The sequence below is a fragment of the Dama dama genome, chromosome 20 (assembly GCF_033118175.1).
Source record: "Dama dama isolate Ldn47 chromosome 20, ASM3311817v1, whole genome shotgun sequence".
Taxonomy (NCBI): domain Eukaryota; kingdom Metazoa; phylum Chordata; class Mammalia; order Artiodactyla; family Cervidae; genus Dama; species Dama dama.
The window spans coordinates 114764770-115338714 of NC_083700.1; the positions used below are offsets into that span (position 1 = coordinate 114764770).

General features: G+C 53.5%; 1 protein-coding gene across 6 annotated transcripts; it reads right to left on the minus strand.

Annotated features, from left to right (window-relative positions):
- Positions 1 to 6379: 6379 nt before the first annotated feature.
- HDAC4 (histone deacetylase 4) lies at positions 6380 to 294064 on the minus strand. Of its 6 annotated transcripts, XM_061122624.1 has the most exons (28): positions 293989 to 294064; positions 241650 to 241887; positions 147195 to 147266; positions 112895 to 113139; positions 101172 to 101322; positions 89003 to 89123; positions 83457 to 83578; positions 74746 to 74877; positions 70819 to 70931; positions 67314 to 67430; positions 67020 to 67218; positions 61135 to 61373; positions 56705 to 56962; positions 54519 to 54705; positions 52313 to 52446; positions 46393 to 46513; positions 44463 to 44801; positions 41364 to 41410; positions 36867 to 36974; positions 34915 to 34970; positions 33313 to 33400; positions 31687 to 31806; positions 30902 to 30999; positions 22630 to 22748; positions 21050 to 21183; positions 11619 to 11703; positions 10549 to 10690; positions 6380 to 10184 (listed from the first exon to the last, which is right to left on the minus strand). In XM_061122624.1, the coding sequence occupies exons 2-28, from the start codon at positions 241669 to 241671 to the stop codon at positions 10145 to 10147; spliced, it is 3609 nt and encodes a 1202-aa protein (XP_060978607.1). In that variant the 5' UTR covers positions 241672 to 241887; positions 293989 to 294064; the 3' UTR covers positions 6380 to 10144. The 6 variants fall into 6 exon arrangements, with proteins under 6 accessions (XP_060978607.1, XP_060978610.1, XP_060978613.1 ...); XM_061122627.1 differs by lacking the exon at positions 74746 to 74877; XM_061122630.1 differs by lacking the exon at positions 44463 to 44801 and having other exon boundaries at positions 46408 to 46513.
- Positions 294065 to 573945: the final 279881 nt, after the last annotated feature.

Genomic DNA, 573945 nt, shown 5'->3' on the forward strand with positions numbered 1-573945 from the left:
TGGCAACCCACTCCAGTATTCTTTCCTGGAGAATCCCCTGGACAGAGGAGCTGGGCGGGCTACAGTCCATGGGGTTGGAGCATGTCAGACATGACTGAGCGTGCACACTCAGTTTTGAGGTTATGATTATTTTTTAAGTCAGCAGTACCATGAGGGCTTCCCTGGTGGCTCAGATGGTACAGAATCTGCCTGTAATTCAGGAGACCGGCGTTCGATCCCTGGGTCGGGAAGATCCCCTGGAGGAGGGCAGAGCAACCCACTCCAGTATTCTTGCCTGGAGAATCCCATGGACCAAGGAGCCTGGTGGGCTTCAGCCCGTGGGGGTCACAGGAGTCGGACATTGACGGAGCAGGCACGCTCAGTACTTAGGCTGTGGTTATTTAAGTCGACAGTGCGGCGGGGCGGTCACAGCACTGCTGGCAGCCCTTGGTGGCCGGGCAGTGCTCAGGGCTTTACTCCCCCTCAGAGGTGGTCCTCGTCGCGGTCGGTCCGGCACAACAGCACAGCTGCCTCCCCTGGGCCTTGGCCTTGCGGCCGGGCGTCCTGCACCGTATGCCCCCACCCCCGCCCCCCACAGTTGGCTTCTTCAGGGGCTGTGCCCCGGGGGAACTGTTCATGGCCTTCAGCACACAGGAGGTGGGGCGGGAATGCCCTTCTGGGCTGGGGCGGAGCTCAGGGAACATGCTAGAAACCACTTTCCCTGCACTTTTGGTTTTCCTCCAGAACAGCTAACCGATTCCTTAAGGAAATGGCTCTGTGAGACAGAAGCTGGGAAATGTCAGCCTCCAATCAGCACTGGCCATCTACCCCTGTGAGGATTAAATCAGGCACTTCTGTAGCCACTGACCTTCAACCGCCCCCTGAAAGGAGGTCAGGGTGCAAAGCAGAAACGAGGCTTCTGTGCTCCGGGAAAACAGGCAACAAGGGTCTTCAGATCGGTATTTTCAGGAGCTGGTTTGATCAGCCCAATTCTTGCATCTCCTTATACGTAGAAACGCAGAAACGCACTAAAATCCTTCATGATCATGTCTGCTCCTTGTGACCAGCCACAACCTTCGGCAAAGAAGCACGTGCTTGATTGCACATGCTCCCCCTTCACCAAAACCACACACACTGACCTTCCCTCCTCTTCCAGGGCAGCCTCTCAGGGCCAGCTGAGGTGCTGTCTCCCGGGCCACAGTCCTCACTTTGCCTAAGTGAAACTTAACTCCCTACTTTCACACTGTGCATATGTTTTTTAAGTCGACAATGGCTTTAGGGTGGTTGTTCATGAATGTAAATGAGATGAACTGGGAGCTGGTACACTTCCTTCTGTCACAGAAGGAAAAAAGAACTGCCCTCAGTGCACTGTGACGGCCCCTCCCCGTCCTGTTTGGATGCCAAGTTCAAATTCCCAGCTTGGGTTTCTTCATCAGGTCGACACCGAATATGGTGCTTCGTCCACTCTCTGGCCCCAAAAGATATGCTCCATGTGGGGACCCGCGGTGCCGGTCAGCCCAGCCCCAGGGGATGCCACCACCCACGTGCCCAGCAGCCAGGCACCCGCCCACTCCCGACTATTAAACATTTAATAGCTCCAGGTGTTTCCAGCTTCCCACTGAATAATGCTGAAGTGAGCATCTCTGCGCAGGAAACCCTTTCTGAGATTAGATTTCTGTCCCTGGGACCGATTCCTGGTGTGGAATTACCAGGTTGGGGCTCAGCCATCTGCAAACAGGTCTGTCTGTAGCCCTGACGGTTCCCACCCAGGCTTGGCTGGAGAGGAGCTCGGTCCTCACACCCTCTCTGAACTGAGCTGAGGGCGTCATGTGCAAACAATCCCCGCCACCCCATCTAATTTCCATTCAAATCTTGACCTGAAGTCGCACCAGCAACTCTGCCCTTAGGGAAATACCGCGGGGAAGTGGTTACAGGGGCACATGTTCAGCTCCGGGAGCAGCGGCTGAAACAATCCGGTTTCCACTCCGGCTTCTACTCAGGTGTCACGAGCCGCCCCTCGACTGTGGGCACAGCAGAGGACTTGAAGGGCCACACGCCTACCTGCTCCTTTTACAGAGAAAACCGTGGCCCCATAAAGTCAAAGGTCACGCCTGGGTCAAAGCCTTCTCTGACCGACCTGCCTTCGGGCAAGGCATCTGGGAAGGGCAAGGCCTGGAGGGACGTTCTCCTGGAGGGAGGGTGGGCTTTGCCTGCGCTGGAAGCGGGGGAGCCTGGTAGGGACTCCACCTCTAGGGCCTCGGGAGGGGGAGGGGACAGCCTGCGCCCCCGGCAGTGCCTGGACCTCCTGGCGCCGCGAGGTCTGAGTGTCATCGCCACATGGGCTGGGGCTTCCGGGCACCTGGTTCTGAGCGGAGCTGGGAGGCTGGCTCCAGGGATGCTGTGCCTGCCTCCATCTCAGGGAGGGTGGCTGGGTGGGGCGGGGAGAAGCCCAGAACCTCATCCCTCCCCGGGGTGGGGGGTGCCCAGCTGTCTGTACATCCGGCCGTGTACGGGGTGCCCCCAGGACCGGCCCCACACGTCCTTGTGTGGAGTGGACCAGCCCTGATCCGGACACCGCAGGCATCGGTCCCCGCGGGTTCTCCACCCTCTCCAGTCAGCTGTGGCCTGTGCGTCAGTGTGGCCCCGGGGGCAGAAGACAGGGATTCAAACCAGAGGCTCGGCAACGGGACCGCCCTGTGTCTAGGACCGCACGCCTGATGTGCAAACTCGGGCAAAGTACTCAAATTTTCTGAGCCTTAGTTTCCTCGAGGGTAAATGGTGTGACCACACTACCCCCTCGAAGGACATGGGGATTAAATTTTAGTGGAGTTGCTGCAGGGCCTAATCCATGAGCAGTTGGTGAGGAGAACCCCAATTTTTATACACTCAGATACCAGATAAAGGGGTTTTAAGTGGCTTCAGACACTGGGAATGCTCCACTGCTTTAGTTTCGTGCACGAATCCCAACACTTTCATGAATCAAAATGCACACTTTTCATCCCCGTTTTCCAAACTGGAGCTCACACTACCAGCAGAGAATTAAAATATGTTGTTACTTTCAAATTCAAACCAACACAATAGTTTAAGCCCGCTAAGGGTGTATTTTGAACAGAAATACTAAGTGCATTTTAAAATTAAACTCCGAGTCTTGCATGCTTAGTTAAACCATGTAACATTACCCTTTCAGTTTTGGTTGAAATATTTAGCATCGCTGAGATACTGAATGGGAAACTTCATCTTGTAACTGTCACCTTCCAGGGTTTACTTTTTTCCAGTAAGCAGTGTAACCAACTGTGAAAACAAGCAAGGAAACAAGATGAAAAATGAGACCTCAGCTTTGGCTGGTTACTGGACAATGTTAAGGAACTGTCTGTTTTTCAAGCGTGATATGGTATTGTGTCATGTTTAAGAAAAGAGTCCTTATCTTCCAGGGATGTCTGCTGAAATATTTACAGGTGGGTGATGTGCTGTTGGGATTTGCTTCAAAGTCGTCCTGTCTGCGGGGAGAGGCGCAGACTCCACAGGCAAGGGGTGTTTGCAGTGAAAGAATAAGTGGGGACACATGGTTTCAGGACTCCTCTTCTGCTGCTGTGTATTCGGCCAGACTCCTGATCCAGTCAGAGTTGGCGGAGGTGAAAACCGGTGAACTGCTATGGGGAGACACCATTCTGATTTAATAAGAGCTGACACCTTGCAGGGCCAGCAACTCCTCTGGAGAGGGAGCCCCCACGATACCCAGGGCAGCGTGATTTGTGGAGAGACCACCGGTGACAGCTACATGCCTATTAAGTCAGGAGAGCTGGGTTGTGTGTGTGGGGAACGGGCGTGCAGTGCTGGTAATGAACTCCTAGAGGTGTGCGCAGGTAGAAAGTGAAAGTAAGAGTGAAAGTCGCTCAGGCGTGTCCAACTCTTTGCAACCCCATGGACTGTCCATGGAATTCTCCCTGCCAGAATACTGGAGTGGGTAGCCTATCCCTTCTCCAGGGGATCTTCCCGACCCAGGAATCGAACCAGGGTCTCCCGCATTGCAGGCGGATTCTTTACCAACTGAGCCATCAGGGAAGCCCATAAGGTGAGCCCAATAACACACTATGGATGAAAAAGGCATTTACAGAAAATTCAGGCACCTTCACACTAACTTCTACTTCTATGGCGATAAAATTATGCAGCAAAGATGCAAAAACATGGACACAAAGTCCACACACGGATTCCAGGGCGGCGTTTACCCAGGGAGGGCAGGGAAGAGGACGCTGAGCTGACCTGCGTCCTTCATGTCTATTTACCGCAACGTTCACAGCGGAGTGTGACTGTGTGCTCACCCTGAAGGATGGGCACTCCTACATGTGTGATTTTCTCTACTCAAGGTGGTTCAGGTATTTCACACTTTCAAAAGGTTAAAAAAAAAATCAGTGCTTTATAACACACATTAAAAAATAATTTTCAGATAAAAATTATCCAAAAGATGTCACAAAAAACCTACAGTGCAAAAATAAATCTGAAGAAAAGCTGCCCTCACGAATCTCCTTGCTTAGAGCTTAGAAAGGACACACTCTTTCAAGGCTTCTTTACATCTGACCCTGTTGGAGTAAGAGCCTCTCATTTTGCATAAATTAATAAATATGTCTTCATAAATACCAGCTTAAGCATAAAAAGACTCAGGTTACACTGGAGCCTCCTGTCTTTTCATGTAGTCCGCCTGTCAGCTCTTGCTGCAATGATGCTGCATAACAAATATCCCCCCTCAACTAACTGCCTCTAGCTCCTAGGTTCTCACCTGGGGCAGCTCTGCTTGTGTCTGGAGGTGGCTGTGTTCCATAGGTCTAACTGGGGGCCCAGAGGCCCCCGGGTATAGCATTTGGGGTTCCCAGAAAGCAGACCCTGGGTGGAGACTGGTGAGCACCATGATTTTTAAGGAGCATCCTTGGGGGTCGACAGGTGAGAAAGGGTGAGGAAGGAAATGTGACTTGGCAGAGGGGGAGCCCAGCTGGGGGTGGGCTGAGTCGCCCCTGAGTTGTTCTGTCTGGGGCCAATGGGACTGGACCGTCGCCCCCTCCCCCCAGTTATGTCACTGGATGCAAGGGCCTGGGAAGAGTGTGATGGGTGGGGAGGTACGGTGGCCACGTGGAGGTGGCCGTGTTTGCAGGCTCTCAGCCTCAGGGACACAGAGCCGAGCGCCAGAGAGGCCAGGCCTCTGGTCCTTACCCTTCAGCCTCGATCCCCTCCGAGGTTATTTGCAGACCAGGATTTTGGGGAGAAAACAGTTTGAGGACTTGAATTACTGGACATTTAAGTGAAGATACGTTTGTGGGCCATCGGTACGGGTGGAAGGTGGCAGGGCTGCTGATGGGCTGGGTCCCAGGTTTCCCCCCACCCTACACCACCCCTCGCAGGGACCCTGGCCCGGAACCGGCAAGCACGAGAGCACACGGCAGAGACCACAGTTCGGAGGGCAATTAATGCTCTTTATTTACACCACAAGAGTGACAAGTCGCATGATGAGGTACAAATACTGGACTCCGGTGAAGTGGAGCCGGCCGTCGGGGGAGGACACTGCAGTCGGTGCAAACCCCCGCACACAGAACGAAACAAGAATGAGAAAACCAAGGACAGAATCTCCGACTCCACTGAGAAAGGGAAAGGACCCCAGGAAGGTCCAGACAATCAAGAGAGAACGGATGCAAAGTTACAGAGGAGACCGGTCTCTGCCACCCGCGTGGCACCCGCAGGAGCGGGAAGCGGGCGTCGGTGGCGGGGGGTGGGGGGGGTGGGGGGGTGGGACGGGCACCCGTCCCCACCATGTTTTCTGCGACAGACCATGAGGAGCTCTTGGGTGAATCGGGTCAACCCCCCTCTTATACAGACACATGATAATATGTTTGTCATTCTCATAAATTGGAAAATAGCGCCTCCACTGTGGAGCGCACACACCAGAAAGAAGATTAAAAAAAAAACAACCACAAACAGAAAATGTCTGCTTTCTTTTTCCTTCAATAGGAGGCTTTTAATCATGTCAAAGACACAAAGTGAGCTGAGCTGAGAAAGCTCTGCTTCATTACAAGGAAGAAATGGTGTCCTTTTGATGCAAAGTATGATTTTAAACCACAGTGCAGCAGAGTTCATGACTGCTGAGTGTCAAGTGAAATCCTAGCCATACATCACCTAGAAGTCAGGAAAAGTGGGCTCGGCGGTGCGGAAAGGGCCCCAGGGGCCGCGGTTTCCCCGGGGAGGGGGGGACCAGGGAAGAAACCCGACGGGACAAGTTCCTCCACAGCAACCGCGGGAGACGGGCGGTCCACCTCGACCTCCGCGTAGGCTCCCTAAAACACTGTCTCCACATAAATACAATAAACTCTATTATTGGTATGCCACAAGTGCTAGATAAACTTTTTCTTAATATGACAAATGTTTAAGTAGTCCTTTTATTTTTTCTTACAATAAAAAGTACAATTTCTTAAGAATAAGTTCAATAAGACGCAAACGTTTCCCCCTCCCCCACTCTCCTTCAAGGTTTTGTTTTACAGAAAAAAAAAAAAAAAAAATCCCCATCTTTTGTTGTCTGCAAATGTCATGGGAGGGGAACAGAAAGGCATTTCTCTTCTTCCCCAAGCTGCCGCGTTTGCGTGCAAAATCCGTATACAATATAAAGACATGCCGCTCGTACAGCCCATGCAACCTCCAGGTGTAGGAAACTTAAAAAAATATATTCATATGTATTTATATATATATTTATATATGTATCAATGCCCGTAAAACACGTGGGCCCAAAAGTCTACAAAAAGAAGAATGGAATGAGCGTGTGGCTGTGACCAGGAAAGAAGGAATGTTCCGATCGAAAATTAAAAACAAGAAACTCCATTGCTTAGTGCTGCAAAAATCAGACTTGCTTTCATGTCAGAACCAGTACAAAACGGTCCTTCCTCTGGAAACAAACTTGGAAAGGAAGTCAAGAAAAACCCGAACACTTTGACAAAGTGGCCCTTCGGAACCGGAGGGGCGGCTAGTCCCAGGCGGCCGGGGGGCGGCCGGGGGACGGCTGCCTGCTGGTGGGGCTCGGGCGCCCTGAGGCGCAGCTGGAAGGCCCGAAGGGCAGGGGGACACCACGAGTCCCGCGGCATCACGGGGTTTCCTGCAAAGGGGTATAAAGTGCTCACTTGCTGACCCCCGGCCAGTGCCCCCAAGGCCTCTGAAAAGGAACAAAAAGGCTAGAGGTCCAGGGACCACAGCGGGAAGGTGTGGGTGCCCTCCCTGAGGCGGTGGGGGCTCCGGGTGGGCCCTCCACCCTCTGCCCCGGACGGCTGGCCGTGGAGAAGGGCTGAGTGTGTCTTCAAAGAAAACAAAAGGCTACACGGTACTGCTTTAAGCACGCTTGTGAAGCTGGAGTGAGCTGACAAATGAAAATGGCCCCCGTCGGGCCTTCTGCAGAGGAGGTCTCTGTTGGACAAGATTAGAAGTAACCCTTTCCAACAGGAACTTGGCCACCAAGGTCACCTGTTATCCCATCACCTGTAAAAACGTCAGATGATGTGTTTCTCCTCAGGAGCCACAGCCAGCAGGAAGTGGGCAGGTGGCGGGGGATCCCAGGGTAAGGGGGCCAAGGAGGCCAGAAGAGACGACTGGCTGGGCCCTGCCTCCACTGTTGAGGTGGGGGCTGGGTGCTTCCAGCTGCCCCCACACTCCAGCTGCCCCACCAACCTGGGCCTCAGGGCAAGGGGCCAGGAGGAGAGGGGACACCAGACATGTCCCTTCTTCCTGCCCTGCTCTTGACCACTGTCCTGAGTCTAACCAATAGCAACCCGATGACCAAGCTGGTCCAAGAATCTGGACTCTTTTGGTCCCAAGTCTGGCTGCGTCAGAGTCTCTTCCAGAAGCTACCCTGTAAATGTCACCAGACTTGAGACTTGGCTGGGGTTCCCTTCCCATGGGCAAGCTGCGTCTGCACTTCCTCAAGTCAGAACCCGATGCACACTCTGGAATGAAACTGGTGGCTTCAAGGGCTGGAAAATGAGTTACCACTAAAAAGTGATCCTTTTCAGTTACTGTCAAAGAGAAAAAAAAAAAAGCAAAGGATAGACATCCTGATGGGGAGTCAGTCTGCTGTCCCCACGGGGTCACCAGGCAGTGAGGGTCCAGGCTCCCCGCGGCCACAGGCTTCAAAGTTCAGGCCTGCTGCTCCCAGCCGGGGCCCTGCCGTGTGGCTGCCGCAGAAGAGCCTGGGGAGGGTGCGTAGGCCCTCTGGCTCCACGCGTGGCCGACAAGTTTACAAGCTCTTTGGAAAAGCCAAGTGAGAAATGCTATCCTGACCACGTGGCCAGAGATGTTTACACGTGAATTTCATGGATGCTGATGGCCCGTGGTGGCTGGCAGGCCCCTCAGCTCAGCACTGCGAGGATGCCCCCTGCCCACAAAGCACGGGCGGCAAAGGAAGGCTCCATGCTCTCTGCACAGCCACAGGCGGGCCCAGGCGGGCAGACCTCAGACCCCGCTGCACACTTGGTGCTCACTCTGAAAATAAACTCTGTGCTCACTGTACAAAAATAAACAAAATGAAAATAATAATAATAATAAAAAATACCTTCCAAAGTTAAAAAAAAAAATGTACAAGCAAAAGTTTAGAAAGGAAAAAGGTTGACGTTATTACCATTCAGAAAACTGCTAAATGGTGAGAAAAAATGTAAAATTCACAAAACAATGCTTATTCCGGATCTTTTTGTGAAAAATTCATACAAAATCAACAGCAAATTGATATCCTTTGCTATAAAAACTTATCAGGTACACATGTGCATGGAGGCTTGGAGTGGGGAGGGGTCAGGTCAGAAAATAATTAAGATGAAGGTACAATCTTGCAGGGCAGGTGTCCCATGGCGAACCTGTGATTGAAAGCTCTCCAATCTGGAGTTCAGAAATAACATGAGCTTCAAACTAGATCCCTTTCCACAAGCACCTTGAGAGCTGAGTCACAAGCCGTTCATTCGCCAGGGACCTTTACAATCTGCATTTATTTTATATATATATACTTTTTCTATAAATGCATTATAAATATTTTATCAAGATTTCATAAGAATCAAGTTTCTTAGCTTGGAATACATTGGAATATATATTATACATATATATATATTTATTTATACCTAAAATTTTAAGCAATACTTCATGCTACTTGCTTTTAATAAAAAGCATTCCAATCGTAACACTGAAAGTGTGCCTAGGACATGCTTCACAACCAAATGGAGATGCTCGATTGTTATATGATGTACGAGAAAAAGAACACTTTGGATTCATTTAAAATTTGTTGGACTTCGAAACCCCCAACAGTATTTGCCACTATTTTGGAACTACCTCCATTTTTCTTCAACAGCAATAAAGCGAAACAGGGTGGCAGGACCTCAGCCCTCCAGAGCTGCTGGCCGTGGCAGGGACCACTTGTGAAGCGCCAGGCCAATGCGAGCCGGCCTCCGGCCCCACCGGCCACAAGGAGCGGTCCCACCGACTCCTGCTGTTTATTTTTCTTAAGGCATTGTTCCTTGGACTTCGGAAAACCCAGCCACAAAAATCCATCAGAGCAATAAAAAAAAAGGCACAAACGCGCATCTTCCGCCGGCTTTGAGAAACCAAAGCCGCACGGGCTCACATTTCTGCTTTTGTCCAGTTTTTTTTTTTTCCCTTAAACGCTCGCCCGCTCCACTCCGTGTCCCAGCCCCACCGCGCACCCGTGGTGGTGTGCAGGGGCTGGCCAGCGCCGGAGCAGCTGACTTTTCTCCGAAAAAGAAAGAAGCTACAGGATGAGTTGAGTGGTTTTCACGGAGACTGTGGGATTGTGGGGAATCACCAAACCATAAGCACCAGTTTTAATCAAGCTTGTTTTGTGTCGTGAGATCTTTGATTTTCATTTTCTTTTCCTCGGGTCGGCTCGCTCGGCAGGCGGCTCTGCCCCGAGCCCCCGCGGACTCCCTCCCTCCGCGGCTGCCCTGGAGGGGGGTCTCGGAGCGCCCGCTCCCGCGCGTCCCGGCGTCTGCCCGGGTCCGGCAGGCAGAGGGCCGCCGGCTGCGGCTCGCCCCGCCGCGCCCGCGGGCTCGAAGGAGGCCGGCAGGACGCAGGGCGGCAGCAACTTTTCTCGGCGGAGCTTCAAGACGGAGACAGACAAACAAGAGACCCGCGCTCGCGGGAGCGGCTACAGGGGCGGCTCCTCTTCCATGGGCTCCTCATCGGGTCTGTTGGGGCGGGGTGGCAACAGAGGAGAGGGCGGGTGTGCGGAGGTTCCCGCCACCCCAGCCCCCGACTCCTAGCTATCCCTGCCCCCCCAACTCCGAGCCGCCCCCGCCCCCGCTCCGCACTCCTAGCTACCCCGCCCCTCCCCTAGGGAAGTGTTCCTTCTGGGCCCACACGCCCTTCAAGTGTTTCTGGGGCTCTTGCTTCTGGAAAGAGGTGGCGGTGCAGTCTGCCCTGGGGCCGGGGTGAGGACACCCACTCCCGGCCCTGCTGAGCTAGCACGTGCGCCCGATACAGCAGGGAGCAAAGACCCGGGTCACCCGCAGACGGCGGCAGCACCCACGGCCGGCCGGAGTCCGCGCTCACCTCTTCTCGGGGGCCTTCACGGCCACAGACAGCGAGGCCATGGCAGTAACAGTCTCAGCTTCCTCGTTCTCACACTTCTGGGCCTCGACCAGGGAGTAGCCGGTGGTGGAGGCGAGCCTCTGCAGGGAGCGCCAGTACTGGCCTGCGGAAGTGGGGGGGTGACTGCTCAGATACGGAACCCCAACCCTGCGCATGGGCCCATGGGTCTCAAGCAGCACCCATCGCTGGCAACTTCAAAGCACCACACTCCCCAGAGACAGAAGCCACGAGGTGGCCTGGTTAGAAACTCAGATCATGGGAGTCTGGAAAAGCTTCCTCGTGGCCAGGAGAACCGGGCCCTTCAGGGGCAGAACACCTGGGTGGGGGTGGGTTCCCAGGAGGGTCCCTCCCTCAGGGTGGGGCGGCTGGGACAGGCACTTCCGGACCCCCAGCTGGAGCCCCGAGATGATGGGGGGTGGTGCAGGCAGCCTCTGGGGACTCCTGGGCCACGGGCCCCTCATCCTGGAGGCCAGGAGCTCAGTGCACAGCAGGGAGACCCTGGGTCCCGCCCACAGACACGGACACTCATGACTGGGCCACCCCGCAGACCCAGGACGTGGGCGGGGTGGAAGTCCCCGGCTGTGTGCAGCCTCCTGGGCCAGGCCCCTCGAGGGGCAGGGCTGGTCTCTGGGCCAAGGGTGCTCCGAACTGATGGAGTGGGGTTCGCTGGTCCAAGGGCAGAGGCCAGACCCGAGGACACAGGCTTCCGTGTGGGTCTGGGCCTGTCGGCGGGGAGCCTGGAGAAGGGACCTCACACCCACCCTGAACCGCAGCTCTTCCACCCCACAGAGCAGAGCTGGTGACATGGCGGTGGCAGGAAGTCGGGACGTTAATGGGGGTGACAGGAGAGTCACCGGCTCATCACATTCGCCCTGAAAGCCAGGCCTCAACACGCGGGCCTGGGGACGCCGCTGGTGGTGAGAGAGAAGCAGGGGGTGGGGTGGGGGGCAAGGGGGTGGGGGAAGGGCTGTGGAGTCGGGCCCCTCCCTTGGGGGGGGTCTCCCTGCTGAGCCCTGGGCCAGGCCACTTACTGTGGATTTCAATGACCTTCTCCATCGACCGCACGGCGTTGGCGTTGGGTCTCTGCTGTAAGACCTTTTCTGGGAGAGGATCGAGCTGGGGACGAAAGAAGAATACATGATGAATTCGAGGCCATCAGTAGAATCCCCGTGCGTGTTCAGATGGGATGTTTGGATCAGCGTCTTCCTCACGTGCACGTGCTAACAGATAAGAAAGCTTGAAAAAGCCAAAGGTGGTTTTGGCATTACATAAATGTTTTCACAGAAGTAGACTTATTTTCCTTAGGGTGTTTTCCCTAGGAGGCTCTCGGGTACGTTTGTGGGCGCCTGTGTGGCCACGACACTGGCTGGTGTCCAGAGGCAGCTGGCACAGAGGGGTGGCGGCCTGGGTTCCACCGCTGGATGCACGGCACAGTGTCAGGGCAAGGGATGATGCCTTTTCGGAAACATCAGTTACACTGCACTTGTAAACAAGGGTTTTATAGACAGGGCTTGAATATCCCCACTTCGGGCTCCCCTCATGGCTCAGCGGTAAAGAATCCGCCTGCCAAGCAGCAGACGTGGGTTTGATCCCTGGGTCAGGAAGATCCCCTGGAGGAGGAAATGGCAACCCACTCCAGTATTCTTGCCTGGAGAATCCCACGGACAGAGGAGCCTGGCGGGCTATAGTCCAGGGGGTCACAGAGAGTCAGACAGGACTGAGCGACAACCACATGCGCCCTTCAGGGTTTTCTTCCAATGATCAGAGAAAAGGTAGACAGAAGGGTGTGAGCATCTTTGCTCCGAGCTCTCTCTGAAGTCTCTGCAGCAGGTGGAGTCGGGAGGCGCACACGGCCCGCAGTCTGACAGCCACAGGGCGTGCCGGGGTGTCTGCCACAGAACCGCCCAGCACTCGGGGTTAAACCGGTCACAAAGTACTTGCTTCTCACAAATGCACTGCCGCTAGTGTCCTGTGTGTTTATTTGCTGAACAGGCAGCCCCCGCTCCAGGGCCCGACCGAGTTCCCCGTCATCCACGACTGATGGCTCACTTCCCTCATTCTGTTTTTATCTTTACTTTCACTGACTTGACATCCTTGGTTACTGTTTCCTGGAGTTCCTGTTGATTCGGGCTTTCCTGCATTGACGCCCCCATCTTGCTCAACAGACAGCCACCGGGGCTGTTGCCCTTCTGCTTGAAGCTCCTCCTACAGAGTTTCCCTTGGAGAAGGTCTCACTGGGTTGAGCTTTCCCAGTTTATTTCTTTATTCCCACCCACCCCCAGCCCCGCGGCTGACAGTCCCACTGAGCCTGTGGCTGGGCTGGCAGGTTCTTCCTCTTGACGTGGAAGACCTTGCCCCGCTGTCTTCTGCTCCCTTTGCTGTGAAGCAGTTGGTGTTCGGCTAGCGCTGCTCCTTGCGGGTTGCCTGTCTGTTCTCTCCGCATCCTTTTACAGTTTCCTGTTTGTCTTTGTGGTCCTGCAGTCACTCAGATGAGCTTGGATGCAAGCTTTTTTTTTTTTAACTCTCTGGGTTGGGCCCCCTTGCATTCCAGAGCTGAGGACAGTGCCTCCATCAGTCACGAAAGATCCTTGGCCACTGGCACTTTTGGTCATCCACCCCTCACTCTGGTGGGGATGCTGAACAGACACAGAAGCCCCCTTCTACCCCTTGTCTCTGGGCTGTGCTCAGCCTCACTCCTTCAGTTGTTGCTTCCAGGCTGTGGGCTTCCCTGGTGGCTCAGTGGTGAAGAATCCCGCCAAGGCAGGAGATGAGGGTTTGATTTCTGGGTCGGGAAGATCCCCTGGAGGAGGAAATGACAACCCACTCCAGTACTCTTGCCTGGAGAATTCCATGGACAGAGAAGCCTGACAGGCTACGGTCCATGGGGTGGCAGAGTCAGACACAATTGAGCACACACACATCCCTTCCAGGTTATTAGTCTTCTCTCTAGCTGATCTCACCGAGTTTCTATTTTCTGCTAATATGTTCTCATTTTTAGAAGTTCCATTTGGTTCTCTTTCAAATATCCCATTTCAGTTTCAGCGATTTCTGGTTCATCATTCATTAGTATCTTACTTTTAATATATTAAACATGATTACTTTATCGTTTAAAACTGAAATGAAAAGTTAAGTTCTGGTAGGGCTGGTGACGAAAATCAAAGAGGAGGCACAGATAAACATGTTAGGATAAGAAGGACCATGACTACAGGACAGTAGAGATGAAAGACAGTACAAGAACGCAATAATTTGGAAAAATTGGCCAAGATAGAAAAAATTTCTGGTAAAATGTAATCTTCCAAAATTTACTCAAGAAGGAATAAAAAAAAAAAAAAAAAATCAGTCACTTAAAAATTTCACCCAAAGGAGACCCACGGCTCAGGAAAGCCCTCTCAGTCAAGGAACAGATTATTCTGACCCTACATTCACTTTTACAGAGAAGAGGGTACTCCCAGCTGTCCATCTGTCTGTCTATCCCTCCAACCATCCATCATCCAAACATCCACCCATCTATCCATCCATCCAACCATCCACTGTCTATCCATTTATCCATCCATGCACCCATCCAAACATCCACCATCCATCCACTTATCCAACTATCCAACCACTCATCCATCCAACCATCCACCAATCCATCCATCCATCCATCCACCAGTTCATCTATCCATCCATCCACCAATCCATCTGTCTATCCATCCAACCATCTACTATCCATCCAACCATCCACCCATTTATCCATCCATGCACCCACCCATCCATCCAACCATCTACCCATCTATGCATCCATCCACCAAACCATCCATCCATCGACCAGTTCATCCATCCATCCATCCATCCATCCATCCACCAATCCATCCATCTATCAATCCATCTGTCTATCCATCCACCCACCCATCCAGCCATCCACCAGTTCATCTATCCATCCATCCACCAATCTATCCACCATCCATCCATTTACCCATCCACGTACCCATCCATCCATCTACTCATCCATCCAACCATCCACCCATCTGTTCATCCATCCATCTACCAATCCATCTATTTATCCATCTACCCACCCATCCATCCATCCAACCATCCACCATCCATCTATCCATTCACCGATTCATCTATCCATTCATCCATTCACCAGTCCATCCATCCACCCACCCATCCACCATCTATCCATTTATCCATCCATGTACCCATCCATCCATCCATCCATCCATCCACCAACCAATCCATCCACCATCCATCCATGCACCCATCCAGCCATCCAACCATCCACCATCATCCACTTATCCATCCATCCAGCCACTCATCCATCCAACCATCCTACAGCTGTCCATCCAACCATCCACCAATCCATCTATTTATCCATCCACCAAACCATCCATCCATCCACCAGTTCATCTATCCACGCACCCACCCATCCAGCCAATTCTCTCCCCAAAATAGATTGGAAAAACATGGTCTAATAGAAAAATGGGCAAAAGATCTGAAGAGAAAGGCCGAGTGGCCAAGAGACCCACGAAAAGGTGCTCAGCATCTGAGGAATGAGGAAGTGATCCCCTGCTGAACTGGGTGCTGTGTTGCCCTGCAGGCTGGCAGGGTCAAATGTGAGATGCCATGTTGCTGAGGTTGGTCCCCCACTGCTGAGGGCCTGAGGGACAAACACTCAGACGCCACCTCGTAGATATGGGCCCACCCCTCCCTCCAATGGGATTTGCCTCAGGGACGCAGTTGCTCTCTGGCCACGGCTGACTGCACAGGATGGGACTCTGATGTTACTCCCAATCTGGGCCAACAGGGTGAGTCCTGGGCCAGAGGGCAGATACAGATGGGGAGCCCCCCGCCACCCCCAGGAACACCTGCAGGCCCCGGTAAAAACAGGGTGTCCCCGTGAAGACGGGAGTGTCCTCAAGTGCTCTGGTCAGCAGGCCACCACAGGCAGAGCACAGGTCCCCTGTGGGTACGAAGCTGGAGCAGAAAACACGCCTTTCAGGTTTGGGGTCCTCACTGTGGCATAAACAGCTGAGGCCTTATTGCTGCAGCACAACTCTGACAGTTCGCTAGGATTTTATCCCTCTTAAGAAAAAAGCAGTTCTTTAGAAAAGAACTCATTCCATAAATTTCCCATCACTTGAAGGCAGAGGAGTGTGTCAGAGCGCGGTGCCAGGAATTTTCTAAAATTCAACCCAGGTCCTGCTGTTCCCAGTCCTGGGGGGACCCCCACGTCTAACCTTCCCAGGGGGCCCTGGTCATGGCTGGGGGCTGACCCTCCAGGGCACTACATGGCCCTCCTCCAGCACCCTCTGCCCGGATCATGTCCAGTGAGCCCCTTGGCGCCCACATCGCTGTCTGCACCACCCCCCCACTGTTTCTGTGGCAGCTCCCCGTCTCCAGCTGCTCTGGGCGTTAGTCTGCCCCGAGCACGCGTCCAGCCTCCACTTTACACACAAGGGCTGAGCAGCGGGGGAGCCTCTAACTCTAAAAATATATAAATCTCTCATTACTTGGGGTCTTATTTTTCATTTAATAGACATCACTGAGCAGCCCAGGGAGAACCAATCACTATCCATCCTTCAAACTTAGGAAACATCAGGGAACAAAAGAGACAGACTTCTGCCTGACCTCGCAGAGCAGGGGCCCGGGTCTGTGGGGCCAGCTTGGGTGAGGGGCGACACTCACACGGGGGCCAGAGCGGTGAGCCGCAGGGAAGGTGGGGAGAGGGGGTCAGGCCGTGCTGAGCAGGGGAGGGGCTGGGGGGCAGGTGCGATTGGGAGCAGGGAATCAGGCGTGGCAGAGGGATCTGAGGCACACGGAGTTGTCCGGGGGTCCCGGGAGGAGAGCGAACCGGGGCCACCGTCCTGCCCAGCCGGAGGAGCCAAAGTCTTGGCCTGGCCGTGCGAGCTCGGAGAGCCGGGCTGTGTGCCTTCACTTGCCTGCCTGTGTCTGGGAGGAGCCAAGCTGGGGAGGCCTTGAGGGCTTCCTGGTGGCTCAGACAGTAAAGCATGTGCCTACAGTGCAGAAGACCCAGGTTCAGTGCCTGGGTCTGGATCTCCTGGAGAAGGATAATGGCAATCCACTCCAGTATTCTTGACTGGAGAATCCCATGGACGGAGGAAGCTGGTAGGCTACAGTCCACGGGGTTGCAGAGTCGGACATGGCTGAGCGACTTCACTTTTCACTTTCACTTGGAAGAGGACAGGGGGCTGGCTGTGGGTAATGCCGAGTCCGAGTGACAGATGGGAGCCCCTGGCCGCCCCGGGCACGTTCACCTCGCGTGTGTTCCACGTCACAACCAAATCAGAAGGGAGGCTCGTCCTGAGCTCAGCCTTTAAAAAGCCAGCCTCAGGGAAAGTGTGCAAGGAAACCCTTGTGCAGAGCGCCCAGTTGTGGGTGTGGGTGTGGCTTTCTATTCTGCAGTTTACAAGAGCTCACACCACACCCTGAGCGAGCAGAAACCAGAGAGGTTACAGCACCAAAGAAAGTGGCCCTTGTGGAATCCTGGGCGAACCCAGGTCAGAGTGTGCGTTTCCAGAAAACAGAACTGCACTTTGGTGGGTGTCTCTGGGCCCACCAGAACACAAGAGATGATGGAGCCCGGGACCCCAGCCCATCCTCAGGGGCTCACACCCGCTCCCACTGTCCGGGAGCCGCCCCGCCGTCCCCCAGCCCTGTGACAGTCCTGATCCTCACGGCCACGCCCGGGTTCAGATGCCCGGCCACCCCGGCAGGGGCCCCGGCCCCCGCATTCTTCCCAAGGAGACAGATGACGTCCACCGGGGCCCCTGGGGCTCTCCGGCACCCTTGCCCGAAGGCTGGCTCTGTGATCCCCTCTCCCCGTCTCGAGGATCCTCTGGGTAGAGGGCCCTGTAGGACTCAGAGCCACGGGGCCCGGTGGCCGCCCCAGCCTGCTCGCGTGCGTCTTCCCTTCTCTCTCGGCCTCTCCAGGACTGCTTCCAGAGGTCGAGTTCTGCTTGGCCTCCTCTCCCGAGTCCTCTGCCCTCAGGCCCAGCCCCAGCCTCCCTGCTGGCTCTCCCGGGGAAGGGGCCGGGGGCTGCCTGCGGTCACCTGTGACTGTGGTCCCCACCGGCCGCCCGAGCTCCTCTGTGGGCCTCAGGGAAGCATGCTCTCGCCAGGCCCAGGACGGCCCCTCCTCGGGGTTCCTGTGGAGCTGGGCGGAGGGTGGGGTCCCCTCTCCTGCAGAAGGCCCTGCATGTCTGTCTGTCTGCTCAGGCTCTGCGGCCTCAGCGTGTGAACTGCATCTGGCAACACAGATAGACTCAGCGATTATCCTGGGCCGGCCGCATCGTGTTTCCTGAGCCTCCTGGTGACAGTGCAGAGGCTTGGAGGACGCGGCTGGTTTTAAAGGGTTTTTAAACACTAGCGAAACTTAACCACATGGCACCAAAACACCACAACTCCTTCAGACAAAGGTTAAAGGACTGAGGCTTATTGACAGGATAGCAGAGGGTGTGCACCCAGGATGGCGGACACTCCCGGGGTCGCCCCTCGGGCTCAGCTCCTTGTCGCCCCGCAGCAGGAGGCTCAGGTGCTCCGGGGCAGGTCCCCTCTCACCCGCAGAGTGTGCAGGCCACTTCTCCGGGGGAGGGTAGGGAGCTGACGGGCCCACTGGGGACACAGCTCGGACATGCGACCCAGATCCCTGACCCAGCGCAGGCCGCATCCTGGAAACACGACTGGGGGACAGCCTGCTCCATCCTCACGGCCTGTGTGTGGCCACTTTGGTGAGGTGAGCACAGGTGAACTGGAGCTGCTGGGGGGGTGGGGGGGAGCCTGGCAGGCTGGAAGCTAACAGCGGGCTCCGTCAGCCCTGTTTCTCCCACTTCTCCCCTCTGCTTCTAATCCCCCGGGACCGCCTCACTCTGCGCCCTCTCGAGGCAGCACAGCAGGACAAGGGAGGGATGCTCCTGAAGCTACTGGCCACCTGATCCCCCACCACCTCCTGCCCGGGATCTTGGACTTGGGCTCAATGAGACAGTGCCATTTGACCCCGAGAAGCCACATGGCTAAATAGAAAACGGGCCCCAAAGGAGCCTCCCCAGGGGGGCAACCTGTGACAGGGGAAGTGACTCCCCACCTGCCCGGGGCCCCTCCCTGGACTGCAGCGCCTCGGCACACCACCCACCCGGCTCCCTAGGTGACGTCTCACTGTCACCATCCCCAAGGGCTGCAGATGGTGTGAAGCTGAAACTAGTCAATATGACGGCTTCATGTTCAATAGTCAGTTCACACAACTTCAGTTCAGTAGTCAGTACAATGGCTCTTGGGGCAGGGCAGCCCCTCCAGGCCCAGCCCCGCACGCACCCCTCTGCTGACCCCCATGGGCGGGCGTCCCCAGCACTGGCTGTCCACAGTCAGCTTCCCCTACCCGGGAGCGAGCCATCCCCGCGCCCGGCATCAGCCTCATCAAAGGCCGAGGGGGTGAGGCTCCCTCCAACTTTCTGGCATTAAAAAGGTTTTTAAGAGACCTCGATAAAACTAGGGCTTCCTGCTTTTTGATGTGTTTCACCAAAGGAACACTTTGTCAGAAGAGCATGAGCAGCTGAACTGAAAGCCGAGTTCTCTACCGCTATTTTAAAATAGCTGGCTCTCACAATCAAAAGCCCTCAAGATGGTTTGAAGATATAAATCACCTGCCTTCTCCTAGTAAAAGGGGTGGGGAGATTGCTTTATGGGAAGAGAGGAGAGGTGAAGAGCCCTGCACACGATGGAAAGCAAAAGCAGGCGGGTCTTTGCCAGAGAACATTCACACGTGTTGCCAACAAGCTGACCAGAGAGGCAAGATTCCAGTAGGCCCCTGGGCCCAGGTGTGACTTAGGTTACAATCGACACCATCCAGGACACACAGAGGTTGACAGGAGAAAACAGAGCCCTCCCAGGTGCCTGCCCACCCAAGCTTACCACCTCCGCCTCCGTTGCCAGCCAGCGGCCTGTCCCAGCAGACAGCCAGGGAGCACGAGCCCAGGTCAGGGAGCACAACCCTGGGCCAGGGAGCACGAGCCCGGGCCAGGGAGCACAACCCTGGGTCAGGGAGCACGAGCCCAGGCCAGGGAGCACAACCCTGGGTTAGGGAGCACAAGCCCAGGTCAGGGAGCACAACCCTGGGTCAGGGAGCACGAGCCCAGGCCAGGGAGCACAACCCTGGGCCAGGGAGCACAAGCCCGGGACAGGGAGCACGAGCCCGGCCATGGGAGCACCACGGGAAGGTGGCCGCACAGGCCGTGCCTCACAGGGAGCCGCCCTGCGACTCTGCCTCTTGCTCTCCCTGCCGGAGTTCTCGGATCCCCCCACGTGAGCCCCTGGGTGCAGCCGCTGGGTGCTGCTACTTCAGGAAGGACACACCTGCCCAGGGGTGGGGCTCAGGCACCCCCACGGGGCACCAGGTAACCCTGACCCTACTGAGAGAGGGTCTGCACACTCTGAGCATGTGGAGAAGCCCTATTTCATCTGATGGGCCCTGCGGAGGGGAGCAGCCTCCAGGTGGCCCCAGGTGGGCCTGCACCTCCACAAGGCCCCCACGAGGCCCTCTGTGTCCGGGGAATGTGGACCCTGGGCCCTTCCCCGCTGCGGGCCGGCTGGCGACCTGGGCCACTTGCCCAAACACCAGTGGCTCTTTCCTTGGCTCCTCATGGTGACGCCGTGGAAAAGCAGCCAGAGAAAGCCGTGTGGTGGGTGTGGTAACCACCCACGCTCCCCTGATGGGGTCAGGAGGCTGGGACAAGGCCTCGCGTCCCAGGCTGTGGATGGATTTAAGGCTTCAGGAAGAGCATGGTTCCGAAATCCACGGTGGAAGCCAGAGCGGGTTTCTGTCACGAACTTCAGATTCTCAGAACCAACCCAGGCAGTATCCCCACCCCCATCCTCCCCCCGCAGCAGCCGGGTGGCTCTGTCCACCAGGAGCGCCAGTGGGCGTGAGTGTCCTGGCCCGATGGCATTTTAGCCTGGGAAGCTGCCTCCCAGCGGGCCTCCCTCCATGGAACCCTGCAAAGTTCCCTGTCTCAGTCCAGACCCGCTGAGCCCTGCTGTCAGGCCAGGGTGCTGAAGCCAGTCCTGGGCATCGCCCAAGGGTCAGAGCAGCGGGGGAACCACAGGGACCCGGGCCCATGCCCCTGAGATGGCGCAGTGACACCTCCCCCAGGACCCGCTTCAGGACGTCCCAGAGAACCGACCATCCGCGAGGAGGAAACCAGGTAAACGCATTCCCCTGCGGGCCCCACATCAAGGCGAGTGCCTTTAAAAGACGGATCCTGAGCCGTGTGCTTGTAACTGTGGACCACAACCCAGTTATAACATGGCTTATGACTGTCCCTTTGCCCTCCCGCTTCCGGCCACAACCAGACAGTCCTGTCGGGTGGGCAAGCCTCCTCCCGGGTGCGAGTGGCAGATGCACGGGACAGCGGGGTAGGGCAGGGCAGGGCAGCCTGCGGCCCGGCCCCTGAGACCCCAGCCCTCCTACCTCGTTCCCCAGCAGGGCAGAGACGCAGGCTTCCGAGGCGTCGCAGATGGCTGTGAGATCGTGGCCCCCCTCCAGCGCCAGGACGACCCGGCCGCCTGCCAGGCCCATCAGCTGCTTCGTCAGGTACCCGAAACCTGCGAAAGACACGGGAGAGGCAAGTGGCGGGTGAGGCCAGGCCGCAGCGCCGACGCCTGGCAGTGGATCAAAGCGCCTGGGGGCACATCACATTGCCTTACCGAGGCCCCAGGGCTGGCACTCCGAGTGAGACACCTAATGGAAGCCAGGTTGGCTTGTGATAAATTCATTGGAGGATTTCGGCTTGGGATTCTTTTTGATCTCCGTGGGAGTAGGAATTACGGTTTTGGGGCTTTGATTTTATAATGCTGCAAATCATCTCGTTCAGGGGCGGATAGGAGCCCCGGGGGAGCCCCCATCTTGCCTGCCGAACCACAGAAACAGGGAGGCAGGAGGGTGGCGGACAAGGTGGCTGCCGGGGCCCGGCCACGTCCATCCCAGAGTCCAGGGTGTTCCGGTCGGCTAAAGTGCCGGGCACAGGTGTGCCAACACACTCACGCATGTGTCACCACCGCGTGCGCCCCTCCAGGGCCCTCCCGCGTCCACATCTGGCTTTCATCAGCAGCTGCGGTCTGTGCACTGCAGCCCAACACCCTCCCCACGGGGAACGAGAACGACCCTCCTCGGGGAGCCAGGCTGCCTGACCCCGTCTATCCGCACAGGCCGGTGCTCGGCAGAGCGGGCCCGAGGCTGGACTCTGCCTCCGGGCAGCTGTGGGCGCTGGTGAGGCCCTGGGATTCCCCAGCCTTGGTTTTGTCTCCGATGGCAACAGTGACGCTGGCTCGGAGGGGACTGCAAAGACCCCAGGAAGCACTCAGGGCGTGGGCCCCCTGCGCTGGGCATGGAGGACACGTGTGCCCTCTGTCTGTCCTGGTCTCAGCCCCTCGGGCCCCGGACCGGGCAGGTGGACTCTGCGAGGCTGTCCGCTGTTGCGGGGTTTCCTCTTCGCTGCACCATGCTCTCCCCATGTTGGGGGGGGGGCGCGGACAGGCTCCTTTGACTAGTGCCCGCCCTGGGGAACCCCAGGCATCCTGACCACTGCAACCCCCAAGTCGCTGGTCAGGGTGGGGGCGTCCGGGCCACTCTGTGGCTGGCACTGGGGTGGGGTGGGGTGAGTTATCACCTGCATGATTTGCTAGAGATGGACAGGACACACAAGTCTCTCCTCTCCTGACTGGAGGGAGCCTGCTCTCAGCTCTTTCTGTCTTCACAGAGTTTAGGGCCGGCACCCCCCAGGCCCCACGTGGGACGACAGCCCTCAGGAGGAGTGGGACCCGGTCCCAGCTGACAGCAGCAGTGGGCAGGCCACAGGCTTGCTGGGTCTCTGGGCCGGGAGCCCCTGCGGCCTGCGGCCTCGTGCTCTCTGGGGAGCCGGCGTCGTGGTTTCAGTAAGGTGTGAGGACATCTTTGGGGTTTTAGGGCTGTCTCCTTCCACAGCCACTGGAGGGGATGCCTGGCACGCGCACCGCCCGTCTGACAGCTGGCCGCCCGCAGACCCGACTCACACTTGGCGGAGAGGTTGTAGCCTCCGAGGGGTGTGGGGTGGCCCTCCACGGCGTCGAAACCCGAGGACACGAGCACCACGTCTGGGGCGAACTCGCTGGCGATCGGCATGACCACGGTCCTGCACAGGGTGGGGTGGGTAGACGCTGCGTCAGCCCAGGGCAGCCCCTGTCGCTGGTTGCCGGGGCCCCAGGGCCGGGCGGCCGAGCGGGTGGGGGCGCCCTGGAGCCCACGCCCTGGCCTTCCATGACCCCAGCCCCTGAGTCCATGCTGTCAGCTGCTTCGGACCAAATGACCCGCTGCTGGGATGCAGGAGGGACATGTAAGGTTAATTATAAAGAAATCCAACACTTAGGATCCCTAAAGGGAAAACCGATGCTTCAGTTTAAGAAAACCGACTGGTTAGAAGTATAAACAGACATTGAGGAGGTCAGGGGCTAAGTTACATTCGGGAAACAAGGCTAGAAAAGTAGGGGGAAGCTCTCGTTAACACAACTGACTCAGGAGCTTGCAGCCTGAGTGTACGGCTCGGCCTGGAAATCTTGCTTCATGCTGAGACAGGGAAGACTCCTGTCCAGTCCAGCATCTGACCTGGAACCAGCCTCATGGGCCTGGAAAGTGCCCCCTGACTTTCTGTCTCCCTCCTGCCCGGCTCCTCACCTCTGAGACATATCCCCGCCCCCAACCAGGTCTTCAGAAGATTGTGTGGGAGGGGCTTAGTATGCTGGGCGTGACCAATGGTCCCCGCCCCTCACAGGCTGAGCCCCAGAGAGGACCATGGCCACGGGGCGGGTCCCACAGAGGACCATGGCCACAGGGCACCCCCTGAAATCCCACAGGCTGTCATCAGGATGATATGAAATCACCGTTTATGACAGCAAAGTCAACTCTGGAAGATGACAACTTTGGCCAAAGAAACAGAATCAGTTCCATTCAGTTCAGTTCAGTCACTCAGTCGTGTCCAACTCTTTGCGACCCCATGGACTACAGCACGCCAGGCCTCCCTGTCCATCACCAAGTCCTGGAGTTTACCCAAACTCATATCCATAAGAAACAGAATGCTCAGTATTAAACACCTCTCATCTAGGAATGATCCTGGGTTGCAGTCCTGTTGAGAGGTCCCTCTGATTTCAGGTGGGGGAGGGCCGAGAACCCCGGAGAGCCACACACAGGTGAAGACCCGGCCCCTGCTCCGTAGGATTCGCAGTGAGGAGCCAGGAGGCCCAGCTGGACGCCTGCGACCACACACGGCCCAGGGGGCTTCCCCGGGAACGTCTGCCTGCGGCGGGCCAGGTGCTGAGAGCGTCCACCACCGAGACTCGCCGACTTCACCCCTGGCACTTTGCCCACCAGGAAACCCCCTTCTGGAGCCAGGGAGTCACAGGCCGGGTGGGCCTTCGGCATCCCGCCGCTTCTGTTCTTTGCTCTGAGGCTGTGCCCCGTTCAGCTTCCCCCGACGCCTCTGCAGAGCTGACGGAAGCGCTCCCAAGGACCCGGGCTCTGGGCCTTGGGGGCCACCCCTCAGGTCCCAGCAACACTGCATGTGGATCAGACCAGGGGCTGACAGCGTTCCTGCCGAGGGCTGGGGAGCAGACACTTCCATCTTCGGGACATCTGACTTAAAAAACACAAGGTGGGACTTGGCCCCTGGGCTGCCGTCTGCCAGCCCTGCCCAACTCCTGCCATTCCGACTCTGCTAAAGTTGCTCCACACATGACACCAGCCCCAGCTCTGAACGCTTCTCTGCGCCAGTGGGACGAGAGCTCACAGGAACTGGAGATGCGACGTAGAGAGCGTGGTCTCTTTTTCTGGCTGCGCCACATGGCATGTGGGATCTTAGTTCCCCGATGAGGGGTCAGACCTGTGTCTCAAGCACTGGAAGCGCAGAGCCTTAACTGCTGGATGCCAGGAAAGTCTGCAAGCGCTGTCTTCTAAACACAGCACAGGCATCAGAGCAGGCCCCTGGGGCTCGCGTGGAAATTCCTGGTCCAGGCTGGTAGGACGGGGGGGCCACCTCGGGATCCAGGAAGAGCCGTCTGCTCTCCCTCCACGCCCAGCAGCTGTGTCTGTCCCCCCAAAGGCACAGGCCACCGTTCCACCCTGCGAGGACCTGGCAGGCCCCTCTTCACGAGCCCTCATCATTCCAGCGAGGCTGGTTTTTAATTATTTTCAATGAAGTTCTTGTCACATAAACTTTGTCTTTGGGTGGGAGACTGGCTTTGGTCGCAATCTTGGTAGTGATTTTAAAGCCGGCACGATGTTTCAATGAAAACCACAGACTTTTCAAGCAGACGCTGGCTCATTCAGAGAGCTCCGGCAGCCGTTTTGAAGCAAGTGCATGTGGGCGCTCTGCTGCTCCGCTTTGAAGTATCGCGGAGCGATTTCATTTCTAATCCCCCCACAAAATTAAAAAAAAACAGCCCTGTGAAAACCATCATTAAAGGAGGTGAACACTGAGAGGGTCCCTGGCGTCTGTGCTGGGTGTGTGGCATCGCCCCAAAGCCAATCATAACAAGTTGTAAAGCACGGCTGATCCCACGTGTTGGAGTGCGGGTGTGTGGTATGTACATGCACGTCTGCAGGGTTTGGGGAGGGGGCTGGCTCACCGTCCAGGCGGGAGTCTGAGCACCTGGGAGAGCGGATGTCCGTGTACACACCCTCCTTTCCTCTTCCTGACTGGGACAATCGACGCTGTAATCCCGAACGCTTGCTACAGGAGGAAGATCTGAAATGGTGCTGTGTGCCGGGCGTGTGCTGGGTGGGTGTGCAGGACACACTGAGCCCCGAGAAACGTTGCCTCCCCTTGACAGGACTCGGCTTCCTCCTGAGTAGCAGAGGGCTGGACGCATCACTATTGACCGTCTGCCAGTCTGCCTTCTGGACCTCCCAGGATCACCCCACCCGGGACCCTCGTGCCAGAAGCAAGCTGCCAGCCCATGACCACTTAACAGGTGCTACAAAGAAAACGGGAAACTGCCTGACGTTTTATTTCTAGGATGAAGTTTTAATGAGCAGTTTAGTCTCAGAATAACAAGATCTAAATATCTGCTGAAGGCCTTCCCTCAAACCGCTGCTCTAAGGTGAGTGGGTCTAGGGGGTCTTTGGCGACCTTCGGCAGGACAACCGAGGACAGCAGGGAGGGCCAGGAGCCGCTCAGGGCAGCTTTCAGGGAGGAGACCCTGAGAGAGGAGGTGGCCAGATGCAGCTCTGGATGTGGGAAAGCGGGGCGGGGTTGGGGGGAAGAGGGCTACAGGGACGAGCCGCGGAGATCCCGGGGCCTTGAGCCCCACAAACCACCCGCACAGCTGAGCTCCTGGGCCGTGCCGCTTGGGACCCGGCCCGGGGCCTTCGCTCTGGACACACGTTCTGCCCCACACCTCCATCCTTTGCTCGCTGGCCAGTCCACACCTGCAGCCAGGTTTCCACAGGGGAAAGCCAGGCCGGGCGCCAGGGGAGGGGCGGGCCTGGCAGGCCGGATGACAGGGTGGACGTCGCTGATGGGCCAGTTCCTGCTCGGGCCAGCCTGGCCGCTCCGTGAAGGTGGCAGCGCCCGGGGGTGCTACGGGGCCCCTGCAGCTCCCAGAACCACGTCTTATCAGCCACACCGTAACCTCGCATGGCCAGACTCTGGGGTATGCCAACATGCTAACTCCCAACCCACAGTGAAATCTAAATGCACGAGCTGATTTAACAGCTGGCTCCAACTTCTAAAAGATAAATGACTTCTCAATACACCACCCAACTGGGGCCCGCACAAATCCACCAGACTGGCAGTCAACGGGCCGCGGTGCTGTGTTCGGGGGCTGTGCCCACCGGTGCCAGGGCCTTGGCTGGAACCAGGTTTCTGGCTGCTACGCTGCCCCTGGCTCCCTGCTGCCCCTCCGAATGCCCTGGAAGCACTGTCCACGCAAGCTGGCCCTAAACACCCCTCCCATGCGGCCCCCCGCAGCCTTCGCCCCGCAGGCTTCCTTGTTCACACTCACTGCTGTTTTGGACTGGTTTCACAGTTCACGTCTCCAGCCAGGAGAGCGCTCACTGGCTGGAGGTGCCGGGCAGAGGACGCTGACTGTGGATGCTGAACCCAGACCCGGTTTTACAAGAGGTTGTTGCTGGGAGCCCAACAGCACGATTTCAGAGACGGCGTTTTGATCACCGAAAACTTCCTTTCATTTATATTCTGCAAAGGGAGGTATGTGCCCTCTGGGATCTGGAATTTCTGTACACCGGCCCTGGGGGGCCCGGCCTCTGTGCCCCCTGCCCTGGGAGCCCACATCCTCTTGAGACCCCGCCCCCTCCACCAGGACTGCAGGCCAGGGGCCCAGCACCTGCTCATCAAGTACCCGAGCTCTGCTGAGAGTCGGGATGGGAAGGAAGACAGTGATGATGGGAACGTGACTGTCCTGGCTGGGCCCCGCAGTGGTGACGCCGTGGCCTTGGCAGGCTGAAAGCCGCCGAAGGCCGCCCCTGCTGCCGCCCTCCCCCAACAGGCTCTGCCTGTCCCCCCCACCGGAGCTGCGTCCCTGAGGCTTGGCCTCTTTGCTCTCTGCTCGCCAGCCTCCATCTGCCAAGGTGAGGACGTCCGTCCCCCCAACCCCCTGCAGGCTCCTGGGCAGCGGGCGGGCACCTCACCACTCCAGACCCCAATGTACTCTCGCCCTCTCCCCGCCCCTGCACTCCAGGCCCCACCCGTCAGCCCCTAGGAGGCCCTTGTGCTTGAAGGCTCCACGACCGGCCGTGGGGTCAGACAGGTGGGTCACACCGCCCGGCCTGTGCCTGTGGGTGCGTCCCCCGGCCCGACACCACGGCTCGGCCGGGAAGCCCCCACCTGAGGGCAGGAGGAGGGCGGGTGCCATCAGCACAGGCCCGCCTCACCTGGGGACCCTGCCACCCAAGAGGACAAGCAGTGTGCACCCCCACCTGTACAGGGGCACAGCGACCACGGGCTGAACACATCGCTCAACTCCCAGGTTTTACTTCTCTTTTCCTTTAAGATCACTGCAGAAGGATGTCCTCGGATAAACGCTCTGCCGAGGAGAAGACCTGGACGCCCCTGAAGAGCTACAGTGGCCGCTAGAGGGGTCCAGGCGGGTGTGTTCACAGCCCCCAGGGGCTGGGCCCTCAGGGACAGGCTCTCCGGAGCAGACACGCTACTGTGAACACAGCCAGTGCCCCAAACTGGACTCTCGAACGTGTTTCAGAGGGTCAAGTTTTATGTATAGTTTAGCTCAACAACAGCCAACCAGCGTTTTTAAAAAAGAAAAACATGGAAGAAACAAAAGCTCCTCAACCTTCCTGCAGGGCTTCAAAGGTTGGGTAAATGAAATGAACCTGCCCAGCTGCTCAGAATAGAGGCCGACCTCACTCAGAGAGAGATGAAGGCTTCCACTTGCAAACAGGCAGTTTCACCAGCATCTCTGATAACTTACAACATGGCCTGTACCCCCACACGGCGCTCTGAGGGCAGCAGCAGTCCCGGCTCCACCACCCCTGGGCACCTTTGTAACGTGGCCTCTCCCCCACACGGCGCTCTGAGGGGAGGAGCAGTCCCGGCTCCACCACCCCTGGGCACCTTTGTAACGCGGCCTGTACCCCCACACGGCGCTCTGAGGGCAGCAGCAGTCCCGGCTCCACCACCCCTGGGCACCTTTGTAACGCGGCCTTTAAACCCACACTGGGCTCTGAAAGCAGAGCAGTCCCGGCTCCACCATCCCTGAGCACCTTTGTAACGCGGCCTCTCCCCCACACGGCGCTCTGAGGGCAGCAGCAGCCGCGGGCCCCGGGGTCCCGTGCTGCCAGGCGGCAGGGAAGTGAGGGGTTAAGAAAAGTGCACCAGCACCTCCTGGCCCGAGGCCTCTGCTGCCTAGCAGACTTCAAAGCTGCTGGCCTGGCTGGTTTGAATTAAGGTCCCCTTTTCTCCCAGAGTCTCCAGGCCCAGGAGAAAGTGCCGCTGCCTCTGGCTTTCATTAGGGGCAATTTTCTTATCTCTTCTTCATCTCGGGCTTGATCTCCTGAAATGCAACGAGGCAGGCGTGGGTCTCCGAAGAAGGTGCCGCCTGGAAGGCATGCGGCGAGCGTCGTCCGGGCCCCCAGGGAGCGGGCAGAACAGGGGAAACGGCTCCTGACCCTCCTTCCCCCCTCCGATCGATGCCCAGGGAACCATAAATTGTAAACTTCAAAGTGCTATTTTACATTAAAATCAATAAAAGAAAAAAACCCTGAAACAATTTTCCTTTTCAAAGAGGCTATTTGAGCTTTAAAAAGTTCACTTGATAGGGCATCACCATGTACACACTTGGCAGAAGATTAAAACGGGACATCAACAGCAACTTGGGGTGAGGGGTCCGTTGTAATGCCGGCAGGCAGGGAGGGGGAGACCCCCAGGACCCGCCTCCTGCCCGCTTTTCCACCCCATCAGCGTGCCCAGCACCCCGCGACAGCCCTGGAGGCCGGTTCAGTCGGAACCTGGTCCGAAAGAAGCTGGAACTGCCATTTTTATCACTTTAATCCATAGTTTAAAGACAGCCTCCACCAGAGTTCAGCCATGCCGGGTCCCCTGAGGCATCAGAGGTCACTGGGCTGTATCCACGCCTCTCACCCCAAGTCCAGACACTTTATTCCCCAGGAAGCCCCTGAGGAGGGCCAGTTCTCCGGGTGTGGCATGACTAAATGCAGGTGGCTGGAGGGCATCCCGGGGCGGGCGGTGATGGCCTCCACAGTGAAGGCCGGTTCTGATTTCCTGAAGCTGACATTTAACCGTGTACGTGAGCGGTTTTCAGATGTGATGTCCGTTTGGGGGAGTCCTTCTCCCCTAAGTAAGGGGGCGGACAATGTCACGATTGCAAGAGAAAGGAAACAACAGTATTAAAGCCACTGAGATTGGAGGAGAGTGGTCCGGGGACGACCCCGCGGGCCTTCTGAGGAGGCGATGGGGTCCTGTCTGCACTGACCACTTTCACTGTTTGCGCAGCTCATTGCTTCAGCCGTTATTTGTGGGAACAGGGTGGCAGGCGAAGGGGCCTCACGTTGGCGGAGGCACCCCTGGGCCTGGCCTTTCCATCCCCAGACAGCTGCCCTTGAGGCTGGGGACCAGACGAGGGAGCAGAAGCTGTGAGGGTCGTGTGACCCCTGCGGCCACCTCACCCAAAGCCCAGCCCAGGGCAGGAGGCAGGGAGGGTCTTCGGCCAAGCTCTGATGGCCTGGCCTTTGCTAGGATCTCAGCTGCCAGACGCGACACAGTTGTGCTCACATCCATGCACGCCTCTGCATACATAGCCATGTGCACACGCATGCACACAGACACAGGTGGGTCACAGCCACACACACACATAGATACAAGCACATCACACACACACACACACACACACACACACACACACACGTGCCCGCATGCAGGACAACCAGAGCACGCACTCAGGAGGAAGGGAGGAAAGTCCCCTGGGAACTTGATGGGCTCCAAAGCCTGGTGCAGAGGCCATGTCTCAAACAAAGACAAAGGTCTGTTGGGCTTTGCCACTGATCAAAACCCTCCTCCTTCCGAGGGGCCCTGGACACACACTTGGCAGGGGCTGCCCCCCCCATCCCCCACCCCCACCCCCAGCCACTTGCTCCGACTGCAACAGGAGGAGGAAACCAGTGCTACTAGCCCCGGGAATCCCTTCAATGTGGCCCAGATCGAAGCAGAAATCACGGCTTGATGACAAAAGCAAAGACGGTTTCACAGAATCGCCCTGTACCAGATTCCCCCGGCCCAGCCTAACACGACGGAACTGGGGTGAACGGGGGAGTCAACTACTGATTTTTATGTCCGTAGAGGAGGGATGCTTACTTCTGTTTCCCATTATCTCACAAAAGGTTTTTTGAAAGAAGAATTAGGAGATTAGGAGCCTTTTCAGACTGCAGCACCCGATTCTTGTTAACCTCACGCTTTCTGACACCTTCACCCAGCCTTCCTCACTTTCTTACTATCGAGACCCCAGATGGAGTCCTGGTTTCCATGTGACACACAAGACAGGAACCCTGCAGATGGAAGGTGAGAAGATGGTCTTGGGGATCCCACCTCTGGCCTGAAGAGCAGACTGTGAGAAGCCTCGGGATTCGTCCCCCAAAACAGAGACAGCACGACTGGTCCCCGCGGTGCCCGGGGAGGAAGGGGGTGGGCTCACGAGGGAAGGTGAAGGTCAGAGGAGAACAGTGAAGCCCACAGGAGCTGGGGCCCTGCGGGGGGTTCCCGACTGCTCCCTAAGTGCCCCACGGGGCGGAAGCCAGGACCCTCACCTAAAGGCTGCCAGGTACTCTGCGTCTCCCATGGGGGGGTCCAGGCCGCCAGTGAAAGCCATGTTGACGTTGAAGCCCACGCCAGGGCCTGTGCCCACCTGCATGGAGGAGAGAAATGCGTGCCACGACCTGAGTGGCCCCTTGGGGTGCGCCCCTCGCCTGCTGCCCGCCCCTGACACGCTGGCTTTCAGGACGGGGCGTTTTCAGAGGCAAGAGCCCTGTTTCCCCGCGCATGCAGAGTGTGGGGGCCGCGCACCCCACCTGAGGCGGGGGCACACCCATGAAGGGCCGCAGGGACCGCTGCGAGCTGGCTGTCTGCCCCGACTTCCCGTCTAGAACGAGACCCCGAGGCGGGCGGGCCCATCTCCTTGGATGGGATTCCCCACTGCCGGGCTTCACCGCTCAGAGCAGGGACCTTTGCTAAAGTCTCGGGGGGTCACTCGGGAGCCCACCGTGGGGCACCCGACTGGCGAGAGGGCGGCCGCCCTGAACACGCATGGTGACTGTCCAGCAGCTTCTCCCGAGGGCGAGGGTGCCCGCGCTCACCGGCTGACAGCCCTCGGTCCGCCCAGGTTAGAACCAGGGCTCTCCAGGGTGTCGTCTGCATTCGGATCAGACACGGCCCGTGTGGGAACGTGGACCAGACGTAGCCCATGTGGGCACACGCGAGGGATCCGGGCTGACAGCCGACCCCAGGCACGCCGGCCCCCTCTGCTCGTGGGCGTGCCCACACCTGCCCTCCCGCTGGCCCCCCAGGCCGCGCCTGCGGACGGAGTCCCACTCACCTCGTCGGGCGCGCCGCTGCCCGGGAAGAAGTTGCCATCGTCATAGCGGTGCAGGGAGATGTAGAGCACGCGGGGGTCGCTGTAGAAGGCCTGCTGGGTCCCGTTCCCGTGGTGCACATCCTGCGGGGGTGGGGGAGCTCAGCGCCAGTGCCCTCCCCGGGAGGCCGGCACCCCCGCCCAGCAGGGATGAGCCCCTGGCTCAGGGCCCTCAGCAGGTTTCCCAGGTGTCTCAGCGCCCCGGGGGCTGCCGTTTCCAGGCAGGGTCATTTGAGCAGTGTCGTGCCCCAACCCCAGGAGGCAGGGTGGGGAGCTTGGCACCGCTCTCGCTGCTGGGGTAAATGCCCTTCCCGCCAGCCTGCAGCTCCCACGGCTGCTCTTGGGAGCGCGGGCTCAGGGCCGGCTCCGTCAGGGGCTGAGAGATGCGGGCAGACCCAGGACACCGGGGGTGCCAGGCCCCAAGCGGGGTGACAAGCCACACGAGTGGGTGGCTGGCGGCTGGTGCGTGAGCTGTGGGCTGCAGACGAGCCACGGTTTTCAGCCCAGGAACTGCTGAGAATCCCGCACATGAATGCTGTCTGAGCTCATTGGAGAAAACATGGAAAGACAGCTGGAAGTGGGGGACCAGCCGGACTCCACCGAGGCCTGGGGGTGAGGGTGGGGCAGGCGCCACCCGCCACCATCTGCGGCCACAGCAGAGCTTCCCGTGCAGCCCTGGACGGCAGCCGGCAAGCGCCCGCCTTCTCAGGGGCTTTGTGTCCCCAGCATCTCTGACTGCTCCCCACGAGGGGCTGATGAGGGGCTCCCTGGGCTGAACAGAGCAGGCACCAGGTGTGTGAGGACCAGGGTCAGCAGCCCACGCTCTGCAGCCCCAGAACTAAGGACCTCTGACCAGCGCCCACCGCCTGGAGCTTGGGGTGTCCTGGACTGTGCTCCGGTTTTACTTTTCCCAAACTCAGGAGGAACTCTGCAGCATAAAGGATAATCCCACCTGAGGTACCTGATCTTTTTTAACTAAAAAAATTATGAAATGGATCATAAAAACCAAAGGGAATTTTCTCCCCTCCCCCCCTCCATCTATGGCTTGAAAAACTATATAATAAAGTGAATACCTTGAGTACCCACCTCCTACTTTTGAAATTCAGTTATTCTACGGCGTTTTTTTTATAGACTTTACCCTCAGAGGCAGGGCACTGTCAGAAGTGGCCTGTCACGTGCAAAAGCAAGACAGGGGGTTAAATCGGTAAAAACCGGGTCCCCCACAGAAGCCGGAGTGGCAGTGAGGCAGGACGGCTGGGCCCCCATCAGTGCCAAGGGCCCATGAGCCCCACCTGCCCCCCACCCTCCTACAAGGTTCAGCAAGATCACCCTCCGCCGCTGCCCTCCACCAACAGCCTGTCTCCAGACACTTCAGAACCACAGTCACTGACAGGATGGGCTGGTAGGAGCTGGCAGCCCTACCAGGGTTTGGGCTTTTACTTTCTGCATCTTTGAGGGAGTTTCTAGAAACTGAAGGTCCGAAAATCCAGTTGTCAGCGGAGGTGGGAAAGCCTGCCTCCTCTCTGTCTGCTGGGGGGTGTGGAGTGGGGTAGGGATGAGCTGGCAGCGCCCCAGGCCCCCCCAACTCACCCAGTCCACCACGAGGGTCTTGCTCACACTCAGCCTTTGCTGGAGAAGCTTGGCAGCGATGGCCACGGAGTTGAAGTAGCAGAACCCCCTGCAGGGGAGCATCAGGAGAAACGGAGACAAAACGTGGGCTCTGATTAGTTTGTACACAGCTTGCACAAGAACACTCGAGAATCCCAAGGGTCTAAGAAGTCTGGTGAACCATGGCTTCTGATGAAGCGATCTGGACACCTTAACTGACGCTGATCACAGAGACACACACACATGCACACACATGCACAGACCCTGCATGCAGCCCACCCGCGCTCTCTGGGTGACAGAGTCCATTTCACTTTGTGCCCCAGGACACCTCCTGGGACATGCACTGCCCAGCTTCCCAAGAGGCACGAAGGCCCATGGAACACAAAAGTTATGATTTTACTTGTTCCCCATTTATCCCTCCGTGTTCTAGGATGTGTACAATGATTCTAGAGAGGCTTCCAGAGGATGGGAAAAACAAGCTAAGAAAGTGAGTCTAATAAAAATGAAAATCTCCTAAACCTGAACTGCCACAGAAGCTGAGAAGCCTGGGTGGGTTTGCTTTTGGGGTGCAGGCCGGCTGTCTGGAAGCCTGCGGTACCAAGCACCCATATGGAGCCTCTCCTGCCTCACTGGCCTCCGAGACCCCCAAGAGAGCCTCCAGGGAGGAGACTCCTCCAGGCTCCATCCGAGTCCCCTTGGGACCACTCTCTAGAATATCTGACAAGCCAGACTTAGATTGGAAAGGTGACCTCAGAGAAGACACCCAGGTCAGCACCCACTGCTGGGTCTCGCGGACGGTCCTGGGCCAGGGAGGGATGCACACGGGTGACGACAGCGCCCTCCTGGGCAACGGCCCTTCCTGCAGCCGGGTCCCGACACCCCCACTGGGGTCGAGGTGGCTCCCTGCCTGCGTGCTTCCTGCTTCTCCCCGCGGCTCTGCCTGCACGCGTGTGCATCACCGACCGACAAGCCAGCGCTCAGCCTTCTAGGCCCCGCCCATCGCCTCCACCTGATGACCCCAACACTGTGTCTTCTGTCTCAGGCCCCGGGAGAAGCCCCCATACGGCACTCGCTGAGGGTTTCCTGTGTCCACTTTGGGCACAACTTGTGGGGTCAAGTCCTGTGACTCCCGCAGGGGGCTTCTCCTGGACAAGGATGGGCGCTGAATCCACATGCCACCCCCCACCACCTCGGCCAGCTCCACAACCCAAAACACAGGCTGGACAGCTGACCACCGTGGTCATGGCCTGGAGACTTGAACCTCATGGTACCAGACCGTGAGCGGTCGGCTGGAAGGCCACACATGAGCAGACCCGAGGTCTAGAACAAGGAAGCACCCCTTGAACTCCTTCTGGGGCAGCTGACATTCCCTTTCCTGGGCTTGCCCTCGGGCTTGACAGGGAGACGGCGCCTCTGGACTCCCTTCTGCACTCTCAGCCTCCCCTCTGAACCCTCCGCCGCCCCACCCCGCGTCTTTCCACAGTCACAGCCAACTCCAGCTGCACATCCTGCTGGCCCAGCACAAGGGAGGGGTGTGAGACAGTCGTGTGTCGCCTGCCCGTGAGCGACCATGTGTCCACTTACATGGGTGTGCTCTCCTCTGCGTGGTGTCCTGGAGGGCGGACCACAGCAAAGCCGTTCTAGGCACGACACCAGGGGGGAGAGACAGGGACAGAAGACCGGTTTCAGGTCAGTGAGAAAAAGATCACAGGCAGAGTCTGCACAGTTTCCAGACGCCCCCGGGCGCACAGACGCGGGCAGGACCCAGGGCTCCCTGCGAGCACTTCGGAGACACCCAGGTCCCTTCTGTCAGAGGCCCGCTGTTATCACAGGTCACTGAGACGACAGGTCAGCTCACTCCTGACTTTCCATCTGCAACAGTCTGCTGGCCAGGCTGCGGGCTGCTGAGTTGGGGAGTCTGGGAAGGAGGGGGCAGGAGCCCCTGTGGCCTCGCTCTGATTATAACCAGCAGGAAGTAACTGGATGGGAACGCTGGAGCAAATGAACCTGATGGGGCTCGGCTGCGCCCTGGTTTGGCCATAATGTCAACTTCCCTGCTGTCTCTGTGGCTCAGCTCCCCGGGGACTGGGCATTGCAAAAGGACCACTATCACCTGTGAGGAAAGTCTACAGGCTGGAGAAGAGCTGCAGGCTGCCCCCTCCAGGCCCTGAAGTCACTTATGCTTTAAAAAGACCATCTGCAAACCATCCTGCAGCCGCTGTAATAAAGACAGTTTAGACCAGCACGCCCGGTCTCGCCAGCCCAGGAAGCTGTGTGGTCAAGGTCTGCAACGGAGCCCCCAGGGCCATGGACCAGGCTGGCTGGGTGTGGGAAGTGTGCCCAGCCTGCTGTGGAGACTGGGGTGGGGGTGCACTTAGCGGGAGCCCCCGCTCAGCACCGCCCAACCACCTCCCCGTCCCTGGACAGGACCCCACACCCCAGGCCTCTGTGCCCGCTCCAGTGTAGCCAAGAGCTGACCAGCGGCGGGCGCGGTGGTGGGGGCAGCAGACAGGTTCCCAGTGGAATGGCAGCTCCATGCCAGTGCCCCGAGGGAGCAGTGAAACTTATCAACGTCATTAAACCTTGACGTCTCTTTAACGCCCGTGCAGAGAGATAGGGGTTGTGTAACCAGCCCGGCGGGGCTGTCACCTTGGGGAGAACACGGCTGTGGTCAGGGTGGGATCTGAGCTTCCCAGTGAAAATCAGAGCTTTGGAAAACCAGCTCTTCCCGGCGTGGAGACCCTCCTGATGCGACGGGAGGTGACGGGCACGGTTCTCAGGGTGTGGGCTGCAGTGCACACTGCCTAGTAAGAGGCATCTGAAGGGTCTGGAGCCCTCCATGACCTGTCGAGCCCCTCATCTGCAGACAACCGTGCACCGTGCAAAGTCAGGATAAACGATGCACTTGGTGTGCGGGGCCGCTGGGGTCTCTCATAAAGCAGGAGGACAGAGGCCGCTGGTGTGCTTCAGGGTCTACACGGCAACACGTCTTCAGGACAGCTCCCCTCGCTGAACTGGGGTGTAGCGTCAGAGACGCAGACCCGCAGTCCCCTGAGGAAAACCCACCCCCTTGCCCTGCACCATGCCAGGCTGCAATGTCTTCGTGCGCTTCAACCAAGGCCGCGTATGCCAGCCAAGGACGCAGGAGCGGGTGTGACGATCCTGGCTGAGCCACGAAGCCAGATGTACTATCATTGTTAAATTGACAAATATTTGCAAAGACTCCTTTTTCAATCTCGGATGAGTAGTCAGCCTCGGATGACACAACTCCTACGGACAAAAGCTCTCCTGGTCTTTCAGCCACTGTGAGAGGGAGGGGCTCCAAGATTGGCCTTGCTGAGAACCGCTGCCTGGCTGTGCGTGTTCTCACAAGGGGCAGGGTCCCCTGCGGGTTAACGGCGGGGACAGACCTGGGTGCCCCACCCCCCCTCGCAGCCGCCCGGTGCCCTGCAGAAGCAGGGAGCATAGGCGGCCGGCGGCCCCCTCCCTGGGCACTCTCCCCCCACCCTGAGCCCCTCCTGCGAGTCCTCACTGACCTTCAGCTCTCCTGTGGCCACCTTGAAGACCAGCTCCACCACGCAGCCCACGGCCAGGCGGGCGGCCCCCGACGAGTGCACCTCGTTCCATATGGTGTCACTGTCCACCTGTGGAGACAGCGCGCCCGCGGTGAGCCCGGTGCCCCGTCGGGCACACCGCCCTCGCCCCCGAGCAGCCGGGTCCCTTGTGCTCTGCCTCTAAAACCGGAGGGTCTCGTCTCTCCCTGACTAATTACAGAACACAGCTCACATTCCAGTTTACTTTTTTTTTTTTTATTTTGAAGACACGCCAAAAAATACTAAACAGGAGAAGATCAGTAAATGCACCCAAAATAGCACGCCTGCATTCTCACCCCTTTCTGAGGTGTCATTTCTTTTCTCAGTGGCTCCAAGTTACTCCACGCTGAGAGTCACGATGTCAAGGTTACCTAGCTCCCCCTACCTCTTTTGTTAAATTGCAAGTGCAGCTGAGTTACACTCACAGTCAGCAAAATCAAATGTTAAGAAGGGTTAGAATTAGCTGTTTGCTATTCAGTTGCTCTATCCGACTCTTATGGATTGCAGCATGCCAGGCTCCTCTGTCCATGGGATTTCCCAGGCAAGAAGAGCAGGTTGCCATCTCCTTCTCCAGGGGATCTCCCCAACCCAGGGATCAGACCTGTGTCTCCTGCTTTGCTGCTGGCTCAGATGGTCAAGAATCTGCCTGCAGTGTGGGAGACTGGGGTTTGATCCCTGGGTTGGGAAGATCCCCTGGAGAAGGAAATGGCAACCCACTCCAGTATTCTTGCCTGGGAAATCACACGGACAGAGGAGCCTGGTGGACTACAGTCTGTGGGGTTGCAAAGAGTCAGACACGACTGAGCAATTAAGCAACTCCTGTTTGCAGGTGGATTCTTTTACCACTGAGTTAGAATTAGAGGCCTCTCCGAATGATGATGCTATTTCATGATGAATTTACAGAAAAGCTCCGCATGCATGTCAGGAGTTAACAGGGACGGGCGCATAGGGGAGGAGAACCTGTCTCCTGGACACAGCCCTGGTGGACTCAGCCTGGGATGGCAAACCTGCCAGGTAGCTGTTCTCCTTCCAACAGAAACACATGTGTGGCACAAACCTGTTGGGCAATTTGTTTGTGTGATGGTTTATTTATTTACCCCTTAGATGTACAGATTTCAAATTCCAGCTAATATGGGTGGGGAAGAAGTCAGTGACTTGAGGAGCCTGGGGGCTGGGGATCAGGGGCTTTGATGAAGAAGTCCCTGGTCCCAGGTCAAGGGCCCCCTCCAGGTAACTCCAGGCAGGGTAGCTGGTGCCTTGCCGCACACGCCTGGGACTCCCATCCTCTTCCTGGGGAAAGCCAGGCCTAGAGAGGGCTCTGGAAAGCCTTAGTGACAAGCCCATCCACTAGGAGCTGAGTCTGCAGGCCTGTGAGAACCTGCTGCCTGCAGCAACCCCTTCCAAGCCCCGAACACTTGGGGCCCAGACACACGGGCTGAGCTGCAGGTGAGGGTCTGGCACCCCGCCCCCGCCAGGGTCGGCGCCCAGGCCCTGATCATTACGTGGGATGGATGGGTTTCTTTCAATGAAGTCTTGAGGCTTCATCTTCAAAGCAAGATGATTTAAAATACATTTACGAGCGGTTCGAGCTATTTCCTGAGGAGCGTTATTCCGTGCGGGCTCTTCTTTTCAATGACCAAACCGCTATGTTCTTTAAATAGCTTCCAAATGTCAGAAGAACGCTCTGCACTTAGCCCGGTCTCCGCGGCATTAATATTCAACGTTCAAAGACAGGCTTCTGTTCTAAATAATGGTGTGCTGTTATTCATTGCCGTAGCCTCTCAACTAGAATATTGGGGACCAGTTACTTCAGCTCAAGAATCGGTTCAAGAAAATTGACATGAGAGCCGGCCTTCCGAGAGGCTGCACCCCTGAGGACCAGGGGTGGTTTGGGCAAAAAACTACTCAGATTCTTTCTCCTCCAAATGCAGTAACTTGGGCTTTTGGCTAAGTAACCAGAGCCGGGGTGGGGGGGTGTGGACAATGGACCGACCCTCCATGTTCAGTGAAGGGTCTTTGTGCTCTGTTCTCCTTTCTAGGATCCAGAAGCTCCTGTAACACTGTGTCCAGGGTAAGACAGACCTCCAGCCCCACTGCAAGACCCCAGGCTGCCATTGCCACCCGAGAAACTGACGGTGATTTGCACTGCCTCAGGGCCTCGGTCCTCCAGCTGCTGGCCATCAGCTCCCCGTGGACCCACTGGGATGAGGGGCTTGGAGCCCTGAGTTCCACAAGAACGAGGCTCCAGTGAGGGTGCTGGGAGTGCGACACTGCAGAGGTGGCCCCGCTCGGGGTGACCGCCACACACAAGAGTGGTGGAGGCAGGGAAAACAGGCCCCCCCGCCCGATTCCTCCACAGTTCCCCACAGCAAAGGTGGACGGGAGGACAGCTGGGGAGACCTCACACGGAGGTTTCAAACGGACACTCAGGGTGGCTCTTCTGGGTGGGCTGCAGGCCTCCAGGGCCTGCAAGAGGTTGCCCCCTCTAGCCAGGGCAGGGCTGGAAGGGAAATGCAAAAATTGGGAGGAGAGCAAAGCAGAAGTTGCTGTTAACTTGGTTTTGGGGGAAAAAATGTAAAACATGAAAAACCTCTGTTATACAACCTGGATGTTCACTTGAGCGATCTTTCCTTCCCTGTCTCCGCAGCTGACCCGCACCCTCCCAACCACACCTGAGTCCCTGGGGTCTCCGTGGCTGCACCGACGCCCTGGGGGCTGGCCCTCGGGTCTGGAAGGAGACACTGAGGCCCATGAGGGCTATGGCTGCACCAGCAGTGCGGCGAAGAGGCCCCGCTGAGCCTCGCAGGTGGACTGGCACCTCGACCCTCTGCCCGTCTATTTGTGTCAGTTGCTCAGTCACATCTGACTCTCTGCGACCCCAAGGACTGTAGCCCACCAGACTCCTCTGTCCATGGAATTCTCCAGGCAAGAATACTGGAGCGGGTTGCTATGCCCTCTGCCAGGGGATCTTCCCGACCTAGAGATAGAAGCTGGGTCTCCTGCATTGCAGGTGGATTCTTTACCATGTGAGCCACCAGGGAAGTCCTGTTAGGAGTAATTATAGCGAACAGTTGGGAATGAACAGTCCCTTTGGACACTACACAGTTCACACATCCCCCTGATTACTCTGACTGACGACTCCCCTGTCGACCTGGCTCCTCTTGGTAAGATTCTCCAGGTCTCCGTGCTCCCGAGCGTTTCTGTGCCCAGATGCAGAGGTGGGTGCCGTAGCCCGTTGTGGTGGGGTGGGACTTGGACTTCATACCCGGGAGGGGTCGCCTGGCTCAAGGCCCCAGGCCCCATTTCGCTTTCATTTGCAAATTATAAATCCTGCCTTGTGCGGAGCGGCTGCGGGGCAGTGCAGATCCAAACCTTTTCAAGTCTGGCCAAAAATTTGCCCCGAATTAAGAGATTGCAGCCTATTTACAATACAAAATACAATAACTCTAGGAGGGCCTGGTGGTGGTATGAATAAATGCCGTTTATTCTCTTTCTGACGGGATAATTTTCAAAGCAGCAATTTTTGTAAAGACTCAGGAAGAAAACAATTTTGTTTCATTTCCATAACAGAATCCAGACCTGGGCTCCGCTGTGCGATCTGTCATTACGTGGACCTTCGACCGCTTGCGTGGGTCCAGCCGGGACGCCTTTGCGTCCACTGGGTCCTCTGGCCTCTCTGGGCCCAGGACCAGCCGCAGCAGCTCCTGGGCTGGGGAGCTCCACGGCCAGCAGACTGGCCGGGAGCGGGCTGCTCTGACCCTCGACCCCAGCACGCTCTCCTTGCCCGCGGCCTTCCTCATCCAGAGGCCGGCCGTGGGGGGCAGACCCCGGGATAAAGGAGAAACTCTGGCTGTGCTGGGGGGCAGCTGGGCGCCCAGACGGGTTCAGCGCCCCCACCATGGGCAGGCAGAGCCTGGGTTAAATCCAGACCCTGGTTCTCCGGTGTCTACCCACGCACCTCTGATCAAGGGCTCGACCCCGGGGGAGCGGCTCTGCCCGCCTCTCGCGGCCCATAAACCTGGTGCCCGCAGTCAGAGCAGCAGCGGGGGCTCCGTGCTGGAGCTCGGCTCTGTGATCGGGATCGACACACTCCTGTGTGGCGATGGGATTCGCGAGCTGAGCCGGACCAGGGGGAGCGCAGCTGGGCGGGTCGGATGAGACGGGCCGCACACCAGATCCCGTTTCCTGAAGCCAGCCCCGCTGCCAGACGGCCTTCCCCGGAGGACGGTGCCCCAGACCCACCATCAAAACGCTCACAGGCTCACGGGGCCTTTGAAGCCACACGTGTGCGCGGTGGGGCGGCCCCGCCCCACGGATCCTGTTTATGGAAAACACCTGGCAGCAATTACCTGCTCTTCGGAGAGCGGGGCAGCGGTTTCTGTGACCACCGGGACCCCGAGAACAAACAGGACGTTATTTACACATTAAAGAAACACTTACCCCGACACCACCGCAGGGCAGCCTGACGAACACGGACGTTAGAGAGCCTGCAGGGAGAAGAGAGCCCGGGTCAGGTGGCAGGGTCGCCAGGCACTGGTGGGGACGCAATGTGTCCACCGAGGGGGCACACGGGCTGCACGTGCGGCTGCCAGGGCGACACCTGGCCAGCAGAGGGTCCCGGGCTGAGCGGGCCCAGCCCCGGGGAGAGACTCTGCCTTCCCCAGGGCAGCAGCTGCTCCTCTAGCGGTGCGGAGCCCCGTGGGGGGCTCTGCTTCCAGCCTGAGCTGGGCACCAGGCAGGGAACCACCTGAGCGGCGGCGTCCAGAACTCTTGCCCCCGACCCTGGCTCTCCGCCCTGAGCTCCGGCCTCCGCCCTCCCGAGCAGTGAGCAGGAGGCCTGGGGTGATCGCCGCCCCCTGCCCCGTCCCGGGGGAGCCCTTTAGACGTGGAATGCGAGTCACGGCAGGCCCCCTCCGCGTGCAGGAGTGTTCCAGAGTTACTGGGATGTGCCCAGCTAAGAAACCACACAGCCTTGCGGCTGGCCGTCCAGGAAGGCCCTGTGCGGGGTCCATGAGGCTCGGACTGTCCCCGCCCAGGGACAAGGCCAGGGACTGTCTTCCTCCTCGGTGTGATCCTGGGGCAGGCCGATGACCAGCTGAGAAGGCGCCCCTCCCCAAAGGGAGGCGAAGCCTGTGCCCACCTCATCCGGGCTCCTGGCCGGGACCACGCTGGGGACCCTCCTGCCTATGCGCGGTGCTCTCCTCCAGGTCAGCCACCCACCCCCCCATCGCCCCCGCTGTGGCTCGACTGCGGTTCCCAAACTGCTTCTTCTCAGAGCCACACGGCCTCCAGCCCCCTTCCCTGTGAGGCCACGGGCACGGCTGCGTCTCCTACCGCACCCCTGCGCCTCAGTCACCAGACCAGGCTCCCTCCCCAGCTTGCTGCCATGAGAAGGTGGTGACCAGGCAGCTCCCTCCAGGGTCTGCCGCCTACATCAGTCCGGCCAAGCCGTGTCACTTTGCCCCCGACTAACCACACCGGTCTTTCTGCGTGTGGCTGAGAAATGTGCGGATTCAACCGAAAGAGGCAGGGAGACCACAGGGCAGTGCTGGGACACCGTTACCATCATCAGAGGCTGCCAGTCACCCCAGGTCTGGATACTCAGAAAGATGTCCTGATGGCAGGGCAGTCACCAGACACAAAAACAGGCCCCAAGCAGTGAGACGCCATCTGCCCGGGCATCCTCATGGCCACAAGGGCGCACGCCACAAGACAGAGCCCACGGCCACGCGGCGCACGTCACAAGACAGAGCTCAGTAGATGAGAGAGAAAGAGGAAACAAAATGCGCTATACTGTCATTAATGTAAATGGAACATACACACTCACAATGTGTATGTATGTGGTGACACCCTTGGTTCATAAAAGAAACACTAAATACGCTAACATGGCTGCCGAGGGTGGGGAGTGGGGTCTGAGATGAGGGAGGAACACTTAAACTTTCCCAGTAACCCCTGGTTCTGGGGTTTCTCTCATTTCTGATCACCTGCCTTAAACTTTGGAACCAGTTTGAAAACCTCACCCATCCTCCTGGTGGGGGACTTGAGTCCACCTGCACCCCTGCATGGGGACCGTTCCCCCATCACCCTGTCTCCTGTCCCTTGAGCGTCACATGCCTGGTGGATGGGCACGCAAAAGGGGTAGGCTGACCAAGAGGGTGGAAGTGGAGTGTCAGGGTGAGCTGGGAAGACCCGCGCTGGTCGGAAAAGGACATGAGTGGGCTTGGTGGCCACAGGGTGTGTTCAGGGGTAGTGCAACCACTCTCCCGCCTGAGGCCCCACAGAAGTGGGGGTCACTGGGACTGCATGTGAGCAGTCACGGGACACACGGGCATCCCCACCTGTGCTGGAGAGTGTTTCAGGAGCGGGGCTCCACGCGGGAAGGAGCTGAGCTGCCTGGAGGATCCGGGGCCAGGCTGCAGAACTTGCACTTGGCCAGCTCCATGCCTCCCTCCGTGGCCACTGACTTTGTCCCCCAGCTGCACTGTCCTTGTCCTTGGGGGCTCCTTCCCACCAAGCCCCACCCAGCCGCAGGCCAGGCCCTCTCCTCTGGGCCTCCAGTTGCTGCCGTCTCATTTCTAGACGTTTTGGCCCGTGTCCATGCCACTTCCAGTGCCACAGGCTGGCCTCTGGGCTCCTCGGTGTCCCCTGTCCTCCCCTTCCTGGGAGTGGCCAGCTTGGACCACCCTGCCCTCCCCTCCCCCCATGACTCTGGGTATGGGGCCTAGACACCCCCGACACTCCCTCCCAAGCTCAGAGGACACAGACGTGCTTCGGGGCGGAGTGGAGGACGCTGTCCACGCTGGAAGGTCTGTGTCCAGTCTGCACCGCACAGGGCCTCAGCTGAGGGAGAGGGAACAGCAGGGCGCCCCTCCACGGGGACCAGGGCCCTCCCCAGCTTCAGGCCAAGTGAACCCGCACAGCTCCTTCTTATTCTTCTGCTGTATCCTAAACCATGTGGCCAAGCTGTGGAAAACCCAACGGGGTAGCATCCATCCTCCAGGGCTGGCCGCTGAGATTGGTCTGGCTTCAGCGTATGTGTCCCCAGATTCACAAGTCGAACTTTGACCCTCAGTGTGACGCTGGGAGGTGGGGCCTTGAGCAGAGGCTTTAAGCCCTGAAAACAGAGCCCTCACAGGTGGGGTCAGTGCCCTTCATAAAGAGAGAGCTCCCCACCCCTCCCACCACGAGGCGGCACTGGCCGTGAACCAGGTAGAGGCCCTCACCCACCACGCCGGCACCCTGAACTCAAAAGTCCAGTCCTGGGGCAAGGGGTGTGTCTAGACAACGTGCCTGAGCCTGGCTGGTTGGAGACTTCAGACTGGAAAGAACCTTCCCTGGAGCTGGCCAGGCCTTGCCCTGCAGCTGCGGCCCAACGTTGTCCTGGCTCCCAGCAGCCCTGGTCCTCTCCCTGGGGCATGGCGGCATGCTTGCGTCTGCTTCCCGTGCTCTGAGACTTTCCAGGGTGCTCCCTGCAGGGTCCTCGCGGCCGGCGGCTGGTCCTCCCGCCCTGGGACCCTCGTGTGGTCCCCCAGTGCTCACCATTCCTCTCCATGTCCTCTGGAAGCTCCTGGGCCCGCGCACTAGGGATGCTCCTCGGATTTCCTTCTCTTCTCCGGCTTCCTGGTGTCCAGCTCTGGTCACGTTCGACTCCCTGTCCCTTCCAGCCCAGGACTCGATTTCCGAGACCATGTTTCATGCTACTGCCCCTGAATGTTCTTGTCTCCTGTTCTCTTGTCTTTGTCCGTGTTCTGTGGACATGGTGTCTCCCCTCCAAGGATTCTAAGGCCAGTCTTGGCTTCCATGGCAACTCCCAGAAGTCTGGCCTCCGAGCGGTGAGCACCTTCCTAGGTGCCCGCAACTCCTGACCTTCTGCTCTGGCTGAGGGGGAGGGTGTGAAGCTGGTGGAAGGTCTGGGGACACGGCGGGCTGGCACCATCAACACCACTGTTGAGGATCTCAGGGCACTGTGTGTTGGGGTGCCCCACTGTCAGCTCCCTCTGGGCAGACGGACCCTGAAGGAGGTCCCCCATCTCTGCCGGGGGGTAAAGGTCAGTGTGCCAGAAGCCCGGGAAGGAGGGAGGGAGGGCTGGCGGCCTCACCTCTCCTAGGCCTGAGTCTGTCCCAGCCCAGGGGCCCCCTGCCTGTCTGTCTGGGGCTACAGGGCTGCCAAGGGGATGCAATAGAGACCTCTTAGGCCCTGTGGCCTGGTCCCCTGAGCCCTGCCTGCCTGTACCTCAGGGCCAGGGTCTCTGCAGTCCCTGTCCCTCGGCTGACAGCGGGTGGAGGTGGGGGCATCTGTCCCTGGGGCCAGCTCTGGACCCACTTCCTGGCACGTGCCGCCCAGCTCTGCACCACTAGCCCCCTCCCTGTCTCCCAAGTGTGGTGGATTCTGACGTCTAACAGTCCAGTCACTGCACACAGTCCCCTGCCTAGGCCCGAGCACGTTTCCTCTTGCACCCCGCCTCCAGCTCTGCGCTTTCCAAGGACTCAGCACCTACAAGGTGCCCAGCAGGAAAGATGTGTTTCCTGCGTGTACGAGGGGGTGAAGGGGCCTGTGGGCGCATGGGGAGGTGGTGGGGCTGCACTGCAGGGTCCCTGGGGGGGGTGACACCCATGCAGTGAGGGCCAGGCACAGGGCCGCCCCTTTCCACGTCCTCCCCGGAAATGAGAGCAAACAGGGCACGGCCCATCTCCCCCGACCCCAGCGGGACCCCAGAGTCTGCTTCTGGGACCCTCTCTGCCGGCCTTGGCTCAGGGAAGAGCCCTGAGGGGTGTCTCGCCCCAGGGGGCCGGGACAGGCAGGGAAACCCAGGGTTGGTGACTGTCCTGGCTCAAGGTGATTGGGAAGTGGTGGTGGTGGGCAGAAATTGTCCAGGAAGTATTCTGATGGGGGGCTCTGCCCCTGCGAGCCTGGGGACTCCACCTGTCTGTCAGTCCCACCTACTTTATGGGGACCCTGACCACCTCCCAAGGGGGAAGAAGTTCTTTCCATCAGGCCCAGATCCCGCCACTTCATCTGGGGGGCTGCCTGCTCCAGACAAAGCCTGGCCCCCAGGAAAGGCTCAGGCCGCCGCCGTCCCCCTGGAAGCCTGGACAAGTGTCCCCAGGTGGACTCCAGGCCCAGAAAGGGGTGGCCAGGTGGTGGCTGCGAGCCCCAACCAGCCTCACCCGTCACAACTCAGCTAGTAGAGATTCTGCAAAACCAGTGGTGCTCAGCCCGCTTGCTCCCCAACACACCCGATGCAAAGCAAGAAGCCAAACGCCCACGTGAATGCCAAGGGCAGGTTCCTCCTCGGACCCTCACCTGAAAGCACGATGGAGAAGGGTCACCTCTGCCCCCGCAGCCCACTCACAGCCCGGCAGGCGACACTCTGCCACCAGCCAGGGCACCGGGAGGGACGGCGGGGCCTCAGGCGTGGGCAGGGCCAGGAGCAGCCTCGCGGTAAAGGTAAAGAAGGCCTTGAAATACCTAGAAGTTTCTTACTGTCCAGTTTCTGCCTGTTGAGAGGGTTCGTGCCGTAGAGCAGGGCGTGCGTCTCCGAGTGCACTGTCTGCAGCTCCTCCAGCGTGGCCTTGCGTCCGCGGATGCACTGCAGGACAGAAGGGGACAGGAGGCTGCTGTGGTCAGCCGCAGCAGCAAAACAGCACCCAAGAAGGAGCGGGGTTTCACATGCGCACGAGCACAGTGTGACTTGGTTGTTGTGAAATCAAAAGCAAACATCACCCCACACAATATTTGAAAAATATCTGGGAAATATTTTAGAGGACTTATACTTTAATTAGAACTTAGAAAGACGCTTTAGGAAAAAAAAAAAGATAATCCCAGCCTTCAACGCTTTAGCCTTCACTGTCACATCAATGATTTGGCATCAAATTGTTATTTTGCTTTCCAGCTGTGGGGGTCTGGTCTTAAAATAGACGGGAGCCGCCTGGCACGTGGGGCTGCGCTCAGCTCTCACGAGGCCAGACCCCAGCTCCCTGGGTATCGAGAGCTTTCCTGGAGGGGAAGGCGGCCCATAACCAGCCTGACACCCCAGGCTGTGTCCGTCTGCATGCTTCTTCACTTTGGAAATTCCTCAGACCTTTGGCTATTTTCAGACATTCCCCAGAAATTACCCTGAACATCACTGTCCTTGACTTGAGCTACGTTTACTTAACCTTTTAGAAGGAGGCTGATTTGTGAAGCAAGATTCCGTTCAACACCTTACACTTTCTGAGAGTTAGAATAATGCAGGCGGAGCCGACTGGACTCCGGGGTGCAGGGGGAGGCCTTTGGCTCTCTGGGCCAGATGCACCCCGTGCAGAGGTGAACCAGGAGCTGCACTCCCCTGGGAACCCCCGAGGGGCCCTGGAACCCCTTCTAACAGTACGACAGGATCCCGGAGACGCCTGCCTGCTGAGCAGGGGCCAAGCACAGGGAGCCTGAGGCCGCTGGCTATGGCCAAGCCTTTCCCAGCCTGACTTCCAAGGTGGACGGGTACAAGGTGGCAGGGAAGTTTACCACCCACCCCATGACCTTCCTCACTGCAGTGGCTCAAAGAGGGGAGCGCACCCAAGGAGTGAGGCTGCTGGCTGGGAGGCTTGGGGGCCTCAGGAAGTCACGGCACAGCCGGTCCACTAACCTCCCCTCCCTCGGGACCAGTCCCACACCCGTGTCCTCTTGATCTGGAGGTGCCCTGCACGGTGAGCGCTCCCAAGTGAGCTGAGGGCGGGCCTTGCCTCCGATAATTATGCTGCGTGGAGGCACCTCTTCACCCCGGGTCTGTCCCATCAGCCTGTGTCTCTCACCCCGGGTCCATCCCCTCAGCCTGTGTCTCTTTACCCAGGGTCCGTCCCCTCAACATGTGTCTCTCACCCAGGGCCCGTCCCCTCAGCCTGTGTCTCTCACCCCGGGTCCGTCCCCTCAGCCTGTGTCTCTCACCCCGGGTCTGTCCCCTCAGCCTGTGTCTCTTCACCCAGGGCCCGTCCCCTCAGCCTGTGTCTCTTCACCCCGGGTCCCCTCTCAGCCTGTGTCTCCTCACCCCGGGTCCGTCCCCTCAGCCTGTGTCTCTCACCCCGGGTCCATCCCCTCAGCCTGTGTCTCTCACCCCGGGTCTGTCTCCTCAGCGTGTGTCTCTGACCCCGGGTCCATCCCCTCAGCGTGTGTCTCTGACCCCGGGTCCATCCCCTCAGCCTGTGTCTCTCACCCCGGGTCTATCCCCTCAGCCTGTGTCTCTCACCCCGGGTCCGTCCCCTCAGCCTGTGTCTCTCACCCCGGGTCCGTCCCCTCAGCCTGTGTCTCTCACCCCGGGTCCGTCTCCTCAGCGTGTGTCTCTGACCCCGGGTCCATCCCCTCAGCCTGTGTCTCTCACCCCGGGTCCGTCTCCTCAGCGTGTGTCTCTGACCCCGGGTCCGTCCCCTCAGCCTGTGTCTCTCACCCCTGGTCCGTCCCCTCAGCCTGTGTCTCTCACCCTGGGTCTGTCTCCTCAGCGTGTGTCTCTCACCCTGGGTCTGTCTCCTCAGCGTGTGTCTCTGACCCCGGGTCCATCCCCTCAGCGTGTGTCTCTCACCCCGGATCCGTCCCCTCAGCCTGTGTCTCTTCACCCCTGGTCCGTCCCCTCAGCCTGTGTCTCTCACCCCGGATCCGTCCCCTCAGCCTGTGTCTCCTCACCCCGGGTCCGTCCCCTCTGCCTGTGTCTCTCACCCCGGGTCCGTCCCCTCAGCCTGTGTCTCTCACCCCGGGTCCGTCCCCTCAGCCTGTGTCTCCTCACCCCGGGTCTGTCCCCTCAGCCTGTGTCTCTTCACCCAGGGCCCGTCCCCTCAGCCTGTGTCTCTCACCCCGGGTCCGTCTCCTCAACATGTGTCTCTGACCCCAGGGCCCGTCCCCTCAGCCTGTGTCTCTCACCCCGGGTCCGTCCCCTCAGCCTGTGTCTCTCACCCCGGGTCTGTGCCCTCAGTGTGTGTCTCTCACCCCGGATCCGTCCCCTCAGCCTGTGTCTCTTCACCCCTGGTCCGTCCCCTCAGCCTGTGTCTCTCATCCCGGGTCCGTCTCCTCAACATGTGTCTCTGACCCCAGGTCCATCCCCTCAGCCTGTGTCTCTCACCCCGGGTCCGTCCCCTCAGCCTGTGTCTCTCACCCTGGGTCTGTCCCCTCAGCCTGTGTCTCTCACCCCGGGTCTGTCCCCTCAGCCTGTGTCTCTCGCCCTGGGTCCCTCCCCTCAGCCTGTGTCTCTTCACCCCAGGTCCGTCCCCATCGGCCTGTGTCTCTCACCCCGGGTCCGTCCCCTCAGCCTGTGTCTCTCACCCCGTGTCCGTCCCCTCAGCCTGTGTCTCTCACCCCGGGTCCGTCCCCTCAGCCTGTGTCTCTCACCCCGGGTCTGTCCCCTCAGCCTGTGTCTCTCACCCCGGGTCCGTCCCCTCAGCCTGTGTCTCTCACCCCTGGTCCGTCCCCTCAGCCTGTGTCTCTCACCCTGGGTCTGTCTCCTCAGCGTGTGTCTCTCACCCTGGGTCTGTCTCCTCAGCGTGTGTCTCTGACCCCGGGTCCATCCCCTCAGCGTGTGTCTCTCACCCCGGATCCGTCCCCTCAGCCTGTGTCTCTTCACCCCTGGTCCGTCCCCTCAGCCTGTGTCTCTCACCCCGGATCCGTCCCCTCAGCCTGTGTCTCCTCACCCCGGGTCTGTCCCCTTAGCCTGTGTCTCTTCACCCAGGGCCCGTCCCCTCAGCCTGTGTCTCTCACCCCGGGTCCGTCCCCTCAGCCTGTGTCTCTCACCCCGGGTCCATCCCCTCAGCCTGTGTCTCCTCACCCCGGGTCTGTCCCCTCAGCCTGTGTCTCTTCACCCAGGGCCCGTCCCCTCAGCCTGTGTCTCTCACCCCGGGTCCGTCTCCTCAACATGTGTCTCTCACCCAGGGCCCATCCCCTCAGCCTGTGTCTCTCACCCCGGGTCCGTCTCCTCAGCGTGTGTCTCTGACCCCGGGTCCATCCCCTCAGCCTGTGTCTCTCACCCCGGGTCCGTCTCCTCAGCGTGTGTCTCTGACCCCGGGTCCGTCCCCTCAGCCTGTGTCTCTCACCCCGGGTCCGTCCCCTCAGCCTGTGTCTCTCACCCCGGGTCCGTCCCCTCAGCCTGTGTCTCTCACCCCGGGTCCTTCCCCTCAGCCTGTGTCTCTCACCCCGTGTCCGTCCCCTCAGCCTGTGTCTCTCACCCCGGGTCCGTCCCGTCAGCCTGTGTCTCTCACCCCGGGTCCGTCCCCTCAGCCTGTGTCTCTCACCCCGGGTCCGTCCCCTCAGCCTGTGTCTCTCACCCTGGGTCTGTCTCCTCAGCGTGTGTCTCTCACCCTGGGTCTGTCTCCTCAGCGTGTGTCTCTGACCCCGGGTCCATCCCCTCAGCGTGTGTCTCTCACCCCGGATCCGTCCCCTCAGCCTGTGTCTCTTCACCCCTGGTCCGTCCCCTCAGCCTGTGTCTCTCACCCCGGATCCGTCCCCTCAGCCTGTGTCTCCTCACCCCGGGTCTGTCCCCTTAGCCTGTGTCTCTTCACCCAGGGCCCGTCCCCTCAGCCTGTGTCTCTCACCCCGGGTACGTCCCCTCTGCCTGTGTCTCTTCACCCAGGGCCCGTCCCCTCAGCCTGTGTCTCTCACCCCGGGTCCATCCCCTCAGCCTGTGTCTCCTCACCCCGGGTCTGTCCCCTCAGCCTGTGTCTCTTCACCCAGGGCCCGTCCCCTCAGCCTGTGTCTCTCACCCCGGGTCCGTCTCCTCAACATGTGTCTCTCACCCAGGGCCCGTCCCCTCAGCCTGTGTCTCTCACCCCGGGTCCGTCCCCTCTGCCTGTGTCTCTCACCCCGGGTCCGTCCCCTCAGCCTGTGTCTCCTCACCCCGGGCCCGTCCCCTCAGCCTGTGTCTCTCACCCCGGGTCCGTCCCCCCAGCCGGTGTCTCACACCCTGGGTCCCCCTGCCCAGCCTGTCCTGCAGACCCCCTCCTGGGTGTGGGGACCCCTGCGCCGTCAGTGGCCACCCATAGCACTGCTGTATTCGCCCCCATCTCCTAGCTCCTGCCTTGACATCACCCTGGCGGCCGCCGGCCTGAGGAGACCATCCTGTGAGCAATGTAGAAGCAGCCTAGGGCCCCAGAGGCAGCTCAGCGGCGGGGAGGAGGGCCAGTCCGGGCTGAAGGAGGCGAGTCCGCCGGGCCGATGCTGCCCCCCAGTGGTGCGGCTTCACTGCGTCTGGAAGCAGGTGCGGCCGCCTCAGCCCTGTGGTCCCTCCAGAGGGACTCCAGGGCCGCATTGTGGGCCCAGACCTCGAGCTTTCTCCTGAAGAGATCGTGGGTTGCCATAAGCTGGCAAAGACGTGGGGTCACCGGAGATGGACTGACCTCAGCTCCTAAACACCCTGCCCTGAGGGAGGGGCGGACAGGGAGCGGGGCTCTGACCGCACCCTCCAGGCGGCGCTGGGCTCCGAAGGATGGACAGAACGGTTCTGCTCAGCCATAGGCTCGGGCTTTCTGGGGTCCCCTGCAGGGCAGCACCCCCCTGCCAGAACCCTATCCCCGGTTCATGGGGTTCACAGTGTGGGGGACACAGCAGGTCCCCACCGGGTGGGCACATGGGAGGCCGGGCCCCGTCATCCTGGAGGGCTCCCGGGAGGTGGTGTCACCTGCCGGCTCCACAGATGACAGTGCTATGGCGCCCACAGCCTGGAGTCCCCCTGCTTGGGCACAGATGCCCTTCTACCCCGACTCCCCCGCCCCAGGCCCCAAGTCCCTTACAGTGCCACACTGCTGCATCAGAAGGGTGGAGGGACCTCCCAGGATCCTTCAGCAGACCTGTCCTCCAGGACCGATGCTCAGGGGTGCAGAGGTGGGGACTGAATTCCAGGCAGACACACCAGTCTGTGCACTGCCCCCGCCCTGCAGGCCTGAGGCTCTACCCTCACCCTAATAGGAGCTTTCTCAAAAACTCAAGGAAGAGAACCTTCGATGAGGAGCCAACAGAAACGACGGTCCTCCCCCAGAGCAGGGCCACCAGATCCCATCCTGGTGGCAGAGGCCCTGGAATGGCCTGGCCATGCGTCCTGTGGGAGAGGGAGCCCGGCGAGGGGCAGGCTTCCCAGAGGATGGCCAGGAAGGGGAGTGTGCGAGAGGGCGCTAGGGAAGGGCCCCTCAGGGTCCTCCAGAGGGCAGGCCTGCGTGTCTGCCTGTGCAAGGGCCCCGCGCCCCCCATGTTGTCACACACATGCTCTGGCTCTCCGCAGGGGCCCCGTGCCCCCCATGTCGTCTCACACATGCTCTGGCTCTCTGCAGGGGCCCCGCGTCCCTCAGGTCATCATACACACACCCTGGCTCTCCGCAGGGGCCCCGCGTCCCCCAGGTCATCACACTCATACCCTGGCTCGCGACGCCCGCAGGGCTGGCCTCACCTCGCATTTGCCTCGCAGGCCGGTCTCCTGCAGCCGCGACCAGATGCTCTGGATACGCCCGGCGTGCTCCGGGTGGCTGTTGGTGTTCCCACAGGTGCACTGGTGCTTCAGCATCAGCGTGTCGTACACGAGGCCTGCAGTGGGGGAGGCAGCGGCGGCCGCGGTCAGAGGAGCCCTCGGGGTCCCCGGCAGCTGGTCCCCCTGCAAGGGAGCTGAGCCCCTGTTTAGGGCACTCGCCCAACACTCAGAGTCCTCGACACCCAGGGGAGCCGGTGAGGGAGGAAGAAATGAAAAGGCAGCCCTGTCCCCAGGGCTCAGGGCTCTCACATCACAGGGACCGGGCCGACCCAGACACCAGGGAGATTTTGGTCCCAAACTCAAGTCTGCCAGGGACCCTGTCTATGGAATTGTTTGCCCCTGTGGACTGAGATCCATCCGTACGAGGTACTCGGGGCTCAGAAGGCTCAGTTTCTGCCTGCGGAACCTTGCAGAGACGTTGGACAGGAGTGCATGTGCGTGTGTACGCACGTGCATACACACACACGAACACAACTGCATGTGAAATCAGCCTAGACGGTGGGGTGGGGGAGGGTGGGGCTCGGCCTTCCAATAACAGAGCAGCAGGCCAGGAGCAGACTGAGGGCAACACAGAGGCACACACCCGTCCGCGTGGACTGCAGGTGCGCGTGTGTGGACAGCCCGGAGGCCCGTCAGCACCAGGACAGGGCCCCACCGGCGGCATCACGGCAACACAGTCACGTGCTGCTGCTCACGGGGTGCGAGGCAGGAACTTCCAGGTGAAGCCACCTGCGCCCCTTTCGCAGATGGGGAACGGCAGAGAGCGAGCGGGGAGCGGCCAGGACACCGGGGAGATGCGTGTGGCCGCGGGAAGAGGCCCACAGTGGCCCACAGCAGCACGGGCCCCGCAGGGTCCTGTCTTCGTGAAATACACCATGTTCGTGTCTACCTGTCTGGCTACGCGCAGACACAACCCTGGACACGGGACCTGACAAAACGGCTCCCCCCGGGGTGGGGTCAGGGCCACCTGCTACCTTCTCAGGGTTTCCATCCTGTGTGCTTTCTTACAAGGAATATGCACTGTTTTATAAGTTTTTAAAAAAGGAATAATGAAGACAAACTAGGAAACAGCGACAGAGCGGGGCTCGCTGGCCAGGGCACTCGTGGTGACATCATGTTTGCCCGCTGGCTCCCTCGTGGGGACCCCTGAGCACCCGGGGGCACACGCGATGTGGGAGCCTCTCCACTGGGGTCCTGGGGTCGTCTGAGCTGTGCCTTCTAAGCACGGGCCCAGCTCAGCCGACGCCAAGGACTCGCCCTTAAAGAATCACCTGCTGACTCTCCTTGTGACACCTTAGAGTTATCTGGTTTTCTTTCTGAAAAGCAGGAATTTAACTTCTGGAACCTGACTACGAAACTCTTCTCCGACTATGATCAGTATCCTTCCAAAATCTGACAAGGAGAATGTAGCCACGTTTGCATGTTACAGTGTGCAGAGAAACAGTGTGTTCTGTGAGAACTGATGGCATGGGATGAAACGGAACTGCGTTTAGATAACCTGTCCTGAGTGTGTCCTTGGGAAGAAACACCTGACGTGTTAGCAGAGGACAGGGTGAGGTGCTGTCCTGGGGGCCCTCCGTCCCAGGCGGGGTGGGGGCCGGCGGCAGGGGCCCCTGGGCCCAGACAGCCAGTCCAGCGCCTCGACCCCGGAGGATGCTGTGCCCGGCTGCAGACCTCTGCCCTGACTCCCGGGAATGCTTTCAGGAGGAAAGAGTCCCGCCCGCAGACTTCTGCAGGGTTGGGAGGCTGTGGGTGGGGCGTGAGGCGAGACCACAGGCAGGAGCAGTGCTGTGGGCCGTCCAGGAGCAGAGAGCGAGCATCCGGGGCCGGCCACACCCTGCGCCCACTCGACCTGCACGCTCCAGGGGTCGCCTGGGCCTCACGGGCAGGGCCCCGGGCAGAGGCTCAGCCCAAGGACAGGGCAGACAAAGGAAGGCAAGGTCACTACCCCACCGACCCTGGGTGGGAAGCTGCCTGGTGGGGGCGGGCCCAGGGATGGGCATGACCCGGGAGCCTCGCCCAGGCTGAGCCTCGCCCTCCGGCCCAGCAGGCCTGCGTCTGCAGCTGCGGCTCCCCTGAGCCGGGGCCCTCACCCTCCCCCGGCCCCCCACACCCTGCTCCACAGTACCTGTGGTGAACCTTGGCTTGGCTGGGGGCTCCTGGACGGACATGGGGAAGGTGGCGGACGCGGGGGAGGACTGCGCCCGGGACAGGGGCCGGTGCCCGCCGAAGGACACAGGGATGCCGGCGGCCTCCATGGACGCCTGGTAGTTCCTCAGCTGGTGGATCCGCTGCTGCTCCAGGAGGAGGGCTTGCTGGGGGCGGAGGAAAGGGGCCGCTTTGTTGCTTCCCGGCGTCTCCCGTCCCCGGCTGCAGGGCTACGGGTCCCCTCTCTCCCAGACCCTCCACCCCACCGCCCCTGGGCTCCCAGTGCAGAGCCTTATGCCAGGCTGCTGGGGAGAAGCCTGCCCTCCGGGCCGGGAGGGCAGCCAGTGAGGCAGCAGCCTTGGGCCCTGCCAACGGATGAGTCTGGACATCCCCGTGGGGAGACAGACCGTCAGTGGAAAAGCCCGCTCAGAGCTGACGGGGGGCCGTGGAGGGCTCCCTGAGGAGGTGACGCCTGGGGGGCGGGGCGGCAATACCCAGGCAGAGGATGATGGTGGGGCACTCGGGGGTGCGAAGGCAGGGACTTGGGGCGGATCCGGTTTTGCCCAGGGAGGTGGGTGGAGCCCGGGGAGAGGTGGTGGGATGGGTGGGGGGCCTGCCTGGCCCTGCTGGGAGCACGGCTGCTTCTGTAGGGACCCGAGGGGGTCTCCTCCCTGCAGGGGGGTCTCCCCCCTCCGGCCGAGGGGGGAAGGGCAGGACACCCTACTTTGGAGCCCGCCCTGCAGGGGCAGGCACCGCCCCCGCCTTGGGCCTCCCTCCGCAGGCGCTTCCTCCCGCGGCCTCTGCAGACCTCACACCTGCCGCCTTTGGAGCAGGTGCCTGTCTCAAGGTGACTCTGCAGACTGCTGCGTGTGCCACCGCGTTCCCCCGAGACGAGCTCTGCTTGCGGTTCTCCCGAGAACCAGATCCCCAGCGCCTCCGATCACTGTCTCGGGCTTGGAGCACACGGATAAATCCCCTGAGAGAATGCTGACCACCTTATCATTGGCAAGACACCACCAGCCCTAAAAAACTGCCTCCCAGTTTCAAGCCAGCACAGTTACAGCACGCTGAACTCCAGTCATAAGAGGAGGCCGCCTCCTTTGTGAACGAGCGAGGCCCTGACCTAAGCCCCCAGCGCGGGAATGAGGCCCGCCGCGGTCCCCATCGTTCGGACGGCCTGCCCGGTGCACTCACACTGCAGGAGTGAGTCTACACTGTAGCGGGGACAGTGGCTTCCCCTGCCCTGATCTCCTTGCTGTCATTAGCACTGGCTCCAGGGCCACTTGAAGAGCAGGGGTTTAGCGCTAACACTGTGGCTGAGATGTGAGACAGGAAGCCCTCCGAATAAGGACTAGCAAAAGTGACCACCAGCCACCTGTGGCCCTGCCTTTAAATGCGGAGCCGGGGAGAAGGCTGGCCGGCTACCTGAGAGGGGATCCCGGAAAACCAAGGCGCTGAGCCTGGGTGTCACTTCCCACCCTGGCCCCAGGGGTGGTGGGGGAGGCACCCCTGGGCTGTCGGGGGAGGAGGAGTCTGCCTGGGTGGCCAGCACCGGGCCCACGGGGAGGGTTGGGTGAGCCAGGGCTCCACACCCCAGGTGCTGAGCTCCACGATGAAGCACACTGTTAGGTGTTAGACTCCACCCCTCGGACGCCCTGCCCAGCTTCTCAGGAACAAGACTGCTCCCTGGGGGCACTCAGGCCTCTAACACGGTCATTAGTGTCTTCTTGACCCCAAAGGTCCTGGCTTCTGGCCAGACGCTGCGAACCTTCTTGATCAATGATCAAGTCAGCCTCCTTTGTACCCTTCTATGCTAGCACTCAGATTTGGGTTAATCTGCAGCCTTTGGGCCTGAAGGGGAACCATCCCTAGGGAGTCTGGGGCCTGTTTAGCTGAGAAGCAGGTGCACAAATACACGCAGTGGACAGAGGGCCAGTGTCTCTGGGGCCTGTTTAGCTGAGAAGCAGGTGCACAAATACACGCAGTGGACAGAGGGCCAGTGTCTCTGGGGTGATGCCTGCAAAGCAGAGCTCACATCACATCTGCCTCCTGTATCAGCAGGGAAAGCTGGGGGCCTGGACCAGCAGGTGTGGAAGACAACGCCCTTGGACTTGCTCTACGGGCCCTGTTCACTCTCTGCTCCCCGTCCCCCCGCTCTGCAGGCACCTGTCTGAAGAGCAGCTCCTGCTCCGTGGGCGGCCGCTGGCTGGGCTCCGCCTCCCGTGGGGGCTCCGCCTCCTCGTCGTCACTCTCGATGGGCTCCTGCTTCACCTGCACCCCGGCCAGCGAGTGGGCCTCCTTCTGCCCCGGGAGCCGGTCCAGGAAGGGCTCCTCCAGGAGCGCCTGGTGCTCCCGCAGCTCCTCCTCCGTCTCCTCGGGGTGGCTCTCGGGCTGCCGGGCCGGCTCGCTGGGTTTGGGGATCATCTGCAACACAGGGGTACCAGGTGGAGCATGGTGGGACGGGGGTGAGGGAGGTACTGGGACAGGAAGGGGGTGGTCACACAGCCCACGTCTCGGGATCAATGGGGCTGACCGTCTGAGGACGCTGTCACCCTGGGCTGAGCAGGACAGGACACAGACACACAGAGATACACACAGACACACACACACTCAGACACACACAGAGCCCACGTCTCAGGATCAACGGGGCTGACTGTCCGAGGACGCTGTCACCCTGGGCTGAGGCAGGACAGGACACAGACACACAGACACACACACAGACACAGACAGACACAGACACACACAGACACACACAGACACAGACACACACACACACAAACACACACACACACACACACACACACAGCCGGGCGCTGTCTGTGGTGCTGAGAAAAAACCTAGCACTTGGGACCTGCTATCACGTGCCTGTTTGCCAGGCACAGTGAACCACAATGCAAGTCAACTCACCACAATCGCAAGGTGTCGACCCACATCTGCACCTGTGTGTGAAGTGGGGGTGGGGGGGGTGCACCCTCCTTCCTTCTCAGTCACAGCCTCCCCCACCCGCCACCCCACCAGCTCACACCCAGGCACCACGTGGACCCTCTCCTCCACGGGGACAGGCAGCCTCTGAGTCCACTCACCTGCGCCGCTGGCCCCAAGCCTGCAGCCGGCACACCACGTCCCCCTCCACCACCCCACTGAACTTCCACGTACAAGAGCCCCGCCCTGCCAGGGAGGACAGACCCTTCCCCATGTCCTGATTCTGTTTCTAGAAGGAAACCAAGGGCTTCCAGGAAGCCTCAAGTTTTTAGTCCTGAGCGCTTGTGCCTTAAAAAGTCCTTACAGAACCACCTGCGCCCTGACCCACACTGGACATGCGCAGCCTGGCCCATGATGGGAGGACTGGGGACACTTGTGCTGGCTCCAGGGCTGCATTCACGGTAACCAGCCAGGCTCAGCTGCACCGCGGGCCCCAGGGCCACGCCCCAGAGGAGGACTGAGCCACTGACCCTCCGGAGCAGCTGGCTGGCTTTGCTGAGCGAACAGTTTCCTTTGGGCCAGGGACTTGCTCTAGTGACCATTGCCTAAGCTGCTGTGCGAAGCTCCGCAAAGGAAGCATGCTGTGAAGGCAGGCCCCGGCCCCTCTCTACATCCGCCCCCAGGCAGCATCTCCTCAGAAGTGCCAATCCAGCCGGAACACGGAGGCCACAGCTCTGGGAGCAGGTCTGTGCTCAGCGGAAGGTGAGGGGTATGAGTGGGGACAAAGCCGCGGGGTAGGCAGGGGGCGGACAGGCTCTGAACCATTTCGAGTAAACAATCCTCCAACCTCTCAGCTGCTGATTTGACAGACTTCTCACAGCAGTTCATCCAAAAGTGTTCTGAAAATCTGTCTTTGAAGATTTGGGGATCTATCTCATCTGCTTCCCACATACCTGGAGCCGGTGAGGCCCCACTATGAGCTTTGTGCCTGGACAGAGTCCACTGGGGGTGAGACCACAACCCCCCGACAGGGCTGGCGGCAGGAGGACCCATCTCCACCAGCAGAGGGCGCTGGGCCCCTCCCAGGCCCCCCAGGTCCACAGGGGCCTGGAAACCTCAGCAGGTGGCATCAGGAGCCTCAGCTTTAGGGTCCGCGGGGTCAAAGTGCTCACATTGCTGTCATCCCCCAGTGTCTGGTGCAGAGTCCGACAGGTAACAGGCTGGGGTTGATGGGAGGTTTGGGGAGCACAGGGCCTCGGAAGGTGGCTGGGGGACAGACTGGTGAGTAGACATCACAGCAGAGCGATGAGGAGGGAACAAGGACGGGGGAGGGCGGGAGCGGCCAAGGCCCCTGTGATGTGCTCCAGGGCGAGGCTGTGAGAGATGAGGCTGTGGACACTGGGTGGGGGTCAGGGAAGAGGACGTGGGGACAGGGCATGGACATCGGGGGAGGACATGGCGACGGGGCATGGACAGTGGGGGAGGATGCGGGGATGGGAGCCCCCAAAACCACAGACTTAAGCCTCCAGACGACGGTCTGGGAGGCAGGTGCCTTCTCTGAGCAGGAGGCAAGTTCCTCTCTGCTGTGGTAAGATCCCAAAGAGTCAGGCTGAGAATGGGTGGGGTCAGGGGACTGCCTGCAGAGAAATGACCTTTTGGGGGCTCAGCCAGGAGGGGACAGAAGGTCAGCAGAGGGGCTGGTCCAGATGCACCGGGAGGTCCCGGGGGTTCCAGGCCAGGGGCCTGAGGACAGCTGCAGAGGGGGAGGCCGGGGCAGGTGGGGCAGGGGACTGGGTCTGAGGCAGAGAGGCTGAGACCCAGACTCTGGGCGACCTGCGAGGGGCTGTCCTGGGTGAGCGAGGGGTTGGGCAATCGGCCAGGGCTGAAGGTGATGGTTAGGAAGAAGCAGGCAGATGGGAAATGCAGGTGGGAAGCACGGATGCTCCAGGCCAGGCTTGCAGAACTGGGGTGGCTGAGAGCCTGGGAGGGCATGCAGACACAAGGAGCAGGGGAGAGCCTCACCCAGGGGACGTCGAGGGGGCAGGCAGGGCCCCTGCAGGGGACCTGGAGAAGCAGTGTCTGATCCTGGAGGAGCCAGGGCTGCCCCAGGCCCTGCCAGGAGGTCAGCTCTGAGTGGGCACATGTGACCTTGGGAATGACCGCGGTGACCCAGCAGCAAAAGGCACACACAGATCCGTTCTGTCTCCCCAGGGCCTTCTGGACCTCAGGAGCACCCTCTAACCAACTAAACGAGAACGGAGGTAACTCCATGTTTGGAACAACAAGCTTCTAAAAGCCAGACTGGAGTTCAGGGCCCAGGCCAAACTGGTGAGCAGGCCAGCGTTTAAGGTTACTGGACATGCTCACCATTAGATGCCCAAACAAATGGGACCCAGAGTTCACATTCATAATTGAGCTGAGGAGCAGTAACCCACACGAGGAATGGCTAAGACCCTGGTGCACTCCAGCCAGGGCTGGGGGTGGGGCTGTGGGCCTTGGCTCAGGAGCCTTCAGGCCATGGGCCCGAATGACAGAGGGCAGAAATGTCAGTGCCGGCAGTGCCAGATACAACTGTCAGCTCCCTGCACCCTCCGGGAGATCAGTGTATAAACATTTCAATCAGCTGTCGCTGGTGACAGCAAATCAATCACGGAGTGAAATCCAGAGAGATCAGCCTGCTTCTGTCTCTCTGTTGGAGAACATACCACACGTGAACAGGTGTTCCTGTCTTTCTAGTCTCCTACCCTATCACTCAGATAACAACATAACACAATTAAGAAGACAGTTGGCATCAGCAAGGTGACAGGAAGTGACTTTGACACTTTGGCATCCGTCTTGCCCACCCTGACAGGTGCCTTTCCTGCCCCACGGGGCTGCGTTCAGCTGCCCCACCCACTCCTGTCCCCGCCCTGTGCCCTCTGGTAGAAGAACCTGCCAGGCACAGTGGCTCTGGGGCGGGGGTGCTGAGCCTCTGTCCGAGCGCTTGGGCGGGCAGTAGGGCCTGGTCTGGGTCAGCTGGCTGTTCGTTCAGGGCTTCCAATTCTCCCAGGACAGAAGCTGTCGGGCAACATGGTCGCTCTGCGTTTAACCTTTGGAGGGACCGCTGAACAGCCTTCCAAAGTGGTTCCTCTCATTCTCTATCAGAAACGGGCCCTGCTTCGAACGTCAGCATTTGGAACCAGCATCTGAAACTGCTGCTCTTGCTTCAATAACCAGCAAGGAGGGCCACAGTGACCTCAGTGTCACTTCCTGCTGAGAGCAGGCTGGGAGTGACCGTCCAGATGTTGGACGGAGGGACGAAGACCTCTGGGCAGGAGTCCTTTGGCCGAGGTGGCTGCAGTGGGCGTGCAGAGGAGTGCCAGCATCCAAGGGCCTGGAACCTGTGCTTTGGGGGCCCCGTGCATCTGCTGGGCACTCTGCTGGGAGTTTGCTTAAGAGGATAAATCCCCTTAAGAAGTCCCAGAGACCCATGAGGGGCAAGTAGAATACACCACCCAAGGACACAGATGCTTCAGGCATACAGCCCACCCCCTTTCTGCCTCCTTCATGACCCCAATGGGAAAAGCTGCTGGCCGCCCACGTGTTTCCCCGGCCCCGCCCCCACGTCCCCCGGCCCCGCCCCATCTGTGTCCCCAGCCCCGCCCCCGTGCCCCCGGCCCCGCCCCGCGTCTCACCTTGTTGAGGTGCAGCTGAGGCTGCTGGAAGTGCTGCTTGTGCTTCTCCAGGAACTGCTGGTGCTGCTGCTGGATGACCAGGTGCTGCAGTGCCTGCGCGCTCTGGGGCAGCGGCGCCGACTGCGTGCGGCCCAGCGGGCGGTGCTGCCGCAGCTTGTGCACCGAGGGCGCCACGCGCTCTGCCCCCACCAGGGGCTGCGCGTGCAGGGGCAGCGCGCCCAGGCCTGCAAGGTAGCGGTCTGGAGAGAGCACGGGGAGGGGGGAGGCCTGGTGAGCGACTGACGGAGGCCGGCCGCCGCCACCTCCCTGAAGCCCGCCGGGCCCGCTCCGGCACACCGAACACCCGAAACCTGGACTTAGGGATGGAGACCAGTCATCTGGTCCCCCCATACCCAGGGCCAGGCCGAAAGTGGGCTCCGAGGGTGGCCCCGGCACAGGCGCCCTCAGAGGGGCCTGGCTGAGGAAGGGGCCAGGGTCTGGTGGCTCCAGAATGTTCTGGAGAACCAGCGAGTGGGCGCCTGCCTCCCTAACAGCCTAAGAAACCTGGGTGTGAGGAAGACATCTGCCCTTAAGGACCAAACCACTTTAAGGGGCTCAAGGCCTCCATTTTATACACAAAGAGGGATCAACACTTGAAAAAAATCTGATGCATGTTGTCAAAAATCTCTGCAAATTTCTGGGAAAGGCTGTCACCTGCTGCCAGGGAGAAGGGCCACAAGGCCGCACCGTGTCTGGGCTGAGTGTTTAAGAATCTGTGTGGATGGAAGAGGGTAGGTTTGAATCTGTGTTTGAATCTTGCTTCAAAATGCAACTTCCTCATGTGAACCAGGAGGTGAAATGTTCTCCTTCTATATTCCTTTCAACCATCAATACTTTTTCTTTTACAAATTGTGGGTTTAGACAGTTTACCATTTTCCCTGGTACCATAGGCAAAAGGGTGTAACAGACCCTTCCCAGGCCACCTGAGTATCTGTTTCCTGGCACCAGAGCTGGAGAAACTAAACATCACTCAGGCTACCAGTGACCCCAGATCAGAGCGTCTGACCAGGACAAACCACAGGTGGACAGACCCCGCCAGCTCTCAGCTGCCTGCAGTGCTGACTCCTGGGAGGGGCTGTGTTGCGGTGTTTAGTCGAACCCAAGCCCCCTCCAGTGGGTACTGACTGTCAGTCTTTTCCTGGTTCCTTCCTGGGGGTTATTTCTATATTAAAAATTCTACTTTGTATACAAACAGAAAAAAAAATTCAACCCTAGCAAAATAGTCCCTCACTACCTTTTCAAAAAGTTAATCAATCAGAGTTTCCCTAAACCACCATCACTTTTTATCCAACCCAAATAGTTTTCTGGAAAGGTAAATTATTTTAAACCTCACTATCTGCTTGGCTAGTAAACTGAAGTGAAAAAGTTGAAAGGTAGAACCATTCTTTCCTTGGTTTTCTATCGATAGAAAAATTAAACAAAGACACAGCATCCACGTAGAGAAGGTCTTTCGGAATTCATCAGTTGTTGGTCTGGTAGCTCAGGCAGTAAAGAGTCTGCCTGCAATGCAGGAGACCCGGGTTCGATCCCTGGGTCAGGAAGATCCCCTGGAGAAGGAAATGGCAACCCACTCCAGTATTCTTGCCTGGAGAATCCCATGGATGGAGGAGCCTGGCAGGCTACATACCATGGGGTCGCAAAGAGTCGGACATGACTGAGAGACTTCACTTTCACTTTATTTCACTTGGTCTGAGTATTATGGGGGATTAAATCATTTCACCAGCTTCCCAGGTGGCACTAGTGGTAAAGATCCCTCCTGCCAGTGCAGGAGACATAAGAGACGTGGGTTCAATCCCTGGGTTGGGAAGATCTCCTGGAGGAGGGCATGGCAACCCACTCCAGTATTCTTGCCTGGAAAATCCCATGGACAGAGGAGCCTGGCGGGCTACAGTCCATGAGGTGGCATAGAGTCAAACATGACTGTGAAAGTCACTCAGTCTATACAGTCCATGGAATTCTCCAGGCCAGAATACTGGAGTGGGTAGCCTTTCCCTTCTCCAGCAGATCTTCCTGACCCAGGGACTGAACCAGGGTCTCCTGCCTTGCAGGTGGATTCTTTACCAGCTGAGTGACCAGAGAAGCCCTAAGTGACTTAGCATGCACACAAATTGTTTCATGGAGGGAGGAAGGATGTCAGCCACTGGACGCTGCACTTATGGGATTAAAAGTCCACTTAGTTACTGAAAGGCACCCTCTCAGAAGACATCACTTGTTTTTAAAGCTTCCTGGGCCCCCGAGAATGAGGATGTCGCAGATGGTGGGGCTGCAGAGCCCTGCGCTGGGGCCACTGGGCCGGCCCTGCGTGGTATCCGCAGGGAAGCATCTCTCGGTTTTAAAGGAGGAAACACTTGTTCCAGAGATCCAGCATCTGCTGTGACCCAGGTTAGGGAACCAGGGCTCCAAATGAGCTGGCAAGGTGGGGACTTTGGTTTCTGCTGCTGCTGCTCCAGGGCCCCCCTCCCTGCGACTGGGGCTCTGGCGGCTCGATGCTGGCCCAGAAGCCCGCCTTCGCCAGGACACCACCACCCTGAGAACACAGGCCTCTGTCCCTGTAGGGTGCAGGCGGCTAGCCATGGAGAGGCCTGACTTCCAGTCCCTGACGCCAGGGGAGCCAGTGTCTACACGGAGCCCCAGCAGTGCAGGCTGGACTCTGGTCTGGTTCTGTCCCCTCCCCTCACCTCCATCCCCTTCAGCCCAGATTGGGCTGTAGTGCTTCCGGCGGAGGGGTAAATCTGCGGGGCCCCCACACTCAGGACAGGTGTCGCGCTCGGTGTCCCTTAAAACTGGAGATCTGACCTTCCAGGAGATAGGCCCCACACCTCGTCCAGTGTGGACAGGCCACACTTGAAGTTTCTGGTTCAGAATCGGAAGATGAACCTTCAGACCATTCATAGGAGCCTTTGATGGTAACTGGAAACTGGTTTTTCTGTATGTGCTGTGAAACTTCCAAGCACGAGGGCCCAGTAGACTAGGATCCAATTCTGTCCCAGTGACTAGCTGGCCTGCGGAGGCTGGGACAGTGGGGCCCAGGCGGCCTGCGGCTGCCCTCATCCGGCCCCAGTGAAGGGACCCGAGGGTGGCGAGTGCCGAGCGGCTCCTCCGGGGGACAGGGCAGGCCGGCCTCCTTGGAGGTCCTCTCTGGAGCAGGAGATGAAGAGGACAAGGGGATGGGAGTTCCCGGTGAGCACCCAGCCCTTCCATGGACACCTGGGTTGAAGGTTTCCTTCACCTGCACTAACAGTAAAGCGAATCTGCAAACAGAGCTGCCGCATGGACGCCCCTACAGGTATGGGGGTTAAAGAAAATGAGAAGTTGAAAAGTGAAATCGCCCTGTGTTCTGGGCCTGGTTTTGCAGCGCCGGCTTTGGCACTGGGGATCCTTTTCAGCCCACATGGAGTCTCATGTGGAACCCACGTGAGACAGGTGACTCCTGTGGCCTGAGTCCTTACACACCCGCTGTCCGACCTAAAGAGTCTTTTTTTTTTTTCGACCTAAAGAGTCTTTAAAACTGGGGTGTGTGGACCTGCACACCCCACCTTGACCAGCTGCTCAGAGCTCAACCTGGGGACTGTCCAGGGAACTGGGCTCTTTTCAGGAGAAGACTGGAGCACACAGTCACCGGCTGTCAGGAGCCTCCTGAAGCGGCGAGGACCCGGGCTGTGGGAGCCACTCTGAGCAGGCACCACGTGGAACCCACATCCGCACGCCCACTCCCCGATGGATCCGGGCCGGCCGCTCCTCCAGCACAGTCAGCCTTTGTGGAATGACATGGCCCTAGCACTGACAGCGTCTGTCTGTCCACAGTGACCACCAGCGAGCAGGCAGGTCCGTGGGCTGAGCCCTTGGGAACCTCAGAGAACCTAACAGAAGCCAGCCTGCAGCGTGAGCCCGACCCTTCCGACGCGGCTCAGACACTGCCTGGCACCAGGAGCTACCGCAGAGGTATCTACCGTGACCCTTCTGGCATCAGACGCTGAGGGGGTGCCGGGAGGGGATGTGCAAGGTAATCGGTGTCTGCACTCTGGGGGACGGAGGTGCACACGTAAACTGCCTGTACTGAGTGCCCGGGAGGCCCCCGGGCTGGGCCTGATGCGGAGGAACGGCCCCGAGGCTGGGCGTGCAGAAGGCGACGTGGGCCTCGTCAGCGCTGAGCGAGCCTGCACCCCGAGTGCTGCGCAGGTTGGGGGCCGTGCGCCAGGCCGGAGCCGTCTGACTGCGCTCCCTGTGCTGGTGGAATGGTCCCCGTTTCTACCACACCTCAGCCAGTGGCTACGCGAGGATGTGGTGAGTCACACGTGGGACGGAGAAGCCACACCTGGCCTCTGCTTTTAACTGTTCCTGTCTGGGGGAGGGACGGGGGCAGGGGTCGTTGGGGAGTTTGGGATGGACACACACACACTGCTGTGTTTAAAATGGGGCGCTAACAGACCTGGTGAGAAGTACACGGAACTCTGCTCCGGGTGGTGTGGCAGTCTGGATGGGAGGCGGGTTTGAGGGAGAACGGATATGTGTGGATGAGTGGCTGGGTCTCTCCACTGCTCACCTGAAACTGTCACTGCGTTGTTTGTTAACAATGAAAGTGAGATTTTCACTATGAAAGTGGCTATGAAAGTGAAAGCGTTAGTTGCTCAGACGAGTCTGACTCTGCAACCCTCTGGACTGTAGCCCACCAGGCTCCTCTGTCCATGGGATTTTCTAGGCAAGAATACTGCAGTGGGTTGCCATTCCCTTCTCCAGGGGAATCCCCCCGATCCAGGGGTTAAAGCTGAGTCTCCCGCATTGCAGGCAGACGTTTTACTGTCTGAGCCACCACGGAAGTACTGTTTGTTAATTGGCTATACCCTAATACAAAATAAAAAGTGTAAAGAGAAAAAAAAAAGTGAAAAAACCCACAACTTTCAGTGTCAATGTGAACGGCCACAGCTCTGAACCTGGGAGGGCTTCCTGGCCTGCCTACAAGAGTGTAAGCTGACCCCAGGGAGCCTGGGAACAGGGAGGGAGTTGGGGGCAGGGAAGGGCCCACATGACCCCGGGGAGGACACACAGGCCAGTCGGGAAGTAAGGGAGAGAGCGAGGGTGAATGCTGAGAACGATAAAACCAAACGTCACCACCAGAGCAACCAACAGCTGAGGGGGACTCCCCTGCTGATACTGATACTGGGGGCTCTGTCGGCCCTGCTAAAACCTGGGGAGGAAGCTGAAGACCCAGCTGGATGGTGCCTGGACCTGGGAGGTCAGCTCTGCAGTGGGGCCCCCTCATTTCACAGCAAACCCTGAGCACTCTGTCACTTGGAAAGTAACACCTTCACACTGCTGTTGCTGTGCAAATTTTATAGCAAATCTCTGTGTCTGTGTGAGTCGCTCAATCATGTCTGACTCTTTGTGACCCCGTGGATTGCAGCCAGCCAGGCTCCTCTGTCCATGGGATTCTTCAGGCAAGAACACTAGAGTGGGTTGCCACGCCCTCCTCCAGGGGATCTTCCCGACCCAGGGACTGAACCTGGGTCTCCTGCATTGCAGGCAGAGTCTTTACCATCTGAGCCACCAGGAAAGCCCTAATTTTTTTTCTAAACATAACCACCCCTTAGACGGGGCACGTTTTAAAAAAACGTTACTGCTGATGAATCCGCTGCCCGCCAGGGCCAGCCCTGAGCACCCAAGGGCAGACACGTCAGGGGCTGGCAACCTGCTCTGGGGAAATCAACCAGAAGGTGTGTCTGATGCTCTGGCTTCCATACCCCTGGCTCTGTGAGTAGACTCGGTCTCTCCGGCCACCGCCTGGCGTGGGACAGGTCACCCGCCCACCCTCCTGGGGAGCCCATGATGGCCTGACACGGCCCGCTCACCTGTGACGAGGGGTGTCTGTGCGGGCGGCTGCTCCAGGAGGACCACGTGCTGCAGGAGGGAGCCGGGGGCCGCCCCCGCGTCCCGCTCCAGGGGTGCTGCACCCAGGTAGGGGGCGAGGTGGGTGCCGGGGAAGAGGGAGATGCGCTGCTGCAGGGCTGGGAGGGCCAGTCTCTCGGCCTCCTGCTGGCCGGCCGCCGCCTGGACAGACAGATGCAGCCGGGCGCCCGGGTCAGGGGCCTGGGGAGGGGGGTTGCCCGCACCACCGCCTTGCAGACCCAGGGGCGCCCACTTACTGCGGAGGGGCCGGTGGCGGGCAGCCCCAGCGTGATGTTGGGCAGCGACGGCGACGTGTAGAGGGGCAGCGGGCCCACCGAGCCCTCTCGCGACACGAGTCTGTGTGCCAGGCTGGTCTGCAGGCAGAGCACACGGGCGTCACGCAGGCTGCACGGCCAGGCCTGGGCGGCCTGCACCACGGGAAGCGAGGGGAGAAAACCCTCCGGGGCAGGCTGAGGTCCCCTCTGAGGTCCCCGGGACAGAGATGTGTGAACGACAGCTCGGAGGCAGGCGGGGCACCGCAGAGCCATCAGCTCTGACTCACGACCTGTCCGTCTCTTGTTTGCTCTTGTTCAATCCACACAACATTGTAAAACTATCAACCTAGTTGATAGAATCTACCTAGATTCAACCTATATTCTATAACCTAGAATCAACCTAGGATAATATACTTAAAAATACAGTCTTAGGGTCAGGAATGTCTTCCCAAACATAATGAGAGAGGTAGGAACCAGAGAGGGAAATGCTGATCATAGAAAAATCCCTTCACGTAAAAGGCAAATAACAGCAATACAAGGTTGGCAACTGTAGTACAGGCAAAGGCCATATATAAAGAGCAGGTAAATCAAACAACAGTGAGGGAGAACTGACAAAGAAGAGCCAGGACGGAGAAGAAACTCATTTGAAAAAAACAAAAACCTCAACATCAGCAGTAATCTAAAAAAAAAAAAAAAAAAAAAAAAGACTAAAAATTAAGGAACATTTAAAAACCTGCAGTTTTTGTGTAATTGCCAAAGATATTTTAGGATGACAACAGCATCTTGACCCAGCAAAACAGAACCATACCGCTGGGTGGACCATGATCGGCCTGCTCCTTCCACAGGACAGTTTGGCCATCCATGTCAAAAGTCTTCAAGGCACATCTAACCTTTGATCTTAAACCCCGCTTCCCTCGCAGGACATGCTCTTGGGAGAGGAAGCTGGACACACGTGGACGTGACCACAACAGCGTTCACAGGGCCCTACAGCCAGTCAGAGGGTAAATTCACGAGGCATCTTCACACACAAGGACACTCAGGTTGGGAAAATCCTGTTGATGACTTGGACTCTTATTCATCATGTGTGCTTAAGTGCCAGTCTCCGAGGACTTGAATTACTGTCGTATTTCATGTCGTTTTGCCTCTAGCATGAAGGTTCCTTGCAGAAAGGACACTGTCGTATTCACACTGTCCCCCTCTCAGCAGTAGAAAATACACTAATCATGGACTTATAACTGGTTTTCGCCTAGCTCTTCTCACAACGGATTATATAATTAAGGATGAGGATCATTTTGCCTGCTTTAAGATTTCATTGGTGTGGTTAGAAAGAATGTGAGCTGAAAGTTACTGTGAACAAGGGCGGGACTGCAGCCCTGGCCGGGAAGTGCCCCTCGGTCCATCGGAGGACGGAGCGACGACCACCCCAGGGCGTGTGTGCTGGAATCCCGTGCCGGGCAGAAGGCCCTGGGTGGCTTCCTGGTGTCACACGCATGGTGTCACATGGAAACTCACACACACCTGACGCCTGGGTCCTTGGGCACCGCAGGAAGGGCCACTTGGGAGGAAGGTTAGTGCGTCTCCCCCGAGTGAAGGCTGCAGCCACCTTTAGTCTGTTCACATAGTAAATGGTACAATAATGACTAAAGGGGCGACTTTAAAAGTAGCCCCTTTTCTGTTTTTTTTTTTTTTTTAAATCAGCAAGCTCTGATTTAGAGAAAGTGACTGAGCTTGCCAAGGAAAGCATGATTCCACTGTATTATCATTGTCCAGGAATAAAACAAGCAAACACTGAGTGCTTGAAAGTTGTCATTGCCTCTTTATAACCAAAGCTTTTTTAAACACACAAACAACAAAACCTACTTTATTTTTAGAAATCAAGCAGCCTCCTGGGAATTGTCTGATGTGTTGATTGGTCCACATTTCTGGTGCTGGCTGTCTCCACCTGCCCTATGGCATGCCCCTCAGCTGCCCAGGAAGGCCGGGGCCAGGCAGCACCCCCACTGACACCCCCAGATCCCACCGGGCTTTCAGCATCGCCTGAAGCTCCCTTCCTGGGGAGAGGCTGTCCAGGGTCAGGGAGCCTTGCTCCCCCCGTGTAAGGACGATGCTGGGCGTCCCTCGGTCCAGCCAGGAAAGGGGATGCAGGGCTGGGCCAGCGGGCTCCCCTCCCACACAAGGACCCCTTGCCACCTCTGGATCAGAGGCGGAGGAGTGGCCAGCCCTGGCCTCAGGCTTACAGAGGTGCTCAGGGAACTGTCCAGGTCTAACTAGACTGAAATCCACAAAGGACATCCAACTGTGACCACATTTTCAAGGGCTAGCCCTGTGATTACCGTATCTAATATAAAATGCGCAAACTGCAATCTTTGTTTCTTGCAAATCCTTTGACATCTTCTATTAATTTCCAGTAGCTTAATTTACATGAAAATGCAATTTGTAAAAATTAACATGCAACTTAAACTGGCATCCACTCAAATAAGGCATCTCTACAGTAGAAACCATTAGGGGCATAACTGCCCATTGAAATAAAACCAGGATCTGTGAGCAAGACTGACAAGCCACATGCAGCCTTTACAGCTCGTTCCAGGAAGCAATTTCTAGGCCAAGTTCTAAGGCTGATAACAGGTAGATCTCAGCTATGACCTCGGCCTCCCAGAGAAGGATTGTTAAAACTCTTAATCTAAACAAGTCCTTAAACAGGGAGGCTGAAATGCACAGGTAATAAAACAGATGTACAAGGAAAAGAATAAAGGGGGATTAGCAAGCTAGAGGTAGCAGTGTAAAATCATCTCAGTTTTTAAAAATCTGCTTTTTATCTTAAGTGTCTAAAAACTGAAAATGGACACGTGGGCCTGTGTGCTCCAACCAAAACCTGTCAGCCCTCTGGAGGGGCAGGACTCATTTCTAAACATTTAAAGAAGAGAACAAATTACCGTGTTTGAGAAATGACAGCCTCCTGTAAGTTGGAAGGAACTTAAAAAAAAAATACCTCACAAGAACCTCGCAGTCAGGAGGACCATTCAAGTAGGAAGCACACGGCTCAGCTGGCTCTGTCCCAGGAAATGGGGTGTGCAACTGGCTCCCCTTCCCGCCAGCACCCGCCCACCCCAGTCGAGAGGAGACAGGCCCTGAGCGGGGCCACAGGGCTTGCACAAGGCAGGAGCTCCAGACACCTGTGGCATGAGCCGGGGGAGCAAAGTGAATAAGGAGGAAAATGAAAGCATGGAGTGAAGGTTCCAGAACATCACCCTGACCCAGGTCTGGCCAAGGGCGTGGCCTGCAGCCAACCCTGAGCACCTGGCCCGAGCAGCCCCCAGGAGGGTTCTCCAGGAGCTGCCTCTCCACCTGCAGCACAGCTGGGGTCTGGCCGGCAGAGGTGACGGGCACTGCCCCCCGTGGTCTGAGGCGCCTCGGAGATGCTGCCCCGACAGTCAAGACGGAAGGGCGGCTGGACGCCACCCTGTGGGCGAGCGCGCCGCACACTGACCTCGGCCGGGATGCTGGGGACGGCGGGCGCGATCCCGTTCTCCGTGCTCACGTTCCCGGAGCTGTTGTTGGGCGAGCTGGGCGCGGAACCCGGGGCGCTGCTGCATGCTGAGTCTAGGAGGGAGAGATACTCGTGAGCCTGATGAGCCTGACCCGGATCCCGGCAAGGACCCCGAGGTGTGAGCTGGGCTGGCCTCCTGCTGTGGTGGCCCTCTGCTCTGAGCTGGCCGATGGCGGAAAGGACTCGACCACGGTCCGCACACAGGGGCCCCGGAGCTAATTCCCTGCTCCCGGCTGTGCTGTTGACTCGCGACTTTAACAAACCTGTGTCCCCTGGAACAGACGCACCCCTGAAGCCTTCTGAGCTGAGCACACACTGTCAATTTTATTCCTCTTTTGTAAATAATCATAAACACCAGAGAAACAAGCCCTGAATAATCGTTAATGTTGTAACAACAAGAGACAACAAAGCACAGAGGCCAAACGCCTGTGAACAGGGGAAGGTCAAGTGTGCTGTGCTCACGCACAGAGCCTCTGCTGTCAACGTCTGCTTTGAGCCAATCCTTGAGTTTTTCAGACATCCTGGGAAAAGCTCAGCTGGTGGCCTCTGTGATTGATCAGGCTATCTGACAACGCGCCCCGGACGGTCTCCAGGCAGCTGTGATGGCCTGTGTGGCCCCACCTCGCCCACCAGGGCCGGGGCTCTGGAGGGAGCGGGTCCCACCCGGGTGCCCCCGCCCTCACTGCCGAAGGAGCCCCTACTGCTGCGTGTGCAAACACGTGACGAGAAGCCCCTGTGACTCTCTGTGGTAACAGGAGGGTGTGTCTTGCGTTTCTGCGTCCTCATCTGGCTGGATGGTGTCGAACACTGGCACCTCTGGGTACAGCCTCTCAGAGGGAACCAGCCTGAGCTGTCTGCCTTTCCCTCTCGAGTGCCTGCTTCCCTGATAGCTCAGATGGTAAAGAATCTGCCTGCAATGCAGGAGACCCTCGTTTGATTCCTGGGTCGGGAAGATCTGCTACAGAAGGGATAGGCTACCCACTCCAGTATTCTCGGGCTTCTCTTGTGGCTCAGCTGGTAAAGAGTCCGCCCACAATGCGGGAGACCTGGGTTCGATCCCTGGGTTGGGAAGATCCCTTGGAGAAGGGAAAGGCTACCCACTCCAGTATTCCGGCCTCGAGAATTCCACGGACTGTATAGTCCATGGGATCGCACGGGGTCGGACATGACTGAGCGACTTGCACTTTCACTTCACTGCCTGCCACAAGTGCCCACTGACCACGGGACCTCTGATGACTTAACACTCTACCCCGACCTGGACTTGCAGGCACGCGGAGGGGAAGCCTGGTCCGTCTCCCGAGGCTGGACCCCAAAGGGGCCCAACAGGCATCTTCCAGGGCACATCTTCTCCGCGCCCCTAACTGAGGCCTGGCCCAGGAGCATGAGCCCGTGGAGCTGCCAGTGGGGCCTGGAGGACTCTCAGACTTGGTTCCGGCTGAACTTGGGGCAACATGAAGAGGCTGAGGGTGCAGTGCCCACTGCGGATGGCAGTGCCCACTCCCGCAGGCCCAGCTCTCATGGAGGAGACCCGAACCCAAGGGTACATGCATGACTCCCTCCACCCAGAGGACCATGAGCACTCGAGTCCTCTCCACCGAGCAGCTGTCCCCCTGGGAACACCCTGGCAGCAAGTGGCTCTGTCCACTCGAGGCCCCCCTGGACCCCCTCTTCCCCCCGTCACTGGCGGTGAACCCAGGCCCTGGTTCCCCACCCACCGGATCCAGAGCCTGGTCTCCACCAGGTTAAGTCATGTGCACACGTGCCTCCCTCAACGGGGGCAGCTGGGAGGGCCACCTGGGCTGGCAGGTGTTACATGTCATGTGTGAAGACAGGGCTGGCTGCCCCGCCCCACCCCACCACGGGCATCCCCCTGCTGTCAGCCTGCCCCTGGCTGCACAGAGCCTCCCCTCCCGCCCTCCTTTAAATGGGCCCGCCCCAGCATTGTCAGCAGATAAACCCTCCAGAGTGTATGGGAAACCGGGACAACTTTTGGGGGCAATAAAAATTATAGGTGATCTCTCCAGTTTTTCACCCATCTTCAGCTCAACGGTGTTTTGACAACTTTTTCACTCTATTTCAAGGAATCTGGTCTAAGAAAGTAAATACGAATGCATAATCACCGTGGTATCATTTGCATCGACATGATGGAATATTATTAAAGGTGCAGGAGTGTTGTGACTAATATCGAGTGAAAAAGGAATTGAGTGGCACAGGATATGTGCCAGACCCGCACAGAAAGGAGTGGAAGGAAACACGCTCAGAGGTTAACAGCATTTCCCTGGACAGGGTCGGAGCGGCGGCTGCTTCTCCTGTCCACTCGCCGCCGGGCGCAGCTCTGATTAGGGGCTGGGCACAGGCGGTGTGACGTGGCCACGCCCCCGACTCGGCTCAGGAGCCTCTGAGGGCCGCCGCTGGCCACGCCCTCACCCTGTCCCTCCCTGCCTCCCGTCTGGGACGCCGCGGACCCCTCCTGCTCGAGACCCCAGGGGAGGGGCCCCCCCCCGCCCAGAGCTCCTTCTTTTCCCGTGTTCTGGAAAGCCAGCTCTGCTCAGAGCATCCTCCCCGCCAGCCGCCGGGGGGGTTGTGCTGGACCGGAAACCCACCCCCCATCTCCGTGCCGCCGGCGCCCATCCCTCCAGCTGCCCCTGGCCCAGGGGGCTCCCGCCGCCCGCCCTGCTCACGTCCCTCAAAGCACTCTCTCTGGGTGATGCTGCCCAGCACCCAGCAGGTGCCGCAGGCCGCGTGTTCCCGGCCCCCGTGGGGCGCCCTGGTCTCTGGAGTCAGAGAGGAAGCTGCTGGGAGGCGAGGCCGCGGCTCATCATTGCAGCGCCCAGCCTGGTCCTGACCTCACAGGCTGACCAGGACAGAAGTGGCCGGGCCTGACCGGTGGGGGCGGCTGCCCCCCGAAGAGAGGAAGCCCTGGTGCGGGGGGAACACATGCACTCTGAATCTGGATAGGCCCGAGTCTGCACGGAACCCACGGTGAGAGGGGCCTGGTCTCTCTACCAGAACCACGGCGCCCCAGGCCCGCAGCCTCAGACCCGGCTTCAGGGGCTTCACCCCGGCCACAGGGCAGGGCTGAGAGCGCTCAGCTCACCCCAGACTCTGAGCTCGGACCGAGGGTGCGGGTAGCCAGCGTGGAGGGCTGGCCCCTCCCACGGCGCACAGGGGTCCCCTTCCTGAGGGGCGGCCCCGAGAGCCGCAGGTCTCCATCAAACCCTGTCCTTGGTGCACACGGGCCCTCCCCGCCTGTTTCCAGGCCACCGAGGCAAGCCCTGTGTCCCGTGATTCCAGGCACGGGGCTGTGCGCCCTCTGCGCGAGGGGTGCGCCCTCCGGAGGCGGGGTGCCCTCCCGACAGCACAGCCCCAGGAAGTGGGCTGTGTCCTCGGGACCACCGGGAAGGGCCTCGACCCAGCGGGTGTGCTTCCGCACGCCGGCCACTAGGTGGGAGCCGAGAGCAGCGCGTGGACCTGGGCGCAGAGACTCCCAAGTTCCCGCCTCCTTCCCAATGGGCAGGGGCAGGTAGGAGCCCTGGGCTCACCAACAGGGCGGGAGCCGTTAAACACCCCAGCTTCAGAGAACCCTCCACTTAGAATCCCTGACCGTCTCCCGGGATGTCAGGGAGCCTGACTGCTCTCAGATGCCCTGCGGGTCCAGGCTGGGGGCAGACAAGCTGCCCAGGGACAGGGCTCTGAGCGCCCTGCTAGAGGCCACCTCGGGCCCTTGGACTCAGAGGGGGCTGGCACCGCCCTCGGGACTGGGGTGGGGGACGATGCAGAGAGATGCAGGTTTCCCTACTACAGGGAGAGTGTGCAGGATGGCCTCTCAGAGATAGGCAGGCCAGCGACGGGTTTAAACTCAAGTACCTGTGACATCCAGGGGACGCTTTTTCAGAGCCGTGACCACTGGCCCATCTTTCCTGCGTAGCAGGGGGCTGCTGCGTCTCTCAGCCACTTTCTGCTTTAGCCTGGAGCGTAATTTCAGGTTGGGTTCAGAAGCTGCAGGAAAAGGAGATGTCATTACCCGCAGGCAGACACAACTGGGGTCGAGGTGACTAGGGGGCGGTTTACCACGACCTCTATATTACGCACGTCCTTGCTCACCTGCAAATCAAAAATTCCCCCATGTGTGACGGCCCAGGAGCCGGCTGCCGGCTCGGATCCCAGCCGCTGAGAGGTGCTAGGGCCAACCCACCCGATGAAAGGGTTAGCCACCTGCCTGCAGGTGAGACCCACCCTCTGCGTGTCACGTGACCCCCGGGGCACAGGTGCTGGGGTTGCTTTTGGTAACAGACCTGCTTGTGCGAATGGAGCCCTCTGCAAACCCGCAGTGGTCAGGCCTCTGCACCCGGAGCCCAGACCACACCCTGGACCAGTCCAGTCCCATGTCGGCGTGGCTGCCTTGGGAAGGGGGTAGCCTCCCCCAGTGGGGCCCTCCTCGTGGCCTCAGGACACCCGAGTCTCAGCCCCGCAGGCCGGCAGCTCGAGAGCCCGCAGTGGCGGTGAGCTCACCACCAGACTTCTGCCTTCAGATGCTTTACGAGTTCATTCAAGCTTCCGCTACTTGTGGATCTGCAAACTGGCGAGTTTCTTTTACCTCTTGTTTTTGTTTGTAATCAGCAGCCCTGCTGATTTTAATCTTTCTGGAACAGGAAGTTTACCCTCTCTAGAGCAACAAGCAACAGGATCAGACTTCCCCTTGGAGTCGGGGGTAAGCTGGCTGGGGTTATAAGAACGAGGCCGTGCGTACATCTCACGCTGCTGTGACTCTGTCCTCTAAGAGCCCGGGGGCAGGGCCAGGGGTCCCAGCAGTGGCATGACCCTGGGGGGCTCTGGGAGGTAAAGACGGGTCCTGGGAGGAGGAGGGAGGAGCAGCCCGCCTGAAGGATGCTTCCCAGAGAAGTGAGGTGCGAGCAAGGTGGCAGCCTCTCCAGACGCACAGCCTGCTCCGGAGGCCCCGATCCCGGGGAGACGCCCTCTGTTCTGCAGCATCTGTCTGCGCGGCCAGGTTCCCTGGCAGGATGTTCGTGTCAAAAGGGGGAAAGGACCCGGTAACGGAACGGCCATCCCTGCTGGCAAGAGGACCCGCTTCTGTGTTTTTTAATATTTAATTCTATTTTTGCATTTTTGAGAGAACTGGAGCTTCACATTTCACTTATTTCTATTTCTACACTGAGCTTCTTACTTTACCATTATTAAAAAAGAAAAAAAGAAGCCCAACTCGCCCCGCCAGATTAACAGACACAACCCCTCTCCCCACAAGATGTCAGCTGAACCTGCATGAGGTTTCTATAACCATGTGTCTGTCCTGGCGAGGAATCTGCCTGACACCCAGGACAGTGCAGCCCCTGAGGGGGGCAGCGTGTGGCCCCCGCCCCAGTGTCGGGGGGTCCCTGTCGGCATCAATGAGGTTAGTCTCTCTGGGAGCAACACTGCCTGGTCCTGACGGGGGCGTCCTGGAAGGTCTCAGAGCTTCGGGGCCCAAGGGTCAGCCTTGTGAGCAGGGCTGGGTTCTGGTCACTTGCAAGGTAAGATAAGGGCCTGAAAGCCCTGAAGGAAGGTGACTCTAGACCTAGTCACGCTATCCATCACTCGGGAGTCAGGGTAAAGGCACCTGCCGGCAGGCAAGGACTCCAGATAGTCAAGTTCCACACACAGCTTCTCAGAAAGCTCGGAGGAGCTGCAGAGCCCAGACGGAGGAGGAGCCCAGACACAGGAGCAGGTGGGGTCCAGGGAAGAGGCCGGGCCTCCCCAGGAGGCCGTGAAGGGCAGTCAGGGGCCGGAGCAGAGCCAAACCGTGGGGCTGAATTAAAAGCAGGGACGGGGAGACACCCGGAGCACAGCTGATATTTTATAGTAAGTACAAATGGAATATAATTTTAAAAAATTGTCCACTTGAAAGCTGTTTAATATTGTACATCAACTATACCTCAATTTAAAAAACACAGGCAGACAGAAAACTAAGCAAATGAGACAAATGATCACCTTCAGGATAAAGGGAAATCATACACGAACGGGAATGCAGTCAAGGTCACGGGCGGTTTCTGTGCACTTTCTGAGCTTTGTCGTCAGGACACAGGGCCAGGCCGGGTGGGGCCAGCCATTCCTGGAGGGAGCCTGGTGGGGCTCTGTGATTTATGGACATTTACTTACTCTGATAACAATAAAAAGAGAACTCTAGAAAGACAAGGGCTTCCCTTGTGGCTCAGCTGGTAAAGAATCTGCCCTCAATGTGGGAGACCTGAATTCGATCCCTGGGTTGGGAAGATCCCCTGGAGAAGGGAACGGCTACCCACTCCAGTATTCTGGCCTTGAGAATCCCCTGGACTGTATAGTCCACGGGGTCACAAAGAGTCAGACACGACTAAGCGACTTTTCTTCTTTTCTAGAAAGACAAAGGACAGGCTGGAATACAACTTTTCATAGCATACGTGACAGACGCAGGAGGGATATTAACATATAAAGCAACCAGAGGAAAAACGGCCGAGAGAAAAGCGTATGGGGGAGCTGCCACTAAACAGTGACATTAGGGACCATCCCTGCGTGCCTGCAGATGCTGGTCACAGGGGGAGCACAAGAAAGACACAGCCTGGCCAGTATGCACGCCGCCTGGCTCAGGGGCACGGGCCACACTGGGCCGCGGGAACCAGGCCCAGCGGTTCTGCAACGTGGAGCTCAGCTTACTCCCCAGCAGGGACGATGGGACGTAACAGACACGTCTGACGGGGACGGAACTGCTCTTTGAAACAGCAGAGAGGTCACAGCTTCGGCACCCATCAGGCTGGCTGAGGTGACCCGCGGAGGCATCGCGTGAGTGAAGGCGGACGAAGGCCTCTCACGAGTGGAGAGTGGGGTACAGCAAGCTGGGCTTTTAAGGCTCTGCACAGTCTGTTTAACTCAGGAGTCGAATCTGCAGAAAGAGTGACTACAGGCCCCCATATGTGAGGGCAGAACTAAAAGCTAGAAAACATTACCACTGCTACAATACTTGTAAATTGAGATGATATAGGAAAGGTGTTGACTTTATGTGTTGAAATGGAGTGGGACCCCAGATATCACAGTAACTGAAGAGTGAAGTTACGGCCAAAGTGCAAAGCGGGTGTTTTGTTGACAAAGAGACGGTCCACGCGCATCACCCGCACAGACACACACACACACACGCTACACGCAGGCATAGAGCACGTCTGCTGTAGGCACCAAATCAGACACAGGAGCCGTTTCCGGAGGTCACACGCAGGATGCGTGCATCTGACTTATGTTTTAATTTGTTGGAATTCAGACTTAAATGAAGAAAGTAGGGGAAACTGCTAGATCATTCAGGTATCTCCTAAATCAAATCCCTTATGATTATACAGTGGAAGTGACAAATAGATTGAAGGGATTAGATCTGATAGAGTGCCTGAAGAACTATGGACGGAGGTTCATGACACTGTATAGGAAGCAGGGATCAAGACCATCCCCTAGGAAAATAAATGCAAAAAGGCAAAATGGTTGCCTGAGGAGGCCTTACAAATAAACTGAGAAAAGACGTGAAAGGTAAAGTCGAAAAGAGAAAGATATACCCATTAAATGCAGAGTTCCAAAGAATAGCAAGGAGAGATAACAAAGTCTTCCTCAGTGATCAGTGCAAAGAAATAGAGGAAAACAACAGAATGGGAAAGACTGGAGATCTCTTCAAGAAAATTAGAGATACCAAGGAAACATTTCATGCAAACACGGGCAGAATAAAGGACAGAAATGGTATGAACCTAACAGAAGTAGAAGGTATTAAGAAGAGGTGGCAAGAACACTGAGAACTGTACAAAAAAGATCTTCACGACCCAGATAATCTCGATGGTGTGATCACTTACCTAGAGCCAGACATCCTGGAATGCAAAGTCAAGTGGGCCTTAGGAAGCATCACTATGAACAAAGTTAGTGGAGGTCATGGAATTCCAGTTGAGCTATTTCAGATCCTAAAAGATGATGCTGTGAAAGTGCTGCACTCAATATGCCAGCAAATTTGAAAAACTCAGCAATGGCCACAGGACTGGAAAAGGTCAGTTTTCATTCCAATCCCAAAGAAAAGCAATGCCAAAGAACGTTCAAACTACTGCACAATTACACTCATCTCACACGCCAGCAGAGCAATGTTCAAAATTCTCCAAGCCAGGCTTCAACAGTACGTGAACTGAGAACTTCCAGATGTTCAAGCTGGATTTAGAAAAAGCAGAGGAACCAGAGATCAAATTGCCAACATCTGTTAGATCATCAAAAAAGCAAGAGAGTTCCAGAAAAACATCTACTTCTGCTTTATTGACTATGCCAAAGCCTTTGACTGTGTGGATCACAACAAACTGTGGAAAATTCTTAAAGAGATGGGAATACCAGACCACCTGATCTCCCTCCTGAGAAATCTGTATGCAGGTCAGGAAGCAACAGTTAGAACCGGACATGGAAAAAGAGACTGGTTCCAAATTGGGAAAGGGGTACGTCAAGGCTGTATATTGTCACCCTGATTATTTAACTTATATGCAGAGTACATCATGAGAAATGCTGGGCTAGATGAAGCACAAGCTAGAATCAAGATTGCCAGGAGAAATACAATAACCTCAGATATGCAGATGACACCATCCTTATGGCAGAAAGTGAAGAAGAACTAAAGAGCCACTTAATGAAAGTGAAAAAGGAGAGTGAAAAAACTGGCTTAAAGCTCAACATTCAGAAAACTAAGATTATGGCATCCAGTCCCATCACTCCATGGCAAATAGGTGAGGAAACAATGGAAACAGTGACAGACATTATTTTCTTGGGCTCCAAAATCACTGCAGATGGTGACTGCAGCCATGAAATTAAAAGACAGTTGCTCCTTGGAAGAAAAGTTATCACCAACCTAGACAGCATATTAAAAAGCTGAGATATTACTTTGCCAATAAAGGTCCATCTAGTCAAAGCTATAGTTTTTCCAGTAGTCATGTATGGATGTGAGAGTTGGGACTATAAAGAAACTGAGCGCCAAAGAATTGAACTGTGGTGTTGGAGAAGACTCTTGAGAGTCCCTTGGACTGCAAGGAGATCCAAGCAGTCCATCCTAAAGGAAATCAGTCCTGAATATTCATTGGAAGGACTGATGTTGAATTGAAACTCCAATACTCTGGCCACAAAATTCGAAGAACTGACTCATCGGAAAAGACCCTGATGCTGGGAAAGATTGAAGGCGGGAGGAGAAGGGGATGACAGAGGATGACATGGTTGGATGGCATCACTGACTCAATGGGCATGAGTTTGAGTAAACTCCGGGAGTTGGTGATGGACAGGGAGGCCTGGTGTGTTGCAGTCCATGGGGCTGCAAAGAGTCGGACACGAATGAGTGACTAAAGTGAACTGAACTGATGCATTCCTTTTGTGATCTTTTAATTTTAAAAAAAGCACTCTATGTGGTGCTTAAGACTGGTGTTTACACCAGTCATTTCCGTAGAGTATTTCAGGTGACCGTCAAGCTCAGGTATGAACAGGGCGCATCTGGACAAGGTAAGTCCAGGTCTCACTGGGCACTTGTCACGCAAAGAGGAGTCCAGGTTTGACGGACATCAACGTGTGAAGTGAGGCCCTTTTCCACATAGACACTGCTTAGTATTAATACTTAACCACACATGCCATCTCTGGAAGTTTCTTTGGTCAAGCACAACAAAGCCTTTATGAACACCCTCTGAACACATTCACACCCACTTTGCAAGAAGCACAAAGTTGAGGGACGACAGTAGCACACAAAAGCGCCCCAAGGGCTGGAAGCTTGGGGGGCCGGCACGGCTGGGCACTGCGGGGTCAACCCCCTTCCCCCCGCCCGGAAAGCTAAGACAGTGCCTTGTCCCACACGAGAGCCGCAGGGCCTCTACCCCTGCCTTCCCTGCAGCCCCGCCCCAGACCCACATGAAGCACACCCAGGCACAGCCGTGCGCAGTGCGGGCCTTGCCCACAGCTGCCCAGGCCAGCAGGCTGCCCCCGGGTCCACAGACCACATCAGAACCAGACACGGACCGCGGGGAGACCCGCCCTTCCCAGACCGCAGAGAGACATGCCACGCGCGTCCCTGGTAACCTCGCGCCGTGCTACTCACGGCGAGGACGAGCAGGAAGGGGACGACTGCAGGGCGAGCTGCACACTCCCCGACATGTCACGAGGCCTCAGCGATCAGATACCCCGATGTCTGGCTCTCCGCCCGACAGCGCCCACCGCCTCAGCCCAGGTAGGCCCTCCCCAGGCGGCGAGGGCCCTGCAGGGCTGGGGGCTGCAGAGGGGGACTCTGAGGCCCAGAGGCAGCCATCGGGCCAGGGCTTCTGCACAACCCGACAGAGGGGCCTGGGTCCGCTCTTCATTTGCGGCAAAAAGCCAGCCCTGCCCTCCACGGGCCAGGGTCCTTCCCTCCGAGCCCCACACGTCCACCCTGGGCCTGGACCCTGCAGCTCCCGTCCTCCTGCAGGACTGGAGCACGTGGACAGTGGTGGCCTGTCCCCTGCCTGCCACACAGCTCAGGGCCGGGCACCCGGGGAGTGCCCGACCAGCGTGCTTCATAACCACTGTGGAGACATGTGGGGAGCCGGCCGCTGCTTGGGCTTGGGGCCCTCCTTGGGAGTGAGCACACGTCCTCTGGACTAAGTACCAGGAACCCCGGGGACCCGAGCTTTCTGCCCTGTGACCTGGTGAGGCCCGAGCATCAGCGTCCGCCCCGGGGGCCACAGCCCTGAGTCCGTAACAGACACACAGCTCCCCGCAGACACAGACTCTGTCCCCAGGGCCCAGAGAGGACCCCCCGGGAGCAGCAGTCGCTGACACAGTGTCCTGAAGGCTCACTTGCCCCAAAACTGCCCGTAAAGATGGACGGAAGGTGGGTCACCGTGGGATTAGCTGAGCAGGTATGTCAGCCTCTCAGTCGTGTCTGACTCTTCACGGCCCGCGGACTGCAACCCGCCAGGCTCCTCCATCCATGGGATTCTCCAGGCAAGAATACTGGAGTGGGGTGCCACGCCCTTCTCCAGGGGGTCTTCCCGACCCAGGGATCGAACCCAGGTCTCCTGCACTGAGGACCACGGACCGACTCTTTACCATCTGAGCCACCAGGGAGCTGAATGCTTAGATGGATGTAAATTATTTAGAATTAGCAGCGACAAGTGTTTGAAAGTAGATGCTTTGAGAATGACGCAGGACACCGCGCTGCACTCGGTTCCCCTAAGGGGTTTAGACTCGGCCCCTGAAACCTTGGCATCATTACTACTCATAATGGGCCAGGGCTGCCGTTTTAGAAGACGGACACTGCAAGCACGTCCTCCCCCGCCCGCGGCTCCAGGGGCCGTGGGCACCACTCACCACACCCAGGGCAGGCACAAGTGCTCTGCACTCAGCGCACCCACTTTACAGAAGAGAAACAGGTCAGGAGAGCCTAAGGAATCTGTCATGGAGCTCAAGGCTGCAAATCAGGCGGGCTGCAGAACCACCAGCCACTCGCTCAGAGCCAGCCCCCCAGCTCCCTGGGTTCCACTCCCCCCGGCCAGGCCTCCTGGGGCAGGTGCCCGGGGTCTCTCCTCGCACAGGGCCCCGTTTTACTGATAGCAGTGTGCTGATCCCAGCCCCAGCTGCAGAACAGGGCGTGGAGGACAGGCCTGGGACAGCTGACCTGGATCCCGACAGACGCCTCTTTCTGTGGAGCCTGCAGGCTCTCTCGGTGAGAGGCGCGGCCCTTCTCGGCAGATGACGCGGCACAGCAATGCGCTCAAACTGGAGGGCAGAGGGCAGAAGCTACGCTCGCACTTTCACCAGAAAAGTGCTGCCAGCCTACGTGAAATCCCAGCTATGTGTGCAGACGCCGCCCTCTGACCCGGCCGGGCTCTGGGGACCCTGCCCACCAGGGTCTAGCACTGGGACGTGGCCCCTCCTTCCCACACCCGGGATGCGGGTCAAGCCCACTGGGCCTGAGCGGAAGCGCCCCCTTCTCGTCCAGCTCCTGTTTGGGGCTGGTGACACCATGTCCTCTCGGGCGCACTGCCTACGGGGGGCCCCAAGTGTGTCCTTAGGACGGAGCGGCAGGGGCCCCCAGCCCTGCTCCCGGTACCCCACCACTCGGGCGGAGAAGCTGTTCCAAAGCCTGTCTGTCCGGAACTGACCTTTGAATGAAAACAAATTCATGCTTATGAAAAAGAAGCTGCCGCACACCCCCACTCCATGAAGCTCAGCATTTCCCATGAGGGCCGGGCTCCACCTGCCGCCTCTGAGAGCAGAGCCCCGCCCTGCACAACCAGGAGGGCGGCCAGGCTTCCAGGGGGTGCAGCCTCGGGGAGAGGCTCACTTCGCTGGCCCCTGCCCTCCTGAGCGCCCCAGTGCAAGACACAGGGCTGCTTTGATCCTTCTTAAAAGCCACTACCTGCTTGCATCACCACTGGACAGAGTCCAGGGGTCCCGGGCACCTCGCTTCTGTCTAAACACCCTTCTCCTTCCGGCTTGTGACAGAGCGGCCGACGTCACCCTGAGGACCCTGGGTGGGGTGGGCCCTCGCCCCTCCCCCCCTCCCCCGGGTGGCCCCCACCCCCGCGGTGCCCCGCACCCACCTGTCTTTCTGAGAGGGAAGTCGTCTTTGGCGTCGTACATGCCCAGGACCGGGTGGTTGTAGGAGGCCGATGCCCCGCTCTGGGGCGGGGAGCTCTGGTCCAGCGAGCTGTGCTGCGTCTTCCTGGAGAGAAAGGGGGGGCGGGACAGAGGCTGAGTGACCCTGGGGGACCCGGAGCCCCAGCGGTGCAGGCAGAGTGTCCCCGGACGCCCACAAGGGCGGTTCTCCCCTTGATGCATGGGCCTGGCTTGGCGGCTGCCTCCTGGGCAGCTGGCCTCCTCCCGGGGCAGGACCAAAACGGTACAAAACCGCTGGGGAGCCTGTGGACCCGGCCACCTGCAGCCTCCCCGGGGCCTGTGGGGCTGAGGATGGCCGGCCCTCAGGGCTGCACGCTCAGTCCAATCCCCGGGCTCTGCCCGGCCCCCTTGCTCCCAGTGTCTCCTGGCCTGGCAGTCCTCAGGCTGAGAGGGGTGTTACCCCCAGCCACCGAGGGGCCTGTCCTCAGGGGAGGGAGACAGGGGCTCCAGGTGCAAGGAACACAGGTGCTGTTGGAGGTGGCTGAGACCTGGCCGGGGCCCGTGGGGCCAGTGCTGGCAGCCTCTGGGTCCTGGAGGGCAGGGGCCACGTGGGGACGGGCCCCCTCCCGGGGACAGTCACCCTGGCCCTCTCCCCTCCCCGGGGAGGCAGGGGTCGGTGGCACCTTGGGCCCTGGGAGCTGATCCCGGGAAATCTGCTTCCTTTGTGAGCCAGCAGACACAGCCCCAAATGGAATGATGGGCAGGGCGCTGCCAGAGGTGGCTTGAGGTGGGGTCAGGCCTCAGGAGGGGGGTGCTGGCCGCGCTGGCGATGACCGTCCGCAAACGTACAGCGTCTTGCTAGCAACACTGAAGGTGTAATGAATTCCAAGAGTCTGTACGCGGTGTAATCTGCTTAATGACTTGAAACAAATTAGCCAACTTACTTATTTGGAATTTGTTAGACTATTTATTTGCATACACAGCACTCCACGTCCCCACGCACCTGGTGTTATTTGAATTGAGAATATGAGCACTTAAATGCTTACAGGTGGATGTTTAAATATTTAAGGGAGCACACGGGTGCAAAGAACATGGTGATCACGGGCCCAGATCCACGGATCCCCCGGGCAGGGCCACAGTGGGCACTCAGAGATCCCTGGGGACGGGCCTGCTGCCCGGCTGCAGCCTCACCGCCCCCGAGGACGCAGGTCAGGGGCTAGGGCTGCAGGATGAGGACCGGCCATGCTCATGCCGGCTGCGCCCTCGCCGCGTCAGACCGCCAGGCCTCACTCGGGAGCCCGGCCTGGCACGACCCCACTGAGGTCCGAGGGCGTCTCTGTACCCGGCTTCTCCAGGCCACAGCCTCCGGGGAACGCGGCCTCGGCGGCTCCAAACCGCGCAGTCACTGCCGAGGTCTAAGCAAGGACAGAGTTCACTTTCTCCTTCATGAGAAACTCGGAAAGGCCTGCATGTGTGTTATGTAATCTCAAAACATGGATAATTACGATTAATGAGACCTTGTAGGTAAAAACAACTGCTGTCATTAGATTCTGATGGTAGGCTTTGCAATTAAGCCAGAAGTACATTCCATGTAAGGTCTAGCAGACTGTCTCCTCTGTGTTGATCTCTTGAGACGCCATCAGTACTCAAACCCTCCATCCCGTCCGGCCTTCATGTCGGGAAGCACAGGCGGCGGCTGGCCCCCGAGCCCCCAGCGGGCCTGCTCCATGCTGTCCGAGAGGGCACTTGGGCCCGGGGCAGCGGCCAGGCTGATCCAGCAGAGCCAGACCCCGCCGGTACCTGCGAGGATGGAGCCAGACTTCACAGCAGCCAGGCTCCCCCAGGCCTCCAAACACCGTGCAAAACAGAGGAAAACCGGCTTATCACTAGAGGCCGAGGCCTCCCAAGGAGCAGCGGCCACCGGCCCTCCTGGGGGACCCAGCCCTTGGCACAGGGCCCAGGGCGCACGCACGCCCCAGGAGGGGACAGCCGGGGGTGTGAGCAAGGGCAAGGCCTGTCCTTGGCTGCAGGGGCACGTGCACGCTCACCCCACCCTCACACGCAACCACTGCACAGGCACACACTCACACACAGACACACACATAGACACAGACACACCCCCCCCCACACACACACACCACACAGCCCATTTCGACGCCCTGGAGCCCACGTGGCAGGCGGCTACCACGACGGGCAGCACGGTCTCCTCCGGTAAGCCCGATGCTAGGGGTTCTGAACCACGCCAGTGCAGCACCGAGAAGGGTCACCCCCACGGGAAGGGCCTCAGCCCCCGCCCCGGCCGCTGCCACCTGGCTTCCTGTCCCTACAGACTGGCTGCGCCGACTCTAGGACCGCTTGCAGACGGCATCTCAAGGCACAGACTCCGCGTCTTCTCCGAAGCCTGATGTTTCTAGGTGTGGGCACGCCGCCCTGGGCCTTGCTGAGCAGATGAGAAGGCAGGTGCCCGTGTCATCATCACCTGCCGGCGGACACTCAGCTACTTCCATGCTCTGGAGACATTGAGCAGAACTGCTCTGACCATCAGGACACAGTCACTGCCCAGATGGAAGACTTCACCTGCTCCCAGGGAAACACCTAAGAGACTGGGTCATGGAATCTCCCTGACCCAGGGATCGAACCTTCGTCTCTTGCATCTCCTGGCAGGTGGATTCTTTACGGCTGAGCCACCTGGAAAGCTGGCACTGGGTTTGTTCAATTTCAGCCGTCCCTGTGTGTGAGGGGGCGTCTTGCTGTGCACTGCATTTCCAGGGTGACAAATGATCTTTGTGAAATTAGTGATCATTTGCATCTTATTTTGTGAGGTAATCAGTTCAGTCACTCAGTCGTGCAGCGCCAGGCTTCCCTGTCCATCACCAACTCCTGGAGCTTGCTCAAACTCGTTGTGAGGTATTGGCGCATGTCTTTGCCTCTATTTTCTCGGTAGGGTGCTTGTCTTTTTGTTATTGAGTTGTGAAGTTAAGTGTTACTCGCTCAGTCGTGTCTGACTCTTTGCGAGCCCAAGGACTGTAACCTGCCATGCTCCTCTGTCCATGGGATTTTTCAGGCAAGAATACTGGAGTGGGATGCCATTCCCTTCAGGGGATCTTCCCAACCCAGGGATTGAACCTGGGTCTCCTGCATTGCAGGCAGATTCTTTACCATCTGAGCCAACAGGGAAGCTCTTTGAGTTGTAGGACTTTTTATATGTTTTAGTTCAAGGGCTCAGTTGATCACATTCATTGTGAATATTTTGTTCCTGGCCTTTTTATTTTCTTAAGGGTGCCTTTCAAAGAGTGAAAGTATTAAGTTTTGATTAAGTTTACGTTTTTGGTTTATAGTTGATGATTTTGGTGTTCAAAGATCTTGCTTACCTCTTCACCAAGGTCATGAAAACTTTCTCCTACATTTTCTTCTGGAAGTTTTAACAATATAGTTTTTATGTTCAGGTCCATGACACCTGAGCTGACCATCAGGGGTGGAGTGAAGCTGGAGTCAAGGTGAGGTTTTTCTCTATAAAGACGGGTTTTCCAGCAACGTCCTGCCATCATCCAGCAAGTGATAACGATCCACGATTTGGTTTGGTTTGTGTGACTAAACAAGAAGGCTGCCAAGTCCAAGGCAAACAGGCCCATTCCCTCTGACTCTACTGAGGCGAGTCCTTCTCCACTGCAGCAGGCACGGCCCCGTCCCCTGGGAAAGAGGGATCTCCCCACCAAGCGTTGAACCCGGGCAAGCAAGCCTCCTCCAGGCCTGGGCCACCTTGCTCACCAGGGAGCTGCTGTGTCCACCCCTTTGGGACCCTGCGCCCCCAGGCCCAGCCTGTGTGCCCCCTCCTCCCCCTTCCAGTTCCCAGGTGCTCCTTGCTGACCCCCCCTCCCCAGCAGCCCCCAGCGCAGGAGGTGATGCAAGCTCCCAGCCCATGGACCCTGTCCTCCTCTTTACACGCAAGTACATCATCATGGCATCTATTCCTGGAGACTGGACGCCCCACCTCTCCACTCACGGGGGTCCTGACACCCCAATCTTCCCTTCGCATCCCTGTGGCCACCATCCACAGACTCCGGTGTGGTCAACCAAGACCCTTCTCCCACCACAACCTCCTCTGGGCCCACAGCCTTCTTAGCGCTGCTCCTAAAGACCCCTGCTGCTCTCAGACCAGGGCCTCTGCTGAAAAGCTTCCTGACCAGCGGATCACATCACCTCCCCCGAGGGAGGATCCAGGAGCCCTGCCCACCTTTGCCTGACAGGCTACTCCCAGGGGTCCTGGAATCCCCCCAACCCTACCCAGCTTCTCTTCCTGCCCTGCCCAACCTAATACAGTGCAAGGCATTTGCCTGGTGGCCCCCTCTATGAAGGAGGACAACAGAGCATTTCCAAGAAAATGTAGGAGAAAGTTTTCATGACCTTGGTGACCCAGGGGGCAGTCACCAGTGGGGAGATGACGAATCAGTGCTGCCGCGTCGTGGGGCCCTCAGGAGCACGGCCCCAGGACTGCCCGCAAGCCCCCAGTGTCTAGCGCTCGGGGCGCGGAGCTGCCGGGCGTGGCTCTGGGCGGGTGGTGGCGCTGCTGAGCCCGTAGCCAGCGGGTGTGGGTACAGCCGGAGTGGCCGTGTGGTGCGGGGGCTGCCGACACTCGGAGCGGAGACGGCTTCAGAGCCGAAATGCCCTTTAGGCCGAATCTACTGAAACAAACAGGTTCATTTCAACGCGATCGGGCAGCATGTTAGCAAAACGGTTGTCCCCCTCGGGGCTCTAGGAAGAGCTACGCTTTCCCCCCGTGAATGAATGATGATTCCATTTTCATTTATGAAAACTGCCCAATGAGGCTTCTTCCAGGACAGAACCACCCTTGAAAGGAGAGGGAAGCTATATCAAAGCAAAAAAGCAAAAAAAAAAAAAAAAAAAAACCAAACCCGTGGGGCACCCCAGACCATGGTCTGAAGCTATAGAACTTTGTCACTGCACTTCCAGCTTGGCCTGGGTCAGCGGACAGCCCCTAAGAGCTACACGCGGGCCCACAGGAAAGACCCAGCACACGAGCATCCCCGCCAACAAGTTCAAGTCCTCTTTGCCAGGCTCTTCGGCTTCTGAGCACAAACAGAAACTTTGTGGTCTCTGTCAGTTATGCAGTGTCTGGGAGAGGTTCTTAGTATAAAAACAATAAAAAGACCACAGGTGCTTTTGACTTGCCCAGGAATCAATTACACATTGGGCAGAAATTCAGTAGGTGCATATGGATGATTTAGACCAGCGTTCCGATTTAACAGGTGCCTTTTGTGGCCAAAAATTGCATGGGAAGCCAAGAATAATGGTCAGACACCCGCCCCACAAGTTTCCCTTTACTGTTTGTTTACAGAGCGGCCCCCTCTGCATCTGGACGTCCGCCACATGTACTGAGCACTGGACCACTCGGGTCTGACCGCGTCTGCTGCTGCCTCAGGGAGCGGCTAATCCCACGCCCTCCCGGATGGAGAACCGAGCGCCCCTCCGGTCTCCTGCAGACCTCGTGTGCCCGGGCCTCTCTACTTACCCGTACCAGTAGCGGGGGTCACTGGACATGCAGTGGTTCAGGTTCCGGTGAGCCAGGGCCTTCTTTTTATTGAGGACAAACTCCTGCAGCTTCATCTTCACTTCCGTGCTGGCCACGGCACCTAGCATGGGAGAGGGCGGGGGCAGGTGACTGGAGGCTCTACCCCAGGGCCCCCCGCACCACATGCTGGGGAGGGCAGGACTGTGATGGGCAGGGGTGGTTCCCACTCAGGATGCCGCCGACACCAGAGAGCATCTCATGGGAAAGAGGGGGATGGGGGCTTGAAGGGAGAGATCTTCCCAGGAAAGTGTTATACAACTGCATTCTATTTAAAATGCAGACGGAGTCAGCACAAAGACCCAGCGCTACCTATCACAAATCCCCTGCGGAAGGAAGTTCTAATATTCTTCCATAAGAGGAGGGCCTGAGTTAGGAGTGCAGCTGTGTGGTTTCTTTCTCACGGCAGCAAAGACAGGCCGAGCCTCAGAGGAGGTTTTGTGCCAATCGAAGCCCTGTGTCTGCGACAGGGACTAGTGACAGCGATGCGGCCCACCTCGCGGGCAGTGGGCAGGGCATGGGCAGCAGGCAGGGCAGCCGGGGGCCTGGCCAGGCCTGCCAGAGGGGCAGTCGTGCTCTTTCCAGCCTGCAGCTGCCTCCTGAGGTAAGGCGTGTTTCGCCAAGCGGGACTAAAGCTGAAATCTTGTGTTTTGTGGTTTTCTGGTGGTGGCAGCGGTTGTTCACAGCCCCGTTAAAGAAAACTGGCAAATCTGGGAAACAGACACTAACAAAGGCCAAAGCCACCGCCCTGTCTCAGGGCCACTGGCATCTGATCTGTCCTCCTCAGGGCTGCACTGAGACACCAGGCCATGTGGGATCCATCCTTCTATTAGAAACACGCTGTCTTCCCTGTTGTCCACAGAATGCAAACAGCATTCGCGATGGTGGGAAAACGCCTCATGAGGTGAGCAAAGCCCAGTTCAGAAAACCCGTTCCCAAACAGGAGACGGTTTCAGACATTCCCTTTTGTTGTTTTTGTTAGAAACAATGTTGGCCAACATTTATGAGTAAATATCATCCTCCCACCGCCTTTCCCGGTGGCTCAGACGGTAAAGACTCCATCTGCAATGCTAGGACAGGCATGGGTTCAATCCCTGGGTCGGGAAGATCCCCTGGAGAAGGAAATGGCAACCCACTCCAGTATTCTTTATGGAGAATCCCATGGACAGAGGGCAACCCACTCCAGTACTCTTGCCTGGAAAATCCCATGGATGGAGGAGCCTGTCAGGCTATAGTCCATGGGCCACAAAGAGTCGGACACGACTGAGCAACTAAAATTATCATCCCCCACATGTAGGAATATTTCCACAGAAGAGATGAACAAAACACCTATATACAACAAAACAACATCATAATCCTTGAAGAATCCAAGTTGTTTTCCAAAATGCCTGTATACGATGACCACCACATGCCGCCCCACTGGCCACAGGAGCTAGCGTTTCTCTATCAGTACTTGAGAGCACCAACTAACCTGTGTTTCTATCTGTAAGTACTCAAGAGTATGACCTGACTCTTAGTCTTTATCAGCACTCAGGAGTACTACCTCACCTGTGCCTCTATCAGGAGTCGGGAGTACCACCTGACCTTGAGTGTCCATCAGTACTTGGAGTACCATGTGACCCTTGTCTCTGTCAGTACTTGGGAGTACCACCTGACCCTACATCTCTACCAGTACTCAGGGAATACCATGTGAAACCTATCTACCAGCACTTGGAGGTACCACCTGACTGAGTCTCCATCAGTATTCAGGAGTACCACCTGACCTTGAATATCCATCAGTACTAGGAAGTACCAACTGGTTCTTGTCTATCAGTATTCAGGAGTACCACCTGACTGGGTGTCTCCATCAGTACTCGAGAGGACCACCTAATCTTTCTTTCTATCTATAATAGTACTCAGGAGTACCAGCTGACCTCGAGTACCCATCAGTACTAGGAAGTACCAACTGGTCTGTGTCTATTAGTACTTAGGAGTACCACTTGACCTTGTCGATTAGCACTCATGTGTACCACTTGACCCCATGTCTCTGTAACAGTACCGAGGAGTACCACCCGATCCTTGCCTGTCAGTATTCAGAAGTGTCACTTGGTCTTGTCTGCTAGCACTTACGAGTGCTGCCTGACCCAGCGTCTCTGAAACAGTATTTGAGAGTACCACTTGCTGCAAACGGCGAGACTGACTGACTCTCACTGCCAGGCCCTTGACAGCCACGGGGATGCACTGGCGCTGCTCTGCAGTGAGGTACTTGGCTCAGTCTCCTCTGAGTCTTCCTGTGGTGTGTGAGGGTCTGTGTGTACACTTTACATCTGTATCCTTTAGTGTGTGTGTAACACACTTTTTATACAAATACAGCGTAATACACTACTGTATTTTGCAGTAATACACTTATTGTCAGCCATCACATGTTAAGGCGTATTTAAACCTCATCATTAATGTTGTTCAGTTCAGTTCAGTGGCTCAATCACGTACAACTCTTTAAGACCCCATGGACTGCAGCACGCCAGGCTCACCTGTCCATCACTGACTCCCAGAGCTTGCTCAAACTCATGTCCATCGAGTCAGTGATGCCATCCAACCATCTCATTCTCTGTCGTCCCCTTCTTCTCCTGCCTTCAATCTTTCCCCGCATCAGGGTCTTTTCCAAGGAGTCAGTTCTTTGCATGAGGTGGCCAAAGGATTGGAGCTTCAGCTTCAGCATTAGCATCAGTCCTTAGTCCTTCCAATGAATATTCAGGATTGATTTCCTCTTGCAGCCCAAGGAACTCTCAAGAGTCTTCTCCAACACCACAGTTCAAAAACATCAATTCTTCAGTGCTCAGTTTTCTTTATAGTCCAACTCTCACATCCATACATGACTACTGGAAAAACCATAGCTTTGACTAGACGGACCTTTGCTGGCAAAGTAATGTCTCTGCTTTTTAATATCCTGTCTAGGTTGCTCATAGCTTTCCTCCCAGGGAGCAAGTGTCTTTTAATTTCGTGGCCGCAGGCACCATCTGCAGTGATTTTGGAGTGATTAATGCTGTAAGTAGGTATTAACATCACCATGTGGTCCAGGGGGCACTGAGGATGGGCAGCCCAGGTGAAGTCGTTCTGATGTTCAGTCTCATGGGACCCCTGGCTCCTGGCTCCACACTCTGCTGTTCACACAAGGTTGGCCTTGGTTTCTCATTTCTCTTTAAAATGTGACTTATATTCTGATGCTGTGAAGTAACAGAAAATACTTGTCTCTGCCCTCAGTCCCTGGCACAGAGCTCCCAAGATCCTGTAATTTCCTGAGTGATGAGAGCATGAGAAGCATCCTGTGTTCTAATGGGGTGACTCTGCCGGGGTGGGGGGGTTTCTGTGGGAGGAGGGTCACCAGCAAGATCAAGACTCATGAGAAGCTCGGAATTCTCAGCTCTACCTGAATCCTCCAGAGAGGAGAGGGGCTGGAAGTGGAGTTGGTAACTGATCACGCCCATGTGAGGAAGCCTCCACAAATCAAGTAACGGCTTCCGGGTTGGTGAGCACGTCCACACCAAGAGGGGGGCCCCCGACTCTATGAATCAGAGGCTTCTGCACTTGGGACTTTTCCATACCACCCTCTGTATGTCTTCCTCAGGCTGTTCATCTTTTTAAAACACTAAATTTATTTATTCATTTACTGGCCGTGCTGGGTCTTGGACGCTGCCCGTGGGCTTTCTCTAGTTGCGGCAAGCAGGGGCTCCTCTCCAGTTGTGGCGGGTGGGCTTCGCACTGGCTCTAGGGGTCCAGGCTCAGTGGTCGTGGCCCACGGGCTCAGCTGCTATGCAGCATGTGGAATCTTTCCACAAGGAAAGTCCCCTGCACTGGCAGGCAGATCCTTACCCACTGGACCAGCAGGTAAGTCCCTCATCTTCTTATTTGACTCAGCCCTTAACATGTGAGATCTGATGCTTCCTCTGAGCTAAACTGCAGGAACCCCCACCCAGTGCTGCAGGGAATTGCCCCTTGTGGGGAAATCCTCCATGCGCCTGGTGACCATCAGTGTCGGGAGTGAAGTCCTCTGTGGTACTGGAGTGTCCACAGACTACAGGAGAAGCATGAGACCAAAGAGCTGCGCTTTCCTAACACTGGGAAGAAAAGACTTGTTTTTTCCTAACTCAAATGTTCAAGAGCTTGTTTTTATGGAGTCTGTTCTCGTTTTCTCATTGTGATTTTTTTTTTTTTTTCCATTTCCTGGAAGTTTTGAAATTGATCTTTACACTGGTTCGGGAAAATAATCAGTTTCATTTTATTCTTGTTTTTCTGGTGTTGGGTTTTTCATAAATAGGTTCACATTAAAGGCAGCACTCCGCTGAGGCTGTTTCAGCATGGATTTCAGAGTGCCGTGGATGAGGGTCAGGCAGAACAAACCTTTTGGAAACAGTCGTCCACGCTACAGCAGGACCTGAACCAGACCCGCCAGGGAGGCACAGGGAGAGTGCCCGACACGGAGTGCACCTGGAGTGGTCCACTGGGGTGCCGGGGCTTTTCTCTCAGGCCTTCTTGGTGTCCCAGGAGACAACCCGCCATCACCGGAGCAGCAAGGCTCGCCCAGGCTCCATGTGTTAAGTGCGAGCAGGTGAGCCAGCCACCTGGCAGAGCGGCCCAGACCGGGTTACAGACCCAGAGACACCAGCACGAAAGGCCAAGGGAATGGTGATACGGCCAGGTGGGGGGAAATGACCGGAGGTATAAAATCACACCTCCGCTTTCGAGCAAGGTTCCCTGGGCTCCCTCCAAATGCAGCCAAGGCTGGACTCGGACCATTATGAACACTTTCAGCCTGTCTGTGTCTGTCTCGTCTGAAAAATCCCACTCACGGAGATGCTGAAATCTGCATATCAGGTGCTCAACACGCAGCCTGCTGGCATTCCTGATGGCCTCTCAGCCCCAGGTGGACACTCGACAGAATGCAAATGGTAGACCACAGCAGCACAGGGAGGGCCTCCCCACTGGGGAGGGCCAGGAGAAACGGGAACCAAGGGAGGGGCTTGGTGTCTGGCTGCAGCGCTGGGCTGGGGCCAAGGCCACTAGGAGGACGAGCCGCAGGACGACCAGAGCACCTGTCCGAGGACCTGACCCTCAGGTCCGTCCAAAAGGCCCGAGGGAGTAAACCAAGCAGACGAGAAGCAGGGTCCTCGGGGGACAGGACCCCACTTGCTGGGTGTCAGCTTGCCCGACTTGCCCAGGAAGCCCCGTTAACATGGATGCACTTGCCCCTGCAGAGTGCACGGCACGGGTCATGCCAGGCAACTGCTGGCCTCCCTGCCTCAGCCACAGCCCAGGCTTGCATCACAGGCTCCTGAGCTCTGAGAAGCAACAAGGACAGATGTCCGGTGACAGCAGAGAGGGCACGCCCATGGTAAACAGCGGCGGGAGGGGCTGCAGGACCCAGACACGCGTGGGGGCACCTGCGCCGTCCAGGGAGACAACCACCGTCCCTGAGGGGACTGAGGTACCTCCGAGGCACCCACCAGGCCAGGACATGGATGGTATTCCTGTCCCCTGAGCCGCCTGCAGGGTCCTCACGGAGGAGGTGCATCTGACGGGCCCTGGGCCGCCGCGGACACACGAGGCCCTCGTCCAGCTCCAGGGTGGGAGAGGGCACCTTGCCAGGCTCTCATGGAATCAGAGGGAAACAAATGCAAGTCCCCAAACCCTGACTTCCTCCCCCATAAAAAAGACCTGGCAGTTTCCCTAAAAGGAGAGGGCTCAGAGCAGATGATGCCGGCTCTGTTCCTCGTGCTCTAGATATACATGCCCTCGCCTCTCAAGAGACGTCTCCACCTTAAATGAAAGCTCCAGCAGTGACAAAACACCTTTAGTAAATGAGTACAAATGTTTTGAATTCTTTTCCTTAAAAAAATTAATTTCTACTGATGATCACTCGTTCATCTGACAGCCTTACAGGGAATATACTATTTGCCAGCAGTGCACTAGTCGGCGGGGACAGAGGTAAACAAGACGCAGACAGCCTTCTGCCCGCGGCGGGTATCGGGGTAGTCAGAGGACAAGCTTTCAAGGAAACCCAGGCTGGGAAGGGGCTCGGGGTGGTGCCCACCTGGTGGGGGCAGAGGCCGGGGGCTCAGCGGTCCCTGGAGCAGGTGCCATCAGACACATATCCCAGGTTAGTGCCCGAGGAAGGAGTGCCTTACCCTACAAACAGGACAAACAACGACTCTCGCGGTCTGGTGTCCCATCTTCTAGCTCCATCTTTTCTTTCTTTTACATTTTTTTCATATTTATTTTTATTTGTTTGGTCTTAGTTGCGGCACATGAACTCTTAGTTGTGGCATGTGGGATCTAGTTCCCTGACCCAGGATTGAACCCAGGCCCCCTGCATTGCGAGTGGGGAGTCTTAGCCACTGGACCTAGCCACTAGGGAAGTCCCTATCTCCACCCTTTTGAGCCATTTTTAGGCAAAGCTAACAACTTCTCCAAGTGAGGGCACCTTCCCCCCACCCCCCAGACTGTGGCTGTAACTACCAGAGAGAAATATGCACTTGTGTTAGTTCCAAACTGTCCAGAGGACAAAGACAGGTCTTCTATTGGACTTTTTGTTTTTATATGAATTTAAAGACAGTACCTCAGAGTCTTAAACATGGTTATATTAAATAAAACAGATGAAAAAGCATGTATTCATGCTGAATAAGATGAAAACTGCCATCAACTGTAAGAATTCACTGTTATACCAATCAATAGCATTAACTGGTATCAATCAGGAAAACTGGAGAATTATTTAAAATTAAAAGCACCATGAATGTTAAATGTAAGAAACCTTTCAATGAAATATTCAAAAAGAAATTCATTTCTTAAAGAACCCCAAGAAACGACACAACGGAAGCTCTGCACTACATTTTCAAATGCTTACAAACTGGAGATGCTAACGCCAGGGGCTCTGTGAGCTACACAAACAAGAATCTCCTTCATAGGTGAGGCCCGAGCAGCGTCCAGCATGCGGCCTGCCAAGCCTGCCTTCTCTCAAGACCACACTCTGAGGGCTGCAGGGCCGATGCAAGTATGCCAAGTACCCACTGTACACAGTCCCTTATTAATAATAAACCCGACCACCCAAACCCAAGAGATGAACCGCTGGGGCTGCTGCTGTGACGAGCTTGGAGGGGAGCAGAGAACATTCCTACAGCCCGTCAAGGGGCTGCCTGACAAACAGAAGAAATTGTTTTTGACTTTGAACAAATTGAAACTGTTTTCAGAAGTCAAATCTTTTCATATTTTGTGAGGCCTGAGATGTTATTTTTATTGGAAGTTTCGGGCAGATGGGGAGGAAGCACTGTAGACCAAGCTGCCTTTGAGCGACCTGGTGAGTCCCTGGGTTTGCTGGTGAGCCGGGCGCACAGAGACTTGCTGACCCTCACCACCTAGCCCTCGTTCCTCAAAGAACAACCTACCATCGCTGCAGAGAAGAGCCCGTGTAGGATCACAACAAGGGGCTGGCAGGAGCAGAGAGCCAGGCAGAGTACAGGGTGGGGCAGGAGAAGGGGCGGGGCAGGAGCAGAGGGCGGGGCAGGAGCAGAGGGCGGGGCAGGAGAGGGGGCGGGGCGGGGGCAGGACGGGAGTAGAGGGCAGGGGAGGGGGCGGGGCGGGGGCAGGACGGGAGTAGAGGGCGGGGCAGGGGAGGGGGCGGGGAGGGGGCAGGGCGGGAGTAGAGGGCGGGGCAGGGGAGGGGGCGGGGCGGGGGCAGGACGGGAGTAGAGGGCGGGGCAGGGGAGGGGGCGGGGAGGGGGCAGGACGGGAGTAGAGGGCGGGGCAGGGGAGGGGGCGGGGCGCGGGCAGGACGGGAGTAGAGGGCGGGGCAGGGGAGGGGGCGGGGCGGGGGCTGAACGGGAGTAGAGGGCCGGGCGGGAGAGGGCGGGAGCAGAGGGGGCGGGGCATGACCAGAGCGCGGGGTGGGGCAGCAGAGGGGGGTGGGGTATGAGAAGAGGGGGCGGGATGGGAGAGGGGTGGGGCAGGAGTAGAGGGCGGGGCAGGAGAGGGGGCGGGGCGGGGGCAGGACGGGAGTAGAGGGCGGGGCAGGGGAGGGGGCGGGGCGGGGGCTGAACGGGAGTAGAGGGCGGGGCGGGAGAGGGCGGGAGTAGAGGGCGGGGCAGGGGAGGGGGCGGGGAGGGGGCAGGACGGGAGTAGAGGGCGGGGCAGGGGAGGGGGCGGGGCGGGGGCAGGACGGGAGTAGAGGGCGGGGCAGGAGAGGGGGCGGGGCGGGGGCAGGACGGGAGTAGAGGGCGGGGCAGGAGAGGGGGCGGGGCGGGGGCTGAACGGGAGTAGAGGGCGGGGCGGGAGAGGGCGGGAGTAGAGGGCGGGGCAGGGGAGGGGGCGGGGAGGGGGCAGGACGGGAGTAGAGGGCGGGGCAGGGGGGGGCGGGGGCTGAACGGGAGTAGAGGGCGGGGCGGGAGAGGGCGGGAGTAGAGGGCGGGGCAGGGGAGGGGGCGGGGAGGGGGCAGGACGGGAGTAGAGGGCGGGGCAGGGGAGGGGGCGGGGCGGGGGCAGGACGGGAGCAGGACGGGAGCAGAGGGCGGGGCAGGGGAGGGGGCGGGGCGGGGGCTGAATGGGAGTAGAGAGCGGGGCAGGAGTGGGCAGGGCGGGAGTAGAGGGGGCGGGGCAGCAGAGGGGGGTGGGGTATGAGAAGAGGGGGCGGGATGGGAGAGGGGTGGGGCAGGAGTAGAGGGCGGGGCAGGAGAGGGGGCGGGGCGGGGGCAGGACGGGAGTAGAGGGCGGGGCGGGAGAGGGGGCGGGGCGGGAGTAGAGGGGGCGGGGCGGGAGTAGAGGGGGCGGGGCGTGACCAGAGCGCGGGGCGTGGCAGAAGAGGGGGGTGGGGTATGAGAAGAGGGGGCGGGATGGGAGAGGGGTGGGGCAGGAGTGGAGGGCGGGGCAGGAGAGGGGGTAGGGCGGGTTAGGGGCGGGGCGGGGGAGTGCGGTGTGGGAGTAGAGGGCGGGGCTGGAGAGGGCGGGGCTGGAGAGAGCGGGGCGGGGGTAGAGGGCGGGGTGGGAGAGAGAGGGGTGGGGGTAGAGGGCGGGGCAGGAGGGGGGTAGGGCGGGTTGGGAGCGGGCGGGGCGGGGCAGGAGAGGGGGTGGGGCCGGAGCAGGTCCACTCGGGGACCAGGTGGGCAACTCGGCAGTCTCTGGGTCTCACATGCCTACTGTCCCACAGCAAAGCCCTTCACAAGGCGTCTGTGGGACCACATGCTGTTGTCCGTGGGGCGGGGTCTATGGAAGCAGCCCCCACGTGGTGGACACAGTGGGAGGTAACAGAGCCTCCAGGATGCTCAGGCCCCTAGCTCAGGGCGAGGGCAACCACGCCAACCCCGGTTCGCAGTCTCCACTGTACCTTCGAGTCATCCTGGGAGTATTAGAAATGAAAGCTGGTGCCCACCCTCTGCCCCAGATAAGTCCATCATGACAGCCTGTTGCTGGTGGTTCGTGACATCAGTGCTGCAGGCTCAGGTGCGATCAGCACCCCAGCCATACCTCAGCACGAGTGGTGGTTGAGTGGCCTGTGGTGTACACCAGCCTCCTGGTGTGGTTGAGCCTGGTGGTGTGGACCAGCCTGGCAGGTGGCAGATGGGAGGCAGAGGGCAGGGAAGTGGGGACCAAGTGTGATGGGCACCGCCTGGCGGTGCCGTGATCTGTATTCACAGAACAAGGTGAGGTGGCCAGCCAAGCCTGCAAGCCCGCTTCTCCTGCCAGCCTTCCACCCTCATTTATGAAGTCTCGACTGTGGGCTCCCAGTGAGTCTGTCCGTCGTCCTCTCGCCTAATCGCTGTACTGTAATGAGCTAGCCCACTCGGATCTACCGATTCCTTTCAAATACTGGCACACAAGTTAGACTTCATGTGGGAAACAAATTCTGCTGACCTGCTTTCTACACTGAAATTCTACTGGACAGTGAAAGTGCAAATATGCTTAAAATCCATTTATTATTTCAAGAGTGAATGCTGTAATAACTGACTGGAAAAGCTGTTAATTTTGTGTATAAAAACAATGACTAAGAGCGTGCAAATAAACAGAGACATAAACTGAATATGAAGAGACTACATTAGTTACATCCTTTTAGGAAAAATAATACACTTTTTGAAAGAAATTATTTATAAAAATGTACAAAATAATGTAGGCATAATAATACAGATTAGATTACGTTTTAATTTAGAAAAGACCAGTGTAAGTTAGGCTGCATTAGAGCTGAGACTTCTGTGGTTTCAAAGGCACCACCAGGAGAGGGACAGGGCAGGTGAAGGAAGACCTGTGCGACATCCGCAACCGACCAGAGGATGGGAGAGAGACCGGAACAAGGACCCCGCCGGACGGGACATCCCCGTGGGCAAAAGCCCAGGAGAAGATGCTGAGTCCCACTGTGATCAGAGGAAGCAGCTGAAGCCAAGGGGCCACTGCTCAGAGCTGAGATTTAAAGTCACGACAGGGATTCAGGGCTATAGGACTCCTATGATGTCATTGATGGGGTGACAAGTGGTCCAGCCACTGTGGAGGAGACTGGCCTCACCTATGGAAGCTGACCTGCTCCGCAAGACGTGGCCAAGGGTGCATGGAGCAGCAGTGTTTGTAAGAGCCCGGGAACAGCCCAAACATTCACCGACTCTTGGGTGGATGGACACAGCTGTGGGGACCTCAGCAGGAAGCGAAGCCCCCTGCTACACAAGGACACAGCAGACACCACACGCATAATGTCGCGTGAAAGGAGAAAAACACAAAAGCCTCCATGTCAACGCGTCCACTGACATCAGCTGCAAAAGTGGTGTCACGTGTCGGAGTTGCAGGCCGAGGGGTGTGGCGGCGTCTCCTGAACTGGTCGCAGGTGCTGTGTTGGGGGATGGCTGCACAGTGATGTGTCCTGGTGCCTAATTCTCTGCACACGGAAGTCTGTGCACTTTTCTTTATGTACAACACACACCAGTAAAAAGACTTTCTAAACAATTTCAACTAACAGACTTTACAAGAATCTTTAAAACATCTTGTGCTGTATCTCGTGTGTATATAAAACTGTGTATATAAATAAACTTTAAAAGCTCATTAAAATGACTTTTATAGATGGCTAACCACTTTCAGTGTGTGCCCGTGTGCAGAGTTGCTGAGTCATGTCTGACTCTTTGCAACCCTTTGGACTGTAGCCCGTCAGGCTCCTTTGTCCATACTGGAGTGGGTTGCCATGCCCTCCTCCAGGGGATTTTCCCCACCCAGGAATCAAACCTGCGTCACCTGTGTCTTCTGTGGCTCCTGCATTGCAGGTGGATTCTGTACCCGCTGAGCCATTGGGGGAACCCAACCAATTTCAGCAGTTGAGAATAAAGAAGTTTCAAGGTTTTTGGAGGTTAGCATGTATTGGTAAAGTGTGTAAAGACTTCCCGTTTTACTCATGAGCATGAGAAGAGTAAACCACCATCTGGTCAAGACATCGAATTCCAACATGGGGAGAAGTGTGCAGCCTGATGTACTTGCAGGATTAACAGGGCACCCACGAGTGCACCTGAGCGCTGAGGTCTTGGGGGGAAAGGACTGGAGCCTGGGAAAGTCTACCTAATTTCCAGAGACTAGCACACAGAAGAGTCTCCTGGGTAAGATCAAGTTGGGCGTCTCCTGGAAGATAATGGACTCTGCTGGTCTTCACACAAGCACAGCCAGGATGGAAAGCAAACACTGGGGTCAAAGGGCAAAAATGTGCAACCCAGGGGTCATAGCTCCTCCTCTCGAAGACAGGCAGTCCAACCAACTGCCGCTCACAAAAGCTCTCAGACAAAGCAACTTTGAAAAAGTTGAGGCTGAACTCATAGGCAAAGCTCACTGTGATGGTTTACGGGTCTTAGTCATTTCTAAGTCCACCAAGGGTCTGCAAACTTTCTTGCAAATGCTTAAGTCAAACCAAAAATGGAGCCAGATGCCCTCTGCAGTCCCCACCTGAAGACAAAGCCGGGGACCAGCCCTGAAGCTGGGGCGCCCAGAAACACCGCTCCAGGAGGGACACGATGTGGAGCGGCTCCTGACACGGCTTGGCTCCGGGGCCTGGGTCCCGGGATTGCGGGTAAGGGGAGGGTGCCCGCCCGCTGCCCGCCCGCTGCCCGCCCGCCGCCCGGCGCGCACTCACTCTCTTTGCCCTTCTCCTTGTTCTTCAGCTGCTGCAGCTTCTGCTCCCGGTGCTGCTTCTCCAGCTCCTGCTCCTGCCGGTGCCTCTCCAGCTTCCGCTGGTGCTCGAGCAGCTCCTGCTGGTGCTTCATGGCCAGCAGCTCCTGCTGTTGCTGTGGACGGGAAGCAGCAGACACAGACGGTCAGAACCTCGCCCCGAGAGGAGCGGGGAGACAGACACGCGCGAGAAGAGCGGCGGGGGGCCAGGGTTGCCTCCCTGCCGGTGTGGCCCCCGGGCCTCGCTGTCCCTGCAGGGCCCACATCACCGAGGAGGAAGCAGGGCTGCTCCAGGACATCTCCTGCACATTTCACGCTAAAGGCTGTAAATGAAAATAAAAACGGCTGACCTCCTGGAAGAAAATACGCATGACGATTTATGCAATCTAGGAAGTCAGCAGTCATGTACGGATGTGAGAGTTGGACCATAAAGAAGGCTGAGCACCAAAGAATTGATCCTTTTGAACTGTGGTGCTGGAGAAGACTCTTGAGAGTCCCTTGGACAGCGAGGAAATCAAACCAGACCATCCTAAAGGAAATCAGTCCTGAATATTCAATGGAAGGACTCATGCTGAAGCTCCAATACTTTGGCCACCTGAAGAGCTAACTCATTGGAAAAGACCCTGATGCTGGGAAAGATTGAAGGCAGGAGGAGAAGGCGATGACAGAGGATGAGATGGTTAGATGGCATCAACAACTCTATGGACATGAGTTTGAGCAAGCTCTGGGAGTTGGTGATGGACAGAGAGGCCTGGCGTGCTGCAGTCCATGGGGTTGCAGAGCCAGACACAACTGGATATGCCTTTTTGAAAGTGACACAAAAGAGAGTGAAAGAGTGTGGCCACTTTGCAAAACTGCTTGGCACATTCTTACAAAGTTAAACACATATCCATCTGAGACCCAGCAATTCCACACCCAGGACTAACCCAAGAGACGTGGGAACACATCTGAGCAAAGCCCGGTGCAGGACCACATATAGCCACTGTGCGCACAGCAGCCCCACCTGACACACCCCCGATGTCCTCCAGACGTGAGCCCAGGGGCAGGAGTGCATGTTCTTATGTGAGAATCCCACCCAGCAATGAGAGAGAATAAACTGCACATACTGGCAAAAGCAAGGATGGGCTGTGAAACAAGCAATGAGCAGGTATGGTGTCGGCTGTGCAAACAGGACAGAAGAGTTCACCTGCAGATTCTATTTACACAAAGTTCTGGAACAGGAGATAAAGTCTAAGACACGGAGATAAAGTCAGAGAAGGCTGCTTCTTGGGTGAGGCTGTGGACGAGACGGGGAAGCCGTCCAGGGTGTGAGCTGGCTGGTGGAGGCAGCGTTTACACAGACACTCACGACTGTCCACGAACACATACTCAGGATGTGTGCGTTTTGTTCTGTGTAAGTTATATCAGGTTTTCAAAAATGACATAACTGACAGTGTAAAAAGCTACCTTCACAATACATACTATCAACAAAATTAAAATGCAAAAGGTGAGTGAGAAAAACTCTTTGCCATACTTATGGTGTACACATCAACTTTTATATGCAGATGGCTGTGTTTCACATTAATAAGAATATGATAAGCAGCCCACTAAAAAGGTGAGCAAAAAAGGCCAGGAGATTCACCAAAAAGAGTTTAGTCGCTCAGTTGTATCTGACTCTTTTTGATCCCATGGACTGCAGCACGCCAGGCTTCCCTGTCCTTCACTATCTTTCGGAGTTTGCTCAAACTTGTAGGTTGAGTCAATGATACCATCCAACCATCTCATCCTCTGACATCCCCCTCTCCTCCTGCCCTCAATCTTTCCCAACATTAGGGTCTTTTCCAAGGAGTCAGCTCTTTGCATCAGGTGGCCAAAGTACTGGAGCTTCAGCTTCAGCATCAGTCCTTCCAATGAATATTCAGGACTGATTTCCTTTAGGATGGACTGGTTTGATGCTTTTGAACTGTGGTTTGGGGACAACTCTTCAGAGTCCCTTGGACAGCAAGGAGATCAAACCAGTCACCAAAAAGAGTGGTTAAAAATAAATGGGCAACAACGTTCAACCTCATTAGCCATCAAATCCCATTTTCACTTAGTGCGTTGGAAAAGGTAAGAACAGACAAGCCGGCCAGCGCTGACGGGTGTGTGGGAGAGACGCGATCAAGCCCAGACGCCTGACAGGTTTTCCTTGAACATCAACCAGCCAAGCTCCCCGCTGGCGGCCAGGGCTGCCTGCTCCCTCTGGACGGCCCCTCTGCCCTCCGTCTCTGTCGTCTCGTTTCTGTGGCCCCATCCAACTCTCACGCTCCCAGCCGTCTGTGCGGCCCCGCCCCCGCCTCCCCGCTCCAGGGCTTCCCCACCAGCCACGTGGGCCCTCGGGAAGCCCCGAGGGCCTCCCCTGCCATCCTAGCCACTCGCACAGGGCAGGCCTCTGCCCACACCTTCCCGGGGGGGCACATGTGTCCCGGGCGCGACTCACTCCCGACCCCTCTCCTTCGAGTGGGGCGGGCCTGGCCCTGTCCCTGTCCCGTGGGGAGGGACGGGGCGGGGGTGGGGTGGGGTTGGCGGTGATCTGTCTCCTGTGACGGCCCAGGACTCTCCGTGGACAAGCACGCTTCCCCCCACGTCAGCCACCACGCGTGTGAGACGCAGCAGGATGGACACACCCGTGGCCACTCCCGGGGGCCCCGCGGACACCTCCTCACAGGCCTGCTGTGGAAGAGGAGGGATGGCTGAGCCCCGACCGGATGGAGCCCGGGCAGGCGGATCCCAGCTGTCACACACACACACACACACACACACACACACACACACACACACGCCCCTGTGGTTACAGCGGTGCCCACACACACAGCAGGGCACCCAGGGCCCCGTCCGCAAGCCCTGCTGCCTCCTGCCTTCCCCGGAGGGGAGGGGGTTCCTTTCCAGCCGGGTCCACGGGGGACAGAATGCAGAGGGGTGGGGGTGAGGAAGCCCAAAATCAGCACGGGAGGGAGGGAGGGAGAGCGAGGCGGCCGCTGGACGGAGGGTGCTGGGACGGGGCTCACGCAGAGGAGCGAGTGTAGACGGCCCCCATGAAGCAGAGGAGTGAGTGTAGACGGCCCCCACGCAGCAGCGCCTGCCCCCGCCCCCGACCCAGGGCCCAGGGTTCCCAGGTCACATCGCGCAGCAGGTCGTGAGGCAGGAGCGGATGCCCAGCTCAGCAGCAGGCCCAGCTCAGCGCCCACCCGTGAGCTCTATGCACGCTGAGCATCACGGCCGACCTCTCTCTACGGAAGAAGCAAAAACAACCACCTTCCCAAACAAGCGGCTGACAGGAACTGGGGGCAGGAAGAAGGTGGCAGAGGCCTCTCTGGGTGGCCGGATTTCAAGAGTAGATCTACACCCTGGCTTCCCAGCTCTGCAGTGACTGTTGCCCTTGGTCAGCGCAGCTGTGTCTGACCTTCAGCGCTTCAAACTGGTGTTACTGTGCATGTCTGTAAGGTCAGCTCGAGAACTTTGCAAATGATTTAAAAAGTGGTGTTTTCTTCTCTTCTAAAAGGAACACGGAATGACACCACTGGGACAAAAGAGTGAACGAAGTGGAAATAAGCCACGTCCCTTGTTATTAGTTTCCTTCCAGGAAGGAGGGCTGCTCACCCAGGGAGGTTCTTCTACCAGAGGAAACGTCTGTTGATTCGCCTGGATTCACAGGATCCCGCCTTGGGGCCCGATGGCATTGTACCCGATGTCCAGGGTACAGACCCTCATGGGCATCACCAGGCCACTGCCAGTCACTCTGGGATTCCACCAGCATCATCGGCCTTCGGAAACAGACACCTCAAACGGCTGTCTGGTGTCGGGAAGCAAAGATGGTGCCCCGAACAACAGGTCTTGGAATGAAGAACCTGGCGCTCTTGGTATTACCTATCCCCCCAAACTGCCTACACACAGCCCGGGTTCCCTTTTAACTGCTCAGCGTTCATTTAATGCGTAAATGAGGCACAGGCAGAAATCTTCTGAATCTGGTCTCACAATATTTACGTTTCAGCCAGAACCCAGAAAAGGAAAGTGAGATCTTTCAATTATCATTACAAAGAGACTGGAAACAACCACCCTAGATCCCAGTGATTAAAATTCATGGGACAACACAACTCGCAGAAAACAACTGTTGCGCAGTTTTAATGAGGAGCATTAAGAAACCACGCCTCTGGCATCCCCAGCATCATGGTGTGAAGGAGAAGGGGGTGACAGAGGATGAGATGGCATCACCGACTTGATGGACACGAACTTGGGCAAGGTCCGGGAGATGGTGAGGGACAGGGAGGCCTGGCGTGCTGTAGTCTGTGGGGTCGCAGAAAGTCGGACACGACTGGGCGACTGAACACAAGGGTCCAGAACGTTTTCTGCCCCTAAGCTCTCATGCCCACACAGGAGGGATGCGCTCAGCCCAGGCCCCAGGGGAAATCGGTGGCCACTGGCAGCTGCCCAGGCACCCACCTGCTCCAGGCCAAGGGCGGCTGGAGGCTCACCTGGCCTGTCTCAGCAGGGCTCCTGGCCGCAGGTGGTGGGCACCGCCTGTTTCTGTCGTCTGCCTCCTCTGCTGACGGCTCAGGCTGGGGAGACCCACAACCGCACACAGGACAGCCTGGGCCGGCGGGGCCAGGACCGGAGAGCCAGGCTGGGCTCCGTGGGAGCTGAGCCGTCCCCCAGGGCTAGGTTCACCAAGGGCCCAGGCCACGCCCGAGCTGAGCAAGTGGGCCGGCGCAGGGCCTTCCCAGCTCCTCTAAGCCACTTGCGGGACTGTCTCCTGGGGAGGCTCTATCTCAACACGCAGCGGGGGCACCAAGGGTGCAGGTGGGGAGCTATCCGAGGCCTCTCACCCCCGCCTCCGGCCGACACGGTGGCTGCTCTCGCCACCCACGTCCTGTGTCACTGTGAAAATAAACACACGGATTTCAGGTGGGCCCTCACCACAGAACGCACGGCGCTATCACAGCCTGGCGTGGCCAGGGCAGAGCGGGGGTCACCTGGGGGCACGGGGCTGCCACGGTGAAGCCCACTTCCACCCGGGGCTGGACCCGGAAGCTCTGCGCATCGAGGCCCCGCAGGCGGCGGTCACGGAGCTTTTCCAAGGTGGTCAAGGAGCTTCTAAGGCTCCGATGGCCTGCTTTCGGGGAGAAGTCCAGGGCAGACCAGTGAGCCCCGGGGGCCAGAGCACCAGTTTGATGGAGGGGCCTCCCCTGGGTTGCTCATCTCCAGGCTCACGGGCGACTTGGCCACAGTGGTCAGGGCCAACGTGAGACTAAAATATTCTTGCCCACAGGGTTCTCCAAAATGGAACCATGTCCATCTTTATCGCCCTGGATTTACTGACTCAAATCAAAGAGGTATCCTCATTTCAGTTAAGTTCAAAATCACCCTCCCGTCCAGCCTCATGGAGCACAGCAGCAGTAATCAAGAGGTCCCAGGGACATGTCACTCAGGATCCCCCCCAAATCGGACACTCAAATGCCACAAAGACAAAGGGTCAGCCATCAGCAGGCGGGTCAGAGAGATGAAGGCCCATGTCACAGACGCCAGGCGCCCCGGACAGAGCTCCACTGTGAGCGGTGGGGGGGCGGGGGCAGGGAGCCCGGCTGCCCCCACCACCCCCTCTCCACACCTGGGACATGTCTCTTCCTCTCAGGTGGGCGCCCTGGAAACTGCGTCTCCTGGAGACCAGCGGAGGGGCCCCTCCCCCTGCAGGGCACCCTGACCCCTCCTCCCGGTGGGGTTCACCACCACCTGGACACACTTCCCGGGATGGCTCGGGGCTGACGAAGACCCAGGCTGTGTCTGAGCCTGTCTCCCTCTGTCCTGTCCCTGCCACCCAGCACACAGTGGGTCTAAGCGCACCCATGAGGGTCCGGGTCTGGACCAAAGGCAGCGTATTTATGAGCGAGAGCCAGTGAGGAGGCATGAGATAGAAACCGTGGGGCAAGTCCACGCGAGAGGGTTTTCTCTGCAGAACAAACTACAGCTGCCACCTCTGGAAACACGCGCAGCGCTCCTCTCCGACAAGCCAGGGGCGGCACCGGGCCCAGCACGGCATGGAGCGAGCACCCACGCCCCAGGGGCGGCAGGTCAAATTCGGCCCTCCGCCAGCCCATCGCTGACTTCCTAGAAACCCGCAGTGCGGGCTTATGAGCCAGACCTGACTGTAAGTGTGTTCACCAGGTGCCGACGGGTCCAGGAGTGACGCGGGGCTCGCAGCGGCCACGCGCCTTCCCGGGCACCAGGGCTCCGGCCGCTGAAGCGTGTCCTCCGGGCTCATTACAAGTTGCCTCAGACGACCCGGAAGCTGGGGCCCAGGCAGCACAGCTCAGCCACCCAGGGCAGGTAATAAAGACAGTAAACATCACCGCCTGCCTCCCAGGCCAGAGAAGCAGGCTCCTTTTAATTTTATCCACTTCCCTGCAAGGGAAAGAGTCACGTGCTCACTAAACGACTCCTAAAGCTCTCCTGTCAGGGAGACAGTATCAACCACACACATCCCCAAGCTCATCCTCACTAGTGAAAAAGGACGTGCAAATAAAGAGTGGAAAGCGCTTTCATTTTTCACTTGTTAGACAGGAGATACCCCGAGACCTGGGGAGAGAAGAGCCAGGCTGGGCACAACCTCGCAGAGAGCAGGCACACTCCTGGACGGAGACCCAGTGAGGCCACTAAAACGTGTAACATGCACACTGTTGCGTATCTTTCATAGGAAGGGGTTTATTCTGAGAAAATCTGCCTAGTGGACGGTGCCGGCAGTCTGGGCTACAAGTAGGAACCGCAGAAGACAAGCCCCATCTCCCAGGATCGCACCTGCCAGACCAACGCGTCAGGACGGGTCTCCACCCTGCAGTGTAGACGGGGAGGGGAGGCTGCAGCGCTGGGGTCACGGGGTTCAGCCTCAGCTCCGTGGTGTCACCCACACCGGGCGTGTGCAGCCTCTACCAGCTCCTGACAGCATCCCCAGGCTCCTGTCCGTCCACAGCCAGTGATCCCATGGGGTCCTGGGGCCGGCAGGACAGAACCACCTATCACCCTCCTGGAAGCACACTCTGAAGACTCCTGTCTTCTCTCTACGCTGGAGCCACAGTCATCGAAAAAAATCCACAAGTAACGACTAGAGACTGATGAAGGCAACGGCTGGGCTGGAAGCTCTATTAGCAAGTGGAGCAAAGGCTGCTGAGACTGCCGACGAGAACCCAGAGGGCGACTCCCGGGTCCGCACCTGCCGAGCTACGGACGGAGTCGCGGTGGGCTCTGCCTCCAAAGATGGGGGCCCCTGGGCCCCTGGGAGGCCAGGTAAAGAACCCAGCAGAGCAGGGAGGGCCACTTCTGCTTGTTCTCACCGCGCTACGTCTCCACTGGGGACAGGAGATAGAGGGATTCCCTTGATAACATGTTTAGAAAATTTAAAATGACACATTAAAGCGGCAAACCTAGGTAACGCTGAGTGGGGTGATCCGCTCAGGGATCCCAGTTGATAAGGCTGTTACGGATTTTCTGGACATAAACACCCACGGACACCACACTCATGGCTCCCTCGACCCCAGGCCCCAGTGACCACACTCCGGGACCCCCTTCCAGGGAGGAAAGAACTAACTGTAGGACAGGACAGGGTCAGGCTCCTGAGCGGCCATGACCAGCAAGCGTCCAGAACCAGTGTGATGCTGAGTGTTGGAACTCAAGGGAGAGCATCTTAAACCGAGGTTAACAACTGCCGTTATCTTTTAAAACCTCTCTCCGTATTAGTCACTCAGTCGTGTCCGACTCCTTGTGACCCCAGGGACTGTAGCCCACCCGCCTCCTCTGTCCATGGCATTTTCTGGGCAAGAACACTGGAGTGGGTTGCCATTTCCTTCTGCAGGGGATTTTTCTGACTCAGGGATCGAACCCGGGTCTCCCGCATTACAGGCAGATTCTTTACCATCTGAGCCACCAGGGAAGCCCTTTTTAAAACACTGTTCCCTTTTTAATTATAAAATCCTATTCAAATTCACTGATGATTTAATGACACTAATTAGACTGTGTGCTCAAGAAATCTGTCTGACAAACACCACTGCCAAATGTCACCAACACATGATGGCTTGTGAAGAGAGTGGAAATCATCAAAACAGAGGCCGGCTGATAGGATGACGGTTACATAGTTTTAAATGGCTTCAGATGAATGATCTCTGCTATAAACAGAGAAACAATTAAAGCACAGAGAACACGTCACCTTGAGAAGGTTTCTGAACTGCGTTTCTGGGGCTCCCATCCTCTCTGCGCTCTTCTGGCCTCAAGGTCTGGGAGGCTAGGGGACCCCCAGCGGAGGAGCTCTGCCTCCAAAGATGGGGGCCCCCAGGTCACCAGGAGGCCAGGTAGGACCTGGAAGAGATGGGCTGCCCTGACCTTTCAGGCTTCTGAGGTGATATCAAGATGCAGGAGTCTGATAGCAAAAGTTCAAGAAGCCTGCTGGTGAGGAGGAGAGGAAGCCACATCACAGGGGCCAGCAGTGTGAGTGGGCGGGCCCAGGGCAGGCTTTTCAGATTGCTTTCGGGAGTCAGAGAAAACAGGAGGCTGCAGCTTCAAGGACAAAACAGACCGGGCAGCCTCTGGGGAGTGCTCACTGGTACTGAGAGGCAGTTATCTAGACTGACTTTGGTGAGGACCTAGTCCCGCAGCCACTGAGAGCTTCATCCCAGTCCTGAAAACCCAGGTGTGGCTCAGGGCCAAAGACCCCCTTGGGGCGGGGCCTCGGTGGGAAGCCCCACCCCCCTCCCTCGCCACTGCTGCCCCTTGCCCCCCCACACCCATCCCCCTGCACGTGATGGGGCCCCGGCTACCCCGCTGGCAAGGCAGGTCCAGGCCACACCCCACAGAGCACCCCCCGGGGGCTCCGTCTCCTCCCAGCAGCAGGAGGACAGGCGCTTGGCGTCAAGGGGGCAAAGGGCATCGCGCTGGCTCTCAGGACCCTCGCCCGATCCATCCCAAACCCAACGGTGCTTATTAAAAAGCAGAGGACCACCATGGCTGGGCGGTGGGGGGGTGGGGTGGGGCGTCTCTACGGAGACCAGTGACATCTCGATTAGGTGGGAGCGCGCACTGGCTCAGAGCTTTCTGCAGGCACAGCCGTGAGGCCTGGGCCCCCAGCAGCTCTGGAGGCTGTTGTCTGCTTGCTTTGTCCGACGCCGACTTCGGCAGCTCCTGGGAGTCGGGGTGGAGAGCCACAGTGGCACCAACAACCCTGCCGAGCCCCAGGGCCTCAGGCGAGGCTGGGCAGAGGCAGAGACAGAGGGTGCACAGTCACTCTGCCCAGCAGTGGAGGGCACAGCCTGCTGGTGCCTGAGGAAGCTGAGGCCGGGCCGGGCGACGTCCGGCTGCGGGCGACGCTGGTCCCCGAGGGAAGGCTGTCTCAGGAGCACCGCGTGCCACGTGGGATCTTAACTCCCCACGTCGCTGCCGCCCAGCCCCGCAGCCACTGACCACGTGCGGCCGCAGTGCCTCTGGTCCACATGGAAATGGGCCCTGCGTGTCTGGTCCGCGGTGTGCGCCGAGACTCGGCACGGACACAGCCGCGTCTGTGGATCACGCGTTGAAGTGACACTTTAGAAATGCGAGGTTAAACAAAATACCCTGAAATTACTTTTACCTTTAGCACCCAGCTCCCCAGTGGCCCCCGCAAAGACTCCTGCCTCCTGGTGTCCACCCCTTGGCTGGGCCCCTCCCGGAAGGGTTGGTGCCTATGGCAGCAGAGCAACGTAGCAGGGATGTTGGGGGGTCACCTTCAGGATTTGGCCAGAAGACACCGCGACCTCCTTCTTGGTCACTTGGATCCTGCAAGCCCAAGTGAGGAGGACTTGAGGCCTCCTGCTCAAATCCAGGTGGCGAGTGAGCCAGGAAGAGGGTCCTGCAGGCCCGGCCCATTGCTCAGATGAGATCTCCGCCCTGACCACACCCGACCGCAGCTCCCGAGAGGCCCCGCGGCCCGGCCATCTGCAGGCTGCCCCTGGGTCCCCGACCCATGGGAGCTGAGCTGTCTGATAATACACGCTTGTTATTTCAAGTGGCTAAAAATCTTTTGGGTAATTTGTTACCTAACAATAAATCACTCACACAACCTGGTTTCTTTGGGTGATTTCAGGTGGCTACAGAAAACGAAAGACTACCTATGAATTTTAACGTGTACACATTTCCACTGAACAGCGCTGTTCTGCAAGGTTCTAAGTGTGGTGACACGTGATCACAGACGTTGTAACTGGTCCCTCAGCCAAGGGATGTGACTTCTCTGTGCCTCACGAGTGCACGTTTCTTCCTAGAACGTTTGCTTTTAAAATTGGGATCCGAATAAATGTCTGTAGACAGTGAACAGGGCTTCCCACGTGGCCTACTGGTAAAGAACCTGCCTGCCACTGCCGGAGACGTAAGAGATTCGGGTTCCATCCCTGGGTGGGAAAGATCCCCTGGAGGAGGGCCTGGCAACCCACTCCAGCATTCTTGCCTGGAGAATCCCACGGACAGAGGACCCTGGAGGGGCTACAGTCTATAGGGTTGCAAAGAGTTAGACATGACTGAAGTGACTTAGCACACACCAAACAGTAAATACCAAAAAGAAAAAATGTTAGCTTTCCAATTATAAGAAATCAGTGGGAAAAATAGAGAGAGGATGGACAAGTCCCAAGGAGAAAATAAAGACAATTCCTAAACACCTGACCCAGAGGTGACCGCTGCTAATATTCTGGTGCTTCTTTTTGCTGGTGATGCTGCTATTTAGGGACATGTGCTTGTAGCTGAAGTCCAACGACGAGAATTCTCCCCCACTCTAAGCTTCTATAGGGTGACTTTAAATGCTGTTTCCACTCTTGGCCACATCAGCCAGGATTCCTTCAACCAGCTTCCAAGTGCCGACAAGCAGGTCTAAAGGGCCCAGCGAGGAACATCCCCGGGCATCCACCTCAGCCTGGCAGCAGGTCACTGGGGTGGGGCTGGGGGCGGTGGTCCTGGGTGGCAGGGTGAGGGCCAGGTGGAGCGGGCCAGCCCTGGGAGCTTGGGCATGGTCCTGGGCAGCGGGATCTCGGGCACACACAGCGGGTTGGCCTGGGGACTCAGGATTGGTCCTGGGCTGCGGAATTGTGGGCACACACAGCGGGTTGGCCTGGGGACTTGGGGTTGGTCCTGGGCAGCGGGATCGCGGGCACACACAGCGGGCTGGCCTGGGGGCTCGGGGTTGGTCCTGGGCGGCGGGATCGCGAGCACACACAGCGGGTTGGCCTTGGGGCTCGGGGTTGGTCCTGGGCAGCGGGATCGCGGGCACACACAGCGGGTTGGCCTGGGGGCTCGGGGTTGGTCCTGGGCAGCGGGATCGCGGGCACACACAGCGGGCTGGCCTGGGGGCTCGGGGTTGGTCCTGGGCAGCGGGATCGCGGGCACACACAGCGGGCTGGCCTGGGGGCTCGGGGTTGGTCCTGGGCAGCGGGATCGCGGGCACACACAGCGGGTGGGCCTGGGGGCTCGGGGTTGGTCCTGGGCAGCGGAATTGCGGGCACACACAGCGGGTGGGCCTGGGGGCTCGGGGTTGGTCCTGGGCAGCGGAATTGCGGGCACGCACAGGGGGCCAGTCCGGGGGCTCAGGGCGGGACCTGGGGTGCACAGCAGGCTGGTCGGGCAGGACCTGGGGCGCACGGCGGGCCGCCCTGGCGCCCGAGGCTGGACACTGACCTTGATGTGTTCGTGCAGCTGGGCCTCGTGCTGCCGGGACAGCTGCTCGTGCTGCCGCTGGAACTCAGCGATGAGGATCTGTCTCTGCAGCTGCTGCTTCTGCTTGAGCGCCAGGAGCTCCTGCTGCAGCTGCTGCTCGCGGAGGCCCGGCTCTGCCACGGGCAGCGGGAACTGGTGGTCCAGGCGCAGGTCCATGGGCACCCCCGGGGGGGCCACCGGCAGAGGCAGGGCCGAGGCCACGTCCACTGTGGAGAGAGCACAGCGCAGAGGTGCCGGTGACCGAGGGGCCCTCAGGCCCGGCCCGCCTGCCCGCCCTGCCCAGGAGCCCACGCCAGCATCAGAGGGACGCCCACGCCGCCATCAGGGGGACGCCCACGCCGCCATCAGAGGGACGCCCACGCCAGCATCACGGGGACGCCCACACCAGCATCACGGGGATGCCCACGCCGCCATCAGGGGCGCCCACGCCGCCATCACAGGGACGCCCATGCAATGAGACTCACTGCTCACTTCAGATGCCTCCTCCCCATTCCTGCTCAACAGGCTCAAAAGGCAGGACTCGGGGGCCATCCCCCCTCTTCCTCCAAGAGGCCCACCCCTCAGGCAGGAGCCAGCAGGAGGCTGGACTGGGACACACACGTGCTCGGGCCCGCTTCCCTATGCCCCACCCTGCACTAAGGGGCCCTGCTCGCTCAGGCGACCTGGGTGCCGGCCCGATGGTCTTTTCTGACGTCATTTTAGAAAGTCGACACAGAGAGACAGCAGGAAAAAGGCTCTGAAGAGCCCTGGATACCCGCAAGCAGAGGGGCGAGCGGCCCACGCTTTTCTCCTTCGCAAGAAGGTGCAGGAGAGCTGTGTGCAGGGCCCACAGAAGAGTGTGAGCCACTGAAGTGGTCCAGACAGGCGCTGGATGCGCTGCGCGTTTCTGCGGCGACGGCGCGCCCTCTGGGAGACAGCTAGTGCAAGGCTCCCCCCGATCGCCCACTCGGCTCACTCCGCAGGGTGACCGCTTCTGCACTTTGCTAAGAAACAAACTGCCTTCACTGCACGGAGGTGCGGCCCAGGAACAGCCAAGAGTTGGCTCTGATTAGAAACGGAAGCAGAATCGATCTAAACGCTTGTAGATCAACGCCAAATTAAAAGCGAGAAGGAGGAGGCAGAAACCAGTTCTCCAATGACGGCTCTCACAAAATACCCGCGAGTGGGCGCTCCTCTCAGGACGGGATTATATCAGAAAAGCCGGGCCACTGGCTTTGGGCCTCCGACTTCCCAGAGAGGCTCCGGGGCCGCCTTTCTGAGGGTGAGCATCCTGGGCTCCGTCAGAGCCCCCCTGACCCCCAGAAGTGGAGACAGCCCAGCAGAGGCCCCAGGATCCCGCCCAAAGCAGAAAGCCCGCTCACAACCTGCTCAGCCACAGACAGACAGGGGGGCCGGAGGCTGGGCCTCTCCTCTGGAGGCTCAGAGCTCTGGGGAAGACCCAGCTCAGCAGACAGGGCCCCCAGGGCCAGGTCTCCCCTCCGGAGTCATCGCCACCCAGGAGGGGGCCTCGTCGCAGCACCTCTGCCCAGGCCCTCTGCAGACAGGCCTTGTGACGCCCTGGACCTGGTCCCAGGGTCTCCCCGGGTGAGACTGGACCACCCGGAGGCCTGACGTAACCCAGTGCCTCTGGAAGTGCCCTCCAGCCCTGACTCCCTGCCACTGGGGCAAACGAGGGGCTTACAAAAGGCGGGCAGTATGGCTATTTCAATTCTCTGTGCCTATTTGCTTAAGCTAAAATCCCGCTTCTTGATAAGTGGAGCGTCAGCGACACCGCAGGCCACTCCCACCTATGTTCCAGTGGATTTTGTAAAAAAAAATGACCCAGGAGCGGAACCAGCCGTTGGGACGGCACATTTCAGTGGTCACCACCCAGGCAGGCCCCAGCCGGCCGTCCTGCTGACGAGCCAAGTGAGGGGGGGCGGCCTGGCTCTGGCTCAGTCTTAGGTTCTAAGCCCGAGCCCACGCCCAGGGCCCTGGTGTCCTGGACAGACATGCGGTCTCATACCTGCAGGCTCGCTCACCTGGGCGGGGCGTGGGCGCTGCCTGGGTCAGAGCCAGGGCCTGGCTCTGGGCTGAAGTCGCCACCTCCCTCCCCCCATCCTCAGAAATAAGCCTGGATTCCACCTGAGGCCCCCGGAGCCTGGGGCAGGTTGCATGCAAATGCCTGGGACCTGGCCACAGAAAATGGAGGAAAATCCTCAATATTCAATCATTTTTCAGAAAACATCTAATTCTCCACTCTCTGAAGTCCTAACAAGCCCCGGGTAAATACCAGCTGACCGTTTCTCTTTGATTTTTCCCAAAATCAGTGAGGTGCAAACCCCAACGTTTTAAATGTATTAATTTTTTTCTAGTTGGGTGTCAGGCTTGATGTGTAAAGGGGTTTTTATTTGATATTTATGGGCCAAAAACTGACACAAGTAACTGTTGCCAATGAACAGGCCCAGGCAACAGTGGTGCCCATCCCACCCCCACCACACACAGCTGGGAGAGACTGGGCTTTATTGACTTCCTTTATTTTCTTCCCTTGATCATTTTTATTATGAAACATAGCAGGATGGAAAAACTGTGTAAACAACACCGGTTTAATAAAACCTCAGTATTTTCCTCCATTTGCTTCAGACTCTATTTTAAGGAATAGACTATTACTGATGACAGGGAGTGGGGTTCAGGAAAGGAACTCAGAGGAAAGAGAAAGTCTTAAAGGAAACTCAGCTTTCCTTTCTCCCAGGGGCGGGGAAGGGCTGCATATTTTCCTGCTTTCACTAATGATGGTGCTGAATGTTGCCTGGAAAACATTATTACTGTGTATGACGGCAGGTTTTCTGGCTCTTCTTTCTGCTTCCCTGGAAGAGGCTGGAAAGCTTTTCTTCATTAACCGGTTAACCCGCCTGGTTCCTAAATGGATTAACAGGTGAGTTACTTAGCAGATCCCCTCAGGTTAGCTGGCCTTTGCTTTGTAAAGATAAAGCTGACTTTGTCTTCCTGGGTTACAGACACACACACACACACGCACAGAATCACTGACAGAGTGAGCCTGCAGCCGTTTCATTGGGCACATCTGGGCCCACGTTCACAGGTGTGGACTGGCTTGTGGCGTCTCTGACATTCTTCTTATCTGGTCAGGGAGCGGTATTTTAGCTCAAGAAGCCACAGAGAACTGATGAAGTAACCACACTGCCTGCATTTTGTAAGCAGCATCACCTCAGCTGTCCTGATGGCAGGCGTGGTCAGGGGTGGCCCCCATTTAGGCGACGTGTCCAGGCGCCCTAAGAGGTTACATGGGAACAAGGTCGCCCCCAAGACGCCGCAGAGCAGGCAGCCCTCCACTGTCCGTTCACTGTATCATGCTGCTGTGGATCAGTCACTCAGTCGTGTCCAACTCTGTGACCCCACGGACTGTGGCCCGCCAGGCTCCTCTGTCCATGCAATTCTTCAGGCAAGAATACTGGAGTGGGTTGCCAGGCCGTCCTCCAGGGGATCCTCCCGACCCGGGGATCACACGCGCGTTGCACTGGCAGGCGGCTCTTTACTGTCTGAGCCGCCGGGGAAGCCCTCACTGTACAAGGCCAGCCCCCGTTTCTAACTTTTCACAGGCGAGGTAGGAAGACGATCAGAAATGTCCAATAGTTAACCTCTTCAAAAACTGAACATAAAACAACTTTGAGGGATCCGTTTCATTAACCTCAAAGATAGGACGGGCCTAACATTTCCTACGCCTGCATCCCCACACGGCAGAAAGACTCCGGGCCTCCTGCTCTGTGCTGGGTGCTGGGGACTGTTCCCAGTCCAGCCTGCGGCGGGTCTGCCGTGCACGGGGACAGGAAGGGCAGAGGGGCTGCCGGACACCCTAGGGAAGGGCCCGCACGGGGGCCGCAGCTTTGAGCGGGGCGGGGCGGACGAGCCAGCACCCAGACGGCCAGTGTAAGAGGGCAGCCGGGGGGCGGAGACACGGGAGGCACCTGGACCGCTCGCTAGGGGCGCGGGGCCTGCATCTGCAGATCCTGGGGGCCCTGCAGGTCCAGCTGGGGATGCCAGCGGCATGGGGAGGCTGGGCCTCATATGCAGAGGGGCTGGCATTGGGCGTGAGAGACGGGGTGCTGCCACAGGGGGGCCGAGGGCGGAAGGGAGGACGCAGCAGGCACCCCAACGTGCGCAGGGTGGGGAGGACCGAGGTTCCCTGTGTTCACTGCACCTTTCCTCGGGTTCCCTTTGAGTCTGGAGCTGCACGGAACGTAACGACGAAACACCCCCCTCCCCGAAGTCATTCCAGACACCAGAGCCGGTGGGCCCAGGGAGGGGACAGCAAGGAGACCCCCGGGCAACGCCGTCCTGCCTGCAGTGAACAGAGGGGCGCCAGGCCGGGGGGCGGGGGTCACGGGCTGTCCTCACCATTACTGTTAGAAAGGGAGGCGAGGCCTGCTGGACTTTCCCCTTTTGAGGTTTCACATAAGACTTCATCCTCTGCTAAAGAAAGTCCAATGCAAAGAGAATGCAAAGCCAGACATCACCTCCGCCGGACACGCTGTGCCCAGCGTCTGTCACTTCGGCACCTCGGGAGACAGCGCTGCAGACACGCATGCCACCCCTGGGGTGGGCGTGGGGCTGGGGACCCAGGCCAGGCGCTTCTCCCCACCGTAAGCTCAGCCCCGGGAAGCCAGGTGGGCTCCCCAGGCAGCCACAGCCCCAGCTGTGGGGTTGGACCCACAGTCCCCATTCATTTCGCCGCTGGAGGGTGCGTCAGACATGCCCGCGACTATTTCTGTATCAAAAACTCGCCGAAATGCCACGAGTTCCCAACAGAAGTTGCTAGTGCTTTTGACCCAAATCGCTGGAAGAAAACAATGAGACCTTCTCTCCTTAAAGAATGCGGCATCAAAACAAAAAAGTCTGTATTCTCATGAATATTTTATGGCAGAGTAGAAAATTGCTTTTATAGGTTGTGCCTTGAGAAACATATTAATACAATCAGGCTCATGACGTTAGTAAAAGCACAAAGACTATATTCAGAGTTTCAATAAGAAATGGCAAGGCTGGGCCGTGACCTATAAGTTCTCAATCAGAAATAGAAAAAAAAAATCTGCCAGTCTCTTATTTTTTCAAAAAAATAAATGATCAGGGGAAAAAAAAGCCACAGTAATTTTCCATTACATGGGTTGGGTCTTCTGTTCACAGCACTATTTCATGTCATCATATAGACAGCAAATAAAGAGAAGGTCTATTCTTTAGAAAACAGGGCCAGAGTGTAGGCTCTGTTCAAGTAGAAAACGGCTCATTCAAATCTAGGGGAGAATAATAGATGTTTCATCTGTGTCAGAGCGAGTTCCTGTCACACTGACGTGTCTGCCTGTGTGAGGGGGGGAGGAGGAGGAAGGACGGGGTCTAGTAGAAACACATAACCGATCTCAAAATGTTTTCAACTTTTCGACAAAACCTGTCACACACCCCGGGGGTCACACGTGGTAAGGGGGCTGCTGGCACATCCCCGCCTCAGTGGCCAGAGCCTCGCTCCCCGGGCCCCCAGCCCCGTGCCGACTTTGCTCAGCACCCCTGCGTGCTGTGCTCACCACCTCCAGGACGCACCCCTAAACACGCGTCCTCTGCACTCAGCAGCTCTGGGGTGGGGGGGCAAAACGCAGGCCCCCAGGGAAAGGCAGAGTCTTGGGGCCAGGCTGCTGCAGCTTCCAGGACAGCTGGCAGAAAGAGCTCCTCTGGGGCGAGGCCAAGGGCGACCCCGGGAAAACCACGGGCCACCCCCGCAGTGGGGCCAGGCCGCCCTGCCTCCTGCTGCGGCTCCAGCCGGCTGTCCTCCAGGTGCGCCCCCAGGTGCGGGGCCCAGGAGTCCCGTGGAGAAGCACGGCCTCAGGTGAGTGAGGTCGGGAGGCAGGGAGGTCCAGATGCCTGGGGGCTGCAGAGCTCCTCCACAGTGCCTCCCACAGAGCCAACCCCTGAGGCCGGCCCCCAACACTCCCAGGGACGCCCTGGGTCTCCGTTCGTACCCCTTCATTCCACTCCTCTTCCTTCTGGGCTATCCTCTCTCTGCAGGACCTCAGCCTCCTCCTGTGCCTTGGGAAGGAGGCGCGTGGTTTCCTGTCCGAATGTATACTCATGTCCTCCTCCAGGGATCGTTCCCCTGGCTGCGCACTCAGCCTGCTCCTGTGCCTTGGGAAGGAGGCGCGTGGGTTCCTGTCCGAATGTATACTCATGTCCTCCTCCAGGGATCGTTCCCCTGGCTGCGCACAGAACTCCAGCGAGCAGCCACCTCCTGCAGGACGGTGAAGACCACGTCCCACCTCCTTGTTCCCAAGACTGTTACTGAAAAGCGAGGAGCTGCTCTGACTCTGGACGTGTGCCCTTTGCTCTCCCTCTGGAAGTGAGGTTCTTCCCTCACCCACCGTGGAGCTCCACGCCGCCTGTCCAGCTTGGCAGCTCACACCCCCAGCCGTGGGGAATCTCCCCGGGTCATCGTGCGGACCATCGCCCTTTCCTCTGAGTTCCCCTTCAGGAACTTCCAGTACTTGGCGGTAAATCGGCAACAATCGCCGAGTTTCTTTCTCCTTCTCCCCCATTTTCCGTGTCTAACGCTCAATTCTATTCGAGATTCCCTGAAATGTATTTTCTAAGTTTCTCACCGAGTTTTGCATAATTTCTGCTGCTGTGTTCCTGAGGACGAATAGAGGCGTGGATCCTAAGCTGCAAGCAGACAGGGGACTCAAGGCTGAGCTTCGCTGGGTGGTGCATGGAGCTGGCGTCCGTCAGGATGCGCCAGGCACCCCTGGATGGGGGCTGAGGCATCCCGAGCCGCGGGGCAGGAGGCCGGGGCGGGGGGTAGTGACCGTGCCTGCTGCCCTCCAGCCTCCACTCCATTCAGCCTGGCCCCCTCCTGCCCCGGTCCTGTCCTGGAGGTGGGACGTGGGGCTGCTTTACAAGGATGCTGAGGCATCCACCCACTGGGATCTTGGCCGCACCCATGTGTGGCGTGGAGTCTGGCTTTTTCTGCCCAAACTGCCAAATCTAGTGTGACCTGTGACTTCAATTTCCACCTTCCAGACAGTTGATGCCGTTTCCTTTTCTGTTCCCCATCTTGTTAAAAAAAATATTTATTTTTAAAATGTACCTTACAGGTTTGGCTGCACTGGGTCTTAGAGCAGCAGATCCCTTAGTGGGATCTTTGATCTTCATTGTGGCAGGTGGGATCTAGTTCCCTGACCAGAGGACCCCTGCATTGGGAGCGCGGGGTCTCAGCTGCTGGACGACCAGGGAGTCCCTCTTTCCCCCATCTTTGTGAGCTGATAACCTTTCTCTGGAATACAGATACAGATATAGATAGGTAATTTTTTAGGGAAAATTAAAAAACACACAAGCCAACAACAATGGTATAATCAACTCCCAAGCATCCGTCAGCCAGCTCCAGCGACTGCTGCCCTGTGGCCAGCCTTTCCTTCCACACCCGCCCACTGCCCTTCCTTCTAGATTATCCTGAAGCCGGCCCGCCAGCACAGCACATCACTCATAAGGACTGTGGTATCCCTAAATAAACTCTTAAGAAAACAGTCAACCTACCAAATAAATTAACAACTCCATGATGCTATCAAATAGCCAGAAGGTATTATCACTTTTTTCATACACAATTCTCATACATATTTCTCATACTCATTGCTCATACACAAGTCTCATACACATTTCTGAGACTTTATTCAATTCAAGATTGAACCGGGGACTTCCCTGCTGGTCCTGTGGTTAAGAATCTGCCTTGCAATGCAGAGGATGCAGGTTTGATCCTGGGTCAAGAGAACTAAGATCCCACAAGGCATGGGGCAATTAAGCCCTCGAGCCACAGCTCAAGAATCTGTGCTGGAACAAAACAGGGTGCAACGAAGATCCCGTGTAGCCAAAAACAAATCAAGACTCAGCTAAGGTCCGTCACTGCAATTGGCTGATATAGCCTGTGAATTCTTTGTGATCTAAAGATCTCCCGTCTTCTCCCTCATGCCCGCACCCTCTCCAGCTGACGGGCTGAAGACTCTGGTCACCCGTCCCATGCTGACTGTATCTGAGGTGCAGACCCACACGACGGATTCTCTGGGAGTAGGACTGCATCTAGAGTCTGGGGGACGCACCTCCGATTCCCAGCAGGGCCACCCCCCAGAGAGTCCGGTGTCCCCCAGGCTCCTGTGTCGCCAGCAGCTAAGGTGGTCACCGATGATGCTGTCAGGCCTGTCAACACGGCCCTTCCAGCTCCATCTGCCGGTCCCGAGGTGCTGGCCGAGTGTGACTTCCATGGTGAGAAAGGGCCCCGAGTCAACTGTCACGTTATCCCCACACACAGCTCTTAGCAGAAAGGCAGGGCCAGTGCTTGATGGTCTTTCATTTGCCAGTTTTCCACCTTACTGAGCTGGCCGCCCCGGGTCTGGCTTCGGGATCTCAGGGAACCGGGCCTCTGCAGTCCTGCCCTGATGCTCACACGCGTCCTCAGGCAGCCTGCGTGATGGCGCTGGGTCACCCAGAACCCACGGGGACCCTGGGGACAGCCCTCCGTGTGGCTGTGACAGCTGTCCCAAGACGCCCTGCACTTCCTGGTCCCCAGGAGGAACCAGCAACGTCTCCAAGGACACTGGGCTGCTTCAGTGGGAAACACGGAGACCACCATCTGGGCTTTGGTTGCCACAGTTTATAATGTGTGTATCGTTACTGGAGCTTTTGTGAATTTCAGGAGTGAGTGAAATTAGATCTATGTATTCAATCTGTCATCTCACCGTGGAACTTTGGGTGCATAACTTATTAGAAATATCATTCAAAACGGCTGAACAGTCATCATCAAGTTCCATTCAAAATACTGATTTATATGCAGTATCGTTTTCCCCAAAGGTGCTCTTAACTGAATTACAATTATTCTATTTAATACTGTGTGTGTGTGTGTGTATAAAGGGGAAATGAGGTAGAGAAGTCAGAAGTGCTTTTTAATGTAAACATTTAAAAATATTCTGTAGGGAAGGTAAATAAGACAAGTGGCCCCATCTCAGCTTCTCATGTAGACAAGTATGGCTCGCCCTGCTTTTTAGCCTCATTCAGATGTATGTACACAGGCGACGCCAAAGAAATGAGCTTATGTGAACAACTCAGCAGAATATAAATTATGCTTGAAAATGAAAATAAATAATAAACAGTATGGAGCAAGAACATACTATTATGTTTTATATTGTCTTGTTTTCAGCTGAGATCAGAATGCAAAGAAATAAACATATACAGTGGTATTTATACACGTATGTCCAGAGACCTAGGTTTGATCCCTGGGTCAGGAAGATCCCATGGAGAAGGGAATGGCACCCCACTCCAGTACTCTTGCCTGGAGAATCCCATGGAGAGAGCAGCCTGGTGGGCTTTAGTCCATGGGGCCACACAGAGTCAGACAGGGCTGAGCGACTCACTTTATCCATGTGTCACACGAGAAGGCTTTCTGCATCTGGCCTGGGGTGGGGAGAGTGTGACCTGCGGGGCCTCTGAGCTGCTTTCTGCACGTGGGTGCCTTGCACACACCTGCACGTCACGAGGGAGGAGCACACATCTTCAGGCCCTGCTCGGCCCAGGCTCTGCCTCCAGACAAGAAGGCAGTGGATTACTCTTCAAAACCAAGCAGAGACAGGCCGGAGCAGACCAAGTGCCTCAGGCCGAAGGCAGGAGTGGGCATCGGGGGCAGACACCCCAAGCCCCCAGGGCGGCCCTGAGTCACTGTGGGCCGCGGGTCTGCAGGCTGCTGGCCTGGGCTAGCTTCACGTGTAAACAGGGACCCTGCAGGACACGGATGGAGCCAACGTCATCCCCACTGGGCAGGCAGGGAAAGAAGCTCGGAGAGTCTAAGCAACTTGGCTGAGGCTACACAGCAAATGTCCCTGACAAACTCGGAACTGGACACCAACCATGGGCGACAGGATGCCCGTGGGCGACAGAGCAGGAAGAGCTGCGAGGAGGGGGCCCGCAGGGCACCGGGGCAGTGGTTCTCAGGCAGGGTGGCACAGGTCACCTGGGGCAGTGGTTCTAGGCGGGGTGGTGTTGGCAGCTTAGGGCAGTGGGAGCAGCAGAGCCCGGGGTGCCTGGGGCTCCAGCAGCGCTCAGGCGATGAGGCCCCCTGCAGCCCGAGCACGCGCGCTCTGGGGCTCTGAGAGCATCCCCTCCACCAGGGTTGGCAGACCCCTAACTCCCTGCCCACGGCTCCGGCTGTGGATTCTGTCCTGACCAAAGGCTGGTCATCCCCCGGGATGGCCAGCTCGCTCTAGCACCCCGCAGGCCAGTGCTTTCCAGGGAAGCAAAACCTCTACTTTTCCCGAAGGGCTCCCAGGGGTCTGCTCCGAGAACACCTTCTCATGGCCGAGACACGGCCCCAAGGGTGCAGCCAGGCCGGGTCTGCACCACCCAACCGGTCCCGGGAAACAGGCTGACCAGCACCGCCTAGCAAACTCAGCTGCTGAGCAGAGATGCAAACAGCAAGTTCCTGATAGCTCACTTTCGCTGCTAAAAAGAACAATCCACCATTAATACCAGGTAATGTTTTATCCCACCGTCTCTTCCCCTAAGCTGGGTTTCACCTCCACTCACTCACACCTCCTCCCCAAACCCCATGATTTCAACAGGCTTCTCCCTGGCGGAGAGTCTGAGGCCATCAGCACACCGAGGCCTGGCCACCCCTCACCCACCACTGTGAGGGCCTCTCCTGCAGCTGCCACGATCCTCCTCTTCGAGGTCCCCGCTGGCCCCGTGTGTCTGCAGACACCAGCGAGGACCCGGTCAGGGACCGCGGGGGCCAGTAGGCGGGAGGTGGGACCACTCGTGGAAACCAGGCCCAGGGCACCACTTCCAGGCACCAGGGCATGTGTCCAGGTAACGCTACTGAGAGAGAAGAGGCTGGGCCCCCGGCACAGGCACCTGGTCTCTCAAACGTCCAGTGTGGGGTTGGGGCTAATGTGAGTCCAAATCCCCCTGAGGACCAGAGGCCACCCAGGGGCCGTGCATGTGACCAGCGTCCATCGAGGGCCAGGACGCAGCCTCGAGCCCGGAGACCCCATGGCAGGGGCGGTGTGAACGCAGGGAGAAGACCCCAGGGAGAGCTGACCTGGCGGGAGGGGTGTCTGGGCGCGGCAGGCTGAGCTGAGCCCGTCTTGCCTCCAGAGCTGCTGAACGCCCTCCCCCTAAAGTGGGCCCAGAAGGCGAGTTTACTGAGGGTGGTGAAGACCCAAGGCGAGACCAGGTGGTCAGGATGCAGGAGAGACCCCAGAAGGGTGCGAGCTGGCCCTCAGCGTCTGCACACGTGACAACTGAAGGCTGAGTCACGAACGCGCCTGGGGACAGGCGTCCAGAGCTCCCAGACTCGGGTCCCAGCACACCAGGGCTGGAGGCCCCGAGGGCACACTGTCTGCGCCGCAGAACACAGGGGCCCCGGGCTCCCCAGACACGGAGCCAAGATGGCTTCTCAACTTAAGGAAGTGAACAGGATGCGGAGACTCGCCGGCTTCACGCACGCCGAAGGAATGAGAGTGCGTGTATTTGATGCAGACAGGGAACAGGCACCGGCTTCATCTCCTCAGGGCGGGGTGCTGATCCCGCGGCAGCTGCTGAGGCGTGTAGGTCAGGGCCCCCTCCACCCGCTTCTCTCCTTTTGTCAAAGAAAGAAAAAGGCCTTTGTAGGACGGGGGCACGAAGGGGAGAGAATTCAGACAATGGGGCGGAATCCAGGCGATCTCACAGTTCTGCAAAAGCAGACCATCGCTTCAATGAGGCCCCCCCCCCCCCCCCGCCAGCTCCCTTCTCACCCACCTCACCCGCCCCATTCCCCGGCCCCGGCCCCTGGGCACCTGCAGCCTGGCAGCCCCACCGCCAGCAGGGAGGGTGCAGCCTGTGTCTCAGGCCCTGCGGTTGGTTCCAAAGTGTGGGGCCCCCCGCAGAGAAGGTCGGAGGTCAGAGGCAGCACCTAAGACAGACGGCTGAGCATTTCCATAACTGGTGGGAGACACGGAAGGCACAGCCAGGCAGGGACCCCAACAAAGGACAGCAATCAAGACAGTTTCCAAGTGGAACCACAGACTCGAGAGAAGAGGGTCAGCGGGCCCCGGGGACGAGTAAGCAGCCAACGAGGGGCGCGTGGGAACGGCCAGAGAACTGCGAGCCAGCTCCGAGAGCAGAGAGGAGCACCTGCGAAGCCAGAACCACGTGCTGGGGAGCGGCGGTCAAGACTGCATGCGGAGCACACGCAGACAGGGCCGCACCCGGCTGACACCACCAACCAGCCTTCGGGGGAGGAAGAGCCCACGGCGGGTCTGAGACGCGGGAGGAAAGGCGAGCGGAGAACCCGACATGCACGACAACCAGTCCACACGAACAGCAAGGAGGCAGACGACAGCGTCTGACTTGTGGATGAAGTCACGGAGGAAACGCTGGGGGCCAGTGGGGACGCGGGAGCGTCCGAGGGCCCTGGGACCCCTGCCCCCGCAGGGGTGGAGGTGGAAGACAGAGGTTCACAGGCTAACTGTCCACACGGACCTGCTGGAGACCAAGAGGTGGGCCTCAGGGCAGTGGCGGGGGGTGTGGCCAGCTCAGTAAAATGATTTTAAGGAGAAAGAAAAGATTCGTGGCTGCTAAGCGCCCCCACCCACACACACAGAGCTGGTCCTCCCAATGGACGTACAACTGCACCTAGAGTCCAGCCAGAAATAATCACAACTGACGCTGATCAAACCTCTGCGTCTAACCACCGATGGACAGGAAACTCAGGCAAGAGGTCCACTTTTAATGACAACTCAGGGAGGAAATCAAGCGAAATCTAGAACCCAGGGAGACCCTGCAGGACAGACAACCCAGTATCTTCAGCGATGCACTGCAAAGCTCAAAGAAGACAGGAGGAATCTTACAGATGAGCTGGAGACAGACCAGCCACCATGTATGAACATTAAATGGATCCCATGTCAAACAATGAAATAAAGAGACATGTGCTATAAACACCAGCAGGGTGAACGGATAAAGAAGTGAAGTGAAAGTCGCTCAGTTGTGTCCAGCTCTTTGCGACCCCATGGACAATACAGCCCAAGGAACTCTCCAGCCCAGAATACTGGAATGGTTAGCCTTTCCCTTCTCCGGGGGATCTTTCCAACCCAGGGATTGAACCCAGGTCTCCCACATTACAGGCGGACTCTCTACCAGCTGAGCCACAAGGGCGGCCCAAGAATAATAGAGTGGGTAGCCTATCCCTTCTCCAGCGGATCTTCCCTACCCAGGAATTGAACTGGGGTCTCCTGCATCGCAGTCAAATTCTTTACCAACTGAGCCATCAGGGAATCCAGGAGAGCCGTGAAGCCGTGACAGGGGATAAAGAGTATGTGATATATAAACACAATGAAATTTCAGCCATAGGAAAGAACAAAATCCTGCCATGTATGAAAACATGGATGAACCTAAAGGGTATTATACTAAGTGAAATAAGTCAGGTAGAGAAAGGCAAATACCACATGACTTCACATATGTGAAATCTGAAAAACAAAACAACAACAAAAATGAACAAACATAATAGAAACAGACTCAAAGATAAGAACAAACTGGTGGTTGCAAGCGGGGAAGAAGGCTGGGGTGTGAGTGAAGCAGGTGAGGGAGATAAAAGATCCAAACTTGCAGATTCAAAATAAGTAAGTCATAGGGATGTAACGTCGGCCACAGGGAACACAGTCCGTAAGACGGTAGTGCGGGAAGTCCCCACACACGAACAAGTTCCGTTCCCAGAGTGTGTCCCTTAAGTCCAATTTGTTCACACATTGAGCCACGTGGGCCTGGGTACCCGACGATCACAATCAGCTACACGGTGCTGCCCTGTTACAGCGTTATGACACTTCTCACACATAATATAGGTAAAAACAAACAAAATAAACAAGACATCTGCAACTTTACAGGACAGCGCCTTGAAAAGTATGGCAGTCCAACACAACAGCTGGCACACAGGGCCTGGCACGGAATGAACAGGCAAGAAGGGTTACTGACGGGACGCGGGAGAGGAGGGGGAGATGGTATAGCTGAAGGAGCGTCAGCAACAGGAGACAGGATAAGCTGCTGTCTCACTCACGCCTGACGAGGATGGAAAATAGATTTGCATCCTTGAGAGTTCGCAACTTGAAGGTCTGTATGTAGGGGACTTATCCTATCTTTGCATGGTGACAAGTGGTAACTAGACTTATCATGATGACATTTTTTAATGTATCAGTTCAGCTCAGTCACTCAGTCGTGTCCTACTCTTTGCAACCCCATGAACTGCAGCTCACCAGGCCTCCCTGTCCATCACCAACTCTCAGAGTCCACCCAAACCCATGCCCATCGAGTCGGTGATGCCATCCAACCATCTCATCCTCTGTTGTCCCCTTCTCCTCCTGCCCTCAAACTTTCCCAGCATCAGGGTCTTTTCAAATGAGTCAGCTCTCCGCATCAGGTGGCCAAAGTATTGGGAGTTTCAGCTTCAACATCAGTCCCTCCAATGAACACCCAGGACTGATCTCCTTGAGGATGGACTGGGTGGATCTCTTTTAATGTATAGAACCACGGAATTACTATGTGTGTACCTGGAACCAACACAGGTTTGTAGATCAATTTTACTTAAATTAACACACACACACACACACACACACACACACAAACTTGTATCAGGGACATATAAACACTAGGTTAACATTGAATAAGGAGAAGGCAATGACAACCCACTCCGGTACTCTTGCCTGGAGAATCCCATGGATGGAGGAGCCTGGCGGGCTGCCGTCTATGGGGTCACAGAGTCGGACACGACTGAAGCAACTTGGCAGCAACATTGGATAAAGCTGAAGAATTGTTCAGTTCAGCTCAGTCGCTCAGTCGTGTCCGACTCTTTGCGATCTCATGGACTGCGGGCCTCCCTGTCCATCACCAACTCCCGGAGCTTGCTCAAACTCAGGTCCATTGAGCTGGTGATGCCATCCAACCATCTCATCCTCTGTCGTCCCCTACTCCTCCTGCCCTCAATCTTTCCCAGCATCGGGATCTTTTCACATGAGTCAGCTCTTCACATCAGGTGGCCAAAGTATTGGAGTTTCAGCTTCAGCATCAGTCCTGCCAATGAACACCCAGGACTGATCTTTAGAATGGACTGGTTGGATCTCCTTGCAGTCCAAGGGACTCTCAAGAGTCTTCTCCAATGCCACAGTTCAAAAGCATCAATTCTTTGGCGCTCAGCTTTCTTTATAGTCCAGCTCTCACATCATGACTACTGGAAAAACCATAGCCTTGACTAGATGGACCTTTGTTGTCAAAGGAATGTCTCTGCTTTTCAATATGCTGTCTAGGTTGGTCATAACTTTGCTTCCAAGGAGTGTTTTTATTTCATGGCTGCAGTCACCATCTGCAGTGATTTTAGAGCACCCAAAAATAAAGTCTGCCACTGTTTCCACTGGTTCCCCATCTATTTGCCATGAAGTGATGGGACCAGATGCCATGATCTTAGTTTTCTGAATGTTGAGTTTTAAGCCAACGTATTCTCTCTCCTCTTTCACTTTCATCAAGAGGCTTTTTAGTTCTTAGTTTTTTCCCATAAGGGTGGTATCATCTGCATATCTGACATTATTGATATTTCTTCTGGCAATCTTGATTCCAACTTGTGCTTAATCCAGCCCAACATTTCTCACGATGTACCCTGCATATAAGTTGAATAAGCAGGGTGACAATATGCACTTGATGTACTCCTTTCCCAATCTGGAACCAGTCTGTTGTTCCATGTCCAGTTCTAACTGTTGCTTCCTGACCTGCATACAGGTTTCTCAGGGGACAGGTCAGGTGGTCTGCTACTCCCGTCTCTTGAAGAATTTTCCACAGTTTGTTGTGATCCACAGTCAAAGGCTTTGGCATAATCAATAAAGCAGAAGTAGATGTTTTTCTGGAACTCTCTTGCTTTTTCGATAATGTGACAGATGTTGGCAATTTGATCTCTGGTTTCTCTGTCTTTTCCAAATTCAGCTTGAACATCTGGAAGTTCACGGTTCACGTACTGTTGAAGCCTGGCTTGGAGAATTTTGAGCATTACTTTACTAGAGTGTGAGATGAGTGCAATTGTGTGGTAGTTTGAGCATTCTTTGGCATTGTCTTTCTTAGGGATTGGAATGAAATCTGACCTTTTCCAGTCCTGTGGCCACTGCTGAGTTTTTCAATTTGCTGGCATATTGACTGCAGCACTTTCATAGCATCATCTTTTAGGATTTGAAATACCTCAACTGGAATTCCATCACTTCCAGTAGCTTTGTTTGTAATGATGCTTCCTAAGGCCCACTTGACTTCACATTCCAGGATGTCTGGCTCTAGGTGAGTGATCACACCATCATGGTTATCTGGGTCATGAAGACCTTTCTTTTACAGTTCTTCTGTGTATTCTTGCCACCTCTTCTTAATGCCTTCTGCTTCTGTTAGGTCCATATCATTTCTGTCCTTTATTGAGCCCATCTTTGCATGAAAAGTTCCCTTGGTAGCTCTAATTTTCTTGAAGAGATCTCTAGTCTTTCCCATTCTCTTGTTTTCCTTTGTTTCTTTGCATTGATCGCTGAGGAAGGCTTTCTTATCTCTTCTTCCTACTCTTTGGAACTCTGTATTCAAATGGGTGTCTTTCCTTTTCTCCTTTGCCTTTGGCTTCTCTTTTTTTCTCAGCTATTTGTAAGGACTTGTTAGACAACCAGTTTGCCTTTTTGCATTTCTTTTTCTTGGGGAGAGTCTTTATCATTGCCTCCTGTACAATGTCAGGGACCTCTGTCCATAGTTCTTCAGGCACTCTGTCTATCAGATCTAATCCCTTGAATCTTCAGTTCAGTTCAGTTGCTCAGTTGTGTCCAACTCTTTGTGACCCCATGAATCGCAGCACACCAGGCCTCCCTGTCCATCACCAACTCCCGGAGTTTACTCAAACTCATGTCCATCGAGTCGATGATGCCATCCAGCCATCTCATCTTCTGTTGTCCTCTTCTCCTCTTAATATCTTCTGCTTCTGTTAGGTCCATATCATTTCTGTCCTTTATTGAGCCCATCTTTGCATGAAAAGTTCCCTTGGTAGCTCTAATTTTCCTGAAGAAATCTCTAGTCTTTCCCGTTGAATCTTACCTCCAAGATAATCCCTTGACACTTACCTCCAAGTATCACTTCCACTGTATAATTCTAAGGGATATGATTTAGGTTACCTGAGTGATCTAGTGGTTTTCTCTACTTCCTTCAATTTAAGTCTGAATTTGGCAATAAGGAGTTCATGATCTGAGCCACAGTCAGCTCCCTGTCTTGTTTTTGCTGACTGTATAGAGCTTCTCTATCTTTGGATGCAAAGAATATAATCAATCTGATTTTGGTGTTGACCATTTGGTGATGTCCATGTGTAGTGTCTTCTCTTGTGTTGTTGGAAGAGGGTGTTTGCTATGACCAGCACATTCTCTTGGCAGAACTCTATTAGCCTTTGCCCTACTTCATTCTGTACTTCAAGGCCAAATTTGCCTGTTACCCCAGGTGTTTCTTGACTTCCTACTTTTGCATCCCCTATAATGAAAAGGACATCTTTATTGGGTGTTAGTTCTAAAAAGTCTTGTAGGTCTTCAGAGAACCATTCAACTTCAGCTTCTTCAGCATTACTGGTTGGGGCACAGACTTGGATTACCGTGATGTTGAATGGTTTGCCTTGGAAATGAACAGAGATCATCCTGTCATTTTTGAGGTTGCATCCAAGTATTGCATTAATATGAAAATGGCATTGTACATGTTTTGAAAACAAGAAGATCCCTGTCTTTCAGAGATGCAGGCCCTGGAACAGTTACAGAACATACGATACCCTGAGTGGGATTCGGTTCAAAGCATCCACGGTTGGAGGTAAGAGGTGAGGTGGGGCACTGACCACACGGCTGGACAGGCCCTGGCTCTGCCAGGTCGGCTCACAGAACGTGAGGACGCCCTGCTGCTCGTCTTTCTGCTTCTGAATGTGCCGAAATACGTTTATGATACAAAATTAAAAAGGAAATTTTAATTACATTTCTAAACCTTTTCTGAGTCAAACAGGAAATACTAACAACCACTTAAAAATAAGCAGAATGGAAAGATAATGAAAAAAATTACCTAGAGTAACTTGAAAGTTTCTGGTCTTACTAGGAGGAAACTGACAAACTGGAATGATTATACTTGACAATAATAAGGATATAATTCATTAGCTAGATAGATATATCTTTAGAAAAAACACTAGAACAAATCCAAGGAAAACAGATGGGAGGAGAAAGTAAACACATAGATAAATGGAAAATGTTCATTACTCTTACACACCAACACAGTAAGAAATTGGTTCTTTGAAAAGATCAATAAAATAGACAAACTTCTGATAAGAGTGTCTTGGAAAATGAGAGTAAAGCACAGACTAAACGTTAGGAACGTAAGAGGTCACCAAAAGTCAGATGCAGCAGAAACGGGAAATACAATGACAAACCTGAAGCCAATCGATTAAAAAACCTACAGAAATAGACACACTTCTAGAAAAATATGCTCATTCTCTGTGAGGTCCTTGTTACAAAAACAAAAGACATTATAAAAAATAAAAATTACAATCCTGGCCATGAATACAGCCACAAAATTCCCAAATGAGTTATTAGCAAGCTTAATCTAGCAGTCTACAAAAAAAAAAAAAAGAAAGAAAGAAACTAAAAAACGATAATTGACCAAAATATGCAGCATTTTAAAATGAGAATGAAACATCTCTATAGAATATCTATAAATGTAATTCACTGAATTAATAATGACATCATCATAATAAAAATAAGCATATTATATAATCCAACAACTATTCATTATAAAAGCCTTTAGCAAACTGTGAATAAGATTTCTTTAAACTGAAAAGGGGATTTCTTTAAAAAAAAAAAAAAATAATACAGCAAGTATTGCTTTTAAAGGGGAATGCTGACTGAGACAAGATTCCAGGCAACACCACTGCAGAGGAGCTGGCTGAGGGGTAACAATATAAGCAGAAAGGCAAGAGACGCCACCATGATGCAGACTCTATAATCGTCAGGATAGAACTCCTCCCCTGCTTTCCCTGGTGGTTTAGCAGTAAGGAATTTGCCTGCCATGTAGGAGACTAGGGTTCGATCCCTGGGTTGGGAAGATCCCCTGAAGGAGGAAATGGCCACCCACTGCAGTATTCTTGCCTGGAGAATCCCATGGACAGAGGAGCCTGGTGGGCTATGGTGTGAAGGGTTGCCAAGAGTCAGACATGACTGAAGCAACTCAGCACGAGACATGCATTTATTTACTCTCTTAGAGGAAAAGAGAAAAAGCTTCCAGAACGCATTGGCTCTAAGTGATTAGACTGTACTCACACTGCCCTTGGAACAAACAGCTGATGGCCTGGCATCCGCTGAGTACTCACACCTGCGAGTCGGGGGAGCCTGAACAGGGCAGTGTCGGCCTCCCGGATGAGACGCTCCGACACCCACAGCTTTGGCAGCCCCGCCCACTGATGACCCGGGCTTCAGCACCCGCAGTGGGCTGCGTGGCGGTGGTTCAGCCGCTCAGTCGGGTCTCACTTTTGCGACCTCATGGGCCGTAGGCTGCCAGGCTCCTCTGTCTTTGGGATTCTCCAGGCAAAAGGACAGGAGCGGGTTGCCATTTCCCTCTCCAGGGGATCTTCACCACCCAGAGATCAAGCCCCCGTCTCCTGCCTTGCGGGCCGGTTCTCTACCACTAGCCACCAGGGAAGCTCTGGTTTTCACGTCTCCTCAGCAGGGGCAGAGCTGGCACACGAAGGAAGGTGTGTCTGGGGACCTGGATCCTCAACGATTCCCAAATGCCACAATCCCTGGTTTGGCTGAAGAGAAGTAAGCAGCAGCAGATGTGTCTAAACAAGTGTCCGCTTCAGGCCTTTTCCCCTGCCACTAGCATATCACCCCCAAGAGGGGTTCATTGAGAACACTCCACACACAAACAGAACCCCGCGGCCGCCCTGAGGACTCGGGCCAGCAGGGAGGCTCGGGCAGAGCCGGGCCCCCTGCAGCTGAGGTCGCCGGCCCCCGGGCAGGAGGGAGCACACAGGGTGGCCCCACTGGCCCAGCCCAGGTGCCGGCGACATCGCCCAAAGAGCAGGTTGCTCGCCTCGCCTCGGCGAGGACACAGCCGACGGGATTTTTGGGCCCTACTGCTAGACACCTCGGGGTTAACTTAAAGTTCCTCACGTTTTACAGAGTTGTATTGAAACAAACCGAGGTGCTGGGGAAAGAACAGTGTATTTCCATTTTCTCAGCTTTCTTAGGAATTGGCCAATACTGCTTTAAGGTTAATAAACCAGTAAATGGTAGATGGTAAGTATATCATTTATGTGTTATAAAGAGAATAGCCTGAATGAAAAATAACGCTGTAACTAGCAAAATCAGAAAGTGAACAAGAAGGAAAAAAAAAGGTCAAAGGATCTGTATGTGCTAATTATCTAATCTCTCACGAGGCATCCACAAACACTGCCTAAAGTGGCCATGTCAAGAAACAGCCATTTAGCTAAATATATGGGCTTGTAAACAATCCCGCAATAACATGTGGAAAGAGGATACAGCCTCCCAAGTGACCAGAAGGACAACACAACCACTCACCCTAAAACCAAAGAGGAGGCCAGAGAGCCCGCAGACAAGAAGTCAAAACCCAGAAGCACTTAACACAGAAAACAGAGCAAACAAACTGGACAAAAAGCTCAGAACTAAATGTATCTATTGTGTCACCAAGTGTAAATGGGGTCTATTCACACAAAGATGAGCAGATCAGGTAAAAAACAAAACGACAATTACTATCCACCTGGGAAGCATCCAGAACAGAATGGGCAAATAGCAACTGAAAGAAATTTGAGGTCAAAGCATCGGTATCGCAAAGGTCAGCCCTAAAGCAAAACCTAACCAAGATGAGGCCCATTTCACGTGTGTGTGTGTGTGTGTGTGTGAAAGTCACAAGAAGAGGCCCATTTCACGTGTATGTGTGTGTGTGTGTGTGTGTGTGTGAAAGTAACAAGACGAGGCCCACTTCACGTGTGTGTGTGTGGAAGTCAATCAGTCGTTCTTTGCGACCCCGTGGACTGTAGCCCACCAGGTTCCTCTCCTTGAATTTTCCAGGCAAGAATAATAGAGTGGGTTGCCATTCCCTTCTTCAGGGATCTTCCTGACCCAGGGGTCAAACCCAGCTCTCCTGAATTGCAGGAGTATTTTTTTTACCACTGAGCCACCGGGGAAGCCAGCCGTGAGAAAAGGGCGTCCTGGAGCTGTGTGCCCTCTAATGAAAGCCAAGACGGACAGTGCAGAAAAGTCAGAAGAGACAAACGGAACACAGAACTGGCCGCAGGTCTGCACCTGCTCTGCCATGCTTGACGCCAGTGACATAAACCGTGAGCATACAGAGGACCTGAGTGATACAATCAACACTTCAGCCGAGCCAGCCTGTGAAAAGGCTGTGCCATGAGAGAATCTGTGACGTTTTCAAACTCCCATAGAACATTTAAGACGATCAAGCCACATAAACAAAGTTTCCATATAAATACGCAGAACCCAACATGCAGGCCCCAAGTCCTATTCACATTGCCACAGAAAAAGAAATCAATAAAAGCAGAAGAAAAGCAAAAATTCAACTGAATGCCTTTCTCTTGAACACTCCAAATCTGAAAGGAAAGAAAATTTATAAAGTAAATTTAAATCAGCTCATCACATATTTTCATCCTGAAAATTTCAGGAATGGATTACACTGAACTCAGACAGTAACGCATAGTCTTACACACTTAAGTAATGTTGTTAAAAAGGAATCGAAACAATTAAGCATTGGACTCAAAAAGTTCGAAAAAGAACTAAAATATTAAGCCATATCTCATTCAAGAAAAAAAGAGGAACAGATAATAAAGAGTAAAAGAAATTAAAGGAATTACTCACTCGGAAACAGAAAATCCATAGAATTGCTAAAATGTGCCATGTGGACAAAGTTTGTCTGAGCTTAATGGGAGCAAAAATGTGGAAATGACAGTTGGAGGAGGTTTTGAAGAACCAGGCAGTCTGTAGCATTACAGACAAAACAAAATAGCCCTTTCCCTGTGGCAATCTTCAAAGATACACAAAATCAGAGATGACTACCGGGAATACCCTCATATTCAACTTTCTACAATGATCAATATTTTGTTTCATCTATTAACATCCATTTTTTTTTGGTAACTGCACGGAATAAAATATCTCAGCTTTAAACTGATAAAAGATGGCAAATAATGAGTCATTTTTTAAAGACACAGATTTTTCACATCCACAGTCTGACTGTTGTTCAGTCGCAGAGTCGTGTCTGACTCTTTGCGATCCCATCCATGAGTGCTGAGGGTAGGACACGGGAAAACGTCAGATCGAACAAGGGCCGTTCCCACACACTGCTCCAAGTGGACAATAAACCGGACGATCTTATCTTCAGCCGGACTTCACGGGTGTAGAGCCACCACCGTACTACCCGCCACCCCTCTGGTGCGTGTCTTTCAAGGGTCATGTTAGATGACCGGCTGAAACTCATGCTCTACCAACTGAGCTAGCCGGGCCTGAAGTGCAGGCGGACTCTTTACCATCTGAGTCGCTTGGAAGAGACAGGCTTTCTTTAACAGAGTCTCCAGAGTAATAAACACACTGTATCAACATGAAGACAGCATTCCAAACCTGAGTCTGCAGAAAACAGAGTGACTTAGATGGCACATGGGCCTCCAGGTACAGCCCTCTGGGTCCCCAAACACCCCCACCCCCACCCCCGCCTCTCCCGGGAGGTTCTGGAGGAGGGCGGAGGTGACTCTGGCTCAGGGACACATCCACCGTCCTGCTGCAGTTTTCCTGGCTTCCCTGAAGCCCATGGCGTTCTTTTCTGGGAATCTGGAGTGCATAAACAGAGCAAGCCATCTGCACTGGGTGCTCTGTGAGTCCAGATGAAGCCAAACGTCGGGTCCCCACCCCCTCTCCACTCTCAATCTCGGAACTTCTCCTTAAAGCTCTTCAGAAAATCCTCTGCCTGTTTCTAATTTGTTCTGCATCCCGCAAGAAGAGAAACTGTCTTTGGGAAATATTTGCAAGCGCAAATTGAGCAAGAGGCTGTAAATAAAAACCTGGCGTGCAGTGGGGGAACTTGGCTTTCGAGAAGTGCACAAATGTGCTTCCGGGAAACTAAAAATAGAAGCAGGCCAGCTCCATGCAAAAAAAAAAGGGGGGTGGTGGGATGTGCTCTAAGTTCTCGCGTATAAAGGCAGCTGACGAAGACAAATGTGAGCCCCAGAGGAGGTGCCTGGTAGAGGAATCCAGCGGGGACTCTGACTTTATAAACAGGTGTGAGTAGACGAGAACTCTCACATGATTACAACGCAGGGACACAATGAGACAGAAGCACCAGCATTTCATCCTCAAGCATTTACTAAAAGAGCCCCCTTGTAGCCCCCAAGGCCCCAGCGGGGACAGGCCATCCAGGCTGGAGAGTTCATAGCACCTTGCCCGGCTGCGGACACCTGGGTTCAATCCGGCCACACCCCTGCAGCCCTGGGCCCCATTCTCCTGCCCACACTCTGGGCCTGGGCTGTGCTCACCCTACCATAAATCAGGTTACCCCTCCTGAAAGCCATTTGGTTTACCCTAAACCCCATGGATAAAAAACACATTATCTGAAAATTAAAAATAGTTTCGGTGGTCTAGGAAAGCCACAGATCTCCTCTGCAAGCGTCCTTGCCATTTCAGTTACGTAAGGTCAAGTTTACATAACACAGAGAAGAAAGCATTTCAGAATTTCCCTCTTAGCAACCCCCTAACGTTTGGTTATGGGTTTCACCTAACAGCTGGGTTGCAGTAGAAGCCAATATTACTTAACAGTAACAGTTGAAATATTTAAAAATAGAAGGTGTTTCTTCGACTTGGCAGCAGAGAGAGAAGGGAGGGCAGCAGGGGGTGAAGCAGGGAGCACCCCCAGCTTCTCGGGGGTGGGCTGGCCTCTTTCAGCAAGTGCCTCCTGGAAACCTCGCTGCCCAACAAGGAAGGCAGCATCCTTTGGGGGTCTGCAAGGTGGGGAGTAGGGCCAGGGGTGTGGGGATGTGGTGTGAGTGTGTGTTGGGGGTGGGAGGGGAAGGCGGTCAGGCTGGGATTTCAGCGTCTGAAAGGAACACCTGGGACGCTCATCAGAAGTTCACGCACTTGAAGCCCCTGGTGGCTGACAGTAAAGAATCTGCCCGCAACGCGGGAGACCCAGGCTCGGTCCCTGGGTCGGAAAGATGCCCTGGAGAAGGGCATGGCTACCCAGCCCAGTATTCTTGCCTGGAGAATCCCCTGGACAGAGGCGGCCGGCGGGCCACAGTCCACGGGGTCGCAGTCAGACACAGCCGGGACACGGCGGAAGTGACTGAGCCTCTGCAGCGTCCAGCACAGGTCACGGCTGAGGGGCCGGCCGGCTGGCAGAGCGCCCGTTACCGCGGTTCCCGCCGCCCCTACCAGCAGCGGTGCCAGCACAGGGATGCCAAGCCCTCATGAGGGCGGTGGGCGGCCTGATCCGCGGCGTGGGGCCCCTGGCTGGGAGAGCGCGGCCCCGCGAGCACCGTCTGGGGCGGGAACGCTGCCCGTGGGACGACACCACAGACGCCGCCCAGGACGCAGGCGGCACGCGGGCCCCTCCCGTGGAGACGTCACATCCGCGCGGGCTACATGCAGCCACTCCAGGTCCCCAGCCCCAGCCCAGCCCCCTTCCAGCACGCCCATGTCCCACCCCGGCCCTCACCGTCCCCCGCGGGCGGCTTTGTCCCGGAGCTCCCATATCGGTTCCCGGCAACTCCACCTTCCCGATGCTCAGAGCTGAGACCCTGGGGCCCCTGTCCACTCCTCTGCATCGCTCACGGCCTGCCTGCCTCTCAGCGAGTCCCCCACTTCCACACGCAGGGCAGCTTCAGCCTGCCCACTGCGTCCACGCCAGCTCCCCCCCGGCCCACGGTGTAAGCTCCACAAATAAGAGGGATCTCGGCTTTACTCATAAATATGTGTCCCAAGCGCCAAGGGTGCTGACGGACACCTGGGAAGCATGATCACTGTGGAGGGGATGAGCGAGTGGGTGAGTGGGACCAAAGCCGGCCCTGACTGTGGGCCTTTCCAGACCCTGTTATTTCAAACTGCAGAGACCTTTCCCCACGAGAGTCCCCCGTCCTTCCTTGCTTCTCCTCCTCCGTAGCACTGGTGACCTTCTAGCATCTGCTCGTGCCCTATACCGTCCACTGCCACCAAGTAGGATTTAATGACCGTATTTAGAATCCTGCGTCTGACAGCTAGAGAACACAACTCTTCTAAAGCACATACTGAAGAGTCATAAACACTGACCATAAAGAAATGCTCAGACAAATTTAGAGGCTTGGTACTCGCTACCCGTAATACAATATATTAGAAACCAATAACAAAAGGATGACTTGAAAAACTCTGTACCTCCAGATGAAAAACACTTGTAAATGTGTCACTTTTTTCAAGGAAAAAAGAAGCATCAAAGTTTCCAAAGACTACAGGTTAGCCACTATCAACTAGAACTTGAATCCTACAAGTTGTAACTTACCAAAGCATCTGCACTTGTCTCCAGAGAGAGCTCCATAACCTACCTCAAGAAGAAAGGCCAAAAAGTAAGTGGGCTAAAAGATGTTCAACATAAGAGTTTGGAGCAAGAATATCCACATAACCACAGCCCCCCACCCCCCAAAGCAGAAATAAGAACAGGAATGAAGGGAGGAGAAAATAAATATACACAGGTATCACTAGAGGCAGAAGCGTGTTCTTTGACAGACGACAAAACAGACAAAGCCAGAGCAGACGGACAGGTGCCCTGGCTCCCACGGCAGCAGCTCTGCACGCGCCCTGCCCCCCAGGAAATACCGGGGTGGGGCGGGGGCGGGGTCAGGGAGAGACCCCGGCAGCAGTGGACGCCGTGGGCACCCCTCGGCAGGCCTCCCCGGGCTGGCCCCACGGGGCACTCGGGGGGCACCTGCAGGCCTGAAAGGCGTGCCCACCCCTCCCCTGGGGCTCCTGACCCTGCTCCCTGTCCACTCTGACCTCGCACGGCCGCCCAAGGACGCTGGTCAGACCCCTGCCCACTGCAGCACCCTGGGGCCGGCCTGCCATGGACGCGGGGGGCCGGGGTGTGGACGGCGCAGGTCGCTGTGCGGCTTCTTCTTAAAGGACAGCACTCTGCCCTCCCAGGGAACAAGGCTGAGAGGTCACAGCATGCTAAAGGTGAGCGCTTTCCCAACGGACAACGTCAGACGTGGACGAGAGCTCACCCTGGCAGAACACACTCCTTTAGACACACATAAGGGGTTCACAGACTCTGGCCACAACCCACTCATACCCCACAGCCCCAAGAACAGAACAGAAAAGCTGGTTAAAAAAAAAGAGACAAAAAGACGAAACGTGCTCTACCCGCCGATGACGTGCGCACGCCCCCTCCCTTCCTGGCACGAGGCAGGCGCCCAGCGCCCAAGTCCTGAGCTGGAACGATGTCGTGTCTTCCGCCTAATAACCACCTTCAGACACACCACGAGGACACCAGGTTTCACGCCACAGTTTCTGTACCAGTGAGACCGCAGGCTCACGGCGCCCGGCCCCCACTTTTTCCTGTAAGGCGGCCAGACAGCCAGTGGCCCACCTCCCCCCACCGGGCTCAAGTGGGCGCGGGCCGCTTCCGCGTCAGGGGCACTTGGGGCCTGAGGCCCTGCCCGCCCGCCTCCGGGGCTGCCTTGAGGAACCAGGCCCTCCTCCAGGCCCCCCAGCAAGCTCTTTCCAGCTCCGTGCGTCTATGGCAACAACCACAATACAAACCTAATAGGGTGGGACAGCTGGTGATAAACATAAATAAGCCAAACAATCCAATTCCACCCAGGAGAGGGGAGGCCTTTATCTTCCTCCCTCCAGCACTGAGCATACTGTAAGGACACAGCTGGGAGCCAGGCCACCGCCTGCCGGGACAGAGCGGGCCTGGAGGGGCGGCCGGTGGTGGGGGGCGGGGGCAGAAGGAGGGCTTGAGCAGCCAGCCTGGGACGGGGCACCCAGGGTCACGGCGTTGGGGGGTGGTTAAAGATGGCAAATGGGACACCCCTCCAAGAGCCCACTAAAGCTGTGTGCGAGTTTAAAAAAAATCAGCTACACAGTTGCAGCTGAAAGGCAAGCCAGAGAAAACAGGGTTCTAGGAAAAAACACACGCGTGAGCAAGGGGCGCCCCCAGACCCCTGCGCACCCCCCACAGCAAGGACTGGAGACTCCTCTTCCGGGAGGGCGAGGGTGCCGCGGGGACGGCACTGCCCACCGACGCGGGCGGCCCGGGCCCGCCTCCCAGACCCGCGGAACACACGCCTGAGCAGGGCAGGGGGCCCCGGCCGCCAGCGGCCAGGAGGGTCCCCGGTCTCCAGGTGCCCTGCCCTAAAGGGGAGCGGACAGGCCAGGAAAGCCGTCATCACAAGGCAGACCCAGACAGACAGACGGCAGGACCCTGCAGGGAACCTGCTGCCCAAGGAGAAGGGAGCCAGCCAGCAGGGCCGTCCCAGAGAGAAGGGCGGCGGTCAGCGGCTAAGGCCCGGCTCGGTGCCTGGTCGGGAAACAGATCCACCTGCCACAACGATGACCTGGTGCAGCCAGATAAATAAATGTTTTTAAAAAATAGAGAGAGAAGGGTGGCCCCCCCTGCCTGGTTGCCCCTCAGGGAGGAAGCCGACCTCAGCAGACAAGGGGGCCAGGCCTCAGGGTCGGGAGGGAAAGCACTTCCCAAAGCCACCAGGGCAGCACCTGGTTTGGTGAGACGTGAGTGAAAGTAACTGGGAAACACAGAAGAAAGGATGCAGCAGGAAAAGAGACGAGGGCAGCGGTCCCAGGAGCAGCAGCAGAGCCAGAGGGCGCACGTTCCCTTCTCTGCAGACCCAGCTGGGTCCGCAGGCGGCCCATTCGGAACCGAGGGATCCATAAAAGCCGCGACGGTGCAGACAGCACGGCGGGAGCGGCTCTGCCCCCATGGGCGTGCAGCTGCAGGCACGCGCTCGGCTCTGCTCGGGGCCCTGGGGACCGACTATCAAGGCCAAAGGCAGCAAGTAAAGGCGGGAGGTGGGAGGAGGGGCTGGATTTAGGTCCGGAGGCAGAAACGCCAGCGCACGCCTGTCTGTCCTCTGGAGACGCCATCCACGGCGCAGAACCCACGGCTTTCTCCTGTGAAGAACCACCGGGAAGGCATCCACTTGCTCGCCTGTAAATCCCACCGTACAGTGTTCCTCCAACACAGGGGCGAGGCCTGTAGTGGGAGCGGCGGGCGCTGAGCCCCGAGCCCCTCCTCTCTCGGAAGCTCAGTCCCCAGGCAGGTGGCGGCTCCGGGGAGCACCCCCACGGCCTGAGCGCTGAGGGCGGCATGGCCGCTGGTGGTTGAGCTGCGGGGGTTCTCACGGCTGCCGCTCAAAGCCAGATGTGCAACTGCGCTGCCATTGGCAGGGAGGCCCGGACCAGCCGGCGGGTCCGCGGCAACCAGAGTCCCCTCTCTGTGGGCAGACCCGTGCACCAGGCTCTGCGTTAAAGACGGCTACGTGGGCATGAGACAGTCAGGAGGTCTGGACTCAGTGCAGTGGGGAACAGGCCTGCCTCGGATGCGATTCAAAGAAAAAGCCCGAGCAGGTGCGACGCCTCATGCTCAATGTAACTCCGAGCGCTTTGTCATTAAGCTTCTCTACACCGGCTGGTTGTGCTTCATTTTAAACAGCTGTCCTGGGGGACGGGGGCGTCATTAAGGCCTCTGGGCTGGTTGCGGGGGGCTGCAGTCATGCTGGAGAAAGCAGCAGAGCTGAGGAGGGGGGCACTGGGACGGGCAGACCTGAGGGTGCCAATGAGCCGGGGGTCAGCGAACAGAGAAGGATGGGAAGTATTTCATCCCTCCCAGCCACCCGCTCTCTGGGCCCCCGACACTCCGCCAGGCTGAGAGAGGATGTGCTGGTGGCTCAAGGCCACACGGCCTCGTGGAGGCAGCAGATGCCGCCACCCGGGCCCCAGGTGTTGCATCAGCTGGGCCACTATGGCTTCCCTGGTGGCTCAGACGGTAAAGCGTCTGCCCGCAATGCCAGAGACCTGGGTTCGACCCCTGGGTTGGGAAGATCCCCTAGAGAATGGATTGGCAACCCGCTCCAGTATTCTTGCCTGGGAAATCCCATGGACGGAGAAGCCTGGTGGGCTACAGCCCATGGGATTGCAAAGAGTCGGACACGACTGAGCGACTGACACAGCTGGGCCAGCCCTGACCCTGCACCGACTTCCTTACCACGGAGCCCAGAGCAGGAGGGCAGGGGTGGAGCCTCCAGAACCGGGAGGAGGAAGGAGAAGAAACGGGACAAAAGACAGCCTGGTTCGTGCCATGTGAGAGGCTGCGAGCAGAGGGGACAGACCCCGGCCTGCGGAGAGCAGAGATGAGCAGCGTCAGGATGGACCCAGGATGAGGAAGCCGAAGTCCGCTCTCCCTTCTCGCGCTGAGCAGGCGGCAGCCATGGGGGCCCTGAAGCTGGCCATCAGGCCTTCCCTGGGCCCCATCCCGGCCCCAGGAGCCCAGCCTTACGGGAAAAACGCGGGAAGTACAACTGGGGAGGCTTTGCTGCAGGGATTACGGTCCCGGGATGAACCGCTTCCCGCGGGGAAGGCGCCACGCCAGAAGCTCCCCCAGGCCACGTGCATCCTCACCTCGGCACCTGTCCCACCTCTCCTCTCGCCAGAGCAAACTCACGGCAAGAACAGCAGGACGTGCCCGGGAGGCATCCTGACTTCCGGCCAGCCTCCAGTGGCCCCTGCTCCAAAACCTGAGGAGAGGGCCAAGCAGTTCAACAACCCTTTGACGGGGCGGTGGCCGGACACCTGGGAAGATTCGGGTTCTGCGGCTGGAGCCAGACCTCACTTATTCAAAATGGGTTTGGGTAAGTTCTCCAGAGATTCGGTAGTGTCTTCACGTTTCCATAATTCTCTTTTAAAAAATGACACCCTTGTTACACAGCCTTGAAAGGAAAGCTCGGGAACTCTGATGGAAACGCACGTTTACAGTGAGGGCAACGGTGCCTACAGCGAGACTCCTGTGTGGTAGGCACCTCGTCCTAGCAGCTGGGCTGGCCCAGAGGTCCCCGGCCTTCTCTGAGAGGCGGCCCCTGCCGGGGGACCCGCCGGCTGGCCCTGGGAAAGCCAGCTTGCCCCTCGCCTCCGCTGGGGAGCGGGCAGTGAGGGCTCAGGGCCCTTGGGATCCACCACAGCATGTGCCCAGACGAGCCTCTCGTGGGCCCTCGGGGCTGCTTCCTCCACGTTGCACCCGGGAACAGGGGCTTCTCCTCCAGCCCTTGCACCCATCCAGGCGCGGAGCGTCTCCACAGTCCGGCTCCGAGGGAGCTCACCTGCCGGGTCTGCAGCCAGCACCCCACACACTCACCATGAGGCCTCTTTTCTAGATTAAACATGCGCTGCTTTTATAATCAGGAAAAAAGTATGCTGCTTTCAAAAACAGACGAAAGTGATTCAGGAATGAAGGACCAAAATACTTGTCGAGTCCCCTGGCACAGCGGGCATGCAAGCTCTCTGCTAGAGGCCCAGCTATCGCCTCCTCCTCTGCCCTCAAGTCCCACGTCTCTCCCCTCCAAACTCTGAGCTTCCTGGGAGCCTTCAGGGTGCCCGCCACTCTGCCTGCACCCCAAGTCCCCACCAGGAAGGAAAGGACAACCCCCCAGGGAAGGACGAGGTGGTGTCCCCTCGTCCGCAACTGTGACATTCCACTTCATCCAAAAAATGAGGAAATACGATGCCAACAGAGATCCCTGGGTCGGGAAGATCCCCTGGAGAAGGGCATGGCTACCCACTCCAGTATTCTTGCCTGGAGAATCCCACGGACAGAGGAGCTTAGAGGGCTACAGTCCATGGGGTTGCAAAAGAGTTGGACACAAGTGAGCGTGTACACACACACACACACACACACACACAGCACAGAACAGTACTGCGGGTGCTGTTAGGACCCAGTGGGAGGCAAATGGTTATATGTTTTCCCCCTTTTATAACTATTCACAACTAAAACCTTTAAAAGAAGGGAAAAAAATGCAAAAAAGGAGGAAAGGCTTGTTAACATATAAAAAGTTAAGGGGGAAGGTGGAGAAATCAGAAAGAACCCCCAAACAAAGAGCATTTTAGCTTGTGCAGTCTACAATACAAACTTTTCTAGTGAGAGAGATTCTTGTAAGAATGATCTCAAGTCTTGAGTCAAGATGGCCCACAAATAGAAGGGATGAACGGTGCTTTTTTTATTTGAAGTAAAACTGTGTTTAAAGAGAACCATTGTCAGAAAGGCTGTCGAGAGGGCTGCCTTTCATAGCCAGGAGGCTGCCTTTCACAGCCAGGAAGAGACAAGAAATGCACAAGATGGAGGTGGGGAGGGCCACGTGGGCACTTGCCCACTCACGGTAAAAGGCGTACATTCACGGGAACAAGTTCCCACAGTGACTGCTGGAGTAATTCCTGCAGACTATACAGTCTGTTTTCACACTGCCGAGTGTCAAAAGAGTACTTTAAACTCAACCGTAAGGAAAACGCGCGACAGCAAACTGGGATTGACTTAAAAACACACCTGAAAATGTCTCTACTCCCAAATCATAAAAATGTGGCTCTAGGACGTTCCTGGTGGGCCAGAGGTTAAGAATCCACCTGCCAAAGCAGGGGATGCAGGCTCAATCGCTGGGTCCTGGAGGAGTCCATGTGCCACCGGGCAGCCGAGCCCATGAGCCACAACTACCTAGCCTGTGTGCTGCAGCTGCTGAAGCCCGCGCGCCTAGAGCCCATGCTCTGCAAGGAGAAGCCTCCGCAATGAGAAGCCCGCACACCCCAACTGGAGTAGCCCCTGCTCGCTGCAGCAGAGACCCAGAGAAGCCAAAAATAAATAAATATTCTATTTACATGCGGCTTGACAAAAAATGTCAACACTGATTTTCAAATTATTATATAGGCTGAGATTCCTATTTCTTTGTTGAACATATTGTACAGTGCTTATATTAATGGTGAGTGTGTGCTCGGTCGTGTCTCCTTGGGGCCCCATGGACTGCAGCCCACTGGGCTCCTCTGGCCAGAGGATTCTCCAGGTGGGAATACGGGAGTGGGTTGCCATTTCCTTCTCCAGTACGGTGCTTAGAATGACTGAAAACAGAGTTTTAAAGAATGCCCTTCGCTTCAGCAGCTTCTAAGGCAGAGCTCACGGCGGCGACTCCACGGCCAGCGTGCGGCACGGGCGCCCCCCCGGCGCCCCTCCTCCTGCAGACAGGGGCTCACGGGCGCCTCTTCTCCGGGTTTTAGAGCCACGCTGCACACGCCAACCCGCAGGGTCACCAGCGAGCACAGGTCATCCTCTGACTCTGACCAACGGAACCTGGAAGTGTGGGGCTACGGCTCCCGTACCCTGGAGCCCCCTCCCCGACACGCTATCTCTTGAGTGGGGGCCTTCCCCGAAAGAAAGAAAGAGAACGGGGGTAGCAGACCACAGGGGCTGTGCTGGGATCAGAGCTGGCACTACCACGGCCAGGCTTCCATGCCATCTTCAGCATCCGGCCACCGGACGTTTACCCAGGGGCCACCAGGAATCAGACTCAGGCCTGGTCTCTGTGAGAATCCTGCAGAGACGATGTGATCACCCTGTCCAGGACTGAAACCGAGACACTGGGCAGCTTGCTTGAAGTCACCCAGGCGGTGGGTCACCAGGATTCCAGGCACCCGCCCCACCCCCACCCAGAACTGCGGTCCATGTTTGTACACGGAGCTGGGAGGCCCGCACGAAGTCTCCACCAGCAGGATGTGCTTCTCAAGCCGTGAGGCACATGGGAAGCCGCCCACTTTCTGGCTCACTTGGGAACCACCTTTTCACAGTCTATCAAGCTACTGAAACCCCCTCCACCCACACCTGGGCAAGCGTCAGGAAACTGCCTGGAGAGGCCTGAGCTACACAAGGACTCGGGGTTTAAACCAAAGCTGCCCTGGCCAGACAGACTCAGGGAAAGGGAAAAAGCGGCCCTGCTGACTCTGCGGGGCTCAGACAGGACAGAGGAGCATCGCCAGCTGCTAGCTTCAGCCCTCCCCCATGCTGCCCCGGCATCCTGGGTGAACAAGAAAACCTGCTGGACACGTGGGCGCTAGCCTGGGGCCGCGGCGCCTTCGAGGAGCACCGCAGACAAACAGCCCGAGCTGCGTGTCTGGGGAGACGCCAGAGACAGTGCTTGGCAGGCCTCCGAGAGTCGCTAAGAAAGAAAGGAGTCTCTCCTTTGACACTTCCAGCTCAGGCCTTGACTTTTTTCTAGCTGGATGGGGAAGGTGTGGCCACAGGCGGTGCGGCTGGGGGCCAGGGCAGAGGCGGGGGTCCGTGAGCCCCTCCTCGGCCCAGCCGGTCCTGCCCACACAGACAGCAGGCACAGTGGGCGCAGGAGGCTGGCGTCCAGGAGTGCCATGGAGCGTAAACCACAGAGACGGGGGCCTTGCCTTCAGGACACGGCCAAGCCAGGCCCGGCAGTGCTGACCTCAAAACGCTGACAGTGGCTCTCTTACATCCACCCCAGGCCTTCACGGGGCCTGTTTTATTCTCAGTAAGGCCAAGGGGCCCGAGAGGAATATATCCAGTCTCTGAGCTGAAATCCCGGAGGATACCAGATAGAGGGTAAACATTTTACAAGGAGAAAGAAAAGCTTCCACAGCCGTGTAGATTAGGAAAACACTGCCCAGGGCATGGCATGCAGAAGCATCAGACATGGAATGAGAAATTCCTGATCACAGCCGACGCTTTTTGCTAATTACAGAAGGAGAGCTGCTTCGAGAAACATCTAGGACACTTTCCCCCGGAGCCTGGGGCCCTGGACCCAGTGAGACCTGCCCCGCGGTGTCCCCAGCTCAAGTGCAGGGCTCCTTCCTTCGAGGCCTGGAGTTAGACCCCGGACGAGCAGTTCTCGCCTCTGGGAAGAACACACCGTGTCGGAGCTCAGGACACAGAGGACCCGGCACTCTCTGCCACTTAAGTAGCATCAAGCCGCGCCCATCTCACATCTAAAAACCAGCACCCTATTTTACCCCAGGAAAAAGCACCTGCCCACCTTGGACCTGAGACCCCACCCCTTTCTCTCCACACCCCCCCAGGACGGTGAAGCCCCAGACACCCCTTCGGGGGCGCCCAGTGTCCAGCAGGGCTGGGGGAGTGGACTTACCAGTGCTGGGCATGTGGTTCACGCGGGCAGGGTTGAGCAGCTCCACCGGCTGGTCTCGGCCAGAAAGTCCATCTGGAGGACAGAGAAAGCATTTGGCTTCAGAAACTGCTCGCGATTCAGTGGAAGTATTTCACACGCGGAGTCTGCAAGGAGCCCTTCCCTGCAGACAATGGGAATGCATGTGTCCTTCTCACTTTTAAAGGAGACGGGTTCTATTTTGATTTGCGGAACTTCAGAAGAAGAAAAGACCCCATGCACAACAATCCAAGCAGCTCGCCTCTCCAACAGAGCACACACCAGTTTCTGGCCTGCGGGCGTCTGGCCGAGCCGTCGAGGGTTCCTCCTGGTCAGCAGCCAGCTGATAGGCACGGAGCGCTTCTGCAGTGACCGCGAGCGGCAGGACAGCACGCCCGGAAGAGCGGCTCACCGTCTTCCCGGACGCAGCCCAGGGCCCCGGGGCCACAGAGTCACAGCCCCCGAGGCCCCGCCGAGAGCACGCAGGCTGCTCCCGCTCTCGGGACAGGCAAGGGAACTAAGCCTCGCAAACCCGCTCCCGGGAAAACACCGGGCCAGGCTCCTACAGCCAGAGGGACCGTTTCCTACGAGTTTGCCTTTCGACTGTGTTCTGACCGCAAAGGTGGCAGAACCAGAACCACACTTGCCCCTCACTCGGCACAGGCTGCCATCAGACCACGTTCTCTCACAGATGAGAAGGAAGTGCTGGGAAGACTTCCAGGAATCACACTTGGGATGTAAAATTAGCTTCAACAATGGGTGTGAACGCCTGCGGTAATAAGGGAATCATCACAGATGCTGGCGTGTGGTCACTCTCGCTACTGACTTTGGGAGAAATCACTGGTTTCGCAGAGCAGCCATCGGCTCCCTCGGGCCAGCTTACAAACTGGGGCAAAAGCAAGTAACAGCAGGTCTACCGACTTGGTACCAAAGCCCTGCTTTTCACCCCAAATGGACGTCACCTCATGGCCTCCGAGTGCATTATCCCATGACCCTGGTGTGTCTTTGAAGACGCTCAAAATCTAAGGACAAACACACCGACCCTGAGGAGACCCCGCAGGGTTTCCCGAGTCCTGGAGACCCTCCCGAGGACGCAGGGAGGCCTCTGCGGCATCGTGGGCCTGGAGCTCTCTGCTCAGAGCGTGGCAGACCCCACACACGAGCTGACGTTCAGCCTGCCCGCCCGGGTCAGGGACGGGCACTGCTGGGCTCCGTTCCCGGGCTGGACCAGCCTGTGCTTCACACACTGCAAGTCCGAGCCCCACGCGGACATCCTCTCAGCCCTGCCGAGTGAGCAGGAAAGCTGCGCGGGAAGACTGTCCCACCTCGGCCTCTCGGGAGGCGTCACCGTGTGAAACCCTCTGAAGGCCGGCTCCGCCGAGGGGCCGTCGGGGCTGGAGCACAGCTCCGGCGCCGGCAGCGTGAAGCCGGGAGAGCCCGCGGGGCCAGACACATGGCCCACCTCTCCCGGCTCCTCCTCAGACCACCGTCAGCCGAACGCCACCAGCAAACTCCACACTCCTCACTCTGAAAGGGGGATCTCAGAGGCCCAGACGTGAGAGGTCTCCTCGCAGAAGGCAGCAGACAGGACGGCAGGGGGCAGGACCTGAATCAAGGCGGGACCTCAAGATGAGGCCACGGAGAGGACAAACGCGCCAGGCCTCCTCTCCCCACCCCTGAAACGCCTGCCGGCAACTCCAGGAGCCTGAGGCTGCCAGTCCAGGGCGTGCGGCCCTGCACAGGAGGACTCCTAATGTCACAGGGCGGCGACCCAGGCTGAGAACACGAGGCCAGCGGGGCCCCCTCCAGCCCCTGGGGGATTCAGACCCAAACGCAGAGGGAAGACGCATCAGGCCCACGGACAGGGGCGACAGGGCCCAGTGTGGGCAGGCGTGCTCAGGCACGGAAGTCAGCCCCGGGGACGTCACTCTGTGTCACCTCGGTGACCAGAGCTGGTGACGAGTACCCCCGAGGGCCTCACAAATCCAGGTCCCGGTCTCAGGGCTCACAAATCCTCACAATGGACTGCAGAGCGCCAGGCCTCCCTGTCCGTCACCAACTCCCGGAGTCCACCCAAACTCCATCGAGTTGGTGATGCCATCCAACCAACTCATCCTCTGTCGTTTCCTTCTCCTCCTGCCTTCAATCTTTCCCAGCATGAGGGTCTTTTGCAATGAGTCAGCTCTTCACATCAGGTGGCCAAAGTATTGGAGCTTCAGCTTCAGCATCTGTCCTTCCAATGAACACTCAAGACTGGTTTCAGAGAGCGTAGCTTCCTTCTTTAAAGTCACATGTATCAGTCTTTCTTTTACAGCTTTTCCTTTTAGTGTCAGGTTTAAGAAGCTCTTCCTCAAGTGGAGGTTGCAAAGATTCTTTACCTTGCTGCCATCTGAAAGTGTTGTGGTTTTTCCCTTTTGTGTGTAGATCTTATCTCTCTAGTATTGATTTTGTATATGGTATAGAGTACGTCTTTTTTTTTTATTTTTTCTATGAGAACAGCCAAATGTCCCATTACCATTATTAAGAAGCCTTACTTTGAGGACCTATCGGCAACACGGATTCTGTTACAAGCCAAACTTCTCTCCTTTAGGCCAACTTGTTTATACCCGTGCCAATAATCACACTAGCAGCCATAACTTGACACCAGGTCTTACCACCCAGCCAGGTGGGAGCCTCTGCCTTCTGCAGAATCACCCTGGGCGGTACTGGGCCTTAACCACAGAAATCTGAGAATCAGTTAAGTCCCAAAGAAAGCAAAAGACACAGGTGGGGAGAAAGAGAGAGAAAGAACGGAGGGCGTTGTTTTTTTCAAACTAAAATGTCTCTTATTGATCCATACATGACTCAAATGCCTCCTCTCCCCACAAAAAAAAGGCATTGCGGTCTCTCCCCCAGCGCTCCCCTCGGCCCCCGACTCAACACCCCACAACAGCGGCGGCTGGAGCGGAGGAACAGGGCGAGGGGGTGCTCACGCCAATGGAGCCGGGCCCAGGCTCCCGCGGCCCCGTTCCACACGTCCGACTGCAAGGCAGAGCTGGGACGCTGGCGGCCTCCCCGTCCTCCTGTGAAGAAGGGGAGGAGGAGATCTCGGGCGATGAAGAGCCTTTCCCTCGGCCTGAGGACAGAGCCTGCTGCCTCCTGATGGGCCTAGAGCTGGGACCCCCTCGGTGCCCCGGACCCCCGTGTGAAGGGCAGTGGGGGGACGGGACACGCACTGCGAGGGGCTGGGAAGAGAGAGAACCGGGGAGGGAGGAAAGAAGAAGAAAAAGAGCCCTGACTGGGACCGCATCGTGACCAGACTTCAGGAGCAGAGAATCTTGGCAGCACCGGGTCTCCCAACCCGTGAACACGGAGCATCACTTCATCTCATTTCTCTCAAAACAGTTTTAGACTTTTGAGTGCAGAGATCTTGAACATCTTTAGATTTATTGCCAGACACTTGATACTTGAAGTAAAATATTATGTAACCCATGGACTGTAGCCTACCAGGCTCCTCCATCCATTAGATTCTTCAGGCAAGAGTACTGGAGTGGGTTGCCATTTCCTTCTCCACGGGATTTTCCCCACCCAGGGATCGAATTCAGGTCTCCCGCATTACAGGCAGATGCTTTACCCTCAGAGCCACGACGGAAGCCCCAAAATATCATGTGTATAGTACTTTAAATTTTAATTGCTATTTGCTGGTATATAGAAACACAATCAATGTTTATACGGTAGCTTTGCACTATAGCAGCTTGCTAATCAACCCACATTCATTCTAATCATTCACCTGAAGTTATTTTGAACTTTATACACGCAGAACGACATCACTTCTGATAATGACTGTTTGGTCTTCCTCTCCAGCCCTGAAGCTTTTTAATGTGTTTTTCTCACCTTATTCTACTGCTCAGACTTAGGGTACATTATGGAACAGAAATAGTGAAACAGAACACCCTTGTCTGGCTTGCCATCTTACTGGGAATGTTTGCCACTATTTCACCAGCAAGTATAACATTTGTTGTCGGTTTCTGACATAAGTTTATTAGTTTAAGGAAGTTCCCTTCTATTTCTACTTTGCAAAGTCTACTTTAAAAGCTTAACTTTATTAAGCTTTTCTGTATCGATTCATGCAGTTAAATAATTTCCCTTTTCATCTGATAATTTCCTTTTCTCATGTCCAACCAACTTGCATTTCTCAGATAAATGGACTTGTTCAGGTCCAGGGAGTTCGGAGACCAAAGCAAAGGCTAAAGTCATACAGACAGATGGAATCTGAGTGAGGTCTGGAACCTGTTTTACTTTTGATTCCAAAGCGTTGGCGACCCAGCCTCACATTTAAACCTTAGTTCCACAGATGCTGTGTTGTGTACGTGAAAGAACAGGAAAAGGTACTATTCTGAAAGGTGCTCAGTGGGACTTTTTTAATGTAGGTTACCAAAATGAAGTGGGGATGACAAGGCTGCCTGTCACCCAGTTGATTTTTCTTAAATTTTAAAATTGCTTTATTATCCTTATTGCTACTTCATTTATTTTTATTTTTTGGCCGTGCCGTGAGGCATGTGGGATCTGAGTTCCTTGGCCAGGGACTGAACCCGGGCCCCGGTGGTGGAAGCGTGGCGTCCTGACCCCTGGACCGCCACGGAAGACTGTCACCCATCGCGGGACAGCAGCACTCACCGCTCCCTGTCTCACAGAGCCGTTTCAGACAGGAGGCCATGGAATCCTTGGCATTCAGCAGCAGCTCATCCCAGCCCACCTTCCTGGCCCCCTTTATGCAAACTTTTTATTTTCCAACAATTGTGGATCTGCAGGAAAATTAAACAGTATAGAGAGTCCTCACACACCCTGCGCCCGGCTTCCCCCAGGATAGTATCTTGCGTTAGCCTGTCTTCCATGAACGGAGGCCCACATACCACTCAGGCTCCTCTGTTTTCCCCTCACACTCTCCTGCCATCCCAGGACCCCCACCCCAGGACCCCGTATGACATGTACTGGTCACGTCCTCTCAGGCTCCTCCCGGCTGCGACAGGCCCTGGGACGTTCTCGGTCTTCGATGACCTTGGCAGTTGAGGAGGGCGGGTCAGGCGGTCTGTCGAGTCCCTCAGCTGGGATGGTCGGACAGGCTTCTGGCTGGACTAGGGCTGCGCGGTCCGCAGGAGGACCGCGGAGGTGAGGACCGCGGAGGTGAGCGCCACGTCCATCCCGTGACACCACAGCCCACCAACACGGCGCACCGCGCGGGTGCTGGCCCTGACCACTTGGGTGGACGTCTGTCCGTCAGGCCTTGCCACAGTAACGGTGCTCACTTCTTCCCCTTCCACACTGGGCTCTTTGGAACAAAGCCACTATGCGCTGCCCACATGAGTAAAAGGGCCCGAGCTCTCCTCCCCACACTCCTCAGGAGCTAAGAACAGTGGACCTGCTCCAGAGGAGGCCACAGGAACACAGGGGACCCAGGGCAGCCCGGTCGTGGGACCCCCGGGAGGAGGCAGGAGCGGGTGCAGCGGGGGCAGGGCCCGGCCGGAGCCCTGGCTGGGACTCAGCGGGGTGGGCGGGAAGCCAGCCCTCAGTCTGTGTCTCCCGGAGGCACTTGGAAGGTCAGCGTGTGAGTTACTTCTGTTCCTCCAGGGCTCCAGAGCCTGGAGAGAAGCTGGCACATCTCAGTAAGAATGACGGCCTTAGTCCCCCCTTTCCCCTCCCTCCCTGTGAATGTAGGTATTACAGGGAACTTGCTAGAAGGTCTACAAAGGAAAGGGGGCTCCTCCCCAGCACGTGTCTGAGTTTGGGGTTTCCCTCTGCCCCCTGGATCCTTAAGGCTCCCAGACACACGTCTGTGATGAGGGTCTGAGAGTGAGGTGGCCCAGGTTCCTGGACGCGGGGCCTCAGCCGAGGAGAAGGCTTCCAAATCTGGAGCCACAGGTGGGCCGGGCCCGGCGGGCCGGGGCCGTCGGAGGGAAGGCGCTCACTGTCCTGGGTGTGAGGCCACCACGAGGACCGATGCTACCGGACAGACGCCCCGGGTCCTTCCAGACAGACTCGAGGAGAAAAGGCAGGCTCCTGCGCTGGGGCTGTGTGTGTGCTGCTTTCAACTCGACAGAAGAGAGCTTTCCAAAAACTGGTCCCCCTTTGTAAGAAGGACAAAAGCAGCAGGCAGTCCCCACGTCTAGCCAGAGGCTTGCTGACCGGGCCCCAGTGAGGACGGAAGGGACCGGCCTGGGCAGGAGGCGGGGTGCACAGGGCAGGGTCTGCGGGCCAGGCTCACCCGCTGACCCCCGCCCTGGCCTGGGGAGAGCTCGGCTCCTCCCACGCCGCAGAAGCCCGTGCGGAGCGTGTGGCGTGTCGCAGGACGCCAGCGTGCCCTGCCCCTGACCTGTGGGCCTGGCCCCCTCTTACTGGGAGTGTGACCCTCTTGATCGTTTACACCACAGAAGGCGGCTCAGGAGACTGAAACGTCACAGCCACACACGACTCACGAGGTCAGAACACACTCGCATCCCCCCAGCCCCCTTCGCCTGACGCGGAGGGGTCTCCAGCGCCTTCTCCCGCAGGGCTCGGCCCCTCCCTCCCTGGCCCCCCCGCCCCTCAGCTCCCTGCCTCCTTTGCCAACAGGCCCTCTGGCACCCCTCCCCCTCCCAGGCCACGTCCCATGGGGCCCCCGCCCAGCTGATACCAGCACCACCCCAGGCTCCATGAACTCAGGACGGCCAGGCGGGCGCCTCCCCCGTGAGCTCTGCTAAGAGCCAACAGCATCCTGAACCATTAGTTGCTTCTTGTCCTCATCATGCAAGTTGTGGAAGAATGGCCCAGTTCTATAATAAAGCTTATGTGTGCCCATTAATGCGAATTAAACTTTAATGAGCTAAGTGTTATGAATTCCTGAGGCACGTCCAATACAGTTTGCGGATATTTATTAAGAGAAAATAAAAACTGAAGCGGGACCTTCTTCCTCCAGAGCAGGTATTTTTCCTGCAGGAAAAGCAGGCAAACTTCACAAAGGTCAAGGCTGATCTATGAGGTTTTCTTGTCCTTCCCCTGAAAATTAAATCGCCTCCAGCCAGACACGACTGAGCAACTTCACTTTCACTTTCATGCATTGGAGAAGGAAATGGCAAACCCCTCCAGTGTTCTTGCCTGGAGAATCCCAGGGATGGGGGAGCCCGGTGGGCTGTAGTCTATGGGGTCGCACAGAGTCGGACATGACTGATGTGACTTAGTAGCGGCAGCAGCTAGCTACCAGATTATAGGAAATACGAATTTAAAGGAACAGGTTCAAAGGCCACCTGGAGGCTCTGATCAGGCGGGTGGGAAGGAGAGGATGGCAGGTCAAATGCCCCGGCCCCTCAGAGTGGTGGGCGAGCCGCCACCGGGTCAGGGCTGCAGGTCAGGGGCTCAGGGCCAGGTCTGCATCTTGACTTGAAAAAGCGACAAAGACAACCAGCAAAAGTGGAGCACAGCTTGGGTGTAAGATGATATTTGGGAATTATTATTCATTTTGTTGAGTGTGATGAGGGGATTATATCTGTTAGAAACATACACCAAAGTATCTATGGGAAAGTGCTATGACATTTGGGATTTGTTTTAAATTCTACAGGAGATAAAGCTTGGGGGAGGGGGGCCTGATGAAGTGGGAATGGTCAGAAAGCTCGGGGTTTTGATGGGCACAGGGGGCTCTTGCTACACCAGCTAAAGTCCATCTTTTTTTGCCTGGAATTCTTCACGGTAAGAGTTTCGGCAAGGTGCCAAGACAAGCCCTCACTTCCTGTTCAGTAGCATCTGTCCTCACTTCACACAAGCCAGAGCATCGGTCTAACCAGTTCTCTCACTAGCATTCCTAACCTTCTCCAGTCGATTACCAGCCCCTGGCTGTGCAGGCAAGCGAACCCTCCAAACACACATGCAACTCAGCGAAGGGGTCAAGAAATGGGTATTTCCTGCCATATCCGTAAACACGGATGCCATGGTCATCAGCAATCAGGCCCTCCAAAAGTGAATTTCTGAGTCCTGAGGGCGCTGAGGAAGGAGAGCAATACCTGCAACCTGGCAGCCAACGGGCTGCAGGGAGGACTCCCTGCAGGGAGCACCCTGGAGCTCTGGATGCTGGTCCCAGAGAGCTGGGGTGCATGTGAAAGGGGTGACTTCAGGGGGCCCAGACTCCTGCATCTTCCCATACATAGAAAAGCACTACATCCCTGAAACTGGGTGATCTGGTTTCCTTTACTTAACAATAACCTCATGATGTTCAGACCACCTGCCCTTTGTCATAAAACTTCTACATAACCCAGCTCCCCCCCTCGCCTCCTCAGAGCAGCTCTCTCAGGGCTACTGAGACGCCGTCTCCCTGGCCTGAAGTCCTAAAAATCCCTGCAGAATAAGACGCAACTCTCAGCTTTGAGGTTGTGATCATTTTGTAAGGTGATCGGATCCTGGGCTCCTGAGACGTGATGATGGGGGGACACAGGGCCCAGCTGATGTCAGGCGGACCTCGGCCCTGGTCAGGGTGGACTGGCCATCACCTACGTGAGACACGACCCACAGAAAGTCGGGTCGTGAGGAAGGACACACAGTGAGCGTGATCACGAGCCACTGGGAGGGGCCTGGACCAGAGCCGCCTGCAGTGGAGCAGACACTGTCCCATCCCCGGGGTTCACGTCCAGCTCAAGCTGCAGGAGGGGAAGGAGGGAAGACTGGGGAGGGATGCGAGGAAGCAAGGAAGGAAAACAGCTTCGCGGGTGGGCAGTGCTGGAGCCCTGGGAGGCCAGACAAAGGCCGGCTCTGTCCTCTCCGGCCCAGGGCCGCGTTTCCTGGAGGGAGTTTCCCAGCCCGCCTTTCGGACGGTCCTCCAGGGACCGTCTGCCCCTCCCCAGCCTCCCCAAGTGGAGCTCACAGCTCTCAGCTGTCCCCACAGCCTGGCCCAGCTCAACCGTTAATAAGTGATTAAGAAAATCGGGAGAGAATGTCCTAAGCCCGCCTTTGAAAACAGATCCGTCTCTGCTCTAGGGAGGATGTCCATCTGCCCTGCGGGGAGGATGCGATTGGGTGAGTCATTCCAAAGCTGTTTGCTAGAGCTCCGGAGGCGGACAAGGAAGATGACCTCGGAGGCAGAATGCGCAGATTCTCAGAGTCCAAATAAGAAATCACAGACAACAGAAGGTCCACAGGGGCCTGAGCAGGCGCACACGGTGAGCCTGCATCTCCATGACTAAGAAGAACGGCAAGAAGTAACACAGCTCTGGAGAGGACTGAGAACCAGCTCTGAAGCCCACCTGCCGATAACCAGGCTTCCTCCAGCGGCTCAGACCAGCCCACACGCCTCTGAAAAGCCACAGGCAAACCCGCCACCGTGGTTTCTGCAGGCTTTTTACTTTCTGAACTAATGACCTCTGAACTGCCGAGCGGTCTAATGACAGAACTCCCCGAGGCCACCCCCTCAACCCGGACACAGCGGCCCTCTGTGTGGGGGGGTCCTCTGGGAGGCTTGTCCTGGAGGCCGCATGGCCCCGGGGGATTCGGGGTCCAATAGGCCAGGCTTCCCCCGAACAGGGAGGGTGGTGAGTGATCCTGTCGCTTCGACCCAGGCTGTTTCCTCGTGTGTCAAGTGGGGACGTAAACTGACCCAGGGTTAAATAAAAGAACGTAAATGAAGGACGAGGTACATACCGTGCCCTCCCACTTCACCTGCCCCTCTGTGACACGTGCAGTCCCGTCTGCGTGGAGAACCAACGCACGCCCAGTCCCACGGCACTGATGGGAGGAAGCATCTCCTCAAACCCTGAGTCAGTGGGCAAAACCACTGGACGGCTGAGCCGGTGCCCAGCCCGCCTTCCACACCGCTGAGCGTTAGAGGCTAGCTGGAAGGTGTTTGTGGTTAAGCGACAGGAAGCCAGAAAAGAGGTGCCTGTTAATAAGCCGCTTGTGAGAAGTGAGTCACGGACGCAGAACAATAAACCTGAACGGCCATTTGGAGCAAGTTCACGCAGGCAAGCTGACAGTATGGCTACAGCGTGTTCACGGGGGACGCACCCTGCAGGCTCTGGGGGCACAGACTCCTGTGCTGGGAGGTCACGGCCGAAGGAAGGCAGCAGAGGACTGGCTTGGGAGTGACACCAGGCCAACAGCTGCCGGAGCTGGGGCAGGGACCCGGGCCGCCTCCGCCCGCGTGGTACCCACGCCAGCCCTCCCCTTGCAGCCCATGATCATCTCAAGTCAACTTACAAATGCAGCTGAGGGGCCGTCGCAGAGTGGACGTGGGGGCCTGTGACACGGGCTTTGAATCTTCTCAGGAAGTCTGTCTTTCTCTTATGTTTGTACTACCTAATAATATACAGCTTGTAGTTTTGGGTTTTTTTTAATGATTTCCACTGTCATGATTTTCTAAAAGGTAACTTTATAGAAATAAAAGGGGGCACGTGGGCCACCCCTGCGGAGGCACGGTCCCCTGGAGGGTTCCTGCAGCCGTGGCCGCACCTGCTCCGAACCACACGTGGACCCCTCGTGGCCAGGAGGACTCTGTCCCACTGCTCCAGCTGTTGGTTGTTCAAAGGTGTCCACGCACACAGGAGAATGGCATCGTTATTATTTAATTCAAAACTCCCCAGCACACCTCTTCCTCCAGTAAAACTAGTTCAAAGGTGTCCATGCACGCAGGAGAACGTCATCATTATTATTTAATTCAAAACTCCCCAGCACACCCCTTCCTCCAGTAAAACTAGCTTTTCCAGGTCCTGCGAAAAGCTGGTATACAAGCAGCAGAATCACTGTTACATTTTGTTACACACAACATGGATCCACTCTACAGAGCTCAGCTTCTCCCGAAACAAGACAAACTAAACCTTATCATTATTCCTCTTATAACCATTTTTATACAACGCGAACTTCAGTTTCTAAAAATACAGCAATTGCACTCCACTGTGTTCTATTTTAACCTTCTAAAAATAGAGCTACTGGCAGGAGCAGCAATTTGCTGTCAGACACAGGCTGTGTGGATGCCGGTGACAGGATATGGATTTCTGTCCTTCGCTTCTCTTCAGTCGGTACCTTCTGAGTGATGACCGGGGCGCCTAGGCACGCTGGTGGGAGGCACCCAGGCTCGGCTGGGCCCACCAAGAGCGGGTGCTGGCTGCCACGGCCCAGATCTGCTCCTGGGTGCCCTTGACCTCACACGAATGACCTGACCTCACTTTCCACATCCGTAAAATGGGCTTAGTGACAGTCTTCACCCAGCAGGGCAGACGGGATGAGAAGAGGCTCCCCGTGTAGGGCCCTGACTGACCCCCAGGCTCAAGGGGCAGGCTGCCTGGGAGGACCCCAGCCAAAGGGCCAGGCCTGCCCCTCTCCCCTCCCGCCAGCAGGAGGGGTTAGTTCTCAGAATATTTAGCAGCAACTAAGGAGGAAAACTGAAAGATACAGGGAGACAGCAGAAGAGGAGGGCAGCTTCTGCCCCCAGAGCCCCAGTGTCCTGTGGAGCCCTCATGGGCCGGGCCCAGGGGCCCCTGCCGGCCACCCCCACCCTGCTCCTCCCAAGTGCAGACGTGGCCCCCAGCCACACTGGAAAGTGGCAGACTGTTTCCTGGTCGCCAGTATGTTAAAAATGGCTGTTTCAAACAAACTTCCAAATTTTGAAAGCTTCGTAGTTCTAAAAACAGAGATATATCCAAATTTTTAGACGATACTCCCTATCTGCTACATTCCATATGGACTAATTTTTGAAAGAAGAAGAAAGTAGAAACCAAGCATTTCTGTCCTTCCCTCAACACAGACATGCACACTCTGACCATCCAGATGGTGCTCTAAAGGCACATCACCCCATTAACGCTTGTTTGCCCTTGGTTTAGAAACCGCTACACCCCAGGCTGGGACTTGAACTCGCTGCCTTTTAAGTGAAATCACACAGGTGGTCTCTGGACTTAATGATGCTCGGGTTCTTTATGTCTTGTCACAGGAAGAATTCAGTGAGAGACAAAAGTTCTAGGTAAGAAAGTGAACTTATTTAGAGAGAAATACACCACACAGACAGAGTGTGGGCCATTTCTGAAGGCAAAAGGCCCTGACACATGAGGTGGGCAATTTATGGGCTGGGCAATTTCATAGGCTGATGAGTGGGAGGATTATTCAAACTTACTTTGGGAGAAGAGGTGGGGATTTCCAGCAACTGGGTCGCCACCCACTTCTTGGCCTTCCATGGTCGCGGCGCCTACATGTGTGCGTTATTTAGCATATGCTGATACATCATAATGAGCGTACAATGACGCTCAAGGTCTACAGGAAGTCAAACCATCTCGGACCTACTTGGCTCTAACCAGTTTTTGTCATGCCCTATGGATACGTCATCCTTTTAAATGTTGTGCCCTGCTTCCTGCCCACCTATTTCAGTTTCAGGATGAACAGCCCCCTGGCCTGGGTGGCCAGAGGCTCCACCTGGCGAAGCTGCCTGAACCTCACACTGCCCAGCAAGCGTCCTGGGCGCCCACAGTGGGAGGAGCAAAGCAAGAGCCTGGGGCATATTTCTATCCCCCAAAGTTTACCTCCTTGATGGACTGCACTGATGACATGTCTTCATCTTCTCATAAAATATTATAATCGTTGGAACAGAGTCACTTTCTATCCCTCAAAATTCAACACAGATGTGAAATCATGTATGTAGCCCTCCACTGTATTAATTTACCAACAACCAGTAGAATTATGGGGCAAAGGAAATCTGTAGAAATTTCACCAAACCAAAACCAAAAAAAAAAAAAAAAAAAGAGCCTTTCTTAATCTATAACCAATTCCTTTGGTTCTTATATCTATATAGAGAGATTATGTCTGCTTAGGCATGAGGGCAATCTGTAATGAAATGAAAATGAGTACCATCAGGTGGGTACTCAGTTATGACTGATGGAGCATTAATGTAACCGCAGACAATTAGAAAGAATGGCAAACCTTTTAATGCAACTGCAGGAAAGAGGAACTGGGGAACAACAGTGGTCAAACCTGGGTCGCTTGGTTGATGATCTGAATTAACAGGGGCAGAAACCCCTGTAGCAGAAACCAATTCACACTTTGGGAAACCCGGCTACCACGAGCACCCAACACATAGAGGTGAACAAGACATAGAATCAATTACAAACTGAATGAGACACAAAATCAGGAGCCTCTGGGCTCCTGAACCTGGTTAGGTTGAAGTCATCCAGAGAATTCTGTATAATTCTCAGATCACCTAAGAAGAAACAACACAGGACTGAGACCTAACATTTCAACCAAAAAAGCCAAGAGACGATGACACACCTTAAAACAGCGGAGTGAAATACACGGCACCTACAGTTCTATACCCTGCTAAACTACCATTCCAGGAAAAGAAAAGGACATTTTTCTGACAGACAAAAACTGAGAAAGTTTACCACAGACAAACTTGAGTTGAAATAATCACTAATGGTTTATTTCAGAAAGTCACTTCCGGAGTAGAAGAGTACGATGCTAGGAGCAAGGGTAAGGAAACACACCACTAAACATGTACGTGCATACAGATAAGGACTGGGTACTGAGCTAACACAAAGCGTCACGGAGTTACTAAGATTACTTTCATTATGTGTCATGTTACTTCCTCAAACGTTGGCTTCAGTGCCTCTGTGTGTTCTGTGTTTCAAAACCACTGTCTACAATACCTAGTTGGTTTCCTCTTAAAAACAATGAAAATCCTAAACATAAACATTTCCCCTCTTCACTTTGTTAAGGTAGGAAACTAATGACCAAATTTTAGCTCATTTTTGAATAATTCCCTGGTGGTTCAGAGGTTTAAAAAACCCACCTGCCAATGCAGGAGACACAGGTTCAGTCCCTGGGTCAGGAAGATCTCCTGGAGAAGGAAATGGCAATCCACTCCAGTCCTCTTGCCTGGGGAATCCCACTGACAAAGGAGCATGGCGGGCTACCATCCACAGAGGTCACAAAAAGCCGGACACGACTGGAGCAACTTAGCAAGCTGGTATGCAGGACTTAAAAATATGCATTTCTGGGCTCTCCTTCTCTCTGATGAACCAGCATCTGTACTTTGCTCTGATTTCTCTATCTTTACTCGTCTAGCCCTTGCTAATGAAATAAGAATTAACTAGAGCTACGTTTGTCCGGAGAAGGAAATGGCAACTCACTCCAGTACTCTTGCCTGGAGAATCCCATGGCTGGAGGAGCCTGATAGGCTGCAGTCCATGGGGCGCTAACAGTCAGACACGACGGAGCGCCTTCACTTTCACTTTTCACTTTCATGCGCTGGAGACGGAGATGGCAACCCACTCCAGTGTTCTTGCCTGGAGAATCCCAGGGACGGGGGAGCCTGGTGGGCTGCCATCTGTGGGGTCACACACAGTCGGACACGACTGATGCGACTTAGCATAGCTACCTTTGAAATTGCACTGGCTGGGTCCCAAAGCACTCCACACACCGTCTGGCTTCCTTTCCTCACAAAGAAGAGGCAACCAGTGAGACACGGCCCGGCCTGAGTAACTATTTACAAAACTCTTTGCAGAAGCAGAGTCTGGTAGCACTGAGAACACAGTAATAGCTCATCAAGCCAACTTTTAAACACAAAAAGCTACAAGAACATGACTGACAGCAATCAATATCGTGTTCCACTTGACACTGTATTTGCATATTGGAGAGCCCTTCTCTGAAATCAGCTATACTTGTGCAAAAGCAACTCTTTGTGAGACATAATCAACAAAAGATTGCTTATCCTCTGCTACACTCGGAAATTAGTACAAAGTAACCAGCTCTTGGAAAAGGATAAACCACTTTATGCAAAGACCTTTGCAAATGCTCTCTATTAATGCAAATATTATGTTTGTCCTTTATTTGAACGCAAACAGCATCTGTTTTGCACAGTCAGTGCCACCGCTTTGTAGTTTGTGCTGAGCAACTCAAGTGTGTCCCAGCTGCTTTTTAGAGCTTGAAGCAGATTTCCAGAGAGCCAGCGTCACAAAAGGAAGGGCAGGGAAGAGAGCAGGAAGCCAGCGAGTGTGGTAAGGTTCCTGCGGCTTTTGCGGAGGCTTCTTCGCTTTTAGGCAAGAGAGAAACAAATCCAAGAGTGAATTCCAGAACTTGCTTCTGGAGCAGTTGGGCTTTGTGTGTGGGATTTTCTTTTTTAATGGTTCTGACTAAAGAAAAAATTAGGATTGCCTTTTATAAATTCCTTTGTTGGGAAAATACGCTCAGAAGAGAAACGCATGTTGGAAAGGAGACACTGGGTGGCATGAGGCTGCTATCAGAGCACCCAATGCAGAGGCAATGGTGCTCCCCTCGGAAGCTCTGCCCTCACCCTGCCGCGTCCTCCGCTTGCATGCGAGTCCTGATGTGGGGGGCTCCTTGCCAGCACCGCCAGCCTAAGATTACTGGATGGATCCTTCTGCTGTCTCTGCCACAAAATCGAGAGCTCCTAACAGGGACGAGATCTTGACGGTGTTTCTTTTTAAATCCATGACCTTAAATCAATGACCAGTTCAGTACTGGTAGAGGCTGGATGGATGAATAGGTGGATGGGTGTGTGGATGAAATAAATCATGCTCTAAAGAGGAAAAAGATGGTCTGAAAAAAATGGCCTGAGATCCTTCAGATTTCAAATACATTCAACCTCCAGATCTCCACCCAGTCAAGACTTCTTGGAAACAGTGGGATCTCAAAACATTAATAATACTAATTTTACCATTCCATTTGTATGGAATGCAGACATATTACCAATCAGACACAATAGACCAAAATCTCCATGGAGTGGGCTGGAGAGGAAAGGGGGAGAGTCTTGGTACTTTCAGATGCCTCTCAGAATGAACATCTGCTCTCATATAAGCTTGCCATTAAGACTCCAAAATGTCTCTTTGGACAGACAACTCTAAACCTTCTAACAATCCCTTTAAAGGTCAATTTAGTTATTAATAACATTTCGAATTGACTAATTTCCCCAGATAAACTGCTAACATCTTCGGCTATTCATTCCTCCGTCGGATTCATATAGGAAGAGATTTGGTTTGGACAAAATACACTCAGAACATCAATATTTGAAGGATGGATAAAAGTGACTTCTCCAAAAAACACAAGGTGCAACTTAAGATGAAACTGGTCATTTCAGTCTCAACCTAGTCTCAGCCCACTCCAGTATTCCTGCCTGGAGAATCCCAAGGACAGAGGAGCCTGGCGGGCTACAGCCCATAGGGTCGCAAAGAGTTGGACACGACTGAAGCGACTTGGCATGCAACCTAAATGACAACCAGAAAAAAAACTGAAGTTGTGGAGAGAAGAAATGAGTCTTAAAATGCCTGTGTTAGGGTCCATCCAAGGGTTTACGAAAGAACAGGAAGTTGAACTCAGGAAAAGTGAAAGGAAATTATAAAGAGTAAACATTAATAAAACAGAAAAGAGATACAAAAATTCTTAGGATTAACTGAACAAAAAAAATGGGTTCGGTAAAAAGACTAGTAGAATAGAAAAAGCTCTGGGGAGACCAATAAAAGGACTTTGACTCTCACGGCGGGGGCCGGGACGTCACTGACAGCGACCTGGGAGGATCCAGTTGTCGCTGTTGGTGTCTAGTCACTCAATCGTGTCCGACTCTTTTGTGACTCCACCGAGTGGAGCCCGCCAGGCTCCTCTGTCCATGGGATCTCCCAGGCAAGAATGCTGGAGTGGGTTGCCACTTCCTTCTCCAGGGGGTCTTCCTGACCCAAGGAACGAAGCCGAGTCTCCTGCATTGGCAGGCGGGTTCTTTACCACTGAGCCACCAGGAAAGCTAGGGGAGATTCCAGACGTGCTGCTAAATATCCTATAATGTACAGGATAGCACCTCAAAGCAAAGAGTTAAGTGGTCCCAAAGAACAACAGTGTCACCGTGAAGAAACTCTACTATAGATCCTATGGATATGAAAAAGGTTAACCAGGAGGACCTTAAAACAATCAGTATCATGCGAATACTGATAAAATCTAAAAGCTGCTTGAAAAACACAACTTACCAAAACTGATATCAGAAGAAATAGAAGACCGCAATAGTCCAATTACTTTGGAAGAAATAAAGTCTGTAACTTAAAACTGCCCCAGAAAGAAAACTCCAAACATAGATGACTTTACCTGAAAGTTCTATCAAGCTTTCAATTAACACTTCCAATCTGACACAAAGCCATTCAGAAAATATAAAGAAAGGAAACAATTCTCAACTTTTTTCATGAGATAGCATTACCCTGATATGAAAAATTGGCAGGAAAAAATATTATATGTTAAGCTTATTCACTAACACAAAAGCAAAAATCATAAACTGTTAGCAAACCAAAATCCAACAGCATACAAAAAGGATACTGTATCTTGGTCAATGTGAATTCAGTTCAGAAATGAAAGGTGGGTTTAATTTTTTTTTAATCAGTGTAATTAACCACATTAACAAAATAAAATTTATATCATCTCAACAGAGAGAAAAGAAGTATCTGATAACTCCACATACATTCATGAGGAAATGAACAAAAACTAATCTCATGTGAAACTAGAAACAGAAAGCCGCAACACTGATTTGATGATAGGTTCTTACAAAAACCAACCAACCAACCAGCGAGACCCATAGCAACATCATATCAGCAGTTATACAGTGAAAGTTCTCCTCTGAGACCTGGAACCAGGGGAGAATGACCACTATTCAAGCAGTACCTGTGCTCCTGGCCAACGCACCGAGGCAGGAAAAAAAAAGAAAGACATAACAAATGGAAAAGAAAAACAGAACTGTCATGGCTTGCAATCAGCATGCAGAAAATTACAAAGAAGTTACAGATACAGTAGTACTAACATTCAGCGAGGTCAACCAAAGGTCCCGGTGGCTCAGCGGTAATGAAGTCTTGCCTGCAGTGCAGAAGAGGTGGGAGATGTGGGTTCGTTCCCTGGGGTGGGAGGATGCCCTGGAGAAGGAAACGGCACTTCACTCCAGTATGCTTGCCAGGAAAACGCTACGGATGTAGAAGGCTGGAGGGCTAAAGTCCATGAGGTCACAAAGAGCTGGACACGACTGAGCACGCACCAGCACCACATGGAAAACAGAGGTTACTAATAGGCGCCAATGCCAGAGCATCAGCTAGCCAGGGATAAATCTAACAAAGGGCGTGCGCCACCTCTGTGCGTGAACAAGGGGACGAGGCTGAAGGGCACGGGAGACCAGGTAGCTGGGTCACTCCTATGGTTCTGGCCCCCTTCCTCCCCCACACCCCTGGGCCTCCTGAGTCCTTCCCTCCTGCTAATCCACCGAAAACGCTCTTGCCAGTGCTATCTTCCTGAACAGCACCTGGGACACCCTTTGACCACAACCCACAGTGCATACATTTCTAGGTAGAGGCAAGGTCCCGGGGTCCCAGCGCCCAGCGCACCCAGCGGAGGTGCAGGGGGCCCAGCTGACATGCGGGGTCCACGTGAGGACACCCCCAGTCCCCGCGTGTGGGAGGAAGAGTTCGGGGCCTGCTCTGACACGCTGAAGCAACTGGATAGCCTGTTCCCAGCACTGGGCCGGCCTCTGCTCCATAGGCTGCTGTCTCGGGTGACGGGGAGTGTGAGGCCCTCTCAGTGGGTGGGGGGCCCTCTCTCATGGAGGTCTGGATGTCCAGCCCGAGATGCTCTGGAATCCTCTATACTCCAGGAAAGGCTCCACGGGGCAGGGTGACTCTCGGGCCCGACCCCCAGGTGGTCCTGTGAGGCCTGGTGGACCCACCGTGGAGGACGGGGAGCCGGGGACGGGAGTCAGGGAGGGAAGGGCCCACCCACACGGCTCACAAGCACCCGCTGAGGGCACGTTCTCGGCGGGCACAGAAGAGGAGAGCACTCGGGGTCAGCACGTCCGGCGGGGCTTGGAGGGCGTCAGCCACCCGTGCAGGGGGGAAGCCAATGCTGCTCGGGCTCTGTCCCCGAGATGGGACGGGGGAGCTGGGCCCTGGCCCGGGTCACCGGCTCCCGGCCGTGCACCACCTCCAGGCCGCCCAGGGCCCTGAGGAGGCCTGGGCGAGGGCGAGATGCGGGTGCACGGCCCGGGAAGGAGGAAGGCTGGCTTCACTGATGCAAATGGGGAAGCAGGGGGTGGCGTGCAGGAGGGGAGTCAACTCAGCGGGGCCTGAGGTCCCTCCTGTGCTGTGCTCAGCGGCTCAGTTGTGTCTGATTCTGCAACCCCACGGACTGTAGCCCACCGGGCTCCTCTGTCCATGGCATTCTTCAGGCAGGAACACTGGAGTGGGTTGCCATTTCCTTTTCCAGGGGATCTTCCTGACCCAGGGATCCAACCCACATTTCCTGCGTTGGCAGATGGCTTCCACCTGGGAAGCCCCTTTAGGAAGGGGAGCTAGGGCTCCCTTCTCCCATCTGCCCAGCTGAGCTTCCTGCAGGGATCCCTGGGACTCCGGGGAAGAAAGCAGGACGCCCCGGTGCAGCTGCCTCTGTCTGTTCAGCCGAAAGTCTGGAGCGTCGCTGAAGGATACACCAGGCATTGGTTTTAAATGTAAGCACGGGCATCTCCAAATGTGATTTTCTCTTGTGAGGGCGCTGAGAGGGCGTGGGAAGAAATGGGTTTCCTCAGGTTGGTTTTCCAGTGTTTACAAGGAATGTACAAACGTGGGACTCCGTGGCGGTCACTCAGCAGCCTGGATGCTCTGTCCTGGGCAGAGAGACGTGGTGTCCGCTACATGGCACGATGGCCAACCACACGTGACTCACCAAGATCATGCCCTGCGGGTGATGGAGGTTCTCCGTCCCATGCAATATGCAAAGGACGCTCTCACCGCGCGGTTCTACACGCCCACCCCTAACCCCGCAGAGGAGGAGGTGGGCGCTGGGGCCACAGGGTGGAGAGAATAAATCACCATTTCTCGGGTGGACCCTTGGGTCTCTTTGTAGGCACCTCTGTCCCCACTCACGTCCCCCCAGAGATGAGGTGTAGTTTCCAGGCCGAGCAGGGTCCGTCGTCTCCCAGGAAGGCTGTGCCACGCTTTTCAATCCAGGCTGGCAGTGCCCACGTGGGGGCCCGGGGTCTGCCGTCACCCTCGGTGCAGGGGGAGGGTGGGGGTGGCCACACCTGCCCTGTCCTTCCTTCCTAGGGACGTGACACTGATCAGGACACCCCCCACGCTGTTCATGTCAGTCCGTTTTTCTTTTGTCCATATGTTGGAAGCTGGCTCAGAACATTCCAGGTTCAGGAAACGCCTCTCCCTCCACACGGCAGGCCAGAGGCCAAACATGGACGCTAGGGCCCAGGCCACAGAGGCAGGCAGGGGCTCGGGGCCTGGCGGCTGAGACCCCGCTGAAGCTGAGGGTTGGCAGTGAGTCCTGGACCCCCTGGTCCTCCCGCCTGGGGTCACCCAAGGTCAGCCTCTGCAGCAGCACAGAGCTCCCTGACCCCAGGGGACAAGAGGCCCTCTGCACAAGGTGTGCTGACCCCCAGGGTCAAGCATGCCTCTCAGGGGAAGGGAAAAAAAAAAAAATCACAGCTTCTAACAAGCCTCCTTCACAAAAGGAACCGTGAACTGCTTCCTTTCCAAACGTGATTTCTCAGCAAATACAACTGACTTTCTTATCAGGAAATCACTCTGAGACCAACAATGGGTGTGGTTTCAGAAAGAAAATCACTCCTGCCAAGAAGCCAAGGGCTCACACTCAGAAACAGGCTTTCCCAAAACAAAAACCTAACTGTCCGCCCCCAGCCCGCAAAGCGGGTCAGGCCGCTCTGTTCTCCTGGGTGTCATCACAGCGGTGGTGGGACCAAGGACAGCCCCAGGGGCAAGAGAACGCTGACTGGGCAGCCACCTGCTTCTGGGGTTTTGCCCCTATCTAGACAAGTGTCCCTCCCTTGCTGGAGGCACCCAGACCCCCTCCAGCTGGGAGCTGAACCCTCCCAGGGAAGCTGATCATGTCTGCAGGGTATTGTGTTCCAACGGCCCCGCCAGGGGCATCTGGCCACACCCCAGCCCAGCCCAGCCGAGATTCCAGAGCACAGCCATCAGCAGGGATGACCTGACCCCCTCAGGACACCGTGGAGACAGCTACAATCTCTAACTGTTCTGGGAAGGGCTCCACACAGGCCGACGGCTATAGAGAGAATTGTACACTCACAAACCTAACCACGAGCCGGAAATGTCAAACCACAGCTCTGCAGCACGCACTTCCTCAGGGGAGTGCAGGGAGGGTGCGAGTGTCCAAGCGGACCGTGAGGGCTGTCACACGAAAGGGCCTGCGCACCAGCAGCCCTCTGCCCCCACGTGGCTGCCGCAGGGCTGCAGGTATGAGATCCTGGGGAGGAGGCGGATGGCGGCCCCTCCCTCCCCAGAGCCTCTGCCTCTGGGCACTGGCCTCCTGCTCTGTCCGTGCCGAGGACCAGGGACCAAGCTAGGTCAGCTGGTCACTTTTCATCACAAAGTCTGCTATCACTCATGGTTTCCAGCTTCTGGACTTTTAGAGAGTAACTCCTCATATTACTAATGCATAGTCTTTCAAATGCCATCTCACCAAAGAATAAAGGTGTTCTCCTAAAAAGACAAAGATCATCAAACATTAAAAAAAAAACCGTACACCAAACTACAAGCTATGCTTGAACTGCATACATAAATCAGCATTTTCTTTCCCGTCTAAATGAAATCAAAGGTTTATCAAAGTAATCAGGAACGATCTATTCGACTGTCATTTTTAACTTTCCCTAACTTCATTTGTACCCTCTCCATTCGGGCATGAATGAGTGCTGGGTGGAGGTGGCCAGGTCGGGCCGCTGACCGCCCACAGCAGGCTTGAGCCTCTCGGGGACAGGCAAGGAGCCTCAGACAAGCCAAGAGATCAGAGAGAAGACTGGAAGAGGTTTAGAGTTTCTCGGGTTAAATGTGATTCTGGAAAGATGCTGAGTCAACATGGTTGTATGTCAAGCATGAAGATATTCATCAGAAAAGTGAACACATTTCTGTCCCCGAGACTGAGTTATCACAAAGAGGAATCAACATACTTCATCGTGCTGACGTTTACCAAGTGTTCCACAAACACACACGCCTCATCTCTGAACTGCCTGGGGGATGGCCCCTCCTCCAGCAGCAAGAAGCACCTGGAGGCCTCGGGAGAGCAGGGGTTCTAGGAGGACGGCATGGCCAGCCGACCGCCGGGCCTTCTGTCAGAGGCGAGGACCCCCTCGAGGCTGCGACAGAAAAGGGAAGAGGATTTCCCAGGAACCACGACACCCAGGGCAAAAGGCAGAACTTCCCTTTGCTCTTTCATGCCCATCGGCCAAGCGTAGATCAGAAAAAATTGGGGAAAACATGCGGCTCTAGGAGGAAACGAGTGCGCGGCTTCAAGCAGAGAGGCCAGCGGGGACCCCCTCTGGGGCCGAGGGGCGGAAAGCCCAGGGCCGCCCCGGCAGCTGGACGTGAACCCTGCAGCCTGGAAGGAGGGCGGGCACTGGCCGGGGTGCCGAGGGCCAGTTCCTCCCGCAGCCGAGCTCACAGCAGCCCCATCCTTCCTCTGGACAGCACCGCTCAGAAGCCCCCGACGTGCACGTCCGCACTCAGCCCACCAACGGATGAAAGGCACCCGCGTGTCCTCACTGCCCACCCCAGCCACCAGACAGGCTCTGACAGGGGCGGCCACACAGGGCAGCCTCCCAGTGACGCCCTGGGACTGGAGAGCCTCCCGGCCCCACGGGGCGGCGGCGAGAAGTACTGAGTCCCTGGCCCCGCGGGGCGGCGGCAGGAAGTGCTGAGTGCCCGGGCCCGGGACGCTCGGGGGCTGAGGGCAGGGCGCAGCCCTCCTGCCAGCTCAGGAGGGGTTCAGTCTCCCCCAAGGCTCCGGCCACCAGGATGCCTGCCCCAGGTCCACCTGCTTCGCCAGCCCCACCAGCCTGCCATGTGTTCAGAAGCCGAGCTGGAGGGAGGCTGGACACAGGATGAGGACTCAGCTGGGACCATTCCCCCCGAGACCTGGCGAGTCTGATGAGCACGCAGTCACGGCGACAGTGTGCGGGCCCACGCCACGTGCGAGGATGAGCCGGCGGCCACGGGCCTGGAGCGCATCCCGTTGCCTCAGCCACGGCTCAGCGGGACCTGCCAAGGCCTGCTGGGCGCCCGCTCCCCAAACCTGCTCTCTCCCCTTAAGTGAGGAGCGGACACAAAACACAACAGATGCCTCTGAGCAGCAGAGCTCGTTGCACAGGGCGGCCCTCGAGCCCAGGGCCCTCCAGAGCCCGGACACCCCCGGGGAGCCCGGCCCAGCGGCGACACCGGCCGTCAGCGGCCGCGAAGCCTCGCCGGGGTGCCGGTGCCAACCTTCGCTGCCCAGGCCAAGTCGGGACCTGGGGAAACGCGTGAGTAACAAAAGCGGAAATGCTGACGACAGCACAGTGGCGACAGGGAGGGCCGTTCTCAGCCAGTCGGGGGACCATCTGCGGCCTCGGTGGGGCTGGGCCGTGGCCCCCCCCATGTCACGCTGGAAAGGGAAGGGCCAGCTGACCAAGTGCAAACAAGAGAATCGGGAAACACTGCGGCGAAGCGTGGAGACAAAGAAAAGGAGGAAAAGTCTTCAAAACGAGAATCGAGAAAAAGCACGAACTTGCTGGGGGCTAAGAAACTACACAGGTGCACCGTGAGTAGGGATTTGATAGCTCCTGGGAATTGGACCAAGCTCCTTGTCCCCAACAAGTAAATTCTGCATACACTCAACATCTTTCTAATGTGCTACACATGCAAACAGGGAACGACCTGCATTTTTACATCACTGAAACACTCACTTAATATGAGGGAGTTAGCCAGCCAGCTGACAGATCACCATGAATGTGAATATTACCTGTGAGGTGTCCGACAGGTCATGGTTCAGACTGATATATGTATAGACTTGGAAAAACTAAATACAGAGTAAATCACATACAGATAGGCTGGCTTTTTGTAAAGCAAATGCAAAGGGCCCCTTCTTCACTGTGAAAAAAGAAAACAATGAATATCTGGATTAACACTAGTTCAGTTCAGTTCAGTTCAGTTGCTCAGTCTGACCCTTTGCGACCCCACGGACTACACCACGCCAGACTTCCTTGTGCATCACCAACTCCTGGAGCTTCCTCAAAGTCATGTCCATTGGGTCGGTGATGCCATCCAACCATCTCATCCTTCTCCTGCCTTCAATCTTTCCCAGCATCAGGTTCTTTTCAAATGAGTCCAGTTCTTCGCATCAGGTGGTCAAAGTCTTGGAGCTTCAGCTTTAGCATCAGTCCTTCCAATGAATATTCAGGACTGATTTCAGGATTAACACTAACTAGACCCGAACTGGAGAAGACCCTGATGCTGGAAAAGACTGAAAGCAGGAGGAGCAGAGGGTGGCAGAGGATGAGATGGTTGGATGCCATCACCAACTCAATGGATATGAAACTGAGCAAACTCCAGGAGATGGTGGAGGATGGAGGAGCCTGGCGTGCTGCAGTCCGTGGGGGTAGCAGAGTCGGATACGACTTAGTGACTGAACAACAACAACACACCTGAATCAGTTACACTGCTCAAAAAAATTACTGCAAAGCTTAACCCGACGAAGACACACAGCTCTCTACTTGCTCACGAAACTGTATCTGCAGGAAATGAAAGATGCGGAAATCATCCTAGGAAGAAACTGATGTTTAGTATGTTTTGCTTTCAGAGGGCCAGAGAAGCTGCAGCTGACCTGGAGGTTACCGACATTTCACAAGTTGCTAAGTGTCCAATGTGGTCACCGTCTGAGTGGCCAGAACACTCAAGGGGACTGAAGAACAGTTCAGAAAGTGCCACTGAAGTGGGGGTGACCGTTCCCCAGCCAACAGCATCCATCCGTTAGTGAGTCCTCCCGACTTTCAGGCAGAGGCTGCTGTCAGCCCTGTTTCATGGACGTGAGCCTGGGGGGCCGAGCCTGATGACAGCGAGCCCCTGAGGGCCGGGGCCCCCGCTCCCAGCCTCCCCCAAGGTGCCCGGCTCCTTCTGCGGAGTTGCAATCGCTGTGCACCCCACAGTTAAACTACCAGCAGAGGAAGGGCCCTCTGCACGGTACCCGGGGCCTGCAGAATGTTCTGGAGTTTTTGTCTGGGGAAGAAAAGGGACCTCTCTAATGCCGGGAGAGTCAGCAAGCCCAGCAACACCAATCTCAATGAGAATTCACAACAGGGCGCCAAACTCCAACAAACTGCACAGTAACGACCAGAAACCAGGGCTGAAAGAAAGCAACAAGGAAACTCGGTTCTCTCTGTGAAACTCAATTTACATGGCCATTTTCCCATGGACATTCAATTATAACCAACTGTGGGAAAAGAGGATCGTGGTCAGAAGGCTGCAGAGCCCATCAAGGCAATGAAGAAACTGTCTCCTGTAACAGCCGGAGAAGCCCTTCAGCATTTACATTTGACACAAGCAAGCGGCCAGTCAGGAGTCCTCAGAGGAGGCCATACCGTCACCGTCAATCAGATTCAGCTTCAATAAACGGCTCTGCTATGACACCCAAAACACAAGTGACAAAAGAAAACCGGACCTCTTCAGAATCGAAAACCCTTGTGCTTCTAAGGACACCAGTCAATATGAAAAAGCAACCCACAGAAGAGGGACAGGACGCTTGCAAATCATTTATCTGACAAATGAGTTGCATGTAGAACATATGAAGAACTCTCACTTCTCAACAGTAAAAAGGCAAGTAGCCCAACTAAAAAAAAAAAAAAAAAAAAAAAGGCCGGGGATTGAAACTGACATTTCTCCAAAGAGGATATACGAGTGGCCAATAAGCTCATGAAAAAATACTCAGCATCATTAGTCGTCAGGGAAACTCAAATCAAAACTACAACGGGACACCACCTAACACCCACTTAGGAAGGCTACAGTCAGAAAGGCCAGAGCCAGTGTTGGTGACGATGTGGAGAAACCAGAGGCCGCACACACGGCTGGTGGAAATGGAAGGTGGTGGAGATCAGTGTGACGGTCCCCCGAACAGGAAAACACAAGGTTACCACCTGATCTAGCAATTCCACTCCTGGGCATATCCCCATGACAGCTGAGAACAAATACCCCACAAAAACCTGGACAAGAACGCCCCGTATCTGGAGCAACGGGAAAGGGGTGGGAAGTGACGCAGGCTACAGTGTGGGCACCTGGAACTCGCTGATGCAGGAAGCCAGACACAGAAAGACCGCACACTGTTACTCCACGGAAAGAAACGCCCAGCACAGGCACCTGGGTAGAGGTGGGAGGGTGCCCAAGGCTGCCCAGGGGTTGGGTGGAAGGGGCGGGGGGTCTGCTAACGGGCAGAAGGATCTAACATGACCGAGCTGACGGCTGCACAGCCCGAGGGCACACTCACAACCCCGTGAGCTCAGCTCAACAAAGCTGAGGCCGAACACCAGTAAGTCAAGGCCCCCCACCCCCCCATCTCTGCTAATCACAAGGCAAAAAGCCCCTCCCTCGGTCTTTCTGCCCTGGGAGCCCTTCCCCCTTGTCAAGGTTCACCCAGAGGCCGGGCACCCCGTGCAAGACCGCCAGATGGGCGCCGGGGGGAGAAGCTGGCCCCTGGGCTGCACGCTGCCCACCACAGAGCCTGCAGCCAGCGCGTTCCTGCCTCCAACAGGGAGCCCTGAGCTGCCAGGCACACGCGGCAGGCACCGCGGGAGCAATGAAGCCCCACCTGGGAGCACCCAGCAGGCCAGGACAACCAGCCGGCTTCTTCAACAAAGACGCTGCAAGGGGCGCCACCACACGTGGACCCCAGTTAACACTTATCTGAAAGACACCCAGAAGAAAAACCTTTTAAGATAATCGAGGATTTTAAAAAGTGACTTTCGATGGCATTTAAGCATCAGTGTTTCGGCTGGGATAATGGTGTGGTGACTACAGGTCACAAAGAGTCCTGATCTCTGAGGACACATGTATGACAGCTGGGCCAGGCAGAGGAGCCACGGACGAGCAGGACTGGCCTTGGAGGTGGTCTGGAGGCCGTGCGGTGGCCACCTGGTCACTCGGGGTTCCTTTCTACCTTTGCAGACGCTGGAGAGTTTACCTAATAAAACACAGAAGGACACCCGACAGAAGGGCTGGACCTGGAGTCGGCGGCTGCTCTGCTGTTTCCTGGCCGATGCTGACGGGCTGTTGGAGGCTGCTCAGAAGCAAACCTGGGCTCCGGGTCTGGACTGGTCACCCTCTCTAAGCTGGGCCAGAGAGAAACTTCCAAAGACAAGCCCACGGGGGCACCCACATTCCTTGCCTTCCCCAGAGCACGCTTCCGGTCAGGGCCGAAGCGGGCAGAACCGGGTAAGCCGGGCACATCCAGGCCCACCGCCCTCTGAGGTCAGAGCGGGATGTGCTGACGGTGATGCCAGGCAGCGGGCAGGCTCTGTGCTCCCAGACGCGACTGGAGCTGGGAGCGGCCAGGAACGCGGACGTCAGCTACAGTCTACACGACGAGAGCAATACCAATAACCTTTACAGTCAAAATGAGAACCTCATGGGCCTGCTTCAGACAGAACTAACTGAGCCAAACCAGGAAACCAGTGGTGCCCCGGCCTCGCCTCAGCCAGCCCCTGGCTGGGGGGCTTCCTTGCAGGCACAGGGCACAGCTGCCGGGCAATACACGGGGGCAGAACGTCCACCCGCGGCTGCTGGACAAGCCTCAGGGCCCCCGGGGTGGCAAGATGGGGTCTCTGGTCGCCTGCGGTCCCGCCAGCTCCCAGGGCCGTGGGGCCCTGCCTCCCGCCGCCACTGGGACCGTCCCCTTCGCCAGGTGCAGACGGGCGGGGACAGTCACAGCCCCTCCTTTTTTAATTTTCATTTTCTGTTGGAGCGCAGCTGATTTACAGCACTGTGCTCCTTTCGGGGGACAGCAGAGCGATCCAGTCATATACACGACAGCCCTTTTGAATTAAGCCATTCTTACGAGGGATCTTTTCAAAGAGAGCCAAGTTCCGACATGATTTTCCCTGGACCGTCAGCATTCCCGGAACTGTGACTCCGTCCACGGCTGTGAGGTGGTGGGGAGGGGACCGGGGAAGAGCGCCTGGGTCACCGCGGTGGGGAAAGGCCGGCGGGGGGGTGTCGTGGGCCAGCATCCCCGAGCGGGATGCCCGGCTGCCGGCAAAGCCTCCCTCGCTGCTCCTTTCTTCACATGTGGTTTGACTGACGCAAATCAAGAGGCAAGCGGGTGATTCACGATGGTCGGGGCCCAGGGCGCACGCAGACGGGGCGGGCGCGAGCCTGCTGAGTCACCGGGAAACGTCCCCATTTCCAGGAGGCGCTGCCGGGTCAAACCTGCACGTGTACGCGCGCACTCAGCCGCTGAGACTGGGACAGGGCGGCCGGGCACAGCACAGAGGGGGCATCGCAGGGCAGATGCAGGGAGGCATGCAATGGGGCAGCCTCCAGAAGCCCAGGCCAGCCCTGCTGCACGCATGCCCACATACAGGGCACTCCGGGCCGGGGGCACTGGGCCCTCTTTCACCAGCTCCCTGGTCCCTGCAGCCCCTGGTCCGACTTCCCAGCCGCCCACCTGGGGGGGGGCGTGCCACATGGATCTGGGAGGGCGAGGAGGCAAGATGGGAAGCCACGACCCTGCCTTCCAGGAGGCTCAGCAGTAAAGAATCTGCCTGCCGTGCAGGAGATGAGGGTTCGATCCCTGGGTCAGGAAGCTTCCCCTGGAGCAGGAAATGGCATCCCACTCCAGTATTCTTACCTGGACAATTCCACAAACAGAGGATCCTGGAGGACTACAGTCCATGGCATCACAAAGAGTCAGACACGACTGAGCAACTAAGCCACCACCACCGGGGAGGTGAAAAGAGGGGGCCCCAGAAACTCCCCTCAGTGCCAAGTGCCCCCTCGCGGGGCTGTGTGAGGGGTGCGGAGGACGCAGCCCCCGGGTCCTGCCTCTGCTGGGGGCGTCCCAGAGGAGCTGAGGTTTGAGGAGGGTGCCGGAGCCTAACAGGTGACGGGCGGGCACACTGCTTCAGGCAGAGAGAGCAAGGGGGGACAGGGGGCTCAGAGAGGGGCACAGGGCTGGGGGACCACTCGCAGGCATGGGGGCGCCCTCCTCCAGGGGTGGGGAGAACCAGGGAAGGGCCCGACACAGGAGCCACCCAGCCCGATGCTGGAAGACCACACTGGTGACAAGGCCACAGCCCGGGACCGTGGGCAAACGGAGCGGGTCCCACCGAGACGGGGGACGCCTGACCCCCAGCACCGAGGGGGGCATGGGGGGGGCGGGAAGCGGAGGACGTACAAAACGCCTGTGAGCCAGGGCGCGCGTCTGCGCTGCTGACCGGGTCTGCCTGCCCCTCGCCCCCTCTCCCCGGGCAGGACCGTCAGACCGCAGCTCTGCTTGCCCGAACTGGGTGGGGCAGGTGCTCTGGGGGTCGGCGGTCCCAGCCGCGACGCCCTCGCAGGGGCCCTCACGGACCCGCGGCCCGATGGGAAAGGCCCCGCAGGGCCGCGCGCGGGTCAGTCGCTCAGTAGTGTCCACTCTGCCGTGCAGGAGATGAGGGCTGAAGCCCACCGGGCTCCTCTGTCCCTGGGATTCTCCAGGCGAGAACACTGGAGTGGGAAGCCGCGTCCTTCTCCAGGGCCCCGGGAGCCTCCCCCAAAGCTGGTCAGGAGCGCCGGGGGAGGTGGGAGCTGCCGGCTCCGTGCACGCGGCCTGGCGGCAGGAGCGGGCTAAGAAGCCAGGCCCGGGGAGGGCAGAGCGGGCCGGGGCTGACGCCATCGTCACTCTCGGACCTCTTTCACAGAACACCCCCGGAAGACCCCAACCCCACCCCAACCCCTGCGCACGCGCCCAGAAGCACCCCCCGGGCGCTGGGGACAGGTCCAGGAGTCGGGTGTCTCCCGGGCTCTCCGTCTGCCTCCGCGGATGCCCTGGGATGCACCTGGACCCCGCCCGGAAGGCGTTCTGGGGCCGTCTCCTTCCTCGAGCTCGGGCCCTGTGGAAGCAGGCCGGGGGCAGCCCTTCGCTGGGCACAGCAGGGGCCGCACGCTTGCGGAGGAGGAACAGAAGCCACCTTCTGTACACGCGGCTTCCTCCGCGCGGCTGGGGGCTGCTGACGGCCAGGCGCCGGCATCTCGGTTCCTCTCGCTTCCCCCAGAGGATGGCACAGCCGTTTCTCTCCCATTTCCTGTCTCTTACTTCACAGGGCTGGGGCCAAGGCTGGGAGGGGAGGTGGGCGGTGGGGGCGCAGGGTGGGGGGCACAGGGCCACTCCCTCCGGGGCATGGGCAGGCCAAGCAGAGACGCTGACATCTCCAGCGCAGCCGTGACCCACCTTGAACCCGCCACACACCCAAAAGCAAGTTTCTCAACATCCTTGATGAAATTTTAGTTAACAGTCCAAAGCAGAGACCTCTGTTTCTGGGGTGCTTCTTCACACTACCGGGCCTGTCTGGGCGCCTTAAAAGCACACCTGGACCCAGGGCATACAGCCGCCCACCCCCCGCGACCCAGGCCCCCCTGCTCCCACCAGCGCTTGGCCTGCCGACGGAAGGCCGGGTGGTTCTCCTACAGCGAGGCCATCCGCCCCAGACGGCCTGCGGTGACTCCGAGCACTCAGGTTCCCCGGGCTGCGAGATACATCAGACAACTCTTTTCCCCAAGACGTGGGCCACCCGCACCCTGCCTCCCCACTGGCCAGGCCCACCTGGAGGCTGCAGGGTTCCTGAGAAATGGTGTATGCTCGCCACAGGCTTCAGGCTGTCCAGTCTTCAAATGGAAAGAAAAAAACACAAACCCACAAGAGAGGGTTGAGGGCCAGGAAGGGTGCGGCCCAGTTATCTCTGAGTGAGCTCCTGCAGAGAGGTGGTGTCCCCCAAAAAGAGGTGCCTCTGCTACCAGGAGCATTGTAGAAATACTGACAATCTCACTTGCAAAGAAAAAAAGTACTCCAGTGCAGTGACGTGTCTAGGACCTTGTGTCCCAATAACACGCCAGGCTTGCTGCAACGTGCCTCCTCAGACAGTTCTAGACTTCTCTGCAAAGCCAGTTTCCCTGCCCGTAAACGCACACACAGCATCCTTTCTCTTTAACCAGAGCAGGCCATCGTCAGGGGCCACCGCAGACATCAGACCAAAGGGCAGGGCGGGTGCGAGGCGGGGGGCGCCCGGGGCAGCTTCACCACAGCAGCGGCCACAGCAGCGGCCCCCCAGGGCCTCCTCCAGACCCCAGGGCACACTTTCACTCAAAACCAGCCTTCACCTGCAGAAACGAAGTCATGATCTGCAGTCCTTCTTCGAGACCCAGGCCTGAGATCCGTGCCCACGGAGGTGGTGAAGACACACAGAGACTGAATAAGTGAGTTATTAACGATCCGGTGAACAGACTGTCTACAACGCCACACCAACATACACGTTTATACTCACACCCGCCCCCAAAGCCTTAGGATAAATGCGAGCTGGGTCTCATTATACCCATCTTACAGATGAGGGAAGTCGAGGCTGCCAGAAACTAGACATGCACCCGTTATCTAAACGGCAAAGCTGGGGTTCGGTCCCAGTCTTGTGACTCCAAAGCCAGTCCCGGCAGAAGCTGGAGCCCCTCCCCAGATGGAGCACAGACGGGGCTGGTCCAGCCAAAGGCCGGGTGAGGTGGGTGGGGAGGAGTGAGCCAGAAGCAGAGGCAGAAGCGGAGCCGCGGACCTTGGCGCGTCCCCCCTGTGCCTGACCAACCAAGGCCTCCAGGGAGCAGGCGACCCTGGGCCCCAAAACCGCCCGGGTTGCGGGGAGAGACGGGGAGGCAGGGAAGGGAAGGTGCGTCTCCAGCCCGGCGGACGCGCCCCGGACCGTGCAGAGCTGGCTGTGTGAGTGACTTGAGGGCGGCATCCTGGGAGAGAGGGCGCGTGCCGGCCAGGCACAGGGCCGCTCCACGCCTTCTGGAGGACGGCTGACAAGCGTCTAGCTGAGGCCAAGAACTGTGAGCTTCTGCGTTTCCCTCCCCACGTCCCAGAGTCACTGGCGATGGTCTCCACGTGGGGAGGGCGCCGTCCCTGCACGCAAGTGTCTCCTTGTTACAGGAACCCAGAGAAAGCAGGACTCTGAAACCCCCCACCCAGAGCACCTCGTCTGCAAGAGCTCTGTGATTCCAGGCTTGTCAGCGACTGGCACAGTGATGAAAGTTCTGACACACCTGAGACATGCCCGGGTCTGCTTTGTCAGCCCTGGAAGACGTGTTGGTCATCTGGAAATTCTTCCTTCACATTCTCCCGTTCGTTATCACGCCAGCAGCCCGGAGGCAGGGACAGAGGCAGAGGCCAGCGTGCCGTGTCCTCCTGTGACTCTCAGCCAGAGGAAGCCAGCCTCGGACCCCTTCAGGTCAACGTCCCCCAGGGATGTGGAGCGGCAAAGCTGCTTCTGGGCATGGCCTGGGTGAGATGGCTGAGTCCGGCCTGCTGATCCCTCCGAGGGGCGAGAGCACGTGATGGATGGCACGGGCGCTGCCTGCCCCCCACCAGCCTGACGCGCAGCACCAGCTCACAGCAGCGCAGAGGGCAGGGGGGGGGACCGCCCTGCAAGGGGTCACAGGAGCCTTCTGCTGGGACCCGGAGCCCCTGCTGACCCAGAGACATCCCCCAAGGGGCCCACTGTCACCAGTGACTACAGAGTCCTCCACGTCTTGTCCCTGTGTGTGTCTCTCTCTCTTTAGCCGCTAAGTCGTGTCCTACTCCTGGGACCCCATGGGCTGTAGCCCGTCAGGCTCCTCTGTCCATGGGATTCTCCAGGCGAGAATACTGGAGTGGGCTGCCATTTCCTCCTCCAGAGGAACTTCCTGACCCAGGGACCAAACCCAGGTCTCCAGCACTGCAGGCAGATTCTTTACCAGCTGAGCCACAGGGAAGCCCAAGAACACTGGAGTGGGCAGCCTTTCCCTTCTCCAGGGGATCTTCCCTGCCCAGGAATCGAGCCGGGGTCTCCTGCTTGGCAGGCGGATTCTTTACCAGCTGAGCTCCCAGGGACGCAGCATCAGTGACGGGTGAAACAGCAGGGACGTGCCATCGTTAACTGAAGCCTGTACTTTGCTCAGGTTCCTCTGCTGTCCCCTAACACCCTCCTGCCATCCCAGGACCCCACCCAGGACTTCAGGTGACATGCGGTCATCATGTCCCCTCAGTTCCTCAGCCGTGACAGGTCCCAGGACGCTCCTTGTTCCTGGCGGCCTTGAGAGTTGAGGAGGATGGGTCAGGGGGTCTGTCGAGTCCCTCGGTGGGGATGGGCTGGATGGGGGGCTGTGTGTTCAGCAGGAAGACCACAGAGGTGAGCGCTTTCTCCGGCCATCACTCCACGGGTGGATACAATCACAGTGACTTTCAAAAAGACAGAATGTACATAAAAACGCTAAGCGTGGATGCACAGCACACTATACTCCAAGGACATCTGTGACTTGGACAGAAGGGGGGCTGAGAAGGAATGAGTGGTCCACCCAGCCACAGAAATGAGGGAAAGAACACAGACAACACCCAGAGCAATGAGGAGGAAGACAAGAAACCCTAAAACCTTGCGCTCACGAACAGCCAAGCCCATCAAGCGTCAAAAGCTGGTTCCTGAAAATTTAACAAAGATTACTCGGAAAGAAGAATATATAATGTTTAATATGAAAATGGGTGCATAACTACAAATCCAGCAGAGATTCAAAACAATAAGAAAATGTCACTGAAAAACTCCATTGCTATCAAAGTGAAAATTTAGATGAAATAGATAAATTGCTTTTTTAAAAAAAAAAGTATCTTAACGTTATAGGGCTTCCTGGGAGAGAGGTGGCTCAGACTTCCTGGTGGCTCAGACAGTAAAGAATCCACCTCAGGGCAGGAGACCCGGGTTCAATCCCTGGGTCAAGAAGATCCCGTGGAGAAGGGAATGGTTTCCAGTATGCTTGCCTGGAGAATTCCATGGACAAAGGAGCCTGGCAGGCCACAGTCCTGGGGCTGCAAAGAGTCACACACACCTGAGTGACTAAGCACACACACACATATTTATATATATTTACACATAAATATAACCTAAAGTGTACAAGGTCTGTATGGAGAAAATTATGAAAAATCTATTAAAAGATCTAATCCATGAAAAAGCAAGCAAGCAAAGAACGGGGAAGATGTGATACAGTAAAGATGCAAATTCTCCCCAAACTCATCCGTGTGTTCAATGCAATTCCGATTAAATTTCCAATTCAATTTTTTAGAGGAACCTGTCCAGTGAACTCCATCTGTGGGGTCAGGCCCAGGGGTGCTGGGACCCTTGGAGGAGGGGGACAGAGCAGGGAGGTGTGGGATAGCTCGTGATCAAGCCCATGGGGTCCCAGGAGTAGAACATGGAACTGGCCCCTGCCTTGCAGCACACACAGCAATCAGAGACTTCCTTGCGAGAGACGAAACTAACAGTCACAGGAGGGACTGAAGTTCCCTCTTGGTACAGTTCTGTGGGTTCTGACACATGCACAATGTCACGTGTCTATCATCACAGAATCACATAAAACAATTATGCATCAGTATTGGTTCCCTGGGGCATTCCTGGTAGCTCAGATGGTAAAAAATATGTCTATAACACAGGAAACCTGAGATCGACCCCTGGGTGAGAAGATCCCCTGGAGAAGGAAATGGCAACCCACTCCAGCATTCTTGCCTGGAGAAGCCCATGGACAGAGGAGCCTGGCGGGCCTAGGGTCGCAAGAGTCCGATATGACACATTGAGTCAGCACACACACATTGGATCTTGACGCTGGGAAAGACTGAGGACAAGAGGCGAAGCGGGCCACAGAGGATGAGATGGCTGGATGGCATCACCGACTCAATGGACATGAGTTTGAGCAAGCTCCAGCAGATGGTGAAGGACAGGGGAACCTGGCGTGCTGCAGTCCATGGGGTCACAGAGTCGGCCACGACTGAGCAACTGGACAATAACAAACATGCCATACTGATGCAAGATGTCAGTAACAGAAGAGCTGAGTGCCAGGAGCGGGTATGTGGGAATTCTTTGTCATGTCTCAATTGTCCCATAAAGCTAAAAGTGTTCAACTAAAGTCTAGTAAGTTTTAAAAATGGCCAAAATGGTAAATTTTATGTTGTGTGTATTTTATCACAATTTTAAACATGAAAATTCACCGTCAGGAGAAAAACGTTACAGAAGGGAACTATCCAATGTGACCTCCATGACCTTGAGGTTTGGCAGGTTTTCTTTAGTATCCTGTTTTTAATAAGCATTAACTACAAAAGGAAAGGCTCTTTTTGGCGTGGACAAGTCATAATTTCGGAGAAACAATTTTTGCATGCCACTTGTTTGTGTTATGAACAGTATGAAATAGTATGAAAAGCAAAAAGATATGGCAATGAAAGGTAAACTCCCCAGGTCAGTAGGTGTTCAATATGCTACTGGAGAAGAATAGAGAAATAACTCCAGAGAGGAGGAAGAGACGGAACCAAAGCAAAAACAACGCCCAGTTGTGGATGTGACTAGTGATGGAAGTAAAGTCCGATGCCGTAAAGAGCAATATTGCATAGGAACCTGGAATGTTAGGTCCATGAATCAAGGTAAACGGGAAGTGGTCAGACAGGAGATGGCAAGAGTGAACGTCGACATGCTCACTAAGCCTCCACTGAATCCCAACTACATGCCCAGGACCACGCTGAAGAAAATAGAAGGATGAGTATGATTCAAGGAGAGGAGCCCCAGAAGCAGCGAGCGGTCGGCCCTGGTCAGGAGCAGCGAGGCTGCGAGACGGGCCCTGACTCCAGCCGCCGCACACAGGCGCCCACGCGGACCTGAAGCAACAGCCCACGGGGTCGCAGAAGAGTCGGACACGACTGAGCGACTCAGCAACAACAACAAAGTGAACAGGGCTCGCCAGCCAGAGAAGCGCGGTGTTTTCTACCCCGAGAGCCCCAAAGAGAACAAGCCACCAGGAGTTAAGACTGCAAGTTCTCGCTCCAAACGTAGGCTTCACCAACAGAAAGTCTCCATTTAAAATCTCGAATGTGTCAACGACTTCCACTAAATTTAATTTGCTATTTCTTTTCCAAGTGTGAGCTAACATTTTCCAAATGATCAGACTTCCTCGTACCCGCTTCCCTACCTTCTGAGTCAACTTTGAGACCATAACACGGTCAGGCTGTGGGACGCCAGGCACCAGCGACGCGGGACACACAAGATCCATGAGCAGCCCGTCTCACCTGCTGAAGGGCAGGAGGGGGTGAAACCGACCACCTGGAGATGTCCGCCCGGAGAGCTTGGAGGGACGAGGACAGAGGGTGCGGGGGAATGGTCTGCAGAGCAGGCAGGACAGGCAGGGCGAGCTGCAGCCGGGGAGGACCACCCGTGTGCGCACACAGGCACACACGTGCACACACAGGTGCACACACAGACGCACGTGTACGTGGGCACACACAGACACATGAAGGCACACACATGTGCACACACACGACTACATCAGCCACCACAGTTTCTGCACAGCCACTGGGAAGGGCGGGGGGGAAGGGCCACATCAATCACCAGCGATTATTCATCACACAGGCGGCACAGGGGCTGGGTTTTCTTCTCCTTCCGGGCTTTTATCCAGTAAGGACGGATGCAAACAGGAGAAAAAGCACCTCGGAAGCCGAGCCCGCATCTGGTGGTACCACACGGCACAGGGCTGACCCCACGTTCTAACAGCTCTTCCAAACAGAAAACCAAGTTCCTGACAAAGAAAAACCCCGACAGAACCATCCCAGGCCCCGCTGGATACGATCCTTACCGTGAAGTCTATTCCAAGAAGGTTTTAGGTCATCACCGCCTACCGGCACTGGCCCGAGCTGGCCAAGGCCAAGTGCAGGGCCGGGGGCCAGCCGCGCTGGCCAGGGCACAGGCCCGAACAGCTGGGACAGCGACGGGACCTGCCGAAAATAGCCGGCTGTTTATGTCGCCTGTGCTGCAAGGCAGCCTCGTGGTCCTTTGTCGGGGTCTGCTGGGCTGAGGGGTCTGCGGGAACACGCAGCCGGCAGTAGGGACTTGGGGAGCATCTGTGGAACAGGAGACTGGCTCCGGAAATGCCCGGATTCAACTGCTGGCTTCTGGAACCCAGGCTCCAGGGCCCCAGCGTGCAGGAAGGCCCCGGCGGGCCCGAAGCCAGCCTGCTGCTGAGACCTCACAAATGAAAACAGCTTTAGAGGACAACCTGCAATTAACAGGGGAACAATTATCTTCCTAATTTAGGTTAATTTCTACTTCGCAGCCCGGGTTGGCAGGTGGGGGGTGGGGGGGCAGCCCTGGAGACATCTATGTGGGTGCTTTTTCGCTTTGTTCTCCCAAGTCCACACATTTTAAATATCGTCAGGAAGGTTTCAAACATCCACCAGCACCTTGGAGAAAAGGGCCTGGGCGCTCCAGAGAGTGGGTGCTGCTCTGGGCACCGGCTGGCTGCCCCTGCATGAGACTAGAGAGACTTGATCAGAGCAGTTCCTAGGGTGCCGCTCACTGCCTGCAGCACCCAAAGGCTCCCTGAGCAGGAAGCTGTCTCTGGGCCCAGCCCAGGCCGGGAGGCAAGGTGGGGCCGGGACACGGGTGCTGGGAGGCTGTGAGCCGCCGGGCCCTGGGGTCCAGGACCACCAGCAGAGCCTTTCCTGGGACACCCGTGCAGACGGCCCCCCGGCTCAGCACAGTCACAGCCTGGCTGGGCCCAGGGTCCGCCCCCCCCAAGCCCCACTGGCCACACAGTAAACCCGGGGCTCTGGCTGCTCCTCTGGTTGAGAGCATAAACCCTTCCACTGTTTGTTGTTTGTTCGAGGCGTGACGCAAAGGCTGTCGGAGCACCTGGGTGCGGACGGCAGCAGAGGGTGAACACGCCAACGACGGGCAGAGGGAGGGGGCACTGGGCCAAGACACTGCCCGCACCAGGCGTCCTGACCCTGGACACAGCCGCCCAGCTGTGGCAGGGTCTGAGAGACACAGGGCACCCCCCACCCCAACATTATTTAAAATGTTTAACTTGAGTTGCAGAAGAGCAAAGAACAGGATCCTACCTGGACATTAAAGAGCAGGCTGGTCAAAAAACATGTGTCACTCAGGCCCACCCCGGTTTTCCACTCACTGGTAGCAGTGAATTGGGGGCGGGGTGGGGCGCAGTAGGGAAAATACAGGTTCCGGTTTTTTCCTTCTGTACTCTGTAGGAGAAGGACGCAGACAAGCTCCCAGGAACCAGGAGAGGTTTCCAGGGGATGTGCGGTGGACGGCCCCCTTTAAAAGTCAGCCTGTTAGCACTCAAAGCAGAACTCGTGCAGGACCCTGGGTGGGAAATGAACTTTCCACATTAGTTACCTCCAAACAACAAACGGGAAGCCCCATTAGATGCACTTTTACGATAATAATGAGGAGCTGCACACCCCTCCAGAAATCAGGCAGGACTGCCCACCCGGCAGGCTTCCTAGGAACCAGCCCCGGGCCTCCACCAGCCAGCCCTGGGGACAGCTTCCCTCTCGCTGCCGCCTTCTGCTCAGTCACCGCTTGGACTCGTCCTCCTTGAGAGGACCAGGAGCAGGCTGCTCAAACAGCGGACTGGAGCAGGCCCTTTGAGAAGGACTCAGCTGGGTTCAGATGCACGGACCCGGTCCCCCACCAGCTTTTCAGGTGAGTATAAACATCTTGTAAGATCTGGGGTCCCAGAAAACCCCGTCTTAGGAGAGCTGCCCTGCAGTCCAGGCGGATAGGAACCCGCCGGGGAGCACAGGCAGGGTCCCAGCGGGCAGGCCTGCATGCAGGGGGTCCGGGGCCCTCAGACTTGAGGACCCTGGCAATGCTGACGCAGCGGACCCCGCCTCCGCACCTATAGGAGCCAGGACCTGAGCACAGCAGAGGCGGGGGACCACGGAGGGGAACAGTGTCCAGACAGGCCTGTGGGAGCCCCCGGGGCCGCTGGGCTGTGCCCTCCGGTCCGGGCGGCCCCCTCCCTCCTCTTGCACAGGGCTCGGGGAGTGCTGCGCGTGCCCCCATGGCCCCCGCCCTGCCGCTGTTCCGTTCAGCAGCCCCGGCACTGAGCCTGTGAGTCTAACAGGTCTACGTGGGCAGCATGAGCACCCTGAAGGCAGGCACGCCGGCCCCATCCCTTCTCGGACCTCAGCGGGAAAACACCGAACTACACGCACGCGCTGAGCACGTCTGGGGCCCCGGCAGCAAAAGGCAACAGGGCGCCTTCAAGTCATCCAGGCACAGCAGCGAGAGGGGACGCGAGTTTCTAGAAAGCACTGGGCCGTTCCAACGGTCCCCCGCCTGCCACCCCGCCACCGTCTGCCACACGCAGAGCGGGCCCCTCTCGTAAGCAGGGGGACCGGGGCCGTTCATGTGCTCAGTCACCCGCCGACGCAGACGACGACCACTGGCCACATGGGGCCCGCCCGAGGGGAGCGGACAAGGCCCTGAGGCTGGGGGCTCCTGTCGGGTCTGCACCCGGGAGAGGCTCTCTGCAGCCGTGGGAGGGGACAGTGGGGAATCCTGGGCCCACTCGGTGCCTGTCGGAGAGGGGCGGTGGCCGTGGGCACTAAAAGCAGAGGCGGAGACCGATTTTTAGGAGAACAGCTGCATTTGGGAATCTGATGGAATGTCAAGCGTGGAGATAAAGGCAAGAGTCCCATCAGGCCAGGTTCTGGGGGTGAGCTGTCTTTTCTGCGGGGCAGGGGGACAACGGCGGGAATAGGGTAAGCTGTCATTTCCGTGGAGGGGGGAAAAATGGCGGGAACAGTTGGGCACATGCAGCCCTGTCTCCGGGCCCCCAGAGTCCACGGCAGGCGAGGCTCAGGCCAGGGCGAATGGCGGGACACGGAAGGGCCCGGGGGTGGGGGGTCACCCCGCTCCAGCCTCGGCTCCTCTGCGTCTCCCTCACAGACACCGTGGGTGTCGCTGCGCAGTCCTGCTGACACTGGGCAGCGGGCAGAAGGAGTCTGCTCCTGTTTGCATTCCAGAGGCCACCTGCAGACCGCTCATGCCCGGCAGCGGGGGACGCGCCAGACTAGCTCGGGATGGCACCCGCCAGCACCGCTCTAGAGGCCAGCCCTGATAAAGGTGATGACGGCAGCTGTCTGTGTGAGGGGCAAAGGAGCAAAACCTCACGGTCACCCAGAAGCCGGCCTGCAGAAATCCCAGGAACAGGAGGACGCGAGGGAAGGGGCTGCAAGAGGCCATCCCACGTGGTCGCAGCGGTGACCCCCTGCGATCTGGTGAGGAGGGGACAGGAGGGACCCGCTTTTACACCCTTAAATATGTCCTGCAATAAACAGTTCCCATCTTTACAATCGAAAAAGGACAAAGCACTGCTGCTTCTTCAAAGAGAACGCTCTCGTCGTAATTATCGTATAATCTCTCACTTCCTCTCATGCTTAAACTTCCCTAAAGCTTTCCTGTTTTGTGTCCAGCTGACTGTCCCCGCTGAGCTTCATTTTATTCCTTAGGTAAGATGTCCTCGCCCAAACCACCGACAATCTTCTGCAAGAACAACAACCACCTGTACTCCACACCAGGCGGGGAGCGTCTCGGGGACACGGAGCCCCGTGACCTACACTCGAAGACGCGTCCCTGCGTGGCCACACACTCGCGCTTCACTTGCAGCGGCTTCTGACGGGGCCCCAGGTCCAACCCGGCCCTGAAGGGGTAGGGATTTGCAGCTCACAAGCAGGGACTCCGATCTCTAAGGACATGAGCACCCATTCTACACATGACCCCACTGAGACCCAAAGGCACGGGGGACTGCCCTAGGTCCCCTGGAAGGAAAGGACAGCACCCTCGCCGGAGCCTAAGCTGGGGGGACACCAGCACCTGCCCCAGGCCCTCCACTGGCGTAGGTGGAAAGGAAGCACACGTGCAGCACACACACCACACACACACACACATACAGGTGCACGTGGCACGCTCGGCCACAGGCACGCTCGGCCACAGAGGGGCCTCCATCCCAAGCCCCAGAGCACAGTCCCTGCCCCGAGGCCACACAGGGCCAGCCGGCCCTGACTGCCACTTAGAGTGCCACGGCCCGCGGGTTTCTCCCGGTCCCGCTGGTTACTGTCTGCATTTTCCATGCAGACGGCCGGCTGAACTCAGCACTGATGCTCAGCCTCTAAAGGTCACCATCTTTCCTGGGGCCTCAGCTACCCTGCAGAGCTTCCTGCAGTCAGGGTCACAGTGCTGGCTGGCATTTAGAAGAACCTTCACTGCTTTTTTTGTTTTTTTATTTTTTTGGACTTAGCATTTATCTGATGATTTCTGACTCTCTTTCTTGAACATCAGTCATTAAATCAGAAACCGGGGAGGCTGCTGCTGCTGCTGCTGCTGCTAAGTCACTTCAGTCCTGTCTGACTCTGTGCGCTCCCATAGACGGCAGCCCTCCAGACTCCGCCGTCCCTGGGATTTTCCAGGCAAGAGTACTGGAGAGGGATGCCATTGCCTTCTCCGAGAAACCTGGGCAGGACTCCCCAGTCGCCTGTGGACAGTGGACTGGGTGTTGGTCACACACTGGACCCTGCGGACCAGCTCTGTGGGGCTGAGGGGGGGCCCGGCGGTTGGGGCTCTGCACCTGAGCAGAGGGGGCTGGCGGACACGTTCAGAAAACACTGGATTGATGGTGAAACCTGCTCACCAGGCCTGTATGAATCAGACGGTCTCGGAACTATTTGCTCTAATTTTCCTTGACATTCAGTATTTGATTATTCTTGCCAAAGAAATGACACAGTGATCTTGATGGCTTCCAAAAGATGTTCCCTGGGGCGCAGGAAAAAAAATAACAAAATGTTCATTTCTGTTTATTTTTGTATTTAAAAAAAGGGATTAGTTTTATGCTACTTAATATAAAGGTTGGGCTGTGCTCTCACCCGGGAGGAGGCCCCACCCAGGGCAGGAGCATCAAACGGCCCTATGAGCCCAGGTCCCCTCCTTGCCTGGACCCCCCCACCCCCTGGCCTGGCCCCCTCCCGGCCTGGGTTCCCCCTGCCCCCGGCCTGCTCCCTGACCCAGCCAGGCTCTTAGCTGCGCAGGGAGTAAGTGGGGATCAGCATGAGCGGCCAGGCGGCGTCTACACTTCCCACTTCCCACGGGAGGCGTGCACTGTCCCCAGTACGGGGACCAGGGGCACCCAGACTCCATGGATGCAGGGTCTGCTCAGAGGACGGGGCTCGGAAGAGGGAGCCCCGCCTTCTCAGGGGCTGTGCCTGGCAGCCCTGCCCTTCGGGAAGCCACAGACCAGCCTGCCTGACGCCGTGAGCTCAGCGCAGGTGCTCGGGGACCAGGGCTCGGGGTGGGCACCCCATCATGTGCTCTGCAGGGTCACAGCCTGCAGAGAGGGGAGCGCGTGGCCTTTGCGTGTGTGTCTGGTGCACTGAGTTTGCGGTTTCAGATACGGAGCAGCCCAAGGCAGAGACAGAGGCTCCGAGCCGAGGTTCAGACCAGCGGTCAGTCTCTGTGACAGCGAGCCTGTGTCCACGGCCCCTCTACCCAGAGGACAGCACGTCCACAGGAGCCCTCTCCACCGGTCCAGCTTCATGAGCTGCTGAAGCTCCGTGGGGAGCAGGCCGCGCCAGCATCCCCCAGGCCCTCCCTGCTCAGGCCCACAAGACTCGCGGGGCCAGGCCTGCTCCAGCTGCCTGACCTCAGACATGGAGAGACTTTCAGAAGGCTGTGTTCACCCCCAGAATCCTGGAGCAAGCTGAGACCCAGTGAGTGACAGCTCATTCCCAGCGCAGCTGGGTTGAAGGTCTCCTAACCGCGGAGCGGCGGCCCCCTCTATGCCCACTGCCGCCGTGCACGTATCTGCCCCACAGCACCGCAGGCACGAGAAGATGCCCAGGATGGACAGAGGTTGAGGGAAACACAGGAGAGACCCACGTGGCCTGGGTGTGTGAGTCTGCTGAGGCCAGCACAGGTGCGTGCACACACAGCACACCCTCAGGATCAAAAGAAAACGCCAAAGACTAAACCACGAACCAGAAACACCAAACCAAACACTTCTCGCCAAACGGCCGGAGGGCAGTGAGCTCAGGGCGCCGCAGGGTGAGGGCGGGGCATCCGGAAGCAGCCAGGCCGGGACTGCGTCCAGGCTCCGGGACTGGGTTTGGCTGGACCCCGGGCGAGCGGCGGCTGGCAGCCCACCCGGGCATCACGAGGGAGCGGGCGGACACTTCCAGAACCTGACTCACAGCCGAAACCACAAACACCGAGGCCCTTGCCTCTCGGGGGGGACCCCGGGGCTCTTCAGCTCAAGGGTGCACAGCGTGAACCCCCAGGGCTGAGGTCCTTCTGTCATCACTGTCACTCAAGCGGGCGAGTCCCCTGGTGGGACGCGCTTTGCTGGAGACCCCTCACTTATCTTCACAGCTATCCTCCTGCTAAACTCTGCTTTATCTAAATGCCAGCCGGCAGGCCGGACCTGGGCGACACAGATGGACACCTGACCATGTCCACGAGCCCCGAAACCACAGCCCAGCTCAGGCACCCAGAGCCGGACGATGCCCACGTCCACACACTCCACTGCAGGGGCTGGGGGCACTCACCGCAGAGGAACACGGCTTTAGAACCATTTTCAGGTAACTACCGAGACTCTCTCATAGACTCAACCGCGTCACACGGCGGACATCATCATCCCCTCACACACACACACACACACACACACACACACACGAGTCAGGAAAAACCCCTCCTTTGTCACTATTTAAAAGTTAGGATTGGCTGGCAGCCTGCCACCACAGGGGAGTCCCCGCAATCAACACACCGACGGTCCGATCTTTTTTTTTCCTTTAGGAAGGGTGGCCGCGCAGAACACAGCCACTTCGGACTGAGGCCTCGCACGGAGCGCAAAGGGCTGGAAGTGATCTCGGCGCCTTAAGGAACTCTGTGCGCGGCCCGGGCGCACACAGACGCTCCGGCATCAGAAACGAGGGGCGGCAGGTGGGCTGGGGCCTCCGGCCACACGCGCGCAGCTGAGGGACACCCGCACGTCTTCGCCGGCACCGGCGCCTCACAGGCTGGTGGCCAGCGGTCACTTACGGGCCGAGGAACTGCCGCCCGTCCCCACAGCTGCAGCAGATGCTGCCCCGCGTGAGAAGGGCCCGGGATGGGCCCACAGAGTGGGTCTGTCACCGCTGGCCGTGGCTCCTGCGGGCTCACTGGCTCCAGCCTGAGAAAGCCCATCTGGACGCCGTCTGCCTGGCGTCCGGCGTCCCGCCCTGCTCCCGCTGTAACCCGAGAGGAGCGCAGGGGACTGGCTGGGCCAGTGACAGGACACAGCTGGGACAGGGCAGGCGCCACGGCCCCAGGGCTTCTCCCCCGTCAGCGAGCCCCGCTTCCGTCACACCTGTCAAGAGCGCCCCACTCCCGGGGCTCCACTGGTGGTCCAAGGGGTACAAGCGCGTGCTCCCAGCGCATGGGGCGCGAGTTCAGTTCTCGGTCAGGGAACCGGGTCCCGCCTGCCACAGTTAAGACCCAGTGCGGCTGGATCATTTAGAGAGGGCCCCATTCCCACACAAGCCCCCTCCTTTTTCATCCCCATCAGGAAACGCGAAAGGAGTCAGCGGGCTATTTTCCAATAGCTGGAGAAAGCCCTCAGCCCGGAGCCCTGCTCGCAGCTGGGCTTGCGGAGCCACAAGCCACCCGTGACAACTAACCCTGAAGTCAATTAAAACGAAAATGAGAACTTGGCTCCTCGGTTGCACCTGCCACGTGTAAGTGCTGGACGGCCCCACGCGGCAGGTGGTCTGTACCGTGGAGCTGAGACCGCTGCCGCCCCCACCACGTGGACGGCCTGGATCAGAGGTCGGGGGGAGGGCTCTTCCTCACAAAGCCGCCTGTATCAGTGTCTTTCCTCTTCTTCCAGGTGAGCAGGGGAAACGCCCTGTCACGTAGACCTGACTGTGTGCTGAACACGTGGATTAATCCCACCGAGTTTGCCTGCCGAATGGGCGTGAGAACACGGAAGTGCAGCCAGCCCGCCGTCGGCGCGCGGAGAAGCCCTGGGCCGCTTCTCCGTCCCCGGGACTCTTCCGCACGGCCCTCCCCTTCCGCCCCGTCTACGATCGACGCTGCCCGGCGGCGGGAGAAACGAGGGAGCCCACGTCTTCACCCCGCCAGGCCGCTCCAGGACCAGCCTTCCCAGGCGAGGGCTCCCCACCCCCACCCTGTCCCCCGGGTTCCCCCCACCCGGGAGCACCCCTCGAGGGCCGCCCCTTCCCTTCCCTGCCCCCTGCAGACCCAGACGCCTGCACCTGAGCCGCTGGGGCGGGTACCAGCACCCCCGTGGTGGTGGGGGGCTGTCTCCACAGCCTGTGAACACCAGCCGGAGGCCCCCCTGGTGAAAGAAGCCCCCTCCCCACGCCCACATCCTGATGAGTCAGCCTCCCTCCGGGCCACTATCAGGGACAGCTGTGGGCTTCTGGTGGGTCTCAGTCTGAGCTTCTCACTCCTGCAGGACGTTCCTCCTGCCTTTGTGGTCCAAATGGGACTGTGCTCCTTCTGCTCAAGTCCCCACGAGCAGGAGAGGCCAAGCTGGGCTCGCCACACCGGCCCACACATCTGTCCTGCTGGCGCGTCATCCCTTTTTCTTTACAAAAAAACGCAAGCGGAAGACCGAGCCATTGCCAAGGGTCAGCTCCAGGTTAGGCTGCTGAGCGGAGCGACCGACCAGGGCCTGTCCGTCCTGCAGAGGCCAGCACGGCCACAGCGCCTGAGAGGCAACACCGCTCTTCCCCAGAGTGGCCTGCCGTGAGTTTAGCACGTGAAGGTTGGTGCCCCAAGCCAGGCAACAGAGCCAGAGAGGTCTGGGAGGGCACCTAGATACCCGGGCATTAGGGGGGACCCCACCTTCGAGTGGGGGACGCTGGCCAGGCCTGTCCCCCCGAGCTCAGCTCTGGCCTGGGGACTCGAGCAAAGACAGATGTGCGGTGGTCTAAGGACTGGGCTCCCAGGAAGCCCTTAGGGCTTGACGATTTGAAGTAGCTGTTTCTTACTTTTTATCTACTCTAGTGTGTTTATTTTTGTCTTTCTGTAGTGCTTGCTTAAAATTCCACTTCCTCTCCTCGAGACCTGTCCTCTGTAAAGGGAAATATTTCCCACTCTTTTGCAATCAACCCCAAATGTCTCTGGTGTGGCCCGCCCCAGGGCAGAGGCCACCCTGGGCTGTCCCAAGCACAGAGGACAGCCTCGGGGTCCAGGTTTGCTTTTCTGTTTATCTTCCAGCTGTTTTGCTTTGTTCTCCTCTTGAAATCACTTGTCATCATAGAGTTTTCAGCTTTTTTTTTTTTTTTTTAAACTCACAGTTAAAACCAACCCATTGAGTTGCTTCTGTGATTTGCCCATCGAGTGAAAGCGTCCAGGCAGGCCGGAACGCCGTCCGAGTCATCGGTAGAAACAGCTCATCTGTAAACTGCATCCCGCAGCGACTAGAGGCCGCGTTCCTTGTTCCTAACAAAGGCGCTGGCTGCCATGTGTCCTACACGGATGCAGGCCCTGTGCTCACTCAGTCTCCCAGGAGGCTGTGCCCCAGGCCCCCCGGTTCCCAGGGCCCCTGCCCTGGTGTCCCCAGCACAGTCCAGCATCAGGGCCTCGCTCCCTTCTCCACTGCGTCCGAGGCCTCCCAGGCCTTCCCTGACCCGTCTCGCCTCGCCCCTGACTTGCTGAGCACCCATGGAGGTCACAGCCCAGCACTGGGACCGAACGGCCTGCACCCCAGCCCGGATGCCCCGCCAGTGACTGCTGACCTCAGCCAGGTCTACCTGAGCGGTCCCCGGGCATGAACAGGATCAGCACGGGACAGGGAGCACAGCCCAGGAAGGGGAGCACAGCACAGGGCGCGCGGGGAGCACAGTGCAGTATGGGGAGCACAGCCCAGGACAGAGAGCACAGCTCAGGATGGATGAGGAGCACAACACAGGATGGACGAGGAGCACAGCCCAGGAAGGGGAGCACAGCACAGGATGGAAGCACAGTACAGGACAGGGAGCACAGCCCAGGACGGGGAGCACAGCCCAGGAAGGACGAGGAGCACAGCTCAGGACGGGGAGCACAGCCCAGGATGGATGGGAGCACAGCCCAGGACGGGGAGTACAGCCCAGGACAGGGAGCACAGCCCAGGAAGGACGAGGAGCACAGCTCAGGACGGGGAGCACAGCAGATGGAGCTGGGGAGGTCCTCGCTCCGATGGCAGGAGCCCACAAGCCCAGCCCCTGGAGCAGGAATCGTCTTACCTCCTATGAGGATCACGCGCTAAGCCGTGTAAACTGGTCGTGAGCATGAAGTGATACTGGATGGCGGCCTGGTGTCACTTTCATTATTAACAATTTGAAAAAGCAGATTAACTCACCAGGCCTGGCTTAACTCTCTCGGGGCTCCCGCGAGGCTCAGATGGAATAACAGATCACACAGGAGAACATCCTAAACGCTCGGTATGAATTAACTGCCCAAGTTCTCTAAACGCCCTGCCCCTTCCAGAGGCAGTTTTAAAAGAGGAGCTGGCCCAGGAGCGCTTCCCCCTTGCCAGGCTCCTGTGCCAAGGCCCCCAGGGTCGGGAGCCCCAGGGCTGCTCCCCGTGTCCATGGACACCGACAGCGTGTTAACTGTTGTCTAAACTGTTTGATGAGGATTAGGAAGGACAGTGAGAGCCTCTACCCTCAGCGGAACAGGATTCCACATGGGATCCTCTAAGTTAGCAAAAAAAAAAAAAAAACCCCATAAAAATGCAAATGACTTCGAACCAAAGTCTTCAGGGTGAGCCCCTTTCCTCCAGCCTGGCAAAAGGCGTTTGGAGTGGTTGGCTGGGGGCATGTAGCGGGTAGGACCTGGCCCGCAGGCCCTGGTCTTAGCAAGACCTCCCTGTTGGCAGACACACCCACTGCCTCGAGGGCATGCTGAAGGCAGTTAGGGTTCCTTCCTTCAAGTGCAGACAATGCATGTGTGCGTGCTCAGCCACTTCAGTCCTGTCTCTTTGCAGCCCCATGGACTGTAGCCCACCAGGTTTCTCTGTCTGTGGGATACTCCAGGCAAGGATACTGAAGTGGGTTGCCAAGCCCTCCTCCAGGGGATCTTCCTGACCCAGGGATCAAACCCACGTTTCTTACATCTCTTGCATTGGCTGGTGGGTTTTTCACTAGCGATAAATCAATCTAAATGGCATAAATGTAGGCACATTCATCTGACTGTTTCTACCATGTTCTCTAACCATAAGGACAATAAGCTCGTGGTCAGTGCTCATACCTGCTGCAGATGGTAGGTTTCTCAAGGTGAGGGCAGAGACAAGGGCAGGCAATGCAGAAGTCGGGCTATCTTTGTCTATTACACTTTCTGCATGAACTATTTTCAAAAAAAGTATTCCAAAATGAATTCTAGAAGTTTACAGATTTGTAGGCAGAATAAATAAAAACTTTGTTTGGCTTTCAATAATGTTCAAATTATTACACATGTGCAGCTTTGCTTCACTTAGTTGTTAAATGCCAGCCATCCCTAGACCAACGAGGCTCTCGGGACAGTCAAAGCTGGGATCTTTCCAGTAGTCACGTATGGATGTGAGAAAAAGTGAAAAGTGAAAGTGAAGTCGCTCAGTCGTGTCCGACTCTTTTTGACCCCGTAGACTGTAGCCCACCAGGCTCTGCTGTCCATGGGATTCTCCAGGCAAGAATACTGGAGTGGGTTGCCTTTTCCTTCTCCAGGGGATCTTCCCGACCCAGGGATCGAACCCGGGTCTCCCACATTGCAGGCAGACGCTTTAACCTCCGAGCCACAAGAGAGCTGGACCATAAAGAAGGCTGAGCACCGAAGAACTGATGCGTTCAAACTGTGGTGTTGGAAAAGACTCTTGAGAGTCCTTTGGACTGCAAGAACATCAAACCAGTCAATCCTAAAGGAAGTCAATCCTGAATGTTCACTGGAAGGACTGATGCTGAAGCTGAAGCTCCAATACTTTGGCCACCTGATGCGAAGAGCTGACTCATTGGAAAAGACCCTGATGCTGGGAAAGACTGAGGGCAGGAGAAGGGGACGACAGAGGATGAGATGGTTGGATGGCATCACCAACTCAATGGACATGAGTTTGAGCAAGCTCCAGGAGATGGTGAAGGACAGGGAAGCCTGGTGTGCTGCAGTCCATGGGGTCACAAAGAGTTGGACACACCTTAGCAACAACAACAACAGACAAATGGAACAGTGAAGCCCATATTTTGAGTATAAATACACACACACACACACACTCTCTTGAGTTTGTACAGGTGAATCTTCGGCAAACACTTTTCCACCTCCTTTTATCTGGACACTTTTGGGGACACAGCAGTCACTGCACTCACAGGCCATGAAGCTGGACAGCAGCAGGTGGACACAGAAGCATTCAGATGAGTGGACACCTGTGGGTGAACTCACTCGACGGTGATCCCCACAGTGGGGATTATTCCCGGTGCCCTGGACGGTCTGACCTAATGTCTAAGTATCAGAGTGATGCTTTGGGGACTCAAGATCTAAGAATTTGGCAGACCAGTCAGTCTTGCTCCTGGAAACTGAAAGTCCTGGGGTCACAGGCATCCCAGCTCTCACCTGGGAAGTCACTTTTCTGAACAAATCCTTGGTCTCCACTGTTTTCCTCTCGTTTCCCACCCCTTCATGCACTGTGCTTAGGCTTCGAGTGACTCCCAGGGTCCACTGGCTGGATGTGAGCCGCTGATCCGGGCCCCAAGGTCAGTGGTGATGACCAGGAGCTGACTTCTGCGATGGGCACCAGGACCTGAGAGGTGACCTGGCCAGGCTACTCGCTCGCTGAGTGTCACCACCAACCCCGACAGCCTCCCTGACCTCTGCTCCCAGCCCACGGGCTCCTTCCTGAGTGAAGACACGTCTGGGCCCCACACTTGGCCTACCAGCGCAGGCAGCTCTGAACACACCCAGCTCCACAGCCTTCATGACTGCACGTGAAATGCACGTTGGAAAACATGCTCTTCACTTCAAACAAGCCACGGGACGTTGGCTACGCGTCAGGGCGGGGCCCCTGCCCCACGAGCCCCCTCGGGCCCAGCTGACCGCAGGACAGCGGGACCGAGGCCGCTGGACACAGCAGAGCCCGGCCCCAGTGCCCGTCCGCTTCTGAACAGTGAGCGGGGGTGGGAGGGCAGTGAAGGCCAAGGCAGGGCCTCCCCGCACCAGATGACGACTGAGGACCCACCCTTGTGTCCCACCACACCCTGTGCTGTCCAGGGGCTACTCAGAGGGAGAAGCTTTTGGAAAGGGCTTGAGATGCACCGGATGTTACGAGCCCGGCCTGAGTGGGCAGCAGGGCCACAGGGCCGCAGGGCTGGGGTCGGCCCGTCCGTGGCCTCCAGTCCACGCTCTGGCCATCAACACTGCAGGGCAACCTCCCAGACCAAGCGGTCAGCTGTCCCTTTCCACGCCAGGCCCCTGCACGCTCTGCTTTCTTCCAGCCTCAGGTGCCCAGCAGGGTCTAGAAACCTGACACCAAGGAGAAGGGCCCTGGGCACAGAGCCCAGGTCCTGGAACGGGCTCCATGCCCTCAGCCAGGCCGCGGCTAAACCCAGGACCCTCAGGGGAACAGGGCTAATTTTAGGAACATGAAGAAGGGGTCACATTTAGAAATCAAACACCACCGAGCCTGAGACCCAGACGACAGCGGCCTCCCAGGGCCGCGCAGTGGCCACTGCCGGGACCCAGGCGAGGGGCCCGGGAGGGCGGAGGGCCGCACAGAGACATACCGGGAGCCGGGTCAGAAGGACGCATCTGCCCATCCCCTGGGCAGCCCCCGCCTCGTCTACAGAACGCGGGCTCCACGGCGCCGTCACCACCTGCAATTCTAAACACGCTTTTCTACCGTCAGGGGCAACGCCTGCCTGAGAGAATGGCTTCAGACGTTCTCCTTACTCGGATCATTTCCTAACGACCGCATCTGGCCTGCCAAACACTGCCGGTGGGTTTTCCCAAGCTCTCTTCTAGAACAAGCAAAATGGAATGAAGATGTCCCCGTGTTTCACATCCTCCTCCCAGGACCCGGATTAAGGACTGGCTGCACACACAGTTCCACAGTATCCCACTCCATCAGCACGGACTCCTGCCCTCATTTCTGACGTTCACAGGTGGACCGCACACAGGCCCAGCAGCAGATGCCCAGTGAGGCCCCTTGTCCACTCAGACGCAAGCGACCACACCACGTCCAGGCCCTGCCTGGGCGGGACCCCGCCGTGGGACGGCCTGGGCTAGTCCTTCACCGTCCCTGGGCTCTTTTCCTCTTCTGTGAAATGAAGTCCTAAAAGCACAGGTCCCCCCCTGACTTACCACGGGATTATGTCCCGGTAAGTTGAGAATACGGTTAGTCAAACAGGCATGTAACACCGTGACCTCCTGACCATCACAGCCTAGCCTCCTACCTTAAAGGTGCTTAGAACACTTACATCCGCCTACAGTCGGGCAAAACCGTCACACAGAGCCCGCTCTACAGTAAGGTGCGGACTATCCCACGTGACGCACTGAACACTGCGAGTGAGGAACAGAATGGCTGTCAGTGTATCGGCTGCTCCCCCCGGGATCACGGGGCTGATGTGGGGTGCTGCACGCCCGGCATCACAAGAGAGGGTCGGACCCCCGCTGACCCAGAAAAGAGCAAAAACCAGAACTCAAAGTACGGTTTCTACTGACCTCAAGTGACTCTCACGCCACCCTCAAGTCGAACCTCCTATGTCGGGGACCACCTGCACCTTCTTTTATAGACGTGCTCTGAGGACTGTATAAGAGGCTCTTTAACACACTGCGCACACCCCAGCACCCGGAAAGCTCCCCACGCGCCGGCGGTCACTTTATATACACGAGACTGAGGACCCGAGGGGCGTCCGTACTCAGAACTAGGAGCCCGTGTCCCTCTGTGGCTCTGCGGGACGGGCCTCGGACACAGGCAGAAGCTGTGACCTGAGCGGCTCCCAGCCGGGGCTTTCCCACTGAGAAGGCAACACTTCCGCGAGCTTTTCAAGCAGGCCGGGAGCGAAGCTCACAGCCAAGAACCCAGGCCCATTCCCAGAAGGGTCTCCACAGAGCACGGAACCCGTGGACCACTGGAGGATCAACTTCCGGAAAATAACAGTCACGGGCATCTTCTCACTTTTTAGATGAGGGGGACAAACTACCGTCCATGGCCGCCTGTCATTTCCTGGAGGAGGCTCTACGTCCGTGGGCAAGGTGATTCGTTTATCACATTTCACAGAGGCAGAGACCTGCACCCCAGGTGCGGGCCAGGCAGAGGGGGTCAGCGAGGCCTCTGGGCGTCCGGGAGGGGCCTGGCCCGGCGAGAGGCTGCTCTGAGCCGCCCAGAGTGGCCCCCCCAGTCCTTCCGCCGGCTGCCAGCAGCCCCCACCTGACCCCCGCAGGCACTCTGGCCGCTCCCCAGCCCGGCCCAGGCAGAGCCCCGGCACGCAAGGCTGGCGGGGCAGCACGGAGCCTGCTCACCCCTCGCCGGCCTCACCGTCCAAGCGGACCCTCGGGAGCGAGTCACGGGCCTCCCAGGCCCGCGAGCGCTACACTGCACAGGGGGAGCCCCGCACAGTTCCCGACAGAGACAGGCCCGCGCGTCTGCTCCCTACCTCCCACCAGGCCTCCGTCTCGGGGCAGGGCCCTCCGGAGCTGGGCCTCCCAGGGCACGGGGCTGGATCGCAGCAGAAACCCCAGTGGTGCTGCCGCGCTCGCGGGCAAGCGACTCCCGGCTCCGCCCTGACATCTGGTTTCTATTTCATGCCCGTGTTGTCACCTTACATAACGAGCAGATGAGACGCGGGGTCACCCCAGACTTGGGCTCAGGGCTCCTGGAGCTCAGCCGGAGCGCTGTTTACACAAGGGCCACGGCCACCAGACCAGGCTCAGCGCCAAGGCCACACAGCCCGGCCAGACCCCACGCAGCCCGCTGACACCCCACACAGCCTTACACCCCACATACTGACCAAACCCCACGCAGCCCGCTGACACCCACATCCTGACTGAACCCCACGCAGCCCGCTGACACCCCACACAGCCTTACACCCCACATACTGACCAAACCCCACGCAGCCCACTGACATCCCACGCAGCCCGCTGACACCCCACATCCTGACTGAACCCCACGCAGCCCGGCTGACACCCCACACAGCCCGCTGACACCCCACGCAGCCCGCTGACACCCCACATCCTGACCAAACCCCACGCAGCCCGCTGACACCCCACGCAGCCCGCTGACACCCCACATCCAGATCGAACCCCACACAGCCCGCTGACACCCCACGCAGCCCGCTGACACCCCACATCCAGATCGAACCCCACGCAGCCCGCTGACACCCCACACAGCCTGCTGACACCCCACATCCTGACCGAACCCCACACAGCCCGCTGACACCCCACGCAGCCCGCTGACACCCCACATCCTGACCGAACCCCACGCAGCCCGCTGACACCCCACACAGCCCGCTGACACCCCACGCAGCCTGCTGACACCCCACATCCTGACCAAACCCCACGCAGCCCGCTGACACCCCACACAGCCCGCGGACACCCCACACCCAGCTGATCCCTGCATATCCAGGCTGACACCCACATCCTGACCGAACCCCACACAGCCAGCTGACACCCCACACAGCCCGCTGACACCCCACATCCTGACCGAACCCCACACAGCCCGCTGACACCCCACACAGCCCGCGGACACCCCACACCCAGCTGATCCCTGCATATCCAGGCTGACACCCACATCCTGACCGAACCCCACACAGCCCTCTGACACCCCACACAGCCCGCTGACACCCCACACAGCCCGCTGACACCCCACATCCTGACCGAACCCCACGCAGCCCGCTGACACCCCACACAGCCCGCTGACACCCCACACCCGGCTGATCCCTGCACATCCAGGCTGACACCCACATCCTGACTGAACCCCACCCAGCCCTCTGACACCCCACACCCTGACACCCCAAACAACCTGCTGACACCCTCACATCCTGACTGAACCCCACACACCGTGGCTGACACCCCACACCCTTACTGACCCCACACATCCAGCTAACCACCGTGCCGCCTGCTGACTGCTCTCCATCTCAGCCGAGCTCTGTCCCCAGTCTCCCCGTCCACCTTCACACGTGAGGGACGGAGGAGCCACCTGAGGCCACACCTGGGACAAGGCCTCAGCCCGGTGACATGAGGAGGTGGAGCCCGGCCAGGAGGGCGGTGGCCAGCTCCCTGGGGCGCGGGGAGGGTGGAGCCGGGGTCCCGGCGCACCCAGGAGGCTGCAGGGCTGGCTGGGAAAGCGCACGGAGCCCGCGCCGCGGGGCACGTGCTGCGATGCTGGCCGGGGAGCTCCGCTGCCCCCTCCCAGCCCAGGCGGCCCTCTGCCACCTCCACCCGCCCGAGCACCAGGCCCGGCGCCCGAGGGGACACGGGGCGACCGCTGAGTGGTCCAGGGCCAGCCCCCGACCGCAGGGAGCACGCTCTGCTCATGGGAGTTTAACCTTTCTTCTGAGCAGCGCGCGCCAGTGGCAAGGCCGGCCTGACTGGTAGAAAATCCAAACGACCAGTGGATCTGAGGGCCGGGGACCGGAACCAGGGGAAGACCCCAGGGCTCCGTGCCTTTCCATCTCCCCAGGCTGGTCCAGGCTCCATGGACGGTAGGTGCTCAAAGTCACGGCCAGCACGGGGCCGACAGGACTTCAGAACTCACTGTCCTCCCGCGGCAGGGGCCTTGGATGTGGCCGGGGAAGGGACGCTCCAAGGGGGGCACTCCACAGGCTGCAGGCACCGGCTGGCTGTAAGACAGACATTGAGTGGGGCCTGGGGCTGGTGGAGGAGAGGCCCTGAGCCCTGCGGGAGCGTGGGCTGGCTCTCTGACCCCCCAGCTCCCTGCTCCTGTGTGGCTTTGTCTGAGAGGCCTGGATGGGGCTGCTGGCCTGAGCTGGAGGCGGGCAGGTCTTAGGGAGGGGCGCCCACGGCACTCCTGGCAGCTGACCTCCGGCTTCACTCCCTGCTGGCCGCGTCTCACCAGGAGGCTGAGCTTGGGCAGGGCCACCAGGTGGGCCTCGGGACAAAGGCGACAGACAGTTGCTGTTAGCCACCCCGACGTGTTACTCCAACAGCCCCTGAGTAAGACTGAACCCCCATCAGGTCATGCTGCAAACCCATCCACAATCATCTCTGCAACAGACCTCGATGGTGTTCACCTACAGTTAAAAAAAAATCACACAGGCATGGGATAAACTGACTGGTTCATAATATCTCTACCAGTTCAGAAAGAGCACATTCTATTTTACAAAGTAAAAAAACAGAATCTCCCAGAAAGGGTGCCCAGAAGCCCAAGGCCAAAGCTTGATAGCCTCCTTGGGACATTCTGCACACCTGGACGCCGGGACGCCCAGGCTGGCGCTCAGCAGCCTCCACGGCACGTGAGTAAGGATGGCTGCAGCCAGCGGCGCACTGGCTCTGCCCCGTGTCGCAACGTCTGGCACAGGCCCCCCCGGCAGCACGCGTCACAGGCCGCACAGCGGGCAGATGAGGCGTCCTCACTGGCGCCCGCCGTCCCTGTCCACAGATACACGGGACATCTGTGTCCTGTCCACTGACATGCGGGACATCTGACATCCAGGGACATCCGGGAAATGCAAGGCCCAAGTGTTACCGGCAAGCTGAAAATGAGACTCCAGAAATGAATGACGCTTGAGTGCAGAGGGCTGGTGTGATCACCGCTTGAGGAAAGGGCAAAGGGGACTCAGAGGGAAAGGATAGCCCAGACCCTGAAGGGCACACACGAGACTCAAGGTTTTTACAGAACTTCACGCTTCCGTCTTAAACAAACATTAAAAGGCAGGTGTTAGACTGCATTTTCACATGAGATTCCCCTGAGGAGACTAACCGTGCTATAGATGACGAAGCAGCATCTTCTCCCTGGTGTGCCATGCGGGGGCCGGGGGGAGCTCAGGGCCAGGGCCAGCCTCATCCCACGGGTGCTCCAGGACTCCCCGGGGACCCAGAACTCAGAGAGGAGGGGGGATGGCGTGGTTCCCGCAGCGCTGAAGTAACAGACAGAGAAAACTGCTCCGGGAACATCTCAAGGAAAAGCTCCAGGTCACAAAGACCACAAGCAGATATTCTCAGCTGACATTTGAGGGAGCTTGGCATTAAGGGCCTTGCCTGCTGGCTCTGACAGTAAAGAATCCGCCTGCAACGCAGGAGACCTGGGTTCCATCCCTGGGTCAGGAAGATCCCCTGGAGGAGGGCATGGCCACCCACTCCAGTATTCTGGCCTGGAGAATCCCAGACAGAAGAGCCTGGCAGGCCACAGTGCATGGGGTCACACAGAGTCAGAGGAATGAGCGACTTCCACTTTCACGTGCAGCGTTAAGATAAAACGCTCACCATCAGAGGCACCCAGACACCCAGAGTGCCCACCGCCACCCAAGGAGGCCACTCAGGGCAGCACCTGGACAAGGACTGGACACTAGACCTGGAGGGCGAGCCTGCTGCATGAGGGGCCTGGGGCTAGGGCGCTTCCCCTCCTAAGTGACCTCGGGGCCAGGGTCATGACCTGCCCTGGTCTCCAGGCTACGAGGGGGTGACAAGGAAGATGCTGTCACCACAGCTAAGAGACACCCGCCCCGCACAGATGGCCCTGCGGGCCCGTCTTCCCAGACCACGAGCCCTGCGTGGAACGTGGCCCTGAGGGCCGCACAAAGGCTCCACACCCTACCCTGTCCTCCTCGGTCCTCTGCCAGCCGGCCGGAGCTGGCTGTAAAGTCCAGGAGTAAAAACATCCGCCGCTGTCCTCATTCGACAGCAGGACTGGACTGCTACTCACACACGGCTTTCTTCAGAAACATGGACCTCTCTAGTGCCACACAGGAAAGCCAAGCTCGCTCTTTTCTTTGTGCATCCAACTAAGGGAAAGCGCTCTCGTTCACCTTCTATGAACAGAGCGGCCCGGAGGAAAAGGACCGTGGCGCTTCGCCGGCTTGGCCCAAGGATGTACAGCGGATGCCCGGTGACCCCCGGGAGGCCGCCCCTGCGCTCACGCGGCAGCAGGAAGGAGAGATCAGGGTGGCCTGTCACGTGCCCCCGGAACGTGGCCTGGCCTGAGGGCAGGAGAGTGAGGGCGGTGGGCACACCCCCGGTGCCAGGCCCAGGCTGACTGAAGCCCAGGGCTCGGGCCTCCTCTGCAGAGTGCAGCTTTCTGGTGCCTCCCGGATCCGAACCCCGAGGAGCGCTGTGCTCACGGGCTCTCGGAGGGCCCTCATGTGTCCCCCACCAGCAGGGGTGGGGGCCAAGGAGCCAAGGAGGAGACGAGCCAGCAGACAGGGCTGGGCGCCTCGCCCAGCACAGGGGAGCCCACGGGCTGAAGAAAGAGCTGGTGGTCGGGGGGTCCCCTCGCTCAGGCTGCACCTCTGTGTGTGGGAACACGGAGAGACCGAGGGTCGGGAGTCCGCCCCCCACCCCGGCCTGGCCCCTCCCTCCGACCGGCAGACGGCTGCACTGAGCACCGTGGTCCAGCCGCTGCCTGAATTTATTTCGTATTTTTAACTACACTGGCTTCCCTGTGGCTCAGACAGCAAAGAATCTGCCTGCAATGCAGGAGACCCAGGTTCAGTCCTTGGGTTGGGAAGATCCCCTGGAGAAGGGCATGGCTACCCACTCCAGTACTCTTGCCTGGAGAATCCCATGGATGGAGGAGCCTGGCGGCCTGCAGTCCATGGGGTCGCGAAGAGTCGGACACGACTGAGCACGTAACACACTGAATGCAAATCAACCAAAGTAGCTGCAAAACCATTCGACGTCAGCGTCTCGGCAGCAGCCAGGGACCAGCTCCAGGAGTGGAAATGTGAGGGGCTTAGAACCCAAGAGGGGATCGCGCCCTGGGGACCTCCTGCTCTCTGGTACGAAAAGGTCAGGACCGAAGCTCGGGGCACGCAGCTCGCCCGGGCCCCTTCTCCACGTGACATCACACAGTCCTGTGACTTGGCCTCATCATGAGCTACCAGGAGGCCGAGGCAGTGGTCACCGGAGGCTCCACGTCTCTTACTGGCACGCCGCACCCCGGATCTTCCAGGCTCTCCACCTGACATCACTTCTCCCCTGCTGGCCCAGGGGCTAACACGGTGCGCTCCCAGCGCAGGGGACCCGGGTTTGATGCCTGATCGGGGAGCCAAGATCCCGCATGCCGCAACGAAGACCCGGTGCAGCCAGATAAACAAGCAGAGCAAACAAATAAGCATTTTTAAACAGCCAGCTTAGAGCATTGGTGATGGAGCCAACGTGAGAGAAGTCTGTGTCTCGCCAGGTGGCAGGCCACTGTCTGAAACCTGCATCCAGCTGAGTTGGCAGGACAGCAAAGAAACCGCTCCGAGGGCAGGAACTCGGGGAGAAGGAAGAGCGTGGAGGCCGGGGCCTCTCCTGAGGCTGTCCCAAGGCTGCCCACCTCGGCCACAGCTCGCGGGGCCACTGTCACTGTTTAAGGACCCTTGGGGCAGGAGGACAAGTCATGGGTCCCGGCATGGGGCAGGGAGACTGCAGCTCCTCTGGAGGAGGAGGCGTCCACGCCTGTGCCGGACGCTGGCCAGGAGGGGGCGGACCAAGTAGGAAGGCCCCCTGGGAGTGGACAGTCACAGACCGCCTGGCGGGGGCCGGGGGAGACCCGGTGGTCACAGACGGGCTTGTCGGGGCCAGGGGAGACCAGGCGGTCACAGACAGCCTCGCGGGGGCCGGGGGAGAGCCGGCGGTCACAGATGGCCTCGCGGGGGCCGGGGGGGAGCCGGCGGTCACAGACAGCCTCGCGGGGGCCGGGGGAGAGCCGGCGGTCACAGACAGCCTCACGGGGGCCAGGGGAGACCCGGCGGTCACAGACGGCCTTGTGGGGGCCGGGGGAGACGAGGCGGTCACAGACGGCCTCGCAGGGGCCGGGGGAGACGAGGCGGTCACAGACGGCCTCGCAGGGGCCGGGGGAGAGCCAGCAGTCACAGCCAGCCTCGCGGGGGCCGGGGGAGACGAGGCGGTCACAGAAGGCCTCGCGGGGGCCGGGGGAGACGAGGCGGTCACAGACGGCCTCGCGGGGGTCGGAGGAGACCCGACCAACACCAGGGCAGAGCACTGCACCCACGGGGCTGCTGCTGTGCCCGCATGAGGCACACATCCTCCCTGGCCGAGCATGCTGTCAGTCACACAAGGACGCCAGGGGAACACTGCATGGGCGGAAAGTCACAGCTGAAGATCACAGCGCAGGGGAAAAAATATCCAGGCAGGAGTCAGGCCAGGACAAACTACAATTACAGGAAAATCTAATGTGACCACAAGATCATCTCAACAACAGGTCCGAGGAAACAGGGCCACCTGAGGGTCACAGAGAAGTGGATGGTCCGGGGCCAGCACGCAGCAGCTGCTCGGCCCCAGGCCCCGGTCCCTGTCTGCGTCTCAGCCTCTCACCCACCAGAGAGAAACCGTAAGAGCTGCAGCTTCGCCGAGAAAAAACTGAGGGAGGGGTGAATGAGACCATCAAGGCGGGCTCCGCCAATCGTGAAGGAACATTACTGATGCAGAAAACGGTCTGCATTTGAAAATGATCTGAGCAGAACCGGTAGAAATAAAAACGCTCATGATGAAAAGCCAAAGATGAATGAATGAGCGACATGATCAATTAGACAGAGCTGGAGAGAGGACGGGAGAAGAGGAAACTGGCGCTAACGGAGGGCTGGGTGCCCCCAGGAAAAGACAGAACTAGATCCAAACCGAGCACACCCAACAGCCATCTCCACACGGACACGGGCCCTACGTGCACAGACGAAAGAGACGAGCCCAGAAGAGGAGGTGGCCTGGGAGCAGACGGACGTTTTCTAACTGCAACTCAAAAGCCAGATGTAGTTGGAAAAACAGAACTTGGTAAGTCTGAACCACCACGGGGGGAGGCGGGAGAGGCGGTTAACAGGGCAAAAGCGTAAAGAATATAGAGAATTCACCATAAAGAATTCACAGGATAACTGACAAACTGGGAGAAATTGTTTGCAGACTCTCACAGATAAAAGCTAATACCCCCTGCATATAAAGAAGTCTTAAAAACTGTGGGAACAGAGACTAAAGTCCTGACCAAAAACCAGGCTGAAGGCATAAAGATAGAGAAGAGGCCTCATTCTGCGGTCCCCCCTTATCAGTCAGATGGACAAACAGTAAGGGCCTCTGCCTGCGCGGTGTGGGAACAGAGCCTGCGGGCCACGCCGGGAACGCATGTGCCCACACCCACTCGCCCGGCAGCGCCCGGCACCGGCCCCCGGCCCCGCACGAAGCCCGCTCCTCCTCGGTCTGCGGTCACTGGGTTCCTGAGTCCAGAGACACACCTCCCACCACAGGGAAGCACGCCAGCACCAGGGCTCCGCAGGGCACAGCTCTCAGGCGCGATGCGGGCCCCTCCTGGAGGCCTGACCGCCAGACGCAGGAGCAAGGCCTGGCGAACTGTGAGCGCAGGGGCAGGTCGGGGACCGGGGCGGGGAGGAGCCCCGGGAGGGATGGGTGGACGGGCTGGGGCAGAAAAGCCGAGCTCACCGGAGCGGCCTGTGGGATGTTCCTCTGAGCAAGGAATTCGCTCGTTTGTCCAGGAGGCAATGTGAGAGGGCCAGGGTGGGGCTGGGAGGGGCGCAGGGCCCAGGGACGGAAGCCAGAGGGTTGGGGGGGATGCACCACCCCTCAGTCCAGGCTCCTACACAGCACTGACCTCGGGGGCCACACTCGTGTTCTACGTGCTCAAAAAGTAAAAATAAAACAAACAAGTGAAAATACTGCACAGTGAGGTAAAAGCAGAAAGAATGACCCCAAACCCCTACAGATGAAGAGTGTGGTGCTCTGGGCCGGGGGAAGGGGCAGGTAAGAACCGGCCCACGCAGCCCGGGGACACGGTATTTGGACGATGCTTGGACTTCACCCCTGAGCAAGGACTGAGCTCCAGTTACTAGGAGTGTTTCTCACAGAGGCGTAGACTAATGACTTCTGGGTGTTCTGGGGTTGAACAAATGAGTAAATACATTGTGGAGACCAGGAGCCACGCCTCCCAGCGTCGGACGAAGAGTCAATCACGCGTACGGCAAAGAGGGAGGGCCCTTGAGGGACCCTGTGAGGTTGGACTGGAGCTGGAAGCAACGTGGGAGTTCATGGGGCTCCAGGTGAGCGTGTGTGCGTGTGTGCCCGACTCAGTGCTCACACGGACATCCGTGTCCCGGCTCTGGGCGCTGGGCAGGACCTCCGGCACGCCAAGCCTGCTTCCTCAATGCCAGCCCCTGGAAACGGACCCCGGCCTCTGCGGAGAAGCAGCTGACTCCGGGGCAAGGGGAGCATGTGGACACGAGAACACCTCACTGTGTCACAGAATAAAGGGCTCACAGTGCGGGGTCGGCCCGGGGGGCTCCCACCAGCCAGACCTGCGCAGTCTGGGCACCAAACTAGATCATGATGACGACGGGACTACAAGCCGGTCAGTAAAACAGCCCACTGGTCCAAACGAACCTAAGCATGATCTCTCTGATGTCTTGAGAACTCTGTCAGGCTTCCCAGGAGGTTCACTGGTACAAGAATCTGCCTGCCAAGCAGGAGACGTGGGCTCAACCCCTGGGTGGGGAAGATCCCCGGAGGAGGAAATGGCAACCCACTCCAGTATTCTCACCTGGAATATCCCATGGACGGAGGAGCCTGGCGGGTTACGGTCCATGGGGTGCAAAGAGTTGGACACGACTCAGCGACTAAACAACAGCAAAACATAAATACACAAACAAATATATTAGAAAGGGAAGTTCTTTTTTACAGGGAAAAGCGGATGGCTGAATTAACAAGAAAGACAGGACTAGAAGACCACCAAGGGTACCATCATCACAGTAACAGCTTCAGGTGAGAATCATCACTGGATACAGAAACCAGAGTCAGAAAATCGGGGCCCCTGAATGCCATGGAGTCCCTTCTTGAGATCGAGGGCTTTATTAGGACACCTGGCAAAACATGCATCAGGCCCCCGAGGAGATAACACTGCGGCATGGTTGGTATTAATAGCTCCCTGAGGTCGGCTGCTGACAAGCTGCCCTTGTTCCTGGGCGACGCCTTAGTTGGGGGAAGGGTATCATCTCAACCACTCACTTTCAAATGAGTCTGAAAAAGTTCATTTTTAAAAATACAAACGTATACAGTAATTTTCTGTACTATTCTTGCTGCTGTCTGTAAATCTGAAATTATAGCAAAATTCAAAGTTAAAAGGAAAAACAGAAAAAGGGCTAAAATTTCCCCAGAATTTTTTGAAAGACATTAACCCCCCACCTTCAGCAACTCTAAAAAACATCAAGATGGATAAAATGAAAACATTCGGTAAAAACGGAGCAGCAAATTCTTGAGACTAAGACCACGAGAGAGAAGTGGCAGATCCCTGCAAAGACAGGAGTGTGGGCAGGGACATTTAAACAGCAGCGGTGGAACTCTGCGCACCGACAATATTTTGAAAGTGCTGGAAGCAACAGCTGTCCACCCAGAAGTGTCCACCCGTGACAGCAGACCACAGTGCTGGGGAGAGAATGCCGTTTCGGACAGAGAATGTGACACAGTTTACTACTACAGGAACTGCTAGAGAAACTTCTCAAGAAGGTCACTTTCAGCAGAGTAAGATCCAAAGAGAAACAATGGTATGCAAACAGAATAAATATAAGATTAAAATTAGGAAGCTGTGCTCATTAAGAAAGACCACAGAGTAAAAAGATAAGACACGTCTGTAAAAAGAAACATAAAACATACACGTCTAACAATGGCTTTGCAACCAGCTACTGGAAGGATATACATACATGTACGTGCCGCGCCCCGCCCCACACACACACAGCCAGAGATAGCAATTCTACAGATGAATAAGAAAAGAGAACAAACAGCTGAACAGAAAAATGGGGACACCAAAAGAGAAGCTATCTATGCCCACAGCAGGCCGCTCTGTTCCCTGGGACCTAAGGCGAACATGGTAAGATCCAGTTTCCACGACTCTGGCAGGGGCCTGGGTGGGGGTCAGGGAAGGAGGGCACCGGGCAGCCCCTGGGGACGGACTGGCGCAGTGACCTGGCACTCCACTCCTCGACAGGGACCCTCAGAAGACCCCGCACATGTGCCAGAAAGCACCGCGGAGGATGCCAAAAGCCGCATCTGAAGGCAGCAGCTCCCCAAGGCCCGCTACAGGGCCATCCACGGGAAAACGAGCACGCTGTGAAAACTCAAAAGACCGATCGCTCAGCACCAGCGCATAAACATGAATCAGCCTCCAAAATAGTCATGTTCAAAAAAAAAAAACCACACATGAAACATACAGTATGATTCCATTTACATCAGATTCAAAAACACATAAAATGAAGTCGCATTGTTGAGGAACACGGACAGATGAATTTCTTAAAGCCAAGGGATGGCACATGAATTTCTTAAAAACCAAGGGATGGATTTCTTAAAGCAAAAACACAGAAGCCCTGCCAGCGGCCCCTAGCTTACAGCAGGCAGGGAGTGCAGGGCTCCGCCTGGTTCTCTCCTTTAAATGACACTCCTCACATTCTTCAGGGGTAAAATATTCCATAATCAAAACTAAAATAAATATGTGTGGGAAAAACTTTAAAGGTACACCTGAAGCAGGCAAAGAAAGTAGTAAGTCAGTTCAGAAAATAAATGTGAAGGGAACCACGGAGAACTGACCGCGGCACCCCCCACCCGGGACGGACGATACGGGCAGGTCCAAATGTGCTAACTAGGGGAACAAGGAAATGAAACCTCTGAGATCCTTTCTGCAGAAACCGGGACTCTCATGGAATCAAAACTGTCTGCTTTGTCACTGCACTTTTCTATTAATTACTGGCAAATACAAAATAGACTGATTATAGCAGGTTCCTTATACTCTGTGAATCTTTTGAGTCTTTGGGAGTTTTCTGTTTATCATCTCTGCTGGTTTTTCACATCTTACCGACACTGTCGACGTTTCAAAGTGAAAGTCACTCAGTCGTGTCCGACTCTTTGTAACTCCACGGACCATACAGTCCATGGAATTCTCCAGACCAGAATACTGGAGTGGGTAGCCATTCCCTTCTCCAGTGGATCTTCCCAACCCAGCGATTGAACCCAGGTCCCCTGCATTGCAGGCAGATTCTTTACCAGCTGAGCCACAAGGAAGCCAAGGACACTGGAGTGGGTAGCCTATGGCTTCTCCAGTGGATCTTCCCGACCCAGGCATCAAACTGGGGTCTGCTGCATTGCAGGCGGATTCTTTACCAACCAAGCTATCAGGGAAGGCCCGTCGACATCTCAAATGTAATGAATAGGTGACTTACTACAGTGCTGCTGTTAGGATAAGGCGTCTAGAAGTTCCCACTGTGAAAAAGGCTTGCTTCTGCTTTCAAATAATCCTTAACCATTTATAGAGACTGTTCATTTCCTCCAAATCTGGGGACTTTTTGGTATTCATTATGAAAACTGGACTACTTATCTCATAATTTTTATTTTTTAAAAAAAAAATTCTCACATATTTCCATAATTTCTCTACTTCCCCTGTGCCACAATGCTCTTGCAACAGAACTTTAGGTTGGGAATAACCAGAGAAGGTGCTCTCAAAGTCTTTCCCCAATATTCCATGTGGGGTTTTACATCTCCACACGTAAGTACAAGCTGCACAGAATTTTTGTCTCATTTTTGTCTCCAGCAGGTTCTAGAATGAAGGCACTTTCAGTTTCACAGAATTTGATAATATTTTTCTAACTGAGGCAATCTTAAGGAGGGTCAACATCACATAAACTTTGGGAAAATATTGAGTAAGGAGTAGGTGCTTTTAAGAAACATTCAGGCAAACTACTATCTATAGGATGGATAAACAACAAGGTCCCATTGTATTGCACACAGAACTATATTCAATACACTGTAACAAAGTATACTGGAAAAGATGCAAAACAGATTGTATGTATATGTGTAACTGAGTCACTTTGCTATACAGAAGAAATTAACACAGCAGTGTAAATCAACTAAACATCAATAAACTTTTTTTTAAGAAAAGAAACACTGAGATGAGTCCTTTACCCCCAAACCACCAGCCCCCAGCACACTCTCACTGCCCGTGAAGGCCAGGAAGGCTGAGCTCAAAGTTTCTAGGAGCAGAGCAAATGCATTTGCAGAAAAGGCTATTTACTCAGAGTGTTTCTGTCTAAGCTTCTTATTGGAGATTTCTCCCAGTTCCTCCTGCTTGTTTTCTTTATGACTCGGCACTTCGAATGTTGGCATTTATCTTCAAGGTGACTATATTTATTCTGAGAACCTGGGTTCAGAAGCAGCTTTCCAAAGATCCACACGGGTCCACAGTCTTCCCTGAAGTTTATCTTTTTGCAAAATGACAAAAGGTTCAATGAGATTAAAAATTCTAGCAAGTTCCTTCTGCATCAGCTAGCACCTATTTATGGGATAAGCGTAATAATCCCTAATTCAATGTAACATAAGTATAATGCATGTGCAGGTAATCAGTCGCCTTAAATAGCTACAAGTCCTGTGCGGCAGGGCCTATGGGCCTGCCGCAGAGCTCCTGTCACCCTTGAGACCACCTGCCCGCTCAGGAAGACCATGGAGAAACCCTGATCTGCCAGGTCTATGCGCCCCCCCCCAGGCCCCTGCATGGGCGCACACACCCCCAGGGAGGTCAACACTTCCCCTTGAGAGCCCACCACACCTCCTTGGGGCCTCAGATCATGGGGGACGAAGTCTTTTTAAGCGCCCTAAGAAAGATACGCTTGTCCACCCCAGATGGACAGCAGCTCCCACAACGTCAAGTCTCAGAGCCCCTCCACTCTCTTAAAAATTATCCAGGACCCCAAAGACCTTTCGTGACGTGGTGGGACCTAACAGTATTTGTTGCTGTTTAGCTGCGAGGTTGTGTCTGACTCTTTGAGACCCCGTGGACTGTAGCCTGCCAGGCCGCTCTGTCCATGGGATTTCCAGGCAAGAACACTGGGGAGGGCTGCCAGTCTCTTCTCCAGGGGACCTCCCCAAGACAGGGACTGAACCAACGTCTCCTGCATTGGCAGGCGGGTTCTTTACTGCTTAGCCAGCAGGGAAGCCCAATCAATATTTACCATATTAGAAGTTAAAACAGAGAGATTTTAAAAATTATTCACCTAATTCATTTCAAAATAATGAACACAGATCACCTATTTTTAGGAAAAAAAAAAAAGTACATTTTCTAAAACAGAAAAGAGCTGGTGGAAGGAGGTGCTGTTTGCCAACCCCAGCGGGATCACTCAGGCGGGGAGCCATCACCTCTGCTTCCGAGCTCCGCGTGTTGTGACAGGTGTCTGGGCGGCAGTGACATGGGGAAGCGCCGCGGAGATGCGGCTGGATCCGGGGGAGCATCTCTGCGGCTCCAGGATGGCCGTGGGCGGGCCTGTCTGACGCGACGCCGGGAGTCGGCAGGGCGCGCAGGGACCACGGGAGGGCCGGTCCCCGGTGAGCTCTGTGCACCCAGCCACGCCCGCCGCCCCAGCGCAGCCCCGCACAGCGACCCGGGTCAGCACGTCCAGGGGTAGAGGCTGCTCCCGCCGGGACTTCCTACGGCGCCGCGGGTTGGCACCCCGGGGGGACACACCGCTCCAGGACGCTGACTTCCAGCTGAAGGGTCGCCGTGGTGGCTCACGCGGGTGACGGGCTGACTTCCTTCTAAGGGAAATGCCGGCAGTCCTCAGGTCTGAATAACCACAGTTGATCTGTGGTGGTTCTTTCTGGCAAAGGGCCGTGTCCCGTGAGAAGAGTGGTTAGTTCAGCTGGCAACTTGCTGGCTGAGCAGATCGTGGTGCTTCGGCATGCGGGAGAAGAGCTTTCTGGGCATGTCCCCTCGTTGCCCAGGATGTCAAAAAGACATGCGCCCCCAGGGTGGAGACACTGCACAGAAGGAATGATCGTCCTGCCTCGTCCAGAATATTCCTAACTGAAACCGGCTCCTCCGTGCGAGGCCCGGCGGGGAGGAAGCCCTGGGCGGTGTGCCGTGGCACCAGCTTTGCTGCCAGCTGGGGCCCGGGCACTTCACCACCGTGTTCCCGGCCACCAACAGACACAGCAGTGCAGTGAGAAGCAAAGTCCTGTCTCAGAACTCTTACAGACCACCCCCAAGGGGCTAGGGGACCCCTGCCCATTTGTGAAATAAAATGCTTTCATGAAAACAAAAGCCATCCAATAAATCTGGCCAACCCCTGGTGAGGCTGCTCTGTGGAGGGTATCTGCTGGGTGCCGGGCAAGCCTACAGAGGCACAAAGGTCAGTCTCCGCTTTCCAAGAACACACAGCCTAGCAACACAACGGGTCATGCAAAAACACGGGAGGGAGGCCTGCAGCCACGCCTCTCTCTCTCCAGCTTTTCCCCAGCAGGGACTGGAGGGGAAGGAAGATCCCACAGGATGGAGGGAAGCATCTGAAGGATGACAGCTCGGGCCCAGGGTCAGGGAGGGCTGCGCCCGGGGACAGCCAGGTCACAAACCCACAGGGCTTGTGCAGGAAGAAACACTCGCCTCCGAGCAGGCGGAAGTGGCACAAAAACTCAGTTTAGGGATTTCTCTGGCAGTCCAGTGGTTGAGACCCTGCCTTCCATTGCAGGCAGTGCAGGTTCGATCCCTGGTCAGGAAGCTAAGATCCCGAAGAATAAAACAGAAGCAATGCTGTAACAAATTCAACGAAGACTTTAAAAATGGCTCACTCAAAAAAAAAAAAAAAAAAAAATTAAAGGTAAAACTTAAAAGATTAAAGGTAAAACTCACTAAAACTTAAAAAAAAGGTGAGAATTGTGCATTGCTCTTAAAATGTTTCACTTACAAGAAACACTGACAATTTCAGAATGAAATACATTTTCTGTAGCGCCCTCTATAACGTAAGTTACAAAATGTCTATCTGGACAAGGATATATACACAATGGTGTGCATTTATTAAGCACTGAGGAAGTCTGATGTAACTCTTCAAAGGCTAAGGATTAACATAATTGAAAGTGTGAAACTGGATGGCAGCTTTTAAAAAAGAAAAAGAAACAGCTGTAGTGTAACAACGGGAAACTTTTGGCATCTGAGGGATATTTTCAAACAGAAAGTGCTCAGAGAACCTGAACTGCAAACCCAAGTAGGACAAGCAAAGGCCAAAATTTAACCACAGTTAGCGGAAAGAAACACATCCCGGAGGCGCCCGACAAGAAAGCCAGTCCTGCTGCAAATCACCAACGTGAGCAGAGAGGTCCGCTATGCACAGTCTCAGAAAGTTAAGAAAAGAGGAAAATGAAAGCGAAGAGGACATAGCGACTTGGGTCTCTAAATAGTGTCGATTAAACTTGAGAACAGCAATGTTGAAACCCATTAAAATAAAATAAATAAATCCTGCATAAACAAGCTCACCGTGAGGCCCAGGGCTGTGTGTGTGGGCTCCTGGTGGGCCCTGGGCGAGGCCGGGAGTCTGAGTGTGCCCCCGAGGCGCTGGACATCGCCAGTGAGGACATCGTGTCCTGGATCCCTGGGCAGAAAATCACGAGGCTCCAGGCTGGCAAACTGAGGATGTGGCCAGCAGGGCCCTAATCCCGTGAGACTACGAGTAAGAGAAGGTGTCAACTGTGAGCCTCGGCTGAACTCCGCCTGCTCTGTCCCCTGTACAAAGTCGTGCCCGCCGTTCTCAAAGTCTGCATCCCTGGAGCATCCCTGGAGAGGGGGGGACCTGAGTGGGGGAGGGTAAGGGAGGTGCAGACTTGGGGACACAGTGGCAGGGACTGGAGCCAGAGAAGGAGAAATTGTAGATGTGGCGGCCACACCTCTGTTTAGGAAAAGCAAGACCCAGGACATCCCTGGTGGTCCAGTGGTTAAGAATCTGCCTGCCCACACAGAAGACGTGGGTTTCCTCCCCGGTCAGGAAAGATCCCACACGCTGCGGAGCAGCTGAGTCTGCGTGCCACAACCGCTGAAGCCGCGGGCTCTGGGGCCCACCCTCCCCAACAAGAGAAGCGGCGGCAAAGAGGAGCCCCCGGCCACTGCACCCAGAGAAAGCCCGAGAGCAGCAATGAAGACCCAGAGCAGCCAAAAGTCAGTCAGTTATTTCATCAATGTTTTACAAAAAGCAAGATCTGTACTGAGCTGAGATTGTAGCTCTGAATGCCTCCAAAGAAAACCTTTAAACAAGCCATGCCCTCTTCACTCAGTGATGCTGAAACAGCGGGATACCCAAGACAAGGGACGCAGCTGGACCCTGCCTCCACCCCACGTGCAAAACTGAACTCAAAACAGATCAAGGACCTAAATGGAAGAATTAAAACCAGAACGCTCTTAGAAGAAAACAGGGGAACCTTCATGACATTAGAGTCGGCAGTGGGAGCTTCTATATGACCCCAAAAGGATGAGGAACAAAAGAAAAAAATAAATAAACTGGACTTCATCAAAATTAAAATGTCTGCACATCAAAGGACATGCATTATGGAGTAAAAAGACAACCCATAGAATCAGCGAACTATTTGCAGAGCATAAAATCCAGAATATATGGAAAACCCCTCCAACTCCACAACAAAATACAAACCACTCAATTCAAAAATGAACAAAGGACTTGAATAAACATTTGTCTGAAGGAGAGACACACATGGCCAACAAGCAGGGGAAGAGATATTCAGTCCATTAGACATCAGGGCAGTGCAAATTAAAACCACAGTCAGACACCACTTCACACCAGCAGAAGGTTATCATCAACAAACAAGCAAACAGACCAAGAAGGAAAATAACAAATGTGGGGGAAATATGGACAAATTGGAACCCTCTGGTATTGCCAAAGAGAATGCAAAATGGCACAGTCACTGTGGGAAACAGTTCAGTCATTTTTCAAAAGTTAAAAACAGAATTCCCGTATGATCCGGCAGTTCTATTCCTAGGTATCTTCCCCAAAGATGCAGAAGCAGAGACTAACAGACAACGTGCACATCAGTGTTCGCAGAAGCGTTGTTCACAACAGCTAACAAGTGGAAACAGCCCAAGTGTCCATCAGTGGATGAATGGATACACAAAATATGACCTATACATACAATGGAATGTTATCCAGCCTTAAAAAGGAACGAAATTCTCATGCATTGTGCAACAAGGATGACCCTTGAAAATACTGTGCCAAGTGAAATAACCCAGACGCAAAAGGATAAACATCCATGATTCCACCTGTGTGCGACGTCCCGCAGAGACAGGCTCACAGGGACAGAGAGCAGGCCAGGGGCGAACAGCAGAGAGGAACGGAGCTCATCCTTACAGGGAAACGGCTTCTGTTCGGGATGAGGAAAACGTTCTGGAAATAGATGGTACTGGTGAAGGTACCACACTTCAACGTTAACGTTCAGACCGTCAGTCTGTGTTATTTATATCTCACGACAATTTAAAAAGCGCAGCAAACAAACAAACTGGCATACGTGTTGGTAAAGGAGCTGAGGCAACAGCCAAGCACCAAAAGAGAATGAGCAGTCATTTTAGTAACTAGTGCGGAAGGAACCTGAGGAGGGGAGGATGAACACAGAGAGGGGCTGGTTGCAAAAAGGAAACAGGTGGCTCTTTAAACCCCGGTGATGTTTCTCAAGAGACCCCAGGCCCTCCTGCTGAGCACCGCCTAAGCCAGCAGCCGGAGCCCCTGCCTCCACCGCGACGGCCACCTGGGGCGGGTGAGCGTCTCTCCAGGAACACGCCCGACCGGATTCCCGGAGAGACACAAACCGGAGGCGCCCACACAAGACGCAGAGAACAAGGTGACCGCATCCCTCAGCCGCGGCTCCTCGCAGCTGCACCTGCTCGGGCGAGCGCCAGGCTTTAGCCCCAACGATGAACCAACGGCCTTCCTGCACAAGTGTCTGCGAGTCTCTGATGTGCAGAGCCGCGAGGAAGCGCGGGCCGGCCTGCGGCGTCCCTGAGCGCAGGGGCCAGCGCCCAGCCCCACGGCTGAGCTGAAGCTCCGGGAGGCTCCTTCCGGGGTGATGGGGTGGCCGCAGCAGGGGAGCGGAGGGGCCCTGCTCCCACAGCAGAAAGCGCACTGGCTTCTAGACCCTGCTTCCGGCCATGGCGTGGGGCCCCGGGGCGCAGCGGCGAGACAGGCCTCCGCTGCCCACCCGGGACAGGGAGGTCCTCTCCTCAGCCCAGCACGCAAGTCAGCATCTCAGACGCCCGGTCTCCACTGCTCACTTAAGGGTGCTCCTGGAAAGTGTGGTCCTCACCCCAGCCTGAGCACAGGCCGCAACACGCAGAGACGGAGGGCCTTGATGGCCCATCACTTCTTCTCCTGAAGGTGGAAGCAAGCCCACTCCCCCAGGCCCGTCCCGCCAGACCCCTCGCCACGCCGGTTAGGAAGGCAAGCTCCTTGAAGATGTCCTGGAGGCCAGGATTTCTGCAGGACTCACCTGTAGCCGGGCTCAGTTACAGCTTGCCGACTGCCCGAACGACCCATGGAAACACTGGAGGCCCAGGCTCTGTCTCCGAGTCACCCTGGAAGAACCGTGACGCAGGTCTGAGCCCGCTCCCTTGTAAACTGAGGCTTTGGGGATGGCGTGTCATTTGCTTTCCAGCCCTTTCTGATGACACGGGCAGAGCACTGCCAGGGCGCCTCGGCGGAAAAGCTTCCACACAGAGAATTTCGGGATGGGACTCTGCCCAGGGACTCACGGAAGATCGCTCACGCTGCTGAAAAGAGTCAGAGGAGTTTTACAGGAGGCTGCACAAGGCTTAGGGTCTGAAGGGTGAGGGCTTCCCAGAGGCCGAAATGAGACTGAAACCTCATGCGCAGACGACCCACTGAGGGGAGGCAAACATTCCTGACGGTGAAGGCACGGTGTCACTGACATGGGAGACCGGTGTAAGAACTGTACACTTCAGTACAGAAGGCACGTCTCTGCCAGCCCCGCCCCAGTGACCCATCGAGCATCGGTCCGGGGAGCTCAGGCCCTCGGAGGAAGGGCCTGGCTGCACACAGAGGCGCTGGGCGCCTTCCCCCAGCCGCCCCTGCTGGCGCTCCCAGGGCTGCCGAGCTGGCCGGGAGTCAGAAGCGGCGGGGCTGGGCCGGCTGTTTATGTCTGATCCGGACAACGGAGGGCTTATGACGACTTACTGACGCGAGAGCACCCCGACGCCGCATGCCAGAAGTCAACCGGGGGAGGAGGAATTCTTTTTAAGAAACCACTTGGCGGCCACGGCCCTGCCTGATGGGCTGAGACTGTAAGCTGAGCTCTTCCTCCAGGCCCCAGGCCGCCAGGGAGCAGCAGCATGCCCGGCACCCACAGGCCACAGGGTCAAGCTTGGGCAGAGCTCCCGGGCCGGGATAGCGAGGCCCAGAACCAGGTGTGGAGTCCAGCCGCGTGGCCCGCCCTGCCCTCTGTGGGCTGCTTCTCCCCAGACAGAAGCCAGGGCCTCCACCAGCCTCTCGGGGCCCAGGTGACTCCAGAAGGTCCTGGGGGACCACTGTGGGCTGGGAAGACCTGCAGGCAGGTTCTCCTGCTGGGGCGATGTGTGCCCCCCATCTCTTCATGGTGGCAAAACGACTTCCTCAAGAGCTGGCTTTTAAAGTTTGCAATCACTAATCACCAAGGAGGAAAATGTGAAAACACAGTCGTTTGATCCTGGTCCATGGTCTCAGGGCAGCAGGCCCGAGAGTTGTGCGCCGGGGGGCGGGGGGCGGGGAACAAGGTCGCACAGCGCCCCGCCCCCCACCCGCTGGCCTCGCGTGCCTGCCCCCTGCCTGCCGGGGTCCCCCCCTCGCTGACTCCCCACTCTGTGCCGCCTGTGCCCGGGCAGCAGCAGGTGAGACCGTCTGGACCAGGCGGGCAGTTGGTCTTGGCCGGGGGAGGGGAAGCCGATGGGCAGACGTGTGCAAACACCCTCGCTGGAATCTGCTTTCAGAAATGATGTCAGCGGTTCTCAAGTTTCAAACACAAAAAGACACGGGGTGTTTATGTTTATCACAAGGGCCCGAGCCTGACAAGGGTGATGAACGTGAACCTTGCCAGACGCTCGGGGCCGGGCCTGGGCCCCGCGACAAGGATGGCAGCTGCCCCGCTGGGCAGAGCCAGGCCGGGCCACGCGCTGGCCCCGCCAACCCTCACAGCAGCCCCCCGGGACTAGCCTCTCCGTGTGACCTCAATCCTCAGAAGCCGAGCCCAGAGGGAGGGTCACCAGTTCCCTGGGGGTCCAGGGTGGGATCCCCGCAGCCCACTTCCAAAGGGCACTCGGACAGCAGCGGGGAGCTCGGAGGAGGAGGCTGTGAGCGCCCGAGGGCACCTCCCCAGGCCCATCACGAGTACCCTGTCCTTCCGGCTGCAGGGGGCATGTGAGAAGGGACAGGGCGCCCACACCACTGCCGTGCCTCCACCTGGAGGGCACCGCCTCCCTCTCCCCAAACTAACGAGCCACGAGCTGCCACCCCCCAGGGGAGCCCCGAGCCGTGTCCCAAGGGCACGTCACTCGCCAACACGGACGCCGGTTGCAGCACCTCCCAGACCACACGGGGAGCCTGCCTGTGGCGTCCTGGTGACCTGGACCGAGGCACCCCAAGAGGCCAGGCAGGGGGAGTCCTGTGCAAGAGCAGGAGCTGCCAGGCCAGCGGCAGAGGCGTGTCCTGCCCGGGTCTCTAGACGAGAACGACCGGGCCCTGCCAGCTGCCTGGACACAGGCCTCGGCACTCAGCAGGGCAGGCAGCGCTGCAGCAGGCCACCGAGAGGCATGTGGCCGATCAGGCCTGCCGGGGCCCCAGCCCTCTGAGAGGCTGCTCCCCACCACCAAGTGGGCACGGACTGCCACTGACCCCCAGGAGGAGCCGGAGTTCCCAGGTCAGCCAACCCTCAGGCTTGATTATCTGCAGGCAGGACGCACATTCCAAAAAAACAAAGTAACTGACTGCAGTGCTGAGATGGTCTCCTGGTCATAAAGCCTCACCTCCTGCAGGGAGGAAAATGCTGGCTTCCTGAAAACTAGCAATCTGTAATTCAACTATCTGTAAGTAAAATTATGCATTGAAGCTGAAGCTCCGATACTTTGGCCACCTGATGTGAAGAAAAGACTCATTGGAAAAGATCCCGATGTTGGGAAAGACTGAGGGTAAGAGAAGGAGACGACAGAGAATGACATGGTTGGATGGCATCACCGACTCAATGGCCGTGAGTTTGAGTAAACTCCGGGAGTTGGTGATGGACAGGGAGACCTGGCGTGCCGCGATACATGGGGTTGCAAAGAGTCGGACATGATTGAGCAGCTGAACAACAGCAAAATTACTGACTGACCAACAACAACAACAAAATTATATTTATTTTTAAAAGGTCTAAATTAGCAACTATAGGAGAAAATATACTTCTAAAAAACGAAACATGGTATTTATAAGGTAACCACATTATATGCAATGCATGTGTTAGAAAGCAGAAAAAGTGAATTTTAATGGCAAAAGTAGTTTCCACCCAAGCCTCCCCACCGCCCCCCCACACAAAAGCCATTAAAGAAGAGATGCTGTCTCACACTGCTGCCCCTAAGTATAAAAATCCCCGTTGCTATTTGCTGACCTGTGGCTTACTTCCAACCTTGCCAGCCTTGGCTGCCACTTGAACGTGAGAGCCATGGACTCTCAGAGGAGGAGGAGGGAACTGAGAGATCCTTCACTACCTGACCACACCCTCTTCTCAACACACAGTGGGAATGGGGCCCAGGGCTGCATGAGCTCCGCCCTGCCCAGTGCAGAAACCATCGCTGCTTTAGGCACGACATTAATGAAACGAAAAGCAGTGTCCTACGAAATCATTCTCAAGCTAAATCTGGAATGAATTCTTCATTCACTCTGGGGAAAAAAAAAAACCAACAAGTAAGTTAAAAGCAAGGGGAGGCGGTGGGGGAGGCAGGCTGGCCGGAAGGCGCTCGCCAAGTGTGTGCGGCACTCAGATCTGGGGACTGGACGTTTATAAGGTGTGACATCAATCACCTCGTAAAACACCCGAGCAGAAGTGCTGCGCGAGCAGCCCCGGGCCGCAGGTACGCTTCAGTCCACTATAAAGTGCGCCCGGCAGTTCCTTCACTGAAGCGGAAAGGTCAGCGCACGCTGGGACAGCCACCCGGGAACCCTTCCACACACTACGTGGCACCTTCCACTTCGGCTCCGGCCAACTAGCCCACATCGGGCCAGCCCTGCGGCACAGCGGTTAACATGGAAACATACACGTGTACCGTGAAGGCTTGGGAGTCAGAGAGCTACCAAGGCAGACCTGAGGGGCCAAGACCTCTCCCAAGAAAGGGAGAGGAGGGCACGGCGTGCGCCCATTTCCCCCAAGAGGCCTTTGCTGACACACCAGGGTCCACGCGGCGGGTGAGGAGCAGACCTGGGAAGTGAACCTCCTTCAGAGCCTGCCCGTGCGGAGGGTTCGTGCGAGCATCCCAGCTGGGATGCTTACGTGTTAGCTGACTCACTGGAAAAGACCCTGATGCTGGGAAAGACTGACGGCAGGAGAAGCGGATGACAGAGGATGAGATGGTTGGATGGCATCACCGACTGGATGGACATGAGTTTGAGCAAGCTCCGGGAGTTGCTGAGGGACAGGGAAGCCTGGCGCGCTGCAGTCCACGGGGTCGCAAAGAGTCGGACAGGACTTATCGACTGAACAATGAACAACAGCAAAAGAATGAATACCACCTCACAATTACAACAAGGAGTTTTAAAATATCATTCTCAGTAACTGACAGAAAAAGCAGACCACAAAAATCAGTAAAGAAACAGAAGATCTGAGCATGGTGATTAACATATTTGACTTAACAGACACACACAGAATTGACGAATCTCAATTATTCTCTTCAAATAAATATAAAAATCTATCAAATTGACTATATAATGATAAAGCAAAATACAAAAAGTTTTTAAAAACTGAAAGTAAATATAAATTCAGTGACCATAATGAAATTAAAGTAGAAATCAGTAACAAAAGCAAAATACTAACAAACTCACAAAAGGCTGAAATAAAGAAAGAAAATAACGTATGAGTCAAAGAAGAAATCAGAAAGGAAATCAGCTATTATCCTAAACTGAATCACAACGAAAATAACATTAAAATACCTGTGTGATCCAGACAAGTCAAATATAGGTGAAAATTACTGCTTTAATAGGATACACTATGAAAGAAGAAAATCTGGGAATAAATTCAATGACCTAAATATTTGTCTCAATTACTTTAAAAAAAATAGTAAATCCAGAGAATAAAAGGAAATACTAGCAATAAGATCAGAAAATTGATTTTTTAAAAGAATATCTAATAGAAAGAAGAAAATCAAACATGGTTGTTTGCAAATATTAAAACAACTGTCCCAGAAAGTCCAGTGGAGAAAAAAGAGAAAGAATAAACAAGCAATATGAATGAAAGAGACATCAGTATAAATCCTACGAACACTACAAAGATAACACGAGAGTATTTAAAAACCTACACCAGTACATTTGAAATTTTAGACAGAAAGAAAAAAATTCTGAGAAAAACTAAACACATCAAAACTGACACAAGAGAACTAGAAACTTTGAATAGTCCTACATCAGTTGAGGGTATAATTTAGAAATCATCCTACTAAGAAAACTACAAGATAGGTTCACCAATGAATTCTTCCAAATATTTAAGAAAGAAGTAACAACATAACCTTATATAAACTCTAATCCACTGAAGATCAGACAACTATGGCCCAAGGCCAGATCAATCTGTGGCCTCACTGTGTACCATTTGCTGAGTGAGACTGGTTTTTACAAGTTTAAATGCCTGTTTTTTAAAAAAAGAAGAAAAATATGCAATGGAAACCATATGTGTTCCACAAAATATTTACCATCTGACTCTTTAAAAAAAATTCTGTCAACTCTAGGAATAGAAAAAGAGGATAATCTCATTCCATTTTAAGAGGCCAGTATAAACTTCATATTAAAATTGAACAAAGACATTTCAAGGAAAGAAAACCACAGACCAATTTCACTCATGAATTTAGATGAAAAAAATTAAGCAAAATAGAAGCAAAATGAATTCAGATAAAAGAAGAATAATATAATCAAGTCAGATTTACTAAGAAAGGTAAGGCTGGTTAACATTCAAAAAGTATTCAAGAAGATTCATCACATTAATCAAACAGAAGGGGGGAAATCATACAATTAATAGATGCAGAACAAAATGTAATATATTGTTTGTCATTGTTGTTTAGCCCTAAGTCACTTGTGACTCTTTGCGACCCCATGCACTATAGCCCGCCAGGCTCCTCTGTCCTTGGGATTTCCCAGGCAAGAACATTGGAATGGGTTGATCTTCCCGACCCAGGGATTGAACCTACATCTCTTGAATTAGCAGGTGGGCTCTTTACCACTGAATCACCTGGGAAGCCCTATATTAAGTTGAACCAAATGAAAGTGTCATTTTCGTAGATTGAAAAAGATCAAACATCTGCATACCATATGGTTCAATCTAGTATTTTAACTGACTCATGAGAAAATTCAACTAATAAGAACAGAAGACAACTGCATTGGTCTGATAGACTGTTACAGAAAACCTATAGCAGAGTTCATATATAATGATGAAATGTTGAAAGTTTTTCCCTTGATATTCAAACAAGACATAGATGTTCACTACCACTAATTCTGTTTAACATTTGATTGAAGGCCCTAGGCAATTCAAAAAAGCAAGAAAAATACATAAAAAGTTTAAAACTTGGCAACAAAAAAATAAAACGTCTACTATTCACAAACGGTATACATTAATACCCCAAAGAATGTATAGATAAACTAGAATAATAGTAAGCCAACTCTGAAAGCTGTCTAAAGACAAAGTGGCTACACAAAAACTAAGTGTATTTCTAAATACAAACAAACAGTGAAAATTTTTAAAGGCATCCCATAAAATACCTAGAAGCAAATCTAACAGACAATATGAAAGAACTCTGCCCTGTGAAATACAAAACAAAAAACGTGATTGAGACAATTAAAGAAGACCCAAACAGAAAGATGTATCATATCCACGGATTGGAAGATTAAAACAAACTGATTTTATACACAAACCAATGAAATGCCAATCGAGATCCCAGTAGGTATTCTGTTGAAATTGAAAAGTTGATTTTAAAATTCATATGGAAAGGCACTGGGCCAAGAAGAACCAAGACAGCCTTTAAAGTGATTCAAAAAAGCTGGAGGACAAACAATAGCAGCTGTTAGAAGCAATCACGAGGCTCCATTAGTTAACTCTGTGCTCACTGACACACAGATAAGGTCCAGGCACAGGCCCACACGTGTGACCGTGACTGAGGACAAGGTGGCAACACGCAGCAGTGGAGAAAGGATGCAGCTTTCAACAGGATGATGGGCCAACTGGCCATCCAGACGGGAAAACCAACCCTGGTTACTACTACACATCCTCCTTTCTAGAAAATCAATTATAGGCAGACCACAGAGCCATTTGGTAAAATGACACTTCTAAAAAATAATAGACTGCAAGATTAAACCAGTCCATCCTAAAGGAAATCAACCCTGAATATCCACTGGAAGGACTGATGCTGAAGCTGAAGCTCCAATACTTTGGCCGCTTGATACGAAGAGCAGACCCACTGGAAAAGATCCTGAAGCTGGGAAAGATTGAGGGCAGGAGGAGAAGGGGACAACAGAGAATGAGATGTTTGGATGGCATCAGCAACTCAATGGACATGAATCTGAGCAAACTCTGGGAGACGGACAGAGAAGCCTGGTGTGCTGCAGTCCATGAGGTCACAAAGAGTCGGACATGACTTAGCTACTGAACAACAACAACAACAGAAAATAACAGACTCTTTCCATTGCATTCAAACAGGCATAAATAAAATGACCAGTAGCTGGACAATGTGAAAATTAAGAACATCTGTTCATCAAAGAGCATCATTAAGAAAAGTGAAGAAGCAACCCACAGACTTAAGAGAAAACAGCTAAGGAAACAATCAACAAAGAATTCATCTCTTGCCTATGAAAACAACGACCAGTCAGTAGGAAAAATAAAGACAATTGAATCTTTTAAATGAGCAAAAGATTTAAACCGGCATTTCAGCAAAGGGGACATCTAGCTGTTTGATACATATACGACAGGATGTTCAGCAAATTCAGTAATTGGGGATATATGAGACATGTAGCAGTGGCCAGCACAAAAAGGAATCAGAGTACCATGCGCTGGCCGGTGGGCAGCCAGTAGGTCTCTCGGAGCGTAACCTGACACAGAAAATCCGAAAATCGGGCTCACACACACCTTATCAAAAGAATGCGTGGGAATGTAACGGGAGCTCTGTGTGTAAAAACCCCAGCCTGAAACCACCCAGGTGTCGTCAACAGACAACAGATAAACCGTGATCTGCTTATACAATGAAATATCACACATCCAGGCAGAGGAGCGCACAGCTCTGGGCCACGTGGTGTCAGTCAGCCTCACAGACAAATTGTAGCGGGAAGGAAGCCAGACAGAACAAGAAGATGTTCTGTGGCTGCGTTTGTATTAGGGAGACCGAGCCTAGGCTCGAGAAGCTGAAGAGGAGATTCCCGGGGAGGGGGGGCAGGGAAGGGGCTGCATAAGGGCTGCTGGGGTCCCCCGAGCCCTCCTCTTCCCACTCTGCACACGCTCACCAGTGTTTCCCTCCCGTGAGAATTCAAGAGGTGCACTGACGGTCTGTGCATCTAAAGATGCGGGTCTTACCCCAATGCACAGTTCACGCAGCACTGGGAACTGCAGGGCAGTGCTGTCTGGGGCGGCAGCAGCAGTGAGAAGGCTGGAAAGAGACCCTCCCCTCCCCCGAGTGCCTCCTTAACTGAGCGACATCACACCCGCGCAGAGCCATAAAGAATAGGAACTTGTTCTGTGCTAATCTGGGCTTCCCTTGTGGTTCCGCTGGTCAAGAACCCGCCTGCGATGCGGCAGTCCTGGGCTCGATCCCTGGACCGGGAAGATCCCCTGGAGAAGGGAAAGGCTACCCACTCCAGTGTTCTGGCCTGGAGAATCCCATGGACACAGTCCATGGGGTTGTAAAGAGTCGGACAGGACCGAGCGACTTTCACTTTCACTTTCTGTACTAATTTAGAACAGTCCGCAAAGAAAAAAGTTTAAGAGCTGGGTGCCTAAGCGCGTGCAGTCGTCTACGCATCATTCACACACAGAGACTGGACAAGAGAGAACACCTACATTCATTTTTTTAAAGTTTATCAACAGACCTTACTAAAAGCGGAGTAGAAAGGCAGAGGTCCCATGTGCTCCACCAACCAGCGCTGCGCTCCGCTGCCCCGGCAGTGACCGTCACACAGCTTTCTTCGGGTTAAACCTTCTCAATGTAGCTGCGGGACACCGCATTGACAGACTCGTTCTTAGTGAAGTACAGGTAGGTTACAACGCGTCGGGCGTGGAGCCAAGTGACTCAGTTTATAGATGCACACTGATTTTTTTCCATTACAGGTCACTACAGGACATTGAATATACTTGTTAAGAAGTTCCTGTGTATCATCGTTGAGATTCCACGTGTAAGTGGTATCATATGGTATTTTTCTGTCTGTCCTAGTTCACCTAGTGTGATAATCTATGGTCCACCCGTGTTTCTGCCCATGGCAACATTCCATTCTTTATACTGATAACGGTATTTTTAAGTCAGGTCACCGCTCCCTTCAGATTCCCTCGTATCCACCCCAGGAGCCCGTCCGGGCCCTGTGCTGCTTTGAGTCCCCTCGTCTGTCTCCCCAGGCTCCCCTGGGCTGTGACAGCTGGCTGCCGACGACGCTGATGGTCTGGAGACGTGGAGCGGGGGCCTGAGCAGGTGTATCACAAGACACCCCTCTACGGGGGCTGGACGGCTGGCACGACCGGGGCTCAAGGTGGCCCCAGGGGCAGGAAGGTCACAGAGGTGAGGCGCCATCGTCTGCACACAAATTAATTGGAAATTCCCGGAGAATACACATGCCCTGACTCCACCGCACGGGCGGTACAGGAGAGTGAGCGAAGGAAGCTGGCTACCTCTCTCTCGAGGAGGAGATTAGGGCTCCTCAGAGTAAACAAAGTGAGCCCAAGTTTGGCAGACGGGGAGAAGAGCCGGGGCTGCCGTCCCAGTCACGCGTTTGGTGACGGGCAGCCACGTCCCACGCCGCCGCTGCTGGTCCTCTCCTGGGCCCCGCGAGCTTCCCACGGCGAGGGTGCACAAGCAGCACCCGCATCTGCAGAGCCCACTTCTGCCCCCAGACAGACGGGGTCACCCCCACGGCCCTGCCTTCCCAGGGACAGTGCGAGCTGCTTCGGCTCAGGGCCACGGACCCGACGGGACCCGCGGGCAGCTTGGAAGCGGCACAACTCGGGACCAGTGACGACTCACAGGGAGCACCAGCAGGGCCGGCTTGCTCCTCCTCGCTGCTGTCTCTGCCAGGAGGGAAAGCCACGAAGGGGAAGAACCGCTCAGACGCCTCCTCCCCGCGGACAGGCGCGGACAGAGAGAAGCGGAGGTGGGTTTGTGAGTTTCTGGCCCAGAGTCCATGGCGGGCTACAGGAGGGCACCCCACCATGCCCATGCCCTGGGGAAGCGGCACCTCCGTCCCACTCATCCCCCAGGTCCCGGCTGCTCACAGAGGACAGCGGGGTGAAGGAGGGGCAGCTCAGCTCTCAGCTGGGGGTCCAGGCCCCCAGGGGCACCGGCTCACCTTCGTCCCCAAGCAAACCTCCCTGAGGCCCCCCTGGGCGCCTCGTTGGCACCCCAAAGCTGGTGTGTCCCGAGGGCAGGGGGCTTCTTCTCCCTCGCCTCCCTGCTCAGCCCCTCATCCCTTCCTTGCACCCCAGCAGGCCAAGGTCCCCACTCCCCTCCACTGGGGTGGGACCTGAAACCCGTTTCCAGCCCCTGCAAAGCACATGGGACTCTGTACTTCTCCAGGCTGACCCTCAGCCACCCCTGCCCCCAGGACGGGCGTCAACATCAAACGGCGTGAACTTTCCAATTCACATGCTGCTAAATAAGGTATCATTCCACGCTCAGAGTCTCTTCGTGTTTGCTTTTTAAATTCAAAACTAGAATTTGATATTCAGAATTGAGATATCACTCTATAAAATGCGAGACAAATTCGTACTTTTTCCAGGCCTTTTCTTAAATCTGCTGCAGCTGTCACGGAACTTCTTTGGGTTTGGATGAGTATAGTTTAGGAGTGACAGAGACCACTGCAATCAGGGAGGCTCTGAGCTCAGTCAATCTAGGAGATTCCAGAAGCTTCCAAAGGATGAGGGAGGCTCAGCTGCAAACAGCACTTCAGCCAGTGGTGGAAGGTTCCAGAGCAAGACGCTCAGGTCACGTGAGGCAGGCCCAGCAGCTCCTGCCCGCGCCCGGCGTCCACTAGGACCTGAGCTTCCGCTTCCTATTGGCAGAGTTTTGTCTCCAGCAAGTATGCGTGTATAGAACCGACATGAAAGGGATCCACAGTAATTGTGAAGGCAACAGAGGATGAGATGGCTGGATGGCATCACCAATTCAGTGGACATGATCCTGAACAAAATTCTGGAAGATGGTGGGGCCAGGGAGGCCTGGTGTGCTGCAGCCCATGGGGTCACAAAGAGCTGGACATGGCTTGGCTACTGAACAACAAAATGGGAAAACTATGGATTTGGTTGACATAAAACTGGAAAATACAGACCCTGGCTTTGTAGAAAATATGGGTGAAGATGTTATCTTGATCAGTGATTTTAACCAATGTCTTGAAATGAATATAAAAGCCCATACCTCGAGCCATCTGTCTGCCCCTGTCCAGGTGGAGTCCAGCTGCCCTCCGGGGGGAAGAGGGGATACGTACCCCTCCACTGTGTGGCTGTCCACCCAGGGGTGGCAGGCCAGGCCCAGTTACACTGGATGCCCACTCCTTTCCAGGGTGGAAGGTCTGGATGTTGACCGTGACTACGGGGCCACCTTACACGGACCCCTGACCTCTCTGCTCCAGTGCGGGGCTCCCGAGGGGGGAGACACGGGCTTGTCCACCTGCCACTGCACCACCTTCCGCCAACCCCATGGGCAGGTACCAGGCTGAAGGCGAAGTTCAGTGGCCAGCGTCCTTCTGAAGGGCGAAGGCCGGGTACAGGACAACGCAGCCCACCTCTGGGAGGCACCCAAGGCAGGCCAAGAGGCCCCCCAGCCGTCCTGCCACGGAGGTGGCCCGGTCAGCACACAGAGCCGGGGCACACGCGGCTGCTCGGCCCAGTGGCGAAGCCGGCCTCCCTGCCCACCCCCGGTGCCTCCCAGCTGTTCCAGAACTGGAAATGGTTGAGAAGCACCAGCATAATGTTCTCTCAGACAACACGCAACGTGAGAAAGGCTCTTTTCTTCTCACAGATAACACGGATGTTTGAAACCGTACCCCTCAGTCCGAGCAGGCTCACCCCATAGGAACACACATGGCCCAGAGTCCTCCACAACCTCCCGGGAAAGGCCTCAGAGACGGCATCTCCTTGGGAACCACAGCTGCTGAGGCCGTGTCTGTGCCAATCGGTCACCGGCCCACTCACAGCAGGGTCCAGGTAACGTGGACTGGAAGCTGGAGCTTCTGGTTTAGAAACTGGAGTGCCTATAAATGCGAAGGAACCCTCGCCCCGAGGGCCTCAGGGGCCGAGCGCTTGGCCCCGCGGGGAGCTCAGAGAAAGGCCAGCTGAGAACCGAGAAGGCCACGTCCCGGTCCAGGCCAGGGCCAGCAGCCGTGTGAGCCTGACCCTGGGCAGACAAACCAGCCAGTGGGGCAGAACGCTGAGACGAGAGAGGAAGGGGCGGGAAGGCTGGACACAGAGGAGGGCAAAGCGGGGACCACGCCCCGCCCAGGGGTCCCCTCTGCAGCACATGGGGGCAGGGGCGGACGAACATCTGGGGTCTGGGGTCTCCCGGCTCCACGCAGCGGCTCATCACCCACCAGGCCCTGCTGCCCCCCGCCTCCGGGACGGCTCCAGCCCCCCTGTGACACCCGGCGTGCCCAGCTGGCCCCTCACCCGCTAGTGTGGCCCCAGCTCCCTTTCCACGCCACCACAAATGCCACGGATGGCCGGGGAAATGACAGAAGGGAGCCCAATGCTAGAAGGACGGAAGGGCAGACAGATGGCTGCACTCTTCTCAGAAGCCCCACGGCCCTGGTCGGGGTGGCTGAACTAGATGCCTTGCTGGCCTCTCAGATCCCAGGCAGCGTGTCTCTTGAAGGCTGGGCTCCTTGGGACGGAAAAACCTCAGTGGGGTTTCAGCACTTCCAGGCCAGGTCTCATGCGGGCACTGAGTTCAGACTCTCCCCTGCGATCCTCCAGCCCTCACCTTGGCCCCTTTGCAGTGGAGCTGATGAACTGGAGACTAACACCCACCCCTTCCAAAAATGACATTGACGGCCAAAACTATCCAGCAAAGCAGCAGCTCCCCAAGATGCAGCGTCGTCTGGGAGGACGAGGACGCAGGGTTCCCCACAAGGGCCTGGGCGACGAGGACCCCACAAGCACAGCCCTCAGGCCAGCAGCCGCCTGCACCCCGCCCCCGCTCCAGAGCCTCAGACCCCCCGCGAGGAGCGCCTCTCCGACCTGGTCCCGCTCCAGCAGCCACGCCATTGTCCCTGTCACTTGGGGACCTGTGCTCACCTACAGCTAACAGGCGACCACAGGCACCCACCAACCCCGATGCGATCCTGACCCACCGCCCCGTCTTCATCCTCATCACCGTCAGTGACTCGATGCCAACACGCAGTGAGTCTCCGGCATGGCAAAACACAAAGGCCCTCATCTCCAGCTTCAGCTAAACCTCCCAGCGAAAACCTCTGCCCTCCAAGGTCTCTGCCCTCCCCAGCGCCTCCCAAATTTTCTAAAAGCTCTTTCTGTGTATTAACATCTAAGAAAGAGATCCATTCCCCCCCTTCCTCCCATTCCCTGATGCTTTCAGTGAGAGTGAAATAAAGCACTCAGCTCCCCGGGCCCAGGCATGACGGCTCTGGATGAAAAGCCACGTGGAGACTGCAGGTGTTCGGGCAAAGCGCGGGGATGGGAGGCTTTTCAAGCACAAAAAGCGGCAAGCAGGCTTGCATTCTGTGTGTCAGACCCTGGTGGGGGCGGGGCTGTAAGAAGTAGTCAATCAGCCCCTGACTTGGATGAAATCAATAAAACACGTGAAAATGAGGAGCGTTAAGAATTCTGAGTCACACTGTTCAACACTGGAGGAACTTTCGCTAAATACGTCTTCTGTAACAAATGCGGACACGTCAGAATGGGCCCTTTGTATCCAGCACAACGTCCAGTAAACCTGTGCTAAGAACAGACTCCGTTGAATCTCCGGTAACGCCAACAGCACCGCACACATCCTACTGAATCAACAGGTCAGCGAGAGACGCAGCTCTAACAAACGCCCAGTTTCTACAAAGGACATCGCAGGAAAATTCAGAACACTGCACCTAAGAAGGAATAAACTTGGCTGTGAATGCAAACAAATCAAAACAGAATCTTTAGCTCCTGGAACACGAGGTTGTCTCTTGGCGTCAGCACCTTGAACAACTGCATTGTAAGAAGCAATCTTCTACCAGACGGCCTCAGAGTTTAAAGGTAAAAATAACTCGCCATCAGGCACAAAAGTTCCCTCAGAGAAAGAGGCTTGAAGACAGGGCTTAACAATAACAAATCGTCAACATCCGGCAAGGGTACAGTATCAGAGGGCACGTGGGAGCCCCAGGAGAACGTGGTCTTGTGCAGAAAACGAAGCCCCGAGTCAGTGACCACCGAACAACCTCCCTCAGGATGCTGACACGATCTCACAGAAGTCCTTACAAACATTATTGCAAACAGAGAAAAAAGAAGCAGATGTAGGACAGATATGTATTTTTTTAATATCGCCTTTAACAAAGCCTCCCTGATACCTTTCAAAAGTATCCAGTATTTGCAGAAGCGAGAGAACGGCTGTAACAGGGAACACTGCTTTTCATCCTAAAACCCCAGAAACACTGAAGGTGCGCTGCAGCCTGGAATGTTCCCGTTCCGAGTCAGGACCATCCCATCCAAGCAGCGGCAGCAGGAGCCCTGTGCCGAGGAGGAGGAGGAGGGCTGGGGGACACAGAGCCTGAAGCCCAACAGGGCAAGGCCACCGTCGGACGGCGGGGCTTCTGCCATCAGATGGTGGGGCTTCTGCCGTCGGACGGCAGACGGGGCTTCTGACCCCGACAACGGCCAGAGCTGAGAGCCTGACGCAGCCTCCCCACCTGCCAGGTGCCTCTGCAGACCACACCTGCGGACCAGCCTCTGCATCTCAGAGAAGCCAAGACCATCCCTCTCGTTTCTGCTTGTTTTGTGGGGGGCAGACATGAAAATCACACGATAAGGTCTCGCTCCATCACACCCTGCTTAGCACTCCCTGTCACAGGCTGATACCCCCACTCTTACCAAGTGGGGACGAGAAAACCCATTTAAAAGCATGAAGCCAGAGACAGCAAGGAGATCCAACCAGTCCAGCCTAAAGGAAATCAGTCCTGAATATTCATTGGAAGGACTGATGCTGAAGCTGAAACTCCAATACTTTGGCCACCTGAGGCGAAGAGCTGACTCACTGGAAAAGACCCTGATGCTGGGAAAGATTGAGGAGAAGGGGACAACAGAGGATGAGGTGGTTGGATGGCATCACCGACTCGATGGACATGGGTTTGAGTAAGTTCTGGGACTTGGTGATGGACAGGGAGGCCTGGCGTGCTGCAGTCCCTGGGGTCGCAAAGAGTCAGACACGACTGAGCGACTGTGCTGAACTGAGAGACGATTCGACAAAGTTCACAGTCATTTGCCTCATTTGGTTTTTTCCTTAATCATTTTCCATAAAAAATGGTCATTTTTGAATCATGGTCTTGTCAAATGAGCAAATAAAGTGGAAGTAAAACAAAAGGTTTCAACCAAAGTCTCTCCCATTAACCTGGCCAGGCCCCCAGCCAGCTCTAAGGATCAGCAGAGAGAAGGTCAGAGAAGTTCAGAAGTGTCTCAGTACACTCGAGACACATTGGGAACACTGCGGGAGCCAAGAGGTTCAGCCACGACAGGGCCTTGCTGCCTTAAACCAGCAGAGAGCAAGGCACGCATCCCGGGAGGGGACGGGCCGGGGTCCCTTCCCCACGCCAACAGGGTCTCAGAACAGACAGGGGGCGGGCCCGTGTGGACCTGGCCACAGCAGACCCCCCTCGTCTGGACCCATTTCCGACACCCGCCTCTCCACCCCCTCCTCTGCCAGCCCACCTTCGCCTCCGGGCCCGTCTGTGCCCCAAGGGGCGGTGCAGCTCCTGCCCTGCGCCCAACCCCGCTCACACGTCCCTTCCGGGGCCCTGCCCCCGGCCCACCCCCTCTCTCCCCATGAGCCCCAGTGTGTCGAGGTGGCTTCATGCCTCCCTCCACCGGGCCCGGCCCGAGCACCCCACATAAACGGTCGGGATCCAGTAACTGGTCCAGGGTGCCCAGCGTCTGTCCGGCAGAGGGGCCCATGTCCCTCAAGGACAGACAATCAATTCTGGTTCCAGGAGATACCTGGCCTTCGCCCAAGCCCTGGACGGCAGTCAGTACTGGTTTCCTCGTGGACAGAACAGGAATGACCGTGTTCTATCTCACTTCCCAGGCTCCCCAGGTGATGCTAGTGGTAGAGACACTCCCTGCCAATGCAGGAGGTGAAAGAGAGGCTGACTCAATCCCCGGGTCAGGAAGGTCCCCTGGAGGAGGGCGTGGCAACCCACTCCAGTCTTCTTGCCTGAAGAATCCCCATGGACAGAGGAGCCAGGCAGGCTACAGTCCACGAGGTGGCAAAGAGTTGGACATGATGGAACAACTTAGCACACATGCACGCATCTCACTTGCCAGGCTCATCATGGAAAACCATGAAGTAACCACAAAGCACCGTTCAGAACCACGTCGCTATTCATTCCAGGGTCTGACCAGCAGTCAGCAAGTAACCAGTGTTGATCTACTACTATTAGGAGCTTGAAACATCTATGTTTTTTGCAGACAGAGCAGCCCCGGCCCTTCACAGCCCAGCCTCTGGGGGTGGGCGCCCAGCACCCACCTGTCCGCCTTCCACCTGCCCCTCTGCTGGGTGCCTCAATCACCGCCCTTCTGTTCCACCGACAGGCTGTACGCTGTGGTTTCTAATGATCCTGGCTCAGGGCTTTCTATGTCAAATACATACCGGGAGTTCATTCTTAAGTTTCAATATCATTAATCATCCAACATTCAGCATCTCGGAATTCAGAAATTTGCATTTCTACAATGGCGGTTTTGAAAAAGAGGACATAAATGCAAATGTTCCACAAACCGTATAAGAATTTTCAGAGAACTGCCAAAACAAACCATCAACGCTCCATTGACAGAGAATTTTCTCAGCTCTTCATAACGACTGAGCATTCGTGATTTTTAAAAGACAAAACACAATTTGAGGATTTAGAGGAAAAAGAAAAAAAAAAGAAAAAGGGAGGCTGAAAAAGAAGCTGTTATGTCTCCATGATTTCCAGAACAAACCTTGACTGATTAAGATCTCGGATAATCATGGCATGGAGGATCTGGGCCACGACAATTCAGGAGCCGTATCTGCGCGGATGGGTGCCCGGAGGAGCCTGGGGCCGCACGCAGCTGGGAGATGCACGGGCCGTTTCTGAACACGCCCTGGAGGAAGCAGAAGCAGGTGCTCTGAGGGGCCCGTGAGCGCCTCCTTCCCCAAGGTCAGGCTAAACAATGAGGCCGCCCCTCCCCCCCCACCCCACAGGACACCTGCCTCCACTGGCCTCCAGAGCCCTGGTCTTGCTCTGTCGGATCTCGAGTCTGTTTCTGCGTTCCACAGGACAGTGGGGGCCGGGCTCCTCTCCCTGCGTGCCCCGGCCTCGGTCTTGTCCAGAAGCCCCCGGGCCTGCACGCCAGCGGCAGATGGGTCCTGAAGAAGCTCTCCCCCAACTCCCCCGGCTCCTGGAGGGCGTGACCACAGGTCTCCTGGCCTGAGCCCTCAGGACTCCACCGCTGCACCTGCTGGCTGCAGGCCCACCCCCCAAAAGCCCCGGCCTGGGCCTTCCCAGGGCCTCATCTGTGGTTCTCCCGGGGCCCCAGCTCTCCCTGTGGCCCAGCGCCTCACACAGGGCCCACCACCCACCACCAGCGGCTCACAATCAATGTTCCCTTTGTGTTCCCTGCAGGTCCTCAAAACTCATTTCCTCCTCTTGAAACTTTGCAATACTCCTGAAACATTCCATCCTTACACAGCACAATCTAAAAGACAGAAAAATGCATCCTTCTGAGGCCATTTCTAAATTGAAATAGAATATACCGCTGGTGGGTAACCGAGTGGAAAGAAACAAGACTCAGGATCCAACAGGGCAAGACCAGGGCTCGGGCCCGGGCCGGTGGAGCTGACAGCCTCCTCCCAGGACCTGCAGGAAGAGAACTTCACGGTGGTCAGAACAAATCAGACTATGTCGAAACTCATTAATCACCAAGTTACTGTCGACACAGACGTTCAGCTGCTTTCATGTGGATGGGGCATTTCAGAGTGAAGAGAATGCTGACAAATCAGAGTGTGGTCCCAACTAAAACACGGGTCTGAAATATACAGATTTCCCTCAAAATGGCTCATCTTGTGTTTTAACACTACACAGCCTCTCGCCAAGCTCCCAGGAGGGTCGGGACACTTGAGTGACTAGATCCCAGTCCTGCTCGGCCAGCTTCCTGTCGAGAGTGGGGTTCGGATGCCCATACATGGTCCAGGAGACGGCACAGCAGGCTCCTCTAGATGCCCTCTGGGCAGAAGCGTCACTGCGAGAAAGCTGAACTGCTCGGGGTGGGGTGGGGGTCGTAACAGCGTGGCCGAGGGACAGCCTCTGGTCCCGCTCTGAGCCAACCCAGGCCCCACATCCCAGCACACTCGGGCTACGGGCACGACCACAGCCTGTCATCTGAGGAACACGAAGGCAGGGAAGAAGGGGAGCCTGTGCCCGCCAGCAGACCCCCAGGCCCTCAGTGTGGGAGGAGGACTCGCCTTCCACGTGGAGGCCCCGCACATCCCCGCAGGAAGGCGTGCAGCGCTGGGGCGGGAGAGGCATCGCATCTCAGCACCTCTCCTCACTCCTGCTCTCAAAGGAGCGTTCTCTCAGCCTGAGTCGGGCCAGGCCGCTTCCTCAGGCCAGTCACAGCTCTCGCAATCGTTACTCAGAGCCATAAAAGCCCCACCAGTCAGCAGTTTTACGTCAGAGCGCCAGGGCCAGGCTCTGGCAAAGTGCAGAAGGAACGGCAATAAAACCATAATGCGCGCCTCACCCAGCACCAGAGGGGCTCAGCGCGGGGGGCCGGGGGAGAAGACCTCCACTCTCCAAGTGAAAAGCTCGTTTCACCAACGGGGCCAAGCCGGCCGGCTCCACAGGCGTGACGGGGGCCCCGCGGCGCCCGAGGCCCACACAGGGGCTGGCGGGGCGGCGGCCGGGAGGGATGGGGTACAGCCAGGTGACGCGGCGGGGTCGGCGGGCGGCCAGACAGAAGGACATCGCACGGCCCAGGGAGGCCGAGACGGACATCGGACAGAAGGGGCGGTGGGGCCGAAGACGGGACGGGGAACCTCGGGCAGGGCCCTGCTCCGAACAGCAAACGGAACACGTTCGGTGTTAACTCTTCTCCTCCTCCCACAAATCCACTAAAACAACAAAACACAAACACCGACAGGAAAGACTGGCAGCGAGTCTACACGGTGGGAACACGTGGCATCAGCTGACAAGGGACAGGGAGGGACTTCCTGGAAGATGTCCGTCTGGGGGATCCAAGTGATGGGGGACCACCATGAGCGAGCAGGCGGTCACCGCGGCAGGCCACGGGCTTGTGGACAGTGGGGGGGCCGTGCCGACCACGGCTCAGCCCAAGCCCCAGCCTTCACCCACCAGGGTGGGGATGGGGGGTGTGGATTGCAGAGCAGCCGGGAGAGACCCACCAGCAAGCCCACCCTCACATCGGCATGTGCTACTGCTGGGCGTCAGCTACCCAGGCCGCTCCAGGACTGCCCTGGGTGGAGGGGGCATCAGGCAGAGAGGAGGAAGGGGGCCAGGCTGCGAGGCACCTGGCCTCGCCAGCCCCATCTGCCGAGAGGGACATGCGCACCACGCAGGACCCGACTGCAGTCAACAGCCACGGGCGAGGCCTCTGTGCGAGACATGAGGACTCTGGGAAGGAGGCGAAAGCAACACCCAGCCAGATCTCTGCTGCTCACAGGGACCAGCCTCAAGGGGGTGGTCTGCCACGGGAAGATGCTGCTGCTGCTAAGTCGCTTCAGTCGTGTCCGACTCTGTGCGACGCCACAGACGGCAGCCCACCAGGCTCCCATCCCTGGGATTCTCCAGGCAAGAACACTGGAGTGGGTTGCCATTTCCTTCTCCAGTGCATGAAAGTGAAAAGTGAAAGTGAAGTCGCTCAGTCCTGTCTGACTCCTAGCGACCCCATGGACTGCAGCCTACCAGGCTCCTCTGTCCATGGGATTTTCCAGGCAAGAGTACTGGAGATAAGTGGGTGGAGAAGCATTCGTCAGCCAAGAGAACCCAAGGGCAGAAACACTTTTAGGAGACTGATAAACTCTGGGACAAAGAGGCCCGAAACAGAGAAACACACTGTATTTTGTTACGAGACCGGGGCCACCAAGACACACTCGTTAGTTTTCAAGCACCGAAAACCAAAGCCCCAGACGTCTCATTGTGGAAAGAATACACGAACTATCAGCATAAGAGAAAGTACACGTTTCTCTAGAAATCAGAGACAAAGAAGATAAAGCTATGCTGACGTAGTAATATAATCACTGATTTAAGTAACTGAAGTTATTATGTACAGATAACACATAGAGAAAAATGCATACGTACACTCCTATATAGAAATATACTTGACCTTTGAACAGCATGGGATTGAACCACCACACAATCTGCTTACAGCAGCATTTTTATGGTCAGTTCCACGCACAGCACAACACCATCCGTGACTGGCTGAATCCACAGGCTTGGAATCACAGATGCAGAGTAGCCAACTTCCGATGCGGGGAGCCAACTATAACCCACACATGGATTTTCCACTGTGCGGAGGCTTGGCACCCCTGACTCCCGGGCTGGCCCAGGGTCAACTGTACATAATGCACATGCATGAGAAAACTTCACATACAGTATTGATGCATACACACGGACTTCTTTAGATTAAAAAAAGAGCGAGAAAAAAAATAGGGGAAAAATAAAAGCATTTTTTCTCTTCAAATGCCTACTGGTATGTATGAGATTTACGTCTATAGCAGCTCATAAAAAATCTGGTATCACTTCACACTGGTCAGAATAGCCATCATCAAAAAGTCTACAAACAATAAATGCTGGAAAGGGTGTGAAGAAAAGGGAACCCTCCTACACACTGTTGGGAATGTAAATTGGTGCAGGCACTATGGAGAACAGTATAGAGGCTCCTTAAAAACTAAAAATACTGAGAGAACTGCTCTATGACACAGCAGCCCCACTCCTGGACATACATCTAGAGAAAATCATAATTTGAAAAGATACAAGCACCCCAAGGTTCAGGGTAGCACTACTCACAATAGCCAGGACCTGGGAGCAACCTAAATGCCCGTCAACAGGGGAGTGCATAAAGAAGACGTGGCACATATATTCAATGGAATGTTACTCAGCCACGAAATAAGGCCATTTGGAGCGACACGGATGGACCTAAAGATTGTCACACTAAATGAAGTTCAGACAGAGAAAAACAAACATCATATGAACTTATTTACAAAGAAGCAGACTCACAAACTTAGAAAACAAACCTAAGGTTAACTAAGGGGAAAAAGGTGGGAGGGATAAATTACAGAGTTTGGGATTAACAGACACACAGTACTATACATAAAATCGACAACACGGTCCTCTGTACAGCACAGGGAAATCTACCCAATATTCTGTATTAGCCTAAGTGGGAAAAAAATCTGAAAAATAATAGATATATGTGTGTATATATACACACACATATAAAACTATATCACTTTGTACACCACAAATTTACACAACGTTGTAAATCAACTACATTCCAGTATAAAATAAAACTTTTAAAAATGTGCACCCTCATTTATACAGTAATGCAAATTCAAACAATAAATTTCCCCTGGCATGCCGACAAGAATGAGGCAAACTGAATCCAGCTAGTGCTTCTGCAAATGAAGAAAAACACATATGCTCATAAACTAGGATTAAGGGGAGAAATTGAGACAGAGGTTCTGGAGCCACGTGCAAAGTAAACAAAGTTTCCAATGCAGGTGCCCACCCACCCAGCAATTCTACTGCTGGGAGCCGACCTAATGGAGATAGTCACAGAAGTGTGTGTACAAAATATATGAATAATAATTGTCTGATGATGATGTGGGGCTGTTCTCACTACCGCGGCAGCCACATGAGTATCTACCTATAAGCTACCAAAAACAAGTCAGGTTTATGTACATGCTGACATCAAAAGATGATCATAAGGTACTAAATGGAAAAAAAAAAAAAACAAAAAATGAAACACAGAACTCCACAGATAGAATGATTAAAACATTTCTACACACACCCTGTATGTTCATACACAGGAGAAAGGCAGGCTCCCCAGCTCTGCGTGGAAAATAGTCCACGTTCACCCACTTCGAGCCAGACTGTTAGATTACATTTTACACTCTGTATCAGTCAATACACGAACAATCTAAATCAATAAAGCCTTCGTATCTAAATATAAGCGGGAACTCTGCTCTCGGAGCTTCAGACAGCTCTGTTCAGGCCAGGAGAGGACATGCAGGGGGCCGAATCCCAGGGAAGAGCGTAGACCAAGCCCCCCACTCTCACCCAGCGGGGACCCCAGCCACACGGACGGAGGCAGGGCCTCCAGGATGCCCCGCGCCTGCCCGAGTGGATGCAGGACAACAGACGTAAACGGCCCGGGGGCCACGCTGCAGCAGACCGTGAGGCTGGACGAGCCAGGGCTCACTGCCACGGGGCGGCTGGGTGACTCGGTGACAGGGCTGGAGAAGCCTGAGCACGCGTGTCCCCGCACGCTTCTGAACCCGAGAGCCGCACAAACGTGCTCCCCGACCCCACCCGGCCACGAGCTCTGTGGCCCCGGACCGGTCACCTCTTCCCACCAGGTGGGGGACGTCCGGGGCCTGTGAAGTCTCGCTGTGGGCAGGATGCGAGCGCCGTGCCTGGTGACGCCCTGGGCACCAGGACTGATGCCTGCGGGCGCCCACCACCGAGGGGCACCGACCGTGTCCAGCTCGGCCCAGAGGCGGCCCACCCCCACGGCCCCCAGAATCAAAGCAGCGGCAAAAGGAAGCGCTCTCCAGACCACGCATGGCCCTGCGCCCATCGCCCCCTGAGGCTTCAGGGAGGCGCACACTGCTCAAGTCGGCGCGCAGGTCAGGGCTGTGCCTGGACCCCCGGGAGGCCCCGCTCGTCTTCCTGCCGCTGAGACGGAGAGCCGGCTGCCCCGCCCTCGGGGCCGACCTAAACCAGCTGCGCTGGTGGTCATGAACACAGAGGGAGACCCGGGACCCAACCGCCACGAGGACCCGGGGTCCCGCTTACCTGGATGGCTTTGCGAGCTCATTGTGAGCAGCGGCTTCTCCTTCAAAAGATTCAAAATGGCTCAAAACTTCCACGTAAACGAGAGCTCCAAAGAGCCCAGAGTCCGAGCGGCACATACAAGTCCAGCAACGGGCAGGGCCGGCCCACAGCCACCGAAGCACCCTGGTCTCGCTGACCACGTCGCGGGCCCAGAAATCCAGAGGAGGGCGGGGATCGCCAGGGGCTCTTAGGAGACAACCTGTGTGGGGAGAGAAGGGGCGGCTTCAGTTAGGAAGTGCAGCCGGGACTCAGTCATTTGTGTGCCTCCCCGCCCCTTGGGTGGATTGCTAAAACACTCGCGTGGACTCACCGTTTCTAGTCTTACAAACTACAGGAAGGCCTTACATACAAACAGGTTCCCTTCTGAGAGCCCATTCGTAACTCTACTTTGTTCGTAAGCCCAATCGAGTTCATCCACGTACCCAACTTCACAGATAACGTCAGACACGTGAACTAACTGATGTGACTTGACATGCAAATGTGCATTTGCGTCTTTGAAGATTCATGGTTCTCAGGCTCATAGGTGGGGGACTGGCTGTACTTGAGGTTCTGTTAGTAAATATATAGATGTGGATATGTGTAATAATGCATCTGCAGTGCAAGCTCGGAACCGTTGACGGAAAACACTTTACAAGAGAAATCACCTGGAGCTGACCCAATCCCCCCCCACACACATTTTTCCATTCTCACGATATCCCCAGCAACATTTCTGTTTTACACGGCAGCAATCTGAGAGTCTGTCTAAATTCAGCTTTGCTCACTTGTGTCCGCAACAGTTTCCCAGGTCTCCATCTTCACGATAACAATTTCCCCGATTCATTCCCATGTTCTAAGAGTACAACACGCTCATCGCAGGAAGTGTCTAAAGAGCCATCCCGACGCCGTGACACATGGGCAGACGCTGGGTGGCATTTTGATGCGTGTCCTTGCCGCTGGGCTGCGTCACCTTTCCCCGCACAGACTGCCAGCTCCACAGTCGGGCACCCTGCCCTCTCTGCCAGCATGACGGCTGGGAACTCCCCAGCGTCAGGATCCACTCCTGGGAACAGTGCTCTCAGGCTGTGCTGGGAGCCCCCTGCCTCCTCCCCCACCGCGGGCAGCTCTGACAGCCCTGGCCGTCAGATCACAGGCCCTGTCCCCAGACCCCTGGAGGGTGACACCTGACGGACACCAATCCTCTTCCCAAGTCCAGCATCTTCCCCAGATCACAGTCAGTAACGGAAGAACCCATAGAAACGAGGGCACAAACGCCCACCACCGAGCATCTGCCTCTGCGCCACGGCATCACCTAGGACTCTCTAATTTCCTTGCTGTGATGAGCATGTGTTACAACTGGAATATAGACATAAACTGAGAACACAGTGACTATGAAAATCCTCATACTGACCCTGGTCAGGGTTCCTCTAAGGCTTATTATCTGCCCCTTTAACAGTGTGACAAATTCCTGTTCTTGATTAAACTGTTCAAGGATTTTCCCCCCTATTGCTTATAACCAAAGACCTCTAACCTATTTATCATGTAAAGAACTAAATCTCAAAAGGTGTCTGCTTAGATGGTACCCAGTAACACATCACCCACAACTGACTAGCATCTTTGCGATTATTGTTCTGTACATGGTTACTTCCTTAGGAAACACAATGACTTATCTCACGTTCAGAGTTTTTATTCTTCTCTTGAATAGATGAAGAAGATATAGTACACATATACAACAGAATATTACTCAGCCGTAAAAACAATAAAATAAAATAATGCCACTTGCAGTAACATGGATGAACCTATAGATTATTATACCAAGTGAAGTTAAGACAGGAAGAACAAGACAAATACCATCTAATATCACTTACATAATCTAAAATAAGACACAAACAAAGATATCTGCAAAACAAAAACAGACTCACAAAGAGAACAAGCTTGTGGTTGCCAACTGGGGAAGGAGGTGTGAGGGAGGGATGAACTGGGAGTTCTGGATGAGTGGATGCCAACCATCATTAATATATACAGGAAGGAGACAAGGTCCTACCATGTAGCACAGGGAACTATGTTCAACACCCTGACAAATCAGGATGGAAAAGAATATGAAAAGGAACATGTCTAGGTATAAAAGTCACTCTGATGTACAGCAGAAATTCACCCACTGTAAATTAACTGTACTTCAGTAAAACTTTAAGAAATAAATAGAATTTTTATTCATCTCTTGACCAGAAAGAAACACTGCAGCCTTGAAAGCAATGTAGGTGGTATATTTTGCAAACTCTTACAAAGCTCAGACTGCAAGGAGATCAAACCAGTCCATCCCAAAGGCAATCAATCCTGAATAGTCATTGGAAGGACTGATGCCAAAGCTGAAGCTCCAATACTTTAGCCACCTGATGCAAAAAGACAACTCATAGGAAAAGACCCTGATGCTGGGAAAGACTAAAGGCAAAAGGAGAAGGGAGAGACAGAGGATGAGATGGTTGGATGGCATCATCAACTCAATGAAAATGAATTTGAGCAAATTCTTGGAGATACTGAAGGACAAGGAAGCTTGGCATGATGCAGTCCATGGGGTCACAAACGGCTGGACACGACTTAGCAACTGAACAACAACAAATCTCAGATGGCTCTGAATCCTCCACCCGAAAGTCACAACTTGGCTGGGTATAAAAGTCTGACATCACAACGCTTTCTCCCTCAAGGCCTTAGCTTCCGCCCTGCAGTCAGACACAGAAAACCTCTGACCAGCCAGGCAGCGCTTCCTTTCCAGGAAATCTCTGGGGGCTGATTTCTGATGCTTTCTTCTGTCTGCATTCTGCCAGGATTTTGTTGTTACTTTAATCTTGAAGTTCAAATACGTTGTCAGAAGATGTATGGTAAGAATTTCTTTTCATTTATCTTGCTTCAAACATGAACCTTTTGGCACACACAGGTCTTCTCTTCTGCTTAGGAAAATGCTCTTTGATCACGTTTTGGTGACTGCTTTGCTACATCTGCTTTGGCGTCTTCAGAGCTTCCCACACTGTCTGGCTGGAACCAGAAAACCATCGTATCCAGCTCCTCTCAGCACTGGTACCTCGTGGTTTACTCTGCATCCCAAGTGCCTCAGCCCGAGTGGTCTCCACGTCACTGCTGCTAAGTCCCAAGATCTCCACTTCATTCTGATGGCTTTGCATACAGATTTTAACCAAACCTTAAGCTCTTTGTCTTCAACCATCTCCTTTATGACTCACTCCACTACCTTCTCCTCTCAGCTGAGTCCCTCCTCACGATCTCTGCTCTGCGTGTATATTTCTGGCCACAGCCTTCTGAAACTTCTTTTTTTCTGATTCTGACAACTGACTGTTCTCTTCTGCCTTTCAGGAGAGTTCCCTTTCCATCACAAGCCAGAATACCTTTTGAGACTCCGTGGTAGGGATTTACTTCTGTTTGTTTATCCTCAAATGAACATAACTGTGGTCTAGATCTGAGTTTTGCCCAAAGACTGTGTACCTCTGATCCTACCCCTGCTCTGGCCACTGCAACAGTAGCTAAAACGCTTCTCAGAGACACCCCTCTGGCAGCTGACACACACAGAACCCAAGATAAGTGCTCAGCGTCAGCAGGCTCTCAGCTAGCACAGGGCTGAGGGGCTGAGACAACCCAAATGCAGACAGAACGGGACACAGAAGAACTGCTACAATACAGTTATTATCTATATAAGCTCCTTCTGTCTTAAGAAGTTTCTGCTATAATACAATAATGCACTCTGGGAAAAACACACACTCCAAAAACCTGAATACAAAAATACCAGGGTTTATGGAAAAAAAAAAAAAAACGGATGGAGCAGACTATCAAAAACTGCAATTTAATAACTAGAATACTACAAAATCAATACTAACTCTAGTTTTAAAATCATCAGTTTTTAAAAAGACATGTAAAATTCCTAATAAATAAAATGTCCAGCAAAGGTAGAGTTTTATAAAAGGTGGCAATGGCTTGACGAGAGAGGTTAAAAGGAAGAACTGAAGCTTCTGAGTCATGGAACAGGGGACAGAACACATAAAGATGGAGAAAACCACGCAATAACCAATTTCAAAAAAGAGCACATGGCCAAAAGCAGCAAGAAGTAGGAGCCGCGGTGGGGCGGGGGGAGCGGGTGTGAAGGCAGACACAGATGCAGGGAATCCTTCCAGGGTCCTCAGTGGTCACACCCTGTTCCTTGAAGTTAAGAAGCATTGCTGAAGCAGGAAAAGTCAAGTCAGACCCAGCTCGACGTCTGCATCACACCGACACCTCCCCACCAGGTACTGGGAGGACATGAGCTACTTTGAGTCACAAGAACATGCCCTGTTCCAGGGCGGGATGTACGTGAAAGAACCGTCGCAACCCCAGTGGATTCACTTCTTGCTGCTGCAGGAACAAAGAACCACAGACTGAGTGGTGTAAAAACTACAGAAATGCATTGTTCACGGTCAGGAGCCATGAAGTTTTCAAAAGTCTGAAGTCTGGGTGCTGGCGAGGCCGACCTCCCTCCAAAGCTGCAGGGAAACCCGTCCTGGCCCCTTCCCGCCTCTGGGGACTGCTGGCATCTCTGGGGTCCCTGGGCCAGCAGCTGCAGGGCTCCAAACTCTGCCTTCCTCATCTCTCGTGTGTCTGCCTTCACTTGGCCGACTTCCTAGGACACAGTCACACAGGATTAGAGGCTCAGCTGACCTCAGCACGACTTCATCTGTGTTACATCTGCAAGGACCTTGTTTCCATACAGGGTCACGCTCTGAGGTGCTGGGGGTTAGGACTGCAACGTAGCTCTTGGGAGGGAGGCACAGTGCCAGCCCTAACGCCCAGGACACACAGCGCCCAGGCCTCCCACCAGGGGCTCCCGCCAGCCTCGCCAGCCTTGTGTGACGCTGACAGTCCCCTCAACTCACAATCCCCTGCACTGCAAGCAGACCACATCCCACACAGGCCAGCTCCCGCTGGACGCCCCTAACACCACGAGGCAGAGAGGCAGAGGGTCTGGAGAGTGGCCCCGCATGGTACAGGGCCCGACGGAGACTCTGTGAGTCCAGGGAAGGCAGCAGGGCAGGGTCTCCCTCCCTGCCCTCAGCTGAACCTCCAGATGCCTCATTTGGCCCGGCTCCTCCGACTTCAGCCACACCGAGCCTGTCAGGAGACTCTGCACCCTGGGTCTCTGAGAGGAAGCAGAGTCCTAACCAGAAACTTCCAGACCCGTCAGATGGCAGTCTAGCTAACAGCTGAGAGCGCAAGCAGGAGAACCAAGGCCGCCAGTGCGCTGGGCTCCAGATGTGAAGCTCAGAAACAACACTTTAACATGGACGTGACCTCAAGCAAGTGACCTGAGCTCGCCATGCCTCAGCTGCTAACCTATGGAAATGGGGATGAAGGAGAACACAGCACTGTGAACATCACGGCGGTATGATAGGACTAAACAATGGTGTTAGCACAGGAGGAGCCCCGTGTCAGGGCTGCACACGGTTCAGTTCAGCTCAGTCGTGTCCGACTCTTTGCGACCCCATGAACTGCAGCATGCCAGGCTTCCCTGTCCAACACCAACTCCCGGAGTTTACTCAAACTCATGCCCATCCAGTCGGTGATGCCATCCAGCCATCTCATCCTCTGTCGTCCCCTTCTCCTCCTGCCCCCAATCCCTCCCAGCATCAGGGTCTTTTCCAATGAGTCAACTCTTCGCATCAGGTGGCCAAAGTACTGGAGTTTCAGCTTCAACATCAGTCCCTCCAATGAACACCGAGGGCTGATCTCCTTTAGGATGGACTGGTTGGATCCCCTTGTAGTCCAAGGGACTCTCAAGAGTCTCCTCCAACACCACAGTTCAAAAGCATCAATTTTTTGGTGCTCAGCTTTCTTCACAGTCCAACTCTCACATCCATACATGACCACTGGAAAAACCATAGCCTTGACCAGACGGACCTTTGTTGGCAAAGTAATGTCTCTGCTTTTTAATATGCTGTCTAGGTTGGTCATAACTTTCCTTCCAGGGAGTAAGCTATCGATATGGCCGTTATTTACTCTAAACCAAGAGCTTCTAATAAAGTTTGGACGACTTCCTTGGGCACCATCAGAAGTCTACTCCTAGTCAAAATAGAATAATACAGACCAGATTTAGTCTCGCACACGAAGCACCTATAAAAGACAAAACTTGTGCAACTGCGGTTTCCAGACACTGATATCAGGCCTGGGACCCTTGGGGAGATGCACACCTGATGAGCTGCCCAGTCATCCCAGGGGACTGACAGCGTTCACATAGCAATGCAGGGTGGACACGGAAAACGGTTTAAAGGAACAATGGCTCAAAATCTCCCAAATGTGAAGAAAACTATAAACCCACAGGGCTTCCCTGCTGGCTCAAAGAGTAAAGAATCTGCCTGCAATGAAGGAGACCCAGGTTCAGTCCCTGGGTCAGAAAGATCCCCTGGAGAAGGGAATGGCTACCCACTCCAGTATTCTTGCTTGCAAAATGCCATGGATACAGGGCCTGGTGAACAACAGTCCATAGAGTCACAGAGAGTTGGACAAGACCGAGCAACTCACACTTTCACTTTCATAAACCCATCGATCCAAGAAGTTCAATTCCAAGCACAAACACACTCTGAAGATTACACCAGGCCAGAACATAATTAAATTACTTAAAGCCAGTTTTAAGATAATGTCCTAAAAGCAGTTGGGAAGGAAAAGTCACATGACAGACAGAAAAAAAAAAAAAAGAGGAACAGCAGATTTCTCAGTGGAAAGAATGAAAGCCAGAAGACAATGGAGCAACACCTTTCCAAGGGACACTCATGCATACGTGCATGCACGCACACACACACATGCACACACACAGACACACACACACCTCCTGCCTTGGATGCTGCACCCCATGAAAAAATCTTTCAAAAACAAAGGTGAAATAGAGATGTTGTCACATAGTCAAAAGTTAAAAATATGCATCACCAGCAGACCTGCACTAAAAGAAATCTCAAAGGCAAAATGAAAATAACGCCAGATGGAAACACAGACCCACAGAGAGTAGAGAGGAGTTTCAGAAATGAGAACTGTACATGCAAAGACAAATGATTCTTCTCTGATGCTGAATCTCTTTTAAAGAGAACAGTTTAATGCAAAAATAACAATGTATTAAGGCGTTTGTAGCATATGTACTAAGAAAACTTGTCAAAAACAACACAAAGACTAGCAGTGGAGGAAGAGAGGTACGTTGCTGTATGTTGTTACACGAGCCTTGAAGATAAGACCATGGTAGGCTGAAATGTAGACCACAAATCCTAAACCCCCACTTAAAAAATGATTAACCAACTAGTCAACAAGTAACTAACAAGGCAATAAGGAAAATATAACACAATCGTAAAAATGCTCCATCCAAATGAAGGCAGAAAGAGAGTAAAAGAGAACAGAAAAGTGACAAACAGAAAACATAGAGCAAGATGGCCGCTTTAAACCAAATGACATCAAGGACCAGACCAAACAGTCTAAACACCCCCAATTTAAAGGGCAGATGCTGTCAGAGTGGATAAAACAGCCAGACCCTGCTTCCGGAGTACAAAGAGGACTTGTGTGGGGGAGGAATGAAAATGGTCTGGGGAGAAGAGGTCATGCATTTCATTGCAAAACGAATCTTCCCCAAGATGCGTGGCCCCAACTATATCTGCCTACAAGGAACGGGTTTTATTTATAAAGACACAAACATGTTAAAAGTAAAAGATGGAAAAAGATATAGCATGGAAATACTCCTCAAAAGAAAGCTGTAATGGCTAACATTTACTCAAAGTAAATGTTAAGACAGACTATCACCAAGGACAAAGAAGGCCATTTCATAACGATCAAGGGGTCAACTCACCAAAAGGACACAACATCCCTAAGCACGTATGCACCTGATACCAGAGCTTCACACATGAAGCGAAGGACAGCAAAGGGAGAAAGTATAAGGAGAAGTGGACAAATCCATAGCTGTAAACTTCAGCACCCTGCTCATGATAGTCATTACAAGGGACAGAAAATTAGTAAAAGCAGAGGAGATGTGAACAACACCATCACCCAACCTGATGAGAATGACATTTACAGAACACTGTGAACAACAGCAAGATACATATGCTCCACATTGTTTTTAAATGCACACAATGACCAAGACAGAACATCTTTGGGGCCATCCAAAAAATCTCAGTAAGTTTAAAAACACTCAAGTCAAGATATAGAAAGAATGTCCTCTGACTAAAATGAAATTAAATTAGAAATCATTAACATAAAGTTATCTGGAAAACCAAATATCTAAATAACAGATATAATAAACCAGATATCTAAAACCAAAACTAAAGAATATACTTTATGGGTCAAAGAAAAAAGTAGAACAAATCATGAAGTATTTTGAAATGAACAAAAATGAAACACAACATATCAAAATATGTAGTGCTGAAAGGGACATTTATCGCACTGAAAACCTGTGTCAGAGATGAAGGTCTCAAATCAATGACCTCAGGTTTCTCTGTAAGAAACTAGAAAAAGGATAAGTCAGACCCAAAATAAGCAGAAAAAAAAGACAACAGCAAAGAGCAGAAATCAACAAAATATAAAAATCAATGAAACTAAATGCTGATTCTTTGAGAAAGTCAAATTGCTCAGTTGTGTCTGACTCTTAGTGACCCCATGGATTATAGCCCACCAGGGTTGTCTATCCATGGTATTCTCCAGGTGAGAATACTGGAGTGGGTAGCCATTCCCTTTTCCAAGGGAGCTTCTTGACCCAGGAATCAAACTCAGGTGTCCTGCATTATAGGCAGAGTCTTTACCACCTGAGCCTAGCTAAACAGATCAGGAAAAAATAAGAGAAAGCAGCAGCAAATTAACAAAATCCAGAGTAAGAGGGGATTAACCATAGACCACACAGATACTAACTGGATGATAAGGGGAGATGATGAACAACTTTATGTGAATAAATCTGACAATTCGGATGAAATAAATCAATGCCCTAAAAGACCCCAACTATCAAAGCTCTCTCAAGGAGAGAAAGACCAGAATCAGTACCGTGGGCTTCTTCGTGGCTACAAAACCCACCGCATCCCATTTGCAACTCTCCCTATCTTGTTTAACTGCCCAAGACTGATGTTTAACTCCCCTCCCTTCTTCTGCACATATCAATTAATCAGAATTCCACTGCCAGGAAGACCTGTCGTCACTTGCCCATCTTCCTGTTTAATCATCTATTTCCATCACTATGAAATTATGGATTTTTATTTTATTCTGTGCGTGACCATTGAAACCATCACTATTTATTTTGTTGTTCAGGCTTGGGACACTGGAAGCTCCTATGTTTCTCTGAAGCCCCCATCCCCATCTTTTATCTTTTTTTAGCACTTCCTTACTTTCCAGTTCCACGAGATGCCCCTGTCACAGCCTGGGAATGAACCACTTCTCCCGGGAGCCCTGGCTCCCTTTCCTGGAGAACTGTGTGTGGGCAGCGAGAGCCGGGTGCCAGAGGCGCGGATTACTGCCGGGCGCTACCGCTATAGGACCCGCCCTGCACACAGGACGCTGGATGCAAACCCACACACCCATATTCTGGTGCATACTGGTTACATCACAAGTTCACACTGACACCTCAGACCCAACCCGACATCACAGGCCGAGTTTAGACTCCTCCTTTCCCGATTTTCACTTATTTCTCCAACAGTGAGAAACCTGGTTCTTACTGGTTACAATCCATCTGCTTACTTGTTCACCACAAGGATACAATTCTAGTATAAAATGCTTTCAGAACAGCCGGCCCACACACATGAGGCACACACGTGACGAGACAGAACTCACGTCTAGTTCTTGCCTCCAGCCTCGCAGTGTGTGGTCAGGACACAGAGCCCAGGCCCCGCCGTGACCCTGGGCAGCTCTTCTGCACCCCTTCAGCGCAGCGGCTCGCGAACCTCTGCTAGAACTGGGCTCATTTGCCAGTGTGTGTATTTCACTTTGGTTTCCCCCACATCCTGGTTGGTTTAACTGTTTGTTTTTTGGACATATGAAGAGTAACAAATACAGACTTTTTAAACATAAAAAAAAAAAAAAAAAAGCACACACATGTTCATATTGATGTTTTAAATTTAATATTTTACAGGGTTTTATCATAAACTTCTCTTGCTTAAAGAAAAAAAGCTTTGGTCTTATGGAATATTCAAACCTACACGAAGTAAACACAGTAGTATATAGCGAGTCTGCAGCACCCAGACCCAGTGACTGCCGGCAGGCACCCTGCCAGGCTGGCTTCCCCTGCAAACCCTGTTACACACACGAAATGCCCAAAGGTGGCCGCACAATTTTGAAAGGGTGGGCCCGTGGAGCCCTATTACTGCATGAGACGTTTCCTTTGATCTGGTGTGTTCAGAATCCAGTTCTCTTACAAACAGTGCACTCTGCACACCACCACGCCCCTGTTTCGGGGGAAACAGAAGGGCACTGAAGCAGTACCAGGACTTGGGGCCGGGCCCGGGATAGGCCAGGGTGACGGTGTGAACGGAGACGCGGCCTCCTTCTCCGGAGGACACCTCCCCCGGGCCAGGGGTCCTCTGTGGGCACCTGCGGCCCCTGCCAGCCCAGGGACGTCAGCCCCTTCTCATCGCTGGCTACGCCCGTCTCAGAGCAGGTGGTGCCAGGGCCCCCAGGTGGGAGCCAGGTTGGAGGACAGACTGCAGTGAGTCTGGAACTGTGGACCAGGAGCTAGGAGACGGAGGAACCAGTTCTCGAACCCAACAGGCGCAATGCCGGTACCTGGACTGTGAACCCTCCTCTCTAGACTGCAGAGCAAAGCAAGAACTCAGGTTCCAGAACACAGGCCTGTGAGGAGGAAGACGTCCCTGCCAGGGCTTCAGGGTCACGGGCGACAGAAAAGGCCCCTGAACGATCTGGGCAAACAGACCTCCCAGAAGGATCTGGAGAACCTAGGAGGGGGAGATCTGGAGGCAGGATGTAAGGGACGGTCCCCTAGAAGCTGGGCCTGAGACCTGACTCCTAGGGGGCCCACGTTGGCTCGGCCCTGAGGTGCATCTCCTGGCCAGGCCAGGGCCGGAGGCCATGACTGGCAGACCCCCAAAGTGAACCCAGTGGGAGATGGGTCACTCCCCAGAGGCAGGCTGAGGTGCTGTGAGGGGTCAGGACGGGGCCCAAGCGTCACACTCAGGGGGCCTGAGGCAGGTCCCCTGAGAGGCAGCACTGCTGGGCCTCCCCAGCTCCCTGACCCGCCCCACAGGCACCCCCGTCAGATTAGCGTCTGCCTCCTGCGCTCACGGGAGATGCCGCGGAGCCAGCAGGCGCTCGTCTGTCCCTGCACAGCACCTGCCCGCCTGGAGCCGGGGGGGGGCTGCTCTCTGTCCGGCCCAGCACCCCCAGCGGGCGGTATGAACCGGGACTGGTCTCCCGCCCTCTCGCCCTCTCTGAGCGGCACGACCCTGGACCGGTCTCCCGCCCTCTCCAGTCTCCCTATAAAACCCCTGGACTGGAGGGAACCGGCGCTCACTGGAGCGTTTTCAGTGGAGCTCACTGTAGAAGCTTCAGGAAGAAAGGCTCAGTGTTCAAAGGCCCCGGGGTAGGCAGACCCCTCTGCGCTGCCTTCGGGCCTTTGCACACACGTGGACAGTCGGCCCCAGGGCCAGGCACCACGCGGCCATGACCGTCCCGGCCATTCCCTCTGCTGCCCCGTGCCCGTGGGGCTTGCCCCCCAACTTCTCTCCAATGTGTCTCCCCAGAGGGACGTTCCCCAGTGCAACCCCCAGCCATCACTCCCATCACCATGCCCATTCCTTCCAAGCTCTTTCCTGTCACTGATGTTGTTTATATACCCACACCTACATGAAACAATGGAGATGCATATATGTACACACACGCACACACAACGCATACACACATACATATACATGGACTGAACTGAAGGAACTTTTGAAAGGTTTTCCTGATTCCACCTCAGAAATCACCTCAAAAGGAGCCGAGGTCAAAATCAAACTGCAGAAGCTACAGTGCTTTGCCTTCTGGAGAGGAAGGGAAAAATTAAGGACCACGTCTAAGACGGAAGATTGTTGTTACAGTTCAGTCGGTCAGGCGTGTCCGACTCTCTGCAACCCCAGGGACTGCAGCACGCCAGGCCTCCTGTCCATCGCCAACTCCCAGAGCTTGCTCAAACTCAGGTCCATTGAGTCATTGATTGCAGGTGAAAGACTGTAGACGTGCAAAAGCGTGTAGGACTTCAGGATGCCCACTGCCTCAGAGGGGACCCCACTCCAGGGGTGTTACCAAGGAAAAAGCAACAGGTGACTGAGGCGCCTGTGAACCCTCGGGGTCCTAGGTTACATGAGGACCCCACAGGTGACTGAGGCGCCTGTGAACACTCGGGGTCCTGAGTTACATGAGGACCCCACGGGTGACTGAGGCACCTGTGAACACTCGGGGTCCTGAGTTACATGAGGACCCCATGGGTGACAGAGGCGCCTGTGAACACTCGGGGTCCTGGGTTACATAAGGACCCAGCGGGTGACTGAGGCGTCTGTGAACACTCGGGGTCCTGGGTTACATGAGGACCCCACGGGTGACAGAGGCGCCTGTGAACACTCGGGGTCCTGGGTTACATAAGGACCCGGCGGGTGACTGAGGCGCCTGTGAACACTCGGGGTCCTGAGTTACATGAGGACCCCATGGGTGACAGAGGCGCCTGTGAACACTCGGGGTCCTGGGTTACATAAGGACCCGGCGGGTGACTGAGGCGCCTGTGAACACTCGGGGTTCTGAGTTACATGAGGACCCCGCAGGTGACTGAGGCGCCTGTGAACCCTCGGGGGTCCTGGGTTATATGAGGACCCTGCGGGTGACTGAGGGGCCTGTGAACACTCGGGGTCCTGGGTTACATGAGGACCCCGCGGGTGACTGAGTGGCCTGTGAACACTCGGGGTCCTGGGTTACATGAGGACCCCGCGGGTGACTGAGGGGCCTGTGAACCCTCAGGGTTCCTGGGTCACAAGAGGACCCCACGGGTAACTGAAGCACCTGTGAACACTCGGGGTCCTGGGTTACATGAGGACCCCGCGGGTGACTGAGGGGCCTGTGAGCCCTCAGGGGCTCCTGGGTTACATAAGAACCCACGGGTGACTGAGGTGCCTGTGAACCCTCAGGATTCCTGGGCTACATAATGACGCCACTCACTGTCATGAAGATGCCAGGGCATAGGAGAAAATGACAAGTTAAGCAAACTGTTTTACAGCTGAAAACTGAACTCCTAACAGAGGAAGCAAACCACCCCAACCCCACAAGGAGAGCAAGTCTTCTCTATTCAGTCTAAGAGGATAGCCCACTAGTAACGTGACCCACTGGTGTAACCACATTTCTCCTCCGCCCCTGCCCCACTGCATCAGTATCGCTTCAGGTGGACAACCCAATGTAAGATTCACAATATAAAAATAAACTAGGAATTTAACCTCTTCACAAAATAAAATTCAAGTTGAAATAGTTCCTTTCATCTTGATGTAAATGTCTGATGACACTTTACTAACTAGTAGATTATTGTTTTTCTATAAAAAAAAACACACACACATAAATAACACCTGGTATTAAGATCTCAAAAATTAGAGGAGTTTAAGGTTTGTGAAAACTATTCATGAATAACATTTGAAATTTAGATATGTATATCTCTAACTGAACTATATATTTTTGGTAAATATTAGACAAATGTTGAACATGTGATGACTACAAAAGCAACTGCATTTATAATTTCATTCTTTCCTAATTTATCATATAAATTAAAGCCCACATTTGTGAAGATGAACACTAGCAAGGAATATGTAATTTAAAGTCACTAGCACTTTTACAAAAACAGGAATGATCATCCACAAATAAGCAGTCTCTGACACTGTGCATGTATTTATATGAAGACATCTCTTTATTTCTGCTCCATACAAAACAGATGAGACCAAACGCATCATCACTGCCTGTGTGTGCTCACATTTCCTTCACCAAACCCTCTGAATCTAGAATCACCTATAGTTCTTCCCTCCTGCAGCAGCCCTTGGAAATTTCAGTTGACCTAATTTCACAAAATAAGCCATAAACCTTCCAAAGGGTAGAAGTCTTAGAAACTATAAATCCTTAAGAGAACATTCTTTTAAAAATCTTATTAAGCAACCACAAAGAGGACATGCTCTGCCACTCTCTGCAAGCCTCTGCATCCCGTCACATGGACAAGCAACAACCGCAGCTCAGAGTCCATGCTCTTCCCCACCGTGGCCTCAGCCTGCCAGGGGGGTGGAGAAACATCATGCTGCCAGTGAGCCCAAAAAGAGAACCAAGAGCCACAGCCTGCAGTGCCCCAAAGCAGGATGAAGGAAACAAGTCATCAGCCGAGGACAGTGGAGAGCCATTCCCAGAATCGAGAGGGAGGTCAGGATATCCCCTCACACCATGTCCATTTAACACCTCGCTGGTAATGCTCGCCAATGCAACAAGACAAGAAAAAGGAATGAAAGGCACAAGGAGGGGAAAGGAAAGACACTGCGCTGCTCATAGACAATATGCTGTATACACAGAAAACCCAAAACAACTTACTAGTAACTGTCAAAACTCCTAAACGAACTTAACAAGATGACAGCGTACAAGGCTGACATGCAAAAAGCCACTGTATTTCTACCTACCAGCAATAAGCACATAGAAAATAAAAAGATACCATCTTTAAAAAAGATACCATTTACAATAACATCTAAAATTGCAAATATCCAGGGCGAAATCTACCAAAATATATACATAAGAACTCTGTAATTAAACTATGAAACATTATGGTAGTAGTGTTAGTCACTCAGTCGTGTACAACTCTTTGTGACCCCACAGACTGTAGCCTACCAGAGTCCTCTGTCCATGGGATTCTCTAGGCAAGAATACTGGAGTGGGTTGTCATTCCCTTCTCCAGAGGATCTTCCGGACCCAGGGGTTGAACCTAGGTCTTCTGCATTGCAGGCAGATTCTTTACCATCTGAGCTACAGGGAAGTCCACAAAACATAAATTACAAGAGAAGTTACAGATCTAAACAAATGGAGGAATATACCCTGTACAGAAAAAGGCAATGGCAACCCACCCCAATATCTGTGCCTGGAGAATTCTACAGACAAAGGAGTCTGCTGAGCTATAGTTCATGGAATTGCAAAGAGTTGGACAAGACTGAGCAACTAACACACATTATAAACCTATGTAATTAAGACATTGTGAAAGAGTAGATAAATAAAACAAGGAGCAGAATATTCTAGAGTGAGATCATCACACACATAGTAATATGGTTATAGCAAAGGCTGCATTCCAAATCCACAGGGAGATATGCAGGTCTTTTCAATAAACAGTGCTTGAGTTACTAGGATCTTTATGGAAACAGAAATGACCTATGACCCGGGCAGCACATCAACAAGCAAATTAGTGTGAGATGGACCACAGATCTAAATGTTAAAGGTAAGACTAGAAAGCCTCACCTAGAAGACAAAATTTTAAGAAAAAGATCTGTGGGCAGACAAAGATATCTTAAACATATTTAATAATTTAAAAATGTAAGGCACTAACCATGAAGGAAAGAAAATGACATAATTATACTGCATCAAAATGAAGAACTTCAGTCTGTCAAGAGATCCAGCAGAAGAGCAAAAAGGCAACCCAGAGAGCAGAAGATAATCTGCCCAATACATTCAACAAAGGACCAGAATCCAAAATAAGTAATTCACTAATCATAAAGAAAAGGCAAGCAACCCAAATAAAAAATGGGCAAAAACTATGAACAGGCATTTTTACAAAAGAGGACTCCAAAAGGTCAGTCATCACAGAAAGAGGTTCTCAGCAACTGAAATACTAAGGAAATGGAAATCAAACCCATAACAGGATCCCACAAAAGGCTAAAATATAAAAGCAGAGCAGAACCCAGTACTGGCAAGGGTGGAACGACCAGATCTCTCAGATGCTGCCTTGAGAGTGGGTGGGAGAAAACAACTATGGGAAAGTGATGCTCACAACACCCTGTGAGGCACATGCAGGCTCCCAGAGCCACGCATGAGTGATACCATGCAGACACACCCGGAGAGGCACACCACGCACGAGTGATACCATACAGACACACCCGGAGAGGCACATGTGGGCTCCCAGAGCCACGCACGAGTGATACCATGCAGATACACCTGCAGAGGCACACGCAGGCTTCCAGAGCCATGCACGAGTGATACCATGCAGATACACCTGCAGAGGCACATGCAGGCTCCCAGAGCCACGCACGAGTGATACCATGCAGATACACCTGCAGAGGCACACGCGGGCTCCCAGAGCCACGCACGAGTGACACCATGCAGACACATCCAGAGAGGCACACGCAGGCTTCCAGAGCCATGCACGAGTGATATCATGCAGACCCCCTGGAGAGGCACATGCAGGCTTCCAGAGCCACGCACGAGTGATACCATGCAGACACATCCAGAGAGGCACACGCAGGCTTCCAGAGCCACACACAAGTGATACCATGCAGATACACCCGCAGAGGCACACGCAGGCTCCCAGAGCCATGCATGAGTGATACCATGCAGACACACCCACAGAGGCACACGCGGGCTCCCAGAGCCACGCACGAGTGATACCATGCAGACACACCCACAGAGGCACACGCGGGCTCCCAGAGCCACGCACGAGTGATACCATGCAGACACACCCGCAGAGGCATACGCGGGCTCCCAGAGCCACGCACAGGCAACACAGGAGCATCGCCCGCCATCGGTGAAAACTAGAAGCCTGCCACGTGTCCATTAGCAGTAGAGTAAATAAACTGCAAATCAAAATACAGTTCTCCAGAGAACATGGTCCCGCAACAAGACCAAACAAAGCACACCTAAGAGCAGCGACACAGATGAGAGGTCCAGCTGGGGAGGCAGACACTCGGGAGGGCACAGAGCATGACTCCACAGTGTGAAACGCCAACCTGTGCTGTTAGAAGCCAGCACAAGGGACCCTCGGGTGTGGAAGGAAGAACCAAGGAGTGTGTGGTAATGTTGTTTCCTGATCCAAGTGAAAACTCCGTGAACGGGCAGAAATTCACCCACCTGAATGCTTTGGGCTGCTAAACAGAGACAGGGAATCAAGCACTCAGAAGTCATCTTGCAGGGAAGAAAGATTCAGAATAACACCTATTTGGTTGGTCCATTCCATCTGCACTGTTCCAGCAGAATATCGGCTTTCTGGGCTACCATACTCTCACAATATAGCAGGCTCTTGCCACTGTACTCTCACAACCACTATGTACTCGGGAAATATCTACCAAATTAACTCGTCTGGAAACAGCGAAAGCTCACAGAAACCGCACAGGATGCATGAGTCCGCGTCTGTAACTCAAATACGGGCGACAGCGGGTGGGGGAGGGGGGAGATTCAAACTGAGGCAAGTCCCAGGAGGCCCAAAGCCAGGCTGCCAGACAGAAAAATGTATAGTGGAATAATTTTAATTCAAATATTTTTCAATTAAATAGTAAATTTAATTTGAATTAAGATTAATTTAAGTTAAAATAAGTTTCAGTCAAAAAACAAACTCTTGACTGTATGATTTTTCTAAGCCCTATTTATCCACAGCCAGTTTCTTAAATAAGCATCATTTTGTTCACCAGATACCCTTCATGAAATACGGGCCATAAGGTTGAGCAACTATGTTTTGTAAGAGTGACATTTGATGATGGACGGTCACACAGTCAAAGACAAGATGTTTTCCCCATAATCTGTTGGGACAGTTTTATATTTTAACTGCGTAATAGGCTCTGTGTGTGCAGTGTTGCTTCAGCCATGTCAGACTCTTTGCAACCTATGGACCATGGCCCGCTGGGCTCCTCTGTCCATGGGATTCTCCAGGCAGGAATACTGGAGTGGGCCATCAAGCCCTTCTGCAGGGGATCTTCCCGACCCAGGAATCAAACCCACCTCTCTTATGCCTCCTGCACTGGCAGGCAGGTTCTTTACCACTAGCACCATCTGGAAAACCCCAATAGGCTCTATACTTGAAAGTAATAAGTCTTAATTTCTGTATTCGAACAGGAATTTCATTTAACTCTGTGAAATCAGGCTCTGTGCTGAGCAGAGGGTTAGGAATCCATCAGCCCTGACTCCCTCCGCCTGTTCTGGAGAGGCCAGAAGGTCCGACCCTAGGAGGAGAAAGGGGATGGGCACTGTGTCATCCTTCGCACACGTGTGTGCACACGCCATCAGCAGCATGACAGCATCTACCCTCTCCCCCGAAGCAAGCAGCCTCCCAGCGTCCTGGATCTCCTCCACACGGCTGTGTCTATTGATTGATAATTAGCCACATAAATAAACTTCAGGTTAAGGGTCCAAATGGATAATGCGTCCAGATAAAACAACACTTGTTTCCTAAGCTGCTGAATAAAATAATTTTAGAGGAAAAGGTTCCAGCAGGCCCGCAGGGGGCTGGAGATCTGACTTGTGAGCGAAGAAGTCAGACGGGGCGGGCAGCAGGCAAGCGGAGATCGGGCACTCCCATGGCCGAAGCCCAGGGCATTCGCATCAGGACAGGGCACTGAGCCTCGTGTGGTTCCCCGCCTGGTCTCACTAAGTGGGGGTCAAGGGAGAAAACCAGAGCAAACTCAGGACCGTGAAGAATCCCTGGGGGTGCGGAGGTGCTGGCGGTCCGATGTCCACAAAGTTCCACTAAGACCTGAGGACAGATTCCAGACGCCGGGAGTGAGCAGGGACTCAAGGGTCTACTCCCACCCCCGGGGCCCCTCATTCCCCCAGGAAGCCATTCTTCATCCTTGTCCTTTGGTTTACAAAGCGCATGGGTACAGTGGAGACATACGACGACTTCCATCGTCCTGGCCACGGCCCCCACTGGCAGACGGGCCTGCAAACTCCCCAGCGGGCTCCCCTCTCACCCCACCATCCCTCTGCAACCTCAGGGCCTGCCCGTCTGCCAGGAGCTGTGTGGCGTCTCCCCTCCTCGTCGTTGACACGTAAGCGCATGCATTCCGTGTACATGAACGGAGGGTGTCGCACTGCTTCGTCTTTGGAGTCCTTGTCTTTTTTCCTTCTTTTTCCTCCTCACTCCACCATCAGCCACAGCAGGTCATCTTTGTGTGGGTACGGTCCATACTTTTCTCCATTTTCTCACACACACAGATTTACACATGAAGCCGCACACACATACCCACACACACAAACCCCAGGTACTCACGCTCTGCCTTACAAAAGTGAGATTTTATCAACACAGGCTTCTCCGTGTCTTGCTTCTCTCCCTCAACAGTACTTCTTGGGACATCCCATCCATCGAGCAGTTGTACCAAAATCCAGCCAATCACCGCCCTACTCAGGGGCGCAGGCTTCCTTCCGCGGGTGTCACTGCCGGACGGCTCCGTACAAACATCCTTACCTGCGGGTGCCCGGGCTCCCTGGGGGAGGATGCTGAGTCGGGGACCACATGTCTCCCATCTCAGGATGCAGCTGCGGGACGTCTTTCAGAGCCGAGCCACCACTCACACCTGCTCCAGCCCCACCCGAGGTCACGGCTGCCCCACAGCCCCGCCTGCAGCAGACGTCATGTCTCTCCTTCCCACCACTCTGGCTGAAAAGCAGAGTCCCTGCCACCCGTATTTGCATCTCCTTGTGATGCTGATGGGGCGTCTGAGCATCTCTTCATCGTGATGTGTTCTCTGTGCTGCCCAGTCTGGGTTCACTTTTATTTTTTTTAATTACATATATATATTTAATTTAACTTTATGTATTTATTGTTGGCTGTGCTGGGTCTTCACTGCTGCTCAGGTGTTTCTCCAGCTGCGGAGAACGGGGGCTGTTCTCTTGTTGCAGAGCATGGGCTCTCAGCCATGCCTGGACTTCAGTAGTTGCAGCTCCTGGGCCCTGGAGTACAGGTTCAGGAGTTGTGGTGCACGGGCTTCGCTGCTCCACAGCCTGTGGGATCTTCCCAGATCAGGAATCGAACCCGTGTCTCCTGCATTGGTGGGCGGATTCTTTGCCAGTAAGCCACTAGGGAAATCCTGTGCTCAGTTTCTAAACTTGTCTTTCTTTCCAGTTTCTAAGAGGCCTCTGGAGAACAGAAACATTCCTCTTTAGCTGTCAAATGTTAAACACATTTTTCCCAAACCTCTCGTTGACTCCTGGACTTTGTTGATGGTATCTTTATCCAATAATCAAAAGTCCTAAATTTTAAACTGTCAGAGGTGTTCTTTGCAGCTTCTGGGGACCCTGGGCCCAATGAGGGGGTGACTGTCACTGCAAATTCCTACAGCTTTGCTTTTTATATTGACACCTTGAATCCTGCTGGAATTCGCCTTCCCTTCATCTTTAAACATGAACAGGCAATTCACTGGCCATTTAAGGAAAAGTTGAAATAAGCAAAAAATAAGACCAAGATAAATAGAAAAACTGACCCCAGAAGACACCAAGGTAATTGGAGCCCCTGTAACGAGTGACGCAGAGAATGCAGACACCAGGGGCAAAACACAGCCCTGACCAACGCCAGCAGGGGTGGCCGAGCCACAAGCAGAATGCTGGGACTTCAAGCAGGCAACTGCCAAGATGAGAAAGCCACAGGGGAACGGGGTGGGGGCTTCCCAGCCGAGCGAACCTCAGAGGACAAAGCTGGTGCCCTGGGTGGATTCACGGGAACTCCACCAACGGGTAACAGACAGAGGAGAGCAAAGGAAATGATGACAGTGATGATGGTGCTGGTGAGGGTGATGATGTTGATGATATGATAGTGGTGATGATGATGATGGTGGTGATGGTGGTGTTCATGGTGGTGATGGTGATGATGACAGTGATGGTGGTGTGAATGGTGGTGATACTGATAATGGTGATGATGATGATGGTGGTGATGGTGATGATGACAGTGATGGTGCTGTGAATGGTGGTGATACTGATGATGGTGATGATGCTGATGGTGGTGATGGTGATGATGACAGTGATGGTGCTGTGAATGGTGGTGATACTGATGATGGTGATGATGCTGATGGTGGTGATGGTGATGATGACAGTGATGGTGCTGTGAATGGTGGTGATACTGATGATGGTGATGATGCTGATGGTGGTGATGGTGATGATGACAGTGATGGTGCTGTGAATGGTGGTGATACTGATGATGGTGGTGATGATGCTGATGGTGGTGATGGTGATGATGACAGTGATGGTGCTGTGAATGGTGGTGATACTGATGATGGTGGTGATGATGCTGATGGTGGTGATGGTGATGATGACAGTGATGGTGCTGTGAATGGTGGTGATACTGATGATGGTGGTGATGATGCTGATGGTGGTGATGGTGATGATGACAGTGATGGTGCTGTGAATGGTGGTGATACTGATGGTGATGATGATGATGATGGTGGTGATGGTGGTATTGATGCTCATAATGGTGGTAATGGTGATGATGACAGTGATGGTGGTGTGAATGGTGATGATACTGATGATGGTGGTGATGATGGTGATGGTGGTGATGGTGATGATGACAGTGATGGTGGTGATGGTGGTGTTGATGTTGGTGATGATGCTGGTGATGGTGGTGATGGTGATGATGACAGTGATGGTAGTGTGAATGGTGATGATACTGATGATGGTGGTGATGAAGATGGTGGTGATGATGGTGATGGTGGTGTTGATGCTGGTGACGATGGTCATGATGTTGATGATGACAGTGATGGTGGTGTGAATGGTGGTGATACTGATGATGGTGGTGATGAAGAAGGTGATAATGGTGATGATACTGATGATGGTGATGATGATGGTGATGGTGGTGATGATGATGGTGGTGATGATGGTGATGGTGGTGTTGATGCTGGTGGTGATGGTGATGATGACAGTGATGGTGGTGTGAATGGTGATGATACTGATGATGGTGGTGGTGATGATGGTGATAATGGTGATGATACTGATGATGATGGTGGTCGTGATGGTCACATTGATGGTGATGATGGTGACAGTGGTGATGCTGATGATGCTGGTGATGATGATAATGGTGGTGATGGTGGTAAATGATGATGGTGATGGGGGAAGGAAAAGGAAACTCCTTTCCAAAGGAACTCACAATAAGCCCTTACAAGGAGTTCCCTGTGTGCCAACCAGGATAAATGTAAGTCCCACATTATAAAATGTCAGAACACCAGGGTGAAGAGAAGCTCCTTCAGCTTCAGAGAGAACCACTTCACGTGAGAGACCATGATTGTGAGAACTGGGAGGTTCTGTGCTTCTCATCAGCAACAGGGGACCGGCTGCCTGCTGCACTGGCTCCCAAGCCCTGAATTGTCCTTCTGCCCCCAAACAAGGCACATCTGGTCACAGCCCCCTCAGCGAACCTTCTAGACAGGGCCACTGTCGCTGCGACAGGCAGGAGATGCTGGCTCTAAGGTGTGTGTCTGTTGCAGTAAGTGACACAGGCCTCCTGGGCCAGGCCCAGGATCTGGGACCTCCTGTCCACTATGCTCGGTGGCCAGCCAGAGGTGATTAATGCCCATCAGTCACAGACCCGACAGAGAGCGGACGGGTCCAGGGCCCAGTCCAGGGCCCTCCTGACGACTTCACTTGCATCTGACCAGACCCTAATGCTTCTCAGCTCCATGTGTCCCCGGATACAGCCTGAATGGCCAGACTTGAGTGATGGTTAGTTAAGAAAAGGCGGGAGACACGGGCTTGGTCCCTGCTCCAGAAAGATTCCACATCACAGAGCAGCTAAGCCCGTGTGCTGTAGCTGCTGCGACTGCGCTCCAGAGCCTGGAGACCACAGCAAGAGGAGCCCGCACACCGCACAGCCCTGCTCGCCTAGAGAAAGCCTGTGCAAAGCAACGAAGACCCGGGACCACGAAGAAACAGCATCAGCAGCAGGAAGGGGCTGGGTGGGGACCCGGAGTGGGGGAGTGGTGACACTTCCAGCACTGAGACAGTGAGCGCGGGTCCGATGTGCGGGTGGTGACCTTGGTCAATCACACCGCGCTGCGCACCGCAGTGCGCTGAGAGTGACCGTGAGCAGCATCCCCACATGGGGAGAAGGTGACGTGGTGAGAAGGCAGTGCAGGAGGGTATGCGCGTGTTCATGAACCGGATCACGGCAATAACTCACTTCACGATGTACACAGGTTACACGCACACAACTTCGTCAGCTACACGGTGAAGCAGAGTGAAGACCCAGCAGAGGGCAAAGAAACCCTACGCTGCTGTTGCAATCACGAATCACACTCACGAATAAGCTCCAGGCAGACACTCCTGGCAATCCAGGGGGCTGCAGGACGACAGAGAGAAAACGCCTGCATGGCACGCGCCTGGTTTTTCAGAGGAGGTGGGTCTTTACTGAAAGGGGGAAGTGACTCCAAGTCAGCCCATTCTGGACAGAGTCTGCCCCCGCTGCCCCCACCACCCAGCCGCCGGACCCGGACACCAAGACACACGGGGTGGACACCGCAGGCCCTGGGACAGGCTTGCACCTCCTCCCGGACACCCTGGCTGCCCCACGGCCACAGTGACGGCTGTTTCGGGGCCAGCGGTGCCTCCAAACAACACCCTCTCTGGCTCTGTCCCTCACCTTGTCACTGACCTGAGTCGCCTCTGAAAATGTCATCAACACGAGCCCAGGAAAGTGTCACCAGACAGACCCGGCCATCTGCGCCCAGTACCTCTGCTGTGTGTCCAGGCGCCAGGGACACAGTGCTGGCCTCACAGGCCCGACCCGCCGCCACACACTGGCACCAGGAGGCCCCAGGCGTCCGGGGGACCTCCCCCGGGCACGAGTCCACATGTGGTTGGTTCCAGAAGCACTGTCTGCCCCCCCCAAACCCAGCACCCCTGTCCAGCTGGCTGCACACAGCCCAGGGTCCTCCCAGTCACTGGCAGGGCCCACACATCGCTGTCACCTCCAGCAACAAAAGCAGGCCCCAGGGGTCCTGCCCTCAGCCCCTCCAGGCATCCCCAGCGTGACCCAGAGGAGGCAAACCCACCGTCAGCCTGGAGGTGAGCGGGCAGGGACCCCAGAGTCCTGCTCCCCAGGGAGGCGCAGGGCAGGCAGCATGTCCAGCCGGTGACGCCAGCCCTCAGCACAGAGGCTGAGGTGACGAGACCACCCAGCACCCTCGGGCACACCTCACAGATACGCCCCACGGGCAGGCCGGCAGGTCTGGGCCCCGGGGCGGAGGCCCTGGTGTCCCCCCGCCCCCAGCACCGCTGAGCCCTGGCGTGGAGGCTGTCCCCACATACCTGCCCAACGCTGCCCCGCTCCAGGACCTCCACCTCCCTCCAGACACTGAACCTGCACAGAGATCAAACTGCCTGGTGTCCAAACTCTCCTTCAGTTTCAAGAAAAGCAGGGAGGAGGCAGTGAGACACAGAGGCGGCCACAGAGACCGAGCGACACCCGGCTCCCGACGCCCCGACCCAACCCGGCCCGCACCTGGGGCACACGGGGGGCCCCTGGAGCGCGCATCCAAGCGGCTCCCAGCCCAGACAGGCCGTCCAGCGAAGGGAAGGAGCCCCAGGTAAGCGGCGCGCTGGGCCTCGGAAGGAGACGGACAAGCAGACACGGCATGTCGGGGCAGTGAGGGCTGGGAGAAGGCCAGGGCCATCAGGACGGGACGGGGGGCAGCTGGGGACTGGGGGACCCCTGGGAGCCCGGGGGCGAGGGGCCATTCACAGCGGGGTGCTGCCTCGGCTGCTCTCAGCCGCCCCCGCCTTGTCCCTGGACCCCCCTTTCCACCCAAAGGTTCACCTGTGGCCCACCCTCTCTTTGGCCTCCTTGGGTAAAACTGCCTTCCAGAAATGAACAGGAAACAGACAGACCTCTCTGCAGACTTCCAACGTCTGTCCAGCGTCCCAGGAACCATCTTTGTCCCCCTTTCGCCCCAAAGGAAAATGACCCCACGTTTGCTCTGGCCACACGCTTGGCAGATTAAGAGAAGGTGTGGTGTCGGACCCATGGCGGCAGGACAGGAGGGCGGCTCGGAGGAGGCCCGCCGGGCCCAGGGATGGACAGCACCGTGAGGAGGGAGCATCATCATCGGGACGGGGGGCCCCAGGGGGCAAGTGTCCCCTGGGGAGGGTTGAGCAGTGGGGAGAGGCAAGCCAGAGGAACGCTGGGCCTCAGAAAGGAAGGGGGGCCGCCCCGCTGGAGGGAGGAGGCCGCGCGAGTGCTGGGGGGACAGGCAGGGAGGTCAGCAGCGGGGGCCAGGGGCCTGCCCGGCCATGGGGGCCTCCTGCAGCCCTGGGGCCTCGCTGGAGGCGCGTTGAGCGCCAGCAGACAACCAGGCTGCGTCCGTGAGAAGAGAAAGCACCATGACATCCACTGTGCTGGTGACCGTTGGGCTGGGAACTCAGATGCCACGTGTCTGCAGGGCCCCGCTCACCTCCAGGCCCCCCTGCGGGCCCCGAACTCCAGTCCCAGCCACCCACACCCCTCCACTCTGCCCCCATGGGAGAAAGCCCGGGCTCGGGGACTGCGAGACCCACCCAAGTGCCCGGCTGAACTCCAGCCGAATGCCACCCTTCCTCGGGGCCCCTGTCAGCTGTGGGGCCGTTCGGCCACCACCTCCCTGAGACTCCGGGCGCCTCTGCAGCAGTGCTGTCTGAGGGATGCAGGGAGGACAGGAGGGGTCTGTCCTGATCCAAGGCGCTGACAGGCTTGGCCATGTGGCATCAGGTGTGAGGGTGTGGGGGCGGCTGGACCCAGGGCTTCAGCCCTAGCCAGGGGTGCGCCTGCTTCTCTGGGCAGTCGGGGTGAAGAGGGAGGGTGGGACGTAGGGTCCTGGACCCAGCACAGGCCTAGCTGGTAGTGGCAGCTGGGTCACTGAGGGGAGAGGATGACGCAATCAGGCCTGAGAAGATGGACCACAGTAATAAGGGAGGATGCGCTACAGCTACCCTCACAGAGACAGTCCCCAAAGGCTCCTCATAAAGGTTTGACAAGGCTCCTATGTATGTGCACATACACACGTGTGCACCTACACATGTGCATGTTCAATGTATCACATAATATTAACCTCATATAGGTGTTAAGTGATATATATTTATTGCACATCTTATATTTTATATAGTTCCATATACATAGTTATTGTATATACATTTGTCTCTCACCATCTTTTCCTTTAGGGATGGCAAATGTTAGAATAAGAACCACATGTTTTTTTAAAAATCTAACAGAACTGATGTTTAACAGGTACAGAGTTGCAATTTTGCAAGATAAGGTTCTAGAGAACTGCTGTATAACACTGTGAATTCACCTAACACCAGTGGCCTATATACATTTAGAAATGGTTAATGGCAACCCACTCCAGTGTTCTTGCCCGGAGAATTCCAGGGAGGGCAGAGGCTGGTGGGCTGCCGTCTAAGGGGTCGCACAGAGTCAGACACAAATGAAGTGACTTAGCAGCAGCAGGATGCTAAATTTTATGTTAAATGCTAAGTACCACAATTAATAATTTAAAAAAAAAAGCTGGACATGGAGCAGGAAAAAAACAGCGCTGCAAGAGGGCGGTCATTCCCAGACCAGGGTCAAGTGAGTCCCTGGGATGAGCCTCCAAGTGAGGGTCCTTGGCTTTACGCAGGAAAGAAAGCAAGAGCAAGGCGGTGAAGGGCAAGCAGGTTTATTTAGGGAGAAGCACACTCCATAAGCAGTGTGAGCCGTCCCAGAAGGCGAGAGGTGGCCCCAGGACACCTGGGGCAGCTGGGGCTCTGGCTGCTGCGGGGACCAGCGGGGCGGGCAGGCGGGCGGGATGCTGCGGCTGCTGGCGTCCACCTGCGCCAGGGGCCTGGGGACAGAGTGCAGGGTGATTAGGGTTCATGGGCTGGGCAATTTCACAGGAAGACAAGGGGGAGGGATATTCTAACTATCTTGAAGAAGGGGTGGAGATTTCCTGGAACTGGGGCACCACCCACTTTTTGGCCTTTCAGAGCAGCTGCACCTGTAGGTGCATCATTTAGATGCTAAGGTATTACAATGAGCAAGTACGAGGTTCGGGTCTACTGGAAATCCAACTGCCTGCAACCCTGGGCCGAGTTGGCTGGAACCAGCTGTTGTATCCTGCTGCTCTTAACGGCTGCATCCTTTTTTAAAGCTTGTGTCCTGCCCTCTTCCTTCCAGTCTCATTCCTGCCTCTAGGACTTGAGTCCCATAATCAAGAGAAGCAGAGGGGCAATGGCTCATCTTTGTAGCTGCTTCTCTGGGGGCTGAGTATGGGTGTGACACTGCTTGTCCGGGAGTAAAAACTCTCTGATGCCTCCTCTGGGGGCCCCGGGGACAGGAGGGCATCTTGTTTTAAGTCTGGGCGGCAGTATGGGCTGGAGTCCTCGCAGACGTCATCTCGGTTTGGAACTCTCATAACTGCTTCCAGAGCCTTCCTAGGGGTCTTCACGAGGCTCCTTCGCAGCAGCATCAGAGCCCAGCAGTAAAGGTCTAATAAGTGACAAGAGACTTAAAAGGCAGGTTAAACATCTTACGACCGACAGTGTACCTGATGAAGAAACTTGGCAAGAATTGCCAGAATTATGACTCTCAACCTTACATACCAGGACATATCCACATATCGGAAACTTCACATAAACTCCACAAAAGTCTATCGCTATGAGTAACATTGACCCAGGGTATAATCAGAGGCTTATCACTCCTTTGACAATGCTTCCCATGTAATTTAACATATTAAATAATGCTAGTTAATTTAATATCTCAGGGCTTCTCTTCCATGAACCTTCTACAGCTATCTTGTATGCATATTATTTGTCCCTAATCTTTTCCCATTCTGAAATGACCAGCTCCAGGACAAAAGACTCTCTTTCCCTTTAACAAATGCATTCCATTCCTCATCTTCTTTCACTGAAATTCACACCTTACTTTCCTGATGCACTGAAATCACTCTTCTTTTTCAGTAGCTTTAATTCCCTGATAGCTCAGTTGGTAAAAAATCCATCTGCAGTGCAGGAGACCCTGGTTCAATTCCTGGATCGGGAAGATCCCCTGGAGAAGGGATAGGTTACCCACTCCAGTAGTCTAGCCTGGAGAATTCCATGGACTGTACAGCCCACAGGGCTGCAAAGAGTCAGATGCGACTTGCACTTTCACTTTTCCCACTTTCTTTCGCTTAACGACATTGTATCATTTTAACCCTTAACAACCTTACCTCCAGCAAAACTGATGAGCAGAAAGTAATTGTAAACTGTCACGTCCATATTTCCTGGCTGGAAAACTTACGCTTTAGTCTTCCTCTCCTAAGGCAAAGTAAGTAAATTTAGACACCGCCTCCCCACCCCCCCACCCCCACCCAGCAACGAATAACCCAATATATATCCTATCTGAAATGACCCAGAGAGTCAGTGAGTTCTCACCATTTAATTGAGTTTTAAGTTACCAAAATATAGAGAGACTATTTTAGATAGACAGTCCCAAAACAATTATTTCTACAGTTTACCTAAACATTCTTATCTCATTTACATTTACTTTCTTTAAATGTTTTTTGTTTGTTTGTTTTTCCTTACAAGTTACTTACTTTCCTTGCTGACAAATTTGCAACAGATATACTAAGGTCTTGTTAGACTTCTAATAAACCTAGGTACTCTTGCCTGGAGAATTCCATGGACAGAGGAGCCCAGGGGTTGCAAAGAGTCGGACACAACTGAGTGGCCAACACTTTCACTTTTTTTCAAACCCAGGTACAACAGAAGTGTTCTTCTTAACGCTGACGACTCATAAAGACATGTCTATATGAATCAAACCACAAGCTTAAGCTACCTTCAGGACCAGGTATCAATTCAGTACTGAATATTTCCCAGGTCGTGTGAACCTGAAATACACTCTGGCCAGATTTTTTTTTTATTTCTGAGCATTTCTATAAGCTCTTAGTTTCTTTATTCCAATTAACTGGAGCCCTTTTATGAATTAGTTCTGGCAGCACCACACATGGACAACACACATACAGATTCACGTAAACACACAGGACATGGAGGCCTCATAGCTCCCATTCCAAAATTTCAGCCATGATTCAGGTTGTTGTTGATTCAGCCGCCCAGTCGTGTCTGACTCTTAGCGATCCCATGGACTGCAGGCCAGGCCTCCCTGTCCCTCAGCACTTCCCGGAGTTTGCCTAAGTTCATGTTCATTGCATCGGTGATGCCAGCCAGCCATCTCATCCCCTGGCACTGTCTTCTCCTTCTGCCCTCAATCCTTCCCAGCATCAAGGACTTTTCCAATGAGTCGTCTGTTCACATCAGATGACCAAAATACTTGAGCTGCAACTTCAGCATCAGTCTTTCCAGTGAATAGTCAGGGTTGATCTCCCTTAAGACTGACTGGTTTGATCTTCTTGCCATCCAAGGGACTTTCAGGAGTCTTCTCCAGCACCACAGTTCTCAGGCATCAATTCTTTGGCGTCTGCCTTCTTTAAAGTCCAGCTCTCACAACCATTCGTGACCACTGGGAAGACCATAGCCTTGACTATACGGACCTTTGTCAGCAGAGTAATGTTTCTGCTTTTCAACAGACTGTCTAGGTTTGTCACCACTTTCCTGCCAAGAAGCAATAGTCTTCTGATTCCATGGCTGCAGTCACCATCCACAGTGATTTTGGAGCCCAAGAAGAAGAAATCTGTCACTACTTCCACCTTTTCCCCTTCTATTTGCCATGCAGTAATGGGGCCGGATACCATGATCTTAGTTTTTTCAATATTTAGTCTTAAGCTGGCTCTTTCACTCTCCTCCTTCACCCTCATCAAGAGGCTGTTTAGTTCCTCTTCGCTTTCTGCCATTACCGTCGTATCATCAGCATATCTGAGGTTGTTGATGTTTCTCCTGCCTCTCTTGATTCTAGCTTATATCATCCAGCCCAGCATTGCTCATGATGTGCTCAGCATATGGGTTAAACAAACCGCTTGACAGCAGACAGCCCTGTCGGACTCCTTTCTCGATCTTGAACCAATCAGTTCTTCCATACAGGGTTCTAACGGTTGCTTCTTGACCTGCATACAGGTTTCTCAGGAGACAGGTAAGATGGTCTGCTACTCCCATTTCTCTAAGAGCTTTCCAGAGTTTGTCCTGATCCACACAGTCAAAGGCTTTAGTGTGGTTGATGAAATAGAGATAGATGTTTTTCTGAAATTCCTCTGCTGTCTCTATAATCAGCGCAAGTTGGCAGTTTGATCTCTAGTTCCTCTTCCTTTTCTAAACCCAGCTCGGACATCTGGAAGTTCACGGTTCACATAATGCTGAAGCCTAGCAGGCAAGGTTTTAAGCATGACCTTACCAGCATGGGAGATGAGCACAACAGTTCTATGGTTAGCACATTCTCTAGTACTACCCTTCGTGGGAATTGGGAGGAGGATCGACCTTTTCCAGTCCTGTGGCCACTGCTGGGGCTTCCAGATTTGCTGACATAATGAATGCAAAACCTTGATGGCGTCATCCTTTAGGGATTTGAATAGTTCTGCTGGAATTTCATCACATCCACTAGCTTTATTAATAGCACTGCTTCTTAAGGCCCATTTGACTTCGCACTCCAGGATGTCTGGCTCTAGGTGACTAACCACACCATCATAGTAATCCGGTTCATTAAGATCTTTTTTACACAGCTCTTCCATGTATTCCTTCCATTTCTTCTTGATCTCTTCAGCATCTACTAGGTCTCTACCATTTTTATCCCTTACTGTGCCATCTTTGGGTGGAACGCTCCCTTGATATTTCCAATTTTACTGAAGAGATCTCCAGTCTTTCCCCTTCTGTTACTTTCTTATATTATTATGCACTGTTCATTGAAGGCCTTCTTGTCTCTCCTAGGTATTCTTTGGAACTCTGCGTTTAATTGGATGTAGTTTTCCCTCTCTCCCTTGCTTTTCACTTCTCTTCACTCTTCTGCTATTTGTAAAGCCTCCTCAGACAACCACTTTGCTTTCTTGCTTTTCTTTTTCTTTGGGATGGTCTTGTTCGTGGCTTTCTGTACAATATTACAGAGTTCTGTCCATAGTTCTTCAGGCACACTGTTAACTAGATCTAGTCCCTTGAGTCTATTCCTTACCTCTACTGCAAATTCATACGGGATTTGATTTAAGTCATACCTGGCTGGCCTAGTGTTTTTCCTGGTTTTCTTTAGTTTAAGCCTGAATTCTGCTATGAGAAGCTGATGACCTGAGCCACAAGTCAGCTCCAGGTCTTGTTTTGGCTTTCTCTATCTCTGGCTACAAAGAACGTAATCAATTTTATTTCAGTACTAACCATTTGGTGATGCCCCTGTGTAAAGTCCAGCCGCTTCATTCACTCTGGGACTCTTGGTAATTCTCTCTGCTCCTCCCCAGTGGCATATTAGACACCTTCAGACCCGGGGGACTCATCTTTTGGTGTCATATCTTTTTGGCCTTTTATACAGTTCATGATGCCAGCCAGTATATGGCAAGTATACTGGGACGGTTTGCCATTCCCTCCTCCAGTGATCAGGTTTTGTCGTGATTCAGGTACAACAATGTAAAATCTATCAGTTACAAGGAGTTGGATTCAAATTGGACTTCGGGCAAATGAAACAAATCATGCTCACCCGTCTAGACGACTAAACTCTTTTTACTACTATTTATGGAAAAGATACTTAAGATTCCTGTTCTTCTTGAACAAGTCAAGTTCCAAATCACCTAACCCTTTCCTGACATATGAGCTTCAAAAGGCTAGGGGAGATAAGGGATCCAGAAGGAAAGTGGCTGGAGCACTGGCGTCTCAAAAGCATGGGAGAAATGTTAGTTCCTCCTCGGATCACCTCCTCCTCTAAAGCCATTAAAAATTTTTTTTTTTTTTTAGTACTTACTAGTCTCTGAATATAAATAGGGGAGATCTCAGGAGTGGTAAAAGAATTGGTGGGCTTTGGATTATTTCGGGAGCCACCCATCTGTCTGCTAAAGACTAGATTTTTAAAACAAGGACCGTTTTTGTTTCCTCAAAGGAAACTGGGTGGTTTACCTCAATGATTATCAAAGGGCAGACACAGCCATGCGGCTATGTTGACAAGTCTCACTGTCCGTCATTTAGAGTAAGGAGAAGGCCTCCCCCAAAAGTCCTACCAGGCTCTGAATGTCAGCTCTGGTCAGTTTTGTCAGACAGTGGCCTCCCACTTCAGTAATCTATTCATATACACTTCCGAGGATCCTCTCTGGATTTAAGAAGTGTGGCGAGAGATCTAAGAGGCTTGCCTACGGCCTCAGATGGTCCCATCTCCAAAGGTGGCCTGACAGTTTTAGCTGAACTTTTTTGTCCATTCCATTCCCATCTCAACCTCAACTTTATGAGCACCCAGTGTGTGGGCATTCCTGCTGTTCATGACTATCTGGATCCATCCACTCAAAGGCAAAGAGATACTGGGAGTCTGGGTGCAGGGGGAGAGCAGAAGAAAGTGACCTTTAGTTCTGACTCTGTGAAACAGTTCAAAAATGTAGATGGGGTGGAACGGAGACCTCCTCTGGCTTAGGACCAAGGGGCTCCCCTGACCAAGGGCAACCACTTTCCTTGGTAAAGTTTCCTAAAAGGAGTCGGGGGTAGGGGGGCAGGGGCGGGCAGGATCAATCACTTGGCTTGGGGTCTTCCCTCCATCTCCCTTATTATACAGAACTGGGGGAACAAGGGCCCCAGGATACCAGCCCATGAGGAGCGGGCAACCACGTATCTAGTAAGGAAATAACTGTCCCACCTGTCTGTCGAGGGTCACCTGAGGCTCTGCTGGAGAAACGACCAGATGTCCTTTGGGAGCCAGGGAAGGTCCTGGGCCCATCAGTCTTTGCTCCTCTGGGCCATCACTGGTTAGGGAGCTCTGAGTCGCCCCTGGGACTGGGGAATGCCCTGCTTCCAGTGGCCCCAGAAACCGAGCAGAACCCTGTGGGGTTCCTAGGCACACAACCCATTCCATGTCCCCCGTCTTGTTTGAGGGAACAGACTCCAGCCTCTGTGACCTTCCCTGAGTTCCAAAGGACAGATTCAAACAGTTGCTCATCAGGGACGGGAGAGGATGCAGAGACAAGGGAGGGACAGCCAAGAAAAGGTGCAGCCTTGGGGCAGGGTCCTGACTCTGCCTCACGGAATACACGTAACAGTATCTTTGAGCTCTTTACAGAACTAAAAACCCCGACAAACGGAAGACCTTAGTATTCTTCATTCCAGAGAAAAAAATCACGTTCAATATCCCTGAGAAGCTCATCAGGACCCCCTGAGGCCAGATCAAAGGGGTGCAGTCCCTACACTCATCCTTATCTTTACCAGCAGCCCTGCCCTTGAGCCGCTGCTTGAAACTCCTCACCAAATCCTCCTGGGTTGGGACACAGCTTTCCAGGGCAGGAGCCTGCTCTGTACCCTTTGCCTGGCAAAGCAATAAAGCTATTCTTTTCTGCTTTGTCCAAAACACTGTCTCCAAAATTCAGTTCGGCTCTGGTACACGGAGGACGAGTTTTTGTCATCATCCTGTCATTTGTGTACTGGGCAGGGTCCCAATGGACTTTTCCCACACAGGGGGCATTCGTCCTTCCAGGGGCCCTCTTGGCCGCACTTAAAACAGATTGACCCTTTCCTGGCAAGACAGTGGCTCTGATCCAGGCTTCCTGGACCCCGGCCCTACCATGGGCGTCTGTAGGGATGGTAACCCTGAGGTGGTGCAGGGGTTAGGGCTGCCGCCAGTAATGATGACTTTTGCTGTTGTCCCTGAACGGTCCTGCCTCTTCACCTTATCTCTATTGTTGAGTACGCTGAAGGCCAAGTCCATGCGCTGATTCACAGGGGTCTGGGGTCTCCAGCTCCCCGGTTGTGACATCAGGGGTAGATGGTCCAGAAGACTGTCAGCCTCTCAGAATTGGGGTTGGCAGGAGTTCCCAGTGGTGGACCTCAGGGAGGTGGTCTCATAAAGTGAAAGTGAAGTTGCTCAGCCGTGTTGGTCTCTTTGCGACCCCATGGACTGCAGCCCACCAGGCTCCTCAGTCCATGGGATTTTCCAGGCAAGAGCACCAGAGTAGGTTGCCATTGCCTTCTCCTGGGGATCTTTCCAACCCAGGCATCGAACCTGGGTCTCCTGCATTGCAGGCAGATGCTTGACTGTCTGAGCCTCCAGGGAAGCCCTAGTCTCATAAAGGGATTGTCTAAAACACCAGGCTCCTGTTGGGAAAGAAGGAACCTTTAAGGGGATTCACCCAGGCACACCCAGCAGGAGGTCTTTAGACCTGGACTGTAGGATAGGTTTGCAAACATTTGGATATATGGGTCTTCCCCATTTTGGTTAAGATGCCACAAGACAGGGGTCTGATGGATCCTGGGCAGATGGTGGTTATTTGTCCCAGCGCTATCCCTGATATTCAAAAAATCTAAGGGAGTGTGGTGCAGAGACCTTAGTGGGTGGACCCCCCTCAAGGGAGTGCCATGGAGAAAAGTTCCAATGGCAATTCAGGAGATAGGATAATTGGACTGATCTGTAAAAGCCCCTGACTCCTGGAATTCAGCAGAAAAAATATTTAATTAAGCAAGCAAAACTGGGAAAAGAACAGTGGGGTCCTTGTGGGCACCCAAAATCTGCCTGCGTGGTGGGCCTGAGGAGGCCCCTTGGATTAGTCAAGAAAAGGAACAACAGCTAGTGCAAGAAAGGCAACCAGAGTCCCAGGGCCTGAACCCCTCAGAGATGGAGGAAGGGAGAGCTAGGCCCTGAGTCAAACAGACAGATTACACAGCTCAGTACGAGTCCCAGTCACCCTGCACTGTGGGGAGCCCGAGCCCAACAGGGGATCAGGATTATGCCCTTTGGGGCCCTTCCATATTTATTGGGACTGTCCCTTCATGGTCGCCAGAAAATATGTTGCAGGGGGGAAATGGGGCACAAGAGGATGGCTGTCCCACATACTGGGTTCCTGGGACGGGCTGCCAAATGAGGGCTCATGCAGGAAAGAACTCAAGAGTGAGGGAAGCAGGCTTATTTAAAGAGATGCACGCTACACAGACAGTGTAGACCTTCTCAGAAGTCAAGAGCCAGCCCTAGGGCATGGGGTCCTCTTGGAAAGTGTGAGGGGGCCCCTAGTGCAGGGGTGGTTAGTGTTTATGGCCTGGGTAACTTCACAGGATGACAAGTGGGAGGAATATTCTGTCTTCAAGAAGGGGTGGGCATTTCCAGGCACTGGGGCACCACCCACTTTCTGGCCTTTTATGGTCGTGGTTCCTGTGGGTATGTCATTTAGATGTGAATATATTACAATGAGCTCTCTCTATATATACATTACAATATATATAATGAGGCTCGGGGTCTACTGGAAGCAGGACCTTCTGTCATCTTGGGCCAAGATGGTTCTAACCTGTTGTCGTCTCCTGCTGTTAATGGTTGTGTCATTCTTTTAATGGTTGTGCCCTGCTCCCTTCTTTCCTCAGATACACACACACACACACACGCACACACACACCCAGTGAACTGCCCGATTTCTTTACAATGTGGACCATTTCCCTTCTTTGTCCGCAACTTCACAGATGCCTGCTGAGCGTCATTCTCCACCTAGCCGTGCAATTCCATTTCAGAAACTAAGGAAACGCACTGAATCTGAACTTCCCAGCACACAGCAATAGTTACTACTCATCAGAGACCCCTCTTCAGCATAACCTCCAGGATGTGACAGAGCAAACAAACGCCTGTGTCCTGACAACTTGACAAAATGACCAAACGTGACTAAAACACCCTTGCCCAGCAAACACATCGTAAAGAATACTTGTGGCAACTGAGCTGTCCCCTGAGCAGGTGACAAACATGCACACTTATGATGAAAGAAGCAGATCCTGAGACTTAAGAGTAAGGGCGTTGCCTTCCCGAATGGCCATTCTCAATCATTAATGAAAACACGAAGCCAGCTGAGCTGCAATGGGAGACAAATGACCCTCGCACTTCGGTTTAGCGTGTTCTAAAAATACAATTTACAATTCAGCAATATCCTTTTTTTTCTTTTTTTAATGTAGTCACTACAACACAAACATGCCTCTTTGTTATCTAACTACATTTGCATGCAAAACACGCTTTAGCTAGGAAAATGTAAGGTCTGGGGAATTGAAACCCATTTTTCAAATTCAAAAGAAATGAAAAGGAGAGAATAAAGGTGCATTTTATTCACATGCAAAAAAATGTAACTGCAAGCTGACTTCAGGTCCTCACCCCAACCTGGTAAATGACGTGTGTAACTTGTCCACAAGTGGTTTCGAGATTACTCTTTCAAGTTACACGACTGTGCGGTAGAACCAAATCCGCCTTGAACCAAATGCAGTGCCATTTGCCTTCACGCTTAAGGAAATGGTATATTCTGCACTCGACAGGAGGGCTTCTCAACCTTGGCTCTGGCAACCTCCAAATCGTCTTGGGGCGAGAAACCATCTCCCTGAAGCCACCACCCAGGGCATCATGCATAGGCTCCGCCTGCCGAGGCCGGCGCTCCCCGCCCGCCGGAGCGGGCAGAGGGCTGCCAGACTCTAATCTCACCTGAGGTCCCCCGGATCTCTGTACTCTTCACCGCACACAACCACACCAACGGGAGCTGGGTTCCCAAGCTCAGCGGGGCACGCACCCACGTAACGGATTAAAATTAGGCACCCTAATCATTAAACTGTCACTGCGAGAGCCAGGAGTACCATTTTTTTTTTAGAAAATGAATAGGAGAATTAATGGATTTCTTTATTTGCTTCATTTGTGATCCTCAGCCTGTCTTTTATTATCGAGGCAGTCATAAAAAAAATGCTTCAGCCACGTATGCAAATTAAATCATTAGTATTTTCCCAATTACAGTGACTGCTTATTTATATTGCTGATCTCTTCTCCCAATTTTGTTCCTTTAACATTGGCTGCTCAGTCATGCCCGACTCTTTGTGACTGCAGCCCACCAGGCTTTTCCGTTCACGGGATTCTCCAGGCAGGAATACTGGGGTGGGTTGCCATTCCCTTCTTCAGGGGCTCTTCCCGACCCAGGGATCGAACCCAGGTCTCCTGCATTGCAGGTGGATTCTTTATTGACTGAGCCACCAGGGAAGCCCAATATTAATGATACTGGAAATGCTTTAGTAAAACACTCTGAGGCCCTACTCCACGCCTCTCTGAGCCTACAGCTGCAGGACCACCCGGTAGTGACCTAACGGTCACCCAGGGACTGGCTACAGCCCCACTGCCACAGGGCCCTCTGCAGTGCGGGTCCGCGGGACCCTGGCCACAGAGGGCCACAGGCAGAGGGTCTCCCTAGCTCCTTCCCTGAGCTCCTGGCAATGGGCGACGAGGAGAAGCCAGCCCACCCCAGGTGGGAGCTTATGTGACAGCTTCTATTTCACCTAAGAAATCAGGTAAAGCATGCATCCTGCTTCAAACACACCCACGTCACATGCGTGTCTGCATTAACATGAAGGTGTTTTACAGAAGTGTCTCGCTCACTGATTTCGCCGGCTTCTGGCCAGGCTGCCAACGCCTGGGAAGACACGCCTACTTCCAATGCCCACCACTCCCCCACCTGCTCCCCCCAGCAGCTTCCTGGGGCCCACCTTCCCGAGATCCTGCACTGCTCTGAGCCTCGCTAAGCGGACCCGTCACTCACACTGCAACTCTGAGGCTTGACCGTTTGTGAGCAAACTCCCCTGTCCTGAGCTAGGATCCCCAAAGAATGAGACTGGCTGTTGGGAGACGGAGCCAGATGGGGAACAGATGTGATGGAGGTAAGGCCGGGGGCCAGGACAGGGACGGGGGGCAGGGCAGGGACAAGGCCTGGTTTCTTAACCACCCGTCCAGAACAGGTGCCTCAGCGCCTGACTTCTCTGAAAATCACAGCGAAGTCCTCAGCACACACACAGTCCACGGTGAAGCCACAAAGGAATGTTCGCTTTCCAGTCTGACCACTGAAAGGCGGCCGGATAACCAATGACAACTGACTCCTTTCTGCCCCATGTGAGCCCCAAGGCCGCCAGCGCTGCAGCTGGAAGGCAGGAGTATGCCCCGGTGCCCTGACCCAGCTTGGAGCTCTCAGTGGGGACGCACCCGGACAGGAGCCTGAGAAAGCCGGCCACGAGGCAGAAACGAGAGGCAGACCAAGAGAGGCTGTGGCGATCCACCCCAGAGCGCGGGCGGGCTTTCCTGTGCAGGACCCAAGCTGGAGGCAAAGGTGGCCATCCTGAGTGTGTCGGCGGCCAACAGAATGTGACCCACATGCACCTCTCAAGACGAGAAGCCATGACACCCCGAGACAAGAAAGAGCGACCCAGGCAGCCCTGTGCCCCCAGCCAAGGTCGGAAAGCTGGGGCTCTCTGGACCCCAGGAGCCGTCGGGGCTGCCCGCGTCCAATCTCCCCTGTATCAGGAAGCTTAACCTGGGCCTTGATGGGCTTAAAGGGTCCAGGAAGTCCGTAAAGCGGCACGCAAAACAGCCTTTTTGAGTATGTCTCTCTCACAGGGAAACATTAATAAACCAGAAAATGACTCTGCATGGATAAGACCCTGAGGGTGGGTCAGCTGTCTCAGAAGACTGGCTACACTACTGTCAATCCCAAGAGCCCCACCCCACCTCTGACCATTAAAGAACACACCCAGATAGGGTTTTCACAGCTTAACAACTTAAACAAAACTCTGGAGTGTCGTAGTCCAGGGCCTGGAACAGGAAGGCCTGGCGACGCGCGGCTCCTCCCAGTACCTCTGGAGCACAGGCCAGCACGGGACAAGCTGAGCCCAGGGGTGGGAGGCAGCACAGGCCGGGCAGAGGGGTGCCCGCAGGGACCCCCCTCCCCACTTCCTGATTCTCTCACCAGCCCAGGACCCTTGGCCCTGCACGCAGCCCCCCGAGGGACTGGCATGGGCCCGGGCCCAGGGCCCCTCCTGCTGTGGGAGCAATCCCTCCCCCCAGCCCCCCAGGTAACAGCCTGACTCCAGGCCTTACAGAGAAATTCCAACTCGTGGCTCCCCTAGTCCAAGGGGCCCCCACACCCGTTCACGTCGCGGAGGGCAAAGACAAGCGCCCACGCTCCGCACCGCCGCTGGCGAGCCGGCCCGGGCGATGGCAGGGCCGGGGCTGGAGGAGGCAGGCGCAGCTACGGCTCGGCCCCGGGCGCCCGTCCTGAGTCGGGAGCTGGAGCAGCGACGGTCCTGGGGAAGCGCGGATGCAGCCCGTCCTATGATGACGGGCCGCAGGGAAGGGCCGGCGGCTCCCCATAGGGCACAGCTCAGGAGAGGGCCTTGCCCCGAGACGGTCAGGAGCACACACAGGCCCCTGTTCCTGCAGACTCCGCCCTGGGCACGTCTGAAGGGCAGCATGACAGCAGGGCAAGGGGGCCCCGCCAAGCCTCACCCGCTCCTGGTGACGGCCCCCGGAGGGCACCGGCAGGCAGGAGAAGCGGGGGCCAGGGCCACAGGCTCCAGGAGGGGATGCCGCCTTCCTTTGCTCCCAAAGCTGAAGGGGGCCACCAGCCACACCACAGAGGCAGCCAGGAGCCCCGACTCGGGCAGGGACACGAGCCTGGGACTAGGGAGCGGTTCAGAGGAGTGACAAGACGCGGCCCTGCCCACGTCGGCGCCGCTCGTGGCCCCACCGAGGCCAGGGTGCTCCGGTGGTCGGAGCAGAGACGGGCAGCAGGAGTGGGTCACTGCCGTCACGTGACGGCTTCCCGGCCACAGGAGGAGCCACGCGACACGGGTCCGCAGCCCCTCCACACGGACTTGCGGGCTGGGGCTGCAGGGGATAAGGGCGCCCCCACGGGTGAGCTCAGAAGAGGATGCGGGGCCCAGGGGGCCGGCTGACCGACGAGCTGAGGCCCCGCCGCACCTGCCCTGCTCACTGGGATGCGCCTCCAGGCCAGCCGGAGTGCCGGAATGTGTGCGGCTGGGGGAAGCCCTTCCTGGAAGCAGCAGGTCCCGCCCCACTGAGCCCCCAGCCCTGCGCCCTCGTGCCTGAGGACGCCCGGCTGGCAGGGATCGAGGCACAGAGCACCTCCACTCGGTGATGAGGAAGTGGGGAGGGCCGCGCCGTGAGGAGGGGTTCATCACTCGAGCATCAGGGCGCCCTCGCCCCAGGATCTGCTCCTCGGGGGGCAGGGGGTCAGCCCGGCCAGCGGCCCGTCTACCCGACAGGACCATAACAGGCGCCGGCCGACCCGCGTCACAGATGATCACGCGTGTGCCCGTCTGCGTGCGTGCGTGCCTGGGCATGTGTGCACATGTCTCTGTGTGCAGGGCAGGGCCGCCCTCGCCAAGGCTGCACCCCAGAACCTCACCGTGAGCTGAAGAGGGGCCCGGAGGGGGAGGGCACTGAGGCAGGGCTGGCCTGCCCACGGCTCCGGCACCAGCACCGAGCGCCCGCCCGCCCAGGCCCCCCGCACACCCCCAGCCTCCCTCCACAACTCGGGCTGTGCCTCCTCACCCCGTCCCACGGGGCCTGCCCGGCAAGGACCCCAGGGCCAGCCACACCACCACGACGGCCAGGAGAGCCTCCACCTCCCAGAAGGAAGTCCTCCAGGTGGGGAGGGTGCAGGCCAGAGATTCTCTGCCTCCCCCTTGGGGGCACCTCCCACCCCAGGGAGCGGACAGCACCCAGAACCATGAGCAGGGACGGAGTGAAGGAGGCCTGCGCCCCCCGCTGTCACGACGCGGCAAACCAGGGCTCTTTGCTCGGACTCTGCTGCAGGGGCCACCGGGGCCGGGGTGAGGGCGGAGTGCCCTGGGGTGGTGTGGACCTGTCTGCAGCAAGGCCTGCACACTCCGCTTTTCCCACCCAGCAGCGCAGCCCAGGACAAGGCCTGTGCTTCCGACCTAGGGCTGATGGCTCACTGTGCATCCCAACCCGCATGTGAACATAAAGGCGAGGGCTCAGACGCGCCGCCTGGCACAGAGGCAAGCCCCAACCATCAGGCTCCCTGCCCTGGTGCCAGCTGCCCCACAGTCAGCTGGGAGCAGGAAGGGGAGCCAAGCCACACGGGTGAAGGACGAACAGAGCATGTTTAACCACAGTAGGGAGCCTGGCATGAAAGAAACGCCACCAGACGCAGGCGGGGGCCCCTATCCGGGGAACCAGAGCCCAGCATCAAGGGCACGTCCTCCTCTCGTGCAGCCTGGCAGGGCCAGGCCAGGCCCCTGGCCATCGCCCAAGCCCAACAACAATCTTCGACAGCAGAAACCCTTGTGCCCACTTCGCAGACGGGAAGACTGAGGCACCCCAATGCGTCAGCCCATCTATCTCATCCTCGGGCCCACCACACACAGGCTGAGGTGACGGGCAGGGCGAGGCAGACAGGACCACCCCACACAGTCTCAGGATGCCCCGGCATGTGGCCACCTCTGCAGAGCAGCCGGCCGGCTGGAAGGGCCCAGCCCCCCGTCTCACGGCTCCACTGTCCCTACTCTAAGGGTCGCTCCGTGAGGCCGCCGCATCCTGCAAGTCAGCCATCGGAGGAGTGCAGAGAACCCCCGATGGGCTCCTACTTAATCCTCCCCACTTTGCCATCGGCCAGTAGCCCGACCTCCAGGGCCCGGTGTACGACCAAGCAGAGGAACAAAACCCAGGAGGCCAGCAGAGAGCCCTGGCCAAGGCCCCGCTTTCCGACCTTGTTGAGCCCGCTCTCCTCCTCGTGAACGGGGGCCAGCGCTCTGCAGAGGGACGAGCTCTGTGAGACGGTCAGTGTGGCGCTGCGCACAGGGGGCCCGCACACAGGCCAATGCGGAACTGCCGCCGGGGCTGCAGAGGACAGGGCCTGAGGGGGACGCTGCCTGCAGGGCCCGCCTCAGCCTCGACCCCTCCCTCTCCTCTCATTCAGAACAACGTCTCCGGGAGGGCAGCTGACTCCCCAGCCAGCCTCTGGAAGAGGCTGACCTACACAGGGCATCCGACATCCCTGCCTGGCCAAAGCAACTGTTCAGAGTGGACGAGGGACCTGAGCCAGAGTGAGCAAGTGAATCCAGGAAGTTCTGCTATCCGTCCTGGTGGGCAGGGACCAGAGAGCGTGTAGTCCTGACAGCAGCCAGCAGGGCCATCTCAGCACCAGGAAGTGGACTCGCCCCACATGGGAGAGAGAAACAAGGTCTTGATCAGGCTGCAGGGGAGCTGGATCAAGCCTTGCCTGACCACTGCCACACCTGCACGTTCCCGAAAGCACGTCAGTCCATCCCGTGCGCTCTGAAGCTGCTGTGGAGGGGTCCTCCCTGAGCGAGGGGTCCTCTCTAAGCGAGAGCTCCTGCAGACACCCTCCTGCTCACGCTGAGAGCCGCTCATGGAGAATTCCTGGTCAAGTGCAGGTCCCACAACCTCAGGGAGGACAGTCTGGCCCCAGCCTGTTCCTCCATCTGCCGAAAGCCACGTGATCCAACCTCACAGTCACCTGCCCCGCGGGCACACCTACAGAGCCACTCTGGAGGGCTGCACCCCTGGGCGCCAGAAGCAGCCCCACCTGTCTCTAAACCACCTCCCTCCCCCCATCCCGGGAGCACATCCCCGGGAGCACTGCCAGCAGGAGCCGGCCCCACGGCTCCAGCCCCGCCCAGGCACTCAGGCCGCACCGCTTCCCTGAGGCCGCTCCTGTCCGAGGCCACAGCAGGTGAGGGGGACACGCTGTCCTCGGGTCCCAGCTGGTGCCTCATCAACAACAGTGAAAAGAGGGGGAAACGCAAACTCGCAACTGGGCTTGCAACGCGCATCCATGTGGTCCTGGGAGGGGCCCCTCTGTGGACACCAGGAAGCACCATGGACGTCCACCGCCCCGGCTCACGGACCACCTGGGAACCAGGGACCTCTGCACCACCGGCCGGGGACAGATCCCACAGCAGCCAAGGACCCCACGCAGCGGCGGAGCAGTCCCTGCCCCCGCTGGGCCCCGCACTGGACGCCTTTCACACAGGGCAGCGCCCTGGGAGCTAAGACTTGAAGGCGTGCTGCTGAGCTTTCAAGAACAGGATCTCTGCAAGCCACGAAAGGGTGCCTGCGAGGACAAAGACAGACAACAACTGGCTCCCAAACGTGACTGAGGTCCTCCAGGGAGGCACTCGCCCAGCCGTGACTTCAGCAGACGCAGGCAGAGAGATGCCTGGAGCTGGCGTGGGGGCCTCAGGGGGCCTTCGAGTGCGTAACAGACATCAAAGGCCCAGCTGCCAGCCCTCCCCTTGCAGACAGCATCCCACCTGAGACCCGGCCTGGGGAGAGGCTCCCGGCCGCCCGGGGAGCAGCCCTCCTCCCAGCCCCGCTCAGGACACCCAGCTTGCAGAGAGGAGGCACCCCCGCCAGCCGAGTGCTCGGTGAAGCTGAGCCCTCAGGCCCGGCCGCCTCAACACCCCCGGTCTGTCCTCTGCGCCACCGCGCCACAAGAAGCCCGGATGGCTGCGGACACCGTCCTGAACGCCTGCTGCAGAGCACGCAGCGTGTTCACAGGCGGGACCCACACCCGTAAGGCAAGGTCCGAGGAGGAGCCACAAGGAGAGGAAGGCCCCCGAGACAGCGCAGAGGCCCCCCGCGTGCCTCTCTGCGTTTCAGCTCCGTCCTCTCCTTGATTAGACGAATTCGGAAAACAGGAGCTCCGTCAAGACGCACCCATGTGTGGACGAAGACAATCCACTCTGACACAGAGAGACACTTCCTCAGGGAGGGTTTAGGGGATGCCTTTTACACTGCGGGTTGTCAACGCCAAACCCCCAAGGTCAGCCCTCCGCCAGCCCTGGGGCAGGAGGTGTTGAGCAGGATGGCCAACCCGACCCCGCCCGCCAGCAGCAGCCCCGCACACCCTGGGGGCTCCCAGCCGGAAGGACAGACCGGGAAAGGTCAGAGATCATGCTCAGGCTGCTGCAAATCTGGCCAGAGGCGGACCATAAGGTGAAAGGAAAACAAGGCCCTCGCGAGGAGACACCAGGAGGCACGTAAGCGCCCCATGAGGCGTCCTGCAGTGCATCCCTCCAACCCAGAGGGCTGGGAAGGCACCTCGCCTCAGCCCTTACGCTGCAAAGGAAGGCTTTCCAAAGAACAGGACTGAAACACCTACTGTGGATTTTCAGTGCAAAATGTTGCATGAATTTCCCAGCAGAGAGGGTCCTGATCCACTGGAGCACTGCCTGACCGCGTCTCCATGACTCTCCTCACAGGTCACACCCCCAGAGTGCTTCCCTCTGCGCTTTTCCTCGTCAACTACAGGCCCCTGCCTCGGGGGGGTCACAGGCCCCTGCGGACAATGCCACCCCCCTGCCAGTGTTTGCAGCCCCAGAGCTGGGGGGCAGGCTCATCAGGCCCCCCAGCCCCTCATGAGGCTGGAACCTCTGTTCTGGGAGGGCCCTGAGCATCGTCTTGGAAGCACCCCGCCCTCCCTCCCCGTCCTCCACGGCACAGTCCCGGGTTCTGCTGACCTGCTGGTGTCCTGCTCCAGCTGTGACACCACAGGGTCTGCCGGAAAGCCCCTCGGGGGCCAGAGGGGCTCAGAGCAGGCTCCCTCCTGATGCTTAAAACCAACAGCTGGGTGAGACGCTGGCTCGGGCCCCTTCCAGAATGCTCCTGACACTGACTGCTGAGGCTCAGACCCTGACGGCTAATCTCAGGAGTCCTGGGCCTGGAAGAGGGCTCCGGGTCACACTGGCAGGGGGCGGGGAGGGAGGAAGGGCCACCCCCTGGAGGGTGTGGGACCAGGACCCCTGCCCCTCAGCATGGGCCACCCCAGCTTCTTGCCAGAGACGGGGGTCCTCCACTCCACGCTGCAGGCACGTGCTCCAGAGAGAGGCTGGCTGGGCCCCAGGCCTCAGAGACCTCGAGGGGCTAGCCCAAGAGAGGCTGGCTGCCCCGCACAAAGGCTCAGAAGCCTGGGTGTTGTGCAGGCCGCCTGCGCACTCGCAAAGCAGCCAGCCCATCTGTGTGTCCAGCTCCTCCTTCCTGGAGCCCGGGGCCACTGGGTGGGATGCCTCTCCACCGTGCAGCAGCCCCGCAACGCCGCCCCAGCTGAAGAGGGCCGCGCTCCCCTCCCAGCCCGTCTCCCCCACCCCCGCCTCCCATGGCCTGGTGCACCTGCGTGTGGTTATCCCACCCCCACCTCGTCCCCACCAACGACTCGGCTCTTTGCGGCCGGGGCCTGACTGAGACGGAGCCGCGGGACCCACCTCTGGGGCCCCTCGACACCAGAGCATCTGTTCAACCCCCTCCTCTCTCGTGGAAAACACCCTGCGTGGGTGAGGTGCAGGCTGCTCGCAAAGTTCTTGTTGTTTAGTCGCTCAGTCACGTTCGGCTCTTTGTGACCCCACGGACTGTACCCACCAGGCTCCTCTGTCCAGGGAATTCTCCAGGCAAGAAGACTGGAGTGGGTTGCCACTTCCTCCCCCAGGGATTGAACCTGCATCTCCTGCAATGACAGGCGGATTCCTTACCACTCAGCAACTGATCAATTAGAAACTTTCTAGAAACAGGCTCCCTGTTACCACCACAACCCTTCACCCTACCCCCACCAAAGACGAGGTGAGGGAGTAGGTAGCCGCGGGGCAGGGAGTCACCAAAACTCCTCTCCCTGAGTTTGAAAAAGACCCACTGCAGCCAAAAGCACCATGTCAGCCAGCTGACGGCCGCTACCAAGAGATCACGCAGCTCCACCAACCATGGGCACAACAACCCTCCCACTTGGAAGGCCGGCTCGGGCTTTCAGGCCCTAAGAACTGACTTACTGTTTCAAGCTCAAACAGCAATCCAGCAGAAGCACTTGACCCACACAGACAGAATACTTCATAAACAATAGTGAACAAACACAGCCTAACATTCGTGTTTTTAAAGGGAGCAGACTCCAAAATGTTCAAAGACGTGACTGTATGAAGCTAACATTAAAATGATGAGGTTAAATAAGAAAAGACTAAATAATGTCATTAACTGTGATCTGAAACCAGCAGGGGAAAGGGCCTTTGACGGCTGCAGCGGCTGGCCACCGGGAGGACAGGCCCCGGGCCTCCGGCCAAGGTCACGCTGCGTGCTGTGGGCTGTACACAAGGCCCCCGCTGGCCACTTGACAGCTCTGAGTTTAAGGCTGTCCTTCCTCTCGCTCCTCTCTGCATCACAAACCCACTCCCTTGTATTTATGGCATCTACTTAAGAGCATACGGATCTCCGGAATCAGGAGTCCCCAGACTGAGGCGGGAGGGAGCAGGCAATCCCAGCACTTGGGCAGATAACGGATGGCTCCACGAGGTCAGGGGCCAGCCCACACCAAGCTCTCCTCCCAAGGCCCTGTGAGGTGCCGTGCGCCGGCTGCCCAGCCGCTCACACGGACACTGCTGGGTGCCAAGCACCAAGCCGGCGGGAGGCCCTCGGGGCCCCTCCACCCGACAGAGGCCTCTGCTAGTAAGAAAGGTGACGGTCAACCACCGATGTCGCAATGAGCCGCTGAAATTACACAGCAGATCCCGCTAGGGAGGAGGGAAAGGGCGTGAGGCCATGCTCAACAGGGACTGAAGGCTCCGCCTGGACTGAGGGACCAGAGAAGACACCAGATGAAGACAGGCAGTTACAAGAACTGGGAACAGTGTGTGCAAAGGCCCAGGGGCCAAAGGAGCTTGCAGGGAGCAGGGAAGCCAGCAGACGAGCAGGACGGGGCTACGGGATGAGGTAAGTGGAACAGAGGGCAGGATCACAGGCCACATGGCAGGGGATGAGCATGGGAATTGAGGGACGCATCTGCCCTGGTCACCGCCACCCAGGTACCATCTGCAGCACAACCCGGGACAGAGCCTGCCCAGACCCAGGAGGCCAGCGCTGCCTCAGAGATCTTACGAGAGCCAGAGAAACAGATTCCCTCGATTCTTCGATGCTAAACACATGTATCAACTTACCAAGGATTTGGTTTTTCTCCCTTATAAATAATGAGATTGAAGAGTATTCTCCCCTCCCCCATGGAAATATCAATTTAAGAGAAAGTATTACTTTCTCTTAAAAAAAAGTATTAGAAAGTATTAAAGTATTAAAAAGCGATACATGCTTACAGACATTATTTTTATATATTGCATAAAATTTAAACAATATCACCAAACATAAAAGGGGCTTCCCTGATAGCTCAGTTGGTAAAGAATCCGTCTGCAATGCAGGAGACCCCGGTTCAATTCCTGAATCAGGAAGACACCCTGGAGAAGGGATAGGCTACTCACTCTAGTATTCTTGGGGTTCCCTTGTGGCTCAGCTGGTAAAGAATCGTCTGCAATACAGGAGACCCCGGTTCAATTCCTGGGTTGGGAAGATCTCCTGGAGAAGGGAAAGACTACCCACTCCAGTACTCTGACCTGCAGAATTCCATGGACTGTATAGTCCCTGGGGTCGCAAAGAGTCGGACACGACTCAGCGACTTCCACTTACTTCATGTAACAAACATAAAGAGACCATGAAAGTCTGCACATCCCATTTTCCTGGCACCCCAGAAGGCCACTGCTATCACTCTGGAGACCTGCGAACTTGAAAAGCAGAAGGGATGGGTCTGCTGGGTGCTGTCCCAGACCCCCTTTATCCTTTCGCTTAACACGCCGCATGCCTCTGCTGCCTGGTGAGCCCGCAAATAGATTTCCACAGCACAAAAATACCAAAATGTACTTAGTAAGTATCACCTCTATAAACTGCAGCAATGACATGTGTAGATTTCCACAGGATAAAAACACCAAAATGTGTTTAGTAAGTATCACCTCTATAAACAATGTAGCAGTGAAATTCTGTACATATCTGGATACCCATGTGCTTATCACATTCTTTCCTAGGAATAAATTCCAATAAGTAGAATAGCTGAACAAAAGGAATGGCCATTTAAAAATTTGACACATAAACTTTTCCTGAGAGCAACCAAGTAATTAATAACTAATAATGGCCAAAGCTTACATTGGGCTTACGATGTGCCAGACTCTGCTCTAAGCACTTTCCATATATTAGCTTATTTAAACTTCTCAAAACCTGTGGAAGGTAAGAATTACTATTACCACCATCGACAGCTGCTGCCAAACAGCCTGCGCTGATATGCGGGCGTAAACAAACGCTTCCAGCTAAAGTTCTTTATTAGGAAGGCTGGGTCTTTTTATCATCAGCCACTGTGGTTCGCAGATTCATGTGCTCTGCTCCTCATACACTAGGAATGGGCACCATTTTCCTATTGGTTTGTTAAAGCTCTTTACATATTGACTGTCAACCTTCTGTAAGCTTAATATACTACAGACGTTTTTCTCTCGCTATCCCTTAACCTCACTTACGGAGTCTTTGGACAAGGAGAATTTTCTTTAACTCTTAAGAGTATTAAATCTGTCGATATTTTCTTTAAAGTCTCTGGCTTACTGTTATAATACGAATGGATTAAGTCAGTGGTTTTTCAAAGTTTCTGGTCTTTGGGATGCTTTCTTCCAAGGCAATCCCACAGACAAAACGGTGGAGGCCACTGACTCTAGCTGGAGTGGACGTGGGCACCGGGTGCCCTCCACCACCCTTACCTGCCTGCAAGCAGCCGCAGGAGAAGATCCAAGCGTGGGACCAACCACCGCTGGCCGACAGGAGTGTCCGGAGCCTTCCCAGCGCTGCACACACAGCAGAGAAGACAGCAAGAAACCCCACAAAGCACAGACTCGCTGATGACAGCTCTGATGCCACCCAACACAGCTATACCTAAGAGGTATTCCCAACGGCCCCCTTCTCAAAGAGGCTGTGCTCTCCCTGACACCTCCACGGATGATGCTCGACTTCAGCTTCAAGACCATCAGCGACTCAGAAGCAGAGGTGTGCAAGAGGAGGAGTCAGCTTCGGGGGCTTAACACAGGCAGGGGCACCAGGCGCTACATTTCCAGGTCCATCTCGGGTTCCTCCCCTGCAAAACAGGTGTGCTAAGAGGAGCCCCCTCCTAGGGCCATGGGGAGAGAGAAATGGGGTACCCATGGTGAGTGCTTACGACAGCACATGGCCCCAAGTAGCTGCTCATTAAACGGTAGCTACTGGGCTAAGCTACATTCACAGCTGTCCCTTGAACACCGTGGGGGTGAGGGGTGCCAGCCTCACACACGGTGGAGAACCCAAGGATGACTTTACAGTCAGCCCTCCATATCCACGGCTCCACAGCCCAGATTCAGACAACAGCAGATTGTGTAGTATTAACTGAAAAAACCCGCGGATAAGTGGACCCACGTGCTTCAAGCTCACGCTGTTCAAGGGTCAACTGGACGAGTGTCATTACCTCCTCACCAGCAAAGAGAACCAGGCTGACTCCACCTCTGCTGATACAGGGGCCGGTCCGCCCCCGCCACGACGGGAGGCAACCTGTGTGGGGCCCTTCGCCTGCGGAACCAGCAGAAGGCGCGTTGGACAGAAAAGGCAGCCGAGAGCCCACCCCGCTCCCGAAACAGACCCATCTACCCCATCTCCTCAGTCACAGGAGCCCAAGAGAGGAAAATGACCTCCTAACAGAACTCTCTGATCTGAGCTCAGTGACGGGTTTCCCCACAGAAATAGCCTGTGAACACACGTTGCTGAGGGGTGTGAAGACGCAGCGTCACTTCTGACACAGGGCCCCTCGTCTGACTTGAACCAGAGACCCTATGCTTTTCTCTAAGTCAAGGCCAAAAGACCCCAACCCACTGCACACCGCACCGTATCCCAACCGACTGTCTGAGACTCAAACCAAGCCCCCTCCAGACTGGCTCCGCGGCCCGCACCGCAGGACCAGCAGGGGCTGCAACCACTGGGGCAGATCTCGCCCTGGGGCTAGAACAGTGGGGACTCGGTGGGGACTCGGGCTCAGCTTCGCAGGCCACGGATCAGGGAGCTTCCGCGGAGACGGGGCTGACACGTCCCGGCAGCTGATCCCCAGCAGGGATTTGGGTCCAGGGGCCCTCGCCCCACCACCCCCAGCGGAGCCGTCCCCCGCTCTCTGCATCTCCCCCGCTCCCTCCATCAGGTACCAATCTATAGCTCATGGCAGCTTCTGAGCGATGAAAGCCCAGCCGTTTTCAATAGAGAACGGTACGGACGGATTCTCCAGGAGTGATGAAATGTTTCTTCTGCTCTGGCAATTAAGACGGCACAAAGTCGCCTTTCCTTGGGTGCCACCCCCAACATCAAAGGATGAGAATTCAAAGCCATTCATACTGCATTGAAACCTCACAATGCAGCTGGAAAATGGAAGTCGATTACTGGACATAAATATGCAGTAGTTAAAAGCAAAGAAAACGAAATTCAACTGCAGCAACCCCATGATGCGTGGAAACTTCCAGAACTGGAGTCCTCCTGGTAAACCTGACGAGGGGCATCCTTAGAAAGCATGCTTCTGGCCACAGAGCCAAGCTCTGCGCTCTGGACCCACGTGGCCCAGGGGCCATGTTGTTCTGCCCGTCTTGCTACAGTAACGGCCCCCAAGGCCTCTGAGAACATGGCATTTAGAGATTTTTATTTCGCATGGCTGTGAAGCTGCTGACCACAGAACATTCTCTCTTGGCTCAGGGCTGCTGAAGCCACATCTGTCCTTGGTCCCCAGGCCTCGCGGGCCTCCGTGCAGACCGCAGGCCTCCACCCCCGCACACACCCCCAGCCCAGGGCTCTCCCAGGGGCGCTCCTGCTGCCAGTTCCGCTGAGAGGAGAGAGAACTAACCCTAAAGAGGGCAGTGTTACATCTGCCTGCCGCATAAATCGTGCTTCTTTTCTGATTGATTACTGCTCTCTTTAGGAAGGTATTTAATCTTTAAAATAAAAGCCCAGAACACAGAAAGCCATAGAAGTCTAACAATGTGTCAGGGTGTGTGTTTTTAAGGCAGGAAAATACTTCCCTCCCACACAAATGTGAGTTCTGGGGAAAGATGCAACAGAGCCCAGGGAGTAGAATATCTGGAAAAGCTTGATGGGTCTTAAAAATAGATAATTGAACACAGATTTGAGAATTCTCAGGAGCTACCTGGAAAAAAAAAAAAATTAAATCTCACATATTTTTGCTATCCAAAACTCCATTCTGATGAAACTTCGAAGAGGGTGGCATTTTGCATTTCCAATTATAATAGAGTAATTGTGTTGCCATAGTGACCGCAAAATTCTGCAATAACTTTTGTTGCTTTGTAATTGCTGTAGTGTATATTTGTGTACAAGCAGCTGAGTTTTCTTAATTCAATCCCGCTCCCTCCCCAGTGCCCCCCCCTCCCGCCCCGCCTGCCCCCTTCCCCCAGTCACCACCACCTTTCCTGGCTCAACCCAAAGAAAGCATTATCAGACGCAACTAAAACTCCAGGCCACGGACGATCACGGTACAAAAGAAAAAGTGAAACCAGGCCAAGGTGCAGACCCACCAGTATTACCCCAGTCTTGCTAGGCTGGCGCTGGGCAAGGGCTGTTTACATGTTGACTCCCAGGCCTCCCCTGCTTAGGTGGTTTGTGGGAATAAACAGAAAAGCCTGAGCGGGAGGGAAGAGGGGAAGGAAAGTAACTCCACAGGCCCCTTCCCTCCCTCGCCCAGGGCAGGCAGAGAGCTGCTGCCAGCAATTAGGTAGGTCTCTACAGTAATGCAATTAGGATTTAGTTAAGAAAGTCATTAGTTTTAAAATAACTTGAGCTTAATTTCTGCAACACTTTATTTGAAAATTGTGTCACAGCAGGTCAATTTACAACATGCAATAAAGAAAACACTCGTATCAGCTGCTGCAAGTTATTACAAATTTCTGATGTGCATTAAATGAGTACACTGGGTTCCACCCCCGGCCTTTCCGACTGATACGCACGATCTCCTGCTATAACAGTGTCAAATAATTCAACGCTCAATGTAAATACGAGATAATTTGCTTCGGATGCCACGGTGTGCGCTTGCGATGCCGCCAAGCGCGGCTCCCGTCACCTGGGCAGGACGGGGCCCAGGGCTCGGCCTGCCCGCACCCCTCGGGTCGCGGGCGCCCCACCCCTGTCGTTCCGGTCCGGGGCACACACACCCGGCGACGGCGCACCCCCGCCCGCCCGCCCGCCAGCCCCGGGAGGGACGTTTTTCTGCAAACTCACAGCCTCGACAAAGTTACATAAACGGCGCCCGCCGGGGCTCGGGAGCCCCCTGGCCCACCTGCCGAGGGCTCGGCCTGGACGGGAGCGGACGCCCCGGGGAGGCCCGCCGGCCGTCCTGCGCCCCCGCCCCGCGGGCGGCCCCCGCCGGGCCGGGGGGCTGCAGTAGGGAAGGTCCGGGACGGACTCCGGCTCCGCTCCGGACGCCCGCGGGGCCGCGCGGCCTGGGCGCACGGGGCCGGGCCGGGGCCAGGCCGGCCGGGCGGGCGGACCCCTGGCGTCCACCTGCCGGGCCGGGCGGCGGGGGCGTGGAGGCGGGCGGGCGGCCGGGCGGCCTGCGGGCGGGCGGGTAGGGGGCGGACAATGGCCCGCGGGCCGGGCCGGGGCAGCGCTTACCGCGGCGGCGGCGGCGGCGGGCGCTCCGAGCCGCATCTCCTCAGCCTGCGCCGCCACCACCACCACCACCGCGGGCGGCGGGCGGGCGCTCGGGCGGCGGCGACGGCGGGGACGCGGCCGCGGCGCGCCGGGCCCAGGCGGCTGAGGCGGCGGCGCGGGCGGGCGGGCGGGCGCGCGGGCTCGGGCGCGGCGGCGGCGGCGGCGGCGGCGGCGGCGGCGGCGGGGACGGTGCTCCGCAAGCGGCGGCCCCACAACCTCCCCTCCTCATTCACAAAAAATTGACCCACGTTGAACCATGATGCTGCTCCCCCCCTCCGGCACCGAGGCGGGCGCTGATAGGCCAGCCCCGACGCCCGTCAGCGGCCTCGGCCCCGCCCTCCCGCCGTCGGCCCTGCGGCCATTGGCTGCGCCAGCCTTGCATCACCTCCCCTCGCGGGCCCCTCCCTCCCGCCCGGTTTCTAATGAAGAGCTCGTCAATTACGGCTCGGCCCCGCCCTCTGCCCGCCCTCCCCGGGCACCCGGCGGCCCTCCCATTGGCCCACTGGGGGGTCGCGGGAACAGCCCCGCTTGGTCCCGCCCATCGGCTCGCGGCCTCCAACTCGCCAGGCCCAACGCCCTCCGAACGACAGGGATGCTCCGCCCCCGCCCGCCTCCTGGTCTCCATTGGCTGCCGAAGCTGCCAATCCCAGGGGCGGGGCTATCAGAGGACGCTCCAGGCGCCAGCCGCTGGGCGCCTGACGGTTGGGAAAGTGTTAGGAGTCCAGGCGGGTGGTGACGGTCAACACGGGCCGTGGCCCCGGCGAGCCTCGTTCGCCGCCCCCAGAGAGCTGCGCCTCGGGGCCCAGTGGTGAGGGCCAGAAGGGCCGTGCTCCTGGCGAGGGGAGGCTCAGGCGCGGGCTGAAGAGGGGAACCGGTGAGGCCCCGCCGCGGCCGCCGCCACCATTTTGGGTACGGGCAGCGGTCACGTGGTGCGGCCTGCTCCAGGCGACGCAGGGGCGGTGCGAAGGGCGAGTGCGCAGGCGCGAAGGGCCCCGCCCTGCCCCGCGGCGGGAACGCCGCCTTGGGGGCGCGGAGCCGAGCCGGCCGGCCTTCCCGGCGGGCGCGGGGCGAGCTCAGTGCGCCTGCGCCGGCGGAGGGCCAGGGTCTGCGCGAGCACTCTACCCGAGTGTGGTCCTAGTCTCCCGGTCCCGGGCGGAGGCCGCAAAGACGGCCTCCCACCCACTTTCCGGACGTTCTGTGCGCGCGTGCACCTCGGGCAGGGGTACCGGTCAATCCGTTCACGCTGAGTGCTCAGCGTCTGTGCTGTGCCCTGCCGAGGCCTTCAGAGACCCCTTGGGCCGCACCCCTGGAGGGCGTGGTGGGGTCTGCGGCGAGGTCGGAGCTGTGAAGCCCACTGGGCAGCCCATCCCGAGTGTCACACCTGCGTGGAGACAGCCCTGTCGCGTGGGGTGGGCGGGGTGGTCCTCCTGCAAAGGATGGAGCCCCCAGAGAAGAAAACACCGAGAACAGTGGTGTTCAAGCTGCAGCCTTTTCGGAACTTTTATTTTAAAAAAAAAAGCTTGCTTTAGTAAAAATGCTGCATGGGATCTCTGGGGTTCTAGAATGATTTCGCTTCCATTAAACTTGATTCCCTGCAAGAGCCTTTGAACCTTTCTAGATGTGTCACACCAAACACGGTTCCCTGTGCTCAAAAAAGTTGAGATTTAACAGCCGAATGTTGTTAGATAACAGTGTTGTGTTTCAAGTAAAGCAGCTTCTTTCCTGGAAAGCAGAATATGGGGCGCTCACCTGAGGACTGCATCCAAGGGTGTTTTTTTCTGTCAAAAATAAAATGTCCTTAGGTCATAGGCTTTGTAGCATGAAACCGAAGACCAGAGTTGTAGGGTGAGGTTGGGCTTCCCTGGTGGCTCAGATGGTAAAGATTCCACCTGCAATACGGGAGACCTGCGTTCGATCCCTGGGTCGAGAAGACCCCCTGGAGTAGGGCCTGGCCATCCAATCCAGTATTCTTGCCTGGAGAATCCCCATGGACAGAGGAGCCTGGCCGCCTACAGTCCTTGGGGTCGTAAAGAGGGGAGACACGACTGAGCGACTAAGCACAGTAGCACAGGTGAGGATATACATACAGGCAGGTCAGATAAGACAGGAACACTTCTGAGAACTTGGTCGAGAAGAAAAAAAGGTGGACAGACTGCCAAAACTAATGAGAGAGAGTTATCAGAGAGAGTTGAGTTAAGGGAGGGTCCTGAGCTGACACCCTATAGCCATTGTTACACCAAGAAAAAAGGCACTGATAACCTTCATCAATGATTGGCTTAAAGCTTGAGCTTTTCCAAGTTTCATGGCCCAGATGCTTTTTCAGCAGAGAACAGTAGAAGTAACTCTGTTTTAATAAAAATCACTACTTTGTGTTATCTTCTGTCATTATTTTGTTAAATTCTTCAGAGTTTAAATTGGAGAACAGGCCAGTTTAACTGTCAATCTTAGAATAACCCTGGAGACAGACTGAGCTGAGACCTGTTGGAGTATCTGACAAAGCCAATGGATAGGATGCTGACAGAGACCCTTGATGCCTTATGAGGGCCTTTCCGTTTGGAAATGAGCCGAGATTGGTTTTAATATTCTTGGTAGGTGATTCTTAGAAGAAATGTAGCTACGTGGGTTAAAACACAATTTTCGAAATGAAAAAGTATTTTGCAATACGTAACTCCAATACTTGGGCCACCTGGTGCAAAGAGCTGACTCGTTTGAAAAGACCCTGATGCTGGGAAAGATTGAGGGCAGGAGGAGAAGGGGATGACAGAGGATGAGATGGCTGGATGGCATCATGGACTCAATGGACATGGGTTTGGGTGGACTCCGGGAGTTGGTGATGGACTGGGAGGTCTGGCGTGCTGCAGTTCGTGGGGTCGGAAAGAGTTGGACATGACTGAGCGACTGAACTGACCTGAACTGAAAATGTCTTGAAATAATAAGTAATGATTAGCAAACCTTGGACAGTGTAAATAGTAATGCCTGTCCTGAGAGCTAGCTTAACTCTGAAGCAAGTGAGTGGTGAATGGCAAAAATTTAAAACAGACACAGCTGAAGGAAATGACCACTAGTGACCTGGGCAGTAATAGAAGCAGTACCCTTATCAGATTTTCATGGAAGGTGAAACAAGACCAGAGGCTGAGAAACATTTAGATGATAAAAATCAAGGTACAAAGTCATTTCACAGATGATTTAATGTGTACAACAGTCAGGAGAAAATGCTGCCTATGTGTCTAGTAAAACTCGTTTAAGTACAGGATGACAGAGACGGGCCACAAGGAAAAGTCCCACCAAGGAGTTCAGGGATGTGGATCCTAAGCCGGACTCATTAAAAGGTAGAATCCCAGCCCAGAAATGAGTAGGCCCCTTTCTCTGCCCCTTAGGCCTCCCGGAAGTCCCGAGAGCTCCTCCAGGTGAGGGAGGTCCTGGCAAGGGGGAGGCCCGGTTCCCTTTTCTGCAGAAGAGGAACTTGGGGGCCTGGGCGGCTGCGTCTGTCCACAGGTCTCTGAGATGCCGTCTGGCCGAAGAAGACCTGTTCACAGCAGACAGCAAGAGCTCAATACAGCAGGTCTGCACACTATGAGGGGGGCTCTCTAAGGCCAGGGCTGAGATTCAAAGGCGGACGGACAGCCAGGACACCAAGTAACGCCCTCATGAGGCTTCCTACAAAGGTGTTGCCCAGAGTCCCAACTCGAAGGGCTTTGTTTCAGAAGAACACAAATCCCGGTGTAAATAAAAAAGTCCTTTGCTCAAAAATAAAGATGGCACTAAAGACTCAGAAAAAATTAAATTAAAAATCTAGAATTACTTCAGTAAGGTGTTCAATTATAAAGATCTTCCCCAGTAGTATGTTGGACACGTTCCAACCCAGGAGGCTCACCTTCTGGTATCATATCTTTTTGCCTTTTCATGCTGTTGATGGGGTTCTCTCAGTAAAAATACCGGAGTGGTTTTTTGCATGTCCTCTTCTAGTAGACCATGTTTTGTCAGGAGTCTTCACTGTGACCCGTCCATCTTCGGTGACCCTGCACAGCAGGACTCAGAGTGTTATCAAGTTACGCAAGCCCCTGCACCAGGATAAGGCTGTGATCCATGCCGGGGGGACAAAAAAACTGATATTCTAAACAATATTTATGTTAGTATTTATTGAATACTTGCCATGTGGCAACCATTGTGCTGAGTATTTTATATGCATTCAACAAACGCTATGGACATTTCCCAATCTACATTAGCAAAAGAACGTTTTCAATACCTAAATATAACATGAAATCCCAATGGAACTTCATGGGAATTGACAGAATGGTTGACTAATTCAGCTGGAAGGGTAAACATTTGAGAACAGTCCAAAGGAAGAGAAATCAGAGAGGAACTGTGCTCCCAGAAAACAAAACATATTATCCAGGCTCCATGATGACAGTTGCATGGTCCTGGCCAAGATCGCTGGAAAATAATAGAAAATAAAGAAACAGCCCCGAGCAAGTGGAAGAACTCTATCAGATCCAGCCAGTATGTGCACTCTGTGCAAGTACCAACTTCTAAATATTTTGAACATCACTCCTGTAAGGATTTAAACTGTAGTAAAGGCAGCTTTTCAAAGCAGTGAGAAAATGGCATGATAGGAACCTTGTCAATCATTGAGAGAGAGATGAATGAAGTTGAATTCCTACTTCATCAGATGGAGTGAAGATTTAAGTGTTGAAAAATAAAGGCCATAGAAGTATGAAGAAAAGTTGTTAGTGGACACCTCTCTAGGGTTATGGGATAGGACACTGCCAACAGTCATAAAGGGAAATTTGATAAATTTGACTATGTTACAATTATAATTTGAGGTATCGTCAGCAAGGAAGTAGATAAATCCCGATTGGGGCATATTCCTGCAAGGGAATATTAGTAATAAAAGAATGAACTACTGACACGGATGGACGTTAACAACATGGTAAAAAAAAAAAAAAGTCTGATCCAGAAGATTAGATACTAACATGATTCCATTAACATGAACTTCAGGAACCAGACTCCTTGTTTATGAGGATTGCAGTCAGGAGTCTGGTCCTGTGGGGGGGCAGACAGGACCAACTGAGAACCAGGCATAAGAGCTCGCTCTGAAGCGGTGCAGACACATTACCGCGCTGGGAGTCACACAGAGTAAACACTAAGCAAAACTCTTGAGATTTAAGATCTGTGCCTGTCACAGAGAGATCCTAACCTCCAAAGAAAGGGCACGGAAGGCAGTGCGGCCCCAGACAGGGTTGGAGTGAGAGAAGGGGTGGAGCCTCCTGGTGCGCAAAGACACAAATGAGTTTCGCAGACGAATGACTGGGGAAGGGCATCGTGTCTCAGGAAAGCTTGTTCTCCTTCACAGGCACTCTGCTTTCACGAAGAGAGACAACGATGAACATTCCAAGAGCGGGGCGGGCTGGGACATGAAGAGGGAGCACAAAGGGAGAAGTGCCCTGTGAACATGACCAAACACCCCGCTCCCTAATAATAGAGGAAGTGTGATGCCTTATCTACCTATGTGATAACACCAAATGCGAAGAAGTCAACAGTTACACCTTAAGAGCGGTTGTCAACAGGAAGAAACCTTCAGACAGGTACTTAGCTAGATACATACTAGTTATTTTACCCGAACGTTTTGCATATTTTCATCTCGTGACCCCCGCCTCTAGAGTTTCATTCTAACGAAATAAATGTGGATGTTGATAAAGATTTAGCTAAAAACATCCAACAGTAATTGGAAGATATATGGATATCTGTATATCTCCAAGTTTACAAAAATAGGGGACTTAATACCATGGAAAGAAATGCACATGATAGTTGTGAGTGACAAGGAAGAGCTTTAAACATCATCACAGCTCGGTACAGGTTTTATAAATGCCAGCGTGTGTAGACACGGAGGAGACAGAAAGACATCCGTCAGAGTTCCAGGGCTTGCTTCATACAAGGTGCTGCTCTCCATTTGCTCATCCTAGCTTTCTGAATTTGCCAGTGAACATGGATTACTTTCATGTAAAAAAAAAAAAAAAGATTCTCCAAAAGGACATGAAATTAACCCAGAAACAGGTGGGGCAAGTTGCTGAGAGACTCTATCAGGCCAGTCAGGGATGCGCAGGACTGCAGGACAGGTGGGCGAAGCTGCCAGGTTGGGGAGGGCGGTGTGTGGAGGGGGGTCAGGGGGTGGGCTCAGGTGTTGGCCCCCAGCCCTGAGAGTTCCGTCCCTTCCAGGCACCTTTCTCTGCGGCCTGACGGTCTCCGCGTCCCCGAGCCCTGCGCCAGGTCCCCAGGCTCCTCCCAGCCAGGCGTCGGGCTCCGATCGCTGTTGGGTCGGGGGGACCTCCTGCCAGAGAGCGCTTCCCGTCTTCTGTTTGTTTTCAGCTGTCTCGGGTTCTGAGACACTCTGGAGGTCAGCAGTGTGTGGACGCAGGTGCAGTCATGGGAGGAGAGAGGGGCAGGAGGGTTGCATGTAAACAGCAGGAGGAAGAAGGGGACCCAGAGGCTGGAGGCAGGGGCGCCTGGAAGGCGTTCTCATGAGAGGCCATTGCTGTTTTAAGCAGAGAGGTGAGTGAATGGGGGATGAGAAAATCCGTTTGGGCATGAGGGTATTTTGAGGGGTTCAAGTGCCGAGGGTCTTAGCCTAGGTCCCCCAGAGCAGAGCCTGACACAGGGCTTCAGTGCCAGCAGCAGCTTGGAGCCATGATCCCAGGGGACTGGGGTGATGGAGAGCGGGGCTGGGGACAGGGGTCTGGGAAGGAGGGAGGGTCAACGCCAGGCTGTGTTGTCCCACTGGCCAGAATTGTCCGCTGAGGGCAGGAGAGGGGCAAGTGATCCCCTGCGGAAGAGGCCCCTGCGTGGCTGCAGGAAACGGGTTCTGCCGTTTGGACTGGGAATCTGAGGCTCCAGTTACTAGAACTGGACCTGGGGCGGGAAGCCTGGGCCCCAGGTAGGAACAGCACGTCACCCCACACACTTCCCACCCTGGGGGGAAGACCTGCTGGAGGAGGGGCAGAGGGGGTCCTGGAGAGTGTGAGTCCAGGTCAGGGGCCCCTCTTCTCCAGTCAAAGAGAAGGACTGAAAAACCCAGGCAGGAAAAGCCTTGACCAGAAGGAGACTCCAAAGAGAAAGAGGAAAGGGTGTGAATGGATTTGTTCTTGTTCAGTCGCTTAGTCGTGTCTGACTCTGGGACCCCATGGACTGCAGCACACCAGGCTCCTCTGTCCTCCACAGTCTCCCAGAGCTTGCTCAAACTTGTGTCCATTGAGTCGGGAATGCCATCCAACCATCTCATCCTCTGCCCTCCTCTTCTCTTGCCTTCAATCTTTCCCAGCATCAGGGTATTTTCCAATGAGTCGGCTTTTCCCATCAGGTGGCCAAAGTACTAGAGTTTTAATGTCAGCATCAGTCCTTTCAACGAATATTCAGGGTTGATTTCCTTTAGGATTGATTGGTTTGATCTCCTTGGTATTCAAGGGACATTCGAGAATCTTCTCCAACACCACAATTCAAAAGCATCAATTCTTCGGTGCTCAGCTTTCTTTATGGTACAAGGATAAATAGAGACATGTTTCTAGGTGTTGGGGTGGGAGGCTGGGGATGGCATCTTGGTTGTATAATAGATAAGGTCACATCTGAGACGCAGGAACCAGTGCGGGCTGGAAACAGCAGCAGCCAGCAGTACTCGTGTGCCTGCTACGAGCCTAGTGTGTCAGAAGCAGCCGAGTGGGTGTTGGAAAGGGGGCTGGAAGGCACAGCCAAGTGGTGCCAAGGGCCTGACGGAAGCCTCGGGTGGTGTGTGTGTTCGATGGCACCAGGCCCTTTGTTTTTTCTGTTAGCTCAGAAGCTACATGCAAAGAAGGTGTACAGTTGGACCGATGACGGGTCGGTGGCTGGGATGAAGAGCCAAAGAATGGGGATCCTGGGTGCTGGCCACAGTGGGGGCGTGACTCAGCATGGAGTCCAGCTGGATGAGACAGGAAGTGGGGAGAGCTAGAAGAAGGGCCGAGGGGAGGAACTGGGGGTTTCGTGAGCTGCATCGACAGGTGGGCTCAGGTTAGGGGCAGAAAGAACTGGAGACGTGGAAGGCCATGGAAAGATGTTGTTACTTGCAGTTTAATTTTAGCAGTGGAGGAAAGGGCAGAGAGCAGGACTCAGACAACCTGGAAAGAGTCTCCTTGCAGGAAACCTAGGAATGCTGCCTTGAAGATAAGGTTTTTAAAAACCCAGACCTAAGTGCACCTAAGTGGAAGTAAGGGGAATCCCCAGAAGGCAGGAGTAAAAAAGGAAACATAGATTTGCAGTCTGCTCAATGATTTCTTCGTCAGGAGGGCCCTTTGTTGGGTGCTCTAACCAGAGCTTGGGTTTTGATGCCCAGCTGTGGAGTTGGGTGTGAGGTCCTCATACGGAGCTGGGGTTTTCAAGCTCTGCATCCTGGGTGAAAGGACAGACTCGGGAGAAATCTGCCCACTGGAACAGACCAGAATGAGCATCTCTTTTCACCTTGGCTCTCAGTAGGGAAAGGGCTCCCCTGGGAACTTGCCGCAGGGCTTCCCCTCTCGGGTTTGAATTCACACCACCTTCAGGATCTGGGAACTCAGGCCCAAAATGTCACATAAACAGTAGTCCAGGGTTGGGGTATTCTCAGGAGTGTCTGGTAGAAGCTGACAGCTCTAGCCAGTGAAACACTGCAACCCACAGACCAAGCCTCATCGAAATGAGCTCACAACCTAAAATTATAAAACCCAAAGGGAGTAGTTCAACCATGGACAACAGTTAGCAGAATAATAGAGAGAAGGATTGTACTTCCACCCAAGGAACTGAGGTCAGAGAGGAGAGTTTAACGCACATGTATGAGAGATCACTAAGGAAATTAAGGAAGAATTGAATAAGTAACAAAAGAACAAGACAAGATGAATTTTCAAAAGAACCACATAAAACTTTCAGACATGCAGAGTGAAGTTGCTAAAATTAAAAATTCAGTGGGGAAGACAAAAAACATGTTAGAATAACAGAAAACATTGCTAGCAAACTGGAAGACAGCTCCGAGGAAGCTATCCCAAAGCAGACCAGCCAGAAGAGGAGATGGAAGTAGAGGTTCTGGAGGAGAGGGGCTGCAATGATGCCATGAGCCCCTCTCCTCTGCCCGGGGACGCGCCCAGCCCCAGCTGCCAGAGGAGTGGTCTGCTGACGGCTCCCAGCTGCATCCTTCTGCAGAGTGCTGTCCTTGGACAAAAGGAGTCGCCTCACCTGGAAGTGCTTGGGAGGTCACCCCCTTCCCCCAAGAGGGGACACCCCCACAAAAGGCCAATGTCTGATTGATGGTGGTAGAAAAGGCCAGCTCCCCCTGAGTTCGCCATGGAATTGGGCTGAGCTGAGGCTTGAGCCTGAATCACAAGTCTGCCAAGTCTCTCCCCTGCCCCACCGAGCTGGCCCCAGAGCAGCTCCCCAGTGAATTCTTTGCATGAGCAGCCTGACTCCAGCTTTTCTAGGGCACCTGATCCACTGCAAGGCGTTCCAGCGGCGGAGAGTGGAGAAGGGGCAGGATTCTCCCAGAGGAGTTGTGAGAAGTGATGAAGGAAGAGGATCCTCAGGTTCAGGAAGTCCTCCAAGTCCCAAGGATAGGAAATAACAGCAATTACACACTTTTCATACTGTGGTGGTATCGCTCAATGCCAATGTGAAAGATCACAACAAACTGGAAAATTCTTCAAGAGATGGGAATACCAGACCACCTGACCTGCCTCCTGAGAAATCCGTATGCAGGTCAAGAAGCAACAGTTAGAACTGGATATAGAACAACAGACTGCTTCGAAATACGGAGAGGAGTACGTCAGTTCAGTTCAGTTCAGTTGCTTAATCATGTCTGACCCTTTGCGATCCCATGGACTACAGCACGCCAGGCCTCCCTGTCCATCAACTCCTGGAGTTTACTCAAACTAATGTCCATTGAGTCGATGACGCCATCCAACCATCTCATCCTCTGTCATCCCTTTGTCTTCCCACCTTCAATCTTTCCCAGCATCAGGGTCTTTTCAAATGAGTCAGCTCTTCCCATGAGGTGGCCAAAGTATTGGAGTTTCAGCTTCAGCTTCAATCCTTCCAATGAACACTCAGGACTCATCTCCTTTAGGATGGACTGGTTGGATCTCCTTGCAGTCCAAGGGACTCTCAAGAGTCTTCTCCAACACCACAGTTCAAAAGCATCAATTCTTCTGCCCTCAGCTTTCTTTATAGCCCAACTCTCACATCCATACATGACCACTGGAAAAACCATAGTCTTGACTAGACTGACCTTTGTTGGCAAAGTAATGTCTCTGCTTTTTAATATGCTGTCTAGGTTGGTCATAGCTCTTCTTCCAAGGAGCAAGCGTCTTTTAATTTCATGGCTGCCATCACCATCTGCAGTGATTTTGGAGTCCAAAAATATAAAGTTTGTCACTGTTTCCATTGTTTCCCCATCTATTTGCCAGGAAGTTATGGGACCAGATGCCATGATCTTAGTTTTCTGAATGTTGAGTATATTGTCACCCCGCTTATTTAACTTATATGCAGAGTAAGTACATCATGAGAAATGCTGGGCTGGATGAAGCACAAGCTGGAATCAAGATTGCTGGGAGAAATATCAGTAACCTCAAATATGCAGATGACACTACCCTTATGGCAGAAAGCGAAGAACTAAAAGAGCCTCTTGATGAAAGTGAAAGAGGGGAGTAAAGAAGTTGGCTTAAAACTCAACATTAAAAAAACTAAGATCATGGCATCTGGTCCCATCGCTTCATGGCAAAGACATGGGGAAACAATGGAAACAGTGACAAACTTTGTTTTTTGGGGGCTCCAAAATCACTGCAGATGATGATGGCAGCCATGAAATTAAAAGATGCTTGCTCCTTGGAAGAAGAGCTAAGACCAACCTAGACAGCATATTAAAAAGCAGAGACATTATTTTGCCAACAAAAGTCCGTCTAGTCAAGGCTATGGTTTTTCCAGTAGTCATGTATGGATGTGAGAGTTGGAATATAAAGAAAGCTGAGTATCGAAGAATTGATGCTTTTGAACTGTGGTGATGGAGAAGACTCTTGAGAGTCCCTTGGACTGCAAGGAGATCGAACCAGTCAATCCTAAAGGAAATCAGTCCTGAATATTCATTGGAAGGACTAGTGCTGAAGCTGAAACTCCAATCGTTTGGCCACCTGATGCGAAGAACTGACTCATCTGAAAAGACCTTGATGCTGGGAAAGATTGAAGGCAGGAGGAGAAGGGGATGACAGAGGATGAGATGGTTGGATGGCATCACTGACTTGATGGACATGAGTTTGGGCATGCTCTGGGAGTTGGTGATGGACAGACAGGGAGGCCTGGTGTGCTGCAGTCCATGGGGTCACAAAGAGTCAGACACGACTGAGTGACTGAACTGAACTGAATGTGATAGAAACTTCCCTAAAGGGAAGGACAGGGTGGGACGAACTGAGAGAGTAGCACTGAAACATATACATTACCATATGTAAAATAGACACCTGTTGGGAATTTGCTGCATGATACAGGGAGCTCAGACTCAGTGCTCTGGACAACCTAGAGGGATGGGATGGGGTGGGAGAAGGGAGGGAGGTTCCAGAGGAAAGGGACATATGTATACCTATGGCTGATTCATGCTGATGTATGACAGAAATTAACATAATATTATAAAGCAATTATCCTCAACTTAATAAAAAACACCCAAAAGGAACGACAGATTCCCTCCTGTACACTGACAGCTGGGTTGACCACAGTCTTCTGGACGTCTTAGAACCCACATTTTTCAAAGTGCTAAGAGAAAATACAGGTTAGCCTAGAATTCTGGGCCAGTGAGCCTTGCATTCAGTGATGAAGGTAAAATCCTGACATTTCCCAGACAAACACTGCAAGAATCTACCAAGGCGAGGCTCACTGCCAGAACTCAGCAAGGACATTAGGCCAGGTAGCAGCCATCGTGCGTGACCGCCCCCCACACACACATCCCTGGCTTCTCAGGCTCGGGACCACCAGCACCCAGGAGTCCCATTGCTGCACCTGCTGCCTTCTGCCTGAGGGAAGCCTGCACGTGGCAGGACATGGTGCCCTGGACCACCCTTCCGACGACTCAGAGGAGTGGGTAACACCAGGCTCCTCTCCCTGCAGGGGGCCCTCTGTGGGGTGCTCTGGGCAATTTCCAGGGGCCCCATCAGGACGAGCCCCAGTTGCCCAAACTGAGCCTTCAGACACCCTGTCTTAGCCTCCTCCCTTCCCCCTCTCAGGCTCCTGCTCCCCTATCCTATGCCCAGGGGATCACCTCCCCAGATAAGCTACGTGTGCTCAAAGCCTTGTCTTAGGGACAGATGGGATCCCAACTGGAGACCCGGCACTGGAACAGGTCCTACGAGGCTGACTTTCAGGACAGGGCCTCACTGCTGGAGGGGCGTGGGGCAGCGTAACTCTGGTGAGTCCAGGCATCGCGGTTACTAAATTGGCATCCGAGGTGGGTGGGCACAGAGCAAAGAGGAATCGCGCTCTCTGTGTAGGGTGGGGCTCCAGGGCTTGGAGGGGCTTCCCTGGTGGCTCAGTCAGTGAAGAATCCGTGTGCACTGCATCACAGGAGACAGGGGTTCAATTCCTGGGTCTGGAAGATCCCCTGGAGAAGGAAATGGCAAGCCACTCCAGTATTCTTGCCTGGAAAATTCCATGGACAGAGGAGCCTAGGCTACAGTCCATGGGTTCACAGAGAGTTGGACATGACTTAGCAAGTAAACCACCACCACCAGTGCCTGGAAGATGGGGCACAAAGGGTAATTTTAAGGATAATGGAGTTGATTTTGTGGTTATTGGCTGCAGCAGAAGCTCTGGAAGAAAGAAAACAAAAGGCCAACCAGCTAGAGGATGCCTGGGGCACCATGCAAAAGGCCACACTGGAAAACAGCCTTGGTTCCTGTGGTTGGAGGGCAAACTGTCCTGAAAAATCAGTGGGACCTTTGAGTGCAGCGGGCTGTTACCAGGGAGGCTGGCTTCCTCCCCAGCAAGTTTCTGCTGCTAAAGGCAAGGGCCTGGTCAGGGAGGAAGGGATCCTGAGTGCAGAGGGTGCTGAGAAAGTGTGCCCAGAACCTCAGCCTCTGCGGTCTCCTGAAAGGAGGGTCCTCGCCCGTGCAGGAGGAGGGGCCTTGTAGGCCTCAGCTGGGATGGTGGACCCCTTGCCCAGCTCAAGACCCCCTCACCTGCCCTCTTGGCTTCTAGAGTGAAGGTCAGCTCCACGTGTGGGCCGGGCGGCGGGCTGACAGCCCCCGTGGCAGGAGTTGGTTCCTATGGTTCAGGCAGAGCAGCAGCAGAGGAGGTGTGTGGGCAGGGGAGGGAGGGTGGTCCTCTTCCGCTGCTTGGGCTTCTGGCAAGGACAGTGGAAGCCGGAACTTGTGGACCCCCAGAACTTCCCCTGGAAATGTGGAGACAGTGGCTGGCAGTGGACGACGGATGGGCCAGACTTGCCATGGCTCCCAGAGGGAGACAAGCTGGAAATGATCCAGGAGGTTCTGAATCTCAGAGCCACAGGGCACTCTTCCTCCCACCCCAAGTCTCTCCCGCGGGGCTCTGGGTTTGCAGGCCCACCTGTGGTGTTTGCCCAGTTCCTTTCACAGGACCGGGTAAGGTTTGTTTCTAGGCTTAGTATGTGGCCATGGCCAGAGTTCATAAGTGTTCCGTATACGCCCAAAAAGAAATGTTTGCTGATTTAGGAGTGCAGAATTCTTTCCATACATGAACTTGAATTGAAGCTTGGGATGGACGTACCTTGAAGATGACAGAGCCCTTCCTTTGGTTCCCTGACCTGTGGAATAACAGTCATGGTTGGAAAGGCCATGGGGAAGCCCTTTCACGAGCCTCCCGGCTCCCTGCCCCTGCCCCTGCCCCGTTCTCGGGCCAAGGCCATGCATCAGCTGAAAAGAAAATTCTGAGCAAGAAATTGTAGATGTGTGAGTGAGTGAATGCAGGTGTGCGCTGTAACAAACCAGGATATGAACTAAAATGATGGATGCTCTCCAGTGCTGCCTAGTGCAGGAGCTGGAAAGGCAGCAGGGGACACTGAAGTTCAGGCATTTCAGCATCCTGGTGTTGAACTTCAGATTTTCTTAGGTAAAAGTGTTTGTTACAAGATTTGAAGAAAACACATAAAGACTTGAAACAGAATATACCACTTCCATGGCAGTAGAGTTGGGATGCTGTGGGTGAGGGGAGAAAAGAAGAAAACGGGGGGAAAAAATCAGTCCAATAGAAATTAAGAAGAATAAAAGAGTCATGGGAAGAGCAAGTTTAACAGAAAACCCAGAATAACTCTGGGGACAAGTCCAAATATATCAGTTATCACAACAAATGTAAACAGACTAAATTTTCCAATTAAAGACAGGTTGTCAGATTGGGTTTAAAAATGTGATCTGTCTCCCAGATGTTTTCAAGTGGTGGCCCTAAACATGAAAACGCTAAAATCTCAGAGTCGGCAGAGGCAAAAAATGATGTTCTAGGCCAACCCTGATCAAAACAAGTCCCTGTTACCATAGTATCAGTTAAATTGACTCTAAGGGAAGAATGCATTAGTGATCAAAGTGGCCACTGCATAATGGCAAGAGGGTCATTCTTCAGGGAGATTATCAGTTTAAATGTTTTTCCATCTAGTAATAATAACCTTCAAATAATATAAAGCAGGGTTTCCCTGGTGGCTCAGACAGTAAAGAATCTGCCTGCAGTACAGAAGACCCTGGTTCAATCTCTGATTGGGAAGACCCTCTTGGAGAAGGGAATGACTACTCTCTCCAGTATTCTTACTTGTCCTCCACAGACAGAGGACCCTGGCAGATGACAGTTCATAGGGTTGCAAAGATTCAGATACAACTGAGCGACTTTCATTCATACAATAATAGCCTCCAAAAATATAAAGCAACGATTTTCAAAGTTCTTAGGAGAAACTTATAAACTCACAGTAGTGGAGAACAGTGGTCTTTTAATAACTTAAATACAACTTCTGATATACAAAGGCAAAGGAGAAAAGGAAAGATATACCCATCTGAATGCAGAGTTCCAAAGAATAGAAAGGAGAGATAGGAAAGACTTCTTCAGTGATCAATGCAAAGAAATAGAGGAAAAGAATAAAATGGGAAAGACTAGAGATGTCTTCAAGAAAATTAGAGATGCCGAGGGAATATTTCATGCAAAGATGAGCACGATGAAGGACAGAAATGGTATGGACCTAAGAGAAGCAGAAGATATTAAGAGGAGGTGGCAAGAATACACAGAAGAACTATGCAAAAAAGATCTTAATGACCCAGATAACCACGATGGTGTGATCACTGACCTAGAGCCAGACATCCTGGAATGCAAAGTCAAGTGGATCTTAGGAAGCATCACTATGAACAAAGCTAGCAGAGATGATGAAATTCCAGTTGCTCTATTTCAGATCCTAAAAGATGATGCTGCAAAAGTGCTGCACTCAGTATGCCAGCAAATTTGGAAAACTCAGCAGTGGCCACAGGACTGGAAAAGGTCAGTTTTCATTCCAATCCCAAAGAAAGGCAATGCCAAAGGATGTTCAAACTACCACACAATTGAACTCATCTCATGCTAGCAAAGTAATGCTCAAAATTCTCCAAGTCAGGCTTCAAGAGCATGTGAACCATGAAATTCCAGATGTTCAAGCTGGATTTAGAAAAGACAGAGGAACCAGAGATCAAATTGCCAACATTTGTTGGGCCATAGAAAAAGCAAGACAGAGTTCCAGAAAAACATCTATTTCTGCTTTATTGACTATGCCAAAGCCTTTGACTGTGTGGATCACAATAAACTGGAAAATTCTGAAAGAGATGGGAATACCAAACCACCTGACCTGCCTCTCAAGAAACCTGTATGCAGGTCAAGAAGCAACAGTTAGAACTAGACATGGAACAACAGACTGGTTCCAAATAGGAAAAGGAGTACATCAAGGCTGTATATTGTCACCCTGTTTATTTAACTTATACGCAGAGTACATCATGAGAAACGCTGGGCTGGATGAAGCACAAGCTGGAATCAAGATTGCTGGGAGAAATATCAACAACCTCAGATATGCAGATGACACTACCCTTGTGACAAAAAGCAAAGAGGAACTAAAGAGCTTCTTGATGAAAGTGAAAGAGGAGAGTGAAAAAGCTGGCTTAAAACTCAATAGTCAGAAAACTAAGATCATGGCATCCAGTCCCATCACCTCATGGCAAATAGATGGGGAAACAATGGAAACGGTGACAGACTTTATTTTCTTGGGCTCCAAAATCACTGCAGATGGTGACGGAAGCCATGAAATTAAAAGATGCTTGCTCCTCAGAAGAAAAGCTATGGTCAACCTAGACATATTAAAAAGCAGTGATTTAAGTTTGCCAACAAAGGTCCGTCTAGTCAAAGCTTTGGTTTTTCTAGTAGTCATGTGTGCATGTGGGAGTTGGACTATAAGAAAGCTGAGTGCTGAAGAATTGATGCTTTTGAACTGTGGTGTTGGAGAAGACTCTTGAGAGCCTCTTGGACTGCAAGGAGATCCATCCAGTCCATCCTAAAGGAAATCAGTCCTGGACTGATGCTGAAGCTGAAACTCAAATGCTTTGGCCACCTGATGTGAAGAGCTGACTCATTTGAAAAGACCCTGATGCAGGGAAAGATTGAAGGCAGGAGGAGAAGGGGACAACAGAGGAAGAGATGGTTGGATGGCATCATCGACTCAGTGGACATGAGTTTGAACAAGCCCTGGGAGTTGGTGATGGACAGGGAAGCCTGGCATGCTGCAGTCCATGGGGTCGCAAAGAGTCAGACACGACTGAGCAACTGAACTGAACTGATACAAGTTTTGCATAATAAAATTAGTAAGTGTATACAAATGCCATAGCAAAGTAATTCTACCTTCCTAAATTAGGTAGGCAGGTACATGTAGAACACGTATAAACACTGGCCGTGGCCACACATTAGGCTACATAGCAAATTTCAGCAAGTTCCAAAGAACCAGCCACATAGACCACCTTCTTTTACTGCAATGTTATTGAGTTAGAAACCAATTACTAAAAGAGAACTCCAAGAACATCTATAAGCAAACTATTAGAACTAGTAGGAGAACTTGATAAGATTGCTGGATATGAGATCTACTTATCAAACTTCACTGTGTCTCTGTATACCAGGTAGAAAGAAACACCCAGAACTGTAAGGAAAGTTCCATTTATAAAGCAAAACCCTTATGATTCCTAGGCATATATCCAGCAAAATGTGCCTAATGTATCTATGGATACATGTGAAACTTAATTGAAAAACATCTAATAAGGACCCAGATAACTGGAGATGTACACCAAATTTCATAAGCTCTGAAACATGCATTTTTTCATGTTTTTTGACATCTCAAAAATCAGATATGTCTTTAAATTAATGGCCCCTTACTCTGTGTCATAGGTAACAGATCAATTGGCAGCACTTCTTTCTGTGCAGCACATAAAATAATAATGTATCTTCCACTCAATGACCTCTTGGATTCAATTTAAATGAGTACCATGTCAATGGATAGAAAGACTGAAAATTGTATGACTCCTCTTGCCAGAGTCTTTTGTAACTTAAGAGCAATTTTTGGCAAGTGGCTTCTGAAAATCACAGAATAGCAAAAAACCTAAGAACAGGCAAGGCAATATTGATAAATACATGATGGTGGAGGAAGGTGTATTTAAACTCATGATCTCATTTAAACTTTAGGGATTCAACCACATGGTGCTGGCTGGGAGGGGATAGAGCTGTGTAACAGAGTCCAGACAGCGACACACGGGCTGTAGAATTTTGATCTCTGACAGCAATTGCATTACCGAGGAGTGGAGAAAGACTACTGAATAATTGATGCTTGGACAATTGGTTAACCATGCTAAAAAAAAGATGCAATTCTTATCTCACACCCAAAAATTAAACTTGGCAGAAAAAAATCTATATGTGAAAAGCAAAGCTTTAAAGTTTTAGCAGTAAATGTGGGACAGTTTTGTAATTCATGGAGGGATTTTTTTTTTTTAATATATATAAAGATTTCTTCTCTAGGACACGTAAAAAAGCAGAAACCGTAATGGAAAATATCAACAAATTTGGCATCACTAACCATGAGGGAAATGCAAATTAAACCACGATGAGGAACCGCTTCACACCTCTCTGAGTGGTGAATGAAAATCAGTGAAGATAATAGGCACTGGCGAGGATGCTCAGCAATTACAACCCTCACAAATGGCTGGTGGGGACGCAAAATGGTACAGCCACTCTGAAAAGTTGCTTGGCAGTTATTTCTCCAAAGATAAACATACACCTACCATGTGAACCAGCAACCCTGTGTTTAGGTATTTCCCCTAGAAACATGAAAGTGATGCTCCCATGAAGATCTATGCCTGTGTGATGCTCACTTGAAAATCTCTGCATGCTTGCTTATAGCAGCTCTATTTGTCACAGTCCTAAACTGGACACAAGTCACAAGTCTTTCATTTGCACAACTGAAACTCATAAAATTTCACTGGCCATTAGTCTTAAATATAAACATCTATGGGTGCTGCTGGAGTCAGTTATTTCTATATGAAAATCAAATTATAGGTACACCAACAGGTAGTTTCTATTTGCAGACACAAAAGAAATGTCAGAGTATCAGAGCACTGAGTGAATACACAAACCGTAGCACATCCATACAGCAGAACTCCGGGCAACAACAACATAGAATGGACTATTACAGAAACACGCAGCAACACATTTGAACATGTGTTTGCTATTCTTTCTACTTTTCTGCAAGCTTGAGATACTTCATAGGGATACACAAAATAAAATACATACCTACATAAGAAAATTATGGAGGGCATTTCAAGACCAGAACCTTTCTCTTCCAAGATATTATTAGTGTTTAAATGCCAGTGGTTATTTCCTCAATGCGTGTCTTCCACACCAGACAAGAAGCTCTCTGGAATGGACTCTGTCCACCTCACTCAGCTCCTGGGGCCTCAATAAATGTATCCTGAGTGGACAAAATCATTTCTGTGATCCAGAAAAGACAAGACTTGTACATTATGTATTAACTGCATTTAGGAGGAGATCCATTTGCACAATTGAAACTCATAAAATTTCATTGGCTATTAGTCTTAAATATAAATGTCTTATGGATGCTGCTGGAGTCACTTATTTCTATATGAAAATCAAATTATAGGTTCACCAACAAGCAGTTGCTATTTGTAGACACCAAAGAAATTTCAGCATATCATAACAATCACTCAGATAAATATCTAAAAGTGGGCAAGCTTTTTACCTTTCAGTGACCACGTCGTGTTGCATTGTTTTTGTTTAGAAGGAAGAAACTTACTAGGAGACATGATACTTCATCATGATTTCACTTTTAAGTGAAAATTATTATTATTCTGCAAATCTTTTAAACATTTGACCCCCAAAACATTACCACAGTTTATAGTTTGGGCAAACTGAGCCAACTATTTGTATTTTAGACACCTGTGTAGCAACTTTGTGCCAGGCACACAGACTGACCTTTTTCCACTTAAGCCTTACAGCAGCCTCCCCAGACAGGAATTCTTATTATCTACAGTGCGGATGAAGACAGATAGACTTACCTTACTTACAGATAGACTGAACCTCAGCTCAGTTCAGTCACGCAGTCGTGTCCGACTCTTTGTGATCCCATGGACTGCAGCACGCCAGGCCTCCTTGTCCATCACCAACTCCCGGAGTCCACCCAAACTCATGTCCATTGAGTCAGTGATGCCATCCGGCCATCTCATCCTCCGTCATCCCCTTCTCCTGTCTTCAATCTTGCCCAGCATCAGGGTCTTTTCAAATGAGTCAGCTCTTCACATCAGATGGCCAAAGTGTTGGAGTTTCAGCTTCAATATCAGTTCTTCCAATGAACGTTCAGGATTGATTTCCTTTAGGATGGACTGGTTGGATCTCCTTGCAGGCCAAGGGACTCTCAAGACTCTTCTCCAACACCACAGTTCAAAAGCATCAGTTCTTTGGCACTCAGCTTTCTTTATAGTCCAACTCTCACATCCATACATGACTACTGGAAAAACCATAGCTTTGACTAGACGGACCTTTGTTGACAAAGTAATGTCTCTGCTTTTTAATATGTTGTCTAGGTTGGTCATAACTTTCCTTTCAAGGAGTAAGTGTCTTTTAATTTCATGGCTGCAGTCACCATCTGCAGTGATTTTGGAGCCCCCCAAAATAAAGCCTACCACTGTTTCCACTGTTTCCCCATTTATTTGCCATGAAGTGATGGGACCGGATGCCATGATCTTAGCTTTTTGAATGTTGAGCTTTAAGCCAACTTTTTCACTCTCCTCTTTCACTTTCATCAAGAGGCTCTTTAATTCTTCTTCACTTTCTGCCATAAGGGTGGTGTCATCTGCATATCTGAGATTATTTATATTTCTCCCGGCAATCTTGATTCCAGCTTGTGCTTCTTCCAGCCCAGCGTTTTTCATGATGTACTCTGCATATAAGTTAAATAAGCAGGGTGACAATATACAGCCTTGAAGTACACACGAGAACCTGCTTACATCCAAAAAAAGAGGGGCCACATATATGTATGTGTAGCTGACTCACTTTGCCGTGCAGGACAAGCTAACACAGCATAGTAAAGCAGCTGTTGTTGTTGCTCAGTCGCTCAGTCGTGTCCGACTCTGGCCCCATGGACTGCAGCACGCCAGGCCTCCCTGTCCATCACCATCTCCCAAACCTTACTCAAACCCATGTCCATCGAGTCGGTGGTGCCATCCAACCACCTCATCCTCTGTCACCACCTCCTCCTTCTGCCTTCAATCCCTCCCAGCATCAGGGTCTTTTCCAATGAGTTGGCTCTTTGCATCAGGTGGCAAAAGTATTGGAGTTTCAGCTTCAGCATCAGTCCTTAAAGCTATAATAAACTATACTCTAATAAAAATTAAGAAAAGACGAAGAAAAAGACCCTACCTGCAGACACACGTCTGGACTATAAACTCCGTGGGGGGGGGGGGGGGGGGCTGGATGAGAGTGGGCGTGGGGAGACAAGTCTGTCACACTCACAGCGGTAGCCCTAGTGCTTAGCACACTGCCCAGCGCATAGTAGGCACTCAGAGAGCACCCACTCAGTGGATTATTCAGGGAGCATCCTCTACCGAGATGGAGATCGCGTCTGACCCCAGTTCTAGCTGATTCGAAGCACTTGCCTTTTCTTTTTTTGAATCAGGCCCATAAATTTTGTTAGATCTCTCTTCAATCCCAATCCGTTGGGCATTGTCTTGCTAAAATGGTCCAGTAAAACAGGAATAATTAAACAACATTTCCCTTCCTAAAGGAAAATATCACTCCCTGCTCTTTGGGCCAAAGGTGAGAGTCATCCGGGAAGGGTTTCCCCTTCCACTCTGGCACAGTTTGCCGTCTGTCCTTGGACCCTGACACGGCATCTTCAGGCCTCTCCCGAGACCCCCACTAGCCAAAACCTGGGGGACTCACATCCCTAGACCATTGCCGAACTTGCCTGACTACCCAGGAGGCCTACAAAGCAACCGGTGTGTTCACTATGTAAACACAATAATAAGGCATCTGTTTTTTAATTTTAATTTTATTTTCCCACTAAAATATTCAAGTGAGAAACATTTGGGGATTTATATTCAGGGCACAGGACCAAATGGCATCCGAGCGTTTCTTTGTTAAATATAATTAATTTTTCCTGGCTTTTTTCCTCCATCATGACAAACCCAGAGCTGTACCATTCATCCTATTTATAGATGAAAACGTCCCTTCCCCGAAGAGTCTCAGCAACAACCACCGAGATGCCATGCCGAAGGGCAGGCAGCAGAGCTATTCCCTTTCCTGTCCACGTATCGTGAAACAGAGAACCATCCCCGGCCCTGGACTTTGGGCTCCTGACTTACACTTCGACAAACAAGCCACCACCACCACCACGCAGACCTGGCTTTCCTCTTATCTAAGAAAGTGATTGAGCTGATTCTGCTTCACTTTGAATGGCCAAGGAAAAGCGACTTCCAGCTGCTGGAGGAGAAGCGTGGGTGGGAGATACTGTGTGTGTAGGGGAGAGACAAAGAAAACATTGCTTCTGTCTTTTCCTTGTTTTCTTTTTCTAGAAAAAAAAAAGGACCTCTTTGTTTTATATATATATATATATCTCACAAACCCCCTCACGATTAGAATCCAGAGAAGTACAGGAAGGAGAGCTGCACAGAATGTTATTTTTCCAATAACAGAGACATGTGATCTGGCCCCTGGGTGTTGGTTTTAAGTGGAGATATTGACTTCCAGCTGACTGAGGAGTAGAGCATCTTTCTCCTGAAATATTGATAGTAGATTACACGAAACCACAAACTATCTCCATAAAGCACATCATTTCTAATCCTAATGGTGTTTTCTTTCGTCAGGATGACTGCTACATTCATGATATGATGGCTTTATTCTATCTTGGGGAAAAACTTTTTACCATACTGCTAAATTAACTTGTCAAAAGGCTTCAAACTTCGGAAGCTTTTACAGCTCAATTCAGTGCTATTATTCAAGATTGAATGGGAAGGCCATGGACTGTAAAAGCTTGCAAAAAATAAATTTCACAGGCTTTCATAGGCTGAGTGAAATAGTTACCTTTTGTTCAGGTTGTATATCTTTATTGAGGAGCCTCGGAATAGCTGCGTTTCGCCCATAAATCCTCTTTCTCACCCTGAAAGTCTGTGTTTTGTCTGCTGCCCTTGAAGTGCCTCTCCAGCGCCTGCCCTCTTGATAACAATCCATTTCCCACAGAGGACGATGCGGACGGGTACACTCTCCAAAACAGGGGGCAGGAAGTGAGACAAAGACTCCAGCTCCCAGGATGAACCTTGGCTTTTTAAGATTCTTTTATTCTCAAAACAGATTCACAGGGGATTTGATAGCCAATTACTGCTTGAAAATGGAAGTCCACCGTCATGGCACTTTCCGAGGTTGATGTCTGTGGACCGTGGAGGAAGACACAGGCAGACATGGCAGCAGTCAGGGTTGGCCTTGCTCTAACCCAGACTGGTCCTGTGGAGCTCTGGGTGGAGCACACGTGATCATGTGAGGTGGAGTCTTGGGCCATCCTGCAGGATGCTCAGGACACCGGACAATTAAGTCAATGCCACCAGCATGCCCTGATCCACTGGCCTTCTGTAGAGGTGGCCTGAGGCAGATGCCGGGCAAGCCCCTGCCTGTCCTCTTGGGCCCTGAGCTGTTTCTAGCGATGGGACCAGAGACCTCTGATAGGATATGCCTTTTCTTCTTCATGGAGCTCCGGTTCTCACTCAATCACTTCTTAAGAAAGTGCCATGAGTGAAGCTGGATTTTTTTTAGTCTTCTGAGGCAGTTAGTTAGATGAGTGGGTAACCCTGGCATCTTGTGGACCAAGGTTTTGAATTCTTTCTTCAATGTGAGGTGGATGCAGCTGAGCCTGTTATGAAGATTGAAGTAAGTCGGAAAGAGGAAAACAAGCATCATATACTAACGCGTGCATATTGTTGTTGTTGTTTAGTCTCTTAAGTCGTGTCTGATTCTTTGCAACCCCAGGGACTGCAGCATGCAAGGCTCCTCTGTCCTCCACTGTCCCCCAAAGTGTGCTCAAACTCAGGACCATTCGAGTCGGTGATGCCCGACTCAACCAATGGTTGGTTGAGTTCAACCATCTCATCCTCTGCCACCCCCTTCTCCTCCTGCCTTCAATCTTTCCCAGCATCAGGGTCTTTTCCAATGAGTCGGCTCCTCCCATCAGGTGACCAAAGCACTGGAGCTTCAACTTTAGCATCAGTCCTTACCCTGGTTCGATTCCTGGGTTGGGAAGATCCACTGGAGAAAGGAAAGGCTACCCACTCCAGTATTCTTGGGCTTCCCTTGTGGCTCAGCTGGTAAAGAATCTGCCTGCAATGCGGGAGACCTGGGTTCCATCCCTGGGTCGGGAAGATCCCCTGGAGAAGGGAAAAACTACCCACTCCAGTATCCTGGCCTGGAGAATTACATGGACTGTATAGTCCATGGGGTCACAAAGAGTCGGACATGACTGAGAAACTTTCACTTCCAGTGAATATTCAGGGTTGATTTCTTTTAGGATTGACTGGTTTGATCTCCTTGAAGTCCAAGGGACACTCAAGAGTCTTCTCTAGCATCAGAAAAATGGTACTGATGAACCTATTGGCAGGGCAGGAGTAGAGACTCAGACATGGAAAACTGACTTGTGGGCACAACGAGGGCAGGAGAGGGTGGGACGAACCGAGAGAGTAGGATTGAAATATGTGCACCGCCATGCATAAAATAGATAGCTAGTGGGAAGTTGCTCTATAACACAGAGAGCTCAACCCGGTGCTCTGTGACATCCTAGAGGGGTGGGATGAGGGGTGGGAGGGAGGCTCAAGAAGTGGGGGGACGTACATATACTTATGACTGATTCACATTGCTGGATGGCAGAAACCACCACAACATTCTATAACAATTATCCGCCAGTTAAAAATAAATTTTAAAAAAGGATTTATTCCAGTGTCAACTCAAAACACTCAAGATACTAATGAAAATACATAGATTTCGTGTGCCTGTACCCCTAGGAGTCAACAGGGCGGTTGGGAGGACAAGGTATGCATACAAATATATACATACATCCCCTTATTTCTCATGCTTAAAGACAAGTTTAAATGCCTTCTCTTCCACAAATCCTCCTTGATCCCTCAGCCAGAAGGAATCTTTACTTTGAACTTTTTTTGCAACACAGCATAATTTTCTTTCGACACTCAACAGTTCCCATGTTGTGTAACGTCGTTTGCATGCAGACATTATTTTTCCTCTGGACTGTAAACGTCTGTGGGTTGAACCCTCTCTTATTCATCTTCCTCTCCCCCAGCACTCAGCCCAGTAGTTCACACACACTTTGTACCTTAGGGGGTGGGGCCCTGGGAGTGAGTAATTTTGGAAGTTTATCAAGAGTGGGAAGCCAGGATTGCAAACCACTGTTCTAAGTGACCTGCATGTGAGGAAATACCCCGGGGTTTCTGTGAAGTGCCAGGAAGGGTCACAGAAGAGTTAGGACTGGAGCTGGGCTTTCGAGGGTGGGTGTGGCTGAAACGCTTGCCGTGGGGCAGGCGGGGAGGAGGGGAGGTCTGGGCAGAAGTGAGAGTGCAGGGCTGTTCCCGGGATGGCACCCAGACCCTCACTCTTGGGCAACATCCCTTGGAAGCAGCACTGGATTTCCAGCCCCAGGGTTGGAGCTGGGCTCACTCTGCTCCAGGTAACTCTCATCTGGAGGATTTTGATGGGGTGGGAGGAGTCTCCCCAGGGCCCCTCACTTCTGACTCCCAGCCCCCTTCATGGCCATTTCACAGGGTCCCCACTTTTGTTGAGATGAAGTTCTCAGGCTTGGGCTTCTGGTGTGTCATCCTTTTTTTGTTGTTACCTTTTTATTTTGTACTGGGGTATAGCCGATTAACAAAGTCATGAGTTTCAGGTGAACAATGGAGGGACCCAGCCACACATACACATGGGTCCATTCTCCCCCCAGCCCCCACCCCCCCACCCAGGCCGCCTGATGTGGCATCTTTCTTGACCTCAGATCTTGACTGTCAAGCTCCACTAGATGTGATCCTACCAGGTAGAGGGGTGGTGGAGAGACTGCCCTGGAAATTCTGAGGACAGGAGGGTCACAATGAAGAATTGTTTGGAATGTAGTCTTACACTGTAAGATTCTTATTTTTATTCTGAGTGGTTTAAGGGAAATAGGATGAGCAGGAAAGGGAACTTATATCTACATGAGCATCTTTGCTTTGCCTGGCCCCATGTGCATCTCACATATGGATCACTCTTCACTGCAACCCAGAATCTCTATCTATTGGTGGTGTTCCAGTCGCTCAGTCGTGTCTGACTTTGCGTCCCCGTGGACTGTAGCCCCCCAGGCTCCTCTGTGCATGGGATTTCCCAGGCAAGAATACTGGAGTGGGTTGTCATTTCATTCTCCAGGAGATCTTCCTGACCCAGGGATGGAACTCACGTCTCCTGCATGGGCAGGCAGATTCCTTACTGCTGAGCCACCAGCAAAGCCCCTCTCTATTATTATTGCTCTTTTCCTAAGAGATAAACAATACTCCGAGACTGTGCAGCTTCCCAAAGTTGCACAGCTAGACAATTGAGGACCAGGGAGGACTGTGTATGTTCCCACACACCACGTGACCGTCTGTGGCTACACGTGGGTGGAAATCACAGCCCCTGGGGGTGAAATGCTGAATCTGAGCATACGAAAATCTGGACTCAAAGTCAAAGACAGTTTTTTTTTTTTTTTTTTTTAATAGCAGTAGACTTTATGATTTACCAGAGATCTTCTTAAATATTGAAAGTTTTTTTTTTTTTTTCCAGTAGAGGTTCCCTGGTGAATTCAAAGTATAATTGGAAAATTAGAAATGTGATTTACCAAGCTATCTTTGTGAGAACATCAGTTTTGACCAAGTACACCTGTGTGTGCTCTCTGCACACACTAACAGATGAACTCGCCACAGTGCCTGCATCTGCAGTCCCTGCCTTCACACTGCCAGTCAGGCAACAGGAACTCGGGCAATTGTGCAAGACAGGGCAGACCAGGAAGGAAAAGGATCGATTGAAAAAAAACCCTCCCCTTATTTCAAGGAGAAGGTTACCCTTGAGAATACAAAAAGCAGGATGGAAGTCAAGAAAGAGGGGAGGAAAATACCTTCAAACAGGTACTGGGGGTCAGTACAAACGTGTGCAGGTGTGGGCAGGTGTGTTGATCACGTTAAAGACATCTGTACGTATTTATGAAAAAGAGGGGGACCAGTTCTGGATTCCGTGGGTGCCTTGCACCTGCTCTCTTTTCTCATCCCCACTGAAGCCCGAGGCCCCCTGGCAGAGAGGGTGGGGCCGCAGGCTGGCTCCTGGGCGCCCCCTCTGGTCAGGGCCCTGGCTTTCCTCAGTTACAGCCCTCGTGGTTTCCTTCAGAGAACTTCTCGAAGAGCATCCTTGACCGTGGCCGCCTGTGCCTTCACTGGCTTTGAGGGAGCACCGTTGCAGGCATCCTCTGTCCTCCCTGCCAGGGACCTGCGTCTTCAGGGGCAAGCTTGCTGGCAGTGTGGGGTGGGGGCAAGGAGTCTGTACCCCAGGTTCATCAGGGCCCACGTGAGGGCGGCTCCTTGGCCTTGACACTGTCTCTCCAGTCACCGAGCACTGCAGGCTGATCCTCAGAGCCCCCGTCGGGACCCCAGAGGGTCCTAGAGAAGACTGAGTGCCCAGCACCTGCCTCAGAGAGCCCGGCCCAGGAAGGGGACTGGGTGACTAGGGCTGAGCACTGGCTGAGGCGGGGACTCAGGGCTCCAACGTGGTGGGAAATGACTTTCCCTATCTGTTTTTTTAGCAAGTGTGCACAAGGGCTGGAAACGTTATTTGTGAGACAAGGCCGAGACTGAGATCTCAATAGAGAAAAAAGTTGAGTCAAACTGGTAGTTTCAGAGGAAGGACAGAGAAAGATGGTTTTTGAGAGCACCTGAAATTTACACGCCAATCAAAATGAAGATTGCATCCAAGGCAGCCTCGTGTGCAGGTACACGTGGGGCTGGGGTGAGGCTTACTGGAAAGTGTCTGGAGACAGAAGGGTGAACCTGGGGCAGAGAAGGGCCTTGATAGACGTAAAGACATTGTGCTCTTCATGATGACATTTTTAAGAGAGGCAAGAAGAGCCATCAGCATGCCAGCCGTGGCTCACACATGACACCGTGTTTCAGAATTAGAGACAAATGGACCAACAGTAGGAACAAGGACGCGATGGTGCTCACAGCATCACTCTCGGGGCTCGGATGTGCTCATGTCAGTCACCCATCTACTGATGCCATGCCCCAAACACATCCACAGATAAAGCACAGAGTCCCTGGACATTTGCTCGGAGAGATCCTTGTGGTCGTCAGGGGGTTAGGAAGAAGCACATGGAAGAGCCATCATGGGGGCAGCTCCCTTGGAGGCCTGAGGACCACCCACAGCCTGGTAGGAGAAACGCTGGCACGGAGGCCTGAAGTCTGGGTATGGATTTGGGTGCTCAGACACCACCCGCCTTGGAGCCCCACACTCAACCCTGCATCCCCAGGTGCCTTCAGCATCCCCAGGCGCCCACTGGCCTCTGTGGTCCTACACAGGCTCTGGGTTCTTGTGCTCACAATTTAGAGCCCTGAGTCCCTGCCCCCGTATGCTCCCCACCCCCATCTCAAATGCCTGAGCAACATGGACATCTTTTGTTTTTTCTTTTCCAGTATGATTTATCACAGGATACTGAGTATAGTTCCCTGTGCTACACAGTTGTTGTTCAGTCGCTCAGTCGTGTCTGACTCTTTGTGACCCCATGGACTGCAGCACGCCAGGCTTCCCTGTCCATGACCATCTCCTGGAGCTTGTGCAAACTTATGTCCATTGAGTCGGTGATGCCATCCAACCAACTCATCCTGTGTCGTCCCCTTCTCCTCCTGCCTTCACTCCTTCCCAGCATCAGGGTCTTTTCCAGTGAGTCAGCTCTTGAATTCAGGTGGCAAAAGAACTGGACCTTCAGCTTCAGCATCAGTCCTTCCAGTGAATATTCAGGGCTGATTTCCTTTGGGATGGACTGGTTGGATTTCCTTGTGTCCAAGGGAGTCTCAAGAGGCTTCTCCAACTAGGATCTTGTTCATCCACCTTATATACTAGTTTGCATCTGCTAACCCCAAACTCCTAATCCTTCCCTCCCCTACCTGCACCCACAACCACAAGTCTGTCCTCTATGTTCTGTGAGTCTGTCTGTTTCACAGCTAAGTTCACTTGTGTCATGTTTTAGATTCCACATATAAGTGATATCATATGGTATTTGTCTTTGTCTGACTCACTTACTGTGATAATACCTAGGTCCATCTATGTTGCAGCAAATGGCATTTCCCTTTTTATGGCTGAGTAGTACTCCACCATATATGTGTACACATCTTCTTTATACATTCGTCTGAACATTGACATTTGGATTCTGAGTCTTGAGATGAGACACTCAGAGGCTTGCGGTTTACGGTACCCTTAGCATCTTTGGAAGTAGAGAGTCACAATGGGGTGTGTGTGTGTGCTCAGTCGATCAGTTGTGTCCTACTCTTTGGAGCAACAGAATGAGGTATGAAGACCACACCTCGGGAACTTTCTCTCCACTCTTTTCAGGTGAACCTAGCTTTCTGGGGCAGCCGCATCCTCGTGCCATATCTCCAAGCCAAGTGACCTTTAGCAAGCCCCTCTTGACCACAAGCCATGGCCATGTCCATTGTGTCCTTTGCAGAGTCCTCATTGGGCAGAGCTCAGAGGTCAGCTGGGCCCTCATCCTTCATGGAGCTGGTGTAACCTGAAGAAAACTCGAATTTCATGATTTTAAGCCTGCAACCACTGAGTCAGCTTCCTGAATCCCCATCACTGTCCTTCCCCCCCTCTCACACCTATAGGCACATGCCCCTTCCTTCTCTAAGATCCACTTGAGCATTTGTGAACTGAGTCCCCCCAGGAGGTGCAGGAGAGGCCCTGCATGGGGGCTGGCCCCTTCTCTTCCCCTTTGGATAACAGAGCACAGATGCCTGGCCATGGTGACCAGCACTGCAGCTGTGAGGCTGAGAAGCAAATGAACCTCTCTGGGATCAGCAGTGCCTCAAAGTGCTATAGGGAGGCTCAAGTAAGTCAGTACCCTGGACAGCTTAGAACAGCTCCCAAGAACTCCTGAGATTTCTCCTCCTCCGTCTCCAAAGGAGCCCTCTCTTGCCTCACAAGGGACAGTCCTACCCATTCCCCTGGATCTTCCTCTCTACCTAAGTCCTCTTCCAACAAATGCAGTTCCTTCTTTAAGAAGTTTGGATAATATAGCTTGCTACCTTTTTTAAAGTTACCTATGTTTCATACCTGGACTTCCGGGGTGGTGCTAGTGGTAAAGAATTCACCTGCCAGTGCAGGAGACATAGAGACGCAGGTTTGATCCCTTGGTCAGCAATATCCCCTGGAGAAGGAAATGGCAACCCGCTCCAGTATTCTTTCCTGGAGAATCCCTTGGACAGAGGAGCCTGGAGGGCTACCGTCCATGGGGTTGCAAAGAGTCAGACACGACTTAGCACCTGAACAATGACAATAACAATGGAGAACTGAGATGGCACATGCCGCTGGGCAGCCAAGCCTGTGGCCACAACTGGAGAGAAAGATTGTACACCGCAATGAAGAACCAACGCAGCCAAAATAAAAATAAAATGATTTCACGTACACTCAGAGGGAGCAGGACCACAGTGGACATTATTTAGCTCTCTGTAATCTAGAAAAGTCCTACCGAATCCAGTCACATTTTTATCTGGTACAGACACACTTGGTGCAGACATTAATCAGCGGATACATCTGTATCTTGGAAGGAAATAGATGCAGCTCTGATGCTGAGGACCCAGGATGGGCGTCTCAGAATGAGACTGAAGGATATGCTTTTCTGGAAAGTGGTATTAACATTTGGGTGTGTCTGTTAGTCACAATCCTCTAATGCCACTGGAGACGGCCCTGTTAAGGGGGAAAGGCAACAGCTCGAGACTTGGATTTGCTTTCATTTGCTCCAAGAACAAAGCACTCCCCAGTTTGCACCAGCTTGTTTTCCAGCCTTGCAGTGTGAGCCTTCAGCCTGTCCTTTTCCAGAAAAGTCAGAATCAGACTCGGGGGGGGGGACGATCCACCAGCTGTCCCAGCACGGTCTCTCTTCATGGAATGGTCCCACCGGTTCTGTTTTGTCTCCTTTGATGCATTTTGTGTTCCGGGGAATGAGAAGCAAACAGGATCACTCTTTCTCCGGGCTATTACCTCGGAGAACGATCGTATCACTGACAACCCCTCTGTCTTGGAAACAGATAGTTGCATACAACATGTTTGTATAAGCAGTTCCTTATTCATGGAGTGGTTTCAATTACAATAAAAAGGGAAACATTGTCAGAAACCGTAATGAAATTATCTCAGATTGGGACACCAATGCCAGCATTTCAAATTTAATTTTTTTCAAATTTTCATATTTGATTCCTTCCCAACATTCTGAAAAATTTAAGTAAAGGGAGTGAAATGCTGTGAATTCATAGACCACGCACACTTTTCATATGTGAACAAGTCCCTTCAGGCTCCCTTTGCTTTTATTCTCCTCTATTGATTTTTGGTTAGAGATGGTTTGGGGTGTGTGAATATATACAGTTTTTAACCTAATTCAAGTAGCATGTGTTTATACATATGTGATCAACCAGATTTAATAATTTAAGTTAAAGTAGTTGCTATTGAAACATTTTAATAGCATTAATCACTGCATGGAATTATATTATTTGTTGGTTTTCTTGTTAATTTTGGTTTTCCCATGAAAGAGGCACTTCCACTTTCCATTTTATTGCTGAGTGCCCAGCACCGAGTAGAAAGCCTGACACATAACAAGTGTTCAGTCAATCTTTGTGCATGTTAATTATGGACAGTGCACATGTATTATCATTGTACTTTCTTGTAGCATCACACTTAACTCCATATCCAATGTTTTTTGCTTTTTTTTTTTTAAACCATTTGACTTCTGCTGGAACTGCAGCATTTCACAAAATTTCCTCACTTCTAGATTCCAAAAGGATTTTTCATAGAAGATTTCTGCTCCTGGGTGTCGTCAGGCCCAGAGCACAGAATTATTTATTTTGCCGTTGACAGGGGCGACTGTGAACCCGCAGCCTCCCGGGCGGGCTCTGCTTGCTTGCTCACTTACCCATGCTAACTACAGCTGCCAATGTGTTTATTTTGGTCATGTATTTCAAAGGACCATTTCTACCCTAAAGTAAACAAACATAATGGAACAGCTGTGGCTGATAAAAACTCCCAGGCATAATCATCACCCTCTTGTACATATCCTGTGGTTTCAGATTTAATTTTAAAATTTTTCCTTAACTCTTGATTCACGATCAGTAGTGAGCTCAATGGAGAACGGATGCAAAACTGTTCGCTTTCCTAGCCGGGCACAGATGAGGGAGAGCGGCCCACGCCGTCTTCCCTCCCGCCGCAAGCGTGAGGACAAGGGGATTGAGGCAGTAGCTGGAGCGCATGCGCCTGGACCAGCCGCCGCGCTGGGCCGCAGGGGATGCTGCCCGGCCAGGCGCGCGCGGGGCCGGTCCCAAGAGCCCTGCCGAGAGATGCTCTCACGCGGCCAGGCCAGGCTCTGAGACCACACGCAGCTCCTCAGGCCACTAGGGAGGCGGCCCTAGCTGGACAAGGCATGGGTAAGGAACTGCCATTTCCCGACCGTTTCCTTCAGACTCCATGTGCTAAGTTGCTTCAGTCCTGTTCGAATCTTTGAGACCCTATGGACTATTGCTTGCCAAGTTCCTCTGTCCAGGGGATTCTCCAGGCAAGGATACTGGAGTGGGTTGCCATTTCCTTCTCCAGCAGACTCCATAGGTAACCATAAAGTGTAAATGATCAGCTTCAGAAAGTATAAATGATTTATTTTGATTAAAGCTGTGAGATCCTTGAGAGTTTGTTTGTTCTGTGAATGCTGCACTACACCTACTTATATCTGAAAAAGCCTCCCAAACCCAAACAAACAAATTAAAAAAAAAAATCACAGCAGAAAGCCTCCTTTCCTAAATCATCCCAAGCACTGGGATTTGCATCAGTCCTTCCACTGAACAATCAGGACTGATCTCCTTTAGGATGGACTGGTTGGATCTCCTTACAGTCCAAGGGACTCTCAAGAGTCTTCTCCAACACCACAGTTCAAAAGCATCAATTCTTTGGTGCTCAGCTTTCTTTATGGTCCACCTCTCACATCCATACATGACTACTTGGAAAACCGTAGCTTTGACTAGATGGACCTTTGTTGGCAAAATAATGTCTCTGCTTTTTAATATGCTGTCTAGGTTGGTCACAGCTTTTCTTCCAAGGAGCAAGCATCTTTTAATTTCATGGCTGCAGTCACCATCTGGAGTGATTTTGGAGCCCAAGAAAATAAAGTCTGTCACTGTTTCCATTGTTTGTCCATCTGTTCGCCATGAGATGAAGTGATGGGACCAGATGCCATGATCTTAGTTTTCTGAATGTTGAGTTTTGAGCCAGCTTTTTCACTCTCCTCTTTCACATTCGTCAATAGGCTCTTCAGTTCCTCTTCACTTTCTGCCATAAGGGTGGTGTCATCTGCATATCTGAGGTTATTGATATTTCTCTTGGCAATCTTGATTCCAGCTTGTGCTTCATCCAGCCCAGCATTTCGCATGATGTGCTCTGCATATGAGTTAAATAAGCAGGGTGACAATATACAGCCTTGAAGTACTTCTTTCCCCATTTGGAACCAGTCTGTTGTTCCATATCCAGTTCTAACTGTTGCTTTTCAACCTGCATACAGATTTCTCAGGAGGCAGGTCAGGTGGTCTGGTTTTCCCATCTCTTGAAGAATTTTCCACAATTTGTTGTGATCCACACAATCAAAGGCTTTGACATAGTCAATAAAGCAGAAGTAGATGCTTTTCTGGAACTCTCTCTTGCTTTTTCAATGATCCAACAGATGTTGGCAATTTGATTTCTGGTTCCTCTGTCTTTTCTAAATTCAGCTTGAACATCTGGAAGTTCATGGTTCACGTATTGTTGAAGCCTGGCTTGGAGAATTTTGAGGACTACTTTGCTACTGTGTGAAATGTTTGCAATTGTGCAGTAGTTTGAACATCCATTGGCATTGCCCTTCTTTGGGATTGGAATGAAAACTGACCTTTTCCAGTCCTGTGGCCGCTGCTGAGTTTTCCAAATTTGCTGGCATATTGAGTACAGCACTTTTGCAGCATTACTCCTTTTAGGATTTGAAATAGCACAACTGGAATTCCATCATCTCTGCTAGCTTTGTTCATGGTGATGCTTCCTAAGGTCCACTTGACTTTGCATTCCAAGATGTCTGGCTCTAAGTGAGTAATCACACCCTCGTAGTTGTCTGGATCATGAAGATCTTTTTTGTACAGTTCTTCTGTGTATTCTTGCCACCTCTTCTTAATATATTCAGCTTCTGTTAGGTCCATACCATTTCTGTCCTTTATTGTGCCCATCTTTGCATGAAATGTTCCCTTGGTATCTCTAATTTTCTTGAAGAGATCTCTAGTCTTTCCCATTCTATAGTTTTCCTCTATTTTTTTGCATTGATCATTGAGGAAGGCTTTCTTATGGCTCCATGCTATTCTTTGGAACTCTGAATTCAAATGGGTATATCTTTCCTTTTCTCCTTTGCCTTTAGTTTCTCTTCCAGTATCAAAATCAGATCGATTATATTCTTTGCAGCCAAAGATGGAGAAGCTCTATACAGTCAGCAAAAACAAGACCAGGAGCTGACTGTGGCTCAGACCATGAACTCCTTATTGCCAAATTCAGACTTAAATAGAAGAACTTAGGGTAAACCAGTAGATCATTCATGTATGACCTCAATCAAATCCCTTATGATTATATAGTGGAAGTGACAAATAGATTCAAGGGGTTAGATCTGATAGAATACCTAAAGAACTATGGATGGAGGTTCATGACATTGTGCAGGAGGCAGTGATCAAGACCATCCCCAAGAAAAAGAAATGAAAAAAAAAAAAAAACTTATGTTAAGCATATGGTAACAGTAAAAATTAATACAATTTAAAATTGAAATGAAATAAATCTTTGGAAAAGTAACTTCAGAAAATCCTAACGATGAATGAAGGTCACATTAATCAACTCTCTATCTCATGGTTCCCCTATGGTTTTTTACGTCCCTTTGAATGGTGGACACATGTGCGAGGCTCCTAGGTCAGCTGGGAGCCTCCTGCCCTTTGCATCAACAGAGAAACTTCCCTGGAAAATTTGCCTCTTCCCCAATTCCAGATTCTAATGAAGTTCAGAATCTTCTACAAGATTTGTGAGCACACCTGTGGACTGGTATCCTCAGGAATCCCTGCAACTCCTGACCGTGACTGAGCTGGTGTTTCTTTGCCGCTCCCACATCCACGTGGGGCTGGAACCCGGCTCATCCATGGGTTCCCCAGGGAGCAGAACCAGGACCGACCTGTCAGTTCACGGCTGATTCCACACTCAACACTTAAAATGGCTTTACGATGGATTTTGATATCTGGCTGGCAAGTGTCTCCCACTGTTCTCTTCTTAAACCTTTCTAACTATTCATGAGCCTTCCACACCAATTGTAGGAACTGTTTGAAACCCTCTGTGTGAAATCTTGGTCAAATTTTGGTTAGAATTTCATCAAATTATTGGATTAACTTCCAGGAGCTTTGGTGTCTGTATGGTTTGAGTCTTGTCAACGTAGGTGCCATTTTTCTCTGTTTTCTTGAGGTCAGAGTAAACAAACTCCTTCCATGCACCTTCACAGTTCCTTTTAGACAAAGCATACTTTGGATGCCTTGGAGGCTTTTTAGTTTGGGTTGACGTTGTGACTGAGGGATCCTTTCCTGTTAAATTTTCGAGGCGAACGCTGTCTCTCCATCTTTGACCCTGTCTCCTCCAGCACTCCTCTCAAACATAGTGCTTTCTTAGCCACACTGCAAACGAGCTTGCTCTCATACGGCAGCTCTGAGAGGCGAGCATCTGGGAGGAACCACTTGATTCTCCTGGGTTTTCTGCTGATAAACATACGCTGCAAAGAGTGACAATTATTTTCTCTTCTGTTTGAATTGTCATTCCCTGAATTCCTTTTTCTTACCTTTGTATCACCTGAAACTTCTGGTTAAAATGCTGCCTGACAGTGAGGATAACGAGCAGGGTTTCTTTTCTTCCTGACATCAGTGAAAAACACTTCTGCAACTTCACCATTAAGTGTGGTCGTCACTTTAGATAACTGGTAGATGCTTTTGATCAAGGAGAGAAGTTTTCTTTCATTCATAGTTTCCTAAGAGTTTTCTTTTCAGTCACACACACATGGTTTCAATCCATCAAAGCCCTTTTATTTGGTGAATAAAAATTAAGATTCTTTCTTCCGTTCATCTATTATAGAGATGACACTGATCTATTTCCCACATGTTGAGTCACCTCTGGGTTACTTGGATAAAGAGTCCTTGCAGGTAATGTACTATTTAAACTTTTTTTTTTTTCTGTGAAACAGAATGGAAAGAGGAAAATGCATAAGACACCTTTCCGGTTTAACAAATTACTGTGCAGTGAGCACCAGGTCTTCATCATCCTGGAGAAGAAACAACTTCCTCTCAGGTTCACTCCCAGCAACAGCCCTTCTCACCCCCCAAACCAGCACAATGCTGGCTTTTATTGTATTGACTTCCCATTTTCCTTACAGGTTTCAACCTGAATATGCCTCTCCAAACACTTTAATCTCATTTTGCCATTTATACCGCCAGTTAAATGGAATCAGGACTTTCTTGGTGGCTCAGATGGTAAAGAATGTGCCTGCCAGGCAGGAGACCCAGGTTCAATCCCTGGGTCAGGAAGATTCCCCTGGAGAAGGGATTGGCAACCCACTCCAATATTCTCACCTGGAGAATCCCATGAACGGAGGAACCTGATGGGCTACAGTCCATGGGGTTGCAAAGAGTCGGACACGACTGAGCAACTAACATTTTCACACTCACTAAACGGAATTAACCACACAGTAGTCTTCCCCCTGGCTTCTTCTCTGCTCTTCCCTTCTTGGAGTATCTGGAGGCTGCTTGCTGTAGTCTGTTATTTGTGCTGGTTCTTGTTCATGTGGTCTTGCTTACTTACCTACCTGGTTATCTTTTACCTTTGCTGGTATGGTGGACAGTGCATTATTTTCTTCCCAGGAGAAAATTGAGAACTGTGCTGTGCTTTCTTCATTCAGAGCAGTTTCATTTCTTTATGAGTCATGTGCGAGGCCCCTGTGAGTCACTGGCAATCTGCAGTGCCTTTAATCTTGTCTCAGGATTTGAGAGATTTTTCTGCACCATCCTGCTGATTCAGAGCTGGTATGAGAGGCAACTTACTCACGTTCATCCGACTTCTAGGAAGTGGTGTGCCGGGGCCAGCCAGCACGGGCTCATCAGAACTGATTCTGTGTAACTTTTCCCAGTGAAGTGTTCAGTGAGGTCACAGTGGTAGCTTGAAATGGGCTCTCCTGGGTATATTTACACCATGGAAACCAGCAAATGTTACAAGTCAGGACTTTTCATCTTGGAGATCTAGTTGTTAAAAGTTATTTATTACCGTACAAGTTCAGCTTTTTGGGGTCTCCACCTAAATGGGGGGGTTTTTAATGGGTTCTCCACTCTTGGCAGGACCCAGACTCCAGTTTTTGTCCTCTAAGCCCCCAAAAGCTGTTAAATGTACAAACTAGCCTCTTACCCTCCTCTTCCACATCCAAGTCCATCAGTGCAGAAGCAACCCTAGATGTCTCTCACTTGGTCGTTTCCCAGTTTGACCTTTATGAACAGAGCTGTGCAAACATTTATGTGTAGGTTTGGGGGTGGGCACACATTTTAACTGCTCCAGGACAAACACAGGGAGATTGCTGGGCTGTATAGTAAGTGGATGCTCCGATGTGTAAGGAGCTGCAGGCTGTTTTTCAGAGTGACTGGACTGCGCCGCTCTGCATCCCCATTAGCATGTGCGAGAGTGCCAGCAGCCGTGCTCCTGGTCGGGCTATTAACTTACCAGCTCGCTTCCTTACTTGTGTATTGTCGCTGTTCAGTCACTAAGCCATGTCCCACTGCAGCTCGCCAGGCTTCCCTGTCCATCACCATCTTCCAGAGCTTCCTCAAACTCATGTCCGTTGAGCCGATGATGCCATCCAGCCATCTCATCCTCTGTCACCCTCTTCTCCCCTCGCTTTCAGTCTTTCCCAGCATCAGTGTCTTTTCCAAAGAGACGGCTATTTGCATGAGGTGGCCAGAGCATTGGAATTTCAGCTTCAACATCAGTCCTTCCAATGAATATCCAGGGTTGATTTCCTTTAGGATTGACTAGTTACTGATATATGTATACATGTATTTATTTTACTTTCATTTTAGCCCTTCTAGTAAGTGTGTAGTTATAACTTAAAGCTGTATTTCAATATTTCCTCGTGATAGTGAAGACTTTTCCATGTCCTCAGTTTCCATTTATAAAGCCTCTTTGGTAAAGGGTCTGTCCAATTCTTCTGCTGGTTTTAAAAGTGGATTGTTTAACTTCTTATTGTTGAATCTGAGTGTTCTTTAAATAGGCTGGATACACATCATTGTTGGATATGTAATTTGCAAATATTTCCTCTCTCATGTCTGTGTTTTATAGTCTTTATATTTCCATTGATTTAGAAAAATAGATATATGACATAGAAAACAGAACTCAGAAGGAAAAACAAATCATTCATACAAGAAACACAGGGAGGGAAGGACTAAAAGTTTATATACCAAACTCAGGAATTTGATTGCCTTTGGGAGGGTGATGAGGATGGTGGGGGAATGGTTGAGAGGGACTGTAGTTTTTTCTGTAATGAATGAAATTTTTACAAAGAGAAAGATGTATTTAATAAGAAACACATGAATATGTGAATACACTATGCCATCTACCATCAACACATGTCAGCCATGAAATGAAAAAACACTTGCTCCTTGGAAGGAAAACTATGACAAACCTAGACAGTGCATTCAACATAACCTTGCTGACAGAGGTCCATATAGTCAAAGCTATGGTTTTTCCAGTAGCCATGTGTGGGTATGACTTTTTGACCACAAAGAAGGCTGAGCACTGAAGGACTGATGATGCTTTCAAACTGTGGTCCTGGAGAAGATTCTTGAGAGTCCCTTGGAAAGCAAGGAAATCAAACCAGTCGATCCTAAAGGAAATCAACCCTGAATATTCATTGGAAGGACTGGTGCTGAAGCTGAAACTCCAATACTTTGGCCACCTAATTCGAAGAACTGCCTTACTGGAAAAGACCCTGATACCCAGAAAAGATTGAGAGCAGGAGAAGAAGCAGGTAACAGAGGATGAGATGGTTGGATGACATCACCGACTCACAGGATATGAGTTTGAGCAAGCTCCAGGAGATAGTGAAGAACAAGGAAGCCTGGTGTGCTGCAGTCCATGGGGAAGCAGGGTTGCACTCGACTTAGCTACTGATGTACAATATTGTGTTAGTTTTAGATGTCTAGCACAATGACTTAGTTATATATACACACACACAGATATATATATATATTCTTTTTCAGATTCTTTCCCCGTCTAGGTCCTTACAGTACTGAGTAGCGTTTCCTATGCTGTGGAGCAGGTCCTTCTTGTTTGCCTATTTTGTATATATTTAGTACTGTGTATATGTCAACCGTACCCTTCTAACTTATCCGTCGCCCCCCAACCCCCTTTCTTTTGATAACCATTAGTTTGTAGAAACTTATACTTTACAATGTGAGTGGATGTTTGAAAAGTAAAAGATCTCCCATAGGCACCTAGAGTCTTGGATTTCCTGGAAAAACACTGGGAGAACCAGTCGAGTTCCTCCAAGAGGTGATCGGAGCTGAGGAGCGACTTTGCCTCCAGACAGTGCAGGTCAGCGCCTGCCTGGCTTTGCACGCCTTTCCTTACCTGGCTGGGGTCAGGAGCTTCTGACCCCGCCTCTGCCGTAAGGACTCACCTTCTGCAAGAAAGTTTGCAGTGACAGCGGATTCTGTTCTAAAACCAGTTCTGATTCTAGCTCTAAGAAAACTGTGTTCCCCCATCTCCTTACACACACTTGAAGTCTGGTCCTGTTTCCTGAAAGTGGTTTTAAGGAGTCTGATGAAAATGTTAAAATCTCTTGGATTTAGTCCCAGAAGGATAAGAAAGTCATATTATATAATGAAACTTATAATTTCACCATTTGGACCAGTTCATTGCTTTTCTTGAACTCAGCATCTTCATTCACAGGCATTAAAGATTTGCAGTTAAATATTAATTTGCATTAAAAATCCCTAATCCTGACTTGTTAAAATTGTTTTATATTATTATACTTTTCTGTTTACTTTCATTTATTTCAAGGGAGAATGCCTAATAGAGGTTGCACACAGATTTTGTAATGTTGACAAACCCAAAATATTGATAAAGGAGGATTCTGACCAGAGTTGACAAGTAAAATAATAGTCAAAGAAATGACCTCACTCTCTCTCATTTTTAAAAACCCAGAATTGTGTATAAAAACACAACACTTTCAGTAATTTTTTACTAAAAATTCAGTAAAGGAGTTTTAGTTTTGTTTCCTTGGCTGTCCTTAGAATATTTTAAAGTGTATCTCTGACTCTATAGTAACAGGTAAGATGCTATTTTTAAAATTAATTAATTATTCCAGTGTTAAAAAAACTTTCAAGGGGTTTCTTTTTATTTCTATTGAGATGACATTGATTTATAACTCTACATAAGTTTTATGTGTATGACATTATATTTCTACTTCTGTGTACCTTACAGCATTGCTCACTACCAAATATCCAGTCTCCACCGGTCACCATTCAGTTGATCTCCTTTGCCTCCCGCAACCCCTTCCCCTCTAGTAACCACTACTCTGTTCCTACTTGTTTTTTTCCTGTTTGTTTGTCTGGTTTGGTTTGTTCATGTATTTTGTTTGTAGAGCGTCTTGATGAAGGTGAAACAGGAGTGTGGAAAAGCTGGCTTAAAATTCAACATTTAAAACACCAAGATCATGGCATCCGGTCCCATCACTTCATGGCAAATAGACAGGGAAACAATGGAAACAGTGACAGACTTTATTTTGGGGGGCTCCAAAATCACTGCAGATGGTGACTGCAGCTATGAAGTTAAAAGATGCTTGCTCTTTGGAAGGAAAGCTATAACCAACTTAGATGGCATATTAAAAAGCAGAGACATTACTTTGCCAACAAAAGTCCGTCTAGTCAAGGCTATGGTTTTTCCAGTATGTATGGATGGATACATACATGTATGTATACATGTATACATACATACATACATATGTATACATACATACATGTATGGTTTTTCCACATGTATGGATGTGAGAATTGGACTATAAAGAAAGTTGAATGCCGAAAAATTGATGCTTTCAAATCGTGGTGTTGGAGAAGACTCTTGAGAGTACCTTGGACTGCAAGGAGATCCAACCAGTCCATCCTAAAGGAGATCAGTCCTGAATATTCATTGGAAGGACTGATGCTGAAGCTGAAACTCCAATCCTTTGGCCACCTGATGCGAAGAACTGACTCATTGGAAAAGACCCTGATTCTGGGAAACCCTGAAGGTGGGAGGAGAAGGGAACGACAGATGATGAGATGGTTGGATGGCATCACTGACTCGATGGACATGCATTTGAGCAAGGTCTGGGAGATGGTGATGGACAGGGAAGCCTGGCGTGTTGCAGCCCAAGGGATTGCTAAGAGTCAGACATGACTGGGCAACTGAACAACAACTATATTCCACACAAGAGTGAACTCATATGGCATTTGTCTTTCTCCATATGATTTATTTCACTTAGCAAAATACCTTCAAGTTCCATACAATTTGTTGCAAAAGACAGGATTTCATGTTTTATGGCTGAGTAGTATTTTATTGTATATATCTATCTATATCTGTATCTTCATCTACCCATGTTTTTATATACGTGTATCACATCTTCTCCATCCGTTCATCCATGGATGGGCACTTTCATTGTTTCCATATCTTGTCTACTGTAAATAATGCTGCAGTGAACAGAGGGATACATACTTCTTTTCAAATTAGTGCTTTCGTGTTCTTTTATAAATACCCTGATGTGGGGTAGCTGGATCGTATGGTGCTTCTGTTCTCAACTTTTTTATACTGTTTTCCATACCACTTTACACTCCCATCAACAGTGTATGAGGTTCCCTTTTTTCTCCATCCTCGCCAACACTTGCTATTTCTTGTCTTTTAGGTACCAGCCATTCTGACAAGTGTGAGTTGATATCTCACTGTGGTTTTGATTGCATTTCCCTGATTATTAGTGATGCTGAACATATTTTCACATTCCTGCTAGCCTTCTGTCTTTTTTTTTGAAAAAAAAAAAAAAAAAGAAAAGAAAATGTCTATTCAGCTCGTCTGCCCATTTAAAAAAACAGGGTTGTTGTTAATCAAAACAGTTCTTTATATAATTTTGATAGTAACCTCTTATAGGATATATGATTTGCAAATATCTCCTCCCATTTGATAGGTTGTTTTTTCGTTTTATGGACAGTTTTCATTTCTGTGCAGAAGCGTTTAGGTTTGATGCAATCCCATTTGTTTATTTTGGTTTTGTTTCCCTTCCTGAGGAGATGGATCCAGATATCTACTGCTAAGACTGATGCCAAAGAGTATACCACCTGTGTTTTCTTCTGGGAGTTTCATGGTTTCAGGCCTTGCATTCAGGTCTCTGATCCACTCCGAGCTGGTTTCTGTACGCAGTGTGAGACAGAGATCTAGTTTCATTCTTTGGTGTGTGGCTGTCCAGCTTTCCCAGCGCCATTTTTTGAGGGGACTGTCTTTTCTCCCTTGCATGCTCTTCGCTCCTCTGTCAGAAGTTGTGCATATACGTGTGGCTTTATTTCTGGGCTCTCAGTTCTGTCTACTGATCTACGTCTCCATTTTCCTGCCAGTCCCATGCTGTTTTATTACTATGGCTTTGTAATATAGTTAGAAGTCAGGGAGCATAACACCTACAGGTTTGTTTTTTTTTCTCCTCAGGACTGTTCTGGCTGTGGGGTCTTTTGTGGTTTCATATGCATTTTAGACTTCTTTTTTTTTCTATTTCTGTGAAAAATGTCCTTTGGATTTTGACAGGGGTTGCGTTGAACATATTTCTTTAGGTAATATGGGCTTTTTGATACTGTTAATTCTACTAACCCATGAGCACAGAATAGTTTTCCATTCATCTGTGTCTTCTTCAGTCTCTTTCTACAAAGTCCAATAGTTTTCATGTATAGGTCTTTTGGCTCCTTAGTTAAATTTCTTCCTAGGTATTTTATTCTTTTTTTGTGTGTGTGATTCAAAATGGGATTGTTTTCTTAATTTTTCTTTCTGCTAGCTCACTTTAGTACTTTAGAATGTATTTGTCATATTAATGTTTGAAAAGTGCCAGATGAAATTATTTCTAAATTGCACAAAGCTTTCCTTTTCTCCACATGTTTTAAAATCCATAGTCAATTTTAATTAAAAAATATTAAATTTATAATAATTTGATTCATAATCAAACATGAATATAATGACAGAATAGTATTTGGTAACATATGAATTATATGACTATGTCTTATGGGAAAACTATCCTGATTATAATGAATATGCTATTTCTCTATGACAAAACTTATTCTTTCTGAGGAATCATTAAATGCAAAGAATTATTGAAATGACCCCTGTCTCATATTGTATAATCATGCAATGCAATTATGCAGTAAATTCTGATAATTATATTTCAATTGAGTTAAAACATTTAATTGAACTAAAATGTTGTCATAGACTATCCTCAAATATGCACACATATTTTAAATTTCCTCCATGTAATCACCAGGAGAGCTTAATACTGAACTAGCAATTATTGTGTGAGTGTGCTAAGTCACTTCAGCCATGTCCAACTCTTTGTGAGCCCATGGGCTGTAGCCCACCAGGCTCCTCTGTCTATGGGCTTCTCCAGGCAAGAATACTGGAGTAAGTTGCCATGTGATCTGAGATGGAGCAGGGATTTGTGAATTTAGAAATAACTGAATTTTTATACAAGGAAGTGAACTTTGTAAGGTCATTTGTTAAAATCTAGAGCCACCTTTATCTTTGAAGCTTTCCTAAAACGTCGAGGCAGGTCCTAAGACACAGAGCTGAGAGAGGCTTGGCTGACACCCACAGGCCCTGTGACGGCGTTTCAAGGCCTGTCCCACCTGAGCTCGGCCGCGGCTGCAGACACACCGGAGCTGCTGGCAGTTGTGGCTTTTCATTCATAAAAATTTCATAAGTGAAAGAGGAGCTTTGGGCAGATTGAGAGCAGGGAGACGAGATCAGCTACTCGTTTCATTCTAGATAATTTCCCCAGAAAATTTCCTGTGTTTCTGTAAATGTGGAACTAACCGGCTTCATTCAACATTTTCTGGGGAATTGGGTATTGAAAGTCAGAACTTCTATGATATGTTAACACCGTGTTCTGGGCTTCATTTCCTTAGGGATCTTCTTTAATGACTGTGTTTCTTAAAACGTGAGAAAAAGCCAAGTGAAAAGGAACAAGGGAGAGAAAGGAAAAAACTCCTCTCGCCGAGATCACGTGCCATCTTGGAGACACTTTAGTCAATACACATTTCTGAAGCTTTTCATCTGCAGCTGCGCCCGGCGGAATGCTGAGCCAACGCAATCCAAAACCTTTAGGAGATGGAGCGCCACGTGCGCAAAAGTGCTTCGTTATCACATCTCCGTGGGAGGCTTGATGTGAGCGTGGTCCTGGGGAGGGAGGCGTGGGAGATGCTCCTGGGAGTGGACCTCCCTTTCTAGGACACTCGCAGAGTGGGCTTGGGGCGGAGGGGAGGTGCTAACATGGGTCTGCTCCCCCGGCAGTACGGACAGAAGCAGCGCTCCCTGCTCGGTACCAGGTAGGAAAGCTCCAGCACTGTGGCCCCTTGGGACACTTGGAGGGGCCAGGCCAGCGTGATCTGTTGGCCCTGATGGAGAAGAGTCAGGGGTCCCCAGCCTGTCAGGAGACGAAAGGAAATACAGGGAGGATGGGGAGGAAGGAGGTGGTGCCTGGGGGTCAAGGCAGGAGGCAAGCAGAGCAGAAGGGGCCGGGACCCTGCCAGCCTCAGCCAGCTGCTCACCGCCCCCCCCCCAAGTTGGGGTGGCTCTCGCCAGGTGGGCCTAGTCAGGGGCTCTGCACCCCTTTATGCAGTGGGGACTCAGAGATGTCAGGGGGCCCGACCAAGAAATAGCCTGGGCTCTGAGCCCATTTGTAAGTTTTCAGAGAAAGCCAGATATGCACCCCAACCAATGATGGGGGTTGGCCCACATGTCACTGGTCCACCCCCACTTCCCTGGGCCCCCGCCTCTGAGCAGGGCACTCTGGAGCTGTCCCTCTGTCTACCGTAACTCTCCCCCTGTCAGCTGCCTGACCTAAGTCTGGGCCAGACAAGCTGGTGGTGGCCTAGTCCTTTGCTAGAGCCAGCTCTGGGGGGGCGAGCAGCCTTTGTCCTTGTTGGGGGCCTTCCTGTCCTCATACCAGGGCAAGGAGGATGAGGAAAAAAGGGAAGACCGGCTCTGCTGAGTGCTCGTGTTTGTAGAGAACGCGCAGGCAGCAAGCACCTCTGAAACACTGCAGACCACTCTGTCTCCCAGCCTCGTCCGGGGGCGTTCCGGGGCTCAGCTCTGGGCCTCAGAGAAGCTGGGTCACCGTCCTGCGGGAGGACATCCTGAGGAGGACCCGCGTGCAGAGCAGAGGCTCTGGGCCTGGTCCCCCACCCACCCCATCTCCTATCAGGCACATTTTGGCAAAGCTATCGACCCACTTGAGTCTCTGTCTCCACCTCTCTGAAACCAGGTGCCGCGCTCTTCTCTAACGGGCTGGTGGTGCCGATGGCAGGTAGATGCTGCAGCCCACAGGGGCCCCTAAGCAGTAGCTGTCTTGGTTCCCCGGGGGCGATGGAAGCGGCACATGCTGGCGTTAACACAGGCTTTGGACACATGCTGCTGCTGGGGTGCCAGGTCATTTTGGAGCCTGGCCCAGAATGCTCAGAAACCTCTCAGCCCTGACTGCACCACCGCACCCCTGCGGGTCCTCAGCCATGGCTCCGAGGTGCAGCTGGAGCCCTGCGTCCCAGTGGGGTCCCTCTGCCTCTTTCCCACCTCCCCATGGTCTTCAAGCTCCTCGAGGCAGGTGCGTACACACTCTGTCCAGATTCCAGCCCCCAGGGCGGTGTTGGGTAGTGGGCCGGGACCTCGATGTGCCATTTAAACCCGTATTGGGCGTGATCCCCGCCATCCCTGGGCTCAGACCTTGGCTCCTGCCTGTACGATGCCCAGGCCCCCTCCCAAGGCACTGGCAGGCAGAGTCCTCGGCAGGTTAACAGGAAAGCGGGGAGGGTATCTTCTCAGGAAAATGGCCCGCATTCATGCAGCTGTTCCAGAACATTACTGAACTGCGTAGAAAATGCCTCTCTAGGTCCCCGAACCTGCCGTCTCATCGGCCACCAGGGGTCTGGCCTTGGTGGAAGGGAAGGAGAAGACTGGGCTCACAGCCCCCCAACCCTTCTGCTCCCCTCTGCCCCCTGCCCTGGACTCGCCCTGGGCGGTGGGGTGGGGAGGGCGGCGAGCCGCCCTGGCTCTTTGCACACGGCTGTCAGTCTTGAAACAGCCGCCGGTCGGTCGCCCTGCAGGCTGGAGTGTGAGGTCCACGAGCATCAACAGTCAGGTGGGCCTTGGACTCAGATGCCGGGCGGGGCGCACAGCGCTGGTGCGGAGCCTGGCCTGGGGAATAAAGACCGTCTCCCTGCCACCCCCCACCACCCCCACCCCCAGCTCTGCCCAGCGGCACTCCCGCACTCTCTCTGAAGTCGGGTCTTGGCAGTTGCAAGGCCTCAGCTGGCAAAACAAGCCTGGCAGGCCCCTAGGGCCCGAGCTGCTGAATGCCACGCGGGCAGGGGGTCTCTCCCTCCCCTCTGGCCCAGCCGTTGGAGACCCGCCGGCTCAGACTCAGACCCCAGGGCACAGGGGACGTCAGACCCTCAGGGGCCACGCGCTGACCGAGGCTGGGTTTGGCTGGTGGCCAGGGCACAAACGGAACACGCCGGGCCCTGAACTTCCTCCAGTTGGAGTGAGAGGTCAGCTCTATGTGGGTTACAACTCCTGGGGGCGGTGGGAGGGTGGTGGGGGGGGATGACAACTTCTTTTTAAGGACTCCAGTGGAAATGTCTCCTCGCAGCTGTGAAAATATTCTTCAGATCAGCCATCCTGGCCAGCGTGTAGAGGGCAGGGTGTGTTCCAGGGCCTGGGGAGGGAGGTCTGTTTTCTCCTCATCCCTGAAAGAGTCCGAGGTGGACACGACCCTAAAATGCAGAGCAGCTTTTACACCCTCCCATGAACCGAGTCGCGGCCTACAGGCCAGCTCCTTCCCTCTGGCAGTTTTTCTAAACATCCAGAGCAGTTGCATCAGCCATGAGACTCCAACTCCGTCGCCCAGAGGAGAGAGTGGCCGTTGATTTGTTCTCTTCAGTTGCAATGCTGGCCCTGTGAGCACTTTATCAGTGCACCAGACTAATGTTCGGGGCCTCTGGATCAGTTCAGCTCAGTCGCTCAGTCATGTCCGACTCTGTGACCCCATGGACTGCAGCACACCAGGCCTCCCTGTCCATCACCTACTCCCGGAGCCTACTCAAACTCATGTCCATTGAGTCGGTGATGCCATCCAACCATCTCATCCTCTGTCGTCCCCTTCTCCTCCTGCCCCTAATCCCTCCCAGCATCAGGGCCTTTTCAAATGAGTCAACTCTTCGCATCAGGTGGCCGAAGTACTGGACTTTCAGTTTCAGCATCAGTCCTTCCAATAAATATTCAGGACTGATCTCCTTTAGGATGGACTGGTTGGATCTCCTTGCAGTCCAAGGGACTCTCAAGAGTCTTCTCCAACACCACAGTTCAAAAGCATCAATTCTTCAGTGCTCAGCTTTCTTTATAGTCCACTTTCACATGTATACATGACCACTGGAAAAACCATAGCCTCTGGATAGATGTCGGTAAAAACCCGAAACCAAAGTCTCCCTTTGATTCCTGAAGCTGGGATTTTGTGTTGGGATATCTGTAAGCATCCTGGCCTCAGTTTTCTAGTCTAAACGTTGAGCTCTCATTACAGGTTGCCTCATAACACCATCAGCTAGGTCTTCAGAATCATATTTACGGAGGGTTTTTAATCCACACTGTATCTTCACAGCCATCTTCTCCTTCCTTTCATGGTCCTACAGGAGGGGCGAGGGCAGACTGTCTCATCTCACACGTAAAGAAGCAGAAACTCCAAGGTGTTTGGAACCGCCCAAGACTGCTATGTGTCAAAAGACGTCTCCCGGACGAAAGCATCTAAAGGGAAGTCATTCTTGTTCCCAGGCCCGCATGTCAGCGCGGGCTCCCGCTTCACTCTGTGTGTGTGTGAGTGCTTTAATTGGTACCCACGTAAAACAGTCCTTTCTGTTGTTTTTTCTTCAGCAAGTTGTAATCACAGACTCTCTTCTGCCTCTTTCCCAGGGGGAAGGCAGTCTCACTCAGGGTGAGGATAAAACACAAGCCATCAGGGGCTAAATCTGTGCTGAAAAAACTCTGCGCTGAAATTATGTGCTGTCTCCCCACCCCCATCCCCAAAGAGAAGCTGCCTTTTGATTAATGTTGCTGGGGGTTATCTGGATTTTGTGTCTTTTACGGCAAGTTGCGGAGCAGCCTGGGGGCAGTGCTAGGAGCCTGGGCCTACCCTGAGGCTGGCTGGAAGATCTAGTGAGCTCACATGCGCGCCCTGCTCAGTTCAGTGTCTGCTGCTCACTGCCTGTGTGCTGTGAGATGGTGCGAGAGGGGGGTGAGAGCCGTGGAGGGCGGGAGGGCAAGGGAGAGGGGTCAGGTGCAGCTCCCTAAGTGGGACCGACGTGAACTCCTGGGTCGGGCACGGACCTGGAGACAGGACCAGACGGGATGTCTCTGAAAAGCGAGACTCTTGACGCTTTGGGCTCCCGTGGATTTTGCCCGGAGCCGGTGGTGCGCTGGTAGAGGCTTAACGACAAGATAACTGAAAAGAAAAGCAAAAGGCCCTGATCAGTAGCATCTGCTGATTTCTCTGGTGTAAATCCTCCCAGAGTGGCAAGTGTTTCAAGCTACCCAAAGCAGAGCTGGGGAGATGCAAGGTCAGCTCTTGGGAGCCCAGGCCTCTGGGATGACGCAGGAAGGGCATCTGATGGGCAGGGCTGTGGTCCAGGGAGGGGAACCCACGGGCACGTCCCGCCTCGTGGGGGCCTCTTCATGGGCTCTTGGATCAGCAGTTGGGCTCTGGGATCCCCTGCCTGGCGCACCTGTGTGTGTGCTCCTGTGACCAGCTTCTCTGGGTGCAGCTGTGAACATAGCACTTTGGTACCAAGGAGCTTGGAAGCCTCTTGTCTGGCCTCTGGGCCAAAGCAGGACTGTCTTTTGTGAGAGATGCTCTGGGGAGGTGGTCTTGCAGCCCTCAGCCTTGCCTGGGGTCCTGGTGCTGCTGGACAGTCTGGCTCATTGCAGAACTCTTCCCATCTCTCCTTTCCTGCCTTCCGGTCTGCGTCCTACAGCTCCACCAATGGTCCCTTCTCCGTCTCCTACGAGAAACGCCTCCGCCGCCTGACAGCGGCCCTCACACGTCCTGAGGGCTTTCTCCTAAAGCTGCTCTTTTCCAGCTCTGGCCAAGGTCCCCGCCTGGAGCTTTTCCCTGATGGAGTCTCGTGCTGTCTGCAGAGCATCTCCCTACACGGGCGCCTGGAGACGGGGAAGAAGGCGTTGCTCTGGGAACTGACCCTTATCCCCAAACCACACTCCTGAACCGGATGCTTTCCGCTGTGGACACAGAGTAACAATCTGGAAAGCTTTCAAATTCCTGCAGGTCGAGTTTTCCTGGTAAATGAGCTCCGAGAATCGCCATGGTAACACCCGGGGACCGGTCCCCTCTTCCTGACACCTCCTACCTTGCCTGCTCTTCGTCCAGACCTGCTGGCGGGTCATCGGGCCCCCATCATTGACGTTTGGGCTTAATTTTCCAGACTCTGTTATTCTTCCCCCTCTCACCTTCTCACAGCCCCGTCTCCCTGATCAGAGCCCCTGCCCCGTGCCCTCCCCCTGGGGCCGCCTTTCCCCTCGCTCCTCTCCCTCCGGAGGGCTCTTCGGGACCGTCCTTCAAGGCCCCGCCCTTCAGAAAGTGTTCCTTTGCTCCTCCACGGGTGGTGGCTCCACGTGGCTCCTTCCTGACGGCTGTGAGGTCACGTGGATGCCTGCCTCACAAGCAGGAAAGACTGGTTTGCAAGCGATGGCGCACCTTCCGGGGAGGCCGGAGGACTCTCCTCCCATCCTGAGGGACGTCCAGGATGCCAGCCTCGGAACCCAATGGGCTGGCCTTGGCCCTCCACCTCCGAGCTGTACTTTTCTGTTTATTGTGAAAAAGAACACAGGCGGAGAAAGCTGTGTAAAACGTCCTTGTCTGGAATCTAGGATTACGCGGCGTGAACCACCCAGGCGGTAAGTGGGGCCACGCCCAGCCGCATAGGCACAGTCTAAATGGATGAGACCTGGGGAAGGGGTGCTGTTTCAGAGCTGGGTCAGTGGAGCTCGTTCCTGCCCGGCTGATTCACGGAGCACTGACTCAGCTTTCCCACCAGCAAACGCAGTCAGTGGCTGTCACTGCCTGCCCCATCCTTGGGTGTACTGGGCAGATCACTGAAGGCAGAGAAACCTCGGACGTGGGTGTCAGGAGCTGGAGTCTTCATTAGTCCTGAAGCAGCAGAGAGCGATTTCAACGCCATTCTCTCCATCAGAGTGGCTTCCCAGGGGGCTCAGTGGTAAAGAATCTGCCTGCCAATGCAGGAGACACTGATTCAGTCCCTGGGTTGGGAAGATACCCTGGAGGAGGAAACAGCAACCCACTCCAGTATTCTTGTCTGGAAAATTCCATGGACACAGGAGCTTGGTGGGCTACAGCCCATGGGGTTGCAAAGAGACACGACGGAGTGACTGAACACACATGCCCACTCTCTCCATCAGAAGGCTCCTTCTTTCCTATTTTGGGGACTCTTGATTTCTCCATCCTTGAAGGAATCCTGGCATCCTCAAAGAGGCCAGCCTCTGGCTTTGAGAAATCCAACCTGAATCCCCATGTTAATAAAGTGACTCATGTGTGGGCTTAACGATCCCTTTGTTCCAGGGAGAGCATGATTTCTACTGAGTGATAATCTATTTATGAATGATTGCATCTGATGAGACATTATTTTATCTTCTACCAGTGCTTATACTTTTATACATCTTGTCCAGTTGCTCAGTCGTGTCCAACCCTTTGCAACCCCATGGACTGTAGCAGGCCAGGCTTCCCTCTCCTTCACTATCTCCTGGAGCTTGCTCAAATTCATGTCCTTTGAGTCAGTGATGCCATCCAACCAGCTCATCCTCTGTCGTCCCCTTCTCCCACCTTCAATCTTTCTCAGCATCAGTGTCTTTTCCAAAGGGTCAGTTCTTCGAATCAGGTGGTGAAACTTTTGGTTTCCAGCTTCAACATCTGTCCTTCCAATGAATATTCAGGGTTGATTTCCTTTAGGATTGACTGGTTTGATCTCCTTGCTGTCCAAGGGACTTTCAAGAGTCTTCTCCAGCACCACAATTCAAAAACATCATTTCTTCCATGCTCAGCCTTCTTCATGGTCCAACTGTCACATGCATACTTGACTACTGGAAAAACCACAGCTTTGACTACATGGAGCTTTGTTGGCAAAGTGATGTCTCTGCTTTTGAATATGCTGTCTAGGTTTGTCATAGCTTTCCTTCCAAGGAGCAATCACCTTTTAATTTCATGGTTAAGGAAGGACATTTAGTAGCTAGTAGAAGAAACAGGGTCTGTTTTTCTTGGCTGACTTTGAAGGAGTAGGCTGGAATCGGTTCATTTTTCCTGAATGCCTAATGCTTGGAATTGTGAAATATATTATGCTTGCCTGACTCGAGGGCACCTAAGCTCTCGCTATTGTATACGGCAAACATCTTTTGCCCTCTTGCCGATCTGAGCATGTCTAGATGAGCTTGGCTGCTGCGTGATCCCTTCCAGCTGAAAGCGTTCAGCTCCAGAGAGGGTTGGTATTTGCATGGCAATTAGTTTGTATTCCTACACAAATTTTCATGGATTCAAGTTCTCCATAGAAAGGATGAACCAAAGGGTAAACTGAACCACAGATTAAAGGGCTCGTGTCAGGCAATTCTTTGAACAGTTTTTTTTATGGTTTGGAGCCGTCATTATTTGTAATATTCTCTGAAAAGCCAGCAAATAATTGTTTTCCCCCCTACTGATTTTGTTCTTCTCCTCTTAGCAAATATTGATTCTTTCCACCCCCCCCCCCCCAAACTTGGTCCTGAATGGGACTGAAATTAACAGGGCTGCTTTTGTTTTAATACAATGAACAAAAACTTGTGTTTGGAAGAGTTCTTGTCCTGCCAAAACATCTGTGCCCAGCCCAGATGGCAACCCGGCTCTGGAAATAGGGTCTGCGAGTTAAACGCTTCTGCCCAGTCAGCATGCACAGCGAATGTGCTGAATTCTTATAGGCTCTACAAAAATAGTAACTTTTGAAAACTTCTTGGCAACGGAGGACTTTTTTTTTTCAATGTGTTAAGAATGTGGGACTTCCCCATTAGATAACTAAGTAGAGAAAAGCCCAATTTATCATCAGAAAGCCTGCTCATAAGCATTGCTTTTAAAGTTTTGTATCTCTAACATATATTGTATTTATAACAGCATTGATGTGAATGATGTCATGATGTAGGAAGGAGCGATGTTTCCAACACAGTGGTGGTAGAGCTGTTGTGACCTCTAGGATTTTCTCCATGCATTGAAAAGAAGTTATGAAGAGGGGGTGTATTTGTCAAGAATGTCAAGTGGGAGAATTTTGCAAGAGATGTAAGGGCATTTCCAGGTTGTGTCTTGGAAACGTTTCTTTGTTATTCTCGGCATTTTCCAAACTGCCAAAGCTTTCAGCTTCTTCGATGGGATCCATAACCTAAATATATCTGAGAAGTGGAAAGAGACCCTGATTTTTTTTCTTCAACCACCAAAACTGTATTGAGTACCAGCTGTGTAGCTTAGGCTTTGAGTAAGTGTCAAAGGATGAAGAAAGGCACGTGTAAACTCATTATGTACATGCAGCTGTTTCCTAGATGGTGTCAGGTCCTAGAATTAATTGTGTGATTTAATTTTGTAAGAGGCAAGGTTTTTAAGTGCTGTCCTGGCTGTGGGAGAATGGTCTGCCCTTTCTTCCCAGAAAGTAGGTAACTCCCAATCCATTATGACAGAGTGTGTGCATACATGTCTCACATCCCACTCTTTGCAAACCCCTGGACTGTAACCTGCCCAGCTCCACTGTCCATGGAATTTTCCAGTCAAGCATACTGGAGTGGATTGCCATTTCCCACTCCAGGGGATCTTTTTGACCCAGGGATCAAACCCGCATCTCCTGCATTGGCAGGCAGATTCTTTACCAACTGAACAGGGTTTTGACCTTCAAATCAGCAGACTGTTCTTCTAGATATACTTTTGTACTTCACTCTTTTGTTTCAAAATTATATTTGTGAGTTTTATTCAAGTGTATTTGTTTTTTGTTCATTTTTATTGCTCTAAGTATTTCAGTATATTGGATTCATAAAATTTATTTATCTATTCTGGCTTTTTTTTTTTTTTTTTGGTTGAATTTTCCAGAGAAGCTATCTAGACCTGGAGTTTTCTTTGAGGGAAAAAAAATTTAACTTATGATTCAGTTTCTTTAATGATTATAGGCTTTCCATGCTTTAAGTGTTAAATTTTTATAAATTTGCCATTTCATCTAAATCTCCAAGTTTATTTGGAGAAATTGTTGGATTTTTAAAACAATACCCTTATTCAGTTCAGTTCAGTTGCTCAGTCATGTCCAACTCTTTGCGACCCCATGAACCACAGCACGCCAGGCCTCCCTGTCCATCACCAACTCCCAGAGTCCACCCAAACCCATGTCCATTGAGTCGGTGATGCCATCCAATCATCTCATCATCTGTCGTCCCCTTCTCCTCCTGCCCTCAATCTTTCCCAGCATCAGGGTCTTTTCAAATGAGTCAGCTCTTCACATCAGGTGGCCAAAGGATTGGAGTTTCAGCTTCAACATCAGTCTTTCCAATAAACATCCATGACTGATTTCCTTGAGGATGGACTGGTTGGATCTCCTTGCAGTCCAAGGGACTCTCAAGAGTCTTCTCCAACACCACAATTCAAAAGCATCAATTCTTTGGTGCTCAGTTTTCTTTATAGTCCAATTCTCACATCCATACATGATTACTAGAAAAACTATAGCCTTGACTAGATGGACCTTTGTTGGCAAAGTGATGTCTCTGCTTTTTAATATGCTGTCTATGTAAGTCATAACTTTCCTTCCAAGGAGTAAGCGTCTTTTAATTTCATGGCTGCAATCACCTTTTTTCATATCTGATAACCTGTAATGATGTTTCTTTTCTCATTTTTGACATTATCTATTTATGTGTTTTGACTGTTAGCTGTATTTGCTTAGTTGCTCAGTCGTGACTGACTCTTTGTGACGGCCAGGCTCTTCTGTCAGTGGGATTTCCCAGGCAAGGATACTGGATAGCCACTCCCTTCACCATGGGATCTTCCTCACCCAGGGATCAAACCCTTGTCTCCTGTATTGCAGGCAGATTCTTTACCCGCTGAGCCAACAAGGAAGCCATTATGCCTTTTTTCTTTACTCCTAATGAATCTCACCATGTAGTGACACTGATATTAGTTTTTTCCAAATAACCAGTAGGTGTATCTACTCTAATAAATATTTCTTTTTATTTTTTTAATCCATGGTCCTTTTATTATTCTTTCTTGATATTTTCATTGTATTTATTTTGGTGTTATTTTCCAAATGTCCTGAAATGGATGGTTAATTCATTTATTTTTAGTGTTTTTTCCCACCTCACAGACATATAAGGCTATATAAGGCTATATATTTTCCTCTAAATACAGCATTACCTGCATCTCTGTTAAGTAGTATTTGCTATTGTTCAATAGAAATAATTTCCAATTTCCCCTGTGAAATTGGAAATTTCCATTTCAAACCTATTTCAAACCTATGGGTTGTTCAGAAGCATATTGATTTCCAATAATATGGGGGGGGGGCGTTTAGCTATCTTTCATTATTATAGTCATATCTTGTTCTATTGCATTTCACTTTGCAGATATTGCTCCTTTTTTTTTTTTTTTTTCTTTTACAAATTGAAGGTTTATGGCATCCCTGCTTTGAGCAAATCTATTGGTGTCATTTTTTCTGGTAGTATTTGTGCACTTTGTGTTATCTATGTCACATTTTGGTAATTCTCAAATGGGGCTTCCCTCCTGGTGGCTCAGACAGTAAAGAATCTGCCTGCAATGTAGGAGATCCAGGTTCAATCCCTGGGTCAGGAAGATTCCCTGGAGAAGGGAATGGCAACATACTCCAGTATTCTTGCCTGGAGAACCCCTTGGGCAGAGGAGCCTGGCGGGCTGCAGTCCATGGGGATGCAAAGAGTGGGACATGACTGAGTGACTGACACACTCTCTTGGTAAACCTCAAAATATTTCAAAAGTTTCATTATTATTTTTGTTATGATGATCTGTGATCAGTGATCTCTCATGTTAATGTGCTTAGTTGCTCAGTTGTGTCTGACTCTTTGTGACCCCATGGACTATAACCCATCAGGGTTCTCTGTCCATGGGATTCTCCAGGCAAGAAGACTGAAGTGGGTTGCCATTCCCTTCTCCAGTCTTTCATATTACTACTGTAATTGTTTTGGGCACCATCAAAGGTGATGAACTCAACTGATAAATGTGTGCATCTGACTGCTGTGTGGAATGACTGCTTCCCCACCTCCCTCTCTCTTCAGGTCTCCCTGTTCCCTGAGACACAACAAAATTGAACTTAGGCCCAATTCATAATCCTAAGTGCTCAGTGAAAGTAAGAGTCACATGTTTCTCACTTTAAATCAAAAGCTAGAAGTGAGTAAGCTTAGTGAGGAAGGCAAGTCAAAAGCTGAGAGAGGCCAAATGATTAGCCAAGGTGTGAATGCAAAGAAGTTCTTGAGGGAAATTAAAAGTGCTGCTTCAGTGAACACGTGGATGATGAGAAAGGAAAACAGCCTTATTGGGAGGAAGTTCTAGTGGTCTACATAGAAGGTCAGACCAGCTACATCAGTCTCTGAAGCTTAAGCTAGAGCAAGACCTTAACTCCCTTCAGCTCTGTGAAGGGCAAGAGAGGTGAGAAAGGTGCAGAAGGAAAGTCTGAAACTCGCAGAAGTTGGTGCCTGAAACTGAAGGAAGGAAAGCATCTTTAAATGTAAGAGTGAAAGTGAAGCCACAGGTTCTGACACAGGAGCTGCAGTGAGTTCTCTGGAAGATCCAGCTGAGATATTCAGGAAGGTGGCATGTGAACAACAGGTTTCCAACGCAGGTGAAACAGCCTTCTCTTGGAAGAAGATGCCATCTAGGACTTTCATAGTGAGGAGAACTCAAGGCCGGGCATCAAAGCTTCAAAGGACAGGCGGACTCTCTTATGAGGGGCTAATGCAGCCTGTGACCTTAAGGTGGTACCAATTCCCATTTATCATTACAAAAGGCCTAGGGTGCTTAATAATTATGCCGCATCTGCTCTGCCTGTGCTCTAGAAATGGAACAACAAAGCCTGGTTTACTGCTTACGACATGGTTTACTGACTATTTTAAGCTCACTGTTAAGACCTACTACTCAGAAAAAAAAGGTTCCTTTCAAAATATTGCTGCTCATTGGCGATGTACCTGGTCACCCAAGAGCTCTCATGGAAGTGGGAAACAAGATCGATGTTGTTTACATGCCTGGTAGCACAACATCCATTCTGCAGCCCGTGGGTCAAGGGGTAATTTTGGATTTCAAGTCTTATTATTTAAGAAATACATTTTGCAAGGCTATATCTGCCATAGACAACAATTCCTCTGATGGATCTGGGCAAAACCTTCTGGAAAGGATTCATCATTCTAGATGCCATTACAGATGTTTGCAATTCATAGGTAGAGGTCAAAATATTGACATTAACAGGAGTTTGGAAGAACTGGATGCCAACCCTCATGGATGACTTTGAGGGCTCAAGACTTCAGTGGAAGAAGTAACTGTAGATGTGGTAGAAACAGCAAGAGGACTAGAATTAGAGCCTCAATTATGCCCGAATTGCTGCAATCTCATGATATGACTTGAACAGATGAGGAGTTGCTTCTTAGGGATGAGCAAAGAGAGTGGTTTCTTGAGATGGATCCATGCCTGGTGAAAATGGTGTGGAATTTGTTGAAATGACAACAAAATTTTAGAATATTACATAGTAAACTTGGTTCTTGAAGCAGCAACAGGATCTGAGAGGACTGACTCTCATTTCTATTGTAGGTAAAACTCTATCAAGCATCACTGCCTGCTACAGAGAATTTGTTCATGAAAGAAAGTGTCAATTGATGTACCAAACCTTATTGTCTTATTTTAAGTAATTGCCACACTGACCCCAACCTTAGCAACCATCACCCTGGTCTGTCAGCAGCCATTGACACAGAGACAAGACCCTCCTCCGGCAAAAAGATTATGATTCATTGAAGGCTCAGATGATGGTGAGCACTTTTAACAATGAAGAATTTTTAATTAAGATACAAATGTAAAAGAAATACACAATGCTTACTGCACACTAAATAGACTACTGCTGCTGCTGCTAAGTTACTTCAGTCGTGTCCAACTCTGGGCAACCCCATAGACGGCAGCTGACCAGGCTCCGCTGTCCCTGGGATTCTGCAGGCAAGAACACTGGAGTGGGTTGCCATTTCCTTCTCCAATGAAGGAAAGTGAAAAGTGAAATGAAGTCGCTCAGTCATGTCTGACTCTTCTTGACCCCATGGACTGCAGCCTACCAGGCTCCTCTGTCCATGGGATTTTCCAGACAAGAGTACTGGAGTGGGGTGCCATTGCCTTCTCCGAAATATTTATTTGAGCCCCTTTTTGTGGGGGGCAGCAAGAATACTGGAGTGAGTTGCCAGTACTGTCTCCAGGAGATCTTCCTGACCCAGGGATCAAACCCGGGTCTCCTGCATTGTAGGCAGACGCTTTACCATCTGAGCCACCAGTGAAGTCCAAATAGACTACAGTATACAGTAAACATAACTTTTTTATGCATTGGGAAAAAGATTTTCTTTTTCTTTTTCTGGCAGAACTGCACAACATGTGGGATCGTAGTTACCCAACCAAGGAGCAGATTGGCCTCACCTGCTTTGCAAGGTGGATTCTTAATCACTGGACCACCAGGGAAGTCCCTCTTACTTTTTTTCCTTCTTGTTTTCCCTCTTTCAGATTTTAGATTTTTCCTTATCTTTAGTGAAATGAGGTATTCTTGCCGGGGGAATCCCATGGACAGAGAAGCCTGGTGGGCTACAGTCCATAGGGTCACAAAGAGTTGGACACGACTGAAGTTGATTTAGCACACACACACAGTTTCATTAGAAGGGGCTTCCCAGGTGGCACTCATGATAAAGACTCTGCCTGCAATGCAGGAGACTTGGGTTTGATCTCTGGGTTGGGAAGACCCCGTGGAGGAGGGCATGGCCACCCACTCCAGTCTTCTTGCCTGGAGAATCCCTTGGACAGAGGAGTCAGGTGGGCCACAGTCCATAGGGTCTCAAAGAATCGGACTCAACTGAGTGACTTAGCATGCACACAGTCTCGTTAGAGAATCTGGCTAGTTTCAGTCCCTAATATTCATTTATCCACTCTTCTATTAAATGTTCTATTTCTCTGTTTCTTTTCGGTACATTCTGAATAATTTCTTCTGCTTTTTCTTCCAGTTTACTAGTTCTTTCCTCATCTGTATCAAGTAACTTGTTAATTCTGTCCCTTATTTTTGATGTTGATTAGTATAATTTAAATTGCTTTAAGTTCTGAATCTTTTTAAAATCTGCAAAATTATATTATATTTTATTTTTTTTTCACTTATTTTTATTAGTTGGAGGCTAATTACTTTACAATATTGTAGTGGTTTTTTGGTCATACATTGACATGAATCAGCCATGGGTTTACATGTATTCCCCATCCCGATCCCCCCTCCCACCTCCCTCTCCACCCGATCCCTCTGGGTCTTCCCAGTGCACCAGGCCCGAGCACTTGTCTCATGCATCCAACCTGGGCTGGTGATCTGTTTCACCCTAGATAATATACATGTTTTGATGCTGTTCTCTCGAAACATCCAACCCTCCCTTCTCCCACAGAGTCCAAAAGTCTGTTCTGTATTTCTGTGTCTCTTTTTCTGTTTTGCATATAGGGTTATCATTACCATCTTTCTAAATTCCATATATATGTGTTAGTATACTGTATTGGTCTTTATCTTTCTGGCTTACTTCACTCTGTATAATGGGCTCCAGTTTCATCCATCTCATTAGAACTGATTCAAATGAATTCTTTCTAATGGCTGAGTAATATTCCATGGTGTATATGTACCACAGCTTCCTTATCCATTCATCTGCTGATGGGCATTTAGGTTGCTTCCATGTCCTGGCTATTATAAACAGTGCTGCGATGAACATTGGGGTGCACGTGTCTCTTTCAGATCTGGTTTCCTCTATGTGTATGCCCAGAAGCAGGATTGCTGGGTCATATGGCAGTTATATTTCCAGTTTTTTAAGAAATCTCCACACTGTTTTCCATAGCGGCTGTACTAGTTTGCATTCCTACCAACAGTGTAAGAGGGTTCCCTTTTCTCCACACCCTCTCCAGCATTTATTGCTTGTAGACTTTTGGATAGCAGCCATCCTGACTGGCGTGTAATGGTACCTCATTGTGGTTTTGATTTGCATTTCTCTGATGATGAGTGATGTTGAGTATCTTTTCATGTGTTTGTTAGCCATCTGTAGGTCTTCTTTGGGGAAATGTCTGTTTAGTTCTTTGGCCCATTTTTTGATTGGCTCATTTATTTTTCTGGAATTGAGCTGCAGGAGTTGCTTGTGTATTTCTGAGATTAATCCTTTGTTGCTTTGTTTGCTATTATTTTCTCCCAATCTGAGGACTGTCTTTTCACCTTGCTTATAGTTTCCTTTGTTGTGCAAAAGCTTTTAAGTTTAATTAGGTCCCATTTGTTTATTTTTGCTTTTATTTCCAATATTCTGGGAGGTGAGTCATAGAGGATCCTGCTGTGATTTATGTTGGAGAGTGTTTTGCCTATGTTCTCCTCTAGGAGTTTTATAGTTTCTGGTCTTACATTTAGATCTTTAATCCATTTTGAGTTTATTTTTGTGTATGGTGTTAGAAAGTGTTCTAGTTTCATTCTTTTACAAGTGGTTGACCAGTTTTCCCAGCACCACTTGTTAAAGAGGTTGTCTTTTTTCCATTGTATATTCTTGCCTCCTCTGTCGAAGATAAGGTGTCCATAGGTTCGTGGATTTACCTCTGGGCTTTCTATTGTGTTCCATTGATCTATATTTCTGTCTTTGTGCCAGTACCATACTGTCTTGATGACTGTGGCTTTGTAGGATAGTCTGAAGTCAGGCAGGTTGATTCCTCCAGTTCCATTCTTCTTTCTCAAGATTACTTTGGCTATTCGAGGTTTTTTGTATTTCCATACAAATTGTGAAATTATTTGTTCTAGTTCTGTGAAAAATACCATTGGTAGCTTGATAGGGATTGCATTGAATCTATAGATTGCTTTGGGTAGTAGTCTTTTTGACAATATTGATTCTTCCAGTCCATGAACACAGTATGTTTCTCCATCTGTTCGTGTCCTCTTTGATTTCTTTCATCAGCGTTTTATAGTTTTCTATGTATAGGTCTTTTGTTTCTTTAGGTAGATATACTCCTAGGTATTTTATTCTTTTCATTGCAATGGTGAATGGGGGATTGTTTCCTTAATTTCTCTTTCTGTTTTCTCATTGTTAGTGTATAGGAGTGCAAGGGATTTCTGTGTGTTAATTTTATATCCTGCAACTTTACTATATTTGTTGATTAGCTCTAGTAATTTTCTGGTAGTCTTTAGGGTTTTCTATGTAGAGGATCATGTCATCTGCAAACAGCAAAAGTTTCACTTCTTCTTTTCCTATCTGGATTCCTTTTACTTCTTTTTCTTCTCTGATTGCTGTGGCCAAAACTTCCAAAACTATGTTGAATAGTAGTGGTGAGAGTGGGCACCCTTGTCTTGTTCCTGAATTTAGGGGAAATGCTTTCAATTTTTCACCATTGAGGGTAATGCTTGCTGTGGGTTTGTCATATATAGCTTTTATTATGTTGAGTTATGTTCCTTCTATTCCTGCTTTCTAGAGAGTTTTAATCATAAATGGATGTTGAATTTTGTCAAAGGCTTTCCCTGCATCTACTGAGATAATCATACGGTTTTTATCTTTCAATTTGTTAATGTGGTGTATTACATTGATTGATTTGTGGATATTAAAGAATCCTTGCATTCCTGGGATAAAGCCCACTTGGTCATGATGTATGATCTTTTTAATATGTTGTTGGATTCTGTTTGCTAGAATTTTGTTAAGGATTTTTGCATCTATGTTCATCAGTGATATTGGCCTGTAGTTTTCTTTTTTTGTGGCATCTTTGTCTGGTTTTGGAATTAGGGTGATGGTGTCTTCATAGAATGAGTTTGGAAGTTTACCTTCATCTGCAATTTTCTGGAAGAGTTTGAGTAAGATAGGTGTTAGCTCTTCTCTAAATTTTTGGTAGAATTCAGCTGTGAAGCCATCTGGTCCTGGGCTTTTGTTTGCTGGAAGATTTCTGATTACAGTTCGATTTCCGTGCTTGTGATGGGTCTGTTAAGATCTTCTATTTCTTTCTGGTTCAGTTTTGGAAAGTTATACTTTTCTAAGCATTTGTCCATTTCTTCCAAGTTGTCCATTTTATTGGCATAGAGCTGCTGGTAGTAGTCTCTTATGATCCTTTGTATTTCAGTGTTGTCTGTTGTGATCTCTCCATTTTCATTTCTAATTTTGTTAATTTGGTTCTTCTCCGTTTGTTTCTTAATGAGTCTTGCTGACAGTTTGTCAATTTTGTTTATTTTTTCAAAAAAACCAGCTTTTAGCTTTGTTGATTTTTGCTATGGTCTCTTTAGTTTCTTTTGCATTTATTTCTGCCCTAATTTTTAAGATTTCTTTCCTTCTACTAGCCCTGGAGTTCTTCATTTCTTTCTTCTCTAGTTGCTTTAGGTGTAGAGTTAGGTTATTTGTTTGACTTTTTTCTTGTTTCTTAAGGTGAGCCTGTAATGCTATGAACCTTCCCCTTAGCACTGCTTTTACAGTGTCCCATAGGTTTTGGGTTGTTGTGTTTTCACTTTCATTCATTTCTATGCATATTTTGATTTCTTTTTTGATTTCTTCTATGTTTTGTTGGTTATTCAGAAGCGTGTTATTTAGCCTCCATATGTTTGAATTTTTAATAATTTTTTTCCTGTAATTGAGATCTAATCTTACTGCACTGTGGTCAGAAAAGATGACTGGAATGATTTCATGTTTTTTGAATTTACCAAGGCTAGATTTATGGCCCAGGATGTGATCTATTCTGGAGAAGGTTCCGTGTGCACTTGAGAAAAAGGTGAATTTGATTGTTTTGGGGTGAAATGTCCTATAGATATCAATTAGGTCTACCTGGTCCATTGTGTCATTTAAAGTTTGTGTTTCCTTGTTAATTTTCTGTTTAGTTGATCTATCCATAGTTGTGAGTGGGGTATTAAAGTCTCCCACTATTATTGTGTTACTCTTAATTTCCTCTTTCATACTCGTTAGCGTTTGCCTTACATATTGCGGTGCTCCTATGTTGGGTGCATATATATTTATAATTGTTATATCTTCTTGGATTGATCCAAAGGATCATTATGTAGTGTCCTTCTTTGTCTCTTTTCACAGCCTTTATTTTAAAGTCTATTTTATCTGATACAAGTATTGTGACTCCTGCTTTCTTTTGGTCTCCATTTGCGTGAAATATTTTTTTCCAGCCCTTCACTTTTAGTCTGTATGTGTCCCTTGTTTTGAGGTGGGTGTCTTGTAGACAGCATATATAGGGGTCTTGTTTTTGTATCCTTTGTCTTTTGGTTGGGGCATTCAATCCATTTACATTTAAGGTAATTATTGATAGGTATGGTCCCGTTGCCATTTACTTTGTTGTTTTGGGTTCACGTTTATACAACCTTTCTGCATTTCCTATCTAGAGAAGATCCTTTAGCATTTGTTGAAGTGCTGGTTTGGTGGTGCTGAATTCTCTCAGCTTTTGCTTGTCTGTAAAGCTTTTGAATTCTCCTTCATATCTGAATGAGATCCTTGCTGGTACAGTGATCTAGGTTGTAGGTTATTCTCTTTCATTACTTGAAGTATGTTCTGCCATTCCCTTCTGGCCTGAAGGGTTTCTATTGATAGATCAGCTGTTATCCTTATGGGAATCCCTTTGTGTGTTATTTGTTGTTTCTCCCCTGCTGCTTTTAATATTTTTTCTTTGTGTTTGATCTTTGTTAATTTGATTAATATGTGTCCTGGGGTGTTTCACCTTGGGTTTATCCTGTTTGGGACTCTCTGGGTTTCTTGGACCTGTGTAACTATTTCCTTCCCCATTTTAGGGAAGTTTTCAGTTATTATCTCCTGGAGTATTTTCTCATGGCCTTTCTTTTTGTCTTCTTCTTCTGGGACTCCTATGATTCGAATGTTGGGGCATTTCACATTGTCCCAGAGGTCCCTGAGGTTGTCCTCATTTCTTCTGATTCTTTTTTCTTTTTTCCTCTCTGCTTCATTTATTTCCACCATTTTATCTTCTACCTCACTTATCCTATCTTCTGCCTCTGTTATTCTACTCTTGGTTCCCTCCAGAGTGTTTTTGATCTCATTTATTGCACTATTCATTTTTAATTAACTTTTTAATTTCCTCTAGGTCCTTATTAAACATTTCTTGCATCTTCTCAATCTTTGTCTCCAGGCTATTTATCTGTAATTCCATTTTGTTTTCAAGATTTTGGATCATTTTTATTGCCATTATTCAAAATTCTTTTTCAGGTAGATTCCCTATCTCCTTCTCTTTTGCTAGACTTGGTGGGCATTTTTCATGTTCCTTTACCTGTTGGGTATTTCTCTGCTTTTTCATCTTGTTTAGATTGCTGTGTTTGGAGTGGGCTTTCTGTATTCTGGTGGTATGTGGTTCCTTTTTATTGTGGAGGTTTCACCCAGTGGGTGGGGTTGGATGATTGGCTTGTCAAGGTTTCCTGGTTAGGGAAGCTTGCATTGGTGTTCTGGTGTGTAGAACTGGATTTCTTCTCTCTGGAGTGCAATGGAGTGTCCAGTAGTGAGTTTTGAGATGGGTCTATGTGTTTGGTGTGACTTTGGGCAGCCTGTATGGGCTGCAGGGCTATGTTCCTGCGTTGCTGGAGAATTTGCATGGTATGTCTTGCTCTGGAACTTATTGGCTCTTGGGTGGTGGTTGGTTTCAGTGTAGGTATGGAGGCTTTTGGATGGTCTCTTATTACTTAATGTTCCCTGTAGTCAGGAGTTTTCTGGTATTCTCAGGTTTTGGGCTTAAGTCTCCTGCCTCTGATTTCAGTCTTACTCTTCCAGTAGTCTCAAGACTTCTCCAACTATACAGCACTGATAATAAAACTTCTAGGTTAATGGTGAAAAGATTCTCCACCGTGAGGGACACCCAGAGAGGTTCACAGAGTTACATGGAGAAGAGAAGAGGGAGGTGGGAGATAGAAGTGACCAGGAGGAGAAAAAGAGGGACTCAAGAGGAGAGAGACAGATCTACTCAGTTCTCTGTTCCCTAAGTGTTCTTCGTAGCCCAGACACCCACAAAGATTCACAGAATTGGATTAGGAAGAGAAGGGGAAAGGAGGATATAGAGGTGTTCTGAGGTAGAAAACGGAGAGTCAAAAGTGGGAGAGAGTAATCAACACACTCTTGAGTAAAAATGGGTACTGAATATTGGATTCTTAAATGTCCAAAATTGATATCAAATACTGATAAAGATTAAAAATCCAGGGTAGAGGTTAGACTCTTAAAAATACAATATTAAAAACAAAAACACAAAAAAATTTAGAAATATATATGAAGTTTGGTTTAAAAATAGGGTTTCTCCTTTTTTTTTTTTGCAAGGTTATAGTGAAATGAAAATGAAAATTAAGGAGTAATAGAGGATTTTCAAAGAAAATAAGAGAAAAAATAAAACAAGAAAGAAAAAAGAATTTTTTTCCTAATTAAAAAAAATAGTAAAAATATATGAAAATGAAAGTTAAGGAGTAATGGAGGAGTAATAGGGAATTTTAAAAGAAAATAAAAGAGAAAAAAATAAAAAAAGAAAAGAAAAGAAAAATAAATTTTTTAATTAAAAAAAAAAAGTAAAAATATATCTAGGAATTTCTCTGGAGCTGTTGCAGGCAGTGTGGGTTTGGTTCAGTTTCAGATAGCTCCTTGTTCCAGCTTACACTTCTTGATATCTATAGGCCCCTTCCAGTGTAGTCAGTGTAACCTATAGGGATTTTAATCTGTTGCACCGGTCCCTTCTGAAGCGGTTCTCTTTGTTTATTTGGCTTCTGTTTGCTGGTCTCTTCAGTGTCTAATTTCCGCCCTGACACAGGCGGGCGGAGGTGGTCTCTTGTTCAGGTTCGCTAGTTCAGTCGTGCTGCGGGGAGGGAGGGGCGCTGCAGACAGATATCGCTGTGTGTGGGTAGCACTTGCAGTGTTCCGGCCACACTGGGTTTGCCCCCGCTCACGGGGGTGTGCTTTCCCCGTCTACACTGCTCAGGCTCCCGGCTGCTCTATATGGAGCGGGCCTTGCGTTGCGTGCGGTTCCAGTTTTCGGGTACTCTACAAAAGCGTGGACTCGGTTGGGCCTGCGTTTTGTGCCTTCCCCAGCCCGAGCATCTCAGGCAGCCGGGAGCTTGACGGACGCACTCTCCCCGGGTGCGGTGCACCGTCTCCCTTCCGCAGGCCCAGCCTCAGTTTCTGCGCGTGCCAGTCGGGTGCGTGCGCCTTGTGTCTATTCTCAGGAGCTAGCCTCTAGCTGTGACCGTCCAGGTGGATGTCGAACATCCAGAATCTCAGGAAGTCTTTGGTTAGCAACTGGCGGCCTGTTTGCAGTTTGGTAGGGGTGCCGTGTCTGGGGCTGAGTTTGCCCGTTTCCCCTCCCCCCGCCTCCTGCCTCCAGTGGGGGATGGGCTGGTCTGCCACCGGCTAGCTCTTCTCTGGAATTGCTCAATCCCTTTGTTCTGCGAACAGGCCCACAGTGTGTTCAGGCCGGTTAATTTTCTCTCTCTCTCTCTTGCTATCCCCCAGTTTAAGTTGCTATCTCATGTTAGCTCCCTCCGATTGCCCTCAGGGCATTTGGGCCCGGTTCTTACCCTAAGCAATGCTGCCCGCTCCTCTCCGTTCTGCCCCCACTTGCTGGTGGTGGATGTGGGTGGCTGGGGTACTTTTCTGCTGGGAGTTGCTTTTAGGCATGTAATCTGTGGGTTTTATTTATTTTTCCTCCCAGTTAGGTTGCCCTCTGAGATTCAAAAACTTCCCCCAGACCCGCCAGTGAGAGGGTTTCCTGGTGTTTGGAAACTTCCTCTATTATGACTCCCTTCCCAGGATGGGTCTCCTTCCCTAGCTCTTTTGTCTCTCTTTTTATCTTTTATATTTTGTCCTACCTCCTTTCGAAGATGATGGGCTGCTTTTCTGGGCGCCTGATGTTTTCTGCTAGCAGTCAGAAATTGTTTTGTGAAGTTTGCTCAGCGTTCAAATGTTCTTTTGATGAATTTGCAGGGGAGAAAGTGGTCTCCCCGTCCCATTCCTCTGCCATCTTAGCTCCTCCCCAAAATTATATTTTCTAATTTACTGTGTGCTGTGAGCACAGCAGGTCAGAAAGCAACAGTTATAGCCAGACATGGAACAACAGACGGGTTCCAAATTGGGAAAGGAGTACATCAAGTCTGTATATTGCCACCCTGCTTATTTAACTTATATGCAGAGTACATCATGCAAAATGCTGGGCTGAATAAAGCACAAGCTGGAATCAAGATTGCCAGGAGAAATATCAATAACCTCAGATACGCAGATGACACCACCCTTATGGCAGAAAGTGAAGAACTAAAGAGCCTCTTGATGAAAGTGAAAGAGGAGAGTGAAAAATTTGGCTTAAAATTAAACATTCAGAAAACTAAGATCATGGCACCTGGTCCCATCACTTCGTGGCAAATAGATGGGGAAACAATGGAAACAGTGAGAGACTTTATTTTTTTGGGCTCCAAAATCACTGCAGATGGTGACTGCGGCCATGAAATTAAAAGACATTTGCTCCTTGGAAGAAAAGCTATGACCAACCTATACAGCATATTAAAATGCAGAGAGACATTACTTTGTCTACTAAGGTCTGTCTAGTCAAAGCTTTGGTTTTTCCAGTGGTCACGTATTGATGTGAGAGTTGGACTATAAAGAAAGCTCAGTGCTGAAGAATTGATGCTTTCAAATCATGGTGTTGGAGAAGACTCTTGAGAGTCCCTTGGACTGCAAGGAGATCCAACCAGTCCATCCTAAAGGGAATCAGTCCTGGGTGTTCATTGGAAGGACTGATGCTGAAGCTGAAACTCCAATACTTTGGCCACCTCATGCGAAGAGCTGACTCATTGGAAAAGACCCTGATGCTGGGAGGGATTGAGGGCAGGAGGAGAAGGGGACGACAGAGGATGAGATGGTTGGATGGCATCACTGGCTCAATGGACATGAGTTTGAGCAAACTCTGGGAGTTGGTGATGGACAGGGAGGCCTGGCGTGCTGCGGTCCATGGGGTCGCAGAGTCGGACACGACTGAGCGGCTGAGCTGAACTGAGAGCACAATGCTGTGTTTTGTTTTTAGTGCAGGCATTTTAAATCCGTGACTGAAAATGACAATGTCTGCAGATTTCAGGTGAGATTTTGCCATCTGTTGTTTCTGCATGCCTCACTGATGGTGACTTGTTTTGTTGTGCATTTGATTAATTTTTCTGGGAAGTACTCCTTTGTTAAAAACCTGTGTGGATATTCTTTGAGGCCTAAGGTGAAGATGAACTCCTCTAGAAATAACACACTTCCTTTTGGGTACGGTTTTCAGGGGAATTTATAGTACAAGAACACTTTAAAATAGATTAGGAGCTTGTGGCTTTATGAGCCATACAGGTGGTATGAATTTAGGTTGCAAGTTCTGTGAGGGCTGGTATGGGTATACTTTCTCAGGAACTATATTTCCCCTGCATTGGTTAGGACCAGGGCAATTTTTCTGCTAGGCTTTTTGTTGTTGTTGCTGTGTTTTGCCTACAAAGACCTAGGCCTTCGTAGACTGAACTGTGGGGACAGGAAGCACGGCAGTCTCCGGTCACAGCTCTCCGTGTGGTGAGGCTGGTCTTTGATTCACCTTCCTCGTTCACACCCCACCCCCTTCTTACATGCTTTTCTTTTCATATGCTGAATTCTCCCTCTATTTAACACCACATCGTGTGTGCGCGTTACTTGCCCACTCGTGTCTGGCTCTTTGCAATCCCATGGACTGTAGTTCACCAGGCCCCTCTGCCCATGGGATTTCCCAGGCAGGAATACTGGAGTGGGTTGCCTTTTCCTTCTCCAGGGGAACTTCCTGGCCCAGGGATCAAAACTGTAGTCTCTTACATCTCCTGTGCCCTGGCAGGCGGGTTCTTTACTGTCTGAGCCATCAGGGACACCCTAAAACCACATTAATTTCTCCTTAGTATTTTAATCAGCTTTTATTTAGATTTATGTACAAACTTATTAATCTTCTTGCTCTTTACTCCTATGGGTTGTTCTAGGTTTCTCTTTGAAATCAGTTCTTTCTTCTTGAGGGAAATGTTGCAATTTTCTTTAATAATAGATTTATGGTGATGGATTTTCTCAGTTTTTGTCTGAGAGTGTATAGTCATTATTTCGCTTTCATTCTTAAAGGCTTTTTTTTCACTGAGAATGTCACCCTAGGTTGATAGTTATTTTCTTTTAGTACCTTCAGCTCAGTTCAGTTCAGTTGCTCAGTCATGTCCGACTCTACGCGATTCCATGGACCACAGCACACCAGGCCTCCCTTTCCTCACCGACTCCCAGAGCCTACTCAAACTCATGTCCATTGAGTCAGTGATGCCATCCAACCAGCTCATCCTCCATCGTCCCCTTCTCCTCCTGCCCTCAATCTTTCCCAGCATCGGGGTCTTTTCAAACGAGTCAGTTCTTCGCATCAGGTGGCCAAAGGATTGGAGCTTCAGCTTCAGCATCGGTCCTTCCAATGAACACCCAGGACTGATTTCCTTTAGGATGGACTGGTTGGATCTCCTTGAAGTCCAATGGATTCTCAAGTGTCTTTCTAACACCACAGTTCAAAAGCATCAATTCTTCGGCTCTCAGCTTTCTTTATAGTCCAACTCAATCCATACATGACTACCAGAAAAACCATAGCCTCGACTAGATGGACCTTTGTTGGCAAAGTAATGGCTCTGCTTTTTAATATGCTGTCTGGGTTGGTCAAAACTTTTGTTCCAAGGAGTAAGCGTCTTTTAATTTCATGGCTGCAGTCACCATCTGCAGTGATTTTGGAGCCCAGAAAAATAAAGTCAGCCACTGTTTATACTGTTTCCCTATCTATTTGCCATGAAGTGATGGGACCAGATGCCAGGAGCTTAAAGGCACCTTAAAAATCCTTTCTCTTCTAACTTTCACCGTTTCCTTTGGGATGTCAGTTGTCCATGTAATAGTTGTGCTTTTGCAGGTAATAATTTCCATTTCCAGTTGCTTTTAAGATAGTTTTTTTGGTCTTTGTTTTTCTGCACTTCCATTGTGAAATGTCTAGGTATGACTTACTTTTTCTTTCTCTATTTGGGAGTTCACTAACTTTGTGAATCATCTGTCAATTGATGTCTTTCATCAGTTATGCAAAATTGTCAGTCATTATCTTTTCAAATATTGCTTCTGCCCCACTCTTGTTCTCTTCTCTTCCCTTCCCTGCCCTTCCCTTCCCCTCCACTTAAACTTAACATGTGCTAATTTTTTTCATTCAAATCTCCATATACTGTACCTCTTCATTTTTCTTCCTTTGTACTTCATACTTCACTTTGGATATTTGTTGTTTATCTATCTTCTAGTTCACCAATTCTCTCTTCAGCTTTGCTTTTAAAGACTGCTCTTAAGCCTATTTAGTTTTTTTTTTTTGGAAGAAAAATCAATTCAACACTTTTAAAAATACTTAGGTCCTTAAGGAATATTTCCCAGCTCTTCCCCCAAATTTTCATTATTGTCTTTGTTCTCCTTGATCATAATCCTCCTCTGTTTCCAGTTGTTACTACAGATTATATTTCAGTTTACCTTTATTTGGTCATTTCTTTGGGCTTTTCAGAGAATAGAAGCAAACACGTGGATGTAAGATGTTTGAAGTCTCACGTGGTCTTTTTTGATGAGAAAAACAAATAGACACACCCCTGGTCACTGAGCAAGGAGAGCTGAGGTTGGCAAATTGAGTTTCCATGTGATTCTGTGAATGGAGAGCAGGACCCGAGCACCGCTCCCTCCCCACGTCGCTCCCTGGAGCCTCAGCTTACCTGTCCCCTTAGCTGCAGTGGAGGAGAAACCATGACTACAGGCCAAACCCGGACAGAGTGGTTTTAATCCTAGCTGCCCCTGCCAGGGAGGTGACGGGAAACGGGAAAACCAGAGAAGAAACTTCATGTAAAGAGAGTGGAAGCAGACAGCACAGAGGGACCCTGGCTCTGTGCAGACTGTCTCTCTCCAGCCAGAGTGGTCCACGTGCTCGGCAGAGTGGTCCCCACGGGCTGTGTCTGTTCTGGGGGGCAGGGGACCCAGGCACGAGGCACAGAAGTAGATGGACAGACCTCGGATGGATGAACTCTGTCTAGACACCGCTCTCTATTAACCAGGGGGATGGAAGGTGTGGGAAGGAAAGAGGAGGTTGCAAAAAACCCCAGACATGGAAAAACAGACCTTGGTGAGCTCCAGGTCACCTGCTTGGGTGTTAATCATGGTAAAGACACAGTGGAGTCCTCTAGATGGTGGTTCTCAACCCCCAACCTGCACACACAGATCCTGGGCATCTTTTCAAATGCAGATTCAGGGCTGGTGATGCTGGTGCTGGAGGTCTGGGACCACCTGGAGCACGAGGTTGTCTCGCAGCCCCTCCGTTGCTTGGCAGAGCTCCACACAGACCAGGATCCCTATGACTCGTCCTGTATATTTGTTGCCCTGCTTATTTAACTTCTGTGCAGAGTACATCATGAGAAATGCTGGGCTGGATGAAGCACAGGCTGGAATCAAGATTGCTGGGAGAAATATCAATAACCTCAGATGTGCAGATGACACCACCCTTACGGCAGAAAGTGAAGAAGAATCAAAGAGCCTCCTGATGAAAGTGAAAGAGGAGAGTGAAAAAGTTGGCTTAAAACTCAACATTGAGAAAACTAAGATCATGGCATCCGGTCCCATCACTTCATGGCAAATAGATGGGGGAACAGTGGGAACAGTGACAGACTTTATTTTTTTGGGCTCCAAAATCACTGCAGATGGTGACTGCAGCCATGAAATTAAAAGACATTTGCTCCTTGGAAGGAAAGCTATGACAAACCTAGACAGCATATTAAAAAGCAGAGACATCACTTTGTCAACAAAGGTCTATCTAGTCAAAGCTATGGTTTTTCCAGTAGTTATGTGTGGATGTGAGAACTGGACTATAAAGAAAGCTGAGCACCAAAGAATTGATGTTTTTGAACTGTGGTGTTGGAGAAGAGTCTTGAGAGCCCCTTGGACTGCAAGAGATTCAACCAGTCCACCCTAAAGGAGGTCAGTCCTGGGTGTTCATTGGAAGGACTGATGCTAAAGCTGAAGCTCCAATCCTTTGGCCACCAGATGTAAAGAGCTGACTCATTAGAAAAGACCCTGATGCTGGGAAAGATTGAAGGCAGGAGGAGAAGGGGATGATGGAGGATGAGATGGCTGGATGGTATCACTGACTCAATGGACATGAGTTTGGGTAAACTCTGGGAGTTGGTGATGGACAGGGAGGCCTGGCCTGCTTCAGTCCATGGTGTCGCAAAGAGTCGGACACGACTGAGCGACTGAACTGAACTGAACTGAGTGCTATTGATAGATGTGCTAATTCTTGTATTTAAACAGGTATGGCAATGGCTGAAGATCAGCTAAAAAATAAGTCATCTTTTTTAAACAGGCTCTGGAATGTCAGGCTGGTGCTCATGGCTCCTGACATGGTGCTTGGGTGGCCACTGTCCACGGGAAACCGCTTTGTACAGCAGCAGGACCTGGGCGCATGCACACGAGGTGTGAGCTAGGGAAACAGATGTCCCTGGGCCTGCTCGGGGAGGCTGGACACCACACTGGACATGGAGCCCGCCCTGCTCACTGGGCCTGTTCTGGGGTCGCACGTCCACTAACAATGGCTCTAGGGCTCCCATTTGGTTCTTGGCCTTGCTGTTTATGAGACAAAGGTTCGGGGCTGCGCGTCTCAGAAGTGCGCATTAAAGGGAGCCCTGGTGGACCCTGTACGGGGTGGTCTGGGAGGTGCTGACCTCCTGGAGGAGGCTGGGCGGGTACAGGCTCACCCGCGGTGCAGGGGACCAGCTCTGGACCCTTTGTCCCAGGCCAGGATGGATGCTCTCAGCTGCTTCTTGGAGAGGGGGTATCTTGTTTCTGGGGGAGCATAGTCTCAGGGGTGCAGGAGACACCCTTACCCCTTACCACCTTGGAGGGGAAAGTGTGGACTCTGAGTTGGGGCCCCACCACGCAGCAGGGTGACCACCCTCATAGAGCTGGTTCACTGGTCCCCCTGCCCACTCGGCCACAAGCCTGGAGGCTCCCCTTGGCAGAAGCAGGAGAGCTGAGGGAGGTAAGGCTGCCCCGTGAACTCTAGGGGCTCCCAGGCACCGAGAGCCTGCACCCTGTGGCTTCTGCCCTTTCTCCCAGTCCTCCGACACATGCAGCTGGCCCAGCACTGGCTGCCTCAGAACGCTTCTCAACCGGAGGCTCCGGGGGCCTCCCCCATCAGTCAGAGCCGGCAGACAAGTTGACACCTGGCTACTATCTCAGCCGAGATGGGGGCTGCTGCTCTGGGGGTCCCGACAGCCCGGAGGAGAAGGGGTCAGGACCTCAAGGTGGGAGCGCTGTGACTGTAACCTAGGGGGATAACGGGGGGGGGGGCGGTGAGAACAAAAAACAGGGGCTGCCTTGACCTGGAGCCTGGGAGTGGGGGCCGCAGGGGTCCTTCAGCCAGGAAGGAGCCTGGAGAGGCCTGTGTGTGGGGTGGGGACTCCACTCTAGAGGCCAGGGGCCCTGCAAGGGGGCTGGCCCATGAGATCTGAGTAGAGGCTGCGGTGGGGGGTCCTCTACATGGAGAGGTTCTAGATGAAGGCTGGGGGGTCAGCGGGGTGCAGCCTCAGATGAAAGGAGAGATGCACGCAGGCGTGCGCCTGCCTGGGGGTGAGAAGGAGATGCAGAGGAGACGGTGACAGGGGACACGGAGGTGGCACTCGTGCTCCGGGCTGTGGAGAACCCACTGGGATAGAAAACTCTGGGGGCACCGCTGTGTGCCGGGCTGGGAGGTGACGGGCTCTGGTAAGAGAGGTCAAGGACTAAGCAGCGTGCCCAGGAGCCCTCACAGCACCGGGCTGGTACTCGGTGGACAGCTGGGGAGCACCTGGCAGGCACCACTTGATCACTCACGATCCAGCCCGCTGGGCCACCTCCCCGAACCGCTCAAATGCCTGAGCTGCCACACCCACCGTCACACTCACGTGAGCAGAGATCCCTGTGGCTCCCAAACCAGGAAAATCTTCACAACGGTGCCATCACAGCCTGCGGGGCCAGGGCAGCGTGACCCACGGCCTGTGACGGCCCTTCACGTCCAGCTGGCCAGTAGGTGATCTGCATCCAGATTCCCTTTCGAGCCTGCTTCCTCGGGTAACCTCCTGGTACCCACTGCCCTAGATCTGGTTGCCCGGGAAACACGCCTCACCCACGGATCTGCATCTCAGAGCCTCTCCCAGAAAGAATACCTGTGAGGGAGACAGGTGGGGTGGGGCGGAGAGAGAAGGGAGCAGGGAGGCGGGGCTGCGGTGCTTCAGCCCGTCCCACGGGGAGCTCCGCAGGGGCACGGCCCTCTCCACGTGTCGCCCAAGGAGGCAGAGTCTGGGCCTGTGGACTCTCAGCACGACCCCAGCCTTGGATGGATGATGCCTGGAAGAGTTCCCTGTGGTCTGGCTGGGCGAAGTCTTGGGTGAGGGCAACTCCCAAAGGGGACTCGGTGTCAGCGGCCAGCACGCCTGGCAGTTGGGATGACAGCTGTCCCGCTATGCGGGGAGCTCTGGGGGGCGCACATGGTACCCCGTAGACCCTGTCAGCGGGTGGATGCCTGTTCCTCATTTAGGTAGGGGACTTCAGATAGGCCATCTGGAGCACGTCGGTGGTTGAGAAGGGAGAGGAGGGCGGAGGGAGAAATGCATACATAACCGGGTGAAAAATGATGTTTAGCTGCTGGGTAGAATATGGGATCCCCAGCGGGCAGCTGCGGCTGGAACGGTGGTGGGGGGCTCGGATTTCTGGAAGAGGAGGGTCTCATGAAGGAGCCCAAGGGGAGCAGGCAGGAGACCAGGCGGACCCCAGGGGAGTGTGGAGCCCAGAACCGGGGGGACATGGGCCTCAGAAGAGGATGTCATCACCTACAGCTCCTGCTCCTGGGGGCCAGAGGAAGCCGGGACTGAGCGCGGGCTCTGCCTCTGCTGACACAGAGGACCAGGAAGAGCCCCCCCCACCCCCCGCCCCGTCCTGATCAGAGAGGTGGTATGCACGGCTCGGGAGAACGAGGCTCTGTCCCGGCCGGAGGACTCCAAGGCCGCGGAGCGCGATGGAGGTGGGACGCAGTGGGCGGGAGGACTTCCAAGCCGCGGAGCGCGATGGAGGTGGGACGCAGTGGGCGGGAGGACTTCCAAGCCGCGGAGCGCGATGGAGGTGGGACGCAGTGGGCGGGAGGACTTCCGGTTACGCGCCTTCCTCTTGTTGGTGAGGCAGAGAGAGTGGAGAACAGGGTGTGGCCCAGTTGCATCCAGGGTGGCCGTGCAGGGAGGGTCTGCTGCCTGGCCTTGTCCTTGGGGTGCCTGCCACCCCGGCTCACAGGGTACCCGGATGCATGAGAGAACTTCCCCCTCCCCGCTGCCTTCCAGCGTGCTGGGGCCCTTACACAAGTATAATAGAACCGCCAGACTAGGAATTTTTTCCCTGGAAAAGAGAAGGTCATCCTTAGGGCGTTTTGTTGGAAAGTCTGAGATGAATTCCCTTTAAATCGAAAATTCGAAAGGCATTGCCAAACTAATGTTGATACAGTCCGTGAGCCTGGCGGACACTTTACTGTTTATAAAATGGTTTGCATGTGGTGCCCGGACCGTTTTATGTTGTTATTGCTTTTGTTACACAAGGCTATTAAATGTCATGTAAAATACTGACATTTTTATAGGAAAAAGCAAGTTTTAAAACAGTATTATATAAGCCATCTTTATTGCGAAAAAGCATACATGTATCCATACACAGGGGAAAAGAGACAATAAATAATACCAACATGTTAATAGTCATTATTTGAGGATTATAGGTTATTTTTTTATATCTTATATTTTAAAGTTATTTATAGTGCATATAACTTTTGTAATGAAATTTTAAAAAGGGAACTGGGAAGATTGAGAGGATTTCAGCTGGCTGGCAGTCTGCTCTTGTGAGGAGACCCCCGGACCCTCTTCCCGCCCTCTGTCCCACACCTGTGAGCTGATGTTGGCAATGCCTCTTCCTCTTTCCGGAGGGTCCTTCAACGGTTTTCCCATCCCGGGCTCTCTGTATCTGCCAGCCAACTGTTTTCCAGTCCACACTTTGAAATTAAAATGAGTGTGTTGGGCTGTTTAGGCCACAGACACATCCGTGTAAGCCGTGTTTATGCGGCAACTGGTGACCAGTTAATTACATGGTAATTACAGCATAGCGGCAGGGCGATCACACAGTAAGTGCCGTGTCATTAGCCCTGATTACTCCAGTCTTGTGAGCACAGGGAGGCACGTGGTAATTGCTTTTGGATCTTCCAAAGGCAGGAGAGACAGATCCACGGCAGCCTGTAATTATCCAGGACGAGTGTGACGTGTATCAAGTAAGCAAACATTGAGGGGGCGGTCTGCGTGTATAAGGTGAGCAAGAACCAAGCCTCCCCCGCCCCCAGGAGGCCACAGAGTCCTGATATGAAGCTCCTTTATGTCCCCAGGCCCTAGGCAGAGTGAAGGGACACAGGCTGAAGGCTAACCCTGATTTCCTCTATTTGTTGAAAGCCTACTGTGTGCTTGAATGGGTTGCTCACAGGAGCAAGAGAGGAGAACGCAGAGCAGGTGTCCTTGAAGATGCCATAGGTTCTTAGAGGAGGTGGGTGAGTAGTAAAAAAATACTCCCAACACAATAAAAGAGGCACAAACATGATCTCTGAGATCCCAGAGGATGGAGGGGCCTCTGCTTAGGGTGTTACTGGGAGGTCTCTTGGAGGAGGTAATACTTGTGGGTCTTGAGGGATGAATAGGAGTTTGATAAGAGGAAGTGGGCTTGGAGGAGGAACTACTAGGCAGAATCTGAGTTCCTGTTTCTGAAACTCAAATCCTGCAGCTCTCTCTTCAGTCCCACCGGCATCCTTCCCAGTCAAGAGAAACAAACAATCCCCCTCAGCCTTACGCTGCTTTGAGTGGAGAGTTTGTCGTCCCCAACCAAAACTGTCCTTGTGAGTCCCTGAGGTCAGGGGGCTGTGAGAGGGCTCCAGTGGCTCGAGTCTGGGGTAGAGAAGGTCATGGAGGGGAGGGGAGAAAACGAGAGGCGCTCAGACTGCGGGATGCAGAGGCAGTCTCCAGTGGGGAGCTGGAGGTCTGCTCAACACTGAAGGATGTTCTGAAAGCAACTAGAGAAAGAAGAGCAAAGAAGCTTAAGTAGACAAAATAAATCATAAAGATAAGAGCAGAAATAAGCAAAACAGAGGCTAAAAAAAGCAATAGGAAAGATCAATGAAATGAAAAGCTGGTTCTTCAAAAGAAACAAATAAAATTGGTTAAACCTCTAAGCAGACTCATTAAGGAAAAAAGGAAGAGGACTCAAGCCAATAAAATCAGAAATGAAAAAGGAGAAGTTACAATGGGCACCACAGAAATACAAAGGATCACGAGAGATGACTGCAAGTGACCACAGGTCAATAAGATGGACAGCCTTGAAGAAATGGACAAACTCTTAGAAAGGTAAATTCTCTCGAGACCGAATCAGGAAGAAATAGAAAATTTGAGCACGCACATTACCAGTACTGAAATTGAAGCAGTGATTTAAAAAGTCCCAATAAGCAGGAATCCAGGACCAGATGGCTTCACAGGTGAATTCTATCAAATATTTAGAGAAGAGTCAACACCTATCCTTCTGAAACTTCTCCAAAATAAAAGTCACAGAGGAAGCAACACTTCTGAACTCATTCTATTGGGCCACCATCACCCTGATATCAAAATCAGATAAAGCTATCACACGCAAAAAGTTTTAGGTCGATATCAAGGATTAATAAAGATGCAAAAACCCTCAACAAGAGACTAGCAAATTGAATCTAACAGTGCGTTAAGAGGATCATACACTATGATCAAGTGAGATTTATTCCGAGGTTGCAAGGATTTTTCAGTATCTACGAATCAGCGTGATGGACCACGTCAGTGATGCTCACAGCAGCTCTATTTACAGCAGCCGAGACATGCTGCTGTTCAGTCGTGTCCGACTCTATGCGGCCCCGTGGACTGTCGCCTTCCAGGCTCCTCTGTCGATGGGACTGCCCAGGCAAGAATACTGGAGTGGGTTGGCGTTCCTTCCTCCAGGGGATCTTCCGGACCCAGGGACGGAACTCACATCTTCTTCATCTCCTGCACTGGCAGCAGACTCTTTACCACTGAGCCCCCAGGGAAGCCCCAAGACATAGAAGCAACTTAAATGTCCATCAGCAGATGAATAGGTAAAGAAGAGGTGGTACATATACACAAGAGAGAAATAAGGCCATTAGCAGCAACGTGGATGGGCCCAGAGATTATCATACTGAGTGAGTCAGACAAAGACAAATATCATATGACATCTCTTATATGTTGAATCTACAATGAACTTATTTACAAAACAGAAGTAGATTCATAGACATAGAAAACAAACTTGTGGTCACTAAACAGGAAAAGGGATAAATTAGGAAGTTGGGATTATTAACAACACACACTCACTACTGTTTTTATAAAACAGATTAACAACAAAGACCTACTGGGTAGCTCAGGTTCTCTGGCCTCAGTTCTGGGGGCTCCAACCTCCCCATCATTCTTGGAAGGATGGACCACAGTCACGACCAGGAGCCGGCCCAAGGTCAGCAGGGAGAGTGATGACACGGGCCAGGCGGAGCCTGTGCCTCCAGCCAACAGAGCAGGTGGCCTGGTGGGTCCGTGCGGTCAGGCCCCTGGTGGGGGGTGGGGGAGGGACCCCTCGAGGAGGCGGTGTTGAAGGTGGGGTGAGGGTGGTGGTCTGGATGGGCTGCAGTGGGGCCCACAGGAGCAGAGGATGTGAGGAAGCAAAGCCAGGCTGCAGGGCACGTGCAGGGGCTGGGGCAGAGGCTGCTGGGAGAGCAGGGAGCCACCTGTGAGCTCCCCCAATCAGGGCCTGGTTTGGTTTGGAAGGTGGCAGGGAGCCAGAGAAGGTTCTAGAGCCGGCAGTACCCGGCTGAATGGGCACCGAAGAAGATGGACACGGCGTGAGAAACCTGGGCTCAGCCCTTCCCTCTGTGCACTTCGCTGGAGGTGCGGCCAGGCCGATTCCTGGGGTAGCCCAGGCCGCTGGGGGTTCATGGGGGCAGCCCTGCGGATCTCCCTCGGAGCTTCATTGTTGCCAGTTAAAAATGGAAACAACTGACTCTATGAAGAATCCATCATTCATTAGTAAATACTTCCCTGTTTTCAGATCAAGAGGTATTCAGATGACCTTTGCCGCAGCGAGCTCAATAGAAGCAGGCGTTGGAAAGCGAGCTCAATAGAAGCAGGCGTTGGATGGCTGGGCCTCAGCTGGTGAGAAGTGGAGATGAAAACGATGCCCCTGTGCGTGTCTCTGTGACCCCCCCACCCCGGACCTGTCCCCCTCTCTGGGGATCTAGCTGTCTGCCCCTCCTCCCCTGGGAACAGACCCCAAAGAGCTGATCACCAACCCAGACACACGCTTGCACACGTGTGCTCGCAGAAGCACGGCTCCTGTCACCGAAGCAAACGTCTGTGATTTGTGAAGACCTCAATGTGCTGTTCCAGACAGAGGAAGACGGCCAGCCGCCAGAAGGGGTGATGCAGGGCGCATGGCGGGTGGACCTCGAAAACACGGGGCTCAATGAAAGACGTCAAACACGGAAGGCACGTGTGGTACAACCCTGTGCCTGTGAGATGTCAGGTCAGGCCAGTCCATGGACGGAAGGTAGACCGCGGCTGTTTCGGGCTGGGGGCAGGGATGGGCTGGGTCTACTTGATGGGATGCAGGTTCCTTTTGGGGTGAGCGGCCTTAGGACTGGATGGAGGCGCTGGTTGCAGGACCCTATAAACACGCTAGATGACATGGAATGCTACATTTAAAAATGGTTAATTTGATGTTCTGGGAATTTCATTTTAATTTCTAAAAAAGCAGCCTAAACCACTGATACCTTGAGGGTTTGGAAACTTGGGGGGCCTGCAGGAAGTTCAGGCCCACCTGAGGTCAGGCTTGAGTGGCAGAGCTTGGGGGCTGATGGTGGGGTCCCTGGGGCCTGGGCATTTAGAAGAGGTCTTGGCGGGGGAGACATTGGGTAGGGGCTGTCACGGCCCTGCTGTTTCTGAGCCGCCCCCAGGACCCGGCAGCTTCTCCTCCTGCCCTCTCGGCCTCTGGGAACAGTGTTACCTTCGGGCCCCAGACGGAATTGTCCCCGCCCTCTGCAGGGGCCTGGGGGGTGGGCGGTGGTGTGGAGGGGGGGGGGTCCTGTCCCTGGGGGGTCTCTGCATGAGGCCCTGCCCTCCCTGCTCAAGGACAGAGGCAGCTGTTGTCCCCTCTGCTGGTGACAGGGGACGGAGGAGCAAGAGAGAGCTTCTGACCTGGGGTTATGTGGCCCCACCAGGCTCCTGAGGGATTCTCCCCCACTTCCCTCTGCAGGTGGCACGCATACCACAGAGTCTGCTCAACACGTGGCTGATGAAACCTAACAGCGGCCCACCCCAGGAACGGGCGCCGAGCTTCTCAAGGTGGAGTTCGGACCCCCAGCATCGGCGCACCCAGCTTGTGGGCAATGCAAGTCCTCAGGCCCTGACCCAGGCGCTCCGGGCAGGGCTGGCCCCTGTGCTGCGGGAGGCCCCTGCCTGGCCCTGGCCGTGGTGACGCAGACCCTCTGGCTGAGTCAGCCCCCAACCCCACGCACTGGGGTCTCTACGTGGGAGCCCCCGGGGTCCCGCTCTGCCCCCAGGGAAGGCTCGGGCCCCCACTTCCGAGCCCTCTTGGTCAGCACTGCGGGGCTTCCTAGCATCATTTTCTAGGTGGGTTTTTACCCTCTAGGATGATTCCTCTTTCCAGGGGCTGGGCCCGTCCCCCGCCTCCCAAGGGGCCCAGGCAGGGGCTCTCCCCTCAGACGGGGTGGGGAGGGCAGGCAGTCTCTGCCCTGTGGGGCACACGGCCGCAGGCACCTCCCAGCGCACTCCACGTGTGCAAAGGTTGGACGAATAGTGTAAGAGGCCAAGCTTATCAACAAGCTGCTCACCCAGCCCCCATCCACACGGTCACTTCCAACCTTTGCTTTTTTCTTTTAAACCTTTTTGAGCCCCTGTTGTCAAAGATAAGTTCCCTGGGAAAGACCTACTCTTGGAACAGAGGAGGAGGCTCCTGGCTGGAGGGGCAGGCTGCCCTGAGCCCACCGCTGGCCTGGCCCGGATTAGCCCAGTGTCCCCTACTGACCTCCACACAGCGCCAGGCCGGCCACAGTCTTGGGGGCACCCCGCCAGGCTGGGAGAGCCAACACCGCTGCCTCTGCCGCGTTTTCCCGCTTTGTTGTTATTTTCTTTGGCTATGCCACTTGGAACCGAATGAACTCACCGGGCAGGCGTGAATGTTCGCTGTCGTGAAAAGTGTCCATGATGACGTTTCGATTTCCCCTGAGGAAGTCTAGCCATGGGTCACCCCAGACCGTTCATTCTCGTCTGTGAAGACCACCAGGAAAACCCTGAAGAGTCTTCCTCTTGCCAGGAACGCACTCGGTCCTTCTCTTTCCACCTGTGGTCTCGGGCTGGCCCTGCCCCGTGATGCCTGCCTCTGCTCTCAGCGTACAGCAGGGCAGTCACAGATATGTTTTTGACATGAAAGGATCTGCTTGATTTCACAAAATCTAAAAGCTAATTCCTGGAACCAGTGCCCTGCAGAAATGATTCTCCAGCCAGGGACACAGTCATTTGTTATCATCTTTGGCCAACGAGCCTGGTGTCTTATCTATGAAAATATCGCTCCTTGAGGACTCTCTTCTTCTAGAGCCCACGCTGCAGCTGGCACTCACACTTGTTACTCCGTGGGCCTCACAGTCTGGGTGGGTCACTGTCTCGGGTTAAACTGTGTCTGCTGAAGACACAGGTCAAGTCCTGGGCCCCAGTGCCTTTATGTGTGACTTCTTTGGAAATAAGGTTTTTGCAGATATCAGTTCAGTTCAGTCGCTCAGTTGTGTCTGACTCTTTGCGATCCCATGGACTGCAGTGTGCCAGGCCTCCCTGTCCATCACCAACTCCCGGAGTTTACTCAAACTCATGCCCATTGAGTTGGTGATGCCATCCAACCATCTCATCCTCTGTCGTCCCCTTCTCCTCCTGCCCTCAGTCTTTCCCATCATCAGGGTCTTTTGAAATGAGTCAGCTCTTTGCATCAGGTGGCCAAAGGATTGGAGTTTCAGCTTCAGCGTCAGTCCTTCCAATGAACACCCAGGACTGATTTCCTTTAGGATGGACTGGTTGGATCTCCTTGCAGTTCAAGGGATGCTCAAGAGTCTTCTCCAACACCACAGTTCAAAAGCATCAATTCTTCAGCACTCAGCTTTCTTTATAATCCAACTCTCACATCCATACATGACCACAGGAAAAACCATAGCTTTGACTATCCGGTTAACATGAGGTCATCCTGGGTGAGGGTGGGTCCTAAGTTCTGTGACCAATGTCGTCTTAAGGAGAGAGACAGACAGACACACAGGGAGATCACCATGTGATGACAAGACAGGCCTCGGAGGGGTGTGTCCGCAGACTGAGGACCGCCTCCCCAGAGGCTGGAGGAGGCAGGAAGGACCCTCCCCCAGGGCCTTCAGAGGGCGGGAGGCCCCGCGGGCATTTTAGTTTGGATTTCCGGCCTCCATTCAGTGAGAGAGAAACTCGTGAGGTTCAGAGCTGCCCCTGGCAGGCTGGCCACAGGGCCCTGTGTGACCCCCAAGGCCGGAGAGGAGCAGGAGCATGTCCCCTGTATTCTGCCTGCCGACCGAGGCTCTAGGTCATTCTCAGTCTTACAGGCAAAATCCTCACATGCATGCACATCTCGAAGGGCTGATTTTAAACCCCCACGAGAATGTTCTCTTGCATCTCACTTGCTGTTGACAAACAGGATGTTACGGGAGCAAGTCAGTGAAGTCGGGTCAGGGGACAACAGGCAAAGCATGGACTGTTGAGTCCAGCGCTTGGATTCGCCAGGCCAACCTGGGCTCGTCCCCCTCGGAGACCTTTGCTCTTTAGAGTCACGACTTCCTGGGTCTTTGACACCTGCAGCCTTGTTATCTTGCCCACGTGAGCTCGGTGCGTCTCCCTCCTCCTGTGCTATTATGCCTTAAAATAGAACGTCTGTGTGTCTTTTCATTGAAAGTGCTGTATAAATATTTTCCCGCAGCAGGAAAATGCTTTCCTTCCCAGTTATGTGTCCGCTGTTCCCATCATGCTGATGTGCTTTTGGCCATGTCAGCACATGCCTAGTGAGAAACGCCCCGAGGGGACCCGCCTGCCGCTGGCCTGGCTCCGGCGGCCTTTCTCAGACACCTCGGGCCCTCAGCAGGGTCCCAGCTGAGCCCTCACCTTCAGGCCCAAGCTCACTGTCCCCGGCACCCCGCCTGACAGCACAGGGGCTTCAGCCCCACACCCAGGAGGCGCCCCTCTTCTTTCCTGAGCCCCACCTCCCACCCAGGACCTGTCTCCAAAGGCTGTGCAGCCTCTGGCCACCCTGGCTGCCCATGGGGCCTCCTGCATGGTGCCTCCTGGCCCCAGCATTTCTCGTCTAGACCCGGGGACGCCCTTGACTTGGCTCCCAGCCTCATGCTTCCCTCTCCAGCCCATTACTTGCTTAGGAGCAAGACTGGACATTTTAAATGTAGTTTTTTAAAATTGTGGCAAAATGACATATAACAGAGACTTCACCCTCTTAACTGCTTTAACCGCACAGTTCTGTGGGACCAGGGCACGTTCACTTTGTTGAGTGAGTGTCACCACCATCCACCCCAGTTTCTGTCTTCCTAAATGGAATTGTCTCCACTAAATACACTCACTCCCGACCTCCTGACAGTCCCCATTCAGCTCTGTCTCTCTGGCTCTGACTCCTCTAGGGACCTCCTATAAATGGGACCACACAGTATCTGTCCTTTTGTGACTGGGTTATTTAACTTAACCTATGCATCCTCAAAGCTCATCCATGTCGTAGCAGCTGTCAGAGTCTCCTTCTTAAGGCTGAACCACACTCCCATTCTATGGACAGACCACATTTTGCTTCTTCATTCATCTGCTGAGGACACTTGGCTAGTCTCCACCTTTTGGCTATTGTGAATAATGCTGTTGTAAATGTAGGTGTGCAAATACTTGCGCTCCTGCTTTCAATTATTCTGGGTATTTGCCCCAAAGTGGAATTGCTGGATCGCATGGTAATTCTCTTTAATCTTTAGAGAAATTGCCACATTGTTTTCTGTAGGAACCGCCATGTTGTTTTCCATAGGATGGGTCTTTAAAAAGCTTAGAGCAGATCACCTCGCTCCCAGGTTGCACACCAAGGCCTCACCTGCTGTCCCCCCGCCCCCCCGCCCCCGCCTGTTCTCCGGCTCCATCCGTCATCCTTCAGGTGCGGCCCCGTCCTGGCCTCTGTAGTCACAGGCCCATCTCCTCTCACACCCACGGATCCTGCTGCTTCCGTGCCTGCTGCTGTCCTCCTCCTCCCGGCCTTTATTTCAGTTCCTCCCAGCTCGGGTCACTCCCTGGCGCTGCACGTCCTCTGTTGCCTTGTCTGTCTCCTGTATGGCGGCAGAGTCACCTGTGAGAAGGAACCTGGCCCGCGGGTCAGCTTTGTCCCCATGGCCCAAACCCTGGCACATGCAATTGTTGAAGGAAGGAAAGAATGACTGGACAAATAGAACCAAGGAAGTTATTTGCAAAGGAGGGAAGTGTAATATAATGAAAATGTCTCTGCAAACAGAGGAGTAGGAATCTGGGTCTATGATTACACCACTCCAGTGTTCTTATCTGGACAATCCCATGGACAGAAGAGCCTGGTGGGCTATAGCTGACGTGGTAGCAAAGAGTTGGAGACGGCTGAGTGACTGAGCGCAGCATGTTAAACATCAGTTTAATGATTGGAATGGTGACTTCAGTTCAGTCAGTCATGTCTGATTCTAACTGCTGCTTCTTGACCCTGCTAACAGATTTCTCAGGAGGCAGGTAAGGTGGTCTGGTATTCCCATCTCTTGAAGAATTTTCCACCGTTTGTTGTCATATACACAGTCAAAGGCTTTGGCGTAGTCAATAAAGCAGAAGTAGATGCTTTTTCCTGGAGCTCTCTCTTGCTTTTTCTATGACTCAATGGATGTTGGCAATTTGATCTCTTGTTCCTCTGCTTTCTCTAAATCTAGCTTGAACATGTGGAAGTTGACGGTTCATGGACTGTTGAAGCCTGACCTGGAGAATTTTGAGCATTATTTTGCTAGCATGTGAGATGATTGCAACTGTGCGGTAGTTTGAACATTCTTTGCATTGCCTTTCTTTGGGATTGGAATGAAAACTGACCTTTTTCAGTTCTGTGGCCACTGCTAAGTTTTCCAAATTCGCTGGCGTATTGAGTGCAGCACTTTCACAGCATCATCTTTCAGGATTTGAAATAGCTCAATTGAAATTTCATCACCTCCACTAGCTTTGTTCATAGTGATGATTCCTATGGCCCACTTGACTTTGTATCTCAGGATGTCTGGCTCTAGGTGGGTGATCACACCATCGTGGTTATCTGGGTCATGAAGATCTCTTTTGTATAGTTCTTCTGTGCATTCTTCCCACCTCTTCTTAATATCTTCTGCTTCTGTTAGGTCCCTACCATTTCTGTCCTTTATTGTGCCCATCTTTGCTTGAAATGTTCCCTTGATATCTCTAATTTTCTTGAAGAGATCTCTAGTCTTTCCCATTCTGTTGTTTTCCTCTATTTCTTTGCATTGATCGCTGAGGAAGGCTTTCTTATCTCTCCTTGCTATTCTTTGGAACTCTGCATTCAAATGGGAATATCTTTCCTTTTCTCCTTTGCTTTTCGCTTCTCTTCTATTCACAGCTATTTGTAAGGCCTCCTCAGACAGCCATTTTGCTTTTTTGCATTTCACTTTCTTGGGGATGGTCTTGATTCCTGTCTCCTGTACAATGTCATGAACCTGTGTCCACAGTTCTTCAATCTATCAGATCTAGTCCCTTGAATCTATTTGTCCATGGAATTCTCCAGGCCAGAATGCTGGAGTGCATAGCCTTTCCCTTTTCCTGGGGATCTTCCAATCCCAGGGATTGAACCCAGGTCCTCTGCACTGCAGGCAGATTCTCTACCAGCCGGGCCACAAGGGAAGCCCAGAATAGTGGCTTAGTGATTCCAGTTACCACCAGGAAGTCTGTGTTAGACAGCTGAGGTTTTAATCAGAGGGGAGGATTTTGACCAATGATCCCCACATGAAGTATTGTCAGGCCATGAAGTGGGGTGTGTCCTGTATGGGAAGTTTCTGTAGAGGACCATCTTCTGACCCACCGGTGTGATTGGTTGAAACTTTGCATATAAATCTTGGGAGGAATTTTTTCTTTGACTTCTTGATTGAATGGGGAAATCCTTAAAGCTACTGATAACCAATATCCCTGACTAACAGTGATGTAAAAATTCTCTGTGCAATACTAGCAAGCTGAATCCAGCAGCACACTAATAGGATCACACACTACGGCCAAGTGGGATTTACCCCTGGGATGGAAAGATGGTTCAACATACATAAATCAAGCACTGTGATAACATCACATTTACATATTGGAAGATAAAAATCACATGACCATCTCAGTAAATGCAGAAAAAATATTTGAAAAAAATCAACATTCATTTATGAAAAAAATCTCAACAAAGTTGATATAGGAGTTTTGCACAATGCAATAAGGCCTACGCTTAAAAAGCCCACAACTAACATCATAGTCAATGGGGAAATTAAAAGGTTTTCTTCTAAGGTCTGGTACAAGGAAAGAATGCCTACTCTCACCTCTTCTATTCAGCATAGTACTACTGGAAATTCTAGCCACAGAAATTAGGCAAGAAAAAGAAATAAAAGAAATCCAAACCAGAAAAGAAGACTTAAAATAATCTCTATTTTCGGATAGCATGATCATACATGTAGAAAACTGTGAAGACTGTTAGAACTCAAACAACTATTAGAACTAATAAATTTAATAAAGCTGTAGGATACAAAAATCAACATACAAAAATCAGTGACATTTTTGTACACAAACAGTGAACTACCTAAATGGGAAATTAAGAAAATAATCTCTTTGATAGTAGCAACAAATAGTAAAATACTTCAGGATAAACTTAACCAAAGATGTGAAAGACTTGTAGAGTGGAAATTTTAAAACACTGATGAAGGAAATTCAATGGGAAGATATTCTGTGTTCATGGGTTAGAAGAATCAATGTTGTTAAAAGGTCCATACTACTCAAAGTGATCTTCAAAATCAGTGCAGTCTCTATCAAAATCCTAATGGCATCCTTGTATACAAACAGAAAAAACCACCCTAAAATCCATATGGAACCACAAAAGACCCAGATTAGCCAATGCAATCTTTTGAAAGAAGAACAAAGATAGAGACACACTTTCTGGTTTCAAAATATATTGCAAAGCTACAGTAATCAAAACAGCCTGGTGCTTGTGTGAAAACAGACATGTAGACTAATGGAGCAGAATAGATAGCACAGAGGTAAACCCATGCATTTATGATCATTTCATCTTTAGCAAGGTGCCAAGAACACGCATTGGGGAGAGCATAGTCTCTTCACAAACTATGTTGAGAAAACTGGATTTCTACATGTAGAAGAATGAAATGGAACCTTTATGTCACCCTATACAAAAATCAACTCAAAATATGTTAAAGATGTAAACATAAAACCTGAAACTATAATACTAGAAGAAAACTTCAAAGAAAAACTTCATAACTTTGGTCTTGGCAATGATTTTTTTGGATATGATCCCCAAAACACAGACAAAAAGAAAAATAAACAAGTGGGATTGCATCAAACTAAAACATTTCTGTACAGCAAAGGAATCAGTCGATTGAGTGAAAAGGCATCCTATGATGAGAGGAAAATATTTGCAAGCTATGTATATGATGAGATTAATCTTCAAAATTTATAAGGAACTTATATAATTCAGTAGCAAAAGACAAATACTTAATTTAAAAATGGACAAAGGACCTGAAGAAACATTCCTCTGAAGAAGACATACAAGTGGCCAACAGGTATATGAACAGATGTTCAACATTACTAATCATCAGGGAAATGCAAAGCAAAACCACAAGAAAATATCACCTTGTACCTGTTAGGACGGCTTTTATCAGAAAGGTAAAAGGTAACAAGTGTTGGTAAGATTGTAGAGAAAAGGGATCCCCTGTGCCCTGTTGGTGGGAATGCAAATTAGTGCAGGCGTTATGGAAAACAGTATGGAGGAGTCTCAAAAAATTAAAAATATAGAGCTACTATATGACCATATGATCTAGCAGTTCCACTTCTAGGATTTTATCCAAAAAAGGAAACCAAGATCTTAGGGATGTCTCTGCTCCCATGCTCACTGAAGCATTATTCACAAAAGCCAAGATGTTTTTAGAGAAGATAAAAAGCCATCTAAATGTTTGCTGAAAGATAAATGGATAAAGAAAATTGTAATGTATTTATGTGTGTATATATATAATATATGTGCAAAATAACATATATATGTGTATATATATATATATATATATGTTACTCAGCCTTAAAGGAGAGTCTGCACTTTGTGACGACATGGATAGCATGTGGAGGACACTATGATAAGGGAAATAAACCAGGCACAGAAGGACAAGCCCTGCATGACGCCACTTTCTTGTGGAATCTGAAACAATCCAACTCATGGAAGCAGAGAGGAGAAGGGCGGTTGCCGGGGCCTGGGGGAGGGAGGTTGGGGCTGTCCCTCAACAGTGCAAAGTTGCAGTTATGCAGGATGGGTTTGGCGAGCTGGTGTACAGGCTGGTGACTATCGTTGACAATACTCTATTGTGTACTTGGAATTCGCTGAGTGGATGAGTGTTCTCACCATGGGAGGAAAAAAAGACAGAAAATGGTTCCACATTAGTGGTTGGGGCATAGACTTGGTCTACTGTGATATTGAATGATTTACCCTGGAAACAAACAGAGATTGTTCTGTCGTTTTTGAGACTGCACCCAAATAATACATTTTGGACTCTTTTGTTGACTATGAGGGCTACTCCCATTTCTTCTAAGAGAGTCTTGCCCACGGTAGTAGATATAATGGTCATCTGAGTTAAATTCTCCCATTCCTATCCATTTTAGTTCACTGATTCCTAAAATGTCGATGTTTACTCTTGCCATCTCCTGTTTGACCACTTCCAATTTACTTTGACTCATGGATGTAATGTTCCAGGTTCCTATGCAATATTATTCTTTACAGCTTCGGACTGTACTTTCACCACCAGACACGTCCAGAGGTGGGCATCGTTCCTGCTTTGGCTCAGCCTCTGCATTCCTTCTGGCGCTGTTTCTTAGCTGTTCTCTGGTAGCATATTGGACACCTACTGACCTTGGGGGCTCAGCTTTCAGGGTCATATCTTTTTGCCTTTTCAAATGCTATTTTTATTTGTCAGTTATACCTCAATGAAGCTTAAAAATGGTACCAACATACTAAATTATTATCAATATATTTTTAATCAGTTAGGTCTCTGTGCCCCAGGGATCACGAGGTCTCCTGACCCACCGCATCAGTCTGGGGTTTTCAGTGGGTCAGTGTGAGTAAAGTGCACATTTACGGTGATTACATGAACTTTGTCCCATTGATATAAAATACCTAATGTGTGAGCCAAGTCGTTGCCATGGTGAATATATGTAAGGGTGTAAGTCAGTTTATTTCCCTGATGATCTCCGTGTTGGTAGACATATTGTTCATCCTACATTAAAAATAACCAAGGATTGCTATTTAGACCCTCCTTTTCATACGCATGAGTCATTTTCTTAGCAACCGCGATGTAGCGTGAGCTTGCCATCAGATGCACCATTTAATGAATGCTGGGTGGCATTTGGAGGGCAAACCTGGGTACCGCATCAGTGATGGCTTTGGTCTGATGTCACCGCTAGCATTTCCAGAGGGAGAGTCAGCTATGGGCGTCCTTGTTTGTCACAAGTGTCAACACTGACCTGAGCCTGCCCAGAAGCAACCAGGGCAGGAAGACGTCATTAAATATAAAAATGCTAACCCTGACTCTACTGTATAGCACAGGGAATACAACTCAATACTCTGTAATGGCCTGCATGGGGAAAGAATCTAAAAAGAGTGGAGACATGTGTATATACGTATATATATCTGGGCCTCCCAGGTGATACAGTGGTAAAGAATCTGCCTGCCAAGCAGAAGATGTGGGTTTGATCCCTGGATCACAAAGACCCCCTGGAGAAGGGCATGGCAGCCCACTCCAGTGTTCTTGTCTGGAGAATCCCAGAGACAGAGGAGCCTTGTGGGTGACAGTTCGTGGGCTCGCTAGGAGTCGGGCACGACTTAGTGACAGCAACAGCAAGAACAAATATCTGTGTATGTATGAAGCTGAATTACTGCAAATCAGCTATACTGCAATAGAAGTTTTTTAAAAAAAGGACCTTTCCTGCACGCTTTTACACCTATCATGTATTCGCTATAAAGCATTCTAAGTAAGAAATCTGCGATTTAGGTTTCATGAGTTCCTCACCTCGGGGCACCGTTCTGACGGGGCCGAGGTCCACAGATGCCAAGGGCGATGCTCAGAGGGTGCCTCCGCGTGCAGGGGACTCACTGGTGGCCGTTTCCCAGCGCCTCGTGCGCGTGCTCCTCTGAGTTGCTGGCGGTGACCCCTTCGCTCTGCTGGAAGCTGCAGGCAATCTGTTCAGTCACCCTCAGTGGAGTTTGCCCAGTGGGGCTCTGGGTTCTTGGCCAAAGATCAAGGCCAATGTCAGCTTTCTTCTCTCTCCAGAACTTTCTGCTGTGGCTGTTTTGACCTAAGAAACCCACAGTTCCCGAAAGGCAGCCTGTGCACGAGAGCCTTCTCCAAGGAGGGTTTTGGCTGGTGGACCCAGGGTCCCTGGAGGGGCAGATGAACAGTAACGTTGAGGAGTTAGCCTTCAGTTACGTCACTATGTGGTGTGCCAAGTCCCTCCATTCGTGTCCGACTCTTTGCGACCCTGTGGACTGCAGCCCCCCAGGCCCCTCTGTCCACGGGATTCTCCAGGTAAGAGTACTGGAGTGGGTTGCCCTGCTCTCCTCCGGGGGATCTTCCCCACCCGGGGTTCGAACCAACGTCTCTTATGTCTCCTGCATTGGCAAGCGGGTTCTTTACCACTAGGACCACCTGAGAAGCCCATCTGATCAAATGGTACAACTTTCTTGGTCGCAATCACCAGTTACACCCATTGTGTTTGGTACAGCGCTGAGCATTCTCCGTGTATGTTACATAACCTGTCTACCATGGGAACCAGCAAGGCAGTATGCATGAAGGAAGGAATGTATGTATCAAGGAGCGAAGTGCGAATAAGCACAGAGAATGTTCTGGATTAATGTAACGGTTTTTCCTGAAAACAGAGGAAAAAAGCAGTAAGGTGGAACTTACAACCAGCAACTCTTACTCTCAACGTTTCTCTGACAAGGAGAGCTGGGAGGATGGGGGTGGTTTACTAGAAAGAAATGCAGGAGTGTCTGCTCAGGACCAGAGTCTGGACCTAAAGGTGCCTTGCTGGACTGTCGTTACTGTCAGCATGCAAGTCACGAGAACCAGGTTGACGGTGCCCACACTTCAGTGACTGAACCAGAAGATAAACTCGGACCATGGACCCAGATCAAGAAGGAATGAGAATACGTTTAAACAAGGGAGCAGGATTCTGGAGCGCCCTGAGGCTAGAGCCTGGAAAGCCCAAGTGCAAACAGCAGCAGCTCCTTCAGAAGAAGCAAAACAGCATGGAAATTAGGGCGTCATCGCTGAAGGAGTTTTCTGGAAATACAGCAAGATTGGGAAAAGCAGAGTCATGCGATCTCCAGGACACTGAATCAGCAGCCACAGGTGTGACAAGATGGTTCCTTGTTCAGCATCAGAGAGAATCTGCTGGAGGCTAAGGGCAATGAACTGACACCTGGGGGTCCCCCAGCCCAGCCCACCCCCCTTCCCCCCACCACACACACATTTGCTCCCTGGACATTCATGGAGTGAAAGACTGAACCCATCAGAGGATCCGCCTGGTGAGGTGAGAGCCAAAGGGGGTGGGATGCTGTGTGTGGAAAAGGATGGTCTGCTGCCAGGGTCCTTCCAAGTGCCCCCCGGATCCCCTTCCCTCTGGGAGCACCCGAAACTCCTGGATGGGGTGCTGCCACCAATGAGGTGACAGGCAGTGATGCCAGCCTCCCTGGGTGAGTGAACAGAACCCCAAACTCCCGGTTGTGATGGTGCTCCAGGGAGCACCATTGCCTGAGGGCTGGGAGAGCTTTTGCAGGGAGACTCTTACCCTGCAAAGCAGGCTGAGATAGCTTTATACGGTTGTTAGAATGTGCATCCACAGTACACAGACTGCTTCATGCCCTCCCCAGCAGAGTTACAAGCAGGGTTTACTTTCTAAGTTCCAGCAAAAGACACCAGAACACAGACATCCTGGAGGAGTGGAAGGGAGGCAGGATGGGCCCGCTGAGGGTCCGTGCCGAAGCAGAGCCCGAGGCGGGGCTCCCGGGAAGCAGGGAGGGGGCGGACAGTCACCAAGGCCCCACTGGCTGGCTCTCCCTGGGCCTGACATGGTCCTCGCCCACCCGGCCTGGACAGGTCCCTCCGGCAGGACTGGCCTGGGTTCGCGGGGCTCGTCGTGCGTGGCTGGACCTGAAATCTGCCTGATGCCAAACAGGAGTTGTCCATGGAACAGTGGACAGAGGGGTCTCGACAACTCAGAGGGAGAGAAGTTGAGTTCGGCCCACATGGGGCAGAGGGCCCCCACAGAGGCAGCCCCACGCTGGTCCTGTTGCAGGGCCTCCAGTGGGGTGAGCCAGGATGCTTGGGTGTCCAGGGACTCAGCAACCCCCAGGTGGGCCTGCAGGCCTAGGGTGGGGGCACATCCTCCGGGTCCGGAGGGGGTGCTGAGACCCTCTCCCTGACTTCCTGTCTCTACCGGTACCCAGAGAGTTGCCGCCAACCTGTTTCCCAAACGAGAGAACATGCTGGAAGAATTATTTTCTGCAGAAAGACATAAAACAAATAGGAAATATTATTTCAGAGAGCTGGAGCCGGGTAATTATTTATGAATGTATTACCGACCATATGGTTTCCCACGCTGGTTTGGGGGGGGAGTAATGATTTTTATAATTACCTGTGTTTAGAAATACCTTCATGCAAAGAAGTAAATATGCCTCCTACTGAGAACAGAAACAGTCTCTCTGCTTCCATAATTAGTGAGCGTTTCTTTAGCCAAAACCTGAAATTACTTTTGGTTTCTCGGGGCAATGGGGGACCAAGGCCCCGGGCCAGGACCCAGCCTGCAGCCCTGCCCGCTCTCCCAGGCATCATCCTTAGACTGCCCGCTGGTCTGACAGAGGTGACCAGGGCTTGGGGGGCGGTCAGGCCCAGGCCTGCCCTCGGGCTCAGGACCCCCGCCCCTGTCCACGCTTGAATGGGCCCCACCTCTCTGGCCACCTGCCGCAGGCCCTTCTGTGTCCAAAGCCAGCTTCTACTGTACGTGGCCTGTCGCTTCCCTGTCTGGAGCCTCCGGCCCCGTGGTCTACAGTGACGGCCCCTTAACACTTGTGGTGCGAGATGCAGACAGACCAGGACACAAAGTTGAGCTGATGGAATGAGCAGGGCGATTTGGAAGCTCTTTGATTCTTGGATGATGTCTTTCCTCCTTTGTGGGGGGAATCTAGTGTTTTCTCTTTGGATTGATGGGCATTTGTGATTTAAATACCGTCATTTCTTGTCCCTTCCCCAGAGTCAGTTTTCTGAGTTAGCAATATGCATGCATGCGTGTGTGCATGTTGAGGGGGCAGAGATGGGGGAGAGAGAGTTGGGAAGACATCTAGGCCTGCAGTTGGCTGGACTTGAGCTTGGGACCGCAGGCCCATCATTGGACCCCTGACTCCACGGCCGCTGCCAGATACCAGCCGTGCAGAGCAGCAGTGGGGACCCCGTGCAGCAGGGCGGGCCTCTCGGCTGCCCCGCTTCCCCACCACCTCGCTGTGAGGTGGGGCGATGGCAGCGCAGGCCTCCTGGGGGTGGGGGAGATGCGCTTGTGTCTGTAAGAGGCCTGGCCTTGATGCGTGCTGCGTGCATACACGCGTGTGCCCGTGTGCACACATGCCTGTGTACGTCTGTGGGAGCCGGGCTGCGGGCAAGCAGGGAGCGGCTGCTGGGCTTGGGAGTCAGGCCCGCGGCATCTGGGGGAGCTGGCTGGCAGGGGGAGGGGGATCCGGGTGGTCTTGGGGCCCTGCGGCTCCAGGCTCCAGGCTGCGCTTTCGCTGTCTGCTTGCACACCCAGGGCTTGCACACATTTTCGTGGCCTCAGATGAATGCCTCAGGCTCCGGATGCTGCCTGCTGGTAAGCCACGTGCCCGGCAGCGCTGGAGATGTTTCTCCAGGACTTGCGGAGATGCCTCCCTCTGGATAACACGTGCATTTTGCAGGCATGGCTTGTGCTGACCTGTGAGTGGCTGGTCGGCCCCTCCTATGGCCACGACGCCTGGTCATGCGCAGTTAGGACGCGTGTTTTCTCTGCTTCTGACCCAGAAGCTCGTGACTTGTAGGTGGAACGTGACTGGCTCTCTTTAGCGAGTCCCCAGGGAACAGGTGAGCCCGCAGCACCCGCGGGGCAAGCGACAGCCCGAGTGGGTGAGGGGAGGGGGACCACGGTGCCTGCCGACTGTGTCCTGTGCCCCGGGAGGTGCCAGGCTAGCGAGACTGGCGGTTCCCAGCCTCTCCCTTCCATTGAGCGAGCTCCGAGCTCCGCTGTAGGGTTTCCCTCCCTAACACACTGGGAGCATCTACTGAGCACTTACTGTGTGCCAAGTGTGCTGTGAGGGATGATTGGGGTCATCTCCGTCAGCCCCAGGTTCTGGTTGGGGCAGTGAGTGTGAATGTCGTGTTTGCACACACGTCAGAACCCCTGCCCCTCACTGCAGCGTGGGGCCCATCCGTTTTCAGGGGCTCTGGGAGCGAGGCATCTGTCTGGAGCCCCAGGTCATGGGGCCACTGCTTCTGAGTCAAGGCCAGTTAACGGAGGCGCTCCGGTCCACCCTCACTGCTGACAGAGCGTCTGCTCGACCAGGCCCTTTCCGAGACCCTGTGGAGTGACAGGCATCTGTCAGCTTCGGAAGATCCAGAACGTCCCCGACTCAGCTCCTCCCTGCGAGGGACTCGCTGCTTCCTGCTGGAATCGGACAAACACAAATAACCCCAATCTAATGAGATAAGAACACAGATGGCTTCAAGCAAGGTTCAGGGTTAGGCATAATGAAGGCAGCAGATGGGGAAATTCAAGTGAAAATTCAGTAAAATGTTAATTGAAAGATGATGTATTTCCACCCTAAGATCTTTTTGAGATGAGCTCAAATTTCACCCCCGTGGCCCCTTCCCCAGCAAACATGCCATCCCGAATCGAGCCTCCTCCAAGCTGTGTGCACGCCTCCCCTCCCCCCCTAGCCTGGAGAGCTTGGCCCTGTCACTGTTCCCTGTCCCAGTCCCAGGAGGAGGCATACACGTCCCTCTCAGTGTGGGCAGAGAGCAGGTGAGTTGGAGGATGGACGCCTGGTGCAGTGGAGGCAAGACCCATTAATCGACGCCCCCTCGGGCTCCCGGAAGGCCCCAGACGTCCCGGGTCTCAGTCTGTCTTCCTCCTGGGTGTGCTGGGCTGTCTCTCTCTGCCATCATCTTGGGGATCAGCCACCACCACTTCTGGGAAGCTCTCTGCACCCTGGTCAGGGAGGTCCCTGAGGTCCTTGTCCCCAGGACATCCTTGTGGCTTTAGGAGACTCTGGACAGATGGCTCAGGGGACAGGGGAGCAGTGAGGGGCCAGCGCTCCTAGGGCCTGGTCCTGTAGGCCCAGCTTACTTCGGAGGGCAAGTGGAACTGCCCCTTGGGGTTTGGTTACTGATGTGTGGCCCTTTCTGCACAGGCTATGGCTGGGAGCTCACAGAGCATCCACTCCCCCTGTGCCCATGTTTGCTCCTCTGTCCCTCCTCCAGGCCACCGTCCATCTGTCCTCTGGAACTCTGCATGTTGCGGCCGTTTTGCATGACATGCAAAAAGTCATGTTGTGGTCAAGCAATTAATCAATGTATCAATTGATCAGTCTATCCAAATATCTGTCCACCCTTCCATCTGTCCATCCATCCATCTGCTCACTCAAACTTTCTTCAACAAAGATTGAATTTATATCCCGAAGAAAGTGGTAGGATGGTCAACCATGAAATCTCTCACAGCATCTTAAAACACAATCGTAGGGTTATTTTTTTTTTTAAGATCAAGGGCAACCATGTGAAGTATTAGTTGCCTTTTATTGGATATCTATTGTGGGTCTCCCTTATACTGAAACACTGTGTATTTTTTTCATGCATTAATGATTGGAACAGCAAGATTTTTTCCTGGGTCAGCTTTCTCCCCTGCTACATCACCTGCTGGAGAAGAAAATCTCAATCAGTGCACAGCTTTGAATAGCATGTTTGAGGAAGGTTAGCTGACTTTGTAAAGGTAGTCTTTGCTCTTTCAATGGTTTGGCCCTGGTGGTTCCACCATGATTTTGTTAAGAGGTGATACTGAGATGGCTCTTTTGAGGCTCTTTCCTGGCGGACATGGACACTTCTGGAAACTCATTAGACAAGCTTTGTGGGACCATCTCTTAGAGGAGAGGGGTCACCTGCAAAACACATGAGGGATCCTGGTTGGAGGTGAGGGATCGTCCAGCTCAACTTAGATGAGTCTTTTTATTATTTAATTACTTATTGATTGCTTTGTAACACATCACCCAAATATAGTGGCTTTAAACAACAGACACTTGTTTCTGCGGGTCAGGAATCTGAGCTCTCCCAGCTCTGGAGGCTGGAAGTCCTCAGTCAAGGGTTGGCAGGGCTGTGCTCCCTCCAGAGGTGCTGGGGGAGGGTCCTTCCAGCTGCCAGGGCCCCAGGAGGCCTTGGCTCATGGCCATGTCACTCTACTCTCCAGCTGCATGTGGCCTTTTCCACTTCTCACTGTGTCTCCTCTCCCACTTCCTCTAAAGAATCTGTCGTTGGGTTTAGGGCCTACCTGAGTCAGCTGGGGCTTCCGTGGTGGCTCAGAGGGCAAAGAATCTGCCTGTAATGAGGGAGACCTGGGTTCGATCCTTGGATCAGGAAGATCATCTGGAGGAAGAAATGGCAACCCGCTCCATGGACAGAGGAACCTGGTGGGTTATACAGTTCACAGGGTCACAAAGAATTGGACACGACTGAGCATAGCACTTCCACTTTTTCACTTTTGAGTCACCCAGTGCAATTTCATCTTGAGACCCTTAGTTACTTTGCAAACACTCTTTTTGCAAATAAGGTCAAATTCACAGGGTCTGGAAGTGAGGGCTTGGACACATCATCTGATGGCCACCACTCAACCCCCTACACCCACTTTGACATCATTCAAGAGTCCCCTGCCCACCTCACCCTCTCCGCGCCCCTCTGCAGAGGGTGAGGAACTAACGGGAGTGAACTGGAGGAGGGGAAGGAGGCTTCCTGGCCGCCGCCTGGCTTCAGTGCTGCTGATGTGCCCATCTGGGATTTTAGGAGACGACCATGAACTCCTGGCGCTGTTCGTTGTCTTCCACGTCATGACTATTCATCCCGTCTACACTGAAATTTTGTTTCTAGGCCAACTTTGCTTGTTTCTTATTTTCAAATAAAATTTGGAATTGTTTCGTCAGGTTCTCTCCAAACTTTGATTGGAATTTGGACTGGAAGGGCACCACGTGTGCACACTAATTCTGGGGGAACAGATACCACTTAGAACTGAGCCCTCCTCTTCAGGAACCAACAGCCAAAGTTTGTTTATCCAAATATTCTTCACGTGCCTCAGAACAGTTTTCAGGGTAAAGAGGTTCCACCCCGTTTCTGTTAGATTCGTTCCTAGATGTGTGCTGCTTTCCAGTAGTAGAAATTTGTTTTAACTTTGAGAACTAATAGTTGCTAATATACAGGAATGCCCATGATTCTGATATATATACACATCAGTTTCTTAGTTGGCATACGTATTGGTTTTGAGAACTTTTCAATTTACTATTTGGGTTTTTGGGGGGTTGATAACGATATTACCTGTTCTTACAGACAGTGGCCTAGATTTATTTCCATCATTCTTTGCCTCCGAAATGGGAGCACTGACTGCGCTATGAGGAATTATTGTTAACACACGTGCCTTGTGTGTAGCCGTGTTGGTAATAAACATTTAGCTTTAGACCCATGGTTACTTGGTTACAGTGCTTCCCAGCAGAACCTTTATTCAGTGACTTTTCATGCTCAAGCTGTAAGTTGTGATTGCCCTTTGAATATGTTTGTGTAAGCCTCTGGAAAAGTCTGTGTGGAGGAAGGGTTCCTGGGCGTATTCTTGGAGAAATCCTGCCCGTCCGAGGATGTCCTTCTGTTGGCCAAGAATGGCCCCGGCAGTCGCACACAGGAGACCCTGCAGTCTCATCCCCACGTCCACGTTGTCTGTCTTGACTTCCAAGGCTCCGTTTTAGTCTCTGCGTCTTCTGCCTTTCAGTTTCCCTAACGCAAGCCTCTTTTCCTCTTTACAGTCTCATCCTGAGGAACCCGTTTCCGCTGGCTTCATCCACGTGGCGAAGTGTCTGGGGGACCCAGGAGTCTGTCTTTGCCTACGACCTCTCCTGTGACTCAGAGTGATGCTCAGCACTGTCCAAGTGAACCTTGCTGCTCTTTCAGAGACAGACTGGCTGTGGACCAGTCCTTTTTCTCTCATTTGACACACCCGTGACTCTGTCTTCTTAGCAGAAAGTCCCGGAGCTTAGGACATTCGTTTCTGTGTGATGCTGGCGTACCCAGCCTCAAAATTCTTCCCACTGACTCTGTGAGCTAAACACCTGTTCTTCCTATGCTGTTTACTTGAAAGTCACCAAGGGAAAGGTTTCATTTGTTTTCAAAAGGTTTTATTTTTTAGAGCATTTTTAGGTTTACAGCAAAATTGCGCAGATGGTACAGTGGGTTCTCAAGGGTCCCCCTTCTCTCGTAGCTTCTATTATTAACCACTGCACTGGTGTACGTTCATTTGTTTCAACTGGTGCACCAACATTGGCAGATGACTACTAACTATTGACATAGTTCCTAGTCGACTTTGGGGTTCACTCTGCCATAAAGCCCCAGGGTGCCGACAGAGGCAGGCTGCTGCATACCCATCAGAGCATCATACAGAATAGCTGCCCCTTCCTAAAAACACCCCGGGCCACCCACTCATCCTCTGCCCCTGCCCTGGACCCTGGCGGCCACCCACCCTTTTCTGCCCCTGTAGTTTTGCCTGGTTTGTTTTCTAAGATGGGGGATGGTTTGTATGCACAGGAGACAGCTGTGAGAAGAGAGCTTAGAGGTGTCAGGAGAGGGAGTGTGCTTGGAGGGCGAGGCCCTGGGGAAACCAGGAGGAGCCCAGTGCAAAACCAGGCAAAGAGGAGTCTGCAGGGGAAGGGAGAAAGCCTTTGCCCCAGAGACAGGAGGCTTCGGGAAGGCGTTGGGGGAGGGGGCCCTGGAGCAGCCTGTGGGTGTGGGATTGTCTTGAGAGAGAGGCTACTGAACATGGAGACGGCAGGTTGGACAGCAAGGGGCACGGACAACCGTGGAAACCACAGTTTGCAAGTGACTAAAACCCACTGAAATGTGAAGCCAGGTTGGCATGGCCTGTATGACAGAAGGAGAGGGGGAGAGGGTCAAGGATGCAGGTGGCCGACAGGAGACGCAGTCTGTGAGGGGCGGCGAGGAGCCAGAAAGGACCTGCTCTGGAGTGTGGCCCCACTTCTGAGGGCCCCTGTGTCCCTAACCCTAGTCACACCTGGACAGCTCGGGAGAGCCAGGTGCCTGTCCCACCTCGGAGAGAGTGGAATTGGCGCTGCCTCCTCTCAGCTGGAGACTCCGAGGAACCAGGACTCCTGTGTTCAGCTCCCCTCCAGCTCTTTCTCCCCTGAAATATGTGCTCGGAACACATGTCTCTTTGCAAAACATCTCTTTCCAGAGAATTCTTTAATTCTCTCTCATTTTTTTTTTTTGTCAGTAACATTTTGTGTTTTCATAAAAGCCATATTCCATCCGTGTTATTCTGTAGCACTCTTGCAGAGCCAGATCTATTTTTTAAAAAGCATTTGGCACTCTGAAGTGTTACATGTGGCTTGGTGAAAACAGCAATATGCAGAGATTCAAAAGATGTCAGTCCATGTTAGGTACAAAACGTGTTCAGCCTTAGCTAACATCCAGCATAAACAGGCGTCAGCAGGAGAGATGCCATGGCCCGTGGCCCTGAGGACTCAAGTCCTCTGTGCTTCTGAACTGCAACTTCTCAGAAAGAGGGAAGAAGTAACATCTCCTAGGCGTGTTCTGCGGTAAGAACAGCTGCTCAGGGCAGATCAGTCAGGCATCCAGGTAGGAATCCCTGAATGCATTCTTACACCTGCTGGGACACGCCAAGCAGCCAAGGCACGTCTGCTTCCTTGTGGATGGTGTCGCCTCAAAGTCATGAGCCTTGGTGGCCTGGCCCACCGCCCGGCTAAGCCCTCTGTGACCTGACTGAATCTTTGCAGCAGTCCCAGTAGAGAGAAATGTGGCTGCCAGTGTCTACAGATGGGTAAATGGGTTCCTGGAGAACAGGGCTGAGCTGAGCCAAGGCTTTCCTCCCAGAGTCCTTGCATGGCCACTCAGCCACACATGGCTGCCCCCTTGACAATAAGGAAAACCCTGATCATTGTCATGGTTGTCACCTGGCCCAGGTATGCATTAGAGCAATGCATCTCTTGGGATTTCGGGTCAAGGTCACTCAGTATTGTATTGGGAGTAAGCTATCATAGGCTTGTTGGAAGCCTGTGAGTGACTAGGAAGAGCCTGTCCTCCTAGGGAAATACCACTGCTGTTCTGACCATAGTAGGTTGTTAACCATCAGGACAGTATTGAAACTGAACCTCAATGATTAACAGCCTCCAACCAGTACACAGTGTTTCTGAAAGCCAGCCAATCAGGGACAGCTAACCCTTCTGAAAGCCAGCCAATCAGGGACAGCACCATCCTTCTGAAACCAAGGCAATCAGCTACATACCACTCTCCCAAATACCAGCCAACCAGTGACAGTGCTACCTTTCTGAAAGCCCACCAATCAGGGACAGCCTTGCCTTTCTGAATGCCAGCCAATCAGTGACAACTCCATCCTTCTAAACGCCAGCCAATCAGTGACAACCGTGCCCTTCTGAAAGCCAGCCAATCAGTGACAACCACGCCCTTCTGAAAGCCAGCCAATTGGCTACATACCATTCTTCTGAAAGCCAGCCCATCAGTGACAGCCCCATGGTTATAAAAGCCAGCCCCCAAAGACAGTCTCACTTTGGTGACTGAGATGCCACAGTTGCATTCTGTCTGTAACCACCGTGGGGCAGGCTCTTTGCCAGGGGGCGGGGGATACTGCCTGCTTTTCCCGGCTTCACTCAGGTGTTTGTGCCATGCTGAGGCCCCACTTACGAAACACCCCCCCCCCCCCCCCCCCCACTCACCAGGCAGTGGGTCAGGCTGTGTGGTGAAGCCCAGCACTCAAGTGGGGACCAGCACTCAGGTGAGGCCTAACACTCAGGTGGCGACCAAGGCCAGTGGCCAGACTGGGGGGTGTGCTGGAGGGCTGAGGGCTGAAGGGGCTAGCAGGTCTGACCAACACGGACAGCCGTGGGCACCGGGCCGCCTGCGCTTTCTCCTAGTGGCCGGGCTGCGGGGAGAGCCCCTGGGTCCTGGTGCCCTTGGATCCTTGGAGGGAGAGGCTGGGCCTTGTTAAACCACATGCTGTACAAGGAAAGCCGGCAGGTCAGGCCCTCTCGTTCGATGGACTGTGGCCAAGGGGGTCAGTGCAGACGAGGGGACACTCCACACAAACGACTGACAAAGCAACCGCCCCCAGCCTCTACGCACAGATGCCCCGGTGTTCCCGGTTTGTGAAGTGTCTTCTCCCAGTTGCTCACTGCTGACTCCAAATGGCCCAGCAGCTCCAGAGGCCTGAGCCTGGCATGCAGCCAGGACGGGAACCCGAGGGTGGAGGTCGGTGCTGTGGCTGCCAAGGCGACTGTTCCATCTGGAAGCCACGTGATGGACCTGGGTCTGGCTGCAATGGGTGTGCAGGAAGCCACCGAGCCCCCCATCCCAGCTGAGCCCCCTGGGGACCTGCCCCAGCCTTAGGCCTCAGGTGTGTCCCGGATTGACCTCTACACACTGGGGACCTCCACACGTCTGCCGCGCTCCCCATGTCTGATGTCCCGACCTCTCTGTCCTCAGCCGCCTGCTCCCAGCACCTTTTTCCTGCCCCTCACAGGAGTCCTGTCACCATATGTCCCAGCTGCGTCCCGAATCCATGGCAAGGGTCCACCAGGCGGAGGGCACAGGGCCCTCTCCAGCCGGTGATCTGCTGCAAAAACACCCAGAGTCCACAGATGTCCCTGCTGGGACCTGGGAGGGTGGCAGAGGGTCTTGGAAGAGAGCAGGCCTGGCCAGTGGCCAGTGCGTGCCAAGTCTGAAGGTGGGAACCCAGCTCTTCTGGCCCGGCCCCTCCAGTTCCCAGGCTGATGGTCCTCTTGTGGTATAAACATACGTGACGGTGGGGCTCTCAGGAATGAGTCTGCCTGCACAGGGCTCCTCTGTCCCAGCCTGTCACTGGCTACTGATGGTTGAGCCTTAAAAATGAAAACTTCCTGGCAGTCCAGGGGTTAAGATTCTGTGCTTCCAGTGCAGACGGCGTGGGTTCGATCCCTGCGATCAGGGAACTAGATCCCACATGCTGCATGTGGCCAAAGAAAAGAAAAGAAAACTTAAGGACAGCCTAAATTGTTCAACTAAGCCGTCATTGTTAATGCACTTAGGGCTGAGTTGGTTCTGCGTGTCTATGAACACCTGTGATTCACGAGGCCCCCACTGGGTTCCAGATAAGATTACAGGGTAGTTTAGAGCAAGGTTTGCGGAGATATAAACTCCTGGTTGCGGCTGATGGCTTAGCTGTGTGTTGCCCTGTGTCCACCTTGAAGGGGACACTTAAACTAAGTGGAGGGCGGACCCAAGGGGGCTCTGAAGGTCGGGACCCAGTGGCTGGACCGTGGGAAGCAGAAGGGTGGCCTGTCCAGCTGACCACCCAGCAGGGTGGCACGCGGGAACCCGGGAGGCAGACGCCGCTCAGCCCTGTTTGAGTGGGAAGCAGGATGTGCCAGAGCCCTGATTCCGTGGAGACAACACTGGGCTGTTCTTTAGTCTTCTCTGCATCTTGAGGGTCAGGTTGAGCTGCCGTTGTTGGTGTGAAAGTCAATGGCTTGGGACCTTCTTCCACCTCTATGGGCCAAGTCTGGGACCCACAACTTGGGGTTTAAAGGAGGGATCCTGAGTCTCTGGTTCGAGAGGACTTGGAACTCAGAGGAATGATGAGTGGCTTGGTGTGCCGTCTTGGTGTTTATTTCTATAGCACCGGTTTACTTACTAGGAATCTGGTGGGAATTGGTGCAGATAAAACTGGGACAAGTGGTGGTGGTTGGGTCCAGGGCCCCCGGCTCTGCTGGGAGTCCAGGGAGCAGAAACGGCAGTAAGAACCATGGAGACAGCTTGGTGGTCTCCACCCAGTTTCCTCCCTGTGGACACAGGTGCGGGACTCAGTTTCCCCATCTGAAGCATGAGGCTATTGGAATTGAGACACTTGAATCTGTCTCAGCAGCAGAAGTCTCCTTCTCTGAGTCTTTGGCAGAACAGGACTGTGAACCGGCAGGGGCTGGCCGGGAGCCAGGATCGGTATGAAGGTTCTGGAACGGCGCTGGCTCGGTTGCATAAAGGCACAAAGGCAGTGAGGCCAGCACGTCTCCGGAACATTCTGGCGTGGAGGACAGACAGAGGGGCTGGGTTGGCTGCGCTTGCCCGTGTGGTCCGGCAGGGCCTGGCCGCCTGCTCCTCTTTCTTGCCCCCTCCAGGTTCTCGTCTCTGACTTGCAAGCAGTTGGCTCTGGACCGGCCAGCTGTCTGTGACGAGGAGCCGGGTACGGCCCCCACGGAGACGAAGGGAGAGTGACAGGCGCTGGGTGCCAGCCAGGAAACTGGCCTTTTCAGCTTCATCTTAATTTGCCAGAAAGCATTCCCCTTCTCACCCCAAGCTTCTCACCAAGACGCTGAAAACCTGATGCCCTAATGTAGTGGATTGCAATTATTCTAAATTAGGCAAACAAGCACATTTCAGAGTTCTTCCCCCATCTGTCTAACTTGAAGGTTCTGCTGTTTGTAACGAGTCCTTTCTTTAACACAGAAGCCTGGACCAAGAGGACTTTGCTACTGAATCTCTGCTCTTCCATTGTCTGGAGCCGAGACCTGTCCTGCCCCCTCCCGGGGCCGGGGCATCAGCTTTGCGGGAGGATGTTGGCTGGCTCTGACCCAGGCTGCTGGGCTGTGGGGTCCTGCTGTTTCCAAGGTGCTCTGCTGGGAAACTCCACGTGGGCCCGTTCTGGGCGAGTCACGTGGTGGGCAGGCTGGTGGGGGGAGGAAGGGGCGGTGGGTGGATCCAAGGCCTGCTGTCCCTGCTCCTGATGTCCTCACGCCACATGTTTCGGAGTCATTTACAGGTGACGCAGCAGCTCACACACAGCTTGTCGGCCCTGAAGGGCAGCTCGATGAGGTGCCCTCTCTTCTCTCCCGGGAATCGGGGGCCAGGTCGCTTGCTCTGGATCAATGCTGAGTGGTGGCAGAAGGACCCCAGGGAGCCCTGCACCCTGTGATCAGGTTGACCCCTGAAGGCCACAGAAGCCCACACTTCTCGTCTATTCTCTGCCCGAGGAGCTGGCGGTCCATCCTTTCAGTCTGCCGGTGTAGAGATGGCTCTTGTGGGACCCGTGTGAGTCACGACCCAAGGAGAGGAGTAAACTGGCGGAGGGTGCGGGGGACAGCTGGACCGTGGGGCCCTTCCTGCAACTTCCCCTTCTGTATATACATACTACACACACACGTATATACATATGTTGTTGAGTCACTAAGCCGTGACTCTTTGTCACAGGTCTGTGACTACATGGACCGTAGCCCACCAGGCACCTCTCTCTATGGGGTTCTCCAGGCAAGAACACTGGTGTGGGTTGCCATGTCCTTCTCCAGGGGATCTTCCCAATTCAGGGGTCAATTTTGCATCTCCTGTGTCTCCTGCACTGACAGGCAGATTCTTTACCACTGAGCTGCCAAGGAAGCCCGTATATTCAATCACACACTCATATATAAGAAGCTATGTATTTTACGATATATGATAATTTATAGGATACTTATTGTAAGGTATTAGCTCATGTGGCTGTGGTGGCCAGGTCTCCACACCAGCAGTCTGCAGGCTGAACACCCAGGAGAGCCAGTGGCATAAGTTCCGGTCTGAAGACTAAAGGTTCAAGACCCTGGACCAGCTGATGTTTCAGCTCAAGTCCAAAGGTAAGACAAACCTGCTGTCCAGCTGGAAGGCAGTCAGGCAGGAGTAAGTCTCTCTCTTCTGGGGAGGGTCAGCCTTTTGTTCCATTTAGGCCTTCAACTGGTTGGGTGAGGCTCACCAGACTGGGAGGACAGTCTGCTTTCCTGTCTACTGTTGTGAATGTCACCCCAAACCCTCATGGAGACGCCCAGAGTCACGGTTGGGCATCTCTCTGGGTGCTCGTGGCCCAGTTGAGCTGACACGTACGGTTAACGCTCACTGCTCCCTCCTTACCCAGTCCTGCTGGTCCCCTGGCTGCACCTCGGTCTGGAGCTGGGGAGGGAGTCAAGGGTGGCGGACTCACGGCGTGTCAGGCTGGAGTGGCCCAGGTGTGCACAGATCTGTCCCGGAGAGGCCCATGTCCTGACCGAGTCTACACAACCAGTGAGCAGGGGGCCCAGCCCCACCCAAGGGGCTCTGACCTACCACACCCTCTGCTGCCTGGCAGCACAGGCTGGATTTCTTTCCAAAATCTCTGTTGAGATGCAAAAGCCTCAAAACTTGGAGGGTTTTCTATGTCTCAGAAGCTTAGGCTCCTCATCAGGCCAGGCCCTGCCAGTCCTCAGAGACAGAAATGAATCTGATTCTCCCAGAAAATCAAATGTGGCCTGAGCCCCAGCCCAGGCAATTTGATTTCCTCCCAGCTCCGTGTCCCTTGATCTGTTTTACTTAGGAAGCAGCTCCTGACAATGTCCACGAGGTGCTAACACGCAACATTTGGAGGGCTGTTATTTAAAAACAAGATGTACCACGTGGTGAAGACTCTGTGAGAAGCCTTGTACGCAGTTAAGCCCCGTAAGCAGGTCTGGTCTTTGTCGGGGTGCTGAGCACCTATATCTGAAAGCACAGATTTAGTGATATTTCATAAACACACACGCGCACACACTCACAGCAGACTCGGCGGCTTGCTCTCAGAAGGTGTCTAAGCTGTATTTTAAATATTTACCCTACATCGTGCAAACAATAGAATGAGTGTAACCAGCGACACACTGGCCTTCTGTTTTTCACTGTTTGAAACAAAGCTGTCATTGTTGAAAAGCTGCTGCGGGTAGAAACCCCGCTCCTGGTGGCCCGCGATGCTGAAAGATGCAGCCGCAGACACGGAGGGGTCTCTGGGAGTCCACGGAAGCTGCCACGAAGCTCAGGTACTCAGCACCTTAGGCCAGAAAAACAGTCACGCTCAGGGCAGAGCCTACCAACCTGGAAACAGAAATAGAACTATCGGCCTTTGGTAATAAACAAGCCTGCGTCCCGGTTTCATTTTCGCTCTGCTCTTGCTTCTTGAGACAGCAGGAAGGCCATCCATCTGCTAACACTGAGCCCAGCTGCCCAGAGGGACCAGGTTGTCCTGGGAGGCCCACGCCTGTGCTGTGCCATTCCTGCCTTGTGCCGATTTCTGGGGTGTAAACGCTTCTGGGCGGCTGATTTCCCGCCGTCCAGGTGAGGCCCTCACCGTGGACATGGGAAGAGATGGGGTTTTCCATGTTTGCTGGTGGGGGGCCGCCCCAGCAAACCACTGCTCCTCTGGCTCTGGAAAGGTAGACCTTGCTTCTCCCAGGAGAAGCCCGCCTCCTGGTTACCTGAAGTCTGAGCGGGCTTCTGTGTGTGTGTGACACGCAGAGGGACAGAGAGAGGAATGGAGCCTGCTTGTGAGGGGCCGGGCAGGCCACCCTGGGGTGCAGAGGTGGAGGCCTTATTTCCACAACTGCCTTTCCCCCTCAGGTGGCCTGTCCTGGGGCACCCGTCTGCACAGACCATCTTACACAGGCCAGGGAGCACGTGGTGGCCGCCATTTCCAGGGGGATACCGCCTGCGGGCTGGACCCGGACCCCTTAGCTGGCGCGTGGGACAAGGCTTCTGTGTTCTCTTTGTCGGTCCAAGGGGAATTCCCCAGCTCCCCAGCGCCCCCCCGCCCCGGAACGTGATGCATCTCCAAGCTGAGGTTGCTGGCATCCCCAAGAGCTAGGAGACAGCCACGGGAGCAGTTCTCTAAAAGGAACCAGCCCTGACCACATTTTGCACTCAGGCTTCTGGCCTTGAGAACCGTGAGCCAACAAATCCCTGTTGTTCTAAGCCCCCCACTTGTGGCCATTGGTTATGACAGCCCTAGGAGATGAAGGCAGGTTCCGACACAGAATCCACCCCTGAGGGCCTTGGGCGTCCATTCCTGGCCCCATGGAGAGCAGTGAGGACCCCTGGGGGTGCTGTGATGGTGACCAGCGGAGACGTTGGCAAGGGCCTGGGGCGGCATCAGGCCCGGTCACGTGTGCCACACCTGTGCACAGGCAGGGAGGGAGCACCTCCAGGTCCCAGAGCCCGGGAGCCCCGGGGTCAGGGGGGGGTGCTGGACGGGTGGTCTGAAGGCCCAGGAGGGAAGCTGCTGGGAGCAGAGAGACCCGTGACTCCTGGAAGAGAAGGCAGCCTCGGACAAGCTGTGGCTTCTCGAAGGAGACAGGATTCCCGGCAAGGCTCCCAGGTGCTGGTTCCAGATCTGCTGCTCTCGTCCCTGCTCAGCCTGAGAATTCAGGGTGGGATGGAGACAGGGGGAAGGAGGAGGCTCCTCTCCTCCCGGCCTCGGTCTCCGCCAGCAGGGAGGCGAGCCAGCGACAGGCTGAACCTGCAGATCCGTGACTGTGGGGAGATAGGGCCGCATGCAGGAGGGCAGCGGGCTCTGCCCTGACGGCCCACCGTCCCCCACCCCAGCCCCAGGCTCCGCGAGGACCTGCTGGCCTGCCGCCCAGGCCTGCAGCCGCTCTGCTGCATCCAGCTTCATTCCCACCCCACGACACACGGATATGCTCTACAGAATGGATCTGATTGAAACTCTGAGGACCTGTCGTGGAGACAAGGGGATCCCGGGCCAAACCTGCACGGCCAACCGGCCAGGACATGCCACACGCCCAGCAGGCTCTCCAGCACCACCGCCCCCCGCACGCCCTGCCTTCATAATTTCCACTTGCCACCGACTGACGCGATGACACTGGGTAATCTGGTCATTTTCTCCAAACTTCAAACCCATGTCCTTATCAGCAGGTGCTAAATTGCCCCTCCAGCTGCTGAATGTAACAATTAACTCTATTAACATTGCAACAGCTGTAATTTTTGAGGAAATGAAAAACATTAATAACTACTACCAAAAGCTAAAAAACAAAGCCAAACAGAAAGCACAGCATCCCCCCAAGACTGAAACTGCCAGCACGGGAGAAAAGGGTCCTGGAGTTCAGACAGGCCTGCAGACCCCTGGGGGGCTGGGAGGGGACTCCCCACCCCCACCCCAAGGCAGAGGGTGCAGAGCCAGGGATCAGGACAAGTCCTTGCAGAGGACTTCAGACTCCCAGGATGCAAGCTGGGTCTGAGAAACGGAAGTGGACACTATGAGAGGAAGCCCCACGGGGCACGCGTCCTAACGCACTGGGGACGGAGTTGAGTCTGGGGCAGAGCGCCAGCAGTTCTGTCTGGTGACCGTTCCTGTGTGTACCACGGGCATACGTGCGTGTGCAGATACATGTGTGCAACCCTGCGTACGTGTGCATACACACGCACACCCTGTGTGTGCACCCAGGCTCACATGTCCATGTGACATGTGTACACACACAGCTATGGTACTCACATATGTGCAGGTAGTCTGGGCACTCCGGTGCACACCCTCCATGCACACATACATGCTTTCACATGGTGCACACACACATCCTCACGTGTGTGTGTGTGCGTGGTGCACACTTAGGTTACTGCCCTTAGACTCAGCTACCAGGGTGCTTAAGCTGGACTCTGTGCTGTCGTGAGGCCCCTTCATGGACACACACGTACTGCATGCTCACACACTCACACCTGGGGTATGAGAGCACACTCAGCCACCAGGCCCCAGAGGCACGCCCTCGTCCTGGGAACAGGAGGGGCCGTGTCTAGCCGTGTGGTCTGCGTGCCGCTGACGGTGGGGTGGGACCTGGGTGCAGATGCGCGGGCCAGGAGGGTCAGGCGGCGAAAGTGCTTCAGTAAAAGAAGACAAATTAAAGGGCCAAGCTTCCTTCTCAGACTGTGTGAGATCAAGCCGTTCCTGCACAACAAAATTTCATTTCCAAGCAGTGACTTAATTGCCAGAAAATTAAATAATAATCAACTTTGTTGAAATAACTTTGATGTAAAATTTCAATTTGTATCATAAGTTGCGTCTGCCATTCATTTTAATAAATCATTTTAAAATTTAGATTGCATCCTTGAAAAATGCATGTGGCTTTATCTTTAATTTATATATTTGATTAAAATGTTGGCTAAAACACTCACATGTGTACATATGTCCATGTGTGTTCATTAACAGGCACATGAGCAGGCATGACGTATACAGACACACGCACACATGCTCCCAGTGCACGACACACAGGCACGTCTGTGCACACACATGTCTGTCTTTGCCGGCCCTGTGCTGGACGACTGGCCTAGGGAACTGGGAGTGGGTGAGCCGGGCAGGCGGGGGCAGGAAGGGGTGGGGCAAAGGCTGGGAGGTGTGGAGCTGGGGTGGGAACTGGAAAGCGCCCAGCAGGCAGTGACGCTCCCAGGCAGTCAGGGGGTGGCTGGGGAGCGAGGGCCATGGGCCCAGAAGGGGGCTGTGCTGTGGCGACGGCCCTCCCTTCAGAACCCTTGGGTAGAGATGCGGGTGCTGCACGGGGTGGGGGGCCAGCCCCGCAGGGGAGGAGCCTTGCACCCGTCCTCTTTGGATTTCTCTGTGGGCCCCACGCTCCAGGTCGTGGCTAAGGGTCAGCCGTCGCCTGCCTGGCTTCCCTCTCCTCCCAGAGAGGCAGATGTTCTCCAGGAGTAAACCCGCACTCCAGGCTTCGTGTGGAACCCCCCGACCGTGGTGCTTAGAAGAGCAGTGTCACGTCGGGGCTAAATCAGGCCACTTCTAAATTAACATTTTTCGGGAAAAAAGAATCTTGCCTTGTGCCAACTCGCAGATTCCATAAGCTTCTGTTTAATCGTGTACTAAATTTAAAGAGGATTTAATTAGCAAATCATTTCTTTATTTACATTGTGTTTCTCTTGAAATGAGATTTGAAATGAATTCTATTTTTGTTCCAGGGCATGGTGTTGAGTTTGATTCCGAGCAGTGATAACGGGGAAACCGTGCTGCGTGGTACCTCTCTTCCAGGGACGTGTGTGTGGTGTCTGGGTGTGTGTGTATGCATGTATGTGTAAGAAACTGTTTTCTTTCCTAAATGGAATCACAGAGGCCCCTCCCCCAGCCTCATCTGTACCTGCTTCTCTGTTCTCCTACCTCTTCCCGGCTCCTCCTTCATCTGACACCCCCACCCCCTACACAGAACATTTTCTGGTTCCCTGAAGGATGCTCACTGCAGTGCCCCTGACCCCACCCATCAAGGCATCTCCTGGGCTGAAAGTGGGTGGGGCCTCTCTCTGGTGTCCCAGGCTGCCAAGGGTATTTGTCGCCTTGGCCAACGAACCACTTGGGTCCATTTCACTCTCTGGCCATCTCTCTGTGAGGGCTCTTCTCAGGGGTCAGTGTGATTGGGCCTTGAGTTTGTTAGCACCTCCGGGAGCCAGACGTCAGGAACACAGCCCCCTGATTTCACCTGGGGGGTCTTTGTCTTCCACACTCCATTCAGGAGTGGACAAGTGCAGTGTGCGTGTATGTGTCCATGAGGGCACATGCATACATGTATGCATGTATGCTCTGCACATGGATGCACGCTTGTGTTCAGTGGGGTTCCAGCTCTGAGAGCAGCTGAGCGACTGTGACCACACCTCCGTGCTTTGGCTGACCTACTCCTGGGTCTGCAGACATCCCTTTCCTCCTTGTTTTAAAGTTCTCTGTGCTGGGGACCATCCTCGTCTCTGGGCAGCTTCCCAGGGAGGGTGCAGGGGAGCAGAGCGTTTCCTGGACATTGAGGCCAGAGGTCTCACAGCTCTCTGATATGCTGTTCATTTTTTCCCCAAGTCTTTTTCAGCATTTCATTTTGGTAAGTTCCTATTGCTGTCTTTCAAGTTCACTGATCTGTTCCTCTGCAGCGTCTAATCTGCTGCTAATCCCATCCAGAGTATTTTTCATCTTAGATATTGTGATTTTTTTTACTCTTAAAGTTCACTGGTTATTTCTTTAGTTGTTATCTTTCCTCTAGCTTGTTGAGCAGTTATAATAAGTCTATTGTTGTCCCCAACTATTAATAGCTAATTGGATTATTCGTGCTATTTTATGGATTGGTCTCAAATGATTTTTCTCCTCACTATGGGTCACACTTTCCTGCTTCTTTGCATGTCTGGTAATTTTTGATGGGATGTTGGACATTGTGTGTTCACCTTTCAGGTGCTGGGTGTGTTTGTATTCCCAGGAGCACTCCTGGCCGTGTGCAGGGCCACGGCGGAGTTTACTGGCCGCACTTTGACCTTTTGTGCCTTGTTCACGGGCTTGGGCGGGTGGGACTAGAGCACTGTTCAGCCCAGAGTTGCCCTCGTCCAGAGACAGCGCGTCTGAGCACGGACCTGACGCCCTGTGGCGGTGAGGTTTTCCAGGCTGGTTGGCGGGGGTGGGAGAGCCTCCCGCCTGTGAGTGAGTGTCAGGCGCTCTGCCCTCCAATCCTTTCAGGTGGCCCTTCCTCCAGTTTTGGGCAGTTGCCTCACATGTATGCAACTGTGGGTCTTCACCTGAATACTCAAGGGGCCTCTGAAGACCTCCAGAGCTGTTGGCCTCTATAGACCCCTCTCCTCCAGTGCTCTGACATGAGCCTGGAGGCTTGTTCCTGCCTGGCCCTCAGCGTCTAAATCAAGGGCACCCACCAGGCTCTGACTGTGTCTCCCCGACTCCATGCCTCAAGCCAACCACAGGCCTCTCATCACTTGTCCCCCATCTCATGATCATTGTCCTTTTTGCCTGCTGTCCAGGGTCTTGAGAACTGTGGTTGCTATGGCTTACCTGTTTGCTTTCTTTTTCTTTAAGTTGCTTCAGGCCAGAAGCAGAAGTCCTGTTTGCAGCTTTATGGGTTTATCCTGAAGGTCACAGAAGCCGCAGAGGTGAGTGGTTCAATCCTTCCTCCCAAGGCTGTGCTGCCAGATGCTGACAGGATGTGTTCTTCCTCCGCAGAGCAGACCCGGGGTTTGGGATGTTCCGCCCAGAGTGGGCACCTTCACGGCTGGGTTCAGTGGGGACCTGTACTTGTGGAGGGGTGTTAGGGCCTCAACACGTGATCCTGGGGGCATGCAGACTTTGTCTCCTTCTCCCGTAAACTCTGAGGGGTTGGAGGGGCTGCCCAGTGAGAAGGACCCTGAGACCTCTCAGATCTTCAAGGGAAGAGCCTGCCGTGGAGGCGGGGGCGGGGCCTCCGTGTGAGTGGGGCCCGCATGGCACCTTCCTCCTGAAGAACTTCGGTGCCTCTAGTGTTCCACTGGTGACGAGGGATGAGCGTGCGGTAGCCCCTGAGGCCGTGTGCAGCTTGGGTCCCCTGCGGGCAGAGGGATGGAGCTTGGCTTGCAGGACGCGTGCTGAGGGCTGACCCCCAGGGGTGGGGGAGAAGCTGGAGCAGGCAGGAGCGGGGGCCAAGCTGTGATGGAAGCGGGACAGCCTCAGGAGCCCGCTGGGGGCTGCGGGGAAGAACGGCTGGGCTGGGATGGCCCAGGTGCCAGGTCCTTCCTCCACTGGTGGGCACTGGTGGTCCCAGGAAGGCCAGGCGCCGGTGAGAGGGCTGCTGCAGCCGGGGCCACCCCGGAGGGGCTGGCAGTGGACGGCGAGGTGCCTCGCAGCTCTGCCTCAGACGGGTACCTGGGCAGCACACCCAGGGCCGTTGCAGAGGGCGGAGGGAGTTCTGCCCACGGAGGGAGGCGCTGGGCTGCTGAACCAGTGCAGGGATGTGTGGCCGTGATGTGACTGTGTGAGCTTCTGTGGGGGATGGGCTGGGACTGGTTTGGGCCAAGAGGGCCCCAGCAAGGGAGAGTCCCCACAAAATCCCCACGGGAGTTCAGGGGTTCTGGAGGGGATGAGCTCTGGGATCCAGGAAGACACGGTGCATTCGTTCTGGGGGGACGATGGAGCTGAGGCCAGCGCTGCCACCCTGAAGGCTCACAACCCCCTTCCTGCTGCCCTCGTCTCCTCTCCTCCGCATTCAGGGCTTATGCAGACCCAGCCCCTGCAGGAACAGTGGGAGCAGTGTAGCACCGCTAGCCCTGATGTCTGCACTCCGACTTCCCCACGTCTAAATCCTCTCCAGCAGCCCTGCATTAAGGGGCTATGTCCCATCACTTCTCGGCAAAGAGAAGGGGAAAATGTGGAAGCAGAGGATGAGACAGTTGGATGGCCTCATCAACTCCATGGACACGAGTTTGAGCAAACTCCAGGAGATAGTGAAGGACAGGGAAGCCTGGCGTGCTGCAGTCCTTGGAGTCACAAAGAGTCAGACGCAACTTGGCGACTGAACAACAGCAACGACAAGGGATTCTATCAGTCGAGGTCTCCCCCGAGAAGGAGAACCAACGGCATGTGTGCACACACACACACACACACACACACACCCCTGAAATCTGCATGCATGTTGCCTGTTGTTGTTCAGTTGCTCACCTGTGTCCAACTCTGCGATCCCATGGACTGCAGCCCGCCAGGTTTCCCTGTCCTCCACCATCGCCCAGAGTTTACTCAAGTTCATGTCGTTTGAGTCGGTGATGCCATCCAACCATCTCCATGCTCTGCCACCCTGCATGTCGATGCAGCAGCCTTAAGGCAGAATTACTTCTCTCAGGACCTCAGCGTTTTCCGTGTGACCACACATCCGGGCACCATGGCCTGGCCAAGCCGATGCACAAGATCCGTCATCACAGGGGCGATTACGTTTGCACAATGACCCTGCCTGCTGGAAGAGCAGTCTCCACAGGAGGCTGGAGAGGGTGTGTGTGTGTGTGCGTGAGTGCGTGTGTTGGGGGCCTGCAGGAAGATGGGGTTACCAGCCAAAGAGACGGCTATACATTGGTGCTCCTGGGCCCTCAGGGAAGGGTCTACTGACTCCCTGCCCTGAAGCTGTGCCCTTGGTGTCTGGGAGGCAAACATCCTGCTTCCAGGCTGGCTGGACTCTGGGGGACCCCTGGCAGGCAGGCCGCCTCCTTGCCTTCCCACCCCAGGACGCTGGGCCCTGGTGGCACCAGCCCCATCACTGAGAGGGCAGAGCAGGAAGCAGCTGATTCTGGAAACTTCTTCTGACTCTTCTTTGTGGCCTGGTGCCAGGCGCCCCCCACCCCCCACCCCGCACCACTCCTCTCCCATCCCACCACCCCCCACGTCACACCCCCGCACCGTTCCGCTGACTCTGGGCTCAGGCAGGGGAAGTGGAGTGCCAGCCCCCTCATCCTAGTCCCGAGAACCTCGAGAACCTCATGAAGCCCAGGACTCCAGATTCACATTCAGGGCGGTGGGCGGACGCCTTGAAATCTGAGAACCTGTTACTTCAGCTCTTAAAACTGTTGTGGATTAACGAAATTCCCTCCATCATTCCATTTTTGGAATGAGTCTCCCTGGGCTGGACGGACTCGCTGGCTTCCAAGCGACCGGCTGGTTCTAGTGCTGAGGCTGCCGGGGGTCCGGCGGGGAGCGGGCATGCCCTCCGTGGGGCTGCTGCCGCGTGGAGCACCCGGCCTGGGCTCCCAGCCCTGGAACTCCGTCCTTGTCTCAGGGTTTGGGAATTTAAAGCGGTTTGCAATGTGCAGCGAGGGTGTGGGATGCCATTCCAGGTGAAGGTGGAAAGGCTTTAGCACAGACTTCGTCCAGGAGCCGGGGGGGCCGCGGGGGTGGGGCCTCCCTGCTGGGTGCCACCCTCGGAAACTCCTGCCAAGCCTAGAGCGCCACACAGACCCCTGAGCCCTGGACGCAGACCCTGAGCTACAGACGCAGACCCCTGAGCTACAGACGCAGACCCCTGAGCCGCGGACGCAGACCCCTGAGCCCTGGATGCAGACCCCTGAGCCGCGGACACAGGGTGCTGTGGAGAAGTTGGGTGATGAACTTACCAGTGGCAGGCTCCCCTCCTTGCCCCCTGAGCCGGCCTGGGATCCTCACCGGCCTGGGAGCAGTTTCTCTGCCCAGCATGAGGCAGAGGGAGATGCCCCCGAGGTGTGGGGTCAGAGCCCACCCAGAGTGAGTCTGGAGGATGTGTTCCTCCCCCCGCCCACCTCCAGGCCACAAAGCTGGCTCTTCTGAGCAGCTTCTCCCCGGGACCGCTGGGAGAGCAGGGGAACGTGAGCGTCTTGCAGAGGACCAGCTCCTTTCACATCTGGCTTCAAGTGCTACCTGGGGTGGGGGGTGGGATTCCTGGGACCCCATTTCAATTGTGCTAAGTCGTTTCAATCATGTCTGACTCTTTGCAACCCCATGGACTGTAGCCCACCAGGCTCCTCTCTCCGTGGGATTCTCCAGGCAGGAATACTGGAGTGGGCTGCCACGCCCTCCTCCAGGGGATCTTCCCAACCCAGGGGTTGAATCCGAGTCGCACGTCCTCTGCACTGGCAGGCGGGTTCTTTTCCACTGCGCCACCTGGAAGCCCATTTCAATTGCTGCTGCTCACATCCGTTCTCAGGGGCCCAGTTACCTGTTGATGGGTGTCTGATGGTCCTCAGTTTACCCCCGAGCTGACCGTGACGCACAGACTGGAGCTGCGTGGCGTGCAGCCTGGAGGCAGAGGCGGGGGCCTCTAGGGCAGGTGAGAATGGGGCTGGCTCCTGGGTGGCCGTGTCCCCCAACCCAGAAGGTGAAAATCAGAAAGCGCCAAGAATGGGCTCCTGTGGTCCGAAAACCACAGGCCCCCTTGTTTCCCTGCCTGCCTTTCATTTGTAACCATCTGCAAAAACCCTCTGAAGACAATGTCGGGGGTTTATGTCTTGCTGCCCAGGATCTGACATCTTCTAAGGGAATAATCAGGGCCCATCTGAGTGGGAGGAGGGATCGATTCTGCGTGCCGCACACCGCCTGCCTTGTTGTCAAGAGGAAAGATCTACGGTGGTTTTATTTAAGATGCTGCTCCCAGTAGCCCCCGGAGATGGGCTCTCGTCTGTGTTATGCTAAATCTTTAATAGCTTTTGACTGTGATATATGCCGGGAGGATTCTTATCAGGCTGGGGCCCGGGTCCTTCCTTGTCCTCTTAGGGGAGAAGGCGGAGGGTGGAGGCAGCTGCTTCGCTGGCTTTTGTGTGCAGAGATGGGCTTGCCGGTGCTGAAGGTGGAGGCCAGGAGGGGGACTGGTGCGGCTCAGAGACTCTGAGCTCTCCTGCGGGGGCAGCACACTCGAGAGTCTGGACGTGACACTGTGTCTGGGCTCCAGACCCCAGACCCACTGCCGAGAGGTGGACCAGCAGCCTGGAAAGGCCCGGAGGCGCCGCTCGGGCTGCAGGAAGGTTCTGCCTCCTTCTGGAATGACCCTGAGAGAAGTGAGGCCCTCTCCCTAGGAGCAAGAAGACAAGGTGAAAAATGAACCCGTGGATGGGGGGTCATCCCTCGACATTCAGGTTCACCCCCCACCAGCTCCGGCTTGTGCACCTTGAGCCACGAGGTTAGGGCCCAGGGGAGTCAGAGGAAGCTTCAAGACCATCTGACTGAGTTCTGGAGGGAGAACCCGGGCTGGAGTGGGCATCTCTGCTGCTGGGGGGAGCGGCCCTGTGGGTCCCACCCTTCAAGCTGGACGTTCAAGCCTGAGGATTCCTCCCTCATCACTGGGGACGCCGTGGCCAGGCCATCCCCCGTCATCGTCACTGACACTGCAACCTCCATCTGGATGACTTCCTGCCCGCTCCCTACTGTGCCCTCTGCAAGTGCAGAGTCACGTGGGCGAGACACTCGGTGTCACAAGTGGAACAGAGGCCTCCAAACTCCAGGGCTCGATGCCCTGTGGACAAGCACAGAGGCCGAGGGGTCAGGGAGCTGGGGTGGAGATGAGGGGAAGGGGACTCCAGCCAGCTAGCCACCCCGCACCCACGCTGCCTGTGACAGTAGCCCGCGGCCGCGGTTGGGGCTGGCTCTGCGAGGGAGGGAGTGTCCCTGAGTCTGTGTGTCCCTGGGGACTCCGCCCCCGACCGCCGCCAGGCCTGGCTGGTGCCCGATGGTCCTGTGACAGGGTATCCTTCAGGCAGATTTGGTCTGCTTTTTAAAAATAAAAATTGCATGTCTGGTGTGGCTTCCCAGGTGACTCCGTGATAAAAAACCCTCCTGCCAATGCAGGAGAGCAGGACACATGGGTTCCATCCCTGGGTTGAGAAGATCCCCTGGAGGAGGAAATGGCAACCCACTCTTGAGTTTCCCTGGTAGCTCAGTTGGTAAAAAAAAAAAAACTGCATGCAATGCAGGAGACCCTGGTTCGATTCCTGGGTTGGGAAGATCCGCCAGAGAAGGGATAGGCTACCCACTCCAGTATTCTTGGGCTTCCCTTGTGACTCAGCTGGTACAGAATCTGCCTGCAATGCGGGAGACCTTGGTTTGATCACTGGGTCAGGAAGATCCCCCTGGAGAAGGGAATGGCTACCCACTCCAGTATTCTGGCCTGGAGAATTCCATGGACTGTACAGTCCACAGGGTCGCAAAGAGTCAGACATGACTGACTTTCACTTTCTCTCCACTTTCTTTCCAGTATTCTTGCCTGGTGAATCCCATGGACAGAGGAGCCTCGTGGGCTACAGTCTATGTGGTCACAGAGAGTCAGACACAGCTGAGCACTCTTGCAAGGTGTACAACACGGTACTTTGGTACATCCACACACTGTGAAATTATCGCCCGGTCACGCTAATGAACTCATCCATCTCCTCACATAGTTAACCTTCTGTGTATGGTGACATAGCCGGGAACTAGTCTCTCAGGAAATTACCAGTACATGGTGCTGTGTTATAACTAGGTCACCACTCCACATGATAGATCTCTAGGACTTCTTCATACTCATCACAGAAGCTTGGTACACTTGACCAATGCACTGTTGGCGTGAATGTGAACTAGTGCAGCCACTTTGGAAGACAGGATGGAAAGAAAATTAAAAACAACTGCCATACGATCCAGCTGCCCCAGTTTGGGGTATTTATCAGAAAGAAATGAAATCATTTCTTGAGACTCATTTTTTTAATCAGTTTTGGAGAGACGTCTACATCCCAATACTTATGGCAGAACTATTCACAATAGCCAAGATATGGAAACTACCTGTGTCCATTGATGGACAGCTAGATGAAGAGATGCTGTGCATACACAGTGGAATATTATTCAGCCTTAAACAAGAAAAAGCAGGAAGTCCTGCTGTTTTCAACATCATGGATGAACTTGGGGGATGTCGTGCTAAGTGAGATAAGTGAAAGTCGGTCAGTCATGTCCGACTCTTTGCAATGCCATGGACTATAATACAGTCCATGGAATTCTCCAGGCCAGAATACTGGAATGGGTAACCTTTCCCTTCTCCAGGGGATCTTCCCAACCCAGGGATCGAGCTAGGGTCTCCCGCATTGCAGGCGGATTCTTTACCAGCTGAGCCACAAGGGACACCCAAGAATACTGGAGTGGGCAGCCTATCCCTTCTCCAGGGGATCTTCCCGACCCAGGAATCAAACCAGGGTCTCCTGCATTGCAGGTGGATTCTTTACCAACTGAGTTATCAGGGAAGCCTGTGAGATAAGCCACATACAGAAAGAAACATTGCGTGATCTCACTTACATATGGAATCTAAAAAACCCTGAACTCAGAACTGGAGGGTAGAACGGTGGTTGCCAGAGGCAAGGGGGTGGGGGAAGGGGAAGCGGGGAGAAGTTGATCCGTTTTTAGAAACCTGGAGTTCGTAAGCTGCTTTAGGTCACTTTGTGAATGAAGCCGGGGGAGACGTATCAGCCAAACATCAGGTGAGAAGGAGAAGCGCCCGTGAGCTCACCTGAGTCCAGTGGACCCAGCCACCCCCTCCCCCACAATGTGGTCTCAGGGGCTGGAGCGCTCAGAGAGGTGTGAAGCCCCGTGTGAGCCTCTCTGGGCGGGCGGCCCCGTGGGAGGTGGTGGGGCTGCTCGAGCCTGGAGGGACTGTGCTGCGGGCCGAGCCCAGGGCGCTGGTGCCCCGCTGTGTTGGGGGCGCTTTATGAGAAGCTGTTGGGGGCCCCCAAGGAGAGGGATCCCACCCCCCGTGAGCTGCACCCTGTGGGGAGGAGGGGACCGATCGTGAGGGACAGCACTGGGAAGTCAGGGACACCCAGCAGGCCGGCTGCCTGTGTGGGCCCAGGACAGCCCCGGGCACTTTGGACACTCAGGGGTCTGCCCAACCCCTGGGGGTCTAGCCGGGGCCTTGGCTCAGCCCTCAGGCTGCCTCCCCAGGGCGGGGGTGCTGTGCGTGCAGGGCCCCACCTAGCCCTGCGGTGGCGGTCGGAGCTCTCGGGCACGGAGTGGACGTGGCCCGGGGCCCACATGGGTCTGGCGCTGAGGGTCACCTGCACCGCCTCTTCCGGAATCTCTGCCCCGGAGGGAGCCTGTCCGTTCCCTCTGCTCCTGCCTGGGGTCCCGTGCCCCTCGCGGTGCCCTGTGTGTTGGACCGTGAGCCCCTAGAGCAGGGCTGTGTCCTCTCCCCTTCCCAAGTTGGACGGGAGCTCGCGCCGACAGCTGGCCCGCCTCTCAGAACTCCCGCCCCCCCCACCCCAGAAATCATCTGGGCTCTCAGGTCATCACCTGTGAGCTGGGGGACGCAGATCTTGAGATGTGCCCCCGGCAGGCTCCCAACTCCCATCACTCGGCGCCCCCAGAGCTCAGAAGACAGAGCCGGGGGGTGGTGATCCCAAAATGGGCTGCCCCTGAGTGGAGTAAGACCAGCTGGAAGCAGCACTTTAATGCACTATTTTCTGCCCAGTGAAGCAGAAAAGCACTCTGGTTCCCACATCTTAGGGGTTCAGAATTCTAGTCTGCCAGCCTCGAGAGGAAAGACCCGGCCTTGCTGATTCTCACTGGGGGTTCCTCAGCCCTCTAGGGCCCAACGCCCCTCATGTACACTGCCCAGGCTCTGAGGAGGCTCCGAGGCAGCGTGAGTGGGCAGGCGAGGTGGCCCCTTGAGGGCAGCACAGCTTTCCTTCACTGCAGGACTTATCAGTGCTTTTGAGAAGTCAATGTGCCCTGGGATTCTCCCAGAAGGGGTGGAGCTTGTAGCTTTCAGGAAGTAGTTTCTCCACGGAAACATTGTCAGGAGGCGCCTTGTGGTATGTGCTCTGTGGGACCCAGTTTGGGAAAAGCTGCCCTACTGGCTGGTCTGCAAACAGCTGCTGAGACAGACCTGGGGGTCCGAGTAGGACAAGGAGCATGAACAGGAACAGGGCTTCCGGGCGTCCTGGGCTGCAGCTCCTCATCTTGGGGGTTCCCCCACCCCCGTCATGTTTGCACCCACTCTTCACTCCCTGCCTCAGGCTTGCATTTAACACCTTCCCCTTCTTCCCTGGTGACCCTGAATCTTCCTAAAATCACCGCCCTCCACCCCCTTCTCCGATGGACACCCCAGAGACCAGAGCCCCCTGCACAGTGCTCAGGGTGCCCCGCACGTCTGGCACTGTGTGATCATGTGAGTGTCCGTGCTCGGCCTGCCCCTCCTGCTGGCCTGGCAGCAGGGACCCTCAGTGTCACTGACCATGGGCCTGGCAGGCTGCAGCGGGCAGGCTCTTAGGTGGGCAGAGCACAGAGCTGTACCTGGGGCCACCCATGCGCCAGGCCCATGGCCCAGACCTGGCTACCCTCCAGGGCTCAGCGCTCCAGGTGAGTGGTGCGGACTCCTCAGGGGACACCGGGGAGGGGGGCGGCCGCAGACAGGGCTGAGACGGGGGTGGGCATGCGTCAGAATCCTGGCTGTGCCCCCTGCCACCCTCACGCCAGCCTGGGGCCACAGGCAGTGTTGATCAGCCCTTCTTGGAGCTCAGAGGGGCCATGCCACCCTCAGCCCCTGGCTCTGGCACCCTTGCGGCTCCTCTCGGCCTGGGTGGCTGGGTGTGCGTGTGGGAACTGGCCCCACGGCAGTTCCTCAGCAGGAGAAACAGGGTCCTGGGAAAGGCGGGAAGCTCCCTCTTGGCGCGTGGCTGCTCGCTGACCTCTGCGCGGCTCCTGCAGCGATGAGTAGGTAGATCATTCCGTCGTGATGATTTACACTGTGCACAAGCAGGATGCACAACTCTGGTTGGTGTGTTTGACTCGCAGGGTCCCCTCAGAGGTGACCCAGACCCCTCAGGGAAGGTGGGCCGGGAGGCACCAGGTGTGGTGGCCTGGGGGACACCCCCCCACCATTCATGCCCTCAAGGGCCCGGAAAGTGGCGGCTTTGTCTCCCGACTCGGGGGGCGGGGGGTGGGGGCAGAGTCTCAGCTCATCCCGGTGACCAGGCACTGCAACTCGGCCTCGAGCTGTCCTCGCCCAGGCCACCGGAGTGGGACCTGCTTTGTCCCCAGGATGCTGGCCTTGGCTGTGAGCTGTGCCAATCCCTCAAGCCGCTGGGCCTGGAATGGGAGCCACGTTCCAGAGCCTGGGATCGGCCCTGGGGGGCTTGCTCCCTCTGTCTCTCTGTTCTCACCTTGGGGACCTGATTCCACCGGCTAGGGGGCCGGTGAGGGCAAGGTGGCTGCCGGGGGCACGGCCAGGCCAGTGCTGCCCCATCCCGTCCTCCGCCTCCGTCCTCCGCCTCCGGGTCGCTGTGACCGAAGGTGTGGGCGCCACCTGGCCTCCGGTGCTCACGTGTGCCAGGGGCTCATGTGTGCCCGGGGCATGGGCTTCCGTCTCAGGACCCCCATTGCTGCCTGTGTGACCCTGGGGAAGCGGCTCCATGTCATGGGATCCGTCTCCTGCCCCTAACCTGGAGTAGCCCGCGGGGGTGCTTGAGCAGAGGAGCCGGCACAGAGCTGGCAGGCAGGAGGGACTCGTAAATGCTGCTTCTGGGAAAGCAGGTGAGTCCCACCCAGGAAGCCCTCCCAGGCCGCTCCAGAGCCCTTCCTTCCTGCTGCTCAGACTCTCCTGCGCGCTCAGCAGGGGACACAGGAGCCAGCCCGCCCTCCAGGGCGATGAGCACTAGGGCGGGTGAAGGCAGCCCACGTCCTGTTTGTAAAGACACCAGGTGGGACTCAGGTGTGGCCCTTCCCGACCCTGAGGGCACCTGGGGGCGGACGAGATGCAGACCCACCTGAGGAGACGCGAGAGAGATGGGGGTGGGGTGGTGGGGGATGCCGCTGGTGCAGCGCCTCGGGAAGCAGAGACCCCGGAAAACAGACAGGGACCCTTCGCTCCCGCCCGGGGGCCCTGCCCCAGGCAGCCTGCCCGTGTCACCTGCAAGGAGGCGTCCTCAGTGTCCTCCTTCCTCCCATCCTCCTCAATGCATCAGAGCTGGCACTCCCGGGAAACCACTCAAGGAGGAGCTAGAGAGGGTGGAGCAGGGGCCGGGCCGGGCCCTCAAATTTATGCCAATACCTGTAACCTCAGACATGACCTTACTCGCAAGTAAGTTCTTTGCAAACATAATTACTACTGGTTAAGGGTCTCGGAGGAATCATCTTAGGTTTAGGTGGGTCTTAAAACCAAGGACCAATGTCCTTTTAGGAGGAGGAGGGGACACAGAGGAGGGGGTCATGTGAAGACGGGGGCAATGACTGGGGGGGTGGCCGTAGCCAGGGAGCCGCCAACAGCTGGGAGAGGCAGGAAGGACCCTCCCGTGAAGCCTTAGGAGAGAGAAGGAATGCTGGACTGGACTTCCGGACTCCAGGATGGTGAGAGAATAACTTCCTGGTGTTTCAAGTTGGTGGTGACCTGTTACCATCATCCCAGGACACTCATAGACGGGAGTCCCCATAGAGGGTGAGGGGGCAGATAGGAAGACGCCAGGCCAGGGCGGACAGGATGGTGTGGTTGTAAATGTGGACCCCACTCAGCAGATGCACCCACTGATACGGGGCAGGCAGGAGGGCCCCTCTGCAGAGCCGGGAAGCTCAAGGGTGGAACACTGCTGGGAGGGCAGGCTACCCCGGGAGAGAAACACGAGAGGATTAAAAGACAACATCAGTGCTAAAAAGGAGAGCAAGAGAGTGGAAGATCCACCGTGGGGATGCCCTCAGAGGTGTAAGCAAAGGTCGACGGGGAGGAGGAGAAGATGCCAGCTCTGGGGGCAGAGAGAGAGGGGCCGAGGAGGAGCCCCTCCCTGCTCATCAAGACACAGGCTCACGGCATCCTGGCTGAGAGGGAGGGGCGCCAGACTCCATTCCAGCCCTGCTGGCTGTGTGGCCTCCAACCACACCAACCACACCACCAGGTTACTTGCCTCTCTGTGCCTAAGCTCTCCTCTGTAAAGAGACAAAAAAAATAACTGTCCTTCAGACTTGTTGTGAGGAGTAAATAAAATACACGCCTTAGACGCTCGGAACAGTTCCTGATGAATGGAAACAGTCAATGCCAGGTCTTTATTATGAAAATAGAAACAGAAGTCAAAGATATGCTAGAAGAAAATTCCCCAGGCTGCAGAAAGACCATGCCTGAAGACCTGAAATGCACATCCCTGGTGGAAGAGAAACACACAGAAGCATGAAAACGAATTTGGGTCTGTCTACACTATGCAATATCACAGAGCTGTAAAGGGAAAGCTAAGTGCACATACTGACCCAGGAGACGCCTACAAAATACGCTGGTAATGGATTAACAGCAGCTGCAGAGGAAGTGCAGCTGTGCAGCCCGTTTATTGAAAATGCTGGTCCTCCTCTCTCCTGCTGGGGGGACACTGGGACACCCCCACGAGAGGTGTGCAGGCAGAGAGCTGGGAGCAGGGAGCAAAGAGCCTGGTTCCCGCAGCACTCGGCAGCCCTGGATCACCTCATGTGACACTTGACAGCCGGGAAGGGCGAGGGGGCTAGCATTACAGAGAGGCTGAGCAAGCTCCGGAGCGCTCAGTGCTGGCTGGAGGCTGACTCGGGCCCCTCCTCTGTCCTCTGCGCGCTGTACCAACCCACCAGGAGGCCCAGGGTTTCCTGGAGTCCAGCACTGGGCGGGTCGGGGCACCCAGGGGCCAGGGCTGACTTTGCAGCCAGGCAACGCTGATGACTTCTACGCTGGTGGATGACCCAGAAAAAAACAAATGCCCCATCCGATCCCATCTCTGCATCTTTGACAGAAAACATCTTCGGTTGCCAGGCAACAGCGGGGTGCCCGCACAGTTAGAAGGCAGAGCCAGCCTGGCTCCCTCCTTGGACGCTGGCTTTCCCATACCCTCCCCTGCCCCTCCTGAGTCGCTGACCTGGGTGGCCGAGTGTGGCCGTGTCCCTGGACCTCTGCCAAACGTGCAGAGGCTGTCGGCAGAGTGACTCCTCCCACAACTCCACTCTCAACCCAGCTCCTCCATCAGCTGTCCCTCGGGAGGCACGCCCTGAATTATGCATTTCTTATTGACCTTTCCCAACCACTTTGTCTGTCTTTGCATTTCATGTGATGCCATCACTTGTTGACAGGAAAGTGGCCTTCAGGATGCAGGGGCAGGGGTCAGAGGGGCGCTGAGGAGCTGTCGGTCCACTGCCTGTTACCAACGGTGATCTCTCAACAAAACTTCCTGTGTGTGCCTGTGTGTGGACATCTGTGTGTGTGTGCAGTATGTGAGTGTGTGTTCATGCAGTACATGTGTGTATGTGTGCACAGTGTATGTATGTATGTGTGTGCACAGTACGTGTGTGTGTGTGTGTGTGTGTGTGTGTGTGTGTGGGCATGGAGACTGGATCTGTAAAGCAGACCCAGGAGGAGCTGGGCTGGCTGAGCCTGGGGAGGGGTTCCCGCCCACCCTCTGGCCCGCCGCTCCCCCATGGCCCTGGGAGACAGTCTGAGATCCTTTGATCTTGTCCCATCTCTTTATTTCATGGATGGAGAAGCTGGCCCCAGACAGGATTGTAGCCCTCACTGGAGCAGAGCTCTATGGGCGGTCAGGTGTCCTGTGTGCACTGGGGGGAGTTGGGGAGTATACAAGGTTTTTTCCGGGGAGAAAGAGCCACCCTGACGTGAGGACTCTCCCCAAAGACCAGGCCAAGCCCTTCTGGGGAGAGTTGTCCATTTGTGTCTGGAGAACAAGAGGCTCCCTTCCTTCCGCACAGCAGGCATGGGGCAACGGCAGAAGAAGTGAGCTGGCGTGGAGATCAGGAACAGTGAGATTGAGCCGGCTTGGCAGCGTTGACTGTGGAAGAGTTGGAAGGTTCCTTCACTGTTTCTCCCTCCCAGGGTTAGAGAGAGCTCGGGTCAGAGTGCCTGGTACCTTGGAAGCTGGGCGCTGTGTCCTGGCAATGTGCCCCAGCACCTCTGCATGTGCTGTGCCCCGGCCTCTCCAGGGGTACCCATCTCCTGTCCCTCCTGGGGAGCTCGCTCGAGTCCTCCAAAGTGAAAGGGAAAGTCACTCTGCTGTGTCTGACTCTTTGTGACCCCAGGGACTATACAGTCCATGGAATTCTCCAGGCCAGAATACTGAAGTGGGTTGCCTTTCCCTTCTCCAGGGGATCTTCCCAACCCAGGGATCGAGCTAGGGTCTCCCGCTTTGCAGGCGGATTCTTTACCAGCTGAGCCACAAGGGAAGCCCAAGAATACTGGAGTGGGTAGCCTATCCCTTCTCCAGCAGATCTTCCTGACCCAGGAGTTGAACTGGGGTCCCCCACATTGCAGGCGGATTCTTCACCAGCTGAGCTACCAAGGCAGCCGGCGTCCTCCGGGACCTGACTCAATTCTCCCCTGTATCTTTCTCAGCCCCATGTCACACAGCTCATCTCTGTTCCCCAGCACTTCTTGAACTAGCCACTGCTCTGTTAGGACATTTCCCCCTGTGTATGCAGTTGTTCAGAGAGTCTGGGGCACAGAGAACTGATTATTGCCTCTACGTACTGTTGTTATTCAGTTGCTCAGTCGTGTCCAACTCTTTGTGACTCCGTGGACTTCCCTGTCCTTTACCTTCTCCTGGAGTTTGCTCAGGCTCATGTCCATTGAGTTGATGATGCCATCCAACCATCTCATCCTCTGTCGTCCCCTTCTCCTCCTGCCTTCAATCTTTCCCAACATCAGGGTCTTTTCCAATGAGTCAGCTCTTCACATCAGGTGGACAAAATACTGGAGTTTCAACTTTAACATCAGTCCTTCCAATGAATATTCAGTACTGATTTCCTTTAGGATGGACTGGTTGGATCTCCTTGCAGTCCAAGGGGCTCTCAAGAGTCGTCTCCAACACCACAGTTCAAAAGCATCAATTCTTCAGCTCTCAGCCTTCTTTATGGTCCAACTCTCATATCCATACATGACCACTGGAAAAACCACAGCCTTGACTAGATAGACCTTTGTTGGCAAAGTTATGTCTCTGCTTTTTAATATGCTGTCTAGGTTGGTCATAACTTTCCTTCCAAGGAGTAAGCGTCTTAATTTCATGGCTGCAATCACCATCTGCAGTGATTTTGGAGCCCAAATAAATGGTCAGCCACTGTTTCCACTGTTTCCCCATCTATTTGCCATGAAGTGGTGGGACCAGATGCCATGATCTTAGTTTTCTGAGTGTTGAGCTGAGTCAGCATCTTAAACCCACCCTTGACCCTGGGTGCTCAGCCGCTCAGTTGGGTCCAACTCTGTGACCCCACAGACTGTAGCCCATCAGGCCCCTCCATCCATAGGATTTCCTAGGCAATAATACTGGAGTGGGATTGCCATTTCCTTCTCTAACTCTTGAAGCTAAGCTCTGACTTTCAGTGCAGTCTTGGGGAGCACTCGGAACTAAAGTTGGGGTGCAGAGAGGAAGCCAAGTTCCCCTGGAGAGGTTTCTATGGAGAGGAGACACGCAAGCCAGGGGGGTTCAACTCACTGTAGAAAGCTGGATAGGAGCACGGCCTCTCCTCACAAGTCCTGGCCATTAGGACGCGGTCTGCAGGGTGGGCTAGGATGCGCAGATGTCCCGCCAAGCCTGCCAGCCAAAGGAGAGAGCTGTGCCCATGCCAATGGTCATATTTTCTGACCTGATAAGGCTGATCTGCCCCTGTTCTGCTCTGAATGAGGTCTTCTTAAGAGGGGATGTCAGCAGGTGAGGACCAACAAGGGGTCGGTGTGGGTAGGACCAGAAGGAAGCCCTGAATGGTGATGTCACTATCAGTGTCCATGTGGCTGACATGCGTTGAGCGCACACGAGTCTGTCTTTATCTCCGAGGTAGGTTGTTATTACCTCTGTTTCAAAGATGTGGACTCTGAGACTCAGACAGGTTGTGTAATTTGCCCAGAGCTCCATGGATGCTAAGGGGCAGAGTCAGAACTTGAGCCCAGGCAGGCCGATCCTAGAGCCTGGTACCTGCCATGCAGATGCTGGGGTGATGGTTCCAGAATCAGAAGGAGTCTGGTACAAGGAGGAAAGCGGGCACCCCAAGAAGAGGGTCAGAGCAGGGCGAAGCACCTCACGGCTGGGAAAGTGCTGTGGCCAGCTCCCTAGTTTCAGCTACATTGAAGAGGGGCCTCCTTCTGGGTCACCTGGCGATGGTGGCCACGCCTGGTCTCCAGAGCTCCACACGGCCCCCATGCAGCCCCCACACAGCAAGATCCCAGCTCCGTAGCCCAGGCTGCTTGGAGTCTGTTTGCTCATGAAAACTGCAGAGTAAGCAGTCACGGAGATGTAATTAACTTCTCCTGTAGTAATTAAAATCGTGAACTATCCCAAACGGTTCTGGTTTCCTCACTTGGGGCTTGCGCTCAGCGTGGTGAGCGGTTCCAGGGAGGGTTCATTGGCAGACACCTGTAAGGAGCCGGAGGTGCATTCATCCGGGCCAGACCTGTGTCCACTTCTGCTCCAGGTCATCAGAGGAGTCCGCCATCCCAAACCAGACTGAGCACCCTGTCCAGCTTTTGTGGACTAGGTGACGGGACCCGAGGGAGCATTTCTGGAGACCTTCCCAAAGGAGCCATCCAGCCAGGAAGGAACCAGGCCCCCATAGCGCATCCGCTGCTGACCTCCTGTGAGAACTTAGCAGTGAACACTTGGGGGTGTGGTGGGGCTGGATGTGGGGGCAGGGCTGGGAGTCTTTCTGACATTACATGGATTTCTTTGCAAACCCCACCCTACCTGGGGTTCTGAAAACCAAGGAAGGGCACAGATGACTTCATAAACGCTGTGTTGAACGGTGGCTCCCCACAAAAGACGTGTCTACGTTGTAATCCCCAGAATCTAGAAATGTTGTCTTCTTTGAAAAAGGGTCTTCACAGAAGTGATTAAGGATCTTGAGGTGAGAGCATCCTCAAGTATCCTGCTGAGCCCTGAATCCAAGGACAACTGACCTTGTGGGAGAAAGGAGGCTTGGACAGAGGAGGGAAGACAGAGGCATGAGTCGGGGGCCGTGGACCATGGGGCAGAGCTCAAAGCCACATGGCTATAGATTCTCCCCTGGATGCCCGAGGGGAGTGTGACTTTCCTGGATTTCCGATTTCTGGCCTCCAGAATGGTGAGGTGATAAACTTCTGTTGTTTAAGCCAACAAGCTTGTGGGAATTTGTTATAGCAGCTGTGGGAAGCTAATACAACCCACACACTGGATGTTTATAAATATTGCTTCTGGTGTCTCTCTGCTACTGAGGTTATACCTTGCTTAGTTTCCTTTTGAAAACTTTTATCTTGAGATAATTGTAGGTTCACACGCAGTGTCAGGAGACAATGAAGAGAGCCCTCACTTTCCCCTAAAGGTGACGTCCTGGGTGACTAGGCTACAGCGTCATAACCACCCCATTGACAAAACACCCAGTGATGCAGACTCACCGGCTTTTCACACCCACCAGCCCCGTGAGTGTATTTCATTTGATGAATGTAATCACACGTGTAAGTTCCTGAATCCCCCAGCACTGTGAGACACGGGGCAGCCCTGCCACAGCCCCCATCCCACCCCACCCCCACCAGCTCCCTTTACAGCCTCCCAATCCCTGCTGCTCCCTGCGGTCCATCCCTGCTAATCTGCTCTCTGTAATCTCATCATTGCAAGCAGGTTGAATACTATGTCACCTTTTGAGACTGGCTTTACCCCCTCATCATAATTCCCTCTGATCCCTCCCTGTGGCTGAGGGTACCAGTAATGTGTTCCTTTTCACTGCCCAGTGGTGTTCCATGGGAGAGTGGACCACTACCTTGGTTTTTTGGTGATACTTGTGACAATTAGGTTTTATCTTATTTTGGGAGGGGCGCTGATTGTTTATCCACTCACCCGTTGAAGGACATCTGGGTTATTTCTGGGGTTTGGCTATCGTGAGGAAAGCTGCTATGAACACTACAGGATCGCATGTGAAGATCTGTCATTTCTCTGCAGTAAATGCCCAGGAGTAGATTGCTGGGTTACCTGGTGATGGCGTGTTCACTTTGGTAAGAAGCCGCGTCCTGTCCCACAGCAGCACACATTCTGTGTCCCCACCAGCAGCATACGAGGTTTCTCTGCATCCTCACCCACGTTGGGGGTCATTCTCACTTCCGTCATTCTGATAGATACATGGGGAGTGAAACCTCACTGTGGCTTTAGTATAATCAGCTTTTAAACAATGACTCTTCCCTATTAGACTGTCGATCTTTTGGAGGGAGGAACTGTGGATGGTTTGTTTTTCTGGCCATGGTAGCCGGCTTCATCCAGCTTAGGTTATTCAATGTTTGTGTTTAATGTCAATGTTTAACGGTGCAACAGGGCCACGCTGGAGGAGCGCTCGGGCCCCTTGGGCTCACTGGTAAGGTGTGTGTCTTGAGGATGTGCCCTGAGCTGTCGCCCCCTGCAGCTGTGAAGGCAGTGACAGCAGGTAAGGCTGTGAGACCTGGGGCGGGAGGGGCAGGCAGGTACCAGGTGCGTTAGGAACCATCTCAGCTTGTCCTCACAGGGGAGGCACAAAGAGATTCAATGAGTCGTGGCTTACAACCTTGAGCAGCTTTCAGTGAAGTTAAGGAGAGAAAATGCAGCTTCAGATGTTAAAACGTGGGGCGGTCACCGTGTGGGGGCTGGAGCACAGGTCAGTGCTGGCTGGACCCCCAAGCCCGTGTGTAGGACCATGTCCTTGCTTTGGTCTTCATCCTAGGAACTCTCCTGACTGTTCACCTCAAGGGTGGATTTTTAGCCCACCATTTGTCAGCTCTTTTTCTTCATTGGCAAGTTTTAGGGCCACTCATGTTCCTAAAATTTTAAGCTGCATCTGTACATTTTGGTATGTAGCCTTTACAAAATTTTTCAGCTCAACCTAGACAGTATATTAAAAAGCAGAGCCATTACTTTGCCAACAAAGGCCCGTCTAGTCAAAGCTATGGTTTTTCCAGTAGTCGTGTATAAATGTGAGAGTTGGACCATAAAGAAAGCTGAGTGCCAAAGAATTGATGCTTTTGAACTGTGGTGTTGGAGAAGACTCTTGAGAGTCCCTTGGACTGCAAGGAGATCCAACTAGTCCATCCTAAAGGGAATCAGTCCTGAATATTCATTGGAAGGACTGATGCTGAAGCTGAAACTCCAATACTTTGGCCACCTGATGTGAAGAACTGACTCATTGGAAAAGACCCTGATGCTGGGAAAGATTGAAGGTAGGAGGAGACGGGGACGACAGAGGATGAGATGGTTGGATGGTATCACTGACTCTAGGAACATGAGTTTGAGTGAACTCCGGAAGTTGGTGATGGACAGGGAAGCCTGGCGTGTTGCAGTCCATGGGGTCACAAGGAGTTGGACATGACTGAGCTACTTACTTGAACTGAACTGAAGAATTTTTCAATAAAATAGTATTTTTAAAGTTTAATCGACATGTCTTGAATTATTTAGAAATGTGCTTGTAAATTTCCAAAAAGTATATTGCTTTTATAATAGATTTCTAACTTAATTGAATTATGGTCAGAGAAAGTGTTTTGTTTGAAACTGATATTTAAGAAGTCTTTGAAATTTGCTTTAGTATCCGGTCAAGTCTCATAAATAATGCATACCTACTTGAGAAGAGTATATATATTTTCCAGTTGCTGGGTGGAGAGTCACTGGTGGATAATGGTCAAAGTTCAGTTCATCAGGAAGATAAAGTTCCTAAACAAAATGGACCTGAACTTTTACCATTATTCACCAGTGACTCTTTCATTTTCTTCATATTTTAGCCTTCAGATCTATTTTTCCATGTATGTGGCTAATATTGGTCTGATATATTTCTTTTGCAACTTTTAAAATTTACAAAAATCTTTAATACTTTTAGACAAACCATAACTGGATTAAAATTAAAAAGTCAAATCTGACCATTTCTGAGCTGTTGAATTTTGTCCATTTTGCTGGTAGATTTTGAATCATTTTTACCCTCTTATTTTGTGGTTTCTCTTTCTTCTGCATTTCTTACGCTCTTTCCAGCCTTCTTTGGAATTGGTTTCACGTTTACAATCCCTGTCCCCTCCTCTGTGTCTTGAACTCTACAAAGCTACAATCTCTTTTGTCCCTCTGGTGGTTACCCTTAGAATTTAACCTACAAACTGAACTCAGAACCTAGACTCAGTGGAAACCTCTTCCCCTCTTCTGAACAATCCAAGAAACTTAAGGCTGTTTTGCATTTAATCGTGGGCTTCCCAGGTAATGCTAGTGATAAAGAATCTGCCTGCCAATGTAGGAGACCTAAGAGACACAGGTTCAAACAATGCGTCAGGAAGATCCCCTGGAGGAGGACATGGCAACTCACTCCAGTATTCTTGCCTGGAGAATCCCCGCAGACAGAGGAGCCTGGCGAGCTATGGTCCATAGCGTGGCAAAGAGTCAGACAAGACTGAAGTGACTTAGCATGCACACAAATTTAATTGTGGTATTGCTGACAGCATTATTGAGCTTCATGTTTTATTTCTATCTTCCAACTAATTAGGATTTATTATGATGATTTTAATGTCAGTGTGTATTTAGATTTGCTACATTTTAGTCTTTATTCACCCCTTCTCCTTGCCACCCAGGACCTCCATTTTGGAATGTTTTCCTTGACAGCTTCTCCAGGGATGCGTCTGTGGGTGGCAGACTCTGGCAGTTTCTGCTTGCTATGAGATCCTGACCTAGTGTCACAAGACTCGCAGAAGCCATATAGATGAGAGACGTCCACCCCAGACGACTGTCACCCTAAGGATGCTCTAGATGTTAAAGGCATCACGGAAATATGAAGAAGGTCAGGGTCCCCTTCCCTTGAATTCTCTGTGTGGCTTGAGGGCCAGGAGAGGATGCCCAGGCCTGGAAATGGGTCTCTGCCTCCCCCTGTAAGTGGGTGGGGCTGGGCTGCAGGAAGAAGGGCTACGAACTGGTGGCTGTTGCGTGGTGTGGAGCCCTCTCCACCCCCAGGGGGGTTTGTCTCTCCATGTCTTCACACTGGGATTGGTCCCCTCCATCCAGTGGCCCCTGCGGGTCCAGTCTCCAAGTTCGCCAGGTCTCCAGCACAAAGGAGCAGGCTGGTCCAGCGCTGGTCCGGAGGGGACTGTGCAGGCCTGACCTCCTACCATTGTGGACCCCTCACTGTTACCTCCTCTCTGACCCTCATCTTGTCCCACTGGTGGTGGTGAAACCCTGCAAGGGAACCTGCACTTCCATCATTTCCGCCCTTCTTGAAGACGTCAGCAAATACAGTGCAGACACCAAAGCAAAGAGCTGCTTGAGTTTTCTTGAGATCCACATAAACTAATTGTCTTCCCCCGAAGCAGGCTGTCATTTTCTCTTACTTGAAGAGGGTTGAGTTATGGAATATAAATTGGAAAAGAAGTTTATCTCTGATGAATGAGGTTTGGCTGGTGTGAATAATTGCTGCATAGGAAAAGAATTTTAACCTCCTTTGTGCCTCCTGGCAAATCCTGCTGATTTAGGAGGATGAAGGAAAACTTCAAGATAATTGGGCGCATGGAAAATGAACTTGGTCAGCACAGCAAGCTGAAAGTCAAGAACAGAGGTGTGTTCCTGGCCTTACCACGGACTCTCCGGGGTCATGAGTTTGTAATTTCTATTGTTGCCCTGAGGCTCTCATGAGTCAAGAGAAATGCCTCTCAAAATAGCTCTGCTGGTACTGAGAACCCAACCATAGGTACCTGGGGCCTTGGTCCAATTTTAGGCAAGAGGGCTTCGCTCTGGTGCAGAGGAGCAGAAGGACTCTGGACATGGGATTTGAGACCCAGGTCTGCTCCAGCTCCAGGGCCCTGGTGAGGCCACTCACCCTGAACCTGAATCCATTTCAAAATACCCATTTGTAATAGAAACACCTTCATTTTATGATACATCAAATTTCTCGTTTGGAATAAATTGAGGAGGATAAATAATGAAATGGATAAAAGGATATGCTCTCTGCAGGGCAGCTTAATGGACACAGGGCTCAGTCATGTTTAGAGCGGATACTTCTAGCTGGAGTACCGTGGAAAAGTGCCCACACCTGCATGTCAGGTGAGTGAGCGATCACACGACGGACGTCTCTGTGCAGCCTCCTCCCACGAGGAGCAGGAGGTCCTTCAGGGCCCAGAGTCTCCATGCCCTGCCCCAGGCCCCCGACCCCACCTCCTCAGAGGTAACCACGGTCTTGCCTATAAGCATTCTTACCCGCTGTATACTTGATGACGCACTCTACATATTCTCCGAAGCCTCGTGCTTTGTCAGTAGCACCTCTGTTGGTGAGCTGTGTCTGTGCTGCACGGAGCAGTGGCTTGCCCCTGTGTCTGTTGGTAAAATGGATGCACTAACCCTCACAGGTGCGTTCCGGTGAGGATGGGATGAGGTGGGCCACGGAGGCCCGAGAGGAGGGCGCATGGAGACCATTGCTCCGACACAGCCCCTGGGCCCGTCCTTCTCCTAATAGCATGGACCCTGGGCTTGAAGGCTCAGGATTCAGAATTCTGAAACTCAGTCGCTTCCTGTGTTTTCACTGGTTTATCAGTGAACTCTGAGCCGACTTTGCCAGCATCCCAGGAGACTCTGGGGGAATGTCCGGGACCCCCTGACCTGCAGGGCTTTCGGAGCCTCTGATCAGGCTGTTCCTGCCCCGACCTCCACGTGCCCACCAAGCTCAATGCCTCCCGGTGAGTGTGGCACGCTTCCCTCCACCACCCTCCCCACCCCGACCCTCGGGAAAGAAAGTGCAGAGAGGAGCCCCTGTGAGCTCCCGGGAGGACACGATCCAGTGACTTTGATCCAGTGACTTTGAACGTGATGCTGAACGTGATCCAGTGACTTTGATCCAGTGACTTTGGACGTGATGCTGAGCCTGGTGGGGACCAACTACATCTCACCCCAAATTCCAAACAAGAATAGGAGGCCGGCATCACCTCTGCTCGGAGGATGCAGCGGAAGACTGCTCCTCTCCAAGCGGGGAACGCAGAGGGTCTGGCAGGGCCATACATTTCCTCGCCGCTTCCCCTCGCAGCAGGCCCACTCTGTTATGTGTCCAGTGGGAATTCTTTTCATTATCTTCCCTCTCAACTTAATTAATCCACGTTCCGTAATGAACCTTGAAATTTCTATTAAACACATCATTACTGATCAGCGCGGGGCTGGTGGGGGCTGGCGGGGGCTTCTCACAACTGCGCAGGGTGTTTGGCTGTGCGGGGCCATCTGGCCTGACCCAGGGCCCGGAGCCGGGTGGGGCTCGGGTGCGGTCCTGGCGCCCCACCTCTTCCCGGGAAGGTCAAGAGTGACCCGTGGGGTTGGCGTCCCCCTGGGTGTGATGCTCACCAGCCTTGCCCACAGGGCTGGCGACTCCAGCTTGCTGACCCCTCCTGCTGGACTTGGTGGGGTGGGGTGGGTAAGGACTGACCCGTGGATCCCGCCTCCATCTCAGGTAGAGGCTGTCTCACGACTGGTCTGGATGATGTGGCAAAGAGTGAGGATGGACCCCCAGAGTGACCCCTCTGAGACTCAGTTTGGGGAACTGGCAGGACAAATTTACATTTACACATCTCCTCGCTCTTTCCCTGGAGAAGGAAATGGCAACCCACTCCAACATTCTTGCCTGGAAAATCCCATGGACAGAGGAGCCTGGCAGGCTACAGTCCACAGGGTCACAAAGAGTCAGACATGACTGAGCGGCTTCACTTCACTTCACTTCTGTTCTTTCCCATGAGGCCACCCGCTGACACTGTGGGATTTCCACAGACAGGATTTCCTAAGCCCGGGTCTTGCCCCGCCCCAGATGGGGCAGGTGGGCACCAAGTTGGACTCCTCTGTGCAGTTCTGGGCCTCCGCTCAGCCCTGCCCACCTCCTGCCTGGGCCCAGGGTCCCAGCTGTGACCTGCAGCGCCAAGAACAGCTGCTGCTCACAGCCCATCCACCCCTTTCCATGTCTTCTCTGGATCACGTCACCCGACCCCGAGAGAGGCCAGCTCATGCCCTTCTCCTCCCTGCAATGCAGAAGCCCCGGGTTCCATCCCTGGGTTGGGAAGATCCCCTGGAGGAGGGCATGGCTACCCACTCCAGCGTTCTTGCCTCTAGAATCCCATGGCTTCTACATGGCGGGCTACAGTCCATGGGGTCACAAAGAGTTGGACACGACTGAGTTACTGTTTCAGTTTAAAGTACAGCTCTGACCTTGGCCCTCAAGGTGCCCCGGGGTCCCTCTCACCCTTGGCCTGCGGGCTTCTCTTGTATTCTCTCTCCACCCTCCTCCCATCCCCCTCCTCTCACGGAGGAAGTGGAAGCTTCCAGAGGCTCCTTCCTGCTCCCTTTCTGACCTGCGGCCTCCTGCCCACTGCCCTCTCGTCACAGGGTCCCTAAGTCTCTGCCTCTGCGGTCCTCCTAGGCGTGGCCGCCTCCTGGGTTATAAGGTCATGCCCATCTGCACACACACTGTCTTTCTCTCTCCCCAGGAGAACGCCCTCACCCCACCTTGCCCTCTGGCTCCATCCTGCCTCCCCTTCTGCGCCCAGCCTCTGCTCACTGGGGCCTCTGTCCCATCCCCACGGAAGTGGTGCTGCCCAGGGAAGAAAGCCAGAGACTTTCCTGCCCATGCTGGCCGCTAGGGCTCATCCTCCAGGGTCTGCCCCGGATCCTTGGCCTGCCCTTTGCCGTCCTACTTACTAACTACTCCTGAGCGGCCCCTGTGGGCTTTGAGACAGCCTTCCCATCTCAAAACCTCTGCAGAGCCCCTTTGCCTGGTGGGGTCACCTGTTCACAGGCCCCAGGGGTCAGGATGTGGGCCTCCTGGGGGGCCGCCACTCTGCCGACTGTAAAGTGGGGGCAGGAGAGACAGACCGGCACGTGTGCGGTGCTGGAAGGCCGGTGTGAGAACCGTCTCTGCGGTGGAGCAGGGGCGAGCTTCATGTCAGGGTGGGCCCCCCAATTCCCACAGCTGTCCCAAGCTGAAAGGAGGTATCTTCCTCTCTCCAGGCCCCTGCTTCCTTTCACCACTGACCATAGATGCTGGTTCTGGACGAGGCGACGGCCACTGGGGACCTTAACCCTCTTTCCCACCCTTCAGAGGAGCCCCCCTGCCCTCGCAAGACCCCCGTTCCTGCCAGCACACTGTGTCAACACCACAGTCCTCCGTGGAGGGGGGAGCGGCACTGACTCCCTTCTGCGCATCTTTGCACGACGGTGGGACACTGTGGGTCAGAAGTCACCGGTCACTCCAAGCGGTCACTGTCTTCCCTCTCTGATCTTCTCAGGACACTGGCTGGACTCTCTGGGTCTCTAGCTGATCAGCTGGGAAGGGGTCTTCCCTTCCTGAGAGGTTAAAATGCACCCCCTGTGGCCACAGAGAGCAGAGACTGATTAATCCGGGGCCCAGCCACCACGGATGGAGGGCCACTGGCCGCTGGATCCGACAGCCACTGCTTTACTAGACGACTCTGCAGAAAAGCGGTGATTTTATGAAAGCTGCTGAGTGAGGACTCTGAGCCGGTGAGCAGGCAACGTTTTAAGGAGAACCCCTCTCTCTGAAGGGAAGGGAATTTGTTACAACTGGAAAAGAGTTTCAAAACATTCTTGCATGTGGGTCAGCATACCTCTTGCACTTTCTTCAAAAGGGTGGATGAGAGGACCCCAGGAGAGAGCAGGACCCTGGCACCGTCCTGGGCAAAGCAGCCAGGCCATTTAAGCGCCTGAATACTGTAGCTGGATCTGTGAACACACACACATACATGCAGGCAGGCAGGGTGTTTCCCACTAACTTGCAAACATGTTCCTAGATCAGGAGACCGATAAAGTCTTCAGGTCCAAAGTCTGATGTTCTGAATTAGATCTGGATGACGAGTGTCCACGGGCTCTTCGGGAAGCTGGAGCCCAGGGAGCGTCTCCCTCTCTGGAAGGATGGTCGGGCCTCTGCCCGCCCCAGACATGGCCTCCCTTGGTGTCTCAGGAAGTCATCATGGCTCCAGAGGAAAGCCAAGTTCCAGGGTTCCTGACTGACAACGTGCAGGCGGTCAGGGGTGCCTCCTCAGTGGATGGTTCGCCTCTGCTGTTTGTCTGGAGAACAGGAAAGCTACGGTTTCTCTGTATGTGGGACGGAGTGGGTCACCACTGGCTGGCCTCCATGAGCACCAAGACGGACCAGCTCCACAGCCTGTGGTTCTCGCAGACTGCAGCAGGGTGTCTGTGAACGTGAGGGCCGTGTGCCCAGGGTCATAGACCCAGGCAGCAGGAGAGATGGGATCCAGCTTGTCTTCACTTTCCAACAAGGAAGCGCACAGGTCTCACTTGGGCTGAGAAGCTCCTATGTGTTTTATACTGAAATTTTATGTTGGCTAACCTGTAGATGTATATGAATATTTTAGCAAGAGTTCAGTTCAGTTCAGTTGTTAAGTCATGTCCGACTCTTTGTGACCTCATGGACTGCAGCATGCCAGGCTTCCCTGTCCTTCACCAACTCCAGGAGCTTGCTCAAACTCATGTCCATTGAGTTGGTGGTGCCATCCAACCATCTAATCCTCTGTCGTCCTCTTCAACCTCCTGCCTTCAATCTTTCCCAGCATCAGGGTCTTTTCCAATGAGTCAGCCCTTCGCATCAGGTGGCCAAAGTATTGGAGTTTCAGCTTCAACATCAGTCCTTCCAATGAACACCTAGGATTGATCTCCTTTAGGGTGGACTGGCTGGATCACCTTGCAGTTCAAGGGACTCTCAAGAGTCTTCTCCAACACCACAGTTCAAAAGCATCAATTCTTCGGCACTCAGCTTTCTTTATAGTCCAACTCTCACATCCATACATGACCACTGGAAAAACCATAGCCTTGACCAGACAGACCTTTGTTGGTAAAGGAATGTCTCTGCTTTTTAGTATGCTGTCTAGGTTGGTCATAACTTTCCTTCCAAGGAGCAAGCGTCTTTTAATTTCGTGGCTGCAGTCACCATCCGCAGTGATTTTGGAGCCCAAGAAAATAAAATCTCTCACTATTTCCATTGTTTCCCCATCTATTTGCCATGAAGTGATGGGACTGGATGCCATGATCTTAGTTTTTTTGAATGTTGAGTTTTAAGCCAACTTTTTCACTCTCTTCTTTCACTGTCATCAAGAGGCGCTTTAGATCGTCTTCTTTTTCTGCCATAATAATTAATATGCTTGGAGGAGCTATTAATTTTATGTACATTATCCAGAATTTTGAAACGTTAAATAGATAGGAAATCTAGATTGACAGTTATTATGAACATGTTGGTAGAGAGTGCGCTGTCTAGAAAACTTTGGAAAAGGCATCAGGTCTTTTCCAAATACACATTTCAGTAATAAGACCAGGCAGAATAATGGGCAGTAGATTCCATTACAATTCTACTCCTTGTAAGTTTTGGGGGGAGGAATACTATCTTTTATAAAACTAAACAAAAAAGTAACCTTTACAAACTGTATCTGCTTTTCAGTGTCTTAAGAAAAGCTAATGATATTCTTTGCATTTTATGAGGCTGAATTAAAAACAAAATGCCAATTTCACTTCCTCAGGTCTTGAGGAAGAAAATCCAAAGTCATCTCTATCAACACTGGTCACGAAGCATCTGTGGTCCAGACATTCCCGATTATGAGGAGCTGGGAGGGGGCCTAGAGCAGGAGGTGCCCAGAGACAAGCTGTGTGTTTCTCCAGGGAGGGGAGCACGGTCTCTGGGTCACACGTGTGCCTTATGACCACAGCTGCAGTCTAGTGCTCAGAAAGCTGTTTCTGTGCAGTCAGCTCTGCAGGGCAGGATAACTGGTTCTGTTGGTTCACCAACGTCCTGAAGCGTCCAAAGCAGTGCCAGGTCCGTAACGGATTTCCAGTAAATATCTGTGTCATGAGTGGGATCATCTTTGCACCACGCCAAGCCCTGCAAATATTCCATTACATTGACTATTTAACAGTAACGTTTGCTGACGACCGCCAGAAACACTCTGGTTCCCCAGGTCAGCCGGTGTCCCAGGGGTTCCTCTGACTCAGTACGCGTTCACGTTCCTCGCCATCCAGCCTCGGGCTCACGTGGGTGCTCCAGGCACGTCTAGTGTTGGGCATCCATCCTTTAGTGAAGGGAGGTATCTGTGTGGCGTTAGGACCCTCGGACACTTTTGCTTCTAGGACTGCACCTCCTCATATGACACCTGGGCAGGCGATCTGGGGATTTCTGGGTGGGAGCTCAGGGCCTCTGAGTGAGAAGGGCTGGGCTCCCCTCCTGCCAGAGCCACACGGCCAGGGCTTGGGGCAGAGCCCCTCAGACTCCACTGTGCCATCCTGCTAGCACCATCTTTACCTAGAGAAACAGTGTGCCTCGTCTTCCTTCCCTCCTCCCTCCATCTTCCCCTTCCTCCCACCGTCTCCCTGGAGCCCAGGCCCTCCCAGGCCTCATGCTCCACTCTGGGACCCTGAGCATCAGATGTGAGCTCCGGGGGACCCTGCCCACGTGGACGAGAGCCGCGTGCAGGCACGGAGTTTCCGGGCAGTGCAGCGAGGGCTTCCTGGAGCCAGGAGACGCGCTGGGAGGCTCCCCTCTGTGGGGGATTCCGGGGTGCGGGTGGGGCGCTGGGCCCACAAGTGGAGATGGGTGAGGTCTTTGGGCGGGGGAGCAGCAGCCAGGAGGGTGTAGCTATGGGATGCTCGCTGTGCCAGGGGATGGGGCGAGCTGGTGAGGGGCGATGGAGGCACAGAGAAGGTGCCTGTGCCAGCCCGCAGCCCCGTGACAGAGGGCCCCACACAGGACCCCATCTCTCCCACCTCCTTTGGGTTCCGTGCTTGGCCTAGACTGGCAAAGTTGCTAGGTAGGAGTTTGTGTGAGCAGGTTTCCAGGTCTGATATCCTGCCCCACCCGGGACCCAGCCGGGGCAGAGCCTCTGGGGCCAGGGCCGTGCTGTTCCTCTCCTCGGGAACTTAAAGTCCGCAGCCTGAACTCCCAACCTGAGCCCACGTTGGGTCCCACCAACTGGCCACCGCTGCAAGCCTGGCAGCCCTCTGTTTGAAGTCTCACGTGGAGATGCTGGTTATGGGAAGACATTCCATGGAGTGCCCCAACACTTGGAAGCAGCCCCGTATCTCGGGCAGCCCTCGGGGACGCGAGCCTTTCCAGCAGAAGGCCCTCCCTGTCGGTGACACCCGCACAATGACAGGCCTTTGTGTCCTCATGGGCTCCTGACCTCCTTCGTCATCCTTCCTGAGCTCAGGCAGGTTTAGGACACTTTCCAGATGACCGTGTTATGTGGCGTGTGGCTGATGAAGCAGCTGCCAGCCCCGGCCAGGAGAAGAACTGGGCACCTCTCTCTGTCCCCACAGCTGGCGTGACCTGAGGCTACCTTGCGACGGTCGGGCTCCAAAATCCACCTAGCTGTTTGCAAAGGCTGGATCGGCCTCCTCGGCGTGTGCCGGTGGACCCTCACCAGATTGTATAACAAGTTGTGCCCCCAGGACACCCACGCCCTGGCCTTCTTTCTCATGAAGCTGGTGTGAGGTCCTTCGAAGGACACCCTGAAAAAATAAATAAGTTCTTGGAGACCTTTTAAAGGAAAGCAAAGCATAACAGCTAAATGCAATATGAGATCCTGGAACAGAAAAAGGACATTTGTTGGCAAACAGATGAAGTCCAAAGAAAGCCCATGGTTTAGCTAGTCCTGCGGCACTGAGTTTGGCTCTTCGGTTCTGCTCATCGCGTCCTGGGGTGATGGAAGACGTTGACTTTAGGGGGAGCTGGGTGAAGCATGTACAGGCACTCTCTCAGCTGTTTATGTGACTTTTAAATAAGTTTTAATTATTTCAAAATAGACTTTAAAAAAAAATAATGTTACTGACTCTGGAGGTTTCTACAGATTTTACAAGTTGCCAATCCCAGGGAACCCCACGCCCTCTCTCACCTCTGCCTCGCCCTACTGACCCCTGAAGCTTGGTGCCAAAGGAGAGCTTGGGGACGGGGACAGGGACAGTGTTGCCCGGTGAACACTCTAGGAGCGCCCCCCCACCCCACCCCAGCAAGGATCTGTGGGCTCAGAAATTCTGAACAGGGGTGGCTCGGCTAAAGGGGAGGGTGATGAGGAATCTGCAGTCACTGCGGGTCTGAGGATGTGGCTCTGTGATCAGTCCTGATGTGAGACGCCTGCTTCCGGGACTGAGGGGCAGCGGGGACGGAGCAGGAGTGGACACTGCAGAATCCCTGCCCCTGGGGGAAGGGGCAGATGTGGTGGAGGCTCCTCCGGGCAGGAGGTGCTGGGCCGGACCCTGAAACGGGCAGGTACCCACAGGCAGTGGGGTGACATCACAGGCCTGACTCAGCTGGAATGTCCGGGGCTGAGCTCCAGGGGCAGGCGTGAGTGAGAGGGGGCTGTGAAAAGATGGAGAATGAAAGAGCAGGAACACCATGTGTGGTTGTTCGCAGCAGAACAAACACCCATTGAAAGGCAGAGTGGTGCCTTTAGCTGAGCCATCCCTGTGCAGAATTTCTGAGCCCACACATCTTTGCCGGGGTGGGGGGGGTCCCTGTCAGGGCTGGAGCGATGAGCTGCAGGGTGGAGACCCTGGCCCCGGGACAGACAGACGGGCAGATCCACGAATCAGGAAGCCCGGAAGCAAACCCAGGCTCCTCAATCACTGACTCCATGGGTACGGGGATGTTTCAAGTCCGTGGCACAAGGATTGACTTGTGATTCAGTGGAACTGGGGCTGCTGCTTGGGCCTCTGGAGAAAGATGAGGTGAGAGTCTCTACAGCTTTTACTATACTTGTTCCAGGTGCATTGACATGCTAAGTCTAAATAGTTAACATTCCCATACTCTCAGGAACGTAGGAGTCAACAGAGACAAAACCCGTGATACAGACGAACAGCTTTAGCAACACGAGGCCCTCCTTGCATCCACGATGTGGGTCAGGGTGGGCACCCCCATGCAGGGTCTGATGCAGAGATGAGTAGGCAGGACGTTTACTCAGGGGAGCCCTGGGGACCACAGGGAGGAAGGGAAGGTGAGGGCAGGTTTGGGGCCCAGCTGAGCCCAGAGAGAGGCCTGAAACAGGCGGCCCTTCAGAGGTGCCCTGAGCTGGGGGTGGGGGCTGGGCGTCAAGTCCCCACACCCACTGGTCATCACAACAGCCAGGATGGGGGCACCAGGGCAGGGCACTCAGCAGACCATGGAGACTCTGGGACGGTAGCTTCAAAATGCTCCAGAGAAAGAGATGAGCCTTTAATAAGTAGAGAGTTTACAAAACATGTGACGAGTGACGGAGAGAAACTGTGACCATCCCAGCAGAAGGACGGACAGCAGACGCGAGCAGCAAGGCCATCAGGGAAGCAGGACAGACATCCCACAAGGAGATGAGAACATGTGCGGCCTGGCACACCGTGGAAAGTTGTGACTTGTTTCTTGAGGTAGGACAACATTAAAAACCGACAAGAGGCGGTGCTGTGCTTGGTCGCTTGGCCGTGTCTGACTCTTTGCGACCCCGTGGGCTGTAGCCCACCAGGCGCCTCTGTCCCTGGGATTTCCCAGGCAAGAAGACTGGAGCGGGTTGCCATGCCCTCCTTCAGGGGATCTTCCCGACCCAGGGATTGAACCCGCGTCTCCTGCCTTGGCAGGCGGAGTCTTTACGGCTGAGCCACTGGAGAAGCTGCCGGTGGTGACGTTAGGTGGTGATGATTAGCAGCCTAGCAGGTTGTAAGTTTGCACAGCTTTTCTAGAAAGACTTTGATCAAATGCACACAGTATTTTAGATATCTCCACAGACATGGACTCGGCCTCATTTATGAAAGAAAAGGCCCCTTGCTTCCCATGTTGGCTGTGTGTGTCTATTGCTGGGCCCCCCTCTGGACACTGGGAATGTTTGTGCTTGGCCACTGTCAAACTTTCTTAGTCACTGCAGCTTAAGCCTTGTTCCTTTGTCCAAATTACCTGGGGCTGATGAGAGTTTTTGAGTCAGCCTGTGAATTTCTGCAGAAGTTCTCTGTTGGGATTTCAGCTGGGCTCCACTGAATTCGCAGATTGATTTGGGGGGAACTGCCCTCACCAGGGCAAAGCTTTCCATTATTTGGGACTTTAAAAATTTCTCTCAACACCATTTTGCAGATTTCTGTGAGGAGGTTTTTTACCTCTTCTGTTAGAACATTTTCAGTTGCTCTTGACAATGTTTTGTAGATTTTTGCTAAAGTTTATGTGCTTTTTTTGTTAAATTTATTCCCAGATAACCATTATCTTCTATAAATTTCTTTTTCTGTCTGTGTGCTACCTATATGGAAATACAATTTGTTTTTAAACCCTGACTTTATAACAGGTAAGTTTACTAAATGCACTGATTAATTATAATAGTGTGTCATTAAATTATTAGATTTGCAAGTATGAGAATGTTTTATATTTTTATAAGACCAAATTATTTAATATTTTTCTTAATGCTTTCTGGCTTTGGAGTTAGGCTCAGAAAACCCTTTCATACCCCAACATCCTTAAAAACCCACCTACTCTTTCTGATGGTGTCTTTTTATGGTTTAAGGTTTCATATATAGTACATCAAACTTGCCCTCTTTCTCAAATGCATTTTGGCAACTTTAATGTGTTTTGTTTTTGTCTGCCTAAATTCTAGAATTATTTTGATAGTGTGTGAAAAGTCCTTTTGGAATTTTTTGTTGAGATGGGAGCTGATCTTATTTAAGAATTTTGCCATTTTTATAACATTTGAGTTGACTATATGGTGACTCTGTAAATACATTTGGTGGATCCAGGTGTTCGGTTCATTTATCTTATACTCTGCTGTGGTTTTGAGAAGAGTGAGCAGTTGGATACAGGAAGCCGTGCAAGACGCTGATACACGCTGATGCGGGCTGGCGGGCTCCTGGGAATTCTTTGCACAGTCTTCTCTGCTCTCGTGTGCCTTTGAAAATATCCGTGGAAATTAAAAAAAAAAATTATCTATCTACCTACTGACCCAGTCATTTGGTTCATCGGCTCTGCATCGGTGTCTTTAAAGGCCACTCTTTTTATTTATTGCAACTGGGGCGGCTCTGCATGTGCATTGGATGTCGTTGGTTTGCACCGTCTTTGTAAACCGTGAGCAGCAAAGCAAAGGTTGAACGTAGCTCTCTGCTCATTGATTTGTATAAATGGAACACGGCTCCCGAGTGCTCTTCAATAATTCATGGTTTTATAAACATGGAAATTCATTCTGTGTGTCTCCAGGAGGACGCTGCTCCCCGCTGGGCGGCAACCCCTGGGAATTGAGGTGTGGCTCTGGCTCCTCGGGTCGGGGCGTGGGGCAGACAGGGCCCCCTCCCCGCTCCCCCACCATGCACCCCCGGATCATGCCCTTCTCGGGGAGGCCTCAGAGCTGCTTGGAGAAGTGGGAGGCTTGTTCAGACCCTGAGATGGATTGACTGATGCCCAGGCGGGGGGGGCCCGCCTCCCGGGTGGCCGAGGGGCGTCCGACAGGCGCTGGGGACTGTGCGCCTTTAGCGGGGCCAGCCATGAAGGTGCGCAGGGCCTGGGGCATCCAGATGCCCTGGGGCCACGTGCCTCCCATGGAGTCGCTGTCCCCAGAGCAACAGGGCGGCACCTGCGGGCCTGAGAGCTCTCAGTTGCTCTGGTTCTTCCCCTTGCTGTGTGGTCTCAAGCGAGCATCTTACATCTCAGAACCCTGGGCTTTTAGACAGAGAATTTCTATGATAGTATCTGCCTTTGGAGCACTTGTGAGATGATATGTAGACAGTAGGTTTGTGGAGAATGCAAAGGGGAATATTCCACGTTCATTTAATTTTGATATTTAGGGTTCCAGACACCACTGGCCACCAGGGCTCTGGAGAATGGTAACCAGGTGACCAGGTGACCTCCTTACTCTGAAATAGAGGAGCCGGGGGCCCCTGGGCAAAGCCTGTATCTCTTCTCCTATATCAACTAGGCGGGAGGTCGTAGGGAAAGATATCTTTCTTACTACGAACACCACTTCTCTTAATGAAACTATCACCCAGGTGCACAGGTTGGGAGAGCTTCTGGGTGGGAGGTTTGTCTGGACCCCGTGGCCTAACCCTGACGCTCCTGGTGGGAACATCTCCTTGTTTAGTGCCCAGCGTCACTCTCCCCACCGCAAGGCCCTATGTCACATGCCGGGTCCACCACCAGGTCAAGGCTGCAGTGACCCAGACAACTTTCCCAACATATTTCTAAATTTGCCTTACTGACAATATTGTCTTACTGAGACATACACAATTTTCTTGTCACTTTTTAGATATTTTTACTTTCACTGGGCTTCCTTGGTGGCTCAGTGGTAAAGAATCTGCCTGCAGTGTAGGAGATGCAGATTCAGTCCCTGAGTCGTGAAGATCTCCTGGAGAAGGAAATGGCAACCCACTCCAGTATTCTTGACTGGAGAATCCCACAAACAGAGAAACCTGGTGGGCTACAGTCCATGGGCTACAAAACAGTCAGACATGACTTGGTGACTAACAACAACAACAGCAAATGCTTTCATTAAGAATTCAGAATCAGAAATTTAAGTTACAAAACCTTCTTAGGAAATGACTTGGGTTTAAAAAATATTGATCCCTTGCCTGTTATAGTTATTATTTATGTTTTTACCTGGTCTGTCATTTTAACTTTTGTTCTTTGGAAATTTAAAAGATTCCTGAGGCCAAATCTGTCAATATTTCCTTCTAAGAATTTTGAGTTTCATATGCTGATTATGAGACTTCTCAGATGGCGCTAGTGGTAAAGAACTCGCCTGCTCATGCAAGAATTGTGGGTTTGATCCCTGGGTTGGGAAGATTCTCTCGGGAAGGAAATAGCAGTCCACTCCAGTAATCTTGGAGAATCCCATGGGCACAAGAGCCTGGTTGGCTACAGTCCATAGGGTCGCAAAGAGTCAGACACTGCTGTGTACCTGAGCACACACACAGATCCCGATTATGAAGACCTTCCTTACTCCAGGATTATAAACATTTATCGTCCTATGTTTTCTCCTGCTAATAGCTAGAAGTATTCAGATGTTTTATTTGTCAAGAATTAATTTTTAAATTTTTGAATATGATAGGAACAATCTGGTTTTTAAATGAGAAACCTATATTTCCAATTCTATTGTTTCAAAAGTTTTAGTTAGTTCAGTCTTTTTTCTCTCTTGGTTGTGCTGGGTCTTCGCTGCCCGCGAGTTTTCTCTAGTTGTGGTGAGCAGGGCCTACTCTCCATTGTGGTGTGGGGGCTTCTCATTGCGGCAGCTTCTCTGGTTGTGGGGCAAGGGTTCTGGGTGCACAGGCTTCAGTAGTTGCAGCTCGTGGGTTCTAGATTGCAGGCTTCGTTACTCTCAGGCATGTGGAATCTTCCCAGCCCAGGGATCAAACCCATTTCCCCTGCATTGGTAGGCATATTCTTATCCACTGTACCGCCAGGAAAGTCCATCAATCTTTTTTTTTTTTAATTGAAGTATAGTTGATTTACAATGTTGTATCCAATTTGATTTTAATGAGCTGCTTCAATACTGAATTGAATTGCCACCTATATTATATATATTATAATAAAGTAAATGGCCATTCTGGAGTAGCTTTTGAACTATCTATCCATTGTGTATTGATCTATTGAACTATTGATCTGTGTATTTCTGTGCCAGCATCTAATTGCTTTGATTAGTAGTGCTCTGTACTTTGATTTGTTGGCAATAGGGAAATTCTCTCATGATAGTCTTAATATTCATAAATTTCTTGGCAAAATTTATATATTTATGCTTCCAGTAGAATTTTAGAATCAACTTTTCAAGTAGACATTTTTCTTGTGATATTAACTCGAGTTGGGGTGACTGTAACTTTTAGTCTGGGACACTTCATATCTTTATTTAGAACATTTTCACATCCAGAAACAAGATGGGTTTTTATTTAAAAAGGCCTCCTAGTATGTCCTCCAGGAAAGTTTTATAATCTTCTTTGTAAGAAGATTATATTTGCGCATGTTTCTTATTAAATGTGTTGGCCAGATATTTCACAACTTTTCGTTCAAATATGAACACGATTTCTCTTCTGTAACATTTTATATTTGTCAGTGTGGAGCTTCAGCCATTTGCACCTTGTGGGCCCCAGTTCAGGGGTGCCGCTGCTTTCAGGGGAGCAAGAAGAAGACAACAGCCTGGGGCACGCAGGCCCATGTGAGGAGGAGGGGAGGGCAGTGGGGTGTGGGTGCACCTCCGCTTGCCCCCACCCCTGGATCTCTCTGCACCCCCAGACACGCTGGGCCTGACTGCTCACACCTGGGGATCTGCCCTGTATTGCTCTGCCAGGCTGCTGTGTGACAGAGACCATACAGTGGGTGGTTTAAACCATAGACATCTGTTGTCTCACAGTCCTGGAGATTGGCCTGGAGACTGGAAGTCCAAGATCAAGGTGTGAGCAGGGCTGGTCCCCTGCTTGGCTTGTGGATGGCTGTCTTCTCTCTGTGTCCTCATGAGGTCCTCCCTCTGCCTGTCTCTCTGTCCTGACCTCCTCTTCTCACAAGGACCCCTGCTGTGTGGGATTAGGGCTCACTTCTCCACAGGTCCCACCCAAATGCAGTCTGAGGTACCAGGTCACAGTGTTCCAATACAAACTTGGGAGAACAAAACAGCCCAAAACAAACCGAAAGGCTTGTTAGTGACTCCTTTGAATTGTCTCTGTGTAACTGCAGCCATGAAATTAGAAGACGATTGGTTCTTGGCAAGAAAGCTATAAGAAACCTAGACAGAGGGTTGAAAAGCAAAAGCACTTTGCCAACAAAGATCTGAACGGTCAAGGCAGTGGTCTTTCCAGTGGTCATGTACGGATGTGAGAACTGGACCATAAAGAAGGTTGAGCGCTGAAGAATTGATGCTTTCGAACTGTGGTGTTGGAGAAGTCTCTTGAGAGTCCCTTGGACTGCAAGGAGATCCAACCAGTCCATCCTAAAGGAAGTCAGTCCTGAATATTCATTGGAAGGACTGATGCTGAAGCTGAAACTCCAATACTTTGGCCACCTGATGCAAAGAGCTGACTCATTGGAAAAGTCCCTGATGCTGGGAAAGATTGAAGGCAGGAGGAGAAGACAGTGACAGAGGATGAGATGGTTGGGTAGCATCACTGATTCAATAGAGGTGAACTTGGGCAAACTCCGGGAGATAGCAAGGGACAGGGAAGCCTGGTGTGCTGCAGTCGTGGGTCACGAAGAGTCAGAGATGAATTGGTGACTGAACAACAAAAACAACTAATAACATCTGCAAAAAATAGTCATGCTATTTTCTCTTTTCTAATATTCTGCTTGTAAATAAAGAGTAAAGGTGGCTGCTGTCCTTTCTGTGGGCGTCACCGCTGGCCTACGGAAGGTAGTGTCATTCTTTAGGGGAATAAACCCCTTATTGATGCATTATTTCCTGAGCAGGGCCAGCACTGGGAGAAATTATGCTTGAACTTGTAGACTTCTGCTCAATATGGATGCAAATGATTCCTGACACCTTGTTGTTTGTTCAGTCCCTAGGTTGTGTCCGACTCTCTGTGACCCCATGGACTGCAGCACGACAGGCCTCCCTGTCCATCACCATCTCCCAGAGTTTGCTCAATCTCATGTCCATTGAGTCGGTGATGCCATCCAACCACCTCATCCTCCGTCTTCCCCTTCTCCTCCTGCCCTCAATCTTTCCCAGCATCAGGCTCTTTTCCAGGCTCTTCACATCAGGTGGCAAAGAGAGAAAACTCCAAACCTCACGGTGCAGCCACCCTGTGGGACATGAGCCTGTTTTCCCTCTAACCTAGCAATCTCTCTCAGCATCCTTGGTCCCCTGCTTGTAAACATCCAGGTCCCACAATGTTCTTTTCCAGCTTGGCCGCCGCTGGGTCTGTCAGTAACGACTTGAATAAATCTTTGACAGGCTCACTGCTTAGTGGTAAATCGCACTCTGACAGGCTCTACACGCACACTATGTTTAAGGCCGGCCGAGGAGTGTTGATTTGTCTCTGAAATTACAGCTCTGCTCTGGAAGAATCCCTATGAAGCATCACATCATCCGTCCCGCACGCCAGGACACGTGCTCCCTGCGCGTCCAGCCCGGGGGGACCGTGCACCCCTCCCGGCGAGCCCCTGACTGTTCTCACACGGTGAGGGAAACTCAGCCTGGGAGCTTGAAGCCTGTGCCCTGAGCCGAGTGAATTATGTGACGTGAGCGGTGGACGGATTCCTCCCGTGGCAGTGGATCCTCCTTCACAATTTTCCTGTCTTGGCTGACGTTTCTGACCTGTGTTTCCTGGTGAAGGGTCCTCAAAGGTTGGTATTGACCCGGTGCAGAGACACACAGGGCAGTGAGCTGCAGATGACGGTGTGAGTGTTACGTCAACTGTGCAGCGTTTAAGGAGATCCTCGGGGACCCAGAGGGTGGGGACCAGCCGGTCATAGGACAGGGGCTGAGCAGAGGGCCTCAGAGTCATCATCATCATCAGTGAGCAAGCGCGTCCCCAGCATCGCTCAGCCCCTAGGCTGGTCCAGACCTGAGGGTGGACGAGGCCAGGTCTGTGACCATCTGCCCATCCCCAGGAGGCTGTCCTGCCCCCTCTCCATGCCCCCTCCTGTTTCTGCTCCCCTTTGTACCCTCTGGAGAGAGCTGAGCACCCCCAGACAGTCTCTCCTCGGGCACTCCTCGCCACCCTGAAGAGGTGGGGCCTTTTCTGGGGGACTCCTGAAGCCCTGATGGGACTCCTCAGCGTGGGGTGCTGAGCCATCATGGAGACTGGGCCCGACCCTGGGGAATTGGCAGAGACCCTCATGCACTGCTGTGGAAATTCCCCTGCTTCTGAGAACACGTGTGAAAACACTGGTGAGTGTAACATAATTAGTTGTGATAGACAGGTGCTGTGGAAACAGTGAAGACAGTGGCATGATGGAAAAACAGAGGCAGGATGGACAGGGAAGGCCCGCCTGAGGAAGTGGCGCTGTGACACTTAGCATACAGAGGAGACAATAAGTCAGGAAGAAGAAATAAGAGGCATCCTAACTGGAAAGGAAGAAGTAAAAATATTTTTGTTTGTAGAAGACAGAATATTATATGGAGAAAACTGTAAAGATCCATCAAAGCAGCAGTTAGAACCAATAAATGAATTCAATAACATTGCAGGATACAGAATCAATAGACAAATGTTTTGTTTCTATGTACTAATAATGAACCACATGAAAAGGAAATTTAGAAAACAATACCATTTATGGTAACAACACGAAGAATCAGATACTCAGGAATAAACTTAGAGATGAAAGACTTGGACCCTAAAAATTACAAAATATTGATGAATTAAATTAAGACACAATGAATGGAGACACATTTTATGTTCAAGGACTGGATGACTTAATATTGTTAAAATGTCCCCGCTGCCCAAAGTGATCTCCAGACTCACTGCAATCACTGTGAATTTCATTTTCATGAAAATACCAATGGCACTTTTTTAAAAAATAGGAAAACATTTCCTAAAATTCATATGGGACCACAAGTAGCCAGAACAATCTTGAGAAAGATGAAGAAAGCTAGAGGATCACACTTCCTGATTTACAAGTGTATTACAAAGCTACAGTAATCCAAACAGTGTAATACTGGCATAAAAATAGATTCTTAGACCAGTGAAACAGAATAGAGTGTAGACACAAATCCATGCATATATGATTATTTGGTCTTTGACAGGATACTGAGAACATACAACAGGGAAATGGTGTCAGGAAATGGTGTCATGAAAAACTAGATTTTCACATGCCAAGGACTGAGATGGGATCTTTATCTTACTTTATACACAAAATCAGCTCAAATGAATTAAAAATGTAAACATAAGGCCCAAAACTGTAAAAATCCTGGAAGACATAGAGGAAAACTTCATGACATTGGTCTTGGCAATGATGTCTTGAACATCACACCAAAAGCACATGCAACAAAAGCAAAAATAGACAAGTGGGACTACATTGAAACAAAAGTTGTCTGTGCACAAAGGAAATAAGCAACAGAGAAGAAAGGCAGCCTATTGAATGGGAAAAATATTTGCAAACTCTATATCTGATAGGGGTTTAATATCCAAAATATATGAGAAGCAGTCAGTAGTAAAAGAAACAAACAACAATATTTTTAAATGGGCAAAGGACTTTTATAGACATTTTCCCAAAGAAGACGTACAAATAGCCAACAGGTACATGAAAGGATGTTCAACATTGCTGATTATCACGGAAATACATATCAAAACCACTTCGAGTTCTACCTGTTCAAATGGCTATTGTGAGAGAAAGAGAAAGAGAAAGGATACATGCTGGAGAGGATGTGTAGACATTGGAACACTTGTGCACTGTTGGTGGGAATTGACAAGGTAAATTGTTGCAGCCAATATGGAAAAAAGTAAGGAGATGCCTCCAAAGATTAAAAATGGAACTACCATATCATCCAGCAGTCCCACTTCTGTGTTTATCAAAAAATAAATAAATAAATAAAACCAGAATCCTGAAATGGCCTCTGATCTCCCAAGTTCCTCGCAGGGTTATTCACAAGAGCCAAGGTGTGGGAAAACCTAAACGTACATTGAGATACGGAGAAAAGGCGGTTTATACATACAATGGAATGGTACTCAGCCAAGCTATGACCAACCTAGACAGCATATTAAGAAGCAGAGACTTTACTTTGCCAACAAAGGTCCGTATACTCAAAGCTATGGTTTTTCCAATATTCATGTATGGATGTGAGAGTTGGGACTATAAAGAAGGCTGAGCACCAAAGAATTGATGCTTTTGAACTGTGGTGTTGGAGAATTCTTGAGAGTTTCTTGGACTGTAAGGAGATCCAACCAGTCCATCCTAAAGGAAACCAGTCTTGAATATTCATTGGAAGGACTGATGCTGAAGCTGAAACTCCAATACTTTGGCCACCCGATTTGAAGAGCCAACTCACTGAAAAATATCCTGATTCTGAGAAAGGCCGAAGGCAGAGGGAGAAGGAGGCCACAGAGGATGAGATGGCTGGATGGCATCACTGACTCTGTGGACATGAGTTTGAGCAAGCTCTGGGAGTTGGTGATGGTCAGGGAGGCCTGGCGTGCTGCAGTCCACGGGGTCACAAAGAGTCAGACATGACTGGGTGACTGAACAACAAATTCAGCCATGAGAAAGAAGGAAACCCAGCCATATGTGACAACGTGTCTGAAACTTGAGGGCAGAGAAAGTGAAACTGAAGTCGCTCAGTTGTATCCAGCTCTTCGTGACCCCATGGACTGTAGCCTACCAGGCTCCTCTGTCCATGGGATTTTCCAGGCAAGAATACTGGAGTGGGTTGCCTTGTCCTTCTCCATGGTATCTTCCCAACCCAGGGATCGAACCTAGGTCTCCTGCATTTCAGGCAGATGCTTTACTCTCTGAACCACCAGGGAAGCCCTTTCTGGCGGACAGTAGGCTAAGGGAAATAAGCCAGTAACAAGACAAATACTGTATGATTCCACTTATACGAGGTTTATAAAACAGTCCAGCTCAGAGAAGCTATGAACAGAGTGGTGCTTGCCAGGGGCTGGGAGGAGGGGGTGGGGAGACATGGCTCAGTGGGGTGAAGGTTCAGTTACCCGAGAGGAATCAGGTCTAGATGCCGCTCCACAGCTCTGCCTGTAGAACCCACTGCTGCTGCTGCTGCTGCTGCTGCTTCGCTTCAGTCGTGTCCGACTCTGTGCGGCCCCATAGACGGCAGGCCACCAGGCTCCCCCGTCCCTGGGATTCTCCAGGCAAGGACACTGGAGTGGGTTGCCATTTCCTTCTCCAGGGCATGAAAGTGAAAAGTGAAAGTGAAGTCGCTCAGTCGTGTCCGACTCTTTGCGACCCCATGGACTGCAGCCTACCAGGCTCCTCCGTCCATGGGATTTTCCAGGCAAGAGCACTGGAGTGGGGTGCCATTGCCTTCTCTGTAGAACCCACTATCCAAGCTGAATTACACACTTCAGTTCTGATAAGAGGATAGATCACACGTGAAGGGGTCCTACTACACAGACCCCAAAGGCTCCCAAAAGGATGAACAGCTCCGGCCTCTTCCTTCCAGGATGAGGAGGTGGTTTGTGGAAGCTTTCAGGCCGCCAGAGCTGTGTGTTCAGGAGCGTATGAGGAGCGCAGACTCGGGACCCCGTGGAAGATCAAGTCAGCAGTCACATAACGGGAGCCTCAGAGGCCATGGTTAGGAAGGTAAGTGTTGTTCTGAGCGTAGGTGAGAATCCACTGGCTGATGTTGCAGGAGAGAAATCTGATCTGGTTTTCTTTCCTTAGAGGCCGCAGACAGAGAAGCAATTGATGGAGACAGAGACGTGCTGTGTGGTGCTGAGAGCTTGTGATAAACGGAAGCTTGACCTGGTCAAGGGGGTTGGAGAGCTTTGCAGGGAAAAGTGGGTGAATAGGGGGAATTAGGTGAAGGAGGGACGAGGTGCTGGTGGTGGGGCTGCTGCAAAGGTGAGGGAAGCGAGTGGAAGGTGGGTGGGGGGGCACAGCGGGATGTGGGGGCTTGGGAAGGGCTTGCAGAGGAAGAAGCTGACGTCATGGACTTAGCTTTTGGAGATCATCTGGGCAGCAGTGCAAAGGGCAGAAGGCAGGGAGTGGATCAGTCAGAGGCGATCGCAGGCATCAAGGTGAGAGACGCTAGGGTTGATGGCATTATGGGGTTGGCAGTGGGGATGAAGATAAACAAGAGCAAATAAGAGCAAAACACAGCTGCTAAAGTGAGCAGGATTTGGTGTTAGTTATGTGGAGAGAGAGAGAGAGAGGACGACTTCTGAGACCCTGGTTGTGAGCTCATGAGGACCCTAGAGGAGGACCACATCAGGGAAGTGCATGGTCGGGGCGGGGGGTGGGCAGGGGGTGTCCGGAGTTCAGCCAGAGGCGTCTTTACAGCTTTCACAGGCAGGTGTCCTCCTGGCTGTCGGATAGTCGGGTCTGGGGCTCGGGGGAGGAGTCTGGACTAAACGTGAGTCTGTGAGTCACACCGTCAGTCCACACCACCTGGGATGGAGGAGCTTGCTTCGGGAGGTCAGAGTGAGGGGAGGAGAGCGTGCAGGGCGGGCCTGGTGGGGTTACTCAGGGCCGCCGCGGGGTGGAGGGGAGGGAACACGGTTTGGACGTGGCCCTGCAGGAGCGGCAGGAGGACGGCGTGGGCCCGGGGCTGAGATGAGGATGCAAAGGGCTGAAGATGAGGATGGAAGGTGCCTGTGGACTCAGCTGAGGAGGAGGAGCTGCCTCTGAGGAGCCGGAGCCGGAGGGGTGGGTGAGGAGGAGGAGAAGATGTGGGTGTGTGTGCGGAGCAAACAGGGACTCATCCTTGCAGAAGTCTGCCGCTGAAGGAAGAGAGGGCTCGGGGGTACTTGGAGGGGAGTGGGGGCCATGGGAAGCTTTCATTTACACACGGTGGGCAGAGCCCCTTGCAGGAAGTTGTAGGATTTATGAGGTGGGAGGGATAATTTAGAAGGATAGACTCGTGGGGTCCACCACCCCCGAGGTGACCCATCTATGCTCCGACACATCCATTCCTTTATGCCAAGAACACCTTCCTGCCGAGTGAATAAACCACCTTCAGTCACTTCCACCCACCAGGCCTGGTTCCCCTCGGAAGAATCCCACTGAGGAAACGCAGCCCCTTCCTTTAGGATTCCCACGCAAGTTCTTGTAACCATTCTCTGCATGGTGTTGGAGGTCTTTGGTTGTTTTATTTTTAGCATTTTCAATTTTGGGGCCATTTTTCCCCGATGGAGCTTTATTTGTGTTTTCTATGTTCCTCCTTCAAGCAGAATACCCAGCAGTGGACGCAGTTCTCTCGTGGGGTCCACACACACACCACGCTTGATCTATTGGCCCCAGTTACCCTGGTTCTGAATAGATAGCTGAGCTTGGACATACTTCAGCCTGGGTAGTCGACGGTCAGCACAAATAGCAAATTTCTGTAGCGATTAATTACATCTCCAAAGCCCCTTTCTGATAAATTCATGTTGCGTTTATGTGTGGACACAAAGAAAAACCTGGAAGAGCCGGGTGAATGGGTCGGACACATCTGGTTGAACAAGAGGGCACCGGGGACTTATTAAAGCTCCAACTAGTGCTATGGAGTCCTGGCTGCCACGGCCACAACTTGGGGTGCTGGTGGGATTGGAGGCAATCTGGGCTAACACACATTTAACATGTGAGAGGAGGCACTGACTCGGGTTAACTGCCTATGCCTGAGCTGGATGCTGGGCTGGAGGCTGAAGTGGAGGCTGGACCTCTTCAACGAAAGTGGAGTCTAAGGACCACAGCCTTGAGGCTTCTGGCCCTGGAAGGCGAACCCCAGGAAGTGGGTTCCACACTGCGGTATTCCAGTGGCCATGTATGAACCCAGGTGTGGCAGGTTCTAAGTCCTTGAGACTTTTGGATGAATGAAGAAGTAGGCGGATGATTCTTGCTTAAGCTTACTTTTCCTATGCAGCTGTAATGTGTTTCTAGAACCATCTGCTTCGAACAACTGGGACTTCCAGTTAGAAAAGACCCTGATGCTGGGAAAGATTGAGGGCAGGAGGAGAAGGAGGGGACAGAGGATGAGATGGTTGGATGGCATCACCGACTCAATGGACATGGGTTTGAGCAAACTCTGGGAGATGGTGAAGGACAGGGAAGCCTGTCTTGTTGCAGTTCCTGGGGTCACAAAGACTGGGACACGACTTAGCAACTGAACAACAAAATGATCCATAACCTGTGTGCCAAGAATTTCTTGGATATCCCCAGATCTGATAACTGGGACAAGAGCAAATGAGCACCCCACAAGACAATCCTAAATGCCCTTGTTGCTTTCTAGTACCATATCAAGGTTACTGATTCATTTAAAGAATCCCAAAGGGCCTTTGACCTCAATTTTTATAATTTCCTCACTGAAATTCAAGAGAAACTTTCTAGCTGTTCCCTATTATTCCTTTGTTGCTCAGAAAAGTTAAAGTTTAAATGGCAATTCTCTTTAGAATTTAATATCTGTTCCCAAACATTCTCGGTTTAATTGCTAACTGATTCTTCAGAAAATTGAATCGCTATATTACATTGTTTTCATGCACCGATGGCCTGGGAAGACTTGGCAGAAGGCCTGCAAAAGTTAACAGAGTCTGTGTACCAAGCCCTGAGTGCCTGTTTAGAAACGTTTCTAGCCGAGGTTTTCCTCCTTTTTAATTTTTGTTCCTTTTCATGTTTACGTCCAAGAGCCCTGCATTGGATCAGTACATGTTAAAACCGGGATGCGAGTACCTAAATTTCTCTTCAACCGCCTTTCTAGCTGTTACTACTTATCTTTTCAGATGCATAAAGGAGCTTGCCCGGAAACTTGGGAGATTCTGTGTTAGTTGAAAGTGCAGGGTGGGGTGGCTCACGGACCCAGATTCATCCTGGTTCTCACCTGCAGATGGCTGGTTTTCGGGAAGTCACCTCCCTCCCTAGAAGCCATGACCTGTCTGCAGAGTAAGGGCTTTCAGCTGAGAGTCCCCGCATCTAAGGCCCAGGTTTCCACCTGGATGAATCCTGGCTTCTAGCAGAAATGCCCGCTGATGATGGGTCACTGGCCCAGACCAGACCATGGCTTGTCACTTGGACATGCAGCTGGTGCTGGTCGACTGGCTGATTCTCTTCTCCCAGATGAATCCAAGGTCAACACTTTCCGATAAAAGCCTCGAAGGCTCTGCAGGGTCCATAGCTGCTTTGCTCCATAATGAGGTACACGGGAAGTTAGCATGATTCTCCACTTCTCTCGGTGCTGAGCTTGGGGCTCCTGCCCTCCAGCATGGGGGTCAGCCTCCAGCCCTGGCCCGCAGCACGCATGGGGAGTGAGCATGCCCGGGAGCCCCTCTCTAGACCTCAGCCTCCACTGTGAGAACTGGCAGGGGTGAGGCCCTGGTGAGCTAAGACTCTCTGAGGCCTCCAGGTCCAATGCTGGGGACTCCAGGGACGCAGCACTGGTCTGTCCTGTTCCCTGATGGTCTCTCATCCCGGGCGTAGAAGGAGTTGGGCTGGGGCTGGCCCTGCGCACAGCCCCGGAGAGAGCCGTTAGAGCCCCCCAAGCCCCGGGGTTGGGCTGTGGCCGCCCGGTGAGTGTGCTGTCCCGGCTCTGAGCTCCCAGAGGCCCCCCAAGTGAGGAGGGCTTGGGTGGGGCTGGGAGTGCTCTCCCCTCCGGTCCAGCTTGTCCTGACTTCCTGCGTCCTCTTCCCCAGCAAACAGCTTCAGGGCCTGGGTGAGGACCTGCGCCTGCTTGCCTTGGCAGGGGCCCCTTTGCGGGGTGGAGGGAGGCCGAGGCGGGGACAGAAGTGCTCCCTTCCTCTCGCACCCGCCCCAGACGTCTGAGCTTCCAGGAGACTGAGGATGGGGAAACTGAGGATGGGGAAACTGACTTTGTGAAACATTTAACTTACTCTGTGACTGGAGGCTGACTGAGCTAAAGGGGAAGGGGGCCAGGAAGCTCCTCGGGTGGGCTGCAGGCAGAGCCGGCTCAGGTGAGCCTATCGTGAGAGGGGAGGAGGGGGAGGGAGGATGGATGGAGGAGGAGGGGAGGGAGTCAGGAGGGAGGAGCCCATGGTCTCATCCTGCAGACAGGACGGCCAGGGCCCAGCGCTGCGTCCTCGGACAGGTCTGTCCGTCAGCCACGGTCAGGCCTACAAACACCTCACACCGTCTTCACAGGCTGGGGAAGAAGCTGACGTGTCACGCCACCACGTGCAGAGTGGGCTTGTGTGCTGTGACTCGCATCAGCTCCTGAGTCTCTACAAATGCTTACTCTGCTTAAAGAGGGTGCTTTTCATCAAATATGCTTTTTAAAAAATGATCTATTTTTTTAAAAAAAAACTGTATTGAGTATAGCTGACTTACAATCGTGTGTTAATTTCAGGTGTATGGCACCGTATTTCAGCTACACACACACACACATTCTTTTTCCTCACAGGTTATCACTAAATAGTGAGTAGAGTTCCCTGTGCTAGACGGTAGGTCCCTGTCAGTGATCTACTTTGCCTATAGTACTGTGTGTACATTAATCCCAAACTCCTAATTACCCCCTTCCCCTTTGGTAACCATATGTCCATGAGGAACACTTGTTTCCTATGTCCATGAGGAACATTTCTGTTTTATAAATAAACTCATTTGTATCTTTTCAAAAATATCTTTTAGATTTAAAAATCTTATGGCAAAATGTTTGTAAATTTACCATTTAGCTGAAAATTTACCATCTTAACCATTTTCCAGTGTCCAGTTCAGGGGTAGGCGCATGCCCACATCACCGTGTCTCCATCTCACCATCTGTCTCCAGAACCGAAACTCTGTCCCCACCAAACACTCACTCTCACCCCCTCCTCCAGCCCCGGCAGCCACCCCGCCACCGTCTCTGTGACTTTGACCACTTTAGGCACATTACATAGCTGACATCACACAGCATGTGTCATTTTGTGTCTGGCTGATTCACTTAGTATCTCCCTGAAGAGATACCCCAAAGTAAGAGGAACCCCAGTAAGATGTTGGGCACTAAGAGAGGGCTTCAGAGGGCAGAGAGACTGAAACCACAATCACAGAAAACTAACCAAACTAATTACATAGACTACAGCCTTGTCTAACTCAATGAAACTAAGCCATGCCGTGTGGGGCCACCCAAGATGGACGGGTCATGGTGGAGAGGTCTGACAGAATGTGGTCCACTGGAGAAGGAAATGGCAAACCACTTCAGCATTCTTGCCTTGAGAACCCCATGAACAGCATGAAAAGGCAAAAAAATAGGATACTGAAAGAGGAACTCCACAGGTCGGTAGGTGCCCAATATGCTACTTGAGATGAGTGAAGAAATAACTCCAGAAAGAATGAAGGGATGGAGCCAAAGCAAAATACCACCTAGTTGTGGATGTGACTGGTGATGGAAGCAAGGTCCGATGCTGTAAAGAGCAATATCGCGTAGCAACCTGGAATGTTATGTCCATGAATCAAGGCAAATTGGAAGCGCGGTCAAACAGGAGATGGCAAATGTGAACGTCGACGTTCTAGGAATCAGCGAACTAAAATGGACTGCAATGAGTGAATTTAACTCAGATGACCGTTATATCTACTACTATGGGCAAGAATCCCTTAAAAGAAATGGAGCAGCCATCATGGTCAACAAAAGTCTGAAATGCAGTACTTGGATGCAATCTCAAAAACAACAGAATGATCTCTGTTTGTTTCCAAGGCAAACCATTCAATATCACGATCCAAGTCTATGCCCCAACCAGTAACACTGAAGAAGCTGAAGTTGAACAGTTCTATGAAGACCTATAAGACCTTCTAGAACTAACACCCAAAAAAGATGTCCTTTTCATTATAGGGGACTGGAATGCAAAAGTAGGAAGTCAAGAAACACCTGGAGTAACAGGCAAATTTAGCCTTGGAGTATGGAATGAAGCAGGGCAAAGGCTAATAGAGTTTTGCCAAGAGAACGCACTGGTCATAGCAAACATCCTCTTCCAACAACACAAGAGAAGACTCTACACATGGACATCACCAAATGGTCAATACAGAAATCAGATTGATTATATTCTTTGCAGCCAAAGATGGAGAAGCTCTATACAGTCAGCAAAAACAAGACTGGGAACTGACTATGGCTCAGATCATGAACTCCTTATTGCCAAATTCAGACTTAAATTGAAGAAAGTAGGGAAAACCACTAGACCATTCAGATATGACCTAAATCAAATCCCTTACGATTATACAGTGGAAGTGAGAAATAGATTTAAGGGACTAGATCTGATAGACAGAGTGCCTGATGAACTATGGACAGAAGTTTGTGACATTGTACAGGAGACAGGGATCAAGACCATCCCCAAGAAAAAGAAATGCAAAAAAGCAACATGGCTGTCTGAGGAGGCCTTATAAATAGCTGTGAAAGGAAGAGAAGCAAAAAGCAAAGGAGAAAAGGAAAGATATATCCATTTGAATGCAGAGTTCCAAAGAAGAGCAAGGAGAGATAAGAAAACCTTCCTCAGTGATCAGTGCAAAGAAATACAGGAAAACAATAGAATGGGAAAGACTAGAGATCTCTTCAAGAAAATTAGAGACACCAAGGGACTATTTCATGCAAAGATGGGCACAATAAAGGACAGAAATGGTAGGGACCTAACAGAAGCAGAAGATATTAAGAAGAGGTGGCAAGAATACACAGAAGAACTGTACAAAAAAGATCTTCACGACCCTGATAATCATGATGGTGTGATCACTCACTTAGAGTCAGACATCCTGGAATATGAAGTCAAGTGGGTCTTAGGAAGCATCACTATGAACAAAGCTAGTGTAGGTGATGGAATTCCAGTTGAGCTATTTCGAATCCTAAAAGATGATGCTGTGAAAGTGCTACACTCAATATGCCAGCAAATTTGGAAAACTCAGCAGTGGCCACAGGACTGGAAAAGGTCAGTTTTCTTTCCAATCCCAAAGATAGCCAATGCCAAAGAATGATCAAACTAATGCACGATTGCACTCATCTCACACACTAGTAAACTAATGCTCAAAATTCTTCAAGCCAGGTTTTAACAGTACGTGAACCATGAAATTCCAGATGTTCAAGCTGGATTTAGAAAAGGCAGAGGAACCAGAGATCAAATTGCCAACACCCTCTGGATCATCGAAAAAGCGAGAGAGTTCCAGAAAAACATCTACTTCTGCTTTATTGACTACACCAAAGCCTTTGACTGTGTGGATCACAATAAACTGTGAAAAATTCTTCAAGAGATGGGAAAACCAGACCACCTGACCTGCCTCTTAAAAAAATCTGTATGCAGGTCAGGAAGAAACAGTTAGAACTGGACATGGAACAACAGACTGGTTCCAAATCGGGAAAGGAGTATGTCAAGGCTGTATACTGTCAACCTGCTTATTTAACTTATATGCAGAGCACATCATGAGAAACGCTGGGTTGGAGGAAGCACAAGCTGGAATCAAGATTGCCGGGAGAAATATCAATAACCTCAGATATGCACATGCCACCACCTTATGGTAGAAAGTGAAGAAGAACTAAAGAGCCTCTTGATGAAGGTTACAGAGGAGAGTGAAAAAGTTTTCTTAAAGCTCAACATTTAGAAACTAAGATCATGGCATCTGGTCCCATCATTTCATGGCAAATAGATGGGGAAACAGTGGAAACAGTGGTTGACATTATTTTGGGGGGCTCCAAAATCACTGCAGATGGTGACTGCAGCCATGAAATTAAAATATGCTTGCTCCTTGTAAGGAAAGTTATGACCAACCTAGATAGCATATTAAAAAGACAGCATATTAAAAAGCAGAGACATTACTTTGCCAACAAAGGTCTGTCTGGTCAAGGCTATGGTTTTTCCAGTAGTCATGTATGGATGTGAGAGTTGGACTGTAAAGAAAGCTGAGTGCTGAAGAATTGGTACTTTTGAACTGTGGTGTTGGAGAAGACTCTTGAGAGTCCCTTGGACTCCAAGGAGATACAACCAGTCCATCCTGAAGGAGATCAGTCCTGGGTGTTCATTGAAAGGACTGATGCTGAAGCTGAAACTCCAGTACTTTGGCTACTTCATGCGAAGAGCGGACTCATTGGAAAAGACCCTGATGCTGGGAAAGATTAAAGGCAGAAGGAGATGGGGACGACAGAGGATGAGATGGTTGGATGGTATCACTGACTCAATGGACATGGGTTTGGGTAAACTCAGGAAGTTGGTGATGGACAGGGAGGCCTGGAGTGCTTCGGTTCATGGGGTTGCAAAGAGTCGGACACAACCGAGTGACTGAATTGAGCTATTCACTTAGCATGATGTCTGTAAAATCTGTCCCGATTGTAACGTGTGTCAGAGTTTCCTTCCTTTTCGAGGCTGAATAATCTTTGCTCGTATGGATGAGCCACGTCTTGTTATCCACACAGCTGTCAATGGACACTTGGCTGTTTCCACATTTTAGCTGCTCTGAATATTGTGAATATTGTGAATAACGCTGCTCTGAACATTGATGTGCAAATATCTGATTGAAGCTCAGCTTTCAATTCTTTTGGATATATACCCAGAACTGAGTCATATGGAAGCTTTATGTTTATTTTTTAAAGAAATTGTCATACTTTTTTACACAGCTTAAGTATGTCTCTTTTTTAATGAAAAAAAGAAGCTCTGATTATGTGTCATTTGGGGAATGTTGATCAGATTGTGCTTAGAGCAAGTGCATTCCTGCATATTTTTAATTCAGGAACAATGACATCTTTTTCTTTCAGCTGTTGAAGAGCAAGCCCTGATGCTTCAAGGTTACGATGTTTGCCATTTCATATTACAATGGAAATTTGTAGGAATCATTCTGAATTCTTCATTTTAGGTAAGAGGAGCCCAGGAGAAATGAAGCAGATCTGAGAATAGGTGAAGATAGAAACACGACCTTCATTTTACAAGGCTTATCCTTTAAAAATCAAATTAATTTTTTAAAAGCTATTTTGATGTGGACCACTTTTAAAGTCTTTATTGAATTTGTCACAGGACTACTTCTGTTTTATGTTTGTATTTTTTTGCCTCAAGGCATGTGGGATATTACCTCCTTGACCAGGGATCAAACCTGTACTCCCTGTGTTAGAAGTTGAAGTCCTAAGCACTGGGCTGCCGGGGTAGTCCTTCAAATTGGCTTTTAATATACAGCAATTCACCTGGAACAAAATTCAAAAGATATAAAAAGAAACACAATGGAAAGAAGCATCTTTCTCTCAGCCCTGTCCTCACCTACGCAGAAGAGTGCCTTCCTCAGTCACCCAGGGATCTCAGCTTCTTCTGGTGTCCTGGGTACCTCTGTGCACATACAATCTGGAATATAGATACTATTTCTTCAGCTTTTAATAATGCAAATATACCTTCCTATATACCTGACTCTGTTCCCTAACAGAGCACTTTGAAGACTTGTTTGTATCAGTTCGTAAAGAGACGTGATTTTCTCTGTGATAGTTGCCCAGCACTCCATTATTTATAAATCATTTTAAAGGGAAATTATTCCTTAACTACTGTATTTCTGATTTAAATGGGGACTGAGGCTCTAACTGCCAGAAACCTTGAGGAAGGAGAAGAATAACTCAAAAGCATTTGGGAGGAAGACCTTTCTAGGGAAAATTGCCTTGAAATGCAATTTTTTAAAAAATGTTTTATTGAAATATGATTTAATACAGTAAAGCGCACATATCCTAAGTGTGTAGCTCTTGGACTTTTATGGACTGAACACACCATGAAAGCAACATTCCTAGAAAACATGGGACAAGATTGGCATCCAAAGTGAGGTGTTTTTTCGGCAGAAGGCTTTCTCTGCTATGCTCTGTGTCTGAAAAAACTGAAATTTCAACTCTGAGGCAGGCTTGTTGGAAGTACATGTGGGTCAGATCTAGGGTCTCCCTGCTGGAGGTGACACTGGCCAGGTTCTTGGCTTTCCCCAATCAATAGAAATTGATCAGAGCCAGAGAAGTAGTTCAGACAGGGCTTTACTGGGGCTCCTGCTGCAGCAGGAGGCGTGAGAACAGGTAATAGGTTCTCTTGGTTGCTCTCCAAGGTGGGGTGAGGGTGGGGTGGGTCCAGGGGGCAGTCTGGAGCGGTGGCTTAGGTGGTCTGCCCACCCTTTTAGTGGTGTTGTGTGCAGGGGGCACATGCAGTACCTTGCTTTTTCTCCTAGCTCTTTAGAAGTGGAAGTTGGGGTCTTGGTCTTTTTGTATCTTGTAGGTTTCCCAAAATCCACCTACCAATGCATCAGATACCAGTTCAATCCCTGGGTTGGGAAGACCTCCTGGAGAAGGGAATGGCTACCCACTCCAGTATTCTTGCCTGGGAAATCCCAGGGACAGAGGAGCCTGGAGGGCTCTGTCCGTGAGGTTGCAGACACAACGGAGCGACTGAACACATATGCATGCAGGGTGGTGAGAAAGGGGGTCTTTCCATGAAGACACAAAATCAGTGCAAAGTGAGTGTGTTGTGCAGTGAGAAGGCTGGGCCCGCCCAGCTGACAGTGGTGCCGTGGGGTTGGGGGCAGCCCTGGAATCCGCAAGTGTAGCGTCCCAGGACCCCAGAGAGTCTGCTGATGCGGCCCTCCTCTGGGTGGTCTTGATCAAGCCCAGACGGGGAGCAGTGGACACCCAGGAAGCTCCGGGGTCTGTACCTGGCTCCTCCCGGTCTCTCCCTGGAGCCCCGATGTTCATGTTGAGCGGGGGCGCCCCTCTGCCTGCAGACGCAGGGGGTGCTCTGTGGCTGTCGCTGAGGATGGGGCCTGCCCTTCAGGGAGGTGGCCGTGTTGGAAGAGAAGGGTCCAGGGAGGACAGGCCCTGCTCAATGGGGTCCAGGGCTGACAGCAAGTGCCCAGAGGGTGGCAGGCGGGCGAAGGCCTGGATGACACAGGCTGGCGATGCCGCAGGTAGTTGAGGGTGAACTGATGTCCCCAAGAGGCCACGTGGTCAGCGGGCAGTGTGGGCACATCACCTGTGTGACTGAGTGTGACCCGGCCTTGGGGGCCTGCTGCAGTCAGCACGGACCCTGAGAGGGTGCTGGTTGGCAGGGGGCCTCACTCACAGAATGCTGGCCGCTCACCAGCCCGCTTCCCCGTGTCTCCGCTCCAGGACCAGCTCTGGGAGAAGCGGTCCGGCTCTGAGTCTGGGGTCCGTGTGGTCTGGGATGTGAAGCAAAGCTCCCTCGAGGGCCTCCTCCACAGCATCTTGGCTTCTGGAGCTTTCCATGGGTGGTCTGCACCTCATCACTGGGTGGAGCTCCCCCAGCTGCAGGAGACAGAGGGTGCGCTCCGTCCTCTGGAAGGACTAGACCGAGGCCCATGCAGACCCCGCTGCGGAGGGCCCTGGGCTCCCACCTGTCCTGCTCGGGGTCTGGGATATGTTTCCTGGCTGAGCCTTGCTCATTCCTCTCCTAGGACCAGGGCACTCAACCTGTGGTTCCATCACCAGGTGAGAGGGAAGCAGTGAGAACATGTCTCTACTGACACCCAGGACACGCTCCCCATCCTGCCTGGAGAGCACCAGCCAGCGTCCACAATGACCCCTGGCACCCCTGTGTGGCCAGGAGATCCTTCTGGAACTGGGGAGACCAGAAAGGCTGGGCCCACACATCTTGGGCCCTGTGGCCGAGGGCAGGGGCGTCCAGCTCCTCGAAGGTTCCTTTTGGCTCTAGCCTCTTTCCGCCCCTGGAGGCAGGTGGTCTTAAAGATGAAGATGCCACACATGCCAAGTGTGACCCGTCCAGGGGAAGGGCCTGTCCCCAAGTGGGGGCCCTCACGTGGACAGGGGAAGACGCACTCAGCTTTGCCTGAAGAGCCAGGGCGACAGGCCTCACTGTGGGCATCAGAGGGGCAACCTCTCGGGGACCAGGCGGGGTTGTCCTGCTGCGCTACGGTGCCCATGCTGTGGTCCCAGCAGGATGCTCCAGGCTCCAGGGAAGAGCCTTTTCTGAATCAACTCTGAATCCTTGATGTGATAAAGCTACACACCTAGAAATCTTTTTCCAAAATCACGTTATCCTTCTTAGAAATCTAGTAAATGTTACATTAAATGTAATTGTGCTTAAGAAGTTAACTATTGTTATTAATTTAAGTTAAATCAAATTCTGAGTTTTACTTTTAGTTAAATTCCCCGTATAACTAAAACTGTATTTCTAAACTAAGTAACTTGGAAGAGGTCATGGCCACCCACCCCAGTATTCTCGTCTGGAGAATCCCATGGACGGACAAGTCTGGTGGGCTACAGTCCATAGGGTCACACAGAGTTGGACACAACTGAAACGACTTAACATGCACGCACAAACTTAATAGTTTGACTTTCTCTCTAAGAACTTCAAACACCCAATAGAGTAGGTGCAGAAACCTGTCAAGGAGGATTTTCTGAGTTATTGCAAATTAAAGAATTAAGGAATGAGCTTACATCTCATGAAGATCAAAATGTGATTTCTCTGGAGCATTTCAGTCCCTCTAAAAGTCAAGGGTGCCCAATGGTCCTGCCCTCAGGAGTGCTTGGGTCAGGAGGCTGAGGCAGTGGGTTTGGCCTCCTTCCTGTCCATACCCCCTTCTGACGCAGCTCTCCAGGGCTGAGCGATGCCCTCAGGGGGCAGTCGTGTCCTCTTGTGGGCCCTGGGCCCTGGGGGCATCCAAGGGACGCACTGGTACAACAGAAGGACATGCAGATACAGTGGCCCTGGCAACCAGAGGCTCCGTCTATGCATGTTGGAGGGAAGGGTCCGTGCAAGTCAGGCCCCAGACGTCCTTCCAAGTGATCTGAGTCAATGGTCTGAACTGGCCGAGCGGCAACTAATGTCCTGTCGTGACTTTCTTTGCTGCCTGCTGGGCCCTGCAGTCTTGCTGTCCCACGGCTCCACCAAGTACTTCATGGTCATCCGTGGGATCGCCATGCCTCTGTGGGCTCCGTACCTGCCAGCTCCCCCATCCCTGCCCCCCAGGATCCAGCTCTGAGGACTCACATCTGTCCTCAGGCAGGGCTGGACATCCTGGGGAATTAACACTGCCTGGGAGATGCTGGGCCCGTGCTCGGGCGACAGCTCAGTGAGAGACGAGAGAGTGAGGGCCTCCAGCTTGGGGCGGTGGGTGCAGAGAGGAGAGGAGAGGTGTGGAGAGCTGTGGGAAAGGGTCCCGGGGCCGGCAGCCAGGACAGGACTCCCGTCTGCCTTTTCCTCTGCAGGAGCCCAGCTTAGACATATGCTGGTGGCTCAGATGGTAAAGCGTCTGCCTGCAGTGCGGGAGACCTGGGTTCTGTCCCTGGGTTGGGAAGATCCCCTGGAGAAGGAAATGGCAACCCACTCTAGTACTCTTGCCTGGAAAATTCCATGGATGGAGGAGCCTGGTAGGCTACAATCCATGGGGTTGCAAAGAGTCGGACATGACTGAGCGACTTCACTTCGTTTTTCCAGAGTGTCTGAGCAGAAGGATGTGGGACAGACCAGGAGAGAGAGGTCAGGCGTCAGGACTGGGGGTTGGGGGATGGTGGCATCCTCACCAGGGTGGTGGATGCAAAGGGAACTTTAAAGGAGATGGAGGGTGTGTGATGGAGGGGTGGGCTGGGGGTCCAGTAGACCATCTGATGGTTCATTGGAAGGATACCCAAACTCCTTAACGTGGTTGCCCTGGAAAACAGTGTCTCCACGTCCACACACTGGAGGGAAGGGTCTGCTCAAGTCAGGCCCCTGGACATCCATCCGGGTGATTGATACATGGGTCAGGAGCTCAGGGGAGAAGCTGGTGCTGGTACCACTTTCTGAATCATAGGAGGTGATGCTGTTTAAGCTCCAGGCAGGGTGAGGAGGGGAAGGTAAAGATGAGGTCTCTGGTCACAGCAGATTTACAGTTCAGTAGGGAGAAGGAGCCAGTAAAGAAAGAACTAGAAAGGTCAGCTGGATGGGGGGTGGAGGAACAAGCAAAGGGTCTCTTGCCCCAGGGGTCTCCTGGTCAGGGAACCACGGGATGAGCCAGGGACCAGAAGCACATGGACCTGAGACCTCGGGACTCAGGACGTGGGGTGATGTTCTAGAATCTGGCTCCCTGCTGACCCCAGGACCATACGGGGGTGAGCTCCTTTCTCCCCTGCCAGCTGCCTTTTCTGGATTTTTCTCTGACCGGCCATTTGCCCAATGCCCCTGACTTCACCTTTGCTTCATTTCCTCTGCCTTTTTTTTTTTTTTCCCCTTTTGACCCACCCACTGCTTTCTGGTAAAGTTTTCTGTTTCTTTTCATAAGAAGAAATCTGACATTCATTTAGCTCTTTCATAACATCTAAGGGATCTGAGCCCAGCTGCTCTGTGTCCTATAATTAGGTCTCTGGGCAGTTTCAGAAAAGAAATAACCACACGTTCCCAAGCCCCTTACAGAATTTCCTGGGAAAATGTGACCGTGCGTCCTTGGGAAGCCAGAGTGCTCACCCCCAGTGAGAGTTGGGGCGGGGGCAGGCCCCCCTGTGGCCCTTCCCCTTGGCCTGTGCTGTGAAGGCACATCCCGGCCTGGCTTGCGGGGGCCCTGCTCCAGCCTGCAGCCCCCAGGGCTGTTCTCAGGCTCAGGTCTTGGCCAGGAGGCAGGACAAGAGCTGAGAGATGGTTCCCGCTCCAGGCAAGGTGCTGGGAAGCCCAGGAGGAGGATCGTTTCTCTTTCTTGGCCCATGTTGCCTGGTTTCTATACCCTTCCACAGGGAGCACGTTGAGTGTAGAAGTGGGACCCCCCCATCCTGGGGGTCTGGCTGGCCTACTTCCCTGCCCACACTGGGAAGAGCCAGCCGGAGATCCCCCCGTCTCCAGGGTATCATGGCAGTGACTGCATTTGGCCCAGCTTGGTGCAGAGAGGGCCATGTCAGAGGGTCCAGGGCTGACACATGCCCCAGCCCTGCTCCCCATTCTGCAGCACCTGACCATCCCCTGGCCACTGGGCACCCCGTCATCAGAACCTGGGCTTCCTTGATGGCTCAGTGGTGAAGCAGCCCCCCGTGCCAATGTGGGAGGCGTGGGTTTGAGCCCTGGGTCGGGGAAGGAAATGGGAACTCACTCCAGTATTCTTGCCTGAAGAATCCCATGGACAGAAGAGCCTGGCGGGCTGCAGTCCATGGGGTCCCAAAGAGCTGGACATGACTTAAATCATCAGCACCCACCTCAACAATGACAAATGACTATGTGTTCTGTGTCCTGCCACCAGGGACATCCTGGAACCTGGGGCCTGACTGCTTATAGGCCTGGGCCGGGACTTGGGCCCGGGAAACCCCTGGGGACGTGCAGCTCATAGGGTGCCTACGGGAAGCCTGCTCCGTCAGCCTGGAGCCAGCTGGGCGTGTGCTCGGCTGCAAGATTGAGAACCTGCTTCTGAGGCAATGGGGGTGGGGCTGCCTTTCCTCACTGTGTCCTGAGGGGCGGGGCCAGCGTGCCTCAGTGTCTCACAGCGGAAAGGAGGAGGTGGGAAGGGCGGGGTCAACAGGGTGCACCCCTTATGAGGAGAGCAAAAGCTGGCCAGTCTTCTGCGTCCATCACATTGGCCAAACCTTTGGCCAGGATGCTGTCACAGCTTGGGGGGCAGGGGGTGGCTGGGAAGTGAGTATCTGGCAGTCACTCTGCGGATTGGGCAGAACTGGGGTCCACTAGCAGGAATGAGGGTGGGTGGGGGGACAGGGTGGACAGTTGGCTGTGTGCTTGTGTGTTGTCTCACATGTCCCACAAGTGGCCCCCTGGCCGTGGTGCCAAAGGATCATTGCATTTTTGGCAAAGAAGGAAACTGACTCGGCGGAGGTAAGCTCCTGGCCCATGGCTGCCCTGAGGAGGAGAGTCGGGTTTGGATCTGTCGGTCTGACTCTGTGTCCTTCCAAGTGCTCCAAGACCTCCTCAGCTCCAGTGCACACGTTGCCAATGTGCAATACTCACATACGTACACACACACACACAAACACATGCATATGTATGCACGCACATGTATACACAAGGGACACACAAATACATGCACACACAGACACACATGCACATACGTACACACATGCATGTGCACACACAGGCACATAGGTGCACACATGCAAACACACATGCATACACATACATAAACATGTATGTGTTCACATACGTGCATGCACAAACACACATCCACGCCTCTGCAAGCCTCACGAGAGCCAAGCTCCTTCTGGCCCCACCTCTGGATGAGCAGTTGGTTCATTCTGCTCAGAGCCCTGACTTCCCCGCCCCCAGACACCTGGACAGCCAGGTAGGTCTCCCCATTTTGGTTACTTCTGCATGTTTTATTCATAGTGCTTGTCAGAGAGTGATTATCTGATTATTGATGGATCTATTTGTTTAGTTTGCCTCAGGCTACCCAAAGGCAGGAAGCACGCAGTGACCCAGGAGGTGACATCAACCACAGGGAAGATGCTGAGGGCCAGGCAGTGGGTCCCGTCAGACTGTGAGCCCTGCAGCTGGACTTCTGGCATCTCCACCGCTCACAGCCCTGGGCTGAACGCGCCCCCAGAGTCACATGTTGGAATCCTAGCCGCAGTGCGGTGGTGTTAGGAGAAGGGGCTGGGGGCCCAGTGAGAGATCCCACAGAGAGCTCTTGGTTCCCTACCTGTTAGGACACAGAGAAGAGACGGAAGCCCATGACCCAGGAAGGGCCCCCACCAGATAATCAATCCACTGACCCCTTGATCTTGGACTTCCAGAAATAATTATCTCTGGAAGTGGTTTGAAATAAATAAATAAATGTCGTTTAAGGCCTGTGGGGTACCCCTGTCTGGGGTACTTTGTTGCAGTGGCCTGAAGGGACCTAGATGCTCACCGTGTGACCTTGGACAATCACCCCACCCTTTTTCCTGCCTCTCTCTCTACATCGGAAAAACTGAGACTCACGTATTTGTTCAACAACTATTTATGGCGCCTCTACTCTGCCATGAACATAGGATGCAGCTCAGAGCCACTTGAGACCGGCTTTCAAGGGCTGCTTCTCCGGAGGCAGGAGGCAAGGGTACCAGCGCCCTCGCCCCCCAGACAAGAGCTCAGTGGGACCACGAGGGCGGCGGTGCATACCGTCATCAGGGGTGACCTCACTGGGCAGATCCTCCTAGGTCTGAAGGGACCAGCCTCAGTTATTTGGGTGAAATGCATTCCAGGCAGAGAGTGTTAAGTGCAAAGGCCCTGCGGCAGGAGCTCTGCTGCAGCTGGGAGGCCAGTGTGAGTGGCTGGAAGTCATAGGTTGCAGGTCACCCGTGGTGCTCTGGGCTGTGGTAAGGCTCTGAGTAAGGTGGGACGTGAGACAGTCTTAGTAGGGGAGGATCACATGGCCTGTGTGATGGTTGAAAAGGATCCCTCTGGTCAAACGGAGGCTGGACAGAGAGGCACAGGTGAGGGGGGAAGGCGGGAGGGCAAGATCCCCTGTGGAGATGACCGTGAGGGCATCAGCGTTTGATGTGCTGGGAGGAGACTTGTTGGGACCTGCTGATGGACTGGCTGACGGGTCTGACTCAGACCACTGAGGCTGCCTTTCTGGGGCTGCGTCTACTGGAGGCAGGACACAGGTGTGTCCGCTGATGGCTGACGGGATCACGGCCACTCCCAGGTCCTTGGCCGGAAGAGCTCAGTGCTGTTTACTGAGATGAGGAGTTGGGTGGGAGCCGAGGCCGGGCAGGCGGGAGGCCAGGCGGGTGTGGAGCGCATGGTGTGTGATGACAGCTTGGCGGCCACGTGGGGGCAGGGGGTCGGCTGGGGCATCTGGAAGGCTGGCCTGCAGGAGGGTGGTGGGAGAGAGGGGTGAGGGAGTCATCTGGGAGGATGGTGTTTATCGTCACGGCGATGGCGAGCTCAGCCTGGGATGGATAGTAACTCCCCGTCCTGAGGTTGTCATGGAATCAGACGGGCCAATCCAGGGATGCCTGACACGTAGGTGCTCTTGGGAGTGTCAGCTCAGATAGACACAAGCGTCTGGCAGATTGCTGGAGGAATGGCAACTCGCTGGAGAGGACACAGCCCTTGGAGCTGGTTGAGAAGAGGCTCCCAGACTAGATCAGGGCCAGGGCTTGGTGGACGTGTGGTCCCACCATCCTGCCCAGGAGCTGGTTGAGTGGTCTGGCCTCAGAGGAGGAGCTTGGAGGAGCCCCGGGGTCATGCCAATCCTGGCATATCCTCTGCATCTCCAAGGACCACAGAGTGGGTGGAAGACGGCCAGCACCCGTCAGCACACGGCCACCCCCAGCCCCAGGTGAGTGCAAGTGAAGAGGGCTGGGGTGTGTGCGGATGGCGGTTCCGAGAGCTCAGCCTGGATCCGGGCAGTGGTGGCGGGGGGGCAGGAGGGGGGGTTGACCTCTCTGAGGGGTGGCCCGAGACAGCTCAGGGTGCTAGGACTGAGCTGGGCAAACAGAGGGGTAGCATATGTGAGGCCCCCTGACCCGGTGGGGAGGGGCGCTCGGGGCAGGGCTGTGCTGCAGCTGCTAAAGGCAAGAAGACGGCGGATGGGCCGCCTTTGTGGGGAGAGCAGGCGCCCAGCTCTGGTGAGTCAAGAGTGACCTGGGAGGAGTGAGCTGGTCATCTGGGTGGTGGGGAAACTGCAGGGCTTTCGTGGCCATCAAAAGTCTCCCTGGACGCCCAACAGGAGGGAGAGGAGCGATGTGGGAGGTGAGTCAGGGGGTCCCTGCAGAAGCCCTAGATAGATAGGGATCTGCTGGGGCCATAGAGTTGGCAGTGGATGGATTGGGGGGCTGGCAGAGGAGTGCTGGCAGCTCCTGACCCTGGGCCAGGTGTGAGGGGCTTCAGACCTCAGGGCGAGCGCCTCCTCGAGTCCAGCAAACCCAACCTTGGTGCAGAGGCAGCAGGACACTGCAGCCACGTAGTTGCAGGCTACCCCTGCAACTTGGGGAAGGGGGGGTGACTGTGTCAAGATGTGCGTACACCTGTCGAGGACAAGCTCGTATGGGGTTGGGTAGTTCCCTGGTGGGGGCAGCCTGGTAAGAACACTGTGCATGCAGCCACACGATGCTTCCTGTGGCTGGAAACGGCTAGACAATGCTCAGCCCTCCCGGGAAGCACACGTGTCCTCCCCTGCGGCTTCTGTTGCTGTTTCACTTGAAACCACCCGGAGTTACTGCACGGGGAATGGCTTAGAAGGCCCTGTTGAGCGGCAAGGCACGGAGTGTTCATGGTCATTGGTACACAGGGTGGGGGGCATCCCTTGAGAGGCTGCTGAGTGGGGGTCAGTGGGAAAGGGATGGGGTGTGCTGGCATCCCAGCTCAGGCTCCCTGGCCTCATGGTCCTGAAGCTGAGAGTGATTGGTTCATGCAGGAAGGTGCAGTGAAGTGGTTGGTGGGGGAACCCCAGAGTGAATGCTTCTTGGAGAAGTCCTTACTGTTGGCCCTACCAGCTTAGCAAATGGGAAGACTGGGGCCCAGACCCATCCCTGCTCCTGCAGGTCAAGAAGCTTTGCAAACTTGTGAGGTGTGCTTTAGGGCAGGCTGTGAAATTGTGGGGAGTGGGTCCCTGGAAGCAGGGCTGGGGGAGGGGAGAGAAGGCTGGGAAGGGGAGAGACTGATAGATATTGTGTGTCCAGGAAGCACCACCAGCTCAGACTTGCCTTCTGAGGACAGGGAATTTGTAAGTGTGAACCATGGAGGGTGGTGGAGAGAAGATTACTCACAAAATATGTTAGGGGGAATTTACTTACCTAATCTCTTTGAAACTGACCTTTAAATTCTGCCACATGAGATTTACACCTGTCATTTATTTGGAATACAATAAAATACATTCAGCATAAACCACTATATATTTGAGTCTTTATTTCCTTATATATATTTAATCAACTATTTTAAAGTGTTAAGTATAACGATGGCTGGCCTGTGGTTGGAAGCCCTGAGAAGCCATGGAGAAGTGTTAATTATGCATCAGAGGAGATGATACCTTGGCCATGAAACTGAGATGAAGCTCCACCACCCCAAGACGACACCGGTGAGAAGGAAACTGGATGTCCTCCGGACCAGATGACCAGAGACTGGTGTTGTGTGCGGCTTCAAGGTGGGAAAGGAGGGTGGGGTCGGGCTACCTTGTGAGCCCCCCCCCCCCCCCCCACTCAGCACTGCATCCCAGGCACATACAGGGCCTGGCCTCTGTCTGTGGTTCTCTCGGGACCAGGAGTCCATGCAGAGCCAGGCTGAGAAGGTGGATGAGGAAGCCGCCGTCCTGCACGTGGGCACCACTTCAGCAGTCAGGGACTGTCTGCCCGGCCTTCTCACAGTGGCCATATAAATCAACCTGCTGCTTGATTATTAATAACATTTGGGACTTTGCTGAGGCTCAAAATGCTGCACTGGTTATCAGCAATCGATACTGCTGTCCAGGGGTGATGGCTGACAATGAGCCACAGGGGGCACGTGAGAAAGGAACGAGAGACTGATCTTTGGAGAAGACACGGTTCCTGAGGGCCAGATGCCCATGCTGTCTCACGTCCCCCCCCCTCCCCCCGCCCCGGTCCAGCGCCAAGCTGGCACGTGGTAGGAGGCTGGCCAGAAACCTGGTGAGGGAGGGGAAGGGGGGGAAGGGAAGGAAGGAGGGAGGGAGGAAGGGAGGGAGGGAGGACTGGAATCACAGTGAATCAGGAGGGAAAAGAACTCAGAGGGAGAAAGGCAGGGCGGGTGGAGCTGAGCTCTGCACCCCACTCCCTGCTGGGGCTTCCTGTGTGCATCCTGCAGCTGATCTCATTGAGAGTGATGGCCTCTGGAATACGAACCATCTGCCTGGGCTCTCGACTCAGGCAAAAGCTCCTCACTTTCACTCGGACCTAAACCTGGATGATGGACCATGGCGACTGCATGTTGTGGCCGTGGGGAGCCACTTGCAGGTGCAGGGGCAGGCAGGAGCTCGAGTTCCCTGACGTGAGGCTCAGATTTCTTTAGTCCAGGGACAGCCCGTCTGCTGGTCCGCACGGCAGCTTGGCCTCTGCTCGGCGTCAGCATAGCTCAATTTGGTGTCTCCTGTACGTACGGTCTCTTCTCACCTCATTCACATCTAAACCCAGGAAACAGTAGATGTGGCCAGGAAGCTCTCAGAGGAGACTGTTGGCATCTGTTACATTCCTTGTAATCATAACTTGCCTGATCTCTAGACACCACATGAATCAATGGGACCTGGATTGAGATTTCTAATGAATAATGTAAATGTCTAATAAATTTTAAGATGCAAACTAGGATACCAGTGGGACTGATTGATTCTCATTTAGAAATACTGTCTACGAGAGGACATCCCAAACCCAAGACACTTGGTGCTGCAGTGAGCCCAGGAAGAGGCAGAGGTCCTGGCTGAGCTGAGACTTCCAAGTTGGGGTGAGGATTAGGGCCCCAAATATGAGAGATGCTGTGCTGACCCAAGATGGAGAGACAGAGAGAGAGGAGGCTCAGAATAGGTTGCTACATGGACAGAGGGGGGGAAGGTCACATCCCAGGAGCCCTGGAAGGAGCGAGAAAGGCCAGCAGGGAGCAGGGTGGGGTGACTGCTCTTCCGTCCCCCCACCCCCCTCTATTTCATTAGGCCCTCTTGGAACTCTAGCAAGGTGGGGCCATATGAGGCTGAGGATGTCGGATGACTTTGTCAAGGTCCAAAGGCCAGGCTGTGGACAGGAGCCAGTGGGCCCTGAAGCCCCAGCTCTGATCAACACAGCTCTGAGAGGGGTGATACCCAGGTGTGAAGGTCATGGGCGGACATGGAGGACACTCAACAGGCATGGATGCAGGGAGACAAGGACAGCCTCTCGGGAGGAGCGAGGTCTGGATGGGTGATCTCAGCAGGTAGAGGACAGAGTCTCAGTGACATTATGGGAGGCCAATTCCTTCCAGAGTCAGCTACAGTCTTGGAGCAGATAAGACCCTGGTTCTAAGGGGGATTCCCGGTTCCCTGGTGTTCAGCTCACATCCCCCCACCAGCAGGGAGCTCACATCTCTCCCAGGGGAGGTCAGGGCATGTGCTTCCTGCCTTCACCAGCCCCTGCTGCTGGGCTCCACAACCCACCACGCCTCTATCCATGGGCTGCTTTCTGCTGATGAGCAGATGTGGCAGGGGTGTTGGGCCGGTTCCCGAGGGGCGTGGGGCTCTCCCATCATGGGGGCCACATGGGCTTGATGACTTCCCACTGGATTGCTGATTTCTTGAGATCCTTTTCTCAGTTCCTTCTCTCCTTTTCCCAGGATCAGCCCTGATTCTCCAGCCACCCCAGGTGCCCACCCTGTTCTACCTCTGAGGACAGGCACTCAGACAAGTGGTACCCAGAAAGCAGGAGGTGAAGCGGAGGTTGGGGCCAGCTCACCCATCACCGGGAAGGCACGGAGGTGGTTCATGGGCCCTGGGTCATCCCTGGCACAGAGCAAGCTGCAGGGGCTCTAGATGCCCTGTGGTCACTGGAGCCAACGGCCTGTGGGAGGGCAGTGCCGTGGCTCATGGTGGGGCTGGCCTTGGGCACACGGGGGTGACCTCTTGAGCCTCCCTGTTCTTGGCTGACAGCCGGAGCATGTGGCCTCCATAGTTTGGCATCCACCTTGACCAGGATTGCTAGTTGATTACAATTTCATGTTCACTAAACCAAAGTGTTTGTCTGAACTCCTGTTGCATACACCTAAGGAGGTTTTCCCTCCTAGACACTGTCCAACAGCATCTGACTTTAGGAAGGAGGCTATCTGCCAGATGAGCAGTAAGTCGTCTGCCTGATTTATTAATAAGATACTCTCCAGCAGAACAGGTTTGTGAAGAAGTGCTGCTTCTCCCTCTGACAGCTCACAAAGTTCAGAGGTGGGTTGGGTCAGGTGCCATCCTATTTAAAGTCTCTCAATGTCTTCCTGTTTCCTGGAAAAAAAAAATCCCAGGGCCTTGGCATGGCCTTCCTGCCCAGCCCCACCTGCACCATCTCTGCACAGTGCCCCTACCCGGGCTCTGCATGCTCTCCTCCAGCCATCCCTCCAGCTGGGAGGCTCTTCTAAGGTCACCCCTCCTCCTTTCTCTCTCTTCCCCCTTCCATCTCTTTCTCTCCTATTGATCTTCATCTGTTTACCTACCTATTTAATCTATCTATCTCTCCATCTCAGTTCAGTGGCTCAGTCGTGTCTAACTCTTTTGTGACCCCATGGACTGCAGCACGCCAGGCCTCTCTGTCCATCACCAACTCCTGGAGCTTACACAAGCTCATGTCCATTGAGCTGGTGATGCCATCCAACCATCTCATCCTCTGTTGTCCCCTTCTTCTCCTGCCTTCAATCTTTCCCAGAATCAGGGTCTTTTCTAATGAGCCAGTTCTTCTCATCAGGTGGCCAAAGTACTGGGGTTTCAGCTTCAGCATCGGTCCTTCCAATGAACACTCAGGACTGATCTCCTTTAGGATGGACTGGTTGGAGCTCCTTGTAGTCCAAGGGACTCTCAAGAGTCTTTTCCAACACCACAGTTCAAAAGCATCAATTCTTCAGTACTTCAATCCATCTAACATCTGTCAAATCTATTATCTACCTATTGAATATCTATCCATCCATCTTTCATCTGTCAATCTATTATCTCTCTACTATTAATCTATCATCTCTTTACCCATCTTTATCTATTATCTGTCTACTGTCTATCTTCTCCCTACCTCACCTACTTTATGTTGAGTTTCAGAAACAAGGGATCTTACTCATTTTGCTCACACCACGTCCCCAGTGTTTGTGGTCACTCTGGGAATGCCAACGTGCGTTTTGTGGGTAGACCAGTGGATGGCCGGTGAGTCTATATACCTCTTACACGTGCTCAGAGTTCAAGCTTTAGGTGAGGTACTGGCCCCTGCATCCTGCTGCTGCATGTAGCTTGGTTCTTAACTGCAAAGGTCTGATGAAGGTGCCTGCTGCTTCTGGAATTCAAAGGACAAGGGGTGGTCCCCGTGGTCGCTGAGGCGGGCCCTGTCCTTATGGATGGGAGATGACTGTGTCCTCTTTGAGAAATGTGCTGACTGCTGTCTGTGGGTGGAGGACAGTGGAGAGGGGAGAGGAACATCCTCACATGCAGAAGTCAGTGACCCACATGGGAACCTCTGCAGGTCACTACCGAGTGTCTCCTGTGGTGGGGATGGGTCAGCTGTTTATCAGGCACTCTGCAGACGCAACCAGAACACAGTTCTAGCACCACAAGTCCGGCAGCCTCAGCCCAGCTGCACTTTTGATTGGTTGATGGGTTAGCCAATTAATGAATTAACTCACCCAGTCTTTAGTGAGTTACTATGTCCAAGACATATGATAGGTGTAGGGGTGCAGTGGACAAACCATAGAGATTTAACATTAATTTGAAGTTTAATAGCCAATTTTTAAATTAAATAGTCTAACCTATTTATACACTAATATTAAGAAAAAATAACTTGAAGCAAGATTTAAAGAAAATGACTCCATGGCGTGAATCAAGTCATTCTTTTCTGTCCAAGCCTTTGCAGGGGCCCCTGACTCTGTGGCCTGGTGCTTCCATGTGCTGGCTGTGGGACCCTGGCCAGTTAGCTAATTGAATTCCACTTTCTCATCTGCAAAATGGGTACACATCTGTGCCTCACAGCACCATTTTGAGGATTAAGTGGTAACATATGCAAAAGTCATACACACCACTTAGTACAGAGAAACCGAGTTGTACAGTTATTGAATTATTCATCTTCATTTACTTCTGAATTACCACCCAGGTTGAGAGGAAACAGTCTTCTCCTCACCAGAATGTTCAGTTTGAAACATCAGGAGTCTTACAGAGTGTGTGAGCTGCCTGGGGAGACGCTTGGTGCCATGGCAACGTGGGTTGGCCCCTCACAGTCGTGGTGACTCAGCAGGATTCAGCCCTCCTTCCAGCTGAGCTTCATCAGCAGTAGTTTCTACTCGCAGGTCCAGACAGAGATGTAGAAGGAAGCTCTTCGGCTTCTCTTTCCCAGCACACGCGCCTCCTCCAGCTTCTGGGGCTGCAGCAGCTCAGCTTCCCCTTCCCCTGAACTCTCTCTCGTGGGCCGTATTGATGGTGGTTCGTCACCATGCCTCTGCGGCTTCTCTGACTTTTTCCTCAAACTCGGCTTCGTCAAAGGGCTTTACCCTTTGTCTCTCATGACCATTTGAGCACTGAAAAGAAAATAACAGAGTGATCTTAAAAAGCCAGCTTCACAGAGAGTGTTTTCGCCCTGAATCACACTTCATCTTTTCCCTGGTACAGCCCGAGGCGAAGGTTAATGTAAAACAGCTGAGGGGTGAAGTCATTTGCCACCAGCCCAGAGCGCAGAGAGGAAACAAGAGAGATTCGCCCTGGGCTAGGCAGGAAGCAGGTATTTCAGAAAGGCCGGTAGAGACAGGCGCCCGGAGCCCGTGGGCTCCAGAGCCCAGGGGAGGCTGGACCCTGCGGATCCAAGATGCTCCAACCTTGCTAGGCCGATTACCAGTGATGCTGGCAGTTAGAACTTTGAGAAAGAAGTTTCCACGACCAAACGAGAACTCCAACTCGGTTGGGCAGATGCTACACTATTTTCGTGCAGCACTTATTTGATTTTCCTTTTACTTGTTTTTAAAGCTTCATATTTTCCTGCTGCCTCAACATCCCACAAACAGCCTGTGAGGACCCCACCCTGGGGGACCAGGTACATGAGGGTGGCCAGGCCGCCCCGGCGCGAGCTCCCCTTCTCACGCCCCCATGTAACTCTCTGACATCGAGCCGCACCCATGAAAACCCCTGCCGTCTTGCTGAGCTCTGCACCCCAGCCCTGTGAAGACCCAGGGCTCCCTCCCCCAGACCCCCTCCTTCCTGGTGGTGCCCACTCTGCGGATGCTTTTCCTGGTGGCCCTGGCCTCCACCCTCCAGGGCCTGAAGAATAATGAATCCCTCAATTTCATGTGCTTCTCTGCGTGTCATTCCTGTGGCCATGTTGGGGTTCTCCTTAAAGACCCCACAAGAGGGACTGACACCTGTTCACAGCGCATCTTTGCACGGCTCCCTTACTTAGCTTGTCAGTCAGGATGACCAGGTTTGAGTCCTGGCCAGCCCCTCACACGGCCTGGTCTGCATTCTTCATCCCCTTTCTTCTGTGTCGGTCATGAGTGGGTGAACCTGGGACTTCCCCAGTGGCTCCAGCTGGTCACCTCACTCAACACCGTTCCAGCCCCTCCCAGCTGGAGGCACCTTGCGATCACGTCTCCCCGAGGCCCGCGTCTGGAGGATACTTAGATGCCCTGGGTCCACCTGGCGGGTGTCCTGGAGACCAGGGCAGAGGTGAGCCGCTTGGGTCCCGTCACTAGCATCACCCATGCCCCTGGGGGAGGCGGGGCTCAGCGTTCCCCCAGAACCATGTGGTGGGCCATCTGTCCCCATGTGTCATCTCTGCCTGCAGGTTCCTGGCTGGGTGGCCCTCGGAACTTCATCTATGTCTTCCTTAGGGATGCTTTAAATTACCAAGTAGTTCTTTGATTAACCTTTTCCTGTTAAACCTGCTCAAGTGGACACTCTGGGTTGCACACACTTCACTAACCTTAAAAGTGCTGTGCTAAGTCATTTTTAACTCCTTGCGACCCCATGGACTGTAGTCCACCAGGCTCCCCTGTCCGTGGGATTCTCCAGGCAAAATACTGCAGTGGGTTGCCATTTCGTCCTCCAGGGGATTTTCCGGACTCAGGGATCGAGCCCCAATCTCCTGCATCTCGTCGATTGGCAGATGGCTTCTTTAACACTAGCGCCACCTGAGAAACCTTAACAAGCCTTCAAAGTCTCACCTATTTTCAGAGGAAGAACCGGGCAGGCTGATGCAGGTCGGTGGGTAAATGGTGGTAGTAGATGTTCAATAGGTCAAAATTCTTACTTATATCAGTGCTTGAAATAAACTGTTGTGCAGTTATCTTTATATTTTAAAATTTGCTTAGTTAAGGGCTGACATGGCAGGCTCGTAGAGTTACCTAGATAGCTGGATCTCAGATTGTACGAAGGTGAGAATAACCTTCAGCTCCTGCGATGGAAAAAACACTGTAGGATGTGCCCCGGAGCCCCATTAACAGCAGGAGCACTGAGTTCTTACAGAATCTGGATTCACACTGTAGAAATGAATGCGAAGCTTATTTCATGAGAGCTGAAAATACCTACCAGATGGCTCAGTGGTCAAGAACCCTCCTGCCAATTCAAGAGACGTAAAACCTCAGGTTTGATCCCTGGGTCGGGAAGATCCCCTGGAGGAGGAAATGGCAGCCCACTCCAGTATGCTTGCCTGAAAAATCCCATGGACAGAGGAGTCTGGTGGGTTATAGTCCATGGGGTCGCAGAGAGTCGGACACAACTGCACAACTGAGCACGCACAGAAAATACTTACGGGCTGACCCCACTGCTTGTGCCGTGAATTACCGATAGGTCACCGTGAGAATCTGTACCGTCACAGCTTCTAGTTGATTCTTTCTCAACCATTTAGGACTTTATTCTGATTTTTAACGGGAAATCACTTCCCACCGAACATAAGTTTTCATTTGTGAAAAGCCATTCTAACTGACAGCTCCTCCATCTCCCAAGGTGCATGGAGGGGGACGAAGATGAAAGTCAAGCTTTAGTTCTCATGGCAAATGTTTTGAAGGCACGATTACCTGTTATGTCTTCCCCTCGCACTTTGGAAAGGAGCTGGCATTTCCGATTGTGCATGCTTATAGTAAAAGAAAATCCATCAAGTTTATCCATAAAGAGGACGGCTGTGACAATTAGCTGCACATGGACAGCTGGAGTCCATTAGCAGGTCCCACAAAGGAAGAGAACCCATGTCACAAGTCATTCACAGCGCAGGACAGGAAGGGTCAGACGCTGGAAGCAGAGACGGGAGCTCGGTGCTAAGAGGCTTTCCCGTGTGAGGACGAGCACCTTCAGGGTGCTTCCTTCAATCACTTAATCACGTCTCAAGCTCATGCGCGGGAAAGCACAGATCAGCCCTGTCTGGATTTTGGTGGGAACCGGCCGGTGGGCACATTTGCTCTTGTGGAGACTTTGGCAGAGTTCATTCTGGGTCTCAAACATTTTGTTTTGTAAGCCGAGTGAGTCTCCATTAATGATGCCAGGAGCTGGGGACGCATAGGGAAGGCAAGTTCGTGGACACCCCTAGGGGTCGGGGACACATGGGGAAGACACGGCATGTGTCTTTCCTTCCCTGAGGAAGGAAAGGAAGCCTTGTCCTGAGGTGGACCTCACTTTTGGGGGGCCTAGGACTGACGTGAGTGAGCCAGCCCCGTTCTGCCATCCTCCGGGGGTCGTCCCGGGCTGCCCTCTGCAGAGGGGTCCCTGCTCCAGCCCCTGGGAAGTCGTTTGAATCTGGGGGCTCTCACTCACCTGTCCAGCCAGACAAACTCTGACCTCTAGAATCCTAGACTTAAAAAGCAGAGCTGCAGTCCCTGGAGGGAACTGGTCTCTGCTTCCACGTCTCCGAGGTTCCCTGAACCCACAGAGAATCTGCCTGGCCAGCAACGTACATGCTGCAGCTGAAAATCTTCCCAAGATGGAACCCATTGTTATGAGTGATTGAGTTTCATATTGTTTTGCCAACTCCCAAACAAACGGACAGACCCGCTTGGAACTTGTTTTTCTTTGTTGATGTTTAATAAAGCAGCAATCATATACCGTGCGAGATAATGGGACGGTTGAATGCAGGCTGGAATTATTTTCTTTTATGGAGTCTTAATTAGATTTGTAATGCAGAGCTCCCAAGTACCAAATGTTTGCTTCGATTTAATGAGACCTGTTATGGAGAGTTAGAGAATTGTAATTCTCCCATTAACTCAACAGTGATACATATTGCAAAGTTTAGTATATATCAAGTTACAAAAGACTGCTCTTGACCCGGTGGGGGTCCAGTTCTTAATTCTCCTCATTTCTTCAGTTTCCTCTCGGTGTTCTTTGTATGACCCCTGGGGAAGAAACTTTCACCTTTTAAGTTTCTTCATTAAAGTTTTTTCCATATTTTGTTTTACTTTTTTTGAGAAGTTTAAAAAATTTTCTTTTTTTTTTTTGCTGTAGTTGCCTTACAGTGTTGGGTTAATCACAGCTGTTATGCATGTGCGTACATCTTCCTCACTGAAGTTCTAACGGTCCACCAGAGCTGTGCCTTTGGTGCCAGGCTGGTCTGCCACTGGGCGTCATGGAGGGTCTCAGCTCAAAGTCCAGGTCTTCCTGTACCAGTCACATCCTGCCCCCTGCCCCCCCAGCAGATCACACCTTACTTGGAACCCCCCCTCTCAGGTCACACCTTCCTGGGACCCTCCCCTGACAAGTCACACTTTCCTGGGATGCCCACTCACAGGTCACACCTTCCTGGGAACCACGTCCCCCTCAGGTCACACCTTCCTGGGACACCCCCAAAAGCTCAGACAGAGCCTTGGAACACCTGTAGGTCAAAACCAGTGGTGAGGCGGGTTCTGTAAATAAGTTATCACCCAGAATATCTAAAGTACTAGGCTTATGAATAATTTGCTTTATTATAAAATAAGCCCAGTGGCTATTGCTGCAACCACACCACCTCAGTAGGAGGAGGGCATGGAGTCAGAGCTGGGGCCCCGGGGGAGCATTTTGAAACCAGGTGAGAGTCTGGTGGGGAGGGAGGGGGTGCTTCCTTGGCATTTCCTGGAGGGGCTGGGGGGCTCTCAGCCCCATGGGCTCCCAGGCAGTGGTCTTAGGGGCACAGAGGCCAGCAGCCGCCCCCTGCATCTTCCCTCCTGTCTCTGGGAGCAGGGGCATAGAAAGCCCAGGAATGCTGGGACACCAGCCCCACTCTCCTGAGGAAGGCACTCAGTCTCCAGGTGCACGGGGCGGTGACACCACCTGCCTGGCCAGCGACCAGGTGGGTGGGGACACCTAGCACCATGCCTGGCCAGGGGCCCAAACGACCCAGCCCAGAACGTGGCCCTTCCCCTTTTCTCAAGTGTCAGGGCCCCTGTAGGATGGAAAACATGAAGTGTAAATCCAGCCCAGGGTCGATCCTACTAAGGACTCCAGAGCTTACATTCCTATAAAAGGGGAGTTTAAGAATGACCCCCACGATACACACACACTGAAGTCAGGGCGGTGGTACATGTACAGAATCTGTAATGTAATTTATGGACATGTAAAGAAAGGAGCTAATTCCTTGAATCTATTTGTCACTTCCAGAAAAACTACTTCTGCTTCATTGACTATGCTAAAGCCTATGACTGTGTGGATCACAATAAACTGTGGAAAATTCTTCAAGAGATGGAAATACCAGACCACCTGACTTGTCTCCTGAGAAATCTGTATGCAGGTCAAGAAGTAACAGTTAGAACTGGACATGGAACAACAGACTGGTTCAAAATTGGGAAAGGAGTATGTCAAGGCTGTATATTGTCACCCTGCTTATTTGGCTTATATGCAGAGTACATCATGAGAAACGCTGGACTGGAGGAAGCACAAGCTGGAATCAAGATTGCCGGGAGAAATAACAACCTCAGATATGCAGATAACACCACCTTTATGGCAGAAAGTGAAGAGGAACTAAAGAGCCTCTTGATGAAAGTGAAAGAGGAGAGTGAAAAAGTTGGCTTAAAGCTCAACATTCAGAAAACTAAGATCATGGCATCTGGTCCCACCAGTAAGTTCAGAATATCAACTGAGTGATTGAACAACAAGAGAAAGAACGGAAGGAGTGAGATAAACCCAAAAGGGAATTCTACCGCTTTCCTCCTGGCCTCTCCACCTCTGTGCAGCCTCCCTGTGGGGGCCCACTCCTGCTATGGGGACTCCTGGGCTCCCCCTTCCTCACCTCCTGTATCCTCCAAGGCATCCAAACCGCTTCAGGATCCTCTCCTGTCCTTTGCTTCCGTCCCAAGGGACAGACCCTGCAGGGACCTCCCCAGCTTCACGGCTCTGTTCCCAGGGTCTGCAGGTAAGATGGGGTGTGTCTCCCCTGGCCCTAACCCCCTCTCCCAAGCCTCCTTTCCTGCCGGCTCAGTGCCAAGAGGCTGGCATTTCCCCTCGTGCACTTTACTGAAGATGTCAGTTAAGAGAGGATAGAGCCCATGGAAAGGGGCCCTCAGGGCATGGGCCTGCCGCCTCTGCAGAGCGTGAACTCCTCCACCCAGAACTGGGGTGGGGAGACCGAGAGGCAGTGACAGGTGCCTCCCATGGGATGGTGGGGTCTCCACGTCCCCAGGTGCGGGGGACGTCAGCATTGTCCCCAAGGCCTCGGGGTGAGTGGGGCAGAGCGTGCAGTGCTCAGCACAGGGGCCAGGTATGGGTCGAGTCGTGACCCGCTTTCCCTTGGTCTGGCCTTCGTGAGACCCGCTCTCACCACTCCTTGGGCTCTGAGCAGAGCCTTGACCACCCTGCGCAGGGGGCGGGCTGGGCAGCTGGAGGGCGAGACCCCTGCCCACGGACCCCGCTGACTCTGTGGTTCCAGGTGCGCTGGTGATGTCCTCTTCTCTGCACGCCCAGGGCCTTCCTGCTGGTGAACCAGCCCCTCAAACCACTAGCTCCCGCAGGTCTGGGGTCGGACCAGCTCTTCGGGAGTTGCCCCTGGGCTGGGTGTCTCTCCTCCTCCTGCCCTGGTGAGGGGACCCCGCCTGGCCTCTCTTGTCCTCCTCTTTGTCAGGTGGGGAGGGCCCCATGCCTGGACCAAGACCTCAGCCCATGTAGGGAGCTGGGGGTCAGTAGGTCCGGGGTTCAGGCCCAGCTCCCCACCACCCAGGCCTGCACCCCAGAGTGTGTGGGGCCCTCCCCACCCTCCAGTTTACAGACTGCCCCCCAGTGGGGTGAGTGTGGGACTCCAAGGTTCCACGTCACCACAGGGAATCCCGGGACCCCCCAGGGGTGAGTCGCCAGACACGTGCGGCCTGTCCAATGGGCGTGAGGACAAGGGCTCCTCTCTGGATCCGGGGAGGCTGAGTGAGTCACACTCGTGCTACGTGTGGAGGGAGTAAGCGAGGTGTGCCATCATTTTCAGCAACACCGTGCATTCTGAGCTGCCCCCTCTTTGCAACGTCAGCAGGAGGTGGCCTGCGGTGGTCGGCCTCTGATCGGGCCCCCTTGCCCCCATCCCGGGGGTGCAGTCAACTCCCACACCGTACTGGGGTGGGGGCGTCTGGGTGATGGAGGGGGCTGGGCTGCCACTTCTGAGATTAGACAGCCAAGGACGCAGTGACTTCCGTCTTCGCTGCTCTGTCTCCCCTTCTGGGATCGCTTGCTCTGGGGGAAGCCGGCCGCCAAGCGGAGCCCACAGGACAGGCACAGGGGCCTCCTGCACATGAGCTCGTGTGTGAACTTGGAACCTCCGGTCCCAGCGAAGCCTTTAGGGGGACCACAGCTCCAGCCCTCAGCTTGTTTGGAGCTTCCTGAGTGAGAGCCACTCAGCTTGGCTCCGCCAAGAGCCCCAACCCTTGGAACCTCTGTGCAGTGACAAACGTCTGCTGTTTCAGGAGGTTAGATATCCAGGAAGCTTGATGGCAGCAGGAGGTGCCTAACCCGTGGCCCCAGCAATCCTGGGTCCCCATCACGACTCACGGTGTCAGAGTCCAGGCCCTGAAGCCTGAAGCCACCTGAAGCCTCCTCTTTGTGGTCATCCCTGCTGACCCCTCTCGGGGTCCTTCTGGACCGGAGGCCATTCCTCAGGGTGACCCCTGCCCCTCCTCCGGGATCCCCGTCTCGGTGGGAAACCCTCCACGCCCTCTCTGAGCCCCAGAACAGGAGCCCAGGAGAGTCGGCGGGTCTGGCCTCGGGTCCCACAGCCCATCACACAGAACCCACAGCACCACCGGCCCGTGGAGAAGATGCCCGCGGGCAGCAGCGTCTCCGTGGGACCCCCACCCCCCACCCCCCGTGTTTAGTCTGCGGGGAAGCGGACCCCTGCCCCGTCCAGCCTCAGGGGAGACCACGTCCCGGCCCACACCTCCACTGCAGGCTTGCGGGACCCAAAGCTAAGCTTGCCGACCTCTGACCCACAGACACGTTGAGACAGTAGATGTGGGAATGATAACAACCAATAAACAAACTTGCGGGAATTCGCGGTGCACCAGCAGATGCTGCAAACGCTGCTTCTTCAGGATCCCAACAGAAGATGGCAGGTGCTGCGGGGGCTACACACTCACCCCGTTGGTCCCAGCCCGCGTGAGCAAGCGTGGCTCTCAGAGGAGGCGCTCTGGGCTCAGAGACCCGTGTGGCTGCCCTGCTCGGGCGATGCACCCTAAGCCCTCTTTTCTCACCGTACAGAGTGCACTGCAGGGCTGCTTGCTCCGTGGAGTCATTGAAAGAATGACCTAAGTGCTCAGAGCACCGCCTGGAAGCCCAGTGACTCGTTCAGGGTCTCCTTGTTCCGCCTCCGTGGTCTGCCAGCGCCTGCGGGGGAGGCCGAGGACCCTGAGAGATGCCGTGTTTACGTGTTGAGAAGAAATCCCAGAGACTCCTCAGGGTGACCAGGGAGGAGGCCAAGAGGTGAGTGGCCATGATCAAGGTCAAGGGTGACCAAGGTCACATTCACTCATCTTGGCTTTTGTTTCATGACCATCTCTGACCCAGGTGTATCCCCTCCTTCTTCACCACAGGTGCCAGCAAGCCCACCTGGGTGAGGACCGTGGGTGACAGAAGAACACAGCCCTGTCCTCTCTTGGTTCCAGGGCAGGTCCAACACCCTCCTTCCCGGAAATCGAATGCCCAGAAAACTAGCTGGAGGAGCCCCCGGCAGCCAGGAGAAGCAAATACATTTTTCATGCAGTGGAAGGAACCGAGCTGCCTGTAAATGTTAGCGACAAGCTTATATGAGAACTTGGTGCAAGAGCTGTAATCAGGATGATGACAAGGTATCACAAGAAGACAAAGGAAGTGGAGTCAGAAATTAAGGAGGTTACACAAAGAGGCGAGCAGCTAGCTGGTGACTGCAGACGGGAGGGTCAGAGCCTCTGTCTCAACAGAGTCAGGCTTGGGAAAAACCACAGGGTGTCTGGTGGGAGAGGGTTGTCGCTAGAATGTGCTGAACCCAGAGGAAACAGAAACGTTGTCCCTGCAGAGCGAGGGTGGGAGAGTAAGCGGGGAGGCGACTGTCTGCCTGCAGAGCTGGCCAAGCCGCCCAGAAGGCCCTGAGTACAGGCGGGAAAGCCTGGCTAGTCACGGAGCCTCTCTGCGCCCACGGAACCGTGCAGCGTGTGGGCACAGGATGGGGAGAGGCTGGTACATCTGCCCTGCTGTCCTCCCCCACACGAGGGGGATCCCCACCCAACACAGGCGCACATGCAGCCCAGCGCGTGGCCGGACCAGGAGGCCAGCCCCAGTTCCAGCCCTGGCGCTGTGTGACCCTGGCCTCGCCTTCTGTATCCACAAGACAGGGGGCCAAGCCCCTTTCACGCCTGCCCTCCCTGCGTCCACCTCCACCGAGCCCGGCTCCTGGGGCTGTGGGTGCCCCGATTTCACTCTCCCCTGGACCCTGCTGGAGTGTGAGCAGAACTTTCTGCATCCTCAGTGGAACCCAGGGGGCTTCTGCCCCCGATTGCAGCCGTGATTACCCCCCAGCCCGAGTAACGGGAAGGGACAGTCACCTGAGATGCAGTCATTTGTTGTTTGAAAAGCCTTACGCGTGATGCCCGTTTACTTTCCTAATGGTCTTCTACCCTCAGAGGGAATGAAATCAGGAAGATAAAGACACTGATGAGGAGCCGGAGGCTGGCGACATCGGGCGACGGGGTGCCCGGGGCAGGGAAGGTAGGGGCTCGGGCGCCAGGCTGGGACGCGGTGGCTCGGCGATCTTCAGCTTTCACTCGGGAATGCGCATGCGCGCAGGCGCACCCAGGGGAATCGAGTCCGGCCACAGCCGCAGGCGCGCCGCATCCTCCGCGAGCACCGGGCCGGTCTCCCGCCTCTTTGCGCCGGGCTGTGCCGCGTGGGGACCTAGGCCTGCCGGCCGTGGTCACTATGGTGCCGGGGCCCAGCCTGTGCTCTGCGAAGCGGACCTTGAGATGCAGGGTGCATTCCTGTGTGCGTGCGGTTTGTCCAGAAAGTTTCTTTAGAGAGGACAGGAGCATGGAGGGTGCGGGATGGGGCGGACTGCATGGGTCCCCTGCGGGAGCCCTGCAGGGGTCTGCCCCTGAGCGTGTTTTCAAGGCCGCGGTGCAGACTCTGGGACCACCCAGCGGTCCCAGACGGTCACCTCTGGAGCTCAAGGACAAAGTGGGTCAAGGCTGCAAACCCAATGGAAGCAAAGAGCCCATCAGTCATGGTCGGGGTGTCACATCGGCAAATGGGGTAGGGAGCATGTGGGGGTGAATGGACAGTGTCCACCCCCCGCCCCGATTTGCTCTGGGTTGGACAGTGTTCTGTGCACGGGGTCCCGCTTCCTCCCAGGTCCTCTCCATTTACCTGATAGATACTCTGAACCCCACCCTCCCAAAGTAGTGAAAGCGTTAGTCACTCAGTTGTGTCCTACTCTTTGCGACCCCATGGACTGCAGCCCGCCAGGCTCCTCCATCCATGGGATTCTTCAGGCAAGAATACTGGACTGGGTAGCCACTCCCTTCTCCAGGGGATCTTCCTGACCCAGGGACCAAATCTGGGTCTCCTGTATTATAGGCAGATTCTTTACCATCTTAAGCTACCAGGGAAGACCTCTCAAAGACCCTCAAGTAATTAAAAGCAGCATTTTTTTGCTACTGAGAACCCCTAAAAACTGAACTGCAGAAGAGCGACTTGGTCATCATAAACTTCTCTAAAAGACAAGTAATCAAACTATTTTTATTTCCCAACACAAAAATGACAAAGAAAACTTGATCCCAAGTGTGACCCTTGGCAACTAGCTGTCTGACTGTGTGTTAGTCTTGTAAGGTACTCGCCTAATTGATTTGGAACCTGACCACCACGGAGAGGGGAGTGACTTTCAGGAACAAAGTCTGGTGTGACGGTAACGGGTATCACTGTCTAAAACCAACCATGGTCAGAGGAAGGAGAATCTGGTCACTGCCTTTCCTTGCCAACCGAGCTGCCTTCCTGTCCTGGAGCCAGACAACCAGACCCTACAGAATTTGACCTTGAACTTTATTCAAGCTCTTCCTGGACCGGCCACTTCCATGACCCTGATGCTTCCCTGGAGGTTCCCGGCAAAAAAGAGGTCGGGGCAGCCTGGTTCCAATTCTCCTCTCTTGGGTGAACCACAGGGTGGAAATCCTAGAAGACTTTCTGTAGGAAGGGACATTTGAACTATGCTATAGGGTGAAGGATTAGCTGGAGCATGGACAGGAAGTGTGTTCTAGGGCAAAGAAAGGCTCATGCTGTGTCTTTAGGGCCTGATTCTACTTCTGTGGCTGGAGCTTAGAGGCAGGTGTGGCCCCGGACCCAGAGCCCTGCACTAAAAAGAGGTGATCCGATCTTTAAGAAATAGGAAGCCACACGGTGTTCGAGGAACTGAGTAAAGCAATATGACCAATAGAGGAGAAAAATGATTATGTATGCAAGTTCAGCTATAAGAGGAAGAAACTGCAGCGTGAAATGCTGACAATAATTATGTTAATGACATCATGGGCTACATAATAGCTCCCAAATGTTGTGGGAAGAAATTACACATCCAGACAGGTTCAAGTCCTTAAAAGTTAATTATACTAAACCTGAGCTTCTCTGTGTAGGGCCTTGCCATATTTAGAGAGGGTAATAGCAAACTCAGAAAAGATTTTTAATCTAACATACACCCATCCTTCAAATCGCAATCTCTAAGCCATGTTGTAATTCCTCGGCTGTAAACAGTTTTGAGGTTAATTACTCTCCAGTGAAGAGTCAATTAGAAAAGGAAGCTGCCTGCTCAACATAAGCAGATTATAACAGACATTTCAGACCCTTGTCAGAGCCAGGTTAGCAAAGAAAATACTAGTCTAACTTATTTTCTTACTAAAAAAAATCATCTGGGCAACAGAGTGCTCCACAGAGCTGGGTGGCAGAGTGATCTGGGGCGTTCTGGAGCAGACAGGCTGGCTGGGAGCTCGTCCCCCAGTCTGGCTGCAAACCCCAGGCCTGCCCACCTTGCTCTCCGCCCAGGGCTTCCTTCCTCTGGGGGACCCCTGTCGAAGCCCCCTTGCCCTCCCGCATTGGGTTTTCGGCACAAGCTCTGGGCCAGTGTCTCAGCCTCAGCGGGCAGGCTTTCTACATAAAATCTGGGCCAGTGTCAGCCTCACTGGGCTATGGAAGTTCTGCACGTTCTCCTGGGGTGCCGGTGACCGGGAGCCGATGGGGCGTTGCGACACCCTTCTTGCCATGGGCTGTGCACCCCTGCGTGCAGGAATCTTCTCTGGCTGAGGGACATTTTGGACTTTGTTCCGGAGGAAATGGGAGCCTTCGTGTTTGAGGAGAGAGTGAGGCTGGGGACAGTTGCGGGCCAGCCGTGAACTAGACGACAGGCGGAGGGGCTCTGCATCCTGAGTGGAGATGAGGGTCCTCCGCAGCCTCCTCCGCAGCCGCGCTCAGCCCCCGGGTCCTGGGATGTGTGCACGTCCCTCCCACTCCAGGCCGTCAGCTCAGGGTTTGGGATGTGTGTGCGTGAGTTGTCGAGGGGCTGGGCTGCTGGGGTGAAAGGGGCGAGGGTGCTGTGTGAGTGACAACCCTCCAACACACACACAGATGTCACACACAAACACACACCGCCCAATCTCACACACGCACACCATATGTACAAAAAACACATCACACACGGTGAACACCACATACCGCACAGGACACACGACACACACACAATAAGCATCACACACACACCTCACACAAACACACCACACACCTCACACACCTCACTCATCCATATAATGCATACACGTCACATTCTGCCCTTCCTGAACGCATGCACAGGCCACTTCCGCAGTGACCTCAGCTCCTGTGTCTCCCTCCTGCACCTCCATCAGGGCCAGGACCCAGGAGGTCACCGTCAGGCCCCGACCACCATCTCCCGAAGTCCTCAGCGTGGACACTACCTGGGCCTGTCACACGGGGAGATGAGTGAGGACTCCTGTGGGGGGGTGGGCATGTGACCGGCTCTGTGCTGGGGATGGGGGGTCACCTTCAGACTCCTCCACAGAGATGCAGGCTTTGCATCGGGAGGTTGTGTGAGTGCAGAATGTGTGTGTGTGTGTGTGCATGGTGGTGTGAATGTGCTGAGTGTGTGGAGTGTGTGTGCGAGGAGTGTGTGTGTGTGTGAGTTGGGTGTGTGGCATGTGTGTGGGGGAATGACTGTTGTGTGTGTGCGAGTTGGGTGTGTGGAGTGTGTGTGGGGGGACTGAGTGTTGTGAGTGTGTGAGTTGGATGTGTGAAGTATTTGGGGGAGTGTGTGTGGTGTGTGAGTTGGGTGTGTGGAGTGTGTGTGCGGGAGTGAGTGTTGTGTGTGTGTGTGTGATTTGGGTGTGTGGCATGTGTGTGGGGGAATGAGTGTTGTGAGTGTGTGAGTTGGATGTCTGGAGTGTGTGGGGGAGTGTGTGTGGTGTGTATGTTGGGTGTGTGGCATGTGTGTGGGGGATTGAGTGTTGTGTGTGTGTGACTTGGGTGTGTGGTGTGTGTGGGGGGGAATGAGTGTTGTGAGTATGTGAGTTGGGTGTGTGGCATATGTGGGGGGATGAGTGTTGTGAGTGTGTGAGTTGGGTGTGTGGCATGTGTGGGGGGAATGAGTGTTAGATGTGTGGCGTGTGTGGGGCAATGAGTGTTGTGAGTATGTGAGTTGGGTGTGTGGCATATGTGGGGGGATGAGTGTTGTGAGTGTGTGAGTTGGGTGTGTGGCATGTGTGGGGGGAATGAGTGTTGTGTGTGTGTGTGAGTTGGGTGTGTGGCATGTATGGGGGGAATGAGTGTTGTGTGTGTGTGAGTTGGGTGTGTGGCATGTGTGGGGGGAATGAGTGTTAGGTGTGTGGCGTGTGTGGGGCAATGAGTGTTGTGAGTATGTGAGTTGGGTGTGTGGCATATGTGGGGGGAATGAGTGTTGTGTGTGTGTGAGTTGGGTGTGTGGCATATGTGAGGGGAATGAGTGTTGTGTGTGTGTGAGTTGGGTGTGTGGCATGTGTGTGGGGGAATGAGTGTTAGGTGTGTGGCATGTGTGGGGGGATGAGTGTTGTGAGTGTGTGAGTTGGGTGTGTGGCATATGTGGGGGGAATGAGTGTTGTGAGTGTGAGTTGGGTGTCTGGAGTGTGTGGGGCAGTGTGTGTGGTGTGTGAGTTGGGTGTGTGGCATATGTGAGGGGAATGAGTGTTGTGTGTGTGAGTTGGGTGTGTGGCATGTGTGGGGGGAATGAGTGTTAGGTGTGTGGCGTGTGTGGGGCAATGAGTGTTGTGAGTGTGTGAGTTGGGTGTGTGGCATATGTGGGGGGAATGAGTGTTGTGAGTGTGTGAGTTGGGTGTGTGGCATGTGTGGGGGGAATGAGTGTTGTGAGTGTGAGTTGGGTGTCTGGAGTGTGTGGGGCAGTGTGTGTGGTGTGTGAGTTGGGTGTGTGGAGTGTGCTCACAGGAGGGACGGAGGAGGGCTCACCCAGGAGGCCTGGAGGAGGCCTGAGTCTTGCCCCCGGGGACGGGGTCGGGGGGTGCTCTCAGGTGGGCTGCGGTTGCTTCCTGCAGAACAGACACCTCAGCGCCTCAGAGGCTGACCACAGGGCCCCTCATCCCACCCCCAGGTTGCGAGGCGACTCTGGCTCAGCTGGATCGGGCTGGGGTTGGTCTGCTGCAGTGTCGGGCCAGACCCTAGGGGACCCCTGGGCAAATGGCAGAAATTGCAAGAAAGGTGGGGAGCAGGCTGTGCGGACGTGTGCGTGTGTAAGTGCATGGCCTGTGTGGCATGTTTTCTGTGTGCATATGCACACTCAGATCCCGTTCTCACAATCCATGTGCTCAGCTCCAGCTCTGAGGTGAGGGGGTGCAGGGGGAAGAGGTAGACCCCTTGCCCTCCTAGATTTCCCAGTATCATCACTATGTGCACTGAAGTTTTGTAACATATTGGAATATCCCATACTTTATGACCATTTGAATAGCTTTACTGGAGTAAATGCACACATTTAAGGGTGCAGTTTCATGTATTTGACACACACATGCACACACACACTTGAAACCATCACTGTGCCCAAGCCTGTGAGCACATTTGTTACCCCATGTTCTCCTGGTGCCCCTCGGTTCTGTGACCCCTCGGTGACCCCTTGGTGACCCCTCGCTTCTGTCCCCACGGTGCCATCCACAGGCAGTTGCTGACCTGCTTTCTCACATTGCAGATCCATTTTCATTTTCTGGAAACATTTGCAAATAGAAATATAGCATGTATTCATATTCTTTTTAAAATTAATAACAATCAGTAAAATAAACATTTTTCTCTAGGCTTAGAGTTCCATGAGTGTTGGCAAGTAATTTCATTCATGGGATCATCACAACAGGTCCAAAAGTTTCTTTATGGTCACTTCTCTCCATCATAGAGGGTTCCCTGGTGGCCCAGATGGTAAAGAACCTTCCTGCAAGGCAGAAGACCTGGCTTCGATCCCTGGGTTGGGAAGATCCCCTAGAGGAGGACATGGCAACCAACTCCAGTGTTCTTGCCCAGAAAATCCCAAGGACAGAGGAACCTGGTGGGCTACAGTTCATGGGGTCACAAAGACCTGGACTAACTTGTTCTTCACGTTCACTTTCTCCCCATCGTAACCCCTGGCATAATTGCCCTCCTTCATCATACATTTGTCTTTTTTAAAATGGCATAAAAATGGAGTCCTGCGATACGGAGACTTCGAGGTCAGTTTTTTCCTCCATATGATACCTTTGGCATCGTTTTGGCTAACAAGGATGTGGGCAATTTGCTTCTCTTTGTGGGTGAGTCGTGCTCCCCTGCTGACACCCCAGGCTGTCCATTCACATGTTAAGGGCGCTTGGGTTTCTTCCAGTGTTGGGTGGACATGAACAGAACCAGGCTTTGTGAATTTCCCCTTGCAGGGAGCTGGTTACCCTGGCATTCCTGTGGAAGACCTTGAGCTTTGTTCCGAGATGCAGGGATGCTGCAAGGATGGTTTGATCCTTTGGAGTCTTGGTGAGTGAGGAGGGCGTCCATGCTGCAGGTAGCAATAGAAACCAGCAGCACCCCAGCCATCTGAGGCTGTTCTTCCAGCTCTTTGGGGGTGTTTCTCAGGGGGCTTCCTCTCACCCATGCCCTACTGGGTATTCAGCTCAAAACTCAAGGTGGGGGGGGCTCTGCATATTCTGCAGGACATTATCCCTGAGCAGTTCTCTCCTCTCCCAGCTCTGCCCCACTCCTGCTGGCTGCTTTTGGGTCCCTGGCATTGGCTCCACTTTGAACCTGCCCTGCTGCCTGGATGCCCACTCCAGCTATCACCAGGGGCAGCCCCAAGCCCCACCTGACATACAGGGTCTCGGACACTACTGCTTTGTCAGCTTTATTTCAAAGGAGGATAAACCCAGACCCTGTCACTCCACTGTGGTGGGTGCAAAGGGCAGTCTTCAGCCCGAGACAACTGCCCTTTAGTTTTCTGCATTTTATGGCCCTCCATGGCTCTAATTCTGTAATTATGTTTATTTTTCCATATAAACGCTAGAATTAGCTTGTCAAGTTCCTGCTGTTATTTTATTAGGCTCACATTAAGGTTTCTAAAGATCATTAACATAGCAGTTCTTCAGAAAATCGAGTTCTTATGCAAAATCAAGATACATCTTTCCACATAGTCAAGTCTTCTGTGTCTCAGTAGGATGTTAAACTTTTCTTAATACAGTTTTGAAATTTTCTTGTTAAATTCATTCCTAGGTGTTTTATTTTTTCATATCTTTAACAGGTTATTGTTATATAAAAATTTGATATGTTAATTTTGTGACCAATATTATGTTGGTACCAATTTTTAAAATTGGTAACCATTTACAAGTACATTTTCAGCTCTCTTTGGGTCTCATAAGCAAGTAGTTGGACACCACTTCCTCTTTCCTTTGTAACGTTCTCTTGTTGCATTGACTAGCACTTCTAGAAAAGCATCAAATTACGTGGCACTTTGGGATATCCTTGCTCACTCAACATTAAGGAGAGGGCTTATTTTCTTTTATAGTAAGAAGGATTATACTTTTAAATTTGAGATAAACATTCTGATATCTCTAATTCCTCCATTATTATTGTTTGAAGACAGGTTGAATATTGAATTTCGTAGGGTGGCTTTCAAACTTTAAGGAGTGGAGACCTCCTGTTGCACCCACATGGAGTGGCCCCGTCTCTCCCACAACTCAGAAGCCCCGGACGCACACCACAGTCAGGCACACGAGGACTGACATGTGGGAGGAAGGAGGTGGGCTGCCAAGGGGTCTTAGGACTTGCGAAAGATATGCAGGGAGTCCCTGGGGTCCCTCCTGGCCTTCGGCCCTGAACTCACAACAGACACCAACAAAAAAGACGTCAAGAGAAATGAGATCCCCCAGTCAAAGGAATGGACAAGGGTTGTCTAAGAGCAGGAAACACTCTGGTAAATGCTTGCCCTCCTCCAGCCAGGCTCCAGGTGGACGACTGCCTCCCATCCTCTGGGTTGAGCGGGGAGAAGGGGAAACTGGTCTCCCATCCCACCCCACTCTCTCCACCCCGCCTCACAGAAGCAGGTGACCAACTCAGAGTCTCCTGCCTGGTGGTGTTGGAGGGTGATATTTTACCCATAGAAAAAGATAGCTTCAGTGCTAGTGGATTTCTCATCTGGAATCAGGGAAGCCAGAAGCAAGCAGCAGCCACTGCTCAATCCTAGAGAACATCCCTCAGGAATGAAAGGGGGATAAAGACATTTTCCCATGAAGGAACGCTGAGATAATTTGTTGATAATACATCTACCCTTGAAAAATGACTAACAGAATTTCTTTAAACAGAAAGGAACTGGTAACGGAAGAAGACTGGAATTTCAAAAAGGGAAGAAAAACATTAAAATGGTCAAAATAGGGGTAAATCACATACAGAAAACTTTTTTCTGGTGAATTTCTTAAATGTACTTGACGGCTACAGCAAAATATTACATCATTGGATGTAATGTTCAAGGTGTTGAGAGGAAATACTCAAGACCACGGTATTTAAAAAGTGAAAAGTGAATGAAAAGTGTTAGTCGCTCACTCGTGTCTGACGCTTTGTGGCCCCATGGACTGTAGCCCTCCAGGCTTCTCTGTCCATGGAATTCTCCAGGCAAGAATACTGCAGTGGGTTGGCATGCTCTTTTTCAGGGGATCTTCCCGACCCAGAAATTGAACCTGGGTCTCCTGCTTGCAGGCAAACTCTTTACTGTCTGGGCCACCAGGGAAGCCCCGTTTAAAAAGTGAGGGGGCAGGGACAAAGGAGTGGGAGCTTGGTCACCACATTCCCCTCAAAACAGCAAGCTCTTGGTGTTAGAGACCATGAGTTATGTATGTGAAGTGTAACAGAGCAACCGCTAAGCCAACACCACATGATAGACTCAAAAACACCGAGCAAATCAAGATAGAATTCTAAAAACTGTTCAAGTAACCCTCAGGAAGGTAAGAAAAGGGAAACAGAAGAAGGATAAACAGGAAATAAAAACAAAGCACAAAGAAAATGGCAGACCTAAGCCTTAACACGTCAATAATAACCTTAAATATAAATGGCTTAATATACCACTTAAAAGACAAAAACTGGCGGAGCGGATTTAGAAACAACAACCACAATTCAACACGATTCTATTAAGAACAACCATGATCCAAAAATATTCTATGTATAAGAAACACTTCGAATATAGCAATACAGGTAGTTTGAAAGTTAATGGGGAAAAGATATGCAAACATTAATAAAAACAAAAGCAGGAGCAGCACTAGTAACATCAGATAAAGCAGACTTCAGATCAAAAAGAATTACTAGACAAGAGAGACATCGTATAATGATAAAAGGATTGAACAAATAGAAGACATAACAATCCTAAAGGCTGTGCATCAAGCAGCATTAAAATACATGAAGCAGGGACTGATAAAGCTTAAGGGAGAAGAGGACAGATCCACAACTACAGCCCGGCCCCTCAGTACCCTGTATCTTTAGCAATCAACACGAACCAAACAACACAATCAAACGATATCTCATTGACACGCAGAAAAAACTCTGTAAGAAACAGCAGAATATACATTTTTTATTTCAAGCAACCATGGAACATTCACCAAGATATGGGTCATAAATCAAACCTCAACAAGCTTCAAAGATTTAAATCATATACAGTATCTTCTCTGACAATAATGGAATCAAGTTAGTAATTAATATAGAAAGACAACAGGAAAATCTCTAAACACTTAGAAATGAAATAAGGCCCTTCTAGGTAATCCATAGGTCAAAGAGGAAGTTTCAAAGGAAATAAAAGAAATACATAGAACTGAATGGAAATGGAAACACAACCAACCAACATGTGGAATACAGCTGAAAGAGAAGTTTATAAATTTATAAATGCTCACTTTAGAAAAAAGAAAATCTCATAACAACATTCTAAGTTTTTCCTCAAGAACTAGAAAAATAAGAGTAAAGTAAACCAGAAGCAACCAGAAGAAAGGAAAGAGTAACGAACAGAAATCAATGTAATTGAAAACAGGAAAGCAATTGAGAAAAATCAATGGAAGAAAAAGCTGGTTCTTTGAACAACAATCAATAAAATTAATAAACCTCTCTCAAGACTGGCTGAGATAAAAAGAGAAAAGACACAAATTACCTGTATGGGTAAAGAAATATAACAGGGGGTATCACTATGGTGCCTCCAGATATTACAAGGACAATAAAGTAATACTTTTAATACAAACAATTTTATGCTCATAATTTGACAACTTAGAGGAAATGAACCAAGTTTTCAAAAACCAGAAACTACCATAACTCAACTAAAATGAAATAGATAAGCTGATTAATCCTAAAACCGTTAGAGTTGAACTTGTAATGAAAAAGCTCGCAAGTGATTACTGACAAAGATACGAAAGCAATTGAATATAAAAAGGATGGTATTTTTAACAAATGATGCAGAAGGAACCTGACATCCTCAGGCAATAACCAAACCAAACCCCCTCCCCCTCAATCTCAAGCTGAGACCTCACTCAAAAACCAACTGAAATGGGATTATGAGCTTAAATACAAAATTATAAAATTTCTGGGAAAAAATAAGACAAAACCTTTGGGACCTAGGGATAGGTAAAGAGTTCTCAGATTTGACACCAAAATCAAAAAAGGAAAATCTGATAAATTGGATCTCATCAAAGTTAACAACTTTTGTTCTATGAAGAGGATGAAAAGATAAGCTCCTGAGTAGGGGAAAATACATGCAAACCATATATCTGACAAGAGACTTGATCTTAGAGCACATAAAGAACTCATAAAATAATAGTAAAAAAGGAAACAACTCAGTTAGAAAATGAGTTAATACCTGACACTAAACATGGAAAATTCACACACGAAAAGTGATAAGAAGTTCACTATCATTAGCTATTAGGGAAATGCAAATTACAACATGATGAGTTATTAACATGTGCTTATCAGAATGGCTAAAGCAAAAAAAGTAATAACACTAAATGCTGGCAAAGATGTGGAGAAACTGATCACTCATCCATGAAAGACGGGACATAAAATGGTGCAGCCTCTCTGGAAAATAGTTGAGAGTTTCTTGTAAAACTAAGCATGCAGCTACCATATGACCTAGCAATCATTCTCTTGTGTGTTCACTCACAGAAATGAAAACTTATGCTCACACCAAAACAGCACATGAATATTTATAGGAGTTTTATTCGTAATAGTCAAAAGTTAGAACAACTTGTGTGTCCTGCAAGGAGTGAGTGGTTGAATAAACAGCAGCGCATCTACATCATGGAGCAGACACTCAGAATCAAAAAGGAGCCAAGTACCGATACTCACAACTTGATGAATTGTTAGAGAATTACAGACTGGAAAAATCCTATCCCCAAAATTGCTGCGTGTGATCGCATTCACATAAAAGTCTTAAAAGACAAATTTGCAGACATGTGGTTGGTGGGTAGTGCAGGTTAGTGGTTTCTAGGGGTCGGGGTTGGGGATGGGTGGGGGGAGAGGCGAGGGGGGCATACAGCAAAGGGCACCCTGTGGTGATGGACGGGTACCACGCCCATCAGCATTCTCAACCTGATGCTGGGCTGTGGTGCTCCAAGGTGCTGCCACTGGGTAGTGAGGGTCAGGGGGTCTCTTTGTACTATTGCTTACAACTGGATGTGAATCTATAAATATCTCAAAATAAAAAGCTTGACTAAGAAACCTGAGGGGCTCACCATATGGGTTTCCTCCAATGACTTACTCATTTGGTGGGTACTGGAATAGATTTTCTTATGTCCATCAGACTTCTTATTCTTCAGCTGAGCCCTGACTGTCATGAGTTATGCCTTTCACGCTCTGCTCCATTCCACGTGTTTATTATTTTTACATTAATATTTCTGAAGGAGACTGTGTTGAAGCCCGTCTGCATCCAGTTATCTTTGTGCGCTACTGTTATGCTGACAATAAAAAGTATTCACATGTTTTACTTTTCCACCTCTTCTCTGGAACAGTCTGGCTAGCATTAGAGTGATGTGTTCCTGGGAGGATAGGCATATATACCCTTGTATTTCTTACAGTTTTTGCTTTAAGCATTTTAATGTTGTATTAAGTGGCATGGAAGAAATTTGACAGATTTTTATTTTGGATGACTCTCTTCTGTTCTGTTTTTCTTATGTTGCTTTTCTCATAACCCTTTCTCTCTACCCCCAGTCCACCCCAAGCTCCTTCGCAAGACCCTCATCTCTTGTATCTGCATATTCTGTACATTTCAGAGTTTTAGCTTAGAATATTTTATTCCTATTAATAGATGAGTTTTATCCATTTATATTTAATATGACAACTTTTTCCTGGTTTTGTCAGTTTGCCTTTTTAAAGAGTCTTCGTTTAAGCTATATGACTCATGCCACTTGCGTGTGTATTTTTACTCATATGTGCATGTGATTTGGGTGTTTATTGCCTGTTTGTGGCCTGGCAGTTACTTACAACTTTTACTAATACAGTAAAACCTCTGTTTATTGGAAAGTTCTAATCTCTCCCAACCCCATGGAACTTATTTTTTTTATCCTTTCTCCTAACTCTCCTTCCTCCCTTCAACCTTCTAGGTTAAGCTTTTTTATATATATAGTTTTAATTTTTTGTGATTATTTTTAAACAGTTTTATCAAAGACGAAAATTTCTAGTACTTCATCGATCACTTTAAGTATTTATTTCCCCCACCACCTCCTGATTTTATTGCTATATTATTTCTTCATCGGGAAATGATAGGCTCAATTCTGTTCTATAATTGGATCTTGCATAGTAGTTTAGCTATAGCTCTGAATTTATATTTAGGAAACAAACAAGGCTTTGATGACATCTTCCTTCATCTCTTGCTGACTGGATTTCAGGCCTTTTTTCTCAAAAAGAGCTTGGGGCTGCCACTCCCCCCATTCTTGCATGTTTCAAGACATCTATATGTTTTCTCTGCATATGAGCAACAATTTGTCTAGGGGATACTCTGCAGATGGAGAAAATCGACAGCCAATCTGGTTTCTCCTGTGGTGGCAATTCAACGTTTTCTTCCCCAGATGCTCACGGGGTTATTTATACTTAAAATCTAGTCATTTGACTAGAATATGATTGCTCTGTTTACATTTTTCTTGGGACATGATGTGTCCCTTCAATGAGCAGAGTCATATCTTCTTTTAAGTTTTCTTCTATTGTATCTTTGCAATTTTTTTTTTTTTTTTGGTTCTATCTGTTCTGTTCTCTTTTGGGGGGACCACCAAGTTTGAGTATTTTATCCCTTTTTTGTCTTTCTTCCAGATCTTTTATTTTCTCTCTAATCACATTTGATACTCTTTTCTTCAGTTGCATTTTGATCTTTCAAGTTATTCATTTCTTAACAATATCTATTCATTTTTTCTATTTATATTGTGACTTTTACTTCTGTATATCTTAACATTTCTCTTACATTTCTTTATCTGAACTCTAGCAGCTTATTTTTTTTTAATCTCTTGGAACCTGTGTACTCTGTATCTCTGCCTTCGGTTTTTGTTTTCAGGAAACTGTATTTTAACTTTTCTTTGTCATCAGGGGGAATTTTTTCATTTGAAGTGTTTTTATTCTCCTTTGAAAGTGTCTTTTCTCTCACCCTTTGATGACAATGCTGTTTCCTATATTTTTCTGAGTGTCTGTGAAGGACACGTGTGCATCTTTGACTGGTGTTTAGGTTGGAAGGGGGCGATTTCTTCAGTAGCGTCTTCTAAAAGTGCTGCGGAAAATGCGCACAGTGGCTGGGGCAGGAGGCAGCCTTCTTTCAGGGCTGCTGAGTGCGGTCTTTAGGAACCAGCTGTCCCATTCTCCACTTACTCCTCAGCATGCCTTCCTGCCTTGCTCTGAGCATCCTCGGCTCTCCCCTTCCCAGGGGGCCGGGGCGGGGGGCTGTGACGGGCTCCCGTGACCTCTTCTGCATCCCAGACCTGCTGGTGTAACTCCGCACCTGTCTCTCCTGCAGGCTGAGGTCACCACCATCTCTCTCCTCCTAGCCGCATCAACAGCCAGCTGCTTTATTTCTTCCAAAAATAACTTGTCATTATGATGCAGACGTGGTTCTAAGTGCTTTGCCTGATTATCTCAGTAGCCCCCTCTTCAACCCTGAGAAGAAGAATCCTAATTATTCACCCTTGGAATTTGAGGAGACGGAGGCAGGGGCTGAGCAAGCTGCCTGGAGACACAGCCCTGTAGGCTGGACGTGGGCTCCACTCTGGGGCTTCAGGTGGTCTGGTTCCAGGGACCATGTTCTTTACGCCATGTACCACCTTCCAGGCTTCTAACCAGCCTGTGTCTCCTTCTAACACACCTGTGTCTCCTAACACGCCTGTGTCTCCTTCTAATATGGCCTGTGTCTCCTTCTAACATGCCTGTGTCTCCTTCTAACAGGCCTGTCTCTCCTTCTAACACACCTGTGTCTCCTTCTAACATGGCCTGTCTCTCCTTCTAACATGCCTGTGTCTCCTTCTAACCCGGCCTGTGTCTCCTTCTAACACGCCTGTGTCTCCTTCTAACACACCTGTGTCTCCTTCTAACATGGCCTGTCTCTCCTTCTAACATGCCTGTCTCTCCTTCTAACCCGGCCTGTGTCTCCTTCTAACACACCTGTGTCTCCTTCTAACACGCCTGTGTCTCCTTCTAATATGGCCTGTGTCTCCTTCTAACATGCCTGTGTCTCCTTCTAACAGGCCTGTCTCTCCTTCTAACATGCCTGTCTCTCCTTCTAACCCAGCCTGTGTCTCCTTCTAACACACCTGTGTCTCCTTCTAACACGCCTGTGTCTCCTTCTAACATACCTGTCTCTCCTTCTAACATGCCTGTCTCTCCTTCTAACCCGGCCTGTCTCTCCTTCTAACACGCCTGTGTCTCCTTCTAACATGGTCTGTCTCTCCTTCTAACATGCCTGTCCCTCCTTCTAACCCGGCGTGTGTCTCCTTCTAACATGCCTGTGTCTCCTTCTCACATGCCTGTGTCTCCTAACATGGCCTGTCTCTCCTTCTAACACGCCTGTCTCTCCTAACACGGCCTGTCTCTTCTTCTAACATGGCCTGTCCCTCCTTCTAACCCGGCGTGTGTCTCCTTCTAACATGCCTGTGTCTCCTTCTCACATGCCTGTGTCTCCTAACATGGCCTGTCTCTCCTTCTAACATGGCCTGTCCCTCCTTCTAACCCGGCGTGTGTCTCCTTCTCACATGCCTGTGTCTCCTAACATGGCCTGTCTCTCCTTCTAACATGGCCTGTCTCTCCTTCTAACATGCCTGTCTCTCCTTCCACCCGGCCTGTGTCTCCTTCTAACATGGCCTGTCTCTCTTTCTAACATGCCTGTGTCTCCTTCTAACCCGGCCTATGTCTCCCTTCTAACACACCTGTCTCTCCTTCTAACACACCTGTCTCTCCTTCTAACACGGCCTATGTCCCCTAACCTGGCCTGTCTCTCCTAACCTGGCCTGTCTCTCCTTCTAACACAGCCAGTCTCTCCTTCTAACCTGGCCTGTCTCTCCTAACCTGGCCTGTCTCTCCTTCTAGCACAGCCTGTCTCCACCCCGCTGTGGGATGGACAGTGTGCGGGGGCCCTGGCCTCTCAGTAAAGGCCACCGACTGGACGTGACACTTGCAGTGGAGAAGGGCCTGGTTGCACACCTCTGTGGTCGGGCTCAGACACCCTCTGCAGTGCCTGTGCAGGGCGCGTGCTGGTTTCTCTGGCAGGAGGGCTTGTTTGCAGAGTGTGATGAACGAGGGGATGCCACCCACGGGTCTCCTCCAGGGGAGGGCTGTCGGCCCAGCGGTGGGTGTGCTGGAGCAGGCACCCGGAACCACCAGACCCTCTGTACCCACGTCGGCTCAAGGCAGGGGGATGTGGGCTGGACGTGGTGCCCATGAGGGCCAGCACTGATGGGTTGTCCCAGCTCCGGCTGCCCTGTGCCCCCTGCCCATGCATAAGCCTCTCCACGGGGCTCCTGCCCACTCTCCCCTCTCACCTTCTTTGCTCGTCACTGGGCACCAGACCCTCATCTGCAGCCTGCTCTCTGTGTCACTGTCCCCATCTCTCCACAGCCTCTTGCGTTTATTTGACTGCTTCCTGAGTGTGCTTGCTCAGCCGTGTCTGACTCTCTGCGACCCAATGGACTGTAGCCCGCCAGGCTCCTCTGTCCATGGGATTCTCCAGGCAAGAACACTGGAGTGGGTTGCCATTTCCTCCCCCAGGGGATCTTCCCAACCCAGAGGTCATACTCACATCTACGTCACCTGCATTGGCAGGCAGATTCTTTATCCCTGAGCCACCTGGGAAGCGTCTTATCTTTTTATTATCATTATTCTTACTTTTGTCCAAACCTTGCTTTTTGGGCTGACCAACGGCCTTCTCTCCACACCTGGCTCGTCCTTCTCCTTCTCTCCAGACCTCCCTGGGTCTCCATCCAGACACCACTGCCCTCTTTTCCCTCTGGCAGTTCCGGCCCCGGCCAGAGTCCTAAAGCCACTTCGGTCCTCACAGCATCCTGCTTGTCTCTCCTCCTGTCTGGATCCGGGCCAGCTTACCATCCACCCAAAATACCACCCAGTCTGACCTCACCTTTCTGGGCCATCTCTGTGGGAGTCCCGCCAGGAGTCCTGACGTCAAGTCCCACCGCGCCCCACCGCAGCGCCCCGCTCGGCGCCCCAGGATCCCGTTCAGACCTGCCGAGAGTCTTGTCCCCCAGTCTCTCCCCCTGAACCGCTGCCCCTCCCATGGCCGCCCAGGCCCCAGGTGACTCAGGGTTCTTTTCCCGATTCTCCCCTCTCCTCCCCGGCAGCATCCTGTAAGTCCTCGGGTCCCTGCCGCTCCCCGGAGGCTGGGTTCGGCCTCACCTGGGCCGACTCCTGTGGTGTGGGGGTCTGCCTCCGGTCACCCCTGCCCCCACTTCCCACGTTTCCCTACTGGCCGCACCCCCACTGCTGCGCGGGCAGCTCCTCTCTCCCCAGCAGACATGCTTTCTTCTGCTCCCTCTGACAGAGGCAAGGCCGCCCCCTGCCTGGAGCGGACCCTGGGGGGACTCCCCCATCTGCAGAGCTGCCCACCCAGGAAGTTCACAGGCAGGAGGCAAGTGCCCCTCGGGTGGTCCTGCAGGAGGCAGTATTGAGAGAAGGTCCTGGAGCGTTCACACGTCTGCGCCTCGTCTACCATCATCGGCTGGGGTCCCTGGAGTAGACGCCTGCTCTGCAGCTTCTCTCTCCACTCAAAATACGAGTCTGGGGGGTCCTTCACCCAGAGCCCAGTGGTGGATGCAGAGGCCAGCGGTAGCTGAGACCAGAGCTGGAGGCTGGGCGTTGGGTGCCCCACACGCCTCCACCAGGACCGAGTGGATTCACCCCTTCTCCACTCTGTGCTCCAAATACCTCCATGGGGTGCCCTGGGGCTTCAATCCCAGCAAACGTGTAAGACCAAGCTTTTGAAGACGCACTGTGTCCTGGGAGTGCAGGACGGGGAGATCTTAACCCGGGCTGATGCAATTACCCTAAGACGTCAGGGCGGAGCCGTGGAATGAGGGATAATCACCGTGTTTTCATCTGTGGTTTATGCTTTACATGCAAATGGCATCAAATGAGGGCTAAAGAAGCCAAGCATTTTAATTCCCTGATATGGACGTAAGACCCTCTGATTTCTTGAGGGCCCTCAGGCAGCAAAGGGTGCAGGGCGAACTTCAGTCTGGTTTTTACCCCGTGTCCTCTCTGTGGTGTGGACTGAACTCTGCAGGTCGGATGAGCCTCCTCCAGGGTGCCAGCGGCTTCTCCTCCATCCCCACCAACGTTTCTGCACGTCTCCCCTCTGCGGCCTTCCGAGACCCCGCTCCTGCCTCCCTCCCCTGGAAACCCTCCGACCTGCCACCCTGGGACACGTGGGTGTGTGGTGCTGGCCGCAGTCTGCACCGTCCCAGGCTGCTGCGATGGGGGTAGGGCTGGAGGAACTTCTAGGACAGGAACCACGCGGCTGGCCGCTCTCTGCTCACCAGCGCCGAGCTCAGGGCGCCAGGCGGCCAGGTGCTGGCTTCATCCGGCTCCCCCCACCCCCGCCTATTTTCTCTCTCTAACCGGATTCTGTGGTTGGGTCCCTCCCTCTTGCTCCCCACTCCTTTCCTCCCTCAGTTCCTGGGCTTGCCTGAGGTGGAAAAAATCTTTCTTTGAAGGCCGGCCAAGCGGTGCCCCCAGTGAGGCTCTGCTCCCGCCAGGAGAGCGGCGCCCTGGGTCGACAGGACCGCGCCCCCATGCCCGGCCCACCCCGCATGGAGACGGTGTATCTTGGCTCCATCTGTTCCATTCTCCGGCCCTGCTCCGACGTGCCAAATAGTCAGAGGAGGAGTCTTTGGTGTGTGTTTCAAGTCATTCTCCCCTTCCCACCAAAGCCAGGCCCTGCCACACACACACGCACACAGACACACACGTGCACACACACATGCGCACCAACACACGTGTGTGCCCCACACCCATGCATGTGTACACACACATGTGCCCCCCATGTGCACACAGACACATGCATGCACATGTGTGCATGCACACACATGAGCACACACACACACGACCCACCTCAGGCTGCTCCTCACCACATAGGATGTGGGGCGACCTGAGGCTTCGGCTCTGTGTGCACACGTCGTCCCCACCCCTGGTCTGGGGCACCCACCAATGAGTGTGGCCCCCCTAGTTTTGGGCAGCAGAGAGGGAGGAGGCAAGCAGCCCGAGGGGTGTGTGTGGTCCAGTGGCTCATGTCCTACGCAAACCCCCTCCAGCTCACCAGGGCCTCTTCTGTCACAGAGAGGTCCTTTTACCCGTGGTGGTCCCCACACATGGAAGCAGTGAGCTGTGCCCGGCGGGGGCTTCTCCAGGCTGCCATGCTGGTTGGCGGCTGACATCTCCAGGGGCTGGTGAGCTGAGCTGCAGCCGGAGCCACGGAAAGACACAGTTTATGGGTGAAAGAAAAAACAATGACATTGAGAGAATTTTATTTACTAACTCTTTGAAATGTATTAACTTCTGAAGTCCATGTTTTGTGACGATGGCCTGCAGTCCATATCAGCAGCTGGGCACTAGACCCGGCTCTAGGGAGCCTGCACGGCCAAGGAAACATCGTCTGTCTCTGAATTCCTGCTGCGACCTTCCAGCAGGTGCTTGTTGGGGTTCCCACTGCGCAGATGGGGAGTTCAGCCGCGGGGCGCTGAGGAGTGCAGGAGCCGGGGGTACCAACCCGATCCTCTGTATTCCCCTATCGTGGCCAAGGAGGCTCCTCCTCCCACCCTCTCTAAGACCCAAGGCTGGTGAGTGGGGTTTTGGGGAGTGCAGAAAAATGAATTTAAACCCAATCATATATCCACAGAGGTCCGTGGAAACAGAAAAGTGGCATTTGTTCAGAAGAGAGAGAATTTCCATCTTCTTTTGGGTACAGTAAAAATAGCTTGTATGTTCCAAAAACAGCACTGTCAATTACTGCTCGGGACCCTTTATCTTAAAAAAAAAAAAAACTGTATTCTTGCCAGGTTGTTAAGACCCAAACGGTCCTCCTCCCACCCTGTCAGCAGGATCACTGTTATCTTCTCTGCAGGAAATGGGCCTGCTTCCCGGGCATCGCTGGCAGCCAAGCCCGGCTGGGTATCTCTGTTTTTGCATGTGCTTCCGAGGAAGACGCGCTCAGCTCTGGGGCTGCTCTGGGCACGGCCCCTGTAGGGCCAGTGGGCAGTGAGGGAGGCAGGTGGAGCTGCGTGTTCTCGTCCCTCGGACCCTGGGCCCTCACGTCACCCTGCCCATCAGGAGAAACAGAACGGGGGAAGCGTTTATGGGTTCCAGCGAGAGCGCCCCGTGAACCCACGGGCTTGGGCATTTTCCAGCACTTGGGTGTCTGCTGAGTTGAAGTCTCTTCCCACCAAACCTGTCCGGGAAGAGGCCCCTGGGAGGCTGTGGGACCGAGGTGGTTTCCTGGCCCAGGAAAAGTCTGATCATGAGGTGTCAGAGTGCACGCCCTGCCCACAGCTGCACGTCGACACAGGTTGTGTGTTTAAGTAATGTCTTTAAACCCTGTAAGTGGAGAAGACAAGACGGGACAGAGTCGGTGTGTTCCAGCCTTCCACGCATGCCCACACACATGCACACCCCACCTCGCACGCGCGCACACACACATTCACACATGTGCTCACACACACACATACACCTGCTCACACATCTGCACACATAACCACGCACACACCTCAAATACGGAGAGAATCTTGCTAAACATGGTGGTTCAAGAAGTCTGAAGCTCCTCAGCAACTTGGAGGGGACCAAGCAGAAACCCCCATCTCTCAATAGCGGCGTCTCAAGTTTCCTGCTTTTTGGGCACAGATGACTTGCTCTTTGGCTTTTTCACACCTGGGGGAAAACAGGGCTTCCTGGGATGGGGGAGCCCCCCAGGCTGTTTGATGGCTTGTGGAGTAGACCAGGCGGCAGGCAGCAGATGGCAAAGCTGCGTGCCACTTCCCGTCCGACACCAGGGCCTTGGAGTCCTGGGGACATTGCTTTGCCTAAAGCTGCCCTTCAAACGTCCACCTCAGCCTCTCGTGCACTCTGGGGAGAGGCAACACCTGCTGAAGTGCATGTCCTGACATGGAGGAACTTTCTAGATGGGCCTCTTTCTGAAAGGGGCGGCCTGGGAAGACCTCTGAGCGCCCCAGTCCCTCCTCCAGCCACTCACAGATGGCCCCGGGTATGAAGGGGTCTGGGCTGACTGATGGGGCTGCGGGAACACTAGGAGGCGGAGGGACTCAAGTTTCTCCGGCCATCTACAACCCAGCAGGCGAGGTCGCTCTTCCGGGGACCTCGGCACCTGCAGGGGGGCTGCTGAGGGGAGGGGGCCGCTGAGGGTGAGGGAGGGCTGGGAGGGGTAGCAGGCATGCAAGTGGGCAGCCGGGAACCTTCCCTACCTCCTGCTCGCAGGGAAGCTGTCGTGAGGAGGACGCTGGAGGGTGACAGACAGCATCGGCCATGCCCACCCGCAGGCCAGACATGACATGTGCGTCCGTGTGTCTTTCCCAGCAGAGGGGCGCCGAGCAGGCAGAGGAGAAGAGCCCTGGCCTCGGCCTCTCGGGAGCAGGAGCCCGCTCCCTGCGGACCACCCCCCAGGCCGCGCCCACCTGCTCCGGCTGCGGGACCCGATTCCTTCTCCATTCACATGTGGCAGTGTGCGCCAGACGCCATGAAAACGTCCCTGTGCTTTCAGTCATTTCTTAGAAGACATGTTTTGGAGCATTTCATTCTCAGAATTCTTCAAAATCAAACTGTCAGATGTTTACTAAAAACAAAGCATCAGCTCCTGCGGGAACAAACATGCCCACTCTGCTCGGCTCTGAGGGTGACAGCCTCCCCAGATTCCCGGGAGTGGGCACTGGGGCCCACGTCAGCTGGAGGGGGCACGCAAGGCCCCGCCAGTGGGGGCTGGACTCAGGGACAGACCTCTGAGCGGGACGCGGGTCCTCTGTGGGAGGGGCTTCCGGGGAGCGCGGGCATCCGGAGGTCTCTGGGTCAGTGATGGTGCTGAGGGACCCTTGTGCGTCCCAAACACGTGTCCTGCAGAGACATACGCTAGAGATGACCTGGGCCGTCCTCCCCACTGTCAGTGATAAAAGTTAGCATTTTGGAAAGCTTGTGTCCGCACCAGAACTTGACCAGTCCCCAGCACTTTTCTGATGAGTTGATGGTGATATTAATGAATGTGATTTGCTAAATGTTGTGTGAGGAAATGTTTCAGTGTTCAGGAAACCTACATAACTCAGTGAGGAAATAGCTTCCACTGTGTCTGAGAAATGGCAGCCCACCGTCACATCGGCAAGTCATGCTTAGGTAAAAGATCCACTCGAAGTGAAAGACTGGCCCTTGAATTGTAATGGAACTGAGCACATGGACGTCACGTCATTAAGTTCTGGTAAGATTTCAGATTCCACCATCACACTATAGTAAACTAATTGTCCTCCAGTTACAATAAACTAAAAAAAAGAAATTGCCACTCATCAAATTTGGGAGTAGCATCAAAGCAGAATGCACAGGATTACCTGGAAAAGCCACCCAACGCTCTGTCTGCAAACGACACACCTGTGTGAGGCCAGACGGCCTTCATGTGGCTCATCCAACGTGACACCCCGCAGCAGGTGGAGCCTGGAAGGAGATAGAGAAGCGGCGTGTTTTCCTGCAGGCCAGATGTGGAAAAGAATCATAAAAGTTAAAACAACGCCATTCTTTCCACTAAATTATGCTTTTTGGCAGTGGAAGTAAGCTATTTTATTCATAGAATTATGTTAGCATGTAGTGGGATTATTATTATTTCTAGATGGATTAATAGATATTCTAAAAATTCTCAGTGTTACTTTGAGGTAAGCTGAATAGCAATAGGTATAACTGCACACCAAGTGTCCTTGGGGTCCTTGCTAATTCTGAGTCCTGAAGATCACAGGGGCGAGAACTGCTGCTAGGCCAGGGCACCCCCCGGAGGGCCCGTGGCTCCCCCAGAAGAAGGAGCGAGGCTGGGTCTCGGCCCGGGCGATGTGTGTGGGCAGGGAGCATCCCAAGAACTCCACGTGTTCATTCATGCATTCACTGAGAATGCTGTGGGTGGGGGTCAGGGCCTGACGGGCAGTGGTCCTTTGACCTGTGGGTGGACGTCACCATGGTGCCCGGCTGGAGGAGCAGGCAGGGTGACGAGTGATCAGCCCTATGTGCCTTCGATCCAGGTGTGAGACCCCCTCAAAGTCGCCCATCCCTTAATCACACTGATGTGATGAAGGCCATCTTGCTGCAAGAAGCTTTTAGAAACAGTCATCTCCAATTAAATTTTGCCTGTTTCATTCAAAAACTGCTCCTGGGCCTGGAGGCTGTTGAGTAGATGCAGATCACAGAATCAGCGTCCCGGGAGGAGCCAGCAGCACAGCGTCCCCTGGCCCCCATCCCCGCTCCGCCCCCGGGGTCAGAGGCGGACTGAGCCTCTGTCTTCAGATGAGGCATCGTCAGCTCCAATGCTTCGGCCACAAACGCCTCCCCATGCCCGTCCCCCCTGCACACTGCTCGTGCACTCACGCATATACATACCTCCCCACACCCACAGGGAAGAAAACCATCTGATTTTTTTTTTTTTTTTACAAAACTAAAATTTCAGAAGTTATTGACCAATAAAGCGGTGACTCCCCATTGAAGCCAGTGGAGAGAAACAGGAGAAGGGGCCGTGGCGGGGCTGGTGGGCACAGACCAGCCCGCCCCTCCCTGCCCTGGGCCAGAGAAGACCTTCCGCTCCGAAGATAGCAGCTTTGGAAAGTCGCCTTTTTTTGTGCATTTGTGCCTGGAAGCAGCTCTTAGCTGCACATTGAGTGTGTCCACCAAAGGAAAATATTTGCTCTAATGGGGTTGCTTGTCAACAAGGCCAGGCTTGGCACTGAAGACTCCCCTCCACCATCTTGTCAGGTCCCATCCCCGTGGAAGAGGTAGCTCCCAACCCCAGTCTCTCCCCTGCACACTCTCTTTTCATCCCCCGAGGATGCACTGGACCCCTCTGCTCTTTCCCTGTCCACACCAGGGAGTAATGGTGTCCCAGATCCCCACACCTCCTCCAGGGAGCCCTCGCCCCTGTACCTCCAGGCTTCAGCACTGCACGGGCAGCACAGAGCCGGGCCCTGAGCTGCTCTTTGCAGAGCCAGATCCGGGGAAGGGGGTGCAGCGATTCTGCTCCCACCCCCACAGTCCCTGCTGGGCTCTTCCTGAGTGGGGTGGGCCTCGGGATCACGGACCAGACTCTATTCCACCGCCCGGCCTCCCTGACACCTACTGTGCTTCCAGCCCGATCAGCCACTCCTGGAGGCCCACAGCTTCCGGGCTCACAGGGCAGGTGGTCTGCCTCTGTCCTGTCCCACTGGGCCCAACGTTCTCCTCCTCCCTCCTGGCCTGGCTGCTTGGGGTCCCAGTAAGTCCCCATCTGAGCACACAGGCCTGACACCAAGCCTGTCATTCCAAGAGGTGTGGCCACGGGGCAGCTTGTGGACTGAGTGCCCCTCAGTCGCCCAGGACTTCCCAGGTGTTGCTATTGGTCAAGAACCCGCCTGCCAATGCAGGAGATGTAAAGAGATGCAGGTTCAGTTCCCAGGTGAGGAAGATCCTCCGGAGGAGGAAATGGCAACCCCCTCCAGTACTCTTGTCTGGAGAATCCCATGGACAGAGGAGCCTGCTGGGCTCTGTCCATGGGGTCCCAGAGAGTTGAACATGACTGAAGCAGCTTAGCATGCACACAGTGGCCAGTGTCTCCAGTCTTTGGGCCCCTGTGGACCCTGCGTCCTCCCCGGGGCGGTCCCCACACCCATGTCCCCGCCGGCTGCACCAGCATCTCAGGCTGAGACTTCTGATTTAAAGAACTGGCAGCTCTTCTGGGTCCCCCTGGAGGGACGGAGCATATCAGAGGCCTCATCTACACAGACCCACAGTCCCGTGTGTCTCTCTGGGTGGCCACGTGCCTCCTGTGGGCCCAGTTAACCGCCTTGGGACTGGAGACGTGATACCCACAGTCACCCTCGGGCTCCGTCCTCCGGGACCTCCGGGGGTGGGGACAGAGGTACCACTTAGCAAGAGCACTGGGCAATTAAGCACAAAATAGTCTTTCAATTACTTGCCTAACAAATTAACTTCGTTCATTGTGAGACACGGAATTAATTTTATTTATCGGGTCCATGGAAGTCAAAGCAAGCCAACTTTAAAAATGCATATAATATGTACAACGACTATTTCTGGCACAATAAAGCCAATTATTTTTAAAAATAAAATCTAGTACTGGTAAGAGCATGTCTATAGCAACTGTTGGGTAGTGATTCTTGTCTATTTTCGAGCAATGGAAAGTCAGAACTATGCAAATGGCTCTTCGTGCACTTGTATTATAGACATGGAACGCTTGCAGGCATTGACGAGCCCGGCTGTGTGCTTCGTGGATGGCGCATCCCTTCCGCTTTTTCCTGGCATCGGCGAGAGGGGTCTCGCAGACCCCGGCGCTCCAGTTCCAGGAGGCAGGAGGAGCCGGCCGGGGCAGGACCCAGGCCTCGGGCGTCTCTCCTCTCTCGCTCCTCCCCCTCGTGGCTGATCACTGAACGTGGCCACCCACGGGGTCCCCTCCCAGGCCACGGCCAATCTTGGGGTCAGTCCGCTCGTCTTCTCGCCCAGATTTCTGTCTCCCATCCTCAAGTCTGCACCAGCACACTCCTTCAGACCACAGGCCATGCCTTTCTCTGCTTACGGCCCAGCAACCTCCATGCTTCCCCAGTGGTACCTGAGAACTGGCTCTGGCCCTGGTCTATGTTGCCCACTCTGCTGTGGGCAGGGCTGTTCCCTCCCAAGGCCCATGTTCAAGGCAGAAGTCTCTCTCCTTGGAAGCTCTGGGCTCGCCAGGCCAGATGGGCCAGCTCTGTCTCACTCCAACTTGACCTCCATCCTGCAGGTCACGTTCTCCTCCACCCCAAGGCCCCGCATGCAACCTCCCCTTACCCTGCCCTTCCAGCCCACTGCCCTACAAGGCTTTCTCACCGGGTCGCCTACGGGGCCACCCCTGCTGCAAAGATGTCGTTGTCCAATCGCTATGCTGTGCCTGACTTCTACCCCGTGGACTGCAGCATGCCAGGCTTCCCTGTCCTTCACTGTCTGCTACAGTTTGCTCAGATTCAGGTCCATTGAGTTGGTGCTGCTGTCTAAAGATTCAGTTGACTGTAAATAACACAGCAATAAATAGACTGAATACAGTTCTCAAAGCTGTGCACGACAGACACTCCCTCTTTCTTAAGAATCACTATTTTAATGTACAAGTTGCAACCGGGTAATAATCTCCTAGCTGAAGGTTCTGGGCTGAGCACTTTCTATACATCAGTTCAGATCCTAAGGAGAGCTCTTTTCGCTTGGTACTGCTGGTTTCATCCCCATTGTACAGGTGTACAAGCTGAGCTTCCCGGGAGAAAACTGAGTTTGCCTAGAGCTACATAGCGGTGAGTCAGGGACTTTACCCTGAATCTTCCTGAAACCTAAGCCTGCGCTTTCAACCACGGCGTGTGTCTGAAGTATGTCTGCACATCTGTGTCCCCCATTAGACTGTTCGGTCCCTTCAGGACAGCACTGCCTGACTGTCCGGGTAATGTGAAGCTGTCACAGCCACTCACCTCCCAGACACTCAATGGAAGTCAGATGGTGCGGACCTGGCTGGCATCTCAGGCTCAGGCCAGCTCAGCCTGCATCCCCTGCCAGCAGGAAGACTTGGCACCGGTCTGCAGCTCTGAGCCCGAGGTCCCGGGAGCCTCAGGGCACAGCCCGGGCTCTGCCTCCATCAGCTGCCTTGCAGTCCAGTTGTCGCACGGGGATGAGTCCCCGTGGCCCACAAAAGCCCTCTCCTCGGAGCTCCAGGCAGCCTCTTCTTACCAGAGCCTCAGGACCGCCTCTGAGATGAGTTCCTCTGAAATCCTTTATAGAAGTCAATTCCTTCCTGATCAACACTTAACTTGTAACAGGGTTTGGGGTTGGGGGAGAAGGATTGGGAAGAATAATTAACAAGAATAAGCAATAATAATAGTCAATTCAAACTCCCAGTTGCTGTTCTTTTTAATAATAACGCTTATTCTCCTTTAAAGTGAAGTGGAAGTGTTAGCCACTCAGTCATATTTGACTCTCTGTGACCCCATGGACTGTAGCTCGACAGGCTCCTCTGTCCATGGAATTCTCCAGGCCAGAATACTGGAGTGGGTTGCCATTCCTTTCTCCAGGGGATCTTCCCAACCCAGGGATTGAACCTGGGTCTCCCGAATTACAGACAGATTCTTTATTGTCTAAGCAACCAGGGAAGCCCTGCTTATTCTCCTTATCAATTCTTAAATTTATCAGTATCTGTGTCTTCTCTGACTCTCCTATACCCTCCTCCAAGGGTATTCATCTAAAGTTTTGTCTATAGTTCATTATAGATAAACTTTCTTGTTTTGTTTAGTCCTTGCTTTAGTAAGTGATCTGCCACTCAGACTTCTTATATTTCTAGGGTTCTTACTTTTTTTCTCACTGAAGGATTTTTAAAAATATGTCTCCCAAACAGTCTTTGTATAATAAAATTTCTGAGGCTTTCTTTGTTTCTGCTGTTTAGTTCACTAAGTCACGTCCAACTCTTTTGCAACCCCATGGACTATAGCCTGCCAGGCTTCTCTGTCCATGGGATTTCCCAGAGGCAAGATTACTGGAGTGGGCTGCCATTTCCTTCTCCAGGGGATTCTTCCCAACCCAGGGATTGAACCTGAGTCTCCTGTGTCTCCTGCATTGGCAGGTGGATTCTTCACCACTGAATCACCAGGGAAGCCCCAGGGCTTCCTTAGGCATCTGAAAATATCCTTATTTTGCCAAAGCATACATAATAACTTAGCTGGGTATGAAATTATGAGTGTAAAGATTGCGTCTTTTGACATGGACCCTCTCACTCTACAGCTTATTGAATCCGGTTGTAATACGATGTCAATCTGATTGGTGTTCCTTTAAAAATTACTGTTTTTTCCCCCTTTGGAAGTTTTATAATTTCATCTCCTGTATAATCATAAGTTTCTCTATAGTGTGTTGAGGCGTGGCTGGCTTTCTCCCCTGCTTATTGAGATTGTACATATTCCTCAAATCTGAGAAATTCTTGGTCAAGAGTTCTTCAAATTTGTCTCCTTCATTCTTATTGTTTTCTCTTCTCTGGGACCCAAACATTTGGAAAGTTAATTCTTCAGTGTTCTGTATCCCTTGAATTTCTGCTATGAAAAATTCTTTTCCTATCTTCATTGTTTCTTTTAGATGATCCCTAAGACTGGTGTTTTCATTTACTATTCTCAAGCTAAATTCATTTTCACATTAAACCTAGCTACTGATATTTTTAAATAAACAAATAAATACTCCCTTGTTTCTTCTTTTCTACATAATTACTTGCTCTTTCATCTTCCCAATACTCCCCACCCCCTGTCTTATTTCTTAGAAGAAATCGAACAGGCTTTTCAAAACTTCTAGCTCTGCTTTAATGGAGTAAATGGAATGCTTGTTCCATTGATTCTGCTTCATCTGGAATGCATTTCTTTCTCATCCTGTTGTCTTTACAGCAGTCATATTCCTAAGAAGTCTTGTAACTTTTGCTGGGAGATTATGCTTTTCTGGGATCTTCTCTATCGTTGCTGGGAACGGGTGTCTGAGGGGAGAGGATAAAGTCATGCCAGGTCCGCTTCTGAAGACTTTGTGGGGAGGAAGGAGGTTACATCTCAGGGTGGAAAGCATCTGGTGCCACACGTCACATCCCCTCCTTGGCACTGTCTTGTTCTAGAACTGCCTCCCCGCTGTGATGACCTAACACCTGAGCAGAGAGAAAGGAATGCTCGGTGGTTGGAAAGACCGGAAGGACCAGTTTTGCACTGTTCATCACCCCAGTGAGAGTGTAGTAGAGTCCTTGATTTAATCCACCAGCCCCGCCAGCCCTGGGATGCCTTCTCTTCTCACACAGACTGAGTGGGGCTCCATGAAGCTTCTGGAATTAGTGGACTGAAGTTTGAAGTCAGTCTTGAAAAATCTCAGCCATGAACTCTTCAAATACTACTTCCACTTCACCCTCCCCTACCCCTCCTCTGAGACTCCAAATATAAGTAAGTTAGTCCAGTTGACTTGGATTCAGGTCTGTTCTTTCTAGTCTTTCCTTTCAGTCCACTCACCTTGTCTTCTGCTGTGCCCTGTCTGCTGACAAATTTATTCAATGAGTTTTTAATTTTAGGTACTATGCTTTTCACTTGCAACGTCTAGCTGATTTTTTTAAATAGATTCTAATCTTTTTTGGAAGTTTTCCTTTTTTTCAGCCACCGAGTGCATCTTTCCCATGTTGTCTTTGACATATTTCTAATTGTTAATGTTAAGTCCTAGTGCTAACACTAGTATCTGAATCATCTATTGATCTACTTTTATTGACTGCTTTTTAGCAATGACTCATATTTTCATTCTTCATATTTATGTAAGTTTTGGTTGTCAGCCAGATGCTGTGCATACAAAACAATAGAGTCTACAGTTGATATGACTGTTCCTCTGAGGTTTCTCCCTTCCCCGCCCCAACAGACCCTAGTTAGAAATTAAGCTGGCTCAAGACTGGGCTGCAGCATTAGAATTAATCCACATTTGTGTTTTCCAGGTCTGAAGGATGATACCTGTATTAGTCTGGCTTCTCCAGAGACCAGAACAAGTAGGATAGAAAAAGAGATTTATTATGAGGAATTGACCCATAGAAATTGACTCACAGCTCAAGCAATGAGGCAGAAAGAAAAGGGATGAATTTCTTCCTCCATCTTTTTATTCTATTTAAGCTTTCACAGTATTGGGCTTCCCTGGTGGCTCAGTCAGTAAAGAATCCGCCTGCAGTGCAAGAGACCAGGGTTCGATCCCTAGTTTGCAAAGATTCCCTGGAGAAGGAAATGGCAACCCACTCCAGTATTCTTGTCTGGAGAACCCCATGGACAGAGGAGCCTGGCGGGCTAGTCCGTGGGGTCACAAGACACGACTTAGCAACTAGAACTACCAAAAACAACATCTACTTTACTGAGTCCATCAAGTCCAATGCCAGTCTCATCTAGAAACAGCTGGCAGACACACCCAGAAACAACGCTTAATCAGCTATCTGGGCGTCCTCGGATCCAGTCAAATTGGCACATACAGTTGACTCTTACAAAGGCTGACTGGGGGTCTCCCTAGCAAAGGAGGCAGTTGGCAATCTCACTGCCTTTCCAGCCTGGCTGCTCCATCTCTTGCATCCACAGTACCTAGCAAGGAATCTGCAGGAGAAAACAGCTACACATCTTGGTCTCCTCTAGATTCTAATCTCTCATACCAGCCCTTGTGATTTTCAAAATATTCATGCACTTATTTTTCCCCAAGACAGCCCCATTGCCGAGGACAAGCCCCAGCACCAGCCTCTGCCCAGACTCAGAAAATGCCCTCAGGAAAGTAAGTGGTTGGTGAATGCAGCTTGTCTAGAAAGGGCTTTGCCCCTCTCTGGAATTTTTTAAATTGAAACAGAACAATACCATGTTAACTTCATGTATGCCACTTGGTGATTTGATATTTTTATACATTGAGAAATGATCACCATGACAAGTCAAGGGACCATCTGTCCCCATACAAAGTAATTACAATGTTATTGATACTAATCCTTCTCTCCATATTACATCCCCACAGTTTATGCATTTTACAACTGGAATTTTTTTACTTCTTAATCCCCTTCACCTATTTTACCCAGTCACCTACCCTGGTCCCTCTGGCAATCACCATTTGTTCTATGAATCTGCTTTTGTTTCATTTAGTTTGTTCTGCTTTTTAGATTATACATGTAAGCAAAATCAAACTTGTCATATTTGTCTTTGTCTGACTTGGATCCCTCCATATTGTTGCAAATGGCAAGATTTCACTCTTTTTTATGACTGAGTAATATTCCATTGCATATAAATACCACATCTGCTCCATCCATTTGCGTCTGTTGATGGACATTTAGATTGCTTCCACGTCTTGGCTATTGTAAACAATGCTTCAGTAAACATTGGAGTGCGTCTATCTTTTCAAATGAGTGTTTCTGTTTTCTTTGGAAAAATAACCAGGAGTGAAATTGCTGGATCATATGGTAGTTCTAATTTTTCGAGGACCCTCCATACTGTTTGCCACAGCGGCTGCCCCAACTTACATTCCCAGCAACAGTGCACAAGGGTTCCCGTTTCTCCACATCCTTGAACTCAGAGGTTCTCAAGGTTTTGTTTGTTTGTTTAGATTCACCAACTTCCCTCTGCTTTTTCTTTCATCACTGAGATTGGTTTGGGTGGAGAACCAGTGGTAACCCATGCTGACCCATCACATCACGAGCCGGAATTACAGCAAAGACCCATCTCTGCACCATATGATCTGTATCACCCTCAGTAAGCTGCTTCACCTCTCCTTTCCACAACTGCAAGCCAGCGTTGACCTAGATCCCACGCCACTCAAATGGGAAGAAAGTAGAAAAAAATCCTGAAAGCTTTATATGTATAATTCATCTGTATCACTACTTTGAAAAAATAGAACGTAGAATTCCTTTACAACATTTACCCAGGTTCTTCAATTACAAACATTTTCCCCATTTGGACCTACTGTTCTCAATGATAGACTGAGAGAGAGAGAGATAGATAACAGGTAGATACTTTTCACCTAAGCTATTTGGGATAAACTGCAAACACCACATCCCTTCCCCTAAATATGTTTGAATAGTTCCTGAAAATAAAGATATTCTTAACGGGAAATGAAGCAATAATACCGTTCTTGTAAGTAATCTGGAGTTTGCAGCCCTGTGTCAGTCTGTCCCTTATTTCCCTTTGTGGCCATTTTGCTCAGCCCAGGGTCCAGCCCAGGATCACATGGTACGTTGAATGTCATGGTTTGCTGGGCTTGTTCCTTTCTGGAACGTTTCCTCAGCCCCTCTGTCTGCCCTGACCTCGACAGTGGTGGAGCGCATAGGGCAGGAGTTTGCAGGATGACCCCAGGGTTGAGTCCATGGGTGCAGTTGGGCAGGTCTGCCCAGAGGTGAGGCTGTGGGTGGCACAGCCGGTGTGGAGGCACCTGGCGAGCCAGGGCATCCAGGCTCGCCTGCGGCTCCATCACCGCCCTCCCCTACTTAACTAGCGCTTGGGAGGCCTCAGCCCAAGACCGCTCTCAGCTCTGCACCAGCCATCTGCAGCCACTGCAGGCTCCAGGCTGAACAATTGCTATTGGTGATGCTGCGGTGTGTGGTTCTCTAAGCCCACTCTCCCTTCCACGTTTGTTAACTCACGTGCGTGCCACTGTAGGAAAGAGCTTTTCCTTCCCCCTTATCCACTCATTCCCCTTGTTTCAGTGTGATCTCATGGACTGTTGTGCCAGTCTGTGGGTTATAATCTGTCACTGTCGCTGGCCATCAAGGGACTGTCTGAGTAAGTAGCTTCTCGGTGATACCCAATAGGGTCCTATGGGTCTAGGAGACTGTGGAATGAATGGATGGACTGGTCAAGGGGGGAGCTCTTGGTTGTTTAAACAAACTTCTAGTGGATCAGAATCAGGCCAGGTATCTATTCCTTGGCTTAATCTGCTTTTCTAGCCTGTATCTCCTTCAGCCTGCAGGGACCTCTTCCTCTCGCCAGCCTGGAGGATGAGCCAGCCTAGATTGGACATGTGCCTCCTCACCTCCAGGACTGCCCACTCTGCAGTCAACTAGAATTATCCCCCCAGACTGGCTGCTAAGGCCACTTCTGATTGTCTCCAAAGCCCTCGCAGAAGTGACCTTCTGGAGGCCATGGGCAGCCTGGTGCCACCCCAAGAGCCTTCTACCTGCCCGCCCCCACGTCCCCGGGCACGGCAAAGCAGACAAGCTGTTTAGAAAAGCATTTGGCGGCACATAACAAGAACCATAAAATTGTTTGTTCCATTTGACCTCGCAGTGACATTTCTGGGAAATTGTTCTGAAAGAAAATTCCAAAAATGGATAAAAGCCTATGCGTGAAGAGGCTTATTGCAGAATTATCCAACTCTCGGAGCACTCTGGATGCCTGTCAGTTGGAGAACAGTAGGTAATTTATGGTACACTGACTGGAATGGATATTATATTGCTTCTCCTATGATTCTCAAGATTATGAGGAAACAAGAAAAACGTGTGATGTTTGAAATCGGAAAATGCAGCCGATTATTATCCATAACGATACTCAGGGTGTACAAAACCTTGCATACACCCTGAGTATCGTTATGGATAATAATATCCATGTTCTCCATAATAACAAGGATGAAAAGATTTCCTTTCCTGAGGAGCTTGAAGAAGTTCTCCTTACACACAGGCACAGGCTCCCAGGTCCTCATCCAACACAGCCCGGACTGCTGGTGAAGTGTGACAGTCGCTGAGATAAGAATGGCCCCCTCTACATGGGACCAGCCCTGGGCCAGCACCGGGAAAGGGCAGGGGTATCCTCACACCCACACCTGGGCCCAGCACCCCTGGCCTCAGGTGATTCCCAGGTGTGGTCAGGTAGGATGGAGTGTGTGGCTTCCCTGAGCCATTCAGAAGAATGATCCATTCCGGTAATATTCAGGGGTGTGTAGGGGATCACTCATCTTCCTGACCCAGCACACCGTGGGATGTCGAAATTGGTGTCTGGAATACACCACGATCTCTAATGTCGAAACACCCCTTTCCTGAGAAGGTCGTACTTTACTTGTTTTTATTCTTTCTCAGCTCTTCTCACTCCTTTGCTGGGTTTTGTACTGAACCATGCTTCCGAGTAAGACCATGGTTTTAACCTCCCAGATTGCTGGCATCAGGGAATACACGGCAGGAAGAGAGAATGCATTTGAAAGGAGTACTTATCTTTCTACTTACTAACATCACGCAGATTTCCCACAACAGAGTGCACAGAGCTGATGTGGAAATTTTGTTCAGCCAAAAATATCCAGTTCTCATGGATAGAACGCACATGCATGCACGTGTTTAAAGATGTAGCTGAGTTCAGAGGCAGAAAAGGCGAGTCCCGAGTGGCAGACTCCACGGGGAGCCAGGCGGTCGGCCAGCACGGAGCTGACCCCTGGATGGGGCAGGTGTGTGGGCAAGCCCAGACTGGCGTCGGGGACAGCTCGTGGCCTTGCACAGGGGGTGAGAAATGAGGCGGCTGGAGCCAGGACCCACGCTGCACAGAAGCGGTCAAAACACGCCCTACACGCCTGCAGTGGAGCTGGCTTGGCCTCCAGAAGGAAAACACAGGCTCCCATGAGGAAACAAAGATCTCCCCAACTTTCCAGCGTGTCTGAAATTTTACTAATGTGCTTCAAGAATCCCAGGTTGAAAATTAAACCTAACAGCTGGCCTCAGCCTGGTCACTCACGGAGTCTCCCATAGTAAAGAAGGAGAGAGGACCACCAGGAAGAGAGGTTTCCACTGAGGGGACCAAATAAATACACGTGCCAATCTATATGAATGTCACTTTACCTGTGTGAATAACAGAAAGGAACTGGGGGCAGTTTAAGAATGCATAAAAAAGGAGGTAAACACATCAAACTCCCTCACAATCATTTCAGTGGAGTAACTTGTCCTCTTCCCAGTTGTATCTTTGTATGAATCTGCATAAACATCTTATTGCTGAATCCTTTTCTATTCATGAACAATTTCAGCATGATATTTTTTCCAGATCTGTCATTTTTTAGGTTATTTTTCTTTAGCAGGAAAAAAAAAAATACTGCTTTTCAGAAAAAAAATAATGGAGATCAAAGGAATCAACTTTCCGCCTTACACGTGCTCCTGGGCCATAAGTTCCACATCAGGTGTTGCCTGAAGGACAGCAGGGAGGGCCTGGTCCGAGTCCTCGGACCGCGACTCCGCGGGACCCAGGGGAGCGCCGGTCCCGGGCGGGCTCTGCCCCTCGGCGGGGGACTGCGAGCTTAGACCCAGTTCTGACATCAGAAGCGTCCTGAGACTTCGGGAAGAGACTGGAAGGCGAGAGCGAGGACGGAGGCAGGAGGGGGCTGGGCCCACGTGGATCGGCGCCTTCTGTCTGAGTCACTTCCGCCGCCTCCTCCAAATATGCTCGCCAGAGGAGGCCGCGTTCTCCCACCTGAGGAGACGGGTTCCGAGAGGACAGGCGGCTTACCGCGGGGGCGCGCAGAGTCCTGGGCCCAGGTGTCCTGCCTCTGGCTGCAGGCGGGGGCCAGCCCCTGGTCACCTGCTGGACCCAGGTTCGGGGAGCTGGCCCCATGCTGCATGGTGGGCTCACAGTCTGATGCACGTGGGCTTTGCCCGGGGCAGCTCCAGGCAGACAGCCCTGCACCCTCCAGAAAGTGGGAGGATCCAGTTCTCCACTGTTCTAGGTGCCAGCAGGCCCCGTCCCCCACCTGGAGAGACCCCGCCAGCCTCTGACTTGGATGCCTCCTGGGACAGGGAGTCAGACCGGAGCTCAGGAGGGCCCGTTATCCCAAAGATGCTTTCAGCATCCTGATTCTGGAGGTTCACACGAACACAGCCACTGTCCTCTGTGTCTCTGGGAGACGGGATCCCAGGGGCTGGGCCCACGGTCAGGGGAGACTGCCTTCTGCTGCTCTTTCCTGCAGCCCACGATGTTATCCCCCCAGTGGTTCAAAACCAGGTCGCTGCGAGCTCCTTCTTCCCTAAGGCCTGAGGCCAATGGGTCCAGCTTGGAGAGGAGAGGACCAGTCCTTCCTCCTGGCCTGTGCAGTCGCTGCTGGGAGCACTGGGACTGGCGCCCACACCACGTGACTCCACCTGGCGTGAGGTCTGTCTCCAGGGAATGTCGCTGTATCTTGTCAACACGTCGTCTGCCCCAGGCCAGGGGCAGTCCTTTCCCCGCAGGGCAGGGGCCCCGGGCCAGCCGCTCTTTCCTGGGCGAGTCTGAGCCGTGCAGTGCCGGCAAACTGCGTGCAGGGCCGAGCAAAGAGCGGAGGCCATAGGGGCTGAGCAGGGAGAGATGCCTGTGGGCTGCAGCTGCCGGGGGCCTCTGGGGAGAGCCAGGATCAGAGCTGGGGCTCCGGTGATGTCTAGGACCCGACAAGGCTCACGAACAGCCTCACAGGCGTGGAGCATTTTCGTGTTCACAGCTTTACGGGGCCACCATTCACACTCAAGTCACTCATTTAAAGCACACAATTTAATGACTTTTACTGCATTTATAGAGTGGTGTGACCATCCGCACTGCCAATTGTAGACCATTTTTATCAGGCCCCAAAGAAACCGTGTCACCCCACAAAGTTCCCATCTTCACCACCCTCCTTGGCCTTAAGCAAACCCTGATCCACCCTCTGTCTCTCCGGGTTTCTGTTTGGACTCTTCATAGAAATTGAATCACATAATATACTGACTCTAGTTACAGGCTTCTTTCAGCTAATAGTGTTTCCAAGGTTCATCCACAGTGTAGCACGCAGCAGCACTTAATTCCCACTTGTGATTGAATGATTTTCCCTTGTTTCGGTACGGTGTTCTGTTTATCCATTCATCAGCCGATGGACATTTGGATTGTTTCCACTTTGTGCCCACTGCTGAATGCTGCTGTCGACATTTGTACAGGCTTGTGAGGAAGAGCCCCTGGAGGAGGAAATGGCAGCCCACTCCAGTACTCTCGCCTGGAAAATTTCATGGACGGAGGAGCCTGGTAGGCTACAGTCCATGGGGTTGCAAAGAGTCGGACACGACTGAGTGAGTTTCTTTTCTGTCTTTCTTTGTGTGGGTGAGAGATGTAGGGGAGTAGGGTCCTGGCCCATGGGCTCAGTCAGAACCTCCCAAGATGCAGTGGGGCCATTTCTTGGGTTTGGGCCACCTCCCCGGCTCTGTGCATCTCTGCCTGGGGTTCCTGCGTCTGTGACCAAAGAGTCCCAGAGATGCAAACCTCTAGGAGGCAGGGAGGGTGGAAATTGATGTGCAGATGGGCCTACGGGGCAGGGGGAAGCTCAGAGCGTGGTGTGAGGTCCAGGGACCATGCTCATTCATCATTTGTAACCTATCAACTCTGATATCCTCACCAGCAATGGGCCGCTCAGGTGGTATGTGACCAGCCGAGGCCTCAGCTCTGCCTCTGTGCAGCAGGCTCTCGGGCAAGGCCTGCCAGAAGCTCATCCATACACACGGTTCCTGTGGCAATCTCAGGGAGGACAGAGCCCGTGGGTGGGTGTTCAAGGGGTACAGTACTTTGACTTTCATGGAAAAGAGGCAAGTTATAAGCACAAGTGGTATTTTACATGGTCTTGTATAAATGCTTAGTTGCTCAGTTGTGTCTGTCTCTTCGATGCTATGGACGGTAGCCTGCCAGGCTCCTCTGTCTGTGGGATTTTCCAGGCAAGAATACTGGAGTGGGTTGCCGTTCCCTTCTGCAGGGAATCTTCCCAGCCCAGGGATAGAACCAACGTGTTCTGTGCCTCCTACATTGCAGGTGGATTTTTTGCCTGCTGAGCGCTCGGGGAGGCAATTTTTTAATTCAAACCTAAGCCTGCGATAAGAATTTTGAGCATTACTTTGCTAGCATGTGAGATGAGTACAACTGTGCAGTAGTTTGAACATTCTTTGGCATTGCCTTTTCCTGGTGGCTCAGAGGTTAAAGCGTCTGCCTGCAATGCGGGAGACCCGGGTTCGATCTCTGGGTCGGGAAGATTCCCCTAGAGAAGGAAATGGCAACCCACTCCAGTATTCTTGCCTGGAGAATCCCATGGATGGAGGAGCCTGGTAGGCTACGGTCCACGGGGTCACAAAGAGTTGGACACGACTGAGTGACTTCACTTTTCTTTTCAAACCTTCAGGGATGGAGAGAGAGCAGCACTTTTCCTTCAGGCCCCTGCTAAGCAGGTGGTCTCTGCTGTAGATGAGGAGAGCAAGGCCAGGCGGGGCTGAGCACTCACCAGGGGAAACCAAGAAGCTAGGGCCAACCTGGAGCCCAGGGCGGCGGCTACCCTGCATCACAGGGCGTGGTCCACAGGTCCAGCTGCAGGCTGGCTCCATCGGCAGGGTTGGTACCAGCTGCCTCAAGCCCATCAGAACACACTGCCTTGCTGAATGGACACACGAGGCTCACCGAACCTAGGAAATGGGTCAGAAAGCCCCTTTACACGTGGTCTGACTCTATAGGGCTTCAATAGGGATCAAAGGATTCCACGGAATTTAGGGGTTTGGCAAAGGTTTAGAATCTGTTTTTAAGTGTTTGTGGCTTGGCAGATCTATACTGCGCTTTGGGAGTTCCCTTCACTCCTAAACCCACGCTGGGCTTAGAAGGAAAAATAATATGGTTCCTGCTGAATGATCCTCACTTACTCTGTGAAAACCTCAGGCTTTGCAAACTGAAGAGGATGGCGGTCTGAGTTCTCCCTCTTGGCGTCAGGACAATGCTGAGAAGGTTTTAGACAGCTTCTGATCAAGTGTAACATGGTACAAAGGTTGGAGCTGAGGCCTTCAGAATATTCTGGAAGATGGTAGCAGAGGGGTATGTGGGGGACCAGTGAAGACGTGGGCTGGAGAAGTGGCCACCTGGGCTTGGAGGGCAGGTCCTGAGGCCGTGTCCACACTCCCCGGCCCTCCCCTGTCCTGGTTCACATGGTCTTGTCCAGCGCCGAGCCTGGAATGTTCAGTGACAGAGCCCGAGGCCTGCCCAAGCGATAGGGCAGGAGGGAGACCAGCAGACACACCTTCTGTTCGGGGACCCTGAAACCCGCACAAGCCAAGAGCCACCGAGGGAAACCCTGGGCCCATGGTTGATTCATAACCTCCTTCAGTCCTGCTCTCCACGGCCTGGGCGACAGAGCCTGACTGTTCTCCATGGTGATGGTGTGAAACCCCTGATTTATCTTCAGCTCAGTTCAGTCGCTCAGTCGTGTCCAACTCTTTGAGACCCCATGGACCATAGCACGCTGGGCTTCCCTGTCCATCACCAACTCCTGGAGTTTGCTCAAACCGGTGTCCATCGAGTTGCTGATGCCATCCAACCATCTCATCCTCTGTCGTCCCCTTCTCCTCCTGCCTTCAATCTTTCCCAGCATCAGGGTCTTTTCAAATGAGTCAGTTCTTCGCATCAGATAGCCAAAGTATTGGAGTTTCAGCTTCAGGCTCAGTCCTTCCAATGAATATTCAGGACTGATTTCCTTTAGGATTGACTGGTTTGACTTCTTTTAGGATTGATTTCCTTTTGAATTGATTTGTCTGAGTCATCTTCAAACAAACAAGCTTTTTATTTTGAGATAACTGCAGATTCACGAGCAATTGTATGAAACAATACAGAGACACCTCCACAGCCTTCCCCACTTTCCCCCAAAGGTAGCATCCTGGATGACTAGAGTGTGATATCATAACCACGACATTGACATTGATAGGAAACACCCAGCCTTGCAGATTCACCAGTTTCACACGCCCGCCTGCCCCATGAGGGTATTCTGTTCTATGTATTTAGTCGCACCTGTAGGTTCCCGAGCCCCCCAGTGCAGTGAGACGCAGGGCAGCCCCTTCACAGCCCCCTCGGGCCCCCTTCCGCAGCCTTCTCCCTCCCCCGCTCCCTAACCCCCATCACCGCTGACCTACCCTCCATCTCTGCAGTTTCCCTGCAGGCAGCTTATGTGCCACGTAACCTTTCAAGACTGGCTTTTTCATTCAGCATAGCTCCCTTGAGATCATTCAGGTTTTTGAGCCAGGGTTCATCCTTTTTACTGTGGTCATGGTGTGGAGGAATCTCAGTCTATTTACCACGTGCACCATTAATGGCCATCTGTGTCATTTCCAGTCTTAGCTCTGTTACGCGCCTCCATGGACAGGTTTCTGTGTGAACGTATCTTCACTTCTTTGGGATCAATGCCCAGGAGTATGGGGTTGGGTTGTATGTAGCTGCGTGTTCATTTGGGTAAGAAACTCCCATCTTCTGCTCCAACAACTGTTCCACTTTGCACTGCCCTCCCCCTGGCTGTGGACTAGGGATCCATTTTCTCAGCATCCCCGTCAGCATTTGGTGTTGTCACTATTTTTATTTTAGCTGCTCTGAATGGTGGGCAAAGAGGTGAGGTAAGAATTCCTGCAGATGACCGAGACATGCTCAGGGGCCGTCCACAGCAGAGGCTGCTAACGAAAGGCTCTCACCTCCGTCCGTCTGCGGGCAGAGGTGCCCCCGGGCTCTGCTTCTCCTCCGATCTGCAGGTCCCTGTGCAGACCACGCTGGGTCTGTCTGCTGGCCTTTGACCGGACACCCGCCCCACCTCTCAGAAGCACCGATGACCTCCAGCTTGTACATCCACCCCATCAAGTCCAGCTTTTGTCCCCTTAGCCTGGAACACTCTCCCCAGAGCCTCCCAGCCACCCTCTCTCCCTGCCAGAGGTCCCCTGGAGAGAGGCCTCTTCTGCACACGCCAACCAAGGCCGCGCTCAGCCGTCATTCATGATTCCCTTTCTGATGCTTAGAATTAAACCCCTTCATCTATTGCTATCATCTGCTTTCCCCCGTAGGGTCAGTTCCTGACGCTGTGTTTCCAGCACCCACAGAACAGTACAATATGGGGAGGATGTCCGTCAGCCTTTGGTAAATATCTGAAGCAATGAATGGGTGGGTGTGTGAGCCTTGTTAGCGCTGCAGATAGAACACCAACAGTGCAAATGCTTGGCTACAGCAGCTGGTGTGACAGACCCGCTGGAGCCCTTGGAGGTGGCTGATCCAGACCGAGGTTCCAGCCACAGGGCATGGTCCCTGGTCTACCCAGCATCTGTCCTGCAGGCCTGAGGCCCCACCCCTTCTGAGGAAAGGGGCCCTTTCTTTCCTACTCAGCGCTTAGTAATGTCATGTTTCGATATGACTCGCGTTTCCAACCTAAATATTTTATTTTGTTCTTTAAACTTTTTTATTTTGTATTGGGGTATAGCTGATTAACAATATTGCGATAGTTTTGGATGGACAGTGAAGGGACTCAGCCACAGGTGTACAAGCATCCATTTTCTCCCAAACTCCCCTGCCTTCAGGCTGCCCCGTAACTCTGAGCGGAGCTGTCTGTGCCGTAGAGTAGGTCCCTGTCGATTACCCACTTTAAACCCAGCACGCTGGACATGTCCATCCCAAACTATCCTATCCCCCAACCTCCCCCTCTCCCACCCACTGGCAACCATCAGCTCGTTGTCTAAGTCTGTGCCAACCTAAATATTTTAAATAAAAAGAAATATAGGAACGTTTCTCTCTGCCAGAAATAGAACTGTGGCTGTTTAACACACTCCCTCCGAAATGTCTCCTCTGAACAACTTTATTCCACGCAATTAAGCCTGCAGTTCTGCACCCACACACTCGGGCCCGCTGATCCAGTGTAGACATGTTTCCAGAAAACACGTGCTTCCCTCCATGTCCTCAGAGTCATCTGTCTGTGAAGCCGTGTGTCCACAGCCATGAGACAGGAGACACGCAGGTGTGCTCTGTCCTATACGTGAGCAACTGTTGAGGTCTCAGCCCCTTTATACACGTAAAAATTGCCTCAGAGAGCTTTTGCTAATAAAGGTTATATTTGTCAATATTTACCATATTCAAAACTAAGATCAAATATCTAAATATTTAATCACTAAAAGTAGCAATAACAAAGCTGTTACATGTTACTATAAATAACATGCTTATGAAAGCCACTGTATTTCCATTAAAAAATTCAGTATAAACAGTGGTCTTGCTTTATAACTTTACAGATCTCCCCAAAGTCTGACTTGTTCTCACCCCTGTTTCAATAATCATCAGGTGAATGTGTTTTTTTGGTTGAAGGGCGTGAAGAAAATCTGGCAGCCAGGTTGTCCAAAAACACTCTCCTAATAGTTTGTTCGTGTGACGGTAGACATTCTTTGACACTGTAGCAGACTTGATGATGTCTTAAAGATTAATTGTAATGAAGAATCTGAAACACCACCAGTAAACTTTTTCTTCTTTGTTACATTAAAGGGCATTGGCTTACCTTCTGCCGTGAATGGATCTTCTGCCTTTGACTGGTTCTATAGCATTCTATCTTGGTCACATGGAAAATATGGTTCACTGAATTCTGGAGAGTTTCAAATGTAGACACATTTCATTATACAACATCAAAAAATCCCATTGGCTAATATCTCCTGCCATCTTATCAGAAAATTCTTTCAGGCATGGGAAGCTGTGAAGGTTTCTGTGGTGGATAGATATGCATTTTTCAAAATGTAGCTTTTAGTTGAAAGTCCATATTTTATCACTTGCAACAAATACTGCCTCTGGCTTTGTTTGAAATGACCATTTCGCTTCATTCAATTTCATGGTGTTCGGTAAATAATAATGCCTAACTAGTTTGTCTGTAAGTTGTTCTTTCAAGTAAAAATGATGTCCCACAGAAAAAGTGAGTTCAGCTGGCAACCCAGCCATCAGGCTTTTCCTGAAAAGCACAGATACTGTGGTCCAGTCTGCAGAGAAGTGCTGTGTGTGCACTTTCCCTCTTGTAAGGATATTAAAAAGACAGTCTTCCCGAGCATCGAGGTTTAGTAGAACTTGTAATTTTGTTGTTTCACCCAGAACATTTTCCAGTGAAGGGACCTTCCGATGAGTGCCCGGTTCAGAAGCACAGAACCGCTGCCAGCTCGGATTCAAAGCATGGACCTATCAGGTCACCTGTTACTGCCACTGAACTCTCAGTGCAAATGTCAGCCCTGTGAAGAAAAGAGTAACACCTTAGTGCTAAGGAAAGAGTCTTGACCTCACAGACTCCGGAGAAGGTCTCAGACCCTAAGGGGTCCCAGTCCACTTTGAGAAATATGACTTTAGCCAAATGATTATGCGACAAGCCTAATTTCTTTACCCTCCTCCCCTTTTTAGTTTCTAAAACTATATAACACAGTGTTCATTTAAGGGAGGCTTGCTAAGCTTACTGCCAACTCTTTTGCAGCAACAGATGCAATTTAAAAACCAGTAATTGTCATATGAACAACACTTTTGTAATTAATGTAGTATCTGTACAAAGTTACCAAAGTATTTGCAATAACTGAAATTTATGGGAATTTTCAGACATAGAAAATAAGAATAATGTAACATGTATCCATGAAATAAAGTGTTAAATACACAGTTGAAACCACAGTTGATCCTGTTTTCCCTCAGCATCCATGCAAGAACTGGTCACCATCTTAGATTGGATGTTTATCTTCACCAAGAAGTTCTATACATTTTTATTATATAATAAATATGTCTCTATCTCCAAGAAAAATTCAATACTGTTAGGAACAAACAGTTCTGTAAAATCCTTCTTATGTACTTAAAGTTTCTCTAAACCACACATATGTATATACCCAGGTTGGAATTTTTCCATTGTTGTGAACATGCATTTTCATATTCACTAGATATTGACAAGTTCTTTTCTGAAGGGGTTATTTCAGCTTACACTACCAACAGCAATGCCTACAAGCTCTTTTTTCCTCTACATCCTCTGCAGCATTTGGAATAATGAGATTTTTGGAGAGTTTATGGGTATGAAATGGAATTTTATTATAGTTTAATTTGCATTTCTCTGATTATTAGTGAGGTTAATAATATTTCCAGATTTATTTGGCATTTGTACTTTTCTCTCATTAACCACCTTACAACTCTTAAATTGTTTGTACTGTTTATTATTTAATATTGGTTGCAGGAATGCTTGACATGTTGGATTTTAATCCTTTGGCCATGTTTGTGGTACAGACATCTTTTTCCATGTGGTGTTTTCTTAAATTGATTATGATGTTCTTTAATGTATAGTTTGTACTTTTAATACAATTGAATTGATCAATTTTTTGTCCTTTATGGTTTGCCTTTTTAAAGACTTCCTTAATAAATCATTTTTTATTGAAAAGTCACAAAATATCTCTCTATATTTCCTTATGAAAGTTTTAAAGATTTATTTTCCACAATTAAGTTTGACTCACCTAAATTTTATCTTTGGGTATCATGTGAGTTGGGAGATAATTTTATTTTATTTCCATGTGAACATCAAATTTCTCAGATCATCATTAAATTCTTTCTCTTTGACCTGAGGTACCACCTCCATCCTCCATTAAGCTTGTGTATTTGGAGAACTCTTCCTGAAAAGAATATGTTCTGTAGCTCTTGGGTGAAGTGCTTATTACATTCCATGGGTCAAATTGTTCGATGAGGCTGTTCAAGTTCTCCACATCTTTACTGATTTCTGTCTGCTTGTTCCGTCATAAGAGGTGATCATCAGCCCTCCGACTATCTTTATGAGTCTGACCTTTCACATCTTCCAGTTCTCACCTTGTGTATTGAGATATGTCACAGTTTCAAGAATATTCCTGGCAACATTCTTCATTCTGAAGTCTACTTTGTGTGACATTAATATATCCACTGAAGAAACATCAATAACCTCAGATATGCAGACGACACCACCCTCATGGCAGAAAGTGAAGAAGAACTAAAGATCCTCTTGAAGAAACTGAAAGAGGAGAGTGAAAACGTTGGCTTAAAGCTCAACATTCAGAAAACTAAGATCATGGCATCCGGTCCCATCACTTCATGCAAATAGATGGGGAAAGTGGAAACAGTGTCTGACTTTATTTTTTGGGCTCCAAAATCACTGCAGATGATGACTGCAACCATGAAATTAAAAGACACTTACTCCTTGGAAAGAAAGTTATGACCAACCTAGATAGCATATTAAAAAGCAGAGACATTACTTTGCCAACAAAGTCCCTCTAGTCAAGGCTATGGTTTTTCAGTGGTCATGTAGGGATGTGAGAGTTGGACTGTGAAGAAAGCTGAGTGCTGAAGAACTGATGCTTTTGAACTGTGGTGTTGGAGAAGACTCTTGAGAGTCCCTTGGACTGCAAGGAGATCCAATCAGTCCATCCTAAAGGAAATCAGTCCTGGGTGTTCATTGGAAGGACTGATGCTGAAGCTGAAACTCCAGTACTTTGGCCCCCTGATGCGAAGAGCTGACTCATTTGAAAAGACCCTGATGCTGGGAAAGATTGAGGGCAGGAGGAGAAGGGGACGACAGAGGATGAGATGGTTGGATGGCATCACCGACTCAATGGACATGGATTTGGGTGAACTCCGGCAGTTGGTGATGGACAGGGAGGCCTGGCGTGCTGCGGTTCATGGGGTCACAAAGAGTTGGACATGACTGAGTGACTGAACTGAACTGAACTGAACAAGTCCTCGTTATTAGAGTTTACATGGTATCTCCTTTTAACATTCTCACTTTCGCTCTATGTTTATATTTAAAGTGCATTTCTCTTGAACAGATTATGGTCTGGTCTAGATTTTTATACAGCCTGAGAGTTTCTGCCTTTTCTTTGAAGTGTTTAGACCATTTATATTTATTATAATTATCAAATTATCTCTACTTGTGTTTTAACTCCATTTTTTTAGCTAAAAGGTTAACTTGCTTTAAGACATTTAAAAATATTAGCATTTCATAGTTATCCACAGAGTGGCCATTTCTGGTTCTGCTGTTCCTCTGTGTGGACCTGAGTGTTTACAGTGGCCTCTGGGTATCTGCCAGGTACCTTCACTCAGGCTGCCACCTTCACGACAACATGTAGCCATGGGGATACTGTCCTCATCTGCAGACATGCAGGCTGAGGTTCAGGGACACTGCAGGAGTACCTGGTCCCTATAAAGCCAGTCAGGGCTGGAACCCAGGTCTTTTCACTCATCAGCCCCTTTTTTCTGTGGGGAGAAGGAGCATCAGCAGTGAGGCTCAGACTTCACAGGTGAGGATGGTGGGCAGTCCCTCCCATCACAGACAGACCACCTGCATTCAGGTGAGCTCATCCCATGGGAAGGGGTGCTGGGGGAGGGCAGGGGCTCCTGGCCATGCTGAAGGGCAGAGGGCCACTGGAGGGAACAATGCGTCCCAGAAGAGATAGAAGAGAGCTGGGGTGGATGGACAGGCAGGAACAGCCAGGAGAGTCCCCCTCCTGCCCAGGCCAAGGAGCGGAAGACACAGAGAGTCTGGGCGTGTCTCAGAGCGCCCGTGGTACCCTGGGGCCAGAGTGGAGGGGTCTGCAGGCCAGAAGGGAGATAGGAGGTGCAGAAAAGTGTGGGTGCAAAGGAGGTGAGCGCACGGACCCCAGAAAGGCCCACGCCCTGGGCAGGCCCTTGTCCTTGGCTCTGCCTTTCCTCTGGACTGAGGCCGTGCCCTGCAGGGCCACACTGGGGGCCCAGTGCACGGCGAAGCCCCCGCCGGTCACCGCTGCCATCCTGGCTGGTGGGCTCCCTGCTGCACCCTGTCTCTCCCTGCCATCCCCCTGCAGTGGGGCTCCGCGGGTGCTGAGGTCTCCGGGAACCACTGAAGCCGGGGAGGCCCAGACCCAAATGCCAGGCCCTTTGGTGACACGCCACACGGACGGTGATAAGAGCCACCTCCCTGGGGGCTGCAAAGACTCACAGAGAGGGCCTGTGTGTAGACAAAGCTGCCCCTTCCGAGGCCCCTTCTCTGCAGCCCCCAACAAGGGGACGCGGCACGGCCTGTGGCTGTGTTCTGAGCCAGGGAGAGGGCATGTGCTCTGAAGGTGTCACCGGCAGTCTGCCACCCAGACCCGGAGGTGGGTGGGGGACAGCTGCTGTTTAATCAGGCTTTTATTGAAAAAAGTAGCTAACTTCTGCTTCAGCGATATGCAGATTGATGGAAAATAGTGGGGGAAGGCCATACATGCGACCCCTGTGGCTGCCGCCCCTCAGGCTCAGTTCCCGTGGGGTGAGTGGGGTGCTGACCAGGGGTGGGAGCGCATTGTCCAGAGGAAGGTGTGACCATGTGCGCGCTCTCAGGAAGGCCGTGGGGTGGGAGGAGTTGCCTGGGCCCACTGGGTGAGGGTCGGGGCTTCCCCTTTGTGGGGAGCTTCTGGGTGGAGCTGAGTCCCACCGTCTGAAAGGCCGAGTGTGGGGACACGTGAACTGAGGCTGACCAGCAGGCCCCTTATCCTTTCTGTTGTTGTTGAGTTGCTCAGTCATGTCTGACTTTCGGCCATCCCATGGACTGTAGCCCATTAGGCTCCTCTGTCCATGGGATTCTCCAGGCAAGAAGACTGGAGTGGGCTGCCATTTCCTCTTCCAGGGGATCTTCCCTCCCAGGGATCGAACTGGCATCTTCTGCATTGGCAAGCCCGTTCTTTGCCACTGAGCCATCAGGGAAGCCTTTGCTTTCTGGCAGTTAGAAGAACAAACGTCTGTGCCCAGCAGGCCCTGGGGCCAGCTAATGAGAAGGAGAAGAGGCCTGGTTGGCTGTACGGGGCTGGAGAGCAGCCCACCCAGGACACGGCTGCTGTGAGGCTGCCATCCTGGCCCCACCGGCCCGGCCTCGAGACCCCGAGAGCAAGACCTGGTGATCTCCACGGCTCCTCGGACTCTGGTGTTTATTTACCTTCTGGCCCAGCGCACTAGCCCCTGGAGCTGGCTTCTCCTGGGGCCCCTGCCTGCTCTGCAGATCCTGACGGCCCCCATGAGGGGTCCCAGGCCCTCCCAGACGGCCGCAACCCCGCTCCGCTCTGCGGCGCTTGCTTCACTTCTCACGTCATTTTCAGCACCGCGCAGCCCTTCCACGGGAAGCCCTGGGCCTCCTGGTGAGGCAGTGGAGGGAGGCGACTTGAGAGATGACCCAGCTCGGGCCTCCTGGTGCCAGCTGTCACGTATGGTTGTCTGTGGGCCTCGCCACCCGCGCCCACACAGCCCCATAGGCCTCCCTGCTTCTCAAGTGGGATTTCACGGTAAGCCCTTCGCTGCTGCCTGTCCGGAGGACCTGGGTCTCTGGTCTGCTGTCACTTCTGCCCGTGCCAGCAACTTCCATCCCGGCCTGCTGCCGTCTGCCCTAGCCAGCTGGCAGGAGGCAGGCTATGGTTTCCTGATGTTCCCACTGCAGACCAGACCCGGGAGGGCATGCGTGTGGACAAGGGTGAGACCAGGGGCCGGCTCCATCCTGCCCCCCATGCGGAGACAAGGCTGGGTTGTCTCTGCTCGGGGCCTCCAGGTTCCGAGGGCAGAGGTCACGGGGCCTCTGACCTTACCCAGAAAGTTAGCCTTGACTGGGATCCATCTGAGGGCCGGAAACCGCTGACATGTGCTCCGCGTTCACGGCTGAGCTCAGAGGGTGACGCGCTTTTTACTGCGCCGCCTCCTTTGGTTTCTTTCCCCCAGCTGCTCCAGAACATCCCTCTCCAGGGCCGAGCCCAGAGAGCTTAGATCAGGTACTCAAGGCCACAGAACGGGCCAGGGGCCAGGCTCCCTTTCCCGCAGGGTAGGATGGGGAACCCCGCCAGGAGGAAAATCTGGGAGAAGACTCACGGATCACTGTGCCCTGGGGGACCGGTGGCTCCAGCTAACGGACTCTAATGGAGGAGACTCTGCGTGATGGTGGGGCGGGTCTGAACCGCACGCTGGTGGCTGGGCTGAGCTGGATGGACGGCAGGGGCCGTCGGTCCAGGCGGGGTGCTGGGAGCGGGCTGTGGGACGTGAGATGCTGGAGGCTCAGAGTATGGGGGCGGTGAGTCTGCCGCCCCGAGCTGGGAGCGTTTCTTGGGCACCGGGGGTGATGGGTGGCCTCCTGCTCTTCTTTCCGCCTGGAAACAGGGGTTCATCTGGACGCCCGGGCCCCACGTGGGGCCTCCTGGTGGGCCTCTCCCAGTGCTGCCCTGGCTCTGCCCTGCCTCCGCCCGCTGACTTTTGGCTTCTGGCGTTTCACCCCTAGACTCTCTGCTGTCCGTTCTCACGGGCAGGTTTTCAGACCCTCAGCCCCCTGTCTCCTGTGGGGTCCAGCCAGGGCTCATCATCAAAAGGCTGAGGAGTGCCAGTTGGGCATCTTGTAGACTGTCCTTCGGTTTGGGTTGGCCTGATGTTTTTTTCTCAGGGTCAGTCACATGGAGCAGCTTTAACAAGGGACCACAGGCTTAGCTGCTTAAAACAATAGCAGTTTATTGTCTCTCTGTTCCGGAGGCCAGAAAGCTGAAATGAGACTTGTGGACAAGACTGCAGAGTGTCCTTCAGTGGGAGGGTCTATTCCCTCCTCTTCCAGCTGCTTCTGGAGGGCCACTGGCGCTCCTTGCCTTGTGGCCGCATCCCTCCAGTCTCCATCTGTGTGGTCCCCTTGCCTCCTCCTCTCAATCCCCCTCCCTCTTACAGGGACCCTTGTGACGACACTGGGCCTGCCCAGATAACCCAGACTGTCTCCCCAGCTCAAGACCCTTAAGCTAATCACACCTGTAAAGTCGCTCTGCCACAGGTTCCGGGGTTCAGGATGTCAGTGAGTCTGAGGTCCCTGTTTAGCTGGTCCCACCAGGCTCCACCCTGCCCGAGTGCCTGTGTGGTACCCTGCTGGAGCCGGCACTTTGGTGGAGGGCGACATGGGGGAGGCGCTGTTTGGACACTCAAGGGTCAGTTGACCTGCGTGTTTCTAATTCCCCAACTGAGACGGTGGCTCACGACTTAAACCATCATACTTGGCGTTACTAGAGTGACCGCAACGCTGGGGGGTCTTCAGGGCTGATTGTCCTGGGAGCTCTGCCAGGTCCACGTCCAGGTTACGGGGTCGCCTGTGTAGCCTGGACCTTGCGTGCCCATCTTTCTCTCCTCCGATGGTCTTCTCCTTGGATGCAGACCCCTCCATCTGTTTTCACTCACTGCTGTAGCCCCAGGCCTGGCACGCTGAGGATGCCAGATAAACATCAGGAGAACAAACAAACTGCCTCCTCTCCAGCCATTTGAGCTGAAGCTAATACAAAATTAGATCTATGCAAAACTGCCAAAAATTGTTGTTCAACTATTCTTGCAAATTTCTAATACCCTGAGGCTAGTACATTAAAAAAAAAAAAAAATGAAGGACATTGTTTCTTCACCCTGTAATCCTTGGTTTGTCAAGGAAAATCAGCAAAAAAAAAAAACCTCTCTGAAGCACAGTTTAGTTAACTGAGGGCCTCCTCTCCAGACTCAGATTAGTGAAGGCAGGTCAGGGCTAATAGATGGAGTGGAATGAAGAGGGACATGCCCGCCTGGACCTCAGAGCAGGACTTGGGTTTGGAACAAGGGTCTCTGCAGATGTATCAAAGGTAAGGCTCATTCCAGGGCGACCCAGGGGCCCTTAGTCAATGACCTGTTTTCTGATGGGAGAGAGGATGACGGAGGCCCCAGGGGCGGGTGCGAGGCAAAGGCAGAAGGAGGGAGGGGTTAGCCTAGTGGCCGGTGAGCTCCCGGAGCCCCAAGGATGGGATGCTCACCGAGGCTCTTCCCTGGGGCCTCCGGACGGAGCGAGAGTCTGCCCAAAACTTGACCTTGGACATCCGGCCTCCAGAACTGTGGGAAGAGAAACTGCCACAGTTTCACGCCCCCAGGTCTGCGGTGGTCTCCGGCAGCACCCGCGGGAGACCCACGCAGGAGACAAAAACAGAGACCCGAGAGGGCCGTGGCCTCCACGGGACCCCCCACCCACGTTTCCCCAGGTGGAAGGGCCTGGTCAGCCCATGGAAGAGGACGGGGCTGCTGGCCTGGCAGACCCTGTCGGGATGCTCTGATCCATCTGAACGTCCTCACGTCCACGCTCGCTGGACACACAAGCCGTGGGTGACAAGGCAGCTCTCACAGCGGTGACCCTGTTCAGCAGGAGACGGGGGCCAGACACGTGCGCAGGTGGCCCACCTCTTCCGAGCTCCTGGTGGGGGGCTAGGGCATGCTGCGCTTATTTGCTGCTTAAAGTGTGAGGACATAAAGCCATGTTCAAGCAAGAGAAGAAGTAACTAAAACTGCGTGACCTCTGCAGTTTGGTCCTTCTTGGAGAAGTGGGGTGGGGGGCTGGAGCGGGAAGGGGTGAACCGGGAGGGGAGTCTGTGGGTCACAGGGAGCTGGGTCCAGGGGGGGACACGAGAATGGCCCAAGGAGGGAAAAGGGGACGGAGCTGGGGGCACCAGGAGAAGGTGGGGAGAGCTGGAAGTGAGGGGAGGGGTGGAAAGAGGGAAACGGTCAGAGAAGGCAGGAGCAGGTGGTTGAGGCCCAGGCGAGCAGGAGGACAGGGCCAGAGAGAAGGGGAAGTGGGAGGTGCTGGCTGAGAGCAAGCCGGAGCTGCCTGCCCGCCAGTCCCTCCCAGACCTGGCCCGGCAGGCCCAGCGCCCCCTCCCCATCCTGGATCAGGGGCAGAAGCCCCCAGCCCCACCCCTCCCTCCCACCCACTGAGACCTCCAGCTCTAGTTTCCATTGCACACCCTCACGACCCTTTATCTTTAGGTCCTGCTTGCTCCCAAAAGCACAAACATTCTTCATCAGAGAGTCACTCACTACTTATAGATTAAAAAAAAAAAAAAAAAAGCTTAATTTAGAATAGTTTTAAATTTACGGCAGAGTTGCAAACGCAGTACAGGGAACCCCCGTGTACCCTACACTCGTTTCCCCTGTGTGAATACCTTACCTGCAAGATGTATTTGCCACAGTTCAGTTCAGTCACTCAGTCGTGTCTGACTCTTTGCAACCCCATGGACTGCAGCTCACCAGGCCTCCCTGTCCATCACCAACTCCTGGAATTTACTCAAATTCATGTCCATTGAGTTGGTGATGGCATCAAACCATCTCATCCTCTGTCGTCCCCTTCTCCTCCCACCTTCAATCTTTCCCAGCATCAGAGTCTTTTCAAATGAGTCAACTCTTCACATGAGGTGGCCAAAGTACTGGAGTTTCAGCTTCAGCATCAGTCCTTCCAATGAACACCCAGGACTGATCTCCTTTAGGATGGACTGGTTGGATCTCCTTGCAGTCCAAGGGACTCTCAAGAGTCTTCTCCAACACCACAGTTCAAAAGCATCAATTCTTCCATGCTCAGCTCTCTTCACAGTCCAACTCTCATATCCATACATGACCACTGAAAAAACCATAGCCTTGACTGGATGGGATGAACAAATCCTGAAGCAACCATCAGTGACTCAAGTCCACACTTTATTCAGGTTTCCTCAGTGTTTCCCCGAGGTCCTCTTCCTCCTTTTCCAAGGCCCTATGTAAGATTCCATGTTTATTCATTGTGTCTGTTTAGACTCTTCTTCACTGTGAGAGTTTCTCAGACTTCCCTTCTTTTTGGTAACCATGGAAAGTGTTCAGGACAGTCGGTCAGGAATTTTATATGCAGTCTTTCTGTTTGAGTTTGACGTTTTTCTCATGGTCAGATCAGGACTGAGGGTTTTGGGTAGAAGAGCCACAGAAGTAGAGAGCCGCTCTCTACCGTGTTACTCACGTGTTCCTAAAAACAGAAACGCCTGGTCAGAAAGCACGCACTTTGTTTCTGCCTTCTGTGTCTCTTGACAAGTGTCTCCCTGCAACCTTGCCCTGGTTCACGCGTCCGCGCGGAGGCGTCGCACTGGTTCACGCGTCCGCATGGGGCAGGAGGGTTTCCAGGACAGCCTCACTAGTAGGTGGTCAGTCTTCCATTATCTCTGTCTGCAGAAGAGATTTTCAAAGAGCATGTTTGATTTTTAACGTGTTACTTTGTATTTCATTTTAGTGACGTTAAATTATTTTATGTATTTATCGTCATTTATCCATGTCCTTTGCCCTTTTGCTATTAGGAAACTTTCCTTTTTCTTATTGCTTTGCAGAAGAGAATCAACATGCTAAAAGTCTTACAGAAAAATAAGAAAATATCTGGGCTGGATATTGAAATATATTAAAGAGAAAACATAGGGTTTTTGAAACAAGGCGCAAAGATTGAAGGGCTTCCCAGGTGTCTCAGTGGTAAAGAATTCACCTGCCAATGCAGAGGATGTGGGTTTAATCCCTGGGTTGGGAAGATCCCCTGGAAAAGGGAATGGCAACCCACTCCGGTATTCTTGCCTGGAGTCAGAGGAGCCTGGTGGGCTACAGTCCCTGTTGCCACAGAAGAGTCGGACACAACTTAGCAACTAAACAGCAAGAACACAAAGATGGAAAGGGAAGCCCATAGCCTGCTTTCCCATTAGTTATTTCTGCTTCCATTTCAAAGTCTGACAGGAAGTAAATGAAGTAAGGACAAATTAAACAGAACCACAGTGAACAGAGGCTTGGCATCTGTGTCAGACACACCTCTTCATCGCTGAAGAGGTGGCGTTAGTGACAGAGGCCAGGCTCCTCACCCCTTCCTGGTGAGGGACCGAGTCCCTCTTTCTGCTGGGGACCAGAGCATCATCACAGGCAGGGAAAGTGGCCAAGCAGATAGATGCCTGCCAGGCTGGAGGGACGACTGGTCACCCAGGCCGGGGGGCTCCTCCCCTGCACCCCCAGAACAAGGCGTGGTCCCTGTGAAGGGGGAGCAGGGAGTAGGCAAGGGTCTGCTACCCTGGAGAGGACCCTTCTCAGCACAGAAACGTGGAAGAACAATAAGAAAATAATCAAGACGTCTCACTTACATAAATGTAAAACTCTGCACACACACGCACACAAAGGGGAGTCCGCTGAGAAAGGCCTTCCAGCCAGGCCTCCAAGATGCGGACCACCTTGGCCCTGGGAGGATGCTCGCCGACAGGGATCACTTGCAGGCGCTCACAGGGGGGTCGCCCATGGCGCACTTCAGGCAGCCGTTCGGATGGGCCTGCGCCCCAGGACCCCTCCCAGCCCACTCCCTTCCCTGCCCGGGTTGCCCTGCCCCGGTGACCCCAGCGGCCGCCCTGACGCCTCCTCACCACGTGCAGCCTCTACCAGCCAGCCTCCCCCTGCCCTCCCTGCGTCAGCTTCTCTACAGACTCATTAGGACCCGACATCACTGTTTTTCTCATTTATTGGTTTCCTGTCTGCCGCTCCCCCTGGAAACGGAACCGCCCGCGGGCAGCCGGCTTGGACCCTTCTGTTCACAGCTGTCTCTCCGGCCCTCGGGGTGCCTGGCACACCGGACATGCTCAGGAGTGTTTGCTGAGGGCACATGTGACCCCACGCGACCACGGGCATCACAGTCCCCCAGTGGGAGGAGGGTTCAGGCTGCAGGCAGCTCCCTGGGAGAGGGGCTGGAGCTCACCCTCCGGGCTGGTCTGAGACCCCGGAGCTGGGAAAGCCGGCCTTACTTGTGCCAGCCTGCCTGCCCTTCCTGGCAGCCCTGAGCACCAGCCCCCCGAATCCTGTGGTTGAGATGTTTCACCCGGATTCTGGTCTAAGGGGACTGTCCAGGAGGCCTGCAGCAAAGCAGGAGTCCCTGGGAACAGTCCTCAGGGCCCCGCTGTGCTGTTTTTTCTTGTGTTTTTTTTTTTTTAAATTCTTGGCTCTGTTTTATTGCTTTCTACTGAAGTGTAAGTGATCTACAAAATTTCAGGGGTACAGCAAAGTGATTCAGTTATGTGTGTGTGTGTGTTTGCACGTTCACGCATGTGTGCTCACTCATGTCTGACTCTTTGCGACCATATGGACTGTAGCCCGCCAGGCTCCTCTGTCTGTGGGATTTTCTAGGCAAGAATACTGCAGCAGCTTGCTATTTCCTTCTCCAGGGGATCTTCCCGACCCAGGGACTGAACCCGCGTCTCCTGTTTGACAGGCAGGTTCTTTACCACTGAGCCACGTATACATATACAGTTTTTTAGGTTCTTTTCCATTTTAGGTCACTGCAAGATAGTGCATATAGTTCCCTGTGCTATACGGTAAATCCTGTTGCTTACTTTATATGCAGTTGTCTTACCTGTTAATCCCGCGTTCCTGATTGATCCCTCCCCTCTTGCCCCCTTGGTAACCACGTGTCTGTTCTCTGTGAGTCTGTCTCTGTTTTGCGAATAAGTTCATCCGTGTCCTATCTTAGATCACACGAGGAAGTGACATCATACAGAGTTTGTCTCTGTCTGCCGTACTTCACTCAGCATGACAGCATCTAGGTCCAAGTGCTGGTGCTTTGGGGTTTGGTGTCCAGGCCACGGGCGTCAGGAGTGAGAGGACACAGCTGTTCATGTCTAGGCAGAGCGTGGCCTCCGCTGGCTGTGCTGTCCCTTCAGCCAGAGCAGAATCTACGGGGCTAGAAGCAGGCGGGCCAAGTCGGACGCTGTCCGCCCCTCCCAGGCCCCCCTGGCCCGAGATGGAGTCCTGGGTGTGCATGTGTGTGTGTGCAAGCACAGTCATTTAGAAAGCATTTGGAAAGTGGGGGGCAGCTCACAGAGCAGAAACATTTCTGCTAAAAGCAAGACCAGGGTAAACACCAAAGCCAAGGGGAAACGCCTTTGCTCAGAGGGATCGCTGGGTGGGGATGGGACCTCCACGCCTGTTGGCCCCGGGTGCAGTCACACAGCCTCTGAACTGGCGCTCCAGGACCCCCAGAAGCCTGCATCACCCCTGCCCTGCTTCCCACCTGGCCCTGCACTGGGTTCAATGAAAAGCGAAGGCCCGGCCTCCGCATCTGAGGTGGACACCCCTGCAGTTGAGGGAAGAGGCGCCTGGTCCTTCGTAGGCTCCAGAAAGACCTGGTGAACCTAGACGTTACACCAGAGACCTGGTGACTGGTTTTCATCCAGCATCACAGTTTCATAAGCAAGCTGACATTTGCCAGCTGGCTGTTCATTTCTGCTCTTGCCTGTTAATGTCACATCCAATTCCCTGATCCAGCATATGGCAGGTTTGACCCGGGCCAGAGGCATCTTCGTGGAGGCTAAACCTACCCAGATGGGAGTGGACACTGACCATTTCCCCCCTAAATGCATCCAGATCAGTTTCTGAGGCCTCCTTTTTACTCGCTAATTCTGTTTTTGGTTTGTGGATCTTATTTGACTTTCAGATGAATTTCATAATTGCTCTAATGGAGAACTTGAAAACGTTAAGCGGAGCAGTTCTGTGTTGCCCCTGGCCATCCCCAGGCTGCACTTGAGCTATTCTCTCCGAAGCCACGAGTGTGTTTTGAATCAAAACTGCCTGCCCGGGCTGCCAAGAGGTGGGTTCAGAGACGATTCTCTTGTTTTTCTGGGCACCGCAGAAGCAGAGTGGCCCTGACCTGGCCAGGCGGGCTCGGCCATCCACGGACATACCAGAGTTTCGATGCTCAGATGGACTTGACCTCTCTGGGTCCAGGGAACCGCCCGCTGGGACTGTTTTTCTCTACAGGAAGGAGGAGACACTCTCCCGGGCCGTGTCCTTGTATCCAGATCCTGCCCCTGCCTCCCTAGCGCTGGGCCTGCCTGCAGGGCTTCAACATCGCCCAGGTTGTACCTGAGCCAGAGGAGGGCGCGGGCGGGTGGTCGGGGTCCGGTGGGGAGGGTGGACTCAGGAGCCGGAGCCCTGGGTCCCTGCCTGCCTCCCACTGGTCCCTGGCAGCCTGGGCTGCCCGAGCCTCTGGTTTTACATCTGGAAAAGGGGTCTGTTTCCCAGGGCAGAGGTATCAGTGTGGCAAACGCTCATCGGCACCAGCCAATGTAATAAAAAGAGTCACACGGCAACTGACGCTGAGACACAACGTTGCCAAAACCCCTTTGCCTCCTGCTCTCCCGCCCATCTCCAGCGGCTCTGCTCTGCCCAGGGAAGCCGAGCTGGGCCCGCTGGCGGCCCTCAGCCCCAGGTGACAGCCGCAGAGCTGGGGTCGTTTCAAGGTCTCCACCGGCCTGGCCGGGCTCGCCTGCTGGCTCCCGGGGGCCCGACATGCCCCAGAACCAGACCTGGGGTGAATGCCTGGGGGGCCTCTCTGAGGGCTGCGGGCCTGGGCCCCATGACGGGGTGAGGGTGCCGTCAGGAGGGAGGGGGTGAGAGCTGAGGGGTCTACTTCTCATGAGTGAGGGCTTTCCTCCATGGAATCACGTTTTCTCTCCCATCCAGACTGACAGTGTCGAGTGGGGTGGAGGGGGCAGACTATTCAGCAAGGTAACCGGGATGTGAGAACACTGCCCGCCAGCACAGGCGTCACCCCAGCCCTAAAGCACGACTCCAAGACTTGAAGATGCTCTCGGTTTCAGGACACAGCCCTGAGGATTTTCCAGGGAAAAATGTATCCCCAGCAGAAACATGACGCCATGAATTATACATACTAGCGTTAAGGCACATTCAGGGCTACAAAAATGAGAAGAAAGGCCTGTGTGTTTTCACACCAGGGCAGCGGATACACCTGTGGCAGGTAGATGTCTGTGGAGAAGATGTGTCCTGGTCCTGCCTTGGGCTGGTGCAGATGTTGGGAAAACACTGGGGTTGCAACTTGGGCAAAGCTCTGTGGATTAGAGGGGCTCTGGTGGGGAATACAAAGGGGTGGAGGAGAGTCCTGCCACCTGGACTTGGAAATGGAGGTTTGGGTGGTGGCTCTGCTAGGAGTGGGCTTCTCTGGCGGCTCAGACAGTAAAGAATTCGCCTGCAATGCAGGAGACCCGGATTTGATCCCTGGGTTGGGAAGATCCCCTGGAGGAGGGCATGGAACCCACTCCAGTACTCTTGCCTGGAGAATCCCATGGACAGAGGAGCCTGGCGGGCCACAGTCCATGGGGTTGCAAAGAGTCAGACATGACTGAGCGACTGAGCTCACCTGCTGGAGGTAGCCAGCCCTGCGACCCCCGGCCCCTTATCAGCAAACAGGACTTCAGAGTGCACTTCTCAGGGCCTCTGAGGACACAGGGCGGCCAGGACGTGGGGGCCCTGAGCACAGGCTGGCCTCGAACCGGCACACTCACGGGAAGGCAAGCAGAGACGCTCTGGTCCCAGCCTGGGAGCTGTGGAGCGAGTCCCCCAGGAGGTCTGGCGGAGGCAGGTCTGCAGAGGTGAGTAAGGAGCCCCTGCTGGTGGAGACGCTCTGCTGCCCAGCCACGCAGCAGCGCCTTTACGCCCCATTTTCAGAAGGACTCTCAAGCGTTTCCAGAACTGGATTCCAGCTGCAAAACCCAGCCGGCCCTGCAGCAGGCCAGGCGGGTGCCAGCACCTCTGGAACGGGAAACGCGCTGACCCGTCCAGGGTTTCCATTCAGATTGGACTCAGGCCCTGGTCTCAGTCCTGATCCAGAACTGACGGAAGCGCAGGGCACACCCTCCCCAGGAGAGGCCATGCCTGGCCGTGCGGGGTGGGGGTCTCGATCGGGGGATGGGGAGGCCACGGGTGGGCCACCAGTGACCCCACATCGGTGCTGCCAGGGTCTGAGTGGGCCGGCCACCGCCCCGGTCAGGGAGGCACTCTGGACTCCAGGAGTGGGAGCTCGGAGCCCCCCCACCGGGCGGGCACACAGCTTCCGGCCTGGCCCAGCTGGGGAGGGCTTTGTAATGACCACCCGCTGGGGGAGCAGGAGCTCCAGGAAGATTTAAGTGTCCTCTGCTCACTTGGCCATGGCATTTCTGAGCCCTCTCCACTCTACCTGGGGAGGAGGAAAGAGCAGAACATTCATGGAGAGATTCCAGGAAAAAGAAGTTCATTTCAGTTCTTGACACGTGACGCCTTGAGAAAGGAACTGCCTTCCAGCCAACTGCTCCCCATGGGGTGACCCCCACCCAGAGCGCTAGCAACCAGTTCTGAATCTACATGAATCCACCCTGTCCCAGCATGGAGAAGGGCTGCCCAGGGCCACCCCCAGGCCCAGGAGAGGCCCTGGGTCCCCTGCCGTCTGGGGTGCGGGCTGCTGAAGGAATTGCTGAAGGTTCTGCGCCCGCCTCCCCAGGGGGCAGATGGCCGTGGAGGCAGAAAGCCCCAAGCCACCCCCAGCCCAACCGGGGACAGTCCTGCCCAGCCTCTCGGCAGCCCCTGCCCCGCCCCACGATTAACTAATAAATGAACTCCTGCTGCAGGACCTAAGGGGAGGACCCACACCACCCACCCCGATTGTTTATTTTTAAATTAATTTCCAAAGAATAGGGACGCATCCTGACGCGCACCCTCCGCCCAGTCCTGCCCAACCCTGGCTCCCCAAGCGGTGCCAGCCCCTCCTGGCGGACAGGGACGGGCTGCCTGGAGCCTGGCACCCGCGCCCACGGCCGGGCTGCGGGGAAGTCCCGGGTGGGCACTGCAGGTGTGTGCCCGCAGGGACTCGGCGCAAAGGAGGCATTGTGAGGCGCGGCTCTTGGCGCCGCCCTCCCGCCCGCGCGCGCGCGGCACTTGACAGGTGCTGGCGCCCGGCTTTGAGTGTCAGCTTGGCCCCGCTCGTGGAATGTGGGAACGGGCACTGTTTCTCAACGGTTTCTGGGAACGCCTGGCTCCGTGCCTCCGCACCCCTCCTGCCAAGCGCGTGGGCGCCGCTCTCGTCTCCCCACTGCCAGGGGCATCCGGCACCCAGAGCTCCCCCACGTCCGTGGGCTCCCCCACAGCCGTGAGGCCTGCCTGCAGGCACCTCAGAGGAGCCCCCCAGGGGCTCATCCTGAGTCACGTGGGCCTGCAGGAGCCCCCCGGATCACCCATCTGCGTCCCGGGTGGGCTCACCCACCTCACCTGTCTGGACCCTGGGCAGGATCAGTGACCTGTCTGGACCCTGGGCAGGATCAGTGACCTGTCTGGACCCTGGGAAGGATCCGTGACCTGTCTGCGTCCTGGGTGGGGTCACCCGTCTGGGTCCCAAGTGGGGTCACCCGTCTGGGTCCCAGGTGGGCTCACCTGTCTGGACCCTGGGAAGGATCAGTAACCTGTCTGGGTCCCGGGTGGGCTCACCTGTCTGGACCCTGGGCAGGATCAGTGACCTGTCTGGGTCCCGGGTGGGCTCACCTGTCTGGACCCTGGGAAGGATCAGTGACCTGTCTGGGTCCCGGGTAGGCTCACCTGTCTGGACCCTGGGCAGGATCAGCGACCTGTCTGGGTTCCTGGGTAGGCTCACAGTCTGGACCCTGGGCAGGATCAGTGACCTGTCTGGGTCCCAGTGGGCTCACCCGTCTGGGTCCCAAGTGGGGTCACCTGTCTGGATCCTGGGCAGGATCAGTGACCTGTCTGGGTCCCAGTGGGCTCACCTGTCTGGATCCTGGGCAGGATCAGTGACCTGTCTGGGTCCCGGGGGGGGGGGGGGGTCACCTGCCTGGGCCCCTACAGTGTGACTCTTTGGTTAGCTGCCCAATAGCTAGGTCCTCTCCCAGCTGACTCTGGTAAGTCCTCCTCACATGGGACTGGGAGGTGAGTCTGACCTTGGCCCACAAGGTCAGATAACCCCCAAGGGGCCTCTTGGACCCAGGGGACAGGCCACCCTGTGCTCCACCCACCACAGGGACCCGCCCGTCCATCTCCTCTGCGTCCTGGGTCCCCTGCACCCAGAGGCAGGCCCGGCCCAGGATTGGGCTGGGTGAGTCCAAGCCTGTAGGTGACAGCGCGTCAGAGCCCAGCCCCACGGCCTGGCCAGGCAGATGCTGTACCCGGAGACAGTCAGCCTCCGGACAGCGGTGCTCAGCGGGGAGACTCATCTGAGGAGTTGCTCGCTGGGGAGGGGTCCGGTGGGAGCAATCACAGCCTTTCTTCTCAGCAGGGGACGTCCTCCAGGGATGTGGACCCAGCTGTGGGCCTGGCCATGCAGATAGGACCTAGTGCCGCCCCCAGCCCAGACAGCCGTTGGCCAGGTGGACCCTAGTGGGGAAGACGGCCGTGGGGCCTTCTATGGTCTCCAAGCCAAGGGAGGTCCCAGAGGGGCATCTGACCCCATCCCAGGGACAGGAGGGCTCCACCAAGGGGTGACTCCCACCTGGGGCCTTTGATAGGTCTGCCCCCACGTAGGTCCCACAGCCTTGCGATGTTGTACATCAGTCTCCGGGGTTTGGCTAATGTGAGTCAAGTTGAGGGGTGGTGCTCAGCCCAGGGCTCCAGCCCTAACACACGAGGGAAGCAGAGTGGCCTGGGGCCCCACTGTGACCCACCCGCGCTGCCCTGCCTCCACGTCCTCAGTGCGAGTGGGGAAAGACTAGCCGATGCTGGACAGTCAGAACTCAGCCGCGCATGCTCTGCGGGGGGCAGCTCTGGGAGGGCCCAGTCTCGGCACCTGCGGGATGGAGCCCTTGGGTGGGGACATGCTGGGAACCCAGGGAGGGGCCTGGGTGCCGCTGACTCTCAGGGTCAGCCCCCAGCTTCCAGCATCCACGGAGGGGCAGCCGCGGCTCGGGGAGGGAAAGCCTCCCTCCGCCCACATGTGAGAGGGGATGGGACCACTTCCCAGGGGCCTTGGCCACACCCACCAGCGAGTCCGCAGCCTCAGGGGCAGGCACTGAGGTCATGCGCCCGCTGGGACCCAGCCCCCGGGATCCGAAGGGTCAAGCCGTCCCTGGGTGTGAGCCCCCAGGGCTGGCTTGTCGGGAGGGTGCTGGGGGTGAGGAAGGCGAACACGGCCCCCCCCGCCGCCACCACGGGAGGTGAGTATGAGGGCCGGGCCCCCGCCCCCCGACAGTTCCTGGTGCTGCTGCTAAGCACCCAGTGGGGCAGGTGCGGAGAGAACCCAGGAGCCAGGGCTGGGAGAAACAGGTGCGAATCACGGGCAGCCCGCGTCACAGCCGCTGAGCCGAGCGCCTTCCCGGAGGCCCCGCACCCACCTCCGAGCAGGGGGCCTTGTCGCAAGGCAAGCAGCCAGGCTTCTTCTGGAAAGCTGGATGCTGGGGAGAAGTGCTTCCTTGGCCTGCAGCCCAGGGACGCTGCCTCGCCTTGCGCACATGGGGCAGCCACCCTGCGCCCTGTTTCTGAAAAACATCCTCCTCTGCGTCTCCTCCTCTTGGCCTCTTTGCTCCGGGTCAAGAAGCCACGTGACTTTCGATCACTCGTCCCGAGTTTGGTCACCCCTGGGTGGTTTCCAGCTCTCCCTGCACAGAAGCCAGCGAGAAGCCTGCGACCGTCCACGGACCTCTGCCCGGCCGGCAGTCAGGGCCGGCGTCAGTGTGCAGCCCCAGGTTTCACACCGCCTTGATCCCTGACGTTCACAGCTCCCCGGATGCGCTCTGAAGGGCAGAGTACAGCCCTCAGCTGGGGTCCCTCCCAAGTGTCAGCACCCTGTCATCAGTTCGGGTGAGCGTGGGCTTCTCCCTGGACTCTGGGACCCGTGGAGATGGGGGAGGCAGCCACTTAGCCCTTGCCGGGGCCCTCCAACCAGACCCAGCCACCCCAGCTGCACCTACTTTGACCCTGAGCTTGGCCTGGGCTTCCTGCTTGTCGGTCTCCGGGGCATCAGAAGGGGGCGGCCGTGTGTGCCCAGTCTGCCCCCCACAAGTGTGAGGGTGTCCAAACAGGACAGGCCTGGTCAGCGCTGTCAGAAAGAGCCCACTGTCACACCGTGATTATTGCTAGTTAGAGTCTTGGCTTAGTTTTGCCAGCTCTCCGGTAGCTGCGAGAACGTGGGCCATCTCCGTGGCCTCGCTGTGCCTCAGTTTCTTTACCTGTGAAATGGGATAATAGCACTTCCCAGGAGATAATATCCAGAGAGCACTGGGAGTCATGCTTTTAATGTTAGATGTTGTCATTTGAGTGACTCCCACCCACTCTGTCTGTCTGCTGCATCTTATTCTACCCAGGGGCCACTCTCTGGACCGTGGGTGAAGACCCCCGGGTCCGCCTTCCCTGCTGTCCCCCTGCAGTGCCCACTCTGCACCTGGGCTGACTGACCCCTCCCATGTTCTCGGCAGAGAAGCTGCCCCTGTCCCCAATTCTGTATATCACCCATCCTGCCAGTCCCCTGGCCAGAGTTCCCTCTCCATGGGGCCATTTCAGTGGCTGCCCTTGCTGACAGTCCCCTCCCACCTCTGGGCCCCCACACCATCTATCTGTCCACGGAGCACGCCACCCAGTCACATCACGGTCATGACACCATGATGTGATGCTCACAAAATCACACGTTCACTCACCGCTGACTGACTGTGAACCTTCCCCACGGGAGGGCCCGGGCACCTGCTGGTGGAACCCGGAAGGACCGGGAGGGAGCTGGGAGGGAGGAGGGGGAGGGGAGGGGTGGGGGGCTTCCTGCTGGTCTCCCAGGTTGTGGGTGTGTGTGGGGTCCTGCTTGGAGCTAATCACACCCCGTCACCGGGCGCCCCTCATTCACACTCCAGAGCCAGACCTTCAGTGCAGGGCGGTTTGGTGCTGCTCTGAAGCCACTCTGAACCCGCAGGGGCCTGCGTGTCCCTCAGGGTGGCCGGGGTGTCCGTGGGGCCCCTGCGTTCTGTTCACGGCCCACCCTGTGCCCCCAGGTGCCTGATGCTCATGTGGGGTCCTCTCTGTCTGGGCGTCGGAGAGACTGGTTGGTTATGCAGCTGGGAGGGAGCACGGTGTGTGAAGGATGCTTGCAGCCATGGGGGCGCAGCTGGTGAGTGGTCCCCTCCCCAGCAGGCGGACGCAGCTCCAGGGAGAGGCACCAAGCCGTCCCTCCTCATGAAATGAATAAAACATACCTTCAGGGAGGTGGTGTCAGTGAGACGCCCAGCATGCCAGCCCAGCTGCGGGCTGCGACTGCAGGCAGAGGGACGGCGGGCGTCCCGGAGACCCTGGGGTAGCTGCTGCCAGTGGGGGCCTTGACCAAGGCCCATTTTCCCCCAACCTCAGCCCAGCCCTCCTCCAGCCCTGGGTGGGGGGGCAGCTATCTGCTTCCTACAGCGTGTGCAGACCTGCCCCCACGTGTCCCCACCCGTCGACACGCCCGCCCCAGGGACCCGTCTCTGTCTCTGCGCCTCCCTGCCTCTATCTCCCCATCTCTGCACCCCTCTGTCTCTGTCTCTCCATCTCTGTCTATCTCTGTGTCTCTTTCATGTCCCCTCCTCTCTCCCCAGTCTCTGTCTCCTTCCTCTTGTCCCGAGTCCCTGCCCTCCCTGGCCCCCAGGAGGACACTGCCTCCGGCTTAAGCTCCCAGCCCCCGGTGGTCCCTCGTAGAGGTTGCTGGTGGTCAGCTTGCCCCTCGAACTCCTGTGGCTCTTGAGTCACGAGGGAGGGGCTCACTGTATTCCTGCCCAGCCAGGCGCCCAGCCAGACCCGTGCCTTCAGCTCAGCGGTCCTTTCCTCACCAGGATCAGAGAGACCCCTCTGTCCTCAGACGGGGGAGGGGGCCATTCTTCTCTGCAGGGCGGCCCCCTGGGCGGCGGGGCCCTTAAGGAGACGCTGCCCCCAGAGCCGGGCCCAGCCCCTCCTGCTCGCCCGTGGTGGGCTCGTCAAGGATACCCTGTCCAGGCTGCCCTGCCGCCCTTGCCCCGGCCCCCCCAACGTGTGTGAAGCCGGGTGGCAGCAAGCCCATCCGTGTCCTTGGGCCCGGCTGGCCCATTGACCCCTCTTTCCCAGCTGCCTCTGGCGCCAGGCCCCCTGGGTGGTTCTGGGCCAACGTGCACCCCGAACTGGGCGGCCCTGCCTCTCCAGGCTCCAGGGGCTCCAGGGGTGCTCACGGGCCTCACCTCTGTCTACGGGTCGGCACCCCAGCCGCTGCAGGCTCCGGGCTGCGGTCCTGGCCCCTGGGCCCCTCTGGGTCTCGTGGTTACTGGCTCTGCCAGGCCCGTCTGCAAGCATCCCCTACTGGGCCTCGAGCCCCGGCCTGCAGCCCCCCTCCAACCAGAGCCCTCTCCTTCTGTCCTGGGGCTGCCCTTTTCCAAGGCTGGCACGTGGGAAAAGTGACCGGCCCTTTCAGGAGTGGACCCCCTACTCCTAGGTCTCAACTTTGCTCCCAGACCCCCCAGGGCCGTGCGCGGGAAGCAGCAGCCCAGCAGGCCTGCCGCGGGGTCAGGGGTCACAGGTGCTGGCGAGCAGGCCCCCTGCTGTGCGCCCCCAGAAGTGCTGGCCCGGCCTCTTTCCAGAGGTGAGCCCAGCACCCATGTCCGCGGTGTGTGTCAGCGCAGCCTCATCCCTGTGGCCTCTCTGGGATGGGGTCAGGCACACACACTCACACCACACACATGCACACAGTCTACACACAGGCACATGTGCACGCATGCTCTTTACACACAACCACACACACGCACACACTTTACACACAGAGACACACACACAGAACACTCTTTACACACAGACACACGTGCACACACTTTACAGTCACACACACAGAACACTACGCACACTCACACTCACACACACTTTACACAGTCACACACACGCACACACTTTACACACAGTCACACCCACACACACAGCACACTCTTTATATACAGACACACGTGCACACACTTTACAGTCACACACACATAGCACACTCTTTATACACAGTCATACATGTGCACACACTTTGCAGACAGTCACAAACACAGCACAATATTTACACACAGTCACATGCACAACACACTCTTCACACATAATCACACACATGCACACACTTTACACAGTCACACATACACAGCACACTTTACACACAGTCACACACACATAGCACACTCTTCACACACAATCACACACGTGCACACATTTTACACACATCCACACTCACACACAGTCATGGGCTCACCTCTTCTAAGAACAAACAGCCATCTTCAGGAACACTGCAGATTAAATCCATATTTAGGAGAAATTTCCTAAAGAAAACATAATCAACAAAGATGCAATTCTGCCCAGGGAGACAGCCGTTTACCTCATTATGCAGAGCAATTTAGCTCCTCGCTGACGAGAGCATTTCTGCCACAGAGCATAATATTTGCTTTCCCTTCACATAAGCAAAAGGCCCATTACAGTGTTTTCCCAAGACAAAGAACCACATGTCCTTGCGAGGTGAAGCCACCGCCTCTAGGAAGTCATAAAACTGCTGGAGGCACCATCACTTCCAGCCTCCAGGTTTCAGGAGACGTCAGGGTCTGGCCATGCCCACAGCCCTGCACCGTGAACCCCCAGCCAGCAGGACACCCAGAGTGAGTCTTGGCAATTGTGTCCACAGCCCCAGAACCATGGCAGCCATGGGGAAATACATGTATCAGTGTTTGCAGAACAAGTGGATTTCATGATAGATTCCACGACAGCTTTCAGCTGAATCCTTGGGGTCTAAGGGAGGGTGAACCAAAGAACAAAGAGATGAAATGATCTCCATGGCACAGTTTAGGAGAGACCATCAAGACAGCATCCACTATAAACAAGGACTGTCTAATGAAACTGAGTGTTCACCTACCTTACAGCTCAGGATTCCACCAGAAGACCTGGACAAGAATGTTCTAGGAGCTGTATGCACAAGAACCAAACACTGGACTCGGTCCAAGTACCCACTAACAGACAGAGGGTGGATAACATTCGACGTTACATCCGCTCAACGGAATTGTTCAGCCTCTAACTTGTGTTCAACTCTCTGCGACCCCATGGACTGCAGCACGCCAGGCTTTCCTGTCCTTTGCTATCTCCCGAAGTTTGCTCAAATTCATGTCTGTTGAGTCGGTGATACTGTCTAACCATCTCATCCTTTGTCGTCCCATTCTCCTTTGCCGTCAGTCTTTCCCAGCCTCAGTCTTTTCCAATAAGTCAGCTCTTCGCATCAGGTGACCAAAGTATTGGAGCTTTAGCTTTAGCATCAGTCTTTTCAATGAACACCCAGGACTGATCTCCTTTAGGATGGACTGGTTGGATCTCCTTGCAGTCCAAGGGACTCTCAAGAGTCCTCTAGGACCACAATTTGAAAGCATTAACTCAGTGCTCAGCCTTCTTTATGGTCCAACTCTGTACATGACTACTAGAAAAACCATAGTTTTGACTGTACAGTCCTTTGTTAGTAAAGTGATGTCTCTGTCTTTTAATAAGTTGTCTATATTTGTCATAGCTTTCCTTCCAAGGAGTAAGTGTTTTTAAATTTCAAGGCTACAGTCACCACTCACAGTGATTTTGGAGGTTAAGAAAAATCTGTCACTTCTTCCACTGTTTCCCCTTCTATCTGCCATGAAGTGATGGGACCAGATGCCATGATCTTAGTTTTCTGAATAGTGAGTTGCAAGTCAGCTTTTTCACTCTCATTTGTATCAAGAGGTTCTTTTGTTCCTCCTCGCTTTCTGCCATTAGAGTGGTATCATCTGCATATCTGAGGCTATTGATATTTCTCCTGGCAATCTTGATTCCAGCTTGTGCTTCATCCAGCCCAGCATTTCGCATGATACATTCTGCAAATACGCTAAATAAGCAGGGTGACAGTATACAGCCTTGTCGTTGTTTTTTCCTAATCTTGAACCAGTCAGTTGTTCCATGTCCGGTTCTAACTGTTGCTTCTTGACCTGCATGTTTCTCAGGAGACAGGTAAACTGGTCTAGTATTCCCATCTCTTTAAAAATTTTCCAGTTTGTTGTGATCTACACAGTTAAATGCTTTAGCTGGGTCAATCCAAGATCCAGTCAATGTTGGATATTTGATCTCTGGTTCGTCTGCCTTTTCTAAACCCAGCTTGTACATCTGGAGGTTCTCAGTTCACATACAGTTGAAGCTTAGCTTGAAGGCTTTTGAGCATTACCTTGCTGGCATGTGAAATGAGCACAGCTGTACAGTAGCTTGAACACTCTTCGGCACTGCCTTTCTTTGAAATTGGAATGAAAACCGACCTTTTCCATCCTGTGGACACTGCTGAGTTTTCCAAATTTGGTGACATGTTGAGTGCAGCACTTTAACAACACCATCTTTTAGGATTTTAAATAGCTCAGCTGGAATTCCATCACCCCACTACCTATGCTTGAGTGATGCTTCCTAAGGCCTACTTGACTTCGCATTCCAGGATGTCTGGCTCTAGGTGAGTGATCACACCATCGTGGTTATCTGGGTCATGAAGTTTTTTTTTTGTACAGTTCTTCTGTGTGTTCTTGCCGCCTCCTCTTAATATCTTCTGCTTCTGTTAGGTCCTTACCCTTTTGATCCTTTATTGTGCCCATCCTTTCGTGAAATGTTCCCTTGAGATCTCCAATTTTCTTGAAGATATCTCTAGTCTTTCCCATTCTATTGTTTTCCTCTATTCTTTTGCACTGATCATTGAAGAAGGCCTTCTTATCTCACCTTGCTAATCTCTGGAACTCTCCATTCAGTTGGGTATATCTTTCCCTCTCTCCTTTGTCTTTCACTTCTGTTCTTTTCCCAGATATTTGTAAGGCTTTCTCAGGCAACCACTCTGCCTTCTTATATTTCTTCTTTGGGATGGTTTTGGTCCTTGTTTCCTGTACAACGTTATGAACCTCTGTCCATAGTTCTAAATGGAATACTACTCAGCAATGAAAAAGAACAGACTGCCCATACACACAAAAACATGAGAAAATCTCTTAAACACTGAGCCCAGTGAAAGGAGCCTTGTGTGAAAAACACACTCTGTGTGATCCTGCTGAAGCTCCAGAGCAGGTAAAACAGATCAACAGTGGAGAAATCAGAGACATGGTTGATTCCTGGGGTACAGTGCAGTTTGACAAAGAGGAAAGGGCTGGAGAGAACTTTCTAGGGGGTGGCCACACTCTGCATCATTAAATAGGTGTTTGGGTTATACAGGTACAAGTATTTGTTGAGACTCATCAAGTGATATCTTATGGGATGCAGGTAAGGCAAATGTATAGCTACAAACACCACATTAAAAAAGAAGGAAGATCTCAAATCAGTAACCCAAAAACATCTTAAGGGGCAAGAAAAAAGAAGAGTAAAGTGAACCTGGAGCTAGCAGAAGGAAGGAAACGAAGACTGGAGCAGAGAGAAGTGAAATGGGGAACAGCGAAGCAGTGGAGAACAAAAGAGAAAGCTGATCTCTGAGGAGATAAACAAACCTGACAAGCATTTAGCCAGAAGGACCAAGAAACAAAAGAGATTTACTCATCTCACTGTCTGCAGAACTTGCAAAAAAAAAAAAAAAATCCATAATAAATTCTTGAACTCCAGTTAATGATAATCATGTAAAAATATTTGAGGAAAGGGGTGAATGCATTGTTATGAGTGCATTCTAAGTCATGTCTGACACTTTGCAACCCCATGGACTGTAGCCTACGAGGCTCTTCTGTCCATGGGATTACCCAGGCAAGAATACTGGAGTGGGTTGATATTTCCTCCTCCTGGGGATCTTCTGGACCCAGGGACCAAACCCATGTCTCCTGTGGCTCCTGATTGGCAGGTAGATTCTTTACCACCTGGGAAATGCAGAAAATAAAAGGTGGATTGACAATGGAGAGGCAGATGGACAAATGTGTTGACATGTGATAATGTAAGTACAACAAACATCAATAGCCTAGGTGATGAGTTTAGGGTTGCTTGTCAAGTGCTTTCAATTTCTCACTGAATTTGAAAACCTTCACAATAAAATATTTGAAGAAATGACCATCCATGTGTCACCCACCTGTTGCACCATCCCAGCTTTATAACGTGCCTCCTGCAATGGAAAGACCTGGATGACACAAATTCACTCCTCCAGAGCCACACTGAGCACCTACAGGTGTGCACCAGACACTGCGTGAAGGCTTGCGCACGTCAGCAAACGAGCCGCACCTCTGTGCTCGAGGGACTGTGGTATGATGGGGAGACAGTGACGGGCAGCACTGACCAGGCTGCACGGCCAGGCTGGGCGGGCAGTGCTGCTGGGAATTCCGTCCTGGACATGCCTAGTCAAACACTTCGGAGGAGCGGGGCATACTGTGTTTGGCTGGCAGGTGAACTCTCAGCTCGAGCCCCTCCCAGGAGGTCCGAGTAGGGGGGGTCTCCCCCCACCCTGTGGGTGGGTGTGGTACACAGAGAAGACCCCTTCACCTGCTGCAAGGCATGCAGCAAGCCCCCTACAGATAGCAGTGCACTATAATTTTGGTGGGATGGTGGGGGGATGCAGGAGGGACCCTCAGGAATTTGAGGTCTGGTTCTCAAAGCAGTGTGGGCAGGGAGGGCGTGGCCTTGGCGAGGCAGTGCTCTCTGTTATCAGACTCTATCTAGGTCAGACACTCGGGCACCTCTCGAGGGTGCCTCTGAAGGCACCCAGAGGCCTTCAGAGTGTAGGCACTGGTCAGACAGCTACCGCCAAATGGGCAGAAGGTCTGGAGTCTCCTGGCAGGAAAGGGGTCTTCCCAAACCCCAGGTCACCATCACAGGGGGCACTGCAGATGCAGGCAGAGTGAGCCCCTCCCCTGACACCAGAAAGAGCCCCATGACGACGCGTGGAGGTGGGGCTGGTTTCGAGATTCACCCCGGAACCTCGCTGGTTCATCCCTGAGTGAATGCCAGCAGCCTTGGGTCTCTCTGTGTCACCCTGTTGATGTGGTCTGATTTAGTAGAGCACCCCCAGTAACCATGGCCATCCATGGTCGTCCAAAAGTATTCCAAAGGTAAAGAAAATCAGAATTTGCAGAGTTTTCTGAGTATCATACAATAAAAGAAAAATTATCACTTAGCTACAAACTGGTGACATTTTTAAAAGTCAGAGATGAAGAAATCTACAAAAGAAGTAATCCACAGGGAACAAAGCCTTCATTGACTTCAGATTTCTCCTACATTATGGTGAACAGAGGGAAAAGGCAGCTTATTGATTTGCAAGAGCTCTTTATATTTGAGGGCTGACTACCATCTGACATGTTTTTGTTGTTGTTTAATTGCTCATGTCTGACTCTTTTGTGACCCCATGGACTGTAGCCCACCAGGTTTCTCTGTCCATGGGATTCTCCAGGAAAGAAGACTGGAGTGGGTTGCCATTCCCTTCTCTAGGAGATCTTCCCAATGCGGGGACTGAACCCACACCTCCTGCATGAGCAGGCAGATTCTTTACTGCTGAGCCACCAAGGAAAGCCACCACCTGGCATACATGTTGCCAGTCTTTTCCTCATTTGATTTTTGACTTTTAGATGTGCTTCTGGTTGGTTTTTTTTTTCTTAATTATTTTGCCATTGAAATTTTACAGTAGTCACAATTTCTTTTTCTAGTGTTATGTTCAAAATATCTTTTTATCATTTTTAGCATATTAAAAATATTCACGTAAGCTCCTTTGAGCTTATTGGTGGCTTATTTAATTGCTTATATTACATTAAATGAATGCATTTTTATGGGAAAAATGCAAACATTATGGGAACTCACGTGTCCTCTGCCCTTCACCTTTGCATGAGCGACACCAGCAACTCTCTGCAGTGTGTCCCATCAATATTTCTGCTGTGTGCTTATTTATGTACATGTGTAGGTAAAACACCAGAATTATAATATGTGCACACGGTTTGTTTTTACATAGATGGAATCATTCTGTATTATTCTATAATTAGGATTTTTACTTAACATTATGTGTTGAAATTAGAAGATGCTTGCTCCTTGGAAAGAAACCTATGACAAACCTAGACAGCATTTTAGAAAGCAGAGGCATCACTTTGCTGACAAAGGTCTGTATGGTCAAAGCTATGATTTTTTCCAGGAGTCAAGTACAGAGTTGGACCATAAAGAAAGCTGAGCACTGAAGAATTCATAATTTCCAGTTGTGGCCCTGGAGAAGACTCTTAAGAGTCCCTTGGATGGCAAGGAGATCAAACCAGTCAATCTTAAAGGAAATCAACCCTGAATATTCATTGGAAGGACTGATGCTGGGGCTCTAATACTTTGGCCACCAGATGGGAAAAGCCGATTCACTGAAACAGAAGGAGAAGGGGGCGGCCCAGGATGAGATAGTTAGATAGCATTATCAACTCAATGGACATGAATTTGAGCAAACTGCAGGAGATAGTGAAGGACGGAGAAGTCTGGCATGCTGCAGTCCATAGCGTCGCAAAGAGCTGGACACGACTTAGCAACTGAACAACAACAGCATGCATTGGACTGGCCCCATGCCAATCCATATATCTATTTTATGTGTTCCAGTTTCTGCATAGTGTTTCACAGTAGATACCTGGAGTTTATTCAACTATCTTTCTGACCAATGGATGTTTCTTATAAACACACAGTTATAAACACTTCATAATGACATGGGCACCCTCACTCCTAAAACTACTGTCACTGACATAAAATGCCAGCAAGTTCATTGCTCAGACACAGCCGGCTTCCCTCTGAAGCCCTGTAGCCATTTACACTCTGCTCACAGTGGACAAATCCACTCTAACCTCCAGTGACACCACCAGCAATTTCTCTGGGCTGGCAGACAAAACCTGATGTCTCAGAGCTGTTTGCTTCTTGCTGATTACTGTGTGGTTAAGCAAACCTCTTTATACTTACTGATCATTTGCATTTCTTTCTGTGAGTTGCCTACGTATGTCCTGTGTCCATTTAAAATTTATGTCCGTCTTTCCTTTGATTTGTTACAGTTTATGGGCATTTATATATTGTCTTTTAAAAAGTTGCAAGTATTTTCTCCTAGACTGACCGTTGTTTTTTAATTTCAGTAACCGTGGATTTCATTCTATTGAAGTTTTAAAATTTCATGTGATCAAAAATGTCCAATCTTTTCCTTTATGGTTTAGGGATTCCAGAAGGACATCTCTATTGAAGGTTTTACAACATTCTTCTCTTTGATGCTTTGATTAGCTCTTTAATCATCTAGCATTAACTGTGACTGTCGAGAGCAGATATCTATGATGTTTTTCTCTGTGAATATCTGGTTGCCCACCCTTTAGAGATCACGTGCCCACTGTTTTGAAATATCTATCTTTGCCCTTTATTAAAATCCATATATCAAGGAATTCAGTCCACTGATGTATTTGGGTACTACTGTGAGCATAACAGACATTTTATATAACTAGTAATACATCAATATATGTAAACAAACATAAATCTCAGCACACATACACATATTATTTATGTGTGAATGTGGGTGTGTAAGGATTATGTGTACTGTGTATACATGAGAGTCTGTGTGTACACAGCTGAAGTATATCTGAATGCCGGGAGACAGATTGGAGGATATAATCATGATTTTCTGGGAGGTGATGATCATATGTAACACAGATGCAATGTGAGCGTGTCTGTATCTGCACACACATCAACCCACACACCTGGTGAGCCCTCAGAGACGGTAGCCTGCGTGGCATCCGCAGGGTGGTCTTGGGAGGCCTGGCTTAGGCTGTCTTTCCTGGGTGGCAGAAGGCACAGCAGGGGGGCTTATGGGGTTAGAGTTCCACCTTAGGACCTGCAATGTGACAGTGGTCAGAGATTCCGGCATCCCCACCACGAGGCACATCCAGAAGACTTTTGGGGGACTTGGGCATTTGAGTCCACCCGTGAGGCCTGTGAGGAATAGCTCTGGGGCCCTGCCACCTGGAGCCCAGGAGGACTGGGTACCTCCCTGAAGCCTTGTGGTCACAGGGCAGCCACTTGCCGTCCCTGGCCTTCAGTCCCCAGAGGACACCTGGAGAGAAGCCCAACACCAGCTCAGAGCAGAAAAAGCTCCGAGTGCTGTGTGCCTCCCCAGGTCCACCTTCTGGGGAGTCGTGGGGACATCATGCTGTGGGCCATGGCACTGAAACCTCTTGGGAGGATGATCCTTGGGATCCACGTCAGGGTACACATCCCTTCTAGACACTAGATCCTGGGATCCATGCATGTCAGGGTACACATCCCTTCTAGACACTAGATCCTGGGATCCATGCATGTCAGGGTCCACACCCTTTCTAGACTCTAGATCCTGGGATCCATGCATGTCAGGGTCCACATCCCTTCTAGACTCTAGATCCTGGGATCCATCTTAGGGTCCACACCCCTTCTAGACACTAGATCCTGGTATCCATATCAGGGCCCACACTCCTTCTAGACACTAGATCCGGGGATCCATCTTAGGGTCCACACCCCTTCTAGACATTAGATTCTGGGATCCATGTTAGGGTCCACATCCCTTATAGACATTAGATCCTGGGATCCATCTTAGGGTCCACACTCCTTCTAGACACTAGATCCTGGAAGGTAAACACGACGAGCTGACACTGAGGAAAGGAATGCTCTGGAAAAGAGGGATGAGATCATTTTAGTGAGATCAATAGCTCCCAGGGCAGAGCATATGGTAAATAAGCACCTTTGGTGCTGCCCATACATAGGGCTGGCCAGCAAAGAAAGTTTCTTGTCTTGAGCAAGGTCTGGGCTTTTGGGGTGTCCTTCCAGGGCATGGCAGAAGGACGGGGTGTGGTCAGGCAGACGTGGGTATCTGCTCCACCTGGCAAGTCTACCCCAATAGAGAAATGGTCACATCAGCTAGATGCCCCTGTGCAGGAGGCCCAGCTGCCCTCTGGCTGAGTCCATGCTCTGCTGAGAGCAGGGAAGATGCTGGCTGTTTGGCGTCAGGCTGGTTAACAGGCAGCGAGCATGCCTCACTTAACACAGTGATGCCGTCCGTGGGCCACTGTCCCTTTCAGTTGCCCGCACATCTTTCCATCTCAGGGTCCTTGAGGGCGACGTAACTGCCCCCATTGCCCAGAAAAGTAAAATGCAGGATGGCCCAGCTACTTACCCAAAACATCGCAATTAGCCAAGGGCGGACCTAGGATTCTAGGCTGTGTCTACTCGATTCCAAAGCCCTACTTGTGATGCTGCTCCGAGACCTGTCCTCTGGAAGCCATCAGGGTTGGTCCCATCTGGGCTGCGATGGGACTGGGCCTCTAGGCCAGCTGGGCTGCCGTTGAGGCCACCTGGCCCTTCACCACCAACAACAGCTGGTCGGCAGCCTCTCAGGGACAGCCTGAACTGCCATCTGCAACGGGAAGTCCAGGTGCATCTGCTTCCTGGTGGAGGCAAAGGCTGGCCCTGTGAGCACAGTCAGGGCCCAGCTCAGGGCCTGCGGGAGCTCCCCCTCCCCAAGTTCTGGGAGCTGACCAATCGGGGGTACAGCTGGGATCCCTGCTGAGCCTTCAGATCCCCCAAACCTGCAGAGACTCACCTTCCTGAAGAAAGAGAAGTGGTGGGAAGCCTGAGTCACCCACTTCTCCCCAAGTTTCTTTCTTTTTTCTTTTATTTTTTAGCCATACAATGTGACACATGGGATCTTAGTCCCCCAACCAGGGATCGGACCCATGCTCCCCGCCATGGAAGTGCAGACTTGTAACGACGGGACCACCAGGGGCCGAGAGAAGCCTGCCTGCTCCCCAAACCCCTGCTCGGGGAAGTCCACCCCCAAGTTTCTTTGACCTCCTCCCAGTCAGTGCTGCCTTTTCCAAGGAGGTTGAATATTCTGCTTTAGGCCTATGATTCCAGTACGGAGCCCAAGAGAAAACAGCAAAGGAAAAAGGTTTCTTATTTCATTCTCCCCACAATTTTCCATAAGGGAAAACCAAGGTCTGCAGAATTTGAGGACCGCTCAAACAAGTGAGATATGAGTAGCAAAACCCAGACCAGCCCTTGCAGACACTCTCTGCAGGGCCCTTCCACGTCTCACCGTGCGTGTGGCCCAAAGACTCCACTCACTTGGAGCCTATGAACCCAGAAACCACCCGCAGCCGTCTGGGTGGAGTTCCACGCCCACTGTGAAGATCAGTATCACAGTGATATCATCTGCATAGACTCCAGTCTGTGGGGACCACCGTTTCCCGTGAAACAGCACAGATACTATGATATGCATATGTTGTTTCCTTATCTTCAAACAGCCCAAGGCACTTACCGTCCCTGTGGACATGGGCAAATTGGAGGGAGATTCTCAAGACCCCTCCTTGGTCATGGCTAGATCTTCCATCCCTACAGCCTAAGCCTTGCTTCGGCTCACCGCACATGTGGTGTGTGTGTGCATGTCAAACTGGCCCTGGCCACTGAGCTCCTCCCCATCTTCCTGCTCATCTGGAGGGACCCCAGGCCCCTGGAGGGGATGGGGTTCCAGGGGAGCCTCCACTACTGCGTGGGCAGCGAGCTCAGCCCTGGTGGGCGAGAGCTGAGGGAAGCCAGTCCAGAAGGAGAAGGGGCAGGAAGTCCCCCCCAGGGCCCCAGGCACTTCCCTGGAGTGGCTTTGCTTGGAGAACTCGGGGTGGGCAGCCCAGCGCCGGGTTGCGGCCCTCGAGCAGGGCTTGGGGAGGAGGCAGGCTTCTCGCAGCTCCAGGTCTGTGCCGGAGGCCACTGGCCCCAGCCAGATGCTCTGGGGCCAGGCCTCATGGAAGGTGCTTCATCACGACCCTGGGTAAGCCTCACCACAGTCAAAGGCTAGGTCTGGTTGCAGACGAGGAACCTGAGGCTCGGCGAGGTTGTGTTGGGCCGGAGCCCTGGGTCTTGAGCGTCACAGTCTGCGTGTGGCCCCGGGCACTGCAGCCATGGCCCCTGGGACAGACCACTGGTGTCCCGGGGACGAGGAGCCTCAGGGAAGAAGTTTCCCCAGCAGCACGCGGGTGTGTCTATAGCCGCCACGAGCCCCTGAGACCACCACGGACACCACCCCGGGACGCAGGCCGGGGAGGAGGGGCCGCATGGCCGCAGGGTTGAAAGGTCAGTTGAGCAGCTGGAGGACAAGTCCTGCGTGTCTCCAAGTCCTTGTGGAGAACTCGGGGCAGCCCCCTAAAAGCCCGGGCCAGACGGCACCTCCTGACCTGAGGCTGGGGTGGCGTGGCCCCCTTTCTGTCTCTGCAGTCCACGTGCTTCAGGGGCAGATGGGTGAGGGGGCAGCCTCCCCGGGCTTGTGTCGGAGGGTGGAAGCCGAGCCTCCAGCCAGAGCTGTGGAGGACCGGGGTGTGCTGGCCGGCCAGGGGTCCCCGAGAAGTACTCAGCCTTCAGGTCCTGCAGGCTGTGAGGATGGGGCGGAGGCTCCATCCTGAGCCGCCCATCCCACCCCCGGCCAGTGGCCCCACCTGCTGGGCACCCTAATGGAAGCCAGCGGACCCCTCGGGGCCCGTGCCGGACAGAAGAGAGGCTGGCAGAGGCCGCCTGGTTTGAGCAACTCGAGGGTGAGCTGGTTGTGAAGGGGAGGAAGCTTGCTGTGAGATGAGCAAATAAGGAGGTCAAGGAAGGGCCACCAGGCCAACCTGGGGGGGAGACGGCAAAAGCCACCAGGGCTTTAAACAAGCAGGTCCTACCACGGCGAGCGGAGCGGGAGACGGAGGTGCCGGCGTGGGCCACCACTGTCCCGCGCGCGTGTTTTATGAACAAGGGCAAGTCAAGTTGGAGAAGCAACTCGACAGCAGCAAGACTGGCTGGTGGTGGACACGGGACCTTCGTGGGACACACAGGAGTCCTGGCCCAGGCCGGGAAGCCTGCGGTCCAGCTCATCCCCACCCGGCTGTGTGAGCTTGGGCATGGGGCAATGCCCCTCGGGGCCTCTGGATCCCAAGCTGTTTGATTTGGTTCAGAATCCAGGTACCCCTCAGGGCGGGGCGGGGTCTGGGAAAGGCCATGTGTCCTGAACACCGTGCAGAGGGTTGATGGTGTGGCCGGGTCTGCAGGACACCCAGGTAGCCCTCGTCTTGCCCATAGCCAGGGCCCTGCTGCTCCAAAGGGGCCCAGGCCTTATTCCCACGGAGGCTCAGTTTGGCCTGTGGGATGGGGTGGGCTCACCCCTCCTGACCGGTCACACCCCTTGTGTGCTGCAACCGTGGTGGGGGTAGTCTCTGCTTTATCCTCCTCATTTTGGAAGTCTCCAGCGCCTCAGCTATGGTGCCCCGTCATCCAGGAGTCCTCCTCCTTGTCACAAACACCCAGTGGCTCCCCTGGAGGGGCAGCATCTCGGTCTGAAGATGCCAGGTGGACCCACTGGTCCGCAGGGCCCTCCACGCCCCAGCGCACGTGAGTCACTCTCCCGCCACCCTGGGAAGCAAGCTAGCGGCAATGCCCAGCACAAGGAGGGGGCGTCTGCTAGAACAAACTCTCAAGTTTGGGCTTCACGAGAATTTCCGCCTCCTCAGAAGTGTGTCTCCACCCCACCCCGTCCTGCCCACAAATGAAGCACAATCGTCTTTCTTCTGAGCACATGATCTGATGAAAACAGTGAAAAGTGCAGAACCACGGCCTGGAATGTGAGGAACATTGCAGACCAAGCCCTGCATCCTTCCACGAGTCCCCTGTGCTCCCCGGGGTGGGCCGGAGGGTTCCGTGCCCTCCACACTGCCCTGCCACCCACAGCCCTGACTGGAGCTGCAGCTTGGAGACCTCACAGGATAAAGCAGACCTCTCACCCCTCTCCTGGTAGTGGTCCTCCGGGACTGGGAGCAACCAAGGTATCAATCACAGCGAGTGCGTCCTCCACCTGATAAAATATGCATCATTACTCCTTCCCCTTCCGAGACGTCTCAGGGGACCCACAGCAGATTTAAGCTGCTTATTCCAAACCAAGCAGGGTGGAGGTGGGGAATACAGCGAGCCCCAAACCACGCTCCTCCCCAGCCTCTGCCTGAGCTTTTGGGGTAAGGGTGGGGCTGGCTCCCCAGCCTCCCCATCTAAGCCCATCCTTACCCATAGCTGCCTCTGTCCGTCCAGTGGAAATGCCACTGGGTACCCGCGCCTGCTCTCTGCATCCACCAGTGCACACTCGGCCCCAGTAAGTGAACAGTCATATTTGTTCAACAAACTGGTTGTGAAGGTATTAAGATGAGCTGGGTGCTTGATACACCTGTCTTATGTACTCACAATATTACTAAAAATTTAAAGATTAAAAAAAGAAAGTCAGAGAAGTTAACAGTCCAAAGCTAGACTTCCAGATATTGGTCTGTCTGAGATATTTTGTCACTAGATGTCAGAGGATGAGGTGGTTGGATGGCATCACTGACTCAATGAACGTGAGTTTGAGCAAGCTCCGGGAGTTGGTGAAGGACAGGGAAGCCTGGCGTGCTGCAGTCCATGGGTCACAAACAGCTGGACACGGCTGAGTGAATGACAAGACATATCACAGGATGGGTGAGCGTGTTGCTTCTGTGCTGACCTGGAGATGGAAAGCGGATGGATGGATGAGCAGACAGATGGATGGGGGTAGATGGGTAGATGGGAGGAAGGATAGATGGATGAATGAGTGGGTGAAAGCCAGATATGCTCAGGTATTTATGACTGTGCTTTCTCAAGGACTTTTTGAGGACTACTTAGGCAACTTAGAGTCGGGCTTCCCTGGTGGCTCAGAGGTTAAAGCGCCTGCCCACAATGTGGGAGACCTGGGTTCGATCCCTGGGTCAGGAAGATTCCCTGGAGAAGGAAATGGCAACCTACTCCAGTATTCTTGCCTGGAGAATCCCATGGACAGACGAGCCTGGTGGGCTCCATGGGGTCACAAAGAGTCAGACACGACTGAGCGACTTCACACTTAGGCAACTAAAGCATCTATGAAGATAGCCAAGTACCATTCATGAAAGTGGAGAATGTTCCCCAGCTATGGTCAGAGAGAAGTGCAACAACAGAAGGATCAGAGAGATGCAATGCTACTGGCTTTGAAGACAGAGGAAAAAGGCCACAAGCCAAGGAATGCTGGCAGCTTCTAGAAGCCAGACAAGACAAGGTGATGGGTTCATCTCTGGAGTCTGCAGAAAGAACACTGCCCTGTAGACATGTTAGCCCAGAGAACCTTGTGTTGGACTTCTGACCTAGAGAACTGCGAGACAATAAATGTGTGCTGTTCAAAGGCTCTAAGTTTGTGATCAGTTGTTCTAGCAGAAACAAGTTACTAATACAGGGGGTTTGCGTTTCAACAGAGAAGCACCAAAGTGATTATGGCATGTCTTACCGTAGAGTTGTAGAGAGCTGTCCCTCTCCTCCAAAAGGGCATTTTTTGGATCAGAGATTATAGTCACCAAGGAGAGAATTCTTTTATGCATATAATTGCCACTGTGATTTTTAAAAAATTATATAATTTTAGAGGTTACAATAGCTGATTTACAGTTATTACCAAATATGAGCTATATTCCCTGTGTTGTACAAACTGCATCCTTAGATCCTAACTTCTCTTAGGAAAGAGCCAGAAATAAGCTGGTTTCCACTGATGATAAGCAGCCATCTGCATCCCTGGTGGGGGCTCTGTGGTCCCGCCAGCGTGTCATTACACTGCACCCTGAGAACTCAGAGACAGACGTGAAGCAGCAGCGTGGGTAAGAGCACAGTACCCACAGGTGGGCTCACCTGCCTCCAAGGTGCCTGGTGAGCCTGGCCTGGGGCTCTGAGCCCTGCCCGTCTGTCTGCTGCAGCCCGAGCTCCATGGACAGACCCCCGGCCCCAGCAAGGCTGCCCCGTCCCCGTGATCTTGAGAAGCAGGGCTGGTCTTCTTCCTGCGGGCAGGCAGGTCCCCAAAAGAATCCCCCATCTCCGTGGTTCCCCTGGGGAGGCTGTTGGTCTTCCTTCTCCGGGAAGCAGGTGGCCGGGAAGGACTGGGCTGTGCTCACACCTGCCGCGTGCTCTGTCCTTCCTGGGGGACACAGCACTGCGTTCCTGGGGCCACACCGGGAGGACCTGCCGGGCACCAGGGAGACTCGAGCTTGCATTCCTGTCCTGCAGGCAACACTCTCGTACACTCCCAGGAGCAGGGACCCCGTCCACGGTTCCCCAGCCTGGCCTCCTCGCCCCACGGAGCAGGGAATCTGCCTGGGGCTGTCATACCTCCTGGAAACACAGTTCATCACATGCGTTTCCCCGGGTGTCTGGGGAAGACCGATTTTTCATCCTGGCTGACATGTAGTATCCTAAGTGCCTCCAAAGCAAAACTCACTCCTGTCCACAGGGCACTACTAAACTGGAACAGCCGCTATATTTAACAGAAAGCCCACATCCCGTTGCCATGACAACCTGTGTTCTAAAATTAGAAACGCCGCACACCATGGGGTAGATGCCATGGGAGGAACTGTTCCGCTTGCCTTGATCAGTTCTCCGGCCGGGAGCTGGGGTTCCCTGCGCCTGGCTGTGGATGCCCACCAGCCCATGACAGTCCCGCTGGCCTGCCCATGAGCTGCCCTCCAGCCGCAAGTGACTTGGGGGCAGGTGGCCGTCGGCACAGTGTCCGAGCTCCAGGATCATCCTGGCCCTTCTCCTGCTGCCTTGGCTCATGTCCACCTTCAGAGGGCAGTGCCAGCCGCTTGGCCATTTTCACAAGGAAAGGAAAGGTGTCCCCTGGGGTTCCTGGCAAGTTTTCGCTCTTTCTCATTGGTCAGTGTGGGATCAGCCTGGCAGCACCTGGCTCTAACCCCAGGAGTGGGAAGAAGGCCTTCTCAGCTGGTTTTCCCCCCAAACAGTGTCCTGACCTTGCTGGTGGCCCTCTTTCTGTAGACACTTCATTCTCCAAACAGCATGGAGTGGTGTGGCCTGGATACCTGACTTCCAGTCATGGTGTAGAGCTTGGCCTTGCTTGTGGCTCTGGCTCATTCTCTTTGTGTCTCTGGACTTTGGTTTTTCTGGGGAGAAAGCCAGGCAGTGGGGTCAGCCTGGACAGGTAAGGTCCCTCTAAAGTCATCTTAAATGACACAGATGTGACTTTCTTGTGTACAAGGAGGGCTGGTTGGGGCTTGCTACAGGACTTGCGAAATAATCTGGACATTTCAAGATCCATGAAAAGGTGGCAGAATAACTAAGAGTCTAAAAGAAAAAGTTAGATGATTTTTCAGAAGGAAGAAAAACATTCAGGTGAAAGCAATCTATTTTATCGGGAAAAGAGGCCCAATAGGACTGGCTAGAGGTGAAAGCGACGGCAGAAATCCCACTGGCTGGGGGACCCCTGCCAGGTGATGGAGTGGGGAGGATGGACAAGACGAAGGTCCCGGTGCCAGGATGGGCCCCACAGAGTTGGGCACATTAGCTGGAACTCCTCTTTGGCCAGAGGAGGTATTTGCATGAGGGGGAGTCCGGCTGAAGACACCCCCACTCGCATATGCTTCTTTAGGTACAATTTCACCTCCGAGGCCAGGAGGACCCTCCTTGCCCACACCCACGAGTGATGACACTTCCTGCAGGTGAGGGTCCCACCCCTCCATCTCCCACAACTTGCACTTCTCCCCAGAAGCTCCGTGCCCTGCAAATGCACTGACTCCCTGCAGCCCTGCTCTCTCGGCAGACTCGGCTTTGTGCGTGTTTCTGCACACACTTCCACGTGACACTGGTGACCTGTCCTGGGAGGCCCAGCCCCTTTTTCTGAAGCCCCCGCAGGGCTGTGCACCTGGACTGTGGGAGAAGCCCACGGGCTCCTGCCAAACCATATAGCAAGTGACGAGGCAAGGCGGCTGCTCTGGACCAGCCCCGGCAGTGATCTCTGGGGTCCCGGGCAGACAGGGTGACCGAGCAGGGGAGGTCAGCCACCGTCCACTCCTGCGGCTGCGGGGAAGCTGATGGAGCTGGCTGACAGAGGTCAGCCCTGGGGACACGGGCGCTCAGCTCCATCCAGAGGCCTTTGCCAAGCAACACCTGCTTTCCCAGAACGCTGGGCCTCTGTCTTAGATGCACCAATGGCTGAGGGACCCAGCATTCCTTAGGACCAACTAGGGAGCATCCAACGTTGAGAAGGAAGGGCCCAGGGCCCTGCCTACTGCCCAGGGGAGGTGGAGGCCCTGCCATCCCCTGCTGGTCACATGTGCCTCACACGGACAGCAGGACTGACGTCACCAGTTTCCTGAGGGTCGGGGGTAACAGACAAACCTCGGTCTGGGCAGCACTCTGGACAAAATCTCCAGCTTTGTGTGAACCGAGCCAACCTCGGGGTCAGGGGAGGGGCCCCCATGTAAACTGAGCTGATTTCAGGGTCAGAGGGGGGGCCCCCATGTGAACCAAGCTGATTTCAGGGTTGGGGGGGCCCCCGTGTGAACCAAGCTGATCTCAGGGTCAGAGGGGGGCCCCCTGTGTGAACCAAGCCAACCTCGGGGTCAGAGGAGGGGCTCCCGTGTGAACCAAGCCGACCTCAGGGTCAGGGGAGGGGCCCCTGTGTGACCCAAGCTGATCTCAGGGTCAGCGGAGGGGGCCCCCGTGTGAACCGATCTGACCTCGGGGTCAGAGGAGGGGGTCCTGTGTGAACTGAGCTGACCTCAGGGTCAGAGGAGGGGGCCCCGGTTCCTGCAGGGCTGACCGGAACATCGCACGCGGCAAGCCCGGCTTGGAAGGGGTGCAGACTCTTCCCCGTTTTCCAGACGAGGAAGCCGAGCCTTGGAGATGGGAAGTAACTCATGGTTTACACTCCAGGAGTCTGGACAGCTCACAGCCCAGGACTCCTGTGACCCGGCGACATCGTCTCAGGGCTGCCGGCTGCGATTTTAGGGGGTGGAGGGTAGGGCTGCTCTTTCCACCCGTCCCCCGGCCCTGGGGCAAGTTGTCCCAGCCTGACCTCTCCCCACGCCCACCGCCTCCCCTGTCTCCCTCCTGCCCTCCGGCAGGGTCCCCTCGTGTGACGCCCTGGGGACCGCCCAGGCTCCAGGCAGCAGACCTGTGTCCTCCCTCTCCCCTGCCTCTTCTCCTCTCTCTGTCTCTCTGCCTCCATGTCTCTGGCTCTCTCTCTGTCCATCTCTGCCTCTGTCTCTCTTTCTGGCCAATCGCATTTCGAAGAGTTTGGCTGCGGGGTCCCCAGGGGAGCAGGGTTGAATGGGGGAGCAGAGGACGGTGTGTGGAGGAGACTCTGGAGCCGCCCGCATGGAGGGAGCCCTTGTTTATGCGCAGTGCCCTTGGTTTTAGCCAAGGGCAGGTCTTCGGGGCAGACCCATCTGGCCTGCTCCTTGCCACTTGGGTGGAGACAGCTGGGCCGCCGCTGGCAGATGTTGAGCACGGTGGCCCTCTACCCCGCCTGCGGGAGCTCCGGGAGCGGGCACGTCCTGCATGCCCTTGTTCACCAGGGCACCCTGCTGGCCTCAGGGGACCTCAGGCATTCAGGAGCTGGTTGGCGGCAGGGTTACATCATCTCTGGGCACCTGTGCCCCAGTGAGGCGCAGCGGGAACCCGCACGCCCACGTGAGATCAGTAGACAGAGGACACAGGAGTCAGTCTACCCCCAGGCCAGGGGTGAGCAGGAATGCCGGCAAGTCGGCAGCCAGCTCAGCAGAAACAGGATCTGGTGATTCAAGCAGGGAGCGTGGCCTGTGCTCAGAGCCGCCCCCTCCCCGGGGACACACACAGGCAGGCGGGCCGCCCCCTGGGCAGCAGCGCCCCTTGTTGGCCAGGACCTCCCCCTGGCATCCACCCCTGCGGCCCCCCCTCGCTGACTCAGCCTCCCTGGAAAGGCTGCCTTCAGCTCCCCCCACCCCATCTCTTCTCACAGCCTCATCTGCTGGGGGCAGTCAGTTCAAGTTCAATCATGAGAAAGGCAGGACAGACGCCACGGGGGACATTTTCTTGGCAATCCCGGGAGAAAACAGGAATCTGGGCCCACGGGAAGAGCTGTGCAAGGGAAGCAGGCACCCGCCCCCTTAGCCGGGCTGGGAGCCTGGGGTCGATTGGGGCTCCCCCGTGGGCCGCCTGGCCCGGCCTCCGTGGTCCTGCTGCGGGCGCTTACGCCGTGCAAGCCCGAGGCTTCACGTGGGTTTGGAGTCACACTGGCCATCGGCACAGATGAACTGAAAGTGAATCCAAAAGGAAACCACATCGGATATGCCTGTGGAGGAGGCGGGTAGGCTTCACAGCGAATTGGGGTCCATGATGGTCACCCCGCACCCTGGCGTGCAAACATGTCCCTCGCACATGTGTGGTCTGCGGTGGGGATGCAAGGTTGCTCTCCCGGACACTCACACATCGGGGACACAGAGGTTTTTGTTTCTCCATCGCTGCTTGGGTCTTGCTCAAGAGCCCCCGCCCCTGGGCCTGGCCTCAGTCACATCATCCCTGAATCAGTCAAAGAAGTTGAAGTTCATCCTGCAGGCGGCACCTCCCTCTTCCCCCGCTCCTGATGGCGGTGGGCCCGCAGGGGGAAGCCTGGAGGTGGGGGTGGCCCGGTGCTCTGGATGAGGCCTGGGGCCTCCTCGGCCTCTGACGGGGTTCCCGCCCCGGGGCGTTTCCCCGTGTCTCCGCGGGAGCCCTGACTGCTGCCCACGTGCTCTGTTCTCTCCCCCACTGGCGGCTGTTGCCCTCACTTGTTCTCCCTCGGTTTCCTGGGCCTGGTTCCCTCTGTGTCTGCAGGAGCTGGTGATGCCCTAGGGTGGCCGGGTCTGCGTGCCAAGGGCCCCTACTTGCACAGTGAATGCTCAGCGATTGCCCAAAATGGCAAGTCCCGACACACAGCCGCACGCTGGCGTGCTATCTGGACACCGGGGCTCTGTTAGGACAGACGCGCTCGGGGGGCCGCAGCCGGCCCGGCCTTCAGCCCTGCGACGCCGCCCCTCAGGCTGTGGATGCTGAGAGGAGGCCGTGGGACAGACATCCGTGTGCTTGCGCTTGGTGACCCGGCGCCGACTGGCACGGGCACCCTCAGGCCAGACACGTCCAGGCGGCTTGGGAGGGGGCAGCCCCCAGAGCCCCCTGCTGCCCCGCCTCCAGCGGCCCGGGAACGTGGGCTGGGGGCACGGTTCAGAGCTGCGTGAGGCCCAGACTTGCAGGGTACAGGGGTCTCTGGGAACCCCTCCCCTTTCACAGATGGAGGAGCTGAAGCCAAGGGAAGTGCCGGCAGAGACAGGCCTGGACCACACCCACCGAAGACTCTGCAGACCCAGCAGCATATAGATCTTCGCTGGTATATCATTTACGTGCCGTGAGACTTACCCATCCCGAGTCTACAATTTCATGATTGTGAGTGAACTCACAGATCTGTGAAACCAGCATCACACTCTAGTTTTAGGGCATCTCCTTCAGGCCCCAGAGCCAGGCCCAGCCCCATCCACCCTGGGCCCCCCAGCGCGGCACCCGGCTTGCTGTCTCCCCCGGCAGCACTGAGTGGATGGGAGGTGACACATCCAAAACCCGGCTGGTTGTCAGACCGGTGTGTCGTGCCATGACCTGTGAGGTCCCCAAAGCAGCCCCCTGCAGCCTGGGGGTCTGCAGTCTGCAGCCTGAAACTCAACTTGAGAAGGAAGGTGGTCATGGGGAGGGGCAGGCAGGGGGACAGGGGGCCGTGCTCAGGAAGGCTGTAATAACGTGGCGGGGAGTCACACGCTCGGCCCTCCCCAAACACAAAAGCAGGCATCCATCTCCCGTGGGGCTATTGAATTCTGCCAGGCAGCACAACAAATCACAAACACCGCCACCAATGGGAAGAGAAAGGAAAATTATAGCGTGGGGCACAGCGACCTTTGTGGGGGGAAACATGCTGTCTGGATCGGAGGTGGGACTCGGGGCTCGTCACGCCCCCACCAGCCGGGAGCCGGAGGCCCCACAGCGGCCTCATCCCTGCAGGTGGCCCTGGAAGAGCCCCTCGGAGCCGCCCACGTGAAGCAGAGGGGACGGGAGCCGGGAGCGGGGCCAGGGTGGTGTGCGGTGCCCGCAGGACCCCAGGGGAGCATTGGGGTGAAGGGTGAGCAGAGAGTCATCTCCCAGCTCTGACTGCGGACACCTGCCTGCCTCTCCCTGCCCCCAGTGGAGTTCACATCTTCCCAGGCTCTGAGCCTGAATGCGGGGGTGGACAGCAAACATTTTAGTCCAGCTGGAGGCGGCCACGACCGTCTCACCCAGTGAAGGTCCTGCTGGAGCAGAGGTGACCGCTCCTGGAAGCACGCTGAGTGCTTGCATTTGTGATTTGTGGGCTGCTTGGCAGAATTCAACAGCCCTACGGGAGGTGGATGTCTGCTTCTGTGTTTGGGGAGGCCCAAGCTTGTGATTGCCCGCTGATTATCACAGCCTTCCTGAGCGTGGCCCCCTGCCCTCGAGGGGGCAAGCCAGAGCCGTCGAGGCTGGTGCTCCCTGCCTGCCGGTCACTGCCTGTCCTGACACTGACCCCGGGGTCACAGCAGCTCCAGTTTCAGCCGAGGAGGGCTCGCCAGGCAAGGTGGTCCTGAGGAAATCCCTCAGGACACTTGGTCTCTGTTTCCGTCAAGGCGACCTCAAGAACCAGAGACAGGACTTCCCTGCTGTCCAGGGGTTAAGACTCTGCTTCCACTACAGGGGGCAGGGGTTCCATCCCTGGTTAGGGAACCAAGGTCCCACCTGCCAAGTGACACAGCCCACAAAATAAGTAAACAAACAAATGCTTTTTAAAAAAAAAAAAGATTTATGTATCTTCAACAGATGAAGAAAAACACAGGCTTCTCTACTGAAACTAAAGAATAACTAAATGGACCAAGTGTCTGGACCAAGTCAAGATTAGCAAATAAATCTTCAAACTTTGATTATTGATTTAATGTCAAAGGGATCACCCGTTTTAAAAAAAACGAGTCAGAGCAGAGTTTAAGCGGTTGTAACGGGGAAGGGAGGAGCTGGAGGCCTGTCCCCTCTCTGCTCTGGATGCAGGGCAGGTGTTTCTGTCTGGCATTGGGAGCCCCCATGTACAACGCTGTCTGCTCATCTTGGGTACCAGTGACTAGGAGAAGCCGTTCAGGTCTCCAGGGGAGTCACAGACTTCTGCCTCCCCGGCTTGGGCACGTCCACCTTGCCCTGCACGTGGCTGTGACCTCACCTTGCCTTGTGCCTCTCCAAAGCCCCTGGTGGGCAGGGAGAGCGGGCGGAGGGAGGTGAGTGTGTCCAGGAATCCTCCAGTTAAGTGTCTCACGGGGGATCCAGTCAGAGAGGAGAAATGCTCAAAAGAGGCCCTGGCTCCCAGAGAAAGTTCTGGGCTGAGAGCTGACACTTGGGAGGGCTCTAGGTCCATCAGATGTTCCTGAAAATGGAACAAGAGGAGACACAGGAGTAGCTTGGGAGACAAGGTCAATTATACCCCCAGGTGTCAGAGGCAGGTCTGCAGGGCCCCCAGGGGACTGCTAGGGAGTCAAGAGGGACAACGTCCCTAAGCCATGGCCCTTCTTGGTGTTTCTGCAGGAAACATGAGGCAGGGAGGGGTGACAGCCTCGGATGGACTAGGGTGGACACCCCCGCAGGGTTTGGGACACAGAGTGGCCCCCTGGGTGCTCGGGGCAGAGGACCACTGCCCCCCAGGTTGCCCAGTAGAGAGAAGACATGTGGGTCTGGGTGGGTGGTCCACCCTGCCTGGGCCCTGAGCTGTTGGGACAACCTGGCTGGCCCTGGGAGGGGGGTCTCCCAGCCCAAAAGGATTTAAGATCAAAACAGCACACTGTACAGAATATCAGAAACAGTGTGAGGGTCATCCGAGGAAAGAGGTCTTGAAGCTCAGGGGTGGGCTGGGATGAGGCGGGAGGGAGCTTAGCTGTCGGGCAGGGGGGCTCCATGTCCCCTCAGACACATCACGTCCCCTCAGACACGTCATGTCCCCACAGATGCGTCACAGCCCCACAAACATGTCACATCCCCACCAGACATCACGTCCCCACCAGATGTGTCCCAGGTCAGGTGGCGCTGGAGGAGGCTCTGGAGCTCAGGACCCAGATCCTAACTTGTGGACATACTCGGCCCAGGGATGTCTGGATGGTTAACTCACCGATTTGACCTTGGCTTCCTTGTGTGTGAGGCGAGTGGGTTGAACAGGGTTTTCTCTACAAGGCCTCTGACTGCCGTAACGAAACACACGGAAGGATTGCAAACTGAGGCGGCTTCTCTCAGAGCAAGAGGTCTGAAGCCAGGATGTCAGCAGGGTGGGTCCCTCCAAGAGGCCAGGGAGACGCTGCCCCACGCCCCCGGCACTCCTAGGGGTGCCCCCGCCCGTGGTGTTCTGCGGCATGTGGCTGCCGCACCCCCGTCTCGGCCTCCGTGGTGGCCACGCCATCTCCGGTCTCCTGCACTCGCCTCTCCTTGTAAGGACACCAGTCCCGACACCGGACCCACCCGAAACCCAGAACGGTTCAGTCCCACCACCCTCAGCCGTGTACACTTGAGGATCCTGTCCCTAAGTCAGGTCACAGGCTGCGGCTCCTGTTGGACACGCCGCACCTCGCCTGTGACCCCGGGGAACATTGGCGACCCCTCAGGGTCTATGGGTGAAAACGGTGGATTTGGGAGTCTGTAAACCCCAGAGGTAGAGAGGAGGCTGTCACCTGGGTATGGGGTGGTGGGAACCACCCTCATGGGAGAAGAGGGAAAAGGCAAGGGGGGGCCCTCTGAGGAAGGGGCCCCAGAGCCTGGGACCCCGTGGCACCAGCATCAAGAGAGATGAAGGAGGTCTCGGTCAGCACCACCAGAACTGCACGACTGGGCTGCCCGCAGCTAGAGTCTGGCTTGGACACACTTTGCAGAATCAGCGCCATGTCCTTCCCTTTCAGGAGAGGAGGGATGAGCAGAGGAAAGATGGGCCGAGCACAAGGCCAGCTTCCAAACTCAGGACCCACCTTGGCAAGGCCGTGGCCCGGACCTCCGGCATTGTGGTCTCGGATGCTCAGGCGTCCCTGGAAGACACGGGCACATACCAGGATGACCCCTTCAGCCACCAAGCTGCAGTGTCTGGGCACTTCTCTTCACAGCCCTAATGCAGCTGAGGGGCCGGGCCAGGAGCAGACACTGGGCTTCCTGCAGAAGCAGGAGACGTCTGCCCAAGGAGCAGGCAGATCTAGACCCTCCTGACTGTTTCTCTGACCTGGTGTCACCCTGTGAGCAGGAGGACACCCGCAGGCAGATCTAGACCCTCCCGACTGTTTCTCTGACATGGTGTCACCCTGTGAGCAGGAGGACACCCGCAGGCAGATCTAGACCCTCCCGACTGTTTCTCTGACATGGTGTCACCCTGTGAGCAGGAGGACACCCGCAGGCAGATCTAGACCCTCCTGACTGTTTCTCTGACCCTGTGTCACCCTGTGAGCAGGAGGACACCCGCAGGCAGATCTAGATGCTCCTGACTGTTTCTCTGACCCTGTGTCACCCTGTGAGCAGGAGGACACCTGCAGGCAGATCTAGACCCTCCTGACTGTTTCTCTGACCTGGTGTCACCCTGTGAGGAGGAGGACACCCGCAGGCAGATCTAGACCCTCCCGACTGTTTCTCTGACATGGTGTCACCCTGTGAGCAGGAGGACACCCGCAGGCAGATCTAGACCCTCCTGACTGTTTCTCTGACCCTGTGTCACCCTGTGAGCAGGAGGACACCCGCAGGCAGATCTAGATGCTCCTGACTGTTTCTCTGACCCTGTGTCACCCTGTGAGCAGGAGGACAGCCGCAGGCAGATCTAGACCCTCCTGACTGTTTCTCTGACCTGGTGTCACCCTGTGAGGAGGAGGACACCCGCAGGCAGATATAGACCCTCCTGACTGTTTCTTTGACACTGTGTCACCCTGTGAGCAAGAAGACACTCACAGAAACTCACAGGAGAGAGCAAGGCAGGGGACAGTGGCCAGGCAACCCCAACCACCATTGTCACGTGGAGTACATGGACAGATTCACTCACCTGTGAGCTCAAGAACCGCAGGCCCGTCTCGGACTGGGTACCGTGTTAATAAACCCAGAAAGTCAGCTTCCCGAGAGGACGGTCGCACGTGTCCTTTAGTTGCCTCATGGGACACACGGAGAACCAGTTCCCAGTCCATGAAGGCGCCCAGCCACTGAGTCCTTCAGAGTGACTTAAGAAGGTGGTGGCTTTCCAGACCTCCGATGTCAGCCTTGTTAATTCTCCAAGAATGCTCCGAAGGCCCGTAGCCCTGGGGAAAGGACTGCGAGTATTTTTATGGCAGCTCCATCCTCTAAGTCTCAATTCCACAGGGCCCTCACCTGCCCGGTCTCTCACAGACCATGGCTCTTCTTGTTGGAAGGACTTCCTTTTTATTGTGCCTTGGTTGACCAATTTGAGCTCAGCTCCATTTGAATGTCATCATAAGATCATGAAAGGTGAGGCCGCAACATCAACCTAGGATGGACAGAGAGGCTTCATGGGACCTGCTGGGTTCTAGTTTCACCCTTGTCCATCAGCCCTGAAACCCAGGACCTTCCTGGGAGTCCTTTCAGAGCACTCAGCAGCCAATGGGGAGTGAGTCCAGTCTGCACCTCTGCCACTGATGCAACCTTTGTCCAGCTGTGACCACTCCACAATTCAACATCACATCTTCAAAATTTAGACTTCACACAATTGCTGCGAGATCCAATTGCATGAGATTTCATCATTGCCCATGCCCATCACCCACTTCAGGGAGCAGTGATCACTAAACTCACCTGAGACTGCCACAACACTGTTAATTGACTATACCCCAAATCAAAATGATTTCGGTTAAAACAAAAATTAAATTTAAAAAATTAAATTTGGTTAAAACAAACATTAAATTTTTGTTAAAAACAAAAATTAAAAAATTGAAGAAACAAACAAACAGAGATGCTCCCAGGACAGAGCAGGGATGAGAGCATGGCCCTGAGCGCCTGCAGACGTGGGGCGGCCGGCTGCGATCCTGGAGGGGTGGGGCGAGCCCTGGCCTGGGGTCCTCGCTGCTGACCATCAGGGCCTCTGCTTCTCCTCCGCTGGAGACAGAGACAGTCTACCTTCCGTGTTTCCATGTCTTCCATCTTTGTCTTTTCATAACATTTCCTCAGCTTTCTGTCCACAGCTTTCTGCTGGGTTTCGTCATTTTGCTTCACAACTTGATGAGCTCGCTTCCCCTTCCCGGGGGCCACCCCTGCTCCCCACCTCCTGCCCTCAGCTCCCTCTTGTTTCACAGACACTCTGGCCTCTGTCACCCCCAGAGATGAACAGCAGTTTCTTCAGGACTTCCCTCCCAGGCCCTCTGTGGTCTCTGCTTCCCTCAGGCCGAGTCCTCTCCACTCTTCTGGATCTTTTCCTTTGCGTAATGGGCTTTCTGAAATATGCGAGCAGACAATCCAGGACAAGGGACATTTGGAAGACTGGAGCAGAGGATGTGCCAGCTGGGGACAGGGGTCTGGCCGGTTGATGCCAGGCTGTGGGTGGTGGGGACCGTGGGTGTGGGGACACCAAGAGCTGCCCAAGCTGTGTGGGCCTCCGGTTGACTCAGTAAATACTAAGTGCCAGGCTCTGTGCCCTAAACGCTTCATTCATTCCTTCACAGGAAGAAATCTGTCCCTCTTGTTTGGCTTGGGGAGATGACAACCTGCCTGATAGGAGTTCTGAGTCCTGGGGCGGGGACAGGCCTGGCGATGTGGACTGCTGGCCCTGGAAGAGCAAGACCCCTTCGCTCAGCCCACCTCTCCCCGTGCCAGGCTTGGAGTGTTCTAGAAGCAGTGGCCCCCACCCTGCCCTGCCCTCCTGGGCTGTCACCTCCTGGCACCTGCTTTATTGCTATGAGCTGGTTTCCATCCCTGGGCTGGTGCTGGGGTGGGCGGAGGGGAGCAGGGCACCTGGGGGCAGGCTGGCTTTGTCCAATGTGCCCACACCTTCCTCCTGGGCCCAGCTGGGTGCCAGGAACGTCCAGGAGAGCATTTTAAGATTCTCACTCAGGTGGAAGAAGTCTGCCCTGCCCTTCCCCCTGGAGGAGGTAGGAGCCTGTCTTACCCATGGGCAGGCTGGTGCAGCCCTGAAGGGCCACCTGGGCTGGGCTCTTCTCAGGGGCTGAGACCCCTACAGGGGCGTGGGGCATGCTCTCTGATCTTGCCAAGACCGGGGATCCAGTCCAACAGAGGCCTGGCAATGGGGGTCAGCCCCGGGCCTCACTGTCCTCATGTAAGTGGAGGGTGGAGACGAGGTGTAGCACCGGCTCCTGGCAGTCTCTGGACAAGTGCTTGCTGATCGACTGAGTGAGCGAAGCTCTGGCGTGTGGAGCTGAGTTAGGAGGAGCGCGACAGGGCGCCTGGTGCTTCTGCAGCTGGTTTAAACAGGTTACCTT

Bases quoted from the DNA above. Each gene is read 5' to 3' on its own strand.
- HDAC4 (XM_061122624.1), bottom strand. From the start codon at position 241,671: ATGAGCTCGCAAAGCCATCCAG. The intron at 113,140-147,194 runs GTAAGTCCACTC...CTCTCTCCACAG, and splicing joins GAACCACATGCCCAGCACTG to TGGACGTGGCCTCGGCCCTG. The intron at 101,323-112,894 runs GTCAGTGTCCAG...TCCCGTCCACAG, and splicing joins AGCTGCACGAACACATCAAG to CAACAGCAGGAGCTGCTGGC.